We start from the raw sequence: 576716 nt of genomic DNA on the forward strand, positions 1-576716 counted from the left end.
TCAGGTTAAAATTAGTTGTGTGCAGTTCAATGACCATTAGCTTGCTTAAGCCTTCCTGTTTTTTACATCATAGGGTGGATGTATCTAGAGAAGTTTGCTTACTCAAGGGCTCACAGGAAACATGTTTTGGAAACACACTTTGAAGTCTTTTTCAAATTTGCTGTTTGGACTCATTGGTTGGACACAGCAAGACAAAGTCTGGAGAGAGATCCAGTTTCACGATCTTGGCTCGCGTGAATCTTTAGACATTCTATTTCTCTTCTGTAGAAGTTGTAGTCAAAAGGTAGCTTTGAGAGTAATATGATTGTTTCTGGTAGAATAATGTAAAGATCAAGTGCTTTCTAATGGTTACCACATAGCACATTGTTTCTTTATGCTACAGGCACAAGTGACCTACATTGCTTATTTCTCCTTGAACACAATAGGTATAGCCTTGTAATCATAACCCATTACAGACTTTACAAGATATTTTCTCTACAATATTTGAAGCTGTCCAAGCTTTAGTATAGCAAGTTTTAAGCAGTGATGTCAAAGGAATCTAGATCACTGACTTACTTACATTAAGGTTAAAGTTTGCAAGACAGAAATATTAAAAAAAAAAAAAAAAAAAAAAAAGCTAGATTTGAAGAATGAAAATATTTTATCTCTTTTGAGTAGGTAGCACTTATCTTCATAGGAATTTATAGAGATTATGTTACATGGTTTGTTATGCTGTAACGAATTCATGAGCAAACAGAAGAAGAAAATTTGATTATGGATAGATTAGCAAACTATGTTCTGTTATTGCATTTTTTTCCCTGTATGATATTCTGTGAACTGAAAGACCGTATTGTGAAAATATCACTGAATTAAGCATAATTTATAACTTAATTAAACTTGTCTTGTGTAACTAAAACAGAATTAGAATTCAAGATGTGTTATGTTAGATTTATAACACCAGTGATAATTAACCTCAATCAAGCATGATGAATTGTAATTTAAGTATTAGGTTAATCCTAAAGTTGTTTTGGTAAAAGCAAAGAAAACATTTACCCTGATTACCAAATAAAACAATTCATATTATGTAAATTCCACATTATTTTTTTCTTTCTGAATACAATCAGTGTATTTTCTATAATTCATTAGTATTCTTGCTGTCCCTTATTGTATTCTTGTCAACTTGCTTGTGTGAGAAAGAGAAAGCTAATACTTATAAAAAAAAAGTTCCTTTTCAAATTAAATTTCACCCTATATAATGAGACCATGTGAAAAACAAATCCAAAGACATATTGTTCTGAGATTATTTCAATAAAAAGTGGGATTTAAGTTTGCAAATACTTTAGAAAGGCAGAAATTTGTTCCTGTGTTTAGTAATCTCTGGGTTATTGTAGCTACTGAATTCAAACCATGTTTACTTGAGTATTCCTTCCTTAGCCTTGCTTCTGCAAAGATCTATTCACTGGCTTAATTGTATACAATACAAGTAATCATATGAAAGTAGATTTCAATTGAATTATTCATTCCATATAAGGTTAAGGTTCTGGCTATCTATTTGAAAGTTAGAATATAAATGTTAAATGTGTATCAATGAGCAGTAGAATAAAAGCACTCTGGACTTCAAATTACAGTATCTACAAATTTTACTATTTGAGGTTTCATTGGACTTTGTTTCCGACCCCTTAATGTGCATTTGAGTTCTCAAGCTGGTCAAATAGGCAAACCACAGCACTTTCTATACCTGGACAAGAACAAGGCATGGAAAACTTGGGGGCTGAGAAGAAGACATTAACAGGAGCATGTTTTAGGCATGGACTACAGATATCCCCTAAAACATTTGTTGTGGATAATAGGGTAAACAATGTGATATGCAACATGCACTCTAGAAATTTAATCTGGATCCATTCTATGTCAGCCTGTACCCCCTATACATTAATGCAAATTATCTATCAGTCTTAATTTTTTTAATGGCTGGTTCAGAGGTTTTTTTTCCCTATTCCTTATTGTACTGTTGTTCACTTTAACCAACATTGGGACAACTGGAAGTTGCTTTACATGTGAAAGCTGAGCTGCTTCCAATTACGCATAGAATGTCAGTTTTCTTTAGCAGGGTAATCAGTCTATAATGTTGCACTGAATTGTTGACTTCACTTGCAATAAGATGTGGTTAATTAACTTGAAGCAGTATGAAAGTTCATGCTGAATAATCATTGGAACTGAGTGAAAAAGTAAACTCAATTGAAAATCAAAAGATAAAAATTATTTTTTTATCCTATGTTTTGACTTGCTCCAAAAATCCCAATTCTCTTAGAAAATAGGTCCTGAATGTTTTATTACTTTCTTTTAATATTTTTTTCTGTCTCTCTTCAGTATCTCACTTTCTATAATTTTTGATCAGGTCAGCTGTGCTTATGACATTTTAATTGTTAATTTGAATCAATTAGAATAGATCAAATAGTAATCTGTGAGTGAATCCCTGAATGTCACAGCACCTCAGCTTCTGTCTCATGTTTCCAGTCTCTTCAATGAGCCAATATTTGCATTTTAAATCTATGTTCTGTGATACATCAGTCTCCACTTTAGTTGATCTAAATGCTAAATTGTGACATTTCCATCAGGTAGCTTCATCTCCTGAGGACAAGAAACATGCAGATTGACATCTCTAAATTTATCTTAAATTTATCTCATTGGTAGAAAACATTCAACAGGTTAAGTAAAACTGAACAAAATTTTCTTTCTAGAAATTAAAAAAAAAATATGTATCTGGCTTTGTATGATTCTGTGAAAATGGATATTCCAATATTTGACAATTATATTTTTGGAATTCTGTGAGGAATTAAAAATTCCAATACTGAATGAGTATAAAAATAATCATTGAAGAGTTTTAATTTCTTTCAGAAAAGAAATCCAAATTTTTAATCAGATTAATTCATTAGAGATGTTCCAACTTTCCCTTTTTTCAGAGTAATATCTGTCTTCTAACTATGAGATGAAAAGGCCAGTCCTAATTTATTCTAACAATACATTTCTATTAGACAAAATATTTTCCTGTCTCATCGGCTTTCACTATTCAATGAACTCAAACATATTTCAAGATTAATTTAAAGGATACAATTTTTTTGGAGAAACTTGCAGCCTGGAAATTGGTTCTGTTACTCCATCTTCCTTATTCTCAAACTGGAACTTCATTAGGAATAGTGATTTAGTCTAACAAAAGATTTCAGTTTCTCATAGTTCAATTTAAAAGTTTCACATTCTGAGGGGAAGTTCAGCCACATGGATCACCAAACTATGAATTTTGAAGTATTTTTTTTTTACAGCATTTCTCATTATTATCTCAGTAGAAAAATGGAAGTAGCATAAAGGACATATTTCTACATTCTTTACCTATAGCTGTGTTTTGGTTTAAGCTCAGAGGGCAACTGAGTACCACGCAGTCGCTCACTCACCCCTTCCCCCCAGAGCTGAGAAGGAGAAAATAAGCAAAATCTTAAGATTTGAGATAGGATAGGGAGGGAGAAATCACCCATTGTGGTCACAGGAAAAAGGCAGACTCATTAGGGGAAAAAAAAAAAAAAAAGAACATAGATATATTACAGACACTAACAATAACACTTAACAGAGTAGGACAGTGAGAAGCATGACCACATCTTGAAAACACCTTCAGCCTCACCCCTCCCTTCTTCCCCGGCTCATCTGTGCTCCCAGTATCTGTACCTCCTCCCCCAGTAGTGCAGGTGGCAGGGAATGGGGGGTGCAGTCAGTGCTGCTGCTTCTTCCACCTTCAATGGGGAGAGCTGGAACTTCTTCACCCTGCTCCAGCATGGTCCCCCTCTCACAGGAGACAGTCCTCCACAAACTTTCTCTGATGTGAGTCACTCCCAGACACCATAGCATTTCCCTAGCTGCTCCAGCATGGGTCACCAACTTTCCCTGAGTCCCTCCCACAGGCTGCAGACCTTCCTGAGCTGCTCCAGCGTGGGACACCCCCGCATGTTGCAATCCTCCCAGCGCTGAACTACAACGGCAGGGGCTGTTTCTTCCTACAGGAACCTCACCTCCATCAGGTGCAGGCACCTTAACCATATGAGGCCCCTCTCAGGCCATAAATCAGTGTCTGCTCTACCATAGACCTTCATGGGTAGCAGAGGAGGGTCACCCTCATGTCTCACCACAGGTTACAGGGGGGTCTCTGCTCCGGCACACCTCCCCCCTCCTTTCTTCCTCCATTCCTCCACTGACCTTGGTGTTCACGCAGATGTCGCAACTCCTTCTCACAACTCCAACTCCTCCTCACCAGGTCCCTTCTTAAATATGTTATCACAGAGGCACAACTGATTGACTTAGCCCTGGCAGAGCTGGGTCTGACTTGGAGCAGGGGGAGTTTTGAGAAGTTTCTCATAGGGGCCACTGCTGTACCCCCCTCCCCTTCTACAAAAAGAAAACACCATTCACTCAAAGCCAGGACAAGCTGTCATGCTGATCTTCTTGGGTGAAAGCTAACTTTGAGTCATATTTTGAAACAGGAGCAAGGTTAATGCTAGAGCATAGTACCAAAAAGTATAGGTATAGTAGAACCATAGAATCACAGAGTGGTTGATTTTGGAAGGGACCTCTGGTTGTCATTTGGTCCAAAGCCCCTGGTCAAGCATGTCACCTATTCCTGGCTACCCAAGACCATGTCCAGATGGCTTTTGAGTATCTCCAAGGTTGGAGACTCCACAACTTCCCTGGGAAACCTGTGCCAGTTTTTTGTCACCTTCACAGTGAAAAAGTGCTTCCTGATGTTCAGATGGAACCTCCTATGTTTCAGTGTATGTCCACTGCCTCTTGTCCTGTCACTGGGCACCACTGAAAAGAACCTGTCTCTGTCTTTTTTGCACTCTCCCTTCAGCTATTTATATACTTTATAAACAGTATTTTAGGTGGGGTTTCACCATGCTGATTACAAGGGAAGGATCACCTCTGCTGTCAACATTCCTCTTAATGAAGCCTAGAATACCACAAGCCTTTTATTGACACATTGCTGGCTCATGTTCAATATGGTGTCCACCAGGAGGCCCAGGTCCTTCTCTGAAAAGCTGTTTTCCAGCCAGTCAGTCCCCTGAATGTAGTGGCACCTGGGGTTGTTTCTCCTCAGGTGCAGAACTTTGCACTTCCCCTTGTTGAACTGCATGAGGTTCCTGTCAGGTCATTTCTCCAGCTTGTTGAGGTCCCTCTGGATGGTAGCACAACCCTCTAGTTTCTCAGTCACTCCTCCCAGTCTTGTGTCATCAGAACATTTGCTGAGGGTGCACTCTGCCCCATCAACCAGATCATTAATTAAGATGTTAAACAGGTTTGGACCCAGTACTGACCCCTGGGGTACACCGCTAGTCTCCAACTAGACTTCACACCACTGATCACCACTCTCAGACCAACCATTCTGCCAATCCACCTTACTGAAATGGGCTGCTCATCCAGCCCATACTCCATCAGCTTTCCTATGAGCATCTGATCGGTGACATTGTCAGAAGCCTTCATGAAGTCAAAGTAGACAATATCCGCTGCTCTACCTTTATCTACCAAGCCAGTCATAATAGACAATGAGCCATGGAACATCGCTTGTTCAAGTGGAATTTGGTAGCCACTAAATATCATGATGCAAGAACAGCAAGTTCCTCATGTTCTTAATTCATGAATAAATAATCATTTTAGTAATAATCTCACAACAGTGGCAGCAGTAGAGAGGAATAAAGATACCAGAAATGCAAAACTATATCATGATAAGTAGGCAGCTATTAACAATTAGCAATTAATCCTTTCAGAACAAATAGCCTCCAAACTAATGATAACTGTAAGACCAAAAATAGATAAAGGCAAAGCATAACATCTGCTCTTTATTTCTGTGAAACAATAATAAATTAAAACATTAGTTCATACTTTTGTTCTCTGTAGAATTTGGAGAAGCTCATAATCGTCATTATTAATCTACAGATTATTTGCTTTTGTCATAATTTTTTAATTAATGCAGTTTTTCAATTAATAAAAATAAAACAGACAAAAGATGCAATGCTAATCTCCCTAAAAATCTTATTAAATATTTAAAAGCTTTTATGTGAAGTAATACATTCTAGATGAAGATCAATATATATATAGATCATCACTGTGTGTGATCTATATATATATCTCACAGCTAGGTGTGATTTAAAGGTTTCTGAAGGCTGCTAAAGCTGGAATGCATTAACAGCTGTGTCTTTGGAGCTAAGCCTATGTGTCATATTTGTTGGTGTACATATACCAACTCAATTAACAAATATATTCAATTGCCAGGTATGATTATTATGATATACCTCAAATGAGTTAATAGTACTGTTACTATTACTGTAGACGTCAAAGACAACAAATCAATAACTATTATGTGAATTTAACATCTGAAATACCAGCACTTAAAAGTGAATCTTTACTTTAAAGCTGAGTTACTAATGATGATATTCAAAACACAATGTAAATCTCTTTATTTAAATTACATTCTCTAGTTCTTAAAATCTCGTATTAAAATTCCTCTAAAAGAGATAGCATATAAAATTCAGGAGTCACCAGGGCAATTAATTCTCTGGTGGGTGAATAGTTTCACCATCCAAACCTATTCCCTAAATACATCAATGTAAAGTAAATAAATAGAGGAAATATGAGTATCAATAAGTCTTATGCTGAAATACCAATAAATTCTCATGTTGCAGTGAGAGGAAACATCAATATTCTCCTTAAAGTCTACATCTGCTTACATTCCTGAAGAGACATTGGATACATGTTCTTTTGTGACCTGCTCTGCTGAGTGATTTATGCAGGTAATCTAAAATTAATAAGTAATTTTTAATTTAAAGGCTCTGACACATATGTCTTCCTTCTTTATAGAAGAGTAGTCTGTAAGTTTGTGCATGTTTTCATAATGTTGGAGGGAGAGTGTTCATGTGAAAAATACCATGAAGCTTCCACTTCATTTATAAAAAAGATAAGTTTTTACAAAACTAAGACTGACCAAAGACTGATAAAATCTCACTAGGAGAGAGAAACCTAAAACAGTATCTGAAGCCATCTCAGAGAAATTATGAAGAGAACTGAGGAAGAAACTAGAATGAGATTTGAAGTCTTGTCATATGTATGAGGAGTGGCTTGTGGACAGACTGCAAAACCACAGTTGGACACAAAATATCTTTTCTCACCCAGAAAAACTGCAAATCATCTGACAGATTCTGAAATTCAGTTATCTGTACACATCAGACAGAAGAACTATCAGCAATTTCACTGTCATAGATCTGGGAGTGGCAGGAAAGGAAATTATTAAACTAATAGAAAGCTTTAGCCACTGAAGAATTTTTTGCATAAAGTGAGCTGAGTAAAGAATTCAGAAAAAAACTGTGAAGGGAAGAAACCACCATGAAAACTATCTGACAATAAAAAATGCAGGCAGCCAGAGAATTTAAGACAAGAAATGTCCAAAACTTCAATTTCTCAGCTCAAATGGAGAAAATAAGACTAAATCAATAAAAAAATTTGCTTTTCATGGAAAGCAAAACTCATCAAATTCTCTTTAAACTGAATTTAACATAAAATTTCTACTGAATAATTGGAGAAATTAATAGGAATAAATATTTCTAGCAAAAGTTTTGAAGAGTGCAATAAGCAGCACTATGCCTATAAAGAAAAATCTTAAGTTAAATGGATCTAACACAAACCTGCAATATGTGGCTTGTATCCATACAACATATTTTGTTAGCTATGGCTCTTCTAAAAGAAATTAACAAATGACTAGGGAAAGAAATCTCACTTGAACGGCCAGAGTATTTGAAAAAATATATATGTCTGACTTATCCAGATACTTAGTAGACCTATGTACTGGCGTTCAGCCAGATTTTGATTCTCAGATTCTTATTCTGAAATTGCTATAATTGTTATTTATCTGTGAAGCAGACCAATAGAATGAAAACAGATGAAGAACTATATGAAATCTATCCATCATGTGTCTCACAACATATCTAATGAAAAAGGATTGGAACTTGTTCTTATTTTCAGTGACTTGGGAAGAAAAAAGAAATAGTTAACTATCTCAAAATGAGAGGGGACTGACAATAACATAAAAGCTGCAAGTATAGAGAAACGTGCCTGCAAGAGAAAAAGCCCCAACCAACCAAGCAAACAAAAGCTCTTCAAAGACAAATGAAAGTCTAAGCCAAAATAAGAGGATTATCTATTAAAGTCAAACTGGGAATAATATCACATATGTCTAAGATTGTATCTTAATCTGTTAGAAGGATGTCAAAAAAACTGCTCAGCACAGACAAAACCAAACATGTATAACTTTTTAATCTTAGGCAGCAATATTTGCTACCTGTTCATCTGGCACTAAAAGCAACATATTGCAAACTGTCTTTAGGGGGTAATTTTTCACATAATTTGGCAAGAAATTTACAAACTTCTGTATGCTTATGAGTATGCATGTGAATATGTGTGTGCATGTGTGCATGTATTCACTTACACATATGTGTTTGATAGAGAGGATGGATACAATAGCAATGTCAAATAGAGCAGCTGCTTGGTGAAGATAAGCAGCTGCTGCTGTCTCATGACATGAAACACATCTACTGCACCAGAAGGTGCTAATATTCCTTTAGTCATGTCAGACACTTTTCTCAATAGTCAATCTGTGGCTCCACACGTATCACCAAATAATTACAGTGTTGTCATAATGTTAAAGGATGTGATTACCTGGGCATTAGAGTTTTAAAGTATTTAACCACCTTAAGTGTATAATTATCCATTAATCTGAAGATACATTTGATTTCCTACTGCTGAATTCACATAGTAATTATATGTTTATTCATATTCTAAAGTAAGTCTTTTAAGATAATAGTTATCTAAATGTTTGTTTCTTTATAAGATTACAAATATATAATCTGCTACAATTTATCAGGTAGGTTTGTTTTTTGTTTTTTTTTTTTTTTTTTTTATAGAAATGCATCACTTTGAGCTGAAACTTTAGTGTTAATGTCAGTTTTAGCACACTGCAGCAGACAAGCATTCATGGAGAAGCCATATTCATTCATATTTTAATACTCCAGGGATAGTGAAAATGGTAGACTATGTAATGGATCTCTCGGGAAATCTGCTCCTTTCTTTTGTGCTTGTTCATTTTGTCAACTAACCTGTAAGTTCCAAGGCCAATGACACGTTAATGTCCTACCACAACTATGTTATGTTTAAGTAAGAGACATCATAGTCCTATGATGTAAAAATACATTTCCTGATTCTTTCTCTTTATGAAGCTGTAGCAGTTATTGAGACAGAACTTATAAAAATTTACAACTGCAGAAAATTTCAGTAGTACCAGGAAAGATCTCTCATGACTCCCATTTGGCATTTTTACCTGCTCCAATGTGAGAGAAAGGGTAGCTGGATACAAAGTAGATATGACTGTGCAATTCAAGAGTACACTACAAAATACAGATTATGCAAAATCATTGCTCCATTGTAACACGACTGTACGAAGACACAAGTAATGGCAAAAGTAGTGCTAAAAATGTCAATAATTTTATTATTAATGTTGCACTCAGAACAAAGAAGAATCATAGGAGACGAAAAAGACAATACAGAACATTGTATTAATATTTCTGAATAAATTTTCTACTTGAAACTAAAAAAGCTTTAGGGAAAAAGTTTGTTCCATCTGTTAAATAAAAATATGTGCTTTGTTAAAATAGAGAAAAATCCTTAAATAGATCTCTCCCAAAAACAACGAGAGAAATACTTATGTATATAGACTGAGTGTACAGAGAGCAATAGAATGATTTTGGGTCTTAGCCATTAGAATTCATTATTTTCATTAATGAAGTGAATTGTATTTATTAAATTTGGAATTGTCACCAAGATGAGAGGGACTGCAAGAAAAATAAAGAGACTTAATAGAAATTCCAAGTGCTATTGACTATTAGATATTATATCTACATTGTCTGAAAATAAAAGAGTCCTGAGTAGGGACAAGCATAGTGCTTTATGATGAGAACTAAGCAGCTGCATAAAGATAACATGGGGATAACTGATTAGAAATCTGCCTACAGGGATCACAGACCTCTACATATCAGTCATGTCATGTTAATGTAAAAAAAAAGTCCAAGTATCTATCTTTGTTGGAAGTATAAATAATTGTATGGCCATGGAGAAAATAAATTATTTATCTCTGAAGAAGACAGTGGAAAAAATTTACCTGCAACCCAGTGTGAGGACTCCAGTTCAAGGAAAATGACATCTGAGAGAGAGACCAGAGGAAGTCGTGGTTATGTGATGCAGACCTCTGAGCATGCACTATAAAGCAGTTTTTTGAATGAACTAGAGATGTTTAGTCTGAAAAATAATCTATATAAGAATCTTCTCATGCATAAAATATTGCTGAAAATAAGAAGGAGGTAATGTGGTCTCAGTCATGGTAGGACAAGAAGTAAGAATTTTAAATTCCATCAAAGAAGGTTCCAGCTGGGTGTGAGGGACAGGAATAATGAAGTACCATAATGGATTGCTTAGAGAAGTTATGGACCTTCCTTACAGAAAACATCAGAACTTGCTATCCTGGTTTCCTAAGGAATTTAGTCCAAGGTAATGAGTCTGTCCACATATTTCTGTATGTCTCTGATCCACCAAACAACTGATCAATCTAAACCAGATTTGGCAGAACAGTATAGGTCTCAAAGGTATTTCATTTATTTGCAGGAAAAGACATTATGGGTAAAGGTGAGAGACTTAATTGGAATTCCCAGGATGTGTTTTGAACTCAGCATTTGCTAGTGTCATGGTTTGAGCTCAGAGGGCAACTGAGAACCATACAGCCACTCACACATCCCTTCTCTCTCAGCAATGAGAAGGGACAAATGAGCCAGGCTTGGGATTCAAGATAGAACCGGGAGGGGTAGATTATGGTCATGGGCAAAATGTAGACTCATTAGGGGAAGAAAAAAAGAACATACACTTATTACAGACACTAACAACAACACTTAATTGAGTAGGACAATGAGAAGCATTGACACGTCTTGAGAACACCTTCCTCCCACCCCTCCCTTCTTCCCGGGCTCAGCTCTGCTCCCGATATCTCTACCTCCTCCCCCCAGCAGCTCAGGGGCAGGAAATAGGGGGTGCAGTCAGTGCTGCCACTTCTTCCATCTTTGATGGGGGGAGCTTCTGCAAATTCTCCCCCTGCTCTATTGTGGTCCCCCTCTCACAGGAGACAGTCCTCCACAAACTTTCTCTGAAGTGAGTCCCTCCCACAGGCTGCAGCGTTTCCTAACACTGCTCCAGCGTAGGACACCAACTTTCTCCAACTGGAGTCCTTCCCATGGCTGCAGCCCTTCCCGAGCTGCTCCGGCGTGGGACACCCCCGCATGCTGCAATCCTCCCAGCGCTGAATTACAGCAGCGGGGTCTATCTTTTCCAACAAGACCCCGGCCTTCTTCAGGCATAGACACCTTGATCATCCATGCGAAATGAAACACAGGCCATAAATCAGTGTCTGCTCCACCATAGATCTCCATGGGTGGCGGGGGGGGCTGGCCTGCCGTCTCACCACAGGATACAGGGGGGTCTCTGCTCCGGCACACCTCCCCCCTCCTTTCTTTCTCTGTTCCTCCACTGACCTTGGTGCTCACGCAGCTGCAGCAACTCCTCCTCACAAGTCCGACTGCACGTCACCACGTCCCTTCTTAAATATGTTATCACAGAGGCACAGCTTATTGTCTCAGTTTTGGAGCAGAGCTGAGTCTAACTTGGAGCAAGGGGAGCTTTGAGAATCTTCTCAAAGGGGCCACCCCTATAGCCCCCCCCCCCGCTACCAAAAAACCCCACCATTCACTCAAACCCAGGACAGCTAGATAACAAAGATGCTTTCTATGAAATCAGATGTGACATGAATGTATATGATACCTAGTTCAGTTTCTCTCTTTCTACTGTATGATGGATAGACATAATGTTTTTGAGGCATGTGGAGTTACAGCTGTATATATGCTTCAGTTTTGACTGTTTGCAGCTGTCCTAGCTGACACTGAGACCAATCTGAATCTGAAAAATGGGATTAAATTATATTTTAAAAGTCTTTTTTCATCCAAATTGACTTTCTGCATGTGCTTGTTCTCTGATGGTCTTTCCTCTAAATTCTGGTTATTCTTCTGTAGGAACAAAAAATCCGAGAAAACCATTGTCCAAATTGGTTGATTACATATAAAACCAGAGAAAATAAATGCCTGTTTCTGTCATGTCAACCATTTTCTCATCACAAGGAAGACAGTAACATCTCTGAGTTGTTCTGGGATGGGGACAGGATGATCCATTATGTGTGTTGCATCACGGAATTATGTCTCGTCTCCTAGGACCTACTGTGTACATGATGATTTATCTCAACCCTTTCTGTCATTTTCCCATTAAACAGCCATGATTAAATATAATAGGTGTATAATCCAACACACATTAGAGCAATGGGTTATATGTACGTGGTACTCCTCAGTCCCTTGATCAGTATGCCATATATATTTCAAACACAATTAAACTTTGTTAACTTTGCAAATAAGATTATTTCTTTTTCACATATGAAAAAGCTGACCCCTGTCACCATATTATAAAGCCAACTGTCTTTTACTTCACCATGAGTATGTAGCCTTTTTGATATTTTTACTAAATGGCAGGCACATTCACTCCTTCCCTTCCCTTCCCTTCCCTTCCCTTCCCTTCCCTTCCCTTCCCTTCCCTTCCCTTCCCTTCCCTTCCCTTCCCTTCCCTTCCCTTCCCTTCCCTTCCCTTCCCTTCCCTTCCCTTCCCTTCCCTTCCCTTCCCTTCCCTTCCCTTCCCTTCCCTTCCCTTCCCTTCCCTTCCCTTCCCTTCCCTTCCCTTCCCTTCCCTTCCCTTCCCTTCCCTTCCCTTCCCTTCCCTTCCATTCCCTTCCATTCCCTTCCATTCCCTTCCATTCCCTTCCCACTTTCTCGATATAGTTGTCAACTATAGCTGGTTATATATATATAGAGAGAGAATGCTTCCCATGTTAATGTGATACATTTTGGTTTATATCTATTTCAATAGCCTGAAATCAGATCAGGCTGAATTAACAGCATCTTACTTCCAAAATGTAACAGTTAACAATTGCATTACAGAAATTTTGTATCATACCAACTGGATTCATTATTTACTGTTTTTAGGGAAAAACAACATATGAAATGTTGAAGAAAAAATAGAAAATAACTAAGTTCTTATTCTTTAAGTCATTTTCACATGCATAGTATTAAAAATGTTCATTCTCACAAAAATTTTCCTTTTTATTTAGTGCAAGTAGGAATAGCCCTATGCTGTATTAATGTGAGCATGACTGGTCATGGCTGACTGGTTGAAAACTTTCTTTAAGCTGACTGGTTGAAAACTTTCTTTAAACAGAAGATATGGTGTCAACGTGTAAAATGTAACAGCCACATCTGAGCTGTAGGAACACTCCCTGTGTCAGGGAAAAAACCTGGATGTTCACTATGTGCTGTCTCCTTCTCCTCTGTTTCCCACTGGGAAAAAAGCAGGATCTGTGAGCAGGCAGGGAGCCAGTTCTTCCCCACTGGATGAATTCACCAGCCCTGCAGCCGTGGCCCAGCATTTATCTGCTGTCTTTGAAAGCATCAGGTTACCTCGGCCCCACCGACAGTGAAGTGTGCTGATGTGCTACTTGCAGGTGGGTTATCAGTCCTCAGCAGACTAGATCCACACGTGCAAAAGGGCTAACAGTATCAAAAATTTTCCCTACACTGTTTGAAATCATAATATGTGATTAAGGGCTTCAAGCATACCGCCTTAATTCTTATAAAGAGATGCAGAGGAACAGGAGTGATAGACAACCTCAATTTACTTAAATATAAATAATACCCATCATTCACAGTGTTTGGCCTCAAGATTTTATATTTTGTTTGTAGCAAAGGATTTCAGGCTGAAAAAGATGACTAACCCTGCTTAAATTACTTCAGAGAACTTTGAGAAGCAGATTTTTTCCAGTTTAATGCTCTAAAAGTCCGTATTTTTCTTCTATAAGATTAATATATACCCATATGGTTAAAAAAAAAAGTTGTCTGTGGAAAATAAAATAATTCATTTATAATTCAGTACTTATTTTAAAGCATACCTGAGCTAAATGACTAGAAGATTTCATTGTAATGAAAGAAACTTGATTATATAAAGTTCTCTTAATTTAGGAAAAAAAAAAATATATATTCAAGCATCCCGCACTATTTGTCCACAAAGCTGTAAGAAACACAGAAACAATAAGGATTTCTTAATATTAGGTTTTGACAAATCAATACTGCTGCTTGTGATGTTGTTTCTCTGAAATCCCTCTTCTTCCAATATTGTATGCTTGCCAATTGACAACTGAAATACAATATTGCCATTGGGGATACTGATAGGTGAAGCTACCAACAATACAAGAGACTGGTTATTGTTTCAACTGTGTCAAAATTTCTGCTTTCACCATTACTTCTTGGCAAAGCATAGAAATGCCTTGCTTGCCAAAGTACTCTCAAGGTCAATGACAAAGCATTTACTGTGAATTCCAGAAGCTGTTTTTATTTTAACAAAATTTCAGAGAAAAAATAGCCTAGCTGCTAAACTTAAAAAACCCACAGAGCCTCTCAGCAGGTGGAAAAGCACAGGACTAATAATTTGGAGCAAAAATAATGAAATATATTAAGAAACACTAAAGATTTATGGAAAAAGTATTTGGCATTTATGTCTTATTTACTCTCTCCACAATTGTATCTATTCCATTTAAAAGCTGTAAAATATATTTTGAAAAAGGAAATATTCTTCCCAAAATTTATATGACACCAAATAAAAGATCTATTTAAAACAGTATGTGACTTGAAGGGAAGATTTACTTAGAGCGTAATATATTTCTTGGGACCAAGTCTTGAACCTACCAATGCCCTGGAGGCATGTGTTAACAATTTTGTAAAGCATACCTTGTTTTGTCTTAGTGCTGCAGTTAGATAATAGAGTACATGTGCTCCTCCAAAAGGGATTAATAACAATTTTCTGACCTTGGAAACAGTGTTAATCAGTGCTATTGTATTTACATGCAAAAAATAAGAGTTTCTGTAGCCTGCTACTGTTGGGAGACTTGTTTCTATGAGGAAGTACTCGGACAACACTGCCACACTTGAAAGACACCTATATATTTAAACGCTTTGCAAAGAAAATAAAATGTCATTTTTAAAAGCAGAATACACCTCACAGAATACTTAGGGGACAATGTAACCAACTTCCTAACTCTGCTTTTAGTAGATTCCTGCATCAGAGAACGATGGAATTTTAAGTGGTTGACTTAATTTTGCATGGCCGTAACTAACTCTTCTCAGCCTCACCATTGAGGTTATCTGTCTTCTGCGAGGTCTTTTGACTGAAGGACATGCATGCAATTTTAAGAGTCAGCCTTTCCTTTAGTAGTGATCAGGGATCTATGTATAGCCACTTCTCACAGTTGTTTTCTGTTTTGTTTTTTTTTTTTTTTTAAATATGTTCCAAGGTTGTACTGAAGGGAACAGTAGTAGGAGGCTAGCAATAGTTTAAGTGTGAGGGCTATATGCTATTTACAGAAATATATCTTATGTTTTTGATGTGTTTATGAAGCTACCTATGAAGAACAACCCAATCTGAGTTCTGCTTATTCAGAGACTAGCAGAAAAGATAAGCTATATTGGTTTTCTGAGTGTGCTGTATGTTTGACTGAGCTTTCTACATGGAAAAAAAAGGGGCCCTGTGTGAGATCTTTAAGATGTGTTAGCAACGGGGAATGAGGTGGGTGATAGGGCTCCCTAGGCACAGAGTGCAGAGGTGGATGCAGACCAAAGAGACTGCCCAGTCTGAACACTGCAGGAGCCTAAAAAGCTGAAAGTACAATGTTCCTAAGGGACTATAAGAGTAGTTTATTATTCAGAGCTGTTGGTATGATAGTAGGTTGATTGATGTTCAAAATAAAGTCAGTCTAGACTGGTGCTACGCAGTGTTGAAAACCCTTTCATTTGTAAGAAAGATCACATATGGTCAAGAAGAAGAATTGTATTTGTATAATGGGACTAGATCTGATTTGTTCATACTATACTTTATGCCTTTGTTAGCTAAGAATGGTTGACTTCAGCTTCTAATAGAAGTTTGAGAATCTGGGTAAAAAGGCTACCTAATAATCTTGGAATGGAATAGATCTTGAGGGTGTGTATGATGTCAAAATGCAAATATTAATCAATTCATTTTCTACAAGGTGATTGTAAATAACCTTATAGAGTTGCCTTCCTCCAGTGAATGAGCTACAAATGTACTTAACGGAATCTGGTGGCATGAATTGTGCTGTACAAAGCACCCTTGAGATACATGGTATTCCTCTGCTCTCAGTTCTGGAGGAGGCAGATATTGTTTGGGGTTTGTCTGTACAAAAGGTAACACACTCTTGCTCTTTCTCTTTTGAATATCTTCAGTGTTACAGTGGTATCTCAGTGTACTGTTCTTATTTTACATCACCTTTGTGAGCTGATAAAAACTGGACATGCACTGAGTTTTAATAAATAGAGTAGGCAGGGATGTGAATGGGATGATTTAAGACTGTGCCATTGTGTCTTCTTAGCATCAAGATAATATGTTTCTGAATTTTATAAAAGAATGCTGCATAAAACTTCCTTCTGAGGAAGGAGAATGCAGTCTAATGTTTGTATTAAAAAAAAAAAAAACACAAAACAAAACAAAACAAAACAAAACAAAACAAAAACAAAACAAACAACAAAACAAACCAGGCTCAGTACCTGCAAAATGTGGTAAATTTAAGATATTTCCCTTATTACTTGTTGTGGTTTTTTTTTCTGTACTTCTTCTTAAGGCAGAATTCATTATATATTTTATTTCAGGCTGCTGTGAGGGGTCAGTATGTAGCATGTCTACCTTCCTTTCACTTCTACGTGTGTGGTCAATATGCATCAGTGCATACATGTATCCTGTTAGTCATTTCTGTCAACACAGAAACAGGCAATCTGTCTGCATCCAGAGATTTTTGAAATCTGGAACAAAGCTTAATTGTGACTCTCTCTGCAGAAGTAAACATTTTTAGGGAACATAAAGGAAAAAAAAATCTTGGCCAAGTTACTGCCACTCTTCATGTGCAGGTTAATGTTTTAGGTTCTCCACTTGGATTCACCTGTCACAGTCTGACAGGATCCTCAGCAGTCAAGAACAGCAGTTGCTTTTCTTTGACTGAGCAGAGAAATTGGGAGATTTCAGGCATTCTTAACAAGGAGGCATTAATGAATTACCTAAATATGTAGTTCAGGCTGCCCTTGTTTTTTGATTAAGATGGAAATTGGCAAGTAACTCTGGCCTTTCAAAAACAGATGCATATATGGGAGAGGTTTAGTGGTGCTACGTAAGTAGAAAAAATTATACTTCCAAGACAAAAATCAACTTTTTTTTAGAGTCCATTTCCAAAATTGCTCCTTCTCTTAACAAATAACATGATGCTTAACCTGCTCTTTTACCATACTAGCCTACTTGTGCAGAATAAGTACATGTAGATATGTAGGTCTTCCTACATGAAGAGAACAAATGCTTAATTGTGTCTTTTATCATAAGAATGTTTTAAATCCTGAGTTTATAAAACAATATAGAACAAGGTTTCTTATTTTTTTTTTTTCAGATGAAGCAGTTATATTTTGTACTGGTATCAGTGGAAAGTCTGAGGAACAAACAGGGCTTGCAGATTCCTTATTCTCATATTTACTTCATACAAAGTTATTTGGATAAAATGGTCTAAACTCTTTAGAAGGCATAGACTTCTTTACAATACCATGCAGTCAATGAACAGGTTACCTATGTGGAAAATGAAAAGCCCATCCCACCTCTAATTAAAACAGACACCATCTAGAACTGTATTGTATGAGGGATAAGTTAGTCAAACCAGCAAAATTTTGTCAGTCTAGCCATGCAACTGGGCAATTCCATTCCTTTAACTGCAATTTCTTAACTCATTTTACCTCAAAACAGATTTCTCCCTCCCCTTTTTTTTTCTTTATTATTGTATTTGGCCTCTGAACTGAAAAGTCACTTCTACTTACAGCTCTCTAAATTACCCATCTATAATTTTCTTCAAGGTTCTAGAAAGTATCTTGTGGAGACTTGCCATCTACAAGACTTAGATTTCTTCTATAATGCACTTTGAATAGACTATAGATAAAGAGACACAGCTTGCACCAAAGTCCTGCTGGTGAAAACAGAGCTTTTTTATAAAAAAAAAAAAAAAATAAAAAAAAAGATTTAATAAGGGAAAGGCGTTCTCAGCCTTTTTTTTTTTAAGCAGTCATCTTCTATGACTCTGCTGGTCAGTCTGCCAGCCACATTTGCTCTATCAAAACCTGAAACTGTTCTTTTCCCATAGGCACACAATAAATCCCTTTCTCCCAGACAGTTTGTCTGTAGACAAGTTACATGAATGACATTATAGACGATGGTCCAATGAGAAAGAGAGAATTCCTTTTCAAGGCTTATCAACCTCCCTCAGAAATTCACTTGGCTTTCAGAAAGCAGCTTTAGTCAGTACCCTCAGTAAATATCTGCCTTCTCCAACTAATTTCTTTTTCTTCTTTTGTCTTTGTCATCAACTTATGGGCAAAGGCCTATTCCTCTTCTTACAGACCTCTGGCATCACAGTTTGTGTCTGAAACAAAACCAAATCACCATACAGAGAAATGCATTACCCAAAATGTCCATCTAACTTAATAGATAATGGTATGCTTACTGCACACTTTTGCTGAAGTCTGTGCAAAACCAATATTATTAAAATTTCTGCTTAGTTCTCATTTCATGTTAGTCTGTTGAGAGTCTCTGACTACCTTGGCACTACTCTTGGATGAACAACCCCAACTCTCTCATCCTGTCCTCATAAGAGAGGTGGCTCCAGCCCTCTGATCATCATTGTGGCCCTCCTCTGGACCCAGTCAGGCAGGTCCATGACCTTCTTATGTTGGGCCCCAAAAATGGCCACAGTACTCCAGGTGAGGTCTCACCAGAACAGAGTATATTGGGACAGACACCTCACTCAACCTGCTGGCCACACTTCTCTTGATACAGCACAGTATAGGGTTGACTTTCTGGGCTGTGAGCGTACATTGCTAGCTCACAGTCATTTTTCCATCTACTAATACCCCCAAGTCCTTCTCCACAGGGCTGCTCTCAATCCACTCATCGCCCAGCCTGTATTTGTTCTTGGGATTTCCTCGACCCATGTGCAGGACCTTGCATTTGGCCTTGTTGAATTTCATGAGGTTTGCATGGATCCACCTCACAAGTCCCTCTGAATGGCATCCCTTCCCTCTAACATGTCAGCTGCACCACACAGCTTGCTGTCATCAGCAAACTTGCTGAGGATGCACAGAATCCCACTGTTCATGTCACCAGCAAAGATGTTAAACAGCGCTGGTCCCAACACTGACCCCTGAGGAACACCGCTCATCAACACTCCTCATTTGGACATCGAGCTGTTGACCACAACTCTTTGAATGTGACTATCAAGCCAATTCCTTATTCACTGAGTGTTCTATGCGTCAAATCCACAATCCCATCACAGAAGGCCACCAAATTTGTCAGGCACAATTGGCCCTTAGTGAAGCCATGTTGTCTGTCATCAATGACCTCCTGATTTTCCATGTGCCCCAGCATAGTTTCTAGGAGGATCCATTCCATGATCCTACCATGCACAGAGATCAAACTGACTGGTCTGCAGTTCCATGGGTCTTCTTTTTTCTGTTTTTAAAAATAGAGGTTATGTTTCCCCTTATTCCAGTCTGTGGGAACTTTGCTGGACTACCACAACTTCTCAAATATGTTGGACAGTCACTTAGCCACTTCTTCCACCAGTTCCCTCAGGACTTGCAGATCCATCTTATGAGGTCCCGTGGACTTGTGCACCTTCAGGTTCCTTAGATATTCTCGAACCTGATCTTCTACAGTGGACAGTTCTCCATTCTCCCAATCCCTGCCTTTGCCTTCTGCATCTTGGGTGGTTTGGCTGGAGCCTTTGTTGATGAAATCTGAGCCAAAAAATCTTTGAGAACCTCAGCCTTCTCCATGTTTTGGGTGACCAAGTCTCCCTTTTCCTTCCAGAGAGTGTCTACATTTTCCCTAGGCTTCCTTTTATCACCAACATACCATATACCAAATACTTTCTAATACTGGAAGATACGCCTCTATTGCAGCTTGCATATGTCTCCTTCCTCCATCTACTTGCTCTTAGCTTTTCTGTGCTTGCAGTTAATCAGTGTGCTCCACCACAACAGAGGCCTAGAGGCACTAGCAGGGAGCTTTACTGATCTACTTCCACTGTTTTAGATTTAAGACACTGCAAGTTGCCTCCCCCCTCCAAGTGAATGAATTAAAATCCTTCATCATTTACGCAGATTATTTTGGAATGCTAAAAGGGTGTCTGCAATCTTGAAGAGACAAAGACAGTATCATCTACATATAGTCATTTAAATAAAAAAGTGACAGTATAGCTCTTATGAGTAAGAAAATAAGCTCTCTTACTTTTGTATTATAAATACTTATTCTTGCAGTATCTGGCAGTCTGTTATGAATTTAAGCTATGCCAAACAAAAATCATAATGAATCCCTATCCAAGTTGCTGAATTAACTGAATGAATAAACTTATATACTGCTATTTTGCATACTGTTTTCTTTTTTCTCACCCCAACCACCAACAAAAATAAAATATCAGTTCTGGTTTTATCCAACATACTGCAAAGTTTGTGCTCTTGGGTCTTGAGAGCCTGAATTTAATTGTTGTTTTTCCTGATTAGGGTCCACTGAATTTAAATATCAGGCTTTCATTGCAGTCTTGCTTAGTATGAAGAGCACATCACAGTCCATCTGGGTGAAACCTGAAAAATGGAAGTGAAACAAGCATTTTGTTGCTTCAACTTGTTAATGATGGGAGATGATCAACAGAAAAAAAAAAAAAAAAAAAAAAAAAAAAAAAAAAAGCAAAATTTAAAAGTTTATTTCTTTCCAAAATTTTGTGATTTTGGCCAGGGATGATCATAACTCTTTTGTTATAACTTTTTATGTTGTGAAGTAGTTATTTTTAAGAGAGTCTTTTCCTATGAAGTGTGATTTCTATCATTAAAACAAATCATCAGAAAATATACTTACTTTTATCAAAGCTATCTCTACCAGTAAGTAAGACTGAATCTAACATGGATATTGCATCTAAATACAAACCTTAAAATCAGATACATATCATGAACAAAGAAATTTGTACTTAAAAAATTCCTGAAGTTTGTTACGAATTTTTTATGTGATACTGACTGTTCACATTGAGAAATTAAAAGTTTCAAGCCTTGAACATGGAAGTTCATGCTTATTTTTGTGATTTATTGTGTTATTATGTAGCTTACATTAGCATATACCATGGCCTTCACTGTGCAAGACGTGTATAATATTAAAGTCAAAACATGTAACATGTAAGAGATACAAAAGCAGTCATATGAAGACATACTCTGTCATTCATTGTTGTGGTTTGGGCTTGGTTGGCAGCCAACCACAATGCAGCAGCTCTCTCTCCCTTCCCCTCCGGCAATGAGAAGGAACAGAGAGCCAGGTTTGGGGTTCGAGATAGGACTGGGATGGGGAAAAATTCCCCTTTATGATCACGAGCAAAAGGCAGACTCGTTAGGGGAAGAAAAAAAAGAACATACATTTATTACAGACACTAACAACACATAACAGAGTAGGACAGTGAGAAGCATTGCCACATCTTGAGAACACCTTCCCTCCACCCCTCCCTTCTTCCCGGGCTCAGCTCTGCTCCCGATATCTCTACCTCCTCCCCCAGTGGCGCAGGGGCAGGGAATGGGGGGTGCAGTCAGTGCTGCCAGTTCCTTCATCTTCGGTGAGGGGAGTGTCCAGAACTTGTTCCCCCTGCTCCATCGTGGTCCCCCTCTCACAGGAGACAGTCCTCCACAAACTTTCTCCTACTTGAATTCCTCCCATGGGCCACAGCGTTCCCCACACTGCTCTGTCATGGGTAACTAACTTCCTCTGACTGGATTCCCTCCCATGGCTGCAGCCCTTCCCGAGCTGCTCCGGCGTGGGACTCCCCCGCATGCTGCAATCCTCCCAGTGCTGAATTACAGCAGCGGGGTCTATCTTTTCCAACAAGACCCCGGCCTTCTTCGAGTACAGAACCTTGATCATGCAAACAGAAGCCACAAGCCATAAATCAATGTCTGCTCCACCGTAGATCTTCATGGGTGGCAGGGGTGGGGTGCCCTGCCGTCTCACCACAGGATACAGGGGGGTCTCTGCTCCGGCACACCTCCCCCCTCCTTTCTTCCTCCGTTCCTCCACTGACCTTGGTGTTCATGCAGCTGCAGCAACTCCTCCTCGCAAGTCCCACTGCCCGTCACCACATCCCTTCTTAAATACATTATCCAGAGGCGCAGCTGATTGGCTCAATTTCCCAAACAGAAGTGGAGCTGGCTTGGAGCTGGGGGAGCTTTGAGAATCTTCTCAAAGGGGCCGCCACTATAGCCCCCTCCCCTGCCACCAAAAAACTCCACCACTCACTCAACCCAGAACATTCACGTTATTTCGGGCAGATTTATTCTACATTTAAACTGACCAATGACACATTTATATTAGCATTTAAGGTCACTTCTTTCATACTGGTAATTTCAGCATATGCTAAAAAGATACCAAAGTAATGTTCAGTTGAATTATGCAGTAGAGTAACTAATGTTTGTGCTTTGTTCTCCTTGAAAGAAGACAAGAGTTTAAGGTAAATGCAATCTAGAATGGATGCAGAAGAGAGTGAACAGGAGCTCTTACAGGCTCGACTTTTTCCTCAAATCCCTAGAACTAAAAAGAAATTTCTCTATTCCTCGTGCATGCTTTAATATCCTGATGACTTTTTTCACCTATAGATTTCTGGAAGAATAATTGTGGGCATTTTTTCTGTCATTGCAGAGGGGGAAAAAATGGGAACAAAAGTTACTGGAATGCTTTTTCATGGAAAATATGACAGAGAAAGTCTTAGAGAGCAATAAAACTAAAAGCAGAAGTGGGGAAAAATACAAAATTTGTAAAATAATGATTTAAAAATTATTTTCTATCAATATCCAACACAATGGTTTGAAGTTCCTTTTCACAGGCTGACTCAAAACACAAACATAAAACAATGTTTATATTCATTTGCTCTGTATCAGCCCCATCTTATGCAGGTTACACAGTAAAGTGTTTGAAAGTTAACACAAGGTACAATTCCCTGCATAGTCCTAGCTCTGTCATTGCATTCAATACAAGGACAATAAGCAATTCCCTGTCAAAAATTGTATTATGCCAAGTGACTAAAGGCTGTACTACAAAGCACTTAGGAAAAGAGGTGGTTTGAGGACTGTGCAATCATTCTGAATTCTGATGTTTCTAAAACCCACCTTTCAATAATCTTCCTTCTGCTCTTGCAGTAATGCAGTACTTCCAGGCAACTTCATGTGGCTGCTTAATACCTTGCTTAGCAGTAGCATAAACCTGGTCTGGGAATGTGCCGTGGTGATTTTGGCACACAGCCAAGATTTTTTTTCCTACGGATCAAAAGTTAAGAGAAAAGACATTTCATTTTTTTGTACCTTCAGTTAAATGTGAATGTGATTCCATGAAAAGAGGAAACTCAAGTCTTGTTATCTTCATGGATTTTTCCCTTTCAGGCTCCACAGTCTGTGGCAAGTAGCAGAAATGTGGAAGCTTTTAAAAACTTCAAATTGGAAATAATTAGACATTTTGAATATATAAGCTGTAATAAGCTAAAATTATAATATTCAGGAAAGGATATTCTGGACTCAGATCTTGGCAGAAGAAAAAATGTGCCATTCACCATTAAAAATAAAATAACAAAAAAAAAGCATTAAAAAGCTGAGAAAAAAAGTGCCTCTATTACTAATAAGCTAAAAGAAGTCCTGTTTGGTCCCTTCTTCTGAAGCCATCTTTATAAAATAGGTTTATTTCTTATGCAAATGTGCAAGGGAAAGAACTCCCATAAGCTAAAAGGAAATTTCATGAGGTAAAAATCTTCAGTAGCTTCCTACTCATAGGACACAGATGAGGGACTGCACACTTTTTGGTACATAAATTGAATTATAATTTTTTAAGTTATACATTAGACCACTCAAAAACCACATGCATGCAAACACACTGGTAAGAGCACAACAGGCCTCCAGATGCACAGCTTTAATAGAAGGAGACATGGTAGCGTATTACAGGGCTTTGTAACTGCTGTGGAACAAAGAGAGGTAATTCCACCTGCTGCTGTACAGCTGAGCTCTAGTAAGACATGATTGTTAGGAAGGTATTAAATATATATGAATACATATACGCACATATATAAATTTATATTTAAGTGCATAGGCTATTTAAAATACAAAATGAGAGCGATTGTAAAAGTATTATATAACTGCTAAACAGAATGAAAAAGTTGAAGAAACCATAATAGCAATTGTAATAAAAAGAAGAAAACCAGCTTGCACAATATGTAAATTATCTGAACTTCATAAAAATCCAGAAAAAAAAATAATAAAGTGTTGGCTCATATGTTGTACATGCTCATTCAGTCCTTCACAAATCCTGAATTGTTTTTGCCTTATACAGAAAACAGAAAAGTGTGAATAGACTCCTTCCCCTGACACCAGTCTGTGAATACATCAAACAAAGCTTCAATTTTTTTGTTGCTCAGAGGCTCACCACTTAGGTTTTCTGAATACCTGGCTAGAGTCACGTGTCAATGATCTTAAATGACCTTTGGTAGTACTCAGTCTTCGGTTGCCTTTTTTTAGAGCTTTGATCCAATGCCACAGTAGCTGTTGAATGTTTGTTAGACATTGCTGATTTAGAAGTGTCTAGAAAGAAAAATGCCGGTAATTAAAATATATGGTAATTCACTTCTCAAAGAGGAACAAATGTCTCTCCAGCAAGATTTTGAAATGGTGACTTATTTTTTTTACTTCATGTGGAACCATATAACTTTTGATTATACATAAGTAGGTTTTATATTTTTATGGTTTTCAGCTGTCACCCCGTGCCATGTGATTACGTGTGCTTTCCTTACCCCAACCTAATTTCATTGATTTTGTTTTCATAGCAGTAGGTGAATGCTGAAGAACAAACTGTGTAGTTCTCACTTCTGCAGTGACCCAGCTCCCTGTGGAGTCATGAAGTTTCCTAGGGATGTCCTGTCATCTTCATCTCTGGCTGCTTATATTGGTCTCATTTGAGATACTTTTTCCACCCCTCTTAATTAAAAAAAAAAAAAAAATTCATTTCTACTAGCAGGCAGCAAATGAAACTTTTAAACAGAGTATGAGTGAAAATGAGAATTTTTTTCCCATTTTCCTTCATTGGTTGGGACTGTGTGTCAGTATGAGGATGGTGTTAGAATGAAGAGAGTGTGTCAAACCTGCTTTTAGCAATTATCTATTATGGACCTAAGTTAGAAGCTTTCATTTTTCAGAGGAGGGAAGAATTCATTTCAGATGTCTATGACTGCTTATTAGAAGGGATTTTGCTGTAGGCATATTGATCTATAGAAACTAATCCATTACAGTGAGTACTAGGCTCCCTAGTAGTAAGTAGTAGTGAATTTGTTGGTTAAATTTAAAATAAAAATAATAATAATAAAAAAACCCAAATCAAAGCTGATCTACAGCTAATATACATTTTTTGTGTGTGTGTAGCAAGTAAAACTGATAGCCTAATGTACTAAATAATATTCTTAGAAAAAGAATAGTAAAAAAAATCAGTTATAAAAGATACATTGAAGAAGTTTGAAGGTTTTTCTTCAAAGCTTTCACCAAAATTATATTTCTGGAGTTCAAATGGCCCTACTTTTCCTGGGCTCTGTTAAAGTAGAGAAGGGAACCAAGCAATTGTTTCATTCTAATAAGAGATGTTAATTTTGCCTCGATTTCTGCTTAGGTGTCTTTCTGCTGTGTCTTTCCTTAATAATCTTAATGTGATCAGTCAGAAATGGGATCAGAAAAATATGAAGAGTTAATTGGGACTGTGATGTAATCTAACTGTTGAAGTTATGTCACCCACATTTAGGGTTGCTCTACTGCACACCAGGCTCTGAAAATATCACCTACAATCTTGTACCCATTATTAATATTTATTTATTGAGTTCTGGGGAAAGACCATGAGGGATGTAATTCAAAAGCCTTGTTTTAAGTTCCTCTTCTTTTTAATCTTGGGAGATGTGTAGCCTTTATCACTATGCTGGTTGTCATTTCAAACAGGCGTGACCTTCACAGAAGATGAAAGAAATGTTTTATTTGTAGCAAACATAAGCATTATTTTTAAAATTAACATGCTGGGGAGTATAAAAGGGTATAATTTTTTTTATTAATAAATGTTTCCTGCCTAAATATGCCTTCCAGAAAAGGTGCAATTAAAAAAAAAAAAAAAAAAATGCTGGTCTTAGAGCATGAATTGAACATTCAGAGGAGAAAGAAAAAAGTCTCAATTTTCAATAAATATGATACCTACTGGAAATGGTATAACATTTGTAATTATCTGATCTTTGAAATGAATAATAATGCTTTCTCCTAAATAAAATAGTCAGTCACATTTAAAAGGTAAAACTGGGATCATCTGCGCTGAAAAAAAAAATAGAAATACAGGCAGCAAGAGCAAATAATAACATCACCTTCTAATAAAAGATGATAGGCAAGTAACAGCATATCTGACAGTCACAAATGATCAACTCAGAAATTTCTATCAAATCATTACAGTTGTCTGAAAATACATTCAGTGCTCCAAAGTGTTAGGTTCGTGGAAAGTACTCCTTTCAAATCACTGTCTTTGGAACAAAAGAATGAATTAGGTGCCCAGATCTGTATAACTAAATTGAAGCTATAAAAAAAAGTAAGTCAGACATTGATGGATTCCTGGATGATTTTTAAACATTCATAAAATGTTTAACTCCATTTTATAGATATACACAAGCTCTTTATTGCACTGTTAGTGTATGAAAACAGATAACAGTTCTATTGTAAGTTATACTTTGGACCCTACATTTATTTGTTCATGAGCACACGCTTGCATGTATATTTAGAGGCAAATAAATGAATATTAGAGAAGATTTTCTCATTCAGCCCAAATTGTCACAAATGTTTTCATATGTAATAAGAAAGCAATTTTTCAGAGAGAAATTGTCTGATCTGAAAAGCCTTTTTTGAACTATTTGACCTATAAAAATATTCATCTATTTTTTTTTTTTTTCAGAAAAATGTCTATCCATTTTCTATTTTCTCAAGCTGAAGCTTCAACTGTTCTATACAGGAAAAAAAATATGCATTAGCTACAAAAAATAGTATTAAGTAATAAGGTTAAAAGATTAAGGATTGGCAGTTATCTATGTACCTTTACTACTTCTAAAGATTTACAGAAAGTCAGTGATGTTAAAATTGAACCATTCTGCAAAGATATTCAGGTAAGATTAAGTTGTGAAATAAAACTCATATGTATTTGGAGATAAGTAGGGGAATATTTATGTTTTACACTGTACATTCCCCGAAGGGGTGCCTACAGCCTGCTCTACCTGATACTGCAAGCAATGGAGGGGGAGGAGTGATGACTTGGTAACACACTAAAAACAGTGACACGACATGATGCTCCACTTCCAGTGGAAAGCACATGGCTGTGAGGACTGAAATAGTTTTTTTCCTCCTGCCACTCCCCAGCTGCCCACGCAAAAGACCCGGGCTGGAATCATGGGGGTCGCACAGAGTAGAAAAAGCCAGTGACAGCCCAGGAAAAATGCAACCATGATTCCTGCAAACTTTAACAGATTGGTGATGGGTTTCTCACTGGATTCAAAGGCACAGTCATATTATGTGTTATAAAAATGCAGTATAATCCCCAGCTCTCGAACACCACCGAAAAGGTCAGGAAAGTTAGACCTCCCCATGACTTCAAACTTTTATTTGGGAGTCTGTGAGTCCCAGCCTAGTCCTGTGAAAGTTACAGGTACAGCCAGGAACTGCAGAATGTCTCTGCAACTTTGACAACCATTTGCTAGCATCAGTCCAGATGCACCCACACAACAGCAGAATATGCACCAGTTTGGGGTACCGTGTTCCCAGATTTTTCTCAGATGAACAAAGGTTTATAAAACAGTGGGTTTGTACACACTCCTGGAGGAGGTGCTTCATCTAGTTCTCTAAAACTTCAGTACTTTCTGTGGTAAAGTAAATAATGTGAGGTATGATGCTGAGGCAGTGGTTTTGTGACAGTTACTTCCTCCTCCACTACCATTAGTATGTTCTGAAATATCTGATATCCACAAGGGCCACTATCTGAAATAGAGAAGGTATAAATTTCAGTTGTGAGTGCATGGAAGTTATGCAAGCAAGGGCCTTTCTCAAGTTGCAAGGGCTGCTTGCCATGTGAGGGGCTGGTGCACACTTTGTGAGCAAAACCAGTGAAGTCTAGACTACTAGGAATTTGTGATTTTTCTCCTCTATTAGATGTCCTAGCCCCAGTAGCCACAACTCAACCACTGTCTCCTGCAACACCTGGACATAAGAAGCACATGCTGTATATAGTCTAGAGTGTGATCATGGGGACTGGACAGAAGATAACAGCAATGCTGAGTATGTGATAGGGCTAGTTGCAGTCTTTGTTCTTTACCTGACATCAGTTTTCACAGAATTTCCAAGCTACAACCCACCTTTCATTTTTTTTATTCCCACCAGACTGGGTTGTCTGCTAGACTGTGTCAAGCTTCATGAGGATCCTGAGCATGTTAGAAAGGATAGTCCCTACTTAGACATGTTTCCCAGCATCTTCCTGCACATCTCGGGCTTTCCTACCTAACTCTTGTTATTGCTGTCTCTCAGATCTCCACACTGGCAACTCCCAGCTAGTCTAGACAATACAAGTGGAGGTACATGTTTCTGTTTCAATATTTTTGAGCATTATGGATAGAAGCTAGGTATTAAAACACTGGAGTGTCTGTGTCTTAAGGATAGGCTCACCACAGCTATAATAATGAGATACATTAGTTTGCATATGGCCACTAAGAGTCAGCTTTCCCAATAGACAAAATTTAAGGCTAAAATGTTGCAATTTCCTTAAAGCATAGGGTTGCAACAATACCACAAGCACAGGAAAAAAAAAAAAAAAAAGGCAACAAAATGTGTGATGAAGGCTATATTTAACAATAGTCACATTTGTTCCTCAGCACCTCAGCTAGATTCCACTTCTCTTTCTGTTAGGTCAATCTGGAGTCTCCTTTAAATTCAAGGCAGATCTCCCTTCCTCCTATTTTCTCAGGTTCTTGCTGACTCCTCCCCTCAGGGAAGTGGGTAAGAAGGGGAAAGGATGGGACAACAATAATACAGAAATATGCTAAGCTAGACTTTCCAATCTTTCACTTGTGTTTTGGATGACTTCGCTTCCTAGTTTGTCAAATTTGGCACCGGGACACCTTACAGTGTTACAGTCAGTCCCTTTTCTTTACCTTCATAAGGTTCTTCAGTTAACATTTCTGTCCTACATCTTCATTATTGCACTCTTGGTTTGAGTCTGTTTTTTTAAATTTGTGCATATTTCTGGACACATATTCATAAAAACGCATTCTTTATATAATAAGAAACATAAACCGAACAGTCCTCTTTCTCAGTATCACATGGATTAGTCTGGAAGGAAATTTCTCTTTTTTGAGACTCTATTACAAGACTAGATTTAAAGGTTACCTGAGAGGATAAAACATGTGGAAAAACAGATAGGTCAATCAAATAACATAATTTCCCTGTGGGAGGGGAGGGAATTGTAGGAATAGAATACACTTAGAATTAATTTGGTAGCTTTTGTTCTACTGTAGTGCTTTTCATTAACAGAGGATAACTGTGACAATTTATAGACTAGAAATCCATAGGAAATATAAAGAAATATATTAAGTAGGTGAAATATTTTTTTAATACAGAACTTCCCATGGTAGAAAAGTTTGAAGAATCAGAATTCAGGTTTTTCTTCAAGCTTAAGTGTACTTTGCTAAGTTTCAACCTTTAAGTCTTTAAAGATAACTATAATGGAAAATAACACTTTCTACACAAAATGTGATTTAATTCCCTAAAAGTTTTCCTGAAGCTGTTTCTGAAGATTGCTGGAGTATTGTAGGTGAAACACCAAACATATTATTTTAAATAGAATACTTATGTGGTATTCACCATGTTTCATGTTTAAAAATTGGCAGAAGCCAGTCAGAAAATTATTGGGTTTATAGCTATTTTTTTTTTTTTTTTTGCAAGGGGATTAGGCTTAATGGGTTCTCTAAGATTTATTTGCCTTAATTAAAAACATTATTTCCCCATAATCAGAAGCAAAGTATCTTATTCTTGGATATTGCACTTCATAGTCAAGAACATCAGCCTAAGCCCTTTTGATAAAGCCAGTATACATATACTTCTAATATCCCTGCTACAGGGCATTGCTCTCCAAAACCGTACTGGGGCAGACATCTGGAGAAAGTAATGCCTCAGGCTGGTGTAGTTACCTCTGAGAGAGCACATCTGTCAAGACAAAGTCAGTTTCCCAACACAGTTAGTTACTGAGGCCCCAACCGTGCCTATGGTATTTCTTGTTTTTGGGCAAAGATCAAAAAGCATAAATTATGATTTGTGTCAAAAGGCAGTCTCAGAGGAGCAGAGATTTCATTCTCACTATCTCTGTGACAGAAAAGCAGAGGTGACAATATTCCCTTTTCTGATCTCCAAAACCAAATTAATCAGCTATAATATATCACCCTATAAACCAGGAGATGTCACTTTTTTATTTTTTTCATATACCTTTCTGACACAGGTCAGAAGCAAGATACTAGCCTAGCTGTCTACCCTATATTTGGGGGATGAAAGACTATGCACTGTGGGTCTGGATAGCAAGCCAGTAATAAATATGCATGTGGTTTCATGCAAGAACTAATAGCTTTGCTTTTTACAAAGCCCATGGAAAACAATAGTTTTTTAATATTGTCTATCTAGGTGATTTATGTTTCATGCTAGTTCACAAAGGACTCTGGTTAGTATGTGATTTATGGGTTGGAGCAAAATAATCGTCTGAAGTCTAGCTGAAGGTAAGCTTCCAACGCATTAATAATACATTAGCTAATGTTTCTTTCTTGGCATTACTTATGCAAATTTCTATTATCATAATAAAAATTACTGTTTATTTTAAATTGAAAACAGCTTTAGGTGAGAACATGTTTTTTATCGGATGTCTTGATTAAATACTAACTCTCAGTTCCCTGATAAACTTTTAACCAGAGGTTTTCCTTTAGACTCAGCTGGCATTTGGTCAGGAAAGAAGAGGGAGAAACAGCTTGCCTTGCTAAAAATTGAGAGGGAGCTCTCTGTGCTCCTCTTTGGCAAGTGTGGTGAGAGTCCATACTGGCTGGAAACTTTAAACACTGATATCTGTCGCTGGAGAATCATTCATGAATGTGAATTGTTCATGAAGAGGGGACATATAAAGTCAGACTTAAAATATACACTGACAAAATTTGTTCATTTTGTCAAGCAAGCACAGGTGGAGATCATTTCATTTAAATGAATTGCTTTCTGACAGAGGCAAATGGCAATACATATTGTCTGTCCAAAATAGTATTAGATTTGATTGCACTTATGTTAGGTAGATTAGAAATTAACTTCTCTGCTTGAAATAATTTGTGACTTGATTACCTGCTGAATCATTTCCCTTTCCAAATGATGATTTCACACCAACAGGTATACCAGAAATAATCTTTTACAAAATATATAAGGCATTAGTTCATGGCAATTATTTCTTAAAAAAAAAAAAAAATCATACTATGTCTTTCCTGCCTCCTTTTGGGTCCACTGAGTTTGTATTTGTTGAGTTTCTGAGAACATTTGCCTTCCTGGGATTTCTGAAGAAAAAGAGGGTAAAGCATTTGGGGTGACTGATTTGGGGAATCTTCCTTCGTAAGTTGTGATTTTCACAGCAAATACAATGTATGAATGTGTTATGAACACAAAGCTATTTTTGCGGGGAAGTAACAGTGTTTTCCTGTGGTTCAGAGTGGCCTTGCTATGCATTTGTGCCACAAGCTGTCCATGGGACCCATATGCAGATGAATATTTGATCATTCATTCTGACTGGTGCTATCCAAAGCAGCTGAAAATAAATACCAGACCAATCATTTTATAAACTCAGGCGGGCTAGTTTACACTCCGTAGAATGTAAAATGAAAATGCTTTGTATTTTACACATATTTTGCTTATATCTTATTGCATTTTTATGATAATAAAATAAACAATACTATTCTTACGTGGATTTTAAAGAAAAATAAAAGAACAGTAATAAATAATTGGGGAAAATCTGTTGAAAATTACTAATAGAGATATGATTATCTATACCATCACAACTATTTTCCACACATGTCATATGATAAAATAATATACTCAGGAATATACGGTTGATTATCTTTGGAAATATATCACCTTCTTCAATTTCACTGGCTGGAAATTTCTCAAACAGTAGAGTTCTGACAACATGACATGCATGTTAGGGAGGTAACACAAGTTCTGTTGTATTGTTACCTTTTCCTGAAGAGAGTGAAAAACTAAAAAATGCCCAGGAATGTTGTTCTGAAACTGTTGCCCCTTTCACACAATACACAGCACAGTCCTTAAGAAAAAAAAAAAAAAAAAAAAAAAAATCATACCATTATCTCTATGTCCATTTGAGGACATATACAATTTTTCTCAGATCCCACAAATCAATTTTTGTGTAGCTGAGAGTTAGTGAAAAGGGGGCAGGGACTGCATGTGAAACCAGGTCTACAAACTTACAAATCTTTCAAGGTTAATCTATAAAGGAAATGTCTTTTTGTCAGTTAATTGAATAGGATTATGTACTTTTCTGGTTGGCAACTGAACGGAAATGTTCTTCTCCTTTTTGATCCTTCAAGAGCTTTCTGTACCTTAAACAATCACTAGTCTCATTTTGAACAAAGCTTATGTTTAATATGTTGTAAGGTGTCTTGAAAAAAACTCTCTTGTAGGCATATCACAGTTTTCTCTCTAAAATCACAGAATATTCTCATTTTGCATATGATGAAAACAGAAATTAAGGAAGAAGACATATTCTGCCCAAAATATAAGTTCAAACTTATAATATCCTTTTGACATTCTGCTAGAAATACCTGGAAAGCCACAACTGTATATAGTTTAAGTATTTTTCTCGATTCCTTTTTATGATGATATATTTTATACACAATTGCATAATTACATAGAATTTTTTTCTTGGATAAAAACAATGCTGAATCTCACTTCTAGAGGATGTTCTAGAATTCATATAATCAGGAATCAAGTTGCTAGGAAAGAAAAGGACAGGTGAACTTTCATCTGTTTCACCATTTACTAATTGACTATGGCAAAAAATTCAGAACAAATAAAATAATAAGAGTTTTTCTGGGGAAAGAGAATTTTTTTGGCCTAGCATCATAATTTTCACAATTGTTAGACTTGGATGCAAAGCCAACAGCAGTCAATAAAGATGCAAGAGTCTTTGGATCAAAATATTAAGATTCTGGTTTTGTGGTTTGGTTTGGTTTTGTTGTTTTGTTTTGTTACTTTTTTAAATGGGATTCTATACCTGGTTTATGATGGGCTAACAAAAATACTTTCAGCACAGTTAAAAATGTTTTGGAAATTAGAAACACCAAGATTTCTCTTACATCTCCTATTTCCCCTACTTAGAGTCATAGAATCATCATAGAATCATGGAGTGATTTGGTTTGGAAGAGAGCTCTAAAGGTCCAACCCCCCTGCAATGGCCAGGGGCGCCTTCAACTAGATCAGGTTGCTCAGAGCCCCATCCAACCTGACCTTGAACATTTCCAGGGATGGGGCATCTAGCACCTCCATGGGAACCTGTTCCAGCGTCTCACCATCCTCATTGTAAAAAATTTCCACCTTGTATCTAGTCTAAATCTACTCTATTTTATTTTAAAACCATTACCCCTTGTTCTATCACAACAGGCCCTGATAAAAAGTTTGTCCTCATCTTTCTTATAAGCCCCCTTTAAGTACTGGAAGGCCACTATAAGGCCTCCCTGGAGCCTTCTCTGCTCTGGACTGAACAACCCCAACTCTCTCAGCCTGCCCTCACAGGGGAGGTGCTCCAAGCCCCCTGATTTATCTTTGTGTCCTTCTTATGTTGGGGGCCCCAGAGCTGAACACAGTACTCCAGGTAGTTATATAGACTGAAGTTACAAAGTTTTCCCTTATCATTTTGTCACCCAATCACTGTACTAAATTTTCTAGATTGTATCTTTCCTATTTGCTGCAAGATTAATCTCTAGATGTACATTCAGAAGAGTTTTATGGAGAAAGTGTAATTTGCAGAAGGCTGGATATGCAAAAACAACTGAGTTATAACAAACTTCATAATCCATTGGCTAAGAATAGTGTCTATTGATTTTGAAAATCTGAAATAAATCTGACAAACTTTCAGCTGTAGAAATATGTTTCATTGCTTCAGTCTGTAGCACACTGTGTGCTGCAAATTCCTGATTCATAAAACTTCAGAGCAATGGTGCAGTAGAAAGTAGGTATCTAGGAAAAGAGCTTATGAAGCTTTTATTAAGCTTATCATAAAAATTGAACTTTTTTTCACTGAAAGTATGTATTATGTACAATTTTATAAAACAATAATAATGTGCTCTCTTGTCAATCCCATACATTTGTAGTTTTCCTTTCTCAGGCAGTTTAGGTTCATTCTTGTTTTGCGTATAACTAACGCAAACACAAGCAACTCCATTTTTTTTCCTTCCTGATCTCTTCTAAACGTTATCCGTTTTTCTCAGAAGTCATTCTTTTTGCTAGAACCTCAGTGAGCGGTAGAATGAAGACATCGTCATCGCAGCAAGAGAGCACAGAATGCTGATGTGTGACACGTTATTTTTTTCAAGTTCAGATGGACTAGTGCTTTTTTTTTTTTTTTTTTTTTTTTTTTTTAACTTTTGTAGTTTCGATGTTTGTTTCATTGAGTTAGTTGTATGGACACCGTTATTTCAACGTCTGGTCGTGGGCGCCTACCCGGCTTCCTCCGTATACACGCAGAAAGATGCCCTCCGGGGCCGCGTTTCCGAAGGGAGCTGCCACCCGAGACGGGGATGCGGCGGCCACAGCGGTCTGACAACCGGGAGAAAAGTGGGGAAAATCGCGAGGCCCGAGGAGAGCATCCGGCCTCAGCGCTAGCGCCGTGCCCGGGGGCGGGGGGGTGGCGGCCACCCCTCACCCGGCTCAGGAGACCCGCGCCGCGCCCCCGGGGACACCACCCCGGGCGACCCCCCCCCCCACACCCCCGGCGGCGGGCAGGGCCGGCGATGGAGGCGGGCTCCGCGGCCGTGGCGCCGGGGGGAGCGGTGGCCCCGCCCCGCCCCGCCCCGCCCCACGCCCCGCCCGCCTCCCCGGCCGTAGGCGCGGGCAGCCGCGGAGCTGCCGCCGGGCGGAGCGGAGCGGAGCGGGAGGCGGCGGTGCGGAGCGGCGGCGTGGGGGAGGAGAGGGGCCGGCGGAAGAGCGGAGCGACCGCGGGAGGAGCGCGGCGGGGAGCGGAGCGGAGCGCGGCGGCTGCCGCTGCCTGGATGCCAGCGGCGCCTCGGGTGTTGGCGGCCGGCGGCACCCGGGAGGCCCCGGGGGAGGAGGAGGAGGAGGAGGCGGCGGCGGCGGAGGAGGATTCCGGGCACGGAGGGGAGGAAGCAGACAGCGCTGGCCATGGCCTCCAACTTTAACGATATAGTCAAGCAGGGCTACGTGAAAATCCGCAGCAGGAAGCTGGGGGTGAGTGAGCTCTCCCTTCGCCGGCCCTGCCCGCGGTGGGGGCGAGGCGGTGGCGGCCGCCTCGCCGGCCCTGGGGGGCGGCGGTGCCCCGGGCCGGGGCGCGGCGACCTGCTGCTGCTGCTGCTGCTGCTGCCACCGCCGCTCCTCGGACTTTGCTCCCTTCTCCGTAGGGGTCGGCGAGGATGCGATGCCGTTGCACCTTGGAGAGAGCCGGCTTCTCCCCTCTCCCTCCCCGGGAAGGCGCCGCTCCTCCCTTCTTTTTCAGCGGGCGCCTTCCAGGGTCACTGTCCGCGGAAAACCTCGCCCCGTCCCTCCATCCTCCCCCGCGTCCCACGGCCCAGGCCGGGGCAGACACCCACCCACCTCGGGCGTCCGACCCCCCCGCCTGCCCCTCGCCTCGCCGCTTCCGTGGGGGGAGGAGGGCGCAGGCAGGGTCTGTGAAAACTTTGCGCACAGATTCTCCCTCCCTCTCCCGTTTTGGGAGAGGGATGTCTTCATTCAGGGCAAAGTCTGAAAATGCTGGAGACGGGTACTAGAAAAGCCCGCTAGTAACTGAGGAAAGCGGGGGTGGGGGAGAAGAGGGGTTCTGGTGCCCGAGGGCGCGGGGGGCTGAGGAAGGGGAGCCTGCAGCAGGCGGGGGGACAGGCAGGGAGGGAAGCGGGGTGGCAGCCACATGGACGGAAAGCCACATGCAGTGGCTGACGGGGATCAGAAGTAAGGGCAGCCTCTTAGCTGAAGGTGGCTGGCTTCAGTGCCCACTGGGATGCTCAGTGAGCCTGAAGATAACACCGTGTTGTCAGATTATCCATGGGCACTGTCCCTGGCGGGGTACAGCAAGCCTTGGAAGGGCAGTGAAGTTGGAGCAGACTGTGGGCAGGGACCAGGATTTTATAAACTTCAGACAGTCCCAGGACTCATCAGTGTGTGCTTTCCTCTACCCTTTATGTGTGTGATGATGAGAAGGCCTGGGGGAGCTGGAAACCCCCAAGGCCTTCGCTGGCTTGCACAGGTACAGATGTTGCCAATAATCTCAAAAGACCAGGCTCCCAGTGGTGTTGAGACTAAACCTGACTGGGGCTGGGAGGAGAGCTGGGGTTCTTTGGGCTCACCCTTCTTTTCATCTTTAGGTGTGCAGAAAAGTGTAGGGTCCCTACCTGCTCTGCCCTACAGGAAGGTGGGCTGCCTCTCCCTGCTTCCCCCGAAACCTAACACAGCAGGGACCATGTGAAATCTGCCATCCTCCAAGTCGTGCTCTGCGAGTTTATCACAGTACTAATATTTATCTCCTCCTCCTCCCCCCTCCTCCTCCCTTCGCCCCCGATGCTGTGCTTTGCTTGCAGACACAGTGTGCAGGATGGTGGGAGACTAATCATAAATTGACCTTTGGAGCACTTTGCTGCCTTGGCAGGGCTGTTAATTCCAAAAGAGCACAGCAGAGTTTGGTCCGAATCCTTAATAGAACCAACTCCAAATGTTTGAGAGATGGTGTAAATTCAAAGAGAATGGATTTTATTAATGATTCTGCAGCCCCAGATTCACTCCATGCATCAGTCAAGCATTAGTCTATCTGAAGAAGCGATTTCTTAGCCTTAGATTTGTTTCTGGCAGTCCTCTGTTTAACCTTTGCTCATCAGTTTTCCCCCAGCCCAGCAGTGTTGTTAGATGAGCCCAACACAAAGCAGAGAGATGATGGTGTCACATCATCTTGATGTTGGTATTTGGAAGCAGAGTTAATCTATTTGATTTGCAAGTTTGTATTTGAAGGTATCTCAGAGTCCTTTAAGTGTGAAATTATGTATATGTGAATACTTTTATATACCTGTGTGTATAGCCTATATACAACAAATGTAGAGTTCATATTACAGTAATCTTGGATGATACTTGATGACTTGTGAAAATGAAATTACGAAGAAGGTGATATTTCATTGCAGCATATCTTAGGTAGCTTGAATATTTTGTTTTGAAGACATTAATCTGTTTTTTTGGGGGGGGGATACGACAGCATTTTTTTGGCGGGGTATGACAGCATTTTTTTTGAGTGAATATTATTCATGGTCAGAATGTTTATCATACTTCTACAGTAAGCAGAAGTGAAGGAGTTCATTCAGTGTCTGTGGAGGATTTTCTCCCCTGAAGAGGTGTGTGGGGGTGACAATTTAGACTACGCAGCCTCAGGCAGGTGGTAGTATAAGCTTAAATATGACATATGGGGATGCACATCTGAATAAATCTATTAGGTACAATGTAAAATGGATTATAGTTTATAGAAAATAGCATCAAAATTCAAATGAGTGTGATGGTTGAAAGGTATGAATATGTGAGTATATATCCATAGCTAATTGAATTCTTGTGACTGAATTTCTAAATTAATGCAATTTTTATTCACCAAGTGAAACATTAAAGGTTTGTATTTTTTTCCCTCATGTCTATCTCCAACTCCAAACCTTAATGAATTACACTAGAGCTGTCATAATGTAGGTGAACACATCAGTTTTCAGGGATATAAATGTCTGTTAATGAATATTTTTAACCTCCAAAAAATAATGAAAGGAGAGAAGAGAGCTATGGGTTCTGGAAACTAAGGTCAAAATAATTTTGAAATACGTAGATAGAATTGTAGCTCTTCCTGGTTATGTTTCATTCTTATACGCTGGAAACTATTGAATTATTTTTCTTTTGTGGACATAATAGTCTAATTCTTTGAATATTTCAATGCCTCCTGAAAAGTCGATTGATTGGAACTTGGAGAGCCGAGGTGACTAATACCAATTTTAGTGCTAGACTTGGGCAATAAAACTACTACTAACCTTTAGGCTGGTAGCCAACTCATTACGGAAATTCTTCCAGTGCAGCTTTTATTCTGTCTTGTTTTGTGACTGAGGGAGCCCTGGCTGGGAATCAAATGGAAGATACTTCAATATAATGCAACCTGTGAAGTTTCAGATAAAACAGTGACATAATACCATAGAGCAGAATCAGATTGCATATTTAATTTTATTAAAAAACCACAACAACAGTCTTTAACATGGGGTGAACTTTCTGGTAGAATTTAGTTTTCCAAGGATTTTGTTTTCAAATACCCAAGTCGTACATCGTCTTCTGATTGCCTCCTTTTATTGAACTTGTACTTTGCAAAACAGAAATTCTTTATGAATTTTTTTTTTTTTTTTTTTTTTACAAAGTATAACATGTTTACTTCTGATTTATTATGGATATACCTTGCTTTAAGTAGTTGTTACTCTGGCTTATTACGGATATACCTTGCTTTAAGTACTTGTTATCCTGGCTGCCTGTTCCTCACATACCTGCAGACTGGATTCATAGTATGTGCAAGAGCTGTCTTCTGTCACAGAGGACAGACAGACATCCATTCTGAACTGCACGGTCTGGTCTTGGAGCTATTTCACCCTCAATAAGTGATTCTGTTCAGAAAAGTTATTTGAAGTCAAAGACAAGGCCTAAGTATTGATGGAAATACATGTCAAGAAGTACTGTGACAATTTGCCCTTTTTGTTTAATGATACCTGATCATGAAGACTTTTTGTCATCTTTTCACCATAATCATCAAGTGCTCATCTACCATTGGGTTTACATCTTAATGGACTTCTGTATATTTTCTGACAGTCCAGTATTTTCAAGTAGACCGCATTGTTCTGACGTCTTTATATTGTTAAAGTAGCTTCTTTTGATGTAGGATCGGATAGTCAGCTTGCCAAAATGAGGAGCTTTACCAGCCTCTCTGTTGTTGGAATCTGACATCTGCTTCCATTGGGAATATCATGGTTTCTGCCATGGATATATCAGGCCACGAAGAGATATCCAGCCTGTTAGACCACTTAGCCTTTCTCCTTACTTTTGTTAAGCATGAGCTTTATATAAAACATTTCTATGGTACCTTGACATTTTATATATTGAAGTCTATGTAGTAGACAATTTCACACGTATACGTGACATCTTCATTGAGGTATTGCAAGTATCTTTGAAACTTAGAAGCTGTAGTCAGTGAGGATAACTGTAATTAAAACATCTTTTTAAAATCTGTTTCCCTGCAACCTAACTATGCCTTTCTTTTCAGTGTTCTGGCATTCCTGCGCTGTTTGATATTTTGCTTTTCTCTAATACTACATAAAGGAAATACCTCATTCTTGCAGCCATTACATTTGACCTGTGTGACCCTCCTTTGAAATAAATTTGATTGTAATGTGGTGTGCTGTTCGGATCAGAATAGGTCATTTGTGTAGCGTGGAACAGGACTGTGCTGCCTTTGTTCTTTTGGAATCTTTCATACTTGTGTCACATTAAAATTCATATGACACAATTTTATACTGCTCTGGCTGTGCTCATAGGCTGAAACTTTCTTGTAGCAGATTGGAATCCCTTTGTTGCCTCCTAATAAACTAAGCTGTGAGGATTTCATGCCTTGTTGAAGTGCTGTTTCTTAGAAGAAAAACAATTTGATGTCACATTAGGAAATCTAATTAAAAACGAGCATTGTGTCACTTAGATGGTCTTGTTTTGACCCATATCAACCTTCGAAGTCATAATCTTTTCATTTGTTTGTTTTGTATTTTTTTTGTTGGCATATCTTGGCCATGGAACAAAAGAATCTTATCTAACAGAAATTTTAACTCAGCTGGTGAATAAATACTGATTTTTATGTGTTTCCACATACTGAGTAGAATTATTTCCTGAGTGGTTCAGCTTATACACTAATACTGCTATCTGAAGAGAAAATTGTACCTGCCAGTTAGTCTTGATTGAGTAATAAATAACAGGTTGCTCTTAGTCACCAAATGAAAAGTTTTACCATACAAACCCCCCTATTTTTAACCATACTTTTAGATCATTACAGGTACCTTTTCTGGAAATGAACATAGTGTTTCTCCTTCTGCTGTTAACTCTGTCTTCAATCAATCAGCACTAAACAACACTATGAATGTGACCCTCTGATTGCAGATTGGTTCCTCTTGAAATAGCGCAGTATGTGTCTTACAGAATCCTAACATTTAATTGGTGTTGTGTATATCTTTAGTGTGAAGAGAGCAAAGGGATCTGCAAAATGTCCCAACTTTGAGATGACATTGATTAATGGCAGTGGGTTTGTAAGTGGGTCGTGATGAATACAGAGGGCAGAGTAAAGGTTCTTCTATTTCTTTGAGTTGCCATAGCATATTCTAAGAAACAACCAACCAAATGAAAAAGCCCAAGCAAACGATGCAGCCTGGAATGAATATCCTTTCCATAGATTATTTTATATTATCTGTGGGAAATATGCTCAGTCTGTTTGAAAGCACCGAGACTGTCGTTTGTAACTGCATCCTGACGGATGAACTATGAATTACATCTCGTGACATAATTGAAAATAATTCAAATGGATCTATAAAAACTTGATTTATAATGATTTATTTTAATTTTTAAAAAGCTCCAGACTCACAAGATTTAGATGCCAGATTCCTTCCATGTAAAGGAGTTCCTTTTTCATGCTAGTTCAACACAATCTGAGATACGGAATTAAAAGGATTTCACTGTAATCCATTAAAGAAGCTAGTCACATTTACTACTTAATACTGGAAATATCATTTAAAATACCAATAATTACTGCTTTCAGTGTTTCTTCTTGCTACAGTTACATGAATGGATTTGAGGAATGAAATGGAGAATATATGGATTTCAGATTTGGTCATTATGGCAAGAACAATCATTTTGAGCTTTTGACTGGTTCTTATTGATTAAGCATATTGTGCAGGAAATGGAAAGAAATATATTGCAGCCATTGTAAACAAGGACAAAAAGCCCAACAATTTTTATACTAATGTTTGTGTTTGAAGAAGCTTGTGAGTCAGGCTTGTGGTAAGCATGTTGGAGATGCTGTGTTTCCCAGCTGCTTTTCTTGATATGCTTTCCACCTCTTAAGAATTAAGAGGTCTGATAGCCAAAGGTCTATTTGTAATGGATGGCACTTATTTAAAGGGATGAACAGTTTCTCTTTTGCAGATACCATATCACATCCATGTTATCAGTGGGCTATAGATACTTCTATTTTTACTCTTGTGTGCAATATCATTAGCCTCAGTGAGATTACTCTTTAGCCGTATGAAGATTACACAAATAAGTGTTTGTAGACTCGTCTCTTTCACTTGCATATTGTGAAATGGTAAAATTTTATTGAGAACTTATTTTTATCTCCTGTAAGGTGATGGTCTTCTGGTTTTTCATTTAGGAATATGTCATTTTTGTCCTACGATGGACATTAAACACCCAATTAAAAGACCCTGAAGTCAATTTAAAGGAACGCATTAACTTTTGTTACTTTGGTTCAGAGTCCAGGCAGGAACATTAGCCACATGCGTAGAACAAGAATTTCCTTGTTGTAAAATGCCCTTTAAATCCTAGTCTAAGAAACTGTCCTTTTTCAAATTGGTAATTATGGAAGTAATATTCTCTGTGAATCCTTGAAATACACAAGGAATTATTCATGCCATTCCAGTAGTGAGTTTTCTTTCTAGTTTTTTAGAAATAATCTCTCTTCGAATCATTCACTCAGAGTTTTGCAAGCAGTGCAAAATGCTTTATAGCAGTTGCCTGGCAACAGCATATGTGAATCAGTTGTTAGTTATACAGTTATATATATGACTATGTATAGCAAATACATTTTAGTTAGGTACTAATGAGAAATTTCCAAAGAAGCATGCTATGAAATGCCTTTTTTTTTTTTTTTTTTTTTAATACAGATAAAAGGGTTTGGGGTCTACCTTAACCTGGAAAGTTTGTATTTTATTTTAGGTTGTGTAAAAGATCTGCTAGTTGACTGGCTTTTCACAAATGTCGTGATGTAGTTAATATACTCCTATGCACTCCTAGCATGCAATGTAAAATACCCTCTTTGTTGAAGGTGAAAAATACTACAATATGCATGGGTGCTGAGTTATATCCCTCATTGTTCTTTAAATTAATAAGTGTTACTGAACCAAAATGTGGGTATTTTACTGTATAAGGTAGCCTTTCAGATCTGTTATATTTAAAATAATAATTGTAAATGTTGTGCTGCATTTTGTGTTTTTAATGCTTTCAGTTTGCAATGCAGCTCTACGATTCAAAAAGATGTTGGTGTATTATTGTAATTAATCATTGTTTGGTTGAAATTTTTTTCCCAATAAAATACACAGTTCATCTCTAAATACTGTGGAATTTCTTTAATAAAATCAACAAAGATAAAGAAGGAAACCACCTAATCTTGTGGAGAAAGTTTGTATACAGTAAGAATTACAAACTTGTAAGGAAGAGTTGAGGGAGAGTAGAGTTTGAAGTAACTGTATCTTGACACTCTTGTGTCACATAAATGCTTTCTTTCTAGTAGTATTTTTTTATTATTCAGAATACATACCGATGTATTATGTCTGAGAAGAAAATTTCTGTACTTGTTTATTGCAACTAGTAAACCACTATAACTGAAAACCTGGTAGAAGTCAGGAGATTACCACATTGTGAGATTTTCAGCTGGTACAAGAATTGAATCTACTGACTCCAGGAATACTCTTACTGGAATAGGTGGAGTCTTTCTGGGGAAGCTGACACTAAAAGAGTTCTGAAGATGAATGTTAATATTGAGGTCTACTTAGAAATTGAGGAAAACAAATAATCTAGTCTGTAAGGTAGTGGTGAAAAATACTTCTTTTCAGTGAACTCCACTACAAAATAAGTCTTCTAGATTTTGCAGCTTTTTAACAATTGTGATGTGTGAAACGTGCCATTGCCATCATACTGAGAGGTTACAAGACCATGCAAATGGAGCCTCAGAGGAATGCACATAAATTAGGAAGATAATGAAAGTGTGTAAATCTTTTAAAAGATTTATCTTCTTTCTTTCTGTTGTTCACTTGCCAAATGGGCCTTCATCATCTCCAGTTTATCTGGACTGAACTTTGGAAAGGCTGTATTCATTAATGTGTCAGTAAGGAATTAGAAACACATGGCATTGACTAGATCTGGGGAAAAAAAAGTTACGCACTGTCTACCTGCTGGAGGAATGGTGTTTCAGCATGTTTCCTCTAATTGTTCATTGCAAAAAGAATTGATAGCAAAGTTATACATCAGAAGTTTTTCATGACTGTAGAATCAAATTAGGACCATTTTTGAGCAGGAAGTTCATGATGCTTGTAATACTCTCAGTTCTTTGTCCCCATAATAGTTTTTTTTTTTTAGAAACTGTTGCTCCAAGGTCCCCTGCCCTCAGAGTAAGTTGCTATATTCTCTTTTCTCATGCAAACATTTTTTCTCTTTTCAGGGACCAAAAAAAGAATACATGAAGTCTTGCAAAAGATTAATACAAAAGGGTTTTCTGAAGGAGGAGTCGTAATTATTATTTTTGTACAGTATCTAGAAAGAGGAAACTGCTTGTGGTTGGCTTTTAGGCATTATTGTGATAAATATAATTTATATTTATTATCAATGCTTTTATTTTTTGTTCTTACTTAACAGACTACTTGTAGAGAATGTGGTCTTTGATAAAGTATTTTCTTGATGCAGTAATTGTGTTACCTAGTTCAAATATGATGAGAGAATGTGAAAAAATTAAACAAAAGGCTTAACTAAGAATGGAGAAAACTTCAATTTTAGCTGAATTTGTTATACTAAATTATTAATCTCTAGATTAGTATGATAATAATAAGGTACTTTCAAATGAAATTGTTTTGCCGATGAAAGTAATTTTTGTTGATGCAGTTAAAATAGTAAGACTTTCTCTGAATGACAGTTATTCTTTTTCTTGAAACTGTACTTTTAAACTATTTCTATGAATACCTCAGCAGGAAGTAGTGTTTCTGTATGAGAACCGAAGAAGAATTTTTTTTTTCCAGCATAATGAAAGCAAACTACAGCTGCTCAATGCATGGTCCTTTCAGTGCTAAATATGTTCAGTTTATTGACTTCTGTAGAAGATACTGAAGGTTCTCAACTTCTCATATGATATTATTCTTAATTAATGTCATTTTCTCCATCGATTATGCAAGGCCAAATACTACATTAGTCATATTGTCTACTCTTATATTAGCGATTCTTGCTTTTAAGTTTCACGGTATTTACCTTCTGTCCGAAAGAGATTGAGACTCATCACTTGAGGTGGTTTAAGCTTCATATCTAATAATAAATTTATTGACTTCTGAGTATCAAAGAGGTAGTGAGGATATATCGATCTGTAGCCCTCTGTGTAGTAGGGAATCTGATGCTTGGTATTATTATTATTCTCAAGATACCAGGTTTTTTGAACTCTATCCATGTGTACTGTTACTGATAATCCTAAAAAGACTGAGACTTAAAGATACACAAATACAGAAAGAAAGGATTTTTCTGTGTGTGGAGAAATACAATGCTGCTTTTTCCCTTTCAAGAGAAAAACACTGTATATACATATGTATGTATATAATAAAACAATAGCATCCTAACGACAAAGCTAGAAGGTTAATTTTCCATAGTTGTAACAAGAAGGGTGGTAAAATAGAAAATATTTTATTGATTTTATTTTTTCTGCAGTACTTGTATCTTAAACTACAGTAAGGTTTTTGGAGCTTTTTGCAGTTAATGAAATAACCTCTTTCTAGAAGACAGAAATCTTTGTGCTTACATGTTGAGCTATATATGAGAAGAGTTAAATTTTAGTCTTTTTCAGAGATGTAATTTGTAATCTTGAGCACTTTTGATTCATTCCAGCCTTGTTCTCAATTATACTAAGCCCACTGTACACTACATAAATTAAATTTAAGGCTGCATTAAGGCCCCTTATACTGCCAGCATAGTGAAGAATGCTGTTAATGTAAATGGGAAATAGGCTTTCTGAGCTTTTCTGTCTATAGAGTGAGTATAATCTCTTTTCATCCGCTACTTCTTTATTTTGTCTGCTTCAACTATAAACTCTTGATAAATTATAATTTTAGATATGTAGGTTGGCTAGCACTGATCATGGTCAAAGCTGTTATTAGGTGCTACCACTGTATAGAAAACATTAGAATAATTCAGTTTGAGTTACGGAATGGCTAAGGTTGGAAGGGACCTCTGGAGGTCATTTGGGCCAACCCCCCTGCGCAGGCAGAGTCACTGTCTATTTTAATGTTGTATGAAGACTGTTACTTTTGGTTGGAAAATACGTTTCATTGAATTTTTCTACGAAATGTCTCTTTTTACAATTAGGATATGTTGGAGTATCTGAGTTATTTTAACTTTTTGTATATAAGGTAAATATTTTGCATTTTTTTCTTCCAGATCTTGCTGACAGAAATGGTAGCTCATCGATTTTAATCATGGAAACAGGCGTCATTAATAGGAATGCAAAAAGTCTGAAGCTGATAACTTTGATAGACTTTGTCTCTTGTCTTATTTGAGACAGAATTGTAGCACAAAATCTAGTCTTGAGTTGTTTCACTTTTAAAAGTAGATACTGAAAATGTTAAAGGTACAATTATTCACATCTTAACTGGCAGAACAATTCTGAAAGATGAATACAATCCATGAGAATTTCATAACCTCTGAGGTTACTGATTATTTACATTGTGGATGTAAATTTCTAACCCCAGACATGCAGAAATTAGCCATATTTGTCAAATATATGTCACACAATGAAGCAACCTTATTTTAAGGTGGGGGGAAGAGTTATGGATGTTACTACAATATCTTTTTCCTTTCCTAGTGCAGCCTATCACTGGTCAGATATTGAGAAGACATCAGAGTTTTCTCATCTCCAAATTTTATAGAAGTCATATTCTTCCACAGAACAATTTGGAAAACTCTTACCCTCTAGGTTTATAGGAAGCTTTCTGCCATGTAATACTAATACCTAGCCTGAAGTTGTGCCTTTTACACATTAATATCTTGGAGCTCAGCACAGAAGGGATGTGGTGGCATGGTAGCATAGAGGAAGGTGAAGGTCTGTGGGGCTTTGTGCAGATTGTAGGATGAATCAGTTGAGACCACCTGCAGAGTCTAGAGATGAGAAAATGCATTGTTCCTTGAGGAAATTTATCTACACAATATGTGCAATAAAAAAAGCACTACAGAAGCATTGAATGAAAATAAATGTATGAGGTTAAAAAAAAAAGTTAATCAAACTATAGTTTGTCCAGAATAGTAATTCTAACATGAGGACTTCCAGAGGATTTGTAACAGCCAGTATTGTCAGGGTGCTGGTTTGCCTTTAATTTAAAAAAAAAAAAAAAAAAAAAAAAAATCACTGAAAGATTTTAATTCTCTTTAGCAGGTCATAGCTCAAAGCAAAATGTTTAAAGGATACTGGGTAGCCTTTGCTAATATGACACATTGGTTGAATACACTCTTAAGCTTATGGAGTATCAACAGTAGTTGACATGTTCAATGAAACCCAGTAGTAATGTGTTTAATGAAATCCAGTTCCTTCATCATGTTACTTTTTTCAAATTGTTGAATAATCATGAGGTCTAGGTTTTTTAATAATGAAAATTCCGATGTAGAACTATCCTAGAGGAGAATAGGTGAAAGGAAAATGTTAAAAATAGGCAAATATCCTTCTTTTTGCTGTAAATGCAAACATGTAGATGAACTAAATCAGCTGCTTCTGATGTATGTAATCATTCCTTTCATTAGATCTCACTATTCTGTGTAGGTACATTTTTAATTGCTTCTGACAAGTCATAAGATCAAACATATGTGCAGGAAAAGTTGAGCAACAGGCAACAAGTTTCTCAGCAGTAAATCTACATTTACATGTAAATTTTAGCTGGTATGAATTTAGTGAAAGTGAGATTTGCAACCAGCAGAGTGAAAAATTCTAAGATCTAACTTCCCCTATTGGAACAGAATCTCTGACAGCAGTTATTCCAAATAATGGCATGAGATGTATTAAATATGAAAATACTAAAAATACAGCAGAAGGAATAAGGAGCAAAAGAAAGGAAGCAAACTGCTCTATTCTAATGTCATTGCAGAAAAACAGGAATGGAATTAATTAAGAGTTCTTAGTAAAGCAGAAGACTGCAGTTTTTAAAGGTAGAGCAGATACGTTAACGCAAGGCTCTATTTCTAGAATATAAGCCATTGCATGGTGCAGGACTTGCCCGAGGCCTAGGGGCCAAACAGGGTATTGCTGGGTCACTACCATTTCAGAAGATTCAGGTTATTTTGAAGAATTATGTCTGAATGCCTGTAGAGGATCATTAGAGATGATTATTTTAAAATGCTTCCTAATCATTTGGGGTGAAGACAATGCTTACAATCATGAAAGGGAGCTGTAGCTAATGGTAACAGCTTAGCAATTAGTGGAGATCTTTGGTTAAACCATCAGAGTTAGGCATCCAGGGTGCTTTGAAAACTGAAGTTGCACAATCAGGCATCTCTGGAGAGGTTGTGGAATAGAGTTAGATGAGATTTATGGGCAAGGAGAGGAAAATTTATACTGGTGGGCCTCATACTCTGCTTATTTGAGGATAAATGTTATTCTAGAAGCTTTTATACAATAACATACCTACAGTGTTTAGATGTATTGCTTTGGGAATATTTGAACTGAAGGCAAAAATAGGAAAGTAAATGTTATTTGTAAATATTTTTGACATGATTTTGACACATTATTTTGACACGATCATACCATAATGCAGTTTATGTCCTAAGAGAACCTAGAGGTTAAATACACCTCAAAATGCTTTTGGAGGTGTATTTTCTAGAACTCTTGATGTCAGAAAATAATTTTTGCCTCTTTGTCTTCTTTTTTTTTCTCCTCTGAACAAACAAATCAGTTTCTGCTGTGTTCCTGTATACTGTTACTCTGTGGCTTATAGTAATTTCTCCTAAAAATAAATATTCATGGTGAATCTCTCCTTTAATGTGAACAAAACTGAGTTTAAAACTGCGATGAGGTGATGCCTCTTGTTTGACTATTCAGAATCCTTTTTTTATTCCTCCCAACTCTGTTTTACCTGAAAAGTTTCCTAGGCCAGCCTGTAGATAAATAATTTATTTTCTGATAGAAAAATTAACTCTTCCTTTCTGTAATCTGGAAATTACTAGAAAGAGTAAATACCTGTTCTCATTTAAACAAAGATACACTCCCTAATATATTTAAGTGATTTGCTTGTACTAATTAAAAAGGGCTGAGCTAATGGGCCAAATATCCACTTGTCAGTAGAAAAGCATATGAAGAAACAGTGCCTCCTTCAGTATATGTCAGGGTTTTCAGTCTAGGGAAATGTGAAAAGTTGTAAATTATATTGATTTTTGTTGACCTGAGGTAACCCACACTAGTGCCATAGCTGTGCTCTTGCTGATGCTCATGGCAGAGCCGAATGTACAATAGATGAACTGAGTTAACCAGGGGATTTGAAATGGGGAATGCTCCTTGCTACCCTTTGAAATCAACTTTAGAGCTAAAAAGCAAAGCATAGCTGCCTGCATAGCTGTTAGGATGATCATGACTGAAGTAGTGAAAATGGAAGAAGCTCAACTAGCAATAAATAATTACCAGGAGATTCTTAATTTTTAATTGTCATTAGTGTTTGGTACATTAGGCTTGCAGTGACTTTATGTACAAATACAGAGGTAAGACCTCTGCTAATGAGGGCCAAATCAGCCCTCGATTTTGGAAATATCTCTGAAACTGTATGTGTTTGCAGGTGCTACATGCCAGCCATGGGGCTCACCATAGCAGTGAATGTTTTCATCAAGTTTCATTTAATCCTTTGCTACAACAATTTCATAAAGTAAAGTCCCGTCAATCCCAGAAAATGCTATTAAAAACTAAGCTGAATAGAGGTGCTCATTTTCAAAATTCTTTTTCGAGGTAGGCATTTTAGGAATGCATCCTATGTAAATGGGATTTGTTCAGATTTCATGGTTCAGTTTTTCTTCAGAATCAGGAGGGTTATAAAACTTAATTTCTGAAACCAAAAATGAAATGCTTGTGTAATATTTTGTCCTCAGGACCAGATGCCTTAGGCGTAGGCGTTTAATCCCTGTGCCCTAGTTATAGCAATTAATTTTCATGAAATATAAATTTTGTTACATATGCATCTTGATTTCTTCTTTTCTCTTCTGTTTCAAAATCAGTCTAAAATATTAATGATCATATTATATGCACTCTGTTATGTGAATTGCTGTTAATATGCATTCTAGTTATCTCAGCAGATGCAGTGAATGACATTTTCTAACATTTAGACCTAAGCGTGTATTCTCTTGCTGAAGAAAATCTGACTTTCATAATATGGTTTCTTGTATCCTGCCTCTTTATCTGCATTTAAATAAAAAAGGTGCTGAAGATATGCAGCACTTTGAAAGACCACAGCTTATAATTGTTCATGATTTCTAGTGCTGCAGTGCAAATTAATCAGTGTCAAACTGTGCTGGGGAGAATAGAAATGCCTAACAACATCATGGTCCCTGCCTGAAAGAGCTTACACTATAATATCTGAGATTTTAAAGCTATCCTTCAAAGTCTCATGTTACTTTTTTTTTTTTTTTTTCCACTGGAAGATTTCTCTACATCTAAATTTATCATCTATTTCTGCCTATCATGTATATGCAAATGGATTTCTAAAGCTTGATTGTAACTGTTCCTTTCTCCCTCAAAACCGATGAAGAAACAGTCACTGATGTCAATAAAGTCCCCTTCAGAGCACTTGTATTATACAGTTTTGTTGCAATCAGGGAAAGCATTGATAGGGGACAAGGGTACAGAGGTGGAAAACCAATCTGGTTTAGATGGTTCAAAACTGAAACCAATAAAAAGTGCTGTCTGTATAGCAACAGGTACAGCATTGCGTAGATTGTACTTCACTTACAGAGAGAGTAGTCACTTTGGTCTAGATGTGAAAGCTCCCAAATGAAAAATTCACAGCCTTCTGGGGGGGTGGTTTTGTTTTTTAAGGCAGAGGCGTATGTCACTGTAAAACAACTATATCTACTTTAATGTGTCCAGAAAAGAGGCACTTAGCTGTTCCACTGCAATAAGAATGAGTTAATAAACCCGGCACACAATCTGTCTCTGCTGTAGCTCTTGGCACACAGCAGCTCTAATTGGTGGAAGCTATTGAGGCCTTAATTGCTGATTTTGCAGTACTGCCATGTTTACTGATAAGGTTTCATGCAAGCTAAAATTTGTTAACTAGAGAGAAACAGTCACACTTGTGTGAAGAGTGTGAGGACAAACAGTAGGCTTTTCTGTAGCACCAAATGATGATGAAGTATTTCAACATGTGGCATTGTTAGATGTCCCCTTTCAGGCTAATGAAATGCCTTTCTTTGAGCAGAAGAGCAGGAAAAACATCTAGGAGTTATACATTACACAGCTAGTATTGAAATAAGCCTATAGTTGAAGTGATAGCAGGATGTTCACCTCACTGATTTACATGACTTAATTTTTTGTCCCCCGGAGAAGGACAGATGCAACTATTACATTTGCACTGTATCAGGAGATCTAGGATTGAAATGAGTATATAAAAGAGGGAATGCCAGTGGTGCCTACCAGCTGAAGATTACCTACATCAGTAGATGTAATAGTAGTATCTTCCTAATATTAAAATACAGGTTTAATATCAAAATTTATTAACTAAACTGTAGTTTCATTCAGGTTTCTGAATATGACAAAAGCTTTGCTGTCTGCTGAATGAATGGAGGACCGTTGCATTTAAGTTTTAAAAAGCTTAGTTCTTGAACTGAGATCCTAACATGTTTATTTTTCATGCAGTATTATTACAGTGTAATATAGTAGCTTTTTAAGCTACTAACCTGCTGTTTCATTTCTGAACTATAAAATCATTATTTGTATTTGAGTTTATATAGTAGTAATAAAAATACCAAGTAATGTTATGATATGGATGTTTGTCCCAGAAGCTAAAAGGAAAAATAAATGAAAATGTGTTTTGTACTTAACATTCACTCTGGAAGTGCCATTTTTCTGTGTTTTAGCATGTTTTTTCATATACTAGATGCATAGATTAGAACAGAGGAAAATGTAAGATACTAGCTGAATGAAAAGCAGATACTACTGTGAAGTCCAAATGAATTTTTATCTTCATGTTTGAAAACTATGTGACCCTGTATTCAAAGAGATTTTGTGCTTGCAGATGATTAAGAACTATTCGATTTTGTTACTGAACATACTGTATCTTATATTTTGTAAGCCATATAGGTCACCTCACACAGTTCATAAAATGTATATTAATCTACATAATGTGTATATAAGAGCAGATAGTTGAACTACCTTAGAACAGTGCTTTAATCCAATATTTATTAATACTCAGATGAGTAATAGGGCATGTTCATCAAGTGTACTAAGAAAACAAATAGTAATTAGCATTATATTAAATTTCTCTGCAGTTTAAATGGAAGTTATGTCAATCATACATTAATTAAAAATAAAAGGCATTTTTATTTCAATTAATAGTCTGCTTTGATAGGAAATTTTCTCTACCTCTTAGACTAATTTTGGTTCAATAAGTATTCAATTAAGTTGTAACTCTGTATAAAGTTTACGGTAGTGTAAAATATTATAAGCTGTATTACATAGTGTTTTAGATAACAGGACAGGTTTTTAAAATATAGATAAGTGGTTGCTTTTGAGTTTCTTCAGTTTTTTGCATCCTCTGTAGTAGTCCGTAATGTTGGCTAGTTCTAGCCTTGAAAGGCTGAGAAAGAGCAAAGTGAGACTTTCATCAGCAACGTCATTCTTAAACAAAACTAATCTATATACATGAGATACGTTCCAACTCAAGAATGGCTGTATCTCTCTGCTTCTAAAATCTCAGATTTGCAAGTCCAGCTCACAAGAATGACCTTCTTGTCAAAGTATTTGGCAAACTTGTGTGGATATCCACAGAATGCATAGCATTTTTTAATTTAAGCAGTGGGATTCAGAATCTCCGACTTTGTTCTACTACCCACAGATATGGCAAAATGTACCTAAATCCTCTTTGATTGTATTAAAATTTAACAGGAAGATATTTCCAACAAGAGTTAAAGAAAATGTGAAATAATTTGCAGTGCCACAAATCCATGGTCTCTCTTTAACTGTCTATCTGCATGCTTCATTGTGGGATTAAAAAAAAAATGAAAGAAAAAAAAGTTACTTTCCTTCCTGTTGCCAAGAAACAGCAAAATATGTCTATCTGCTCTGTTAACATAGGAGGGGGTCTTCAGTCAAATAGTAATAACAGTAAAATCTTGAGCTGTTTCCTCTGCCTTTATCTTCACTGAAGTGTGAAACAAAAAATATGAAACAAAGTTTTTAAAAGACAATATGGAAAACAAACTACTATCTTCTTGACCTAGGTAACACTGTTGTAGAAATATTAACTCTTGCATTTTCTAACCATTTCATCTGGATGTGTGTGTTCACAATATTACGTTCATAGTTCTATGTTTAATATTCTGCCAGTAATTTTAAAATCACGTCTTTTTGCATTAACTTTATGAATTCAGTTACATGTATGATTACTCTGATGTATAGTGCTTTAATTTTAATGGTCATGAAGACTTTCTTCCCCTTACATTTTAAGTAGTTACAGAATTAAAATGTAGAGAATAAGGATTTAGAAGCACAAACTACTATTTGTTTTTAACTTCCCATAGTGTATATTAGCTTACAGTAATAGTCAAACAAAAAAAAAACCCCACAAACCAGTATTTTGTGTTACTAACAAACTTCTGAAATATGCAATTTGTATTTTCACATGTATTAAAAACTGTGGAATAATGCACATTATTAATTTTTCATTAGTCTGTTATTTTGTCTTTTAAAAAGAGCACTAGTGTGTCAAAATCAAAATATTAATTTTGTAAGAGACAGAAAACTCTTAAAGCTTGAAACACCAGTTTGAAAGTACTAAATGTACTAGACCAGACCGTCTCCTGTTTTATTTGGGGCCTTGTGGTAGTATAACCTTTGTGAATTTTAAGAGCTTATAAAAAAATTCTTTTTGCTGCAAGACCTACTTTGTCTTAATAAATGACTCTGAAGATTAAAAAGAACCAAGGTATTAGTCTAAAATTCAGTCTGTTATGCTTCAGCTATCCAGAACGTTTATTCAGTTTACCAGAAGTTAACAAATTTCAAACTGAAAATTAACTTTTTCGGTAATGATACGCTCATTTTTATATTTGCTTTTTGCCTGATCTGAGGTCAGTGATGAAAGAATTAACCATTATTCCTTTCTTCTCTTTAATCAGTAGATGGCTTTACCAAGCCACTAACATGTTCTGGTCATGGTGGCTGAATTTGATTGAGGGCATTTGGGTGATTTGAGTAGATAGTTAAGATGTTTCCAGGTGAAGGAGGCTCTCCATAGCTTCTTATTTTTTTATTCTTTTTCTATATAAATTAAGAAGAAAGGGCATGGTTAATGTATCCAATGTAGATATTCAGGTACTAATTGCACTTAAGTGTGCATGTATGAAATTGACTAGGTCACGTCCTGGGTTAGCTCATACTCACTTATTTTGAATATTCTCACAGCAAAATGCCTTGGTCCAAAAATAATTTCCTGCTTTAAAAAACAATAAATTAAACAGTATAATCTGGATATAAAAATAATAAAAAAATTAAAAGATTTAGAATAAAATAATTATTTTTATGCCTCTGTTCCAGTTGATTCCTCAATTACTTAAAAAAATTTTCCTTTGAGTGCTTATCCAGTGTATTGTCCATTATTTGTGGCTGATATTTGTTAAAGCCAAACAGAATCTGTGATAGCTTACATTGATTTCTATCATATACAGTTTTAGGGAAGACATCTAATGTGAATTAAGCAAATAGAACTCCTACTACCTGAAGAAAATTCCCCCAGATTTTCTGTGGATGAAGGCAGTAATCTAGGAAGCAAAAATTAAAAAAAAAAAAAGTCAGAGGGGGGAAAAAAAGGAGAGAGAGGAGAGAGGTAAAATGAAGAAACAATTTGTCTCCGTAGTTGCATTTTCCTCTTACATCTCTTTGATGCATCATAAATGCAGCGAGCATGGCTGTTAATATGATTCAGTCTCTTTCACAATACATTGTTGCTGCTCTGGAGAGAGATTTGAGACAGTGCTGGGCAAGCAGAAAAGAGACATGGTGAAACAGAAGTAAACGGGATGAGCAAATGAAGGAGACTTTAGAAGCAGTCAATTTAATATATGGCAAACATTTTCTCAATGAGGAATAAAGGAATGTGACTTCTGTAGCTAAGATTGCAGCTCGTAGTTTCTAGCATCGCTCTGCTTGTTATAATAGAAGTTTCAACCCACAGTCCTCACAGGTCTTGTGTTGCAGCGAGTATGACTGCAAGACAAAAGGTCCTATCTGATTTCTTATTGTGAGGCTGTTTAATTACTCATTAATATAATATCATGTACAAATGTGATAATAGAAGCTGCATACATATGTTGCAATACAGTGGTTAATTTTTAAATCTGTGGCTAGATCTGCCTTTTAAATTTACTTTCTTGCAGCTGCAGTGGTTAATAATGCATTATTGCTGTGACTGGAAAAAAATGAGCTGTGAAATTTCAGGCACTTGACTGGTCACATTTAAAAACATAGCTAAATGCATGATGTCAGTTCTTGTTTTTAAAGAAGATAAAGCAAGCCTGGGATCGTCCAGTTCAGTGATGCTAATCATATCTGTCTAGGATAGATATAAAAGGGAAAGAGTAGGGAAGATAGGTTCATGTTTTAGTTTCAAGTTTTGGTTGGCCCTTTACTACCTACAGCAAGGCAATTCAACAGCCATCTGCAATGAATAATAGAAAATAAGCAGCTACATTTTGTGTTTTACTCTCTCAAACTCTCTGAACATTTTTTTGGTCTTACGCATCTGTTGCCACTGCTGTTGAGTCAGCAGCTTATTTCAATTCAAGTAATCAAACTCTGAAAAATTACTTTTCTGCTTTTGTTTGTCCCACAAAAGCAGCTTCTGTCAACATAATATCCTTTTATTTTACCTCTGTTCTTCACCCTTTACTCTGGTAGAAATCTAGCCTTGTGTCTGCAAGGGTTTAATTTCTGTCCAAGGTCACAGGACTGTGGATTTACCAAGCCTTACTGGCAGCTGGGAAAATTACATTTGGCAGCAAGACCATTTTCCTTGCAGTTCAATGAATGCCAGCATACTGTTCAAGCTTTCCTTTTGGTTAGTATCTTCTCTGTTGGAGACCTGGAAAGCTGTAGCCAATTAAAATCATGCTTCTTTCGGTTTCATCTCCACAAGCAGCCATCTTACTTGTTCTTTGTCAGTGTTGTGAACTCCCTTTTCCCTAGTAGAAGACAAGTTGAGGGAGTACACAAATTGGAACCAATATTGCTTAGGACACCTTTTATTCATTAAGCTATTATTATTAAGTAAATCAAATCATTATTATTAATAACATAACAGTTCACACAACATGCTTACTTATTTGCTCACACAGTTTACTCACATGTTTGCTTACAGTTGCTTTGTAGGAGGAGTGGTGGGAGGTCAATGTGATTGTCTACACAGAAGCAGAGGGCTATGTCGGCATGCCAGGGTTTTCTAGGTAGTTGTTGAGGAAGAGCTTCAAGGGGGCCCTTTCTCTCATCGGGTCTGCAAGTGATGATGTAGTCTTTGTCTGCATGTACCAGTTTCTGTCTTCTTGGATGGGATCCGAGTTGTACCACCTGTTGTTGATGTTGTGTGTGCCCATGGCCTTGGCCTTCTGACGGGCAGTTGGTGTCCCGAGTGTATCAGCTCCTGCAGTCTCAACAGGAGGGTTGGTCTGCAGAGCTTATCAGTCCTTGGGAAACTTTCAGACACTGCTTTCTCAGCAGTGTTAGAGTTCAAAAGTGTTTCCTCTCTTTGGTCGGTTTTCTGGTAAGTAGTTTCTCCATTCAAACCTATAAGGGACTTCATGGCACCCAGGAAGTCGCACGGGTTGATTTGCTGCTATGTGACTCTGGTCTCCATTACCAATGAGAGTAATCTTTTTCAAGCTCTGTATTCTCATTTCACTCCCACTCTTCTGCCTGCCCTTTTAGTAATAATCATCAGTATTAGATTAAAACTGAATAAGGAGCTTCCAGCAGGAGGAACTGATGCTAAGCTGAGTGCAGAGTGAAAAGACAACCCATGCAGAGCAAAAGAATGCCAAGGCCTTTATTTATAAGTTCAGAAACACATAATAAAAGTAAAATTCTTATTTATGGAATTCAGAATCAGTGACTATTCATTGAATACCTCACTTTGTGTCCTCTTTTGAAGCTAATGTGGCTGCTCAGCAAAATACATTATGTATTTCTTAATTTTTTTGACTATGTGTTTATGCAATGATGCTACACTGATGAGAAAGCGTGTAGGAGGTTGATTGAACACATTAAAAGCCCAGCCTGTATAACCTTTGAGAAGGTTTGTAAGTGCAGACTTACTCAAAACATACAGTGTTTTGCACACAAGTTCAAACACTGTGTAAGGCTTTTTATCTTTGTAGTCTTCCCTCTTAAATTAATTTGCTAGACAGATTTCATGATACCTTAATTTAAGGTGAATTAGCTGAATGTTTCTCTTTACTGATAACAGTGGTTTGAAAGGTTGTTGCTTAACTGAACATGCATTTATACTTATGAATGTAAAGGCACTTTTATTCTTTTACTATAAAGTCTGGGGCTTTTCATAGCTGAATGAAATGCTGATTTATTAAATGAATACTTCTTTCAGTTGTTTGATATAATTTATTTTCTAACTAAATTTTAAATAATTGTAGGAATTAAAGGACAGAGTTTGACATTAAGGACAACGCAATGTTGTAATTGAGTTAAACAAAAATAATAATTTCTTGTTGCAAAGGTAAACAAAAGTACCTGTATGAATAATCTAGTCTTACGAGAAAGAATCATGCCTGATGTTTCAGGTAAAATATTTTTGCCTAAACTGTCAAGTTACTTACTATAATAGCTGTGCATCTAGATCATGAGTGAGACGAGAGAGGAGCAGGAATAGAGTAAAGGAGTATGTTTAATTTTACCAAAATTACATTAGACAAATTGTCAAATGCAATTTAATTGATGTGAAAAATTCTCTAAGATGTGTCTCTGCAACTCTGGTTAGGAGGCTGCACATAGGTGAAGTCCTCACTATGTGGCCTATCTAAAGCATTTCTGAATTGTCAGCCACTGCAATAACAAGATGTCATACTGATTTGAAATTATTATAATATGTACTATGACAGAAGCTTCCTCTATGAATATTTCTGCAGTTTTTCTTAAGACTGCTATAGAGAAATCACTTCTGGAATGGCAGAACATGTTGATAGCTTAGAGTCAGATCCCAATAAAATAGGAAGATCCTGATTTCAGTCTGAGGGATTTAAGCCATTTTTTTTCATATGTAAGTATCATCTAGACTGATGCAGTATTTCAGAATGACCACAGCTGGTCATTGCAGTACAACAGTCATGTTAATTTAGTGGGGGTTAAATGCCTCAAGTGCTTTAGTTGTGTAAGATTTTCCTTCCTTGTGCCATTCAGTCTTTAATCTTCCTATCAGAAATGGGAACATGTGAGGTTATCTTCTCACAGAAGACTGAACCTAAGAACTTACTAAATAACACTGTGAGACATCGAATTATGTGGGTTTAAGACTGGCTAAAGTATGTTAATTTGTGCGATACACTTGTACTCTTGGATTCAATGTTTTCTTGCTTTTACTTGAGGATTATTGAGTCCTCAAGCATCTTCTGGTTTCTAGATAAAACAGCTTCACCCTTTTATGCCTGAAAGGCCTTTGAACAATCACTTTGCAGTAGTGACATGCCACACTCTTACATTATCAATGCTTTTAGTTCTTAGAAGACTTAAAGTCCCCCTGAAATCTGTGTCTACTACATGCAATTTTTTGTGGGTATTTTCCTTGAAGCTTATGAATTATGTAGGATAATTTTATGTTGAGTTCTATTTTCATAGGTGACTTTAGTATCCTTTTGATGTCAACACATCGGTCTAACACACATTGAAATGACAGGAGAGCTGGGCTGACTTCAGCGTCTATGTACCTGAGCTACATAGGTAGCAAAGCACTGGGAGGAGAACTGTATCTTTCGTTTTACATATGATCTCATGTGAGGTTGACTCTCCATGTAGAACTATTCCAGACCACTCTTAGTGGTCCTGCAGAAACCATACAGGAAGGGATAGAGGTTGTTCTTCCTGTACAACAGATTTTATGGCCATAGGGCTGCATGAAGAAGAATTTTGCATGGGGGAAACTGGATATCTCCCTGTTTTGAGGGTGGTTTGCCATCCCTTCTTTTCAAGTCCTGATAGATGTTTAAAGGTCTTACAGTAAAGGCATTGAAAGACCGCTTGCACAAGCTGTTATGCTAGAAAATGGTTTACATAGTGTTTAGGTGTGTTATGTATAACCAGTGTGACTCAGCAGCAGCAGTAAATAACCTAGAAGTCTGTCTAGATGTTGAAAGCTTTGTCTGAGTGCTAATTGGGTCATCCAAGGAGAATGGCAGTCAGATGGGATGTGTGGTGCTAGCCTTTTGTGTGGTATTTCATCAGTCCAGAGGAGGAAGGACCAGTTCTTGGGAAGAGTTTTGTCTGTGTGTTTGTTAATACACTGTCACTGTCATAAAGCTGTTGTGTGCATCTTTTTGTATTCCTGTGTACCTCTGAGACTGCACAGGAGTGATGCCCGTTATCCTCCTGGCACCGTGCTGTGAATTAGGCAGGGTGGTGTGTGTTGAGGGTGAGACTGGATGCTGAATGCAAAGATATATTTACCTGCCAGGCATAATTTCTGAGCATGCACAATGTGTCATCTGTTCTGAATAACTAGCAATCCTCTATACTGCTTTCAGCCAGGGTGGGTGAGCCCAGGCATGCAATGCATTAAGACTTAATGTTCTTTTGAGTTAAATCTGGTGTTCTTTAGGTGTTTCAAGATGATCTAACCCAAATCTGAAAATCTATAGGCTGTGTTTGCACAAAATCTTTAATAACTATCTTTCTGTAAAATGCACAGCTGTATGAAAGAAATCTTCGAGTGTTGCAATTCGTTTCCTCCCCCCACACCCATTAAAAAAATGCCCTGCTATTTCTTTTGATCTTTTAGAGAAACCAATTTGTACAATATAAATTGGTTTCATTTTGTGATGTTTTGTTTCTATTCAATAATAAGATTAAAATAATTTAGCACCTATTTTTAGCCTGGTTTGCATTTATAGGGCTGCTTTAATCAACCTGACTTTAGAAAGGCTCCATTATGTTAAGCTTATCCCTAGTTGAAGATTAAATAATTCTGGATTAATGTCATCAAGGTGTGCTTTGAGGGTGACGGGGTAGGCCTAACATTGATAGCAACTATATTAATACCTGAACATGTCACTTTTCTTAAAAAATGGGAGTAATTTTCATTTGGTGATGCATTCACATGAGACTGACCCTTTTTTTGGCATGGGCGGGGTGCCCTGAGAAGAGTGAGGAGGCTGACACAAAAATAGGAATCAAACTAGCAGTTTACATTAGAGATTCAATTTAATAGAATACCATTTAATATGAAATTAGTTGTCTTAATATATTATTTTAACGGTAACCTTTTTATGAGAGTGGTGTAGAACATCCATGGCAAGTGTGACTTACTTTCTCAGATTTTTCTTCATTTTATCTAGACTTCTCAGTGATTCTTTAATTGATATCCCACTTTCTTCACCAGAAGTATATATTATTTCATCTCTATTTTCCTCATTAATTACTCCAGGAATTACCCTAAAGCTCATGTTGTGCATTTAATGCCTTGCTCACAATGACTAAAATCACCAGAGTTCATCTTCCTATTTTATTTTTCATCAATAAAATACAGGTGATGTTAGCTAAATAGGACAGAACATGCCTTCTCTCTTTAATAAGACTAGGACTGGTCAGTAGCAGTAGTAACAGTATGAACCCTCCTATCAAAAATAGGGAGTTTTGAGTGCTTGGCTGGCTTAAACCTTCACCAGATCTTTAAGTAGAGGCATAAATTTACATGCCTAACCTTAAGCACATAAGATTCAGTCAGTAAACATACTAATAGGGCAATCTCAATCCCTTTTTAACGAACAGATGTATATGCTAATTAGTAATATAATATGTTGGATGTTTTTTAATTGTGAAATGAAATTCTTTCATTCATGACTTCCAATTGTGACCATTCATGGTCCAGAACTCACATTTGGGAATGTATATCTTCTCCTACTAGTCTACAGAGCTTTTGTAACTACAAATTGTTTTCTGTAACTCTTCATACTGACAAAAAATGCAATTAAAATTTATCCTCCTGGGGAGAAAAATCTTCTTAGGGGATTATGCCACTTATGTTGTAGTTAGATGAAGTATTTTAGCCCTGTTTAATGGTTTATACTAGTCATGATTAAGACAATATGATTTCAGGTGCACTAAATACTCGTTATTTATACATTTTCACATTATAAATATGTTCTTCCCTTTAGAAAATATAATCCAGGTTCTTTACAAACATTAGGTCTTAAATTAGACTTTTCTATAGTATGTATAAATTCAGCTACGTATATAATGGTAAAAGTGATTTACAGCATTGAGTCTAATTAATGCATAGTTTAATATTATTGAATATTTTAGATATAAGCCCAAAGCAGAATACCAGTTTTAAACTCCCTGAGTTTAGTATTTGCTCATCATTTGCAATTTGTACTTGCTCTAGACAATAGATGTGTTATTCAAGAAAACGATCTTTCTGATATAATTTGTTTCATAGTTGGAGTGTAACTGAGGAACAGTAGTAGCGATCATATATTTGGGAAGGCAAAGAGAATACAAAAAGATGATATCTCATAGCAACAAAATATTTAATAATATTATTAATAAGACATTTCAAATGTGAGCTTAGAATAGGCCACAAAGTTCACAGTTGAAATATTATGCTTATGTTACTGATTTTTTCTCCTTAGTGTTTAGAAGCTAGAGTGAATATACAACAGTACACTGAATGAATAAAGGGGAAATGTCATTTACCTAAGGTCAGAGAATGTTGGTATTAATTTTGTTATGAAAATTTATCTGTAAAATGAGAAAAACATTTTTCTGATGTTGTGCCTGGGAATGTATAGTCTGTGCTTCAGTTACTACTGAATTCTTTACAGCCAGGTTGTAACATCACTTTTCTATTTGTCTGTTGGTGTAGTGACATAATGTGGGATATTTAACCAGAGTCCTATTCTTATTGTTCCATATGCCTTTCAGCGTAGCATAAACATGACAGCTCTGGTTTGGGGACAAAAAGGCAATACAAAAATAAAGGTTTCTAGGACATAATAAGATAAAAAGTAAATTATTTAAACAGAAATATCTAATGTTGATTTTTCTCTTTACAAATAATTGCAACAGATCAGAAAAAGTAAAAATTAAAGCTAGGAATATGTTTAATGTCTAGACACACACTTCAGACAACTCCATCATTCTGAATAACATGAAAAATATAATTACATTGTTTGCAGTCTTTTTGTTAGTGGGAGGAGCTTCAGACAGATTTTTTTGTCCTGCTTTTAACTATAAGGACCCATCTTATACTGTATGCTTATAAAAGCTATAAAATCTTGCAAGTTATTTAGTACAGATTAAAAAACAAAGCAACTAACAAACATTTCTATCAAGCCTCCTAACACTTATTCAACACTGATACCAACTCATTTCGGTGATAACAGTACTCTACCTCATATTAATGTTTCCACATAAAACACTGTTGTCAGAAAACCAGGACTCTTTCTTTGAATATGTGGTAATTAAACACAGTCCTAGCTCAGGAAGATTCTCATTGTTCTGACTTAAAATGAAAATGAGGTATTTTTTTTTTTAAAAAGTGTATGCTTAATTTTCCTATTTATCAGATAAATCTATAAAAGTAAAAACATGAATGGATTGATCTTGAGATGAAAACACATCAGAATTGGAGAATATAAACAATACAAACAAACATTTAAATAATTCTACAGGATTTGATTATGTAAATCCACCTGTATGTGCCAGGGAACCATGTTATTCAACAGATATTCTTTTTACTCAGACTACTTTTTGGATAACTACCTGAAATTCACAAAGTAAGGAAGAATGTTTATGAAATATTAAGATATCATCATGAGAGTTGAAATATACTGCTATAAGGTTCACTGCATATAAAAATTATATCAGATTCTGCTGGCTTTTGAACCTTTTATGATATTTCTTGAGGGCCTCACAACATTAATTTTAAATAAAAAAAATATTCAAAAAGTGGAATAGCGTGTCTTTGCAAATTGCAAAATGAACTGTTAAAACAGAAAAGGGATGGAGCTGTAAAAACACCCAAGTCCAGTTAAATTCTCTGGTGTAGTCAGTAGTGTTTAGCAATGTATAACGGTCAGAATTTAAGATTCTTCACTTCAAACCAAAATTTCCTTTGCTGAATAAATGATAAATGCCATACCAGCTCAGTGTTAATAATTCCCATTCTTAATGATCAGTGAAAAGTGCTTACACAGAAGACTTTCAAGATCAGATAGTATTATGTTTCCCATTTCTTTTCCCTCTGCTATTTCTATTCCTTCAAAAGTATCTCTCTTGAACAGGTCGCTGGGGAAAAGATGTGGCATCATAACAGTGGGCAAAGTGATGTTTGTGTGTGTGGTTTTGTGTGTGTGTGTGAGTGCCTATGAGGAGCACAAAACCAATGGGCTTGTGAATCAGAGGGGTGAGAGTAAAGAAACAGTTTTTTTCTGAAGCACTGGTTGCCCTTTAGTTATGATTCATAGTTACAAGAGTAATGCCTTCTTTTAGTTGTTGGAGGACTTAAATGTTATTTTCTATATGGTGAACTAGTCTTTATGTGACCTTTAGCTACCATCATGTTCTTGAGAAAGGTACCACCATCGATTCTCTTTTAGCATCACTGTCAGAGATGAATCATAGCATTCCTTAGCCTTCCTTTGCACTGGTACAAAGATCATCCATTTCTGATCTTCACTTAACTAAGGACTGTAAAACTGGGCAGCAAAAAGCAAGCTGTCACCATCAGGGAAACGACAGGTTGACAGTTAAAAACAATTCTTTCTAATTTGGAAGCAAGGTAGAACTGTTGTCCCTTAGGTGGGGTTAAAGAGATGGCTTACCCCTTGGGTGAAGTTTGCACGTTCACTTTCAAACGCAAAAAGATTGGTCCTAAGTCCCCAGGAATCAGTGATCTTATTTTTTTTTTCTTCCTTAATGGGCCTTTTCTTGTGTTATAACTTTATGTCTTGAAGACTTTGATCTCTTTTTTTAAGTACTTTCAGTAACTTTATAACCCTTCTTCTTTTAATATAATACATCAGGCAGATTTGAGACAGGGAATATATTTTACTTTAATTCATTAAAAAAAAATTATTAGTTTGCTTTATAGAAGCCTTATTCTGATATCTGTGTGGAATAGATTCTACAGCTGCTTACTTCTTAAATAATTAGTAGCTGTGAAATTGCTCATGTGAGACACCTCACAGTGGCAGAGCCTGGCCCTAAATCTTGGTGTGTGGTGCTGGTGCTGTTTGTTGAGGCTGTTACCGTCATTGTAACTGTACCACTTGTTTCATTGAGCAGCACAGCAAATAGGATGGTGGCATATGTAAACAATTTGTGCAGAAGTGATACAGTAGTTTGGGTTTGGATGCTGAATTATCATACACAGCATGTTTTTGCTACTGACATTTTGTTTGAGCCTTTGGATATGTAATTGTGAGGGACACTTAACTGAGGTTTTAGAGTACCTACTCTTGAAGTGTATTTTGATTAAGTTAGTGCCTATTTCATTATTTGTTATTTATACCAAAGATATTTTTAAAAGTGTTTATTCAGTAAATTATCTTAAATGATGGAAAGCCTTTCCTCCTCACAGTTTTGTTCAGTCTTGTTTTTTATTAAAACACTCCATGAACTGTCATGCCTACATTTTCATATATTCATGGAACATTTTATGCTAGGTATTAACTGATTAATCCTCCTGCTTGAAGATTATAAAGTCCTCAAATCTGTGTATAATTCAACAAATCCAGATTAAAAAGCTTTTAAGCATTGAGAACCATGGATCTCTTGGGGACTTGAACAGTGATTTCATTTTTTTGCCAAGGAAACCAAGCCATTAAGAATCATCATGTGTTTTAAGTTCTTTGAACCCAGAGGGCTGACTGACAGTATTGCCTGTTTCTCATTTGCTTGATCATTTATTTCTTTAAAGCTAGCTCCTTAGGAGCTGATTTTTGAAGAGCTCTTCCCACATCAAACATACTCATTCACACATGAGTAGTATACAGTCATTTGCATGGGCAGGCACTCAGATGTTTGCACAGATACCTAAATTTCATGAGCAACAGAATACTTTATCTTTCATTTGATTTCAACCCTTCCCTTCCTATATAAAAACAAAACAAAAAAAAAATTGTTTAATAATGTAGTTAATGAACTTAACCAATTATTTGTAGAATGACAACTGAAAAATGAATTGTACAAATTAAGAATATATACTAGTATCTTACAAATATTTTTGGCCTAATCCAGAGATAAGCATTTTCTGTTTTGGGATATGGATTCTGAACTATGTTAATTCTGATTTGGAAGGCCTCAAAAAGGTATGTAGTTTTAAAAATTCAACTGATACTAATTTATCTATTTTGGTATATGACTTTTGTGCAAGTCAGATTCTTGTTATCCAAATACTGACTGGTCCATATTTTTTTTTTCAATAATTCTGTGTGTATAATTCAATATAAAGTTGAAAATGTATTCTTTCTCTCTCTTCCCTCTCCATTTTAGATCTTTTCTCTTTTCTTTTCTTTTCTTTTCTTTTCTTTTCTTTTCTTTTCTTTTCTTTTCTTTTCTTTTCTTTTCTTTTCTTTTCTTTTCTTTTCTTTTCTTTTCTTTTCTTTTCTTTTCTTTTCTTTTCTTTTCTTTTCTTTTCTTTTCTTTTCTTTTCTTTTCTTTTCTTTTCTTTTCTTTTCTTTTCTTTTCTTTTCTTTTCTTTTCTTTTCTTTTCTTTTCTTTTCTTTTCTTTTCTTTTCTTTTCTTTTCTTTTCTTTTCTTTTCTTTTCTTTTCTTTTCTTTTCTTTTCTTTTCTTTTCTTTTCTTTTCTTTTCTTTTCTTTTCTTTTTTAAAGGAATATCTTCAAAATGGCTTAAAGTCAGAATTATGTTTAATACCAGTTGGCCTGCACCACAATTAAGCGATTACCTGGAATAACAAGCTGCTGTCTTTTAGGCATCCACATGCAAGCCTAAGTCTGTTGGCAATTAAAGTATCAAGCTTAGTAATTAACAACATGTGTGCTTTCAGCTCCCATTTAAATTAGAAGTGCCTCATTACTGAAGGGTTCCAAAGGAAGGAAAAGGAGAATTTGATCATTAATCAGTATTTTGTCCTAGATAGGAGATCATCCATACATATGATCACTGAAAGTATTTGGGATCATACTAACATGCTAAAGTATTTTTTTTTTTTTTTAAGGCAGTCGCTTTTCCACTGGCTGTTTGTTGCCATAATAGTCTTGTGAAATGTGAGATTATTTCTATTTATTGTCTCTGGAGACATAAAATGATGTATGATTGTCCAGAAGTAGCCTGAACAGACCTGAATATTCAATTCTCTATTCTCACTGAGCTCCCTGCATTTAGTTGCAGGAGGTGAATTACCTAAGTCAGGAACTTGAGAGAATTTGGAAATCTACAATCAAGAAGAAGACAGGTGCCTCTAATGCATGACTCATCCCAGATCCCACAGAGATGTGGGTCACAGTTTTGAGATGCTCCTCTACATGTATTGCATAGGAAGTCTCAGGCAGAAGTTAGGGATACAGAAGATAATATTGTGTGATCATGAAATCTTAGGTGAAATATTGTTAATAAGACTGTGAGACGGAAAGTAAATATAGCAACAAAAAAGAAAAAGGATGGTTCAAAGCTTTGTTTTTTTACATTTTGTGGTGCTCTAATTCAGATAAGAATATGATACTTGGATGAGTGTTTCTCTACTTCTCTTGTGCTTGTTTTTTGTGATAGTAATAATTAAAGATTGTTCATTCCCTACATCATCAAGAATTCTCATGGTTGCACCAAGGAGAAAATCTGCCAAGAACAATACCTTCTGAATCACTTAAGGATAGCTATCCTTTTTTTTTTGACTTTACATTCTCTTTTTGAGACTTTTTTTCTTCTGATGTCAGTGTTTCTTTTGTATTTAGTCTTTAGGCATCATTATATGTAGGCTTTTAGGGGGCTAAACTTTTGTCAGAAAAGGACTGAAGGACTTTTTAGGGTAAATTCAATAGTGGGTTAAGATATGTATTTGTTGTGAAATCTTGTACTTCAATCAGTAGTGCCCTTCTGTCTGCAGGATTTCAAACTAAAAATTACAATTTATTAGAACAGTAATAATAATAGAAGGATTTTGTCATTTCACCACTCAGGTAGTGATACCTGACCCTAGTGAAGCATATCACTGCTTATTAATCACCAAAATATATTTATTTCAGCAGTAGAAAGCAGCAGAAATGACATACTGAATTACTCACTTAGGAGACAGAAAACATATTAGAACTCCTTTTTCAAACCATAGTGCACATTTTTTGACACACATGCACTGACTATATTTTCCATTTTATCACATCATGAATTCTTTTATCTTGTCCCAGTTGATCTGTTCTTACTTATTTTCTAAGACTCCAGAATATTTATTAAGTGGTATTTGAAATATGCTTTTAAACCAGCAAAACCTCTCTTGAGGTTTTAGGTTCTTCCTAGCTCCATGTTTTGTGTGGTAATTGTATAAAGAATTTAGGGGCTGACTCAGTCCATTGGTGCTGCCATGCTTATACAACATATTCTCTACTAGAACACTCCTGAGGATGTCAATACAGGTGTGTGAGAGTATTTAAAGCAGTAAGACCAGTACTAACAGCGGGATGCTCCCATTACAAGTATTAACTGGTTCCAGGAAGGTGTATAGTTTATATCATACAAACAAGGCAGCAAATAATGACTCATTTTTCTTAAACAGTTAAATTGAATGCAATTAAATTGAATTTGTAATGAAGATTGTTGTCAATGGTTAAGTGAAAGACCATTCCAATTCAGAATGCAAAGTCAGGATGAGAAGAAACTTTTTCTCTGAAGATTCAGTATCTCTTCTTCCTCTAGTTTTTCTATTGGAATTGAGCTATGAAAACTTCTTAGCCTGTATCAGATACCAGCCAAACTATAGATACAATCAAGATAATGTCAAGTTTCTGATAGCGATAAAGTCTTTTGCTTTTTCTTGATTTAGTTACTACTTTGCATGTTCTCCATGCTTCTCAAGACAGTAGTATGAAAAAGTAAAAAAATTAAGCTGAACATATATACTAGCCATTCTTGGATGTTCATTCATCATTCTTTACTTGAACCACATTCCAATTTGACCCCTGGGCAGCCTGGAGAACTCTCTCTCTGGGTCCAGCAGAACATGCAGCTACTTCGCATTCGCAGGTACTCTAAGCCCTTGGGTTTGAAAGGGAACGTTTGGTGAAACTAGCTCCCACATCACACTTTCTTCTGAGTTTGACTGCTGCCTGCTTCAAAAAGGGACTGTTGTGCCTCATGCAAATTCTAGCACCATCTCCCCCATACTCTGTAACTGCACTGCATTAGTGAACAAAGGGGGAAGGAAACAACAATGGTGGTTGAGTCATTGTAATAATCTCCCCATGGAAGTGGTGGATTCCCCAAGATTGGACACTTTTAAGATTAAGATGGATGGGGTGTTGGGCCATCTTGCCTAGACCATGCTTTTGCCAAGTAAGGTCGGACCGGATGATCCTTGAGGTCCCTTCCAACCTGGTATTCTATGAATCTTGGTCACGTGTCAGTCCTGAGGATGAACTTCTTTGTTGTGGGGTGCTGAGGTGCAGGATGCCTCAGAAGACTGAAGCCTTCCTTGCTGTGTGTCTGAATAGTCTCCTTGTGATTTTGCTTTGTCTGGGGCAGTTCCCATCCTCATCTACATTCATATGTAGTCCTCCCTCAGTGGCTTAGGTAGTTTTGTGTTGCTATATGTGATTTATCTAGGCTCATGGGTTACTAGAAAACTATAGGAGTTTTGGAAAAGAATACTGATTTGACTTTCTGTTTACCGTTACTAGTCTATTAAGTCTACCAACTATAAACACTCAAATATAGAAATATTAACAAAAATTTGATCATATAAAGTTTTCTAGTTTATTAATTTTATTTCTTTAAGACATGTATGATGTCTTTAAGTACTTTAACTACATCTAGCTTTTTCTCTTAAGGGCCTGCATTCTCACAAGGGAACCATTCAGTGCTGTGATTGGATTAATACAAATTGGATGGGAAAATTGGGCTGGGGTAGGAGCAATTGAATTTGGAAAGTTTATGAGAGCTGCTAGTTTGGGGTCAATAATAAAATAAAGACAGCAGTTTTGCAATTTTGAAAACCTCTGTGCTATGTAGTAGACTATAATTTAATTCTGAGAGACTATTTTATTAGATTTTTTTCCCAAGTAAAATCACAATTTCTGTTGTTTCTTATCATATGTCTCATTACTGCTGCAAGTATTATACTCTATATAATTATAGTGATTCATACTTCACTCTCTTGGTTGTTTTGTACGCAACTGCAAGTAAATAATGGTAGCAATTTGATGCTTCTGAACATAAGAGCAATAGGTTCTTTTTTTTTTTTTCTAAACAGGGATGTATATTTTAGCAAAGGAGTGATGATAAGCTTTACGTTGCGATCAGTCAACAGTAATTGCTAAATTATCATCATTGGTTAAAGTAATAAGCTGAATATATGCCTGTGCTAAACAGTAGTTCTTAGTTTTACAATAAATCTGTGTGAAGTTCATTGTCATTTACAGTCATTATCCTTTATAGATATTTTTTGAAAATATGTGGTTATCATTTGTATATAAGAATGTACTTAACAAACAAAATAATCCCTTTTTGAGGGAAGTTGTCTCTGTGAGAGCAAGAACACTTCTCATGGTATGCTGTGTACTTCCAAATCCATTCAAAGCTAAAGATGGTTGGGAGAGTGAGGTTTCGGTTCACCCCTTTGTTGAATTGAAAGGACTTCATGAAAGTATGATTGGTTCCAGTTCCTGAAGAAGCAATAGTTTAAGAAATCTAAGAACAGGGGAGTGATGACTTACAGAAAAGAAATGTGGTGCTAGCAGTGAAAATGTATGATGAATTGAGACCTTATCCTTGCTCAGAGTTGTGTGTAGCTATCAAATTCAACAGGGTGGCACTGTCTGAGAAAGTGAAGTTATGTCAGTGTTGATTGCCTGGTTGTTTTTTACTTCAAAATTTTTTAATCATTGCTTACCTGATTAAGGGGTAAGAGATGAGGTGAAGAAAGGGGTGAAGGAGAGAACAGGGAATGTCTGACAGCATTAACATTTTATCCTTACTAGAGATTAGTTAAAGAATTCAACAAGTCCTTCCTTTTGGCTTCTGGATTTTACTTGTGGATCAGAATGCTAGTTTAAACTCTGCTTAAAACATATAGTTAAACTTTCACAAAATGGATCAGGTTATACTGGATATTACTTTTTGCCTGCATTAGGGCATCTCCAGAAAATTGGTTTAGTTATTGCATACCCATATTAATTAATATATTATGTGGTAGTGCAGGAACAATTTTTATTTATTAGCTTTTTTACCTCTTGGATTGCCAATTTTAAACTGGTTATTAAAACTCTCCAAAAAGCTGCTGACTCATATTTTTACATTTCCCTCCTCCTTCCCCCTTTGGATTCAGATAGTAATTAACATAGTAGATGTCATTCAAATTAAATGCAGAGGAAAGTAATTTGAAAGTATTGCACTGGGGAATGTACATGACTCTGTTATAAACAGTATTATTACAGTACTTAGAAATAACTGAGAAATTGAATTGTAAAATAAAAGAGAAATCCTACCTATTTTTTTTTGTGAAAATACTGATTTAAAATTTTGGGATATGCTTGCTTTTAGTGATCTCTATTTTTATCTCTAAGAAGAAAAGTAATACTAATGTCAGTAGAGCTGAAACTCCACTCGTACAGTGATAATGTTAATATATTGAAAGTTGTGTATACCAGTGTTTAGTCCAAATTATGTAGAAACATTTCCTATAGGAAGATTTCAAACTTGCAAACAATGCTTTACAAAATGGACTCTTTGGGGAGTGTGTGCACTATACACAGTTACCCAAATACTTTCAAGTTATTAATTGTTTAAATATCTCCAGAAACCAAGTCTTAAATTAATTCTGTAGAGATCAGTGTCACCTCCTCATTCATCATGACATGGTCCAAATGATTGAATTGAGTGGACAGGTTTCTGCTGATAGGTCTATTCACTAGATCCTGAAATAAACACACTAATTCATATTATTTGTGGTACTGCAGGGCTCTGTTAAAGAACCAATGCTGCTTCTTCTCACTGGATTACTAATATTTCTTCTGCTGTATTAGACATCTAGGCAACCAACAGTATGTACAAATGCAAGCATGTCCACTTGGCATACTTGTTCTGAAAAACTTTTTGGATATTTGTATATTAAAAATCTGAACAACTTTCCAAGGCAATGATAGAACAAGGTACTTAGTTATTACTTGTTATATTTTATGAAGCAGAAGATCAGGACGTTATTGTTCTTCATTACACTTGTTCTTAGCTGCAAACATACAGTGAGATAAAGGCTTACTCTTTAAAATTCAAAGTATGATCTATGGTGTAATTTAAGAACTGGAAATAAAAGGAGACAGTAACAACAGGAAGATAATGGTTATAGTGAGAGAACCAAGAGTTTAAGAATCAAAATATGTAAGTTCAAGATGCAGTTTCTTGGCGATGAAAATAATAATTGCATTAAAGTTACTTTAATCTGTCACTATTTCTATTATTTTAATTCATTGGATTAAATTAATTCAATTTAATTTCTTATGAAGAGCCTTATAGAGATGTCTCAGCTTGATATTGCATACCTGAGAAAGGAAATGTCTCAGAAAGGCCAAGTCAAACTGTGTCATACTCTGTTGAGTACACTTCAGTAGAGCACAACGTGGGGGCTATCAGATTTTCAGTTTTTTAGATTGTCACTATTTATTTTTATTACTACCATTAATATATTTACTCTTTGAAGTAAATGCATGAAATGGGAAATGCATACTGAATTTGTTTCTTAACTTTCTTGTGGTTTACTTATATTACTTTTGTGTTTAAGAGGCTGAAAGTTTATTAAACAAAAATTTGGAAAAGGTATGCCAAAATCCAAGGCAGTTTTCCTCATTTTTATAACAGTATTTTATATTAAATTTTAGGGTTTTGTATAGATTAAATATTAAAATAAATGTGAATTATTTTGATTCACATGGGAAATAAATGTCAATAATAATAGGCACAAATAATGGAAATAATATCTGTCAGAGGCTTATGGATCATCCTTTAACATTTATGCAATGTAGGGTAAATGAATGTGAAAACCATGCTTTGTTAAGAATGGAGTGGCATTTCTCCAAGTGGAAGTAATCTTTGTCCAAAAATGGTTACAGATGTTTTAAATGGGATTCATTATTTTAGCAGGTTTGATTCACGTTTCTGTTACTTTTTATTAGCATTTCCACTTCCTAACTGCTACTTTTATTCAGACCAAGATGTTGTAATTTCATGATGGCTGTGTTTATGATACTACAAGACGTTGCTATGGAAATTATTAGAAACTCCTGAATGTAAGGCCTAATGAAGTTTTGGTCTCTTTGCTTCTCCTTATTTATAAATCTGTCTAACTATGCAGCTACTACAAATATTCAGGATTATTCAGGATATGATTATGAAAGTGTGAGTGCCAAAAGTGCAAGTAACCTTCTTCACGTGTATTAGCAAGGGACTGGAATGATCAATAGGAATTTGATATCTCTTTTCTACATGAGTCCTGATGTTAGAAATATATTCAGCCCAAATGCCTTTTGATTTGTGGCAGTACTATTACTTTATCTTGTAAGTGCTTTTCATTTGATGATTTCTAAGCTTTCTTTCCCCAAAATGTTAATTAAGTTAATGTCCTGATGTAGCGTAGGTTAATATAATTTTTGTTTTACAGATGAAGAAACTGTATCTAAAAAGGTCACATCTCATGTCAGAGACAGATGGAGGTACACAGTACTCTTTTGCTTCAGCCACTGGGAAAAAATAAATCTTTCTTCAATCTGTCCATTTGTAACTCTTACCATAACAAGACATAAATGCGCAGAAATTAAGCCTTTCATTACAAGACCACATATTTCCATAAGATGAAGGAGGGGAAGAGGGAAAGAAAACTTCAATAGGTAGGCAAAACAGAGGAATGACATCATTCAAGTGGACCAGTCACTAGACATGAGACAAAAAATGTTTACATGTAGTATGTGTATATAGATGCGTGTGTGCATGTATGAATATACCTATCTAATATATTTTTAAACTAATCTTTAAAGAACTGTGGAAAATCAGGAGATCTGCAGTCTGATTTTGTGTTAGGGATATATCACAAAGGATCATCTCTTTCAGAAACAGATGTATTTCCCCAGATTTAAAATGGAAAATGCTGTTCAGTAGTCCAAACCAAAAACTAACGGGAAAAAAAATCCATAGTGGAAGGAGCAACTGGGATTTTCTGCAGAACAGAAATTGTAAAAGTGCATTTAAAGAAAAAATGTTTAATTTCAGCCTTTTAAGTAGGCTTTTGAGAGTCTGTCTTTCTCCTGGAAAATCCTAAACCTTCCTAAATCCCAGCTTCTAGAAGTTTTGTCTACAGAGCATCTTGATCAGATTGTCGACCTTGCATCTAGGCTTCCCAGGATTTCTAGATTGTTTCTGAATAGGTTCTGAGGTGTCTAACAGTACTGCTCACTTGGGCAAATTTGAAAGCTGTGGGATCTGTATCTTCTCACCACCTTAGTTCTCGACTGAAAGGGCTGGAAAACCTGTTAGCTTTGGCTCCACTACAGTTTGACTTGCAGGATGAATGTTTCTATGTAGTTGAGAACAGTTTTCTAAATGAAAATGACGTATTTTAATGAAAACTGATTTTTTTCCCTTGAAAATCATAACACATATAGAATACACATTTTCTACCAAAGTAATTGATGAAAGAGGAAATTCCAGACAAGAACCATCAGCCAGTTTGCAGTAGGATGATTAATGATTACTGAAGACACTAGAGATGTAAACAAAGAAGTCTGACTTCTGTAATTGACTATAGCAGGGTATTTTTCATATAGGGAGGAATTTGATTACCTAGAAATGCAATTAGACACATGTTTAGCCCAATTTAATTTTTAGCAAGACACTGAGATAACTGCCATTGCTTGTAACATTTCTCTCTAGCCTAAGTGAATAGCACCACAGTATAACATCCAAATAACTTCACCATCATGTACACACATACTGTTGTGTTTCTCAACAAATGATTCGAACACCTTGATTTGGTTGCACTTAACATTTCCTTGTTATTTTTCTGCATAGGTGATCCTCTGCCCCAATCCTCTTTTAATTTATGTAGTTAGGGGAACCAGTTGCAGAGCATTTAATTTCTCCTTTTATGGCAGCACACACACACACACTTTATAAGTCTCTCCTGTACCTGGTCTTAGGCTCTCAGCTTTTACAGTAGCTGACCCCTACACCCACTGTCTCCCCCACTTGCAGCACTTGGACCTATGACCCTCAGATATTCACGGTCCCACTCCAGTTGCTGGCACTCAGACCTTGTACTGTGCTTGTAGGATAGTCCAACTGAACGTTCACAGGCTTACACACACACACACACTTGGAGCTGAGAGCATACCCACACAGAAGACAGACTTTGATAAGGAGATCGGACGGGCTGCGGTGCAGTACAGTGCTTAGTCAGGCAAGTGTGCTGACCAACAACCTCTTTACGTGCAACTAGCCTCTTTTGTCCTTTTCTATTTTTCCACTTTTACCCCTCCCAGATCCATTCTGACCCCTCTTTTTCCATATCTTTGTTTCTTTCCCTGAACATCTCATAATAAGTTTTACATGGTACCAAATATTCTCTCTGCATTATCCCCAGATTCTCTTCCCTCATAATTAGTCCTATACCCCAGTGACCCTATTTAATGAGCATGGCTTCCCAGGAAGTATTTCCTTCTTTACCTTCCTCAGTGGGTGTCTTCACCAGGGGGAACCATCTCATTGTTTTCCTTTGACGGCCTTTGGAGTAGCAAGTGCAGTGTGCTCCATTTTCATTTCTTAGCTTACTGGGGTTCCTGCACCAGTCACTGTTCCTCTGTGTTTATGGTCATCAACCATTTGTCAGACTAACCTAACATTTGATATCAGACAAGATCACTGTTAATTACTGTCATGGTTTAACCTCAGCCAGCAACTAAGCACCACCCAACCACTCGCTCACTCCTCCTCCTACCCCCCAGTGGGCTGGGAAGGAAAACTGGGGGAAAAAAAAAGTAAACTTCATGAGTTAAGAACAGTATAACTAATGAAATAAAGTAATAATAATAATAGTGAAAAATAAGATAACCAAAAAAAGAGAGACATTAAACCCAAGAAAATAGAAGTGATGCACAATGCAATTGCTCGCCATTTGCTGACTGATGCCTAGCCAGCCCCGAGCAGCGATCCCCCTCCACCCAACTCCCCCCAGTTTCTGTGCTGAGCATGACATCCTTATGGTATGGAATATCCCTTTGTCTAGTTTGGGTCAGCTGTCTTGGCCAGGCTTCCTCCCAGCTTCTTGTGAACCTCCTCACTGGCAGAGCATGGAAAACTGAAAAATTCTTAATTTAGGATAAGCACTACGTAGCAACAACTAAAACATCACTGTGTTATTCTCACACTGAATCCAAAAACCAGCACTGTACCAGCTACTAGGAAGAAATTTAACTCTGTCCCAGTGAAAACCAGGACAATTACATTAGACTCAAGGCCATATAAACAAATTACCTCAGGTATTCAAAACAGAGCTTGTGAAGGACTTAGGTTCCTCATCCAAAACTGTGATTCTCACTACCCCTTTTCACAGCTGCTGTTTGTGTGACTTTTCTTCTCTGTTATGCAGTGGGACTTCAGTCCTAAGGTTTCACAAATTAAAATTGCTTCAATTTCTACCCTGAAAAAGCTTGATTTATTAGGCATACTCAGGTCACTTTTATTACATTGAAGCAGGAGTTGACCATTTATTTTTGTAGCATAGCCAGTGCACTATGTATATCCTGCCCCAAAGCAGTACTTCAGGAAATGAATTAGTGCAGCTCAGATCTAAGTGCAAATCGACCTCACCTGAAAGTTACATAACACATAAAGGGAGCGGGTTTAAAGAAAAAATGAGGTCGTCTGTGTCTTTTTTATGTAGCTATGATCAAAGTAGCGTCTTGTATAAGGACTTGGTTTAGGTTACTCCCATACAGAGTAAATGTTTATACAGATTGTAATCTTCCCCATAATTTTGTAGAGAAATAGGTCATTTAGTTAGGACTATTATTTTGTCATAGGATTAACTGTCTAAAAAATGGATAATACAACTGACAAAGCATTTAAAGAGTTGATATAATTATATTTCTTTATAAAAATAAGGGTAAAAATGTATAATCTAAGTTACGGCTTTAAATAAACTTAATGAGTGTCAATTATTGCTGTCCTTTGGGAAAGAATATGGATAATCACAGGGAAACTGATTTTTTCAACAACTACAATTTTAATGGTTTTCTTCTGGTGTATCCATTTACAGCTGGAGTTTCATTTGGTGAGTGGTGGACTGCTGGAACAGTTGCTTGTCCTTAGAAATTATTTTATTCGTAAAAGAAATGTTATAGTTTGGCAGATTTGCTTGTTGAAACTTTCATAGAATAAAAGCAGTGGTCTATAATACTCTGTTTTAAAGAGTGTTAAAAAAACGAAATTTCAAGACAAGTAGTTCAAGTTTTTTTCAGAAAACAATGCTCCCTTCCCTTCAAAGTGACCTTTGTCTTTGCTTTCTTTTTTTAATTTAAAAATACAGAGAAAAGTAAATGTAGAGGAATTCTTACTGATAGGTGAACAATTGTTATTGACATATGGATATAAGGGGACATGTCCCTTAGATATATGTCAATTATCAGAAGTTTTGATTTAGTTTAAATATTGATATTTACTGTTTTTTCTAGAGTCAGAATTATATCTTGCCTGACTGTTGTCTGTTTTTTGTTTGTTTGTTTGTTTGTTTTCTTTCAAATTATGAATGCATTTCCACTTTCTTTTGAATTTTCTTTAGCCAATTTCTATTGTTATTCTTATTAATGTGTTTATTTCTTTCTATGTCATTTTATTTTATTGTATTTTTCTTCAGGAGCATTTTGTTCTTCAGAGTAATGTGTAACTTGGTGTACTATGTTCACCCTTGCAAACCTCCCATGCCTTTCCCATTTCCAAATAACACAGACATTACAAATATATGGGGATGAAACCTGTGTGTTTTTACAATATTCAAATTTTGACTGTGTTCTCTGAATTTACATACAAGAATAACTGCAATGTCAGATGAAAGATAGGGTAGAAAAAAACCCACATAATGAACACAAAAAGCCAACTGATACTCATCTGGTTACTGTAAACTTCAATTTTGTGACACTTATTGAACAACTAATGTCATTCACTGATGTTTTAAAGATATGTATATTATCTTGTCCCTAGAATGTGTTATATCATTGAGGGGAAGGAGGGCCGATATGCTCTTGGGTGACAGAGTTCTTAAGAAATGGTTTTGCAGTCAAGTTGCTAATATTCTTTCTCAGATATGAAAAGTACAATCCTTTTGTTTACATGGAAATTTGTACTGCACAGCTGTGTTTGATTTTCAGCTCTGCTCCACAAATAGAATATGATAAGAGCAGTGTAATATAGTAGGGAGTCACCATGGACTCTCTAGAGTAGCATGAGGTTCTCTTAAAAGAGTTCTGATATTTTATACTAAAGATATAAATACTATTTAAATTTAAAGTTATATTTACATAGCCTTGTATGAGGTTGACAACAACCAGCAGCCAAGTACCCACACAGCTGCTCACTCATTCCCCCCACCCAGCAGAATAGGGGAGAGAATAAGAAAAACAAAAGTGAGAAAATTAATTGGTTGGGATAAAGACAATTTAATAGATGCAGGAAAGAGGGAAAAAAAACAAGCAAGCAGTGCAAAATAAATCACTTACCACCTCCCACAAGCAGACTGATGCCCAGCCATTCACCAAGCATCAGCCGTACTGGGAGGCAACCCCTCACCCCACCTTCTTCCTCTACACCAATTCTTGTTGCTGGACGTCATATTACATGGTATGGAATATTCCTCAGGATAATTTGGGTCAGTTGTCTTGGATGTTTTCCCTCCTAACTTCTTGCCATCTCATGCATGTGGGGTTAAAGTGAGAAAAATGAGAACGCCTTGATGCTATGCAATGACTCTTCAGCAATAGCCAAAATACTGCTGTGTTATCAACATGTTTGGCCACAAATCCAAAACACAGCATCATGCAGGCTGCAATGAAGAAAATTAACTTTGTCCCAGCCAGACAAAGTACACCTTGTTAGCATAATTAATATATGGAATATCATGCACCAATTTTAGAAGTGTATCTGACATCAAGAGAAGTTATAAGAGTAGGTAGTAATACATTTGGATAATCTTAGGTATGACAGAGATGTCCATTACATAGACATGATGGTGATTAGAGTTGTATATGTAGTTAAATATTTATAATAAAATACATATATAGGTTCTGAATCAGAACCTGAAGTCTAACTTCACAATGAAACTTAGCTTTATTTCAGTTATCAGATTTTTGTCCAGTTATATATGCATATATATCAAATTGTACTGTTGCTGTATTAGAAATGTACATTATATTGCTCTTTATGCATTCTTATCATGTAATAATCTAAGGTTCAGTATTAGAAAAACTGAAAAATGTAATTGTTTGTGTAGCACAGTAAATAAAGTGCAATTTTGTAAGTAACCAATTTTGTTCAAAACTACTATCTGTTCTTGAAAATTTCTTGAACATATGGGCTAAATAGTTGATAGCAATGAAAGCATATTTGTGTATGAGTGTGTAGGAGTTTAGGAGAAGGAAGAAGAAGTAGGTGTTAAACATGACAGTAAGGTGGGGAAAAGTGACAATGGGAGACAGAAATCTAATGCAGAAATTTATCTTTTGCAGCTAATCCTTGACACTTACGTAACTTCAGGTATAGCTATATTTACAAGCTATTTCTGAATCAATACCTCTATGCTCTTACCCTGCTGTAAACATGAGGCATCTTATTCTTATTTATTTTAAGGCAATTTATATACATAATCATATTATTTCAAAGAAAACCGTCTTGAGTAATGTCTTACATATTAACTCCAGGATGCTGGTAGCCATTGGAATAGGTTGCTTTTCATACAATACAAATAAGACTCTTCAGTTATGGCTTGGAAACACTTGGATATTTGTAATGAAAATTCCATGTTATAAAGTGTAACTACTTGAGAGAATTCATAGATAAGGTGACAGATTTTGTATCTTTAAGGAAAAGTTTATGGTGTACCTGATACTTTGTCCTTTCAGGTTACATTCCAATCAAGCATTCACACAGTAATTGAAATTAATATTTCTTTATATATTGAAATTAATATATATATATATATATAATGTATATAAAATGTGGAGTATAAAAAAATTATGTACTATGGTTAGGTTTGGGGAAAAATTTTATAACCTTTAGCTATAACCATACTATACCCAGCTAGTTAATTTAGTTGCTGAGTGATTAAAAGAGCACTGGATTGTATTAAGAAGTTAACAAGTCTCAGTAATGACCAGTTCCCTGTTGGCATGCCTGTAACTTTATTACCTCTTGTGATAATTAAATAAAAAACAGACCTGTGTAAGCTCACAAGAAATGCAACAAATGCAAAAATATGATCTATCATGTTTGTGTCATGCTGATTTTTATTGCATTTTTTACAGTTTCGTTTTCCCTCTGATTGACCACAACAGATTTTCTTCATTATGAGTGTGTTATAACATGTGGTACAGGTTTGCATATGGAAGAACTAAAGATGACAGGTTAGAAAGAGTGTCAGAAGTTCATTGTCATAAAACAAACTTGACAAGAGATTGTTAAGTTAATTTTTATGAATAACATTGGATTTTTTAAAAAATAAATTTTGTGACTTACTGGCAGTTTACCTTATTTAGTTCAATGGTTTTAGGTCATTGTATTAACAAAAAGTGTAACAAAAATAGACAAGCTCAAACTTGTATATAGATAAGAAAGGGTATTTCAGTGTCTTATGGAGAATGCAGATTGTCGTCATCTAAAAAACATGTCTCTTCTTTAAAACTTTAATTTATTTGGGCAGTCTTCAATATGTGACAGTTTTCAGGTGTGCTGGAACATTCCTTATGTTGATAATCATGTAGAAGAATAGTCCAGCTGGGGGATCCACTGTATGGCTCATAAACATGGAGCTCATAAACCTAAATGAGCTAGGAGAACCTTTCACCATGAGCACCAAAGCATGCTGTGTAGGTTCCTATGACTGTTTTTTCAGGTCATAAGGATGCTTATGCATCCTACTATAATTCATTAAATGATCTGACAACCACTTAAGGAAAATGTGTTAGACTTTTTAATATAGTTTAATATTTCTCTGTTGGTTTTAGGTTGCAGTAGAAGCTTGAGTGAAAAAATGCAGACAATGTTTGGAATAGAAATTGGTGACAAGTCCTTTCTTTCTTGTATCCCAAAGTTCATTCAAGACTTGTATCAGACTTGTTCTCGTGAACCTGTTCTTTAAGCAATTTATATACCTACATAGAGCATCCATTATAGCTGAGAAATGGAAATTTTTACCTTGGTCCTTTGTGGCACTGCTTTATATATTCCCTTGGTGTCCTAGACCTAAGTTTTTGTGATCCTGTAGATGAGAATAAAGACTTGTGTTCCATAAACAGTCAGTGTAGGGATCTGGTATATCTTCAGTTTCTTGTATTTCTAAATATGCTCCTTGCTGTCTTCTGCAAGTGTATATTCCTGAGGGTTCACGGCTTCATGGCCAGGTGTGTTACATTGCTGAAGCCAGGAGGCAGTAAAGCATATATTATATGCAGTCAGTCTGTAACCTGCTAAGATGAAATACACTGTCTGAGCCAGTTATAGATAGTACAACACATTCTTTACATAAAATACACACTCTCATATTTCAACATTGTAAATTCTGGAGCAGTACTACATTGTAATGTGTGTCAACCAGCTCACAGGTTTTTAAACAAAGGAGATTACGTTGTAGATAAAACTCCTCAACATGTTTTCCTTTGCCAAGTTCAAGCATATGAACCTTATCCCAAGTTGGTATCAGCCAAGTGTTATCCATCCAGCCAAGATTTTTAGTAGTGGAGGTTGTTATGGATCAATTTGTTTGGGCTTCTTTAGTAAGGTGCAAAGAGGTTCTGCAAACAGGATATACTTGAAAGTGTAAAGCAATATTTTTTTCCCTGATATACTACAGGTAGGTAGGACCTAATGAACTCTTAGGCTAAGCATTAACATGCTCATCACTTCTGTGAGGCAGCTGAGTGTTTACTGGCCAGGCAGGCAGCAGTTAGGAAAGGAACAGCTGTTACCTGCAGCTCCCTGGAAAGGGTATCAGGGCTGCTACATGTCTGTCTTCCACCACCAGTGTTGATGTAAATGACACTGATGACCCAGCAGTTCCCACCCAGATGGACCAGCCTCTCTCTTCCTTTTTTTCTTTAGGTTTTATATCAGTTCTATGTTGGCATTTACTTTCTTGAATCTTTAAGCTGCTAATGATCAATAATCCTACTTCTGTCTGTAATTGGAGCCAAAGTTAGGCAGCTGTGTCATATCACAGCAGGGCCTTGCATCCTTGGTACACTAGGGGCTTGGGGTTAAGGGGTTGGCTGGTGTTAGGGTAGACTGTAGCTGGGGTTGGAAAGAGAAAGGGTGACAACTTACAGATGTAATTAGTTATACTTTATGTTGGTGTGTGTTACTGACACAGCATTAGGTGTGATTTTCCAGATGTTACAGCTCACTTCACACATGCCTCCGAATGTGAAATAGAATGAGGTTAAGAATGATTCTTTAGGACTCTGAAGATGAAGACTTTTTTTAGCCTAGGTGATGATCCCCAACATCATGGTTTGGGCTTTTTGTTCAGAAAGCATTCAGATACATGCAGTAAATTGTCCTGTCAATGTCACCAACTGGAATATGAGTGTCACAGAGCAGTATAGGACAATTAAAATTAATGGATTCCCACCAACCAATGACAGCAAAAGACCACTAAAAGTCATTCACTTCTGTAGACTGCCCTGAATCCACACTATACCCCATTTAAGTTCATTGGCTTTTGTAAACAGGTCTGAAATTGGCTTTTATCTAGGTTTTGAAACTCTTTCAGAAAAGGAAAGCTTATCTCTAGTCACTAGTTAGCCAGAGGTGGCTCCTCCAAAATGCAGGTTTTTTCATGTCTGCTGGATATTTTGAAGACCTTAAAGAAGTAAAGAAAATTTAGTTCCTGAATATATCAATAGAAGTTTTCTTCAGAACAGCAATCTTCTCTTACAAACCAGGAAGGAAGACTCAGATGGTGTTTTTCATTTAAGTCAAATTACCAACATAGTATCCTCTGCTTTCTTCTATAAGAACATAATAAGGCCTAAGTCATGGAGCAAGAGTGGGGTATATTCTGATGAGAGAAAGAGGAATTGGTGCAGCATGTTGTGTTTATTTTAAGGTCATGTGTCTGTGTGTATATTAATTCGTCAAAGGACCTAGCAAAGAGAGTTAATCTGTGGTTCCTAGGACTCAACTGGCCAAAGTGTATCAAAGACAAATAATTAGTGTTGACAAAATGGCTTAATATTTTGGGTGAAGTTAATCTATTTTTGTTTTATAGAATCTGACCCTGAATCTTGTAAAGAATTTGAAAGTCTATGAAGAATTTGCAGTGTATCCCCAACAGTAAATATGAAATACTAGTATCTCAATAGTAAATTTGAAGATACATATTTTTATCTATCTAAGAAAAATATAGCGGAATTTTAGAGGCAATGAAAAGATAGCATAAAATAGCATAGTGGCCTTTGGAGATACAGTTTCCTTTGTTATAAGTGTATTAAAATAAGCTGGTATATGCTATTCATCCTTTTTGACTTCAACAGAAAAGGTAAAACTATCATGTTTCTACAATTCTAGTGCCTTCTGATAGTTTTAAACTTTAGTTTCTCAATGATTATTTATTATTTAAATTTTCTAGTTTATTAGTCATGCAAAAATCAACTTTCAGTAACAGCCTGGGCTTTTCTACTTTAAAGTCATTATATTGTAGCATTGGTTAATTCACATAACCAATAGGAATATGTGGCATTAGAGCAAACTAGGCTAGTGTTCAATTAGAAAGGTATAATTTTAGCTAAGTCAGTATCCCAAAGTCAAGTGAAAAGATAAAAGTAGTCTCATGTGGATGAACAGGATATTTTGCTACCCAGAAGAAACATATCTATTAATCAGGAACTACTTGGAGTAATCATTGAGAAATGTATTAGAAAAATGTTTTACCTCAGATATTGCTACAGAAGCACAAATAACAATATGTGTTATTCAGTTTCAGTTTAAATCAAATCTCTGCTTCTTCCTAAAAGGAAAATATAGTATCAATTTATGGAATTCCTACAGTTTATGCTCTATGGAAGGTCAAATGAAATGAGGTCCTTTTTGAATTCTAAACATTCAAACAAGTGAGTCTCGAGGACAGCACCTAAGACATTGAACAGTTTCTGCTTTTGCATGATTATACAGGAAGATAATATTTTTTACTTCAAAAGAATCAGTACCTTTCAAACCTGACTTTTTCCTTTTTTTTTTTTTTTTTTTTTGTTACAGTTTCAGTACCTAAAAATAGAAGCTCGATATTTTACTTCGTTCTCTACCCTTGCTCTTTATATAGAACTCTCATTGATTTCAACTGTGTATATTGAATTAGACTAGGATAGATGGCTTTTCATTTATAAAAAGTTGGTGACAATATTAACCTCTATGCAGATATAAAGGCTGTTAAATCCACTTTCATTATAAAATGCTTTAAATAACATCTCAGGATTAAATTTTATAGTTTCTAGACCATCACAAATTGAGATGCTGTGAATGTATGAAGGCAAGTAAAATGAGTTCTGAACATCTTTTTTTTTAAATTCACTGTTCCAAAAGGTGTGCAAAATACTGATTGTTTCTGCAATGAACCTTTGGAATCACGGTGACATCCAGTGTCTAACTAAGAGTATTTACAATTACAAAAATGTAACAATCACATTCTCTAGACTCACGAGTTGATATTTTCATTGATTTACCTTTGAAGTTTTCCCATATTATTATATTGAGAGAACAAATTTGTCCATGCACTTTTGACTGTCACATAAAGGGTCGGTGAATTTGGTCTATCCAAATTCTCTGCCACTGATCTCTGGTTTAGATTGATTTTGAGGAGAGTTAAACTACAAAGACTTTCTGGGCACTGGTGTTCTCTGAAATCCGTCTTAAGAGGAATATGACAGTGAAGAAAAAAAGGCATGAAAATACTTAATTTTGTGAAGTGTAACACTGGATTTTTATTTTTTTTTTTCCCCTTCTCTTTAACCAGCCTTTTCATAGTCTCTGTAAAACCATCTATGATATTCTTGCATTGTTGAAAAACATGATCCTTGAGTATCTGAAAGTTCAAGACTATGAAAATTTTGACTTAGGAAATGACGGATGAGAGAGGACTGGGAAAAATACATGAAATTCCAGTAAAGGCAGTTAATTGTGGAGAAATAATGGGGATTCATTCTTTATCACTCATCATTTCTGCTTATGCTAAATCTCAGAAGGTATTAAGGCAATATGTATTATTCCCAAGCTATTTGATAAATCAAAGTTGAAAATATAATCATTTGATTCCTCTCACATGACTAAGCTATGTCCTTATGATGCCTTAGTGGACAAATACCATGTTTATAAATACATAGCCACTACAGACAATATTTTTTCATACATATGGAATTTCTCATAACAAAGGTAATAAATTGCTCTTCTGTTCATTGAATGAATACTGGATGTGCCACACAGACACTACAAGCAGTAAAGAGAATATATGAGTCAAAATAACTTATACATAGATTTAGACTATAGAAATCATCATTTCTTTTGAGTCTTCAAGTTGTACAAAAGGCAAAGGGACTTGAATACAACCCTTTTTTAGTGTGGAAAAAAATTACTCAGTTTTAATACAAAACATAACATCCTTTTTACTATTTTGCTGTTGGTTTTCCTATTTTATACTTTGCAAGTGGCAAGATATAGCTAACATCTCCAAAAGCATTGTCTTGATAGGAATGCATGTGGTTCTGAATGAAACAATACTTTTCTTCTTTTTTAAAAAAGGGGCATTGAATATATCTGCTGGATAACGCTCGCTATTCCTTCTAAATAGTGATTTAATGTCCCAAGCCTCATTTTAAAAGCCTTGAGTAGCTACAAAATACTGAAGACCTCTTCTGCCTTTGAAACCCTGTTCTTTAGGAACAGCTCAGTTTTTAGAAAATCTGTTCTTTAGCAACAAACTGAACTGTGTTTTCCCTAAGAGTAGAGTAATCCCACAGTTTGAAGGGAGTAAGTCCAGAATATTGTAAACCAGCTATACAGAAAATGAGGGCATATGTAATATGTCTCTATATTTACTTTTGAAAGTTGATTAAAAAAAAAAAAAAAAAAACTAGAAAGCTTCTAAAGGTTTTTAGTTTTTCTGTATTAGTTCTTTGTTTGAATTATTTTTTTTTTAACATTGGCTTGAGTGCTTAGCATCTTCTGAAATTACTTTCTATGGATACTTCCTTAAAACAAACAGATTTATTCCTTGTCACAAGAAAAACAAAGTAATGGAATTGAGGATCAAAATCAAGTGTTAATTTGGATTAGTATTGTAAGAAGGAAAGGTAACAAGTATATTGGTGAGTAGAAAGATGTCTTTATAAATTGCATATGATGGTTGTTGTTTCTTGATGTATTTTTGAAAAGGAGTTAGACAATTCAAAACTGTGATGGTAAAAGGTCTTGTAAAAGGGAAGCCTTCTGTGGATGGATTTTTCTTGTTAACTCCAGTGGAAGTAAATTATAAAAAAACAAACCAAACCAAAACAACAACAACAACAAAAACCCAAGGAAATTAATTCCATCAAAAAAAGAATAAAATTCCTTGTTAAAATAATTTAATTTTAAACTCAAAGTGATTTAAAAATTCGTGGCAGATAATTAGTCTCTAATTCCCTGTGTTTACAGTTTAAGAGATTAAGAGCTTTGGTTACTTCTTTATTTCATCAGCATTATGGTTAAACTGATGTGGATTCAGAAAAAAATTGGGGGTTTGTGTTAGTGGAAAAAGAAGGATGTGTTGTATGTGTTCCAGACAGGGAGGCAGGATGTCAAGATATAATTTAATTTAGAAAACTAAGAAATATTGATCTGTAATAGATAACATTTGAATTCATAAACTTTTATTGTTCATTATTTTTTCCAAGCTTTTGCTCTAGGCTTAAGCTAGATTTGCTCCATTTTCTCAAGAGAATATAGACTGACACCTGACCACCTACTATCTGCTGCATGAATATGTTTTCAGCAAACACTTGAGCCTGTCTTCAGCATGAGGCCATAAGAAACACTGGCCAAGCAAAGCAAAACAATCCATCATTTCAGGGTCCATCTGTTAAAAATATATCACAAAGCTGTTTTATCCACTGCTGAAGGAAAGTAATTTAGTCCAATGTGTAGTTTATGTATTTATACTTAGTTCAGTTTATTATAATTTCTTGAATGCTTGCTTTTGCCTTGGGATATAAACATAAATTGTTTAGTTTAAGCGAAGCCTTATCAAGAAATTCAGAAGAGTTTGCATGTGATCGGAATTAAATCAGTATTGTTAAAGGGCAGCTATAAATATTAATTCCATTTTATTTTTAAGTGAGCTGGGCCTACAGTAAGAATTTTTTTAAAGAGAAATAAGCCTTTTAAAACCCTACAAATACAAGTATGCAACCAAGCAATAATTATGGAATTATGAACTGGAAAGCTGCTGTTTCATTGGCTCTAACTGATCGAAGCAACATCATTTACCCAGGTATTAAAAGAAACATCAACCTAAAAACATATGGAAGACCTAATATTGCAGTACTGTGATTTGGCATACATCAGTCTGTCAGATAATGTGATCTTTGTAAGTGGCAATCCTGTGGATATGGCATTTTATGAGATAAGAAAGAAATTCTAGAACAGTTTAGAAATATATGACAGGCTTTCAGGAAAATCATGGCAAAAAAAGGTATATGACTTGGATATTTTTAGAAGATTATCAAGATTTTCTACATGTCGTTATTTTCTAAGGTTTAAATGGTTACAACAATATACATGAATTCTAGTCTCCATAAAATTTGATATACCAGTATACTCTATCAATCTTAACTGCCATTTGGGAAAAAAAAATAATAAAACTTATTCCTTCCACCATGCAATCTGTAATGGTGAGGGTCCTTTGGCATAACTTGAGCTGTGTATCCTTTCATTGCTGTGTGAATATTCTTTCAAATATTGTATATTAAATATGATAACTCTGTATTATTTGGAGTGTTTCAGTGCCCCAGCTCTCTTGGATGAACACAATTCTATTTTTGTAACAACCCTTGTTATAATCAACTTTGAAATTTGAATCACATTTGAATGATACCTAACAGCCCAGAACTACTTCTGAATAATAGTTGAAAAATATGTGTAATCATGAATTGTCATCTGAACGTATTTTTTTCTTCTTAATTGTAATATGCTATTCTTTGATTATGAATGGCTGAGGTTGAGACAAACATTGTTTTATTGGCTCTGCTTTTATCTTTTTGAAGCAAATTAGTCTTGCTTTTAGGTTAATTTGGTGTACTGTTCTCACTAGTTACTCTGTCAGGAATAATAAAGTATGAGTAAAATAAAATGTGTTTCAGAATTAAATTGGAATTGCAAAAAATGCAAGAAGAGAACTGCTGATAAGGAAGAAATGCTCAATTCATTGTATTATATAAATAAGTTATACTTTTGAGGTAAATTTAGCAACATTTGCTTCTGTAGTTGCATGATACTGCAAATCATTAGCATATTTTGAGAAACAGCATTCTCTCCCTTCACTATTCTAAATATTTATGAATTATTTTATTATTTGTTTTAGAGTAGATTTTTATAAAATCTATTTGGGAATATCTAAATGTATTGCATCCAAGTGTCAACCAAGGCTGAGGTACTCAACAAGCAGATATATACAGGTATAGATAATGATAGTAGGTAAAACTTACCTATACCTATATATCAGTACAGGATGTTAGAGTGACCATTCCTCTATGACTGATTCTGAAGTAAGGTGCCTTTCCAACTAACTCTTTGGGTTTTTTTGCAGTTATATACAATCTATAGACATTTCTGTCTAGGTTGTCAATCATGAGCAGCTGCAGTAGGTTGCTACACAGTTCTATACATGCTTGAGTTATGTCTTAAATAACCTTTTATTGCACTTCTCAGTAACTAATCTTTTATAATTTGCATTGATACCATTAGCCATTTTCTTTATTCTTCTGAGGTTTCTCCTATCTTGTGTTACTACTTTTGTATCCTCTGATATAGTTCGTGGTTTTTTCTTCAGAAGCCTATGAGATGTGACTTCCTGATAACATGATGTTTATTAGCACAATGCCATTACATATACTTCCTTATTGTTATAGCGTTAATCTAGGGTGATTAAGTCTACAAATACAATAGGTCCAGTTAAGAGATTTCTGATAGATGGATAGACAGTCACTGCTTCCATAGCTACTTGTTACTAGTGTCTATTAGTTATCACATTATCTCTAGTCTTTTATACAAATGTTATAGTGATAGAGCGATACACCTCTTATGCTGGTGGGCACTGCTATTATACAAGAAGTAGCTGATATCTTGTCTAGACATCCATAATAGTTTTGCTACCATTTCAGAAGTCAGGAAAACTTATAGAATCATAGAATTGCTTAGGTTGGAAAAGACCTTTAAGATCATCAAGTCCAACCACAAACCTAACACTGCCAAGTCCGCCAGTAAACTACGTCCGTAAGCACCACATCTGCATGTCTTTTAAATACCTTCAGAGATGGTGAATCAACCACTGCCCTGGGAAGCCTGTTCCAAAGCTTGACAACCCTTTTGCTGAAGAAGTTTTTCCTAATATTCAATCTAAACCTCCCCTGGTGCAACTTGGGCTGTTTCCTCTTGTCCTATTGCTTGTTACTTGGGAGAAGAGACTGACACTCACTTCACTATGACCTCCTTTCAGGTAGTTGTAGAGAGTGGTAAGGTCTCCCCTTAGCCTCCTTCAGGCTAAACAGCCCCAGTTCCCTCAGCTGCTCCTCATAAATGTTGTTCTCTAGATGCTTCACCAGCTTCATTGGTCTTCTTTGGACACGCTCCAGCACCTTGATATCTTTCTTGTAGTGAGTGGCCCAAAACTGAACCGTATTTGAGGTGTGAATGGATACAAAATCAGCTGAATATAGTGAATGGTTCAGGGAACTATTGATACACTATTAAAACAGTATTCAGGGAACAATAGGTCATTATTAAAAAGAAAGGATATATGAAATGAAATTTCCTTGGGATTGTTGTGGATCCACACTCCCAAACAACTTCACTGCTGACCTAAATGAACAAGTAGAAAACATGCATATTAGACTTGAAATGTGGTGTGAGGTACTGCAAATACTGTGAAATACATTATTAGAATTTGATATGATTTTGGTAGACTGAAGAAATAGCTTAAACAAATACAAAGAACCGTAACAGGGACATGTATACAAAAAAAATCAGGTGTGCAAACTTGCTTTGAAAGAGTTGAAAAAAGCAAATACAAGTTGCTTGTCCTTAACAAAGGTTTTTAAAGTAGTTTTATTAAACTAGTGTGAAGGGTCCAATATAAATAGCATAAATGTACATTCTAGCATGAACCTGAATGGGAATGTGTTCACTGACCTGGCTTAGTCAACCACAGTGAAGACTGAAAAACTTAGCATCAGTAAATTTTGCTGTCAAAATTTTAGCAATAAATAGTTTCTTGACATATTTTATTGTATAAAAATTTAAAAATTGATAAGAATTTGAAATTACTGTAAGATAGAGCTGAGACCAGCTGTTTGGAGTAGGACAGCACGGAAAATCTTTGGGTCATTTGTAAAGTATGTACTGAGGAACTATGCTTCTTTACTATGTTTAATTGAACCTTATTTAAATAGAATGTGTGAAAGCTAAATAGCTACCTAGAATTAGAATAGTTTGTGATATTGTGATATTGCCCATGTGCAGGGAGACAGCATAGGTCTTCAAACAGATATTTTTTTCTGAAGAGGGTGTTGAGACTTCATTTAATTGATCCTTCAGTTGTTTGCCTCCAAGTCTAGGAATGTGTATGCTCAGAAAAATGTCCATACCTTATATGGCAATATAGAAGATCTGGAAAAGCATCTAAAAATAAAGACAGCAAGGGATTTGTTAGTAAGTGGATCCCATCATCCTCTGTCTACATTTCAATGATGTAATTGATACCTCAGAGGACATTGCAACCAGTGGGCTGAAATAGGGTGGCTCTGGGGTTGAGTTGCTCTAGACAACTTGGAAGTGTCCCAGAACACTTTTAGTCTAGCCTACTGTTCTGGCTTCAGGAGTATTTTATGTGCATAGATTTGATGCATAGTACCAAAACAACAACATCCCAACTTTTCTGTATCATAGAAAACTGTACAGAAATTACTTTTCAGTACAGAGTCCAAATTCAGACAGTATTTTTATAATTTCTAAACAATATAATACTTACTTTTTATCATAAAAATTACTGAATTGAGGAAAAGAATTTAAGACAGACAGACTGGATATAGTGCATACTGCCAGCACATCTGGAAGACAGTTATTCTCTAATTACCCAAGAGACAGAAGAGAAAACTGGCAGCTTTGCTGCTATTATAAATCCCATCACTTATAAAGGAGTTAATGGATGCCCAGCTAATCAGTCTTTGTTATCTTGTAACATTCAGAGACAAAATAAAGACCATAAAAATAAAAAGCAAAGGAAACTCATTGGTCTGGTACATTAAAATATGTGAGTTTGTCTTCCCAGCATGCTCCCAACAGACCAGCCATACAGTGTTTAATTTGGTTTTTAAAATGTGCAGTGGTTTAGTTGTTTGGATGAAAAATTGGTTCTGTAGATGGAATGGTTGTTGTGATTGCTAACTTACCTTCTTTCATCTCATCTTTTGAGATGTGCAGCTGACGTACACTTCAAAAGATTGTATCAATTTTACCACCAGCTGCAGAGCAGTCTTACTTGTAACAAGCTTTGTTTTCTTTATTCTGAGTTTGACTGTTAAAGAAAATTGAAAATCACATGTGAAAACTCAGAGTATTTCTCTTCTTTGAAGACAAGAACCACAAATTATTTACCTCTATGTAGACCTAAACAAAAAAAAGGAATCAAATTATATTAGTGTACAGTACTGTCTCACCAGAGCAGATAAACTGAAAAATAAATCTGCTGAATTACATAAATAACAGCCTAGTTTGCAAAGGGTCCTGATTATCATCAGAGATATTTTAACATTGCCAAAATGTTGCCAAAATATAGTAACCTGTTCAAGAGGGAACTTCATATCTGACAAGAAGGTTCCACTTAAATCAGATTCTCAGTCATACAGTGTTTAGGAAATAAAAAATATATGGTACTAACTGCACATTTGTCACTGAGGGATGGAGTGAAAAATAATGTTATATTGACCTGGAGATGAGTGGGGGGATTCCCCTCTGAAGTTAATAAAACTGGATTACAGCTCACTAGGTCTAACACCCATTAAAGTATCCATCACTTTATAAAAAAGCCACTAGTTCTTTTCTTAAGTGCCCACTGAATAGCTTTCTTCAGTGGTCCCCATGTCTAGATCAGCAGTGGGTCATGGTATAGTTCTGAATATCTCCCTGATTTTTTTTTTTTTTTATGAAAGGAAAATATCTTTTATAAGTAGACTTAGTCACATATACAGAGTTTAAAAAGAATAAGCTGGTTATCTGTTGGTAAATTTCAGTACCATACGGTAAGCTGCAAGCTCATCTTCCTTGGAGTTTAGGATTTTGAACACCTAGCTTCAAACACCTGCATTTCAACTTGTTAGGCGATACTACGTTTCCATCTTTCATTATGTATTGCATCTCCAGCTCTGAATTTCACGTTCCCAGAGAGTTCACTTATGAATGCAGGCCTCTGCTGAAGCACTCTTAGTCACTTGCTGTAGTTCTTATGTTGGCGTTTTGTGTTTTTTTCCATGCATACTTTAGCTGGCATATAGGAGTAGTTCTATTGTCACCTGATTTATGATGACAGCTGTACCTAGTTCAAACTAAGAATCCACATCCTAGAGCGAGATATTCCTCAGTAATAGCTTGACTCCGCTCAGGTGTAGAAATGAATGCTTTCTTCTGAATGGCCTTGCTGGTTTGTTCTGGTGTCTTCATGGAAAAGTGGGACTGTCAGAGTATAGTGGAACAAAGCAGTGTAGTTGGGACCTTTACAGATACGCAAGTGCATCTGGGGTTTATCTCAGCTGCTAGCTCCTCGCAGGAGTGGGATGTGAGTAATAGCCTGAGTCATAGCAGGAATCTTTGTCAGAACAGAAAACTGCCAGGGAGTGGTTTTTACTGTGTACCCTGTCATCCCACCTTGTTAGTGTTTTATGGGAAAGCTGGTTTGTGAATAGGTAGGTGCTTTTTGCTTCTAGCCTAAGTGTTTGGAAAGAGCTTTAGAAGAATCTTTAAAAATAGCTGACTGGCTTTTAGTTGATCGTACATGTAGCTTCAGTTGATACTACCCATCTCCACTCAAAAATAGCAAGACAAAATAGTTCAATTGCATTTCTATGTGCTTTGCTGTCATGGGATACTTTTTTGTAGAATTGTTTCAGGGAACCACATGGGGAGAGTTGTCAAACTGCCATTTAGTGAGTGTGGCCAGACTGGCTTTGAATGTTCTGCTTTCCATTTTGCACCATTTTTGAAGTCTCCAAATCAGATTTTTTAACAAGTATTTTTTATGGCCAACACACGACAAAAGAAGGCTTATGTTAATTGAGATAGTAGTTGAAAGGAACTTTAGGAGAAAACAAAGGATCTAACATATTTTTCTTTTTTTTTTTTTTCTTTCTCTTTTTTTTTTTTTTTTCCTGATGCTTTTATCAGTGACTAGCTAGGTAATTACTTGAAGTCTTAATTCATACAAAACACTGGATGTCAAAAAGAATTAGAGATCTGTCTTTGGGCTGCATTAGTTGACTTAGTTCAAGAATGATTTTCCCAGATCTGGCCATCTTAAAAATGCAGAATAAACCATAAATCTGCTAACCTGCATGTGCGTGGAGACTTCCTTGTTCTCAGTGCAGAAATCTCAAGAGGAAAACTGTGATTTATTGTTTTACAGAGAGGGGTTTAGTTTTTCTCTCTATTTTCCTGCAAGGAGAATGTAAAATATGAGAAGCCCCTTCACACCAACACCGTGGCATCATGGCATCTTTGTCAGCAGCAGTATGGATTTTGAGGAGTTCTGATCTGGATATTATAGCCTTTGAGTTCATAATAGTTCACTTTAAAGGCCTTGAGGGAAGAAGAAATGAAGAGTGCTGCAATTATTTTTTTATTTTCCTCATCCCACACGGTGTCCTTGTGAGGTTTTCACATGCAGACAGTACATGGGAAAAAATAGTGCAAAAGAATAGATAGATATTGCATCTAATATGGAATATCTCAGAGAAAATCAGTTTCTGTCTGTCCTATTTCAACAGCTATGTTTATTAAAATCATGTCATAACACTATCCCTGTTTTCTTCAGTTATAGATGGTGGTCACAAAATCAGAGGCCAGACTGATCACAGTGGAAGAGCAGAGATTTGAGCAGATATCTATGAACTTTACAAAGTTCCTGTTTGTACATCTGAATCATGTACTAGCTGCGTTTTCTACAGATTTCTAGGAGAGCCTTTTCTTTGTAGTGTCTTGCTTTTGAGCTTTTTATTTTCTGGCTTAATGTTATGTAAATACACTGTGAACTATTTTCACAAATTTCTTCAGAAAAAATGTTATAGATCCTTATAGCAGTAGGTACTGTTTGTTTCAGGTGGTTATCACCATACAACTTTTTGAAATCTTATAAAACATAACAGATGTATTTGTTAATGATAGACCTTTGTAATCTCTGCCACTATAAAATAGCCTACACTACTATGTGAAAGGAAGGGAGATGACTTGGAGGGAACTGATAAGGTTTATAATTAAATGGCTGTGCAGAATTCTGTAGTTGTACATTGATGATAGAAATTGGTCAGTTGGTTCCTGACTTTGATCAGAAAGTCTTCCTGATTTTCTCCTTTCCCTATGTTTTCCTTTCCAGTAAGCAGCAGAGAGACACTTAGTTGTGCCACCTGAGATACAGATGAGGGAACTGATCCTGCTTTAGAAATACATAAATGATAAAATAAGTACAGGGACCCTCCGTATCCCCCCATCAGCCAAAATATTTTATTATAAGGATTTAAAGCTGGTTCCACAAACAAATATTCTTGCATTCTGGCACCAGCAAAGGTGGCACTGAGGGAAGGGGGCACAAATAAGTGGTTGGGGACAGGAACACCTAAAACTAGTTTTGTTGCCAAGGGCATTTTAACATGAAAACACAGCCTTAGAATAATGTAAGGAACAGAAATATTTATTCTCTCTGCAGGGAGCTGGATCTGTTTTCTCTTGTGTTTGGTTAATGCAAATTTAAAAATAGAAAAATGTATGAAATCCTCAGCGTTTGTCTCCATTTGTCACTAATGAGAGAGAAAACACAATTTCATCACAATTCTTGCAGATTGGAGGCTTGAATGCTGAAGTTATTTTTTCTCAGTCTTAACGTTTGTCAGGGCTTTTCTTTTGAATATTTAAAATTTTAAAGACTCGTATAACTTTTTTGTTTTGTTAAGACTTTTCTGCTCTGGACCCATTCCAGGGATGGCCACTGGTCATATAAGAACTGTGAAACAAGAGCAAGTGAACATAACTGCTTGGAAGTAAAATTTATTTCTATAAAAATGTTGGAGTATCCAATTTTTGTGAGATTAAGTATTGCATATTTTTGGCACCTACTGTGAGAGTAGAGTAAGACCTTTTATTATTATAGTCTATCAGTAGTCACAATATTACTGAATCTGACAGGATTCTCTCTAAAAAAAAAAACCAAAACATACTCCTTTGTTTTTTGCAGATAGTTTGCTTATGGAGGATTTATTGCTTGCCAGTGTAGATGTTTTAAGGATTCAATAAATTTTCCTCAGAGATACCATTTTAATCCACAGACATTTATACCCAGGCTACATAAAATGAGCATTATTGACCAGTTAAAACAATCAAATGATGTCTTCTTTCTTCATATATTCCATGAGGAAAGGAATGAGCTTCAAATGAAATGCTAGGTCATGCTTTGTAGAAATGCTGCTCAATCTTGCTAGTTTTTCACCTTGTGAAGGCTTCTTAAAGGGATAGGGGATGAATTACACTCCATATTTCAAATGAAACTGAATTTTCTCATCCACGTTTCTGAGACTGAGTTCTAATTCAGAACTCATCCTTTCTGGTCATATTCCTAGATTCATGCACTTTTATTATTATCTCTGGTTTCTAGCACAGCTCTAGTGAGGCCAGCCATGACCTCTTTTATTCGTAGGAGCCAACAGTGACTCACGCAAAAATATTTCTGTCATTTCAGTGTAGACATTAGAGCACAAGATTAATAGAAGAAACTTCTACAATTTCTTTTTACTTAGATTTTCTGCTCAAAATTTCATATGAGAGCACAGTTAGATTCTAGACTCACAATCCATAGGGAGTGAATGAAGACATTTAAAATTAATAGACTATAATGCATTATTATTTTAGAAATGGTGAAATAAAGACCAGAAACAACAAAGTAAATGGATACTGTTTTTTTCTGAAATGTGCTTTATGTAATGTCCATACTGTCTGTCCAATTCTGTGTTCAGTTAAATTAGTAGAATACAGATACATAAGTTTCAGTAAAACATCAGGGCAAATTCAGAGTGATACTTGTTTCCTCAGGTTCTGGTATTCAGTGTTTTCTGACCTAAGGAATTCACCAATAGTGTCATGAGTGCTACTCCCTGATGAGTGTTTCCCTCTGAATTTGTCTACAGTGGCATCTGATACAGCTAGAGCAGTAAGTTCTGCAAGATTATTTTAATGGATATGAAGAGTACTTCCTTTATTATTTTATTTACTGAAAAAATAATTTTGTTTGACACCCCTAATTTTTTGCATTACAAAACAGTTAGCACTTGTTACTTATCCATCTTGACCTTGCTAGTCATACTATTCTGTGCTTACACAGTCTCTCTCCTCAGGCATACCTTTTCAGACTGAGGCATTTCCATCGTTTTAGTCTATCCCATTATAGAAGCCGTTATATGTTTTTAGTAACTACTATTTTCCTTCTCCATACAGTCCTAGCTGTACCATGTCTGTTCTGAGAAGCAGTAACCCTGGTTCCAAAAGCTACATTGGCATTTCACAATTTTGTAATACTTATCCCTTTACTATTCACTCTGTTCTCTCTTTTGTTTTCGACTAGTTTGAGTGGTGTGGAAGCCAGGATTACTGCTCTGTATTTCCACAGTTCATACCCAATCTCTTGGAATAATTTTTTTTGGTCATATTTCCTACTTATTGCACCAGTAATGAAGCCAGGTTAAAGGCTAATTAATTCACTGAATATTTTGCAATTTTTGCAGTTGAGTTGTTCAGCTCTTTGTATAACTGCTGTTGGGTTTTAATAATATTTTATTAATTGTACTGATTATTTTCCAAAGCTTTTTTTCCCTAATGCTTTCACTGAGACAGCTACTTATTTTATTCCAGTAAAAACCCAACCAAAACCAAAACAGTGGTTTGTGTGTCACTCAAGCTTCTTGGTAGATTGATGCAAAGAGTTAATTTGCTTATTTTATTTTTTCTCTTACAGCATTAAGTTTTTTGAACATTTCTTTTACACGCTGATAATCTTTTGGCCCTGCAGGCTCCCTGGCATTGCATATTCTTTTTTTTTAAGGTTTTTATACAAGATATTCTTTGGCCTGACTTAAAATTTTGCATTTAAACTTGTTAAATCTTATGCTCATCTCTGTTTTCTCGATCTGGACACAGCTTTCACTTTTTAAAGAATGCATTTTTTAAATTATTTCTGCCAGTTTCTGACTGTTAAAAAGCCAGATTTCTTTTAGTTCTTTTCAGATGTGTCATATATACTCAATTTGATGTTCTACCTTAGTGTGGTAACTTAAATTCTGCTTAAAAATACTTCAACCTTTTAACTGCTCCATTTCATTTCAGTTTACTAACTTAAATACTTCTATGTAGTTCATCTCTTTGAAGTAAATATTAATGAGTGGATGTTTCAATTTATTAATTATCTTGTTTCTTCTTTAAAGCACCATAGTATCACATCCTATGTCTCACTTATATTTCAATATCAGAATGTATTCAACTAATTATGTTTTTAAACACAATTTACAAGTTGACTAACATGTCAGTGTCCTCATTTGTAATTAACAATTTAATTTTCATTACTTTTGAACACCTGGCTGCTGTCTATAGTATAACTCTTTTCTTAATACCTATCACTTCAGATCTGTCCTGTTGAAATATGTATGCTTCCTTAAACAAAAAAAAATCACAAAGAAGAGAGATTTTTCCCTCTGATAGGTAATCATACATCTTTTTCCCTTTACACTAAGACATTGAAAATTCATCAAAAATCATTGCTCAGATGTCTTTTTGGATAATTTGTGATACTCTGCTCACAGAAGGAGTTAAAGTTCCGTAAAATCCAAACAGATTCACTGTCCTTTTCCATCTGTTTGTGCTTTATACTGGAGGCCTAGATCCCACAGCTGTGTTTCTAATTTTACTTCTATTACCATTAATGTGTACTTAAAAGAAATACAAATTCCTGCTCAAAGGAAAGGCAAATTGAATACATGTAAATATCCTGACCTGTTCACATCAAGAGCTAAGGGAAAAGCCTAGTTTCTGGTTTTATTTTTTATTTTTTTTATATATCATCTAATCAGTTACTTCAATAGCATTAAGCTAAACTACAGTGAACAGGAGTTTTGAGGAAGATATGAGACTAATGTGGAGTAAGGTATAACCTCACAGACATGATTCCTTTCTTCAGATGTGGACACAGATAGGGCAAGGGATCTTTGAAAGATAAATTTGTATAAACATTAATAAAATAGTCTAGTAATAAATAAGCCTGCAAATACATGCTTAGTTTCTGAATTGTTTCACAGAATAACAAAGGAATCTCTGACACATTCTGGCTTTTAGTCTTCCTCTTTAATATCCTGTGAAAATTAGTAAGATTAATTATCCAAGTCTAGCCAAGTAGTCTTCCTCATTGTTGCTGTACTTTCTTTCGGTATCTCATAAACAGCCAAAACTTTCAACATTTGGCTAACACAGAAAAAACCTGTTATTTAGACAGTAAGAGGCTACCAGTCTAGGCTTGTTTGCTGAAAACAGTCTTGACTGCAGTGAATTGAGTTATATAAATACATATTTATTGATCTTTCTTGTGACTTTCAGTGAACTCATCCAAAGGTAACATTTTGTTTCATTAGTTGAGAGCAACTATAAATAGCATTTCTTATATTTTGGAACAGTTTTGGAATTTTTCCTTTTTTTTCCAAGGAAGAGGTTTGTCAGTTCTATTCACTTTGTTATTGAAAATCTTTAAGAATTTTCTTTGTAATGGAGTGGGGTTTTTTGCTTATATGGTCACTGTTTCGTTTATGAACTCAGTGGTAACATTCTCAATCCAGAAGAAATAAATAATACAATATCAGCTTCCTTGCATGACTATTCTCTCATAATGTATATGTTGCATATAAAAAAGAACTTTCTCAATAGTTTGAAATTTTAAATTTGTATGAATCAACACAATGTTTTGCTTTCCAGATGACTAAAACCACATTATAAAAGCTTGGAAGTGTGATTTTTGTTGTTGTTTTTTTTTTTTTTTCTTTTTTTCAGTGCAGATATTTTTGAAGACTTATTTGTTGGCAATTTATATTTTAAAGGAGAAGCTGTACAAATTCTTTTCATTATTTTCCCCAGAACTTTAATTTAAGGTAGTCACATTTCTAGTCAGCACTAACATTGTTTAAATAATCTACACCAGTTGTAATATAAAATACATATATTTCTGCACTTTGAAAGTGATGTTAGAAGATATCTATGAAAATTAGTAAGGTGATGTCTTTTGTTTGAAAAAAAGTTTTTTATTTTTTTAATCGTTTTGATTTTTTTGTTTTTTTGATCTGTTTTTGATCACCTTCATTAATTTGTTTTTATTATAAACAGATCTCTAAATATGCATCTGCCTTAGCATTTCATTTGGAGTAAAAGGGCTTTTTTTTGTCCCTAGTCAGGCTTTGGTTTGCATTACAAAGCTATTTTGGAGGACTGACTAGATTTCTTTCAAGTGGAGGTATTCACAAAGCTGATCTAGGGGTGTACCTAATGCACTCCAGTCTATAAGGATACTTCATCAATGGAACAAGACACAAATCCCAAGTGAACTGCATATCATGTGGACACTGGGTCCTCAGCACCATCTGGCCCTATGTTATCTCTTCGCTCACTAACGTAGGCATAGCCTAAAGGTTTAGGACAGGATCTAGATTTCCCCTTCTGTGGGAAAATTTCTAGGAGAGGCAATGGAGAGAAACAAAGAATAGTTTCTAAAAGAAGTATCATTAAGTAATTTGTAGATAACCTGTAGGGGATTGTGTTTACAAATACCTGAATTTTCCATCAAAACACTTTTTGATGTCTCTCTACTACATTAAATTCTTTGTGACATGTCTACTTTCCTTAGAAATGTCACTTTTTCCATTGTAACTCTTTTAGTAAAAATCCTAAAATCTGTGATTGTCAAACCAGGGAATTTATTTTTCATTACCTAGAAGACATTGTTGAGCAACTGTACATTGGCTTCACTGTAGCAGATGATGTTTACATACAGGACCAGGTTCTCCTAATTCCTGTCCAAACATAAATCCTGACCACAAGCCCTCAGATTGTTTCCAATAACTCATGTGATCTGCATATTATGGGATTTTAATTATGTTAATATTTTACAAGTAAGCTGATTTCACTTTTTGAAAGAGAAATAATAAGGAACATCTGGGAATCAGGAGGAATGATATTCATTTCACTGGGGAGGTCTGAATGAAGAGCTATTCATTTGTAAGCATTGTACAATTAGCGTAAACAAGACTTATATACTATACCATGGTTCACATTTGTCATGAAGAACAACTTTCTCCCTAAGTACATTTGTTTTCATCATTGCCAGCTAAGAACTTAAAAAGCAACAGCTTGGCAGATGGATTTTAATTCCTGTTGCAAATATGTTTGCAATTGAATTTTACTCTGTAAGTTTACACTCAATGAATAAAAACCTTCTAATTAATAATTTTATAAAGACAATACTAATATTCCTTTTCTGTAGAAAAAAATAGAAATTAAAAAGATATTAATGACATTACAGATAAAAACTGAAGGTTTAGAACATGCGGTCATAAATCACTGCAAATCTTACACTGGTATAAATTGTGTAATTTTATTAAATTAGAATATATTAAAAAGATTAAACATAGAGTGAAATAGGTTTTTATTTATATATTTTAAAGCAAGCTCATAGAGCACTTCCTTATTCCTTATCTGTGCTAGAGAAGGAACATAGAAGCATAATAGGTTTTGATCCTATTAAAATTATCAGAAAGGCTATCAGTCAGGTCACTGGAAAGAGGTTTAAAGCATCTATAGAATTCTGTTTCAGGTTAAAGTATTTTGTACATATAACTACGGGATGACTATCAATTTGTTTCATTAAATACATGAACAGTAATGAAGTACTGTTTTCATAATGAGCTGCCAGTTCACATCTACTTTATTCTATGTGTTATTACTGATATTTTTCAGGTTGATATTGCTAATGGAAATTCAAGACTGATCACTCATGCTTGTACTTTAGCTATTTGTAATGAAAACTTTCTCAATCAATTCACAAATTAAAGTTCTGCTGATGCTGCTGATTTAGTTCTGTGAATTTCTGCCACTGTTAAACTTGTGAAGCCCTAAGCTAATTGACTTTTTCAATTTCACAACTGAAGTAATATTGTGCTAACTTTCTTGGAATATTATTTTATAGAAATTCTTGCACAAAATTGTCTCATATGAGTTGTTTGCCACCTGTTAATAAATAATGAGCAAACAAGCCACAAACTTGAAGTCAAAGAAATCTACAGTATCCTTCACGCAAAAGTTGGCATGCAAGAACATCGTAGAAATTACATTTAGAATCACACTTCTAATGACACTGCCTGTGACAAAGGAAGAAAAATCTGTAGTAATGGTTATAGAAAAAATATGCTAGTGTACACTCTCTGCTGCACACCTTTTCTTGTCTCCTCATCAAATCACAGGTGCTTAGTTTTTTGTTTCAGGAACATTCACAATGGTTACAGTATGTGTAACAAAGACTTACAATCAGTAATTCCAGCTGAAATAAAAATTGACGATGCAGAGATTTAATATTTCATCTGACAAAAACATGGATGCCAACTTTTGGGTTTTTTTGAATTGATGTAGCCTGCCAAAGCAAGAGTTTGCAACACAGGAAGGCTTAAGATTTTTAATGTGTCATAGTAACATCAATCCTTCAATGATGATTAACACCAAAAGTGAGAATAGGATTACTTGATTTGTTTGCCTACAAAAAAACATCCTTTTTTCCTCTGAAGTTTCTTTTATGTTTCTTTTATGTTCCCAAGAAGCACTTACCACTGTTATGATTTAAGAGATTTTCAAATGTGCCTTGCATCAGGTAATAGCAATCCAGCACCACTTATTTGTATACATTTTAATTTGTAAATTAATGTAAACCCTATAATTGTAGCATGCTTTTAAAGGCTAGGTCAGGAATTATTCTAAACAATTAAAAAGTAGCATTTCAGCTCTGATTTCTGAAGTGAAATGCCAAATTTCAGAGTTAGGTTCATTGGCTTTTGCTTGAGGGACCTAGGTGGCTCAGACTGGGTTCCAAAATATTCTGTCTGAGTAGTCATAAGGGCTCAGAATGGAAAATTGTAGTATAAGGATGTTCCTTCTCTCTCTACTGAATGATTATTCAGAAACATAGCTTAATAACCTCTAGTTGGAGAAAGCATTTAAAATTCTTCCAAAAACAAAAGAAATTGAAACGGCATTTTCTCTCTAAAAAAATGTTCGTAGCTGGCTTTGCTGTTATAATATCCTGAAGAAAACATTTGTTTGGAAATTCAGACATAAATGTCCTGTATCATAGGTGTGATATCATCTAGACAATCAAGTGTAAGGAGAGGAAAGGATACTTCCTACAGTTTACTCTTGCTATAATTATAAACAAAAAGAAGGTGTAGTTCTGTCCATGGAGTTGTATTGTGGAAACTGGAGTGGGCCTTGAGGGTTTGTTTTGCCCATGTCCAGTAACTCAGTATTACAAAAAATTCCCTGATGTTTCTCTAACTTGTTTAGAAACAGTCTTTTAGTCAATGTATTTAAGTATTTTAAGGTCAATTTGTTTCTTTTAGGTTGCACAGGATTTTTTAGGTCGCAGGTCTGGATTTATGCATTCATTACATCCAAGGGTTTTTTTGGCAACTAAGTACATATTTGGATGTGCTTTTAATGATATTTTTTTTAAAAAAAACACAGTATGTGTTTCTTAGCTTTTTTGTTGTTTTTTTTTTGTTTGTTTGGTTTTGGGTTTTTTTGTTTGTTTGTTTGTTTGTATGGTGTGATGTTACCTTTTATGTGCTATGCCTTCCAGCTTGTTTTTGAAAGATACATGAGAAGATGAAGAAGAGTCAGAAATGATATTTTAATTTTTGATGTTTGAAGAATTTATAAACAAAGTTATTTACCTACAGGAAAGTGCTATAGGGTTATCACTGACTTTCAGTTGAGAATGCACAGGATGCACCATGGTGCTCTTCAGCAGCTTTGAAAAGGCAGGCTAGTAAGTGTAGAGATACACTTCTGCATGTTTGTATTTTATCTCTTCGATGTCATTGCCTACAGTCTTGTCAAATTTTGCAAAAGGTAAGATTTAGGACAAGAAGGCATTTGAAGAAAAGATAAATGACTGCAGAAAATGAGATGTTGTTACTTTTGAATTGTCATTGACAGAAAACTCAGCAACCACTTTTTTCAGGACTTATGCTGAAATTCTTGGGTAAGCACAAAGCCTGAATTTCTCATTATGTTTTAATGTCCCTTCAAGACTTTCAGAAAGAGCAGAGATGTGACTGCTTGGGTATTAATACAATTCATAAACATAAGATACCTTATGGGTCATAAGGATGAAAAGTGTATCTAGCTTTGTTGGTTTACTCCATCAGTGCCCATAAGGTGACATGCAGTGAACATAAAAGCAAAACAAGTGTATATGACATTTTTCACAACTGGTGTCCCAACCTCCAACAGTTTCTCACTCATGAGCTTTCCTAAGTCTTTCATGGTTTCTCTGCTTGGTTATTCTTAACAGACCCCTCCTCCAGCACCTGTCCAGCCTTCGCTTGAATTCACTGCTGACTTTTTGCATCCACAATACTCTTTGCCAAAAATATTTCTATGGCTTCCCACCCACTGACAGACAAACCACCTCCCGTGACTGGTTTGAATCTGTATCTTTTTGTCATCATCTCCTACCCTCAGTTCCTCAACTGGAAGAGTTGATGAATAGTTTATGCCCAGCTCTCTCACACTATGTCATTTTTGATGTCAGATCTGTACTTTAGCCACCTGCCCTCCCAGTCACGCCATCACTTCTCCAGCCTGAAGAGGTCTCGTTGCTCCCTCTGACAGGAGGTGTTTCATACTTTTGGGATAGCTCCTGTTTCCCCTTCTGCCCCTTCCTATTCTCCCTTTTGGAGAGGAATGAAAGATAGGATGAGCTCAGATGTGGGTGAATCATGGTCTTAGTGGCATAAAAATGCTCTCCTTTTTTTCTCTGTTGCTTTCCTAATTGTTCCTAGCACTTGATTTGCCTTCCTGACAGCTATTGAGCACTGAGCTGATGTTTTTAGGCACTCTCTATACTGACTCTGAGACTTAAAGCTCCTCATTTCCTAAAATAGATGAGCCTGGTTCACTGGCTTGTGTTAACTGATGTGTTTCCATGCTGAATTTTAACATACTATTGCCATTGCAGCATTGCTAGTATTATTGCCATTTCAGTGCCAGGTTGCTCAGAAATGCCTGGTGTGCATCCTCACAGCCTGTCTTCCTCCCAGTTGTCTCCAGCACCAGCATATCCTCATGAGTTGCCTCACTGCTTGCCCTCATATGAGGCCCCCAGGGGATATGGTGAGCAGCACTGGATTCAGTGAAAGCTCTTGCAGAAATTTGCTGCTGACCCTCCTCCATTGTGAGGACTAAGCATGTGCTTCCACCCCGTTTCCCATCTTTTACTCAACTATTTATCCATTCCATAATATTCTTTCTTACGTCAGGGTTGTTTTGTTTCCTTAATAGCCAGCATCAATAATCTTTTGGCAATCCCAATATGTACTCAAAGTTTTGTTTAATATAGATGATTATACTTAAATAAATTGACTTTATATTTCAGCTTATGTGTTATTTTCTTCATATGTTACACTGTGTAGTACCAGTATGTTATCATTAGTCATGAACCTTGTTTCTTCTGAAACACAACTTCACGGGTGATGTGTTGTCTGTCAGAAAGACATTAATGACATGAGCTGTGTACTTATATCAAAGTTCAAACTTTTGATTTAAACTGAAAAAAAAAAAAAAAAAAAAAAAAAAACAAAAACCAAAAACCAGAAGACTTTACATTTTGGATAAATCTTTCTATTCTTTTTCAGGAAAATTGGCTGCTACTTTCATCCTGTAAGATCAATTAATTAAATATGGGTTCAAGATAAATTTTGTGCCTTCCTAACTGAAACATCTTTATCTGTTGCATGAAAAATGAATGAAAATTCAGTGTCTCAGGTAAAGATAGAAACAATAAATATGTGGCTTAGATAGATAAATATACTTATTTTCTCTAAATGAGGATATAAGTAATTAATTTTCAAGTGTAACAGATGTTAGTGATTGGGAGGGAGGTTATTTCTTTTGAACAGTAGCAATATTGCTAAAAATTCTGTTAGATATTTCAGTGTTGAAAGATGTATGTAGTTTTTGATGATATATCAACTTTCATTAAGCTGTTCTTCTAAAAGTCAGAGTGTTTGAATTTAGCCTCCCAGATTTTGGAGCGTCCAAATATACTAATGAAAGGCCTTCTTGATCTCCATGACAAAGTATATCTATGGGTAAATATATTTATTTCAGGAGTTCTTTGAGATAAATCCCATGAAATACATGATGCAGAACCTATTTTTTTTTTCTGTTTTATATCTACAGAATCATTTGTGAATTGTTTTTCCAGTTGACAGGGTTAACACAAAGGACACAGACACCAAGCTAAAGAAACAGGCTTATTTTACTTTAGTTTAAAGCAGCAGAAAGAATAAGCAAGGTAATGCACCTAGTCATTACTACATAAAGCTGGCTATAGTGATTAAGAAAGATACATCACCAGTTGCCCTCATACTTTACCATCACCCCGACCCGTGCATCAGCTGGGGAGCCCCGTCACAGCGAAGGGTTGGAAGAGCCTTTCCCGGCAATTGGGAAGTCCCACGCAGGGCGTCCGCTCGTAGGTGAGGTCTGCGTCTGTGCTGTGAGAGGGCCCGGCTTTTGTACAGTTTAACAAACAAGTCTATACAAAATGCACAGGAGATGTCTGGTAGATTGACATGCCTCACTCAGGCGTGTCCAGATCTGGCCAGGATCCGGGCATGTCTGAGGAGTTTCTGTTTTTCTTTACATTTGGGATTTATGGTTACTTCCTGTTGTTTACTTATAGTTCCCAGGGATTGTTCCCAGGGTTGTGTTTCATGCTGATCAGATGCTGGTTGCTTCATGCTGATAAGATGCTGGTTGCTTCATGCTGCTGATAAGGTGCTGGTTGCTGGTCGGGGGATTCACTCAGAAGTCAACTTTGGTTTGAGGCCCATTGTTTGGGCCTTTTTTGTTTCAGGTTATATTAAAAAAAAAATGGTGCCCTTAGGTTGTAAAGTTTTGGAGTTTTTTTGATAAAAAAGAGTGACTTTATACCAAACATTTACATGCTGAAACAATATAAAAATATCAAAAAAAATGTAGAATTCACCGCTGATTATAGGACTACATTCTATATCATAGAGGACTTAAGATTCAGGATGGATGACCTCACCTGATGAAAATATGAATAGATGAGTCACTTGGCTTGCCACTCTTGGAATTCAGGATGCTTTTTCATTGTCAGCTCAGAAATTAATTCAGCAAATGTTGCAATAATTTTCTTGAATCAAGTCCTCAAAAAAATGAATTTGTCTTTGTGGGAGTGTTTGCATGATCAGGGTCTGGAATAAAATAAAGAAGAGAGAAAACCGTTCTACAGATAGAGGAAACAATAATAGAATAAGACACTGGCAATGCTGGGGTAGCTGAATATATGGTTATATACTGGTCTATTGTGTGCTCTTCAAATAAAAACAATAAAATATTTCCCCCTGAACTGATATGACTTAGAGAAGGAAAATAGTATACAGGAATGTACATATTCAGCCAGCTAATTATTTTTATTTAAAATATGTATGTAATTTCATTAAACCTTCCCTGCTCACTGAATTTACTATTGCAATTGAAAATTTAAATTAAGGCATTGATGCCTACACATTAGAACACATTTTTTGTATAAATAGGATAATTGCAACAGGCAGCTCAAAAGACAGGAATTTTGTCCCTATTTGTATTTTTCAGCGAGGCATAAATAACAGCAGTAATGCTCTCAGGAAAGATAAAAAGAATAAAAGCCAGTGTACCTTTAAAATAATTGGCTTTGTGTTTGTGCATGCACAGCAGCCAAGGACTTAATGAAAACTTTAAAAACCTGCATTCGTACAGTCTCATGGAGTGTAAACAACCAGGTAGAAGACTTTGATAGACTGCCTCATTATAGTGGTGCCTGTGCCATTTAATCACAAAGCAAATGGCAAGCCAGTGGCCTCTTACAATGTAGAATGTAATTTTTCTATTTGAAACCCCTTTTGCACAAGCCAAACTCAATTGCTTTAAGAGAAAGCTGAGACACCTATTCTAACCTACTTAGGTTTACTCACACACATTTTCCTTATAACTTAGGATGGATATGCCTGACTGATATTCAGAGCTGTCAAAATATTAACATACGTCACTGAGTTTACTTACAAAAAACAAATTAGTTTTGACTGTGAAAGCTCTTCGTAATTTCTCTCTCTCACTTTCTCTTTTTGTCATAATGGGCGCTATCAAAAGCCTGCATTCCTCATGCAGCTGCTGTGAATTCATTGTCATTTTTCTAGAATTCTGTACTTTTGCAAAATACAAGCCAAAATTCAGGTAAAAATATGTTAGAATTGGATGCAAATTAAAATTCTACATTAAAAATATTTGGGTTTTAATTTCTCACAAAGTGCATTATCATCGGCATTTTAAGAATGAAGTATATTTGAAGATCTTAGTCAAATCCATTGCGTAATGCTGTCATACCATAGATGTAACATTTTTCTTTTCAATCTTCATTTAAAAATACCATGTTAATAGCACTATTTGAATATTTGTCAACTACTAAATAATTTGGTTTTTTCTTAACCATGAAAGTTCTCTATCTTAATTATAACACTGCAGTTTCATCTTAACAGTATGATTAAATGGTAAGAAAATATGCAATTAAACCTTCCCCATTGGAATTCAACTTATAATATTCAGCAAACAGAACCTTTTTAATAGAGTTATGCACAATTTTATTAGCAGAATGAATGAGTATCTTTTATACATTTTTGTTCTATTTTGCTTTTTTTTTAAAGAAAGGTGTAAATACTGGGCTACAAAGACTACAAAGCTTGTTAAGCATAAGTAATTTTGTACAACTGTGGATGGTTCTTCTTGGGATATAATTCCACTCTTGATATGAAGAACTGTAAAGAAAGTCTGTGCAAGAACTTATATCCCAAATAGCTTGTCAAAGTAGGACCGAAGAGTCTTGTTGAACAGAATGAACCAAGTGTCAGCTTTCTACTCAGAGCTGGACTGTGCCCTACGGTTATAGCAAGTTGAAGCATGAATTATTTCAGTCATGACATTTTCTTGCATTTTAAGTGAAAGTTTGAATCAGCAGATATTTATATAGGTATAGCTGCTTCTTGCAGTCAATATCACTAAAGCTAAATGGAACCTGCTTATGTCTATCAAGAAGTTACATATCCAAATGTATATATATGAGGATGAGGTTGATAGATGGACTGAGTGATGATATCAACAGGAACCTTTTCTGTAGCTTCTGAAATTCCATTGTCTGAAGTGAAGTAGGAAATACAGATACTTTTTCAGCTATTGAAATTGTTCAACATTATTAACTTGATCTTTAATGTATTCCTAACCTTGATCATATGTCAAAGGGAAGCAGAAAAATACACAGAGGAAGCCCTGTTATCAGTTACAGCAGGAGAGTGTCTATGAATATAAAGTGCTGTTGGTGAGATAACCTTTCTGCTCTAAAGGTGACATGTAAAATATGCAGAAGCCACTCCAGATCAGAGTAAATCAAATTACTAAAGTGAGCAGGTTGCCATCTCTGCTTTTAATTTTGACTAATTAGATACCTAACTAAAAAGCCACTACAATTTACAAATTTAGTTTTCCTTGGCTTTTCTTTCTGTTATCTTTGGTTTGTTGTTGCTTTATAAAAGATTCTTAGTGAATTATAAATTCTATGTACTCTTCCATAAAGCTTCTCTATTGTGAATAGATACTCAATGTTTTTGTTTCATCTGGAACTGAGCGTCATAGGACAGAATAGCTCGTTTCAGATTCAGGAGATCAACAGCTGTTTTGCTGTTTTTTACTGTCTTTATATGTACATCACTGCTTTTATTATGTGCTTTTTATTTTTGCCTTTTTTAAAAAAATATGTATGTACAAAATAAATATGAAACTCAGTGCCATTTTGTGGACTGGACTTTCACAGAACTTGTCACAGTGGCTCTTTTTCCTGTCGAAATCCACATTTTTCAAGTTTCAGTAAAGAGATTTGTGTTTTGAAATGCAACTTAAATGAGGCAGAGGCAGCGCATCACCACAGGGATTTAATTCTAAATCTGTATGCTTGGAAAGCGAGAGATTTCAGTTATTTACTTCAAAACTTTTGCTGCATAACTATAACTTTAAAAAACTTGATTTTTCATCTATTCTGAAACTAAAACAAACATTGAAATGCAGGAGGTCTCACCAGGCCAGATACCCTGAAAAGCTCTAACAGCACCTAGAATGTTGACTCTGATTACTAATAACTAGCTTAACTAGGGACTCATTGCTAGAGAGTGAAGTACGTGGCAAATACTCATTATCATTTTAATTTAATACTTAATGTGACTGTTAATTCAGGTACAGTTTCAACACAGTACTTTTATAGTGTAAGTATTCTGTCACTTTAGTTTGTTTGCTGTCAGTATGAGTTATTGCTTATTTGAAAAAACAAAGCTATATCTGAGATTATTGAGATGACCAAAGGAAGCAAGCCTGTTCACCTAAATGTTAATAATTAGGGACCTGAATAATTTAATCTGTAATTCTCTGTTATTCTCTTCCTGCCTACAGCATTTGCCTGCACAGTTCTCTGAGACTCTGAGTACAGCCACGCTAATTACAGTGACTATATTTTAACTATTAAAATCTTCCTTTAAGATGAGAAAATGGAAGCTTTCAGAGTTAAAAAATGGTATTGCTATTTTACTTCCTCGTGATTTTTAAACATAGTGAAATTAAACGTTGAAAGTTTTATGCAAGAATGTAATCATCTTTATTCAGTGATTTGGCAGGAGCATAGTAAAGAGTGGAGATAGTACCCATTCCACCAATCTGTCTCTTCTCAAAGTGCAGCTTTGGTAGACTGCTCATACCAAATTACATAACCCTCTTTGTCATATTTGAAGTCTTCTGCATCTTTGCTGATGTTGCTTACAGGTGTGCTAATTAATGTCAGTCACTGTAATACCAGACACCTGTGAGCTTGGAATTGGGCAAAGACAACCAATTCATTTTTATGTATGACACTGAATGGGCAGCAGATGGTAATAAGCTTCAGTCAACAAGCTGGGAAGGATTCACACAACCGAGCTAGATGTGGAAAACTCAAAATCCCTTGGCTAATCCCATGAGCCAGCCATACTCCCTAATTGTGTCTTTCCATAAGAAGATGTACTTTACATGTTCCAGTCTCAGCTGAATGAATAAACATGATTTCATGTACTGACTGAAGGATTTTACTAATCTATTCATTAGTTCCCCTTTCAAGGGAAGTTATAATGATGTGTTTTCACTTAAAGCAATTAGAATGTATTTTTAACAGGGGAAATGACTTAGTTTATAATTACAGAGCATTATGCTGTACTTTTAATGATTTTGTTCTTTAGAAAAATTAACAGTGAGAATCATTTTCCATAAAGTTATTATCTTGCTCTCACAATATAATACTGACTACATTCTCGGTCTGTTGGGTCACCACAGCTGTCAGACTGGGGACCTATGCCTTAGACTAAAATAAAAAAAGAAGGAGATGAATAAATATTTACAATTAAATCTGTAGTACCTGAAGTATCTCTTCTTAATTGCAGTATCTGAGTCTTCCTGTAGTTTTGAGACAAAACCAAAGCTAAGTCTGTGAAGATTTTACTGCTGCTTTTTATATTTATAGTTCCCAGTGTTGCACGTCTAAAATAGCAAATTAAATCTAGTGTTACAGCAGCAACAAATCTATGAAACAGTAATGGCAAGCATGCCTTGTCCTATGTATTCAACAGATAGAGAAGATAAAATAGAAGGTAGGGCAAATGCAATTCCACTCCTTAGAGTAAATGCAAAAAATGCCATGATAAGTTATGTGACACACCTGCTTTTCAAAGAGCTGGTTTACAGTCTCATGAGAAAAGTGGGCAATCACAAAATAGTAGATATAGAGCATGGCAAGTAGGTCTTCAACCTTGTGTACCTGCTGTTTTGCATGCATGTGTCACGGTAATGGGGGAATAGGCAGCATCTGTGGACTCTGTATCTGTACCACAGGAAAATTTCATCCCATATTTTTTTTCTCAGCTGCTATTCAGATCCTTTTCTAAGAAGGCTTTTTGTCTGAGCAGATTTTGCAATGCTTTTCTCAAAGTACATTAAGGAAGCCAGGATGCTTTCCAAACCCTTAGTTTTTCAGCTGGTGTAGAAATTACTAAAATTGTTGATAGGCAACAAAAGAGAAATCTCACTGGAGTGAGTTTGTAAAGTTTGGACCTCGAACGCATGCCTGAAGTATGGGACTGCGTGCAATGAGAATAAAGTACTGGGTTGAATAAGTTCATAGTGCTGAGCTGAAATGGGAGGGAATAGAAGAGTGAGAGGATGGGGTAAGAGGAGGTAGGGCTCAGCAGATAAGGAAATAGGAAGGGAGCTGTAAAGAGGCTAGATTCATACCACATCTCAGATATCTTCCAGACATGTTCCTGATACATTAAGAATAAAGTTTAACTTCACTTACAGTTTTTGTTGAGGTTCCTTCACTATCAGATAAAACATGGGTTACAAATCATAGCCTTTCTGCATCACAAAACATTTCCAGTCATCATACCGTTTCTCTTTTTCTCTGTGCAGCTAGCCATTTCTCTTTTAAAGCACCAGGCGCTGTGAATCAAAGCATCAAAACAGTGTTTTGTGAGATACATAATACTGGAAGATGATCCATGCTGTTCTTTACCCTTCTCCTGACTGATAGTAATATCTTAATTTGGTTATAGACCCATCCTTTAATGCAGGGCTTCCCCTTAGTCACAGAAGTGTATTAAATCCTCTAGATGTGGAATGTCTGGGTGCCACTGGAAGCATTTTGTTCTTGTAAAAGTCTATCATAACTTGACTTTTTTGTTTTGAAACCCTGAAAGGGTTACAGGATTTGAGAAAAAAAAAAAAAAATGCTGTCTCTTGGGTAGGTATGTGGGTAGGCTGGAATTGTAATGATGTAAACTGGGAAGAAAGAAAGTACGGAGGTTTGTTTCAAAGCAGTTCTGTAAAAGACAGGGGAGACTAAGGAAGACAGAGCATATGTTCACTGTGTTATTAATTTTTCCTCCTTTTTCTTTCTACTTTCTATTGCAAGGCTGCTATTGTGTAGGCAACTTGTCAATGTAGAATATATTTGAAATGCTCTGATATGACCACGGTGATTCATTGGCTTAGCTGTATTGAAGGCGTAACAATTTGTAGTGAAAATATTTTTTTTTTTTATTAGCTTTAATATTTCTTCTGAGAAATATAGTCTATGAGGCATTCTTGGAAAAACATGCAATATTTCAGTTTCATCAGAGTTCAGATCTCTTGCTAAAAAAGGTGGTACTAAGTGTTTTTTTGTTTATTTTAATTTTACTAGTATCTTCAGTAATTTTGATCTTGTTATTAATGTGGTAGCTTTCTTCCAGAGCTGTTTTGTTTGTTAACTAATAATGAAAAATATGCTGTTGTGAATATCAATTTGCTAGTAGTGTTGTTTAGTAAATAAAGAACATCAACAGTAGGCAAAGAAATTTTAAATCAACTTCATATTTAAAACTTAGTAACATTGTATTCTAGTATCATCTAAGGGCTATATTGAGTGCTACTACAGTAAAGAATGTGAAGAGGTCATCCCTTATTTAGATAATCTATGTTGTGATACAAACCATATAAGGAATGGGACTGACCAATAAAACCAAGCATCTGTTTTGAAGTAGTCATCCATTCACTGAGGCTTACTGGAACTAACTAAAGAACTTCTACATTAAGATTGATTTAAAAAAAAAAAAAAAAAAAAAAAAAAAAAAAAAACCAAAAAAAAAAAAAAAACCAACCAAACAACAACAAACTAACCCAAATACTTGTTTGCTTTTTAAAAGTATTTATGCCAGTATTCTAGTTGAAGGTGTGGATTGATCCACTTTAAGAGGATACTTGAAAGTAGCACTGTGTTTGAATGCTTGACAAACATTCCCTCAGTCTTGGTTTTCTTTCAGATTTCAGTGACAGGAGAGCTGTGACGATGTTTGGGAAATTGGTGTGTTGCTATGGAAATGGCTGTGATGCCACTAGTTCAGCATTTATGCTTCATTGCCAGATCCAATGCAAAGAGACAAATGCAGGAGAAATCTCTAATATCTATACAAGAATAAATAAAAATACACCAAACCTTGATATTAATGATGAGTTAACTGAGATGTCCTTAATACCTTGGGACATTCAGATTTTTTTTTTTTTTTTCTATAGCTGACCAGTTAAACACTTGTCTGAATTTTGAGAGGTTCAGGTTCTGTTCCTGATTCAAAGTGACTGGAGACAAATCACCCAGAACAATCAACCCAGGAATTGGAATGCCTAACAGGGATGTCAAATTACAGCAGAGCTTACATAAATACCTTGTTGTCCTACCTTTTCAGTTCCCATGAAACAGGATGATTGTTCTCCAGTAAGCTGCAAGCAAAAGTTCTTCTCACTAAATGAAGGGGTTCCGTCAGACATTTATTTTGCTTGGTTTGGAAGGATTAAGTAAAGAAATTGTTGAGAAGAGGGCAGTATTGTAAAACAATACAGGAGATAAGAGAAATGGTAATTTCTGAGACTGTTACACTCTGCTTGTTTTTTTTGCAAGGCAGGAAATATCAATCCTGTGGCTCTGATCATTCATGTGTGAGATTAATGAATTTTTGGGGTTGTACACTATAGCCACAAGAGCTACTTCTACTACAAAATGTGTGTCTGAGTCATAAGTCTCCTCTGAGTTTTCCTGAATGTTAATGATCTATTGGTCATTCCTGGGGTAACTAGATTTTTGTGGACAACCATCCTGGCCTTCTGCCATGAGGCCAGATGAGACTGCCTCTAAGTAGAGTGGGTAGCTTACCATCTCACAAGGTCACAAGTGTATTTCCTTGTATTTTCCATGTTTTAGTCATGTTAGAAATATAATGGAGGAACATTTTAAGGTCAATGAAATTTCAACTTCTAGTTTGCAAGGTGTTAACTACCTTTCTGAAATCAACAGAAAGCAGTTGGTTTGAGCCTGCGACCTCTCTAACCCAGGTTGTGGTATAACCTTCATGATGGATGTTGTCATCAAAACCACTGCTACAGTAGTGCAAGTCTGTAAACACTGTTTTGTTCAGTGACATGAGGAGAAAAGTATCATTATAAAAAACAAACAAACAAACCCCAACTTAGTTTAAAACCCCATATGTTGGCCATGTACTATTTCTTCTCTAAAATTTAACAAAATGATCATATTTAATGTGTACAAGATACAGGTTATCCTAGACTGGGAGTAAAAGATACAAGTTTGAACTTTCCCAGAGATGTCCTGATACAAGTATCTTGATGATGTGATCAAAATTTCAAAAACTTGTGAACAAAGAATACAGTGGAAAGTAAAAGCACACATTTTTTAATAGCAGATAAAACTGTGATCCCAGATATGGAGTTATTTGTTTCCCTTCATACTTTCAGAAGAATGGAAACTATCATTACAGTACATGAAATCAAATTTCTATTCAGCTTCTGTTCACAGTCTGACATCTGCATGCATGTTTTGAACTTTGCTATGTTTAGACTGAGGAGATGAGGTCAGAGAATTATGCAAGTCGGAGGCATAAAGCGTGATGGATTAAAAAAAAAGGAATTACGTATCCTTACTCTAGACAAAACAACACTAAACTTTTATTTAGAAATTACTAAACCTTATTCCACAGACACTGTAATTGTATTTTACAGCTATGTAGTGAGCCACAACCATTGTTAAAAGACCTTTAGTTCATTGACTTTTTTTGTGTTCACTAAAGTTATACCTAAGCTTTTTAGGACGTCCTTTATTTGGAAGAGAGAAAGTTGAATTTCAGATCTTTTTTCAATCTTAAAAGGGGAAAGAGCTGCCATGCTAAGTTACTGCTCCCCAAAAGTGACCAAAGCTTTGTTGCTGAGAAGAAGGTAGCAATATAAGAATGCGGGAGGGAGAATGAAAAGAGAAGACTGAGGCTGGCTTGGTAAAAGCAGACTGTGTTAATGCTTTCTACAGTTTCAGAAGTAGGCCTTGATAGAAGGCTGCTTTGATACCTTTCAACCATTTGCCTTTGCTTGAGAGCCCTGCTTCCAGGGTCTACAAGTGGCAAAACCTCTTGTAGGCTCTGGACCAATTTTTCTCCATCTTATTGAAGTCCAATTGTAAAGCTAATAAAGGGCAAAACTGAGAAGAATAAAAAGGCTATATCTTTAGAGAAAGAGCTCTCCGGGCTGGTTTTCCTCAGAAATTCTTTGCAGAGAAAAATGTAACTAAACTTGGCTCTAAAAGATAATATAAACTTTTAAGGTTGCATTTAGTCATTAAATCATGTATTCGTAGGATTATGGAGGTCAGCTAGTCCCTTGAGTGGCGCTGTTGACTACTAGTATGTGATTTTACAGTGATCTCAGCTACCATTTCAAACTTTTGCTGTTCACAGTTTTCAGGAATCCTCTGCAGAAGTAATGAAAGAGATACTAAAATAGATTTCTTAATATAAGCACTCTCTTATAAGACACACACCATTTCTGTGACAGTTCTAAGAAATTTTAATCACCAGTGGCAACATCAGAAAGAGTGCTGCCCTAAAAATGAAGAACTTCAGTCAGCAAAACTTGCAAGTGCTTATGTTGTTTTTTTTTAACATACACTTTGTTTAAATTTTCTGTGCTAGTGAATTTTCCACTTGAGGTGCTATAAATTTGTTAAATTTTGACATCTTCTTTGCCTCATTTTGAGGGTATACATTCCCCTCAGTAAAGCATCTGAGTAAAGGTATACATACACACGGTCAGGCATTTAATTGTGGGTGTATTTTTAGAACAAGCACCCACTTACATAAGTGACTTGCATCTCTGGAGAAGTGGTGTAGTGTTGTTAAAAGGAATGATGACAAGTAGAATGACATAACAGGCACGACCTTAAAGGAATTAAGTAGGTGTTCTACTGTGTTACTGAATTACCTTATGGTCAGTAAGGGATTTTTTTTTATTTTACAGTTTGCCTTGCTTTTCCTGAAAAAACATCAAAGGCATATTATTTTATTTAATAAATTAAACTGTTCTTTTCTATTTATAAAAATGGGGACAAGGGGAGAGAACTTCTAACCTATCTTTCAAAATAATCCCATTTTAGATAAAGACTAAGACTCTAAAAGTAAGCCCAGAACATGTTGTAATCCAAAGTTTATGCTAGGCAAAAAATAATGATTTTCCAAAGGAATAGAAAACATTTTAGTTAATCCTACACAGAATTCTCTGTCTGCAAGATTTTATATCGCTTCAATTTTAATTTGAGGTTGTTTGAAAACTTCTAGAACTAAAGATTAAGATAAAAATATTGTGGCCTTCTCACAATTTCTGTATGCTGAACAGCACAGAAAGACAAGCTGAATATATGTGGACTAATTCGTGCAAATTATGTCAGGGCAATTCTAATGGTTCTTGCAAGCAAGATATAGGATAAAAAATCAGATTCATACTACTATGCTTCTAGAGTTTGTCTAAAAGATCAATATAGTATTGATCCGTGTTGTTATATCTTGTAAAGGTATTCTTTTCCTTTTTTTTTATTATTATGTTTTGATTTTGAATTTTTGTTAGCAATGAGCAAAAAAGAAAATTCTGAAAAGAAACTGGGAAAATATTAATGTAGACGTGTTCAGAGTAATTTGACCACACATCTTAATGACAGTATTTTGAAGCCAAACTTGGCTCAGTTTTGTGAAATAAACTGTTGCTCTCTTCTCTTCTTGTTTCTGCCTGTGATCGGTGGGAGTATTCCTCACTCCCTTTTGAGATGCAGATAACTAAATAGCAAGCCTTTCATCTGCAAAAGATGATTGGAAAAGTTTAATATAAATAAGACATGGAAGCCATGTAGTGAACAACTGTGTTACTTTCTACAAATACCAAGTTTAGAAAAAATGAAAACCCCCATAAACCTCCTGTCTTCAATGCCTGTAAGATTAAAAAACTTGCATTTTAATGATGTTTCTGCAGCCTTCAGAAACAAGGATAGGAGCATCAAAAAGATCTGCAAAATATTTTAAAATGCTTTACTTCAAAGCAAACATTGTTGTAGAATGAAGTTTGCTAATGTTTAAGAATAGGAGACCTCAGCTTTGTATGTAGGGTGGAAATAAACAGACTCCTCTATGTCATTACAGTGTATGTCCTGAAACACATCCTGTGAGACAATTACTAATGCTAATAATATTCTTCAATTGCTGTGCTGCTAATAATAAAAGAATGGAGGCTGTTCATAGTGAAAAGGAATTCCTGTCATCTGTAGCAATAGAAATAGCAGCAATAATGGAAATAACAGTAGAGAAATGTAGAACTGTGAAAAAGTAAAAAAATGTTCACTGTAAATATGACTGATATTCCATTATGAGTCAGCTCCATTTATGTAATATTTTATAAAGTCTTAGAGCTTAAATCTATCATAAACCAAGACTGAACTCATTTAAGGTGATTATTGAAAGATTATTTAAAGTCCATCAGGGCAGACTTAAGAATACCTGAAGGAAAACAATAGGAAGCAGGGACTTAATTAACAATTTGTAAGGTAGAGGAACCAAAGGAGAAATTACACACTATGTGCTGTCTGAAAATAATAGAGTTGGATCCTTCTAAAGAGACATAGAACATAAGTCTCTGCCATCAAAAGGTAAGATGGTACAGCATTCTCAACTGCTAAGGGTCACAATGGTTGTTTTACTGTGAGTTCACTGGTGAATGCTGCATTGAACTACCAAGTCTGCACTTGAAAGTCTCTTCCTGCTAATATATTCATCATAATATATGTTAAAAATACAAAAGTCAGTACTAAAACAAGTGATTTGGAGTCAAAGGCAAAATTCAGTTCATGCAGATGTTAGCTGTAAGAATTAAAATTTCTGCTGGGACATATATTAAATTACAATAAAAATTAGCTCTCCACAGGTTTGATGGTTGTGTATTAACCACTGATCACTGATGAAAAAAGAATTATGAATGTGAAATGTCTGGTATTTTTTCTCCCTGCTACTCCTCAGGAAGGAAATTATTTCTATCCTAGTGAGCCAGTACCATGAGGACAAGAAAAACGCTCTGACTTCAAATATCTCCTTGGATATAAATAGTATGATGAGTAGAGAAGGCGATCAAAAAGTAGCAGGCACCTATTGCATGGCTTTCTGCAACTGAAGGAGGCAGGACTCAGTGACTTGCACATTTCCTCTCATTCATCTATGCCCAACACTTACCTAACTCTATTTCAGTTGATATACAAGCTGGGTCATTTTAAGTACAGGCTTTAAAATAGAAAGGGAGCATGTGTAGCGATTGCTGCTCTGCAGTGCCAGACTTAGACCTGTCTGTATACTGGCAAGAGTTTAATGGCCAAATAAAAAGAGTTGCTTGGATTAATTTCTGAGTTCCTGGAAATATAACTGTGGATTTAAAATCCTATTTATGATATAAATACATCAATACATCTGTTGTTGCATGAATGGAAAATATATTGATTAACATGCAGAGATTAAAGTTCACCTACTGCTGTCAGTATGTGTTCTCATATATATATATAGATGGTGCAAATATAAAAAACACCTCTCAAACTCTGAATAATTCAGTTAGGATGCCTGGAATTGTGAGTGTTCATTTATGTAATTCTATACTGAAAACTTTTTTCCTACCTTGTCTCTTTTCCCCACTCCAACCCAAATCAGAAACTTTAATTCTAAGGCATTGAAAATTGGGAATTTTCCCTATGACTTCATTACAAAACAAATATGTTGAGAAGACATACTTTCTGCAGACTTTTGATGTGTAAAACAGTACCTGTGTTGAGCCAGTCAACTGGCACCATATAAATAAATTATCTTGAAGAAGCTCAGAATTGGTCGTAATACTTTGCTTATTTCAATATTCTAATACAAAATCTTACAATAAAATTGTTAATCCATTCTGTGACAGTCTCTGTACTTATCAAACAGAATTTGGTAAATTTTATTTAGTTTAGGATTCATAGTATGTTCTTATTCAGAGTAGCTATTAATAAAGGTAAAGTAATCATTCTATTAAACCTACAGGGTATTTTCCATAAAATACACATATTTTATTATGTAGCTGTTATTTTCTAATAACTTTTTGCATGGAACAACTGCTTAACAAGGAAGCTGACTTGCTGTGGTTTTGTGAGTTTACTCATTGCTATCACTATATAATAAAGCTGTATCTGTAACAAGTCTCCTACTTTTTAAGTCTTACACTTAAACTCTCACTCAAGCTTCACAACTAAAATATGAGGATTAACCAGTTAATACTGCAAAGCCAAATCTTGCTTCTGGTGGAATTAATACTAATAAGCACACAACATTTCACCCCTCCAAGTCCTGTTTCTCTTTTATGTTAGACTACATATTACAACTTCAGATCTTGTAGCTGAGACCATCTCAGCAGTCACGGGAAGTGAGCAACACAATTTTCTGCTGTTGACCTAGCTGCACTTTTAATACTGCAAGTGAGAAAAGGGACTTGTATTAGCTAATATGGAACCAATATGCTAGATGTTTGTACTCTGTATCATAGGTTGCCTGTTTGATTTGTCCAGAAATGCTACATTATTTTTTTCTCTTCTTCTACCCACTCCTGCCCTCAGGTGGTCCCCAGAGCACAGCAAATCAAGATATTTTCTATTTATATGCAGCTGATGAGAATATCAAAATAAATAGCATCAGTTGGGCAGACTAATAATTTTCTTCTGCCCATGGGAAACAGTTTAAAAGGACAGGCTTATCTCCTACAAGCTGTGGAAAGCTGGTGATAATCAGTGGAAGTGATGGGGGGAAGTTGTTTTTGTTGTTTTTTTCCTCTGAGATAATATTACTAACTTGGTGGGATGACCATCTTTCCCTTAACAATGAAATTTGTGTTTGATCTATGATGCCTTGAGTGTTGACAATTTGGGTCTGAGCCAAAGTATGCTAAAGCAGTGGCGTGGCTTCTGTGCATTTACCTGGATAAACTTTAGGTGAATCTCTAAAATACTTCCAGGGCAGACTTTTTTGAGACCTATCACAGGTACAGAGCAGGGACTTCAGAGTGGTTTGTTGGACTTACGAATTTTGGTTTGGAAACCATCTGCTTTTCCTCTGCATTATTTCCCTGGGGTTGTAACAACATGATTGCAAATCCCTTGTAGTAGCACATTTCTCCACAGAGCATCCTGGCTGGGAATGTAACACACCAGCTCCATTTGAGTTCTTAAGCTCTTTCATGCTAGTTTTCTTTGAGTAAAAACTGTCTTTATCTGTTAAAAAATTTGCTGTCGCAAAAAAAGCTGAACAGAACTGGTGTTGGTAGTTACAAGATCTAAAGCTGATTAGCTTTTTCTCCCATATCCTCTTAGTTGTATGTAAAACTATTTTCTCATCTTTTTCTTGTTTTAGATTATATATTTATTCAGTGCGATATTGATGCATTGTAATAGCAGACTGGTAACGTCTTTAAGCAGAGATTTTCAGGAAATATTGTAAAATAAGTAGCACAAGAGTGACAGTAATCCAAATCAGCAATACAAATCAATGAAATATTTGAAACATGTATCTTTCTGTCTGCGTACCTGTTCCTCTTAAACTCTTCAGACCCAGAGCAAATGACTGTTGTTTTTTTGGGGTGTTTGAGTTGTTTTTTGTTTTGGCTTTTACTTTAAAAAATCCATATTGTTCTGTGTATTAATACTGTAGAAAATTTCACCATGGTACTCAATTTTAGTATCCGTTTTATGCTGCAGAAAATTCCTGCTAACTCTGAGCTTTTAGTTATTTCCACTTACCATGAGGTGTTAATTCATCTTCCTCCCCTTCAATTATGTTACAAGTCAGATATAATGAAGGTCTTTGGGGCCACATTAGCATCTGTTAAGGCTATCATTCTTTGGCAGGAGGAAATTTAACCTATAGGTTACAGTAATGCAAGTGATCAAATGTCAAAAAAACGGCACTCATATTAGACATCCTCTTGATCATTACTATTTGTAGCCTCCTACTTGAATGCTACTGCAGGCTTCATTTTGCATAGCATGTCCTTTCTATATAAGATAAATTTCTCCATAAAATCTAGCAGATGTCATAATACTTAAAGGGGATTCAAAGTAGAATATGTAACTTAATAAAAAAGGATACATTTGATTTGTAGGAAACCAACATGATTGATTCATACACCCTGATACTTCAGAGGTTTATTGAATGATATGTCATGGATAAATGTCATTTTTAGAATTTGTACTCTGTCCTGTAGTACAATGTGTCACAGTATGTTTGAAGGGCTTTTCTTCTATGTTGGCATTTATATATTGCTTTGTGTCACTGTATTTAAACACATTGCATACACTTCATGCATGTGTCTGGGGCTGTGATCAGGCATTTAATAGTCGCACCTGTGTTTTACAATTAGCTTTCACCCATATATATCAGTGTGACTGGATTTGCAAGATTTTCTAGATATTTGCTGAAATGACAAAATGTGTCCAAGACTGAAAGACTCTAACTTTCCTATTCTGCTTTGAGGACCAATTGCTGTTAGAGATTGTAAACCTACATAAATATACAGTGGCACTTATATTCAGCTCACATTTTTGTTCTTTGTGGGAAGTGCTTTAGACATAGTGCTTTGCTCAGCTATATTAAATCCCATGTAAAGCATACTGTTTCCACTTATTTTGTGAGTCAAAATAACAGCATCTTGACTGTGATACCTCTGCTGAGAGGTTTCTGTGTGATAACGTAGAGAAAGCTAAGGATAGATGTGGTAGAGTAGTAATGTAAATGTAAGGAATAATTTTGGATTCTGAAGCTGAATTTGAGCTTCTAACCCTCTAAACTGGAGCTGTAAAAATTATTTGAGGTTTTGTCCCTTGATAGTATAGAATAGAGGTTTGTGATTACTGTCCTGTTCCGAAGCTCTGCTTCATTTTAAGGTATTCTCTTGCATGGTTTTGATTTTGTAACACTTATTTTCACAAATCCCTGCATTCCTAACATAAAATATTAAGGATCTGAGGAGATAGATATCATCTTTCAATGTAAGTCTGATATTTCAGGTTGTGTGTAAAGGTCTAAATTTTGTTTTATAAAGTCGTAAATAAGAATTCTATCTCAATAATTCTAACTTGTCTGTTTCTCAGCATTAGGTTCCCTTGTAGGTATGCTAAACGCCTTTAGCTTTTTCAAGAACAAAGTGATGACTGTCTACTAAATATGTGTAAAGGATACTGCATTTCAGCTCAATAAACTCATCTATGGAAGAGTCAAAAATTAAGAAGCTTTACTGCAGTGGTATTTCCATTATTTCAATATATAGCTATGTGATTAAGAACTAATGAAAGGAGTTATAACTTTTGTTCTGTAAATATTGCTTTCCATTGCAGAATATTGAACCATCATTTGTGGTTTGTTGTATTCACGTGGACTATGTTTATTTGTAACTAATTAAATAAAACACTGTTAAAAGTGGGGGAAAAATTGGTATTTCCACCAAAAAACTTCAAATGATTTAAGTAAGCTAGTTACTCTAATTCAGTTTGAGAAGTTATTCAAATTTAATATTAAGGTATAATGAAATCATAACATTCTCTGTTGGTACTTTTTTTTTCTGGTTACATTTAGAAATGTAGCTGTGGGAGGAGATACTAACTTGGTTACAAATTCTGGCAACATAAATGTTCATAAGTAGCTGCTACACATTCAGCTTAAGCTCAGTGAAATACTTGAGATTTCTTGGGCACAATAATTTCTTTAAAAATATTGCAAGTTCTGAGATTTTCCTGATGGATGCCTGCTAAAACTGTTGTAACTAAATTTTTATCGTTGTTTGTTTTGAGGTTTTTTTTTTCCTCATCTACTCTGAGGCCAGACACAAAGCATACAGTATTAGTTTTCCTCCAAAAGAATCACTAATGGTAGTCTTGCCAAAACTGAGTCAGAAATGCAGAAAATGGCTGCTGTAACTGTTTTTTTTTTTTTTTTTTTTTAAATAACCATAAGATCAATTCAGATATAAGTGATAAATTCTGCTGATCTGCAGACTGCTACAGACTGAGCACATTATTTATGTAGGCTGTCCCTCTGTCCTTGAATTGCCCTGATGGCAGTTCAAAGCAAAGTAACAACGGTGAGCTTTTAAGCTGTGGGTGCTTAAGGATTGATAAAATTGTGTAACACTTTTCACAGGAATACAGTGTGCAATTTTTTTCAGATATTTATCCCCTGCTCTTTCTGAACACAGAAAAAAATACTTCAGATTCCATAGCTAAAGTGTTTATACACACAGTAGTTTAGTTAGTATAGGAATAGTTGGAAAATTGCTATAATATGCTTTGATTTCACAGAACTATCTAATAATAAAATAAATCTTTTTATGGATTACATGTATAGCCTGAGACTATAACACCATAAATTATAGTCTATTATAAACATCTATATGAATCTATAATGGTATGTTATGGTAGCAGAAAGATGACGTATGTATACTATAACTGGGTGAATCGTCCCTAATCATCTCTCTCTAACCATCCTAATTCATACTGACTGCAATCAAGCCCACAAGGATTGATCTAATCTGAGATAAAACAATTTGTAGCAGATGTTTCTATATTTCTCCTATTCCCAACTTTAAATGCCAGCAGATTTGCAATCTGGAAAATAGTGATAATAATAAAATACTATCAGAAATGTTAGAATTTGAACTATGACACTAAAATGATCCAAGGCCTAATTGTCTTCTGTAATGTTGCAGAAGGTCATACTACACGGTTTATAAACTAGAGGTTTAACCTTGCTTCCTAATTAGGATGATAAAATGAAACTCAAGGGTATGTGCAAGGTTTTCATACATGAGGAATGTTTCCTTGTTGGATAGCCTGCATAACACACCTTCAGACAGCAATTTTTATTAAAGGCATATAGTGAACTTCTTAGGATATATTTGTGGGGGGTTTTAATCCTGGCCTTACAGTTTAAACAGCTTTGCTTTTATTGCAGTTGCTTTGTGGTAGATACTTTGGTAATGTTTGAAGAAAATATGTTGAAATAAGCAAGAGTGGGTGGAGAGTTAGAATCAATTTTAAAAAACTTCCCAAGGCTTATTGTATCTTGTGGTAAAGTTTTGGCCCCACATCCTGGAGCTGCTGCCAGAAGCAGGTAACGTCATTCTTCTCAGCAGGGCTATGGGCTATTTTTGCCTCTCCTGTTTTAGGGGTGAAATTCAGATGACTGTGGAGGATCTCTGCTCTGATGCTGGGAGATATATGAGTTCTCAATGGTGTGGTAAAGGAGCAGGAGCTGGCCTTGATTTCCTGCTACTCTTCACCCTCTGTGCTAATTCGGGAGCTCAGTGCTGTTCAGTAGTGTTCCACCTCTCTTCTTTTTTCATACTGATCCAAATTTGCCACCCAAACTGCACCCAATTTGTGCAGTGGTAACTGTATTTCAAAAAAGTAGACAGTGAAATCAGTGCTGTTCAACACAGGGAAAACACTGTTTGTAGGGCACTTTAATTTCAAAGATGCCCAGAAGCCCAAGTGCGGGAGGGGTGGCATGTCTTGTTACAACAGTACTTGCTTTTGTGTTTTTAATGCAAAGTATTGGTAACTCAAGTAGGTGGATTGCAAGGGTGAGGTGTTTTGGTTTGTTTTCTTTTGTTTTGATTTGTTTTCTATTGACTTTACTCAGGAATAGCTTATATTGTTTAACTTACTCTTTAGCTGAGGCATGAATGGTTTTGTGTTCCCGTTTTCCTCTTGGGTCTTTTTACAGATAATAACTGCTTTGCAATTTCTCTTAAATTTTGCTTGAATGTATGACAAGTTTAGATCCTCTGAAGCGGGAAGGTGTCACCTCTTGTCTCTTCTCCCTTTGCCAAAATTTACACAGAAAATTCAAAAAGTAGTGGATGTCAAAACAATGGTTAAATGACTTTACTGTGTCAACTATTTTTATTTTTCTTACTATGAATGCTACGTTTTTTTATTTGTAAGTCAAGACTTTTTTTTGCTCATGACATACTTAATTTCTCTCACATACCCGATAAAAACCAATATCCATTTTTAATGAAGATAACTAGTAAAGTAAATTTGAACATATTTATGTTTTAGTGATTTTAATGCATACACTGCAGATGTTGTCTTGCCTAATAGGAGAGCACTGTGCATGGAAAGTCAGGGAAGAGAAATCAACTAGCCTTTCCTGCAGATAATGAGATGTAAATGCAGGATTGAATATTATTATGTAGATGTCTTCCTGGGAGAACCATTTGATGGGTTATGCTAGCAAAAAGCCCCATCAGTGATGCTTCAGTGCCCGTCCTGGTCAGTGATGGTTTCTGTTAGTAACTAGGAGCTGACTCACTGCTGCTCTCTCAAGAGACAAATGTTTCTACAGCTAGTGGCAGAAAATTAGATGGTTTTCCAGTATGCCCAAGAAAGTGATTTCCATTTGTGCACTTTTGGATAGGGGCAGGGGGATTTCAGATCACCTTAAGCAGTTTCAAAAAGAAGCTTATAATGTTGCAGCTTTCTTTTTTGGCACCATTTAAAAATTAAAAAAAAAAAAAAAAGATGGAGGAGGGTTTTTTTGTTTTTGTTTTTTTGACTGCGAGGTAGATTTTCTGGAAAAATTTTTACAGACTTGTCAATCCCTTCTCTAAATATTTGTGATGACTGGCAAAGCTTTATTAGCTACAGCTGTAGATAAAAAGAGAAAGAGATGTTATTCTCAAAAATATCTATTGTAAATGACTAGGAAAAGGCCTTAGAAATCTCTTGAAAATGGAGATTCATGCATAAGATTCCCATTGTAAACCAATTATTTTAAATAATTTTAGGAAAAGGAAAAGGTTTTTCTTCTCTCTAAAAAACTAATTTAACCAATGGATTTCATGTAATATGTCTTTTAATGGATTTATTATGAACAACCATAACAAGAATAAAACAAATCTGTATGATATGAGCATGAAAAATGATGATACATACAGAGGCCAAACTTTTGCATATATTAGTCAAGAACATTAAAAAATACAAACATGCTGGAAAGGTGAGCTGAGATATGAATTAAGTAGAAGAAAATGTAAAAATAAATAAGATTATGCAGAGATTTTTATCATGAATTGATCAAATGCAGTGTTTCAAATAAAATATTAAAAGGGGATTTCTAAATATTAATAGAAATAGAGCAGCATTGGAAGTTGAATTTCTGACTGGAAAAATTTCAGAAATCTTTTGAGGGAGATAAGGTTATATTTTTTCAGGCCTGGAATCCTTTTCTCTCATTAATGAGATGAGGCTATGCAGAGTCCGTTGTTAATAACAGAGGCTGCTCTCCTCTGCAAGCTTGGACATTGTAATGAAAATCATTCACATATGATATTGCACGGGGCAGCTGAATCAGCTCTCACCAGACCACAAGTGTGCTGAGGTACTGCCATTGCTTACTGATATATACTTGCACAGGTAGTGGGATCTAGCGGAATACGTTTTTTCTGCTCTGTCCATCTTTTAAAACTACAAGAGGAAGGGTGTTGTTTAAAGAAGCTCTGCTATGCCATGGTCTCAGTAGGCAATTTTGATAGAATCTTTCTCAAGTTTGTACTGAACAAGTTTTGGTCCTTCTAATTGGTACTTTAATAAAAGGAAACCTAAACATAGCACATGCTTATTTCTATCTTTCTGAATTTCTCCAGAAAAAAAATAATGGCACAGAATTAGGCTTTATGTTGTTTGCCCTCGATACAAATTTTTTAAATCATACTCGCTCAACAGTGAATGCTTATCCAAGAATCCTGTAAAACTGATTAAATGATCAGATATTTGGCGTTTCTTCAACTATGCATGTGCAAAAACCAGACACTTAAATCTCACAGGAAATACTAAATATGATGGAGACAACACTGTGAGCATTTCTCATTCTCTCTGTTGTTAAAGGGCTGATACTGATTTCTTTCACAATGGCTACCCCAATACCTGAGGACTTTTAGAAGTCTTTCAGAAGTTTTGATTACAGCCAATGCCATCCCAAAGTAGGCCAGGGATAAAAGAGTATCTCACAGTTCGTGAATAATTGAGTAGGCTTCTGTATAACAATGAGGTGCCTTATGAAAGGCAAATGTTTGTTTGCTGTATGCTCACATCTGCACCTATTTATTCATATTTATAGGTAAATTCATATGCTAATGATTTTTCAAAGACTGAAATACAAACTGTCTGTTGGTGTAATAAGGAAAATGCTGCTGAAATGCAGTGGAAGTGTATATGTTTATATTAGCTTTAAAAGTAGGTTAAAAAAAAAGTAAAAATCTAAATGCAAGGATGTATATGTATATAGCATAGCAAGAGTCCTCTTCGAGCCATTCCATTCTTCAGATCTCTTCTCTCCCTAAAGGTCATGAAAAAACAGATGTCAATAAATTGAAGCAGTAACAGACTAAAGCTAAAACTTACGGTTCCCTCCTCTCACTCTTCAGTGTTCTTCTTTAAAAGCAAGGCCTGTTCATTCCCGCAGTCTGTGTGCTGAAGTCTTTGAACTCATCCCAGTGCTGAAATTTGGGAAAAGGCATAATAAGGACCATCCTTACAAACTAGCATCTAGCCCTCTTTGATGGATACTTTGAAGTCCCCACTAATAAGGGGGTCAAAGCCTCCCTCTTGAATTTTGTCACTTTAGCTGCAGACTTTCAAACTCTCTTCGACACTGTCCCAGATTGATATCCAGTGAAAAAAAAGACTAAAGTTGCCATTCAGGAGACCCTGTTTGTTTGTCACTGAAGGAATTGGTTTGGAGTATGCATTAGATGATCTTTTATCTGGAAAATGTTCTCATCCTCACAGGGAGTAAACTGACTCCTTGACTTTGCTTCTCTAGTTTTCCAGTTTTGGGGATAATTCTGATGTATTGGATCTAACTGATACTTTGCAATGTAACAAAATATGACTGTGCATATATATTTAAAAAAAGAAAATAAAAAGAAAAAAAAGACTAAAAAAAAGCCCCAAACTTCAAAAAACTTTTCAGTGAATTAACAGCTGTCCAAAATTCAGGTCATCTCTAAAGTGTGGATCCTGTGGCAGTGCTAAAACACACTGCCACTGATGATGGGGCCTGTAGGTTAATCTATTTTTCTGAAGAGAAGTCTTTGAAGACTGTAAACCATTAAGGGCAGATAAGAAAATAAGGAAATCAATAAAAGATTTGAAATTAAGGCGATGGTTTTTATCTTGATAAAAAGTTTCTTAGGAAAAGACTTTCTTCAGAGGGAGAGAGATGAACTGAAAATGTACATAGACTAAAAAAATACCCAGATCCAAGAAGAGCCAGGAGTATTATTAAAAGTGACACTTTTATTAAATGAATAAATATGGCCCCTTTGGACAGTTGGTGCTGTTGCTTTTAGTAAGGCCAAAATAGCATTGATATCCTCTGCCTGTGTGTGGAGCTTTTCACTCCATAACATTGTGAAGAGTTAGTTTGGGTTAATCAAGAGATAACCATGGGAGCAGTGATGTAGCTTTGGTAAAGTAAGTTGCAACCCTGCCAAGATGTTATTTGAAGAAAGTACTAACTAATAAAGATGATTTATGATGCCTCACAGTGTAATGTCATTTTTTTTAGGAAATACTGTCTTTGCTTCCCCCCAGGTTAGGTGAAATAATTTCTGAGATAGGAAGTACAGTTGTACAGTTCCCACCTTACAACCTTAGTAGAAAAAGTGTAAAACTTGGATGCTTTGCAAGCAGTATACTTGCAGATGATTTTGTTAAATGTTGTGTTTTCTTCCAAAAGTCTTAATAATTAAACAGATTGATAATGTAGTCCAATGGTAGGGTTTTAGAAGAAAACACTTATTTTGACTGATAACATTCATCTGACATAATGCAACAAAATAGTGTCAGTATTATTACATCAGAGCATGGTTATTAAGCTAATTGTTTTAATGACACTATATTTGCTTCTTATACTTAGTTTAGACAGCATCATGCTGAGGGGAAAACTCCATATTTTAGCTTTCCCTGCTCATACATCCTTGATTTTTTTTTTTTTTTTTTTTTTTTTTGTAATCAGAGTTGTGTTTGCTCCAAATTAAATAGTGCTGTACTTCTTGTATTGTGTCATTAAATTTTGTAGAACTTCTGAAGAAATAAGGCTTTTCTCCACACATAGACAGTGGAACCATTTAGTATCATGTTTGGTTTTTTTTTTTTTTGTTTTTCAATGTATTCTTGAAGTAATAACATAAAAATCTACATGGTATTGTTTATAGATCTGTGCAAGCACTGAAGAGGAGAATGAAGCAAATTATTCCTTAGTTTATAAAACTAGATTAATATCTAATCCCTTACTTGCATAATATAGTCTAGAAGATTATCCTTGGTCAGTTTCTCTTTAAACTGCAAATGTATTCTTATTTGATAATTCAATCCTGATTTTAAACTTCTGGTTATGGCAATACCATCACAATGCTCTCTAAATAGTCTACTAAAGTACCCTTGTTGCTTAAAAATGCATTTTAAGCAAAATCTAGTGTGTTTCTCGTTAAAATGAGAGGATAATATTCTTTTGATTTGTGTTTTCTGGAAGATTTTATTTTTTACTACATATTCCCCAAATTTAATAATTTGCATAGTTTTTCCTTATCAAGTTTGTTATTGACCCAAGTGAGAGAACTAAATGTTGTTGTCCAGTAATGATCACATTGGTGCTTACTACAACCTTGTGTTTTCTTTCCTGTGGATACAAGCTTATGCTAACTGCTGATTACTGTGTTGTGTTAAAAGCTGCAATGAATGTTTCTCAATGGTATTGATACTCTCATGGAAATAGAGTATAAATGTGAAAGCTAAAAATGCATGTGGTGATTTTCAAAAGTACTTTCTCTAATGACAGCCTTATAATTCTTTTCATATTCAAAATTTATGGATTTATTTCCATTTCAGGAATTGTCAAATTTGGCATACATGAAAGAAGTTGAAGCAAAAAAGCCTACAAAGGACTGACAATCAATATGTATAAATTGATCAACTGGGATTACTTGTGTAGAAATAATTGATATTCTCAGAATTTTCCATACTTTTAAAATAAAATACTGTAATTTTAAAATTCATTCCTAGGTCAATTATGTAACTAAATGCATTTGAACTGAAAGAAAATTTCTAAATAAAAACTTTAAATAAAAGTTAATATAATCCATTGATTTTGTTTGCAGATTTTCAGGCGTTATTGGTTGGTTTTCAAGAAAGCTTCCAGTAAAGGACCTAGGAGACTAGAAAAATTTCCAGATGAGAAGGCAGCATATTTCAGGAACTTTCACAAGGTAAGTAATGCCTTTCTTGAGAACTGAAGCATTGCCTGTTTACCACTCTTCATTGGAAAGACTGTGTTCTTGATATGTCTTGGTTGCAAACAATACAGTGAGAATCGAGTTGAAAACCTAATCCTGACACTAAAAGCAAAGTAAAATGTCCAAATTTTGGTGAGATATCACACTATTTTTTCCAGATGAGCAGAAAACCTCCAATGTGTGAGAAGTGACAGACATTTTTTTTTCTTTAAACATTAGTATTTTGGAAATTTATAAAATTGGATGCTTAATCAAAGGCCATTAGTTATAACTAATTAACCATTAGTTATTAACTATTGCACAAATTCTGAAAATGTTAAATTCCTTGGTTGTAATGGCGACACTGGTTGAATATGTAACATTGTTCCCAGAGCTCTTCAAGATTTATAAGCTCTGTCAACAGAAAGGATTTTTAAGGATAAAAATTCAAGAGGCACTGAATGACATTCTCCCTGATTTCTCTGTCATTATCATTTCTGTGACGGAAAACAAGCTATTTGAGCACAGGTTTTTCTTTGTCTTGTAAGTTATTGTTATCAGCTCCCAAAGTCAGTCAGTAGACTTCAAGTTAGCTAATCGTAAAATAGGGCAGGGCTTTGTGCTTGTACCATTTTCTTCTATCCGATAACCTTCAGCTTTATGTCAATCAACATTAAATATTACATTAAAACTGGCAAGTTGAAACACAAGGATGACTTAACCAAGGCCATATGGCAAGCAGGGAAAGAGTGTGGATGTAAGTCTAGATTTCTTGGAGGCAGGTCTAATGCTTTTTAACATAAAACTACAAATGTTTTAAGTTTCAGTAATTTCTTGGTATCTGTAAATTAAAAAGTATATATGATAAATAGCATGCAATTATCCTGTGAATATTTTCTAAGAAAAAGAGCACCAGTAATTTTGTATTGCCAAAATTCCAGCTTCAGATCTTATATTGGTATCCAGGTTTAGGACGTTACTTGTACTAGACTACTGACACTCACTGAGTTGCCACAATGGCAATGTTTGCTCCCATGTGTAGGAGGTCCACATTGAAAGTGATTCTTCTTTTCAACATAAATTCCAGAAAATGTTTGCTTTCAAAATATAACTTAGTGATGGGTCTTTTAAAAGGATTAATTGGATGGTTTGGGCTGATAGCTGTGGTGGGTTGACCCTGGCTGGATGCCAGGTGCCCAGCAAGCCGCTCCATCACTCCCCTCCTCAGCAGGACAGGAGGGGGAGAAAATAAGGTGGAAACAAATGTGGGTCAAGATAAAGGTAGTTTAATAACACAAAAGCAAAGATTGTGCATGGAAGCAAAGGAAGACAGAAGATTTATTCTCTACTTCCCGTCAGCAGGTGATATCCAGCCACTTCCTGGGAAGTAGGGCTTCAGTTTGTGTAGTGGTGGCCCTGGAAGACAAACATCATAATACCGAATGCTCTCCCCTCCTCCACCTTTCTCTTAGCTTTTATTGTTGAGAAGATGTCATAAAGTATGCAGTATCCCTTTGGTCAGTGTGGGTCAGCGATCCTGGCTATGTCCCCTCCCAATATCTTGCCCACCCCCAGCCTACTGGTTGGAGGTAGAATTTTGGAGAGACAACCTGGAGGCTGTGTAAGCACTGCTCAGCAGTAGCCAAAACACTGGTGTGCTCTCAACACCTTTCTAGATACCAATATGAAGCACAGCACTATGAGGGCTGCTACAGGGAAAAATCACTCCATCTCAGCCAGAACCAATACAAAAGCTGTAGTGATGGCTTAAATCTGGAGGAGCTCCCTTGTCTATGAAGTCTGTATGTATTAGCAACAAGGCAGAAGGATGAGTGTGGGGCTTTGGGGGAAATTTTGTGGTTTTCTTTTTTTTTTAAATTGTTTTTTGAGCGTGTTCTTGCCTATAGCATACTTCATGTGCAAAAGGACTCAGAAACACTTTATATGTTGTTTGCCAACTGTCATCTTTGTAGAAAAATCATGTAAAATTTAAGAATCGTTTGAGAAGCTAAAAAAAATAACAGATACAGGTGCAACTGCATGTTGTAGTATTGAGGGAAGTATGGCCCTTTGCATGTAATGTAAGCAAATGGAAGATGGTTTTCTTTTTCATCCCTTTTTTTTCCTCTTATTCCACTCCTTGGGGGTAGGCAGGGGGAAGGAAAAAAAAAAAAAAAAAAGAAAACTATTTCCTATTTAAAAGGATACTGTGTTTCTGGTTATAGAGGAAAAAGAATTTTATTAATTCAATTGGATTATACCCATTTTTTAAATAAAGTAATGAAATCGGTTCTAAAGTTACATTATCAGCAAATAGAAACCCTGAATCTTATTCTCAGCCTTGTTTGGGGTTTCTTAGGGATATTTTATTATTTCATAATGATTATTCTCAGTTGCTTCAATTCTGGTAAATGAAATAGTGGTGAAGTAGATGTGCATGAGTTGTGAATTGTTATTGAGAGTGACTGTTGAGGCAACAGGTCAGGTCATTACGGAAACAAATATAGTTATTTTATTACTGGTAGTGGATCAAAATACCCCAATTCTCTTTCTTTCTTTTCTAGAGCTTCTTATTGCTTTTATATTTTGAAGTAGCTCAAAATGCATGTTTATTGCTACCCAGTGCAAACTGTTAGCCCTGTTTTGAAATTCTCTGTTTATTCACAAAATATATCTACTTATATCACAAAATATAAGTAGAGCATCTTGTGCGCAAATTTGAAGGGTAACTCTGAAATCTAAGAATCAATGAAAAAAACTTTTAAATATTGAAGAAATGAGACCTAATGTTTTTTAGGGAAGATTAAAATATAAGTTTCAAGCCAAATAGAGGGAGAAAGGCTCTGATTGCACACTAATATTTATGTAAGAATATGTACATTGACCCTGAGATCCTTATTCCTGTACAGTCTCTTTATAACTAGTAGACGAAAGGGGATGATGCAGAGGGGGACTCAAAATGTACTGGGACTCTCTAGGAACTCATGCCCTTCAGTCATTCAGATCAGTCTAGGTTACCTTGGGAGGAGATCTAGAAGTAGCACATAGTCTTACTAGGTTTTACTGTGCAGATTCTCAAGCTTTCTTATGCAGTTATAGCAGAAAAGTTTACCTGTCAAGTGGAAGCAACAAAAATTAATATCTTTCAAATTGGTATCCAGAATCACAAACAGTACCCTGATATAAGTAACGCATCAAGATCTCCACTTTTCCATGTTTGAGCTTGAAATATAGCTCAAAGCAAATTCCCATTTAAAGCATTTTATCTAGATGGCAATATACCTCCTATACTTCTGTAATAAACCCAGGTACTGGGCAATGTGAATTACAGAAGGAGCAAAAAAACCTAACAAGACAGGTAGCACAAAGCTAATAGAATTAAAAATATAGATTTTCTGTCTTACATATGCTAAATAAGTATTTATTAATGAGCAAATAAGCTGGCCTCTTTAGAAAATGGACTCCTCTCTCCCCACCCCACCCCCACACACACTATCCAGACAATATGTGGATTTTTTGTTATTCTGTAAATTCCCTAATGCTGTTGTGCATTGCTTTGTGTTTTTTTTTGTTTGTTTGTTTGTTTTTCTAATAATTTCCTTATGATAAATAACAGTAATGGCATTTAGTCCTTATAGACAAGTGCCTCCTGATAGTAACAGTGAATATTACATTCAGTAGTTGAAATATGACCTCATCTGTTCATTCCAGTTTCTGGTATCAAATTAAAAATTCTCATTACTGTAAGTTAGATCATTACACTCTTGCTCAGGTAAGTTGTAGCTTAGCAGTACTGTTTTCCCTTGAAAATTCATTGTAGAGGTTTTGCAGAACAGCTGCGTTTACTCCCATTGATCCTTCCAAAGAGGGCATAAAGTGACAATAACTCTGCACCAGTCCCGGGGATGGGTATGTTCTTGGTAGCTGTTCCTATACTATCAGAAAAGGCCAAACACAGACACCACAGCTTTACTGACTTAAAAGAGGTCATGAATAACAAGCTTTCTCATTTATGTTAAAAAAGATAAAAGGTATGTAAAAGGTGAAATGCTTTCAGGCTCTGGAGGTATACAGATCAGACAGTACCGGTGCCTGTCACCCATTAGGATAGGCTTGCAGGAGCATTGCAGGAAATCAACATGGCTAAGTAACAGCATGAAGGTTACTAGGAATGAGAGACCAAACTTCAAAACCTGAAATGTATCCAAACAAACTAGAAAGCATCACACAGATGGCCAATTAATTGTTAAAACAGATTTAGAAAGAGCAAAGTAGAGCCTGAAGAGGAACTAAGCAGGACCATAATGTAAATGTGCAAGAAAGAGAGTAGAAATGCATTGGGGTTTACTGTAGGGGAAACTGGCATGCTCTGGTGTGGGTATGCAAGGGAGGATTCTGCAGAGATGTCTGTGTGTCATAAACTTGATCATAGATGCTTCAACCCCAGCTACACAGAATGGTCACTAGCAAAGTATGGAGAACTTATTCACCCAAGACCCTAAAGGGAACTTAAGGGTGACATAGCTGAATTACTAATGGTAGTCTATAAACTCCAAAGTGGAAAACAACAGAGGTGGATTCTTCCATTCCTTGTAAAATCTCCAGTTCCATTAATGCGTGCTTCTTTTTCACTAATCAGGTAAATAACCTTCACACAAAGTGAAAGTGGAGTGAGTTGTGTCTGTCCCTGACAAGATATAACTGTCTCTGTTCAAGAGAAGCTTGAATCTGTCAATGCTTGCATGCTTATCCTTCAAATAAATACATGATGTCTGTCATAGAGTTGAAGACTTACTGATTTAATCTCCCCAATACGAGAGATTGTTCTGTTAAGATTGTGTCAACAGCAGCTACCTCTAAGGTTTTGAGTTTTAAATTAGCAAGATTAAAGCAGGAGATTTTTAGATATTTTTGTTAATTGTTTTTTTCTGTTATTATGTTCAATTATGATGTTCTTTATATATATCTGCAACTGCATAATAAAATAAATTGCCCAACATTTTAGCAATGACTTCTGATAGTCAAAAATATGTATGGAACAGATGGTCTTAAGCACATGTTATATAATACGTGTCTACAAAACTAAATAATAATCAAGCAAAAGAATAGCAGTAGCCTTCTAACTCTCCTAAATAAAATTCTTGGCCAGGGACAGACAAGGACAGATACATTACACTTTTTCTTTTACCACTTGATTATTCCTGAAGAAACTTGAGGAATGCTAAATATTAGTTTCAGAAAACGGTGATTTATGTAATGCAATTCCAGCGATTTATGGCAAGTTCTGATATCAGCTACAGCTGTTTCTTGAACAGTTCTTGTCAATAAGATCTCCTGTACACATGCATGCACAAGCACACACCCAGACTTTCTGTGATGTTCACAGTCCTGTTTTGTAAGAGGAGGGAGAGGACAGGTTCTTTTTGTGTTTCAAAACTCAGTATGTAGGAACATGAAGATATTTATTCTTCTACAGCACAGTTGTAGTCTCTAATTGAGGTGGCCTTAAAATGTGAGAAGGTTATTGACTTCAGAATATTTCAGGATAAGTGATTTCCTGATAACTTTGAAAAACACTTAAGTTTTCCCACTGTCATCTATGTGCTAGCCCATACTATTCTCAAATGTAATTACAACTCTAAAATTAAAAATAAAAATATTTACATATGATAACATTATCATAATCTTTATAAGAACTTGCCTGTGATTCTTTCCACTTACTCAGTGGCCTTTCGGTTGTTTGTTGTTTTCATCAGTGTTCGCTGGCCACAACCAGATTGCCAAAATAAAGATTCTTATTGTTAAAGAAATGTGAGCTCACCTACTGTTTATTCTAGTTTAGTCCAAGAGTCCTGCTTTATTGTGGAGGATTTCAGCCTCTTGCATTGCTCATGTTCACTACAAAACAGAAGTTATGCAAGTCTCTTTATGGACCTCTATAACCTGTAATGCTACTATTTTTACTCATGATATTACATTGCTTCTCAGATCCAAAGGCATTCTCAAAAGAAAGTTGGATAAACAAACATCTACCAAAATGTAATTGTTAGGCTTGAGATCTTGAGCTTTTTGTGATAAGATATAACACTTGATTTGCATCCAAATTTGAGTATTATTTTCATTCCCCTTCTTTGCTTTTTTTTTTTTTTTCTTGGTGTAATGTTTATCCTTTCTGTTTTTCAAAATCTCAAATTCAAACCTATCAGGTTTTTTTATGTTGATCATTCTGCTTCCACTGCTTGTTACTTGATCTAAATTTCCTCAGTAAGTTTTTATTTTCTCACCTAGTTAAATTAACTCAAAAATTCATATTAAATGAAAGCTAAATATGAATACCTTATGACGGTCTGGTCACATTCACAGATACTGGATTTTTACTTTGAGAACAATCCCAGATTTAGACCATTTTGGCCTTTCCCTCTTCTTTTCCTATCCTTGTTCTTTAAAAGTATGGTCATATTTTATTGCCCAGAACTTCTTTCAGAAAGTTTCAAATTAGTAATCTCAATGTAGTATTTTCTTAGGAGCCCAGTGAAGTGTGCATGCGTGACTATGTTAGTTTTGAGTAATACTTTGAAATTTTTTTTTCTGCAAATAATCAAGAATTTAACAGTCATTTTTTGTCTTTGCTTTTATTTTGCTGAGTCTTCCAAAGCAGAGATAACTAAATTTTCCTGAAAACTGTATCCTTATTTTTCCACATTTTGACATGTAATTCTCTTCAAATATTTGTTTACAGCACTTTCAAGTAATATCTTGTCGTATAGCAAAATCATCTAGTTGGTATGGAAAGGTTACAAAGGACATTGCTTTCATGGGCAGCTTTTACTTGGCTGATGAGATTTAAATGAACCCTATTTAAATGAATAACTGTTAGTAAAATTACTCAGTTCTGTACACCAAACAATAAGATTTGCAGTAGTTATCACATCCCTCTTAAAATATAGAAGTATCTGAACAATGTAATCGTTCAAAGCAAGCATTCTATGCACCAAAAAGCAAATTTCAGGAATAATTGGAGCTGTGCTGGTAATAAAGCCGTTAATAGAGTCTGAGCACATCAAAGGGCAGCATGCAAACTAATAAAACAAAATATCTTTCAACAAAGATTGTATTAAGGCAATAACATCTTCTTTCCTTAACAATGTAGTGAAGAAATCTACAGGCTGAGCATGCTGATAGGACTTTGAGCTCCTACAAGCATGGACTTAAAATGCTTAAATGACTCTATGAGTCTATTCCTATGTACGATTCTACTCATCCTTCTAAACCTTGAAGGCACAGAGTATTAATTAGATGTTTCAATTCACAGAGTAAATAAAGTGATATTAATGGATGGCTTTGAATTCCTCAGCAGTGCCATCAGTGGCTGAATCTAAGTATCAAGGAGGGAATAAATGGTGGTAAAAGTAAAGAATCTCTTAGTCTCTGCTGGTAACATAAAACAACTTCCAGACATCTTAATGGTGGTTCTTATATGAAGATCCATGTACACTTGCTAGAGTAAATTCATAGTAATACTTGAGCATGTTCACGGTTTTGCAGCAAAAAGGACACTATATTCTTAAAAATCAGCTGTTTAAACAGGAGCCTGTATTCCTGTTATATTAACTATTAAAACAAGCTTGAAGACTGAACTTTTTTACTGTAAAGAATATTATTAGATAGGGGAGGAATGTTGAAACATTTCAGCAGGAGGGAAAACCAAAACAAAACACACTTTTATGATGTAAGACTTGCAAACTGTCATTGATCATAGAACAATTCAGGTTGAAAGGGACCTATGGAGTCCATCTAGTTCAATGTCCTGCTCAGAGCAGCATCAGTCAGATCACATTGCTCATGAACATGTCCAGCTGGATTTTTAATATCTTCAGGGATGGAGGCTTCATGACCTCTGCAAAGCTAAACATGAAGTCCTACACCTAAGACCTAATAACCAAAACAACAGAAGAGGCTGGGGACTGAATGGCTGGAGGGCAACTTTGCTGAAAAGGCCCCGAGTGTCCTGCAAGGCAGTGAGCTAAACCTGAGCCAGCTGTGTTCCCTGGCAGCAGTGAAGGCAAACCAAGTCCTGGGCTGCCTCATCAGAAGTATGGGTCACAAATTGAGGACTGTCAACTAGGAAGGCTCCTCCCTGCTGAGTGCTTGTAAAGCCATACCTAGAATATTGTGTCCAGTTCTGATCCCCTCTCTGCTCTATTCTAGAGAGACACTGAAAAAACTTAGAGGGTCCAACAGTAGGCCAGTGAGGAAATTGGAGGTTGAAGAACCTGACGCATGAGGAAAGGTTGAAGGAACTGAGTTTGCACCAGTGAAGAGAAAAGGTCTGGGGAGAATCTAATTACAGCCTTCCAGTTTTGATGAGATGGCTGAGGTGAGAATCAGAGGTGCTCTCGTTTCAAGGATGCACAGGGAAAGGACAAGACACAATGGGCAGAAGTTGCTTCAGGGTAAATTAGCTGGATATAGGGAAGAAAAAAAAAAACAAAAAAAAACAAAACTATCTATGGAAACAACTTCATCAGAGCAGGCTGACCAGAGAGTTCAGTATTTCCTCACTGGAAATCTTGTAGACCTAGCTTGGCAGGGCCCTATGTAACCTAATCTAAGGCCCTACTTTCATGGTTGGACCAGATGATTTCAAGGTTCTCTTCAACCTAGACTTTTCTGTGAACTGCAAAGTATGTGTCATTAAAGTTGCTATAAGCTCTTGATATATCCCTGTTCTGCATGTATTGTGTCAAACTGGTCCTGCCCTCTTCTGAGTATATTTCATTTATTTCTACTGATGGAAAAAATATACTTAATCTTCCTAGTGTCTCGTAAAACACTCTCAAGAGAGCTTTTCTTTCAACTCCTTTAGTGTCGTTGCTTTACAGAAGAGAACACAATGATATGTGTGTCTGTTATGTATATTCTGGTTTTGCCATGAAAATCTAGCCATGTTTTGACAAAGTTTAAAGGTTTTGCAAACCTGTAGTTTGTGCGTGATTGTTAGAATCACTTCTGACTTTGACAGCTAGAATGGCTCCTGTCATCTATAAAGCTCCACATATGATGGAAATTCAGATAATTTTCTCTCTTGAGTAATGAAATATCTTCCCTCCAGTTCTTTCAGGGATAAATCCTGACATTCACTGAAATAGCTACTTGTCATTTCTGAAGACTAGTACAGGGTCAGGTGTTTGAGATGAGATCATGGACCATTCTCTGTATGTATATCCTCTGGCACCTAGGTAACATGGAAAGGAAAATTGTTGAATTAAAACTTAGAGAAGAAATAGACCAAATGTTAGCGCATGGGAAAAAAATAAAGGAATAAACGCTTTGGCAGTCTATAAAAGCACCTTATCAATTAGATATCTGGGAGAAACACCAAGAGCTTCTGGCAGATGGAAAGCTGGCTGTTCAAGAAGTTCATATGAGAAATACTAAAGGGAAGAATGGGATAGGAGGATGTTGAAGAAAGTGCATATTATTAAGGGCAAACAGAAATTGATTTTAATTGACTTTGCACAAAAATAAGGAGACTGCTACAGAAATAAAAATCTAACAATGAGAGGGAGGTGGATAAGGAAGCAAAGAGTATGGACATAGTTTGTCTCTTCGACCCAATTATACCTGGGACAAAGAGTATTAGTGCAGCAGGATGGATGCACATTAAGACAAAGCAAGAGGGATTGTTCAGATTTTTGCACGAAAGCAAACTGCTCTCTAATAGCACTACCTACCTCATGTTTCAGCAGCTGGGATGTGTACATTGCTCAGACATTGCCCAGTAGTGGCAGGTTCTGAAATAAGAAGACCCTGTGTGTGGGAGTGACGGTTTCAGTACCAGGTACCCAGATGAAGCTGGGGGATAGGCACTTCTGAGAAGAGAGACTGGAAATAAAGTCTCTGAAGGAGGTGTTCACTGGTCCTTGGGAGGAGATCAAGAAGAAACAGTTGAGCTAGGATACAAAACAGCTTGGTTCTGCTGTGGAGATTTACACTAACTAAGCTCCCCTTTTCAATGCAAGTATTGAAAAGCTGAATCCTGGATATCTCAAATTCAGAGCAGAAGTTTAAAGGACATATTTTTTACTTTCTTTTTTTTTTCATCATATAGTTTCTTTGTTCCTTCCATGTCAATATAATCCACATCTATCAGAAGTTAAGTAGGTGTGAAAGGAAATTAATGTTTGTGAAACGATCTGTGTGAAATATACTTGTGTGATGACCATTATGGAAGAACCCTGAGAGAAACCAGGGTGTAACCAGTACACCATTAAGTCAGAAAAACAGTATGAAGATATGAGAATCACATATAATTTACAAATTTTCTATTTAACAGAATTGTGTTTATAATTTATTCTGGCTTAGTTGAAAAATAGTTATGAGAAATAAAATAAAATCATATCATTAAGACAATGTGTATCATAATATGTATAGAAGGGGTGACAGCAAACATAAAGGTATTTATTTGTTTCAACACACTGCAGTCAGACCCAATGGGGCCCACAGCCATATAAACAACAGAAAAATATTGGACTAGAGATATAGAACTAGTAGTCAGAGTAATACTTAAGTCTTCCTTTCCTAGCCTGACTTCATTTGTTATTTTTTCCAGTATTGTGTGTGCCTATTCTCACTAGTCAAGTGTAGAAAGTTAGTATATTACATAAATAATAATAGTTCATGATGGAAGTTAAAGACCTAATTATATAGCCCACTGTTTATAACACTACTAAAGAAATGTTATGTGAAGATATTTTTTTTTCTTAGTGGCAAAATTTTCCCTTGAAGCTACTCTGAATTGTGTCTGTGTTGGAAGAATGTTTACTGTTTTGATGTGGTAATGGGAAGAGGCATGGTCCCTTATGCTATAGCTATAAAAGGAAGCAGACAGGTACAAACATCATGTTATGGGGTTCCAGGGAGGGCAGACAGGTTTATCACTGTAATTTACTTTCTCTTAATAAAGAGAGATGAAATATAATAAATCTTATGAGTACTAAGTTTCATTTAAGGTTTTGATTTGCTTATAATAAGGGAAGCTTTGCAACATAAATAAAGAACAATTTATTATGAAAATTGGCAGAAAGCTATCTAATTTTTACTTCTTCATAGAAGGAAATTTGAATTTCAAATAAGTGGCTGATGGAAGTTATTAAAAATGCATTAGAGTTGAAAATGTAGCTGTATGTAATTGTCATAATAGATATTCTAAATTAATTTGTCCCCAATGACAATTAAGCTAAAAGAATTTTCAAATTATCAGCTAACAAATTTCAGTTAATTTTAGAAGTAAATAAATGGAAAACATTTCAAAAAGTTTGTCAAAAAATTAAAACTATTTCTTTTTTAAAATATCCTAAAAGGAGGGTTAATCGCTGTTCAGAATGTTTCCTTTTATTCTTTTTCAAATTACTGCACTCTATTAGTTTTTGGTTTGGTTTTGTTTTTTTGTTTTTTTTTTTTTCTTCCTTCAGGTTCTCTCTATTGCTTTTTTCTCTCTATGGCATTTTTCTTTTTTTTGCATTTTTCTCCTAAAGAATTCTAAACCACTTTGAGTGGATGTGTACTCACACATGTACAGGCATGTGCTTAACTTAGGTTAATTTAACTCAAATTTTCTTTCTATTTTTGGGTTTTCATATAGTTGATGTATTTTTCTGGTGAGCATCAAGGTCCTCATAGGTAATATGGTGCTATTAATACTTCCTTCAGAATATATGAAATGCCTTTAATATATATGTTTATATTTACGAACAGCACCGAAAGGCCAGTCTTGGTATTGTTGGATTGCAGTGGGGGTTATTTTTAAGGACACTGAGGCATATTTACACCATTTTAAAATTAATGGGGATATAGTTTTCTAAATAATACTGGTTTTGTTGTGGGTTTGTATTTATTGTTTTAATCCTTTGAAAAACAAAACAAAACAAATAGCTTAGTGGATATCACTGTGGTTTTGCTTGTATATGTGAACATATGGTCTTGTACCACTTGCTGTTGCCCACAGCCAGCTATGGGGCAGAGCCCCCAGCTGAGTCCTGTGCTTGTGTGTGGCTTCCTCACCTTTTGGATCAAGTGAGAAGAGCCAGGAGTGGAAAGGGAAAAGATGATGATGTCCCTTTTCCTTTCCCGGCTAAGGTAATTTCTCTTTTTCTGAATATAGCTCTTTATAGTTCAGAAGACACCCAACATCTGAGAGGTCCTTAAAACCAGCATCATGAGGTGCCTCTCAATCATGATTTTTTTTTTTTTTCCCTGTGAGTGGTATAATGGAAGTAAGGCAGCCTTTCTCAACTAATTTTGACCCAAGGCTTCCCCATGGTTGCAAGGTCTGGCTAAAGGGAGCTACAGCCCAAGTTGAAGGCTTTCACAGTTTGAAAGGCGTAGGAATGGGAGTTAAACCTAGGGCTCAGCAACTGGCATAAAGTACAGCATAGATACAAACAAAATAATTTATGTGCATTGGAAGCCTACAGCTTCTTCTATCCTCTAACACTCCTGACCCGGTTTGTCAATGTGGTGAGAGATTTCATAGTGAGGGTTATACCTAAAAGTTTAGCAGGAAGAATAATATACTTGTCACACACTGCTTTCAGAAAAGTTGTACTTTGTAAGCATGTATTTGCTTGTAATTTTTTTTCAAATGTAGCCTGTGTTAATAAACACTTATTTTTAACTGAGCTTATTTAACAAGATAAGTTTAGGAATTATTACAGGTCAGCCAATTTAAATAAAACAAGAGGAAAATTTAAAGGAAGTTTTGGAAAAATACGTTTCTCCTTTTCTTACTGCTTGAAGACCAATAACATCTTCCTCTTAATTAACCAATACCTTTGGGCCAAAACTAGAAAAGGGCTGGACATAATCATGTACTTTGAAAGTGTTGAAAGTGAAATTTCTTAACAATAGAAACAGTTTCTATCTATCCAGTACATTTTAGTAGCCTCATAAGACTATAAAAAAAAAAATCATATAATGATCTAATTCATTTACACATTCATTGTGAAGTATAGTCTTATTACTCTACTTGTCTAATTAAACTACAGTAATTAAATGCCCCATTTTGTTTCTTAGGCATAGCACAGTGCTACTGCTTGCATACCTAGTAACTATCAGGAATGTAGATATTGAAACTATCTTTTTTTTAAATGTAGCTGAAATATGGAAAGATAACTGGGAAATTTATTTTATTTCAGCTGTGAATCATCTTCCCTCTCTGCCATCCCTCTATCATGGTGTTACTTTTCAAGTGTGAACCTGGGTTTCAATTAGAGTGTTCTTTTATTATTAAGGCATTAGTTATTGTAAATTTTGTCAACACTCACTTTTACAGAAGGTTGTTTTTTTCCTCCTTTTTTTAATGCTATACTTACACAGTAGTCTGAAAGGTCAGGCTGGAAAACGTATTTCAAAGGGTCTTTAGGACAGTGAGGAAATGGGAGTGGGGAGAACTGGTATTTTTATATTACAAATGACTCTATAAAAATAGCCTTTGAATTGTGAAAACATGTCTTTTTCAAAAATCATAATTAAATTGTTTGTTGAGGGAAGAGGTCCACATACACGTGAACTGATCAGACCTTAACTATTGCTTTAAAACACCAGGCTACCAGCCAAAACCAGAATAATCCAATAGGATTAAGCAGCAGTTCAATCCTGGCAGTATTGCAGCAGCACAGTTTGAGAGAAAGTAAAGTAACTTGGCTTGGCAAAACCCCTATTTTTTTGCCTATTGGAGGTAAATAGTATGACTTAATATGCTTATTCTGCCCTGGAAGTTTTGATTTACAGACACTGTGAAACATTATAGTGCTTAAAGTGGCAGAACAAAAGTTAATCAAGTAAATTTGGGTTCTATCCTTATTTTTTTTAGATTCTATTGGGGCAAACTGAAGTGTTTGTAACTTCTTATGTGGCAAATGAGCAGTTAGAATACAGCATGAATCTGGGTACTCAGGTGGTAACTCATATGGAAGTCAGTAATATTGTTATTTAGCAATAGTGAAGACTTAGAGAAAAGAGTTGAGGTAACGATTCAGATTTTTGCTTCATTTACATGTATTTAAATTTTGAGAAACTAAATTATAGTTATTTTATATTTAGTCTAAATTTACGTAATGTCATCTACATTCTCAAAAAACGCTGCAAAATTTAAACTTTTTTTTTTTTTAAATCTCAATTTTATCTGAAGTGCAAGAAAAAATTATATAGTATCCCTCTGCTGTCAGACTTGTGCATATTTCTTCCCATCAAACTTCACTTTCTTGCCCTGATATTACTGGTTTATAGTTAGCTTGATTTATTTTTAATATATATATTCATTCTGTCCCTTTTTGGTTTCTTTTTTTCTAACTGCTGTTTCAGTTAACAGATAAGATTCTTACTGCTGTTATAGGTGTGGTTTCCATTTAGTGCTTACAGAAATGAACATTCACTTGGAAGCAGTTTCTTAAACTCTTATTCCTCTGAAATAGCACCTGGAGACTTGCCCTGGAGGCGTAAAGTGAAGGTTGATATGCCACCCCTTGGCAAATTTCCTGGGGAGTGTTGTTACCATAACAACTCATCTTCTTCCAAGGCTAAATCCTCATACAGAGATGGGGAAAACTCTTCTGTTTTCTTTGTTAATTGGTTTTGCTTTTATGTGATCCATTCTTTCACTTTTCTGATCTTGGGATTTTTCTTCTCTCTTCTTATGTCCCTCTTGTAATCTTGTGTTTTAAGTTTTGCTATTCTTTCATGAAATAGGTTTTTCTGCCTCTTAGTACTTTTTTACCTTGTTTTGTTTTTCAGTCTCTTGCATCCACTAATCCTATTGTTGTCATGTGCTGTTCTTGTGCTGAGTATGCAGAAGTCAGGAAACTGTATTTCATTTTAAATACTCTGAATGCCTAATTCCATATGGGTTTGCCCAAACCCATAAAGGTCCAAGTATCCTTACCAATCTGTTGGCATCCCTTTCTTAAAATCACGGGTTAATTTGGACATCAAGAGGTCTCTTGTCCAACTCCTGCTCACAGTAGAGCCAGCTCTGAGGTCAGACGTGGCTGCTCAGGATTTTGTCCAGTTGGCTGTTGAAAACCTCTGGGGAGAGAGACCACAGAGCCTCTCTGGGTAGCCTGTCCCACTGCTGAGCTGTCTTCATGGTGAAAACATTGCTTCTCCTATGCAGCCTGAACAGCTCTTATCTCAGTTTATGCCCATTGTCCCTCTTCCTCACGCCAAGCACAACTGTGAAGAGCCTGTCTGTCTCATCGATAACCTCCCTGCAGGGATGTGGGGGGGGCTGCTGTTAGGTGCCACTGAAGCCCCCCCTGCTGCAGGCTAGGGCAGCCACCATCCCTCAACCTCTCCCCACAGGCCAGGTGATCCCGTTCCAGCTCTCCTGGGGGGGTCCTCTGCTGAACTGGCTCTGATTTATCAATTGCATTGCGGTCCCAAAACTGGACACAGTATTGTAGATGTGGTCTAATGAGTGCTGAGTAAAGAAGAAAAGTCACTTCCCTTGACGCTGGATGTGCTTCTGTTAATGCAGCCGTTTCCTCAGTCCCAAAGGTCTTTATGCTTTTCAGGCAGCACACTGCCTTTTTGTAAGAGCCAAAATTAAGTGCATCTTTGTCTGGAGTGGTAACAAAATTTCTACTCTGTGGCAATTGGATTTAACCATATAAAAGGAGCTGCCGCTAACTTCAGATAGGATGACTGAAAACTGAGCTAAAGGGAGATGTTTCGTCTCTTTGAGATACTCCTCCCTTTAGTCTTTTCAGCTGCAGTGGGCCAGCATCTCCTTTTGCAGACTGGCAGCAACATTCAGAGTTATGTTAGCATACTGGTGCCTCCTTTGTCCTTTTTTTGCTATGATAGTTAACATAGCTCTTGCTTCTTATCTCGCTCTCTTGTTGTTGTCATGCTGTTTCTAGTCCGAGATAGTTCTCTACATCTGGGCATCACTCACTGGATTCCCTGCTCCTCGCCACTGTGTTGGCTTTTGCTCTGTTACATCATTGTTTGTGTGGTATTACACAACAGGTGGTAGTATGTGGGCCATTATTAAGAAATAACGGGATGAACAATTACATTTTTTAGCTCTCTTCTGCTTCTATTTTTGCCTGATGGAAATTAAATGACAGGAAGGGAGTATGCAATGCAAAACAGAAATCCATTTATGTAAATTCAGACCTTTTCCTCTGCCCAAGCAATTTCCAGGACTCTGCACAGTGGAAATAACATTCAGTAGATGGAATCACAGAACCATTTCCCTCCCAATTTCATATGGGAGGCACGCATCTGGAAGAATTCAGAAGATATAACCAGAATGGATCGCTTGAGATTTTATGCATTTTTTGGGGGGTTTTCATCCTTTCTATACCTCCTTTATTATTTACTGTGGAATTGTGTTTTTTGTAGTGAAGCAGATATAATATGTGATTTGGAAGTAATATTTCTATAATTGTGGAAGAGTTATCTGATCTATTTAAACATACAATTTGGGCACCAGAGCCCTAGATGTGTTAGATACATACAGTCTTTACATGTCCATGTAACACAAAAGTAGATAGTGCAGATTCTAGATCTTCAGCTCCCTAACTAGAACAGATTTTTAGTACAATAAGCAAACAAATAAATGTCCAGTGTAGGTCAGTGATGAGATATGATGGATTCAAGAGAAAGTGTATTGAATGGTTCCTACAATCATTCCGCTTTGAGAGAACTAAATGTAGTTCCAAACAAAGTAATCAGAAAAATGTCAAATTACTTTGACCATTAAGAAGCAGTGGATCCCAGTTAATCTGAGCCTTTATTTGATTTAATTGTATTTTGTAATTTAATAGCCTCTCCTATCTAAGAATATAATTAAGATGCCAAAAATAATAAAGAATAACCCCAAAACATTTTAAAGAGTAGTTATCTTAAATTCCATTGACAGTGACTGTTTTGTCATATAAAATATTGTACTTGGTTTGAGTGAGTGATGGGGATTTTGGGTAGCAGTGGAGGGGTCTACAGTAGTGGCCTCCTGTGAGAAGGTTCTCAAAGGTCCCCTGGCTCCTTGTCAGCCCCAACTCTGCACCAAGGTCAAGCCAATCAGCTGCACATCTGTGATAATGTATTTAAGAAGGGACCTGGGAGGAGAGGTTGGACTTGTGAGGATGAGTTATGACAACTGTGTGAACACCAAAGTCAGTGGAGGAACAGAGGAAGAAAGGAGGGGGGAGGTGTGCCGGGGCAGAGACCCCATGAGAAGGCAGGGCGCCCCCAACCCCACCACCCATGAAGGTCTGCGGTGGAGCAGACACTGATTTGTGACCTGTGGGGAGCCTCACAATGACATTTAAGGTGTCTGAACCCAAAGGATGCTGGGATCCTGTAGGAAGAAGCAGCCACTGCTGTTGTAGTTCGGTGCTGGGAGGATTGTGCCATGCTGGGGTGTCCCATGCTGGAGCAGCTCAGGAAGGGCTGCAGCCCGTGGGAGGGACTCCCATTGGAGAAAGTTGGTGTCCCACGCTGGAGCAGCTAGGGAAACACTGCAGCTCATGGGAGGGACTCATGTCAGAGGAATTTTGTGGAGGATGTCTCCTGTGAGTGGGGGACCGTGCTGGAGCAGGGAGAGGAAGTTCCAGAAATTCCTCCCTCCGAAGATGAAGGAAGTGGCAGCACTGACTGCACCCCCATTCCCTGCCCCTGTGCTGTTGGGGGAGGAGGTAGAGATATTGGGAGCAGAGCTGAGCCCGGGAAGAAGGGAGGGGTGGGGGGAAGGTGTTCTCAAGATGTGGCAATGCTTCTCACTGTCCTACTCTGTTAAGTGTTGTTATTGTTAGTGTCTGTAATAAATTTATGGTTTTTTTATTTCCCCTAACGAGTCTACCTTTTGCCCATGACCATAATGAGTCATTTATCCCTTCCTGTCCTATCTTAAATCCCAAGCCTTTGCTTATTTTATCCTTCCAGCACTGGTGGGGAACGGGGAAGTGAGTGGTTGTGTGGTGCTCAGTTACCCTCAGAGCTCTAACCACAACAAATATTTTGCTAACATAACGAAAATATGATCCTGTAATTATTTCCTGTAATTTACCTAGGTAACAAATACAAAAAGAAGACTATAGGTTGCTATAACATAGATCACAGACTCCCAAACAGAAAAAATGTGGGTGTTTTTCCCATGTGAAATTAAGCTTTTAACATGGATGAGTTGTTATAGCCAGCACTGAGACTAGGAGAGTGGGAGAGATCTGAAGTGTCATGTCAAGACAGGTAAGGGCTAAAGTGTTTTTAGAGAGACCAGAAGTTTGTAGCTATCAATCTATTATCTCATCTCTTCTGGCTAATCAGAGGTAACTGTCCACTTCAAAGGCTGGGTCTACTGTTCAAAGGTTTTATTTTCCATATAACAATCCTGAATTATGTCCTTGATCATCAGCCTATGCCTGTATATCGTGCCTGTATTTAGGCTGTTGCTATCTGCCACTGCAGACTATCTTGCATTAGTAATTCTCCTGGACTTGAATTATTTACTAGGAATCTGCAGCGTGACTTCACTGAAATTAAATGATGGTTGGTTTAGCTAGGGAAAAATGGAGTTAGACTTCTGAAATCTATCAGAATACTTTTCAGATCTTTTCCAAGTCGATTGGCACAGAAATGCACTAAAACTAATATAGACCAATCCTGCAGTGTTTCTTGTATCTCAGTCCCGTGGCATCAGGAAATGCTTGGACATTCTGACAAGGAGTAGGGAATTGAAGCGATTTGGTATTAGAATCAAGTTTAGGATCTTCTAGAAAGGTGACTTCAAGTTCCTGTGAATCTCTCAGGGTACAAATGTTTATCATAAGACATCGGATAGGGAAAATCTTCAAGGAAGCAAATGTTTTTTATTTTTTTTTTTTCCTAAGTGGGGGCATAAGCTTTCTTCTTCTTCTCATCCTCTTATCTTTTTGACCACATAACAAATTTTTTTTAACTGTTGGTTCCTTCAGAGGAGTCCTTTCCGGTTTTTGCTCTTGTTCTTAAGGTTGATGATTGTTCTATATTTTATTTGGGTTTTTTTTTTTTGAAAAAAAAAAAAAAAAACTTTTATACAGTCATAATATAGAAAAGCAGACAGTTATTTATCTTCCCTTCCCTTCCCTTCCCTTCCCTTCCCTTCCCTTCCCTTCCCTTCCCTTCCCTTCCCTTCCCTTCCCTTCCCTTCCCTTCCCTTCCCTTCCCTTCCCTTCCCTTCCCTTCCCTTCCCTTCCCTTCCCTTCCCTTCCCTTCCCTTCCCTTCCCTTCCCTTCCCTTCCCTTCCCTTCCCTTCCCTTCCCTTCCCTTCCCTTCCCTTCCCCTCCCTTCCCTTCCCGATGTCTTTGATATAGCTATGTCAAAACCCCCCCAAGAAAGAAAAAAATTAGATATGAAAAAAGTGGAATAAAAAAAAAGCTTAGCAAAGAAAAGTTTATTACATATAAGTTAAGTAACTATTCTACATCTGTTCTTCAACCAGTGTTCAGTTGTCATCCTAGATACAAGTAAAATGGTTTTAGGATACAGGAAAATACCAAGAAACCTAATAGAAAAACAAACAAACAAACAAACAAACAAACAACAACAAAAAACCCCAACACAATTACATTTATGTGTGGGTTGCTGAGTGATGGACATATGAGGCAGGAATTATTGATGAGGAGTAGGAGAACTGAGAAATGGACCAGGTGCTGAGAGCCACTAACACGTACAACGCTGAGTGCCATATGGAGTACTACACTAAATGATAGCACCAATGTCTAGTAGAGAAAAGAAAGACTAAGTTAACATACTAACATTAGTGAAAAGTTGTTAGCTACACAATCATAGATTAATACAAAAGGATCTATTTAGCCTACTGGAAAGAATCATAAAGGAGAAGGGTAGGCAAGAAATGTATTTGCAAGATAACTCACTGAAGAGGTAAAATTAGGGATTTCATTTGTTGTTGAAGTTCATTTTGTTCTAGAGGGATAAAAATCTGGGGAAATAGGAAAACTGATTTTCAAAGTTTCTGTTGGTTTGGCTTGTTTTTAATATTACCAAAGTTTTAGGCAAGTATAATCCCACAATAAGAATATTTACATCTTTTTTTTTTGTGAGAAGTCTTGGTAAGACTCTTATATGTGTAATAGAACACTAGATTTTCCCTTTATTCTTTACTTCTTACAGGTGCAAGGGTACTAATGGTCTTGGTAGTTCCAGAATACTATTTTGTTGTGAAATAGCAATGTTTTCGATGAATTAGGCTGTATTTTGCCAACAAGTCTATTATGATACCACAGAGAGCAAATTTTAGTAAAACATACGCAGCTTTAAAAAGTAGATTTGCCTAATGCACTACTCATAAAATAGGGACATTTTCTGTTTGGTAAATTTTCAATTTGATTAGTCTTTTAAAACCTTAAAGTTTGCAAAGAGATGGTTTAAATTATTTCAAAGAAGTTAAAACTTTTTTAGGAATTTTTTTTGTATTTTCAGTATTTTTGATACTTCCCCCCCGCTCCCATCCCGCTTTAAAAGTGTTTAGTTAGTTAATTATTAAAAAAAAAAAAAAATTAAACCACACTTTCAAAAATCACTGAGATAAAGCAGTCTGGTTGCCAAGACAAAGTTCATTTTTCCTTCATACAAAATAACATAAACTCTCAGGTGTTTATTTTTTAATTGCAAATGTTCAGTGAGTAGAGGAATGAGTCATGCTTCATTGGCATCAAACCCAGAATTCAGAATTTGATTAACTTCAATTCTCTCTAGCAGTGGGAAGATAGACTTTCACAGTATCATTACTCTTGCCTCTACCTTTCTGCTCTGATTGTGGAGGGAAACATACAGTACAGTTTTAAAAGATGAAGATGGAATCAAAAATTCATATCTCTATTTGATATTAACGATTACATAACCAATAGAAATACTGAGGGTCTTATTTGATTATATGGCCCTTCTTGTTAACATCAACTAATGTTTCTGAGATGTTAACTGCCGGGGTTTTTTTTCTGTCAACCTGTTGACTTACCCAGCAAACAAAACTAGAACTTCTTCTTCAACTTGTATACATGCGGGGCTGTGGACGAACGACACGCCGAGACAGGTTCAATGTGGAAGATAGAGCATCAATCAACGTGTGTCTTTATTGGTCCAGGGTACATATATTTATACAGACAATGATAATTATTATGCCTACTAGTCACTAGCTGATTGGCTTAAGCTCTAAAGGTCGTATTCGCACGGTCCACCTACTTGCAGTTAGCTTACAGCCCAAGCTTCTCATAACACTAAGTTTCTCATGCTACTATTTCTGATTCCTGTTGACTTGTTTTCGATACACGACAGTACCGTAACACAATGTTTCTCAGACCACCGTTATCATAACACTGGGTTTCTCAGACCACAATTCCTAATTCCCCTTAACCTGTTTTCGACACACCACGGTACACAGGGCTGAAGCGTCCTTGACATTCCTCCTGTATCAGCAGCTGTGAGCAGCTGCAGGCAAACCCTAGTGAGGCTCAGCATCAGCAGCTAGAGCAGGCTCTGATCATACAATTGCTCGGTGGGCTCAGGACCCTTGTCTCTGAGCCATTCTCCAACAATTCCCCCTTTTTCTTTTTGTATGAGCAGAGCCTGCGCTAACGTTCGTTCAAAGATTTTCTTAATACATGACAAGGCACAACTCAGGCATGCAGGCTTACAATCTACTGGCTAAAGGCACAGGACCCTTGTCTCTGAGCCATTCTCCAACATATACAGTTTGGTATACATGAGCCAGAAATGTGCTCTTGCCACAAAGAAAGCTAACAGTATCTTGGGCTGCATTAGGAGGAGTGTTGCCAGCACATCGAGGATGGTGATCCTTCCCCTCTACTCAGCACTGGTGTGGCCACACCTGGAGCGCTGGGTCCAGTTCTGGGCTCCCAGTACAGGAGAGACTTGAACCGGCTGAATAGACTCCAGTGAAGTGTCACAATGATGAGGGGACTGGAGGATCCCTCCTATGAGGAAAGGCTGAGAGTTCTGAGACATTCTAACCTGGAGATGAGAAGGCTCATTCATTATATACTCATCAGTGAGTATAATCTCTACACCTGAAGGGTTTAGAGAAGATAGAGCCGGGCTCTTTTCAGTGGTGCCCAGTGACAGGACCAGAGGCAATGGGCACAAACTGAAACACAGAACATCCCCTCTGAAAATCAGGAAACACTATTTTACTGTGAAGGTGACTGAGCACTGGCACAGGTTGCCCAGGGTGGCTGCTGAGTCTTCCACCTACCTTGGAGATATTCAAAAGCCATCTGGGCACGGTCCCAGGCAACTGGTTCTCGGTGATCCTGTTTGAGCAGGGGGATTGGACCAAATGACCTACAGAGATCCAATCCAACCTCAATCATTCTGTGATTCTCTGAAATTTGCTGCTTCCTCAGATATGATGATGAGACTGAGTGCTAAAGCTCAGCTACTTTTTTTTTTCTCTTATTTTTTCTGTTATTTTGCCCAGTAAAATTATTTTCGTAGCTTCTGTATAAATTCCCCTTTTCCTCAGAATATTATGACTAAACCAGTATTATTTCCAAGAAAACCTTCAGTTCTTGTAAGACAAAGCATTTCAAGGCAAAAGATAGATAGATAGATAGATAGATAGATAGATAGATAGATAGATAGATAGATAGATAGATAGATAGATAGATAGATAGATAGATAGATAGATAGATAGATATTTTTTTTTTTTAACTGGCAGAAATATTTTGGCTACCCATGTTAAACCATTAAAGGATTTGACAAGGAAAGAGATATCTCCCAGTATCTCATGATATTTTGAAATAGGTCAATTTCTGTGGAAAGATGTATATGAGAGGAATAAGAATGCTGTGTGAAACTGTGAATGGCTTAAAAAAACCTTTCTTTAAAAAAAGAAAGTAAAAGATAGGGAGTTTGGAAGAGGCAATTCATGTAACTCTACCTGTTGCATTGAAGTTATAAGAAGTTCTGTACTGTCTAGGAAGGCAGTATGGTTTCAGAAACAAAAGAATGTTAAAATGTGTTCAAAACAAAGCCCTTTTTCTCCTGCATGGAGACTTTTTCTTCACTCACCTTGCATTTTGTTCAACCAAATCACTTGTCTGGGTACAGAAAAGCGGCACATCAGAATTTGGCGGTGTTTTCATTGTCTCCTTCAGACATTAAATTCCCACCAGCAAATAAAATAAAATTCTATTGTTCAATTTGTGCTGACAGTATTCCTAAGGGTCTGAATGATCTTGCATAAAAATTGTTCTGTCAATATATTAAAAAAATAGATTTAATGTACTGATCAACAAGAGAACCCATAAAGTCATCTTTATAGATGGTTAGATATGAGTCCCCAGTTGTCTATAGTTATATTTTGAACAAAAATTACTGTGAAAGTTATGTAGCTTTAGAAGGAATGGAAGTTTTTTGGATCTATTATCAAATCTAACAGCATTGCAGGATCTTTCAGTAATCATCACAGTGGTATCTGTGTTTTTCAGCCCTTCTCTTTCCCTTCAAGCAAAATATAGAGAAATAAATGGGCTGTTGCAAAGGTCTGAAATTCATGGCTAAAATTAAAATTATAAGGGATTAGGAACCCAGTGGCAAGGCAAATGTTGCACCTGTGTCCAAAAAAAAAGGCTAGAAAATCAACCTGGGTAACTACAGGTCTGGCAGGCTCACTTCAGCCCATGGGAAGAACCATGAAGTGTGTCCTCTTAAAACATATTTGTGGGCATGTATAGGAGAAGATAGTAACTGGGAAGAGGCAGTGTGGATTTACCAAGGGTAAATCATGCCTTACTAATCTGATAGCCAGCTATGATTTGAGATGAGGAGAGAGCAGTGGATGTTGTTTGGTACTCAAGTTTAGCGAGACTTTTGACGTTGTCTCCCATATGCAGGTTGGGACATTATCATCTAGGTGGGTGGATGTCTAGATGATGAAAAGCTGGTCGGCTAGTCAGACCCAGAAGGTCATGGTTAATAGGTCACAGTCTACCTGGATGTCAGTAGCAAATGTAGAACTGCTGGGGTCTGTACTGGGACCTCTCTTGGTTAGTATCGTTATCAGGAACCGGGAGGAGGTAATGGAGCATGCACTCACCAACTGTGCAGCTATCAAATTGGAAAGGATCGGTTGCTATGGTTTCTGTAGTCAGGCTACCTTCCAGACACTTGAACAAGCTGGAGAAGTGGGCTGACAGGGACATTGTGAAAATTAATAAAGACAAGTGCCAGGTGCTGGCCCTGAGACAGAGGAGCCCCTGCAATGGCACAGACATGGGAGCAGCCCTGTGGGAAGGGCCCTGGGACATGGTGCCTCAGCCAGCAAAGATGGCCAACAGCTTCCATGGGCTGCACGAACAGGACCATGGCCAGACAATACAGGGAGTGATTGTCCCCCTCTGTTCAGTACTTGTTAGACTGTATGTAGAGTACCGCATCCAGTTTGGCCCACCTATTGCAGCAAATATATTGACAAGCTGGAGTGAGTTTTGTAAAAGGTGGTCAAGGTAGACCCCATAGCAGCCTTCAGTTCTGGTCTCAGGTTTGTCATCAGCACCTACACATTCCACTTCATGGTTTGTCATTGGATTGTCAATGACTTTCAGTACTCATCTGCTCTCAATCTTTTTTGCAATGTCTTTGCCCCAGCATGTTCCAATTTTTATGGTACCATATAAAATCTCTGTCTCTTAAAAACATTCTTTCCAGCATATGAAAAGGAATGCTAGAGCTGTACAAAGGGAACATAAGAATTAGAAAACAAAACAAAAAAACCCACCCGCATTCAGTCCATTTTTTCCCTAGTCATAGATGGCCAAACTCGCATGGATGACATTTTTAAGAAATTAATTCTGCCTGAGGCAGATGTCCTGCCTGGAAAAGCTAACTATAGACAGATAAAGTTTGCCCAGATTTCCTAGAAACTGAGAAAAGATTTTACAATGTGAAGTGTTAAGCAGTTTAATATAGTCTGTGCTACAAGCTTTGGTTATAATAACATATTTTTCTTCCATTTGTGTTAATTGTAGTTATCTACTTGCATCAAAGGAAAATGAAAATAAATTGAAGTGGTTATGCTGTAAATTTGCTACAAGAGTATTTTTTTGTTGATAAGCTTTTCTAATATTTTGAAAATAAAATAAAATAAAATCATGAGTTCTTATAAGGATGACAATTACACTTTAAAGACAGATGAGGATCTATCCTTATAAATGTAGTGATACTAAATGGCATGATAATTGACTTCCCTTAACTAATAAGACACTGCTGTTCCTACATTTGGCTATGTATTCGATGTAGATTCTGAAACTAATCAAAGTTGTACAAATATAGAAATTGAAAAATATGTTATAAAATAACCACAAGACTGCTTTGGTTATTGCAATAACTATGTTTCCAAGTAGTACTTTATTAGAGAAACAGACTGTTCACTTTTTGATACATTACATTGTATATAAAGCTTTGCAAATTTAGACCCTACCTATTTATGTGGTTTTGTCGATTAAAAAACTTATAAATGTAAATATACTTTCGGGGGGAGGGGGGAAGAAATAGATTATAGTAAAAATCGAGTAGTTCTAGTTAATATTTTTGCTTGGACTATTTATACACTGGCCTAAAATACTTTTCTTCATTTTAAGGTAACTGAGCTGCACAATATCAAAAACATAACTAGATTGCCTCGAGAGACAAAGAAGCATGCAGTGGCAATTATCTTTCATGATGAGACGTCAAAGACATTTGCGTGTGAGTCAGGTAAGAAATCGGTACTGGATCTCTAGCTTGAAGAAATCAAGTTAAAAGACAAAGTCTTGCTCAGGTGAATTAACTTAAAATGCCAGATAGAAATCCTTAGATTAAAGAAATTTGTTGTAAACAAGAACTTTGGAGTTTGAGGTTTAGGTTTTTTGACTTTTGATAGGGTGTTTTTTAATATACTTTGGGAGGTGTTGTGGGTGTTACAAAGCTCTTTATTCCGTTACTTGTCTTTGGCGAAATACAAATGGTCTGAAGACTGGAGATTTTCAGCTAAATTTGTAAAACTGAGTAAAAATTACCTATGGGATGTTATTAAGTCAAGATGTGAAGCATGCTTTTTTTTTACCAAGTTTTGCTATAGGCACTTACTTCTTACAAAACTAATAATTATCATGCCATTGCAAAGAAGAGGTAAATACCAGCTAAAACCTCGGGATATTGTAAAGCTGGATGTCAAGCAGTCTGCAGTTTGAACAGCTACATGGTATAATGAATGAATTAAGCTGAGAACAGACTTGGGCATCATGGTATATAATGACAGGTAGTTACTTGTGAGACAGAACACTGCGCTATTAAAATGCTGTGTTTTATTGTTTGAAAATGCAATTGTACACGTCTATGTCCTATTCTACCTGAAAAAAAGGTTTGTAAAAGAATAAGAATTTTTTAATAATAGAATTTCTATTTGTTTAGTGATGTATTTGAAATTGTGCATTTTAAAATTATATCTTAATATTATCATATAAACACTGCATGGTGTACAATCTAAATTAAATACAGTGAAACAAAATTCAAGAAACGTGGAAGAGGTAGGTTAAAAGTGTGTAAGGTCATTAATTACACAGGTGTTTGGATCAAGTACTGCAAACATTGTTATGTGCATCACATCACAAAAGATGGGTTGACAGAGTTTTATTTGTTCATTAATTTAAATTTAAAAACACAAACATAGAAAATCTGTCTTTCTAGGATCAGTTTAACAAATTGTAAGTAGTACACACTAAAGACTTTAATTTCTAATGTGTAGAATTAATAATGACTCTATATCATTAATAATAATTGAATAAAACAACTTTAATTGTATTTCCACAGCACTTAAATCAGGTCTATGTAAACTTTTCTGTTTGCCTACACATGCATTCCCCTTGTTCTCTAATGAAAGATCTTATTCCTTCCCTAGAATTACTATGGTGCAGGTATATTTGAAAAGAGTGACAGCAAGTCATAACTTCAGGATTCTTTCACTAAAGAAGGGGAAAACCTAAGGAAGTTCAGCATGTCTGGCCCATTCATCCCTTTCTTCTGTAACAAACATGATGCAACTCCTTAACCTTGAACCCAGTTGTGTATATGAGACCAAACACCTTAAGGTGCTAACAAGATGCCAGTACAAGAGGGCTATGCTATATGCAAAGGTGTGTTTTGTGTGGATGGAGCCTTCAGTGAAGTGACAAACCAGTAGAGAGCTTGTGGGCAGAGATCAAAGGACAAACCAATACTGGTGATACTGTAGTAGTTGTCTGCTGTAGACCTCATCAACAAGAGAAGGCAGAAGCAGCATTCTTAAGGCAAGTAGAAAAAACCTCACAGTCCCAGGTGTTGGTACTCTTGGGTGACTTTAACCATAACAATATCTACTGGAAGGCCAGTATGTCTGGTCACAAGCAATCCAGATTTCTGGAACAAGTTGAAGACAATTTCTTGATATAGATGATCAATAATGACATGAGGGGAGTTGCTCGGTTCAGGAACATGCTTGACAGGATCCTGTGGCAAATTGACTTCTGATTCAGCTCAAACACAAAAAGGGAAACATACAGAAGCAGGGACAGACGATGTGGGAGGGTTAGAGAGTCATTATCCATGTATATAGGAATGGAGCCAGGAAAGCTCCACCTCAGTTGGAGCTGAAACTAGCCAGGGACATGAAGGACAAGAAAGGTTTCTTAAAGTACATCAACAGCAAAAGGAAGACTGAGCAAGTGTGGTCTCATTGCTTAGTGAGACAGTGAACCTAGTGACGGGCATGAGAAAGGTACCTAATGACTTCTTTATACCTTGGTTTTCACTCTCAAGCCTTGTCCTCCTTCCAGGTCTCTGAGCCTCTTTGCAGTCGGTGGAAGTGAGGTAGTACCCACAGCAGAGCAAGGCAGAGTCAGGCATCACTTAAATCACTCAGATATCATACACAAGTTTGTAGAACTAGATCATGAAGAATGACAAGGAGGATCCCAATAACTATAGGCCAGTCAGCCTCACCTCAGTCCCTGAAAACATTGTTGGAGGAAATCATGTGTAAACATGAAAGACAACAAGGTGAATGGGAGTAGCTAAAACATTTTCCATATGCAAATTATGCTTTCTTTGATGAGGTGTCTGGTATTGTGGGCAAGGGAAAAACAGTGGCTGTCATATACCTTGATTTTAATGGCCTTTGACAGCCTCCCATTAGCCTCCTCCACAGCCCCCAAATTGGTGGGACATGGGATTCATAATGGCCCTATAAAGTAGGTAGAAATTAGACTCGGCTTAAAGAGTTGTCATTAATGGTGCAAAGCCAAGCTCGTAGCCAGTAAGTAGTGGGTCCCTCAGGAATCAGTGCTGTGACCAATACTGTTCAATGCTTCATTTGCAACTCGGATGATGAGATGGAGAGTATTCTCAGCAAGTTTGCAGGTGGCACCTGTTTTAGCTACTCCCATTCACCTTGTTGTCTTTCATGTTTACACATGATTTCCTCCAACAATGTTTTCAGGGACTGAGGTGAGGCTGACTGGCCTATAGTTATTGGGATCCTCCTTGTCATTCTTCATGATCTAGTTCTACAAACTTGTGTATGATATCTGAGTGATTTAAGTGATGCCTGACTCTGCCTTGCTCTGCTGTGGGTACTACCTGCTGTCAGAGGGACCTGGACAGGCTGGAGAAATGGGCTGACAGAAACCTTAAGAAGTTCAGCAAGAGCAAATGAAAGGTTTTGCCCCTGGGATGGAGTAATCCCAGGCAAAAAGGCAGGCTGGGGGGCCAACTATCTGAGAAGCAGCTCTGCAAAAAGGCCCTGGTGTCCTAGTAGACAGCAAGCTGAATATATCCTGGAATGCATTAGTAAGAATTTTGGCAGCACATATAGGGAAGCAATCCTTCCCTTTTATTCAGCACCTATAAAACCACATCTGGAGTATAGTGTCCAGTTTTGTGCTCTCAGCCTAAGAACATTGACATACAGGAGTGAACCCAGCAGAGGACCACCAAGTGTCAGTGTCAGCAGCACATGGTATATGAAGAGAGACTGAGAGCTGGGCCTGTTCAGCCTGGAGAAGAAACAACTTCAGAGGATCTTATTGCTCCCTACAGCTACCTCATCTGAGAATACAGAGCAGATGGAGTTATAGAGGTGTCAGATTTCTTGCTGTTTCTGAAATACTACAAATCTTAGCTGTGGGTATAGTGCAGTTTCAATCAGTTTGCCTTTCTCCATACCTTCAATCTATGTAAACAGTAGAAACTGCATCATCTCCATCAGATGAGACAGATACACTGCTTTGTTTCATTAAAATCTGACTCTCTTGAACCTCAAATCTTCTGTGTGTTCTGAACTAGGAAGATATGGTCTAAAAACAATTTATTTCGCAGCTCGTTTTCACAACTGAGTTCTGTCTTCCCACAAGGAACTATTACCATTTTTACTGCTGCTGAAATGTGCCAAGTACTTTGCTTTCCTTTATGAAACTTATTGAAGTTAAGGAATATTTAGAGTTCTGCTTGTTATTTGAAATGTTTTCTTCTCAGATCTCTTAAAAACTGTGTAGTGGCAGTGGTTTCTATGGGACAGTGCCTAGACTTTCAACAGCCTCATGGTGTATAGTGGTCTACACACAATGGGATTTTATGTTTTTTGGCAATATTTTGGAAAATCAGGCCACTTCTTTGGTTAACACAGTAATTTCCCTTACTGCAATGGAGTCTCTAAATATACAGAAGCAGATACTTTGTTTCCTATCATCTTGACCTCCAGACGCAGATGGAAGGACAGTAACACTGAACCCATTGCAAAAGGACTGGTGAGCACAGAGTCAATAATTTCTTGGAAAGGAGGAGGAAGTAATGCTCAAATCTGAGTTGTTTTTATGTGGGGACTGAACAATATGAGGTAGGGATTTTGTCAGAGTTGTACCAGGAAATGTTTTAAAATAACTGTATTATTTTTCTTTTGACAGTATGAGCTGATATCTTTTTCTCTGTGCAGTCTAAAAGTCTATGTGATGAGAAGCAGCGCATTTTTCTGGGATTTAGATTTTTTAATTATGTAATTAAGCACAGTTAAATGGTATACTGTTTTAAAATAGGTCTCTAAACACACAGAACACTTCAGACCTTCCCAAAAAGCCTGAGACTTGTGATGCCAGCCCACTGGTTCTGCTGACTGGGAGCTTATGTTTTTTTCCTAAGCTCCTGAGGCTTCTAGGCCCTCAGCTTGCTTATTGTCTTCAAGGCAGCTACTGGCAAGTCTGTGCTATGGATGGGCTGTAGCCCTGATATTCCCGTTAGGATTTCAACAAAATAGTTATCTGAGGAGCATATAATTTCTGGTAATCTTCATTTGCTGGTGAAAACATTCTGTAGAAAAAGAAATAAAATCCTCCATATGTCTTTGTTATCATCTAGCTGTTCTCATCACCACCACCAGTGCTCCCAGTGTCTACAACAGCTGTAGAAATCTGTTTAATTCTGAAACTCTATCGGAATAGTTTGAAGAGCAAACCAGTCTCAGATATTACAGTTCCCTGGTTAAAACCATGGGCTAGTAAGTCTTTAAAGAAGAATTATCCCTCTTCAGGGAGAGAAGGAAGCTGCTTGCTGTCACTATATCACTTTCTGACATCTGTTCTAGGGGGCAGAGACTTGTGACTTGGGCGATTAGCAAGCAACATTTTTAAATTGTCTGTTACCATCAGAATTGTTTCAGTGGAAGTAAACTAATGAGAAGTCACAGCTGATTAAATAACAAGAAAACCAGTCTATAACTCAGTGAACTTAAGACAGACTCTAAAGAGTGAGAATTCTTCTTCAGACCACTGGAAATTTTTGCCACCTTAGCAAGGATCATGCTACGGTCTCAATTTTAGTCTCTCTGAAAATCATATGAAAGTTATTGCCATTAAGGGAATGTTAATAATTTTTTTTATCAACAATCATGAAATTCTGAGTTGCTTTAGAAACAGGGAAATGCAAACCTCTCAGTTTGCTAACACATTGAGACAATTAAAATTAAATGTTGCCAAATATATAAACAGATTAAGTGGAAGGACAGAATATTGTGAAGAAAAAAATGAAGCAGTCTGGAGGAATTGAGTATATTTACTCCATCATAATAAAGATTAAAAGGATATTACTGTTGTCTTTTAAATACATGAGGGAGAAAAAAAAGAAAGTTTTTAACATATAAAGTGACCTTATCACAAGAACAAATATAGAATATATGCCCAGTATCAGTCTATGTTGCTATGGCCTTTCAAGTTGCAGGAGCAACATAGACTGACAATTTAGAGGAAAATTTCTAGGAGTTAAAACAGTGAGGTTCCACACAGCCTCACAGCAATCCTTCTCTGTTCCCATGTGGGTTTTTTTCTGCACTCCACAGTGTACTATCAAGCAAATGGAGAAAATCTTTTAACTCTGGATGCTAGCTACTGGATTTGAGGTGCTGTCTTTCCCTAATACTTTTTTTTTTTTTTTTTTTTTTAAAAAAAAGTTGTTGGAATGTGTTTTGTTTGTTTTTTGTTTTGTTTTGTTGTTGTTGTTGTGATTTTTATTCAGGTAAGTGTGCTGTTAGCTTTTGTATAGATGTAGTTATGCTCAGATACATGTATCCATTGAGAAGCTCCTCTTCCTGCAAGCCTAATGTCTGTAATGTGGCAGTAACCCCAGTGTCTGCACTGAGACAGATGTTCTGAAATGCCTTGTAAACTCTCTCTAAAGTTGTAGATATGATGCAGAGAGCAATGGTGGCTATGCAGGACCAGCAAGAAAATTAAATTGTCAGATATGAATACTGATTAAAGCTAGAAGTTTATGGTGCTATTATCAAAGTTGCTAGCATGATGAGGATTGTGCCTGATTCATAGCTAGCTTTCAAGGAGTGAAGTTTCTGGGTTGTACTAGGTCAGTGACACACCATATGGATCATGGTTTTTACTTTAGCAATGCCAGGAAAATATTAAGTGATAGGAGTCCATGGCTCTTTTAGGCTCAGTGGGCCCACCAGCACAGGTTGGTATAAAATTTATTTTGATTTCTAAACAATAGAATATGAGGAAAATTGATGAACTTGTAAAGCTACTGATAAAATAAAATTGAGGGAGTTTCCAATAATATGGATTCAGAGACAAGAGTGACAAAATAAATCAGTGATTTCAGTATAGAATGAGATGTAACATGAGAAGAATAAAAGGGATAAAATGGCAGAGAAATCTTAAAACTGCAACTGTGACACAAATGCAGACATCCCCCAAAATACTGATATTTGTCTGATTTCTCTTCAGTACAATGTCCCATTCTGTATAGAAGTAAATGAATTGACAGGCTTTATTTCTTTCCAGACATGTATGAACTGCAGTTCTAGAGTCTTTGCAAACAAGAAACATCTTCATTATTTTTAAGAGGTTATACTTTGGCATTTCCTTAAAACTTGTACTGTTCAATTCCTGGAGAAAATAGAATTGGGTTATTACAAGAAGTCAATCAGCTACTCCACTTGAAACTTCTGTTCTGGGGTTTTATCCATCATTACACTATATTGATGAAGTTTAACTGATATTAATATTCTTGAGGTTGTTTTGGGTCAGACCACAATTTTATTTTCTTGAATGTCTTGATGCTGTGGTGGTTACCTTGATAAAACTCTTTTATATATCTATAAGATAAGCAGTGGTTTTCTTCTATGTCCTTGTGCTTTCAACTTTTTCTGAGTGCCGTCAAACTGTGATAAGTAAGTCTTGATATAACTGCAAAAAAAGTTTTACTTTGTTGAAAATTAAAGACAGTTGGTGTCAAGTGGCAATATGTTCAGCAATGTGGTTTTTTTAGTTCTGTACATATTTTTCCTTTTAAACCTGATTTCACCATTTGTTGGTGTTGCTTTCTTTTCTTAAAAAAAAAAAAAAAATCACTGCTATCATTTGAAAAGCCACAAATTCATTTTTATACTGAAAAAGCTTTTAGGCTATTGCCAAATTATTACTGATTATGGTCTGGGCTTTTTCTACTTGATAGTTTTCACAAGCAAAAATATTCCATGCTTGAAGAGTTTGACAGATGTCAGTAGAATATTAGATGTAATTCATATCACTATATCCTTTGACAGCTAAGAAGCCTGGAGGTTTTGGATTAAAATTACAGTGAAACATTGAGGCTTTGAAATGAAGCATTAATGATCGTACCTGCTGTTATTACTAACAGTACAAATGGATACATAAGCTTTAAAAACAACCAGATTCAGGTTCCCATTTTGACTGTTAGTTTTGTGAGTTTGAAGCTCCATGATCATGGAGGTCATGGAAATGACTGTTTTGGTACTGGAAAGAGGGATACAAAGTTCACCTTTTGTATGCATTAAAAATAATCCTATATAGTTTTAAATATTCTGAAAGATGGTATGTGTCTCTGTTAAAGTGACAGGGATTCCTGTATGAAAATTTATGACTGTCTTTTCTACTTTCTGTTTGTGATTATTTTTTTTTAAATACCGAATGGGGGTTTACTTCTCTGTAAAGCATATGGTTCATTAGAGGTCAAGTGCATGTTCTCTCTTCCACACATGCCACAATATTTTGAGATCCCAAAAAAGAATGAAAATATGGACATTACATGAAGTTAAAGATGATGCTCTGGATTCTTGCATTCTCTCTTTTTTGTCATAATATTTGAAACATTATCCACTTTAAGGGCAAAGTTCAGTCTGAGTCATGGTTATAAATGATATCGTCTAAGATTAATAATTAGAATGGATATTCTTTTGTTTTGGGCAAATATTTCCTTTTTCATTAATAATGACTTTTCTTTCCTATTTTTTATCATATCTACCTATAAATATGCATCTTTATTCTGACTTTAAAATTTATAATTCATAAATATTTAAATTTTTGCTCTCATTTCTCATAGCTGGTTGACTTTCTGTTTGTCCTAATTGTTCTATGGTTGTCTATCTGAACTACATTGTTACAATTTTCTGACACACATTGGTAATATCTACAAATAACAAATGGAAGGAATGCAGAAAATATCACCCCATCTTTGGGACAAAGCCGTTGATGGGACATGTACTACACTTTTATTTTCCATCCTTTTCAGTCACTTTTAGGTTATTAACTGAGTGCAAACTTAGTTCTAAAATTAATTAGAATTTTTAAAAGATATTTTGGGAAGACAAACTTTTTTTTTTTTTGGAGAATTGCCAGCTGCTAAATTTGAAAAACAATAGACACACAAAGTGGTCATTATTCCTTGAGCACTTCTCCAAGGCAGGTCCCTGAGCTGAGAATGCTGCTTCATACTCAGTTTGTAGGGCAAATGAGAGGCAGCAAAGAAACAAGGTTGACTTCCAGCCTGGCAGAAACATGCACAGGGGCTGTGACAAGAGGAGTAGGAAAGCTGTAAGATTTCTAAACGTGGAAATTGGAAAAAGTAAACTTGCTCTGGGACTGCAGTATAGGAAACCCTAAATTTAAGGCTTCAAAGATCAAAACATTTGGAGGCTGAAATTTTTTCTTTCTTTAAGTTTCATTACATAGTTGTGTATATTGCAGATATAAATAAGCATTCAGTTGCCCTTGCTGTTCACGTGCTGTAAACTTGTCTGGACACCCTTTACTGATGTTTGACATAGCGGATCTAGGTAAGTAGAGAAGTCCTGTATTATTCTTTCTTCCTGGACAAATATATTGAAGTGTAGATGCTGTAAGTGCTGTCCTTATAACAGTTTTATTCAAAGGGATTGAAATATATATGAAATATATATGAAATATGAACTGTTCCCATAGGAACAAAAGTCAAACAAGTTAGCTAAGGTAATAGTGAATCATCCATTTTAGAGTGTGTGTAGGACTCCTCGAGAGTAAAAGAGTAGAAAAATTCTTCCTGCCTGCAGAAGCTGAGCAACTTCAGAAGACAAACAGAAGAGAGCAAGGAGATTTTGGCTTCATCTGGTAGATGGTGCAAGATCAGTGGAATACTGCTTTTAGAGAGACTAGGAGAAATACACGAATCTCAGAACCTCTGCCCTAGAAGTTCAGCACACAGTTACCTCTCCCAGTAAGCACAGAGTGGAGACAGATTAGTGATGGTGAAGTCCAGGATGTCAGGCAGAGAGGTATGAAATTGCTTGTTGGACTTTAATAGGAAGTTTCATTATAGCTCACTTGTTGGTTTGTTGTTTTATTTTCATAAGCTGTTAAACATCTGATGAACCTTGCAGTATCTGCAACATCTATGTTTTATACCAGAACAAAGTATGCATTAGTGTGATGGCACAAGCCCATAAAAATGCAGTCTAACAACATGGTCTAACATTTGTCTAAAACAAAAAAATAAAAGTTTTTCTTAACCTCTGTCTGTTTACCTTAAACTGAAATCTGAAGTTACTAGTACATTGTGCATCTCTATATAACAAGATTTCTTCTTGATACCATTTTGAGATTTTTAGTGGATTTGGTGAATATACTGTGCCATAAATAACTGCTGGTCCTATGAAACAAAAATATGGAGATACTATTTTATCCTTTGCATAATTCAAGGCATAAATTTATTTCAATGATAGAATAATTTTTAATCATATTACAAGTGTGAAAGTCTAAATCTTCTTCTTATCATGTAAACACATTTTATTGGAAGGTAAGGCAATAAAGCACTACCTATTTTAATGTGCCTTCATGCTATGAATCACACAAGATCCGTATACATTACTTTTTAAAATATTTGCCTGTTCTACACTGCCAAAAGGCATTCCCACAGAATAATAAAAGTATTACTGAAAACCATCTGAGAATCTTGATGAGTTTTACACATAAAATTACTCATATTTTGAGTTGCTATTAGCAGTTTGCAGAAGAGGGACTGTGAATGCAACTTCATTAACTGAATGGCAAATGAATGTCACAGCCTGGAAAAGAACCTCAGACAGAGGACTTCTCTCCATATTAAACATCTTCTATAGATATATGTATGAATATAGATTCTACTTTCACTATAATATCCACATATGAGGTTCTAGTATGTATTTGAAATTTCTATCACCAGTAAGAAATGTGAAATATTCAAAAAAATATATGCAAAATAGAGGAACAAAATCCCTCTTTCTTCCTCTTCATCCACTTATTTCTGATCTAGCTAGATCCTTGTATTCTGTGGTCATACCTTGGCCTTCATCAGAGAAATTGAACCGTTGGTTTTCCATACTACATGAGAATAGATGAACTATGTTCTGAAAAATAGGTAAATCCACACCTCCATCCTCCTGAAAAAAACCTGCCCATTCAAATTCCTGCATATATTACATAATGCAGAACCTAAAACCTCTCCAGGATTGTCTTTTAATGCATTCTTAAATGCAGGAATCATGTTATGAAACAATACGTTTGACTCAAAAAGTGTGAAGTTTGCAAGCAAATTTAATGTTGTCACTTTAAAAGTATCATTTAAACATCCATGTTAATAAGAACTCTGGTGTTTGCAGAACAGATCACAATAGGTTATTCTGGTTTCAGCTGGGATAGAGATGATTTTTATTCTTAGTAGCTAGAATAGTGCTGTGTTTTGGATTCAGTATGGGATTTATTGTGAGAAGAATGCTGATAATACATTGTTGGTTTTAGCTGTTGCTAAGAAATCAAGGACTTTTCAACTCCCCATTTCCTCCCCATGCACAGGTGTACAAGAAGCTGGGAGGAAGCAGAGCCAGAGCACTGGACCCAAATTGGCCAATGGAATATTTCATACCATATAACGTTATGTTCAGTATATAGATGAGGATTGGCTGGGAAGCAGGGGGGCTCTCTCTTTCCTGGGTTTGAGATTTCAGGATTTTCTCTTCTCTGGGATCACTAGCCAGGAACAATCTGGATATCATTTGGCAGGTGGCAAGCAATCGCATTGTGCATTACTTATTTGTATTTTCCCTTATTACTATTATTACTATAATTATTATTTTAATTTAATTTTATTTCAATTATTAAATTGTTTTTATCTCAACCCATGAGTCTCCTTACCTTTACCTCTCCAATTCTCTCCCTCATTTCCTGAGGTGGGAAAGTGTGAGTGAGTGGCTGCATGGTGTTTGACTGCTGGCCAGATTTAAACCAGACATGAGTATTTGTCATTGTACACCAAGCAAAGTAATTTATTACTTGTTTTCCACAGTATAAAAGGCTCTGCGATTTTTAAAAGAAACTTTGTAATATTATCATTATACTTAAGGTTGTTTTTTCCATATGCTGTTCATATTACCTTGATTTTATTATGATTATGATTATGATAACCACTGGGTTTGAAATGATGCTCTGATTAGCATTCAGCCAATTGTAACCTATCAAATTTCATTATCAAAAAGGACAGAACAATGCAGAGTAAATCTTATCATGAAGAAAAAAAAATGTGAAGAAAATAATCAATACCTGTATTTATGATAGAAAATAATGATGGAAGTAAGCTTGGGAAGACTCTTTGTCCTAAGGCAGTTATAGGTGTATATGTATAATATTGTATATATATAATATGTTTATCATTCCTGGTAGATTATGTCTTGTCTGTTTAGGTTTTTTTGAACACAATTAAAAGAAACAAAAATATATCAGGACTACTAAGGTTGAAAAAAATGGCATAGTAGTACATAGTTGAAACTAGAGCAAATGCCTGTCTTTTCCATCTTGGTTAATGTGTCCTATGCTGCGTTATGCTTGTGGTAGTCTTTAATTGAATAATTTGTTATAGGGGCCTCTGCTGTAGTAGGTATGTTGTGGTTTAGGCCTGATTGACAGCCAACCACAATGCAGCACCTCTCTCTCCCTTCCCCTCCAGCAATGAGAAGGGACAGAGAGCCAGGCTTGGGGTTCAAGATAGGACTGGGATGGGGGAAAATCCCCCTTTTATGATCATGAGAAAAAGGCAGACTCGTTAGGGGAAGAAAAAAAAGAACATACATTTATTACAGACACTAACAACACATAACAGAGTAGGACAGTGAGAAGCATTGCCACATCTTGAGAACACCTTCCCCCCACCCCTCCCTTCTTCCCGGGCTCAGTTCTGCTCCCAATATCTCTACCTCCTCCCCCAGTGGCGCAGGGGCAGGGAATGGGGGGTGCAGTCAGTGCTGCCACTTCCTTCATCTTCGGTGAGGGGAGTGTCCAAAACTTGTTACCCCCTGCTCCATTGTGGTCCCCCTTTTACAGGAGACAATCCTCCACAAACTTTCTCTGACTTGAATTCCTCCCATGGGCCGCAGCGTTCCCCACACTGCTCCGTCATGGGTCACTAACTTTCTCCGACTGGATTCTCTCCCATGGCTGCAGCCCTTCCCGAGCTGCTCCTGCGTGGGACTCCCCCGCATGCTGCAATCCTCCCAGCGCTGAATTACAGCAGCGGGGCTACCTTTTTCCATGAGACCCTGGCCTTCTTCGGGCACAGAACCTTGATCAGCCGAGCAGGAACAACAGGCTGTAAATCAATGTCTGCTCCACCGTAGATCTTCATGGGTGGCAGGGGGGGGCCGCCCTGCCGTCTCCCCACAGGATACAGGGGGGTCTCTGCTCCGGCACACCTCCCCCCTCCTTTCTTCCTCCGTTCCTCCACTGACCTTGGTGTTCATGCAGCTGCAGCAACTCCTCCTCACAAGTCCCACTGCCCGTCACCACGTCCCTTCTTAAATACGTTATCGCAGAAGCGCAGCTAATTGGCTCAATTTCCCAAACAGAAGTGGAGCTGACTTGGAGCTGGGGGAGCTTCGAGAAGCTTCTCACAGGGGGCCGCCCTGATAGCCCCCTCCCCTGCCACCAAAAAACTCCACCACTCACTCAACCCAGGACAAGGTACTTTTGAAGAGAGGTGAATGAGATGTAGTGTTTTAAGAAGTTTTTTGTAAGCCCAGGAGAAATGGATCAATTTTTTTTCCTAGGCTTATACTTTCTAGCACTACAAAATATAATAGTATACATTTTTATGGTTTCAAATATACTACTTCCTGTGTTCTAAAGATTGCAATTTAAAAATAGATTTTAAAAATTTTCTTGTAAGAATGCAATTCAAACAAGATGTTTTCTTTGGAAATTCAGGCGGGTCTCCAGTCTGATTATTGTAGTGTCGCTATTCTTCCCCAGGCTTTTAGACTTCTGACCCCCATCAACATGATACAACTGCCCTTGATGCTGAAGTCATGGATTCTGCATCAGCCTGGCAGGCAGACAGGCAGAGAGATGGGAAGATTTTTGACAGCACATTTAGTTCTTGATGAATCTGCATTTTGTAGGAAAAGTCCCAATAAGCTCTGAAGTGAATCATCACTGTCTTGAGACTCATCCCTTAAAACTGTGCAGAAATGTTAGCACCATGTTAAGGTATGTTATCTGCAAAGGGCTGTATTTTTCGTTGCCCATGAAGGGGACAATCAATAAGGAATTACTTTTTGTTTATATCTTCATGCCTAGATTCAACCAATCTTGGCTGCAAGCCAGCTCTAGTCTGTAATGTTTTATGTTAGGAAGGCATCATGTCTCTGCAAATTTCTTATGTTTCTCATCTGATTTGTAGTAGAGTCAAGTCAAAATAGAAACATGATCACCTGCTCTTACCAGTAAACATGGTGCCAGACCTGCAAGGGGGCAAGGCATGTTCAACGACAGTATTCAGACCGCATTGTTAGATAAAAGAAAAATGCACTACCTGTTTCCAACATTCATTCCTAGGACTCGGAGAACATGTAGTTATGTTGTGGTGGGTTGACCTTGGCTGGCCAGCAGGTGATCACCAAGCTAATCTCTCACTTCCCCTCCTCAGCACAACAGGGGAGAGAAAATATAATGGAAAGCTCATGGATCAAGATAAGGACAGGACAATCGATCATGAATTACTGAAAAGGGCAAAACAGACTTGAGTAGGGATAACTAGTAACAGAGTAGGATAGTGAAAAATAGAAACAAAATGGAAAATACCTTACCCATTCTTTATTCCTGGGCTCAGCTTCACTCCCAGGTCATCCCCGAGCAGTGCAGGGGATTGGGAATGGTTGTTGTGGTCAGTTCATAACATTTTGTCTCTGCTGCTCCTTCCTTATCATGTTCTTCCCCTGCTCCAGCATAGGGTCTCTTCTGCTGTATACAGTCCTTCATGAACTTCTCCAGCATGGGTCCTTCCCATGGCCTGCAGTTCTTCAAGAACTGCTCCAGCTTTGGTCCTTTCCATGGGGTACAATCTTTCAGGAACAGACTACTCCAATATGACTTCCACATGGGATCACAGGTCCTGCCAGAAAACCTGTTCCTGTATGGTCTCCTCTCCATGGGCTGCAGCTCCTGCCAGGAGCCTGTTCCTACACGGACTCTCCACAGACTTCAGCTTCCTTCAGGACATATCTAGCTGCTCCAGTGTGGGGTCTTCCATCGGCTGCAGGTGGATATCTGCTCTGCCGTTCCCCTCCATGGACTGCAGGAGGACAACCTGTGTCACCATGGTCTTCTCCAAGGCTTAAAGGGCAGTCTGCTCCAACACCTGGAGCACCTCCTCCCCCTTCTTTTTCAATTAATTTGGTGTCTGCAGAGCTGTTTCTCTCACATTTTTTCCTCAGTCCTCCCTGTCACACATGGCTGTGCAGCATTTGTATTGTATCTTAAATGTATTTTCACAGAAGCACGGCCAACACTGCTGATGGGCTCCACTTTGGCCAGCAGTAGGTCCATCTTGGAGCTTCCTGGAACTGGCCCTGTTCAACACTGGGTTTCTCACAGAAACCACCTCTGAAACACCCCTAACTACCAAAACCTTGCCATGTAAGCCCAATACATACATAAAGAAATATTAATGCATCAAGGAACTGTTTATCTTCTTTAATTTTTTTGAGGATTATTTCCTTTTTTACATCTTTTTTTCCCATTTAAAAAATTCCTGTTAAAATAATAGAAGATACAATTACTTAACTCATACCTATTGTGTTTGGGCACATTTCTTCTTCCTTTCATTTTAGGATTGGTGTAATACCCCATCTGCTCTCCACAAGTTTGCTAACACTGGAGTGGAATCCAGGTATCAGCTGATATAGAAAGGCTTCTACTCATCTACATGGAATGTAGGTCAGATCTCTTGGGATTTGTGAACATGTATAACCCTGTAAAATTACATGATTTCTGCAGTTCCTGACCTCTCCTGAGACTAGCATACATTTAGTGACAGCACAAAAATCATGACATTAATTTATAGATTGAATTTGGAGTATTGACAGATGATGTATGGCTGGCTGAGCCTAGGGAGAGTTCAATGAATAACATGATAATTTACTGCTCCAAACCTGAAACACCCAATCTATTTTTCATTCTCTGTCACTATTCAGCTTGCATTACATTTGGCTACTTATAGCGTGTAAGGTATATGGGACAGTTAACAGGTTAACTGTTTCAAGACTTTTGAAATACTTTTGACACTGAAGACAAGCTGAGAAGAATAGCTTGTGTAAATGAGCACAGAAAGTTTTGTGAGCTACTAATGTGCAATTAACCATTTAACCAACATGAGATATTCTACTTCATGTGCAGTCTAGGCATGAAAATTTTGGACAAACGTGTGCATATTAGAAAAACGAAAAACAAAACTGTGTGGTTTTAAAAACTGTTTCAGAGCACACCACTCTTCTTCAAATCAATATGACATTAATTGCAGTTCAGTTTATTCTATATGGAAACAGGAGAATGTGAACATATTTTCTGTAACTGCAGCACAGGTACATTTATACAATGTTTTCATAAACCTATACAGAGAAATTAACCTCTGAGCTCTAAAAAAGCTTTGTTTTTTTCCAATTTCTCTCGTAAAACATGGCTGCTTTTAAAGTTTTGTTTTAAGCAATTCCAACTGCTTCCAACTGCTATTAAATCTGCTTTGCAAGTTAATCAGGTTAAAACTGAAGACAATCCATGGAAAAAACAATAGAGGGAAGCTGTTGACTGCAAGTTACATTTTAGTTTTTAGTCATATTTTTAAATCTGGGTTTCAATTTTAATTGGTTTTAAAACTTATAAAATAGTGTATTAATGTGCAGATGAGGCAAGTAAGGTGTTAATTGTGACAAAAAATATTAATTTTCTCCCTTCTGTCGAAACAGCTACCATTGGTATGAAAATTTTATATAAAAATGTAGAAAATTTATATTCTTATTTGGGAACTTACTTGCATTTTTGCTTTAGATTCAGTTTTTATCAATTTGTGAATGTTCAAGAAAGCAGAATAAACATCATATTAGGTTTAAGTTTTGCAGGTGTTTGGTGAATCAAACTTCCAGTGATGTTTGATAGGTTTTGATGACAATCTAGTTTGACAGTTCACTACATATTTTCAAATAAGATTTAGATTGCTTCATATTAGATGGATTTTTTTTTTTCTTAATTCAGATTGACCAATCACCCATTTTAATTCTTCTACATGTCATGGTGAAGACAGAATCAACAATTTTGTTCCCAAAAGTAATGTAAATACTTCCAAAACTTATTAATGCTTTTCTTCTAACAATGCATTCATATAATGTTCTGGCATGTGTTGGGGGTTTAAGTTTCATATTTAGTAAAATCTGTATGGCATTTGCTTGTCTTATGATGTCTTATGAAGATTTCAGCCTTACTTTGAAGTGAAAGCTTCATAATAATTAGAATTATGAGGAATATTGGTCTGTTTCTAAATGATAGAAATCTAGATTAATTTACTTTCTGGTAAACTCTACATTTTGAAAATGTGGGATATTTCTTAGTTTTTCCATGTTTGTATCTGTCTGGACTTAATTTTGCAATGATTTTTTTGAAAACTGCAGCAGCATAAAGTTACTAGCAGCTCTTGTGAGACTATTACTTTATTGGGTAACATTAAGGAGTGATTAGCCTGTATGTTTATGGTCATGTAAGGTAAAGTTAAAAAACTAATCTCAAATTCCTTGTTTGTTTTTAAAACCAAACCTTTCCTTAAAAATATGTATAGTTCTAAACTTAAAATACAGACATAATATTTTTATTTTTCTATTAATGAAATCATAAAAACTGGTCAATTATGAAACATCTAGTTTTTCTAAACTAGACATAATTAAAATAATCCCGAATTAAGGAGAAAAAAATAAGCCTATTGGCTAAAAGAAAAAATTAAGCAAATTTAGAATTAGTGAAGTGGAAAAGGGAACCAAGTCTGTCAGCAAGGTGATCATTTAATCATCATCTGAATAAGAACTATGGCTCACTAATATATATTATCTCTGTTTCAACAGCCAGGACGTGCTTTGTAAAGTGTCCCCCAAAGATAGCTCTTTGGACTGCAGTTGGAAAACAGTCAACTCCATTTCAAAATGGTACTTGCTCAATGACAGTATGAATTTGCCTGTTTCTTAAGGAAGTTATTCATTGGCCAAACCTCTCAGTAGCTTAGCTTTTCATTTCAATTTAAAGGGAAAAAATAAATCAATCCTGTAACTGAAGATTATATCCCATAAATAAAACATGAAGTCAATATTACAGCTGTTTTTTCTGCCTAGATTGTGTTACAGATAATTTTGACTGTACCTAGAAATTGAAATGATCAAATTAGAGAATTTGCTGTGGGCATATAAAATAAATATGACTAATAAATGTAAAATGAAATAATATTTCAATGTGCTAATGGACAAGCCTCTGGATAATTAAGCTAACTTATCAAGGAAAGACAGATTTGTGTTAGGTATGTTCCTATAAACATATAATCCAGTAAGAATGACAAAAAAGTCTTACTGTATAGCTTCTGCTTTATACTCTAAACATCAACTATCTTACCATTGTAAGTTTACTTGAATGCGCAAGGAAAGCCTACGTTTTGATGTAGCTTTCAATCACCTTGCTGAAAAAATTAGAAGTGAATTAAACAGGGTGTCCGACATTTGTCTCCTCCATTCTCTTTAGTGATGGGAAATGAATTAACACAAGAAACTCAAGAAGCCAATGTAATTTCAAAATGTTTTTGCTCAGTGACAGCGTGAATCTTTTCCAAGTTTAGTACAACATCCATGACACCTATGTGATTCAGGAAGCAGTTCTCACAGCATATGTCACCCGATATAGCAGCACTCCCCTGTTAATAAATGCTGTCCTTGCTGATGTTACTCATCAACAATAAAGTACAAATCAGCATTATTCAGATATGTAGCTTTTCTATATTAATTTCTCTACCAATAATTCCAGTGTGTGCTGGGTATAACTAGTTTCCTTTCCATATGGCATTTCATATTGACAGCTATACGCTTTGCTGAGATTTATTATTTATCTATCGAAATATGACTTAGATGAAAATGTAGTTTACTGTGGTTAAGGACCAACTGAAAAGGAATTTCACAAATCCTATGCGTCATTAACTCATCCTTCAAATGCAATGTCCTGCTATGCATTTCTTGATAACTGGAGATTTCCTTGGATTCATATTCTACCAAAAATTGCCATTTTAGTTAAAATGTAGACATGAATATAATAAAAATTAATACTGTATTACAACAATCTAAGTGAAAGGTTTCATATCTTAATTTCTAGGGACTTATTTTTAAAATCTATGATCATATGCTACAGAAAATGTGAGTAGGAAGAAGCTGGAAGAAAAGTTGTATGTTTCTGCATGTGGTTATGTCAGACTTCTTTATAAGCAGTTTGTATCTGCATGCGTGCTAAATTAAGAAAATAGTGGTAGCTCATGAATTATGAAGTTTTAAATAATTTCAATTTTGTAAGGCTGTCACATCTACACTTTTAGTCTCCTTTGTGAATCAAATAGATAACAGCATGTAAAAAAAAAGTATTTATGCTGATGAAGGTTATTCTGAATTCTGAAGAAATAAGCATTGTCTTGAATGGATGTCTTGAAGAAAAACTACAAATTTATAATTCTATTGCATATGTAAAAAACCTTCATTCAAATTTTATTTTTTGTACTTATAAGCATTATATATGTATTTGTCAATAAAAACCTTGAGCTTCATGAGGGAGTAAAAGAAGATGCCAATTTTTCTGATATAAACAGAAAAGTTTTCTCTCTTTCTAGCTCAGTATTCCTTTTTTTTTTTATAAGTCAGTAAATCCCTGGTTACCCTCACATCTCACAAATCCAAGAGGTTATTTTTTTGCATTCTTTAAGGCAGCAGAGCTTAGGAGTATGCCACAGTTTCCAAACAGAAGTTAGAGTAACATTCAAGTCAACCACATCCTCATTAATAACATTAATGCAGAAAATAAGGAAAAACATATGGCAGCATATATATTATACTTTTGCCCATCTGCTGAGTGCGCTGATGGTGCTAGATAACTCCTTTTAAAATGACGGTGATCAATTTTCTCATCCCTAATGTACATAACTCAATTCTGTTTATAATTGTTTTTTCCAGCTTCTATTCTCCATTAAAACGTATCGGCCAGGGAGAGCCCGGATTTGAATTTAGCTTAGGTAATGAGAGATCCTGAAGAGGACTTTTGCCTAGAGTCCAAGTAAGGAACACAGGAGGAGACCAGGACCGATTTTTGCTAGTGTATGACTCCAGCTCTTCCATAAAGGAAAGGATGTCTATCCCCAGCCCTCTGTAGAGTACTGTGTGTGTTTATATATCAGTTTACAAGCTGTAAGTGGGCAATTGATCACCAGTGTGCATAAATTACAGCTAGATATTCAGATAATGTTTTATTCTTTAATTAGCACCCCTGATTTACAAACCTAAATCCTAACATTTCTGTGCAGTTCTTGCCTTATATGGTTCAAAATATTAAATTTAAACATTCTTTATTATTTCATGATGAGTTGTTTACCTTTAAATAAGGATGAAAAATTTGAAGTTAAACAATCTTTCATTAGTGAGTCTCCATTTAACGTGACCTTAAGCCATCATTCAGCAGAGTTCCAGAAGTTTCAAATTATTTAATCTTGGTATGTTCTGTAAGATTGCATTCATCAAGACTTGTTCTGATTTTCTTGGAGGAAAATGACACATAATTGAAGTTGGATCTATTTGCTTTTTTCCTGGTTCAGCAAAGGATGTAGTTTTGCTGTGCTGAATCTTAGAAGTGTTCAAATTAAATTAAAAAAAAAAAAAAAAAAAAAAAAAAAAGGAAAAAAATCCTATTAACTTAATCAAAGTTGTGATTCTGAGTTTCAGCTTTACGCAGATTGCCTCTTCTCAGGCAGCCACATGTATCTCTTACTTAAGATCATGTTCAGAAAGATATCGGTGGTGTATATCAAAAACATATCCTAAAATCTAAATCTAAAATGGCATAACTTAGACACAATTTTAGTTTAGCAGAATTATATTTACAGGAGGTTTTGCCTGGTTGGAAAATGTATATTTTCATAGTCATTCAATGAATGTCTATTTTCATAAAGCATTTTCTAATTGAAATAATATTTACATTTATCAAATGTAGGGATCCATTTCACACTAAGCATAAGAGCTACAAGTGTAAAATAAGAGTAGGAAATGTGAAGAATTCATAATAAAAAAGAATCCCCTTTGGGTTTAAATTCTGTAGATAAAATATGAGAATGACATTTCTCATTATATTTTCTTAGGTACTAACCCTAGACTATGCAACTTTCAAGATTTATTTTTTTGCAGTCATACTACATTAAAATCCACCAAGAATAAAGATGACAGACAGTCATTTCTAGCTAACACTTTGTTATGCCTGAGAGTAAAGTTTTATGCAACTGAAAATCAAGTAGAACACATACCGCATTGTTATGATCTTACAGATTATTTCACATAGAAGTTGTCTGTAATTGATTTCAATGTTTCTTTGCACTTCCAGTGTCATAAAATCCTGTTTGTTAACTAACAGTAGCAAGGACTCACATCTTTACAACACTAGTTTTAGCAATTGGAGAAAAATGATATATTTCTTGGGCAATGGAAACACAGAAGGAAAAAAATATTCTTTCGGGAGGTTTTTCACTTTGAAAGTGGCATATAGCACCATGCAGGAAAGATTTGCTGGAGTCCAACATCATAAGGGGGCAACGCTAACACTACCCTCCATGCTCAGCCAAAATGGAACAGTTTAATAAACCTAAGTATTCACAGCTGGAAGTCTTGCTTTAGTCAGATGTATTTAGCCAAAGAAATGAGGAAAAGGAGATTACAAAGACTTTCTAGTCTGCTAGTCATTGTCTGCTCCTACGGATTTAATGCAGAAGCTATTCAAATGGCTGGAGTGAAAGTCATGGGATCAAAAGCATACTAGCAATGAAGCATACAGTGGCAATGGTACATATTTTTTATTCTATGTATAGAAAAAATATGTGTAGAAACTAGTCCTTATCACCTTGATTTTGTATAGAAAAATAAAGCTTTTAGGCTTAGATAAGACTAAATATTTAACATATTTTTTAAGAAAATTGAAATGAACCTTGGAATTTGTACTAGCTTATTTGTGTATGGATCCTCTTACTAGACTGTAACTTAAACATTTGACAGTGGGAGAGAGACATATTTCAGATTTACACAGAAGATATTAAATTTCTCATGCATTTAAGAAAAGGACCTATAACTTTTCCAAGAGGAAAAAAGTATTGTGGGAATAGACTAAATTCGAAATACTATGAAGTTGTAAGCCAGAAAAATGCTATCGCTGCTGCCAGTCATGGGGTAGCTGCCTAAATTGATGTGATGGCATCCTCTGTGTGTTATGTTACTGCTGACAGACCCTTTTTGGACACTTGAGTGATGGTGTTTGTCATTCCCACTGCAGATTAGCTGCCTGAGGTTATTTTCCTTCCATGCCATTGTCACTTAACATTAGTAATTGTTGAAACAGGTATGGATTAACAATCCTGGGGAAATGTCTAATTCCCATGCCAGATTCCTGTAACTGGCCTGTTAAGTTTTACACAAAATGTAAATGTTTATTCTATGTCCAGGCAGGATTTCACAATTATTACTTCGCACTTGAAAGAAAGTTTGAATTGAGAGTGAAAGTTTGCTAGGGATATTTTCAAGTAATGATGCTCTATCAGCTCATTTTTGATCTGTTTGACATACTAATGCTTGATAAACGTTTACAGGATAATGGGATTCACTAGTCCCCAGCGTGAAGTAGGTTACATGATCTGTAAGGATACCTATAAATCTACCCTCAAGTACTAATTTATCCACTAGATAACATTTTCTTCCCGGATTGTCACAGTTCATTTCTGTTGGACTAATCACTGAATAAAGTGATAGTCACCTTTTTTAATAGCAGCAATTGCCATTTACTTAACGAAAAAAACCAAACAAACAAACAACCTAAAACCAAATGTCCTATAGTTACATTAGCACTAGTACTGAGCAAAGGAAGTCACTCCTAAATATTTTTTTCATCTTCCCATACATTCTCCATTTTCTCAACAAGTCAAGTAAATTCCGTTTCTGTATGAAAACAACATTCTCAAGCAGCATTTCAGATGGGAAACTGTTTCCTACTCCTTTAACTTTGTTGAGGGATTGCTAGAGAGTGTTGTGGGGCATTTCTTTTAGGGTTTGAGTGAAGGGTGTTCTTTCACTGCAATTTTATGTTGGAAAGGAGGAGCAGTGTAGTTAAGACTAGATATTATGTGCAACTAAAGTCTATTTTAAGGAAATAGTTTAATGGACAATAACAGCAATATGATAAAACTTTTAAAATACTGTTATTTCCTTCAAAAAAATTCACTTAACACTGTACATGGTTTTGTTATAGATGGGATAGTAGATGATCTAGTATCTGAGTGTTGATTCTTCAAGCTGACACTTTTGATCAGACCTGTAGAAACAAAGAGGGCATTGTCAGGAAAATGTCAGTTTTCATATACGTCTATAACTACAGGGTTACACAGCTGACTATTTGCAAACACAGGTACGTGCACAAATTAAAATTATCAGAACCCTCTTTGTGATGTATTTTGCAGTATCTCCAGATAAGTGTGAATGATTTTTGACAGAAATATCAGTTTTAATTTTATTATAGCTATTAAATGTCTATTGGTAATTATTATAATTAACAGTGCTATCCTTACGCCAACACAGGTTTAAAACACCAAATTATGGAAAAATAAAGGGATTTTTTGTGTAATATCTAGGCTATATCTTCCTTCAGTTAAAAAAGTGCGTTAACAAAATATACCAACAGTTAAAGTTACAGAATAATGTCTTCATATTCTGTAATTATGAATTTAGCTTGATTGCTGTATTATTCAATATTTCTTAAGCAAAAAAAAAATATATAATGTTCAAATTGTACAGAGAAAGTTGGGTATGTCATTAAACGGATGGTATATTCAAAAATATGCATACATTTTAATAGCTGGAAATAGTTAAAAATAAAGGGTCTTATGGTATTACAAGAAAAAAGAGGCAATGGCAAGAAATTTTTGAGGAACTTGACTCACTGACTTTTTTTTTTTTCAAAGATTAATGTCAGATTTCCTTTAAAATATTTTGTCACAACCTGAATATAGATAATTTTCAGTAAATTAATAAAATTTAACAGTGTATGTGGTTTTCTTTCATGACTTTTCCTTTGCCTTTTTGGTTCATTGATTTACTCTTATGTAATAACAGGACACTCTACTCCAGAGGAAAAGTTCAAAAACCACAGTTCAAAAGAAATACAAAAAAGGTTCCTTATCAGTATTATGAGTTGAAAGCAAGCAAAAATTCTGTATATGAATCTTATATCTCTTCAAATATATTTGGTCAATAAAAAAATAATTTTAATAACCAAATTGCTTTCAGAGTTGCAGCCCATTATCTGTAACTATCTAATTGAAAACATGTTTTAGTCTACATACAGACTCATCTTCTGTTCTTTTACACTAAACAGAACTTCCTATCATTTATAAGATATCATCTAATTCATTCATACCCAGTGTTAATCAGTAATACATGTTATTACACAAAATAAGGACTATCCATATGTTCCTCTGAGCAAAGAAACAGCCACATTACTTTACATTTGTATCTGAGTGTGTGTGATGTGCTGTAGTGAAAGTGCCCTAAGTAATGGAGACAGTGTTAGAGAACATATTTTAAATATTTATAAGATAAAATTATGTTTGAATCATCAAAGGATGATATATATCCTGATAAAGGATAGAGGGATTTAAGGTATTACTGATTTTTATGAGAAATTATGTGCCTGTAGGCAATAGTGTTGTTTGCTAGTGAAAAAAATCAAATTAATTTGCTGCTTATACTCTATGTGGCGCAGTATAATAGCACATCAGTTCTGTGGGAATTCTATCATATTTTTTCCTATTAACTTCTGATTAAGTCTGGGTGATTTTTAGAAGGGATAAATTGGCACATGTGGCTTTTTTGCACCATTTTTCTTTCTTGGTTGCGAACGTCAAGTCTTAAGTCCTACTAATCCAAACAGGAAAGATTCTCTAGTTTCATTCAGAGCAAGAATACTCGGTTTGATTTAGACTTCTTATGGAACTAGTTTAGAGGGAAGAAGAATTTGTGCAGAAAATACATTAAAATGTTTCAGAAATTAATAAACTATCATTTTAGGTTTATACAGTTTAACATTAGAGAAAGCTCAAAATGTAAGTGAGGTTTTTTGATTTATACAAGGACAATGTTTTTTATCTCCCTCTAATATTGCATACATGTTATTTCCAATGTAAATCATTGGTCACATCACTTTATGTGGGCTACATGAGAAGGGGAAGAGACAAACTTTGTCATCTTTTTTTTTAAACTTTATGAGTTGCATATAAATTGAGCCATTTTTTTACAAATGCAATAATTTGCTGCTGCTAGTGATGAAAGGGAATGGAGGGCATTGCCTTGCAGAGCAGGAGATGGCGTTACTCAAGGAGACAAAAGCGGAACTGAGGAGGAGTGGTCACCTCTTTGGGGCTTTATCCCAGGCTAGCAGTATTCGACTATGCTGGCAACTTGTTACAGTGGGTGATGACAGACTCCTGTAGGAGGTAAATGTGAAAGAATGTGAGGTTACCAGGATTCAGAAGATATTTGGCTTACGCCGCACACAAAATGCTTCCTAAGTTAGGAGTCTGAAAACAATATGGCCTCTAGATCCTAGAGGATATTTAAGAACAGTGAAGTGAAAACCCCACCAGCTCCTCCCTGTAGAATATGTTGTGTAGCATGAACTGTTTCAAACCGTAAGTAGAAGAAAAGCTCTTTCACAAATTTATATTTCTAACACCATGTAGTTGGTAGACCCTGGGTAGATGCCAGGTGCCCACCAAAGCCGTTCCATCACTCCCCCTCCTCAGATGGACAGGGATAGAAAATATAATGGAAGACTCATGGGTCAAGATAAGGTAAGGGAGATCACTCACCAATTATCATCACAGGCAAAACAGACTCGACTTGGGGAAAAATTAATTTAATTCATTACCAGTCAAATTAAAGTAGGATAATGAGAAACAAAGCCAAATCTTAAAAAAAACCTTCCTCCCACCCCTCCCTTCTTCCCGGGCTTAACTTTTCTCCTGGTTACCTCCTCCATGGGCTGCAGCGGGACAGCCTGTCTCACAGTGGTGTTCACCATGGGCTGCAGGAGCATCTCTGCTCTGGCATCTGCTGCACCTCTTTCCCCTCCTTCTTCACTGACCTTGGTGTTTGCAGTTATTCCTCTCACATATTCTTACTCCTCTCTCCAGCTCCAATTGCTGTTGTGCAGCAACTTTTCCCCCTTCTTCAGTATGTTATCCCAGAGGCACTACGACTGTTGCTGATGGGCCTTGGCCAGCAGTGGGTCTGCCTTGGAGCCAGCTGGCATTGGCTCCATCGAACATAGGGGAAGCTTCTAGCAATTTCTCACAGAAGCCACCCCTGTAGCCCCCTCACTACCAAAACCTTGCAGCACAAACCCAAGACACATCATTTGCCAGTATTATTTTATCATCATTATTATATCAACAAATCCAATTACCATTCTGTGGTATTACCTACTTGCAATATACAACTTCTGTGGTTGGAGTAGATACAGTACAAGTTTAATCACCTGGGAACTGAAGTAGAAATGACATATAACCTCAGGCATGACCTAGATGCTCAGTTAAACTACAGGAAAATATTGCCAATAACAAGGTGTGTGTCTTCAGGTAAAAAGCTTACAAATTTGTTCCCAGTAATATTTCATGTGAAATAGTGTCTAGTTAAGGTCTCCCATCTCTTTGCATTTTATCTCACCTTATATACACTTATATAGCAGCATTTTATAATTAAATAACAGTAGAGATGAAAATGCAAGTATTTGGATTTTATTTACAGCTATGAAAGCATGCTTTACAATTTGTCATTCAGTCCAAGAATTCAGTTATCTTAAAAGGAAACTAAATTTTTCAATGACAAGTACCAGTTACGACTAAAAACTCAGCATTTGACATGAATAAATCTAATCTCCATGCATTAAAGAGAAGAATTTTGCTGACATTTTTTTATGACTTGGTTCCACTGTAATATTTCATCTGTTTGAATATATGCATGTAGTCAAAATAAAGAAGTAACAGTGGTATCTCTATTTTGTGATGTGGTAGCTGTCATTCTTAAAGATTGTCACTGTGACTGAATATATTATGTACTATAAATTATAATAAACTTTAAAATTCATAAATAACATTTAATCTGTTATCCAGAAAAACAAAACATTGTATAGACCTTTTACAAAACAATGGTGAACTGCTTTATAGATGCACCTGATAAATGGATAAATACGACTTTGGCTTTGAAAGGTAGTTCACTTGCTTCTAAAGAAGATTTCATATGTCTGTCAAAGAAAAGGTTGAAGGCAATGCCTTGCAAGTAAGCAATATCTATCAGGATGCATTAGGTAAAGCTAACTCGCACAGTACCCTTGTACCCTTGACCTTCTGAACACATTTGTAGATAATGTTGATGCTTCTGACAACAGACACAAATCCTCACAGTTCTGTGTGAAGATATTTCAATTCAGCATTGAAACTGTATTTTCTGTAGTATTAAGCCAATCATTTTTGTAAGATACAAATTTTGAGTTACACAGCAATACAATGCATGTTATAGCCTACACTTTGCAAATATCTTATAATGCTCACAGTAAGATAAGTTTCTTCTGTGTGGTAGTTGGATAATGGTCAAATCTGGGTCTAATATTCAATATCTGGGTCTAATATTCAAAATTAAACTGCCAGTGTCAAACACTCTGAAAGGCAGTTTCTGGATCTAGACTTTCAAGATCTACATGTTCCTGTAATAGAGAGAGGCAAATGGATTGAGGAGATGAGAACAAAGATGCTCACAAGAAACAGCTTCCTAAAACAATGCTTTTGTTTGCTTGTTTCCAAAAAAATCTACTGAAAATATGATGTGAGAATACATATAAATAGAACTTGCTGTTACATAAGTCGCGTTTTGAATCTATATTGATGTCAAGCTGGATTTATGGAAATGCCAATATGTTTTTCTTTCTCCATAGCTGTTTGTAAAATTAGAAAGATTAGTTAGTGTTCATTTACCATCATCCCGTTCTACATTTTCAGAATGTACCCTTTCAGTCTGGGTGCAGGGACAATGAAAGAAAGTAATAAAATGCAGATTTTGTAAAATACGTAAAATGTTATATCCTGATCACCCTCCAGGAAAAATTACAGGCTTTATATAGAGCTATGCGTTCTGTCAGCATATATATTGTTCTGTGGTACAGTTTAGGCAGAAAAGAAATTGTGAGAGGGAAGGGAAGGAAACATGGGAGCACTGGACTAGATTTGCACTGTCACCTTTGTGCTACCAGTGTTTCTCCACAGACTCCCCTGAGTTTATCTATAGCTGGAAGCAGATGTTGGGTGGCCCAATGGAAACCTTTCCTGGGTTGTCTTGACTTCCCCATGTGCTGATGTGCACACACACCCCCTGCTTGCTGCCAGAATATGGCAGCATGTTTTGTCGTCCACTTTTATCATCTCCCTGGAATGAAGCCCTCTCCATGGGAAGGTATGATTTATAAGGCATGGCTCTATTTCAAGAGACCTCACTAATATTCAAGGAAATGGCAAAAGCTGAAGGAGAGGAAGAGAAAACAGTAGGGAAATTCCTTCATGCCTGAGCAGAAGATGAGTTTTGGAGGTAAGCTTTCAAACAAATCAATCTTATTCCTTCAAAAAGCTCTAAGTTTTTAGTGCTGTCCAGAGATACATCTCTTCTCTCCTTACTTCCGTCAAGGAGGCTATATCTGTAGAAGTGTTAATAAAAAGTATGGTTACCTCAATATTTTCTTTTGACATACAAAGTTAAATATCGTCTGGAGGTTATTGACAGAATGTTCTGTCTCTTAACACCAGAAGCTGAAGATGTTATGAGAAGACCAACTTTGGAGACCTGTGTCCTGAGACAAAGACTACAAAAAATCAGGAGGGGTTAGGGGAAACCCCTTTGCTTCCAGCTCTCTGAAGAAGCCCCCCAAATTTTTTGTGTACCTGTGACAACTACCTTTGTCTCTCAAAAATCCCAAAACAGGCTCTCTCATTTGAGCTGTCTGTCTGAAAACTCAGTCAGGAACAATCTGTACCTGGATTATTCAGGGCCCTGAACAAAGGAGGATATCCAAATATTCTTGGAGACCTGGAATTGCATGCCTAGCTCCCTTTCTTGTCCAGCAAATGTTTCTGTCACTTGAGGTCTATGCTTACTCAGGGAAGGATTTGAGGACTGTACCAATTAGGCACGGAAAGGTTTTTCTTGGATATAAATTTTCAATAATTGCAATGAGTCATCATCACTAGATGCTTCAGGGCTTCTATGCAGTATTTTTCCATCTCTCTGAACTTCAGCACTACATTGGAGAGATTGTCACCAAAGTGTTTTCCAGATGTCCCCAAAAATAGGAATGAAAAAACTGCAGCAGTTTAATAGAGACATTTCTAGATGACTGGAGTCACCCACTCCTGAAGGTGATCAGATACAGATTGCTGTGACAATGTATGGTCAGCATATGCCTGGTGCCAAGCCTGTTCTCCAGAAAGTTTCCCTTAGGTGAAGCCTATCCTATAATAAAAGGCAGTCATCCTAGTTGCATGAATTTTATTAGTTGTGGTTTCACACTGCATGAATTCCAACTTGAGATGTTGTTTGTTTGACCAATGCCAGAGATTTTGTGATGTTAATATTGAGAAGTGGATAGGATGAGTCTGGGTGTGGAGGGGGACTCTTGTTCTATCTTGGGGGGCTTATACCTTGGGGTTTATGTCTTGATAGACAGGGAGCTCTCAGATGTACATCAATGAGATGCAGTGGACGACTCAGAAAGGACTAAGCGGTTTTGAATTTTCATACAAATGTTCCAACTAATGCCCAAATTGCTCTGAGACCTAACAAAGGTGAACAGAATTGAAGAAACTATTTATTCAGACTAACTTGACAGACATAGCCATTCAGTACAGCAGAGAAAGAAGTTTTGCATTTGATGATCTTTTTATTACTTTTGTTTCTTTTGCTCCTAGAAAATTGCTCTAGAACCTTTAGAAACAGAAACTGCTTTAATAATTCAGATTCACCTAAACAGCAGTAAAGAATGTTTCAGATATTGTATTAATGTTTTTCTAAACTGCATTTTTTTTCTTTCAGGAAGGCCTACTAAAAATATACTGTCTTGAAAACTCACTACTCCTTTCTCTTTTTTGTTAACTCTACCTCCTATGCCCAAATTTGAAAATGAGAGATGCAGTTCTAGTAGTTGAAACCCTTTTAGAGGTTCATAAATCAAGGCAAAGAAACTCATGTGGAACTTTATGCTAATAACTCATGTTTCAACACAAGCATATTGTTATAAAGCTGGTCAGTAGGAAGGTGTTGATTTAACTTCACACTTTTTTGAGTAAAATGTTAACACAAATATTTTTTTCTGTTTTTCCAGAACTAGAGGCAGAGGAATGGTGCAAACATCTTTGTATGGAATGTCTAGGAACCAGGCTCAATGATATAAGCCTTGGGGAACCAGATTTGCTTGCTGCTGGAGTCCAGAGAGAACAAAATGGTAAGTAACTTTGTAATTGCTCTTAGATCAGTTCTTAAGTGATGCCCCATGTTATCTTTGCTTATGTTTGTTGTTGTGAGGATTTTTACTACTAGCTAGAAACACATCATTAAGAACTAAATATTTGGATGTGGTTTTGAGGTTTAATCCTATTTTCCCTACAAATAAAGAGGATTGAATTCCATGCCAAATAGCACATGTAGATTGAATTCATGTCTTCATTGTGTTCGCATTTTCTTGTCATGAGAAATGATGACTATGACCCTTCTGGTTCTGGAAACAATGGCCTCTGTGCAGAGGAATAAAGCAGCAGCTGTTGTTCCACAGACTTTAAAAGACAATGATGAACATATCAACACCACTTTGGACTGCAAAACACATATTTGCTTTAAACTCTTGCCTGTCTTGAATAATGAAGTCAAGATCATCTGAATGTTGTCAAATACAGGTGAAAAGAGCAATGAGAGATGCTAGTCAGCACTAAGCCTGAGTTTGTAAGTCTTCATTTAAGGCTATTTAGAACAGAACTTCAGATTAAACATGTGGACAGGAAGGATGCTAGTGGATGGAATATGCAATAATGAAAAAAATCTGTGATTATTCTGTCATTTAATTCCTATTAATGATCATGAGGGCAACACAAAATGTGCTCATTTATTCCTCCCTAAATTACAGCTCTCAATGATTATTACTGTCCTGGTGCTTTTATTAGATCCAATAGCTTTTAACAACATAATAAAACAAACTGCCTCAGTGGTCATAAAATATCAAGCCAACTATCATTATAAACAAAATTACGTAATTAAATTATAGAATGAATAGCAGAGTATTGATTATATTATATTAATTTTGTAGAAGAGTCCAGATAACTCTGAATCTAATAACATAAAATATACAGAAATATTTTAGGAAATTTTGTTCAAAAATCAGATGTATTCAAGTACAATGTAAAATCAGTTCAAATATTTGTGAAGTTGTTTGCCTGCTATTAGACACAAAGTTTAATTTGTAGTCTTAAACTACTTAACAAAGAAAGACCTCCTAATGTTATAGTAAAGTGATAATGATCAGACACCACTCAAAGCATCCTATCTGCTATATGCTCATAGGATATAGGTATAAAACTCACGTGCATGCTGTTGAAGAGAGAGCTATGCGAGTAGGTGGAGCTCCTTCACAAACATGAAAAGGAATAAACTTTGTCAGAAGCCTGTGATGTGAGCAGAAAATAGCTTGAAATTCCTCAAGTTTTTTTTTGCAGTGATTTCATGTACTGTCCATCAACTTTTGGACACAGACAGCAAATAATGTATTTCATTTTGTTCTTGAAAGAGATTCAGTTACACTTACATGACCTCCAGAAAAAATCTTAGTTCTGCTATGTGAACTAGTTGTGATTCAATTGGCTTAGTCTAGAAATTAATTGCCGTTTTACTAAACAGCATATATGAACATAATTAGCATCTTTATTGTTCCAAGTAAATAAATGAAAGGAACCAAAGAGGCAAAGCATGTATTTGTTGTACAAATCACATGAATAAGAATGCAGGGAGGGTATCATTAGCCATATTATTTTGAACCATGTGGCTGAATACATATAATCCAATATTTGACAAGCATGCTCTGCTAAATCATTAGTTACAGTATCTCAGACAAGTAATTCTGATACCTATCCACTTCCTTCCCTCATCCCCTTGATGCACAGCACTGCATTTTAATAAGCATGTTTGAAATCAAATTTGTCTTGTTCAGAAGCAAAGAAAATCGTTTTGGGGGTCTTTTAACCAACTTGGAAGGAGAGAATAGTACAGAGATTCTTACTATTGTATGAAATCTAGCATTTTGTTCATTTAGCTGTGCTGTAAGACCCTGCAGTTGCACTCAATTTTTTTTAGCAGTTTCTATCAGTAAAATCAGTTAAGTGGAACACTGACTTCATTTTATGCTAGTTATGTTATTCTGTAAATTTGGCAGTGTTATTCCCCACATGACAGTTTTATGGAGAAGGTGACCAATTGGAGGGTGGAATCATTTGGTAAGCTCTGATAAAAATTTGAAATTTAAAAATTTGTTTTCTTTCACATTTTCTCCATATTGTAGCTTCTAAAGGCATGCTATCAAAAACTGTAGTTCAAAAGATACCTAAAAACCTTTCAAAAGCTTTTTTCAAGAGCTTTTGCTGACCTGAAACTGAAAGGTTGAAGTTAATTCTCCAGTTTGAAATTCATGAAAAGTGACTATATGTATTAAATGTCTAAAATCATGCTCATTGTGAAAATGGCAGCTGTGTCACTCTCAGGGTCATTTTAAGTTTTTGTGTTAAATAAAAAGTGTACACTGGTATAGTACCTCTGAATGTCATTATTTCAAAACATACTGCAAGTATGTCAGCTTCATATAATTCCTCTTGAGTTAGTTGATGTATTAATATTTACTTGGAACAGAGATGTGAGAACAGAATTTGTAAAACCTGTAATAGAATTGTAAAGCCTCAGCATCCAGTTTCATTCAGGCTCTGTTGCCGAAACCATACAAGGGCTTTCTTTCGGGTCACTGAACAAAAGATGTCTCTTAATATCTGAGCAATACCATAGGTTGCATTGTCATAAAGACTAAAATGCCAGTGGTTTTCCAGTTTTAGATAATATTTTTTAAAAAACTTTTAAGGGCTAAAAGCAACTGAATAACTGTTACACTGTTATCTATATGATATGACAGTTTGTTAATACCATTAATCCCAAAAGAACAGGTATATTAACCATTAATCCTATCTCATTCCACTGTCTTTTTTCAAATGGTTACCTTGCCCTAAAGATTTTCTGAAATGTTTAAAATTTTATAAGATTCTTCCTTGATCATAAAAAAACTAACCTAATAAGGCGTTTTTTTTTTTTTTTTCATTAGCTGCTTTACATTTTCCTAGAAATAATTTTAATACACTATGTTCTTAATCAGTCCAACTACTTGCCCATTCCTGTCCTTAAAAGACATTTGCATGATGTATATCATGTACTTGTAATTGTATTCACTGAAGGAATCATGTAAATTGGCTATCTCTTTAAAAAAACACTAGGTTTTCTATTGTGTAGGTTTGTGGTTTAGTGCCTGTATATGACCACCATAGCCAGTACCTTGAGTTTGCAAAATTTATAATTTTAATTGTAATTGTATATGCCCTGGAACTATAAAAATTGCTACATGGTACTTATTTTTTATACCCAAGGACTCACATTTCAGAAAATACTTGGCAAGGAAAATACATGTGTTTTCTATGATTTATTCAGTATCTCTTTTTGTTACATCTGAATCTGTTTATCCTCCCATTCTCACTCTTGTGGTTCTCTGAGATGAGCTTTTGATTTCAGAAGGAAAGACATCTGATTCTCTGTGACACGAATGAAACAATATGGTTTGCAAAACAGTTTGTTCTAAAGGCTGGCAAAATTGCTGTTTGGTGTGCAAATGTCATGGCTAAAAGGCCATATATTCATAAAGCATTTCTGTCATATGAGAATAAAAATTTGCCGTAGTGCAGAGATCTGAAAGAGACATTCTTTTATAGTTCTGAGTTGTTCAGTAAGTGCTAGTAAGATCTATTTTATTGCAGCTGCACTGTTGCTTGACCCTCCAGCATCAAGCAATTCTGCAGTGGTGATAGCTAAAAGAGCCAAACTATAGATCTGCACTGCTTATAGCAGAGACCTCTAGCTATTGTGTCTTGTACGAAGACTAGAGAAGACATATAAGCAATTCTTGTGCAAAGCACATCAGTAACAGGAAGCTTCTCACTGGATTTCATCTCTGTTATTACTCTCAAGAAATATTACCGAAGTCTTACTGTGTAAACACCACTGTGGAAAATGACCCTTAGGTGGTTTTCTTTTTACACTTAAGACACACAACTAACAGCTGCTTAGTTTGCAATGATATGCAGATTCCAATAAAAGTGAGATTTCAAATGAAGCTTCTGTTACTCTCCAACCATTTTACCTTCCTCTCCTGCAAATCTAAGTTATGTGCTCGTGCTCCTCAGCCCTATAGCAGCAACCCCGTTTCTGTTCAAATTCCTTTTGACACCGATCACAATCTCTTACTGTTTATGAAAGTCCATTTAGATTATTTGATAAAGAATGAAAATATAGTATTAAATCAAAAGCAGCAAAGGCTACGTGATACTATTCAGATAACAAATTTAGTATAATGGCAGTGCAGCTGTATATACAACGATAAGACAAATAATAATATACAGTTATAACTCCAGGAAAGAAAATCCGGACTCAGTTGGATCTGATAACACTGTTGACAAGCAGTCTTCTAAGCAATATCCTGTGATACTTACACACACATTTCATATTCCTTAGGTTTCTCAAGCTGCTGCTAGGGAAAGAAACGATGAATGTAGAGTGCTGAGTTCATCTGGAAGAATTGGAAACTTCCTTTCCAGCTCTCAATGCATTTGGAAGCATTTGTAATACACCCCAAAACATAACAACAAAAACAAATCTATTTTTTAAGATATTTTTGACTGACTGGATGTCATCATATCTAGAATTTGTCCATGCTCGTGATTTTTTTTCAAAATATCACTGTTTCCAGTGTGTGACTGTATTTTCATTCTTTATAAAAGGAAATAATTAAGAAGAAGTCATCCAAATGGACAGTATACAATGACAAACTTCTTACTGTGAAAAAGAAAACAGAATATTCAAGTCAATATTAAAAACCCATTATGTGTAGACTGTGCTACTAAATTCACTCTTAAAGAGCAGGTGCTTCCCTTTGGTGAGGAATCTATTCCTTATCTATTTTGAATACTAAATAATAACACTAAAATAGCTGAATACTTGTACTAAATCATAGTCTATTAAACTTCACTTGTAAACCTGATATAAACAGTGAAGAAAATAGGCAAATATAAAAATTAAAATTTTTAAATTAAGAAAAGGCCTGATCCATCTTCTGCTGCTATAGCTCATTTATTGTTTTATGTCAAGCCTGTGATGTCAATATGATGCTTTGCTATTATGTGTTACCGGTGCTTTGGCTTTTTTTTTTCTTTTCAATGCATTGTGAAGCTAATTTTTATTTTAGAAGTCTGGAAAAGTTTGAAAGATAATTGATTTTTTACTTTTATGCCCTACCTAAAATTTAAATTAATAGCTCATAAAATTACTTCCTTTGTAAATGTTTTCCTCTTTTTCATAACCTTTTTTACCATCCTTTTTTATTTAAAAACATTCCACAGTACAGCAGTCTTGCTTACTGTGTTTTAATTGCAAGAAAATCATTAATTTATGTTAGTAAAATTGTAGTTTATCATAGTGAACAATGTCCTTGAATCCTCAGAAGAGGATTATTTCTTTATGCTACATATTGAAATTACAAATTACAGCCAAAGCATAGAGACTTTGTAATTAAGTTCACAGAACTGACATCTTTTAGGGCATTTGCTAGGATCTGTAGAATCTCTGTTTGTGATTTACTACATAAGAGCATTTTGAATGTTTTTTATTCATCTTCTGTTATCCTTAATCCATTTTTATACTTTGCTTTGGTTTGGTTTGTTGTTTTTGTTTTGGTTTTTTTGGTTTTTTTTTTTTTTAATAAACCAAACATAGCCAGCTTTATTTAGAAAAGAAAAGTGTTTGCAGTTTTAATGGCTGGTTAATACAGTGAGATTTCAGATTCTTCTCTACCTTAACTACTTACCAGTAAAACAATTTAAAATAATTTATTTACGGTAGTCGTTATATTTTCCTTTTTCATTAATAAACATTTCCATGTATTTTTAATGGAAGCAAAGCAGAATAATTAGAAACAAAGGAATAAAATTAATTCTAGAGTCCTGTTTCCTCACTGTGCAAAGCAGGAGAGAATTGTTCTAATAGACCTGAAATATGTACGAACACAAAATGCTATGACTTCAAGACAAAACTCTCTTTCCACCTGAAAATTGGCCACAGATGGTCATCAGCAGACGTCTCATAGATGGAAAAGGAGTTTCATAGAGACAGAAACTGAATGTTTGCTTTTAAAGCCTCTTATATAGACCCCAACAACTTGACTGCATCCTTCCAGAAGTAGTTTTTCCCTCTCATTAAAGCTGAAATGAAACAAAGCATCTGGATTGCAAGATTGCAATGTCATCTGGTTAGTTTTGCAACTGATCACTTAAGCAAAGGAATCCAGTGATAAAATGGCAGAACCAGTATCATTTGGCCTCACAGTCATTTTGCTTCCCCAGTACAGCTGGACTTTGAGCCGAAAGGCTGAGAGCATTTCAGAGTTGCTGCCAAGTCTCTGTCTCAGCCAATATGCTCACTTTAACAAAGACTTTTATGCTTCTGTGCTCTGGAAAACATTATTAGAAGTCATAGTCCTGCCAAAGCCCAAATGCTAAACACCTTTACATGCACAAAGTGTATGATGAAGCATTTCTCTGCTTATTCAAGGAGATCAGAAAGAGCAGTTACATTGAAAAGAGTGAAATAATAAATGTAGCAATATATCACCATTTTTTCTCATCCTGGCTCCCCCACCCCCAGAACTTTGCTCTCACCAATTTTAGAGGAGAGAGGATAGTGAAGCTGAATGCTGAGGAATTGCACCTGCTCAGCCTTAGCCTTGTCTTGTCCAACAGGATAGCATCTTTTTGGTTTCTTCCATCTCCCCATTTTCTGGGTCCTTCATTAACTTCTCTTTACTTAATCTTAGTACCCAGTGAACTCTTATTATCTCATCCGATGTATAGGCAGATGGTATCTGACCCACAGAGAAGCTAAATAACCTATTCAATGTGATTCAGAAGATCTGGTAACAGAATTCAGCTGGGATTCCCAAATATAGTTTATGAATGTTCTTACCTGGATAAGTTTGAAGGCAAAACTTGCTATTAAAATTGAAATATTACATTACCATTACCTAAATACCTGTTCAAATATTTTCTGAAATTAAAAAATTGGACCCTACATTTTAATTCATAAAATCATTTAATAGTATCTACACCTTTCCATGTCCTTAATTTCCCACTACTCAAAAACATTAGGTTTTGTTTCAAAAGCAAATATATCCATCCTCAGTCTTCTCCAGCACATATGTTTGTACACTTGCTTTTCTTGCCAATTTGAGTAAGCTCCAAAGGTGCTACATTTTACCCTGCAGCTGATGTTCAGTTTAATCAGACATACTTTCTTTAATCCATGACACCTCACCTTAGACGCTGACCTCCCATGCAAAGTCAGCAAATATCTCCTGACAGTTTGAGGATACTGTATGTCCTGAATACCCTTCATGAATTAATATCCTCAAACACTTCAGAGAAGTTGAACATTTCATGAGTATCCTGGTAATGTCTAAACTAAGTTGAAATAGTCTGTGCCTTCAACACAACCATTTAATATTTACCTCAGAAAATAATTATACCTTTCCATTTTCTCTGCTATCTCATGCTCATATAGTAGCCCTATTCCCCCGCAGACACATTGTGTGATTTCATGTAATGTAAAATAGAACCGGCTGATATGTCAGTCATCTGCATCTTTCCTTCAAATAGAGGAGGTAAGTAACAATAAGTAACAGTATGACAAAGCAAAACTGGAGTCTAATTTATGATAAAAGCACATGTGTGTAGCTCCTAGACATTTTTGCATGACCATCACAATGACATATGGATACTGAAAATGAGCATATATGTATATATATAATTCCATTGCAAAGTTTATCTTGTTCTCTTCCATTCCCTTCCCAACACAGTCATTAACACATACCCCCATGTGTGAGTCCTTCCATTAACTTTAGTAGGTGTTAGGTTAAACCTGTGCCTAATGCACTCCTCTGAGAAACAGGGGAAATTCTTTGCAGTGATCTCAGAAGCAGCTGCTAATCTATTTGTGCTGTGTGTCAGAAGAGTTTTACAAAACATTAGTAATCCCACAGTTGGTAATTTAGTCATAAAATGAAACTTTTAGGGCTATCACCCATTAGTGTGATTAATAAGAACTAGGGCCTGGGACAATGGGTTGAGTGGCTATGAGACTGAATGAATCAATTGGGGAGTCATTAATAGGACAAAATTAAATTGACTGAAACAGAATAACATTGGGGATGACAATTTTACTTATAGATATGCAAGAAGGCAATTCTTACTGCGCACCCAGTAGTTCCATGCTTCCATTACATTCTCAGCCAAACTTCTGCTACTTTATTCACACACACACACACACACTTCTAACATAGTTCATATCAACTCACTTATTTGCAATATTTTCACTTATTTGTCAGAAACATGTATATATATATCAAATGTTTAAAAAACGGAGACATCATATTTGTGATATTCAATGTCAAACACAATGGGAAGCTGCATCTAATTTTAACTGTTAGGATAAATCTCTCTCGCTTTATTCCTTTTCTGATTACTTTAAATTCCTTACTAATTTTTATGAGGACACTATAAGAAAACTCAGTGCAAATGATGGATTGAAAATATTCCACACCAAACTGTCATTCATTTATCAAGTAATTGGAGACAATTTTTCTATCAGGTTTTCCTTTAAAGTACATTTTCCCAGTACTGTTCATTGAATGAACATCGCTTATGCTCATACTTTAAATCATTCTTTTTTGTCAACACCCTTCAGTGGAGTAGCATTGACATTTTGCATTTCTATCCTACTTCAAAAATGACAGAAATTGTGAGAGGAAGTTGTGAATCAGCTACACTCTCCTATATTATGCTATTAATCTCTAATATTTTAAAGCTTGTAGAATTAAAATATAGACTAGCACTTCCAATAGTACAACCTGAAATTTAACTGAGTTTTTCATTCTTTGTAGAAGCAACTTTTAAAAACATTAATTATTCTTCAAATAAAATTGCATTTTTATTTAAAATTATCTTACTATTACTCTGTTGTACTTACTTCCATATGACTTAATGGTGTTTTATATCATCTTCGGTTTTTCGGTTTTTCTTTCCTTTTAATTTTAAGGATAGTTTTTACATTGCTTATTAAATCACATGTGATTCAGGCACTTCAGAAAATTGTTAAGTCCCTGGACCTGTTACTGCAATGAGTGCACTTTGCAGTGGAAGTGCAGCTGATAGCAATTGATGTCATGACCACAATAATATATAGTGTTGAGTCAGATTTTTCAAGAAAGCAACAGATGATTAAAAATGTTATTAATTTGAGAAATTGTAATGACTTTGGCAAATAAATAGAAACTGAACACACAGAACATAATTATTAACAAGCTTCAGTCAGTAAACCTGGGTTTGCAATTTCAAGGACAGTTTTTCTACGGGGCAATGGCTGTACATACATGTTTTGCCAAGATACCTATAGTTCTGTTCCTCAAGAAAGGAGTCTGTCAGAGTTCAAATCATTGTGAATTTGGATTTGCAAATAGTCATGGGCCTTAATGTGAGGATAAAGGACTTCATTTAAGTTGCTGGGGACATACGTCAAAGATGACTATGCAGATCAACTGTGAAAGATATTTCAGTCTGCTGTGTTATTTATAATGAAAATGAAATACAGAAGATTCTCCTCATACTCCTCTCATGCACACTAGCAAGGCTGCTTCAACATCAGCAGACCCTTACTTCTGTTCAAGGCCAGAAATTTGTCCTTGATTTCTGAACCATCAGTAACCAAAGACTTTATTTTATTTTTTTCCCCAGTATAAAATTTTGCTTTACTTGGTGATGCATTATTCTGTGTTTGTTTTTGTTTGTTTTTTTTTTTTTTTTTTCCAGAACGATTCAATGTCTATCTTATGCCTACACCAAATTTAGATATCTATGGGGAATGTACAATGCAGATCACACATGAAAACATCTATCTCTGGGATATCCACAATGCCAAGGTCAAGCTGGTCATGTGGCCTCTCAGCTCTTTGAGGAGATATGGGCGTGACTCCACATGGTTCACATTTGAGTCTGGAAGGTAAGAGCTAAAGAGAAGCAGCAGGAAGAAATAAGCAATGAAATCTGAGAAGCAATCTGATAAGTTAGATTAGCTTTTCATTATAAAGACGAAATACATGGCCTCTTCATAGACTTCTGTTTGTTGAATATTACTTTTCAATATATTCAAACAGTGTTCGGAATAAACATTAATATATCTTACATTTAAAATGAGCTTAAGCTTCATCTGACTTTTATTTAACTGTGGTTTAGTTGTCATTCTTAAGATTTATGAGTCTCACTGTGCTTAGACACTAGTGTGGTATAATTTGAGCACTTCTGATGTATAAGAAATTAATTCAGGATCATAGAGAACACTCATCACAGAATATGAATGGAATAACTTCTGTTACAGTAGATATTACTCTTTTTGGATGTTCCTGATGACTGATTGCCACCCTAGAGTACAATTGCAAGCAGGAGTACAGAGAACATTGTGAATCCATAAAAAGGCTAGCTCCTTTTTCTGCCTGCAGTTTTAATCCTCGTTGCCATTTCCATCCTTATATCAGTTTTAAATGACTGTGGAGCTCTGTTTGGCCTCCCTTTCTTGTCTTTTTAAATCATTTCATATCTTGCCATTAGGTCCACTGCCTTTTCTGCATATCTGCACAGAAATAATTATGCATTTATCCCTGTCTTTGCTGATGTTTCATCTTGTATTTTATAGTTCTAGACTTTTCTGGTTTTCATACTCCCTTCTGCAGAGCCTCAATTTTGTGAAGCAATCTGTGAAATTACAGGTGTTTCTACACTTGGGTTGGCCACACTGCCTTGTTAAATATCTTCATAGACATTTAGATGTGTACTTATTCAATATAATTACCAAATATTCACAAAAGTAGAGTTGGTGATCAGAAACAAAAACATAGATCATATGGACCCTACAGCCTAAGAAGATAATGACCAAAATCGTTCTTCAGTCCCTTATAGATGGGAGTTACCACTTAACTCATAACTGTATATCCAGAATGATGCTAGCAGACCATTTTAGTGCTCTGCTACTTTTCTGTGATGACTTCACCATTAAAAATCATTAAGACATAATTACTTTTTTTTTTTTTTATTTATTTAATGTTGTTTTACTAAAAATTAGCAGTGGCTGACCCATGTTTCAATTTAATTTCAAGGATTAGTCTGTGGAGCTCATTCACAAATACAGTTTTAGCAAGATCCATTTGCTAAATCATTCCTTCCCCCAGGCCTCAAGCTACCTCATATGAAACTAAAAAGCAACATACATATGCAATACCAGAAAGCAATAAAATGCCAAAAACAATACTTGAAACCCACCATATTATTCTGGGGAAAACCAAGCTTGCAAGCAAACAAAGAAAGAAACAAAAACCCTAGGATTTAGATTTATCCCATTCTTTGTGTATATCCCCCCTCATCAGACTCTTTGGCTGAATCTGTATTTGCAAGTATGCATTTTATTAAAGGGGAAGAGGTTATTTTTGCATAAGAAAGTAATGATTGAAGACTTACTAATGTTTGCTTATTTGGAGTAGTATATGCGTCTGTGAGTAGACCCACTTCTTTTAATTGATTCTGAAGGAAACTGTCTTTGGAAATGGGAACTGTCGTTTACTAAAATTAAGCTGCTAAAACTAATTCAGATTAATCACTTGAAGTTGATTTGTTATACATGTCTTAAAATATAGGTGTGTCATTCTCTACAGTGTTTTAATTACAAAAAAGGTCATTATGCATCTTAGTGATATTCTTTTTTTTTACAAGATAGTTGCTTTCTGTACTGTTCTATTTTTATCTATGGCACATCAGTACTAAAAAATTGTGTATAGCAATTGTATATATTTAAGTAAAATGTAAGTTTTATCTCTCTGCTTTTTCAAGCCTCCTACAGTATTTTAATTCCATACTAGTATCTGAATATCATCTTCCCTCATTCCATGGACCATGCAACCTGATGAAAAGCAGATTGTTTTCTTGTGTTTTATTATTATGAGCTAGCTCTGCCTTTATCTGTCATGCTTTATTGTCTTTGATCTGATTCCTCCCTTTTGCTTGTTTGGGAGTGTTTTATCCATCTGATTTGGAAATGCATAAGGACTGAATTTAGACTGGCAGAAAAAGAGGTAAAAAATAGGACATGAGAAAATGCAGTATCTTCAATAACATCTGAAGACTATACAGGGCAACACTAATGCTCATAGTAAAATCTGTTGATTTATTTGATTTTTATTTTTATTTTTTAATCAACATCTTTCTCAGCTCTTTGAACGTGATTTTCATTGTCCCTTGATCTGCTAGTACCTTACTAGAGTACATTCCTGATGCATGCTGTCTTAGCAGAAGTGAAGCACTCATCCATGTTTTATGAGAATGTTACGCGGTAAAAGTGTTGTTGCTTTAATTTTCCCCTAAGGCTTAAATATTAAATGTAGACAATTGCTTTAAAGGAAATATTTTTAAATAGGTTCTTATTTTTTACTGAGTTTTAGCAGCTATGTGGTATACGTGTAAGATGTTTACATAACATTAAGAGCTCAGTTTTATGTATTTATTATCCATCCTCAGTTCTGGTATTACTTTGAGAAAATAAATCCCTCCCATTAAAATAAATGGACATATTCACAGAGATACTATGATAAATAAATAAATCAAAATTAAGCTTTCAGACAATTACATTTATCTTTTAATAAATAGATTCATTTGCATTTAAATGGAATATGGACTCAAATATATAAAACTAAACTGTTCACTTGGCTAATGAAATTAATAACTATATGGTGTGGAGGATGTCTAAAATATGGGAGGAATGAACACAGATTATTTTAAACTGTAAGATTTTTCTGTTTAGTTTTGCACTGAATTGGAGTTTGTAAATATGTATCTTTGCACTACCTATGAAGTTAGACCTATCCTTATTTTTCATTATTTAGTGAACCAATGAAAGTGGATGTTTCTTGCACAGTGATTTACTTAAATGTGTTCTTCCCTATCGAAACTCCACTGAAATTTGGGGGAAGCACGGTTTTGTGTGGCTGTGTTCCATGATGGAAGGAGATACTCTCATTATTTGAAGTACCTGATTAGGTTTAATCCCATGCAATCTATCCATTGATCAGAAAATAGTAATTCACAACTCCATTGGGCACTACAGTAGCTTTGTACTGATTAATACTGTACATCTAACACAGTGAATGGATCCCACAGTAGTTCAGAGCACCTTCTACCTTGGGAGGTGAATGCCTAACATTCACTTTTCCAAGAACTAGCCTTTCCACCTGACCAGATTTGGACTGGATTGGGAAATTTTGATGTTGAATCATCAGTGAGTCAACAGGACTTCCTTAATTTATGGACATGTATAATGTGTTCACACACCTCATTCTCATTATTTTGGGTATTGGATATGTTGGAGACACTGCCTAAGAACGCAGTTGATCTACATGTGTGCACCTATTTCCCTTCAAACTTTTGAAACTCCTACTCCACATACATGGGCGTTAGTCCCAGACTATCTCTGAGTTTAAGCCCCTGAACTGGTAAATGTGCTTCTACGGGACTGCCTGACTAACTGTCCAGATGAAGGTGCTGTAAAGTTGCACTGGATTGCATTAATTACATGAAATCCAAGAAACATGATGGAAAAGTAGTAAAGCAGGTATGGATGAAATATCTCATAGCCCAAATCAGGTGTGAAGACACTGTTTTCAGACTCCTGCCAAAGTTACAAAATTTGTTGTAAACCAAACAATCCATAACAAAGACCTTAAGCAATGTTTAAAATTCACTCTGTGGAAACTGCAAAAGGCAGTTGTCCAAGCTTTCCTTTTAGCAAAATAAGCTGGCTGAGGCACATGTTTAGGAACGTAGGAGGGGACTCCTAAGAATTCAGAATTGAGGCACTGAGAAAAATAAACACATACGCACTCTGTTCCTTTTGAAATGCTCTTTCTTTTGCTTTACTGCAATTTTGCCGTTTACATTAAACAATATTTTTAATATATGGAAGCTCTCTGGTCAAGACTATTAAGTACTGGCCAGAAGTATCCAAAAAAAAAAAAAAAAAAAAAAGCTAAAGTCAAGCTGAAGTAAAATTAAACATGGTAAGAAAATACAATAAGGGCATGGGCTATGGAAGTCCCAGCCAAACTTTGTCAAATACTGTAAGTTTCCAGCTGAGTAGAGAGGTGGAGGCAGTAGGTTTGATCTTGGAATTTTCAGTTCAGAAGGAGCCACAAATCCATGACACACTCCTTTTTCTGTCATATATTTTCTTCTGTTTTGTAGACAAGACATTGAAATCTAAATTTCAAGTATTTCCAAATTTATTCATGATGCACATTCAGAGACACTCATTGAACAACACTAAACTATATCTTCTTTATTGGCCTTTGATTTTATTTTTTTCTTCATCAGAAAAAGTCTAATGAAATGTGGTTTTCTCTGTCACTTCTAAGATCTGGAATCTGTTTCTTTGGTTAAGAAAATTAATAAATTCAAGCATCACAGAGCTGTGACATGAGAATTTCTCTTTTTTTTTTTTTCTTCTTCCTTTTATGTGAACCAAGACTGACATACTCATTTTCTCAGTGGTAGATACACAGATGCCAGGGTTATCTGAATCAGAAAGTTCAGTGTTTGCTTCAGGCACTACATCTGACTGAAATCTTTCATTTGTCTGTCAGTCCTCTGTGGTGATTTTTGTTGTTAATGTGAAATGTATTAGTCAATTAACCCTTAAAGTTAAGTTATCCTCATTTTCCCTTATGTGGGGAGAAGCCTCTTATGCGTGTGCCTCATGAGACAGTTGTTCCGGGACTTCATACACCAATATATGTACCAACTCAGGTCTATACCTCCCTGAAGAGAAGCCTTCAATTCCTAATTGCTGGTAGATTTTCTAAATTGTGGATTAAGTATATCACAGATTTATTGTAGAATTAGAAATCATATATTCTAAAGCATTCTAAATATCATTAAAAAACATAAGCTTGTTATAGAATTGGTAAGCCACTTTGGGTTAGGCAGCAGTATGAGCACTCGTGCAGCTGCAATTAATAGATTTATTATTTCATACAAACATTAGCTCAGAGCTCTCAGTATCTCACACTTAATGGTTAAATTTGTTAGAACCTTGTTCTTCTTTTACACCTTTGTAATATTTTCAAAAAGTCCAATTACCCACGATGTGAATTTTCAGTGTTTTTGTTTTATCTGTTTTCTCACTACCTCTTCACTTCTCTCTCACATTCTTTCCCCAAGCAGTATGTATTGCTAAAATCTGAAAATTACTTTAAAAACAAAAAAAAACAGGAATCTCTTCTATGCATCCTCCACGTGTTTTTTTTTTTTTTTTCAGTAATCACACAGTTCTAATTTTAGGAAAAGTGGCATTTTTACCACTGAAAATGTTTAATTAGTTCCTGGTATTCAGCACTGCCAAGGTTATACTGTAATATATTAGTAATATGTAGTTCCATTCTTACTTTTTTTCCATTCCAACTTCAATTCAACTCTCAGTTTGCTTCCTGCCAAATTCTTGATCTGGAATAAGTTCTGTGTTAGTCATCTGATTCACTTAAACCCTACTTAAAAAGGACTTATGTGTTTAACTCATCTGCAGGACTCTTACTCTGGTTTTGATCATGGTACCTAATCAAAGAACTCTTTTACTAGCGGAAACTAATATAGCTCATTGTAAGTGATTTATAAGGTGCTCATTCCATGCTCTCTCTGCCAAGGCTCCTCTCAGACTGTTGTAGCATTGGTAAGTCAGAGAGAGTTCCACCAAAACTCACATAACAATTAAACTCTCCACAGTATAAATTATTATGGCAGAGAAGGGATTATATACAAACTTATTTATCCTAAATTTCTACTGTACCTTCTAAAGTGTTCTGCTTTTTTTTCAGTCATTCTTCTCAAAATTCAGCCATGACATACATACCTAGAAAAGATTTTCTCCAAATGACAGAAAATGTCTGAGCCATTCCACTTTGCTGTGAAAGCTCTAATTTTGATGAGAAAATCAATGCTATCTCAAAAAACCCAATATATTAAAATAATAAATTTACTTTTATTAAGCTGTAATTTTATCACAAATAGACTGAGAAGTCAGTGACTCCTAGGACAGACCAGCAGGTTGTACAGATGAAGGTGTATAATATAGTAATGAACAAATTTATAAATACTACATTGATAAGAATGAGCACATCACTAATTCATTAATTCATCATTGCCTAACCAGTAAATTTCCTATGAATTTGTACTAAATGAAATATATACAGTTAGAAAACAGTCACCTAAAGTTTGTCCAGTTAGGACAAAAAACGTACAGTTCAGAAGGAAAGCCATAACCTCTGTGGTATCTGTAGAAATGGCTTGTATTTGCTTATTTTATTACCCAGAGGGCACAGCGTGAGTTTTCAGCTGATCACTAGATATCCAGAATTATTGATATAATTCAAATGTTACAAAACTTCTTAATGAAATTGCTAAGAATTGTATTGTGTTTGTATAATGTATTATCAGACAGCATGTTATGTTCCTTCTGATAATCCTGAGTTAACAAGAACTGTGCCTTTCAGTTGAAGTGCACAGTTTGCCTTCTCCCTTTGTAACATGGTTGCATGTCATAATCAAAATAGGGCTTGTTTTAAATTATTTTGAGACCAGCCACCATTTTAGTTTGAGACGGCTTTACATCCACACTTGTGCCCAGAAGATCTGTTATTTACTTAGCATATTCTAATTGTCCTTTTTTCATACATATACTCTGCTGTAAGCATGCATTCCTGGATTAATATTCCTGATGCTGAATATGACTAACGATGTTATTGATGTGTAATGTACAAGCAGAGAAGAAGTAGACAAAATAATTCATACATTCTTAATCACATTAGGACTCACTTATTGTTTCAACTCTACATTTTAACCTTTGAATTCCACAGTGAGAAAGAGCAATAATTAATCACATATGGCTGTTCTGAATAACTTGAGACACCCCAGCAGCAGGTCCTTCTCTCCCCAGGAGTCATAACAACATTTAACCTTATACCTCAAAATACAGGAGGACTAAACTATCTCAGATTTGAAAAGTAAAACAATTAAAAAAAAAATCAGCAGCAAAACTCAGAAACTCATATATACAAAATGCTAATAAATTTCACAATATTCTTCATTTTTTATATAGATAACATTTACAATATGATCCAGAGTGCCTATTTTAGCATTTAAATACTGTTGCATCTCTCTCCCAGCAAACCTATTTGCATGAGCTAATTAAAAATGCTGAAACTGGGCACCTAATTATCTACACAGACAGTAGAAGAGTGTTAAACACTTCACAAAGGGCAATCCAGAAGGCCACATTTTGCACAGAGAACCATCTAGCCAGCAAGAATGTTAAGCACAAATAAATCCTCCTTTTCTCCAAAGCTTATGAATGTAGTACCATCGATTGAGGAGGTGGTTTGAAATATCCTTTATGCTTCGGCTGTGTACTGTACAAACATAGAAGGAAGTAATCAAAATGCAAAGGCTGGAATTTGCACAACAAAAGAGCCTTGTTGATGAATATGTAGGAACCTGTGCAAACCCACGCTTGCACATGAACACACAGAGCACTGCAGAAGCATAAAGGGTCGTGGTTTTAAACATTTGTGAGCTTTGTTTGTTGTCAGGAACTGTGGTTTCTTCATTTCAGCTGGCACATCAGTTTATTCTAAAGGTCATTTTAGCATCTGAACAGTTGTCTCTTGTATGTCCCATGAAAAATCACAATGAAAGTTTTATTTTTCTCTCAGTCTTGGGACTTGTTTATCTTGGAATCATGTTATGTATAGCATGACTGATGGTCACTACTTGTATGCTGAGAAAGCTGCTTTAGCAGGCTGGTCTTGGAAAGTTTGCCTAGTATCTGCCTAATTCCCCCTGTTCTTTCAGGTAGTGTTTATTCATTGTTCTCACAAATAATAAACTCACTTATAAAATACCTACTGGCATCTTTTTGTTTAACTTTACTAAGACATAATTTTTCTGGAGGATGAGGGTACACAATAATTTATTTGCTTCAAAAAGAGGTTAAGTGGTTTTGGCTTTTACTGTCATTCACAGATGTATAGCAGTTCCAGAAATACTTCTGTATTCTGGATATAGTAATAGTGTGAGAGCAGAAACTCAAGTGTGGAAATTTCCATGGTGATTCTTCTTTTCACTAGCTGTATTCTGGCTTTTCATTAGTAAGCTCAATGCCATTATCAACAGAAGTTTATATATACGTATATTATATGTACACATTTCCAAACATATTTACATATGTCATCTCAGTGCACCCATGACTATGTCGGAATATGTGAATAACTCTGGAGGTTACTGACTTTTAAAATTCTTTTTCTATTGCTGTAGTTTTTTACAACTTTTTTTTTCAAATACCAATCAATAATCATGTTGCTAATGAATATTTTAATCCATTACCTTAATTATTTAATTATTAATTTTATTAATGATGACATTAATTAGAAAAAATAAACTGCTCTTCTGTAAAAAGCTATAGGTAAGCAAATAATATTGAAAGTAAATGAATGGGGATTTTGCATTCATTTGCCTTTTTTTTTTTTTTTTAGTGTTATGTCCATCCAAACCAGAGAATACCTAGGATATTTTGATTCAAACAATTAAAACATGCTAGAAAACTTTGATATAGATTCTTCATCATTTCTCAACAGCTGCACCCTTAATAAAATCCAAGTTACTTTTTCTGAACATTTGCTACTAAGACAAATACAGACACAAGCACACAAATATGTTTAAAGACACTTATAAAATAACATAAAATGTGTTCTTCCCAAAATGGGTATATAACTAAATAGGATGACCTGAAAGAACTATCAAATTGACCATTTGCAATTCATTTAATTTTTTAGATAGTGATAATAAATACCAACTGAATACAAATCCATGTACTAAATTTCACGTTTTGTTTTCACAAAGCACTTTGCTAAGGAGAAAACAATCCTAATAATTGAAAACCATGTCACAGCCCTCCTAGCATTATCATACATTATGCCCCCCTCAAGTCTTTTATTGCATCTAAGCATCCTCTCACTCTAATTTAAATTAACTAAAGAACTATCAAAATATTGTCACATAGGAGAGATGGAGAGCACTTTACAGGCGATGACTGCTCAGTAGCATTCTGGAAGTGTCAGGCTATTTTTGAGGTGTGCTTGACTGGTCTCACAGGCTCCTTTAATCTTCTGCTTATTTATAAGGTACCGAAGGAAGGTTTGTCCCTTAGCCCCTGTTAGAGGAAATGCTATTAGTTACTGTGTCCATCCTAATAGTACTTCTTTGCTATCACAGTAAGTTATTACTATTATTGCACTATTAATAATGCTGTACTCTGTGGTCTGTGATTTATTTCTGCTGTGAGTAGTCATTTGTCACATATTTTCTAAAAAGCTTCCATCTTATTAGAAAGAGGGGAAGGAGAGCATCTAATGGAATCCCTCAGTCTCAGCAGCTCTAAACATCATTTGATCTTTCTGACTTTTTGGAAGGAAACTCAGTACAGTGCTATAATTCACCAAGATGCTTCATCTACTTGATTATCCTGTCAGTGGCCCAAAAGTCAAATATAACATTGTACTCACATGGCTTGATTGAACCAGTGCAACAAAGCAGATTTTCACTTTTTTTTACTTTTTTTTTTTTTTTTTTTAATTCTCTGTCCAGCTTGAAAAATATCACTCCTTTAAAATGATACTTTAAATGATCCCTGATTCATTTTTTGAAAACAATATTTTGGTATGAATGACAGGAGAAATTTTATTTTCCTGAAATGTGTGCTATTATGGCTGAAATTTCATCAAGTTGGCTAATAAAAATTATCATCACTTACTGCAAAACTACATTTATTAGTATGCAGTATTTAAAAAAAAAAAAAAAAAAAAAAAAAAAAAAAAAAAAAAAGAAACTGTCTGACCATAAGTATAATTTACTCTCAGGCATGGGATTGAAGGGCAGAAAATTTTATAGGTTAGGTGATGATTCAGTAGAAAACCTTGAAGTTCTTTCAGATGATGACTGAGGGTGCCAAACCTTTATTTAATGAAAGAAGGGGTTGGATCATCTATATTTCTGGTGTCTTACTCCGCCACCAGAGAATAAACAGTGACAGCAGTGATGCAAACCAACATTGGTCTGGAGAGGACCGGGCATGAGTGTTACAAAGCTGTTTTGCACACATGTTAGACAGCAAGTGAACCAGCTTGCTGGGACTAAAAGAAATTCAAGGGATTGATGAAAATAGGAGGGAAGATTTTGGGGGGGAGGTGAGGGGGTGGGGTGGAGCGCAGAACACAGAATGAGCTAAGCACATGGAACAGGAGGAGATAGGCATGTGGTCATGAAATACATGGACTGGTAAGACAGAAATAGTTAGGGAGTGACTTCTGAGTAAAGGCAAAAGGTAGCTGTTTTTTTGATGGAACAATGTAGCAGCTTTTGGAATATGTGTAGCATTTTAGGAACAACATCTAACCAGAAAGTGTTGAAGATCTGAGCCAAAAGTACCAAGAAGTTGGCCAGGACAAGAGCTTGTCATTGACAGATGTAGACAACAGCATCTCAAGTATATCATTTCACAGGTACTTTGCCTTTTTATGGCAGGCTTCTTTAAGCCCCATTGGACCAATCTCTCAGAGAGAAAAAAAAAAAAAAAAAAAAAAAAAAAAATCAATATGATTAGCTCTCAGCCTTAGAAGCTCAGATGAAATGGAAGGCAGCCAAGAAAAAAGTGTTCCGTGCATGTGGAAGTAGTGTCAAATAGCTGATAAAAAGGACCATCAGAGAAATTGGAGCAGAAATAGTAATACACAGAAATAGAAATGTATATTAGTCTTGAGACTAATATTCTGTCTGTGATATGAAGGATATGTATAATACAAATGTGCCCGCGTGATAAAATGGAGAAATACTTCAAAAGACTTTTTAAATGTTACCTAGGATACTTAAAATTACTTTAATGGCATATATGAAATAGCTACAAACATGCCCAAGCTATTATGTGTAAATGTTCAGGGAAGCTATGGTCACCTTTTGCTGCATAAGAACTATGAATATCCATTATATATCATTCTGCATGTAAGGGATTTGCACCCTTTCTCTTCTGCCACCTATAGTGCTTCCTTTTTGGATAGCTATATATAAATGTTTGATGTAGGTGTTGCATCTATAGTTTGTGGAGTTTTTTAAACCTGGCATACAGAATCATGAACAGAAGGGTCTAACACATTCCAGTGTTCAGAACAGTTTCATGGCTGTTATCAATTTCTTATAAAAATATTTCTAAAGCAGTGTAGAATAGTAGAAGCCTAAACTCTGAAATATTGAACTAGATGAGTACGCTCCAGTATAAAGGTATGTTCTTAGTGTTTTTTTTCACAGCAAAGGATTGCTTTTCTCATTTTCTTTTTCACAATGCCCCAAGTTCCCTGGGAAGGGAGCAGTGCTTAAAAATTTTATGCATTTGAGAAGATGCATTTAATACTTTTAAATTCTACTATCCCAAATTTGGTTTTTGGTTTTTGTTTTTCCCCTCTTCTGGTGGACTTGTCAAGGTACATTTCTTGTCAATTGGTAGCATCTCATGATATGCAGAAAACTGGACTAAGGGAGTATTTGCCCAAAATAGATGGTGGCACATGCACACAGTGGTCACAGTCCTTGTCATTCTTACTTAATCTTTTTTGTTTTAAGAAAATTACTCACTAAAGCTAGCATAAAATGTATCTTTGTCCAGTATAACATCAGTCATTTCACACAGGACTCACAGTAGATATTCAACTTAGAGAACCTAATGAGCATAAGTGATTGCTGTTAATCAGAGGTAGCAATACAATTTTATCAGAACATCAGAAAATGGCTAGCTGTTGCATCCCATGAGGTTTTGAAAAGAAGATATGATATGAGATATAGGATATTACAAGAAAATATGCAGGGAGCACAAGTATTTGACTATAAACTGTAAATACTACTTTCTACTTATTTTTTATCCTTCTGTATGCTTTTCCTGTCCTTTTTCTGCATTATTTGATATGTGATTCTTTGTGATTATTTTCTTTTGCAGGACTCTCTTTTTTTGTTTCTTTGTTTTTACACTTCTTTTATCCACTGATACCTCTTCCTACCCACGTACTTGTGTAACTGAAAGGGGAATCTTTTTTTACGTAACAAAATTTTACAAAAAATATTTTGAAGTTTCTCAAGAACTCATCAAGCTGCTACTTATCTGGACATACACTACAGTTGATTTTAACTATCAGGCTAATGAGAAATCCTTACAGAGAATTTTCCCACTACTGGAAGCATTAACACAAGGATATCATATACACAAAGTTGGAGTCAGAGATGCCAGGTGAATGCAGTGCGAGTTGTTTGATCCATAACAGAATTACTGCTGTTAGCAATTGAGAGAACAGGGAAAATCTGTCTGCTTCACTTCTGCCTGGCTTATGTCAAAGAGGAAAGGTTAAAGCAAGTGGGAGAAAATGTTGAAAATTGGTGGAAGTTCAATGAATGCTTTAAACTTGTGGTGGGGGCTGCATATTTTCTGTAATTATTTTTTGATGTTGTGTTATTATTGCACATCTAGTTTACCACTAAAGACAGGCCTTCAGCTAAGATCTTCAGCTGTTATTGTCAGCAGATGAGAAATGTATCTTTTTTAAAAAAAAAACCTGCCGTGTCTCATCCCTGGTGCTTTTGCCTCTCCCAGGGGTTGCTGCTGTGGCAGGCTACTACCAAACTGGAGCTGACAACTGGCCAGTTTTGAGATTAATGTTGATGAGTCCTTGGATATCAATAACATATGTTAATTACTCATTAGTATATATACATAGCATGGTGAGTGTCTCTGGGAAACCCTCTGTGCCCATAACGTTTGCACATAACTTTCTGAAAATTCCTCTGTGGCTACAATGGTCAAAGCAGTAGCTCTCATACCTTGAAGATGGAGAGAGTGACATTGAAAGAAGACAGCAGTGATTAAATCCCCATGATGATAAAATCATAGTGTACTGAAATTTTCAGAGTGGCTGACCATGAATGCTTTAAGTGGCCAGAACCATTATTCATGATGCAGTTAACAGGGGAGGGGATATGGGGACACTTGAGATTCCTTATTTTAAAGTGGTCAGAAACTCAACATAGAGTGCTTAGGGTGTTCCCTTCATCATTTCTTTCCACTTTGTGTGTCCCACTTTTGAAATGAAAGAATGCAGCTCTTATTTTCCATAATCTAGGAAAACTGATGTTTTGAATACACTTTATAATTAAATGACTAATTTGCTTTTGCTTTTTTTTTTTTTTTTCCCCCTGGTTCTATGGCTCTAAACTTGGCTCTATTTTTTTAGTTCCTTAATAATTTTTACTTCTATTGTTTTGGTATTATTCATCCATCAAAAATGTTAATTGTATTAATTCATTCCTGTTCAGCCCTCCAGAAAATTTCCATCCTCTCTTTAAGTGGATATACTTTGATCAAAATGCAAGAAATATCTTTTTCCTATGCTTGCTGTCGAAACAAAAATGAGATCAATGACAGAAACACAGTATCTGCCTGAATCATGACAGGTACAATGTGTTTCCAATAGCATTCAATGCATAGATGAGAGGTTAATGAGGTTAATAGGACAAATACTCTTGTAGATCATATCCAATGTTAAATTCTTAATATCATATTTGTTGGTATGTGCAGATGCAAAAGTCTTTTTTATTATGTCTTTTTAATTTAACTTTTAGGTTAAGCATAATCAATTACTCCGAGCATTGTTGGCACCTATTGGTGTCCAGTGTCATTCCTTCTAAGCACCCCAAGCTCCTCAATGATGAAGCAAAATGAATAAATATACCTATGCAAATTCATTCCTTGACTGTTACTATGCTAACATCTTAACTGGCAGATACTTCCTTACAAAACTCGTTACTTCTTGAAAGAGGATTAAGTGAGTTCAGAATTGTATCACATTGTGTTCGGAATTAATTTAGACTCTAGTGAGTGTCATCTGAGAGGATTTCCACCTGCAATATGCGGGGCAAGGAGTAGTCCCAAGCATAACAGTTACTTTATGGCTCCAAAAGGAAAAAAAGATAAGAAAATAAAGATCCTGGGCCACTAAGTTTTATTGCTTCTGTTGTAGCAAGTAGTGATTTGCTGCCAAGGGGCTCCTGCATTATTACACTATCATTCATTTTAACCTGTGATGGCCTTATCTGAGTTTTATATCAAACATTTTTTGAAGTTGTCGAAGTCAGCCATATTCATGTAGATTAATGCTGCTTCACCTGTGTTCTGCTACTAAAGACACTGAGAGGAACTGAGTAATATTGTTATGGGATATTTGTCTTCATAGGGGAATGATAGCTATTAACAGAGTGGCAGAAGTCCTGTAGCAAATAGCTGTATTTCAGTATGATCCCAGCTTCCAGGACACGGAATTTATATCCCTCTCATTCAAAAGTGAGATGAAAAATAACAGCCAAACCATGCTGAGTGAAATGGTTTGACCAAAAAAAATGTATCTGTTTGTAGTCTTTGCAATGTCTTTATTTTTCTCAGGCCAATGTTTTTCATTGCTCTGTTTGTTGTACGGCCAACTGTATGCTGCTTCTGTGCTAAAAGGATAATAACAATATATAAGTTCTTGGTTTATCTTTCATGGAGCTGGTAGGAATGGATACCCATCCAAGACACTGTTAAATAGTATTTCATCATTATCAACAAGACCTGAGCTTTACAAACTAGCAGAAATAATTATCTAACATTATTTTCATATTTGTTCTATTACTTAAACTGTCAAAAATGCAAATTTCTTGTGTGTTTAAGAACATGTCAACAATTGGATTCATTAGTGTCTCTTTGCTTTTAATAATGTGATTTTTTTTTTTTTAAGAAAATGTTAAGGAGTCAAAAGTTTCCATAAAGTGGGGGTTCTGCATATACATATGCACTAATTACCCACACTTATTTCTTAAATAATATGAACTGAATACTGACATGAGGGTAATTTGCATATGCAACCTAGAATCCTTCTTACTTAGAAGCGATAAAGCACAAACAGCACAGTTCAGTCTTCCCCATCAAAATGTCTAGGTCATGTTTTATGAAACTAGTCTATAAGCAGGAAGAGACAAAAAATGTAGTTATAATCATAGTGAATTACTTGGGATTCAACTTCATAGACTCCAGAATATTGCTTTTCTTATTGAATATGGCTTAGTGTCTAGGGTCTAGGAAATAGAAAAGAGAACCTCTGCACAGCATGTTTACCTTTATGTATGGTTATATTTCACAATTACATGTCAATCTCCACATTCTGTCTTTTATGTATGATTCCAGTAATGTCAGCTTTTCTGCTTTTTATACTGTAACTAGCATTGAGAATGATTTATTATCTTTAACTCCCCAGCACTAGTTCTGTTTATTCTGATATATCAAAATAATTAATATAAATAAGAACTTTTTACTGAGAATAGATGGGAAAACTTGGTAGCAACCAAATAAAAGTGGTCTGAAACAAGTACCAGACAGAGTCTTCCTTCTTATCAAAACTGAACCTTGGGGAAAAAACTAAAATACATCTTTTTTCACTGTGTCTTATTTTGGACAGGGATAAACCCCATGGAAATGAATTAGATAATTACAGTGCTAGTGGACAATCGGTGATACAGTCCAGAGAAAGACAGAGCCTGCCTTCTGCACTTCCATTAAGTAAAAAGTGGAAAGCATCTGACATGCAGGAATGGGTTAGTGTCTCCGATATGCACCACTAGTCTAAATGTGCTATCACAGAGGGCAGCACAGAGACAGCAATTGTAGAGGCAGCACAGGCAACGAGAAGAAAAAATATCCCAAGAGGCATAATTACAACTAGTGCTGTACAGAAATCTATACCATCTGACAGAACAAATGAAAACATGTTTTCATGAGAATTTATATTATATTATATTATATTATATTATATTATATTATATTATATTATATTATATTATATTATATTATATTATATTATATTATATTATATTATATTATATTATATTATATTATATTATATTATATTATATTATATTATATTATATTAATTGTATTAATTTATATATTATATATTGTATATATTATATCATATTATATTATACTATATCATATCATATTATATTATAATTATGCTTCTTAAATGGTCATTTGGTTTAGGCAGAAAAATAAATAATCTTATCATGAAAAAACACTATTCATACAAAAAGTCTCCCTTTTAGAGGGAAAATTTGTAGGGTAATGCATCTCTGTTTGGAAAGACTAGCAGTGTATTCATTAGATTAGCACATAAGATTTTTGTTACCATGACTGCATATACTATCTTAAAAAGATGTGCAGCTTGGAAAGTATTAAGATCCTCTTGGAAATACTGGAGAAGGACTGCTGGATTCCTCTGAGTGATGGAATCCCAGCTGCCTGAGAGCAAATCATCATCACTCATTTCCACTCCATCTCTAAACATTTTCCTTCTCAGAACTGTAAAATATTGCCATAAATGGTCATAGTAGGAAAGCCTCTTTGGTGACATGAGGTATCCTTTAGTTCTTTTAGTTGAAAACGCTGAGGATGACTCAAGAAATACAAGATCTGACCTTGAACAAATCTTCAGCGCTAAGCTCCATGATGAAGTTACTGAGCCATATCAGAGGTCTGGTAATACTCCATGCTCTCTGTATTAACTCAGGCCAAATTCAAGGAGATTCCACATGAAAGAAAGCTAATTTAAGATTAAACACTGCTATCTGTATCTCATGATCAAGTGCAAGAACTGTGGAAAGTTACCCACCTTAGCTGAAGTGCATTAACATGACAATAAATGTTACGGAGGAAAGTCTATAGCCAGAAATTAGTAGATATCATGCATAATTACTTTTTCATGATTTATATTCTTGCCAGTAAATAACTATCATTAAAGGGGTCAGCCAGGTGCCTCATATATCAGATAATTTTCATTATTTTCTTCTCAGATCATAAAATTACCAGGATACCCATTTGACACTCCAGATAAAACTCTGAAATACTGATGGCAAAGCATGGCAATCTAATCATTATTCACATAGGAAATGAATAACAGGCCTCACTCAGAGTCTGTGTCTGCTTGTTCAGATGTTGCCCTTTATATTGCTGCTGTGCTTTGTGTTGGTGATCTTCATTTCACTTTCACAGATTTTTCACAGGATAACTTCCCTGCTTCCACTGACCTTGTCCAAACTTTAGGTCTTTCTGATCGTGTCTGTTGTTAAAGTTCTATACCTTAATTAATTATATTTTGTGCACATCTGCCATTAATTGTCTTCTATCTGCTTCACCCACAGACCTTTCCTAAGTCTCATACATATCCTATTTATGTAGTTACATTCTTTCTTATTGATTCCCTCAACAAATTTATCCCTTCTTTGCCTGCATTATTGTAAGTTAGGATTCTTATCAACATTTTTTTTATTTCTTCCTCTGTTTTTTCTATCTTTCAACATAGAATTTGACTTACAATTTTATAAAAGCATACATAGTTTATTTTTCAGTTGTTTTGATAAGTATTCCTAGGTATAAAGGGAGCTTTTTATCTAAATATGCCCCTGCCACAAAGTGTTTATTTGCTTTCCTTACTTTTTTCATTTTCTTAGAAAAGAACAACTTTGGGAGGAAGCAAGCTAACATGTGTTGAAGGCTGGAATGAGCAAAGAATTTGGACCCTCAGGGGAGCTTTGCATTCATTTTATAGTGAGGTCTGCTGGTTAGCTAGCCTGCCTTTAGTGTATGCTGTGTGTAACATCCTTGCACATAAAGAACAAACAGGATTTCTGTCAAAATGACTTAGCTCAAGTTGAGATAACAACAAACAAGGAAGGAACAAAAGTTTGATATCCACAAGAGAGATAGTGTTTGTGTGTCTCCACTGATAATCTAATAAAATTGGAAGCAAAGTTGCTAGTTTCCACTGCTTTCTAGAAAATCAAAGCTGTAGCAACACAAGAAATAAATGTCTCAGTTCAGAGTTAAATATTGCATACCAATTAGTTTTTTCCTGACTGACAACCACAACTTCAGGGCTTTAAAGAAAGACTATCTTTTATTTACTACTCATCTTGTGACAATAACAGGTCTGGTCTCGTATGTGACATCTGACCACCTTCTTCAGCCTACAGGAAATAAGCACTAGCTAGCTTCATTTCTGGGCCTTGAAATGTCTGAGTAAACAGCTTCACTGTTCAAAGGAAATAATTTTCACACATGAGGTACAGACTATGCAACAGCAATTACGTCCAGTTTGGTACTGGTAACTTTTATCACTCTGATTACCGGAAAATGCCTATTCATGACCTGTTCTCATTTAAAAATTCAAAATCTATTTTTATTTAAAGAGATAGAAATGCTAAACTAGGGTAGTAGTTATTTATTATGTATTAGTTATTAATATCTATAGTTATTAATAATTACTTATTAATAGTAAACATTTTAGTGATATTTTTCCAGTGCCTATTTGATGACGTCTACCTTTTTTTTAAGTTATTTTTATGTAGCTTTATATAGATTTTGAGTATATAAATCAGTCATAATTTCTTTAATGCTAAATTGTTTGTGGGTAAAAACAAATCATTCAAGTCCATTAAGAAATTAGATTTAGATACATGAAGGACTGAAATTTTCTAGTTACAATTGTCATTTATCCTTTATTTTAAAACAAGGACTTACAGCAAATAATGTTTCTGAGCATCTCAGTTTCCAGACAAACCTTCATTATTGTGAAGACTCATTTTACCCTTAACAGAAATAGTAAAAAGGAGCTGCGGTGTCAAATTCTTGTCGTCTTATGCAGCTGCTGAATATTGCACTGTTAAACTTTTAAAATATTTCAACCATGACATGACACCATGAACCTCTATTTGGGAAAATGTACTATTTGTAAATGTTGGTCAAGTCAAGTCAACGAAGATTCCTTTTTGATAGGAATTCTGCAGAGTTATTATATAGTATGGATTCTGCTCTAAAAGAGTGAAATTACTGTAGTGAGCAGAAGCAGTGGGAAACCATTGTGTGAACTTGGGAGATGTTGAAAAAAATCTGACAATATCAGTGGAAAAACCTCCTTGGCTTGAACAGAAGCGTTACCTTAGAGTAAACGTAACTTTCACTGTTGATCTGAATCCAGTTTGTCCTGGGCCACAAGCTTAGCTGTCACCTTCTTCCTATTCCTTCCCCTGGCTCTTGAGCCAGATCTACTAACAGTCATGGTTATAAAAAAATGTGACAGTATTTTAAGAAGTAAAAAACATACCATGATTTACCATACTGTTTACTGGTTTCATTATCTGCCCAGTTATATAATTCTGTAATAATACAGAAAAGAAATGCACTTTCCTGTATCAGTCAAAGCACTTCATACATTTTAATGCATTGAATCCTTAAATATCCTAAAGCATAGGTTAATGGAATCCCTGTTTTAAATCTGGAAAACAGAAATAGACAAGCTAACATCATCATTTTTTAAGCATCTGCAGACTGTTAAATCTCTCATCAAAAAATTAAGTATACAAAATCAGTGAAATTTTTTGACAGTGAAGGTCATACTGAGTTGTTAGAGCTGCAGTGCATAACTGTGGCAGTATCAGGAAAAGAAGTCCCACACCTTTGTCCTGTCTTTTCTCTAAAGTGATTCTATGACATATAAAAGTTATGAAGATGTTATTAAATTGGCAACTGAACAAACGTGTGCTTTGAACTTAGAGAAACATGAATTTGCCGACAGTTATTTCATTTTCATTTGTAATAAAACAACATATTAACAAGGCTAAACCTGAAGATGTAACTTTAAATAGACAGTTATCTGACATCTAGAAGAGGCTGTAGAGAATACTTTCTTTGTTCTGCTGGCTATGTTTTGACTACAAATAGAACAAGTCAAGAAACGTCTTTCAACTCATGGGCTTCTCCATTCCTATTGTCCAGATAAGTAAACACACTTTGGGTTTTTTTGGCAAAACTCTTAAGCTTAGGAAAGTACACTTTCCCCTTTCCCTGTCTGCATCTCCATCATGCTTATAAGTGCTTCTATTTTAGTTTGTGTTTCCTTGTTCCAGAAAGACTGAAACTAACCCTAAAACATGCTGCCGATCTTGGTGTCATAACTAGAATAGAATAGAATAAAACAGAAAATGCAAAAGACTAGACTAGACTAGACTGGAACAGAAAGAATAGAATAGAATAGAATAGAATAGAATAGAATAGAATAGAATAGAATAGAATAGAATAGAATAGAATAGAATAGAATAGAATAGAATAGAATAGAATAGAATAGAATAGAATAATAGAATAATCTAAACTGTTTTTTAACTAAGTAAAACAATAACAACCTGTGGAGCTGAACAGGGAAACTTTGCTATGGCAAAGGGAATAATCTCATTGGGAGGCAGATTGCTAATAACAAATTTAGATGGAAGAAATAAATTTCTATTCTAACAAGTATTGCTTTTACAGAGCTCAGGCATGCCAGGTGCCAATTGCTTCATTCTTGGGACCTTGAAGTCTTGTTAAGCTTCAAAATGAGTTATGTGATGCCTATAGTTCTCCTCCACCTCCAATTTCGAGCAGCTGTGCGCATATCATTCATTGATGGCCAGGGAAGCCCAGGGAGGCTGCCATCAATGTCTTTCCGACATTGATGTGACACATCCACCACAGGCACCCACTGCGGTTGGGAAGCAGAGCCCCGCGGCGCTGTCCTATGTGGTGGGTGAGGTGCTGGGGCAGTGCCACTGCCCGCACCCTTGTCTCCACCCAGGGTTCACACTGCCAGTACAGACCCTAGTCCGATCGGCAGTGGTGGTGGTTTTGCTCGATCAAAACAAACACCTTAACTCCTGAATCTTAATCACGCTCCATTGCCTCCTTCCTTGTTTTTATCCCTGTAGGATTTTTCATCCCCTGAATCCAACAAAAAGATCATATTTTGCTTCAGTTTCTGAAACCTCGTCATTTTTTCCAGACTTTCCATTTCACGGTGCTTGAATTTTATTAAGATTTCTTTACACAAAAGCAGAATACCAGCTATACGATGCCCTGAGGGATCTGAAAGGCTGTTGCCATAATGTCACAAAACTCTGGAGACATTTTATTTCTACCAGAAGCTCTTTGGAGGACTGTGGCTAAGGGTATAAAATATCTTAAATGTTTACAGCAGGGATGTTGATCTCTGTTGGAATTTAATACAAAAGCTTTTTCTTTAATCTATCAATTGGTACATCACATTAATATTGATCAAATAATACCTGTCTATAAAATGGATTATATTTTCTTTACATATTGGGATGGAGAACTCTATGTTTATTTCAGAATTATGGATAGTATCATGAATCATCTTTTCTTAAGACTGTGACTTCCAACACCTTAGCTGATCTTTACTAAGTATTTTCACGAGGTATTTTCTGGAAGCACCTCTGTTTTATTTGGTTTTGCCTCCAATACTTTATGTTCTTCCCAAACACAGCCATGCATAAGTTCTTTATAGGAGGCTCACAGAAGCATGTCTCCTCCAGTGAACAAAGATTTTGTAAGTGTTAATAAGGTTTTATTTTCAGTGGCCAGTCTTGAAATCAAAAGCAATTGATGAACTCTCAGTAGTCTCTCATCTAGCACAATAGTCCCATTCAGATGAATTTTTAAATAAAATTATGCAGCAAACTTTATTCTAACTTGACAAAAAGATGTCTCATGAAAAATATTATTCCATTTTCAAAAAGCTGTAATATAATAGTGTCTTTGTGTGTATGAATGCAATAAAGCAGGAGACATATTTAAATGATTATTTAATTAAAATAATATAGATCAATATGTTCATTTGATGGGAAAATATTTTGTAAAATTTAGTGTATGAATAATCATATGGAACATGGTATGCAAACTCCAAAGATATTATTTATAAACCTGTTAGAATGTGAGACTATTTGGGACACCTTTTTCTAAAATGCTTTGTACTTCTGTATACCTCAAGCTTTTTGGGGCCATGCTGAAGGAGCTGGGAAATTAAAAAACAATTAGATGTCCTTAAAAATAAACAACCAGAACAGTAAAGAAATGTGGTACTTTAAGACAAATAAAAATCTTTCTACTGTTGAAGGATGCTAAGCACCAGTGACTCAAGTCAATAATTTTATATCACAGATAACTGAAAATCTTTACAGGAAGTATCAAACCAAATAAAAAGGATTTTTTAATTCCATTTTTAAAATTGGAAGAAGTCTATAAAAATATGGAAATCAGACACTGATAATATAATGTAAATACTGATACAAATATGTCAAATTGGACCACTAATTAACATCATATATCCTCAAAGTAACAGTCACTCAGTAATCTAACATTGTTGTCTACTCCCATTTTCTATATTTCCCAGCGCTCTCTCTGTCATTGCATTTACCATGCACCACTCTTCTTCAGCATAATGCACAGCAATATCACAGATAAGGATAACAGCAGTTGCTCTCTCAAAAGAAAATAAATTTTATTTCTAGTGGGTTTTTTTTCACTATTTAATCTTCTTACACTACAGAAATACTGTTCCTATTGTCAAATAGACTGAATAGCTTTTGCAGTTATGAAGATAGCTTTAGACTGCCTCACATAAATGTAGTATCAGTGATGGTTATAATTTAACCCTCTTAATGCTGTCTTTCAGTACAGCTTCTTTGTAGTGATTAACCATAACACTTTTAATTGTTCACTGTTCTCTTAAAATGTCAACTTTTCAAAGCTATGATATGCTATGTACTTCTGGCACCAACTGGTTAAGAGAATTAAATCTATCTCCCACTTACCAGTGCAGACATTTGAAACAATGCCGGAAATAGCTGATTCTACTACCTCAAGTTTTTATTCTGTGATAAAATTTCTTTTTCACTATCCAGAGGATGATTAAAACTGAATTTAAAGGTTATGTTCGCAAAGTTCTGCATATCTCTTGGAATATGTCTCTCTTCAATGGTAGAAAAAACTGCAAATGTTCGAAATTCCAGAGTTTAAACTACAAAAGTTGTCACTTTCTACTGCAAGGTGTGCAATTTTTATAATAGTTAGGTAAAAATTACACAGTACTCATTTTTTTTCCTTCTGTTCTGCTTAAATCTCACTGCAGGATGTGTGACACAGGAGAAGGACTGTTCACCTTTCAGACACGAGAAGGAGAAATGATATATCAGAAAGTCCATTCTGCAACACTGGCAATAGCAGAACAACATGAAAGATTAATGATGGAGATGGAGCAGAAGGCAAGGGTAAGGTCATTTCACTAAAATCTTTAAACATATAAAAATTGATAATGAACAAGTGAAGTATGGAGTAATGGCAGTCCATGGATTCAGAAGCAATGACGTTATTAGCTGTGTGGCTAAGACAAAACAGACTTTGGGGATTATGTATTTTCATGGTCAGGGATTTTCAGTGTGTGTTATACAATGTTCTATTGTTGGTGTCATTTTGAAATGGTGGATACCATTAAACTGTGGCTAGCTTCTTGAAAATTGTGGCTCTGTTACTCAAAGATAAAGAAGCCACCTGTGAGTTGACTGTAGATGAATGAGTGTTAATTGCTCTTCATGGACTCACAGGTTGAAAAAAGAAGTCCAGTATAAACACTCTTAGGTGACAGAAAACATATTCTGTTTTTCTTGACCACTGAAAGAAATTACTTTTCCTACGCTATAATAAATAGCAATGCATTGTGAATTCAAAAAGAGTTATTTTTTAAATTTAATTTCAGAATTTTCAACTTGAACAAGTTTTCTTTAAGTGACTACTGAAAAGTTTGAAGCTTTTTAAGACAGAAAGAAAAAAAAAAAAGTGTTCCCTGTATGCTTAGAAGTAGAGATGGTGTTAAATGATCATTCTGGAAAGATAACTTTCAACTGCGGTTTGAAGCTACCTTTATATCCACCAGAAAGGAAAGATATGGGGACACCAGGGAACCTGGTCTGTGTTTTATTCTTCTCAGATGGACATGATCCTCCATGTATCTTTTTCCCTGGAAAGATATGAGGGTAATTCCAGCATTTCCAATGACTCTCTCTTCCTTTGTTCCCTTGCCCACCATGTATGTGCCCACAGTCATACAAACGTGACTTACAAGATCCTCTCCCCCTACACTCCATCACTGTCAAAATATATTGCTCACACTCCTGAGAGAAAGGATCTTACAAAGGCCAACTTAAGACCTCAGTGTTCAACTCCTTCTCCTAATTACTTTTCAGATAAGTTTATCTTCTTCTATTTACTGAAAAAGACTTAATTTTCCATGTCAAAAGTCTGTTATGTTGAATGCTCCACTCAGACTCTGCATGTCTGTAAGATCTAAGATGGGAAGCCGTGTAAAAAGACTTTTTTGGTGATTTATGAAGAAAGGTGGATGAGATTTAAAAAAAAAAAAAAAAAAAAAAAAACAAAAACCTAGACAAAATAGGAGCAATTGAATAATAGTTGAGATCCATGAACTTTGGACAGAAAAAGCAGGAAAAGGAGAGTTCATAGTCAAGATTAAAATAAGGTTAGGGACACAGGAGCAATTGCTGGAAACTCCAAGACAACATGAGAGGGTAAATGGAAGGGCATCTGAAGTAGTAGAAGTGCTGACAAAAAACATCTGCATTCTGCAGGGCAGAAAGTGATTGAATAATACTCCAAAGCCAGGAAAAAGTAATCACTATAAATATGTCTGCTTTTTAAGTGTCTACACCCATAAGAGAAAATAGAGCATTTTCATGATGCCGTAATAAGTACTTAGACCAGGATCATACAGGGTTTTCCTTTCACGGAACCACCACTTTCAGGACTTCCACCTATTGATTAGCAGCTTTGCTGCTTAGCAAAGCGGCTTCTGTTCTGCCATCAGATGACTTCCTTGAAACCTCATTTATGAAGGCTGTGGCCATATGGTATGCAATATCAAACTCAAAATGAGAGCAGTATGAGAAATAGAAATGACTCATCATCCACGCAGTGTATGAAGTACTTGGCTCCTGGAAGAGGCTGTGCTGTGATCTGCAGAGGAGGATCAGTAGCGGCCTGCTGTAGGCTGCTGTAGGCTGTATAGAAGCTGTGGGCTGTGTAAAAGAGACTGAAAAATATGTTGATTTTATACTTCAACTAGTAATCTAATGTTGTTTTGATTTTGGAAACTCGGCTGCTCCTGACTGATAGGGTGTTGAACATTTAAAGGGTCATCTGTGTCTTCTGCAGCATTTGAGTTGTATTCATATTAGAAACAAAATCTGAAGCTATTAAATAGACTAAGTATGTGTTGTTTTACTTTTATCAATTATAATTACTTCTCTGATAACTGATCCAACAGTTTCACCCAATTGGCTATGTATATTTTTTTCCATAAGATACGAAATTGAAATACAAACAAGAGTATATTTTTCAATCAGGGATCTAGAAGTCATACATGTCTTTGAGGTCTTCCCAAAGCTTAACCTTTGATCCTTTGTATCTATATTTCAATACTTGGGGTTTTTTTGTTCTTTCCTGACACTTTCTGCTCATGCTTAATATTATAGAATTAATTCATTTTTTTTATTATTTTTTTGTAAAGGCAAAAATGAAATAAATTTTTTAAAGTAAAGGAAGCTTAATAGTATATCCAGTATTATACAAATCAGAAAAAAAAAGAAGAAACATAAGGGTAATTCCATCTGTACTTCTTCCTTCTAATCATTAGAAGTTATACAGTAGAAAGGATGCTTGAATACTTGTATATTCTGTCCTACATGTTAACATATTTTAAATAATTAATACAATGAAGTTTTATTTCACTTTCTCCAGGAAAAAATAGTCTCTAGAAAACTAATTTTTGCCACTGCCTTTGAAAGACGTGGACTGGAAGGAAAACTGTTCTGTGGCAGCTAATATAGTACCAAGTCTGCCTCATTGTCATCATAAGCAGGAGAAGCCCAGTCAGTTTAAGTAGGCTGTCATGTGCACACTTCTGTCTTCTGCACATTTCCCTTTCAAATTATAACACTGGAAGAAGGACCTGAAATACAGGATTCATAGTCCCTGGCATAGGTGTGATCTCAAGTTGGTTATTGGTTTTACTGTGACCAAAGCAGACTGGATTTTGTTCAAATACTATGGCAAAGTAGACGATGATCTAATTTAGCTCAGGTCGTCTTCTTGATCAAGTTTGAAAAGTTAAATTGGCAAAGTGTTAGTGTTTTGTTCTCACTTTGTTTGGGACAGTAACAAATTTGGGCCAATACAAGTAATTACATTGAAATTATTTTCAGGGAAATTGCTATCTGTGTATTCACTTTATTCAATGTTCACTTTTTAAATGGATCAGTGTAATACAGATGATAATCATTGTGGGTGGTTTTTTTTTTGAGAGGAAGGGGTGATAGGTGAGTGTTTTGTTAGTGGTTTTACAGTATCAATGTAACAAATTCATTAAAATGAACAATGTCTTTCTATTTACAAGATTTTATTTAGTACCGTTGTATTATCTGTCTGAGAGTGTCATCAACTGTGGTTTTATCATCTCAATAGTCTGCATTCTCACATACCTCTTCTCTTGCACACACATACACACCACACCCCCTTTCATTTTTAAATGTAACATTTAGAAATCTCATTATACTGGCAGTCCTGGAATTAAAAAAAAATAAATAAAATAAAATAAAATAAAATAAAATAAAATAAAATAAAATAAAATAAAATAAAATAAAATAAAATAAAATAAAATAAAATAAAATAAAATAAAATAAAATAAAATAAAATAAAATAAATTTGAATTAAGTTAAATTAAATTTTTAAAAAGATAGCCTCAAGAATAACATGTATTCCCCAACTGTAGTCTAATGTTGAGCACGGAAGATTCACATCTGAGTGTCTAACAGCCAGCTCTTCCATTCCTCCCCTGTTCCCAGGCTGGGCTGCAGGGTCCTTCCACTTCCATTCTGTTAGTTGAGGTGCTTCTCTGACTCAGGGAGTCAATTCAGTTTGCTACTTTGGAAAAAAAAAAAATAAATAAATAAAATAAAACTCTAAAAAGAAGAGGATTCTGCACAGTTACTGATCTGAATTGGTTTACAGAGGCACCAGTGAACAATGAGATCTTCTCAGTTATCCCATCGAAAGAACTAAAAAGAACAATTCGCCCTGAGTAAATGTTGAGTATCCTCCTTCTTACAATCAGTAGATGATGTTGTTTTGGGGGTTCATTTTTTAAAGAATCTCAGTGAAGATAGTTTTCACGCACCAGCATATGAACACAGTTGTTCTCAGCAGCACTTGTATACTTAACCTCTACGCCAGGATGACAATATGCTTACTGTCACATGTCATTGGAATTTAAAACCCAGTTTTCCTCCAAAATGACAGCTTTGATCTTCTACCACTAAGCCTCCACTGAAAACACTTCTGATGTAACTACTGAACCCACTATTGTTTGAGTGTATAAAATGGGGTATTAAGAACTGTAGATTTCTCATATTATGACTACACATGAGTAAGGAATGCTAAGGAAATAGTCATACCTTTGTAACCTTATAAATCACTTCTTTCAAGACCTGATAGTAAAAACCTATTATATAATCGCAGAAGAATACAAAATTACAATGTGTAAAACAATAATTCTAAATAAGATAGCACTAAAGTTGATGTTAACCAGACAAAGTTAATCAAACATCAGTAAGACTGAAGTATAAATGAAGAAATTATAATGGTGCAAGTTTCATAACATTATCATAGGAAATAGTCTGTGACACTTGTTTTGCTTTAGACAGTAGAGCTGTAAAAATAATGTCATTTTAGATTGTGATTCTTTTAACATTTACCGAAAGATAAACACCTTTATGAAACACTGCATCTGTATATTTCTCTTCTATTCTAATTTTTTACAAGTCTTGTCTCTAATATTCAACTTAATATAAGTGAATGAGTCATCATGATAGATTTCTGTAATTTAAAAATGATAATATCAGTGAGTTTTGGTTTGGGTTGTTTTTTTTTTTTTTAAAAAAAAGTTATTAGGAAGGAAATAATGAATGTGCCAAAGAAGACAAATATCAGGCAGTGGAACTGGGTTTAAGGAGAGGTTGAAGAGGAAGGTGGCTAAGAAATATGCCTGCAAGTCATTTAATCTTTTTCTTATCTGGAACAGAATGAGAAAGGTAACAATATTTCATAGGACTGGTCTGAGGATAAATATAAATGACAGAGTTGTCAGGCATGGTATTAATAAGAATGTAAATAGAATAAAGAATATCAGTGTTAATTATCTTAGAATCAGAAAAGAATACCAAAGGAGGAAATATCAGCATTAGTTTCACAGTGAACTTTTAATTTAGCTTTGCTCTGTCAACAATTTTGTACTATGTATATCTTCATGTATTTTTAACGTGGTCACAATCTAAACACACACTCATTGAAAAATTAAAGGATTGAACATCATCATCAAACACATCAAACATTCTGAATTTTCATTTTAAAATTATGGTTTCAATTTGAAGTATCCTGCTTTTGCCAATGCATCTTCAGGACTTTTTCTGGCTTATGGTTGTTATTTATGTCTTTGTTCAATGGTATAACTATTATTTTCAACTTGTAAAGTATGGGAAATTCAGAGAGACACTAGTAGAGGCTGCTGACCCAATTATTATATGAAAGATTTAATTAAAATATGTCTTTTGGGCTCCATTTCAGCACAGCAATTTACTTAATATTACAAAGCTTTTTTATGTTGTAATTCTGCCTAACTTCATTTGGGTTGAGTCAATACCTGGAGGAGAAAATGGAGAAGAAAATTACAGAGTTCATCCATAGATGATCCCATGTATGGAGAAGAAAATTACAGAGTTCATCCATAGATGATCCCATGTAAAGACACATTGGTCTCTTAATACGTTTTCCTCTGTTTCCAAGTTATACTCAAGTGCTGAGGCTCTGAGTACATATGATCACTCATGAACTCATGCACTTTATATAAGCTAAGGTATAGCCTCAGGTCAGTTATTCATGCAAGAACTTACCTCAGTATCATTCTGTATTTTGCATTTGAAACTACTGTATGATGTTGCTGTATAATGTTTGTTTAGAAACTTTATAACCCTATATAGAGCTGTCTACTTTATTGCAATACATATCTGCTGAATTGTTTACTTGGTTTGCACAGGTGTTGTGAAGCTCATTTCAGTTACTGGTTCTAGAGGTCTTTGAAAGTTACACGTTAAACCTTAATTAACCGTGCAGTGCTTTTGGCAGGAGAGGACTTCTAGAGAAGTAAAGCTCACCCATCTTTGCAGTGAAAACCGATATAGAAAATTGGGAGTGTTCCACTACAGGATCCATCTATCCACTCTCAAGCCCTTACCGGTTGTAAATATTGCCAAGATTAACCACAAAACAAGAATGCTGACTTCTTTGTTTTTCCCCCCCTACAGTCAGAATGTGTGTACTTTTAGGTTTCAGTTTTGTAAACATAGTTGCCATAAATATAGATAATTTCCCATAGGGTTCTTTGTTCATTAAGCACATAGTGACATTTTTCCTGAACCTGATTTTCCTGTAAGAAATTTTTTAAGAATTTTGCCAGGCTCTTTGTCAGTCCTGGGGATCAGAAATCCACGTGTACTTAGATGAAGTAAATCCTAGATTTGGGTCACAAGTCTATTCCTGACATTCACCACTTCAGAAGAGATTAGGGGGTTTGCGAAAATTCGGACTCGGTTTCAGTGGCAGAAGCTGAAAGCTTCCAACTGAAGCTGTTTTATTTCTTAATCTTGTTTGAAAGAAAATATTTTCTTGAATGTAGATTTCTTTCATTGTCATTTTTTCAGGGACTAATACTTATATCTAATAATAGATATTCAGATACTGCAGCAGCATTCAAATACTATGCAGCAGGTGCCATAGACTTCCTAAAAGAAAATACTTCATCCTACCATGGAATCTGAACTTCCACAGCCACTGCCTATTCCTTTCTTACCAAGTCAACACCTTTCTTACCTGACTCTTCCTCTGACATCTGCAGAACTCTACTATCTCCTGTATGGTACCTTGCAGGCAGTGCAAGGATTGGTGTAAAGCCCAACTTCTCCAGGGGACACTGCAGCTTGTGGTTGTTGCTGGATATTTGCTGTGTGTTTGAATGAAATCACAGTACAGGGGAAGTCTTTACTATGACAAGGAAAGGTTAGTGCAGCTGCTCAGATGCAGTGGGGTAACAGAGCTATTAGTCATATCAGAAACACTGCAGACAACATGAAGGTTTGTGGAGTGTGTAGGTAAGTGCCGTGGGTAGGTGCGAGAGCAGAGCTGGCAAGTCCTTGCATAAGAGTGTATCAGATATTTTGGTAGTTGGTGATGTAACTTAAATGTCATTTTGACATTTGAGAATTATTCACTAGAGCTTGCACTGGAGTTTTGAATGGTTTTGAAGTAGTAGTAGTCATAAGGGCTCTCATTCAGAGCATGGTGGGAAGAATTTGATTCCTCCCTTGCCTGACAGTTTTGAAATTTCTCTTATCCCTAGCCATTGGGCTGAACGACCTCAAACACAAATGTCCCTCTCCTAGGGACTAAAATCCATATACCTCACCACATGGATGCATATCCCAATATAGAAATTACTCTCATTCTTTCCTTCTCAAAAAATGTCTGGAATATTTTGATAATATTATAATATTCTTCTATCTTTCTGTCTACTGTGCTACCTAAAACTCAGATTGAAATCTGCCTTCTTCCTAATAAAAAATAGGAGCTTAACCAAAACTTGTAATAAAAGCTTCACAGACATGTCTCATAATGGAGACAGTATGGTTTCTTGTCCACCAGGAGCCTGCTCCATCCTATGAGTCCATCCAAAAGCTGCATGTATGAATCCTATCAACACTGTTTTCCATGTTCTGTTGACCTCATTTATCTGTTTGCATGCAGGTATGCTGTATTGTGAACATTTTGATTTTAGTAGGTAGAGTTTGGTTATTTTATTTAAATGCAGCAGGGCAAAGATGTTTGCATAGTAAGGTATCTGAAGATGCAAACCCTCCTGAGAATTTAGCATGTAAGCACTTTAGAAATCCATGTAGCAACCTATCTACATTTCTAGGAACTTTTTAAAGAGCTAGGTACAAATTTCTTAGAAATCAAGTATCATTTATTTCAACTTTACAAAGTTGCATTTGTATATAAGATGATTTGAACGCTGGTGACATAAACACATATGTAATTTGGGGTTTTTTTTGCTTTCCTTGTACTTTGCAAAATATTGCATGTTTACAGAGCTATCAAAGTACTTGGAGAGGCACTGTCGATTTAAAATTCATAATTGTTTCAAGAAAATTCAGAAAGTGAAGGGCCAAAAAACCTTCCCTGAACAAAACTGATAATTTGATTAACAGATGTATTTGCTAAAAGCTGTGGGTGATGAGTGATAAATTAAAAATGGTTGCTGTAATTATACAGTAGTTGTTGCATGCCTGACCGAACCCTATTTGGCTATTGTCAGCCCTCCCCTTAACTAAACTCTGAGAATCATTTAACATGGAAGGGAAGTTTTCTTTGGCTTTGTGTACATTTAAAACTATTTGCTTGTATAACTCTGCTGGTAGGTTTATGTCATCAAACTCTCTTAACAGAGGAGCAGGCTATGTTGACTTAAGTATTACTAGAAAAATAATTCTCAAGCCAGATCTCCAATGAGATGAATTTATTATTAGTCTCATATCTGCTATTTTGAGAAACTGTCTTGTAAAATAAACTAAAGCAGCCTATAGAGCTTCTATTACTTTTAGACAAAACAGTAGCTGGTGAAACTACCCAATGCTCTCAGGGGACAGGTATTATTGTAATAATTATACTAATGAGTAAAACGAGGAACAGGAAGATTAAAGCCAAATTCAGCTGTATATGAATTGCCTAAGGTCATAGAGTAATCATCTGTATTCTGGAATAGCACAGCAACAAAGCAACAACAAAACAAATCCTGAATCATAGTCAATTAATTATACACAGAAGAGTTAATTTCTGGAAATGATATTTTTCACATGGTCTTCATCAGTCTTTTGAACTATAGTATCATTCTATGTCTTCTGTCAAGCAAGGCCTTGCTCTATTTCAGCAACTCAGTTCAGGAGTTCTTCATATCACCTGAGGGAATACTTAAAGCTTTATCTCTTATTAATAAGAAACTTTTTTATCAGTGATTTACAGAGGGGCACAGTGCTATTCAGAGAACAGGAGATTTATAAAAAATAGTAATCTGAGAGGGGATCAAAAATTCTCATAATAGTCCTGAAGTTGCTCTGAGTCCCTCCCATGCTTTTTTGTGCTTTGGCTTATCAGGCACCTGTTGGTACAACAAAATTAGGTGGAGTTCAACTTTTGTCTTCATTTTGCTTTTTTTTCTCTGCTTCTCTTCCTTTTTATAAAGATGACAGTTTTTTTAACAAGAAAATTATTTATAATCTCTCTGAGTATGTTTAGACTGAAGACAACAGATATTTAGTATCTAAAAAACCCCACTATCTGAAACATAGGCACTTTTCCAAGTACAAGCTGTCTTTTGAGATGTATTAATCAAAGCTTGTCCAGATAGGGCTTGTTTATGTTCCTTTTTTGCTCAGCCTTGGGTTATTGTTCCTATATTACTGATGACCCCTATATAATTCCAGGCATGCTAACAATTTTTATTTATCAGCTGCTCTATACTGTGCAGGAACCAGAAATGTAAGACAGTGGTACAGAAAATACAGTCCCTGAACTGTTAATTTTACATTATTTCACTTACTACGATAGCTACATTATATAAAGATGTGCAGCTACTACTACAATAAGCAAAATAATGCCAAGTTAATTCACTAGCACAGCATATCTCATTAGCTCTCAGATTTTTAAATACATTGAATATAGGATCAGAAAAGTTGGCATTGGAAGGGACTGCTGATGACAGATCACCTAATCTTCTGTTCAAAGCAAAGATAGCATCAAACCTAGACCAAGTTGCCCAGGGTCTTATCTAGTCAAGTTTTGAACACCCCCAAGGTCCAGTGCTTGGCTACTCTCATTGTGAAGAATTTTTTCTTTAGACTGTCCTGAATTTCCCTGGCCACAGTCTGTGACTGTTGCCTTTTGTCCTTTCACTGTGCATCTCTGGTAACAATCTTCTCTATAACACACCTTTAAGAAGAGACAGAAACTGGAGTTAGATTTTTCTTAGCCTTTTCTTTCTCATGCTGAATAAACATTAGACACTTAATCCAGTGTCACAGATCATATTGTGCTTCTTAGTTTCTCTGCTGGACTCTCTCCAGTTTGACATTTCTCTTATGCCAGGGCCCAAACCTGAAGGCTTTGTGAATACTGCTGTGAACCTTCAGGTGCAGTTTCACACGTGCCAAATATTAGGGATATGTGACTTCCCCCAACCTGCTGGCCATGCTTTTGTTAATGAGGTCCAGTACGTGGTTAACCTCCATCACTGCATGTGTACACTGGTTATCATATTAACACCAGGACCACTAGGTCATTTTGGCAGAGTTTTTGCCTAGCAAGTCAGTCCCCATGCTGTACTTATGCACTGGGTTGCCCTGGCCCAGTTGCAGCATTAACTTCTGCCATTGCTGAACTTGATGGGACTTCTGTCAGCCCTTTCCTCTGCTTTGCTGGGATCCCTCTGAGTGGAAGACCTCCCTTTGGGGTATTTAACTGCTCCCCCTAGTTTGATGTCATCCCTAAATTTTGTAAGGGTGGATTGTGTCCCACTGCCCATGTCGATGATGAATATGTTAAAAAGTGTTGGAATACTGACCTATCTAAACTGCAGGACTAGATTTTTCAAAAATGTTTCCATTCTGCAGTGTTCAGCAGCAAGGACTTAATGAAGATTTTCCATGCTATGGTAGAAGCATACATCACTCTTGCTTTTGAGTGTCTCAGGGTAAAAGCTGCCAGTCTCATCATATATTCAGTCTGTCATAAAACATTTCCATAAAGGTAGCTGCCAGGCAAGATTCATATGACTGGATATTAAATGCATCTCTCTATAGTGTCTGTGATTCAAAATCAATTGATGAATCAGTATATGTTCTTGTTTATAAAATGAAAGAGCTTGGGGTCTCTTCTTAATTGTTTCCTTGTAGAACAGTGGTAAAAGTTTTGATGGCTACTAACTGAGAGATTTTGTAAAATCATATGTAAAATGATGGCATTTCTGTAATATTTCCCACATATTGTTCAGTGATCACCTTTACATACATTTTGTATTACATGAAGAAAAATAGTGATGGAGTTGCAGATTTCCATGGCAACATATATAATTCTATTTCTTTTGTTTCATGAAGCTGGAATTTACCAGCATGGAGGCAAAGGATTGTTCTGATAAATGTCAACCATGGACTTCAAAAGGCTTGACTTATAGGGAATGTGGTCATGCAACTATAACCTTTACTACACCAAGCACCTTTTGCCAGGGGAAAAATACCACCTTAGTTATTATCAGAAAATGAATTAAACGGAGAAAGATTGCCAGTTGTAGGATTTATTAGGCTGACGCAAGTATGTTGAAAGATACAGCAATTTACAAACACTTCTCTGTTTTCCCCTTTCCAAATTGGGTTCCTGATTTGCAACTATTTTTGCTACATTGGTAAATGAGCATCAGTAAGGAAGCAAAAATTTTACTAGCTTCTTTCATATGCAAAAATTTGAACTGTGATTTGGAGAGTCTTGTCTCTCATTTTAAGCTGTTTCTGTACCTCCAAAAAATATTTCCAAAGATACATTATGTATATTTATTCAGAAGTGTGTGCACTGCTTTTGAATAATTACTTATTGCAATTTTAAAACTGAGCAATGTCAAGAATTCTCTGGCTGTATCTATCTATATACATGATCATGATGTGATCTCCATGTGTGTGGGCACACACAGTGGAAAAGAATGGCCCCTTATTTTTATGTACCAGCTTCTCAAGTGATTTTAAATTTGTAAAAGCCCACTAAAGGCAATGGAACCACTTAAGAAAATATTAAGCAAATAAATTACTTTAAATTAAACTAACATGTTTATTTGTGTGTTCATATACACAGGCAAATTTTTTAGCCCCCCCTACATAATATAGCATATTTCAAAGCTAAAACTCAATAATTTACATTCATTTACCTTCATGTGCATTGCATATATATAACTAGCCCCAGTATGGATAATTCAAGATGCATTTGTAATGTTTAAAAGTAACTAGTTAAAAGGAAGGAAACGTGTTCTTTTGGAAGGTATTGAAGAGTCATCTAAGAGGGCTTTACTACACGATAGTAATTTTTAAGTCTTCTGGGTTTGCTACTTTTTAATTGAAATGTCTTTGTATGACATATAAAACTAACTTGTGAAAATGTCAGAAAGTAGAGGTCAGCAAGACTATGTGTGTTACTGAATATTGGAGTCGTACACTGATAAGCTTAATAAGGAATAATCATGAAAGGTTATTGATGGTTACTGATTCACCAAGTGTTCAGAAAATTGTCTTCCTGTTGTTTTATTAAAGTTCATTGATACCTGCAATTTCTATGTACTGAAATGAAGTAGCTAAAATAAATGTGATTTCCACAAATATGTGTAATTGGAAACTACTGGTATGTTTTAGACAACAGAATAAATACCTCATAAGAAAGTTTGTGAAGTCAAAGGCATTTGCTTTATCGAAAAGAATGAAACACAAATAACTGTGCAATGAACACTCTTAATGCAGATTCTAGCCTTTTTTTTTTTTTTTTTTTTCCAAAAATACATATGTAAGCCTTAGAATTCCAGTTTTTCATCTCTAATCTTAGGTAAGTAGCCCCCTACTGGGACATTCTGAGTTCATACTTATTTCACCTTTCTTGTCATGTGCTAGAGGGAGTTTTTGAAGTCTGTTCTCCACTGAGGGACACTTTTTCATGACATGACTTTTACCATACCACCTCTAAAACTAGCCAAAGCAAACTAAGGCTGACCTAGCACTCTCAAGTAAGGTACTGTGGACTTCAAGTGTCCCAAATACCTCTTTATGTCATATCTTTTGGCAAGCAATACCAAGAAAAAACTCACATACTTCGAAATCTTCTCCAAAGCATATTAGATTGAGGTCTGACATAAACATCTTTGTCAGAGAGAGGAATACCTACCAGATCAAGGAGAGTGAAAGGCAGACAGAGGAAGGAGGACAAGATTTTGTAAGTCAGCACTAATGGCAAGCCATATTTTTAGTTTTGGCTTGACATACCTCATGAAAGAGAACCTTCTGGTAGACCATAAATCTCAGGTTGAATTCCCCAGAAAACACTTCTGGTGAAGCATACCAGGCTTTGTGTACAGCCTCTTTCTTTGACCTCTCCAACTGATACATTTCAGTTCATTCTTTCCCACCCCAACTTATTATCCCTACATTGTTCAGTAGATAGATCTGACACTCTCCCTTTTCAGAAAAATATTCTCTATAATTTTGGAGATGTTCATCACAGAATCACAGACTGGTTGAGGATGGAAGGGACCTCTGGAAGACATCTCCTTCAGCCCCCCCTGGCTCAAGCAGGGCCACACAGAGCTGGTTGCCCAAGACCATGCCCAGATAGCTTTTGAATATCTCCAAGGCAGGAGACCTCACAATCTCCCTGGACAACCTGTTCCTGTGATTAGTGTACCTCACAGTAAAAGTGTTTCCTGATGTTCAGAGGGAACTTCCTGTGTTTCAGTCTGTGGCCATTGCCTCTGGTCCTGTCTCTGGGCACCACTGGAATAAGCCTATCTCTCTTCGTTGCACTCTTCCTTCAGGTATTTACAAACATTAGTAAGATCCCCCTGGAGTCTTCTCTTCTCTAGCCTAAATAGTCCCAGCTCTTTTAGCCTTTCCTCATATAAGAAATGCTTCAGTCCCTTTGTAATCTTAATGGTGCTTTTCTTGGCCTCTTTCCAGCATGGCCATGTCTCTTTTGCACTGAGGAACCCAGAACTGAACCCAGCACTCCAGGTGTGGCCTCACCAGTTCTGAGTAGAGAAGGATCACCTCTCTTGACATGCTGGCAACAGACCTCCTAATGCAGCCCTGGATACTGGCAGCCACCTTTGCCACCAGAGCATCTTGCTGGCTCATGTTCAATTTGGTGTCCACGAGGACCTCCAGGTCCTTTTCTGAAAAGCTGCTTTACAGGTTGGTGGTCCCCAACATGTACTGGTGCCTAGGATTTCTCCTCTCCAGGAAGAATACTTTGCACTTCCACTTGTTGATCTACATAATGTCTCTGTCAGCCCATCTCTCCAGCTTGTTGAGGTCACTCTGGATGGCTGCACAACCCTCTGGCATATCAGCCACTCCTCACAGTTTTGTAACATAAACAAATTTGCTGAGAGTACACTCTGACCCATCATTCTAATCACTAATGAAGATGTTGAACAGGACTGGACCCAGTATTGACCCCTGGGGCACACTGCTGGTTACTGGCTAGATTTCATGCCCCTGATCACAATTCAGCCAGTTTTCAGTCCATCTCATTGAAATGGGCTGCTCATCCAGCCCATACTTTATCAGCTTCTCCATGAGGCTCTTACAGGAAACAGTGTCAAAAGCCTTCCTGAAGTTGAAGTAGACAGTATTCATAGCTCCCCACTCAACAAACAAGCCAGCCTTTTCATCACATAAGAGTATTGGATTGATCAAGCATATCTTCCTTTTGACAAATCCATGCTGACTAATCCTGTTGACCTTCTTATCCTTCATGTGCCTGGAAATGATTTCCAGGATTAGCTACTCCATCATCTTCCTAGGGACCAAGGTGAGACTGACCAGCTTGTAGTACCATGGGTTCTCATTCTTGCCCTTCTTGAAGATAACAGTGCCATTGCCTTTCCTCCTGTCCTCAGGCACTTCCCCCAGTTGCAGTGTTGATTTGTCAAACCAAATAACATCTCCTGTACTTTGCAGGCTACTATTAACTCTTTAATTCAGTGGAGTCTAAAACCCCCCCTAGCCCTCCTATCACTGACTTGTATTTTATATCACCCACTAACAGATACTCATAATGATTGACATAATTCACTGATTGTATTTTAAATGAGACAAAGCTGTAACTGAACATTTCAGTGAACTGAATGACCCCTAGAACATATCTTTGAAGGTTAAGCTAATACCCTAGAGTTTACATTGATCTGTATCGGTGTGTTCTATGCCACCTGCCTTCAGTTTAAGCATTCATGAGTCAATATGATGAACTGTTCTAGACCTGTGATTCATTTCCGGTTTTGACTTGAATAAAACATGTAGGGATGCGGTGTTAGTTTGGATTTTGCTTTTCAGTTTTAGGTGTTTTTTTGCTCAGATCATCCCCATTTGCCATCTGGAAATATCAATACCTTTAAACAAGTGGATCAGTATTGAGCACCTTCAAAAATCCTAGATTTTTACTTTTAAAACATGAAGACTTTTCACTGAGTAGTGCTGCTTAGAGAAATTAATTTATAATTCCACACAGTCTTATTCCCAAATGCTGTATACTTTCAGGTCAGCAATTGTCTATCCACAAAATCTTTTCCTTCGTGTCATCCAGCACCTCTCCTTCATAAAAACTCCCATTTCATTGTAACAGAGAGGCCAGTCAATATCTGAAAATAATATCTGTACAATACTGTTTCTTCTATCATATTTATATCATAGAATCATATAATCATTGGATGGTTTGGGCTGGAAGCGGCTTTAAAGATCAACTAGTTCCAAACCCCTCTGCCATGGGCAGGGACACCTTCCACTATACCAGATTGCTTAAAGCCCCATCCAACCTGGCCTTGAACACTTCCAGGAAGGGGGCAGCCACAGCTTCTCTGGGCAACCTGTTTGAGCCTGGTCAGCAGCCAAACACTGCTCAGCTGCTCACCCACCCTCCCCCCCATCTGGGAATAGGGGAGGGAATTGGAGGAGTAAAGGGAGACTCACAGGCTGAGATAGAAACAGTTTAATAATGGTAGTAAAATGAAAACAATGACAGCAATAGAAAACATAAATGGGCAATGCACAGTGCAATTGCTCACCACCCGCTGACCAATACCCAGCCTGTTCCCAACTAGTGATCCTGAAATGCCAAGATCCTGCAATCGCAATGCTGGAAGCAAGAGAGAGCCCCTTTCTGACCACCCCTCCTCTATATAGTGAGCATGATGTTAGATGATACAGAATATTTCATTGGCCAGTTTGGGTCTGGTGCTCTGGTCGTGCTCCCTCCCTGCTTCTTGTGCCCTTGCACACAGGCAGGACATGGGGAGTTGGAGAGTCCTTGAAATCTCAGCAGCAGCCAAAAACATCAGTGTGCTATCAGCATTCTTCTCATATCAAACTCAATGCTGAATCTAAAACACAGCACTATTCTAGTTACCAAAAATAAAAATTAACTCTATTCCAGACCAAACCAGGACACCTGTTCCAGTGTCTCACCACCCTCACAGTAAAGAATTTCCTCCTTATATATAATCTAAATCTGCCCTTTGTCAATTTAAAAACATTACCCCTTGTCCTATCACTACAGTCCCTGATAAAGTGTCCATCCCCATCTTTCCTGTAGGACCCTGTCATGGTTTGAGCCTGGTCAGCAGCTAAACACCACACAGCCGCTCACCCACCCTCCCCCCACTCGGGAACGGGGAGGGAATCAGAGGGGCAAAGGGAGACTCGCGGGTTGAGATAAAAACAGTTTAATAACAGTAACAGAACAATACCCTGACAGCAGTATCAACAGGTAATGTACAATACTGCTGCCCACCTCCCGCCTGGTGATCCCCAACACAAAGGCACCACAGCCACACTCCCAAAAGTAAGAGCCCCTCCTGGCCCACTCCTGCCTTTATATAGTGAGCACAATGTCACGTGACATGGACTATCGGCCAATCCGGGCCCAGCCCTCCAGCTGTGCTCCCCCCGCCCCCACACACAGGTGAGGGCACTAGGACCTGGGGAGCCCCTGGGGTCTCAGTGTGCTGCAGCACTCCTCCCGCTGCCGAACCAACGGGAACTCTAGTCCAGACCCAACCAGGACAGACCCCTTTAAATACTAGAAGACCTCTTCAATGCCTCCCTGGAGCCTTCTCTTCTCTGGACTGAACAATTCAAACTCTTTCAGCCTGTCCTCATATGGGAGGTACTCCAGCCTCCAATTATCTTTGTGGCCTCCTCTGGACTCACTCCAACAGGTCTATGTCCCTCTTATGCTGGGGGCCATAGAGCTGAACACAGTACTCCAGGTAGGGTCTCATGAGAATAGAGTAGAAGGAGAGGATCATCTCCCTCAACCTGCTAGCCACGCTTATTTTGATGCATCCCAGGATATGACTGGCTTTCTGGGCTACAAACACGCAATGCTGGCTCACAGTCAGTTTTCCATCCACCAACACTGTCAAGTCCTTTTCCACAGGGCTACTCTCAATCCACTCATTGCCCAGCCTGTATTTGTACTTGAGATTGCCCTGGCCCATGTGCAGGACCTTGCACTTGGCCTTGTTGAACTTCATGATGTTGGCATAGGCCCACCTCTCAAGCCTGTCAAGGTCTCTTTGAATGGCATTCCTTCCCTCCAGCGTATCGGCTGCACCACACAGTTTGGAAAACTTGCTGAGAGTGCACTCAATCCCACTGTCCATGTCACTGACAAAGATGTCAAACAGCACCAGTCCCAACACTGACCCCTGAGGAATGCTACTGCTCACCCCCCTCCACTTGGGCATAGAGCACTTGGAGTGTGACCATCCAGTCAATTCCTTATGATGGAGTGTTCCATCCATCAAATCCATATCTCTGTAATTTAGAGACAAGGATGTCATGAGGGACATTTTCAAAAGCTTTGCACAAGTCCGGGTAGATGACATCAGTTACACGAGCACTGAAACCCCACCATGGAAGGCTACCAAATATGTCACACACAATTTGCCCTTAGTGTATATATATATACATATATATGTATTTATTGAAGAAATTAGTTCAACCTGCTAGCAATTTCTCCTATGTGTTAGAGACTCCTACCATTTAGTTGTTTTTGTTTCCGTTAAGACCTACTGTATAGTCAGGCTTGAAGTAGTCTCAGGTCTGTTCATGTCAGCACCGTCTCCCATGTTATTAATGAATGGGTTTATGCAATGAAAAATGGATAAAATATTTCATATATTACCTATGTATAATACAAAGGCTCAAACCTTGTAAACATGTAAGAACCTAACCTTCTACCCTCACAGTAATTAGAACAGTTTCCATAGACAAGAAACTTCTTTCATGAAAGAAACAAAAGCACAATTTTGTGACAGAATATGAGTGAAGACACACACCTTACTGCCATGTAACAAATATAATCCCAATGCACTGTAAAATCCAGCTACTTTTCTCCAAGATTAATCCATTCTGTCAGACAACAAAGTGATCTATTATGAGATTCTTTTAGATGAACAAAAAAAAAAAAAATCAAACCAACACACTTCTGCCAGAAAAGGAGCAAAATGTCCCAATTCTCTCTTTATAGTGTGGCCAAGGAGATTAGAAAAAAAAAAAAATATCGGTCCCATTGAATCTCCTTTCAGAATATTTTTCATTCACCATTCCTTTATTATTCATACATAATGTTATTCCACCGCCAGCGAATAATCATCATCCATCTTGGCACTGCAAAGCAGTGTTATTATTTTGAGATTTTTCCTCCATAATTGATTAAGAAACTCTCTAAAAGGTCATAACAAGGTTAGTATAACTACTGAAAACCTAGATGTTAGAAAGATATTATAAATGCTAAAATCACTGAAATTACTTTCACAGCTAGCTTTTCTATGTCTTTTCAGAAGACTTATGAGGTCACATATTGGTGGGGGTTTTGCCAATGTTGTGTATTCTGTCAGGAAGAGCAAGTTGGATAAAAATGTAAAAATAAACATAATCATTACATAGCAAATAAATAGTATACTAATACTAATAAGTGTTTATATTAATAGTAGGCACTTTTAAGTAATGAACACTGTCTAAACACATGACTATTTTCTAAGCAATCTAAGTGATCATGAACAAAGGGTTATGGGAAAATTATAACCAGAGAGTAATATCAAAGGGAAGAATATCCTCACTGGACTTTCACAGGAGTATATCCTGCATCCAGTTTTATTAAGTATTTTCATAGAACTTCTGGATCAAGACACAATCTAATTAGACTTACATATCTTACAGTTATATGACAGTAAGGAAGTGGATACATTAAGAGACAGAATTCAAAAGGACAAGTTGGAAAAATTGTTTGGAACAGCAGAATAAAAGCAACAGAAACATGGGTGAAACTGTGCTTAAGAAGGAATAATCTGATTCACAGTGCTGGATGGGAACTGCTTTCTGTAGAATGGGTCTTTTGTTCAAGTTGAATATGGGACAGCAGTATCTGCTTTTGCAAAAAAGGCAAACATAACACCTTTTTCTTGGTCTTTTTTTTAATTAATTAAAAAAAAACAAAACAAAACAAAACAAACAACATTTTTTGGCCCCACGTGGGGCGCCGAAAAGGCACTTATTCTCTATCTCAGCTGATTGCTGAGCTGGTACCTCAGCTAATGCTATCTTCTAGATCATGTGATTCCTAAACTCTAGTAATTTTTCACTGTGGATACCAGTGAAATGAATCTCTGCTATTCCGCTGTCAGCTAATGGACACTTTAAAAGTGAAATACATTTCTTCATCCCTCTTCCTCTTCAAGGCATAACACACAAAGCAAACTTCTTTAGAGTTATAAAGAAAAAAAATCTAAATTGTGATTTTTAACACATATTTCCAGACTACAACTCTTGTTAGTCTTCTGTGACCTAGTTCTCTTGTTATTTGTATAAAGACTCTAATGAGAATGTGAAATGAGCTGGGTTTTCTTATCCATAGTAAAGTAACCTATTTCCAGAACATATCTGTAAAAAAGTCTTTATTGCATTCAAAAAAATCAAGTGAACTGTATTTTATTCAGTTCTTCTACCCAAGACAAATGTATTTTCTGTCACCTTCACTGTTTTGACTTTTTTAATGCAAAAAGAAAATGAGAGAATAATATGTTAAACAAATCAAAGCTCAGAACTCTAATACATCTAACAGGCTCCATTCGTGGAATTATATTCATTACTGATATCAGAGTAACAAATCTATTTAAGTCGGCAGAGATGGCCTATGAAAATTAAAAGAAAATTTAGCCCTTAACTCTTATCTCATGAAAGAACAATGATGAAAAATGTGGTGAACTACTTACAGTGACACATTAATAGATATTTTGTATTATTATTTCTATTTTAATCAAATAGTCTTTTAAGAATTATAAAGTTGTCACTGGCAATACAAAGGCTTCATATGACTTAATATTTTGGATATTTTGGATTTAGATAACGAATTTGGATATAGGAAAGAAATGTAATGTTCACTGTGTGAAAGGTATCTTATCAAAGAAAGATTCTGGAGGAAACTGGGAAATCTACCTACTAGGTATTTCATGTCAGATAACAAGCTTCAGTGCTGATTTTTTTTTTTTAATATTCCCACCAAAAAATCTCTGAGTTGATGTGGTCTTGATGTATGCATTCCAGCTTTTATTTTCGCCCAAGTTCTAATTACATCATCATTTTCTCCCTCTTAAATTGGGAAAAAAAACCTGGATTATGTTTTTCATTTCCTGAAGTCTCATCAGATTTGAGAAATATTTGTAGCAAAATCATTCTAGATGCAAGTTTCATTTAATGCTACATTAATATATTATATATGTTTAATTTGGTTTACTGCTTTTAGTTTCTTCTGTATTTCTATACTTAGATACCAAAGATTAAGGACAGTTCACATATGCAAGACTGAAAAAAGCTCTTGTTGAAATCATAGAATGGTTTGGATTGGAAGAGACCTTTAAAGGTCATGTAGTCCAACTCCCCTGCAATGAGCAGGGACATCTTCAACTAAATCAGGTTGCTCAGAGCCCTGTCCAACCTGACATTGAATGTTTCCAAGGATGGGGCATCTACAATATCTTTGGGCAACCTGTTCCAGTGTTTCACCACCCTCATTGTAAAAAATCTCACCCTTGTATCTAGAATCTACCCTCTTTCAGTTTAAAACCATTACCCCTTGTCCTATTGCAACAGGCCTTGATTAAAAGTCTGTCCCCGTCTTTCTCATAGGTTCCCTTTATGTATTGAAAGGCCACAATAAGGTCTCCCTGGAGCCTTGCCTTCGCCAAGCTGAACAACTTGAATTCTCCCAACCTTTCCTCATAGCAGAGATCTTCCATCCCTCTGCTCAGTTTTGTGGCCCACCTCTGGAACCGCTCCAACAGGGCCATGTCTTTCTTGTATTGAGGACTCCAGAGTTGGATGCACTACTCCAGGTGGGGTCTTGACAAAGCAGACTAGAGAAGAATAATTACCTCAAATTAATTCCCAAATCAACGTGTTTAGTTCTTCTATGTGTCTGTGTTACCTCTGCCATTATGGGCTCTTTCTGCACCATTGATGTTCACACATCTGAGCCTGTTTTGCAAGCTCCTGAGGAAAATGTGCCAGTATTGGAAGCAACAGCTGAACATTGACCTCTTACATAGGAAGGAATCCATACTCAGAGGTATTGATTTAATTTTGTAAATGTTAAATAGGCTTAAGGAGATAGGTGAAATAATTTTTAAAGATATTTTTTGAATTGTATTTATGTTAAATTAAAGACAGAAAAAAATCTGTGCTGGAAACTGATGGTCTGCATGTTTCAAGAAAAAAAGAAAATTAAAAGGCTATTTACATGTTTTTCCATAGTGAAATCTTCTCTGAGGTAGCTGATTCAGAAAATCATAGAGGAGAAGTCAAGGGGGTTTTTTCTGAGTCATAGTAAAAAGACAAAATGTAAGAGTATCTAGGATAAAGTCTTTGAACTTATCCAGAGTGATGTCTTCCACTGATCTGGAACACCAGAAGTCTCAAGCCTGAGTGGCTAATTATTTAACAAGGAAACAGTTCCAGTTCATCTCCCCTGAGTTACAAATTGCTTAGGGTTTTTTTAATTTTATTTTTTCCATTTTTTTTTTTAACATCATTCATTTACAGTTGGGGAAAACGGATTATGAAACAGTAGATCTCTGTACATTAAATTCTAGTATAACCTTTAATAATTATATAGCAAAAAGATATTTAATAGCTTTCCATAGATTTTCATAGATCATATTAATGTTTATATGTCTGTTTTCTTCACCTTGGTTTCAAATTTTATATCTGAAACACCCACAGTCTAGCATATAATATGGTCTCTAGAGAAAGTAGGTTTCTGTCAGTAGATTATGCAATTTTCTTTGAACACATAAATATTTTTATAAATAGCAGTCTGTAGGAGTAAGCATTCTGACATAGTCAATTATATTTGACCAATAATGAGGTTTTTATACTGATGAAAAAGATAAAAAGCAAAATTGTAGCTAATATTGATCTAACAATTAGTAAAAATAACTTCATGGACAAAATAATGTGCTATTATATTATCATCCTTATATGATATACAAGGTGATAAGTTCTTCAAATCTCTATGTTTATGTTTATACTTTAAAGTCTCAAATTAAAAGCAATGTTCACGATGTATTTTAAAGTATTTTTTTCCTGAGGATGATATTTTAATAAAATAGAAATTGCATTTTCTCTCTATAGAGTCCCCAAAGAAGTGTAGTTCATTTGATCCTATTGCAGTTAGCATATGGTGATAATTCTTGCCCAAAAGGTGATATCAGAAGTTGTTCTTTAATTAGAGAATCTGAGGAAACAAAGTACTGTGAATTCTTACAATGAGATCTGCAGTAGAGCAGTTCTTAACTTCATCGATAATGAGAATGGATTTGTTTTGATTCTTTCAAAGCTTTTCTGTGTGCATATAAACTTCTGCATCAGTGTTGGTCAGATCAAGCAGGAACTAATAACTTCAGATCAGGAATAATGATATAACTTTAATCACTTCAATCCATGAATTTAGGTTACAGGTAATGAACCATAGTCAAAGTAGTTCTTTTTTACTGGAATTATTTTTTTCAGAATGCATACTAATAAAAAATTTTGCCTATTGTCTCAAGACTATAATTTACCTTTTGAGTGAATAAATTATGAATAAATCATCTGTGTATTGAAGTTATATGATTTTATTTATTTTTCTTCCTCAACAAAGCTACCCTTTTTAGCCTTGCTATACTAACATGATAAAATAACTTAGAATGTTTGTTATTGCTGTGATCTCCACAATAAAGGAAATTCTCTGCATCAATAAACCTTAAATTCTCAAGTTGGCCTAAAAATAGAACTCCTGTGATAAGGATTTTGAACTTCTTTTAATAGAGGGAATATTTCTGCAAGGTCTTTATTTCATATTGAATAGCTTCCATTGATGACCTGCCCCACTGAAAAATTAAATGTAATATTTGGCTATAAATGAGCAAAAGACATTAGCTGTAGACAGAGAGTAATTCTGATGACAATCCTCAAGAAAACAACAATGGAAGTAATTAAAATAGATTAATCTGAAGCAAAATATCTGCCACACATCAGTGTGTGTTAATATTCAAAAATGAAATAATTGCAGATAATTTAATATAGATTATAAATAGTGGATACTGTCTCGAAAAGGGGTTTTCTTTTTGTTACAGAATAGTGTGCATTTGTACTGGTAAAAACAGCTTTTAAAATTTGACATTATGATTCTGAATGAGGAATTCATAGGAGTTAATCATTAGCCTGCAGTAAATGATCCAGACCTTGAATACCTTCTACTCTGTAACTGGAGTTACAGAGACTCTGAAAACACGGGTTTCTAGGCACACCCTTTCAGAGTACCACCCTCACCATCCTGGTGCTGTTCCTGAAATTAAGAGGTTTTCCCCTCTAAATCTTCAGACATAATTGATCCTTCAGACCACCACTGAGGATATTTCATGCCCCAACAGCATTGTTGCGATTTGTTAGATCTCTCAAATTACTGACCTATCCTGGTTGGGGCTGGGATAGCGTTCCCATTGGTTCGGCAGCGGGAGGAGTGCTGCAGCACACTGAGACCCCAGGGGCTCCCCAGGTCCTAGTGCCCTCACCTGTGCGCGGGGGTGGGGGGAGCACAGCTGGAGGGCTGGGCCCCGATTGGCCGATATGCCGTGTCACGTGACATCACGCTCACTCTAGAAAGGCCGGAGCGGGCTGGGAGGGGCTCTTACTTCTGGGAGCGTTGCCGCGGCGCCTTTGTGTTGGGGATCACCAGGCGGGAGCAGGCGGGTGTCGGTCTGTGGGAGGTGAGCAGCTGTATTGTACATTACCCGCTGATCCTGCTGTCAGGGTGTTCTATTACTGTTATTAAACTGTTTTTATCTCAACCTGCGAGTCTCCCTTTGCCCCTCTGATTCCCTCCCCGTTCTCAAGTGAGGGGAGGGTGGGTGAACAGCTGTGTGGTGTTTAGCTGCTGAGCAGACTCAAACCATGACATGACCACATTTTATAGTCTGTAAAGCCACAGATACAAAAATTTTGCATTCTCTTTTCTTCTAGACAGAGGAAGTGTAAGCTATACAGGTATATCCAAAGAGGTTGTCAGGATGCACAATCCTCCATCATTCTTCTCTTTTCTATAACCTACTCTTGTCTTTCACTCACATCTGTAGTGCGTTGGCGACAGAGCTCTCTTTAATTTTAATAAAGTTTACATTCCTCCTCTCAGGTTTCTGTGCTGTAGCTCCTGTACACATGGACAATTATCATGTGATTCACAGTTTTGGTTACATGAGGTCCCCAAACGGGGAAAATTTGCTCTTGAGGCTGTAGCCTGCTACTAGGCATAATATTCTTCCACTTGAATGGAGGATTAGGGGATTCATGACTCTTTCTTTCTATTTCTTTGCTGGTTGTCTCAGATTCTCTTTTAGCATCTTTCTGGGTATTCAATCCAATATGCAGGTTAAATGACCAAAAAGAAGTGTTTAAGATTTCAGGTATATTCTAATCCATCATTATCATAAAGTTAAAGAAGAAAATAACAAAATCCTGGCAGCAACAAGAATAGCTGTAGATAAATAGGGCTATATTCCTATGTCCTAATATTAGCCTGTGCTAGTGAACCTATATACCCAAATATGCCTTTGCAGCTTTTTCTTGAGCATTCATAGTCCTGATGCTTATAACACAGTTTAAATGATGGTGTAAAACTTGTGGTAATTCAGGAAATAGCATCTTCATAACAACATTTGTTCAGTTTACAGTTCTGAGATTATCTATCAAATATGGTTATGTGTGATCTTCCATTTATGTTTACTTTGGTTTTTAGCTCCAGACCAGTCTGTCTGAACCAATGACATTGTCCAAGTCGATCTCACTTCCTCGTAGTGCATACTGGCATCATATCACCCGGCAGAACAGCGTTGGAGAAATCTACAGTTTACAAGGCAAGTTCCTAATAAGTAAATGCCATGTCCATTGGCTTTTTTCCATTTGACCAGAATTCATGTAAATTGTTTTTTATTTGCAATGGTGGTTTTCTCTCCATTTCATTTTATCAGTTGTCAGGAACCTCAGCAGGATTCCCAAATTTACATTAAACAGGTTTCTTTCAGTGATTTTGTAAACTAATGGTGAAAGTTATTCCCAGAATCACCACATAAAGCTGGATAGACAATTTGGCTCAATGTAGCTTCTCAGTAGCTAATGAATGTCAGGTTCCTTTAGTATTTTCTTCAGATAAGATTGTGTATGTATTTGGGCAACCTCAGGGTTCCCAAATAAATCTACATAAAGTGGCTATATGAGTTGCAAGATTAAAATAAAATAGTTCTAGGAGAAAGAGCTAATCTTGGTGAATTTGCTTGGTGAATCATATATACGAACTGTTGATTTGACTAATTTACAGGTCTTCTGTATATACATATGGTCTTTTTCTGTCTCCAGTTCTCTTTCATATGTTTAGATTCTAAGCTATTTGATTAAGACTTTAAATGCTATAATTAACATAACTTGATGACGATGATGATTCACTGCTCTTAAACTGAAATGGATTTGCATCTTTTAGGAAACAAATTATTGTTACATTTAAAATGTAGCCTTAATTAATAGTATTGTTTTCACTTTTAAAAAAATAACAACTTATCATAAACAGATTCCTTTGTATTATCTGGAAAGTGCTTAAGGATTTTATTTCAATTCTCTCAATAATCTCTTTGCATAAACAATTTACTTTTAGATAGGAGGTTAGAAAGTGCTCACAAACAGGAGTAACAAATACAAGAAAACATAGTACATGTTTTCTTGAAAATAAGTGAAACGCAGTATATAGATGAGACAAAGTATTTTGTTTTGTAAATTACCACATAAATTAAAATCAGCAGGTGAGCTGTGAATTCAGTGTGTGACTCATTAAAGAATACAGCATTTGTTTCCCATAATTCCCCCATACAACAAAGACAAATTTCTAATCATAGTTATAGTCTTGCAGTTAAATAACAGTAATGGAAAAAATAAAATAACCTTCTAGAAGTTGTTTGTGAAAAAAGTTGTGCTTGTAGATCACCTTAAAAATATTCATCATAATGCTGATATTTTTTCATAAATGAAATAAGAATTTTTTTTAAAAAAGGGCAAAAGATAGCAGAAGTGTTATGATATACATGAAATGAGATAAATGTATAGAACATTGTTCATTCTCTGCAATCTTTTGTTTCTTATAAATGACCTTTTCAATAAAAGAAAGATGAACTTGATCTATCAAGTAATAGTTTAGTATCTATATCAGTAAGATTTGCAGGTGGCAACATATTGGAAGTGTATTATTAAAAACTCAAGAATTTTACTTTTTGGAGTATGCAGATTTTACTCACACTTTCGTTGAAACATAGGACTAATAAATATTTCAGAATTTGATTTTCATTTCTCTTCCATGTACTGTGATGACTGAAATTTGAGAAAGCTTAGTTAATTTCAAGAGACACTAGTTCAGTTTTACCAGCGGGCTAAGAAATTTATCTGGAGGACAATTTTGTCTCCCTTTGGTTGAAAAACTTTTACATGCAAGAATATTATTCATTATCTGTAATGATGATCCTTGAACCTTCTGCTGAAAAGAGTAATTAAATGCAATGTATTCGTACAGAAGCTTAAGGGAGTGCAAAGTATGCCCTTTCATCCTAATACCTGTTCATACTGGTAGTCTTTGCATAGCAGAAACCTACCGGTTGTCACAGCATTAACCCACAGGTGCTTCATAGATGTAGGTGGAAGGTAGTGAGGAAGTAGACTATGAGCATCACTTCAACCCTCATCTTAGCACAGCAGCCAGATGAGAGGAGCTGTTGCAGAGGGAAAAATCACTTTCTGCCACTGTGATCTTCTCTAGTCTTGAAAAAGTATATTACACCTTCAGAGAGGAGATAGTCTCTTCAGAGAATAATCCGTCAAACTCAGTTCTGCACTTCATGTGTATTTATGACAAAGATTTTTACATTCAATAAGTGAATAGTGAATTTGAAAATTCCACACATTCCTCTGAATATCTCACAAACTCTAAAATGATGTAACTAGAGTGGTGTCTACCTATATTCAGATCACTATCAATATCAGTAAAGTAACAGCCAAACTCACTGTTAGGTACAGTGTAAAAGTGTTTCCATAGTGGCAATTATTTAAAACTTGAAGTCTGAAGTAACGAGAATTTAATTAATAACAGCTGGTGATGTATAAGGAGAAATTAATACATGATCATACTACCTTAGATAAATTGGCTCTTCGGGATTTATTTAGCAGTCAAATTTGACTTAATTAGTAGTGTGAGTTGATCTGATAATGAATATGTTGTAGAGTAAGAAGATGGGGTATTTTGCGAGTATTTTTTTTTTTAAAGGCTACATTTCAGATGAGAAAAGGCAATGCAATAGATGGATATTCGGTTCACCATCCTCCATCTACCCATGACAACACTTACATGTAAAGGCCTGAAAAGATTAAAATACAGAATAATAGTGCTAAAGGAACAGGAGTTACACAAAATATCCTAAAATGAAGTGGTCTGGTCTTTATACAGCTTTTCTTCCTTTTGTATCTTCCTTGCAGTCTTTCAATTCCTGATTGAACCAGTAGTATAAAAGTAGTAATTTAGTTGTCTAATTAAACTTGTCAGTAGGAACAGCGTGGTGGTTGGCTTTTACCCATGGCAGCACATCACCACCAGTATTCACTTCAAATTTTACAGTGTAGTGCTGCAGGTCTGACAGAGTTTGCATCCATGATTGCCAGCCTCTGTAGAGGTTGTGGCATGGGGCCTCATCAGGTGACACAGGGGTGCCCTTTTGGCACTGCGCATTGCCTCTCCTCTCTGTCTGATGTGACACTGGGCATATGGCAAGCACCACTGCTGCATAATAAAAAGAAAAGGAGAATTGCTGCCACAACGGAAAAGAGCACAAAATTTTTACAGCCATCAGGTTAAATTCTGATCTAAACTTCTGTGTTGAAGTGATTTCACTTAAAATCCCAACTGATACCCATGGCTTTACAAATCACAGTGACTCTTGCTGAAGTGTACATATTAAGAATCCAGATCTTGCCTTTTTTTACAATTCAGAACTGAAATGGTGTTCTTAAAGCTTTTTATCATAAAATAGTTTAGGTAACAGAAAAAAAGAAAAATGAAATTACTTATACATGATTTTTGTGCGTACATGAGTAAGGCTTAAATGAATTGTACATTTTCATGAATAAAAGACAGATCTATGAAGAATTATAGCCCAAAACAAGATAAATTTTTATTGATATATTATGTCCTCATATACATCAAAGTTTACAAAAACACAAAAATTACAAGCCATGAGCACTGCTGTGAACTGAAATCATGGCTAAGAAGGAAAAAAAATACAAGAACAAAAGCCATGTAAACATGGAAAATCTCAGTGTATATTCTCACAAATCATTGTTGCTACTATCTGGCATATGATTTAGCATTTTCACAAGATATTAAAAATAGAGAAACAAAACAGGTCTTTTTAAACAGCAAAAGATAATAGATAGCATTAATGAATGATATTTTAAAAAATTTTGCATTTGGGGGTTTAAATTTGCCTAGGATGAAAAAAGGATTGCAAATTGAACTTTCAGCTGGATGAAACTTAGTGTTATAGTTCTTGCTCAAGAGAATTTGGATAGTGTAAATTTTAAACACAGTCAGTTTGGATATTATTAAACAAATAAAGCCAATTAAAATTTTGATGAGGAAACCTGCATTAGTTTTTGTATTGCAGCTGTTGAAATCCCTGAGGAAATGATGTTCACAGAATCTAATTACAGTCTGGTCTTTCTTCAATAAATTCAAAATTAAGAATCACTTTCAATCACCCCTCTTGTATTTGAGTCTGGTTCGTATTCCTTATTTGGACTTTGGTTTTGCCATCCTTACTCAAAGTGGTACATAAGCAATCCTATTCATTTCTATGAGAATAATCATGTGAAGGAACATATATTTGTATAAAATTACACCAGGAACATCTCACATGTTGTCTTCTTAAAGAGAACAATAATTTTTTCCACAGTAAATCACTGTCCTGGGTTGAGTGAGTGGTGGGGTTTTTTTGGTGGCAGGGGAGGGGGGCTATAGGGGTGGCCCCCTGTGAGAAGCTTCTTGAAGCTCCTGCAGCTCCAAGTCGGCTCCACCTCTTCTCAAAAACTGAGCCAATCAGCTGCGCCTCTGCAATAACGTATTTAAGAAGGGACATGGTGATGAGCAGTCGGACTTGAAGGGAGGAGTTGCTGCAGCTTCGTGAACACCAAGGTCAGTGGAGGAACAGAGGAAGAAAGGAGGGGGTAGGTGTGCCGGAGCAGAGACGCCCCCAGTATCCTGTGGTGAGACAGCAGGGTGGCCCCCCCCGCCACCCATGAAGATCTACGGTGAAGCAGACACTGATTTATGGCCTGTGTTTCGTTTCGCATGGATGATCAAGGTGCTGTGCCCGAAGAAGGCCAGGGTCTTGTGGGAAAAGGCAGCCCCGCTGCTGTAATTCAACGCTGGGAGGATTGGAGCATGTGGGGGTGTCCCACGCTGGAGCAGCTCGGGAAGGGCTGCAGCCGTGGGAGGGAATCCAGTTGGAGAAAGTTAACAACCCATGACAGAGCAGTGTCGGGAATGCTGCGGGCCCGTGGGAGGAACTCACGTTGGAGAAAGTTTGTTGAATCCTGTCTCCTGTGAGAGGGGGACCATGATGGAGCGGGGATAACAGGTTCCAGAAGCTCCCCCCACTCAAGATGGAGAAAGTGGCAGTACTGACTGCACCCCCCCATTCTCTGCCCCTGTGCCACTTGGGGAGGAGCTAGAGATATAGGGAGCAGAGCTGAGCCTGGGAAGAAGGAAGGGGTGGGGGGAAGGTGTTTCCAAGATATGGCAATGTTTCTCACTGTCCTACTCTGTTAAATGTTATTAGTGTCTGTAATAAATGTATGTTCTTTTTTTCTTCCCCTAACGAGTCTGCCTTTTGCTCGTGCCCATAAAGGGTAATATTTTCCCCATCCTAGTCCTATCTTGAACCCCAAGCCTGGCTCTCTGTCCCTTCTCCTTGCCGGAAGAGAAGGGAGAGAGAGTGGCTGTGTGGTGGTTGGCTGCTGACCAGGCTCAAACCACGACAATCACTTATCACAATTTATCACAAATGCTTACCACATTTCATTGTAAACCTATAACAAAATAATTAAATTAAACTGAAAAATACTAAGATGCCTGCAAAGAGATAGAAGCTCACATTTTTAAACTTAGTGAGAAACTTTGAGAAATAGAACTATAGTCCTCAGTGAGATAGCAGTTAAGCTGGAAGCATCACTTAAACTTGTAAGTACATGTCAAAATAAAAAACACACAAAAGTAAAAACTGGACTCAAAGAAGTCTGTAGGAATTTTGCTGTTGATGCAATTGTCTTTTGTATTTTACATTAAAATGCAAGACAAAGAATTCTACTTTTTCAAGTTAGAGGGAAACTCTGGCTCCTCTTTGGCCTCGGTAAGCAATCCTGCACTGCCCCTTGTCTTTTGGCCTTGTTAGGTGAGAGCTCACCCTTGTTTTGTTTTTGAATATATTTTAAGTAAAATAACATGTAGTGTTAACCCATTCAGCTAAAGGGTTTTATATGTAAAAGGGAGAAAAAGTCATACACAAATGATTTCTCCCAGCTACACAAGTTTCCAGCTTTTTCAAAGTACAAGATCTGATATGTCATTAAGTATAATCAGAGAATATTCGAGTTGCTAACTATTTAGAAGGGTTTGAATCATCCTGCTCAATCGTCCTTAGGCTAATCCTGCAGGAATTTCTGATCTGGGCTTCTGCAGTTTTCTGCAAATTAAAGTATGTAAAATGAATTGGAGGGCATTCGTCATTTTGGCATTTCCATTGTTTGTTCATATGCCCAGCAATAGAGTACAGAATCCATTTCCTCATCTAATCTTGATGCCAGACTAATGTGAATGATATAAAATGTTAGAATATATCTTTTATATAAACCTGATCACTCAGTAATGTTTCACTAAGTGTCTACTAGCAGCTAAATTTGAAATGCTTTATAGCTTGCCACCTTCCCATTTCCTTTGCTGAATCTCATCAGGACTTTCAAATTAGTGAATGAAGGCTATAAAATTTGAAGAATGAATAAAGGACACCTGAAACAAGATACTTACTGAGTAGAAACTATGTAAAAGCTACGTTATTTAAAATGACAACATTTTGTGTCTTCTCACATCTTATGCAGATTTTATCCTTTTCTTTTGAGCTTTGAAATTCTGTGCAAAATAGTGCATCACTAGACTGATTTTAAAATGGCAGATTGGAAATGGGAAGTGTTTTAGAAACTAGTAAAGAAGAACCTCATTTTTTTCAGCAGTGATTGCTATAGCTAATTGAGAGCATTACTGACAAGCTCTAAAGAATATCTTGACATATTCCCTTTCATTCTGATAAATGGTTGCTGAGGTAAGAGTTTCTTACAGTTATGAGCCATGAAAAATAGGGTGGAAAAGCCAAAAAATATTAATAAAACATATTATGTTGTCAAATTCAGTTCTGATTTCTTTTAAGCCCTATATTGTAATGCCCTTTCTCTCAGGAGATGGTTCTCCAGTGAGATCACTTGTCAATGAGGTTATTCTGTGCTAGACCAGAAAGCACAGAAATCACTATAGTCTCAAGTTTACAACTGAAAGCCCAAACTGTGTAAGAAGAGCAGTTAAATATTGGCTGATTGCCTCCTCTTTCCTCCAAAAACCAACCAACATAAATTCTTCAGTGCAAACTACACAGATTCTTAGTTATAAATCTCTTTTTATGCCTTAGCTTAATGACTTCATGAATATGTGATGACAATAGCTTCTCACTCACTGTTAGTCTGAGAAGCAAATCAAGCTTTGCCCCTAGCTAAACTTAACCGAAACCAGGAATCTTTACCCTGAGTTAGCTTAAGACTAACTACAGATAGGCTGCAGTCATTGGATCTCTCTGCTGTATAGTAAAATTCAAGGACCTTCATTGTACCATAAGATCTGTAGTTCAGTGAAAGAATATGTGTAGTGGGAGAATAAGCATAACCAGCTCCATGGATGGTAACTGTCAGCTTGCATTGGATTGTCCAAGCAATAAAAGTTTGCTGTATTATATCAAAAAGAAAATTGAAATACTTGTCAAAGATAAATTTTGTGAGAACTCCTGTTTTCTATTAAACCATTTCACCAATAAATCATGACTGCTCTAGCTATGACTATCTTATTTTGTGTTAAGTATGTTACCACAATTAGAATCAAGACGATTGTCAGTTCATTTTTGTAATTTCAAATAAATTGAAATATTTCCATGCTGACAAAACAGACTTTCTAGTTAAATTATTACTCAAAATCATGGATGCATTAAACCCACTTTAAAACGAATTGAGGTGGGGGGAATCCTGCATATTTGTAAAAAATATACCAGGGTAAAAATATGTAGTTTCTTTAATATTTATTTGCAGGAACTGTTAATACTTCTTTTTCTTTCAGTAATTATTTTTAAATAAATTAAAAATTATTGAAATTGTCACATCTATAGAATATGTTCATAAAATTTTATATAATCTAGAAACAATGTAAGGTTTGAAAGTAGGCTGTGTGATGGTAAGAGTGAGAGGATATTAAAAATACCAGCTTTGCCAGCTGTAATGAGGAAAGAAGCCAAGCCCAGAGTTTCAAATGCAACTGATTGTGTTATACGTTAAGTGTAAAAAAGATCCAACCCCCCTTCACATTCTAATGTTTATTACATAAAATGGTGTCATATAAATATATATTTAACTGCTTTTCTGAAGTGATATAACATTGACCTTACAGCTTGTTATCTGGTTATCATGAAGTTTAAAATTTATTTGTTTAGAAAGAGTTTTGTAAGATCTCAAATACATTAAGCTTAAATTTCTCTAAGATCGTCTTTTGTGTGTATCACACTTTACTAATATGCATCAACATAACAGTGACAATATTTGTAGCACACAACAGAGTCTGTTGTTAGTACAGACCTATTATCACAGTTTAATCAAGCCATAAGAACAAATTCTTTATAACTCCATAGTGAATTTCAGCTGAGCAGAACTGATTAAAAAAATCCTAGTGTTATTCAACAGAGGGGAAAAAAATGTTCAAAAAATCTTAGAATATCTTTCATTCTCTATTTGTTCAAAAAAGCCTTCTCATCTTGCTGAATTCTTATATCCTGCCAAATTTTTACTTGACCAGAATAATACATTGTAAGAAACTAAGATAAATTTCACAGAAGGAAAAACTGTGAATAACAATAAGAATTTCCTCCCAGTGCAGAGTTAGCAAGATTACACCATAGTAAAAGTTTTTAATTTTTTCCAAAACTGAAAACTGCCAACTCTTTGCAGTTCCATGTTTGAATACTATAAATGAGTGTGCTGTTCAGCTGTTGGATACTTGTTTATCCTTCCAAATTATATGAAGATGCATTTTGGGAAAGGATTTTAATCAAAGGGCTCATTGCCCTGAGTTTAAGAAAAAATTAGATATTCTTTTATAAAGCTATATGAAAGACAGGAAAAGGCAATACCAGACTGGGAGAAAGATGAGAGAGAAAGGACTTGGTAGAAACCAAAGGAACAGTGGAGTTAGCAGCTCAGTGGTGTGTAACTGCAGGCTCTGGAATTTACATTTTAAATATCAAAGGCTCTGTCTTTCCCTAATTCTAACAAAAAATGTCCACGTGAGGATTCAGTGCAGAGTAGCAGAGCAGTATACCATAAAGCCATACCTATCCTGACTGCAAATGGTAGAGATGAGGTCCTAAGTGGAATGAGGCTTTTCACTATGCAGCAGTAAACACCTTAACTGGAGAGTGAGGATGAAATTAAAAGATCCTTACTACTCTCTTTAATGATTTCAATATCTATGTCATTGCTGCTAGGCCAAGTTTACATGCAGCAGGCCTGTGCCATAGATATTTTCTCTGATCTGGTAGTGCATGTGACATGATGTGGCATTGGTGGTTGTGTTCCCAGAAGCGTCCTGTCTCGTCCTGTGTGTAGTAATACCATCCTACCACCCCTCATCCCAGCCCAAGGAAGCGGAGGAAGTCCGGCAGCTTCAAGGGGGGGGGTACAGCTTGTCCCTCTGTGCCTCTAAGGCTGTTCTGCCGAGGGTCTCTCAACTGAGAAACTAAGGATACATCTTTTCTCCACTTCTTGTCCACCTTGGACTTTCCTCCTCACTCAGGTTAGAAAGCAGCCCGCTTCTGTCCCTGGGAATAACCCTTGGTGGGGTCTGCCACAGCCAGTAAAGAGCGTACATTTTTCTCTCCAAACTCTGTTACGCCCTATATAGCCATCACAGACTGTTGCCAAACCTGTTTGATATGAGCCGAACTAGGTGCAACTTATAGTCACTATTATCATGCACTCAAAGTAAATCATCTACTTTATTAATTGAATACTTAGATGAGAATTAGCTATTTCTGCATAGGTGTGTTTTCAACATACAGAAGACAAATAGCTAGTTAGTTACATCTATACTACTGTTTTTATCTTTTCTGAGTGAAATATAATTAAAAGGATTTTGATCAGTCATTTGGTTTCAGGTTCCAAGAAAAACACTCTGTCACCTACCTTACCACATTGCTCATTGTTCTTGCATTTGACTAATTAACCATTTAAATGCTATCAGGTTTATTCTTTTCCACACTGTACTTCTGTAAAATTGACATTATTGGGTATGGTGCTTTTTCATGGAAGTTAGTGAAAACTGCATGAAGCAAGTTTTCATTTTTACCTCATTTTGCTACTTTTCCAGACATCTGTATAAACAGATAACTGTAACAGAGTGTTTTCTTCCTAAATACCTACTGCATACATGACAGAGTGTCACTTCTGTGTCCATACACTTGCCTACTTTACTTTTTTTGCTAAAATAGGAACAAGTCTTGCTTTTTCATAAGGTTTCTGTATGCTGTGTTAGTGTGTCTAGTGGAAAGTTGTCAGATTTCCTAGTTTCTTGGTCATGGACTGATGACATCAAACCAGGAATCCAGGTACCCAGAGGTGCCTTCTAGCTCCTCTCTTTATTTGTGGAAATCCTAAAATTTGGGAATATTCACAAACAATGTTGCTGAAAGTATGGTTCAGAGCCTGTTTACCAAAGTGTTGAAGCTTAAATTTTAATTTGAAAATAACTATTCTTGTTGTAATTGTTATAAATGCAGCCTCAATTTAAATGACTGATTGTTGACAGATTTTAGACACTTGTTTTTATCCATTATTGCTGTTACACTATTCCAGGATGTCTCAGCAGGCTTTCAGGGCTTCTATTTGTGAGATGACAATCCTATCATCACCAAACATTTGATGCCACAAGCATTTTATAATGGAAAAGATAACCTGCTCTGGGTTAGGAAATGGAAATACATTTCATTCAGTCTTGTCAACTGTCTCATTATTCCCCATTCATCAGAGCAGGTATTTAATTCTGAGAAATAGCTCAGCAGTTTTTCATCCCTTCCATGCCTCTTATAGAAACACTTTCCTCTGATCAAGTATGTGCATTTTGGTTTAAGTGTCAATCTGTTTGAGAAGAGTCTTGTTTTTCTCCTAACTGTCACCACATATTAACTAAGACAACCCATTTTTAACAAATAAATGGGGAATAGGATGGGGGCAGGGAACAACAGAACCAGGGGCAGCAAATACTGAACATAATCTGTGCCAGTGAGTGATTTTTCAGTCCTTATATATACAGGTGTGTATGCACTAGTAATGCCTTTTGACTCTCTAGGATACATATGAGAAGGTGTCTTCTCAATACCTGTGACTGCAAAATTCTTGTAACTTCTAGACCATAGTTCTTCTGTTCGTCCAGTGTAAGAATGAGGAAGCAGGATTTTTCATGAGCTTCTTTATCATGTTTTACTATTTCCCGATTTGCTGGCCAGCATTTCAAAGCAAAGAACTACTCCAGCTAATGCTCAGGGATTTGATCAGCACCAGGGTGTCTTAGGACTGAGGAAATATAAAGAAAAGCTCAAGATGCCTCTTCATACAGTCTTATTACCTTAGTTGTACTTCAAACCTTGTATAGGAAGGTTTGAACCTATAGGAACAAGCCATAAATTTTGCAGTGGTGTTTACTGTGTAATAAAATACCAAAGAGGGGAACAATTTAAGTTGTTATCTTCAAGATGTGACTGGTTTTTTGCTTGTGCTGCAGTAAATCAGGAATGTTGCCAGGGACATGAAAGACATTATGCTAGTACATAACTACTATGAAAAGGGAAAATGTACGGAAAATTTGAATAGTATCATTTCTATGAATATAAAATAGTTGCCCATTTTGCTTATATAAATATTCAAAACTATGCAAGACACAAAAGAAAACCTTCATAACTAGACAAGAAGTTAATTTGTTGTTAAGGCATTGGTCCTCAGCTGTTGCAAGTCAACCTTGCTCATGAAAAAAAAAAACAAATTCTGCTGACCTAGACAAGATTAAAACCTTTCCATATAACTCATGTCCACAGATCAGTGTAGCATAAACAGGACACCCACTCTTAAGCATTTCTTCAGTGGCCCGTATAATTATGTAGAGCCTTTTTGACTGAAGTTAATCTTTATTCTGATAGTCATGGATCTCTTGGATTTTAACGTGGTAATGTAGATACATTTTATATGATAAAATATATGCACATTTGATTTGGACTTAAAAGTCATCTATATGAAAGAGATTTCTTTTTCTTATTTTTTTTTACATTGATGTGATTAGACAAAAATAAATAAATAAATAAATAAACTGAGAATATCATTGCAACTGTGGAAATGGTTTAATAAAGCCTTCTCAGTACCATCACATAGCATGAAATTGTCCCAACACATATACTGTTGCTATATAGGTTAATACCTAGATAATGGATCCATACCATTACACTGTCACTAAAGCAATATTCAGCTTCAACAGTAGGGGAAAGATGATGCCCTTATCTCCCTGAAAACAGCCCTTAGTCAGTAGGAGTTCTAAAGCCAAACTGTGAGTTGCTGCTTGGAAGTATTTTTTTACCCAGAAGTGATAGACAGAATTAGCTTTGAACCCTGTTTTTGCTGACCTCAGTGTAAATTACCTTACTCTTAGAGGAAGTCTGACTGTTTGCACAACAATTGCAGTTTTCACCTGCCCAGGGAAGAATTATTGAAATCTAACAATTATTCTGGCATCTCTCATCTGACAGTCAAACACTGTTTCTCGGCCATAATTGCTAGAGTGTATGTACAATTTTAGTACATACTGTTTGAAATTGATTGTTTCTTGAAGTGGCCACTGAAGCAATTAACCCATGAAGAGAATTTTTCGTAGGAGAAAATTATTCAGGATTAGTTCATGACATTTTATTTGAAATGGAAATACTCATATGTGTTTTGCTTTCACAAATGTACTCACAAGAATTAAGTTTTTCCAAATAGTTATAGGTGGGGCTTTTTGTCTTGAGTTTTACTAACAGAAACTGAATACAAAACTCATGGATATGAGTGTATCAGTCATTCCCCAAATACCTCATACAAAAATGTTTAACAGGATTTTTAAACCTACACTGTGAATAAGCAAACTAAAAAGTATTATGCAGATCAAAATGAAATATATGATTATAGATAAAATGCATAAGTTAAGACAAACCATGTTATAAAATGATCATTTCAGCATGAAGAGTTTCATATATTATCATACAGTAGTTTTGGATGTATTGTTGTAACATAGATGTTATTTCAATGTGAAATCTATTCTAAACTGTACAGCTAAAATCTATCAAGACATGCCAGATCCTGAATATGTGCATTATATGCCTTGTAAATTATATATTCAGTTCTAAATAGCTGCAAACTTGAGTCCAACTCACATCCAGAAGTTTTTTCCTCACAGAAGTGAGGATCAAAAATATTGTTTAGTGAAAACTGGAGTCAAAAAGAAAGCCATGTTATTTATAATATTTTTTATATATATTTATCAGATTTCACAGACATAAAATACATGGCCAGGTAGAACATATTGTAAATTTCCTCCACCTTCTGTGTCCAACATTTGTCTTCAATGAATTGACGAATGTGCATTATGTTTCTGTTAAAATATTTTCTCACTTCTTTTCTGTGTAACATTGTTTTCAGTTCTCATAGATCATAAGTGGATATATTCCCTATTATTAAAATGTCTATGATATGCAAATTGTTGGTGACAATTAGGTTCAGTATTCCTGATTATGTGACAGAACAAGTGCCAGATCCCAATCTGTTATAGGTCAGCGCAGCTCTGCTAAAGAGACCTACAAGTGTGTTTGATAAAGAGTTTCATATTTCTAATCTTACCCTACATAATTTATCAGAAATATTTATTTCACCACAGTTAGATGTCCTTTTTATGTTATTATTTTGTACTTGTACTACCTGCTATCATAAATGCAATGTTTAATAGTTACCATTTGAATGTGTTAAAATATTTTTTATTTTAAATTCATTCAAAAGTTTCTTTTGCTTAGAAGATGGATTTATGTTTTGTTTTATATGCCAAACTATGACTTATATTTTTTATGTTGGCAAAACGATATCACTGGTAAATATTTGGTGTGCACTCATAGACACTGTCATCTGGACATCTGGAGGCCTCTTTCCTAAGGATAGGAACTTCAGACAAAAGACAAAAAGAAGCATGTTCAGATATGGATGGTCACAATGAAAGAATTATTTTTATTGCAATATTGCACCATTAGACTAAAATGCAGATGCCTTTGACAAAAGTTTTCTATAAGGTTATAAGCAATTCAGGTCTTTCATATTCATTATGACCATCAGTACACTCTAAAAAAAAGTGAACGAGTAAGAAGAAAGTCTACCTAGCAGTCCACATTTAGTAATAATGAGCATCAATAAGTTGAAAGACTTCATACCTTCAAGTGCTAATTTAATGAAAGATGTTTATTGGGTTTTTTTGCTTGTTCATTTTTAATAGAAGAATCCCTGCATGGATTTTGATGCACAATTTAGAGATATAAATTATCATAAGGGATAGCAGTGTCTTGATTAAAATGTTGCCTTGTTTCTTTATGATCCTCTTGATGCATGGAATAGGACTGTGATTTGACAAAAAAATAAATCCAGTTTGAAAGTGCTTACTGCTTGAGAAGAAATGCCATGGCTATGTGACTCAGATTTCTGAACTGACACAAATTCATTAAAACAGTTCAAATTTGTTCAAAATATTTTAATAGGTAGCTTTGTGAAGGTAAAATTTATGCCAAATTAGATACCACTTGAACTTTATATCAAAACAGGTATTGTCTGTTCTCCGGTTGCTGGTATAATGCCAATTTGAAGGCATATGGCTAGCATAAACACTCTGCTGTACATTCTCACTTATTCAGCATAAACAAGCTCATGTTCTGAGGCCTGATTTAGATTCAGTCTGTGTGATCGAATGATGCGTCTGTGTCTCAGTGATATTAACCACCATTACCTAAATCTCCATTTTAAATTTTTCTCCTCACTGCTGCAGTTGTGCGGCTCAGGTCAGTGTGCAAAGACTAGATCTCCAGCAGGCATGCGAGAGGTGACACACACATTTTAGGACAAAATGTAATTCGGCTGCTGGCTCTGAACCAGTCTAACATTTAAATTGCCCTATATTGGTCAGTCTGCCTTTCAGATGTAGATTACTACTTCCTCAGTATTTCAGGGAGTATAAGTTTCCTTAGGCCTCTGGAAGGTATAAGTCCTAAACCAGAAGTCAGCACTGATATTGATATGATTATAGCAGTTCATGCAAGCTGAAGGTGTGACTTCTGGGAAAGCAGATAAGTGCCCTGAATTCTCACCAGCTATGAGTATAGTGTTGGTACAGGAAATACTTTAAATATTGCAAAAAAGCTCTCAGCCCTTCTCAAGACCATGTGTCACAGCAAAGTCTTCATATAACAATGTGAGTAGTTCTGGATACCTATGTCTATAGTTTTTTAACAGTCCATGAATATCTGAACATTTTGAAATATTTTTTTTTATAAAGAATTTTTATAATAACTTTTTCTTTCCTCGATTAATAAATCATTTTCTCAGTTCTCATAGTTTATGATATGAAGCAGGATCATTGAACTGGCACAGATAATGTAACAGTTTCTTCCTTCTGGAAGAGATTGGGAGATATGTCCCATGGAAATTATTGGGAATAGCTTGTTTATCTCTGAAATTAGGGTTTTTTCCACTGAGAAACAGGATGATCTGGAGAAATATTATACATAACCACCATTGTAGTTTTATGTACATGATTGAGATAAAGGGTGTTAGTCATTAAACATTACTAATATCTGATATTGAAATCAAACAAATAAATTTTTTCCGTGATTCTTCAAGAAACATTTAGTTTTAAGTGTTTTACTGTTACTTTTTTACTACTAACACTTGTTTCACTAATGTGAAATTTCAGTTTAATCATTTTACTCCAAAATATGATTCAATTCAAGAAGTCAGAAGTAGACAGAAAATAGTTGAGTAGGTAGAAGTGGGAGGATGTTTTCTGAGAATTTTTTTCTGTAAAGAGAACTTTTCAACAAAAGAATAATCAATATTAAATTGGGTCCCTTCCACCAAAGAGGCTGTGTGCCAGGATTTAAGCTTATTTATAATAACTGCTGTATTTTCACAGCTGGAGAGTATCAGTTTGGATTTGATCTTGAGCATCTTAGGAGAAAGAGGAAACACGTTAAACTCTTCTTTTAATCACTTAGAAACAGTACATTGTATCTACAGCTTATGTTATAGCTATTAACAATCAGCACCTTTACGTTTCGATCAAACTGCAGCAGGGTTGTATAGTCTACCATTTATTTGACCTAGAGGAAGGAGTGTTTTTAATCTCATCAACTTCTGTAATCCTATTGAAAGCAGAGAAGGAAGAAGAAGGTGTGTTTATATTTAGTGACTCAAAAAAATGAAATATTTTGTTCTCTGTCCTGGAATGTTAATAAAAACATTGTATTGACAATATTTAGCCTTTTCCAGGATGGAAGGAACAGAAACGTATGTTCTGCCTTCTGCTGTGAACAATGGTGAGGTGCTGTCAAATATATCCGTATATGTAATGCTTTTAAAAACATAGTATCTGTGTGCTGAAATATGTGAAACTGAAATTAGCAGTTCTACAAACCAAAGTCATGATGACAATAGACCACATGTTCTGAATTATATGTGTATTTTCTAGGGAAAGGAAGAACACCAGAGATGTTAATTTTATATCCATTATCTAAATATTAAGTAGTTTTTTATGTGTGTATATCATATAGGTGAATATTCAAAGAAGTTAGCTTTTAAAGACACTATTAAACAGCTCAATTTTGACAGAAGGTTTTGCATATTAAAAACTATTACTGAATTTCTTCCAGTAAAATAAAAGTTTAAATACAAATCTTCCAAATTGTTTGGGATACCTTACTTTTTTGACTTCATTTTATGAGAGAGTGGCCACAAATAATACCACATTTTCAAGTATATTGAGAAGTACAATCAGTATAATCCAATAATTTAACACACTATTAACAGTTAGAAATTAAAATCCATTTCAAAATTTCTATTTTAGAGAAACAAAAAAGAGGCAAAGAGTGTTTTTTGTCAATATCATAACCTTATTTTCTCATAACCTTATTTTCTTAGAGTACATGCATAGATTAACTCAATTCTACATCTGTATTTGGCTAGACTTATATTTGTATCATTTAATTTTCTTATTTGTTGAAATAACACAGATCACTTAGGAATGGCCTTTTACTTTCACTTTTATTTTCACTTTTATTATGTCCTCATTCTTTATCTTGCATTTCTTCTCGCAGCAGCAATCAAAACCAATTTTTGACCTCTATACAAAGGGATATATTTAGTCTTTTCTTAGTATTTTTTGTGGTGATAAGCACTTTGTTATTTTCAGGACTGTGTTTAATATGCCAAGGATATTAAGCACTATTATCAGACAAGAGGAACTAACTGTGTCTGTGAACAAATTACCTTACCAGTAATCATTCTTAAATTATTAACTCACATGCATAAGTTTCAGTGAACATCTGGATCATTAATCAGCTTTGTCTTACATATTTTAATTATTTTAATTTCCAGTTGAAATTTCCTATCAAAAAGGAGAAAAAGTCATACTGACTTCCAGCATCATTTGAGACATGATCCACTGATGTATTCTGTAATTTCCTGGTAATATAACTATAATAGATGATACGATTATAATTTTTTTTACTGTGTTAGCAATAAAATCCAGTGAAAGACAACAGCAAAAAAAAAAAAAAAGACAAACAAACTGTCTCAGCACATTCAGCTCTTTGTAAGAGAAAGTACTGTAATTGAAGACTCAGATGAAAGGGTGAATGAATGTGGGAATAGTGATATTCATTTGTTTGCAAATTTATCTTAATATTTATCCTTTTCTTCATATTAAGTATACTTTTTTACTGCTCACATTGAATATCCATACAAGAAACAGATATTTATTTTACTTTATTTTAATTTATGTTATTCTAAATATAATAAACTTACAGGGAGATGATATAACATATCCATAAATGTCATAAACTCATAACAGATCATCAACATCTATGTGGGTTTGGACAAAAATATAGAGTAAATATGATGACAACAGTGGGTTTTATGACACGGTCTTATTATATTGCTGAAATGGCTGAAACATCTGGAACAGAGGCACCAAGATTTTACCCAAAGGAGAGGCACATTCTCCACTCACCATGACACGAAGAGACATGAGTTATTTCTATAAAAAGGAGCAAATTAGCTGAACGCCTTCCCATAGGCGAAGAGGCATGCTAGATTCCACTGTCACATGCAGAGTATGTAGCTATGGACTACAATTAGAGGGCTCTAGGAGCTATATTTATTGTCATTATTGACATTGAATGCCAGAAAAAGTGCATGTCACTGCAAGAAAATGTTTCTTGCCCTAAGGAGACTTCAATTTTTCTGGAAAAAGACCAATATTAGGTCAGACCTGAAATATGCTTACTTTGGATGGAAATTGCATATTTTTTTGGTGGGAATAAGGATCGACCTCTACAAGAGGTTACTGTATACAAGTGGACTTTTCTACAAATTTTAGTTGTTAGAATAAATCAATGAATGACAGAAATGAAGTGAGAGGAGCATTTAAAAATGCAGGATCGGGATAACTTCTTAGTCTGTAATTTATTGTGTTACTTTTGCTAGCTATGGGGTACATTATTTATTCTCATATTTAAAAGAGTGATATTTTTCTTAGAGTGCATATTTTCTTTCTCACTTAGCTAATGTCAGTCCACTACTACAGCTTTTCATTAAAGATGACTTTATGAAATAAATGTTAGCTCTTTCCTTTGTTCCCAGTCCATTAACTGCTAATGAGTAAGGGAGGGTCCTAAATCTAAATAATGTCTAACATCTAAGTCATCAAAACAATGTCAGTTTCTAAAGACTACAAATACGGACCCTGTGGTAATTTGCAAACTTGTCAAAACTAATTGACTTATAGACCAAATGCTGTTTTGTGATCAGAAGGGACAGCAGTTACAAGACTTCTTAAGAGCATCCATATCACAGTTAAAGTGACATAAATACTCCTCCAGACAGAGCTTCATAGCACAAGACATTAGGTCTTTAAAACGAAAATGAGATAGGTTAAACCAGGGCTTTTTTTCAGTTTTTTCGTCTGTAACTGTACACAAATACAACTATTTACAAACTACCAACTAAATCTACTACAGACCGGTAGAAATACTATAGAATAGCAACTTGTGCAACTTCTACTTTGATTCAGTATTAACTTATTAATCAAACTCATTCATAAACTTGATTGGATTGATCTATCTAGGATGCTGAAAAAAAAAATATGCTGATGACTGCATACAAACTTTTCTGTCTGTCCAAGTACTGAACCCCTTTCCAATCAAAAGTGACAACTTCAAAGAAATTTTTTAGCACAAAGGTAACATGTTTGATAAGAGAAGTTGAGTCGTACTCACTGAGACATTGTGACAGAGGAGCAGAGTTGTTAGCCCTACTGTGCTAGCAGAATTTCATCCAGACTGTTCAGCTAACTGAAACAAGAGTATCTATTGAGATGGGATGTATTTCATGTCTGTATGTATTTTTACTATGTGGAAGAGCTTTCCAAAGTGTATCTTTATACTTTCATCTTCTCTTTGACATTATGATGATCTCAAGTGCAACACAAATTCCCTTTTCCTGGAGATATTACTTACTATGTATTTTTACATGAAAGTAGGCATTTCTTAGAGCGGGCTTATCATAGTTCTGCATGTAGTCCTGACAGTGGGAGAACTGCTATTTCCTTAGCAGTATTAAACCTACAGTGTTGGGTTCCTTTTCCACAACTTTATCATAACAGCAGGATGGAGACATTAATTTTCTGGTGAAACTTCTAGAAATTTAAAATATTCCTTCTTCTACAGTTTGTGAATCTAAATCCAAATGCTAGTGCATGTTTTGGTTTAAATTCAGAAAAACATAGCATAAGAATGATAATTTTCATTACTTAGCATGATATTCCTTCTTCTCATTTTTGTGAAGTTGCCGTAGGAGTTGTTAAACAGGTGCTTAGTTTCATTCCCATACTGCTAAGTTTTAGCTTTTTGTTTGCACGTGTGGCCATACAGTGCTCCTGGTTCAGTGTTATTCTCAGGAAAAGTATGTAGTGGGGAAAACATCTATGCTACTATTCATTACTTCCCATTACACAGGTCATTCTAATTGTTCTTCTTGCTTATTTAATAATGCAGTAAAAATTAGATATTATGTTCTTGTCCGCCTGTACCTTTATGCAATATTTTATATCATACAGCCAAATTAACACCCATTATTAATATTAGGAAATGGTGGCTTTAAATGTCCTCCTTATTAAATACTTGCTCAGACTTTTTAACTTATTTCTGGAAGTATTCATGATGAATGAATCTGCACATCTGAGTGAGAGAATGCAACCTAGAAACATAAACAAATTTCAAATTGGACTACTGTGCCATGTGACAAAAAGAAAGAACATTTTCTAGGGCCATTTCTTTTTTTAAGGGCCTAACTAAACATAGTGTGGCTTCAGAGCCAGAGAATTAAACTCTGATATTCAGTACAATACACAGTTGGAGGACCTGAAAGTGCTTTTGACATAAGCAGGATTTGGGTCATAGAATCTCCTGTCTTTAAAAATAATCCTACTACAAGAAACCAATGCAATTTTAGTTTGTGTGAGTTAGGTTTGGTAAATTTAATGCCACCAAAACTGGTGATTTGGGAAAGGGGAAACACAAAGCTTGGAACACCCAAGCCCTTTACCTTTCATAGTGTTATGCTATGTCGAGGCACTGACCAGCATCTTGGAAATTACTAAGTGAGTATTAACAAATATACTTTTTGTATGATGACAAGTCTTTGACTGTCTTCACTATTTACCTTGTTAGGAAAATAAAAACTTTGATTGTAGCACTCTGAATACAGTACACTGTCTCTTCCCTGAACTAGCAGAGATCCCAGGGAAAGAGTAAGAGATTCCCTGTTTTGTTACTTTTCTGTATCAAGGGAATCTCCTTTAAATTGGATCCCTGGGTAGCCACCAGCTGTGACAATGTACAGCAACAGCATAGATTTAGCACAGACATTAATAACTTTTTGCAGACTGTACTTTTTTCCCCCACATCATTCCCAGAACTATCACTAGCTCATTCTTCAAGGGAGGGTAATGTTGAGTCCAGCTGATGATGATGTTATAAAAAGCAACCATCGGCACCTACATTAGTAATCAGAGTGTGTAGTATCTCAGTGAATAAAAAGTGTTCCCTTCCATTCAGTGGGTCACGTGAAATACAGGTAGTTTTTCTCCTCAGTTTTTAAAGTGAAGATTCCCACAAAAGACATCAGTCTGATATATAACTGCAATAGTTGTATGTGCTGGAATTCTGAGTAAATAAATTAAAAGTTTGAAAAGAGTTTGTTCAGGGACTGAAAGATTATTTTTAAAAGTCTTCCTACATTTAAAGAGAGATGCTCTTTAATAGTAGTTTTATTTGGTATTCTTTATTAACATTTCTTCGAGCTTTTCCCAGCTTATAGAGAGAAAACTGGGGAAAAAATAAAGAATACATATATGAGTACACAACTTTTGATACTATCTATACTTCTCTTCAGAATGTATTATTTAATTCCTTGCATACATATGACCTGTGTGAAAGCAGTACAAAGTTCTGACCCTAGATCTTATCTCATCTCTGGCTACAATATCAGTAGCATGTTACTCTATAACATATATATACCTGCAGTTGTACGTGTAATATAACTGCAATTACGGTTCTGTTTACTGCATGTGAGATTAGTTCAGTCTGATCTGCACCTCCTGCATGGAATAATTATGACAAGGCTACCAAGACCTGCCTATGTGGCTGATCAGTCAAAGCAAATCACCTTGTCAACAGCTTGGCTATGAAACCCCATATAGGCTGTCTGTATGCTTATATGGTATTAAAATAGAAACAGACTGCCTTTTTTTTTTTTTTAACAATAGCTATAAATATCTTTGCTGAGTCTCAGAACAATGTTGACAATTTTCTTGCAAACTAAGCTTTTAAAGAAGTACATTTTCAAGTATTTCCAAAGTGAAAACATTCTTCAGTTCAGAATTTGGTCAAGTACATTTAACAATGATCAGAAACATATGTACATCTTTCCCTTTTCAAGCTGTGATTCATCAAGCTTCAGAGTCATACCAGGCAGAAATCTTTTGCAAGACTGAGGAAATTGACCAGAATAAATCAACCAGGGATAAAAGAAAAAGTTCTTTAAATTTCTAGCTGTTCCACATGGAAGGATGGCAATGACTCTTTACTCTTTAATAAGTAAGGGATATTTTTTTATTGCATTTAAGCTTCCTGGCTTGCTTTGTTTTCCCCAATAGTTTGCTTTGACTCTGGAGCTCACAGCATTGAGTACATAGGATAAACAGAGGTGAACTCCCATGTTAGCCTAAATGTGTCATCAAATTCAAACTGTTCTCAAGTGGATTCATTAGTGTGTGGAAATTTAAATTGTTTTATTTCATACATTGCATATTTCCAAAACTGTAGTTTGGCTGTGATCACAGGATTCACAGCAATGAACGTTGAGCAGGAGAGAGAAGAGCCTTGTTGGCAGCTTGCATTGAGACTCAAATGACAGGTCACTTCCCTGTCTCCTTGCTTCTTTCTGTCAGTAGTATGGTTATTTTCATCCAGAACAAGTCTTGTAGCTACAACATGTAGGTGTCTGTGCTTCTTCCCTTAGAAAATGTGTATTCAGCTCCTGGGTGGATTAATGCCAAGAGAAGTCTTTGATTAATACTCTGTCACCTTCCACTCTTTTCCAGAAGGACTCTAACAGAACTAATAGGTCTCAAAATACATCATTCAAAAACTACACCTAAAAGGAGAACATGTAGCATGTCTTTAAAATGCACTTATGGCTCTTCTGTATACATATAAGAACTGTGCATACTGTGCATGTACTCAGCCACATATATATTTGCAGAAGGGAATAAGTAACTTTTATGGATCATGCATTAGATCTGCAGTTGGAAATGGGACTTCATGACTAGATTTCATTAACCCATTTCTTCTCATTACTCATACAGACTGTGAGATTTGTTCCTTGGTCTTTGTCAATGACAATCAAATAACAGGCTACCTCCTGGATCTACAGGAACCACTTACTCTTTCTTCTCCCTTACTCTTTCTTCTGGATGGAATATCAGGTATAGCTATTCTTACTGAAACAAGGTAGAGTGCTTCAAACTGCAGGAGTTTTATTCCTACAAAATTCTAGCTACTTCTTCAATGTTGCAAAAGATTTTGACCTAATACAGTTCTGCCACTGAATGAATCACAGCTCAAAACCAGGTGGCATATGTCTTGTGACTATACACTCTCACAAATACAGTACAGCAGAAACCTAAATGGAAACACATCTTTTTGAAACCATCTGTTCTTACAGATATCTGCAACAATAAAGAAAATAAAGGCTTTAAATGCTGCTATTTTGTTTTAAACCTTAATGGCATTTCCTATTGGTGTCTCCTTTCCTTCTGAGAAGCTCAGTTTGTTTCACTTGGAAATAACTTAGCTGCCATATTTGTTGCTGTACTTTTTATGAGATTTGGAGAATCTGACTATATCTGGCTTATCTATATATGAATATTTATAAAACAGAACCTTTTTCATGCTGGGAAGTGTTGGGTTGCCCTCTGGTGAATGTAGCTTGTCTCTGATTATACATTTTATAACAGTTTACAGGGTGAAACTACTCCCTTAGTGGCTTGTTTCTGTATTTGAGGGAAGTTGTGTATGATTTATTCAAAGACAATACTGCAGTGGCTCAGCCATAAAACTGATAATCTTTAGCTGTGGCATATTTGATTGTATCACATTGTTCTTATATCTTGCCCATAAAAATACTCTGTTGGAACAATATTCTTAAACTTGTGTATTTAGATCATACTACTTAATTGGTGCAGTTTATATAATGTTAACACTGTCAAAAAAAAAAAAAAAAGTTACTTACTGGGGTTGAATCTGTTGTTCTGTCAGAATTGTAGTCTTTTGTCTGTTGCAGTCAGTGAGTGCTGCAAAGAGTACTACTACGATTTCATATCCAACAAATCTTCTCATGACCAAAATGTAATTTATAACATTACAATATCTTTTCTTAATGTTGTGGTCAATTTAACTCTGTCTACATAATTTCTGTAGTCCCTTGCAGTGATATTTGAAGACAGAGATTTTTTCTAAAGTGAAATAGAGATGACAACTCTCAGAAATTCAAGATATAGACCAATACATGAAACTGAACTGCAGAGGCATAAGCTGTCCCATTCCTGAAGGACTTACAAAGAGCACAAGTGACATAAGGAGAAACAGCAAATAGATCTATAATTTTTAACCGAGAAGGACAATGTTAATCCGTGGACATCTCTCATTTATCTGAAATAGTTAAACCTATGTGCCACATACTTGTCAAGTAATTCTGCTTAGTTATCATATTTTTTTTAGGGTGGGGGAAGGGGGTGAAATGACACAGGCATCATACCTAATTATGTGTCTGGCGGGTTTTATCTGCAACTACTTGACAGCATAAATTTGCAGGAAGAGTGTTCGCTCTCTCTTTCCGTCATGTCTCATTTTCTGAAGAGTGAGAAAGCAGGGGAAGGTTACTCTTGACCACCCTGGAAAAGGTGTCAGCCCCTGAACCACGAAGCATAATTGCCCTTTTACTTGGGGCCGCAGTCATGTGCTGGAAGAGAGATCTTTCTGCCCAAGTGTCTTCTCCCAGTGAAGGGAGAAATTAAATGTCACACCAATTATCTGAGCAGTGGACAGTGTAAGGAAAACTGGCTGCTTTGTGAAGCTGCAGCCAGGGACCCAATTACTGAATTAGGCCGAGGGGTTATTTTACACCATTGGCCCTGCACTTGGCTGTCACGCTGCACGCGACAGACCCCAGTGCTCCTTGGGGTAATCAGGTGTAACTGCAGTAAGATGAGGTTGTGAGCCTTCTGGGGGTACGGATGGAGGCACGTTGGGGCCTAAATCGGTCTTTGCTTTCAAAACTCAGAAGCCATTTCTATGGCATTTGGGAGCAATCCTCCTGAAGGAGCTGGAATTACACAGCTGCAGCTGATATCTGGATCAGTGATGGAGATTGGAGCGATGCCTGGGTGCACAAAAAGCTGCTCTCTGCTTTAATGTTGCAATGTTGGTAAAGAAAAATAATCCAGCTCATCAAGAACGTTTAAACCAGAACAGGGATTTTGGCTAGCTATTTCTCAGCAAAACTCAGTCAGACAAAAAGTACAACAGAATGTGAAATATAATATGCTATTGTTTTATTAGGAAATTAAATCTTTTGGGCGAAAAAGGCTTATACTTTTCAGGTGGGGCCAGGTTGTTCTCATCCAGATGCTTTATATCCAAATGATACACTTCTGGTGCATGAAAAGAATATGCATTGTTATACAGTTAATTAATATTCACAGTTTTCAGCAGGTGTGCTAACTTCTTATATGACAGTGGGACATTATGCTAAATGCTGTGACATGACAGCAGCTGTGATGAATGGAGCTAAGATATTAAAATCTTTTAAGCAGCAATGGTATTCCAGCTGATAAAGCATCAGTTTAAAAAAATGGATTTATTTAGAGTTTCTAAGACAGGTAAACAGCCAAAGGAGTCCAGAGAGACACATTACAGGTGATAAAATGGTTAACAGTGAGTCACAACTTACTATATCTCCATATATTTCTCCTCATTTAGCTCAATAATATTTAGTATATGCTCTATAAAGCATCCTTCTTTATCAAGTCTCCTTTGAAATGTATGGGCACTTGAGGAACACATAAGAGAAAGAGAGTTTTCTACCTGAGACATGATCTGGATATATGAAATAAATTCAACATCGAAATAAATCCTATGACAAAGAGTAGTGAAATAGTAAAAATTAAAAATATTCAGAATCTACTGCAATATTTTTAAGATTCTTGGTATTAGATTACACATTTTCTGCAGATCACTCTGTAAGGCTTAATAGAAAATGTTTATGTGTGATATTGCTGATGAAGTTAAAAAACAAGATATGGAAATACAGAAGTAGGGGTTGCATGAATTCTTAGGAAAAATCAGTTATATCTGATCATCTCATCAGAAATATTTTTTCATCACCTATTGCTTGACCATATTTAAATGATTTAGGAATATTTGGGAGGGGGGGAAATGAAAAATTATATTTTTAGTTTAATATTAAATTTATTATTTCTCCAAATTTTAGAAGTCAAATATGTCTCTTTTTTTGTCATTTGTCACTGACCAATTTTTCAATTCTTACTCAATTAAGGTAAACAGAAGACAAACGGCAAAATATCAGTTGGGTCTCCTTTATCAGAGCAAAAGTATATGTTTGAATTCTGTTGAAGCCTAAGAATTTAAAAGATTTCTCAAAAATAAGCAAAGAAATATGTATGCATGTTACTCCATTCCATGCAACTGCTGAACATATAAATATTTTGTCATCTATAATGAACAGTAATGCAAATTCAAATTATTTGAAAAAGGACTACCATCTGGAATTATTTTGGGGGGGGGTTTTGGTTGCTTTGTTTTTTAAACAAAGCCCACCTTCTTAATAAATAATATTAAATGTTTCATATAGTGGGAGAAATAAGTTAAACATCAGACTTGAGAGAGTCACAGGGAGCAAACTTCAAATAATTATATTAACCAGTAGTATCTGAGAAAATCATCACCAAGTCCTCCTATCTTTTACATACTCACATTTACTCTCATTTAATTTAGAGACAAATCCTACTGCAATAGCTCTGTTTTATAGTCATTTCTAGTGAAGCAGGAGCTAGATCCAGCACAAGATGATACTAATGGGAGGAAAATGAGAAAAGGCTCCATTTGAAGAGGTGCTCTCCGTCTCACTAGAAAGGACTGTACTCCATCCCTGTGCCTTACCTTTGAGCATCAAAAAGTAGAGCGGGTAGCAGAGTGATTGCTGTTATTACAAAATAATGAAAAGAGTGTTTTAGGTTCTATATGACATTCAAGGCAGAAAGATTAGAAAGCTGAAAACCTCCCAGTCCTATTCCTACTATATCATGGGTGGGACAGATCCTCTCAGTGGTTTGGTGTTACTCAAAATTTGAAATTATACTCACTGGTTCCATAGCTTCTAGTTGGTAGGTTAAATATATATATGTTAGGTACTTGTTAGCCAAAAATAAGGTATTAAAAGAACCAAAAGAACTGATTCTGTGCAAAATCACAGAAGCGACTACAATAGATGTCAAGTCTCTGATCAAATGGTGATACTCAGCAAAGCAAAAATCACATCATACTTGAGGAAGGGAGAAAATGCTTTCTGACAGATGGTGCCTCTGTTCTAACAATTAGAGAAGAATGCTAATTGCCTCCTTTATTTGGGTCAAAGTTAAAATACTAAAATAATACTTCCTTTTCCTCCACCCTAGTTCTTAAAAAGGTGCTGTCATCCAAGCACAATAGATACTACATCACTCTTTTTGCTTTTGCATGGCTCAAGTTAAAAAAAAAAAAAAAAAAAAAAAAAAAAAAAAAAAAAAGAAAGAAATCATGTGCTATAGAGGTTTTTCTTTTCTTTCTCTTCTTTTCAAATTAGATTGCTTTGAGGGGGGACAGGAAATACAAGATATTGTGAGACATCTCTGCTGCTTTTTCAAGGCAATTAATTTTTAAAATTAAGAAGAATAGCTGGCTGGTAGAAACAGTAACACGATATTTTTCAGTGTGCTCCTTGATGCTAATGCTTCCTTATTTTTGCTCTTGAAGTAATAATTTAGTATTGATAGGACAGTTTTGTAATGCATCATGGTGGTCCAGTTGTCTGAATCATTGCTACTTAACTATTCTACCAAAGATTAAAAAATTGGATCTCCCCTTGCTCATTGCCTCTAGCAAAATTCAGGTTTCTGAAAAATACATTTATAGGAGCAAAGCATATGGTCTCAAAACCTTCAGCAGCAGGTCTGAATGTCTTCTAAAATTCAGATAGCTCCTCAGTTGTCTTTTAAATTGAGTTCCTCATTATCCTCTAAAATAAATGGACAGACAGATTCCACATCCCTGAAAAGTTCCTTTTTTAGCATATGATTGTTCTCATGAAGATTTTTAAAAGGCAGAAATGTTTAATTTTGTTTTGCCTTTCAAAGCAAATTTATGAAGCCAGAGATTGTTGTACTGAGGTCTGACTGGCTGACATTTTGAGCTAGTACATCAATTTCTGAGCTATTTTAGGGGCTTCTATACCCATTCCTGTATTTCATTAAATATCCATTGTAAAGAAACAAAAGTAGAATTAACTAACTCTCACCTGGATTGCATTCTGCCACTTATGAAGAAAAATATAAAATCCTAAAAGAATAAAAGATCTCATTTTGTGAGCGACAAAGCTCTCCAAGAAAGATATAATACTCCCTCCTCTGTGCCTTAATAGTGCTCATGTCTGCAGCTGCAAGACTATATAAAGAAAAATATTTTAACTGCAAGTTCTAGCTATGTGATGTAAATACAGAGATTTTATGATGCAGAATCAGTGTCCTGAGCAATCAGGATGGTGCAGTCATCACTGGTGTGAGCTATAACATACAAAATTCTAGTTCTTGTTCTTCTTGTGACATAATTTATATTTTGTTATTAATAGAATACCTGTTCTATGAGAGCTATCTCACACCTCAGCTGGAGGACTCAGCTAAGTCCTCAGTACTGCTTTATTCTGTTTAACAGGCGATGACTAGAAGTCCTCACAATTACTGATTTTTAATTATTATTTCTCCAGGGAAGAGGAGGCTATAAAGTGATAAATTGGAAATAAAAGGGAAAAGCCATTTGCTTTCTTCTTTATTTTATGAAATTGCTTTGTTAGGTATTTTTTGTTCTTTTTTCCCCTTAAAATTGTCCTCAGTGTGCTCTTAAAATAGAGGATATATATGTTTAATTTTAGTTTGGCTTTACTCTTGCAACCTGGAGCCAGTACCTTATACAGCACAGTTTTGCAAACTGCCATTTTGACTTAATGTAAAAGTATGTCATCATGTATCATCAGATATGGTACCTTCAGAGTCATTTCTGCTAAAGCTATACTTCCTTTTAACTTCCTTTAAAATAATCACTTCCTTTTAAATCCTTAACTTCCTTATAACTTCCTTTTCGATCACAGCTGATTTCCAGCTCTCTAAATTCACATTTTTGTCCTACTAGACTGCTACTTGTATTCTAACATTTATTTGCCTCCTTTTAGAGCTGTATTAATAAACCTAAAAATTTACGTGTGATTTAATAATTTTTGCAGTATTCATGAAATAGTAGTACCATAACTCAAGAATACCTTCTCATATTGTATGCTTCTACATTATACACTGCTCTGGTATAACATGCACTGAGAGTACAAATAGGACATAAAGCAGCAAGCCATAGTGACGGAAGGCAAAGCTGGTTTTAGTCTCTTTTGTGTCCTAGTGTAGCCTGAGCAGCAATACACAAAAGGCTGCTCTGAATTTCACCTGCCACTATGTGGCAATATTTCAACCAATAGCTGAAAATGACTGGAGCAATGAATAGTCTAGCCATAGACAAGAAATTCCCCAGATTTCATTCAGAAATTATGAAGTGGGTCCTTTACATTTCTTTCCCTTCTACTGCTGATGGCTCCATGCCATCTTCCCAACACCAATATCTTTAACATTCAGCCATCCCGTGAGCTTCATCTTTGTTCACCTAGTCATCTGTTATCTGCATACTATGACTACAGACACTCATAATGAATTTAACTTCAGCATTACAGCTCTTTCCAGTCAAAGCCAATAGCAAAATTGTCATTGGGAAAATGCCTTGCTTTAATGTAAGACACTCTTTTCTTCAAACATCTCTATGAAGTATAATTACTTTAGACATGTCATGTTCTGAATATGATTGCTGATTATTGCCTTGTGCTATGGGCACTTTTTTTTTTTTTTTCACTTAACTAATAAGCACTAAGACAGTGCAGGATGAATGTCACTTAAGAGATAGTTCTCTACCCCTTCCTGCTTCAAGAGATTGGTCAATTGATTTGCCAGAATGCACTGGGGTTTGTCAGGACTCTCTTCCCGGCATCTGGCATTAGGGTAAACTGTTGAAGGTACTGCTGCTGCAATGTTTTTACAGCTTCTGTGATTTCAGAGGCTACAAAAGGAAGACCAGCAAAAAAACAGTCCCAAATTGTTGAGGCAAAAAAAAAAAAAAAGGCAAAAATAAGAAAAGGCAAAGCACAGAACAGGATATTTACAGGTTTAATAACAAATTTCAAGAGAGAAGTCACATAGGTAGTAATTTTAGTATGTATTATTATTACCATTGCTTTTTTTTTTTTTTTTTTTGTCTTATTTGGATGAGGGAGAGGAAATAAGTGCTTTGGCTTAGGCTGTTTCTTCTGTCATGCAAGAGAGTAAAGAAAAAAGGACTCCTCCCACCTCTAGGCACAAGCAGATCAAGCAGGATGACACACCTTTACAAGATTTACTTCCACTCATTTCCTCTAGCTTTACACAAGTCTGATGAAAATGACACAGCTTGTTCACCCTCAATCACGGTGAACTCCCTTTCAGGGAAAAATATGCAAAAGAACATCACTTGCATCCCTCAGTGAATTATAGCCATTGTTTTTTATTTCCTGGTGTGTAATTGAAGGTTTTTGCAGCTAGAAGAAATTATTTATAGAGTCCTGAAAAATGGATTACGTTTCCCTGAGTGCTTCATTGATGTTTTAAGCATCTACTTTATTCCAATTAAATTTATATAATCTAAAATCAGTGAACTTCTTTATTTTAGATAATAAATTATAGAGGAAAATAATTTGTTTAGTCTCTGTGAACTGCCCTATTTCCACATATTTTATATGTGTTATCTCTGCAAGGAACAAAAGAACTCATAGCTGTATTATGCTCAATACAGGCAGAAACCTTTCCTCTGTTCCCAGCACCTTCAGTGCCTGCACAGAAACCAAGATTTGGGAAGGAATTTAGGAACTTTCCTGATGGATTAGAGCTATATCCATCTAATAAGTTGTTCAACCACTTGTAATGGCTGCTACCAAATGCCTCAGAAGAAGGCATGGATACGTGCAGGCGATCTTATGTATCTGTCCCCAAAATTAGGTTTATGCAGTTTGCTATTAGTTACAGAATCTTTCAAATTCAAAATATACCTCAAATGTCTGTCATAAAATCAACTTCTGTATTTTTTGTGTGCAGTGTGTATGTTTCTTATCTGAAAATTGTAGAATTTGATTTCCAATTCACATCAGTGCATGTTGATTTATCTCAAGAGAATACTTGGCTAACTAAAGATAAGTGGGGTGTTTAATGCTCATAATTAAACTAACTTTAAAAAATACAATACAATCTTTATTCACGGAAAAGCAAATTCTCAGTTTGGACACTGAATAGAGCATGGAGATGGGAAGATCTTCAGTTAGATACCACTGACTGGAAATGGTTACTCTTACCATGTCAGCAGTTAGCATCAGGTCTGCTGAGCTAGTACAGGATGGGATCCACTAAGATACCCATTCCAAGCTTGCTCAAGTTACATTGGGTTTACCACATGGATCTCAAATTCTCCTATTAATGATGAATTTTTATACTCTGTAATTTGTCCTTGCATTTGAGCTTTGAGATATTTTAAATAGGCAAGGGTTATTATTTCTGTTTTCATCAGTCATGACAGGGTTATCCTGAGATAAATGTGAGAAATCTGAACTAAAAGCTGTAAAAATAAAAGAAGAATTAAATTGTTATTCTTCAGGAAATATTCAAGAGGTCTGCTTGAGGCAGATGTCATAATGATTGAGAAATATCCAAAACTTAAATAAACATTTTAGAAATATAATAAATATTCGTTTCTTCTACTCAGTCTTTCCAATCTCAGCTTAAGTTTCCTTACACTCAAAATCCTATATTACAATAACATATTGGTAGCCTGCAAAATTCCTCACATAAAATAATACTTATTACTTTTTCTGGTAGAGCTTTACAACTTCATTTTACGAACAGACATTGAATACATAGTGATACTATAATTTAAACTGAAAGAGTCTCCCTTGTATGTATAAGCTGATTTGGTTTACTTCTCCTTTTCAGAACTCTCTGCTGGTTTTCTACTTCCAGAAGTGTATAATTTTCACTGCAAAGGTGATGCAGGAAGAGGAAGAGATTTTAACATAATTTTTCATAATTCTACCATGAGAGGAAAGTGTATCTCTGTGATACTCTTCTAACTTTACAATTATCTATCATCGTGCTTTCATTGGGTTAGCATCAGTTATGCATTTAGTCTAAGAAACATCTTTTAAGTTACAAACATATTTAATGACCGCATGTCATTCAGCAGATTGTCTTTGTTATTTTAGTGGGAAAGTATCAAAGCACTCCTAGATTTGTAATTACAGTTTTTCAGTAATTTGGTCTATGCTTTTAAGTTGTTCTAAACAGGTACAGTGAAAGGTGAAGTACTACTTTAAAGAAAGCCAAGCAACTTTACATTTTAGATAAAATTCCTGCAGTCTCAAGTCTTATTAATTAAGTTTAAGACAAGCCTATAATTTCAATTTTATCTTAAAAAAAAAAAAAAAAACACACACAAAAAAATAACCAAACAAACAAACAAAACAAAACAAAGCAAAACACACTGTCCTTTCTTCTTTAGAACTGCTGGAGAGGTGTGTCTTCCTGTCTTTATGTGTCTGAAGGAAGTTTCTTAATCATTGCCAGAGAGCTAATTATTCGCTAATACAATGTTTTCATTTTTATATGGCATCTACTATTACATTCTGGTTGTAGGTTGAAATAATGTTAAGGCCCTTTAAGGAATATTTCTAAGGACAGTTTCATAGAAAACTATTTCATAGAAAGCTTAAATCTGAGTAACATATGATTTAATAAATGCTTTCAATGCATGGGAAAAAAATAGAACAGCTTTTGAAAGGTAGAAGTTCTAAAAGCTGTGTTTCATCCCTGCAAATATTAATGTGAGATCCATTATCTTTTCTGAACTTTGTTCATTGGTGACAGAAAGAAAATACATGGAAAATCTTTCGTTGGTTTAAATAACTCATTTTATTAAACTGGGAACTATATTTGTACCTCCCACAAACCACCCTCCTTCTCCACTTCCCAGCAGAATGCACATAAGCAAGACTAAATACCCATGTTACATTATAAATACAAAGTTCCTTGAATGAAAGACTTTTTACCAGAGTCCAAGACTTCTCCCTGTCTTTGGAGAGCATTTCCTACAGTTTGAACAGCATTTTGTCCTTAAATACCTATAGGGAAATGCAGTAATGGGATGACTCAGAGTTCTGTAACAGAGGTAGAAGAATATATGGAAAGTGATGATGAATTTTGCTGCTTTTGTACAGTGATGAGTGGTAGGAGAGCTCAAACAGAACTGAGACTGCAGTGCAAGAATTTGCTGGGGTAATCTAAGGCATAGTTGGTGCTAAAATGAGAGGTCCAATTACACCTCATAACCATTTTCAACAGCCAGACATTCCTGCCTTTTCTTTGAACAGCTCAGAAATGGAGCATGCTTGACTCCATGGTGAAAGCCAAACAGGCATAAAACATATTTCAGATTTTTGTTTGCTCCTTTGCTTGGCTGGTTGGTTTTGATAAGGGTTAGTTACATTACCATTTTTCACCCTATTTCCCTGGCTCTTCAGGTGCTTAAAAAAAACACCTGGGAGTGCCAAAGGAAGGGATCAGCAGTATCACCACACTCAAACTGAATGTCTTAGACTTTGTATTTTGTATGTATTTAGTCCTCACATTATACTCACATGATAAAATTGTCTTTTAAAATTAGTATTTGTAGAATAGGTATCTCTTTGGGGTGGCATAAATCCTTTGTCCCCATTGTATCCTATATCAAGCAATGTAAATGATACTGCCTGCCAATTTTTTTCTTTTTATTTTTTTTTCTAATCAAAGCTGTATTTTGCTTACATCAAAATGTGGTGAAAAACATATTACCTCCATCCTGTCAGACCAAATTAGCTGTCTGGCTTCAGAACTCATGTGCTGAGTTTCACTTAATGGCAATTTTTTTATAGGCAAGTTATAAATCTTTGTGAATGGAGTGTTTATAATGAAAATACTACCAGGCGAGGAAATATTTGCCACACTGAAGATCAGCAGAATTATAACAGCCACAATATTGAACCGTACTGATCAATCAACCTCCAGTAGCCTCCCATTTTCAAAGGCAGTATACTAATTTTACATTATACCCTTTTTGTCAATGTAAGTATTTTTTCCTTCATTTCACTTTTGATACTCTAATATGAAATTAGAAATTCACCATTTCACTTCATCTCTGTAGTATCAGCAGAATTTCATAAGGCCTGACGAGTGTTTTGTGGAATAGTGTATCCAAGGGAAAATGTCAACGTGATTTGAAATGCAATAAATATTTAACAGTAAGATATTCCATATCATCAAAGTGAAATGTAATGTATGAATTTGCATTTTTGCATTGCATTTTTTAGTCAGATGCTTCGTGCTAAATCAGTAACAGATTCAGGAGTTGATTTTTTTAAACAAGGTGTGTGATAAGATTTGTGTTTTGACTGGGCAAAACATTTTGAGGAAGGGAAAAGTGAACAGTGAGGTAACAAATTGGAAAACCAAGATGATAACACTGCGTATATAGATGCCTACTTTAAATTACTCTTGTAGATGTAATTTTCAAGGATGTAAAAGAAAATTATACTCAAAATCTATTTATGTCCAGAGATCAACAATCAGTTGACTCTCATAATGACTTGCTGCTCTATACAGGAATCAAAAGCAAAAGAAGACAGCAAAGTGTATAGCCCTACCTACTTAAATACACCAGAAGATCATTACTTGAGACAAAATAACTGAATCCACACAGTTTTATCTATCTTTCACATTTGTTTCTTTTTTCACTAGCTTTATGTTCTTCCTACTTTTCAGTTATTCCAGGGGCAAGGTCATTTTTCTGAGTGTTTCTTTTTGTTGGTATGTTATATCCCCATGACACAAAGTACTTTAAAAACTGAAATAATTTACTTATTGGAGTATCCTTAGCTGTTTTCTCTTCCCCCCACTTCAGCCTTTCCCATATGCACTTAGGATCAGAGCATTCTTTTCCTATTTCTTGCATTTTGTCATCATCTTATTGTCAGTGTTCTTATACAATTCAAATGTTCCTTGAAGTGAAAGAAATTGTTGCTTGAAGGAATTTCTCCTGCGCCATTTTTTTTTTTCTTCCTTAGCATTAGCAACATGGAATGTCTCAGTTTCATGAGGTCTCTATTTAAAAAGCTCATTAAGTTTTGAGCTTGAATAGGAAAATTAAACTACCTGCATTTTGTATAAAAATGCTGTCTCTGTTTATGTCTGTGGTAAATGAAATAATTTTAATTTACTTTGGACAGGCATAAAGTTCAGGAACAGAGTTGCTATTCTCATAATAAGCCTCAATTTTGCAATTTATGTGGAAATATTTTATATTAGATTCTGGTTGACTGAGTCTGTGGTTAAAAGGATAAATTAGACAGAGGGTGCTGGCCACCTTGTACAAAGTACTTAGCATTTTTATGTGGCTTTTTTAGGACACACATTCAAGATTTTATTTAGACTTAAGCAACTTGTTGATATGTTGACATATTTCAGTATTATACTGCACACATTTCCTCTCAAAAACTTTTCTTCAAAGTCATGATGCCTGTATCTTTCATTATAGAACAAAATCCTTGACCATAGTCACGTCTCTAAGACACACAATTGTACATCTATTTAATGATTCCAAGAAAACTACAACTCTCCTAATACAGTGTGCCAGTCAAGAAGAACAGCTGAATGTTTTCTTTAACTGAATTGTCTCACAAAGCAAAATGGCTGAAAATAAAGTATTGCATCATATCACAGAATAGTTTGGGTTGGACGATGGGTCTGGAACTGATTCATCCCAACTGCTTGCTCAGTGTAGGGCTAGAGAAGATCAGAGTTCCCTGATAAATACTTTAAAATTGATAAACTAAAAATTGGAAGTAACACTGAAAAAAATTTCACTTCTGTACAATCTGTGAAACCAAACTCAGAAACCCTTCTTTCTGAGAGTTTTCATCTGGAAAATTCTATTTGTTTTGAAGCAAAGTTGAACCTTAGCTTAATTTTGCATTGAGAACATGATTACACCTCCTTCAACTGCATTCACATAGTTAAGGAGCTGGACTCAGAACAGAGGGAGAGAGGAGGCTGGTTTCATAATGCAACATTAGCACAAGTGTAAAAAGCAGTAAAGATGAAATCTATTAATCTCTGTAAGGACCACTGCAGTCTGTATATGGAAGTCAACATAAGAAAACTAAGTAAAAGTTTACTGTCATTATCCGCATGTTGGCTCAGAGTAGAGAACTAAAAAAATTGCTTCTCCAGTCAGATACTTGCTCTTATTTAATCTCCCTGTATTCCAGGCATGCAGGCATACAATTATGTATGACAAATAGAAGAGCACAAGTCAAAGAGATGTAATGTGTAAAATAGATTACTTTTCCCAAATATGTGTTGCATTTTGTCTGCAGGAATGCAGGTAGAAAGGGAAAAGATTATTGGCTAATACGAGACATGTGAAATTCACTTTCTTTTCCATCTCCTAGGTGGAGATGTTAGGTGTTGGTAGCAGGTGTTTATATATGTCTCCTCCCTTCATAAACACACAGACATAGAAAGCTGGTACTATGAATAAAAAGATGCATTACTATAAAAAATCCCCAATGGAAAAAGATAATCAATTAAAAGTAGAGGGCAAGGTAAACCTATTCATCTTTGAAAAGGATGTGGTTGATGGTTCCTGATACCACAGGAACTATATCAGCTTGTGATACCCTTACTACGTAATATATGGTTTAAATGCAATAGGAGAGCAAGTATTTCAGAACAGTACCTGGAAACACACAACCACAATTAAACCAACCTGATCTTCAGTCAATACATTAGTTTTAGTTATGTGATTCAATATACTGCTTTTAAATACTTGCTAGTTAAGGTAGGAGTACAAATGAAATAATGCTTATTTTTTCTGTACATAATGTTTACAAGCAATTCACATTATTCGTAGGTATTGAAACAATTCTCACTATTGCAAAGCCCTAAGGACATGCATCTTCTTTATTTCGAAATATTGACATGTAAATATACTCTTCATAAAACTCCAGCATTCTTGTGACAAAGTTCAAATGTTGAAAACTTTTTCATTAAGACTCAAAAATTTGACATATTGTAAACTTATCAGGTTCAAATTGCTAATCCTGCAATCTTTTCTGCATGTACATGTAAAATTTCTTCTTTTCTAGAGAAGGGCTTGATGACATTGCCAAAATCTTTTACATTAAATAATATTCTTCCAATTCTGGAAAGCGATAGGGTCCTGTAACAAGTATATTCTACTCAGATACTTACTAATCCTGATGCTGGCCAAAAAAAAAAAAAAAAAAAAAAAAAAAAAATATTGATTTCATTTCAAATTATAAAGAAAAGGTAAATGCTTTTTAATTGAGAATTAAAAGGAAATATTTTTAAATGTTAGGAGGGGTTTTTTTTCATTCACTCTCTTAATACATTTCCTATATATTTAATCATCAATTTAAATTATTTTTATTCACAATTATTTCTAATAAATAGACTAAACCATTTTCTTAAAATTTTTTCTCAAAAATTATGTTTCCTAATATTCAATTTCCCTTCAGAAAGATAAATATTTAATGAAATGAAATTCAAAATTATTTTAGAAAATATAAAAGTTGAAGCCCAGCTGTGCTCCCTGGAGTTTTAATTCCAACTGTAGTTAAATTCAAGGAAAAAATTGTATCTCTTTATTTGGAACTGAAACAGACCCACAGTTTCACTTTCAATAAGCATATGGAAATCAATATGCTGTAATGTAGTTTATGCTATTTTTCAGTTTCCATCTGCTCCCTTCCATTGCATCTTTTTGTGAGTGACAGCATAATAATTGCTGTACCAATTAATTGCCCTTCCAATCCAACTGCATCGTTACTGCAAAATAAATGTTTTGCTTTGTAGCAGTTTGTCCTGCTATGAAACTTTGCTTTAGTTATTCCAATCATCTAACAGCAAAAAAAAAGAAAAGCTGCTTTGTCATCGACAGCTCAATAGAAGACACTGTATATTCAATACGGAGAGTTGGCAGAATTTTAACCAGTATCAATTTATAAATAGGATAACAGCAATCATTTATTTTCTGCCTTAAATGAAAGTATCCTTTTTGATGCAATAATAGCCACTTAACTGATTTGAGATTGTAGTAGGGTTTTTTGAGGAACATTTTCTCTTTCCAGAATAAAATGTGGAGTCTCTTTCTTTGCAACAAAAGCTCTTAGAGTATAAAAGCTTCCATCTGAAATAAGTAGTCATAATAATTTAGCTTCTTGCAGTAAGTGTTTCATTTTCCCTAGTGGGCTTTCAGTGCATAGCTACAGTGACTTTCCTGTTTTGTCCTGTGTCTTAACAAAAATTCTGCAAATATTAGAGGTTGAAACACCTCAAGACACACTTCCCCATCAAAACCATATCCTTAGTGCAATCCGTGGGCCTCCTCTGGCATAAACAGGAGCTTTCACTGCTGTTGGGAAAGTCCTTAGAGAACATAAATCTAGATTAAAGGCTAGTACTAGTTTTGTGAACTTTTCTGGCTGAAGGGCTGCATTTATTGTCCGGTGAGAATTGTGTGAGGGAACAACATACAACTAACTCATTCTTACTAACGTTTCATTCCTGAAACATCTGTTGGCTAATTGGGGTTTTTTCCACCTCCTTGCACCATCCTTTGTGGATAAAACTTCATTGTCTCTGTTTCACTGGTTTCCAGGCTGTTCTGTTTATTGTGAACAACAGAATTTTCCAATTAATATTCAAAAAGAATAGATTGCTTTACATTGGAACAAATGATTCACTTTAATTGGTCTTTGCTTGCACTGACTGGTTCATAGAAATTTCTTTTGAACCACCACGTCTTTCTGTAACATTTACAGAAACATCTATAGCAATCACAGAGCTCTTGTCTTCATGAAGTCTCAGAGCACTCCCAAGTACAAAACATAATACTAATAAAGATATCCAATTGACTTTAATTTAATGGCTTCAATTTTGTGCTCATAATCTTTGGAATGGAAATGCCAAATTTTATTTTAAAAAATAAAGTTTATTATTATTACCTAGAAAAAAATAAAACTGCATTAGAAGAACATAATTCTGTTTGTAAAGTCATCTGTTCAGAGGTTAAGAAATCCCAGATGAAATCTTGCTGTGCAGTGGCAGAAGTCTGTTTCTTTATTTTACCTAATGACTATCTAATATGAGGTACTTAAAAGGCCTGCAACAGAAGCTGAAACACAGGAATCTCTGATTCTATTAATTTTTAATCATTATACGGCAAAAATATACACTTATATTAGGTCTTGTATTAGAAAAGCTCAGTCACAGGGTCTCAAAAGTGATCCTGCATCAGAGAAGTGAGCAGTCTGGTGGCTGTAGCATTTGCCTGTATTTGGTTGCATATTACTCACAGGTCAATACATTACCCAGACAAACTATCTGGCACTAAAGCCAGGCAGAGAAAAATCCTGCCATTTCTTACCTTAGGCTGCTTGTTCCTGCTCCTCGTCTATGCCAGTACAACAATTTGTAGGGCTCTTGCAAACCAGATGACCAAAGAGCTTCAGCCTACAAAGCAGCCTTTCAGTCGCAATGGCACAACTGAGGGGCAGTGAACAGCAGTGTCATCAGAGAAGAGAAAGGGAACATTTACAGATCATTTTTAAATTACAGAATGTGTAATGTTGAAACTTACCACAGGCAGAGGGGTATTTTAACTTATCTTGTACATCACAGGTGAGTGCTCTAACCGAAGAACATCAGATGAGAGAGTCCCTTGAATTCTTATGTTGGAAAAGAAAAGCATGACCTTTTTTTGTTTAGAAAAGAAAAATGTTTGGCATTTGCCTTCTGCTTAAGAATTTTAATTCTGAATCCAAAACAGAGAGAAACATCTCTCAAAATACATCAGTAAGGGGAGCTTTTAAACCTTATCTCTGGACCTCTTCTACTTTTTTTTTTTCCTTTTCTTTTAATGGAGCTGAGTACTGCAAGTTTTCTCTTAGAAGTTCTGATCGATCTACTTTCATGTACATCAATCACTGCAGTTACTAGGAAACAATCGGGTTTTTCCTCTAAAGAATTGTTATAAATAAGCACCATGCCATGAAATAGGATCCGTGTGTATATTGCCTCTGCTTCCAACATAATTAAGATCAGGAAAAATCTAATTTTGGTGTAATTTGCCAGTTTACATTAAATTATCTTGATGAATCATTCATACCTAATTGCTTTGGACTACAGCTTCATTGCATTCTATGATCCTGAGAGTAAATTTAAATAAAAGATGAAGTAGGCTGAATAATACTTATCTTTCCAAGGTCCTGTCCTAGAACAGAAAAAAATAATACATTTCATTTGTAAACTACAGGAAAAAAACCTCCCCCACTTCTACTGGTGTCTTCAGGTCATGAAGTATGTCTTAATCAAATTCGTCTTATGCTGACTTCAGAAGAACTGTAGAGAAGAGTTAGTTTTGTATTTTTGAAAACAGCTGTGGTACCAAACAGCTGTAAAATCCACAAACAGCATTCTTCTTCTCTCTTAACCTTTTAAGGCCAAAATATGACACAGAAAATACTATTGAAGCAGCAATCTGTGGAACTTAATTTATTTGCTGCAAAATCTGTTCCTATATCTTTAGATTCAGAATCCTTACTTGTGACATAAAGCATAACTTTGGAGATGCTGCAGTACCTAAGAATCCATAAGGCTAATCAGCTGTATGAATATTACAATAATATTTTATAGGAATGCAAATAAAAGAATCTACTATCATTTAGAATTTCCTGTACAGGATACACTAATTTTTTTTAAAAGCTGAACAAAAGCCTAAATTTTGGAATTTTACTATTTAGAAGTCTTAAACCAACTTGGAACCATTGGACTATTCCATTATTTTACCAACATTATTTTCTTATTCATTTTATTTAATAAATTAATATAGTTCATTGTTTTTAAAAAAATGTAAGTTGAAAGTAAACATATCATAAAAAGCCATTCTTTCCTAAACTCACAAATTCTCTATTACCCTTAGCTTTCTCATTTCATCTGAACCGATGTCTTCTATTCTTTTTGTTACTATTTCCATAGATCGATGTCATACAATTCAGCCTGAACCTCGACCAGGTGTCTTAGATCTTTTGGCTCTGTTGAGTGTGTCTTCTAATCTTTTGGATCTGACTGTATATCTCTCTCTTTGACTGCATGTCCTAGCAGTCAGGGAAGAAGTCACTTATCCTCATTAACCCCTTTCATTACAGAATGGCTAAAATCAGCCTGTTGTGAGATTTAGCAGCTACAGATTTTCTTTTAAAGAACAGTAAGGGATGTGCCGGCAGCTGAGGCATACATCCAGGAAATGGAAGACCTGAACTTAATTACCTTTTTAACTTAATAGGTTAAAATTTGTCTTCTATATTCTGAGAGATTGCCTTAATACCTTATCTAAAAATTAGTTTAGGAGGGACACTCTTCATTACTATATGAAAGTTCCACAATTCTACAGAAGTGAAATCAAAATTAATTATACAGAACATGATACAAATAGGCCTGGGTTTAGGGAACTCCCTTGGTTGACAAATGTCTTTACTCCTGCTCATTGTCACAGGGACTGTTTGTGTGTATTACATTTTTTGGATAAAATACATATAGATAATATACATAAAGAGAATGGAGGAAAATGGTGCCTTGACATGTTTTATTTATTTTTATTGATATGACAGAGAAAAATTTTACATACTTAATCACATAGCTGGACTAGCAGTTCCCTATGGCAGCACCTTATGCTGCCATATATATAATGACATATATACGATTCTAGCTTCTGGGTAAAAAGAAAACAAGGCCTCACATCCTTAGAATGAAAAATTCCAGATTTGGAACACAAAATTAAAACCTATAATCATGCAACTTTCTGGGTTTAGGTTTGCATTAAATTAAAAAAAAAAATACTAACGGTAATGCTTCTCAGTGTCATACTCTGTCTGTTAAGTGTTGTTAGTGTCTGTAATAAATTTATGTTCTTTTTTTTCCTTCCCTAACAAGTCTGTCTTTTTCTCATGACTGTAATGTGTGATTCATCCCTCCCTGTCCTTATCTCAAATCCCAAGCCTTGGCTTATTTTCTCCTTCTCAGTGCTGAGGGGGAAGGGGAAGTAAGCAACTGCATGGTGCTTAGAGGCCCTCTGAGCTCAAAGCATGACAGGCAGTATGAAGTCAGCCTATCAGAGTCCATGTCCGTGGTGAAAGGCTTCCAATAAATTAAAATTAAATTAAAGCCCAGTTACATCTTTTGTGTCCATGTGCCTCCCCCACAGGTCACAGCCTCGGCTCAGCGAAGGTGTCCCGGGCTCAGACGTTTCCCAGCTACCCCTCGGAGCAGGGCGAGGAGCACCAGCAGTCCCTCTCACTGGCCAGCAGCTACTCCTTCAGCTACGGCTCAGGCCTGGTTCAATGACGGCCGCGGGCAGCCAGCCGAGAGAGACAGTTGAGCCTGGAGCCTGGCACCAGGGCCGGGGAACCACTGCCCCCCCCCCGCACCCACCATTTGCCGTGAAAACTGATGCCTACAAGCTCCAGCCAGGTCGCCGCCAGTGCGGAAACCTGGAGAGGCGACTTCCCCGAAGCAGAGGCTAAGTCTTTATTTATTTATTTTGCCGTTCCTTTTGTCGATACATTAGGAAAGGAAGGGGGGTGGGGGGGAGGGGGCACGTTCGTGTTGTGAGAAAGTGATGGAAACAAATGAAACTGTGTTGGTGTGAAGGTTTCTACATGACCGGAGAAGGCCTGTTCTGGGGCTCCATCGCAATGGCACATTGGACATCGGGGCCTTTCTAACCCCCTCCACCAGCAGGCTGGCCCGTCTTCACCCGTAACATTTTTAGATCCCTGCCACAGCCCACTGATTCCCACCAGAGTCGCTGAAATGTCGCCCACTCAAGACACAGCATCAGTGGTGCAGGGGTCACCTTCGGATCCAAGCAAGTTTGCTCATTACCCAAGAGGGTGGCTGGGTGTTTTCTGAGCCAGACACCAATGGATACTGGAGTAGCAGGCTAATGCAGTTTGTTGGGAATAGAGTTTGATGCATTAAGGTAAGGTTATTGCCTAGTACAGCTCTAATCTTAAATTCCCAGGGCACAAATTCATCCCTTACTAATACACACGTAATTCTCATGACATCCCTGAGAGCTGTGAACGTCCATAGCAGCAGCACAGTCTCATCCTCGGAAATGCTGCAAAGTCTTCTTATTTGCAAATTATTTGGGTAACCATGCCTGCAAACCTTACTTTATAATGTGGGAAAATTGTACTTCAGACAAATAAAAACGGGCCATGTCCCTGACTGGTGACCGCCTGTGCCACGGCTGGGCCAGATACAGTAGAGCTGATCTCTGGTCTTGTCTTTCTGGTCAGCATTACTTTGATTTTCTCCATTTCCTTCTCAGATTTCTGGTTTAGATGCACATTGTATCTTGTACATGTGTCAAGCATCAATTTACTTTGAAAAGGAGGATGAGTACCTCTCAATGGAAATTTTTTGTCTTTAGAAGACGTCTTTGAAAAATGAACTGTAGTAGGTGTGTTTGTAATCAGTAATGAGGGAATAAGTTGGAAGGCATACCTGTAGTTGGGGAACAAGTTTTATCTATCCTGAACGTTTAGATTTTTATAAGTGGTATCAAATATTTATGTACTCCTCACAATGCCCTGAAATTTTTGAAATTGTTGGGAGAAAACTTTGCCCTCTTGATATGATCTGAGTAGTCTTGTGTTCTGTTCCCAGTGTGAAACGATTGCCATGATTATCAGAGGGATTCGACTCATTAGTTGTTTCTCAGGACAGGTTGAGGAAGCATATCAAGGAGGACACTTTACCAATGAAACAATCAGTTTTATGTACCATAATTTAACTGGAAAAGTTCTGTTGGGTTGTTTTAAATATGCACATATATATATATATGTATTAAAAAGTACGGAAGAAACGTCTGCTTTTGATTAAACATTTACTGATACAGTATGTCCAGCTTTCCTCCAACCATTTGCCAGGCTAAGAGACCTTGCAAACTTACAGCTTTCTACACCTCAGTGAACAGCTGCTGAATAAAAAACCTTCATGATCTGCTTGAATGAAATTCTTCTACCCCACCACAATAAGCTTTATTTATTTTCCCTCTTTTTCCCTGTCTCATTCACTACCTCTTTTCCTTCTCACAGTGCTGCCATACTCAGGAATAGAACGGCTCCCTACAGAGAGTATTTTGATGAGCTAAAATGAAAAATTGCTCTCCCACACTGTCAGGGAGCTGTACCTATGGTGCTCTCTGAGCTGTACCCATCAAGGAAGCTTCATCCACACTTCCATTTAAGAAAAAATTTCTTTGGCATTTTGCTTTGGGAAAATTTCCAGTTTGTAAATTTTACATGCAAAATGTGATACAAATGGATGGATACTTTTCTGGTGTAATTCCATTATTCAATGCAATTTTGCCAAGTATACACCTTTTGAGGAACGGGCCAGTTATTTTTATTCCTATGCAACTGCGATTCTTTCACGTGCCCTAAAATTATGTATTTGCTTTAAAATTCCTTAGATTAAGTTTCCAGTATGTTCTGCAGATTTCTATGCTGTGTCCATGTAACTGTTTTCCTCTATGACTTGAATATTAGTCATTTAATACTCACATATTGTACACAGTCCAAAAATGGGAAAAAGGTATAACGGGAGAGTATCAAAACTGCTTTATAGTTCCATCACCCATATACTTTAAGAACCTATCCCTAAAGCTAGTGCTTTAGCTGTGTTTAGATAAAAAGCTTAAGTTCCTATTAGTGTGCTCTTTCCATTCCCTGGGGGATGGTTCCTGTCACAGATAGTTTTGTCCTCTTATGCAGTGCATGAATATTGTCTAGTCAATGAAAATGTAAATGCTATTTCCAAACAAAGCACACAAAAAGAAAAAAAAAAAAAAAAAAAAAGGAGGGGGGCATGACACATGTATAGAAGTTTGGCCATGTATAGAAGTTTCACTGAATATGTTGGTTTCATTACATAATGCAAATATTCTCTCAACTCATACAGTTATAAACATTTGTGAAGTTCCCATCTTGTACCAATAGGCAGAAAACTCAACTCCAGGAAAAAGCTGGAGAACGCAACCAACGAAAAGCAAACCTGATCTATTGTCATACCTACCAAAGTATGACACATGCTCACTGTGCTGACCTACTGGTAACCTGTTCCTTGTAGAGAGTAAACACAACCACGCTGGAAGTTGAAAATAATGTTGCAACTTTACAGTGTGTACACTGTAACATAATCTAAGAAAACTGGGCCCCCAAAGCACAAAGGTATTCACCAACCAGTCGATGTTGCCATTATTAGTGCTGCTCCAGAACAAGAGGTGATATCACTTAACATTTGTGAATTCGCATAGCTGCCAGAAATGTTCCTCAGAAAATCTCCATGAGAACCAGGCAGGCACCACACCCACAGTTTGCCAGAAAATTCTGTTTTCACGGAATTGCTTTAGTGCCTGGCATACGCCTGTCGATACCCTAAGTGATTGCCCGCTGGGACTACTTTGTACAGCTCCTAGTGCTTCTGCCAGAAGGAAAAACTGTCTTTTGGCACACGTGGTAGAGCTGCCTGCCTAGAGACTACAAGAGCCTTTAAATAGGCTCAGGGACCCCATGGGTCCCTGTTCAAGTCTTGGCTTTCTTCGTGTGCCAGGCACACAGATAATACATCTACTGCTGACCCAAGAGGAGCTCTCTGTTTTCAGCTAAAGAGCTGTGAATAGATGGAGGGCAACAAAATGTCTTCAGTGGTAACCAAGTGCAAATGGTACAAATGGAACTTAGCATTAGTACATTGTAAAATAGAAGAAATAATATAAGGCTATCACTTTAATTTTAGTTCTGAGGATGTGTTATGAATATTTAACTGTAAACATGATTTAATTTTTTTAAAAATAACCCTTGATAACAATATATTCACCCCTATGAACAAATAACACGCAGCATTACAAAATATAGTTCCTAATATATCTTAACTGTGAATTTTATAGATTAATGCATGCTGGCACTTTTGATTTTGAAGTCATTTGGTGCAGAAAAGGAGAAATAGGAGGAGATGGTAATAAATCATCAAATGGTGCCAAGGTATTTGAGTAGCCCCATTTTTTAAACAGCTGCATGTTATTACTGATAGTTTAAATCATCTGTGAGTATACTCCTTTGAAACAATTTTACATGTCTATGTAAAGGAAAAAGGAAGAAGTTATATTGTGACATGGTTTGCTGTTTTACTGAGTAAATGTTTAGGCTTTACTTTCTGTGGTAGGCTCTGATTCCAGCTCCTCACATGTATCAAGCCCATGCAAAATTCTGGTTTTGTGTTTTTTTCATTGTTTTGTGTTTTTTTTTTTTTCCCCGCCCCTAAAGCTAGCAACTAAATCTCTGAAATGTACTGACAAACCAAAGGGCTTTATTAGACAGCAACAGTAGCTGCTCTCATTTGTTTTGACAAAAGTCTGCCATGACATTTTGGGAAAATACTTCATTTCACAACACGTGAATAGAAATCCTGTTGGGAAATAGCAAACACATTTCTAATCAAGTCTTCTTCTTTTAAACTAATAAGACTTTGCTGAAATTGAATATCTGGGGTGAAAAGTCTCCAAGTGTTCTCTATAGCAATAAATTAAGGTCAACGTACAGTCTTCAAGCACCCATTTATTTAGGAGTTGTGAAGTGCAGGCAGTCTGTGAAGACCCATACCTGTTCATGGCAAAGAGAAAAAAAGAGCATTAGTCAGATCTCTGTATTGCATTTATCAGAAAAGGAATGAACTTCATGTTGTTCATCTCTCCAGTCTAATAGGCAATATTAAGGGAAGTAGGGATTTCTGAGATATTTGATCTCTAATAGCTGACAAAGACCATCAGCCTGTAGCATATAAACCTCTAATCAGATTTAGCTCACCAGCCACATTTACTAGTTTTCATCTGGTAACCTAGAAACTGCAGGGTGGTTTTCCATGAGAAAATAAAAGTCTCTTGAACGGCTGTGTTTCTTAGCATGAAATACAGAATTATTTACAATTGTTTCTTCCTAAAAAGGAAGGAGGAAGGTGTTCCAATTAATCTCTCTTATATTGTTTAGTATCTGTGTATGTTAGCTCCTTTTTATACCTGCTGCAAAGGAATAAATGTGGCTTTTAACCATATACAGGATAGAGTAGGCTGTGGGGAAGTGTGAAAAGCTGCTGTTTGATTACAAGAACAGGTCCAATGGGAAAGTTTCATTTGTCTGTACATCATCCAGATACTTGTGGCTCTTTCCAAACCAACTTGTTACACAACGTATATATATTAGAATCTTGTATTTTTCACCACAAACAACTGGTTGGGGTGCCTGCCTATACTTGTAAGTAGAAGATAATGACTGTGCAACTCCATTGTAGTAGCATAACTTTAAAATCAAAGAGTATAAGGTTGGGTATAATAATTCTGCAGATATAAAGTCTTGCACTTCATAAAGGGTGCTATGTTTGTTCTGAATATTATAAATAAATGCTCTTTGGATTTTAGATAAAAAGGTGTGTTATATTGGAAACAAGTACAAGCATATGGTGGAATGAAAGAAAAGTTGATTAACCTGTTGTAACCAGCAGTTTGTCGCTCTGTCCAGGCCCTTACAAGACAGTAAAAGGTGATAGGTGAAAGTGCTGTGTATTCAGCAATTATTTATATGGAATTATGCTTAGAAACCTAAATATTAGAATCCACAGATGAACAGGTTTTATTGAAGAAAATGGAAGTTTCACTTTGCAAAGATGCTTTTTGCACCTTTGCATGCACATGAAACTTGACAGATTTTTATGGACATGGATAAAACAGATATGAAAGCAACTCTGCTTTAAGTATGATTAAATATAATTAAAGCATTTTAAAATGTCCACGTTGTTATGAATATTGCAAGTTGTAATGTAGAAAATATTTCCTTTTTAACTAAATGCAAGCTCAGAACCTAATATGCTCTCTAAGATTAAGTTAATCTTTTTAAATCTCACACTGAAAGTCTCAAATAATTTATTTCATTGCTGTTTTTTTTTTTTTCTTTCAGTACAGAAATCCTCATGAGGTTAATTAGATTTACCACTTTCTCTTACAATCCTGGGATTGTCATGTGAATGGATAGATTTTACAGTAGATTTTTTCCTGTGACAATATTTGACATGAATGAAGTTTACCCTTGTTTTTAATATAGGCTACACATTGTTTTCAATCTTTTTTTTTAATTTGTATGATAACAAGCCTGCAATGGGCATAGAAAATAGCACAAAATTAATCATCTGTCTTGGCAATTCTATACCAGTAAAAAAAATAAAAGCTATAGTTAAAGTTTGTGCTCATTGCTGTTCCTATAGCTAAAACAGAATAAATGATGTAAAATAAAGCAATCCTTGTTGATGTAAATTATTGCATTTCCTGAGTTTCCATAGATGACAGGCTGTGACAGGAGATATACAGAACTGCTTTTTGTAAGTTGTACTGATTTAAGATGGTTACTAGGAAAAACAGACAATGCAGAAAAAAAGTATTATGACTACCTACCAAAGTATGACACATGCACACCTTTTATTTCTTTTTCCTTCTTTCAAAAAGATCATTATAGAGAGATAAGTTTTTGAAACCTAATAAAAATCAAATGAAAAATAAGGTGAGAAATAATAATAATAAAAGAAAATCTGTAAACTTTAAAAATATTACGAGAATTTAGCAGACATTTAGACCCATAGTAATGGGTCATGTTCAGTGCAAAACAGTTTCCCAGAGCATTCAACTTCTGACTTTATCAGGAGCTGGGAACTATATTTTGTGTTCAACCCAACTCACAGCTCTAAGTTGCTCTGTAACAATGGACTCGAGAGTACTGGGCTCATTTTCTTTAACTTGGCTGGAAGGACCAAGTACCAGTCCAGCTACCATGCATTACGCAATATAGATGCTTAAGAAAATAGCATTCTGCACAATGCATCACAATTGTTATGACACAACTTTGTGCAACTTAGTGAAGCCAGATATTGCTAAAAATATGATTTAGAATATTTCAGAGCTGATCAAATTCTGGGTAATGAAATCAATGTCTGCATTTATGATGCATAAAAATACATACATATGTGCTCAGCTTTTATGTGTCTAATTACATAATGATCTGACAGAATTCTATGGGAAAGTTATTTCCATACTACTGATGTTGGGTAAATTATGGAAAGTTAAAATAATAAATTACTGCTTCAGACAGTTTTTTTTGGAGAAAAAAAAATAGTATTAACAGACAATAATTTTAACACATACACATATTCCTTACTTATATTTCTCTTTTCAAATACACATATAGACATTAGCACAAATAGAGAAAGGTACTAGAAGAAAAAAAAAGGGAAAAAAAGGAAAGATACTGTGTATTCATTTGTCCATATCTTAGTATGATAAACTATTGATCACCTGAATCATGTTATAAAACTTACTGGTTAATACTACAAATGAATTATTTAGTGTAACAATCTAATTAAATAAACTTTTAAGAAAGGCATTAAATATCCTTTAGAATCAGAGACACTTTTTTTCTGAAACTATAGAATTCTCTTTTTAAGTAAGCATAAGGTTAGAAGAAATATGTCAGCCTCTGCTAGTAATTCATATTAATTATTTTACCTAATTATACTAACCAACAATGCCAATAGTGTGGAAGTAATAAACATATTATTCTTTTAAAACTTGCCTTAGATTACTTTGTACATTTCCTTTGGTATTTCTAGCTTGAACATTCTGTTAAAAGTTATATGTAAGGATATATAACTGCAAGAATATAACACAAATAGTAAGTTAAATCTACAGCTTTATAAATCAAGCCTAATCGTGTTCAAGAAACTAGTCAGAGCATTGACATGGTGGCAGCCTTCTCCAGCAGTCTCTGAGCTCCCACAGGTGGGGCTATCTCGATAATCCTGAGGCTCTCTTATTTTAAAGGAAGTGTTGGCAAACTCATCATGTGTTTGTCCCATGGTTATCCAGATTCTCATCCTCTTTTCATAACTCCTAATGCATTTTACTCTTAGAAAGGACAACAAAAAAACATGTTATGGGCAAAAGCAGAAACAAGGACACTTGCTGGAAGAGTGCCCTACAGGCCCTTCTTAGTCCTTAAAACATGAATTGTTTCTGTACAGGACCCCAGCTTCAGGGGAAAGGCTGGAAAGACAGGGGAGAGGGGGTGCGTGTCTGATGCAGGACAGGGGAGAACTGGGCCCAGTTCTTCCATTTCCTGGCTGATTCAGCAGGTAAGATGCTGGATGAACTGGCTATTGTAGCAGAAACATCCAGCATTTCATGTGACGGTGAAAAGCCTAGTCCAGGCTAGAGTTTTGAAGACCACTGTGGGTTTCTAGCTTCAGGGTGAAATCTTTCTCACTGGATGTCAAAAGGACAGTGGCAACCCTGAGCCCACACATACCCTGACACCACATCCCCGCGAGGCATGTCAATGGAGGCACATCTGGTGCTCTAGCCCAGAACAGTTTCTCAGGAATGTGTGAGTGTTGGAAATGTCTTTTGAGTCACCTTACTTGCACCTTAAATAATACAGTCTGAGAACTTGACGTATAGTTTCTACTTCTGGGATCCACAGCCTAAAAGAGCATTTTAGCACCTATCTTGTAGACAGACAGTGCTGGTTTTGGAACTAGACCTTAGTGTCAGATTTATAAAGCCATTTAAGGGATGAGCTCTTATTGAGCATCTAGGCTTTAAAGGAAGTAAGTCTCTCACTTGCACTGGGAAGCACTCACTGAGGCAGAGTTTCAGCTACTCTGATAAATGCCATTGATTTTAATTTTTGCATAGTTTAATAGCATAGAAGGTTTAGAAGAGAAAGGTGCAGATAGGGTTTAAAAATAAATTTTAAAAAGTCAGAGCCCTGACTTCCAGATGCCTTTATGATTAAAAAAAATCACCATCACTCCTTCAAAAAAAAACCAAAAAGCCAAACCAAACTAAAAATTAACCAGATAGTGAGATCAGACCTCTGAAGTAAGGCTTCTTATTTGGATCTCTCAGGAGTAAGCTAGTGTCCATCTGTCATCAAACAAATGCTGGTAGCACCTATGCTTTAACTACATCGGCTGCTTTGTTGCCTTGATCCTCTCCTGTTCCCTAGTCCTGGGATAAGACCTGGATAAGAGGTAGGTGAAGTTGCACTGCACAATTAGAACAAGCTATTTCTGATTGTTCTTGAAAAAATTTAGGTGCCTGGCAGAAAAGATGCTTGGGAATTCAGGGCAGCTGGAGGTCAGAAAGAGGGTTAAGTGTTAGACTACCCTGCTTAATATGGGTGTTTGGAAGAGTCAAGCTTCTTGTGCTCCTTGGTAGGTGTTATGGAGGCACACACAACTGAATTTAGACAGGTGTTAAATTTAACAAAACTTATTTTTTATCAAAATAATTTAGAACTCCAATAACATTAGCAAACCACAGGTTCATGATGTAAGAGGGGTTATTTACTGCACAATTACCTTAAGAATTCTTAAGCTTTAGAAAGGATGACTCAAGATGATCAAATCACTCACCTAAAAGATGTGGTCTCTCAACCTCGAGGAGTTGTGATCCAAGAGGAGAAACCACGACTACAAACCCCACTGCTCTAAGGAGGACCGGCTCAATTTTTCCTTCAATAGGACTCCATTTATACCCTAGTCGAATCTGATCTGTGATCATATATGGTCAGCAGTCTAGAACTTCTCCCAACCAAGGTGTTTCATTGGCTGAGGGCCTTGCCTGTCAACTGAAGATTACTGCCTTTCAACCAAGGTGTGTATGTGATGGTCTCACCCACAGTCTCACCAACCAAAATCTTTGGGTGACCACAGTCGCCACATGGACTGGGCAGCTCACCCCCAAAACACAGCTTCTAGTTTTAACTCTTTCTTTTCATCCGTCAAGAAGTTCCAGCCTTCATCGGCGTGGGTGCATCTACCACACAATCTATCCTGTGACCAGTCATAATTCAACTGGTCTCCTTGGAGTGGTGGTACAGTCACTTCTTGCCTCCAAAGTTAAAAGGGTGTGCAGTTACAGAAAGTTTTAATGCTCACTGTGGATCATCATTCTTTAATTATTTTCAGGCTATTACAAATTATTAACAATAATCAATAATGAAATATCAACAAACAATATGACAGCAACCAACAGTAGAAACAATCAGTCACATAGCAACAATCAATATAACAATAATCATCAGCAGCAGCAAACAAATAGGTAAATACTATCCTAAGGTTGCATTTGGATATCTAATACATGAAGGGATTTTAGGGGAGTATGCTCTATAGTTGACATAGATTCTGTTATGGTGCTTAATACAGCTTATGATAATACAAATCACAATTATCACCATTATTAAAAATTGGAGGAAGGTAACTAGCCATCTCAACAAGGAAAACTCAAACATATCAAAACCTTTCCCCAACCAATTCCTAGTGCAGCAACAATTGCCTCTGAGTACTTCACTATTCTCTTCATTTTGTTGATCTGATCCTGAACATTGACATGTTCAGAATGTAGACACAACACTCATCTGATGATAGATTCAGGACTCCGACTCCACATGCAACTTTCTCCTTCAATAGTACCAGATCAAATACAGCTCAGTTTTGGATAGTCATTTTACTGGCACGTTGTAATTGTTTGTTCATGAGTCTTAGGCTGTCAGCCACGGCATTAGCCAAGGCTGATACCTGCAGACCAAATTCCAGAATAGCTTGTCGGTTTTGTACCAGAGCCGTTCCCAACCCAAATACCATTTCCATCCACCATCCAATTCATGCTGAGGTCTTCTGCCATCCCTTCCATAAGTCCCTTGGTCTATGATCCCACCACTGGTGTGGTATGAGTCCTTCCCAACAAGTAGGACAGAGAGAAAGCACAGCCAATATACAGACTAGTCCTGGAATAGCTGGATGTAATCAGGAATATAGGTGGCTATCAGAACATACCCACACTAAATTAGGGGGTTCAGGGAGAGTGGATGTTTGACATAGACCTGCAAGGGTAGTAAGGGGATAGCAGTAGTCTTTTTTACTACACTCTAGGGCAGAGGGCTGTAAGCAACTGGTATTACTACATAGGCCATCCTGTATTAAAGCTTCCTGAGCAGGAGGATATAGCCATAGCAGTGGCATTTTATCTATGTCCTTGCACCTGATCTCCACCTGGCAGTTCCAGAGTGGAGATTTCCCTACTGGGAATACCTCATCCTTTTTTCTGTCCCAGCTAGATTCATAGATATATCTAGCCTAGATGCAATTAAGAGGACAGTCAAATGAATTTTGGCTACGTACACTAGGACATTAATTGTTGTTATCCTTTTCAGAGTGTTTAATACACCATAAGACACTTAATGTTTTTTTATATTGTAGGGAATGATCATTAATGCTCCATAGAGGATTACATTCAGTAGTTCCCGACTGAATTTTGGGACATGTTATAGTTCCATTCCAGCTCCACCCTGTGGCTTCATGAGTCGGTTGGTGAATATAATCACATCTGGCACCCCATCCCAAACTAGCATTTACCGTGCCTAGTGACCAACTGTAGACAATATAAATATAGTCTCTTCCCTCAATATCCCCAAATCTCCAGGTATAATTATGATATTGTTTCTATGTGAACTTGAGTGCTAACAACATATTAATGTCCTGCACAAAAATTGGTAAAGGGTCTTCTGCTGGCTTGGGAGTAGGTACGTAAACTGTTACGAAGGTTAGATTCATCATTTGAACAAATCCCACCACCATTTTTGTCACCACATTGTCGTCCAAGTCTGCATTGTCCATGTTGGCTGCTATCACCCTTGCCAGTAGGAGCAACAGGGTGGTCTTTTTCTCCATTGTCCTGCAAGAAAACACAAAGGTGGGCCTTGGTCCTTTGAGGCTGAGTCTTGGTGTTAAAAATTGGTAATTATCTACCAAACACTAATACGGTGGGTTTTTCCACTCCCATCTAGGGCTTCCCAGGCATATAGACCTCTGGGTTTTGCCAGGATCATGGGTACAATGACAATGGAGGACAGTTTCACCATTAAAGGTTGGCCCACATACATTTTCAATGGGAACTGGCCCTTTTGGTTATCTGATATAGGGTTGTCACCTATTAAAGGTCCCATAAGACCAAATGCAGTAGGTACCATCATCTGCCTGCCAGTATATTGAATCTTAATGTATTTGCCTCATAAGAGCTCAGAGCCACCTCCACAGCCATCACACTCTTTTTCCCAGGTAACTAAAACTGAGTTCAAGATATGGGACACTTTTCTTCTGCACCCATCACACCTATTCTGTTTATAGTTTTCCTCAATGGTTTAATTCCTAATTCATCAGCTTGTTGTTTGTTTAATACTCTAATTTGGGCTCTTGTATAAATTAAGAATTCTAAAATTATTAGTTTCAGCCCCATAGGGATATGTATATAGTGTTCCTTGTCAGCAGACCATTGGCAGGAATTTACCATCTGGAGTGGGTGACCCAAACCCCAAATGACAACTTCTAGTTTTTTAACTTTCAGTGCCCTTCACAGTGTTGCAAAAGAGTTAAACTTTTCTTCCTGAGGGAGTGCAGCTGTTGGCCTTTCTCTTTGGTCCTGAGTTTTACCCTCTAACTTTTCCACCAGCTTCTGAATGCAATCAGCTTGTTGCCCATGTAGCATTGCTCAGGGTGCCCCTAGTACTAACACTTTTCATCAAATGATGTCCCTTCTCAGATTGTGAGTTCGACCTAGCCTGCCTCGGGGGTTTCAGACTCCTGGCAAGGATGCTGTTCAGTTTTTTTCAGTTGGCTTGCTTTTCTGTTACCATCTGTGCTGCTGCCTGGATCAGTCCACCGCATCTCGCACCTGTAAGCAACTACATGATGTGACACTTCCACCCAGGTTAACACATGTGGGCAGATTCTGAGGGTCTTACTGATTATGTTTGATGGCCTTCTGAACCCTTTCTCTGAGGGACTGGACATGTATCTTTACAGCATCTTGTATTCCTCTAAAGGGCTGTAAGGTAGCCTGGGTCCACCAGTGCAGCTATTGGCATCCCTTGCTGCCCCCCTTCATACACCACCTGAACACATGTAGCTTTTTGCACTCCCTCCATTAGCTCTGACAACACCTTTACCCAAATAGTAATGGTGTCTCCTCTTTCCTTGGGGTCCACACCCCCAGCCCAATAAGCTATAGGAGATGTTATCGACTGATTGCCTGCCAGCTCCTCACTCAGAAACACAACAGGTTCCCAGAAACCCCTCACTTTGTCATTGCTTAATAGTTTCTGATCCCAACTCTATCACAGAAACTTTCCACAAATATTCAGTTTCAGTTCCACTTGGCTTGTGCAAAAAGTTAGCTTGTAATTCACCAAGCTCGGGTCTCATCCAAGGAGTCATACGGATGATGGTTTGCAGGTGCCTGCTTGCGGACCCATGTTCCCTTCTGTTTTAATAAAGCGCCGCATGTTCTTTTCTCCTCCACTTGTTCCAAACCACTTTCATCAGGGTCTCCCCAGATGTCCCCATCCTAGTCCTCAGGGTCTGTGTATGCACTTGCCACCGTAGGTCCAACCATTAAAGAAGGCTGTTTCCTCACAGAAACATTGTTTTACCCCAAGATGAACAGGTGAGGGAGAGTGAACAAGCAGAATGAACAATATCATGAACATATTATGTAATCAGAGAAACTCTTTAAGGTAACGGAACATATTTGAGATAAATAAAGAAAATAACGAGATAATGTATGTTGCTGTTTTAACTTTCACCTTATTTCATAGACTGTGAGTTTCATATTCACTTTGTTGATCCAAACTCTTGTGACTGCCTCTCCTACACTCAGAATTCCCAGCAAAGACTGATTACAAATATTTTTTTTTTCTGATTTATTTTTTAAGAGAGATGTGAATTTATAACATTTAAAGACTTAGTAGTACTATTAATCATGGAATTTTCCTTTGTATATGGGACTTAAACATCTACATTTTTCACTGAGCACAAAAGATTAATTTTATTATTATAGAAAAGAAATCTGGTTTTACTTTTCTTAAAATGCCATGGACTAATTTTTCCACCTAAAGTACACAGCAATTCAAGACTCAGTTCTTTAATTATAACATGCTTTATCACATTTATTTTCTTTCAGTAAAGTTTCTAAGGCCTTAAAACAACAACAAAAGAAAGACAGAATTATCTTATAGTCTAGACAGTATGCTGAGCTGGTTGCTATCCATAGTTGTATCATGTTACTTCCTCGATTGTTTTTTTTTCCTCCTTCTTAACTGTTTGGGCAAGTGGTACAGCATGAAATAGCACAGTAGTTGTCCAACATAAAATTTCCAAATTACAGTTGATGAAATTTTCTCAAAAGGAACTAAAAATTTTAATGACAAAAAACAAAAAGAAAACAAATCTATGGAAAATCCTGAAAATAAACAGCAATAAACAATGATTTGTACTATTTTACACCATGAAAGTCTATTTACATGATCCAAATTCTGTCACAGCAGACAGGCTCTTACTGGTTCCCATCCTGCCAGATCCATAAAATATTTAAATAGTTTTAATAATACATTTCAAATTACACTTCTGGAAATTTCTCTAGTGTATAGCTTACTGCTTTTTAAGCCAATGAGAATATTGATAAATTTTGGACTGTTTTCTTTTTGGTTTTCACTTGTATCAGTCTCATGTTCAGCTGCTGTTCACTGATACTGGTATGGTACAAAAATGAAGCTGTTGTTTTGGGTTTCTTTTTTAAAAAAAATAGTATATTGTTCTTATTATGCTATGTAATGTGATTTTCCCTGTGGACTATCCTGGTAGAAGTAATATGTCTATGGAAGTTGAATTAAAACAGATTACATACCTGCAAAGTTGTGCATTATAGATTGTTTTTTTCTTCAAATCTCAAAAATAAACAATTACTTTGAAAAGACAAGAGAAAAGTACCAAGGGAAGCAATGAATAAAGTCGTTACCAGAAATAAACAAAATAATCTGGTATTCCAGGTACTTAACCTCAATGTCTCTCACTTTTTTACCCTCAGTAAAGTAGGGATGTATTTTAACTGTCTCTACAAGCAGTGAAAGAATACCAACTTCTCAGCTTATGGATATTTCTGTATCAGGGTTCCAGCTGAGAACTTCAGTGTTATCAAATTCATTACATTATCATTTTAGCATGTTAATATAAATGGGATCATCAAAGAAACAACCCAATGTTACAGGGTTTTATTTGTAATGCTGTGCACAACTTAGAATTATCTGCTATGGCATTTGATAACTCAGGAAATAAACTAATTTATTAATAGTACAGTTCTGTGCATCATTAACTTCACATGCAAGTGTTTATATATCTGAAAACCTTCAATAAGTGAAAGAAAAAATATATCCCTTGCAATGTGTATGTGTCCTTGTGCAAGAGTACACAAAACCAAAATGACATGTTTTCTAATGGTATATGATATTGTAAACAATTTAAGTCTTCAGTGACAAGTTGAAGGACACTTTGGTTTAGGATTTTAGATTTTTAGCTGATGTGTAGGATAACCATACAATGCTATTATTACTCAGATAGTCCAGAGAAGCCTTGTGTCTACATTATTCTCCGAAGAACCTAGACTCCTACTATCCTGTGCACGTGAAGAAAGCTTTTCACTGGAGAAGGCTACAAAATGTGCTTTTCACTGTCAGGCTGTTGTTGCGCCTTCCTAGCCAGCCAAGTGGAACCAGTAACTGATCTGTAGGCAGACTCATGATGACTCCCTCCCAACCCCATTCCAAAAAAAAAAAATAAAAATAAAACCCATATTCAGCAATTTATTAATGCTTCAAGAGAAAAGGGGAATCGAGCATAGGTGGGCCAGGCACACAGTTTGTAGTATGCAGACATATATGATTGTCAGCCATCATGGTAACACCTCCATCTACTGGGATTTTGTCCTCAGTAATACAGCAGATTTGTAAAAGGCTAAAAGATGCGTAGATCCTAATTCTCAGGTCTGCCTTCTAGTTCTGTTTATTTAAGGATTTTTTTTTTTGTCTGTTTGTTCAATTTCTGTGTGGTTTCTTCTGTAGGTTTCATCAGAATATATACATATGCACACATACAAATAGATACATATGTGTATTGTTTTGTAAATGCTCTCAATCATGCTTTTTTCTGCTTTGCATCATTTATTCATGTATCTTTCATGTTCTCATTTATTTTTTGTGCAACTAAACCTTATAATAAATTATTATTAAATATAACCTAACAGTAACGGCGTCTTCATGTTTTATTTTCTCCTGGGCATGGGGAGAGGGTTGGGGGAAAAATACACTTCTATTCCATCCCCAAATAGAAAGAACTGAAATAGCTGTGGTGAGTGGCAAGAAGCCTGTAAAACCACACAGCTGTCAGATAGCAAGCTTCTGTTCATACTTTTAAATCTAGGTTCAAGGATCTCTGATATATCTACTTTTGTCAGCTGAATAATACTGTTTGCCCAGCAGCAAAATAACACCTCCTATGTGAAAAATCATGGATATTTATTATTCTATAGAGTTCTCAATTTGAAATGCAGAAATCGTGGACACAGACAACATTGAGCACATTTTCTTTCTCACCTTGTCACATAGACTTTCCAAACACATAGATTTCTCAGACCAAATTAACTTTATGTAAACATATGCAGCTCCATTCCATGCATCAGAGCTATTCTAAAATTCTTACTTAGGAGTACGCCTACTGGGCAAAAATGTTTAAATTACAGAAGTACAAATAATCTTTAATCCTACATATGAATCAAAGGATACATTAATGCTGCAGGCTGCAATACAACACAGACACACCTGGTGTAACCTGGTCCAGGCTGGCTGTCAAGCCAAAGCAGCCAGTTTGACCTTCCACATCTCACTGGTGCAAAGAAAATAAAGTCTAAGCTGCAAGTATAAGGTGCAAATCTGCACTTTGGTTAATTCATTCTTAAGAAAATTTCCAATTATCTTCTCTAAGGCTTGTGTGAGATATTTTTGTAGTTGATGTAAATCTCTTCTGCCTGCCCAAGTGATGATTCTTCTCCTCTTCTTTCTGTGTTCTGTGTGACATGAAGATTGGATCTTACATAACCATTAGCAGGCTAGAAACACATTTAAAAAAAAAAAAAAAAAAAAAAAGGAATTACTTTTCTCAAAGCAGCTGCAACTTTGAAAAAGGAGAAAAACGGCAAATTTTCCTCATATGCTGATTTATTATTGGGAAATATTCAACCATCAGTCAAAATAATTTTTGTTTTCTTGTTTTCTACTAATACATTTCAAGTTCAATTCAAATGAAAAAAGAAGTTGCACTTTTAATATGTTTCCCAGCTGTCTCATATCAGCTGCCTGGTAAACACCAGTGGAATGCCCCCTTCTTCTCACATACACACGTCAGGTACTGAACTAGTCTCTCCTACATCAGTCTTAAAACATTAATCACTACAGTTACTTACCATACTAAGAATTAGTCATGTCATTAAGACAACTTAATGTGACAGTGCCTTGGTGAACTGGCATGGGAGGAAAGGTAGTTGCTGAAGCTAATGGCTCATCCCTAGCCTATGGTCACCCTAAAAAGAGCTTCATTCTGGTACAAACCATGACCCAGCAGTCAGAATGAGATAAATTGAAATAGCAGGAGGTCAAAGGACTTTAAAAGGACATATCAACAGTGGAGCTCACTGTTGGATCATACAGAAGTGCCATTTGGGAGGAGATAGATGGAAAGCCAGAGTCTCATGTGAAAATGGGGTCATTTCCCTAAGCACAGCATAACTTTATATCCCGACTTAGGGCATGAAGAGACAAGGCAGAAGCAGTAAAGTTGGCTCCTATCTTTCCACTTCTAAACTTCAGGCCTTGAATAGGATTACTAAGGGTGGGGAGGAAAAACTCAGAGCTCCAAAACACTGATTATTACAATACAAAAAGAAAGAAGCACTGAAACAGCTGTCCCAATGAATTATAGTGAAGCTGAACTAAAAGAAATAGATAAAAACAAAGGACATCACGGGATACAATTTTTTGCCTTAGTTTTACAATGCACAAATAATACAAAAGGTATAAAACCAAAAAAGATAATTTGTTAATTACATGAAACACAGTTAAATCTCTAAATGTAGCTGTAAAACATTAAAGGATATTAATAAAAAAATTAGTAAATAGCTATAATCATACTTTAAAATATCTAATTTTTCCTGTCTATATAGTTTAATATTAAACTATAAGATTCAAGGGATATAAAGAGCAGATAGAAAAGAGAAAGATGTTAAGAAATATACAATACAAAATGTGAGTAAACTCCAGCTCTTCAGTTGACCTTACCTGGATCTGAGTAGAGTAAAAATCTGTTGATAAGGCCTCTGTGATCCTCTTCCTCTTCTTTCTGACGAAGCACATTGTCAAAATCACAGCAAAGAGAATTGCATCATATATGATAGTATAGTTCAAAATATCTAATTCCAGTATACAAGGAATAAAGCTACTATTGCTTACTTTCCTATTGAAACCAATCAATACAATAAAAATCCAAATAGTTTTTCCTCTGACTTGCAAACTGTAATATACTTGAGATTAGCAGTCTTTCATAAAAGCCTGGATAAAAATGCCTTTTACTTCAGGGGCAAATACAGTAAAATATTGCCAAGTTCCAGCAGCCTTACATATTGTAGTAGGGGAAGAAATAGTTTTTCTGCTCACTATTTTTCATTGGAAGTGGAAATTCTGGATCAGACCACTAGCATATATTTGGCAAGGAATACAGCAAACTTAGATATCGGTTTAAACTATTAGTTTGTATCCAGCTATGAGCAAATTCGGAACATAAAATCAGAAGACAGAAAATTCTAGAAGATGTAGATAAACCTCAAGATGTCACCTGTCCTCTATGTACAAAATAGGAACAGCCTATGCCTAGTTTTATGTTATTCCTTACAAATCACCCTTGGCATGAAGTTTCAGCCAGTACTGCTGTAATCATTTAGCAGAATAAGGAACTTGAGTAAGCCATTTGTTTTCCTAATGTGAAAAAAAAAAAAGAAAAGAAAAAAAAATTATTTTTTTCATAGGCTGTAGAAATGATTAGTCTTTTCAAGTTCAAAGTTTTTGAAAGAAAATTAAATTTTCACATCTATATTTTTTTAATTGGTTCTGAAGAGGATAGTAGGATACCTTCATACCTACCTGCTTCGGCATAGCAAGTAAATTGGTTTGTTACTCACTTTTTGCAATAAGCAGTGATGATGCAGAAAATCAGTTGGTAAACTAACAGTAAGACAGCAGCAGAAATTCCTATAGCTATGTAGATAATAAACTATCCACGATTCCAAGTTCCTAAAATACAATTTTAATAAATATAATTAGTATTTTTTACAAACCATCATGAACTTTTTATGACAAAGTTGAAAATCAACAACTATGTAGAGATAATTTTCCATGACAGCTCATACTCAGCGTTCAAACCTCACAACCATTTCCTTATTTCTAAATCACCTTTGTTACGCTGAATTAGCTCTTATGAAAGTTGTGACTGAGATGACCAAAGTTGAGTGAACACAGCTGTCATGGTTTAACCCCAGCCGGCAACTAAGCACAACACAGCTGCTTGCACATTCCTCCCACCTAGTGGGATGGGGGAAGAGAATTGTGAAGAAAAAAAGGGGGAAAAAAAAAAAAAAAAAAAAAAAAATAGAATATCAAAACAAGTGATGAACAACGTAATTGCTCACCAGCCACCAACTGATGCCCAGCCACTTCCCGACAGCAGCCTCTGGCCAGCTTTCCCCCTAGTTTATATACTGATCATGATGTCAGATGGTATGGAATATCAGCTGTCCTGCCCTGTCTGTCTCCTCCCAGCTTTTTGTGCCCCCCAGCCTAGTCATTGGTGGCGTGGGGAGAGAAGCTGAAAAGTCTTTGACTTAGTGTAAACACTATTTAGCAACAACTAAAACATCAGTGTGTTTCCAACATTATTTTCACCCTAAATCCAAAACACAGCACTATACCAGCTACTAGGAAGAAAATTAACTCTATCCCAGCTGAAACCAGGACAATATCCACCCTTTATTCTATACCATTTATATTATGCCCAGGTCCCACATTTTCCAATACATCCTTTCCTGTCTTTTGATATGCATACACAGCTATAATTCCCTCAGTCTATGGGCCATCCCTCTAAAATAGCCATTGGGGTCATTTAGTCTATGACTTTGGGCTCCATCTGTCATAGTAGTCCTTCAGGACAGGAGACTTGGTGTGTGGTATTGGATTCCTACATGCTGAACCCAGTTCTTGTTCCACCACAGCTGTGCTTGTCCAGTTCTATCATTGCTGCACTTTTCCCAGTTTCATCAAAATTAATTATTTGTTAATCTTGGTAATTTTTACTGTAATACCATTGATATGGCTTATAAAAACCATAGTAGTTATAACATACAGTGTTATATAGCTATTAACATCATACAATTCATATCATTGGCTATTATCACCCAGAATCAGATCCCCTTGAGGTACATATCACACTTTCCCATCCTTCCACATTACCCACCAAGTGCACCCAACTGCTTGCACAAAAGCAATCCCATGGATGAGTTTGCCTTTGCCTAAAGCAGGAATATCCCAGACTGTCTTCCCCAGCATATTTTTTTTTTTATGTGCACTACAGGGATTTTGTCCCCTTCTTTAGTACGTTAAATTTTGGATTGGACAGGACCAGCTTGATTGGCAAACAGGCTCACTTTGGCGTCCAATACAGTTAGCTGTTGGGATCTCCCTGTCACTCCAGAAATACATAAGGGTTCTGCTCCTTTATAGCTTGGTGGTACTAGGGTACACCGTGCGTCAGTGTCTAGTAGAGCCTTATACTCTGATGGGTCTGATGTGCCAGGCCACTGAATCCACACAGCCCAGTAAAGCCAGCTGTCCCTTTCTTCTACCTGGCTGGAGGCAAGACCCCTCTAGTCCTGGTCATAGTATTCACTACTCATTTCTTGCAAAGACAAATCAGAAGTCACTTCATCAAGATCAAAAATAAGATCAGCCCTTCTACTCTGTCTGGGGAACTACCCACTGGAGACTGGAGAAGCAATTTTCCTGAAAGAACCCTCTTCTGTGATTTTTTTTGTCATGTTTTGAGCCCAGAGGGCAATTGAACACCACATGGCCACTCCCTCAGTACTTCCCCCCCACTGAGATGGGGAGAAGAAAATATAACAAAAGACTCAGTGATTGAGACAAGGACAGGGAGTGATGAGTCACTAATTATGGTCACAGGCAAAAGACTGACTCAATTTGGGAAAAAAAGAACATCAATTTAATTTGAACACCACCGACACTAATTTAACAATCACATCAGAGTATGATATTGAGAAAGTACAACCACATCTTAAAAACACCTTCCCGCCACCTCTCCCTTCTTCCCAGGCTCAGCTTTGGTCCTGATTTCTCCACCACCTGTACTCAAGTGGTGCAGGAGGGAAATGTATGCGGGTTGTGGTCAGTTCATCACTCGTTGTTTCTGCCGCCTTTTCCTCCTTAGGGGGAAGACTCCTCACACTCTTCCCCTGCTCCAGCATGGGATCCCTCTCACAGAAGACAGTCCTCCATGAACTTTCTCTGACATGAGTCTTTCCCACAGGGCTGCAACACCTCATGAACTGCTCCAGCATGGGTCCCTGCCACAGGCTGCATTCCTTGCAGCAACAGATTGATCCAGCACAAGCTTCCCTCAGAGTCATGGCCTTATTCAGGCACAGACACCTGCTCTAGCATGGAGTCTTCCACAGGCTGCATGTGGGCAACTGCTCCACCGTTGGCCTCCATGGGCTGCAGAGGAACAGTCTGCTGCCTCACCACAAGCTGAAAGGAAGTCTGCTCTGGCACACCTCCTACTCCTCCTTTCTACAACTGACCTCATTTTTTGCATAGGTGTTTCCCTCACAACTCCTCCTCTCAGGTTCCCCTTCTTAAATACGTTATCACAGAGGCACAGCCACCATTGCTGGCTGGCTTGGCCTTAGCCAGAGGTGGGTCTGAGTTGGAGCTGGGGGACCTTTGAGAAGCTTCTCACAGAGGCCACTGCTGTAGCCTCTTCCCTGTTACCAAAACCCTGCCACACACAAACCCAATACAGTTTTTCCTTGCAACGCATGTACCCATGCCTCTAGGGTCAAGATACATTTTCCATCCCAATTCCTCATGTCCTCTTCATGGTCACACAGATAAAACCACAGGGTGGCCTGTGGTGTGTGCCCACTATATCCTCTCTTGAGCAGAGGAATGTTTACTCCTAATAGCTGAGATACTGGTCCATACAGGTGGGGAATAGGATCTAACCTCTTTAAATTCCTGGACCAGTTTCTTCACAGATGAGAGGAGAGAGGAAGAGAGACTTTCTTTGTATTTTCAGAGTTGGCCAGACACTTTATTCACTGTTTGTCCTTCTCTGTCTTTCCCAGTCATTACTGACAATGAGTTGACATATTATGATGGTGCACTCTGTACAATATTCTGCCACGTGGGTCACATGCACCTCACTTCATTTGGACCTTTGAATAACTGCTTGTTGTCCAGGTCATCATAAATCACCTCCAGCATGGCTAATTCCCTCAGGTACTGGATACCTCTTTCCATGGTTGTCCACTTGCCTGGGTGACATATAATATCTTCCTTAAAGGGATACCTTTCCTTCATGCCTGACAGGAGTCTCCTTCAGAAGCTGAGGACCTGTGACCCTCTTCCAGTCTCTTTATCAATTCTCACTTCCCTAGAAAGGGATCCCAACTGTTTGGCTTCCCTATACTCTAATTCCAGGCTTCTGGCCCTGTTATCCCAACATTGGAGCAGCCATGTGACAATATGCTTGCCTGGATGACAGCTGAAATCTTTTTTGCATATCTTGCAGCTCACTTAAGGAGAGGGATTGTGTGGTTACTGCCTTGTTTATGAGTTCTTCCTCTTCCTCCTCCCGTTCTCATAGTGGCCCTGATCCAGAGTAGTCTACCTGATCCACTTCTTCCTGCTGTTTCCTCTTAGGAGAAGCTTCTTAATCCCTTGCTAAGTAAGCTGGCTTCAATTTCCAATATTTCTTCTTGTGTATAGAGGTTACTGATACTGGCACATGTTGGTTCTCTGATTCAGCTGCTGTGCTTGTCACCAGGGTTTGCATGGCCACAGCGCCTGTTGCCAGGGTTGATGTAGCTGCAGTGCCTGTCGTTTTGTCATCAAATCCAGAGACTTTTTCTTCTACTTGAGGGTACTGAATAGTGTTGAACAGGGCTCAGGAGGCATGGGCCAGGCCTCAGCATGTTGCAGTGATTTGTGTCTCTCTGGAATTGCCAGGGTGACAGCATACATTTTTCCAAATATTTTACTAGTTTTTCAGGTTTCCGCACTTGTTCAGGGTTGAAGTTCCAAAACAGTGGGGGTGACCACTGTCCTAAGCACTTGCCCATACTATCCCACACACTCTGCCACTCAGAACAATCTAGCCTCAGGGCAGATCTCTGAGTGGTATTCTTAAATAGTTGTTTAACCCTAACCAAGACCTGAAACACATCCAGGAGACATAGCAATAAGAATGTGCTGGTTTGCACATCCCAGGGATATTAAAAATTCTCAAGAGCTACTGTAATTACCCTGGAGGAGAAGAGTAAGATGGGGGAAGGCATCTCCCCCATAGACTGGCTCTCCAAGGACAAAAGGTAAATGGTGTAATTATTAATAGTTTCCAATAGATGGCTCCTGAAGTACAGAGATGATGGCAACGTTGAGTACAAATACCAGATTAATCTCACGACCAGCAATTTTATCATATAATAAGCCAGTGTCACACAGTACAGCAAAATGATAACCTTAATCCTGCCCCCAGATGTGATAAGCAGCACTACAGGGAACATTGGCAGCAAGTAAGGTGTTACTCTGAGAACAAGTACAACAACTCTGACAACAAATATATCAATATCATGACCAGTGACTATGAAACTAATATAATTAGTGCTTATATAAAAATTTGTTTTAACACACTCTGGTCAGGTCTGTCATTATCTCAACCTCTCATGCCCCATGTTAAGCACCAAAAACAGCTGTTATGGTTTAACCCTAGCTGTCACCTAATCACTACACAGCCACTTGCTCATTCTCCCCACCCATTGGGATGGGAGACAATTGGGAAAAGAAACTAGAATTTGTGGGTTGAGATGAAGACAGCTTAATAGGACAGCAAAAGGAAAGGAAAATAATAATAATTAATAATTAAATAAGTAATAATAATAATTATAATAATTTGTGATAATAATAATAATAAATTGCCCGTTATGATTGCTTATTTTTCATAATCTAGTACTATACTTGCTTTGAAGTTGATGCCAGAAAATTTGCCCTATTTGCTTTAGCCTAAGCATTACATTTGAGAATTACAACCAAAGCAGGAAAAGTTACATTAATAGTAACTTTGATTAAAATACATTGACTTCTTCAGTATGGAGTCACACCTTCAAATGAAGTTAAGGAGCAACATGTAGTAACTAAAGGGTAGACACATGCAAGACAACAGCTTCAAGGCATGAATCAGTGTAGTCTTACGGTGATCAAGTTTGTGGAGAGGTAATGTGATATTATTCTCATTTTCGAGGTGAAGAAAGCTGGAGGAAAGAACAGAGGTAATATACTCAAAGTTACACAGGAAGCCCACAACACAAATCCTCAGTACAGTTAACAAGCATTTATAATACTTATGATTTTTTCTCTTGCCACAATTCTGAACTTGGTTAGTGGTATCATTAAAAAAAAAAAAAAAAAAAAAAAGTGGGTTAACCCACAGACCTTCAAGTAATCTTTCTGCAGCCCTACACAGTGCCCTCCTTCCTGCTTCTCTGTTGCATCTCTGCACTAACACTCTGCAGATTTGAGACTAATCAGCACAAAAAACAAGCAAACACAAATAGTATGTAGTAAACATTTCTGTACATAGTGTATTTGTGGCTAGCAGTATCAGCTACTACAGGAAACAGATAATATTATCAATTTCTAGCAGTCTCAAATGACCCTATATGTCAACAATGTCTTGATGAGGTAAGCATTGGGTATGACTCTGTCCAGTTACCTACCAAAAAAATATTTCCTGTATGTTCTTTAGTTTCTCAACATGTAGGGCTAAAACAAAACAAGAAGAACAAAAATGTGAGGATGCCCTGGGATGGAAAAGGAGTAATGCTTCTGGTAATACTTACTGCAAGAGATGGTGGTCATATCTTATGGCCACAAAATTTTTTCTTGTGTTTCAGATAAACACTAGCAATTAAGTGGTGAACAGGGAATAAAAGACTCTCTTTAACTTAGTCCCTCTTTAATGTTATGCTCACTGTATGGAGGAAGATAGCATCTGAAGATGAAGCCACAGCTGCCCTGAAGAGCTTTCACTTTGGGTAGACAAGAAAGTAATATGCTCAGTTCCTAGGCAAAGGAAAACAATCAGTGTTGCTAACAGTAATCCCAGCTAACCAACTGCTGAGCCATCACCAGATGGCCTTTCTCTCCTGGATCAAACAGGTTCACAGCTTCTTACCTGGCTAGCCTGAATACAAGTTAAGACTTGCTCAAGTATATTTATTCAGTATTAATATGCTCATTGATATGAATAACAAAAAATACTGATTATAGAAGGGTCATATCATTGAATTCCAATGTTATTTTACTGGAAAGAAAAAAGAAAATTCCCTCAAGTTTATACTGCTGAACGTATGTGACACAACAGAGAAGTCTGCCTGATAACAAAAACTGATACCTTTTGTATTATAACAGTATATAAAATCACTCTACTTCCAACATGTTTTCAACAGCTGTGTACTTAAAATGACAGGATGGTGCATATAGCTATGTTCAAAATCAGGAAAAATTATGTGGTTTTTTTCCAAATATTTACCTATCCACCACAGAAAATCATTATCTGTGGCAGTAAGTACTTACAGAAATAAGGAGAAAACATCCTGTAAGCAACAAATAAGCATTTTAGAAATCTTGTATTTAGTTATCATTAAGGGTAGGTGAAGCTGAATAGAATTCCAGACTCCAGCAACATCCTCACTCTCAGTCTAAGCACTCCAGACCTCATTTTTCTTTTCCTGAAGTTTCACCTTCAGTTTTATCAGGTCAAGATAATAATCTCTTGAGTTAATGAGTTTGAAAGCTGAGATTATCGACTGACAGTTAAATTTGGATGAGAAAAATCATTAGATTTTTTTTTTTTAGAACCAACAACAACTCAAAGACCTTTTGCCTTCTCTGATTTGAAGTGAGCAAAGCCTTCCTGAGGCATTTGTTTTCTTCAACTATACAAAACCTTTTGTAATTACTGACTTTAACATAATGTTCAAGATTTTGCAGAAATATGTCAGAGGCTTGTCATATGTCTCTTTAGCTCTTGTGTTCTCATCAAAGCTGATATGCTGACGGGAGGCTATTAAGTGTATTTTCAGCATCAGTACGATTTCTGTTAAGTATTAGACAACATGTCCCTCTCTCCCATATCTTCGTATCCTTGGCATTTTCTCTGCAAGATTGTGAAATCTTTTTGCAGGAAGGTTTTCGACCTTCAATGCACTGACTTTGGTTTTTAAGAGGAAGCACTGATGAGCCAGACAGTTATTTGTTTTAACAAGAGATTTGAACTACACTGTAAAGATCTTCATGTAGCTTGTCACATACTTTGCTGGACTTGCACATATGATATGCTAACTAGACATCACTGAAATAGTTTTGCCCACAACTGAAAGGCAGAAATGTAGCACAAATACATTCATGCCCAGAGTAAGGTGCTTTGTTGAGTAGAGGCCCACAGACATGGTCTCATATACTCTGTACATACTGGATGAATTTATGAAGAAATAAGGAAACCAATTTCACTTCTACCCCAATTCTCCTCACCCCCTTCTGCAGCCTTATCTTCTGTCTGTATTCTATGGCACAGAAGTACTTCTGTCTCCTCCCAGCTCAGAAGGACTGTATGATAACCTTCAATGAGTGGACAAGTAGTCCCCTGCTTTTCATCTGGATGCTATGAAGATCATACTGGGTGCTACTGAAAGACATTTAACGGCACAGTCAACAAGGGTTCACAAAGGGAAAGTCCTGTCTAACTAATTCGATATCCTTCTATGATAATGTCACCAGCTTAGTGAATGAAGGGAACAAATGCCAGATTTTGCACCTGGGACATAGTAATGCCAGGAAGAGGTCTAAATTTGGAGAGATAATATTCTTTAGAATCAGCAGTTTTAGAACTATTGCCAGTTCTGCAAATAATCCTGTGATCTTATTTCTACTGCCTTTCACTCAAGATTGCTTCTCTTCAAAAAATTGTGGCATCTTCTCAACAACAGCTTCTCAAAACAAAAATAAAAAAAGGTTCCTATCTTTCCTTTTTCTCTCAACTTAAAAAGAATTTTCCCTGTTACTGTTTACAGTGCAGTGATCCTCCCTCCCAGCTCCTAGACTCAGTATGTCAAAACTTCTCTGGAACTGGGCTAGGTGAGAAGATTTGCAGCACCCATGCAGAATCACACCAACAGGCTAAAAATGTTGGAAGAGTTTGGTAGCAAATCCAAGCTAGAGCATGACTTAGCCGTAATGCTAAGCCAAAGAAAATGGTGTGACTGAACTGATAGAACATACACAAAAACATAGCATACCAAGTTTCTGTCCCTGCTTGGTTTATTCAAGCCACAGCTGTTGCATCAAGCAGAGTAAGTCACTCATGAGCTTGCGAGAGACTTCACTGGTTATGCCACAGGTTGCAGTGGGAGCTGACACCTGGCCTGTTGGTCCTTTCTTCTTAGTGTTATTCCACATTTCACTGAAATTATTAACAGTGCTATGAAACAAATCCAATCTTTAGAGAAATAATTGAAAATAATTGACATTTCACTTGCTTTGGAATAAACGAAAATTCAACAAAATGCACTTCATAATACTGAAGGCTTAAAAGGGAGACAATGGGGTGTTTTCAGAATCATACTGTACTTCAGCTTCTTCGATGGTTTCATACTTTTTTTTCTCCAATAAACAGGCATAACTATGCTGACATTGTTAGAACTAAAAATGATAAACAGGATTTGTTTCAAGAGCAAAAGAAGCATGGAAGCTAAACATTTTAGAGAAGAAATAGTTAGTGTAGGTAGGACTGATAATTCTTAAAGTTATTGTATTTTTTACAACTTATTTGCTTTCATTTTGGCATGAGAAGAACTGCACTTGGAGTAAATAGCAAATATTTCTATTGCTCTACAATTTGGACATGCTTGATTATATGAATATAATTAACATTTTGAAATTTGAATGTTGAAATTGTCAGAGGTGAGATTAATTTTTGTCCTGGTACCTCTTTTCTTATCACATTCTGCTCAATTTCATAAACACTTGTGGTCAAGTATCCAGAGTAAAGCAGATCAGCATTTTTTTCCCTGAGCATATCCACAATTTCTCAAATAACTATACTACAGATTAAGCATATTCTGAAGTTTTATACCCCATGCTACAGCATTTAGTACTGCCAAGGATATGTATACTAACATTCATGTATTACCAGGAACAAAGGCAGTGCAACGACTGCATGCTTCATCAGAAGGACCGGGGTGGTACAAGAACTATATCATCAAAGAGCATTTGATAGAGAAGAACCAAAACTGAGTAGGTTTGTTTGTTTTTTGGGGGGTTTTTTCAGTCATAAGAGAAAATAAAGGTGGGATTCAGCTCACAGTTTGAGAAATTTTATTCTAACTATCTACATGTGGGGACCGAAGCTCCCATTATAATCAAACTGTGACAATAGTGACAGAAAAACCTAGAGAACTTCTCGGCTCCTCTTAAAGAAACTCCTTACATGACCAAGGCAGAGGCCAGCTTACTTTTTTTTACATTTTCAGCTGAGAGTGTGCTCCTTGCCTTTGTTGGAGGCTAGGTGTTGTCCCCAGGACCCTGCAGTGCACTGTGCTAGTGAAAAATTCCCCTTGTGCCTTCTCTGGGAGAATGCCCGTGTCTTCCTGCAGACTCGGGCAGTCTCTCCTCTTCCTAAATGTCTCCTTCCTAACATCAAACCAGTTTCTCACAAACAGGCCTAAAGTCCTATAATGAGATCAGACAAGCTTAAAACCAACTTATTTCTGTGTAAAGGAGATTAATTGTTAACCTTACTGTCTTTTTCACTGCTGCTATTTGGAATGTGTTATTTAAATAAACCCTCACTTGTTACTGAAGAGTTATTTCATATGGGTAGGAGTGCAAGAGTGCCTCAGAACATCCTAATGTGAGAACATTCACCACTTCCTCCTTTACTTACCAGCCACAGTAAAACTCCTTACACAGGTTGTGTTTATTCCAGTAGCTAGGCAGCGGTATGTTGCAAAGTCAGAATCTGTAATGTTTTGAATGACAATCATGGAGTTTTCCTGATCAGAGCAATCCACCAGTGTACGCTCTTTGAAATTTGAACCAAAGCTTTGTTTTCCTGACAAGCTGCACAGAACAATATCTACCCAATCTGCTTTAATCCTTTCCCACTTCACTTGCTGCACTGAATCTCCAATTTTATAAGGGCAAGTAAAAGCATTTCCTCCTGGCTTGGTAAACATGGGATTATTTTGTTTCTCAGATACTTCAAAAGCATCTGTTGAAAGACACAAAAAACAACAAAAACAGTGATTATAATTCACTCAAGGCAAGTTTAGTATCAACAATTCCTGTATGGAAAATATTAATAAAATTGACTTGCAGAAGAAAGATATTAAAATAATTTGAAATATTGAAAAATATAATTTATAACTACCCATGACTATATTTTTGTGCACACTTAGACAAAACAGTCTTTATGGAACTGGGAAGCTGCAATGGCAGTGCAGGAAGGCAATACACATTTTGAGTACACTATATATTTTGATGTACTCTATACATTTTGAGTACATGAGCATTTAATTAACAGTTTCAGCAAATATTCAACAGCCTAAATTATGGGGCAATTCTAATTAAATTTGTGATAGTATTGTTCTGCTTTCACACTGATTATAATAAGAAAATGGTTTGATGTGACCCTCAGGACATGCATTAGTAAATTCTGTTAAAAGATGTTCCAGACTATGAACTACAATTATCCCATTCACAAACCTCACCACTTAAACAAAAATACTCTTATCCATCCATATATTCCACTTGGGAAAAACGTGTATGATAGTCAGACTGTGGTATGAAAGGAGACTTGCAGACAAATTCAAGACTTCCACCACATATAAACCACAGGTACATTATATCTTAAATAATTTTGACTGAAATCCCCCTGCTCTGAGTTATTGTTTTTAGTAATAGAAGTAACTGCTTACAAATTAAGAAAAAACATTTAAAAATCTTCAGTAGACGGATTGTCAATGTTCCTGATATTCAGAGCATTCAATAGCCACTTGGTATAATGCCTATATCTTATAAGTTAAGACTAACACTGTCATCTTTTTGAAGACTTTAATGTTGAAAAAGTTTAATGATCAGACTGATTTTTCCACACTGTAAGAGGAGCCATCTTTCAAGCTCTTCAATGAGTTCCTTTTATTTTATTAAATGTCTTTAAGTCAAAAAATGTCACTACTATGTATTTTTAATGTGTTTGCCTCTATCTATGGCAAAAACTGGAAGCAGAGACAGAAAATTAAAATTGCACAGAAAAAAATACAATCCTTAAATGCATTAAAATCTGTTTATATAAAAAAAAAAAAAGTTTAAAAATTAAGCTGTAGCTACATTCATGGGACTGAATTGTTGCAGTATAACTCTGGGTGGAACTGAACATGCTGAAGGAGTGAGCTAGATTTAGATCCTCCTTGATATGATGTTTATCAAAAACTTAGGACAAAAAATGCTGGTAGACTCTATTTCTTTGAATGCTAGTAGTGTCAGGATAGTCAAAATCATAGGTACTGGAGAAATCAATATAGGGTGGCTTAGCTCACCTCCTAAGCTAGGTGCAAAGAGTAGTAGGATTTCATGTGGGCAAGTACAGTACCCTGAATCTAGGAATAAATAATTCCATTCATGTTGACAGGATGGAGATTTCACTGTGGAAATCTGTGACCTCTGAGACTTGTGCAGTCTCTGTGAAATGGTGAATGAAAAAGTCTAGCCTACAATTTTTTATCAATGGAACACAACACAGAAAAAGTACATTCCCTCTAACTTTGGAGACCAGAAGTATGATTAAAATATTAAAATGCTGCAAGACAAAAGGAGCTGTGTCTAATGAGTTTGCCTAAAAAAAGAATAATGAAGAACTTGAAGATTCATGTAGACTGCAATCAAGGATACAGAAAGTTAATGACAGACAAGGACAGAAGAGAGATAAATTCACTAAACTAAGCAGAAGGTACAATACAGTGAAGCTAATTAACTCCTTGGACAGCTTGCCAAAGACAGCTAAATTTCCATTACTAAAGACAACTGTCAAGGCTGGATAATCATTTAAGATATCAGGCTTGTTCCAGCAAGAATTTACTCATGGAAGTCTAAGTATTATTCAAATTAGACTAAATGACAACTATGATGGGACTCTACACTTGCAAAACATGTTCCTGGAAGTGCAGCCCCTCAAAAGTCACTACATTAAACCGGGCAATGTTTTTATACCCTGCAAATTCAGATCTGCAGATTCAGATTCAGATCTGCTAGAGAAGAGGGGTAAATGAAAAGGTGATTGAAATCGATTCTCTTTCTTGCACATCATATTCTCAGAGGTCAGATCCTTTCCTCCTGTCCCACTTTTCAGATCACTAACTTCCAGCAATTGCCTGCTTTACAATAAACCACATATTCTTCCCTGAGAAGTCTTGTCTTCTTCTTTGTTCAGTCTTCTGCTATGAACAAGCCCTACAGTTACCTGCATTCTCCTTAGGAACCTTGAAGTCTCCTCATCTGCTCCTGGGTCCATCCTTGTTTTCCTATTCATTTCATGCCAATTTGACCCTGAACTCTGGGTGTGTCTCCTATCTAAACATGCTTTTTACAGAAATTATGTATATGAAGATGCTACCTCCCACTTTCCATAGGATTCCCACCTGACCCAAAAGGCAGCCAACAACCAGCCTTCTTCCCCATTGCTCTGCTGTACAGTTGCTAGAAAAAGTGTACATTACACATATGGTGAACTGTGAATATAAGATAAAACACTTTCCACCAAAATAATGAAAACCCATTCTGTCTTACAATTTCTTAGTTAACTTCATGTGTTGTATTTGCCAAACAATCTATCCCAGGTTTCTGATATTATATAACACTACAACATAGTGTAGTATACTCTAATAGGTACATTACAAAGCTAAGGTTGCTTTGCAACTTCAGTGAAGAATTTCCAGGTACAAGTCTTGATATATTTGTATAATTTGCTAGTATATAAATAATAAATAATATGTTAATAGTGAGAACTGCATATGAACAGACAAATTAAAATAGAAATAATATTGAGATTCTTGGCCACCATAAATTCTATAACCACCATTTTCAAACACAGACATCATGACACATTTTTTTTCTTTGCCTGTGTATTTTACTTGACAGTATGCAACACCATTCAGGTATTTTCACTCTTGATGAAAGATGTAAATCTCTCCCCTTCTTACAACATGACACCTTGCACAATTTAAATGATTATGTAAGGCACAAACACTGGAGACTTAGGCTTACACAGTTAATTAAATCTTCCAAGTACACTAAAGTATTGCAGGCTTTTGTTTTAAGCAATTGTCCCGTTTTATTTTGACACCAGCATCAGCATAGTTCTTTCATCTTCCCTCTCCTCTGTTCAACCATTCTCTTTATTTAGCACCTTTCTGAACACAGTTTCTTTGCTTTCAGTCTGGTACACGTGGGATGAGAACCTCCCACTCTGAGAAATACTTCTATGGGAAAAAAGCACACCCACACACCTTCACCCCCTCACACGCACAAGCAAGGTGACACACCATGTGTGAACATTTCAGAAATGCTAAAAAGAATTTATCAGTGCATCTGACAGAAATAGACTTTCCCTACTGGCTGCTCACTCCAGTGACTGCCACTGCTGCCTGCTCTGCCCCTGCCATGGCCACGTCAGCTTGCCTCCTGGACAGAAAGTAGGAGGAGGTGACTGCACTCGTGGTAGGTCCATTGTCTCTGCTTAATAAAGAAGTGCTCTGTGTTTGATATCCTCCCTGCATCTCTTTCAGCAGTATGTTATCGCATCATATTTTGCAGTTATACACATTTATATCTGCGTTAGGTCTGTTAGCCATTTAAAGGAGAAAAAAATGTAAGCTTTCATAGTTTTAAAAAACATAATCTTACATATACTTTTCTTGGAAAACAAATCTCAGAAATAAAGAGGTATAAAAGAGTGTAAAACAAATTCCCAGGATTTAAAGGATTGAGAAACTGAACTCAAATGCTGCAGCAGGGAAATTGTTGAAATTAAGAAATGCTTTTTGGAAGGAAAATAAAATAATGGTGTAATCTTTTCTTATTCTTTCCCCCTCCTGCTCTTGCTACATGCAATTAAAAGTCAAAATAAATGATATGTAAAAGTTTGATCCTATTCTTTTGGGTAGACTTTTTTAGACTTTCTACATTTTGGTTCCTGTCCTATTCACTTCAAATATTTTATTTTTTGTTCTTTTGGTCTCTGATAGTTTTCTTTCCTGAGATGAAAGTTGCTTAGATACCTGTACTTGTTTTCAGCCCATTTATTAATTTTTAAAATCGATATCTATGACATTTCATTTACTGTTCTCTGCAAGTTTTGCCAGTACCAGATTTATAATTTTACACAAGGTTCCAGAGTTTCGGTCTGGACTACGCATAAATCTTATGCATTCCTCCCGGTTTAAAACCATATACAAAGAAAACAAGAAGCATACTTCAATATCAGCTCTGCAACTTCAGAAAGGCAAAATTCAGCACAGTGAAATAAAATGTATTGAAACACTCTTCTAGCTTACCATGTTTCTGCATCTCTGTTGAGGCTTAAAGCTTAGCAGAGGTTAAGTACTACCAGAGCTAGCTTTATACAAAGGGACTTACATCAGGTGCTGCAGGAAAGTGCACACGCTGCCGAGCCACAAACATGAGGAGTCACACTCTATCCTCAGCCACCCCCACACACAGACATTTTCCATGTGCTTCCAGGTACCACAAGGTAAGGACAGGCTCATACTGTTCAGTCTGATAGTAACAGAGTTACCTTCAAAGTAGCTACCCTTAGGAAGTAATGCTCCCCATCAGAAATACCTAATGGCTTTAGCAGATTTTTCAAAACTGTAAAGCTAGCTTAGCTCTACAGCAGAGACAGGTTCCCAGGTCCCACATGGTTTGCTGAAGCTCCACATACAAACACAGTCTTCTTCCTCTGCTTATAATAAGAAGTGACAAAACAAATTGCAGATGAAAAAGAGGTTTAAAATTTTATGAAGATGAACTTTGTCTGGGGCTCTTCTTTTCACCAAGAAAATCAGCTTGTAGATAAAAAAAATACTTCAAGAGTGACCCCTTCACCCTTCCTGAATAGGTTAAATATGGAATTATACTTAGCTTCTAAACCAGTGTCTTCCAACTGTGTTAGAACATGCCACACAATTTTGTTGAGTTTCTGAAAAAATGGTTTTGTCCTTTTTTTTTGGATGAGACAGGGGAACATGGATGAATATCTGTTAAATTAGTTGGACCAGTAAAGATCTTAATTTCTCATGCACTATTGACACCAGTTCTACAATCAGACTCAGAAATCAGTAGTGTTTGTAAAGAATGCATTTTTCTAATAGCAACTATTTGGATCATAAAAGTTAAAATGGAAGTATTTATACTCCTATATACTTAAACCATCCTTTTAAATAGATATTAAATTATATTGTGACAATTTGGTGAATCTTTCTGTACCAATTATTAATTTTACATAACATTATAAACACAGCCTACAGTTGTAATTCACCTGCCAATTCCAGTTTGTTTACATATATTCCACTAATCTTTGTTGTTATTTTACTCTTTTAATTTGAACATTAGTTACCTAGAATGCAAGAAAAGGAAGAAGCCAAAGAGAGGGAGAGAGAAAAAGTACAGTACTAATAATAGTGAGAAAATCATCCTCTCTTCAGGTATAAAATTTCATGAACTTCCAGCAAGGAGAATCTGGTTGTTGGGGAAGAAGTCATCTGATAAAAGTATATAATGCACTATGACAGGGTTCACTTGCAGGAGAGTCTTGAAGGTATAAGAGGCCAGAATTTCAAATTTTCATCCTCTCCAGGAATTTCATCTGTTCTGGATGAAGGGAATTTCCCACCCATAGGAGTTCAATGAGCAGACAGAAGGGGTGGCCCAGGATGCTGTGCTCAGCCTTCACTTATTGTAAATGACCTGCACTGTCTCACAGTGGATGAAGAGAAATGCTATACTGAGAAACTGCATGTCACAGCATGAGTGCATGTGTGTGTGTGTGTGCCTTTGTGCCTACCTGTTCATATCTTCCACAAAGTTCCTGAGGGTCAGACTTGAAATAGAGCAGAGGATATCATGTTTTAAGCCACACAGAAGAAAAAAGGCAGGGAAGAGGGGAAGGGAAAGGGAGTGAAAAATCAAAATGGCTCCTAAAGACAATTATTTGAACCAGTGTTTCTCAGGAGGGAAAGCCAAGGCTGTTAAGGCAATGGACAGGGTACACACCCAAGCTGCACAGCAGGAGTACAGCATGAGGATGCACTGTGAGGAATTGCTGCCCTTCATCTCAGATCCTAGTTATTACTTTTAATGGGTTGTTTTATGGACTGAAAATATATTGGTGAAGAAGGAAAGATACAGTTTATTTCATAATAAGTTTGTTATACAGATTAGTGTCAGGTAAGAAAATAGGATAAATCAATATATCATCAGTATGTTTTACCAAACGTTTCTCTTCCATTTCTTTTTTTCCTTATGAAGTTATAAATTAGAATCCTGTATGACAGGCCAGCTGAAAGAAACATTCATCATTAGAAATATAAGCAGCAGAAAGAGGTTCTGCAGGTAGAAATATTTCAGAATGTAAAATATTAATCACCTCTTAGTGATTGCCTTTAGAGTATTTGGAAGTTTAACTACCTGAATCCATAATTCCTTTTAACCTCTGCTTTTCACCTACCTCTGTCCATTTCATGACCTAACTTGTATTTCCCCAAATAAAATATTATTCAGCCTGTCCTACATAAATTAATACTATCTCCTTATTTTTGAATATTTTTAAAGCTGTCATTGTACACTTTCCATTTTTCCCTGAAATTGCATCCTGTAATGATTTCAAATTCCGTTATCTCAAAATTTCATCCATCACATTTACACTTTCAGAAACAAAAAACTGTTATAAAACTCTTGCATCTGGATTTAACAACTGGGTGTCACCACAATTATGGTTGAAACTAGAGATAATACCATACTTTAGTTGAGTTTCCCAGTAGTGGCTGCAATGGCACTGAATTAGGGAATAATAGCTGAGAACATTAAATATTTTTGGCTTATAGAGGTAAGGCAATACTTGCCCCCCCCCCCAAAAAAAAAAAAAAAAATTAACCCACTAAATTCAAATCCAGGTCAGATTTAGCTTTCCTACCTGCACCAATTCATGCTTGGACAATGTTTCAAAGTTCCTTCCAGGTCAACTGCCCCTCCTTCCATCACATCTGTGTTTCTTTTTTATGTCTGAGTTTAGTCAGGAACTTCTTGTTCATCCATGCAGGCCTTCTTGCATTTTTGTTTGATTTCCTCCTTGTCTGGATGGAACACTGGAGGAGGTTTGCCTTGAAAACCCTTTCTCCACCATCCTTGGGATTCTTCCAAGAAGATGTCTGAACGAGCCAAAGTCTGCTCTACTGAAACCCAGAGTTTTGAAACAGCTTTTTTGTTTTTATTTCCTTCTTTTGGGATCATGATCTCTACTATGCAGCCAAGATTGTTCCTGATCTTCACAACCCCAGCAAATTCTTCCTTCTCTGCAAGTCTTAGGTTGAGCAGAGTGCTTCCTCTCTTCAGCTACTTAATCACCTGAGCGAGGATGTTATCAATGCAGTCCAGAAACCTACCAGATTGATTGTGCCCTGCCTTGTTGCTCCTCTACAGATACCAGGTAGTTGAACTCTCCCATGAGGACCACAGAATGTGAAGCGTCTTCCAGTTGTCTGATGGAGGCCTCATGTATATCAGACCTGATCACCTTGATCAGGCAGGCAGTAGCAGCCACCCACAACAACATCATCCATGTTAATCTGCCTGCTAATCCTGACCCATGAGCTCTCAGATGGATCATCATCCATGCCTAGGCAAAACTTCTTACATTCCCACTGCTCTCTCATATAAAAGGCAACTCTTCTGCCCTACCATCCCAGCCTGCCCTTTCTAAAGAGCCTGTATCCAATCATTTCAGCACTCCAGTCAGGTGAGCCATCCCACCATGTCTTGGTGATCTCAATGAGATTGTAGCCTGTTGTGGTTTGAGCCTGGTCGGCAGCCAACCACCCCACAGCCACTCACCCAGCCTCCCCCCTTACCTGGGAATGGGGATGGGAATTGGAGGTGTAAAGGAAGACTCGCAGGTTGAGATAGAAACAGTTAAATAATGGTAATAAAATGAAAACAACAACAGCAATAGAAAATATAAATGGGCAATGCACAGTGCAATTGCTCACCATCCGCTGACCAATACCCAGCCCATTCCCAGCTGGTGATCCCGAAATACCAAGATCCTGCAATCGCAATCCTGGAAGCGAGAGAGAGCCCCTTCCCGACCACCCCTCCTCTATATAGTGAGCATGATGTTAGATGATACGGAAAATTTCATTGGCCAATCTGGGTCTGGTGCTCTGGCCATGCTACTTCCCTGCTTCTTGTGCCCTTGCGTACGGGCAGGACATGGGGAGTCAGAGAGTCCTTGAAATCTCAGCAACAGCTGAAAACATCAGTGTGCTATCAGCATTCTTCTCATGCCAAACCCAATGCTGAATCCAAAACACAGCACTATTCTAGTTACCAAAAATAAGCATTAACTCTATTCCAGCCCAAACCAGGACATATACCTATAACTGCACACAGAGTTCTAATTCCTTGTTTGTTGCCCATGCTGTGTTCACCGGTGTACAGACACTTCATATGGTCACCCAGTTGTGCTGATTTCCCAGAAACGGTAAGAGAATTTCCCCACAATGTGTGCCCTCAGCATTTCCTTATTTGCGTGGACATACTTGGAATAGTCACCCTTGTGTCCTGATTTGTTGATTTCAAGTTGTTTTCTGTCCATATAATTCCACACCATTTGTTTGTCAGTCCAATCCACTTTCTTGCTCATTTGTGGGTTGTCATCTCACTTTCCTGTTAAAGCTCTCCTCTTTTCTCCCACATGCTCAGGTGGATCCTGTCTCTTCCTAGCAGTCCCCGATCATCAAAAAGGGTCCATGGTGTTAAAAGGTAACACGTTGTTATTGACACCAGCTACGCAACTGGGTCTTGACCCACAGAATACATGTCCTCTTCCCAGGGCTTTTCCCTTCTTCAGAAGTATCAAGGAGACACAATTTAAGCCTCCTTGATCACCACCAGCAGCATCACATAGTTATTGCTGATGTGCTTCATGTCTCTCCTGGACTCATCTTTGATGTATGTGTGGAAAAGCACAGGAGTCAGGAGCCTGAGGACTGGGCAAGTCTTGGCAGCCTCTCTGCATCATCCTAGAGTCTACACCAGCAAGCAGCAAATCTCCCCAGACAGCAGGTTGGGTCAGTAGATGAACAGATGAGAAGAGAGTCATCCCCAAATTATCACACAACAACAAGTCAATTAATAGCTGTAGTGTCCAGCTGACATGCAATGCACGTTCATCAAAACAATGCTCATAGGGAACATATAAAACAACCCTTCTAATTTTATCTTACTTTGGTAAAAACACAGCAGTCCTCATGATACTGAATGTTACAACTTTTTTCCTTAACATAGCATATTCTAATGCAAACAAAGTAACCAAGAGTACATAGCAGTATTATTATTCTTAGTAACTAACCAAACATTCAAAATGGTAAGGAATAAAAAAAAAGAAAATAGGAAGAAAAAAAAGTCAAAAAATCCCCAGTGCTGAATAAAAGGATTTGGATGCTCTGATTGCTAGCCAAATAGATTCAAAAATATTACCACATTACTTCCAAAAGACAAATTTTTTGGGGTATGTCAACTGAGAGTCATATACAAGACAAAGGAGGTATTATTCTGCTTCATTTAGCAGTGGTAAAATGTCACATCCCAATTTCTTGGGACAGCGACTCACATTCATTGATTCCTGGGTCAAGATTAAGGTGAAATGACACCAGGGATTCTTCAACTTGGAATCTTAACTTTTATTTGTTCACAACAGATACTGGCATGAAACTTCATCAGTAAGCCTTGCAACCTCTGTAACAAGCAGTAAACCCCACAGCTTAGACCAATGAACCGCAAATCTTACAACATACCCCAACAAGCTGTAAACATGCCCCAACAAGCTTGGCTGTGTATGCAGGGATACAGGGATAGAGAATGGGAGAGAAAAAGAGAGAGAAGAAAGCAAAGAGGGCAAGAGAGGAAGGGAGAGAGACAAAAAGGAAAGATTTTACCACTCCTTGTTCCTGCATTGGTCCAGCCAGCCTAGAGGTCCAGTTCCGGAGAGGTACCACTGCTCGGGGCTTCAATCTGTGTCATTTTATAATCCCTTGCCCCTCCTCCAGGCAGGTGCTTGGAATCATTAGGCTAATTAAGTATCATGCACAGTCTATGCTTCTAGTGTTCTCTTGGCCCTGGTGCATGTGTAGTTTGTACCTTCAGAGTCTTATGGAAATGGGTCAGTGGCTTGGAGGTCATTAGGGAGATACTTCCCCCTCCCTCCAGGTATGATCAATGTCTGCCCTGTCTTCCTGGAACATGAGTTTTTGAAATGGTTTCTCTATTGTTTCTTTATGGAGTTGACCAAGGTAGGGAAGTCCAGCCTCAGAAAAGTGTGGTCCCGCCTCAGAAAAGTGTGGTCCCACCTCTGTGGGACCGTCTCTTCTTACAACAGCCCTTCAAAGTGCCAGCATTTCCATGGAGACCATTTTGTTTACCAAAGTTCTTTGTTGGATGTTTGAGACATTATGTGATTGGACCATCATGTAAGATGGAACATAGTCTTTCCTTTTACGTATCTTATTTTAATAAGGTTATATATAAACTGGAGAAAATTCTGATGAAAACAAGAATGATTAAATTTAAAGTCATGAACTAAGGAGAAAATTTAGAAGAACTGTGTTGTTTCATACAGAGGTATGACTGAAGGCTGTCAACATGAGAGCCTTCCTCTTTTTTCAAAGAAAGTTCTACAGTGAATAAAGTCAGTATTAAGCAAGAGATATCTAGGTTAGTCATAATGGAAAAATATCTCCTTGTAAGGCTGGTTAAGTGCTAAAATGACTACACAAGAGTATTATGCATGCATTTCCAACATGGGACTCAGTCAGGGAAGATACAAATATGCTTATCCTGCCTCAGAACACAGAGATGGATGAGATGAATTTGGAATGTCTCTTCTAGTCTGAGTTTTTCACAACCCTATAATTCTGTTTGATCTAAGATTTTCTTTCAGAAAGGAAGAGGAGATATCTGCTCTACTCCCAACAGGGCTGGTTTGTTTTATTTCCCTTAGTCTTTTATACTGAAGGGGTATCCAACCCTTAGTTCATACCCGAAGATAAAAAGCAGGAAAAGCAGCATTTAACAGGTCAATAATCACAGCAGAAGTGTGAAAAAGGCAGCTTCACTTTCCTCCATCTTCTTGATTTCTAATTAGGTGCTGACAATGTGGTTGACACTGTAAGATACAGAGATAGTTCTTGCTCTGGGGAGCTCATAGTCTAAGAGCTGAAGAATAAAGATCCCTCAGAATTAGTTCTTGTTTCCATGTGCTTTAAAGGGCTGATAATTTTTCACTGTAGACCTATGAATCACATTCTAAATTAAGACAGAGATAAATAGAAAGCAAGCTATTTCAGGTGAAAAGGGACTTGAAAAAAATCTATGCAACGTGCTGCTTTTGGCAGGCAGAAGAACATTAATATAGAAGTAAGTGCTGAGTGGCATGGATATCATCACACTAGCTAAGAATAGAAAATCTCGGTCTCTGCTATCACAGAAGAGGTTGATCACTCTATTTAAAATATGGGAGCACTTCATGATACATCTGGCATTTAAATACTCTATTAACGAACTTCCATTCTTATTCAGAGTCACTAGCAAAACATATCCCCTGAGCAAATGGTCCATTGTCACTGATTGACAGAAACACAAATGTACTCATGATTAAAAAAAAAAAAAAAAAAAAAAGTTAAAAAATAACAATTTCCAATCATATACCACCAAGACTGAAACAAAAACCAAAAACAAACAACAAATTATGCAACTTGCATAATTCACATTATGGGTGTAAAAGTCACTACAAACATCAGAAGAATATTTTCCATTCTATTCACAACATAACATGGGAATTTTTAAGTCAAACTAGTACCAACTGACATAAAACTCCTGAGAAAATAAACAGAAGTTTCAAAATATACAGAAATTCTGTATATAAGAAACTACAGATCATCCTTAAACTGTTCATTAAGGTGAAATAAAACTACTGACTATTCCTACATAATCTTTGCATCTTAAAAAAATTGTACAAGGAGCTTTCTCTGATAGTATGAATTTTGTCTGCTTAGTGCAGGATTATTTGTAATTCATAAAATGTGGGAACATTAAGGGAAAAAAATCTCTTGAATTCAGTTCTGAAAACTGTTATATGTTCACACTACAGGAAAAAAAGAAGCAACAGATTCACCCACATGGCAAATATTTTCCTGAGGGATAACTAGACTATTTTTTGTCAATATATTCATGTGTAACAGTGGCAGAACATATTCTCAAGTTCTTCGCAATTATGGCACAGAATTTCAACACTGTATCCACTTCTAAGGATATACTGTACCTACATAAAATGTGAAGTTTCCAATATAATATCCCAAGTATTACTGCTTTTCTGTCAGTATGTTTCAGCAACTGCCAATAAAGAAAACACGGATAACGTTGTGCAGTCTGCAAGTGTTCTTTCTCACCTATTTCATAGGTGTCATAAGAAATCTTTAGCCAAAATTTAATGTAAAAAGAACAAAATATGTCCTAACTTTTTTATTATGTATTCTGATAAAGCCCCAAGACTAAGCTGAGACCACATCTAGTAAAAAAAAAAATCAATTACTACAATAATTACATCAAAAAAATTATATAAGTGATAATTTGTTATCACTTCTAGGGTATTCTATTTGCCAGTGCTGCAATGAGGATAATAGACTGAGAAAAGACATCTGTAATGAGTGCTATAACCTACTCTGTCTCCTGGTATCTCAGGTATTTAGGACAGCTCAGCCATTGCTCATTTTAAATTTTTTTTTTCCTTTTTTTTTTTTTTAACTTTTGTCCCTGATTGAAAAAGAATTATGTTCACCCCACCCAGACCACAGTAGGGTGAACTCTGCTATTCTGCAACCAAAGATAAGCCAGGAACGGGGTCCTAAATAGAGTTTCTTCAGTATTATTTTGCCATCTCATACACTGCGAATCTGTTGTGATCTTTTATTTACTCTATGACATCTTTAATCACATGAAAAAGTGTAACCACAGTGGACTTTTAATTTATAAAGACACCTTTACTCTAAAGGGAAAGAAATAAGTAAAATGTCAGAATACTAAGAAAAATAAAAGTGTTTAACACTTTTCAAGTACTTGACTTCTTTCTTCTGTTTCTGTATTTTTGTTTAAAAAAGAAAGTGATGATCCTCAAACTTTTTTAACTGGTTGATCTTGTAGTGACAGGGTCTTGTTAACACTTGAGTTGCTGGATTTAGTGACACTACTGTAACCATTAGACACTATTTGAAATACATACTCATCAGCACTTGAGGATTCAAACTATGCAAATATAGAATGTTGACCAATCAGAATCATATCAATTTTACTCACTTTGTATTTGTAGCTTTAAAAAAAATATACAACAAACATAGGAAAACAGAATCAGACTCATGACCCCTGTTGATTACCAGGAATGAAACACTAGAGCAACTTTGAACTGTTTGAGTGCAGAAACGTTCATTGTTTTGCAAGCCAGTTAAAGTTAATCCAAGATACTTTATCCAAATTTATGTAACTGCCAGCAGATATGATCGTCATGTGAAGAACAGTTCCCCTTATAGGTTAAGCTAGTTAAGAATCTCCATTGCCATATGGCATTATTTCAATTTATTTCTGCCATTTCCTTTCAATGGAAATTCTGAAAGCCAATCACATATGCTATATCTATATTCGGTTGACATCTTTCATTGAGGTATGTGCTGCAGATTCCTCAAGGGCATACTTACCTACTTAAGCTGTTGCAGGAATATCTCTGAGTCCCACAGAAACAGGTCAGTATAGATAAATCCTGACAATTTTCAATTCCCTGGTAGCACAAAATAAATAAACCTTAATAATATCAACTTAACTTCATCTGTGCCGATTTACCAGAGTAAGTTTAAGTTTCATGTTGAATATTATATGTCCACAAAGTTGCATCCATTTAATGGCAGACACAACTTTAGTTTAGCCAGCTAAAGTTTAAAACTAAAATCACAAACAGCAAAGCACTAGATATCATGCAATTCCAACCCCTCCCCCCACCCCCCCAAAAAATATAGTCTATTAAATGTTTGTTGATTAACTGTTGAAAACAGAAAAAAATAATTTTGCAGTGAGTTGTTTATCTGGGGTACTGAAGGTAAATTAATGTTTTTAGAAAGCGTAATGTCTATTGAGAACCAATAAATCCTAACAAAAGAAAACAGTGTAATAGGAAAGAAGTTTTAATTATCTAGTAATTGATCTTTCTAGTATGTTGGACAGATTTCTATATTCCAATGAAAATGAGATTCCTTAAAAAAACCTTTATATTCCAAGACCTCAACTATTTGTGTATATTAATCCTATAGAAGATCCATGTACAGTGAAATTATGAGACTATCTCTCAGCTTTCTCAATGATATTTTCCTGCTACAGAATAAAAAAACTTTAAAGATTAACATCAGTGTCCTAATTTTATAGGTTGGAAGACAAAGAAGAAAAGTAATACATCTAGTGTCAGCAGCAAGCTAAAATACCAGATGCATGGAAGTAAATTTGAAGTTTACTGTTTCTTTAATCAAGTATGATGTCATCCAGGTAGTTTAAAACATTTAGTACTGATGAAGGTACTAGTAAAGTGAGATAAAGCCTGACTGAGAATAATTCTATTATAAGTATTACATAAATAAATACTTTTTCAAAACTCTGGTTTTAATAACATATCTAATTTGCAGTGTAGATTGATGTTGTAATATTTTATCTTCACTGGTGATACACTTCATTCTCTTCAGATCAGTGTTTATAAATATCATATTTATACATAGCTATCAAGAACTGAATAGGAATGTTCTCAGAAACTTTGATTCTTTAAATGATTGTTTAAATGGACAAGGATTAATTTCTATTCAACATTATTACCTCACTCCATAGCAGGATTAGATTAGTATGCTTGAAAAATATGGGGTCTGCTCTTGGTTTAGGTTTCAGTTTTAGTGTGCTCAAACCAAGAGAAAAATCCTATATACTGAGAATATTATCACAGTATCATTTAAAAAACCAAACTTCTGATAACTGATCCACTTTTTGTCTGGTTTACAGTGTGCTGAAATCGGTAAGCAGATTGTCTAGTAAAGTCATTGAATTGAAGGGTAACATCCCACAGGAAAGTGAATGTCTTGTTTCTTGCATCATTTTAGATTAACTCTAGTCAATACATTCGGGAACAAAGAGCTGAGACTGGTACTGCCTTGACCAGGAAAAGGACTAAATGAACTCACAGATTTCTAACGCATCTAATTTAGGATTTTATAGAAAATGAACCAACTAAGAATAAAGGTCTAGCACTGTCAGAACTCAGGTTGGACTGAAACGTAAGAGACCTGGTTTGCCTGTTCCTTTTTGTAAACTGCAACCTCAATTTCTAGATCTTGGATTATCTGAATGTAACCAAAAAGTACGTTTCTAATGACTACACTTGAAATAATATTGTTCATTAAATGGACTGACAGAGAAAAATAAACTAGGGAGACACTACATCAGTATCATTATTTCTTACATAATTAAAAAGACACTGGAGTGAAGCAAGCATTCAGAGATGCCACTAAAGGGATCATAGTTGAGGAACTCTGACCTGGACTGAAAGCCTACCTTGAGGGACCCTGCTCAGGTCTTTTATTAGCAGGACGTTCCCTCTACCTGTGAATGACTGTGAATTGTATGTCTGTGATGATGTGCCACACAGGGGAAAATAATTTAAATTCCAAACTGTCTTACCTAACTAAACAATCCATGGGAGACAGAATTAATTTTTTTCAAAGTCAGGGCAATAATTTGTGTGTGGTTTAATTTCTGATTCAATGAGCAGCGATGTTTACTAATAAAAAGCTAGCAGAGACAAGAAGACACATTGCGATTCTTATTTCATCAGTGCCATCAACAAATATGCTGGCTAAAATCAAGTTTCAAAAACTTTCAGTGGTGCAGGCAAGAACATTCTACTTTGAATTTTTGAAGTTTAGATAACCTACAAGAGTCAAGTCCATTGTTTCATTGTAACTATGAAATTACAGAAGTGCAGATAAAATAAGGTTGAAATGAAGATTCAGAAGGATCAGGCTAGGAAAAGAACTGTTATTTTTATCTTCTGGTCTTTCAAATGCTAGGAACTAAATTTTTCTTTCAACCCATTCTTTCCTAGCTGGGAAATACAATAAAAGATTGAATGGAGTCTATTTTCACTCTGGAGAATGGGAGAGAGGAACAGATTCTTTCTACATTCACAATATCAAATCAACAAACCAATAAGCAGCTAGTGATCTTTTGAAGGCTAGTCTATCATGCATACATAATGATCTTTTAAGGACTTCTTTCCTATTGGAGAAGCATGGTAATTTGCACCAGAGTTGTCAGTTGACCAATGCTGAATAAGCATGCATGAAAAAGTACTAAAAAAGGGTTCTTTCTCCTCTTACTCATAGAGCTGGAAAAGAAACCAAATCGGATGAGTGGTCAGGTAATTACAGAGCCTTTGGGAAGTATGTGGACAGCTACAGAGAAAGTATATGGGCATAGCTGGATCTTTTTCTCTCCTTCTTCCCTGTTCCATCTTTTAAAAAGTTTCCTTTTAAAGAAAAGGTCTTTTTTTAAAAAATTTAAACTTCCATATTTCCCTCCCTTTTGTTGTGACACCATTCCTAAATGATTATTTTGTTCCTGAAAAAGCAAGCACAGAAGAGCTTCTAGGAAAAAAAAAAAAAAAAAAAAAAAAAAAAAAAAAAAAAAATTACCAGGGACCGTATAACTTAATGGCAAAAATATGCTACCCTCCATGGGTAATTACAAGGTTCATCCATATAATTTCATGGGTAGTTGCAATTTCATCCTCTGAAGAGAATATATCCTTGTTGAAATGCTCTGAAAACCTTGGCCCAATGGAAATATCACAGTCACAATGACCACTAGTACCTGAAGTCTTCCATGTGATACATTGCTGTTGCAAGTTCTGACTATCTCCTCCATTTCTCCTCTTTATTTCGCACTTCTCTTAAAATTACTTTTGCCAGAGTAATATAATTATTTTCTCTCATTCCAGTTCTTTCCCCCAAATTATTCCATTTCTGCATGCTATGTAACTGAAAAGAAAAATTACAGTGCCAGACACCCCCTAAATTAACATGGATTTCTATTTTTCATATATCAGAAATTTAAAAAACAGTGAGAGATTTACTTACCTGGCTCAATAACTTCTATTATCTTTTCCCAAATTCCATCTGGGTAAGTTACAGTGGAGCAGAAGTAAAGACCAACATCCTCCAAACTGCTCTAGATGAAGGATAAGGATTTGTCTTCCCTGGAATAATTTTAAAAATAAATTCTGCCATTGTATTTGTCTTCAATGTGTATGCTATAGATTGGATGCAAGACAGCTATATTTTCTTTATGAGTTACATTAAGTTTCATCCAGGATGTATGGATTATTACGGCTTTTTGGGGATATCTGCATTCCAGTTTCACCTTCTCAGTAAGTTTTACTGTTGAATCCACAAACTTTCCTTCTACATTGTCTAAGACACAGAAATTCAGTTTCAGAAATTAACATAATTGAAAATTGAAATTATAGAAAAATTCAGAAACAACTTTGGCAACACAACAAGCAAAACTTAATAAAAAGTTCACTAAAAAAGTATTCTAAATCCTAGAATTTATTGTTCCTTTTCACTTACGAAAATCATTAGTTAAAATTTGTCTGAACCACACAATAACACACTTGTGAATTGTTATCATATCTGATGTGATATCATATCCTGATTGATAAGAAAAGAAAAGATGTTAGTTAGGAGTAAGAAAACCACCTTACTTCCATAAAGCTGGAGAACTACAATAAGGAGCGCTGCGTGGTTCATCTCAAAGAACACTGGAGTAAGTGACTACAGTAATACATGGTTTTATTCAGTCTCTGCACCATGTGCCCTTCTCAGAAGATGCTTTTACTTTTGAAATATGAAAAACACCATGTGCTTTTTACTTTCATATTCTAAGAAACACCAGGTTTGAAGTCTCGGTGCAGTTGCATCAGAGAATCTAAATTCCTATCAAAATCTGCCTCAGAGTAAAGTTTTCATTACTGATGAATCTCTAACATTATGCATGAATACTATGATAAATGATGAAGCAGGGATTTTTAGGTTTCAGTAGCAGAAACAAACAGAATTATTACATGCCATGTATGCAAAATAACTTTCCTGACACTGTAGTTCAACGTTTATCTATTATTCAAGGAGTATAAAATCTAAAGAGTAGATAAGACAGTTCCTATATACCAGAGATCATATTTCTGTGACTAGTTATAAAAAATAATGTCTTAAGGTCTGAGAATTTATTTGTGATAACATGTCATGAGATAGTATTTTGGGATCAAAATTATGCAGCTGGAAAATTCTTGTTCAAAGATGTAAGAATCCTGAGTATTTGTGACTCATGTTGAAATTTCTCAAAACAAGCCACACTCTTAGATTTTTTATGGATTTTTCTCAGGACAACTGCAAGCATTTTCACATCTCATCAAACTGAGGTTTTATGGAGCTGCTCAAAATTGGAATATGATTGATCTGAAGTCAAAACTAAGTTTGAATCAACTGGTTAAAATTCTCAAATGAATAACAAATGTAATTTGAACTACAGTTGACAACAGAAATTAATATATCAGGTGAATAATAGCCCATACAAGCTGGAGCAGGATTTACAATTAGATCTGTTTAATACACCTTCCACAATGCAACAACCTGTCTGAAAACCAAAATCTGTATATATTTATCAGTATTAAGCTAGGTATGTTTTAGGATAATACATTTTTAAGGTTTGCAATGACCACATTTTACCACTTCCTAGTTTGATCTGTAATTCTCCATTGTTGCAGCTGCACCTATTTTACCTTGTCAATAAACACAGAATCTACCAGATGGTGAAGTAATAAAAAAATTGTACGCTATACCACATTTTAAGTCAAGAGGATGTACTACCTGAATGAGAGACTGTATTTACTCTTAAGAAACAATAAAAGGTAATATACTTATATAAATATATTAATAATAATGTGTCTTTGTTAAAATTTAGAAAAAATACAATTATAAAGGTTACTTTCCACAACCTTTTCAGCTGACATGATTCTCGTGTTCTTGTTATCTAGAAAAATTTTCACTGAAAATTCAAGTATTTTATTAATTTTCTTCTTCTGGAGGGTCTCTCCTTCAAAAGGAAGAGATCTGAGATTCAGTGTGAAGAGGCAATAAAGGCTTGGGTTTTTATCTTTTCTTGTGATTTTTCAATTTAACAAGTGACTCCTTATTTTGTTCTTTCTGAGAAAGCATGTTCACATCTGTAGGTAAGTGCATTTATTGCAGGTAATGTATTCCTCCTCAACAGGGTTTTTTTTCATTTGTTTTATCAGGAAGTTCTATTCTTTGAATTCTCCAGATACATTATTCACAGATAAAAAGTTCCTTAGAAATAGAGAAATATTATATGCAAAATCTTTTCCTAGAAACCTGAGCTTAGCCTTCCAAATGGTATTTAACAAAAATTATTCTTCATAAACATTTCTAATTACCTTGTCTCTTCATTTGTGTATTGTTTTTATTTCAATTACATCAGTATTCTGAGAATTTCCTCAAATACTATAACTTCACAGCAGCACAAGCTTTGAGGGCAAATAAGGTCTTAGAACACAACCAGTTTCTTTTAAGATACCTCACATTTTCTAAGAGTAGTATTTACATTTTACATCAGCAATTGAAATTGTCCTAGGGCCAAACCAAATTTGGATTTACTAGTCAGTAGTACATCTGATGCTGTGTGTTAAAATTTAAATAGAAGAGAATTGAGTTGGGGACTGAGTCTTGTTCTATTTTCATTACAAAGTTAACTTTTCAAACAGATAAAAAGATTATCTGACATTTATCTTGTCTCAGGGAACAGGATTACTGATAAGAAAAGCAGGAAATGGGAAGCTTCAGAAACTAAACTGAAGATTTTGTATTGGAAAAGAAAGGATCCTGTGAGTCTAAGGGGTCTAGTTCCTCAATGCTCTGTGTCATCACAGCCTTTAAACTCGCTACACAGGATCTGTATTGTTCCCACATTTAAGTCTTTAACCTCAGTGGCTAACTGTTCTCAAATTGCAGTTGCAAAAGAGGCAAAAAGACAAAGTATCTCTCCAGCTTGAAATATTCTCTATGTCATACTGTATATGTATATAGTAGTTTACAGATGAGTGGTGCTCCTCAAAATCTAAATTGGAATGAGAAAGATAAACATGTTAATTTTTTCTATTATTATTACAGATTAAACATTTTGCACATCTGTTTAATTAAAGTTAAGATAAACTAGTCAGGAAGTTCCAAAATGAAGACAAATTCACTTAAATCAAAATTATTCTTCACTCATCAGTTTATATATATAAATTACAATTTTACGGCCTTGAATTTCATTCTCATTTCTCTCCATCTGGCATTGAAAGAAAAACAGAAGTTAAGAAATTAATGTCCAACCCCGCATGATGATTAAGTATTGATGATACATGTTATTGTCTAAAGACATTTCTTTGCTTTACAACAGACAGTTACTACAAATATCAGAGATTCTTGGTCAACTAGTCCCCAAAACAAGGTCCCTTGCCACACCTGCTAAAAAAATCAGCCTACAACCAGAGCATTACTGGGTCCCCTAACAAAGGCTGTAATGCAAGTCCCCTCCACACACTTGGGCAACGCTCCTGCAAGTCACAAATCAGAAAGCTGTGGGCACTGTGGAAGTTGACTCTACTGGTATAGTCTGAGATCAGGCACACATTTAAAGCATCATATTTTTAGAGAAGATGTAACCTATAAAAAGAGGAATACACACCATCTCCACCCTATCCTCCTGGGCAGAGGAGGTATCAGAGCAGGTACTATAAGGGAAGGTCCATTGTGCAGTCCCCTCCCTTCCAGCCTCTCCTTGTACCTCCCTTACCTCTAACTTCTTTTTCTCCCTACCCCCCAGTACTGAAAGGTTGGAAAATCCACATCATCTGTGGATAAGAGACAACAGCAGCAGCAGCAGCACATCTCACAGTCTCTCCATCACTTGAGCAGTTCCTTGGGCTCTTCCTTTCTGGTTCTCTGCCCACCATTCCCCACAGCTTGATTCTTCTTTACCAGGAATCTCAGTTTCTCTCCATCCTTTGAACCCCAAAACAAACAAAGGAAAGGCTCAGAAAGACAAACCAGCTGTATTTAACTAATTGTTGGCCAAATGCCAATTACAGTTTGACAACAAAAGCAGCACAGTGGAATTTTCCAGCTGAATGTATAAATGTAGGATGTGATTTAAAATAAAAGAAAAAAGGAAAGAAAGAGAAAGAGTAAAAAAGATTGTGCAGCAAACACAATGAATATCTACAGCTTGGATTTTAATCATGACTTGAACATACATCTTTGGTAACCCTGGGTGAGTCATTTCATTTCCTGGTGCATTAATTTCCCAAACTCCAATACATAGATAATTTGTAATGAGTGCTGCTGCTTCAAAGCATGTTGCAATAATTTCTGTAATGAGATTTTTAAATGGAAATTTCTATAAAGCTGTGAAGAATTAGACATATATATAAGGCAAGCACAATATGTTAATACCCTTTTTAATGATTTATTCGTATTTAAGTTTCAACAGATAAGTCTGTAGCAATAGTGCAGAAAGAGTTGCAGATATACTTGCAGACTGCTGCTACCACCAGAAAAAAAGGCCTTGACTGTGGCTGTGCAGTGAAGCAGGAGATAGCTAAACAGGAGACCACTGCAGGTACCACTTCTTCACCTACAAACATGACTAACTGGAAGATGATCAGAGCAAGTTTCAGTGAATTTTCAGTGATGATAATGAATCAAAATGGTCTGGGAGGAGGGAGGTTTTAGCTATTTTGCACTTGGTGTGAGCATCCCCGTAGATTAGCTCTAATGCTGTAGAAACCAGGTTAAATAACCCAGAACAACTGTTCAGTAGCAAGTGATATAACTCCCTATTTCTCTGTGGATGAGGGTCCCCTTGTTTCCAGTGCACTACCACCAAGGAAAATACCTCTTTTTCCATTCACCATTCTGTGTTTCTTTAAGCAGGATGGCTGAGTGGTACAGCTGAATAAAGGCACAGTAATTCAATCTGCTTTTTCCTACTCTGCATCTAATCTAATTGAACCAATAAAGACCCCAAACTGAATTAATCTATAGGCATGCCTGATTTAGTAACATCATGGATAAGATTCTTCAGTATGTATTCATTAACCTCAGCAAAGTTAAGTTAATGCCAGATATTCCTTCAAAGAAAAAGAAAAAAGTTGTGAATTAAATAAAATCACATTTGGGGGGTATATTGGTAAAGATGATTCAGAAAGGAAAAAAAAAAATAGTAAAGAAAATATAATCTACATATTCAAGTTCTCAATCATTTTTTATTAACATACCGGCCTCCAAGAGGCTACATTATATAAATTACACTTCTAAGATGAAGAGCTTTGACCCCCAAAAAAACAATCTTTGCAAGAGGATATGTATTCAGGAATCTTTAGATAAAGGACTACATTTCTACATTTCTACATTTCTGGAACTGGAAAATTATTTATATTTTTGGAACTGCACCACTAACTGAATATTCATCCTAACGTAACACTGAACACCTAAATGGGTCAGGAAGTTAAAGACTGTTGGTGATAAAAACTGCAGCTGTAATATGAAGGCTAAATAACCCTAAATGTTAAGATTCAGGAAGGATATTTTCACAGCTTTTTTCAGGGAGATTATTCATGACTAATGGATGCCATTTGAACATAGAAAAGCTATATTTACTGACAGAGTAAGGTAATGGTGAGACATACGAATGGTATAAAGGTCTGATTTAGGCAGTGGAACTGCTGAACAAATTTTGAACACCATAAAGCACTACTGCTGCTAACTCACAAGCGAAGGATGTGTTGGTGGGAGATAAGAATGTCTGTGGTATTTTTTAAGTTCACTGAGTAAGTAACTTTCCCTTGGTGTATTCATAGCAGGAGAGTCCATCTGTGATGACTTGCTGAACTTTAGTGAACAATTTGTGCGTCTGCATATGAGGGGAAAATCCTTAAAGCAGCCATTTGAAATATTACTCTGTCCATTTGAATGAAACAAAAGTAGAAAATATGACAAAAAAAGTGAAGATAATTCAGGTTGATCTACTTTAAAAAAAAGAGGGAAAACCTTAACAAATAATCCCAAGAACATTTCCAGTTTATTTTGTTTATACTTTTATTGACATGATTGCTTCATGATAAAATATATCACCATGCCTTTTTCTTCTATCTAAACATCTTCTGTTCAGTGACCTTGACTGTAAATGTCTGCCACTGATTAGGTCAATAATGTAGCAAAAATGTCCTTGAAAATATTTTACAAATTCTTCTACTTTTATAATAGGAAGACAGTACTGGATTTCTATTCACATTTTGCTGATAATTAGTCTATGAATTTTCATCCAGTAATAACATGGAAGACAGTGTTTGAAAGACATGAAAGAAAATAATTCACAAAGGAAAGTAATAAATTACATTTAAGACTCTAAGAATTTGATGTACTAATACTGTGTAGTTGACTATTCTTATTTCTTTCAGTTTAGTTCTTGTCTTCCTATTGAAGTCTCTGATTTTATTAGTTTCCAAAAAGTTATATTATTTGAAGAAACCTGAAGGTTTCATTTTAATAAAAGAAAAATTAAAGCAGAAATGTTTCAAAGTTCTCACACAAATCCATTGTTGGGGTGGGAAATGGACCTATCTATTTCAGAGCACAGTCGTTCTCATACACCTCTTATTGTTCCTGAATTATCCTTTTCCTGGTTTGACTCTATTTTTTATGTCCATCATGTTGCTAAAGAAACCTCTGTTAAAAGTCAGTTTAAGGAAATGAATGTTGCTGCATTTTTATTTGGCTGGCAGAGGCGTATTGTTTCCTAAACAATACCCTCAAACACATCCTGGATGTGAAAACTTCTTGCAGAATCAGTTCACTTAAGGTGGAGGCTATCCTTAATTATAGGACGATGTCAGCTCAGATGTGTATCCAAGAAAGATCTTTAACTTCTATATGGCAAAGAAGCCTATGACTTTTTAAATGGCCTTCAAAATCCAGGGAGAAAGCTAAAGAGAACAAACAAAGCAACTTTCGTATATGGCATCTTCAACCTTTTTTATTGATGCATCTAGGACTTGACACAGACTACCTTTCTAGTGAAGAAAGTTATCTCATGCATCTTCTTATTCTCAAGCCCTTTTTGTGTCCCTTTATTGGGAAAAAGCTTGGTAAACAGCAAAGTGACAGTTAATCATTTTCTGATAATGCACGTCTCTTTCCTGCACCCAAGCAGCCAATGTTATCTAAAATTTCTCTCCTACACACAAAAAAAAAAAAAAAAAAACCAGAGAAAACCAGATCCAAAGGAAATCACCCTAAACACCAAACTCCAAACCCAAATATCCTGGAGTTAGTAGTGATGATACATTAAAGCAGAAAATCAGGTAACTGTTTTGTTAGCTATTTCTAGTTTGATGAGTTCTGCTTATTGCTGTCCTGGGTTGAGTGAGTGATGGAGTTTTTTGGTGGCAGGGGAGGGGGCTATCGGGGTGGCCCCCTGTGAGAAGCTTCTTGAAGCTCCCCCAGCTCCACGTCAGCTCCACTTCTGTTTGGAAAATCGAGCCAATCAGCTGCACCTCTGCGATAATGTATTTAAGAAGGGACATGGTGATGGGCAGTCGGACTTGTGAGGAGGAGTTGCTGCAGCTGCATGAACACCAAGGTCAGTGGAGGAACGGAGGAAGAAAGGAGGGGGGAGGTGTGCCGGAGCAGAGACCCCCCTGTATCCTGTGGTGAGACGGCAGGGCGGCCCCCACTGCCACCCATGAAGATCTACGGTGGAGCAGACACTGATTTATGGCCTGTGGCTTCTGTTTGCCTGATCAAGGTTCTGTGCTCGAAGAAGGCCGGGGTCTCATGGGAAAAGGTAGCCCCGCTGCTGTAATTCAGCGCTGGGAGTATTGCAGCATGCGGGGGAATCCCACGCCGGAGCAGCTCTGGAAGGGCTGCAGCCCATGGGAGGGAATCCAGTCGGAGAAAGTTAGTGACCCATGACGGAGCAGTGTGGGGAATGCTGCGGCCCATGGGAGGAACTCATGTTGGAGAAACTCATGTTTGTGGAGGACTGTCTCCTGTGAGAGGGGGACCACGATGGAGCAGGAGGAACAAGCTCCAGACACTCCCCTCACCGAAGATGAAGGAAGTGGCAGCGCTGACTGCACCCCCCATTCCCTGCCCCTGCGCCACTGGGGGAGGAGGTAGAGATATCGGGAGCAGAACTGAGCCCGGGAAGAAGGGAGGGGTGGGGGGAAGGTGTTCTCAAGATGTGGCAATGCTTCTCAGTGTCCTACTCTGTTATGTGTTGTTAGTGTCTGTGATAAATGTATGTTCTTTTTTTCTTCCCCTAATGAGTCTGCCTTTTGCTCGTGATCATAAAGGGGGATTTTTCCCCATCCCAGTCCTATCTCGAACCCCAAGCCTGGCTCTCTGTCCCTTCTCATTGCCAGAGGGGAAGGGAGAGAGAGCTGCTGCATTGTGGTTGGCTGCCGATCAGGCCCAAACCACGACAATTGCTTTTTCTGTTTAAAAAAGTATGTGTGTGTGGGGATGCCATTGGGCAACAGAGATGAAAGCTGCTGGTGGCCTTGGGCTGGCTGCTTCAGTGGAGGCCAACTTCTCCCCTGCCCCACTGCTGGGACAAGCTGGGTGCACCCAGGCATTGTGATGGAGGTGGGGGAGGAAGCCACGTGCTCTCCATGCAGGCGCTGGCTGGAGGAGTTGGGAGCAGATGAGATGGGATCCCAAAGCAGACAAGACCCGTGGGCTCAGTGTCAGGCTGCCTTACGGGCTCTGCGGTGGCGGCGGGGGGCTGCTCACCCAGGCGGAGTGGAGGGGCTGTGCAGCAGAACCAGGGGAGAAACCTGCTCCTGTAAGGACTCAGGGTTACTGGGGAAATTTATTTTCAATCTCTTTTACTCAGTCTGCCACGCCTATCAGGTTCAAGGTCTGACTTTTTTAAAGAGTTGGCTTGTTCTGGGTCATTATTAATGTTCTGAAGGAACGCAGCCAAGTAGACCTAAGTCATACCTTGGTACAGTGGGTTCAGGGAAAGCAACAGTAGCTCCTACTCCAAGGTCTTTCTGACTTAGTGGTCCTTTACACAGAAGGGCTTGTATTCAGATTTCCAGATAACTACCTTGGCACAAATGCATGGCCACTTCTTTTCTTTTCCTCTTTTCGCTCTTTGACGGGTTTAAAATGTTGTGAGAGGTATCAGCCTAATCACTCAAACTGCCCCTCAAAAGAAGCATACTTCAGAACAAACAAGCAATACCTTCCCCTACAAGTACATTGCTTAAAGATATTCAAAATAAGAAAAACAAAATAAAACAAAACAAAAAAACAGACACATTTGCTAACAAGCTTTTGAACAAATAATGCACTAAACTCTCCCCACTCTAGGGGGAAAAATGACCTTGTAGACGGGATTAAGAAGGACACAGAAACTGTGTAATAACAACTACATTCTACCAAACCTTTAATATGTAATTCATTACATATGTAATGAAGTAGAAGAATCAACAAAATCTAAAGAAAAATTTAATATTCTGTTCTATTGTAATGAACTAATATAATCTTCTGGGTTTGAAGTTAGTTTCTTTATTTTTTTTATTTTACCTTTACACCCCCATATGCTGATACATAGCAATTCCTCAAGTAAAAATCCTTTTCCTACTAAAATCCAGAACAGATGTTTCTTGTGCATGCTGTTGTTTTGCAGAAGTTTATTTGCCTAGGCAAATCTCAATAAAACAGTAGAGCTTTTCTAAGAAAAGTACCACAGTCAACTGCAAATTAATGGAACCAAGGTATATCTGCTGCAATCATTTGTTTTAGTAGAAATAGCATAATTGTACCATAAACTTCTGCTTGATACACAACATATTACATCTGTTTTATGCTAATGTAGTTCCAAAGAAATCAATGACATTTATATTGACATAAAGCAGTGGTGAGTCATATTCTCAATTAGTCTCTTCAGTTTGAGAAGGAATATCAGATTTTTCTTTATTTTCCAAAATTTAGTCTGTAAGAGTGTTCATTGATTTCTAAGAACCTTTAAGTTTAATTACATCTATAAGGCTTTAGAGCATTTACAGAATCATCACAAGTTATTTTATGAAGATTTATTTTTAAAATTGAATTATTGTGACTGTATAGATCTTTTGTTTCATTAAGGTGTTCATAGCAAGAAGCACTGATCTCTTACAGATTTTTTTAAAAATTATGTGTGTGATCTATAGGAATCATAAAATGGCTGTAAAGCAGTATATCTGCTCCAAAAACGCTTATCAACTATCCTAAGATATCTATCCTAGTGTATTGATGCTGTTATCAATTAAAAATATTATACTTTTATTTTTATTGTTGGATTCAATTCCCATTAGTTGAAATCATGTGTGAAGCCCTTGCCAGTCTGAAATATAACCCATTTTGAACCACCCAAGTTAAAATTTGAAGATGTTTCTTTCCTTACAATTATGTCTTTATATTTTTAATGGAATTTTTGTTCTTTTTGTTAGTGTGAAAGAGACTTCTTTTAAAAAATAGTGATCTGAGTGTATGATGTGCAAGTGTTCAAAGTCTTACCAGAATAATGTGATGCATTAGGCAGGAATTTAAATGTGTATTCTGAGGTAAATCTTGCTAGGGTAATTTTAAAGAGTTGCTTGACTGAAGTTAAGTTGATCAGAAATAACCAGAGACATTGGTTTTGCAGGCAGTTCATTCTTAAAGATCTAATGGGAGAAGGATCTTCATGCACACACTGGACTGTCACACATACAACTTCAGGTTTTGTGTTATTCAAGCTAATAGCCTGAATCAAGAGCTCCAAGGTCAAAATTGCATTTATCAAATTCCTTGCAGTATCTTTTGTATCCATTGCAAACTATATTTATTTTGCAGTGGGAAACTTGGATATATAGCATTAGTATTTTTTGTTTGAATATGTTTCAAAGCATAAAATGAAATATACACTGTACTGTTATAGATGTGTTTTGTCCCTGGTTCCTGGGATTGAGATCTTTGTGTGCTGTTTTTTGTTGTTTCTGTTGTAGATGATGGTAAATGACATTTCCTGTATATTATGTCTCAGTCTCAATGGGCTTTCTTTTTTTTTTTTTTTTTTTTTTTTCCCAACCAAATCAACTATTTTCTACTGAGCCTGAGATGAATACATATGTGCCCCCCTTTCATTTAAGTAGAAATTCTGTTGCTTCAAAAAACATATATATAATAATATATGGAATGTGGCAGCTGACAATTCATCAAATGGTGAATAAATTCTACTGAGAACAAAGATACAGATTTCCTGTCATTCTGATAGTAGTCATTCTTTGTATAGCATGGGTAGCATCAAAAGCATCTTAAATAGTTCTCAGTTCTCTTTTCTGAAAAGATTTTGACAGTGTTAATTACTTCTGCTAACAGAAATTTATGACACTTATATGACCTTTTGCTTCATATGAAAAAGGCTGTTACGTTTGGTGTACTGATATATCTAATGAAAAACCTGGGAAATTAAATGAAACCAAATAAAGCTTATCATTAGCATTGTTAGCTAACAAGTATTTTCCAGTGACTTCACCAAAACATAGATTTTACTTCTTCTTTGGGGGACTTCTGTACAAAAAAAAAAAAAAAAAAAAAAAAAAACAAAAAAAACTTATTTTGAATGTAGCAGTAACATGCACGGATTGCAAGAAAGAACAGAAACACAAAACTGTACTCACTGCCCTGTGAGGCGGCCAGCCTTGCTTCATGAATGGGCGAGCTGGTTATGGTTTGTCCAGAACAGAAGCTGGTGGTGGGTTTGCACACAATTTCACTCTCTGCTGGTCAGCATCTGCTTATCTGTAATTCTAAAATAGACTGTGCTAGTCCATGTGAAATCAAAAGAAAAGATAGAAGAATTGTAACTAAAACCAAGAAGAACTACTATCGGGGCATAGGAGAATGGCAGAATGGGCATGTATTAAGCAGAAGAAATAATATACTGGCAAAGTAGATAATTGTATATTCTATTTTCTGTGGAAAAGATCAAGGGCTTTGCTGTGCATGCAACTTGTAGCTTTACACTGACGTGTTTAGAGTAACACCTTCATCCTTGGACAGGTGCATTTGTACCATCATAAATTTCTGTTTATTCATCACTTTTTCATTCACATTTGAGAAGGTGAATATACACATGAAAGTCAACTTTATGTAGTGTGTTTGTAAGAGTCACTAATAATATTGTTACACTAGTATAAAAAAGAGCCACCTTAGAGTGCTGTAACTATGTTGGCATAAAAAGATCCAACACTAAGGTAGTTGGTACATCTGTTGACTGATTGCAAAGTGCTTCAACTGCAATTTCTAAGGTATGGTTCAACAAAAGTTTCTAGAACTGCAGCAGTGGAAAAAAACTTAAATAGATTATTACTAAGCAGAAAGAAAAAAAAAAAAAAAAAAAGAAAATAGAGAAAGATCAAACAAATCAAATTTAAACAAACTATGATGCCACAGATAGCTCCTGTTTTAACAAGTCTTTATAGCTGTGGTCTTTTGAATTTATTTACTACAATATCAAGCCATTTTACCTGTTATGCTATTTATTTTTCTCTCCTCTTTTTTAAAAAAAAAAAAAAAACAAAAAAACAAAAAAAAAAGTTCAGTTTTAGTTAGATTTCAAAATCTTGGTTTAGCACTTGCCATCTACCACTTTTTCCAGTTGGCCATTTTATCTCTAACTGAAAAGCAAATTATTTCAGCACATTGGGGAGAAAGCACAGAATGTTTTAAAGAGTCATATGAAAAAGTGTGTAGGCTGCTAAGGATTTTTCCTCTGATACATTATTGCAAATACACTCCCAGCACAGGATAAGGAGTTTTATTGCCATTAAGAGATGCCTCAGTTGAGAGGGAGAATAAAATAATCTACCCTGAAGAGCTACGTTCTGGGTGATTACATTTTGACCTCAGTTCCTGATCTATTCCCTAGTGAATTTGTCCATACTATAATGTTTCCCCTGCTGTGACCTAGTCCAACATCACCTAAAGTTAGATTTTTCTATTGACTTTTATGGTCTTTGGCTTCTTAAAATCAGTTGTTGTTACATCCATAACAATTTTCTGTCATGAAATGTTTTTAAAAGCATACTGGATAAAACCCACAACGTTAAACTTCATGTCTAACCACACAGAGACTGAATAATACTAATGAAGAATACAAATCTTTACAATCCATTGCTGTGCTATAATTTTTGTCTTTTTTATTCTTACAGGATGCAAAGTTCCTGTCACTAAGAAAGTCTATTTTAGAAAGCATATTCAAAGGCATTTTTGTGACTCCAGCCTCAGTCATATTGCCACTTAAAACTGTATAAAAATAGTTGCTTTATTCAAATCAGGGGGGATTTGCCCTGTTGATGTATGATAAACGTAATAAATAGAAACAATGCAACAGTAAATTACTGTCAACAAGCACCCAAAGTGAAGGGGTCTTTTTCCTATAAACATTAAATTCAAAAGATAGTAAGGAAGGATTTTCAGAAACCCTCATTAGTTTTACATTAAACAACACCACTCACTTTTGGGTAATTCTTGTTATATTGGCCTCTGTTTGGTTGCTGACTTTGCCCTCCCCAGCACAGGGCACAGGCTGGGAGGGAGGGTGAGCCACAAGCTACAGAGGAAGCCACAGGCTTCTCAGTGCCCCAAAACCCCAGAGCCCTCCCCGCTGACTGCTCCAGCTCCTGGCAACCTCCTGCCAAATAGCTCCACTCCTTCTCATGTATTAATGCACATTTTTGTAGGGATCTTTTGTAAACCTTTAACTACTGCAGAGTAATTTTGGACAACGAAAGATTTTTCACTCAAGCGTAGCACTTTTATTAGGTCAGAATCAGCATGCAGGTGAATTTAAAACTCATTTTTTAAACTTATTTTTAAAGCTGGAAACTGTACATCTTGCAGGTGTGAAGCAACCATACCAAAGTGTCTAATGAACAGTTTTCTTAACTATGGATTAATGAGAAACTGATGCCTTAATTTACACAAACAGATTTAAAAACACACCAAAAGTTTCAGAAAAAAATGTAACTTCCAGTGACACTGCTTCTACCTGCAGGAGAGTCTTGTGTTAGCCCTTGAAACTTCAGGGCCATTAGCCACTTATGAAAAACTTACAAACTGCAGAGAATCTAATCCCAGAGGCACTAAAGTTTGTGCATAGTCTCAGGATTCACCCAATTCCAGGTTCAGGAAGGCTCTGAAAATCAGATAAAGTAGCTTTAATTGGAAGAAACTCAAAGTTTTTATTCAGGTGATGCTATTCAATTCTGGAAGACACCTTTCTGGAAAAATCTGATGGGTAAGAAAAACTCTGGCTGAGGAGGAGTGAGTCACACTCCAGCTGCCACAGCAATGAGAAAATGGCCCTCTGCAAACCCTCAATTATAGAGAGTCCTAGGGTGAAAACCGAGAAGAAAGACAATTTTCCCCTTACTGATTTGGTGAAATCCTCTTTTGCAGTGGAAGCGCTTTGAGATTTTCTACAATACCCTAAATTTGGATTTGTGTGATGAGTACAGCTATTCTGATGCCACCACGTTGGTTGCGGTTGCCTCAGTTGAGTGTACATCTTTCTCAGCTCACCTAGATGTTGACAAATATATTCTCTCAAAAGAGCTGTTGAAGAGGATTTTTTGTTGGTTTTCTTTTTTTCTCAATATTGTTCAGGTTTTGGTTTATTGTTTGATTTAATGATTGCCACTAAGCCACATGAACTGTTCTCTGAAGTCAGTAGCAGCCTGGGATGCAGACCTGACACAGGAAATTAAACTGAGGCAGTGCTGTCTTCTCGTTAAACTCAGTTAGCAGACCTCATCTAAATGGGCTAGCAAGTTTTTAATAACACACATTTACTACTTCTGGATCCAAAACAAGGACATGGATGATCCTTTAACTCTCAGTTTGTGCAAGATACGGGGCCATGGGCAGTGAGGTCATCCCCTCTCTCTCCTGTTCTGCTCTGCCTCCATGAAGCTCTGCACTGCTACTGAGGGTTATTGAAGGAGTGAGAATAAAAAATATTTGGTTTTAAAAGGCATTCCCTGCTGCTGCTGATCTGTGTATTTCAACTCCAGGTTAGACTTCTGAAAATATTCTCAATTAGAAAGCATTTCTAAAACTGATTTTTTTGAAGACGGGCAACACCAGCGAAAAATTGCAAGTCATATATATTACTTATTCTAGCAAACAAAATCTTGTGTTACCTGCATGAAGCATTGGGAATTACCAGCCTGTATTCTGATGGCTTCAGGTGCTTTAAACATTCAACTCATTAGCACTGTTTCTTGTGTCATGCTACCCTACATTTCATGTTGTTTTTAGAAACACTTTTCCTATGGAAAAAGAAGGAAAATAAAATGTAAATTTTACCTTTGAGTAAGAAGCAAAGGCTTTTACAGAAAGTACATATGGCTAAGTATGGTGTTCAGATCTGTTCTTAATTGACCATACAAACCTGCTACAACTTAATCAATCTTGCCTGGATGGTGAGAAATGTATTTCACACACACATAAAAAACATTAACTTCCCCTGCAAGTTTCCTATGAGTTTTTTCACTTTTAGAAATTATTTTTTTTTTTTTGTCCTTACTTCTCTTTCTGCTCTTCTTGGCAAACATTACGTCAAAGGCAATGCTAGGTTTCTATTTTTAAACAGCAAGTTAGCTAGAAATTATTTTACAGAAAGCAGTCATATAATATATATGATTTGGGGTTGTTAACCTCAGGCTTCTCAAGACAGAACATCAGCTTTGATACTAACAGTCAGGAATCCCCTTATAGAGTGATTCTTTTGAAAGCAGGCATGACTTGGCCAGCATTAGTTGTGAAAGGAAGTATAGCAGATTTTCTTCACCCTCTTTCTTATTTTCCAAAAATTCTGTCCAGCTGAACCTGTGTTGCACCAAAATGGTTTACAAGAGAAAAACAATCAGCTCCTACTTAGCCTTACCAGCAATAGACCAAGAATATTTAAGGCACACCTAAAATAGCTTTTCCCTCATTTTCAGAGAGAAGCAACAAACTGGAACTTGGTTGCAGTTTTTCCTTCTTAACAGTAAAGTTAGAAACTGCATTCAACTAGAGCTTTCCTGCTCTAAATAAAGTGAATCAGTAGTCTTTGACGAGTGTGTCCTTTTAAGAGATGTGAGTGAACGCAGTCTGCCCTGTCACTCTGAAGTTAGGTTCAACTCTACATCCTCCTGGCTTGTGATCTCAGCTGTGCAAGGCTTGGGCCGATTCTGTCCTAGCATAACTTTACCATGAAATAGCTACTGCATCTTGAGGATATTGCTTATTTCAGTTGTGAAAGTGGTTTGTTTGGGTTTTTTTTCTACCATATCCTGCAAAGTCTCACAATATCTAAGTAAACAAAATACCATACGTAATAGGAGACTATTTTTAATCAGCTACATCTGATTCCGCATCTGGAAATGTTTTGTGTGCTACAAAATGTTTAGTAAACAAGTGTTCCAATACTAACAAAGAAATCTTGCTTGCAGGTTTAAAGCACTGCATGAAGTGATATGCTTAGGTGAAGTACTTAGAACATCGCATCATTGTTAATATGCATAATTTAACATTAATAAAATATTTTTGCTTGTGTTAAATAACTGTCATGACTTTATTTTGATAATTTCTTGCACTGGGTTTGCAAGGGAAGTAAACAAGGTTAGCAAAGTTTTCAGCTTTTTGCAGAGAAAAACATGTTCTCTAAGTTGCAGGGCATATTTCTGACAGGTTAGAAATACCAAAAAGGACTTCTATGCATCGCCCACCCATTCTTTGTAAAACCACAGACCAACAGACACCTGCTAGCTTCTTGAAAATCATCAGTTGCATTTGGTAGCAGGAACTACTGTTAAACTTTGAGATTTCAATAAATCACATGAATGCTCATCTTAAGTTGGGGAAAGTGGAAGAAACAACAGATGATCATTAGAAAAAATAAAAGGCAATAAAAAACTGTAATAACGCATATACTTTTCAATATGAGGAATATTTTCAACAACAAGAAATATTGAAATGTGTTTGGTTCTGGTTTAATTTAAAAAAAAAATCACTGTTCTATTTCAGACTAGTTTGATAACAACGAATGATAATTTAAATGGCATAATTATTCATACAGAGAAGAATTAGAAATACCAAATCAAATTCAAAATTCATGTATTTGATAGAATCACTAGACATAAGAATTTATATTTTTAGGCTCTAAAGAATGCATTATTGGCTCTAAAAGATAATGCTGTGTTAGTAATCCACAACAATGGAAAAGAGACAGAGTAAAACCAGAAAAACACTAGCATTGAAGCTACTCAAAATTTATTAAAATTCTCTGAAAAAATATAAACATCTTAATGATATATATACAATAAAACCATAAAAATATAATATTAATAAAAAATCTATTTATGAGTCTTCTGAGATTTCTTTATGAAGTAGATTATTTGTATTTTCAGTTGAAGTGGAAAAGAAATGTAAAAAATTTTTGGAACAAAAAATGAACTTAGTTCCAAACAGCTCCATCACATATTTATTAAAAACCCAACTAACTCCAACTGTCTTCCAACATTTCCACTTTGAAAAAAATTATTGAATCATATGCAAAAATCATATCCAGGATTGATTTCTATTGAAATTACATTTCTGAGCAGCAAAGACTTGCAAACATATACTAAGCACTAAGGACCAGGATCTAAAAATATAAAACTTCATAGTCCTGTTGGTAAGTGAACAAGAAGATGGAATGATGACATAACATCCAGATTGCTTGTTCAGAATTGGTCCATATGTTCACCAAGTATGGGTACATTTGTGAACTCAAGCATGTTTGTTTGTTGTAAATCCACTACAGACAGACAATCTCCATTTTGGATGCAGGAAAGCAGGTGCTGAGCATCTCCTCCTCCAATGAAAATAGGTCCAGCTTTCACACCATACTTTTTTTTTTTTTTTTTTGCAAAGGCTGTGGTGGCTGAGATACGGTTGGCAGCAGGAACGTGCAGCTAAATACCAGACTGAATTGTAAAATCCCTACTGTTAACTTTTAGCACCTATAACATCAGTTATAAAAACAAGATGTGCCCAAGAGTAGCTGGCCCCAAGGCCAGAGAGCACAGACTGACCCTCATCCATGGGGCCAAACCCTCTGGTCTATACAACAGAGAGACTAACAGCTATTGAAAATGCCCAGAGGCAACACAGAATTGCTGAATAAGGTCAGATGATCACCAAAAAATACTGAGGTGGTGGTGATAAATGACGAACACGTCTTCTACATTGTGGCCTAGGAGCCAAAGGATGAACTAAAAAGGATTGGCATGTGAAATTATATTTACCACAACTCACTCTCCTCTAAAGTAATGGTAGTATGACTGCTATCACAGCTGTGGAGATGTAAATAATTACTCTAGGACATCTGGAGAAAGGATCTGAAGGGGTCACATATATTTTATGACCAGAAGCCTCAAGTGAACTGTAGCGTGTCCCTAGACAGCAGCAATCTTCAGGTGTCTACTAGTCATTTTTTTTTCCCTAGAAGACAATAAATCACTTCTCTGAAGGTATTAAACAGATTTGAGAAAGTACAGAGTAGCTTGTATTTTACTGTAAAGAAATATCCTTATATAAAAGAATAGAAAATTCCCCTCCCAATCTGGCCAGTACTGCTCCATCATTCCACTGAAGCCAGGACCCTGTAATTGCTGTACTTTGCAAGTTTGATATGGATAGGAACAAATGAAAAACACCACCAGAGATTATGTAGTTGCTATGCTGAATAAGGAGAATCCATAGTTCCAAATTCCTGGAAAAGTAAAAAATAGTGCTTTTCTCATAAATGAAATCTTTTTCTGAGAATTTTCAAGGCGGCTTGAAAATTTGTTACTCAAAGGTTTGAAAACTTCATCAGCAAGTTATGACTTAATGTATCTATTTGCATGAATACACACGTAATCAAAACTAAATTATTGAAGTTTAATCCACATTTTTTTTCCATTCAAGCCGTTGCAGTTTGAGCTCAAAGGGCAACTGAGCACCATGCAGCTGCTCCCCACCCCCCAGCACTGGGAGGGTGAAAATAAAGCAAAACTCTCAGGAATCAAGATAAGGACAGAGAGGAATGGCATGACACCCCTTACCATCATGGGCAAAAAGCAGACTCGTCAGGGGAAGAAAAAGAACATGAATTTAATACATACAGTAACAACAACACTTAAAAGAGTAGAACAGTGAGAAGCATTACCACATCTTGAAAACACCTCCCCTCACTCTTCCCTTCTTCCCAGCTCAGCTTTGCTCCCGGTATCTCTACCTCCTCACAGTGGTGCAGGGGATGAGGGGGTGTGGTCAGTCCTGCTTCTTCTTCCTCCTAGGGAGGGGAATTCACACTCTTCCCCTGCTCCAGCATGGTTCCCCTCTCACAGGAAATAGTCCTTCACAAACTTTCTCCAATATAAGTCCCTCCCACAGGCTCCTTCCAGAGCTGCTCCACTATGGGACACCCCCACACGTTGCAATTCTCCCAGCGCCAAACTACAACAGTGTGGGCTCCTTCTTCCCAGAGGATCCTGACCTCCTTCAGGATTAGTTGTCCTGCTTGGGCTGGACTAGAGTTCCTGTTGGTTTGGCAGCGGGAGGAGTGCTGCAGCACACTGAGACCCCAGAGGCTCCCCAGGTCCCAGTGCCCTCACCTGTGTGCAGGGGCGGGGGGAAGCACAGCTGGAGGGCTGGGCCCCGATTGGCCGATATGCCACGTCACGTGACATTACACTCACTCTAGAAAGGCCGGAGCGGGCTGGGAGGGGCTCTCGCTTCTGGGAGTGTTGCCATGGCGCCTTTTTGTTGGGGGTCGCCAGGTGGGAGCAGGTGGGTGTTGGTCAGAGGGTGGTGAGCAGCTGTATTGTACATTACCCGCTGATCCTGCTGTCAGCGTGTTGTTCTGTTACTGTTATTAAACTGTTTTTATCTCAACCCGCGAGTCTCCCTTTGCCCCTCCGATTCCCTCCCCGTTCCCAAGTGGGGGGAGGGTGGGTGAGCGGCTGCATGGTGTTTAACTGCTGACCAGGATCAAACCACGACACACAGTCACCTGCACCAGTGTGGGCTCTGCTCCACCAGTCTCTGGTCAGCCTATGCTCCGCTACAGCCCTCCATGGGTGGGGCATGGAGTGCACCGGTGCACCTTCCATCTCCCTCCTTTCTTCCACTGACCTCAGTGTTCACAAAGATGTCCTTGCAACTCCAACTCCTCCTCTCAGGTTCCTCCTCTTAAATACATTATCGCAGAGGCGCAGCTGATTGGCTCGGCTTTGGTGCAGAGCTGGGTCTGACTTGGAGTCGGGGGAGCTTTCACCCTCTCTTGTTACAAAAAAAACCCACACCAGACAAGCAAAAATTATTTTTTTTAAAGTTTTGAACATGCAATAGCCACATCAGTCTTGAAAAATCTGAAAACCTCATTTGTAGTGGATTTTATATACATACCTCTTCTGAATTTAAAATCTTTCTTGATTACAAACTTATCATGAAAGATAAAGCAACCGAGTAAGAGCATAATATATCTGCAGTTAGTGCATATGGTAACTGTGTTCTCCTGAATAAGGATTTTCAAGAGACTCCTAGCTTGCATGGCCATGCCTTTTATTAGAGAAACTAGATGCATGATGAATATTAACTTTTTAAACCACGTAGTCTATTCAGAAAATCCATCTGCATTTTAATTGCACTTTCCTCTGTAGGATTTAAATTTTAAAAGCTGTAAAATAATTTTTCTTTGAAAACCCAAACAACCTTAAAAATAGATGCATGTCCAAAATTCTAAAGTTAACTGTGAATGAGGTCTCAATATTTTAATTTTCTTTCATGAAAGACTAAAGGTTATTGTGATATTAATTTTGCTAGTCCAAGTGCCAGTGAAAAGAAATTATAGGGTCATTTATGTTTTATAGCTCACCTCTTTATTAACATTCAGGGAAATAAGATGCAGCCACTGTACAACCCCAATTTTTGAGGGAAAATGTAATGAAGAGTGCTGTCCTTTAAAAAAAAACCTCACCTTTCCTTAACCTTGAAGGAGAAAATTTTAAGTATTCTGTGAAGAGTTTGCACACAAAGTGAACATAAAGATTTGATATGCATGCCCATGGAGGCTAAAAAATTTTGATTTCCTTGAGGAGCAACACCAAACAGAAGTATTTACTCATGCCATTGCTACAGTTGCTACCCACAAATGTAAAATGTTGTAAAATACCGAGAAAATAGCAGTTAGGTCTATGTTTGTTTTGGGATAAACACAGCACTTGCACTAAGGCTTTCTGTAACAACAAATGTATTAGCAATTTACCCAGAGATTTTTCAATATGAATAATTTCTTCAAGAATTTGTAGGTCTCAGTAGAATAGAGGTGTTTAATAGAAAACAAGCAAGTAGTTCTTCTATGTTCTTATGAAATTGTACTTGCATTTAAGGAAACCATTCAACTATGCAGCCCTATTTCACCTCACTCAATCCATGTGTACTTCTACACACTCAAAATGCTCTCACCATCCTCGCTGAGTGGTTATTTTCATTGGAATTAATTTGGTATTGAGGGCTTTCATTTTTTCTGTCTCTGAAAAAGAAAGCAAACTGGCAAACAATCTGCATTTTGACTTACAACCTGATTTATGAGAGAGATCATTGGGGTTGAGTATGCTGAAACAAGTCTCTGAAGAGAATCGTCACTTGCTAGTCTAAGGGAAAGAGACCCTCCTACCATGCCCAGACAGCAACCGTGGACTTGTAGAGCTCTCTGCTGTCAAGTGTTCTCCTGCCCTCCAGCTGACAGTTCTGCAATACTGTGGGAGGGGCATGAGAACATTTAACCACCACTTTGCAAGTTACAATAGTTATGCAGTATGCCAAGTGAAAAATAATCGGGCTGTGGTCATCTATCATTGCTTTCTCTTTGGTAGAGGAGAGGGAGGTTAGGTTATATTTCTAGTAATTATATAATCCAGCCACTCTAAGCATCACATTTATGTCTGCTGAATAATAACAAGGTACACATTATTTATAAGCATTGCAAAACAAACAAAATAATCCCCTTTGTCAGTGGAAAATACTTACATTACCTGCTTATGAAGAAAATACTAGTTAAAGGTAGATGTGGCCTTGCTACAACAAGCGTTTATAAATTGGAAACCAACAAATTGTCTCAAATATTTTCCACGATGTTGTAACGTAACTAAAACTGATGCACATACCTCATCCTGAATAAACTGCTATGTTAACATAACTGTCAGCTGTAATATCAGTGATTGAGAGCTCTTTTACAATTGTTAGCATCTTAAAAAAATGCAGCAGTTTGAACTGAAAACTCTTTCAAAACTAGCGCACACACACCTTGCTGTTCTATACCTGATAGGTATAACACACCATGAGTGCCAAGATTTCAGTTCTTGAATCTAAGTATGCAGTGTGCACATCTGCAACGTTACAATCCACCAATAACAAATGATCTCAATTAAAAATCACTTTATTAAGACCAGTCCAAAATAGCAATTCTAATGCTTTATTGCAACAATTTCAATGCATAATTTAAGAAAATTACTGATTTTTCACATCCTTTTCCTCTGTACATACTTTACATAGTAGTATCATTATAATTTCCCATTGGGATTACAGTACAAATAGTTTGAACTACATTTAGTGCAATTTCTTTCATTCAAAATGATGAACTCCTTCAAAGACTTCATAAATTTCTTCTGTAGTCCATACACTGCTGCCACAGATCCATGCATTAGAAGTCCTTTCTTTAAATTTCAGGCTCCCATTGAATAAACTGTCCAATTTCAACATGAGAAGTCATCTGATGATCATTAACAATCAAGAAGCTGCACTATATTCTCTAAGCATTTTAAATAGTAGGCATGTAGCTCATTTTCTTCTGGCTGTGGAGCAGCTAAAAGGAAGAAGAAACAAGATTTTAATTTCTAGTTGATTCTTAGTACAAAATTACTTTTTCAAAGATTGCATCAAATGGCTTGTTAGAATTCATGCTATTTTATGATCTTAACCTCTATATTATGAGTAGCAAATCAAGTACAAATACTTTATGTTGCTAAGTCTGTTCTTTTGTTTTGTGTTTTTAAAAGGCTAGAATTTTGCAGTTTTCAAGCACCCACTTAGTTGTGACAAAAAAAAAGTGAAAACTGACTTGATTATGCTGTGTTACAATGAGGTCATGCCTTGTTCTTCCCAAACTTCTCCTTGGGTAGGACAAGGTAGAAAAAGTAAAATAACAAGAGCCATGTTGAAAAAATCCCCCACTTCCACTCAGAAGAACAATCTACCATTTTAACCCAATTATCACTGTAAAGCAATCAGAGCTTTACCAGGGTAGGCTAGTTGAGAACCTGAATGCAGGAAAATATAGATGACAACTTCACATGACTGTAAACTGTAACAATTACAGTTGTATAAAATCTTTCATACAATGTATTTCATACAATATTTTGATATGTAAATGTTTATTGAATTAAATCTATATTTCAGTCTAGGACTTTATGTTCTAAAGCAGTACACAAATAAATGGGGATTAATGTTATGAGGTGCGTCTGTAAAAGCTACAATATTTCCACCTTGACTCAACATCATATTTTGAAAAGTCTCTGATCAGTGGTAGTTACGCTATAAAGAACAATAAAAACATATCTCTCTATTAACATACTATCAGTATATGAAATGTTCCATTATGTGATGTTTAATGATTGACTTTAGTAAAGGATGAAATAACAGCACATTGACAAAATCAGTGGATTTGAGTGACAGTACAGGAAGAATTACCATGAGATATTCTAGCAAAAATACAGCTCCTCTGTATGAGGATACTGACAAATGATGTTCAATGTAGGGAGAAATTTTGTGGCAATTCTGTTGTGCAAAACACTATGGGAACCTGGCACTGTAAGCCCCCCATTTGATAAACCTAACTGAGTACATCGATAGAACAATTAAAATCAGCAGCAAATCTCACTGGCTTAAAATAAGACATTTGCATGTTTCTGAAAGATCAGAACTTTGATGTGACTAACAACCAATGAACCCATTATTCGCTACTGAAGCTCCAGCTACAGACCAGTGTTTGAACATCTTTCAGAAAGAATGCTCTTGAGCTGAAAATAGCAACATATCGTATAGAAGCTATTCAAAATGACAGTTACGTTCAGCTACTTGAACAAAAAACTCAAGCTTTTGGAAAGTCAGCTCACTCACGGTACAGTATTTTAAGACTGGCACAATGATCTGTTCTGATCCCTTCTCTTTGTGGCTGAACACAGTGAGATTGAGCACTGTTAAGCAAAGCCAGTGCTAAATGAACAATCTTTCTTATCACTAAATTTAAGAATTAACACAGAAACGTACTGTGCAAAAAAAGTGTGTTGCTGCAAGCACAGTCAGACCTATTCTTACAAACTAATCTTAGCAATTACCTGGGGTCTTAGTTATAATTTGTTAAGAGACTTTTTTATGTATCTGTATTTATAAGTTGCCTAACCATCAACCATATTATTACTTATTATTCTAGAGTCAGAAGTATCCTTTCAAAAACTTGAAGCACAACAAAAACTTATCATGATGATATAAATTAAAATGTATGAATGAATGATCTACTTGATGGAAAAATACAGAATTGGCATTATTTGGAAGTGAGACTTACTTTTCTTCACTAAAGAATAAGCCTCATCTATTTTTCTCCTTATTGATGGATTCTTCAAAGTCACTTTTGCCTGCAATACACACAAGCACACAACATACAATTACTTGACTTTCTTCCCCACATGTTCACAATTTAACAGCAAAATTTAGAAAACTACAATAATTCAGTAGAACATGAGATGCAGGAATATTAGAATTACCATATGACTGTATCATCATACAGATTGCACTAATATAAGCAGTCACAAAACACAGAGGACAAGCTGCTTCCTTAACATGTTGTTTAACCTCCTAGCCTGAGCAGCTATGAGATGAATATAACAAAGTGCAACTGCTACTGTAAACTTTATTTTTATTTACTTAAAAGTTACTGTATTGTTTACAACATAATAGAAGTAACATTACATTTTTTCCAAGTATTTCTCAAATACTAACCTTCTGATAGTTGTGAAGCAAAGCCCAAAGTGAAGCTGCTCCTATTCTCTGAACAGCATGACTGTCACTTTCCAAACAGGCAGACAGTACTGCAATCGCTTTATCTAATGAGAAAAAGCATTTTAAAAGAATGCATCTAAAAAATATCATCAAAAGCACACAAATATATTTACAAATATCAGTATTTTGATGCTTGGAGTACACTTATTTCTAGGACAAGTATTGCTATGGCAGAGGAATTATTATCAGATTAAATTGAAATATGCTCAGTAGACTACACTGAACGAAGTGTTAAAAAGAATATAGCAAAACAAAAACAAGCCAAAACCAAGCAATGCTAAAAAAATTAAGCCATCAGTAATAAAACATTAAGGTTATGTACAGCCATCAGATATGCACAGGGACTGAGTAAGACATGAAACTGTTTTATAACTCCCAGTAGTCACACTTAGAGACACATCAGGATGGAAATTAAGATGTTTCTACATTCCTTAGCACTTATGTACATGATTTGTAAATAATGAGAAATATTTGCCACCCTACTGTAGGTGCCTTAATTTCCTAGCCTTGCTCTGAAGCCAGAATCAAGTTTGCTTGCTCACTTCATAATAAAAATTCACAGATTATTTGACTGAATAATGTATGCTTAATTAAGGCAGCAAATCAGCATCTTAGGAAAAAATTAAAAGCATGCACACTATGGAAACCTGCTGAGAACTTAGAAAAGAGCATTCTCCCTGCAATTAAACGGGGGAAACAAACATGCCTGCTACAAACAACCGACAAAAACATTCTGTGCACGTGATTACATTAAATATATAGGCCAAGATCATAATTTTATCATTGTCATAAACATTTTCTGCACATGACAGAACAAAATACTTTGTCCCAACTTCTATGACTTGCAGGAGCTATTAAGGTTTTGTCCAACTGAAAGATAGGAAGTTCAGTTATTTCAAACTGACACAAAGAACCGTTCAAACCACTCCCCCTCCCCACCCCCCCAAAAAAAAACCCCTAGATGTTTAAGAAAACTACAAAAATCCTTTCATTCACAATGTGTTACTATATTGAAAAGTCTCACAATAAATCTTTTTTTTTTATATATATATTTATTTCCTTTTGCCACATATTATTCTCATTGCTTTTCTGCCAAAATATATGTTCTATAATTACTTCTACACAAATCATTTTTATAAAAATGCTTTTCTAAACAACAATATTGAGTTCTTGGTCAGTGACCCAAATTGGAATAGAATCATGGTATTATGGAAGACGGAATATTCTCAGAGTAACATAGTTTGTATACCCTTTAGATACTTACCATTGGCTAATATCTTTGGTTTATTAGTTGGACTAAAACATATGTTATGTAGAATAAGAAGTGCTAGGTGTTGGCTGCTCTTGTGCTTGTATCTACACATTTCCACGATCTGGTCTAAAAAGCCGTTTATCTTCATGATCATCATCTGTCCATCTTCTCCAAAAGATATGTTCAGTAGCAGCTTTAGCCAAAGAGTAGACACATTACCAGGATTTTTATGACTTCCTTTTGGTAACGAAAGAGACAAGAAGTTCTGCAGAAAGTTACTCTGTCAGAAGGAAGAAAAAAGATGTTAAAATTTATAGTATTCCATGGTTTGGTCACTGATGTTTCACCTTCCAACCTGCATACTTGATCAAAACCTAGTAATAACGCTTCATTTACATATTTTAGTGAACCCATTATTAGTCAAGGATTTTTGAAAGAATTACATACAAAAAAAATCCACATCTTGGTTAAAAGGTTAATACGGTGAAATGCATTTTCTTCTGTAATAATTTATGCGGTGTTGGTACATTAAAGTTGACCCAACACAATATATTTCTTTAAAGGCTAATTCCCACCACTACATAAGTTTTTTGCTTTTCATTTAGTGTTTCTGCCCAAAAATAAGCTAGAAACAAGTTAAGTGAATCAATGCACTACTCACCTAACATATTCTTGATTCGTTCCTTATTACTGCTTGCATTACTAGCAAATGTTAAAGGTATCAATCATAGAATATCTCAAGTTGGAAGGGGCTCATAAGTATCTATAGTACTACCCCCTGCTTCACTGAGAGCCAGAGTACTATCCTCTATTTCTGTAAGCTTTGAAGAAAAAGATCTGTGTTGACATGGCATACACTACTGCTCCCCAGTCTCAGGGTTTGCCACCACCTTAAGGAGATTCTGAGCAGGTGAAAATCCACTCCCCTGTTGCAAAAGGCAGATGTTCTAACAAAACATTCCTATGATGAAAAAAGTCCTTTAACTAAATGTTCCCAGCCTCACTGACCCTCGACAACACATACAGGTACTTGGTCAAAAGCAAACAATCCAGTGTACAATCTTATTCTTGTTTTCGTCATGTGAATATAATATTGGTAATTTAATTTTCACAGATGTAATTAATAGTTCAGCATTGCTTACTTATAAAAGCAGAGCTCGGGACAAAGAATGAAGGCTAAATGCTATCACACTAGCGTGAAACCCTGAAGACAGTGAAAACCGAAACAATTCACAAAATGGAACAGCTACCATAGAAAAGATCTCAAACTCTCTGTTTCTATCAAAAAATTTGAGTATCAGCAATTTCATAACTGCATGACCAGATTTTACACAATTAGCACTACAAAAAGATCATATTTTTCCTTGCCTTTTCTAACAGGTAATTAGGTCCAAGCACACAACACTTAATATAGATTTAAATGAATTCTTGTAATTATTAAACTAAAACTAAACTAAAAACTAAAAACTCATCTATTAAACTAAAAATAAGCACACTTTTTACCATTTCTGTTGTGTTAGCTAGTTTTATCATGTCATCACTATAGTTGATTTTCTACATGGTTTGACTTCTTGTCTAAAGGTGTTGTATTTATTTAAATGATCAAAGTTAAATTTAAAAGAAACAGATTTTTCAAAGAACATTTGATAAAAAAGACTAAGGATCATTCAATAAACAAATTGAAAAGGGATAAGATAGTACCTACATTTATATAATAAGAATAGATTTCTACCCAACAGTCAATTACTGACACGTAGAACATCATCTCTAAAATTAAAATTGTTATAAAGATTGTGTTTCACGGAGTGTACTTACTAATTTATATAGTGTTCTATTTCTTGTTTACTCACATGCGATTTTTTCTACTATTGTTCACTTTCATGGTCCTCTAGTCATTGTTATCAATATATAAAGATATTGAAAATTTTACACCCCACTGAAACTGAGATGTTATAAAAAGCTCTAGCAAAAATTTTTTAGTTCCATATGCTGTTTCTGTCCAGACTATGAATATGACTGAATTACACACTGCACTCAGGGAACAGTAACACAACTAGCTGAGAACACACAATGGTTTTGATTCCCACAGAAGCATGTCTATATGTTGATAGGACACTCCATATTGAAATACGAGGGCTTATTAAAAAGGAAAATGCATCCACCACATTCCTAAAATCAATATTATTATTTACTTACCTTCTGAATAATGCCTTTACAGTCATGAGACAGAGCAAGGTTAGAAAGAAGACAAAAGACCACCTGCTGGACTGCGCTGTTATCATTCGACACTTGGGAAGCCAATTTCAGGATGTTATGCATTAATGAGTTGCCAGCTGCACTTCGTGCGGATGGAAGTGATGACTGTCCACTGGCCCAACAGAGTGAAGCACAACCTTAAAGAAATTAAACATTTATCGTAGAGAAATGCACATATACATTTAAAAATCTATAGAAAGAATAGTCTAACAGCTTGGAGATAGAAATGACACTTTTGAAAGGATTGTTGTTTGGGTTTTTTTTGTTTTTTTTCTTTGAACCACAGTGAAGTCGATGTGACATACTTTGAATAGAAACGTGCCTGAATGTGGCAGTTCATTGGAATAGGCATCTACTGTTCTATTGTTCCAAAATCTAAGAGGCAATTCTGCTGTTGAAGAGAAGTCATTGATCCATCTCAGAAAGTCTCCTTAAAAACTGGAACACTTGAACTACGGCATTGTACAATTATTTGTGTCAAAATCTGAACGGACTCTGAAACTGGTCCAGAAAAAGAGGTCTCTATGCATCTGAAAGGTTTAATAACTTAAAAATATTTTTCTGAGAAATAAAAGTGCTGTCTGCATCCGTCGTTGCCTTGTACCACAGTAGCATACAAAATCGTATGCTATCGAGCTGTAAGCTCAAATTAATACAGTGGCAGGGAACAACTTAGTTACCAACATGATTTTTGTGCACAAATATGCATATATACCTTCTTATTTAGTGGCATTTGCTATCTGCAACAACGGTTAACTGCTTACATGGCAAAAGTAAATAAAAATTAGACAGTTTTTAACTGTTACAAACATCTGCATGCGTTTCTTTGTCTGACTACACTAAGAGGAAGTGGTTAACCAGTTCAGGGTAGGTAAGTTTGGGTTATCTCATAAGCCAACTATTCTGAACAGAAAGAAAAAACATGATTAATCTAAAACCACTTGCCCTTACTGGCAAGGAAAATAAAAATGCATTCTAGAGTCACTCAGAGGTTAAGAAAAAATCAAGACCATCAGAACTTCAGCCTGGTTTCCCAATATATCACAGGACATAACATTTTAATTTTATATCCTGTGGTTGACTAGCACATATATGACCTTTCTTCAGTCCACACTAAAAAAATGTCTTTATGAAAAAAAAAAAGTATCCTAAGCTCATTTAAGGTCTGGATAGATTAACTTAGAGGGTTAAAAGAACTCAGACTGTTCACTTAATATATTTTAACCATGCTAACTCTTTTACAGTATCTTGACAGGGAGAAATCAACAGATAATTACGTGCCTCCAAGCCACTAGCAAATCATTATCTGAGTCAATAACCAGGATATGGAATGAAGCAAATTCAAACTAGAAAAAAGAACAAGTTTCTAGTAGCAGGGATAATTACTCATCAATGGAAATAAAAGGTTTCCTCAAATGAAGAAGAGAATTCTTATAAAAAAAATATACAAATACAAGCTACTGAGCCCAATGCAGAAATAAATAGAAGAAATTTAATACAGAATTAAATTAAATTATTGAATATTTCAATTTAGATTACTGAATATTTCAAACAGAGCATGTTCTCAATAAGTGCAAATTGTATAAAGTACTGATACACTGTTCTCAGTGAGAAAATTCCTAGAGTAGTATTTCTACAGCACACTATTCAGTTTGGCAGAACTTTCAGCGTAACCTTCAAACATAGTGGTTTGAATTAAATGCTATTTAATGCTTTAATACAATTGTATTCTTGTGAAATCCAACAGAGTGAAACAGGTTCTGAACAAAAGTCTTGAATGTATTACAATCAAAACTCCTGATAGACTTTGATGGATCAGTGCTTCTATACTCTCTTGTTATGGTAGCAATAAACATTCTTTTCCCCTTATTATGCTTTCCTGTCTTAATTATCCTGGTTAAATATTTTGTTGCATTACATTGTAGAGTGACTCTCATACCTGCAGGATAGTTTGCAGTGTAGACACAAAGTAAATGCAGAGCTATTTGCAGTGAGAAGTCGTCTATTAAAAACCACGGCCACAGTGAATGCAGAACAGGAACAAGATGAGCTTTGAGTGCTGCCATCTATGAGGACAGAAGGAAGAATGTCAACTACTATACTATTAAATAGTTTGAAAATGAAGTATCAATAAAGTGAGAAAAGAATATTTTTATCTTATTGTGTTCCATTAGTTTGCTTTAAAAGATTGAATGGAGAAAACTGACACCCTCATTTCAACACTAATGAAATTAACCCTAGCCCAGTCAAAACCAGCATGTTTTCATTACTGAAAGACATGCAAACGAAAGTCAAGATTTATTAATTCCAACTCTGACTGTTCAAGAGCTCCTTATTCTGAAGTTCTATTCTACTCCAACTAAAGTAATCATTGTAACTCAAAAAGCATGGAAATAGAAGAGCACAGTTCTAAAGAACAAATCATAGAAACCTTCAGTTATCAATAGCAACCTCCTCTCCAAGCAATTGTCTGCGGACCTCTGGTCAAAACAAGAAAGATATACCACAATAATCTTACCTGAGATTATGGCACAACCACGTTATGGAGACCTTAGGGATAACCAGATTGCTTATTCAGGCCCATAATTTACATTATGGTGTTCTGCATACAAAAAGGATGCTAACACATGTCTTCAATAGGGGTATTTCTGGAAGGTCTGGAAATCTTGTGGTTCCACCACTGCATTTGCTGTGCTGGGCTTGTGTGGTGGGAGGTTTTTTGGTAGCAGGGGAGAGAGGTACAGCTGTGGCCCTGGTGAGAAACTTCTCGAAAGCTCCCTTGGCTCCAAGACAGACCTGCCTCTGGCCAGGACTGAGCCAATTAACGATGGTGGCTGTGCCTCTGTGATAATGTTTTTAAGGAGAACCTGGGAGGGAGTTGGGACATGTGAGGAAGAGTTACAAGGAAAACACCTATGTGAACACTGAGGTCAGTGGAAGGGAGGAGGAAATGGGGGAAGTGCACTGGAACAAAGCGTCCCTGTATCCCATGGCGAGATGGCAGGGCTGCCCCTCCTGCCACCTATGGAAGGCCATCATGGAACAGAGGCTAATCTGAAGTCTGTGGAGGTGCCTACACTAGGACAAGTCTCTGCACCTAAAGGAAGCTGGGACTTCGAGGGGAAAAGCAACTCCCGCTATTGTAATCTGGTGCTGGGAGGACTGCAACACGCAGGAGTGACCCACACCAGAGCAGCATGGGAACAGTTGCATCCCATGGGGAGGATTCACGCCAGAGAAGGTTCACGGAGGACTGTCTCCAGTGAGAGGGGAGCCATGTGGAGCAAGGGAGGAATGTGCGGCATTCACCCACCTCCCAAGAAGGAAGGAGCGACGAGCTGACTGTAACCCCCATCCCCTGCCCCCTGCACTGCTGGGGGAGGAGGTAGAGAGACTAGGAGCAGAGCTGAGCCTGGGAAGAAGGGAGGATGGGGGAAGGTAGTTTTTTGGATGTGATAGTGCTTCTCACTGTCCCACCCTGTCTGTCAAGTGTTGTTTTTGCTAGTGTTTGAATTAAAGTGATATCCTTTTTTTCTTCACCTAAGGAGTCTGTCTGTTGCCCATGATGGTAATGGATGAGTCATCCCTCCCTGTCTTTATCTCGATTCCTGAGCCATTTGCTTAATTTTCTCCTTCCAAGCACTGGGGGGAAGGGAGGGAATGAGCAGCTGCCTGGTGTTCAGTTGCCCTATGGGTTCAAACCACTACAGTAGCACAAGTTGTATCATAATGCTAAGACAAATTAAACTGTGCAAGAGAAAATGGAAATAAATGTGTGAAAGGTATCAGCAATAAGAAAGACGAAGACTAGTGTTCAGAAAGAAAGAATACAGCAAAGAGTGAAAAACAGTAAAGTAGTACTTTCTACATAGAAAAACAGGCGGGCAGAAGAACTGAATTAGAAAGAAATTGAAAAGCATAGAGAAAAAGACAAAGAATGCAAAATGAAATTCAAAACAAGATTCTGAATAAGAAAAATGATAAAAAAAATCAAGGTGAAAACAATATTATGTCTTGCAGTATTAGAGCAATTTAACTCAGACAAAGAAAAGTAAATGGCAAATTATTATTTAGGGCTGAGATTTTTCGGTTTTGTGTTGTTTGGGTTTTTGTGTTTTTTGGGGGGGGTGTGTGGTTTTTTTGGTTTTTTTTTTTTTTTTTTTTTTTTTTTTTTTTTTTGTCTATCAGAAAGGGAAAGGATGAAAGGGGAGTGGAATAGAGTGGAAATTACTTTCCAAGATGTGAAGTGTATCTCTTCCGCACCTTTCTCCACACCCATTTTTCACATTATAAGCTTTGAAAATTAGAATTATTGATTTAAGCAAAGCAGAAGTGGGTATAAAAGATGATAACCATCTGAAACCTTTGGGAGATGATGCTTCAATATGAACATTGAGTTCCTAATGCATGTACGAAATATTCTTAGAAAGTGGGAATAATAATGAAAATTGAAGTATTTCTTGCTATTAATATCAAGCTTAAATTTAGCCAGTTTGAAAATAATTTAAAAGTAGAAAAAAAATCATTAATTAATGTGATTATATTATTTCAGTATAAGAATACTTACCTTGCATTCTTCATTCTGAAAGAGGCAGTTTCTGAGGAGCTGCATAGAATACCTTAACTGCTTGATAAGGTTATCCTCCTATCCAGAGAAAAATATTTCAAGGTCATCAACATCAGACCAGAATGAATTTTGTACAAGGACGAAAGAGATTTCAAAGGAGAGGTGCAAACTTAAGGCATCAACCTTTGGGTCACACCCCTTCAGTACCGTTTCCTTCTGATCTCAGGTAGGATTCATCTCAGCTCACTTTAAACACCTATAGTAAAGACCTTTATATCAAGTTACTTGGAGTCATTCTCACCTCTCTTCATAACCCACATATACTATTTCTAGGGGCACTGATCTGGCCAAATGCAAAGATCTGTAATGTAGAGCTCCATTTCTCTTACAACTAATGAAGAATGGGTGGGAACGTTTTCAGGGTATTTGTTCCATCCTAAAGCAGACATCTGAAACAAGTCAAATGAATCACTCCCTAGAAGGACCTATTTTTCTTCCTTGGATAAAAACAAGGATAAACTAGCTCTGTCTTGAAGATCACTACATTTGCTCAGACCAATCCATCCTTATATTCCCAGGGTCTTAGTTCTCTATCCTTAATGACGGAAATAGTTTCCAACCTGATAAGACTACTACAAAGATAAATACAGACCTTTGGGCAGTGAGGTACTATACTGAGATTCAAGTAAACAAGTAAACAGAAGAATCTATCTTCATGATAGTGCTGTGACACTAAAAGGCTAATGATGGCTGACCTAACTTCTATAAGGTTGACATACTAAACCACTTCTGAAAGATGATCAAATTCCAATAAGCTTGTTTACCAGAGGACATTATTTCAGTTTTATCAAGCATAAAGGAACAAAAATGTAAAATAGCATTCATGCTTAAATCTCAGACAAGTTGAAGCAACAATGCTTATAAATCATATTATGTACAGTTGATGACATTTAGAGATGAAGCAAAGGCCTATCTCAAAAAAGTTAATGAAAGTTGGGTGTAGTAGATGAAATAGAAACATGAAAGTCATGATTACCAATGAATTTTATGACTGGTTTGTCTCATTTTTAGCTAAATAAAATACTAACTCTAAGATGTTCCTTCAAGAACTTCCACTGGCATTAATCTATTTAATAACATAAATAGCACTAAATCCTATAAAATGCCACAAGCTGCAACTTAATGTATAAACCTCTAGGAGGTTGAAAAAGTTAATAGATTGGGTGGATGGCACTGTTTTTATTTATTTATTTTAGGATATCTTGATTTTTACTAAGATCCTATTTTGAGGGGGTTTTTTTGAAAGCTTGACTATTTGTAGACAGTTTTCATGCCCTTGGTTAACATCACAGTAATTACCGTGAAAGAAAAGGAATATCAAGTAAAATACTTCATTTACCCTGATAATGAAGCTATGTCAAAGAAATTTTTCACAACAGTTAAAAGAAAAGAAAAAGAGAAAACAAGCTCTGATAGTTTCCCTGAGAGCTGTGCCTCGAAGTGGGCCAAGGGGAAGTTTTGTGAACAATCAGCTAAATCTGAGTATGAAAGCAATTATCTCAGTTTCATTTACATGAAACTAGATTGCTTGCTGTTATGCACCACATATGATGAATAGCAGGCTCACATATGATGTAGCAACCTGCAGTCCCAGCTCAGCAGGGAAATCTGCTATGAAGTCTTTTGCAAATCTCTTTCAAAGGATTTTTAATTACACATAAACAGTCCTTCTGAACTTTCTCAGACTCCCTTAATTTCTTTCAAGTTCTAAATTCCTTCTTCATTTAGCAAGGGAGTAACGTCCCCAGCTTCCCCCTTCTCAACCCAAGAAATATAAAGAACCAGCTGATTTCAACCATACTGGACACATCCAGGGCAGGACACCTTTCAGTCTCCACCCCTTGACGAAATGATAATGTATGTGTTTAGGAGATCTCAAGGAACAATACTGTAGCCTTCAAATGTCAGGGTAAAACTCAAATTCTTTCAAGAGCTCACTGTTATTAAACACAGTTCCACACTCTCACAAACCAAAGCTAATGTCTGCTTGTCCCAATGCCTCAGAAAAGAATACTATTGAGCTCAAACAATGCAGAAATATCCTGCAGGAAGATGTTTTCTACAATGTCTGCTTTATGTGGGAGTAGACAAGATATCAAACTTGACAGCAGAGGTTATTGTCTGTATTTTAGTAATTCTCTTAGATGAAAGTGGTAGAAAACAAGTAGATTGCAACAAAAATCTTATGAAACTGTTGTATGATGCTAAGAATAATCTATGTCCAGATGTGGTAAGTAAGAGCTGGGTGATGTGAGAGTCTGAAACTGGAAGAGAGGTTAAAAAAAAGGTTGAACAAGTAAATGATGAATGGAGGGAAGAAACTGGGAGTACAGGTAGTGGAAAGATCACAAGTATGATGTAAAAAAAGACTTCTGACAAGAAGTTAAAGCCCGGGACAATTAAGTCTGATCACAACAGACCACGATGCCGAGACCATGTATGCAGGAGGACAGAAAAAGAAATAGTTGGAAGCCAGATAATGAGAAGCTAGAGAATAAAAACCTGACTTACATGTGCAAGCAGACTGGAAGTGGTTTTGGGGTGGGAGAAAGATTGACTCCTACAGGAAAAGACAAAATCAAAATGGCTAACACTGGTTGAAAGACACTGAGAAAGAAAACCTGAGAAACAGAAAATTCTTGTGAAAACAAGATGGGAAAAAATAGCTGGATTGGATAGGACCACAAAGTCAAGGCTGGAAGTCCAATTAAGTTTGAAAATAATACAGTACTCTTAGATATTGTTGTAGGCTAAATAAATATCACAAATTGCCAGCACTGACAGGTGACGAATGAACTTGTATGTGTGTGAATGTCTGAAACTGAACTTTTGAACTCTCAATCAGAAGCCTGCTAGTTGCTGGCTCCAACCAGAATGGGCTAGAGTTGCTAATTCTGATAACTTGGACTAGAAGTGGGAAGTCCTGAATCCTCCAATTAATAAAAAGACATGAGACAAAACCACTAATTCAGAGGCTTATCATGTGTTGTACTTCACACGTAGATTACTTAGATTAGGTAAACAGGTGCTTAAGAGTTCTGGGAAAAAAAAAGCTGGTGGTGAAAAGAAGAATTCCTAAAAAGAAACTGTCTCTGAAAGAAATGGGCCCAAAAAGAATGTGAAGATCCTGGCTGAAGAAACAATCCCATAACTGGGAGAAAATCCTGGAGACCAGAAAGATACGTGGAGACAAACAGCAGTACATGCCCAGGGGCTTTGGTCAATAACATCCAAGACTGGTAACTGAGCAGCTGAAAAGCACAAACTGATGTGATTTTTCTGCCTGACTTCCCTGAATCAGCAGTCATCTCCATGTTGGAAAAGGAAGTTGAGACCTAGTGAACATAACCCTGGGTGGAAGAGCAAGTGTGTGAGATATTCAAGTCGGTAAAAGCTCTAAAGCCATTGTATCTTAAAGAAGCCCCAGTATCCAAGTTGTCATTTACTCTGTCTCACCCGTGACAGGTATCAACTGTATCTGCCTCAAGAAAAAAAAAAAAAAAAAAAGATTAAAAAGAGCTGGGAAGTGCCTAATCATATTAATCTTTTGGGTTTTATAGTTACCTTTTTTTTCTGTGCTTTCCCAGGCTTCAGGGAATCCAAATTCAGCTGTGCATGAATATGCTTCATGTTTTCTATATGGCTCTCTATCAGGTCAACTGGAAGACAAAAAAAAATATTAACATTTAGAAGTTCATTCACAAGCAAAAATATTTTATGAAATATCTTTCTTGCAATGATCTTGATTACTGTTACCCTCCTGAACTGAGATTTGAGGATTCAAATATCCAAATTCTGTGACTTCATAATATATTGTTATCTTCTTGATACTAGGAAGTAACTAACAGTCTCTGAGATGGAAGGTACCTCATTGAATAATCACAAGAAGGAAGAATACATTTGAGTCTTCTTTCAACAGAGTTCTGTGACATGAATGCCCAATGGAAAGTGATAAAATGAAGAGGGGAAGATGATTTGGGAGGAAGAGGACAGCAACACATAACTCTTTAGTGTATCTTCAGTGATGCTGCCTAGAAGACTGAAGCTTCAAGAGGTTAGAGGCATGCATTTATCTTGCCCAACTCTTCCCTAACAGCAGCAGATTTGCTGCATCTGAGGCAAGACAAAGGCAGGCAAAGGTTCAGGTAATTCAAAGTGCAAAATGTTGAATTAGGCTCTTTTCTTGTGATCTAAAGTCTTTCATTTATTACAAGATCATGGAGTGATTACAACAGTGGACAAGGGAAGAGCTACAGATGTTGTCTATCTGGACTTCTATAAGGCCTTCAACATGGTTCCTCACAATATCCTTCTCACTAAATTGGAGAGATATGGACTTGATAGGTAGACTGGTCAGTGGATGAGGAATTGGTTGGATGGTAGCATCCAGAGGGTAGTGGTCAATGGCTCAATGTCTAGGTGGAGATCACTGACAAGTGGTGTCCCTCAGGGGTCTGTACTGGGACCAGTACTTTTTAATATCTTCATCAATGACATAGACAGTGAGATTGAGTGCAACCTCAGCAAGTTTGCCAATAACACCAAGCTGTGTGGTACAGTTCAGTGCTGGAGGGACAGGATGCCATCCAGGTGGACACAGACAATCTTAAGTGGGCCCATGTGAACCTCATGAGGTTCAACAAGATCAAGCACAAGGTCCTGCACCTGGGTCAGGGAAACCCCCAGTATCAATAGAGGCTGGGGTTTAAAGGGATTGGGAGCAGCCCTGGGGAGAAGGACTTGGGGGTACTGGTGGATGAAAAGCTGGACATGAGTTGACAATGTGAACTCACAGCCCAGAAGGGCAACTGTATCCTGAGCTGCAGCAGCAGAAGTGTGGCCAGCAGGGTAAGAGAAGCAATTCTCCCCCTCTAGTCTGCTCTGGTGAGACCCCACCTCAAGTTTTGTGTTCAGCTCTGGAGCCCTTAGCATGGGAAAGACATAGGCCTGTTGAAGTGGGTCCAGAGGGACACAAAAATAATCAGGGGTGTGGAACACCTCTCCTACGAGGACAGGCTGAGAGAGTTGGGGTTGTTCAGCCTAAAGAAGGCAAGGCTCCAGAGAAACCCTATTGCAGCTTTTCAATACCTAAAGAGGGGCTTATAAGAAAGATGAGGACAAACTTTTAGCAGGGCCTGCTGTGATAGAACAAGAAGTAAGGCTTTTAAATATACCCTCTTTTAGTTAACACTAGCTATAAGAAGGAGCTATTTCCTGTGAAGGTGGTGAGGCACTGGAACAAGTTGCCCAGAGGTAGTAGATGTCCTGTCTCTAGAAACATTCAAGGTCAGGTTGGATGAGGCTCTGAACAACCTGATCAAGTTATATATGTCCCTACTTATTGCAGGGGGGTTGAACTAGATGACCTTTAAATGTCCCCTCCAACCCAAACTATTTTACAATTCTATGACTCATGGCTCATGAGATAATTCAAGCTGGAAGAGATGGCCTCCAGAGGTCATACAGTTCTGCTCAAAGTAGAGTCATCTATAAGATCAGGCAAAGTTTACCTGCAACTTTATCTACCTGGGTCTTGAAAACGTCCAAAGATAGAGATTGTCCACAGAAAATGTCCAAAGGCTAGACAGTATGTCTAGCCACTGCTTGACTGCCTTCAGAGAGGAAATGTTTCTTTATAGCCAGTCTGACACTCATGTTTCAATTTATGCCCAATCTCTCTTATCCTCCTACACCATGTATTTCTGTGAAAAACCTCACTCTGTCTTCTTCAAAATCTCATAGGTATGAGAAGGCTGGTGTTAGGTCCTTACAAAACCTTTTCTCCAGGTTGAACATGGTCAGCTCCCTCAGTCTCTCCTCCAAGGACATGTAGACACAACCACCATTGGCAGCCCTCTGCTGAACTTGCTCCAGTTTATTCATGTCTTGCTTTTATTGGGACAAAACTGCATGCATTATTCTAGAATTGGTCTAAGAAGTGCTAAGTAGAGGAAAGATAATATTTTCTTCTCAATCTACTGGCTGTGTTCCTGTTAGTACAGCCCAGGATGCTACTAGTCTTCTCACATTCAGCTTGCTGCATAACCAAGACCTCAAGGTCCTTTTCAGCTCCCCAGTCAGCCTGTACTGCTGTAAGAGGTTGCTTCTTTTCAGGTGCAGGACTTTGCATTTGTAACTTAAAAAGTAGCCCTTAAGAGTTGAACATGTGATGTTAGAGCTACAGAAATCTTCAGGACATTGATTTGAACTCCAGAACTCTTCTTCCTCTTCTATAAAATTTTTGTTGCATTACAACAAGGATTACTTGAATGCTGCTCTAGCACAGAACGTAATGCACTTTGTGAGCTGGTAGTGCCTTCACAGCAAGTCAGGTCCTAGATGACCTATGGGGTCATCAACAGAAGAACAACCCTGATTGAAGAAAGGGCTGAGTAGACCACCAATACACTGGGAAAGAGGAGAAAGTAGGTATATAGCACAGAATTTGAAGTTAGGAGTTTTCTGCCACTATTTGGATTAGACATTGAGCATGTATGTCTAGGCTATTTCAGTGCAGTGTAGTTTTAAAGGTCCAAACAAGACAACAGAGAGATGCAAGTAATGAGAAAGCACCCAAGAAAAAGTGCACTCAGGCTGACCAGTTGTTCTTAAATGCATAATACATGAGAAATGTAAATTCACCAGTCTCCTCTGTGTTCTAGTGGGCACAAAAAGCCTTCGATTAGAAGTTTTTTTACACTTGATTTACTATTGTAAAGTAAAAACCTTAAGCATAAAAGATGTTGCATTACAAGGGGAGAAAGTCCTCCTTATACTGTATCATGGTAAGAAAGAAACAATGAAGTAGAGAAGAACAAATCTGAGAAAAAGAAGTCTCTTTTTGACCAGGTACAGCCAGAGGTGAGAACACTGGGCATACTTTCACCTACAAACCTGTATAAGCGTAGCATGAAACATGATACGGAAGATACCGCCAGTGGAAAATCTCCAGTTTCAAATGGATGAGTGTGCTACTAGCAGTAAAAGCTCACAGGTCTCTTCTCACTCTAACACAGGGATGTGATTTCACCACAAATTTTTAGACTGGCTGCAACATAATATTTTATCTGTAGCTGAAAACTTTAATTATTAATAAATTTTCTCTGTAAAAATCTGCAAAAATGACACTGAAAACTAGGTCTTTTGTTTTGACAAAAACATTATGATTTAAAAAAAATACATAAAACACCTGCAATCATTTGATTCATAAATCATTTAACATACATTTGGAAATGCTCACCTTCCAAAGCACACTTCTGGGCATTCTTACTGACAGCTAACAGAGACAGCAGTGCATTTGTAGCAACTTCTTTCAGCACATCCTTTGAAGATTTTCTTTCACAGACCTACAAATAATGTAATTTCATTACTGAAATTAAAAAATTACCATATTAAAAGTAGTATTCATATCTATATGTTGTCATAGTCTAGATTTTCATTTTGATGATTCATCACTATATCCTTATCAGAGCTGTCCCTCTCTATATTCATGTTTATACTTTGTTTGAATTAAAGTGTTTCATTATTTTTTCCAATTAAAATGTTAAAAAAATAAAAGTAATTTTTTTGCTCCTAAGCCCACTCCTCCTACTCTTTTCTTAACATTCTACTTTCACAAAGCCTAAATTCCCAGCCCTGACATTCCACACCTTTCCTAATATTCAGGCTTGCTATTGCAGACAATTCACTGACATGCCTTTAGTGCAATCTCACTTGCCTTCAACACAAGATGAAGAAACATCAAACATCAGTGAAATTCTTCAGAATAAAAATATCGTTGACACAGAGGTTTTTTTTTTTTTAGATACTCTTCCAACCAGAGAAAAATGGCAGTTTGCCTTATTTTTGCGAGGCTTTTGTAAGCATCACCGTATTTCTAGTAACAAATACAATCTCTGTGCTTTCAAAGGAATATTTATTTGCAGTCATATAGCAAGATAGTTGAAAGACAAGGAGCTGTGTGTGTTTTATATATTATCCACTAGAGAATTTTGTCCATCTAGCAATTATCTCTAGAATACCATTCCAATACCGACATCCAATATGATGGAAAATGTCATTCCAATACTGACATCCAATACGATGGAAAACGGTATGCATTTTAATCAGAAGAATATAGTAAAATAAGAAGTGTTGCTGGATCATAGTTAAGGAAAACCATATTTTGAAGTCAGCCAAAAATACAGCGTCTTAGAAAAAAAAAAAAAAACCTTAATATTTCAGACAGAAATCTCATGAGTACTTAGACATAGGACCTCATAAATCCTATACTTCTACATACATCACATACGTTACCTTTTATTTCCTTCAGTCCTCTAGCTAGTCCTTAGCTAAGCAAATTTAGTCCTTAGCCAAACAAATTTTTCAAATTTTAATATACAATAAAATGTCAGTGTACACTCTAGTGTTATCATTTATTGAAGTGTTCAGTGTAACCAGGACTGAAAAGGTCAAGGGATGAAGACTAGTAAATGAATAACTTTAAAAAAACCCACCTGATTGATAAGGACAACTGGTATCAAATTAAAGCACCAACAGATGGACTGGGCTCTGCATTTATAGCTAACGAAAAAACTTTCTCATTTAGACTAAAACTGATTTTATTAGATCCCAAGTGGAATGTCAAAGCTATCAGCAACACAAGTGTTCTACATAAATTAACTATTTTTCTGTATGGAGAGGTGGTGGTTTCTTTTCAAATTAAAGGATTTAGATGTTTAGGTAAAAATATAAAAAGCTTAAAGTTTAAACTTGATGCTAATTTACACCAACGAGGAAAAAACAAAATGTTGAGTTCCTTCAATCTTTCATAACCTAAAATATATTTTGTGGTTTATCCACTGAAAGGTTTTTGCCCTTTTAAGTTGCTAGCTGTTTTTATTTTTTTAGTACTTAGGAATATTTTAGTAATAAACCCCATATTTCCCTTTAAATATTGTGTGGATGATTAGAACTGATTAAATAATTAAGGTAACCTGTCCTACACATGTATCTTCTTTAAAAGTTTTAGTTTCATCTATTTTCTAAATTTTATCTTAAAAAACAGCAAAAATCTATTCTTTCTTGAAGCATGCTCCTTTATGCTTTTTTTCCTTAATCTGCAGTCATGAATTCCAGTTTATAATAAAGAAAATTTATGTCAATCATAGGGAACACTTAATTAATTAATAATTAATTGTTGATTAACAACTAGTTGAATGGAAAAAAACTATGTAAATTTATAATGCCTTCTGCCAGCAGATTCCATAGTTTTAAACTACTAGTATTAAAGTATTAAATTGAGAATGAACACTTTTAATTCATTTTGAAATTATGATGTATAATAAATTTAAGATGTCCCATAAAGCCACAGCTGATCTATCTATGTTAGTCTGTGATCTCCCCTTCAACTAATTTACAGTAGGTGCAGACTTTCTAAAACATTGTAAATTTTATATCTAGGAAAAAAAAAAGGTAGAGCTTAAATTTGAGACTTTATGTACAGATTATGGTTTCCTTATTACTTTTACTTCTGATCATGAAAACACATATACAAGCATTGAAGTTTATGTACACAAAAGCACCAAAACCTTTCAAAGTCAGAATGTGCATTTACTAAATTGGTTATATACAATAATACATACTAATTTAGGACCTGGTCTGCTAACATTCACACCTGCAGACTGGATCTTAAACTAGCATTTGCCATTGCATATGACCTGTTCTGTAGGTTTCATGTAATAGGATGCTCAATGGAGATGACTGACTGAAAATTCTCTCTCACAGTCTTTTCGATGTTAGTCAATTATTTGCTTGAGAGCTTCTCTTGAAGAAAGATCATATTTAAATCTTTTGGGTTGTTTCTGTTTTGTTTCATTTTTTAATAGCTTACTTTACATCCTATGGGCTCCTCTTTCAACTGCTTCTCAATGACCACCGGGGGGTGGGAGGTAGCGGGGGGGCACAGAGAAGGGGAAGTAAATAAATATATGTATTTTGCTCTAAAAAAATCGGATCTCTTTCCTAATTCTGTTATCCTTTTTTGGGTATCACAGCAACTATATCTCTTTCATGTATTATAAAGCCCCAAACAGCATAGGTTATCTTTTGAGTTCTTTTATGAACAAAATGCAATGGCTATCTACAGCTCTGAACAGTTAAAGACCAAATTAAAAGCTGGTATATCTCTTATGATACTCAAACTATGCCATGGTGTCTGATGCACTTTCATAGGCCTGGCTGAAGTTAATTCGTCACTGCATAAACTTTTTCTGCTGTCACCATAAGAATCATCACGTTTTGGGGGCAAAGATTGGAAATCAGCTATGTATGCTTGTATAAAAACAGAGCAATGTGACTTACAACACATCTTTGACTTTCATGGAATTGCATTTTTTTCTGCCAAAACCAAGAATTTCAGCTTTAGGCCCATACATAAGCATTAAATAGAAAAACCTAACAGGATATTTAGGAAATTATGGGATTTCAGTGAAGTGCCCCTGTTTTGCTGTCAGAGTCTCTGAAAATCATGTCCACCCAGGAAATCTCTAGGCACAGAAATTGTCTGAAATTAGTTGACAAAGATAGGGAATTCTATGTTTAGTGGCCTATATAGTGAAGCCAAGAAAGATCCTCTTAGGAAGTTTCTCCTTCCTAAAAGACACCAGGTTCTCAGTGGACAGAATACTATGCCCCAATAAATGCTATAGAGCCACAGTGGTGTGACGCAGCAGCAAAGGATCACAGACATTAGCTAGATCAGGACAAGTCTTGGTAGGGGTGAGGTTATTCTGCAAGAATTCAGCAACTGTAGTAAGGAAAGGGATAATGTGATACTAAGACAGCATTATTTTTTGGTCACACCATCCAATATGCACCAATACATGTTGAAAAAATAATGGTTTACATAGCAAAATAGTAATAAATATGATTCTTATAAAGAAAGAATTACAAGATACTGACTCCAGAATGTCAGAAATCATAGGCTACATTATATGAAGTGTGCATCTTGCAAACACTATGCTTCTAATCATGGATCACTATTATTGTTAGTGACAAACCACACATAATTTAAAGGACAATGAGTATGTAGATAAAAAACAGTTTGTGGGGGAAAATAAATTAGACAAAAATTTCACATGTAACTTTTCTTATTAGTAAGTAATAGAAGATATTTTAACAGTCTGTAAATAAGCGAAGGATGTAAATCTAAAGAAAGTAAAAGAATCATTTAGGACAGTATATTAAAGTATAATTATGAATAATGCAATTACATTAAGGAAGCCAGAACATTCAGAATAAGTATCTAGAAAAAAAAAATCTTGTCGCCAATATATATTATGTTGGGCAAGTTCCTAAAAGAATTAGGGAAAATACACTACCTGACCAATTTAAAACTAGCTTGGAAAATACATTAACATATGCTCCTTAAATGCAACAACACTGATCTTACACTATCGGGGAATGAACTAGAAGGCTTAATGATTCACTTTGGTTCACAATTTTTACGCAGGCAGTTGTTAAGAACAACAACATTGTCATTTACAATGCGAAAACTATGTCTTGGACCTTAAAGATCTCACTATAAGTTTGGAAAAGCAAAAAAAAAAAAAAAGCGTTATCGGTACTTGGCCAAACATATTCTATCCACGTATCATCTCTATATTAGATTACATACCATGCTGTTGCAGCTAAATTGCCTTGCAAGGCACTTCCTAGAAGTTGCTACTTTGCAACTGTTCAAGCTTATTACATGAATTTCAAAAATTAGTCTAATAGATGTCTTAAAGATGTCTCAGTTCATAACTGGAAACAATTGATTTTTTTATTACGTAACTACATTACTTTTAAACAAAATACAAAAATGCAAAAATATAACCTGCAATCACATTAAATTTTAAATACCTGAATAATTAATGCAGTAAGTTGAGTTACTGATGCCTGGCATCCTTCAACATGATCCAGAAGAAAGCTAATAGTTGGATTCTGACATATATTCTGTTTATCTTGGAGCTGTCGTCTTCCTTCCTCATTCAAAAGGACGGAGAGGAATTGTAAACTAGCTATATATAAAGCAGGAAGTGTGGTTGACAGGTGAATACAATCACAAATGGTATCTGAAAGGTTAAACCGAAAAATAAATTTTTTATATTTCGTTCAGAATAAAGCTTAAGTGCTTTGGAACTCAGAAAGACTTCTCAAAAAAAGTGTGTGAGCCAAGAAACACATCTGTGCACTGCACAAGGAATTCTACAAATTCTATGCATTTGATAAGTCTTTAAAAATCTGAGAAGGATAAGTTTGAATTTTATAGGTTTGAATGAAATTGCTCTGTATTAATTTGACTATAAAACAACAAAAAAAAAAGCAATTTCCATTCACTAATTTGTCATTAGTTCAACAATTTTCTGAACTCTCCTCACTTTATTCAACAGCTTACGTTATAATACCAACAGTAGCCATCAGCTGCTGTATATGCAATTGGATTTGGATTCACTAGATCACTTAACGTGCACCTGGCTTAAATCACAAGCTTGAATGGACTATGCTCATAATTCAGTATTGAAACATATCAGAGAACTTTGGTGACCTAGACCCCTAACTAGGCAAATAACTAATGAAAGAATAATTTAAAAACAAACAAACAAAACCTTGTATAATAATATTGAATTCCTAGATCCCTTATCTCTCCTCAAAACTTTGCTTTCCTTTTTACATAAGATATTAAAAAAAACATATAAGGAAAAAAAATAAGTGCTAATGGATCATTTCCATCTCTACCCACAGGTGTCATTTGTTTAAGGTTTACCACTAAAATCACTAACGCACATAGGCAAACAAAACTTGTGAATTTATCTGGCAGTTCAAAAGTTAATCTGATGATAGAAGAAATAGCTATAAAAGTCCAGTTAAGGGAAAAAGTCAGTCAAGCTCTGGACACATTTGGCTTTCATTCTGGATACGCTATTGGTATCTTAACAGCATCTAAACAGGAATGCCCCTCATATTTAGTTGTTTATTCTATTAGTTGCTAGGTTAAAACCCATCCAGGAATAGTTATTACCAATTATCGCTGTACAATGATTTGCAAGGGCTGCTGTCACAGATGGAAATGCTATTTGGCTGCTCTTCCACAATAATGTAGCTAGAAGGTTGAAAAAGTCTACCCATGTTTCATGAAGTACAGATGTTAACTCGGTATCTGCAAAAATAATATAGAAAAAAAAAAATCAAACCATTTACACATGTGCACAAACCTGGATAGCTAAGCCTGACAACAACTGTCTGCTCAAATGAAGGTGGTACATAAATGAAGACAGCCTCTGTCTGGCTATACGGGAAACAAAGTACTTCCTTACCTAACCCATCTTTGGAGCGAATGGCGAGAATCATGAAGGTATTTCCCAAGAGAGGTTTCAACAGTTCATCCTGGATTACAAGCTGAGGGTCTACCAATAAACATGATTTCAGAAGTCGGGACACAGATGACAAGTACTGAAGTAGTAGTATTACCTGTTAAATATTTTTTAAAAGATATGAAATAAAGGCATATATTTGTGCCTTCCACATACTTTTTTTTTTTGAGATACTCACATTACCTCAACTGATTTGTAACATTTTGAATATACACCACTTAAAAGTAGTAATAGGATATAAATGAAAAATTGTTCTAATTTTTACTGTAGAAAATGAAACAGAATTTCTAGTCCGGAAACACACGTGTGAAATCAATTTTCTAGTGACAAAGAATGAAGTTCCTTGTAAGAAAGTCATAACTCTTAACATGTGTACAGCATCATATTCTCTGGAAGCTCACCAAGAAAAAAATAAAAATGGTCTTTAATACTGAACATCATAATATTCATGTGTACTTCCTGAAAAAGGAAGCTCAATTTGAAGCTTTAGAGAAAAAAAAAATATTTCCTGACATATCTATTTATTTATTCTCACAAGATCTCTGCAGAAACATTATTATTTATTTAATAACCTGGTTATCTTTCTTCAAAATAAATCTGAATGCAGAGCAGCAGAAGCTTTAAAATGGTGATGGGCCATTAATATATTACGTGGTATGTGTTATAGAGAGATAAATTTCATACAAAAAGTAGTTCCATTGGCAGTAACCCTATATGATTTGCATACACCAAAATTAGTTGAGAAACATGTAAGTGTCTGTGGGATTGGAGACAAAGCAGCCAGGTTTGTTGTGGAAAATAAATAAATATGAAATGTGTACCTGGCTCATGCTTCTATACCATACAAAAAAATACTATTACATGATTTCTGTGACTTCTAAACTCAATTTGTGAATTTAATACACAACTGGTTTTCAGTCTGATGATTCTAGATATACATCTAACAGAAATTACTTGTTCTGTGTTGAATATAACATGGTTTATTTTCTCTTAAACCCTGTCAAAAGCACGTAAATTCACATGTATGTAGGCTATAGCGATGTGTTTGGACTATGTTAATGAATATAGATTATGCAAACATAATTTCGTAATTTAAAAAGAAAATGCAAAGTAACAAATGCTTCTCTAACCTGAGCTTTTACATGTTCTATATGACATGGATGACCGAATGGAGCTTTCAATTCCAAGATACATCTCTCAACAAGATTAGCACTTACAAGACTAAAATAAAATAAAGTTGGTTAGAAAAACACTTAAATAATTAAACATTCCACTAACTTAACATTTCATAGAAGAGAACATTTTAAATAAACAGACTTCCTTATCATAGTGGGGTTTAGCAGTAAGTTTAGTGCAATGGCAACTACAGCAGCAGTTAAGTTGTGTCAAAAGTTAGGCTAACATAAATTCCAATGGTTGTTACTGCATGGCTAAAAACTGTTTGTTTATATTTGATTGCTTATTTTCTTTCCTGTAAAAGAATAAACAGATCTGTAATAATATAAACAGTATGCAAACAAGGGTGGTTTTTTTCATTAATTGCAGTATGAAAAGCAACTACAAAAGCTCTTGAAAAACTTAATAAAAAAAATGAACTAATTTTCATGCTTCACTTCAGGACCTCCAAACACTTTCTACAGATGAAAGAATTTGTTATGATGCAAATGGAAACATGGAATGCAATATGAAGACTATTTTGAAGTGGTTCCTTCTTTAAAAAATGAAACAAAACACTAGGGTCTATCATCCAATACTTTCCCAAATCTGGCAAGCATTATTTGTTCTTCTAGTGTGACAGCCCTTGGCTCATCCTCAAAATATTGCACACAATTCAAAGACAAAAATAAGAAAATTAACTGAAATGATCTGCATTTCTGAATACCTGACAATATCATATACTGCTCTACTAATAAAAAAAAATATGGAAGGATGACCCTTCCAAAAAGGATGACTAAATGGCCATCTATCAAAAACCTAAAGCATGACCAGATGAACACAGCTGTCCTGTAGAAGATAGATACCACAAACTGAATCACCAGTGACTACCTCTTTTGTGAAAAAAGAAATAATCCAAATTCTTTTTTTTTTTGTTGATTTTTTTAAAAAGGCATTTCTGAACACTTCAGAAGCAAGAAGCGATCAATATATTTAACAGTTTTGGTAAGAAACTGGTAGATCTCATTTCAAACTTTTCACCTTTATTGCTACACCTTGTTTATAGTTCAGCCATTATTTATCTCATACCTGTTGAGAGCTGTTAGCAAATGTGCTTGTTGAAGAGCAATTCCAGTATCTGTTGGTGTGACAACCAGCAGATTGTGCAGAAGGCTGCAAACAGCTGACAAAAGGGCAGGTGTGACTACAGCATGCTGTTTAAAGAGAGAGGCATAAGTGGGAGAATCATGCTGACTTGGAGATTCTGTTGTGGTTGTATCACTTTGACCTAGAATGTGTTCAATAAAAAAAAAAAAAAAAAAAAAGAAAAACACAACCACGAAAGATTAATTAAAGCAGTTACATAAAACAAATTGATTTTTATTTTTCATAAAATTTTCAAGTTCCCTCTACATTTAAGACTGTATATTCTGGAACAAGAAAAAAAAAAAACTCACCAAAAAACAAGAAATCAGATACAGGAAAAGCATTATTTAAAATAGTTCTGAAATAAAATGTTCCTTTTGCAAGACATTAATAATTATTAAAGATAAAAGGTAAATCTGGAAAGATATACATTTTGACTCCTTTCCTTAACAGAAAAATATATTATATTTGTACATAGCACTCTACATCTATTTTTTTTTTTTTACATTATATAAATTTTTATCTTTCTACATATAAAGAGAATTACATATACATCTCTGTGTATTTGTGCATTCATGTATGCATATGACAGCTTTACCAAAATTCATTGTTCTGAAAGGGTGACTGGATGCCAGGAACAGAAACTAATTCTTGAGTTATATTTCAAGCAGTATCAAGCATTCTTACTGATTTCTATCAAATGTATTTCACCATTTATTTTTTTTTTTTTTTAAAGGAAACGTTTCACATTTGTCGTCTAAAACAACCACTAGGAGCATCAATGATGACAGTTCCAGCAACAAGCAAGCTTTATATGTATGTACAAATACTGGAACATGGGCAGGCCAATACGTTGTATTCATCATTACGTACACAAACTCAAAGTTTGGCTTACCTTGTGCCATAAGTCGATCAACTACAGTTTCAGGAGTAAAACCAGTTGAATTTGTTGGGACTGTTGTCTGAAGCTCAGTAACAGTCCCCGGTGATGGTGACGCAGACAAAACCTAGAAAGACATTAAAAGGAAACTAACTGATTCCAGCTTTTATAGAGCAGACTTCTATTTATATTTTGCTTGGGGGAACAGGGGGAAAACAACCCACCAAAACCAAAAAATTTGATTAAATTTTGTTCACTGTATGTGTGTATATATACCTATAATTTTAAACGTTCAATAATTTAAACTACTGAAAGATGTGCAATGTGAACAGTCCAAAACATTTCGCTTAAAAACTGATCAATGCCCATGTTACTGGAAATTCCTCCTCTTCAACCCTCTCTTTCATCCATATAATGGATTCAGTCTATGTTTGGACAAAGATAAAGGCATTAGTGAAGCATTTAAACTCAAATTTTTCATGGACTATCTGCTCTACTGAGAACATCAACACTCTTTGATTTGTACCAGGACATGTTCAGATAAAAATATCACAAGTGCATTAGTCATCAGCCAAAGTTGACATTCCAGAGCCTTTCCAATTCTGGGTACTTCACTTAACCTTAGTCCTGTGATCCTTGTATGTATTCATTTCATAGTTAAGATATGAGATTTTTACATGTCAGTAGATAATCTTACTGTCATACCATAATGCTCCTCCTACCAATTCTTCATTATCTATCATATTATTAATTTTGCACACTTTCAAAAGTTCTTAATGCTCTAGCCTCTCTGTTTGAAACCACATGCTTGAGATCAGAAGACCTAGAGTCTCCAGGTTAATAATATGCTTTTGTGACACAACAAGACCTGTGATCTGTTTCAGAGTATGGGATAAGTATCTCCCATGTCAGGTCACTTTCACTCCTTTTTTTTGTTTTCTAGCAGGACATTTCACATCAGATACACAGTATAGTAACAGTGACACTCCTGAAGAAAATGTAATGAATAGAGAATGTTGGGGAATCCAATGAAATCCCAACAGTCTCAGTTTGAAGAAGGATGTTATTGGACTTTTCTTCACAGTGAGCTTCCTAAGGAAGAGTGAAATATTAAAAAGAAAACCTTTGAAAAGTTTTATTAGAACATAAAAAAAATATTTTTTTTTTACCTAAGGAGAAGTCAAACATTACTTATTAAACAAAAATGGTGGATCAAAGGAAAACCTAGATTATTCCCTTCTTAGCTATTGTATCCTTGCCCTTAGGTCACTGCTTTCCAGGTTTGGCTTTGATTTACGTAGTAGCATTTTGAGCTACAGGAACTCTCTACTTAGTATTTTCTCATCTCTTAAAAGGTTTAACCCCACCTCCCACCACTTCCAAATATTGTTAGGCTTCTATCAGCACATCTTTACACGACACCACAGTCCCTGCATGAACTAAAGGTTGCCACCTCCATGCTGTAACTCCCTTCTCCCCCTATTTTCCTCTGGTCTCCCACTACTGTCCATCCTACAGTCCTGAATCTTTCTCAAGAATGCTAAGTTGTTCCTCCAAAAAGCCAGAAAGTTACTGTAACACAGAAAATAAGCTACAGTAAGATTTGGGGTACGTGTCTGAAACCCAGGATTCACATGTAGATTCGGTCACATAAACACTAGGATGTGTTTGGCTAAATAATTTTGTTAGCAATTCAAATGGTGTTTAGATTATACAAGGAAAAACCATATTTGCCAATTGAAATAAATTATTTAGTTTCATGCTTGCTGATTGAAATAGTAAAATTTATTATTTATATTAAATCAATCCATCTTGACACATGGTAAATTCTGTATTTATTCAGCACTATACTTCAATTCCATGCATTCTAATAAGTGATAAAAAAACGTAACTCTTTCTTAAAAAGTACAAACCCAAAATGCAACTTCTAACACTCCATATGGTTCTTCCGCACCAAGTAAAGCCCTAAAAGGAATTATCACTATGCTGTCATCTTAAAGATATTGTTATGAATTATATAAGTTTTCACATATTAGTAACTAGTATTACCTACATTGCATAACAATTCTTTCTCTATCTTCTACAACTGTCTAAACACTTTGGGCAAAGAAAGAAAAACAAGTTCTTAGATATGTTAAATAAATAAATAAAAGCTTTATCTGGTTAGAAGAGTATCAGCTTCCTGCACTGATGGAACATTTATTGGTAATTGCTTCACAGTAGGATATGGGTTAAAACCAGAAATTTTCTGCTATGTTAAGAGAAAACATACAGTAAACACAATGAAGTTGTTTCCACAATGTTCTGTCTTCCAGGAAAGAGAAGATATTACCACTTTTATAAATCACCTTTGGTAAGGATGAACTGGGAGTCAGGGACACTGTATCTAGTAAAGGATATTTACTATTGCCACCATATTCTTTCTGGGAGCAATGATGCATTCTGTTGCTTAACAGTGAAACAACAGACTTTGAAAGGGGGTTTAATTGGGGAAAAGAAAGGATTCTGGTGGCAGGGGGGAGATGACAACTGCAGATTAGGACTAATACAAAAGAATACAAAAATTGTCTTGAGTGGAACCACAGGAGAAATTTGAGGGTTTTGCCGTTTATCTACTAGATATGAATAAAAGGTCTTTTCTTAACCTCTAGTATAAAAATCCCTCTGGCATTGCTTTAATAGGCTTGCAGTGATTAATTCTATTCAGTTCTCTTTTCAAAGGTTTAAATCACTTAACTGTATAGCACTCTGGTAACCATGGTTCCAGAAAATAAAGCACACATTTTTATAAAATAGCAAGAAGATTTCACAGGAAAGAATGTCCATGACTTAAAGCTATCTGGGAAATGCCTGTAAATCTTTAACCTGTACCATTTTTAGCTCAAGTTTTTAAGTAACTGCTGATTTTGTTAAGCAGTCCTGGGCACAGAACAGCCCTAGTGTATTTCTACAGTGTGAAGCAAGTTGGTATCTCAATGTTGATTGGTGTTCTCAATCATACATACTACATACAAAACAAGCATGGTGATTAAAATAAGAATAAGGATTTGTCCTCTGTAACGATAACCTGAACTAATGTTTAAACTATAAATTCTATAGAAGACAGATTTTTAATCTTCTCAGAACTGGACTTTTCACAGTTTCCACGTTCCAGTTTACAGAAAAATAAAGGTAAATTTGACAAAAATCTGTAATCCACTGAGATCCTAAAGACAGTAAATACACTGCATAGGAGCTAACAGAGTACAGACAATCCAGCTCTGCTGCTGTCTTTTACATGACCTTGGTCACTGATCTCATCCCCACGTTGTTGTTATTTACTTCAGAAAATGGGCAAAATTGTACTTACGGTCTCTGCAAGACCTCTGACAGACTATTTTATAGACTAAAGTAAAGCCAGAAAGATTTCTGTTACTAATGTACTTCCTTCTTCATTTTCTCAATTTAACTTTCTGCAAATTTGGGGAAAAATTTGAGATGGGGGGGAAAAAGATGAAGCCAAAAAATAATTTAGATACTGTTATCACTTAAGGCCATATGAACCCTTTGTGAAATCAGCCTTCAATAGCAGATAGCTCAGGTAAAGCAGTGATTACATGAAATCTGAAAACAGAGAAAATTAATTTCTCTTTTTGTCATAACAGTTTTCAAATATTAAAAAAAAGAAAACACACACAAAACAGCAGAACTTTTTTCTTCACAGAAAATAAATTCACAGAATTCAGTAAAAGGACATCACATTTGCTTCTGAAAAGATATTCAGGACATGGCTTACTGAAGAAAAAAGCAGTTTCAGCTTCCTAGACTGACATTCATTAAATGAATGGATACGGACATATTTAAAACACCTTTTTAAAAAAAAAATAAAAAAGATTATTAAAGTATCAGAGAATAGCTTCTGACAGAAACAATTCTACTCGGTTTGATAGCTAGTAACCCAATTATTTGTGGCTGTTATCAAACCTGTACCATACACACAAAAAAATCTTCCCTTTAATGAGACTTGCAGACTCCCTTTCATCTGTGATGGGGAAAGCATGCCATCTAGTGGGCTTGGAATAACTACATATTCCTGGTAACAGAGACAGATTATACAAACTTTTAGTAATGTCTTCATAAATGTATTTCTTTTACTCATACATCAAAATGGAAAGCTTTGGGACAAATTGCATAAACTTTGAAGTTATATAGGAATAAATCGCAAATGTGTGATTTAAGGACAAGTTTGAGTTTTCAAAAGCATTTCTAAACTTCACTAGATAAACACTTGTCATCAACTGCTCTCTGAAATGCACTTTATATTTAGCCTCAGTTCCCTTCCTCTATCTTTTTTCTTCTAATTACTACTGGCATTGGAACACCAAACCTCTTCATCTTGACTTCCAGCTTGGACACTTACCATCTGACATGTCAGCACCCCTATTTTTTTTAAAGGTAACAAATTTAGTTAATAAAAACAAGAGTTTACAACTGCTAAAAAGGTCCATGAAGAACAAATGTAAATTAAATTAGCTTCTATAAATTACAAAGTTTTTGTGTGAATTCTTCATATGTATCAGGGGAAGAAGAAAAACAAAACAAAAAGAAGTGAATAAAACTCTCACATTAGCTGTAACACCATAATCTTAGCAAATACGAAGTTTACAACATCTGGAAGACTGATACAAATGAGTATCTTGGTATTACACTGTGCTTTCTACTTTAGTTGTCTGTTTCGTAAATGGAACTGTAGAGTTATGCCTTTGTGTTAAATTATGATGCTACTTCATACATATAAATAAAAATACATTAATGTGATCAAGTAGATTCCAAATTATTTTTTTCCTTTTTTCTTTTCTTTAAGCTCCTGAAGCGGAAGCAATTTCATGTAACCAACTCTTAAATTCTTTGTGAGAACTCAAGAACAATTAAGTGATCCAGTTCTGTAGCTGTGTAGTGTAAATATAGGTTCACTTTGAAAGGACAGTTTGGATAAAAGCAGAAGTGACAACTACAGATGGAGACACATTTTGTCAATAAAGCTAATTACAGAGTAATATCTAAAAAATAAGTCTAGTTGTGAGAAGCTACAGAATTCAGCACTGCCTTATGCATTTAGCTAGTCAACATAAGCAATTTATTTTTGCTTGGGTAAATAACCATAAAGGTTTTCTTCAGCATATTAAAACTGCTTGACAATAAATTTCAATTTAGTTTCAGCTTTTTATTTCTCAGTTTAATTTCAGTTTTGTTTTTTGTTTTGTTGCGATTTTTTTAGCATTTGTAAGAGTGCTAATTTTCTTCAAAACATTTCATGAACAACTTTATGTTTAAAATAGATTACACTGCAAGTTACCATAGTTTCAGATGTTGACTGAGAATGTGAAGATGGGCTTTGACTGGATGGAGCCTTCCAAAGATTCAGAGAATCATCAAAATCTGTAGGAAAAAAGGCAACAATCAAAATCAAACAAAAGGAAGTTTTCTTTTTTATTACTACAAGACCAGCAGAGAGCATAACAAGCTTTTCAAAGGATTGTTTCAGTGAAACAGAAGAGTAGCCAACCAGTTACCCTTCTGAAGGTCTCAGAATATGTTTTCACACATTGTATGTATAAATTCTTACCCAGAAAATCCTGCAAATAAACATAAATTAAATAAAATGTAATTTTCAGCTCAATATAAAATAGTCTGGAAAAAGCTACACTTAGCTCCAACTGCAGTTGCACAGCCTTTAGTCATTTGAAAATAGGTCAGACTTAGTTTTATTTGAAATGTAATAGTACAAAAGTATTGAAGATACTGGGATCTCAGCACAAACATAACGAACAGATGTCCTCATCTTAAAAACTTCTAATTCGCATTTTCAGGGAAGCAGTTTCAAGACAACCCATATTCATAATTATAATGAAAGCAGAATTACTTTGTAAGTCTGTTTCAGAATCAAAAGTGGTAAAATTTTTATAGTGCAAACCTGTCAATTACAGGTTTTGAAGCTTTCATATATTTAGAAAAGAAAACATCAAAGAATAAAACACTAGGTTACACAGATTCTGAGCGCAAACCCCATAAAAGTAGAAGTCCTTAAACCAAAGCAAGATCTTCTATTAAGAGATGACAAGAGACCTAGCAAAAAGCAGAAACAGGTCATTATAGATAAACAACACAATTCTGAACATATGAATGAAGGACTTAAAAGTCTGGACGAGCTCTATAATTTTAGAGATAGAAGAAATATTGTCTTGTCCTCCCTTTTTTAAATAAACAAAAATTCTTCTTCTTGTTCTTGAAATAGCATAGATGATTCTTCCCCCTTATTTCAAAGCTCTTGGAAAACCATTTTTTTGGCTTTGCTTTTCAATGACCCAACACAACATATGTGAACTACTTACTAACAAGTTCTACAATCCTGGAGTCTGAGTTGTTCTTAGCTATAATATTGCATCAGCTAACAGAACTATCAAGAGACACAAAGAAGAGGACCATGAGAAGAGTGAAATGTGTTGGATTGAAAAAAAAAAAATAGTTATAGATACATAAAGCAGCCATAGACAAAATTGAGGACTTTTATGGCTGAGATTTTGTATCCTGCTGAGGTACTTCTCTGATAACCCAATGAGTTAACCAAGAATTTTTCTTTTCCTTGGGTCTGTCAAAGTTGTAAGTTGGTAGGGGAAATAACACTCCTCTTCTGTTCACATTTCTGTAACACAAGTTTAACAGAACCAGGCCTACAAGAACTGTTTAGATCTGTAGCCTTAGAAGATGGAAATACAGAAATTTAGGCACAAGAAAAAAAAAAACCAAAGAGAAATAACTTAGTTTTCCCTCCCTTGAACAGTTTTTACTAATTGAACTCTCTGAAGAATTTAATAGCTTTTTAAACTTAAGATCACAATGCATATTTGGACAAGAACATGAGTTCCCACATGGCATCACAGTAAGACTTAGAAATATTGTTCAGAAAACAATTAGCCAATATAAAAGCTAGATCTAAGATGCTCCAAGTGTATAAAGGTTAAAAAAAAAAAAATCAATCTAGTCTGAGTATTAAGTTTGATAAGTCTATGAATTAAATTATATCTGAATGTCTTAGAATGCAGCTAACCTCACCATATTAGAGTTGACCCCTACTCTTGTACCTTAAGTCGAACATATCAAGAAACAGAAGTAGGAGTCTTAGAAACAGCCCATAAATTTCTTTTTCCTAAACTTTCATTGTACTGGTCTGTCATAAACTGACAACTGTAAAAAGTATTTTAGCCCAATATTATGGAAGAAAATGTACTGCAGAACCAATTGCATCTTTTCATTTGTAAATTTTTAAGATCTAAATAACAGCTCAGAGCTTCTTCTGAGATGTTAAACTAGTGACTTATCTACTTCTTAAATCCTCAGCACAATATTTTGACTTAATAACAAAGTTACTTAAGCAGGTTTAAAATACTACAAGATTACAATAACACCACTTACCAGTTATACCACCTTTTTCTATGATGAGATTGTCTTCCTTGGAAGAATTCAAATCAAACATATAACATCCTAGGTAACAGTGTTTCACCATCTGATTCACATGCTCATAGAACTGGCAGTGATACAAAAGGGCCTTAAGTGCAGGTTTTCCTGTCTGAGAGAGGCCAGATTCTTCATCATGTACACAGGGACCCTGAAAACATGAAATTCACGAACATAATTTCTTTAATGTTTTACATAAAATGAACTGATAAAAAAACCTGAATTAAGTCTAATGCCTTGTATATGTGTATACATAGCTGGTTTACAGGCTGTCGCTAATAGATTCCAAAATTCAACTGTAGATTTTATTAAGGCTGAGCTAAATCATAGTATTTTACAAATACTGTAATGATTTAGCAAAATAGAAGTAGCTACTTACCTCCTGAGAAATTTGTCAACAGCTAAGTAGAAAGACACGGAAAGCTATAAATGGGTGGTTTTAAGACAGTATGTATATCAGGAGACTACAATTTTAATTTCTCATTGAATTCTACTTACAGATATCAACTAACGCAAAAGTTTTCTTTAGAAAAAGAGCACACTCATTCTAAGATAAGAGGAAATATCCTGACACCGTCACCCTGTTCTGAAGTATACTACCATTATACTATATCTAGCCATGTCTATCTACTATGATAAAACATTTATTTAGAAACAAGACATAAAAAAATAAATTATCTTAGAAGAATGGTTTTCAGTCATTTATTTTAAAATATTGACTTCAGGGAAAACTTTCTAGAGCAGTAAATTTACACCTGAAAGACTTCTTAGTCTTATTTCAAATAGTCAGTTTGATTTCACTGCCTTTGTTAGAGTATATCTCTAGGGTTTTTTAATAGTAGGAGAAGAAAACAATAAGTTTTATTAAGTTACAGCATAACCTGGTTTACACTAACCATAAAAATTAGACGTGTTAATTAGCAAAAGAACCCACAGTGAGAAAAATTCAAACCAAGTACATTCTGCAAGGCAGTTTTTGGAGGTATCTTGCAGTACTTCAAAAAAACTAATTAAAATCATGGAAAGAAAACTCATCGGTGCTAATCAGAAGCTTTCTTTGGCAGTCAGGAGAGAGAAGAGGTAAATCAGCTGCAAATAAGTAATTTGAAAAACACTGGTTTTCCCCAGGAGGCTCTAGATCTCCCCCAACCCCTCAATTTAAACTGAATACAAGCTTACTTTCCAAGAAAAACAAAAAACAGATCAAGTAGAAGCAGTAAAACTATGTTGTGTTACAGAATAGTTATAACCAGAGTTTTAGATGGCTACTGCTCATTGTGTTTTGGTTTCTGCAATACAGACTATTTTCACTCTTTGCCTTTTATGCCAATTAATGGAGAACTGAATATGACAGTTGAAGAAGAATGTAGTTTTTCATGTAAACTGTGTATGATTAATTATAAAACTGTACTCATATGCTGTCAGCAATATACTTAGACTGTATCAACTATGACAAATGCATACTTTGGAAATTTTGTTAAATTTAGTCAAAATTTTACTATCCAGAACTGCCTTTGACAGTTTAAAAAGCTATACCAGATACTTTATTGTACAACAGGAGCCCTGAAAGAGTTACTCATCAATTACATTTATGAAGTGCTCTGACTCCAGCAATCTTCATACAACAGTATGTTACAGTCTTAGAATACATTACACAAGTTGACTTCACTCATGATAAAAAATTTCCTATGCCACTTTAAAAAGTAACATAGAAAAATGAATTATTATAAACCAGATCAGCTAGATAACATGAACACCACAGATACTGTCATGAAGATACTGGCCTAAAAGACTCTATTTAGGGCTGGACAAGGAAAGGCTGTATTTGCCTAAGGGATAAAACAATGTCCTACTTTGGCTACAGTATACTATTCCTACTATTCACCCAGATGCACTTAATAGTTCTGCTTCGAACTTGCTTGCGTTAAAGTCAACAGACAAACCATTTTACCCAGTGCAAGGGGAAAAAAAGTAACTCTGAAATACAGAATTTGATCCTGGTGTTATCTTACAATTTCAATTGTTTGTATTTTCAACAGTTTTAATTTACCAGTTACCATAAAGTGTTGCTTGATAATATCTTCCAGCATGAACACTTATAAAGTGGTAAGAAATTTTAATTAAATTGCACTTCTTACTAATAATCACATTGACTCAAAGCTTCTATTAACTGCACTGGAATTCATCCAGAATTCTGCAACTGCATTCAATTTTTGTCACCTCACCATTGTTGTTGAAATGTTAAAAAAAGACTGAAAAGCAACTTTTAATAGATTTTATATCAACAGGTTAGAATGACTGCCCCTTGTAAATCCCCTGCTATTACAAATTAAAAGATATTGATAAAATATAAGTAATAAGAAATAAGACTGAAACAAGGGCCAGATTCCTAAGTTTCCTTGAACATCTTTCTTTATGATCAGATGTAAAGGAATGATAAGACATACTGTAAAAATGTACCTCTGCAAGAAATAGCATAATTTCTTTTGGGTGCAGCTGAATCATAGATAACTTATCCTAGTAAAATAGGAGTAATATCTTTCAGCATTAACTTGATCTTTTGCAGAAAGGAAAAGAAAACAGGATATGGTTGCATCTGCAAACTTCCTCAAGAAATAACATACACTGTTCTCATATAGGTACGATCTCACACACTGGAAGGAGCAAGACAGACAGAAAGAATGGGTATCAAGGCCACAAAAATTTGAAAAATAAGGAACTAAAATCCAAAGATCTTTATGTACAGTGAACCAGACTTGCTGAAAGTAACACAAGATGACTGACTCATGATGAAAACAAGAAAAGTCTCCAGGAGATCTTTCAGTTTGTATAAACACCCAACAAGAGAAAGTAAAGGGAGACAGACTCTTCACATTGGTATTCAGTGACAGTACTAAGGGCAAAAATTGAAATACAGGAAATTCTATTTAAACTTAAGAAAAACCTTTTTCCCTGTGAGGGTTGTTAAACTTTAGAACAAGTTGCCCAGAGATGTTGTGGCGTCTCAGTCCTTGGAGATACTCAAAACCCAGATGGACACAGCCCCAAGCAAACTGCTTTAGGCAAGAGGTTATGTTTTTAAGCAGCATTTAAACTGACTTAAGCAACAAGATGCTTCATCTTTCTTTCTCATCACTTACATAGTTCTTTCAAAACATTTTATAAATGTCACATTCTGAGAATTTATTATTCCTCATACCCCTCAAATCATGTAGCAATCCAAGTGTGGATAAAATAAATGATCAATTTCTATCCTAAAATGTTAATGATACTGTGTAAGTCAGCAAGCATCCTAGGATGCCTGAGATACTATATTCATGAAATGTAACATATATACAAACTAACTTGGTTCTTTTCTTGAACTCGCTGTAAGTTTGAAAAGATTTTGTCTATTAATATATTTCTCTTTCCAAAATGTCACCTTACACATGTAACTTTTTAAGTTTATATTTTATAGGTATATGGACATAAGTTTTTATATCAAATAATATCCCTCTGTGACACTATCACCTTTCTCATCAAATGTAATAGTCACTCACTTGCCAAATACAATCTTTTACATCTTCTGTTGGAACTGGAATCACAAGGAGATTTTGCAGAATAAAGGCAGCCTGAAAGAAATTAAAGCATCAATATTGCCATCTAGCCATCACAGTTCAAAAAAAGCACATCAGATCAAACAGCGCAGTCCACATATTATTCCATTGCTTTAGATGTATGTTGAAACAAACAAACAAAAAAATAATTAGAAGGATACAACCAAAACCCCCTCAATATTCACTTACAGCTTATGTCATTAGGTCATGGCACAACAGAAGTATGGTAAAGAAAAAAGACAAGGAAGACATGGAATAGAAATCACTAGGAAACAAATTTAATTTTTTATAAAATACTTCCATCACTGTTCCAGTACAGTCAAATCTTGCTGAATAAGCATTACATAACAGGAAGTACTGGGAAAAAAAATCCCTGAGCAGGAAAACCTAGATAACTGTTCATGACTCTTCAGTCTACTGTCCTCATGTAACTTATTTTTTTAATTATCATAAAAAAATTCGGACAATGTGGGGGACATATTGGGAAACACAGACACGTTACAGTTATTTTCCTTTCTAAATACATGGCATTTGCATTTTTCTAATTTATGTAACATGCATTTCACATGTATATATGGGTGGACTGAAACTGCTTCTTTTATGTTTTGTTAATCTTTTGTCAATAATTTGACTCAAGAGACAACTAAAATGATTTAGAAGTTAAATAAAACAATGAAGTACACATTCTCAACAGCATTTTGCACAAATAAGTTTAAAATGTTACTGCAGAAAATGGAATTAGTTGAGCAATAGAGCTGGGAATAATCTAACCCACTATTTGTCACAGTTGCTCTTAGTCACTGGAAAATAAGACAACCCTTACAACTAGAGCTGATAGACAGTTGCAAAAAATGTACTCAATTTAAATATAGTATTATATAGTTCTATGTGCTGTTCTACTAGAGTACAAAGTTCCAGTTCCCACAAATAAACCTTAGTGCCTAGACAAAATAGATTACTTCATGTCTGCAATGAAGAGATATTTACTACAGATCAGGTGATGAGTTCGTACCAAAGAGTACATAAATAGAACAAAACAGCCATTAATATCTGGGCTAATTTCTTCTGCTTTAGCAACTTAATTGTCTGCCTGAGTAAGCCTTAGGAGTTTTTATGTGTTCATTTGTATTGTTTAGATCATTTCTGCTTTCACACTAGGCATCTGTATTTGTTGATTCTTGAGTAATTCTAAATAAGAAGCTAAACATTTTAATTAGGTAGTATTTAACTTAAAGCCGTAGGTGCTTTGTAGCATCAGAGAACAGATAAATAGAATGAAAACGAGAAAAATCTTTTCTCCCTAATGAAAAAAACTTGATTATCTAAGACAGCAAAAGGACACAAGACTCATACCTCCCTGCGTACCATGCTACATTCAGACTGGTCCAGAAGGATGTTTATCACCGTTCCCCACAGCCCTCCTGAAATGTTCTGGCAACTTTCTGCTAAAGCAATACATCCTACTTCAAGAGATGTGAGAGCTGATCCTATTCCAAGTGCTGTAAATCTGACCTAGTACATATAAGCACAACACAAAGTGATATTTCTTACAGTAATTAGCAACATATTTTTTTTTTAAAATTATTAAGTTGTACCAATTGAATCTGGAGCTTAAGGGAATAATAATTTAAAAAGTGACAACTTATTTTCCTATATTTCTCTGGCCCTGTACTCATAATCACAACTATGAGAATGTAAAAATGACAATAAAACAGATTTCTGAATACTTAGAAATATTAAGATAGTCTTCAATATTCTTCAAATTTTATCACTTAAATAGTTCCATTTAGCAAGCTCATATAATTTAACAGATTTTCATTAAATACACTTTGTACTGCATGTAAATGTTTCTAAGTAACAGCAATGCCAATGAAAACTGCCAATGAATCCTGAAAACAAGTGACTAATGAAAGCATAGAAGACAGAAGATGTAGGGAAGGATTTTTCAGATGTTTATATGGAAATATTCTCCCTACTTTATTATTACTGATATTTAGGATATAGTCAGTAACATTTTAAATAATGCAAACCAGTAATTTCAATAAATTAATTTAAAAAATTTTGCAAATACTTAAGGGTCAAAATAAGATATCAGCTTAACAGTGATAACAGCTTAACTAACCTCAGGGTCTCTATCTACCCATAGAGGAACCAGCCATGCCAGACCAAGCTGAGAAATAACTTGTTCTTCACTGGTATCATAAGGCAAAGACCAAAGAGATATCCAGTCCTGATTAGAAAACAGAAAATTAATTGAGAAATTATTACCTAAATCTTTCAATGTCATGCCAGCCTACCAACAGCCTGAACTGTCAATTACCTATTAACAATTTAAATGCACACAACACTGATATTCCAAGACAAAGACTTTGATTCTGCCTCTATAAGCATGTATTTAGCATGCTGAATTCACCTACTGATTAAATTTGTGTCATCCAATTCATAGAATTAGGACAGCAGTGTTAAAGAGAGATTAAATATTTTACTTGAAATACTGGGATAATTATTTCCATTCAAAATGTACTCTTTCCTTTTTTTTTATTTTTGCTTATTATTAACATCTTTCTCTCTTATATTACACATGTGAAGAAAACTAACAAATAAGAACATGTAATTATTTCTTTGATCATAATTCATTCTTCTTCTTCATGCACCTACCACATGATTAAATAAAGTCTCGCAGACTATCACATATTACTTGATGCCATTCCCTGAAACCATACTTAACTTTGCAAATTAATTTCTTTAGCTCAGGTTAAAAAACAAAAAAAAAAAACACCAACAAAAAACATACCTGCAAAATGCTCTGTTTAACCATAGTACTGCACAAACAATGTATTAAGTCCATAATGAATCTTGACACCAAAAATTTTATATATGCGTCTTCTATCCCTCTCAGTCCTGCATACTTTTACATGGTAGATGACTGATGTTTCATTTGGAACAGCGTATTTTGCATGGGTTTTCTCAATACACACAATATTAATTACAAAAAGCACAGCATTTTACAATCTTTGAATTTGGGGAGGAAGAGCATTAAAATACAAAATTAAATACAAAATATAGGTCATAAAATCATAGAATGGTTTGGATTGAAAGGAATCTTAAATATCATCTAGTTCCAACTCCTCTGACACGGGCAGGGACACCTTCCACCAGACCAGGTTGCTCCCAGCCCCGTCCAACCTGGCCTTGAACCCTTCCAGGGAGGGGGCAGCCACAGCTGCTCTGGGCAATCTGTGCCTGTGCCTCAGCACCCTCACAATGAAGAACTTCCTTACATCTAATCTAAATCTGCCCTCTTTCAGTTTAAAACTGTTACCCCTCAACCTATCACTACAATCCCTGGTGTAGAGTTGCTCCCCACCTTTCCTGTAGCCCCCTTTAAATACCAGAAGGCCGCTCTCAGGTCTCCCCAGAGCCTTCTCTTCTCCAGGCTGCACAACCCCAACTCTCTCCGCCTGTCCTCACAGGGGAGGTGCTCCAGCCCCCTGATCATCTTCACAGTCCTCCTCCAGACCCGCTCAAGCAGGTCCGTATCCTTCTTATGTTGGGGGCCTCACAGCTGGACACAGCACTCCAGGTGGGGTCTCACAAGAGTGGAGTAGAGGGGAAGAATCCTCTCCCTCGACCTGCTGGTCACACTTCTCTTGATGCAGCCCTGGACACAGTTGGCTTTGAGCTGTGAGCACACATTGCTGGCTCATAGTTTTCCACCCACTAACACCCCTAAGTCCTTTTCTGCAGGGCTGCTCTCAATCCCTTCATCCCCCAGCCTATATTTGTGCATGTGTGTAAAGCATGACCAGTGAAATGTTACCACAGCAAACAAACAAAATATTGCAGCAATTCTATTACACCTTAAGTATATGCTCTATTTCTCATATATTCCTACAAATCTGTATAACTTCTGTCCATCAAAATGAGCTAAAGGACCTTATGACTGACTTAACAAGGTGGTTCTTTTCGTAACAAAGAACCATAATTGTTCGTAATACTGCTAATAGGCCAAAAAAAAAAATTAACTAATTTTAATTTCAGATCATGACACTGTGCATTTTACATTAGTATTAACTTTTTTTAAAATCACAGTTATCCAGTATACTTTGTTATACCACTGCTTCCACAGAGGAAAAGGCTGATTTTGTATTTACCTTTTCAGAAGATTTGCCACTAAATCACATGATTGCAAACAACGGCCAGGATTTTAAATTTTTTTGAGAATATAAGTTATGAGTACAGTCTAGACAGTAACACTGCTATATACACAGATTATGATTTGCAGACACAAAAAGATTCCCCTGTCATTATGCTACTATACATATTAATCTACGAGACTGCTATAAAGAAAAATATCAACAAGTCCACTCCTTCATCCATGCATTTATGATCTAATTCTCTGGAGACTGCAGTCTTCCTGCAGTGTACTTAATAGTCTGTTCCTCCCTCAGTACTTAACATGTTGAAGGAGTAGTACAGAACTGCAGAAACAGATATCTGAAACTTGGTGAAGCACATATACTGCTATTTCTAGTTACAGGTGTACTTGATCATAGTGAAAGGTCTTCACTGTGGCTACCACAAATGTTAATAAGAATGAATTTTAATTCTTCAAAATTATTGCACTAAAAATTGCTGAATTTGCTTTAACTGCTTCAGGATGAAGGCTGTTTTTTCTAAACTCTCAAAAACTTAGCTCTCAAATTATGCACATGGACACAAAGCACAGATATGAACTTTGCTAATAAGTAATGATAGCCCCTTTTACAAAATAAACATTCTTTCATGTATCTATCTATTCTTTCATGTATACATATATACACACAACACGAAATAATGTATTTGTAAACATATGTTAGAAAGCCTCCTACCTGTACAAGGATGAGGAAAAAAATGTTATGGATCACTTAAATTTATTCATCCTACATAAAATCCTGATTTCTCGTTTTTTATAAAAAGAAAATTATACCTTATTCTGAAAGAAGGCTTTTCTAAATCCACAGTATTTTTTACAGAATAATTTCAGTATAATCATTTCTTTTATACAATACTCTATCCTGTTTATTTATTTAACATTATATACCAAATGAGATGACCAGATACTTTTTTTTATTTTTGTTGTCTGTTGCCATATAAGACATCTTCCCACACTATATATGAAAATTTATCATTTAACTTCAGCAGTTAAAATGTATCTGTGCTTAGCTCTCTCAAATGGCAAGAGATGGACAACTGTAATACACTCACCATATCCTTGGCTTGAGTCAACATTTCATGAGATAAGTGAAGCAAGCAAAGAACTGTGCTTTTCGTAACACCTTTTCCCATGAAGGACATAGCGTTTCCTCCCCATTCAACATAAAACGATGAGATGACCTAGAAGTGGGGGTAAAAGTTCACTGTAGCTTTACTGTAAGCAGTATTCAGGTAGGGTACAAACTGTCTTTGTGCACTACTAAATTATAGTTTAGATTCATGAAAAGATGGCAAATTTTTAGTTGAATTTTAAGAAATTATTTATTTATGAGTCATTTGGTCATGAGATGGTTTCCTATACGGTTAAACTTCTAAAGATCACTGGGTTTTATTCACTGCTTCAAATGAAGAATGCACTCAAGCTCAATAAGCATAATATTGAATAGAAATTTTAAAGTTTGTTTTTAATGGAAAGAGCCCATTTATTGTAACCAGTTTTTTATATTATGTTTGGAATTAAAAATAATTATTTTCCAAATTCTGTGTTCAAGAAAAGGGGTCATTTATATCTTTTATTTTGATTTGAATTGGAATAAATATATCAGCTGTCTTTATCAAATTCTAATGAACAGAAATAAAGGCCACTGGATCATAAGGTAAAATAAGCTCTCCGACCAAGTATCTCACCATCCATCTTAAAAAGCATGCTGCTTTCAAAAAAAACATGCCCCAAAATATTTTTTTAAAACTTATGGTCTTAAGACTTACACTTCTAGATGTATTTTTCTCCCTAAAACATGGTGATTTAAACTGTCCGTGTTTGCTGTTGTTTTTCCTTTCAGTGTGCCACTCTACAGGAATGCTTTCAAATCCACTTTCTCTTCTCCCCCAAAAAAGAAGCCTAAGTTTACATTCATATTTAGGCCCAGTGCATAATTCTTCTGCATTACTATTTGATTTCACTCCCTAATATTTATTATTATTTTGTCCAGTAATAATCTTTCTTTTGCATTAAACACATATAACCTTGATGCCATTTTTTTAATCTAGATGTCAAATTGCAGAACTCATCTAATCAAGTAGCTCTAAAATATTTATTTCTACTCAAGAAATCTTGGAAAGTTAAGACTTCCCCCTAAAACATTCTAACTTTTTTTCCATCACAAACATGATCATCACCTGTATACAAACTTTCTAGACACCTGTCTGGTTGCTATTCATATCACTCAATCATAAATTAATTAAAACTACTTTAAAACTTTTTCAAGCTTCTACCAATGCAACAAATACATTTTAGTATTTGAAACTAAGAAGGAAACTTCTAAATGTACCTACCTTATTGAATACCTGTAAAACAATCAAAAAGCCCCATCTACGCTTTTCCTACAGTTTTAAGAAAACTGGACTTTTCAAAATATGTCATTTTAGGAGCATAAACTAGTTAGTTGTTTATCACACCCACGGACTATGAAAACAAATATGAATACTGAAAACAAGAATGAAGTTTTGGCTTCCCAACAACTGCAGCATGTTGAACTACCTCTTTCCCTTAGACCACCTTTCACACATGGTTTTTGCCTGAGAGAGAATTTCTTGGATTTTTCCTCTTAGCATTTCAGTTAAAAAAAAAAAAAAAAAGAAGAATGCATCCATTTTTCATCTTGTTTAAACTACAGTTCACTTTATGTTACTTCTTAAGCAGGGGATGAAGGCATGCATACATAATACAACCAGTATTCATAAGTACAGATACACATCACTCAATATAGTCTCTCCATATTTTTGCCATTTACTTATCAGAAAAAAGCATCTTTCCCACACCTATTCTCGGTGATGATATTCATTAAAAGTACATTGTAAAAATTAGTGTTATTAGTTATACTATAACTAATTATAAGTTATATTAATTAGTTATATAAAAGATTATATATAATACTTTACAAGGATTCAAACCAAAAGCTAAGTTATAACATAAGCTACTTACCTCAAGAAGACCTGTTAAATATTTCTTACAAATTGTGACGGGTTCAACTGCAGCAGAATAGGTACTCCAGTCTGGAAGTGCAGTAACATGAACCATTCCTCGTAGCGTTCTCTCCAGTGAAGGAAGTCCATAAAAATGCGGTGCATCTGTTAGCCTTAAGCATTGTAGCAGCTTCAGAGCCAGCTCGGTTCTGAAAGAGCCAGCAAGTTCCAAGCCCTCTCTGGTTTAATTGTAAAAAAAAAAAAAAAAAACAAAACAGGAGATCAATTATCAACAGAAACCTATTACAAGGAAACATTTTCCAAGAAGCCAAAGCCTCATTCTTCTTAGTGTTAGTCTGTGAGTCTCAGCAGTTCAATTAAGTACTATTGCCTTATGCACAGAATAACATGGAATTAAATTTGACATTTCTAGCTTCACCCAGGTTCTGAAAACATAATATGGCATCTGTGTGTAACAGGGCTGCTCAATTAAGAAAAAGGACAAGTGAGATATAACTCTAATTATTAAGAAGCATGTCAAACAGAGCAAGAGATCGAGGACTACGGATAACAATGAGAAGAGTTGCAAAGCTTAGTGGTTACGCTTACATTTGTTCTGGTTCAAGAGGCAAGCTTAAAAATATTTCCTGCAAAATACCATCAATCTAGAATTCAGGTAGATAGAAAATACGAGTGTGAGATATAACTAGCAGCGATTTCTATAATCCTCCCTTTTTCAGCTGTCAAACCTTTCAGAAAATGAATAACCGAGTGGGAAGAATGAAGAAGGTAACAGTTTGAAAGTATCTTTACAGTTGCGTTGTAGCAGTTAAACGAATAAATATTATCTTAAGCTGCAATTCTGGTATCTCTTGGAAAACACTTCGACAAATTTAGTGTGGGAAGATGTTATATTAGAAACTTGGAGAAAAAAAATAATTGAAATTCATTTCTGTATTTACTTGATTGACAGAAAAAGGTTGGAATTCATGCTGGAAGTAGCTGTCCTAAATAATCACTAATGTGCACTGATATACTGCTTTAGGCCAAAAAGGAGTTCAATTAAAATAAACATTTGCTGATATTTCAAATATTTCAATATTTTATTTTACTATAAATAAATGCTACAAAATCAATGAAGCTATCATTTGCTTGTGCAAATTCCCAGAAATGAAAAAGAAATAGTCCATCTTTTCCCTGCAATCTGTTTAATTACCCATTTTCTGAAAAAGTGACCACTAGTACATACTCTAAGTTTCCTAGCTAATTTCTTAATTTTACTGTGAAAAGGCCTATCTAATGTTGATCAAAGAGTATATCCCATTTTTACAGTTTAAAACAATGGAGTCATGATGTAATTATATTCCAATTCTGACTGAGATACAGCAGCAGCAGGTATTGTGATCCCCAGTCAGAATTACACAGGTTGGTCCATTTACACTTTACCTGTCAGTCACTGACATGGAACAAAATAACAATGCACTAAAAAGACGAATGAGCTCTTTATCCAGTTGCTGCCTGACAGCAGTCTGTATTTCATCTATTTCATCCCGCATTTGGGATTCTGGTCGCACCAGCAGGTCCAAAAGGGATTTTGGCTTCTGAAAGAGAAGAATAAAAATATAGTCACATAACACATTGTTTAAATGCTATTTTAACACCCATACTAAAGCCATTTTTCTATTGAGATCTTGTAAATCACAAACATTATAAATCACAAATTCCATGATCATTTTACTAAGAAGTATTTGTGTACAGTAAAAAATTCCTATGATTACCAATTACTTGAATTTTGATTCTACTAAATGCCATAAAAGAATCTAGTGTCAAGGCTTTTAAAATTTACTGGGTTTAAGTCATGACACAGTGTATTTTGAAGCATGAAAGAAAAGTCAAAGTTATATACAGTAATAACCTGCAATAAAAAGAAACAGTTCACAAATGCCAGAAAACACATCATAGAAATATTAGTTCAAGTTATATCTTGTATGTCTCACTTGCTGGAAAGACTTAAAATCATTTTATATGAAGATTTTATATTAATATATTGGATGGGCCATTCTTACAGAATGTTATGGTTCCCAGTTAGCCATATAAAAACAGAAGTATCTGAATTCCATAAGTAACTAAAATGAAGTCAACTATTTTTTTTTTTCCTCAATGTTTAGATTGCATTTTCTCATTTTAAAATACAAGTGCATGAGGACTGTGCTAAACATATGATAACCTTTGTAAGACCATGAATGATCTCGCATGTGGGCAGTTCACCCTTGCTTTGTGAAGAACAGCACTTTGCGAACATCTAAAGCTGCAGCTATCACTTTTATCCTTGGCATCTATCTACTGCTTTTATACAGCAAGACTGAATTATTATATTTTGATGAATATAATGAAAGTTGTTTTACCCTGTGTCATGGTTTGAGCCTGGTCAGCAACCAACCACCACAGCTGGTCACCCACCCTTCCCCCTCCCCACTTGGGAATGGGGGAGGGAATTAGAGGGGTGAAGGGAGACTCGCAGGCTGAGATAGGAACAGTTTAATAATGGTAACAAAATGAGAACAATGATAATAATAGGAAAAAAAATATAAACAGGCAATGCACAATGCAATTGCTCACCATCCGCTGACCAATACCCAGCCCGTTCCCAGCTGGTGATCCTGAAATACCAAGATCCCACAATCGCAATCCCAGAAGCAAGAGAGAGCCCCTTCCCAACCACCCCTCCTTTATATAGTAAGCATGACGTTCCATGATATGGAATATTTCACTGGCCAGTTAGGGTCAGGTACACTGGCCGTGCTCCCTCCCTGCTCCCTGTGCCCTTGTGCACGGGCAGGACATGAGGAGTCGGAGAGTCCTTGAAATCTCAGTAGCAGCTGAAAACATCAGTGTGCTATCAGCATTCTTCTCATACCAAACCCAAAGCTAAATCCAAAACACAGCACTCATCTAGTCCCCGAAAGGGATATTAACTCTATTTCAGCCCAAGCCAGGACACACTGCTTTATGATGTTCATTTCCTACTTGTTTTTAAACTTTCCAATTTTACACATCTTAAATGAACAGTATTGGATTGAACAGATCTGTCAACTAGAAAGCACATGAGTCTAAAAAACGGAAAAGAAAAAATTACATTCTTTCAATATTACACATGCATTTTAATAACAGCAACTGAACTGTACGCTCATATACTACCTTCCTCATGCTTACAAAAATATTTTACTTAGACATGTTATAAGCATTTAAAATCAAAACTTGACAGACACACTGAAAGCTCAAACTTCTGTCCTTTCAATTCGTGTTCTTCATGCAAGACAATGTTCATTTGTATCTGTCACATAGACGGTTCCAACAAAACTCTGCAGAACCTCATCCTAAGTTACATGGATAATACATATGTAGTTACGTAGCTAAGCATACTTTATATATCTGCATATGTATGCACTCATGTATGTATGTATAGTTGCATAGTTACCCATATCACGTAATTGCATATAGTTATACGTTCATATAGAGCTCTGCATAGTGCTATGCATAACTAAGTACAGTTATATGGCTCTATACAAGCATATTATCATAGTTAACTACACCAGAGCAAGAAACACACAGGAAGATATTGCTTCTTTCTGGCAAATAAAATATTTGAGTTTAGAGAAGCAATTTATATACCAAGGACTGGAGAGAAGGAAATTTACTCTTGTTCAAAGTTAACTTCCCCAAACACTACATCTGTAGGACTGGCCACAAAGTAGCAGACATTAGTACCACAAGATCTGCTATTTCTTGCTCTTGTTAATAGAAGACCTTATCCTTGAGGAAAGCACCAGAAACAAACCAGGCAACCAGTTCAGTTATATAATTTCTTACAATCTACAGCTAACTTCTTAGGTATATTCTTACATTTTTAAGCAATAATTTCAAGATCCACTTTAGATGGTCTGACTCCAAACTTGACCTCTGTTCTTTAAGCAATTTGTTTAAAAATCTTAAGACATCCACAAGAAGTTTCTCGTCCTCTGCAGAAGCTGGAAGCACTTGCAGAAACCTGCAACACAAACAAAATTACTTACTTTCATACTTGTAGCACATTAAAAAAGAGAGTTTGAGATCTCAGTCTAATAGGACTGAAGTCACCTGCAAATGTGGAATTATATAAATATGTATATTAGATACATTTACATATAGCAAATATGTTATATTAATTATGATACATATATTACATTTAAAATATAAGTACTTTTACAAAAATATTAACTATATTAAAATATTGTGCTTATATACCATTAAACATTTATTGTGTATTAATACAAAATACACATATTAATATAAAATTGTTATGTATTTACATACACTAAACATGGAACTGCATACAGTAAAGTGTAGAAAAATCTGAACAGGGTCACAGATAGAAAAGAGAAAAGGTAATTAGCTATTAAATGCTAGCAAATAATAATAGCAAAGCTTACTTATGCATTTTAATTAATAATTATTTTAAATACCTTTATAATTCTTAATTTTTGCTGTTTTTATGTATGTAAATTACAGAATCTCATAATCATTGAGGTTGGAAGGGACCTCTGGAGGTCAACTGGTCCAACCACCCTGCTCACGCAGGTACACCAGCTGGTTGCTCAGGACTATGTCCATGAGGCTTTTGAGTATCTCCAAGGACGGAGATACAATCTCTCAGGGAAATCTGTGCCAGTGCTGAGTCAACTTCATAGTAAAAAAAAAAACATTTCCTGATGTTCAGAGGGAACCTCTGTTTCAGTGTATGCCCATAGCCTCTGGTCCTGTCACTGGGAACCACTGGAAAGAGCCTGGCTCCATCTTCTTTACACCCTCCCTCCAGGTAATTGTATAGATACATAAAATCCTCCTTCTGAGTCTTCTTTTCTCCAGACTAACTAGTCCCAGCTCTCTCAAGCTCTTCTTAGGACAGATGCTCCAGTCTTCTATTACCTTTGTGGTGCTTCACTGGACTCTCTCCAGTATAGGATGGATTAGGTTGGAAGGGACGTTAAAGATCATCTAGTTCCAACACCCCTGCCATGGGCAGGGCCCCCTTCCCCCAGCCCAGGTTGCTCAAAGCCCCGTCCAACCTGGCCTTGAACCCTTCCAGGGAGGGGGCATTCACCTGCCTTAACCTGCTGGCTACAGTCCTCCTAATGCAGTCCAGGATACCATTAGCCTCCTCTGCTGCAAAAGCACACTGCTGGCTCATACTCAATTTGGTGTCCACTAGGACTCCCAGTTCTTTTCTGAAAAGCTGCTTTCCACCTGAGTGGCCCCCAACATATATTGGTGCCTGGGGTTGTTCCTACCCAGGTGCAGGACTTCTCACATCTTGTTGAACTTCATGAGCTTTCTGTCAGCCCACTACTTCAGCCTGTTGAGGTCCCTCTGGATGGCAGTATGGCCCTGGCATCTCTGCCAGTCCTCCCAGTTTTGTAACATTAGCAAAATTGCTGAGGGTGCATTCCGCCCCATCATCCCAATCATTAACGAAGATGTTGAACAGAACTGGACACAATACTGACCCTTGGGCACACTGCTAGTTACTGACTTTCAACTCAATTTCATCCCACTGATCTGAGTCTGACCATTCAGCCAGTTTACCATCCATCTCACTGTCTACTCATTCAGCCCATACCTCATCAGCTTCCCTACAAGGATCTTATGAGAGACAGTGACAAAAAGCCTTCCTGAAATCAAAGTACATAATATCCACTACTCTTCCCTTATCTGCCAAGCCAGTCACTTCATTGTAGAAGGGTACAGACAGGCTGGTCAAGCATCACTTCCCCTTGGTGAATCAATACAGACTACTCCTGATGACCTTTTGTCATTCATGTGCATGGAAATGCACATGGATTGGCTGCTCCATCATTTTCCCAGGGATTGAGGTGAGGCTGAGTGGTCTGTAGCTCTCTGGGTTCTCCTTCCTGCTCTTCTTGAAGACAGGATCGACATTTGCTTTCCTCCCATTCTCAGGCACTTCTGATTGATCAAAGTGGACATGAAATTACATTAGTCAGGAGACACTCATGCGTGTATACCATAAGGGTCCATGGATTTACGTATGTCCAGTTTGCTTACATATTGCCTAAATTGATCCTCTTCCACCAATGATACGTCTGTCTTGCTCCAGACTTTCCCTCTGGTCTCTGGGATTCCTGAAGACTGGTTTTGCTAGTAAAGACTGAGATGAAGAAGGCATTCAGGAACTCAGCCTTTTCCGTGTCCTGTGTCACTGGGACCCCTGCCTCATTCATCAGCAAGCCCACATTTTCCCTAGCATTCCACCTATGTATTTATAGAACGCCTTCTTATTGCCTTTGATGTCCCTTCACCAGATGCAATTCCAGGTGTGTTTTCAGTTTTTCTAATTGAACTTCTGCACAGTCAGGCAATGTCTCTATATTCATCCCAAGTCACTTGTTCCTATTTCTACCCTCTGTAGGCTTCCTTATTGTGCCAGAGTTTTGCCCAGAGCATCTTGTTCATCCATGCAGGCCCCTGGCATTTTTTCTGACTTCCTACTCAATGGCATGGACCACTCTCGAGCTTAGTGGTGGTGATCATGAAATATTAACCAGCTTTCTTGGGCCTGTCTTCCCTCCAGGTCTTGATCCCATAAGACACTAACAGTGAGATCTTTATAGAGGCCAAAGCCTGCTCTCCTGAAATCCAGGACTGTGATCTTAATTTTCACCCTCCTTGCTCCTCTCAGGATCCTCAACTCTACCACCTCATGGTCACTACAGCCAAAGCTGCTTTAGACCTTCACATCCCTAATAAGCCCTTGCTTGTTTGTGAGCATGAGGTCCAGCAGAGCACCTCTCCTTGTTGGGTCCTATGTCACTTGGATCAGGAAGTTGTCACTGATATTCTCCAGGAACCTGCTGGATTAGTTATGCCCTACTGTGTTGTCCCTCCAGCAAATACATGGAACAACATACATACATACACATTATATATATATATATATATATATATCAGAATCTGGGGTGCATGGACAATCAATTCCATAAATTTAAAACACAAAAACTAGGAAATTACAATTTAAGCATCATAATCTTTAATGGATTTCTGTAGTCAATATGCTTACCTGTTTATTGCTTTCTGCCAAACAAAGCTCTTCAAAGTGGTTCCACAAGACCCAGAACTGCATTTTAATGCAAGTCTGTCATTCAGAACGTAAAAACTAAGCCTAGTGAGAGCAGTCCTTACATCCCTGTGGGATACTGCTTGAATGATTGAATTAAGACAGTACTGCAGTCCATAGTTTGCATGAGTTATTTTGAGTATAAAAATGTCTTCTGAAGATAGTTTTAGCGAGTCTAAAAATCTGAAAAGGCATAAGAGAAAAATTAACTCAGCATCTTTAAAAACAATTTCAGTGAGTGTTGACTCCACTTCTCAGTTCAGATGAGAAGACAAAACATAAATTGACTTAAAAATTTATTTTTGTTAACCAACACTTTCTCTTCCTTCCCTCCCCACTCCAAAAAAACAAAAAAACCCAAAATCAACAGTAATAGCAAACCCCACCACCACATTTAAACCTTGAGCTGTTTGAATTCTTTGGAAAAATGGCACTTCTCAAAGTTACTTGAAAGGTGCTATTCACATCGTTTGTAATGAACTTCTCCATGCTATCATAAATGTTGGTCACTTGGACTATACTATTTCTCTATTTTTTTTTTTAAGAGATTGCTTTGTTTTTGCCTGAGGGAACTTAAAATGAAAATGATTTATCAAATCAATAACTGCAATTTCCAATGACTCAGAACCACACTATTTACTAATAAAACTTGTAGGACTGTTTAAAGAACACAAGCGATAATGAAAAAATTGTCAAGAGGGACAGAGATATGGATACAAGCATTTCAGTCCTAATAAATCAAGAATCTTCTAAGACATTGAGTTCTTCATACAAAATAGTCTCAAAGAGAGAAAGAATGCTAAATCAAGAGCCAACCAAAGGATGTAAAGGGAATTTTCTTCATTATCTACTATAATTCTTAGTATTACCATTAAAAAGAATAATTATTTGAAATTTAAATCCCCAAGGAAAGAGAGAAGTAGTAAGTCATGCAACTGTAAAGTGGGGAAAAAGTCAGCTCCCTAAAACCCACAATGACTACAAAGAAACACAGACATAAAGCTCATTTAAAATTATTTGAAATGAGTCTGACCATCAATAAAAGTTGGATTAAGCTCTAGACTTCATGTATAAATGCAATTTAGATAAAAGATTAGCTGTGACAACATATCTAGCCTCTTGGGATGTGATTTTATATTTAAAAGAACAGCATTTTCAAACCAGTAGCAACTTGAACTGCTGTTTGAAGTTGAAAAGCTATTTAAGCGTGATGGAACACTAATTTAATTGAAATATATTGGGATTTATAATCAAGATAAAGTGGCTTACATTTCTGCTTCCTTCTCGTAGTTTATCAGCTGCAATAGGTTTCCAATCCCATGGTACCATGACAGATTCCAAGCCACCTTAAGCATATCTGACACAGGTTTCATAGTCAAGCACTCAGAAGACAATGGCACCACAACAGTATTAGGGCTAACTACATGATGACCACTGATCCTGACTGGAAGATGATACCTGAAAAAAAAATAAAACAATAACTTTAAAAAGTGATTGGTGGTTTTGTGCTTTTGCCTTTTTTTTGGTTGGTTGGTTTGTTTGTATTTGTTGTTTGGTTTGTTTGGTTTTTTTTTTTTTTTGTTTGTTTTTTTAATTAAATGTTCTATTATAGTAAGCTTTTAACTTTTCAAATAGTTTTTTTGAAACTCTTTTTCAGGGAACAAAGACATGGAGGAAGAAACTCCATGTTTAAAAATGCAAACAACTTTGGATTAAACATAAAAGGTTTCCCTTCATTCTCCCACCTCCATATTTCAGGTAGAACAGCAAATGGAAAACAGCAAAGTTAACTGTAAAAACAAACAAAAACAAGGCATCCACACATACCTTCTAACAACAGCAACAGGTAAACTGAAGGCAGGTGGGTCAGTATCATTACTGTTTATGCCATCAGCCCTGCAAAAAAATTAAGTTATAGTTGTTACTCTGTATTTTAAGGTTCAATTTTCTACTAATGCTGCTCTTACTATTTCTTCATTATTCAGATATAGCTGTATTTTTTCCTCCAGCTAGTTCTTCAGTAACCCATTCATAATTTGTATCAATAAACTGTTTCTTCATGATTATGCAATATTAAGACAGTTCTTATATCCTACACATACAGAACACTTGTTGCAAATGTACTGCGCATAAAAAAAATTGAAGATAGCACTCCAAAGCACATGCTTTGTTAATTTTTTCTATTACAGAAAAACTATGCATAATTCTTTTCGGTATTTTTCACGTGCATGAGTTCTGAAAGCACATTTTTCTGAAGTATGTGCAAATTTCAAATAATAAAATATCATAAGCTGTGGTCTGTTGGTTTAAGGACAACTGCTACACTTAAAAGTAAAAGTAAATAGGAGAATTCTAATTAATTAAACCACCACACCTACAGCTAGCTGTTTAATTTGTGTAGTTTTCATTTATGGAAAAGATGGATTACAGACCAATCAGGGTTTTTTTAAATTAAACTTAAAATTAACACTGAGGTACAAAGTATTTATACCACAAAAATATGCCATTTAGACCTATACAGCATATAACTCAAGTACTGAAGCTATGTGAAGCCTACAAATACGTAAGATATATAAAAGTTTGGGGCATAGTTTGTTTGGATATATATAAAGACTTAAATTTTTGACTAGAGAATACTCCATTAAATAACTTTTTTTCATACCACATTTCTGTTCTTGCCACTTCATCGAACAACAGAAGACAAAGCAATACCGTCGTTTCAGTTAAAACAACATGATCATTTTGGAATATCAGGGAAACTGAATAAAATCAAGATATTTGAAAAAGTGTTAGAAAAACAGTGACATTGACATTTGATAGTACATAATACGCTGGTTAAAAGAACAGTCATTTTGCCAACTTTTTCAATCAGTGCCACAACATGGGTAATACTAGCACAAAATAATTTATCTTTTAGATATTAGAGACTCTGAAGTGATGCAAGCTTCTTAAGGAGACTTTTGGTTAAACATCTAACCATATTTCACACCTTTTCTTTCCACACATGTATTACAGTCAAAATAGAATCTTTACCTCTAAATAGCAAAAGCAGTAAAGATGATTGCTGTGCTAGGGACAGACGAACAGCTGGATCAGCATACACAAGTTTGCGTAAGAGTGTTAGACATGGTAACACTATGGACTCCATAAGCTGCAGGAACAGAGAAAAAGATTAAATATAGAAAACAATTAGGTTAATCTATTGTGAGATGCTTAATACAAACTGTCAAGCTATGAAGGAATGAATTCCATTATTTATAGCAGAGAAACCTAAACCTTTCTTAGACAAGTACATTTCATCCAGACAACTGCATATTCATTAGAAAATATTTATTCGGTTTTGGATTTATTTTATTAGTAAATGATGGTCATCTTATTGGTCTCTGACATCATAACACAATTATAATGTTTGCTTTCAAAACATGTATTTGTAAGAAACATATGAGCTGAAGGATTTTCCAAAAAACCCAAATATTTACAACTGAGTTTATTTTTTTTTTTTTAATTCAAGTACTTTATTCTACTACATTAATTTTCTGGTTCCCAACCTTTCTGATCAGAAAACTGAAGAAGGGAAAGTAGTTTGCTAAAAGTTAAGGTATCAGTGAATGGCCAAAATTATGACCCAAGTCGCTGCTCCTAAGACTAAGACGACAGTATGTCTTTCACAGTACTGTTATTTTGCTTGTCTGAGGTTCTGCCTGCCAATTTTGTTTTGCAAACTGCATCACCAAATATAGTTTAGTTTAATATAGAATAAATAAAAGCGGTTCTTATTTAGTATGGAGTGAGTCTTTTGCACAGCTATATGTAAAGCCTTATTTAAATGGTGCTTTTCCCCATCTATTACTTTATTTATCCTTTTCTTGGTAGCCACTTTTCTAAGAATATTTGAGGGGAGAACCAGAATCTGGGCTAGATTCCTTCAGGATAGCATCCCAATAACCTACATGATGTTTCTTTGACCTAATGAAACCAGCACTACTTTGCGTTTAGATTAAGTTATATCAAACAAATATCATTCGTTTTCTGTACTGGTAGATAGCTCATATTCTTAGGAAGTAGTTTGAACTGCCACAGCTTGAGGAAGCTAAGGATGGGACCTCCACTGATTGTACTCAAGAGATAGGAGTAAGACTGTTTAGTTCTTTTGCAGAGGAAACATTTTAGTTATTTTACAGTGCTGAGCATTTTAGATCCAAAACATCTGTCAACACAGACCTGACAAATTTCAGAATACTAGCACTTGAAGAAGTGGAAATCCATATACAGATGTTGGCTTACACTCTCCTGATGACTTTATCTAAACCATTCATTGTTCAACATGTGCAATTTTTAATTTTTCCTCTAAAATACTTTGCAACTTTCGCTATGTAAAGTTTGAACACCCTGTTCAGTATAAGGATCCTATGTTCCACAAGCCATATATGCAAAAGGAAGGTATCGCAGCCCCTCAAGAGTTGTCACCTGTGCCCTTCCTGGATTAAATTAAACTTTATAAAAGGCTAAACCCTTTATTTTAAAGTTTATCCTGGACTCTTACCTGGCTATGAAGGATCTGCCTAAGGCAGTATACTTCCCATGATCATATTACTGTATTATTAAGTAGTTATGCTAATAGCTACCTACTATCAACAACAAAACAATAGTTGCATTACTCTATCTCTAGAAAAGGTAAGATAATAAAAAAACTGACATTAAAAAACACACAGTGAAAAACACTGAATAATCCAATATTTCAATTTTTCCAACTAGCTTTCAGTAGTTTACAAAAGTACTCATATTCAAGCTATCATAAACTGGATTAGAGATTCCTTAATGCTACAGGGATAAAAATCATCTTAGATACTGATAATCTGGGAAAAAAAAATACTATTACTGAAGAAGAATGTCCTTTTCATTAGTTTGAGAAATAAAAGGCATTCTACTACGTATCAAGCAGTTCCTTCTTCTTGTACATTTTTGGGAAAGAAGTCTTTACTACATAAAAATTCTCACATTTTCTTAAAATAACTCAAGGTTTGGACTGTTGGACTTTTATTACAATACTATGCAAGCAAACTAAGAAATATGGCAGAAAGTTTATCCAGTGAAGTGATGCTGAGCAACATATAGCCTAAATAAGCTTACATAAAATGACTTCAAATAATGAATTTCAGAAAAGCCTCGAGCATCAGATTAGACATATTACAAAAATGGAAAGCTTGGTCATCTACAACAAATATACACTCAACTATAAATATGCTCTTATCTCCTGAGACCCTCCTTGATGAGATGACATTCTACGGGTCAGAAAATTGCTTATACCTAAACTCAGTCTGACACATAGATTCTAATTTTTAATTATAATTTGCTTCAGGACTTAAGTTTAGAGACTAGGATATACAACATAACACTTTTTTTTTTTTTTAAGGTCATTAAAAATTATTTTTTTGTCTTTACTGAGAAAGCTTCAGGGAAGTTCTAGTATATTTCAGAATGACACCACACAGTTAATTCTCTGGCTAACTATTCTCACAGATAAGCAAAGCAATCTTTCATTAAGAGAATCAGCATTTTCAAAAAAATAATGAACAAAATACATACTTCAGTTACAACTTGTACTAAACATTTGTATTCTGTGCAGTATTAATGCACAAAGATTAGTGTTACAAGTTCAGAAAAAGGCAAATTCTACTACGGTCATGCCGTGCAATGCTTGCAGAAGAACTTGTAACAATAGCTTTACCTTGCCATCCACACGTATACAATCATTAAGGTAAGACAGAATCTTTTCTATCAAATCCAACTTTTTCACAATGTTATGCATTTTGGCATCTGTAAGAAAAACAAAAGATGGTGAAGAACCAGTGACTCTCACTAATTTCATATTAACTTCTTCCTGCAGGGTCACAAACTCTAGATGTTGCAAACAAGTTTCCAAAATTGCCAAACTGAACATGTACAGCTCTAGTTCTACCAAAACAAGCCTCCTCAAAGTCTTGTTATCTGACTATAGTAGCCTCCTGAACGCTCGACTTAATATCTTACATAACTTCCCATAAGAACTTACATACCACAATTACAGTGATCCCCAGTGCAACTCAATTTCAATGAAACTAGAATTTCATTCGTAATATTTAAGAAGGCTTCAACAGTTTAATATGGAACTAAAAATAACATTTACTCAGTCAACATGAAAGTATTTTCCACTGATTTTATCCTTCAGAACACCTGGTTTAAGAATATTCAATAACAACAATAAAGCTGTGTCATTTGGGTTGGTTGGGCTTGTTTTTAGGGTTTTTCCGTTTGGTTGGGGTTTTTTTTTATTTGTTTTGTTTTGGTTTTTTTAATACTTACAAAGTAATCCTTCATATGAAATTTATCCTGATAAAGCTGCACTCTTTCTTTTACAGTTTCACCTTATGCTATGTTTCATACCATCTTTTGACATGTGACAACTTTGGCAGACATAACAATGCATTTTACAAGACAAAGTAGAAATTTCGTCATTTTTGTGATTATTTTCTGACAAGAAAAATTTTAATTTTAATATTATCTAAGACTTCACCTTTCCATGGTGAAAAACCTGTGTTCTATTATTAGGATTTGAGTTCCTTGAAGAAAACATACTTGAATCGGAGTTTGACTAGGAAGATTATAAACACCCAGGTTTGAAACTCTAGTTATGACTCTGCACCTAGTCAAACAATGCAAGATTGCTTAACTTGTATCTTAATTCAGCCAGATCTTTACCAGAATTCATATTTTCTCCCCATGTGAGTAACACAACTCTATAAAAACACACTTGTGATTTAAATTTATGATGAGTCACTTAGAGTAAAAGAAGGAACACTTTCTTTGCAAACGTATTAGATGAAATGCCACAGGGAGTCTGCTTCCTGATATTGAAAGAAGGCAAAATCATGGAAGCTTAGCTTGAGTTTGCTGAATCCTCATTCAAACAAATTACATTTCAATCCATTTTTAGTTGTGTTACTACTTAGGCTAACTCAAAATGGAGGAAGAACTTCAGAATGATAGAAGGAATTTTTCACTAAGTATGAAATTCCTCTAGCTAGCCTGTCTAATCTATAAATTAACTTTCCTAATTAAAAACACCACCACCAGAAATACATATATATTTTAAATTGACCACTGCCTCTCACTCAAGACTGAGTATCTGAGTTAGCAATAGCAAAAATTCTGAAGCACCATTAGTTCCGAGACATATCAGCAAACTGATAAACATTGAAAAGGAAAAGCATAAAGAAATCTCCCGCAGAACTTGCAGAATTCAGCTTACTCCTCTGTTACCCAAGGGAGCTGTTTTTTTTAAATAGTAAAACCTCTGTATTTCTTATTCTCAAGGGCAATAACAAACAACTAATTTACTTTTTTTATTTGAATTGATAGAACATAGCAGTGTTGAAATTCTGGTCCAACAATACCCATAGAAATTACAAGAGTACCCTTAGCACAAACATACAGAAAACCTCACAAAACTGCAAGCTCATAGAATGGTCAGCACATGAATACAATTTTTTTGGAATTTTACCTTCTAAAATGATAGATAGCTGCTCGGCTGCAGACTTACGTAAAACTAGGTCAACAGCATCAGAAGTAAGTATGTCATACAGCTTTTCAACCGTTTCTGCCTAAAAGTAAAACTATATTAGATTTACATCCAGTAGGCTATTATGAAACAAGGTAACCAGTCTAGCTTCCTAACAGAAAGTAGAAAATAAAAAGCTCTAAATTCCTCATTAGAATTTATTTCATTAGATTCCATATGCATGTAAAAAGAAAAAAAAAAATACATTATGTTTTTGCAAAAGATCTTTAATTATACCTGTGGAATAAAACAAGACAATAGTTTCTAGTGCACAACAGATGCAGATTTCTAACAAATAATGTTTAATTTATGTCGGATTACAGAAAGTTCAACACTACATGGAAATGCTAGAATATGCTTCTAAATCTTTGAAGGGGACTGACTTTTTAATGATAAGAGGGTTAAAGAAATTTAAATAATTCTACATATCCATATAAATTTCAGGTCCTAACTTTCTGAAGTATGTACGGGAAGAGTATAAATCAAATGCAGAATGAGCATTCAGATTAATTTTTTTTCAGAGAGCAAGCATCTTAGCATTTGTTTAACATACTGTTGTTAATATGAAAATGTTGAGGGTAAAGAAGGAAGGAGAGTGATGGGGGGATGGTAAAAAGGAAAAGAAAAATGAGATATATGTTTTCCCATAGGTCAAATACTTGTGATTCGTTTTTTACTTTGCCAGAGCAACAGTATTAAGAAGAGCGACATAAATTTGTAATCTGTTTCAGACTATTTCGTATTAAAAATGATTCTTGCCTGTTTCAAGAAAAACTGATTTTGTGGGGAAAAAAGCTTTATGTGAGAAAAAAAAAAAATCAGACTACCCATGCACAACAAAATTTTTGTAAACAAAGCAAGTCTGTGCTCTCTGCACTGAAGTCTTAACTTATGTGCAGAGAGAAAAAAGGAGGAATTACTTTCTTATTACTGCATATGTTAGCATAAAAACTACTGTTTAAATTCACATAGAAAGAATATATCAAAGGATTTCTTTTTATGAAGCAAGCCAATTTGTATGAAATATTGCAACCTTCAGAAAGTGATAACTTCAGTAACTGGACAGGTAGAAAAGCTGTTCAATGACAATATTCAGACAGAGTTTACTCACCTTAAATATTGACTCCATTTTATCATCCAATTTTAACTCAATAGCTCTTTCTATAATAAATAAGTTTGAAATGCTGGAAAGCACACTACCATGCAGATGCGGGCGTTTCAAGTTTGCCCCTTCTTCATTCAAAAGATGGAATGTTAAATGTTTAAGTGCTATAGAACGAACCCTAAAGGAGTAAACAATTAAAATAAGTATATAATGTCTTATACTGGAAAACTTTAACTGTATCGTTAAAAATTAATTAGTTTAAAAAATTAATACTGGGAAGGGAAGTACTCACTCAACTCAATATTGATTAATCTACCTTTCAAATCAACCCACAGCATAAGAATCAATGGTTTTTTCGAGAAGACATTTTTGTCTTCAAAATTAGAAAACATGCTGAAATGCTACAGGGCATTACTTACAAGTGCTTTTTTGAGAAGAGAAGACGCAGAGCAGCCCGTAGTCTAGTAGTTCTAGGGAGAATACCCTCTCCTTTGTCAGAGGTTGTTTCACTCAAAGTGAGGATACAGTTCCCTAGAGTATCTTTTGTGTCAGCATAACCCTAAAACAAACAAGATAAACAACAAAAATTTCAAAAATTAAAAAAATTCCACTAACCTAGCCCCTAAAAGGGGAATTACCCTTGTTTAATTTGATAAGGGAGGGTGGGGAAGGAGCAACACCCCCTCAAAAAAAAAGTAGCAACTTTTAAGAAAACATTCGATTTCTACAGATCAATATTCTGCCATAGAAACATATTAATTACCCTGTATGCAAATCAAAATAAAGATTTTTGAACTGAAGCTTTACCCTTCAATCTGTTAACATGATGCTGCCCTGTAAGGTCAGTTTCCATTTCAATAACTAAAATTCAATCTCTACAAGAAAATTACTTCGAAACATTAAAACTTCTCTATTTTCAGATATGTTATCAAAGCACTTTCACACACAAAGAAGACAAACCAGAATCAGTTATGTCAAGTAAGGACAGAGCAAACATTTACACAGTAGAATAAAATACAATGCATTTTATACACGTAAGGTTAATATAGGCCTCTGGTATGCTCTGCTGAAGTATCTATTGTAGGCAGCCACTACAGCCGCTCTAGAACAGAGGAATAAGATCTCTCACATGTTTAGCCTACAGCTTATATCAAACACCCACCTATTTAATCCTGAATATAAATGGAAGATATGTATGCGGTTAACACAGAAATACTGACATTACTGGGCTAGAAAGCTCTGAAATAACCTTTCTCCCACTGCTTTAAAGTTCTCAGTGTATTTCCTCTGCATATGTTTCTGTACAAGCCTTCTATTTCATGGACCATTTTATTTGCAATTTCTCCCCATTTTTGCCTTGATTTCTGTGCAGTTTATGTAAGAGCTTAAGTTATAGATGCAGTTATTTCAAAGGTGTAGGCAATGAATTAATATACAGCAGTGATGCAAATAAGTAGGTATAATTATCAAGAGTGATATTTTTGAAGAAAATGAAGACAAAAAGTATATTTGGACGTATTAACTAGCATAAAAGACTGAAATGAGGCAAACAGACACTAGATAGGTGCAGCAAAATACCTAATCTGGAAGACTAAAGGCAGATCACAGAAGGGAATTTTCTAGCACTAGAGAAAAAACAGTAATGAATTTGGATGGAGCAATTAGGCTGAAAATCAGACTGAGAAAGGCAAAATTTCCCACTGGATCAAGCCAAGAGTAAAGATAACAAAAAGAAAATTTACACATTGTTACAGATATGAAGACTAAGGCCCGAAAACAGTACTAACTCTTGATACTTCTATAGTATTGGAAACAAAGAAATCAAAAAACAAGTATCAAAATAAAGAAAATATAGCTTACATTTATTGCTATATAGTAAGCACATACTTGATCAGAAAACTATATAATCATCACAGAGGATTTACAATTTTCTAATTTAAGATACGGGGGACATTCTAATAATTATTAACTAATTTTAAAAAAGCACACAATGTTTTAATCTATACTTGGATTATCCATTCATATCTTCAAACCGTTTAAATCCCACTCAGTACATGCTGATTTCTACTATGACATTTCAAACTTTCATATTCTAGTATATTACTGTTTATCTATTTTCCATCTGCTACTTAGGTGAATATTCTCTTTGTTGTTTAACATGATAGTGTTGCTGTTTACATGATTTCATAAAATTCAGATAAAAGCACTTAGAAGTACCTGTAAAACAGGAATGACAGGGTAGAGGGCCTCAATAAACTTGTTCCAAGTCAATACTGCCATTACTAATTGTCCCTGCAATAGATGTATCAGAATGGCCTTGGCTGTAGAGTTCACCTGCTCAATGACAACAACAAACAAAAAAAAAGCAACTGATGTAACCATCAATGTGTCTAGGTCAGTTTGCCAATGCTGTAATTGGAAACGTTATACAGAAACATCTCATAAAATACTGTCACTACAGAATTTAAGTTATCAGTCACACTGAACATTAAGTTACTAGAAAGGCCTCTCAGAAAAAACACACAAATAGTTCTGCCTAAATAGCATCCAAGCATTCTCCCCTTACAAATCTTCTTTGCCTTTTCTGAAATATAATAAATAATTACTTCAACTTATACACCTATTGGTCCCTCTATCCTGCAGGTAAAACAAATTCTGTTTCTTTTCTTTCCTGATCCTACATTTCCAGGGCATTTCATGCCCAGTCTTTATGATATGCTTCTAAAGACACAGGAAGAGAGCCTTAAAGCCTGTTACATGGCCATTTCATTTTATTTTGACAGAGTCAAACTAAGAAGGTTACCACATATTTCAAGTTGTACACCAATTCATCTAAGGCTCTTTATAGTGTATTAATGTATCCTGTATACAGTATGTAATGTATACTATGTGCAATATTAAAGTACTTACAAGCTAATTTTATTACTATAATGGGAAGAGGGGAAAAAAAATAGCTTCTCAGAATTCACTCTTCCTTACATAGTGTAAAAATACCTACCTTTAGCAGTTAAAAACCTACATTTTATGCCAGAGCTAAAAATCCTCTCACCCCAGGCAACAAGAACAGCCTTTAACAATATCGCTCTAGCCTATGTTTAATGGACTGGATTTGTAAAATCACATGGCAAATCTTCAGCCCAACCTTGGAATACAAGGTTCTTAATTTCTTCTTGTCATTGTCACATGCCTGAAAGATTAATCTGATCTTTTATGAAAATTTAAACACAGATGTGTTTGTCACAATGAAATACATTTTTATAGTGAAGACACTGCAGATTAAAAATATGTTTTTGCTCCTCAAACATACACTTTTCAGAAGTCATCCCACCCTTACAAAGACTTGAGACTTCATGCTTTCCATAAATGTAAAGCATCATACATACTATTTCATCATATGCACATTTTATTAGGGCTGAATATATTACAGAAAAAGAGTGAAAAACAGCTTATCTCATTTTTCATTGGTCTTCATTATATTTAATATCATCCTATGCTTAGAACATTACTTTGTCTCTGAATTCTTCATTAAAAATCTGTCCATTTACTACAACTTCTCTTTCTCTGTTTGCACAGCTTTCTTATATACAATAAGCCTTAAATAGTCAAAACTTCAGATAAGCCTCCAACCTCCATGAAGAATATCAACACCTACTACTCTGCACGCACATCAACTTATAAATATAGCTACTAAACACAGTACCTCATTCTTCTCTTCCTGAAGGCCAAACGCACATATCTCATATAAAACTTTTGGATGAAGAAGAAAATGTACTCCGTAGCAGATTGAAGACACAGGCTTAGCAATATTATGAATACCTAAACAGTCCTTCAGTAAAAATAAAGTTGGTTAGTTTTAAGATTCAAGACAGCCCCCACTACTACATCTTGTTTCACAGATTGCCTGACGTTCTCATTCAGTGAAAGGCTTCCTTAGTGCAGTTTGGAAGACTATAGTTCTGAAAGCTAAACATTACAGCCCTGGAAGAAATACCATCTTTATAGATCACTGACTGAAAATTCCTGTTGCTACACAGGACTAGAATACAAAATAATTTTGGTTTTATTTTAAATAATAGTGAAAATAAATTACACAAGCCTTATATGTTGTTTGATATTACATTAAAATAAGCAAAACCTAAAACTGGCAGGTAAAAATCTCAAAAAGGTGTCATTCAGTGGAAATAGGTAGGGGCTTTTTTTTGCAAAAGATTAGCTCCAGCATCTTTGTACATCAGTGAATTGTTCTATAAGCACAATAAGTTTAGCTGATGTCTATTACAGAAAATAAGAATTACAACAAAGTATTTAATCAAAACAGAAAAGTGGTTCTTATTTTGTGAGCCAATATTACTGAATACCTAAAATGACCTGATGAATAAGACACTGCCATTTTTTATAGAGAGTACAGCTCTACTTTTAGGAAGCTCACACTCTTTACATCTCAGGGTATCTTTATAAAAAATGCAGGCAATGAAAAAATATCCATATAAAACAAAACCAAAAACAAAACAAGACCCTAAAACAGCAACAACAAATTAAGGTTTTAAAACAATGAATACATAAAAGGACTTACATGTTTTTAAACACAACCCAAGATTCTATACATAGGAGAAAAGTAGTATTTTTCTTTCATATTTTTTACAGTCTAAGCAATTACATTATAATCTAGGTAAAAATATTTATTCTGAAAGTGTCCATATGTTATTAATATGTTATTTTTCCATTTTTCCTTCAATAAACATCCTTGAAAAAAGCAGAAGAGCAGCCAATTCAAAATTATTTTTGCTCAGGTACAAAAACTAGAACAAAACAAAACTAAAAAACACCAACCAACCCACGAACCAACCAACCTGTACAAAAACAAACAGAAGTGAACAACTGCTATGACAGGAATAGAATCTGTCCTTGAGAAGTGGGCCCATGTAAACCTCATGAGGTCCAACAAGGCCAAGTGCAAGGGCAAGGTCAGGGCAACCCCTGGTATCAACACAGGCTGGGGGATAAGTGGATCGAGAGCAGTGCTGCGGAGCAGAACTTGGCGGTATTGGTGGATAAAAACCTGAATATGAGCCCGCAATGTGTGCTCACAGCCCAGAAAGCCATGTCCTGGGCTGCAACAAGAGAAGTGTGGCCATCAGGTCAAGGGAGGTGATTCTGACCGTTTCCTCCACTTTCATGAGACCCCACCTGTGTCCAGCTCTGGGGCCCCCAACATAAGAAGGACATGGACCTGTTGGACCAGGTCCAAAGGTGGGATACAAAAATGACCAGGGGGATGGAACACCTCTCCTATGAGGACAGGTTGAGAGAGTTGAAGCTGTTCAGCCTGGAGAAGAGAAGGATCCAGGGAGACATTATTGCGGTCTTTCAATACTTGAAGGATACTTAAAAGAAAGATAGGGAACAAAATTTTAGCAAGGCCTGTTGCAACAGGACAAGGAGTACTGGTTTTAAACTAAAAGACCGCAGATTTAGACTAGGTATAAGGAAGGAATTATTTACGATGAGTGTGGTGAAACACTGGAACAGGTTGCCCAGAGAAGTTGTAGATGCCCCATCCTTGGAAACTTTTAAGGTCAGGTTGGATGGATCTCTGAGCAGCCTGACTTACTGAAAGGGTAGGTTGGACTAGGTAATAGTTAAAGGTCCCGTCCCAAATGAATCTGTGATTCTATGAACCTCATTTTAGCAGACAAGCAAAACTGAACACTTAATTTCTTTTCAAATGCAAAATGAAATATAAACATTTCTGTGTAACAGCAGCAGAAAACCAAAGTGACCAGCATTAAGAAAGCCTTTAAAAGACAAAATTGTCAGTTATTATTTTTCCCCCTCTAAAGATCCTGTCTTTCTGAAGCGCAATAGCTAAAGTATAACCTAACCAAGTAGATTTAATACCAAAAATAAAACAGCAAACTGCAAGCCCAGGCCTATACAGATTTCATAACATATAACATGGTAAACAAAATCTGCATTAGAAACGCTGTTAATGAGGAAATCATATAATGTGCATTTATTTAGCATAACACCGAGAGCAATAAGTAAGCATTAGTTCTAACCTTAACCACTTCCAAACAGCAGTGGTAGGCTTCAGCTTTAATATTCAGCAAAGGATAAGACAATAGATGGAGAAGCACATTCTGACCCTCAGCCTGGAGCAATGACTTAGCCTCAGCAGACTTGCAACTAAAAATGAAAAATAATTAATTTAACTATTATTTATTTTGCAGTACCCAAAGATGTCTACAAAAATATGCCTATAAAATTTCACTATAATCTCTGAAAAATATTTTCTGAAAAAGTATACATCCTGAAAAATTACTTGACAGACAGAAGTTCAGAGATCACAATCTATTTGCCAAAATCATGGTATCAATCTTCACATTTGTACATTTACAAATATTTTTTTTTTTTTTAATACAAGTAGGTAATAAAAGACCATAGTTTTTTTAAAATTCTCTCAGTAAAATTTGGACAAACATTTATATTCATCTGAAAACGTAAAATTCTATTGAGCTTAATAAGATCCTTAGATTATGGTATATGATCAAAAAAAATTCTGTGCTTTCAGAACTTTTTCCTTGCAGAAGTAAAAGTCCATCTCACTATCACAAAGTGAACCGATGTGAGATAAAAAACTAAAGTGAATTTCCTGCTACCTGGAACAGTAATCAAACAGTAATTAATTCTAAAAGCATTAAAACACTGAGAAGTGGTTTGACATTTCATAATTTAGAAACGCTTACTAGAGAGCTCTTAAGTGTAGCTTCCTTTAAAAAAAAATCCCTAAAGTCAAATTCTGAATCAGTATAAAATGAAGATTTTGTATTTCTAATTAAGTGTTCAATACACCAGGCACCACAGGGAAACTTAAATTCACTAACTAGAGACATGGAAAATCTAAAAAGCAATAAAAACATGCTTTTTTAATAAATGAGATGCTATATTGTAATATACAATAAATTAAGTACTTTAAGATTTCTGAAAGTAAAATAAGTTACACAAATATATTTGGAACAAAGGAATTAGAGTTTGAAAGACAGGTCGAAGTGTTTTAAAAACTGTTTCTTTATAAATCACATAGTAACTTTATATACAAAATCATATAAGCTTATAGATAGAAAAGAATAAAGCATTAGTTTTTTAGCACATGAAATTCAATTTTCAATAAATCCACTGCAGAATGACAAGTTATGTAGAAGAATTCTTTCAATGGCTAAAAGAAAACAACTGTTCAAATACAGGGAATAAACAAGTTGTGCTTCTAATTGAGAAACTTTGTCCATAAAAAAGGTCTATATTTTCTCAAGTAAGAGTATTAAATACTAATGTACTCACATATTTGAGCATATGTGAATGCATTCCTGAAGCAAGGGAAAGTGTTGATGGTAGGGTAGACTGCTCAAGGCCTGATCTGCCAGTTCTACTAATTCAGAAAGATTCTTGTCCCCCTGAGAAGTAAAATGAAGAAAAAGAAACTATCAGAATTAGTAATATTGAAAGTATACAATGTTATTGCATAATCTTTCAGAATTTATCATCATTTAATACATCTACTAAGTAGGGTTTGGTTCAGTCTTTCACAGAGAAGTTTATAATTAACCTGATTAAGTAATTCAACTGATTTCAAGCAAAAATTTTAGAACCTACTCCTGCAAGCTGAAAACCCTTCAACTGCTGAATCCAAATAAACTTTTATTAAACTCAATGGGAATAATTTATGTCCAATATTTCACAGCATGAACACTATAACTCAATTCAAAACACTTCCTAAAATGCCCAATAATAGACTCATCCTTGAATACTTTATGCTTTTAATAATTTAATTTTTTTTAAATCAATATGCATTTTATGGGAGAAGAGTATAATGAGAGATAATAAGATTTAACTATTCAATTTTTAACAATTCACTATTCATATTAAAGAGCAGGTTTGGGTTTCTTTAAGTACATGTCTTCATATTTTTGGTTATTAAATACAGTAAACATGAGCCACTTAAATTTGATGGAGTTAACTTCATTGTAAACAGTATTTTATGATGAAAGTATTGCTTTTATTAAGTTCAGAACCTGCCTATATAAAGGATAGATTAACTCAGATTTAGAGATGAAACTACATTTATATTGCTATATTTTATTCGTTTATTTTAGTATCAATGGAGCTAGTATTTTGCACAATTATTTTTCCATTTGGATAATGAAGAATAATATTTTGGTGCTGTGCTAGAATCCCTTAGCTAATAAAGCAAGTTATATTAGTTGTCTTCACGACCAAGTGAAACACACCAATCACACAGAATCAGTAAGTAGTCATTTATTACAGCTACAATTGCCAAATAGTCAGGAAATAAAATTTTCTGAACTATTTAAATACTGGGCAACATACACACACTTTTGTATTTTCTTCTTCCCTACTACTTTACCCCTTAAAGGTCTTGTGTCCACTTCTAATCTTCACATGTCTGTATTTTTGCTTTTACTTAGGATAAGATTTTTACAAATATCATGAGTAGTATTAGTGAAAACAAATATAAATTAACTACATCTTGCATACTATGGAATACTCACACTTACTAATTTACTTCGGCTATGCTAGACTAGTTTTTTACCATAGAGAATGGGAAGTGGAGGCAAGAAATTTGCCTACAGGAAATATTTTATTATATAAATCCACACCTTCTTATGAACTTCAACCATAAAGTTACAAGTGCATTCAATCGAATACACAGCTTCTGAAGCTTGTTTATAAATACGGTAGTTCTCAGTACTCATCTGCTCCAGATAGGCTGCAATGGATTCATGAATGCTTGGGTATTCCAAGGAGAAGGACATGTCCAGAGAGAGAATAAATAAAGCGTTCAGCAAACTCTTTTGTAAAACTTTACTCGCCTTTGAAAAAGAAAGTAACTGTCAGAATAACAACCTGAAAATACAGTAAAACCAACAACAGCATCTGCAGTCATTCAACTAGTACAACCACTATTGATGCTACTTAAAGAAACACATATCACATCAGTTCTATATGAAGAATTATTATTTTTATCATTAAAAAGTGAAATTTCATTAGATGTCAGTCCTAACGTCAGACCTGTAATCAGTCAGTCACAAAAGTTGTGTGTGGTCCAGTCACAGCACTAACAAGCCCACACATCACTGTCCAGGGTCAATTTACCGTCTAACCACTAGATGGCAGAGAATACACAGATCACGATATTTCTGTATTTAACAAAAAGCTGTCTACAATTCCCCGTATTAATATCACATAGTAAGAACTGGGATTTCTGTTGTTTTGGTTCTTTTACTGCAAGTGTTCTGTATTCTTTAACTAAAAGGTCTACCTCATATACAGCCACTTTTTTCCAACTCCTGACATACATAGAACTTAATTTTTTTTGTTATGTACATAAGATGATAGAGACAAAAATTACAAAAAGTCATTAGATTCATATGTCTATACTTATTTGCAGGTACAAGATACTGCTTATATTAATAACTGAATATATGTAATATAATTATATGTAATAAGAATATATGAATATACGTAACTGAAAATCAATCTGCTACTCAGACTGAAGAATGTCTAAAAGATACACTGCAATAAAAACTGATCAAAAAAACCCCCACATATATAAACCTATACAGATGTAAACATCTTCCAACACTTTCTATCCCACAAAACACTTCAAACATCAGACACACACCCTCCTATCTGAAATAAACAGGGAAAAAGCCACAAAAAAACCGCCACCAATTTAAGAACTAAAACAGAGCTTCTTTAAAAGAGCACTGGAAGCAACGAACAACTAAAATCATTATAATGTATGAAATACAATTGCTTAATATGTTGCACCATATTTAGAGTGATGATTTTAAACATTATGTAGTTCTAGTCTTACTTGCACACGTACTGTAAATGAGCAGGGGGCAGCATAGCTTTGCAAATCATGCATCACACAAAAAAAAAAACTAAACAGCCCACTAGAGAAAAAAGAACATTGAATTTCAAAACCTCATTGAAAACTGTATTAAACATGTTTTTTAAAGACTTGAAATCTGCAGATGGTTCTGCAAACAGAAGGCACTGATAACTGAAGAATAGACAAAGTTGCCTTCTGTGAATATACATCAGCCAATGTAAATCAGATGAATTTCTATGTCCAGTGGCTATTTTCCCAGTATTAATCACCAAGGAAGGTATCACTTTTTGCCTTCTTAAAATGCAAAACCAAAAGAGAATCACTTAAAATTAGTGATGGCATACCTTTTCTACAGGGAGAATTATTTGCAGCAATCTAACAGTGAAAAGTGAAATGCTAATAAATGCCATTCTGTGATGCACCAACATCACCTCAGGCTGCTCTGCACTTATATTGGTTTTGTGATATAATATAGTTTCTCCAAGCAAACCTAAGACCAGAAGCAATTTGTCTTTCTGAAAACAAAATCAGAAATACAAGCATTAGAAATAATTGAAAACTTAGTGTATTTTTACAGAGTTTATACAGCACCCATAGCATCATTAACACAATTACATCAAATAACTTAAAAATGCAGAAATGGTACAAAATATACAGCATTTTGCTTGTTATCTGAACAGAACCATGCATTAGTTCTAGACCTCACTCTACCTTCACTTCTGGTTCTGAATACTTTGGTCAGTACTCATTACAGGTTACTCTACCCTCTCCCCCTTTTTTTTTTTCCCACCCTTAATTCCAACTCACTGCACTTCTGAACTTCTGGTATTTTAACTATTTTGAAGTTCACTTTTAAGATCAAAATATTAGGGGTTGGTTTGAACCTGCTAATAAAGCTTTACTTTAAAATTTTAAATAAAGAAATAAATATTTACTTTTTTAAAAAAAAAGAAACAACCCACAATCCAAACTTTGAGAACATCAAATGGTTTTTATGCCTATTCATTCTCAAAGGAAACAGCAGCACATTTCTCAGATTATGTAAAATTCTACTTGAGAATCACTATCATTTGGATAAACACAGCTCATTGACACTAGAGAAAAAAATTAGTTTGCAGTCTTTTGGTCACTGGAAAAAGCCAGGTACTTAAGGACACTACAAAGTTAGAATTAATTTCAGTTGCTAGTTTTGGAATGCCAAATAACGATTACAGCAATGGCACATGCGAGATCTAGCTTATTAATTCCGGAAATTGATAATCACTGTTAAGCAATTAAGCAGTATTTTTTTCTTACTCAATATAGTTGAAGAAAATGACAAGAATCAGTTTGCTACAATCAGTCAAATCAACAATAGATTCAACAAGTTTATTCCTCCCTGAGACAGGGATGACTGTCAAAGCTAGTGATCCAAAAAAGCTGAAGGGCTATGGCAATCTACAGGATCTGACTTTTTGGTATGGCAGAATCAAACTGCACTTAAGCACAGGAAACTGGAAAACAGTAAAAAACTTCACTTGGGCATAAAAGCATGGGTGAAATACATACAATTACAAACTTAAGTATTTTTGAATGTGATTCACAAAATACCTATTCTTCAAAAAGATATTCCAGTGCAGAGTTTTAAAATTGGACAAATGAAGAAACATAAAGCAATAAAGTTACGCAAGAACGGCTTCAAGTTTCCTAGAAAGGAGACACATGACCTCCTTCCTTTGGAGCTAATACAAAACACAGAGAGGAAGCATGTTTTCTAAGCACTGAAGCCTAACAGCTCTAAAAGTACAGTCTACTTCTGATAAGAGACATTTTATTTGATACAGTACTAAATAATATAATACTAAGTTTAACAGCTGTTTCCTAAAATCACCCATTCACAGTTATTTTATTTACTCAAACACTAAGAAAGATGAAGAGCTTTTTTTAATCTCCTACCTTGCAATTGCTTTATCAAAATTAACTTTATTGAATTGCACTGCACAGTCCAGCTCTGCATCACAAATTGATGCCGATTCATAACTTTCAACAGGAGGTAAATTTTATATCTGAAAATTATTTTACTATCAAATCTCAGGAGTTTTACCAATGGAATAAAGTTATATTAGGAAAGTTTGGGGTCTTTTTTTTCGTTTTTTTCCTTCTTTAAAAATCAGTGCAATTGCATATGACTAACCAGATTATTTGCAGAGTTTTTCCTTGTTAGTAGCCTGGAAACAAACACTATCCTACTAAAAACAATCAGTATGACATACATGTGACAATGCTCACAGTTTCTACTGTGGTTTGACAGATTTATATGCAATGGAATATACTGATTCAGGTCATACAACAAATAAACAAAAGATTATATTAAGATTAAACATTCTGCACGGAATCTTCAGTACTGACTAGATGTTCATTTATAATAGATTTTGACAGATCAGTAGACTGAATTGAAAGAAAAAAGTTCTCATCCACTGCTAGGTCCTATAAATACTGTAAATATTATAATTTGTAAAACAAAGACTAGGAAAGCCTACAGCAATATGTTAATAATTATTGCAATGCCACCGTTTCATATTTAGTGGTGTCTTCATGAATTCTAAGTCATGCATTTAAGACTACACTTAATTCAAGATGTTAGACAAGTTTCAGTCTGCAACTTTGGTATGTTTGTTACATGCTTATACCACGCTAGCTCATGTTTCAGCTTTCAGTTTTCCTCAAAAAAGTGAGTTGGCCATTGTTATTTCATCTGTTATTCAATAATTTTTCATATATGTAACAACTCTCAGCTGCTCAGATATGTATTTCCAGCAATTTAAATTATTTGGTCAACAGCATCTTAAAGCTTTGAATCTCTCCTGGGCCAACAAGCATTCTCCTTTCTTTCCCAGCTAAGCAACAGAGTTAAGGATAGCTGAAATCTGTTCAGGGATCTATAGGTCCCATGTAGAAAATGGATACCATGTATCTTACAATTCCAGTCTTGGATCTAAACAGTTATCTCCCTAATTTTTAAGACATAGTTTATAAGGAGTAAAGAAAGCAAAAGTTGTCATTTACATCAAATTGGACGCCAAGATTTATAGTCAGTACTTTTCCCTTAGATCCCTTTCCCTACACGTGTTTCCCTCAATGGCTGCTTAACAGCCTTTCACTGCAAGACAAAATTCATTACTCATTTTCTTGAGGTGAAACCTCAAGTATCATCTAGTAAAAGAACTACATTTTTTTTTTAAATAATGTGCCAGTGATAGAACTAGAAAGAAATTAAGATTTTTCAAAAAGGTAGCTCAGCAGATTATATATATTTATGAATCACTGCAAAAAATGTCAGAGGCTTATAAAAGCAGACTGTTAAATATGGCTGATCAAATCCTAAGGAAACTTACCAATTCCAAAGCAAAAAGGCTATCATCTTCCCAAACATTTTCAGAAATAGAATCACCAATAAGGAACATGTCTTCGACAAGCAATTCAAGAACTTCCATCGTCACTCTCCTACTGCCTATGAATACAAGTGAGAGGATAAACTCAAATATAGACAATATATTATATTATGATATTCAGAAAACACCATTTTGAACAAGGGATTATTCCAAATATGAAATTTTTATTCTTTAGTTTTCCTATACACTTCTACTAAACTAATGCCAACTGCCCTCAACTACCAATAGCTCTGAATCACGAAAGACAACTAGCCAAAATCACAACAGAAGATATTAAAGAAATCATACACTTGAAAAAAGGCTACATTTCCTTAAATCCTATAGTACTACATACACTTTATTACAGCTGTAAATCTGATCACTGGACTTCTTTGAAGTTCAGAATAAAGTCACTTATTTCCCCCACCTAGTCAGTTAGGTTACAGGTCTTCCATACACATTACCTATTCTTGTTAATCCACATTTTTGATTTATCAGGAGTAGCTCTCCTCCTAGAATATTTTGCTCGAGATATTTTTTTGAAAGGCGAGGAGCTGAACACCTACTTTATCCACTTGTATTCGTCTCCATAACAATTTTCCCCCCTTGTTTTTAGGCTGATATTTATTTTCATTACTCCTTCTGACTCAGTCAGTATCTCTTAATAGCAAGGCTAATCTGGTCTGTCTATTAATCACTTTTATACTTTGTACAGTTTTACGGTTGAACACAGGGCCGCAAAGAAACCTGGTCTGAGCTTAAACATTTGCAGCCTACATTTACTACCTATATAAACCTCCCCCTAATGTCTGCAGATAATGAGACAGTGGAGGAGAAGCAGTGAAAAGCTAGAAGGTTTCATTAAGAACAAGGCAGAATATCTGGAGCCAGACCAAATATTTTCAACCTCATACAATAGAGGATGTTAAAACTGTCTGGCATCCTAGAGAACCCTAGTCAGTTTCCCGCAAATACTTCATTTAGTGCAACTGTTGGCTTAGTTACTTGTTAACGGTATGTTTCTATTTAAAACCATGGATGGATTTCCCACAGCACCATTGAATTTCCTATTTATTTTGTAACTACCATAAAAATTTTGCATCCTTCAAAGTCTGTTTAAAAAAAAGAAAAAAAACAAACCAAGGTCTACTGCTGTTATGATTGAACATCCATTTCTTTGTCACTTTGTCTTTTGTAGATTTTACACACTGTAGAAGCCTTGTTTATATACTTGAAGAAAAAGATATACATAAGTGTCTGTGTGACTACGTATGTAGTGACAATAACTACAGCTCATGCAATTTGCAGCTTAAGTGATCAGCTCTGAGTGAGCGTATGACAGAACAGCACAGGGCCTTTCTGAAAGCTTGCTTTTATCTATCTCAAAGTGCTGTTTTCCATTTGTTTTAGGTAAAACATCGCCAATTTGAAGAGTGTATGCCTGAAAACTCCACAAGCACTTTTTCTCTCTTCACAACTATTTTTCAAATTCTTAATCAAATTTTTGTGCTTCAAATCTTTGAGAGACGACTTAATAAATTTCTCCATTATAATGCAAGTATTAAATAATGGTTGTTTTGAGTTACAGTTTCAGAAATATTTAAGTTAATAACTAAAGATAACATCTGCAACACTTTGCTGTACCTGTCACAATCTACAGACATGCAAGTTCATTCCACCATACTCTTAAATGAATAAAACAGCAAAATACTCATTTCCCAACACCTGTGGCAATTACTAAATGCTAAGAGTTCATTATTACTAAGTGCACAGTAAGACAGTTAAAAATCAATGACTGTAAAACAAATCTTTTGCTGTTCAGATTTAAATAATGGTATTTAAGACATGTAGTATCAACACTGAACTTCAGGCAAGTATGGTAGCTTAAAACATCACAAAAAAAAAAAAACAAAAAAAAAAAAGCAAAAAAAAAAAACAAGCAAAAAAAAAAAAAAAACAAGCAAACACACACAACAAAACCAAAAAACCCAGAAACCACACCACTATTATTTCTAAAATTACTTCACTCACAACACAGGTCATCACAAAGGAAGAAAAATTCCAATGAACATCTCCACAAGGAACAGAATTTGAGCTTAACTAAAATATATGTTATATTGTAAAATATAACCAAACAAATTTTACAGTAAGGTTACTGTTTTCCCTTTACACAGTAATCTAAACATTTAGAAGAAAATCTCCACTATACCATATATATCACATAAGGTGATAATGTTAGTAATAGTGCCTGTTGATTCCTCTGAAGAAAACGATTCAGGAAATATAACCACATGAGAAAGTGTGCTACTGTGTCACTGTCTCACAGTATCACAGTATCACAGTGTGCCTTCAAATCACAGGATTTCAGATCAATGGGAACATGATAAAAATATTAGTTTGCTTGCAATCTATGTCTCATTACAGCACAGTGGAAGAAAGAAGAAATCATCTAGTAGAGTTTATAAAGTGTAAAAAATACTGAGGGCAAGAGAAACAAAGACAGATCAACTTCATCTGAAAATGAAACTATTTTAATTTATGGTAAGATGCAAAGTAATAATCCTGAAAGATGGAAAAACTCTGCAGATTTGAAGTGACATGAGCCAGAAATTGAAAAGATAGAAAATAAATTTTCTTTTATTTATAATACAAAAGTGCAGGATATGCCTGAAGTCATGAATGTGCTTGGGAAGAATTAATATTTCAATATTACTACTCTGAAAGGGGAAACAAAACTTTCATTCATTTTAGTTTGGTTTATTACCAAAAAGAATGAGGATTAAATAATTTTCCTGTGGACCCAGATTAATGCTGATGTTACTGTGAAATAGAACAAGTAGATTTGTATTTTGTGACAGAAAGTCATAAAAAGTTATAAACAATCATAAAAACAACAGTAAATGGTAGTTTCATACATATTGCATACAATTTTTATAAGTTAAAGTTTCTACTCAGCTCAGGAAACGTTGACAGGTATATTAAAAAAACAACTTCTAGTATTGTAGTCATAGATAGATATACATTTCCAGCTCCTATATTTGAAAACCTTACTACATGTACCAATACTTGTTTTGAATGACATTGTTTTACAACTAAATACTATTTTAGACAAATTAAGAGCAAAGAGATTGTCCTTCAAAAGGGCTTTGCAATTTAGAATTGTCGCAAGTTAAAATAAAAATCATTAATTGACACTTGAATATCATTACTTATGTTCCTTAAAACATAATTTGTTACTGCATTTGTAACAATAAAACCAAACATTTTCCCAGAATTTTTGTTTATTATTTCTTGAACAGGTAGAAAACTCTATGCTTAAAGAGATCAGAAAACATTCTGTTATTTGTGGTTATTAACCTTCTTGATGACATTTCATCCAGCCACACCATTTTCCCACCGCACACCTACTTCTTCCTACCACTAGTTCCCCACAATCAGCGATAAGCACTTGTAATTTCCACAGCAATTCTGGAAATCAACCAGAAGATTCAAGCTTTATGACCTGAACAAAGTCACTAGGAAAGAACGGCTATAACGAGCTACAATATGTTGGCACTCATATGTACCTTCTTACTTAAGGTACTCACCTCATAATACCAACTTTGGAAGAGGTTTGTACTAAAGACGGGAAGGATACACAAGTGAAATAATTTAAATTTTTTTCACCTGTTCTTAGAAGAGGTATTGCATTTTCCAAGATGGAAACACAGAACTGAGGAAGGCTAAGCTGCTTCATCTGTAATTCCAAAGTGTCCTCATCTTCAGTATCTGGTAGGTCAATATGTCCCACATCAAGTGGGGAACGCAGAGAGATTCTGGAGTTTGCATTTGCTTGAGTACTGTTTCCACTTAAAGCAACAAACAAACAAATTAAGGTAAACAAAAAAGGGAGACATAGGTAACTCTTTGCAAGAGAAAACCTATATATGTATAGGTGTTAAAAACGGCATCAAGTATTCTAATGTCCTCCTTAATGCATATGCTTCCTTCCATCCCAATCTTTGCTATCCACAACTGTAGCAGGAAGATGGGAATTTTGTTTGGCTGTTTTTTTAAATGTCAGAACTGGTAGCATCACAGGTGAGTGACTATTGCTTTGGCAGTCATCTTCAAATGACCTTAGAGATGTGTACTGGAAGACAGACACATGTAATGAGTAAAACATCGCAAGAGAAAAATCAGTTGCACTTACTAAATCAAATTTCAACCTGAACTATAACTACTACATTAAAACCATTCTGTGAAGCTAGCCACAGGAATCCTTAGAAGGAAAATTAAGTGTGCTCTATGTTTAAGCTTGTAGGACTTGTCCACTGTAAACGAAAAAATGTTCCCTTGCTTAAGAAAGCCTTAAGTGCAACCAAGTATATACTAGATAATATACAGTTATTATATTATATATTTCAACTACTTTCAAAAATAATAAAATTCTGTTGGCAGCATTATAATTAATACAACTCAGAACAAATGCTTTTTAAATATTTTTTCTTATCCTAAATAACATTTAGCAATCTTGAATTGCTTTAAAAATCTGTATGACTTTTACAGTGGTTTTTTGTTTGGTTGCTTTTTTTATTATTAAGCAAGCTGAAGAAACTGAATTGTGGCATGGCTGTGTTACATTATATTGTCTAACTAAACATAAAAGATGTCTAAAGAATAGCAATTACTAACTTAAAATCCATCTGATTTTAACAGGTCAATAGAAGACTATTAGCAAAATAGAAAAGTTCACCAGCATGTAGTGGTTCTGATTGCACTTACCAGAAGGTAAGGAAGGAGAGGTATCAGTCATAAAAACAATTCAGAAGAGGAAAGTTTAAGTTTCCAGGCAGAATTTGAAACAGACAAACAGAGAGATTGAAGAGTCTCAAGATTTAAGAATAAGGAAAAAGAAAAGTTACTTATAGAATGGCAATAAACAAATAATTTATATTACAATTATGTTGAAAAAGACAAAATTCACTAAGAGCAGCTCTTCCGTATCAAAATGAGCAATGTCAGAGCAACACTATAGTCATTTCCATCTATCATATTTTCTATTCAACACCATGTTTTTCTTTATGCTGTCTCTGGGCTAAATTATGTCTTTGTAAGAAATGGGATTCATGGGAAGCGAGCAGCTCTATTGCAGCACAAAGAGTGAAAGGAGATGAAAGCATACCATCATGAACAACTCATAACGTGGCCTTAATACTTTTAATAGATTACCACTTCCCAGTTTGTAGATGTCTCATCACCACCTTAACTGGTGCTTACTCTTACCTAGATATCCTTACTACACTGATAGCCAGGCCATCCCTACCTCTTGCACAATATACACCTGCTACTACTAAACTTTTAACTGTTCAGTGTGGGAAAACAGTCAGGTCCCAGATTGCATAAAACCTGGAGTTCATTTACAGTAACATAGTAGTTACATAATAAAAAAATGAACATACTAGATTTAAAATGAGTAAAAATAACCTTTTAATATAATGACTCTCTAGATGCATTTACAATTAACTGTGTGAACTGTTCTCTTCTGTAATATCGCATTTGAATACATATGAGTTACTCAATCACTAAGTCAGTATACCATAGAGACTCAAAAGAACTACCAACAAGCACACAGTAAGAATTCACAAGAAATTTCAGATTCCCACATACTAAAAGACATTGGTTCTTGAACAGCAACTTTAAGTCTGTTGTGTCAAGATGAGTAACAAAACCACACACAAAAACCTCAGTGTTTTGAGAGTATGTAGACAATTCATAATTTCATATTAGAGTCAAAGTTTTAGATGTTATATAGTTGAAATTAGTTGTGAGATTTAAAAACAAAGTTTAAAGACTTTAATGGAAATCTTTATACAATATAGCATTTTTGACAATACTGTACACTGTTACCTATGGAATGGCCATTCAACTTAAGAGAACTTACAGGGTCATCTGCTGAAGAAAAAGAAAAATCCCTGACATTATAGCAAGAGTCGGAATAAATGCTTTCCTTTGTCTTACAAACACATGCACAAGCAATAATAATTGATAGTAAGAGATTTCGTTAAAAATACTGGTTGGGTACAGAATGTATCAGGTAAAACTGATCCTATGTATTCTGAACACCACCTAAAGAACTGTTAAATCCTATATTAATACTTTTTTAATTGAAGTTATTTCCTATTTTATTCACCTGGAAGATGCTGCATCCCAATCTTGACCATCTCCTCTAGGACGCTGAACTGTCCGTCCAATCACAGATGGCCGAGGGCTACTACTTCCAGGTGAGGGATTTTGAGAATGAGGAGGACCTCTTGCTTCTTGACAGTAAGATATAGATGAATTCTGGGAAGCTGCGCCTTTAAGTAACACAAATCATATACTTCCCATTAGTGGAATATTATTCTGAAGGATACTACATAGTGAAGTAATGGTAAAAGTAACTAAGGCAGGCTATGGAGAAAAGGAAATACTGGCAAGCTAGGACAACCTATCACCGGCTAGTAGCAGAGCTTGGAAACTCAATTCCAAGGCAAAAACACTGAAAATTACAGTTGAATCATAAATCCTGTGTTTTAAAAATACAAGCAGTAGTGTCTGACTAAGGCTATTCTATTTGTTGACATTATAAACGAATTAGTATAAAGAGCCAGTATCATTTATTAAGACACCAAATATAGTGGCAATCTTATGAAGAGAACCAGACTACCAATTTACAGAAATGAAGTGGATTAAATTCAGCTGACAAAATGGAAACAGGAATCATTATAACTAATATCATCGTAACTAATCTACACTATTAAATCTACAAAATTTAAGCATTAAGAACATTGTGAAATAGCCCTATTGATTTAACTATTTTCAGCCATCATAATAATAAAAAAAGAAAAAAATAACGTAGCTCACGAAATTAGTAACTAAATTGTTAAGCACTAATAGATTGAAAACTTCTCTGAAACTCTGCCCACTTTTATTTTATAGTTTTCATTTAGTTTTAGTTAAAAATCCCTCTCCTGCTGGCAAACAGTTGGATACTGGGAAAAGCTGATGAATGAAGAATCACAGGAAATTGTAAAAATGCATTATTTTAAAATACATATTCAAGTACTCCAAAAATATTTATTAACGTGAATAGTACTGAACACCATCATTTAGCAAAGTAGTTTCAAAAGACTACATTCGCTATTAAGTTGTGGATTGGCTTTTTTATTTTTTTTAATCATTTTAGACAATCTTACCTGCAGTAGAAAACACAACAGTATTTCAAATATTTAAAAATACCTACCTTGCTCTGTGGAAGAAAAACTTGGATCTCTATGAAAGTTAAGTCTGCTTCTCAAGAAGATGCACAGCTGTTGCAGGCACAACACAGCCTGCAAAGCTAACTGATGCCTTCCATCCCCTCCAAAAGCCAGGTTTAGCAGCGACAAAAGGCTCTGCAAATACAAAACCATCCACACTGGTAGATGAACATGAATGTACCTTCACAAACAACCACATCAGCAAGAGTCTTGCACTAAATATACTTCACAAATGTTTGCAAAGAATAATAGGCTTAACTACCTTTTGGTTACTGAATGCAAGACTATCAATCCCAAGTAAAAAGCTGAGTTCCACATTATATTTTCAATAAAGTCACTATTTTCATTATGGAGGCCCATTAGAGGCTGTGCATGACAGTGATACAATTTTATCTTATACAGGAGAAACAAAGTATTACTTCACAACATCACTGGTTAGCAATATATGTTACTACAGCCAAGTAACTTTCTAAACACAATATATAGCTGATGTCCCATTTTCTAGACATCTAGAGTTTACATAAAGGAACTTTTGTTTAGAAACAAATTGCATCATTTACATCAACTCTTACTTGGCAGAACTTAGACCATAGCACAATAAAAACCTTAAACTTTATGTGAATTCTTGCCTGTACAATCTTTGGCCTCTGAAGGAAGATCTCAGCAGGGAAATCTTGCATAATCACATCCTGAAGCAGCTCACATGTACTCCAAATTAAACTGTGGTTGTTACTTCTCAAAGAGCTAAAAATGCAATTTATATTTAAATATGTATTGACACCAAAAAAAAAAAAAAAACCAAAAAAAAACACACAACTGGTAATCATTAGCTTCAACAAGTCTTTACAAGAAAGTTATAATCACAACACTGAAGAATCTAAAGAAAAATTGCTGTAATTCTATTGTCATACAAATTTTACACTTGAATTATTCCTAGGTATGGAATACACTGAATTATTCTTAGGTATGATGATTCTGTACACAATAAAGAACAAACTCAATTCTGGGTGTTATCAAACTACAAGTAAAGTTAAGTTCCCAGAAGAGAAATAAGTTTATTGATTCTGAATTTGAAATTAAGATATGAAAGACTGAAAATTCCCTGTGAAGTTAGTGATTATCTCAGTGGTATACAGCAAGTAATCTTTTACTAGTAAGAAAGTTTCTTTCATTCCTATTGTTTATGTATAGCTTAAAAGCAATCGAATTACATATGTGGGAAGTTACAGAAAGAAAGAAATGAATTAGCTATTCTCTAATGTGTATATTAGTAAATAATTAGAGTATTTCGGGTATTCTACTTCACTTATTTCTAGTTTTATTGTTTCAGAACCACTGTTTTTGGAACTACTGTAAAAAAAAAAATCAAACATGTCCAGCTTTAAGGATCTGTGTTCTTTTTCTAGACTTGGACATATAGGAAATTAAATATTAAAGAGATTTTCCAGCTTCAGAGATCTTTTGAAAGGAAAGGAAAAAAAAACAACCCACAAACCATGAAAACCTATTACAAGAAAGCTTACAGTTAGAATAGACTTGCTAAATAGTCCAGTCCATAATACTGCATTGCTATCTATACTAGAAATGTAGCCCATCTCTGTGCCAACTCATAAGGAATCCCAACTGCAGAACTTTTCCTTAGGCCCCATCAAACACTGGTTTTCTAAATTAAAGTTAAAAACAAAGATGATCTGCATGACTCAACACCCAGGTAAGGCATTGTACTTAAACTTATCGACCTAAACCTAGTTAAGGTACTACTGAAAGTATTGATTTCTCTGCCAAGAGGCTGTGGGCGTAAAGTAAATAATGATTTTATTCCAGCTTGTTCTAAAGTTAACTGAATGAATTCTTTGATCCACTTGAGAAACTTAGAAGATAGACTGAAGTGTCATTAACAAAAAAAAATATACTCTGAATTAAACAAAGAATAGAGAGTGACATTAACAGAAAACCTGTCCTAATACAACTCATCATTTATCTGTTTTGCTCAAATTCAGCACAGCTTGTACGATCATTTATCAAAAATTAACTCATTAGATTATATACAGGATCGGTCTAATGATGCAGAAGGAGAGAAATTTAGTACCACTCTTACCCAAGGACAATAAAAACTACAAGCAAACTGTAATGTTTCTATTACTGTACCTTTCATTTGATGAAAGAACATGTCTATCTGTTGAAGTCAAAGTTAGCCAAGGAAACGTGGAAAATTTCAAGCATTTCACTGCAAAAATAAGAGCAGATATTTTGGAGTATAGTTTATAGAAGTATTACACTGTTTATTTCCATGAGAAAGCCAAAAGCTTATGAACTATATACTATCAGAAACAGAAATACCTTTTACTAAATATATACTTGCACAAACTCAAGTGCTTCTAATGAGCATTTTCAGCAATATCAAAAAAATACTAAGGTCATCTCAGATCAAAATGAAATATGTTTATTGAAGAAAGTTTTAGCAAATAGAAAACACACCATTAGTGGAAGAGTAGTGCATCCCCCATTTGTGCTTTCAATCAAATTAGAATTTCGTTCAGCTACTAAAGAATATTTATTATCATGATCTGTAAAAATGGAAAACTGAACTCAAGATTTTACTCTTAAAGGAGTAGAAATTATAGTTGTTACTAAATTATGACACATAACTTTTCAACTAACATAAGTTAAAAATATTTTTAAAGTTAAAGTTTGTAATAATTATTGTGAAATTCTAAAGATAGCTGATACACTGCTAAAAAAAAAAAGTCTAACGATTTACACACAGTAACTCCAAAGTCATATTTTGAAGTTTATTTCTCAGTACTGTATTGTATGCTAAATATGACACTCCTGTGAACTGCTACCAGTATACCGGTACAATCAAAGTAATATTGGTCTGTGTTTGTCAATGAAACATTTCATATCATTTTTCTGACAAAAAATAAAAGTATACACTGCTTTTAATTTATGTAGAAGGTAAAGATTTCTAAAGCACCTAATCTATTTTTCTGAAAAGTAGAAAGGTACTTCGGACTAAGTTTTGTTGAAATAAAAAGGTACTTGAAACAGCCACTTTTGATTATGAAACACAGATCTTCTGAAAAGCACTAGCAATTCAAACAATTTTTTAAATTACAGCATATTTTTAATATACTTTACATACTCCAAAGGGTTACACTAACTATTTACTAGAAAAGAGCTATTAAGATGAATGTAATTTTTATAAGCATTATAATTGTAGTTTCTGATACTATATTTCACAGAACAACAGGAAAAAGAATAGCCAATAATAATACTTGTAATTGAATTTAACCTAAATTACAACTATAAACACTTTCCATAATTAAAGTATTTTTATAACTACACATACCAACTGTTCTTTTGCGAGGTACTTCTAAGTGCAACAGATGACTTCTACCTTGACAAAAATATCCACTGATTAATTCCTCTCGAGGCTGAACTAAAACAAATAAAGGGTAGGTTTAAAAAAAATGTACACTAAAAAAACACCAAAAGCAAAACTCAATTTATCTTCATGCTTTTTCTGAACTGCCTCCCTTTTGCCCTTGAGTTTTAACTTAAGGAAACCAATTTAAAAGTCTCAGATGATCAGGAAAGTAGAGTGAAAAGAGTGTGTCAATGTTTACAGTTGCAGAATATGCTTGTAAAAAAATTAAAGTTTTTTTTTCCATTTTCTTACACTACCTCGCATAGCATACAAGCAATAACAAAAGCAACTGCACAAGATGTATTGCCTTATGGAGAACTGGCAGCCAAAAAAATCTTTTCCTCTAATCTACCTACGTAGTAATAAAATTAACCTTTAAAATTTAAATACTTAAAACTTTTTTCTATCAAAACTGCTGTCTTTACAGGTCATCTGAAAAGTTGTCCCCCCTGTATATAATACGTATATTATTAAATACATGTAATTAGTACACAAACTGTATAACAAAATATACACAAGGTATGTAACATTAAAAGCAACCCCTCCAGAACATAACATCTGGGTCAAAGGACCAAACTAGCTAATGCCCAGATTATTGGTTTACATTTTTTCCCAGCAACTGAAGTTGAAATAGAAAAATACAACACTCTTGTTACTAAGCATTAAGATTATTTAATCCACACATGTATACAATCTATAGCATAAGTAAAAAATTACGTACAATACTTCAATTGGGTAGTTTCAAAAAGATCTAGCTTAAGAATGTATATGTAAAAGATTATTCTATTATTCCCCCATACTATAGCAATCTTGGATCAAAGTCTGCCCCATTTGGGCACATGGAAAAAAAAAGCAATGAGCAATGACCAAACACCACATCACAATTCTAGCAATCTAAAACTCCAAGCAGTAGACAAGCTGCAGAAACCACAGGAAAACTGCACAATACGAGTGACAGAGGTGTGACAATTACCACACCATACAGTATAACAGCAGTGTCTTCCCACAAGAACCAGGAGGATGAAGTAAGGACCTCCACCATGGTATGTAATTTTCTCCTCTATCGTTTGTGCTAAAATTTTTAAGGCAGAAGAGAGCCACATAGGTTTACTTCTTGACTATATCTAAGAGGGACTATAAATCATTGTAACATAGATAATAAGGTAGGTAACAGAAGCAAGTAATAGCACTTCACACATAATACGGAATTTTAAACAAAGCTCAAATATTTTTCTATGATAAATATTTATCCAAAATTAAGCAGATAGTGCATACAATTAACGTAGTTTCAAAAATCATTCCACTAGGATCACTTATGGGTTTTGTTGGTTTGGGTTTGTTTTTGTTTTTTTGGGGGGTTTTGTTTTGTTTTGTTTTTTTAAGATTTTAACTGCTCTCAAAGGTAAAGTCTACTGTGCAAAGAAAACCAACAAAGCATATTGGTTTAATTACAGATTCATTTAAAGATGCTACACTTGCTGCCATAAAGCTGTCCTTAAAAGTTACTCCTGTGTCAAGCCCTTTTTACATTATAGTAAACAGATATTACACACAGAAGAAATGGACAGAGAAGGTCTGATTACAAACAGGATTTTCTTGTGCAGATAATTCCATTACAGGAATGACACTATCTGATTTACCAAAGATCATACTTTCTCTGGCAGAATCCACTTAAAATACATTTCACTGATATCTCAAGTAGTAATTCACCTACTATTCCTGAAAACATCAGCTTTTCATAGCTGAGAAACTTTTCATTTACTTTATTTTCATCTTAAATAAATCACACTTCCAAGCATGTAATTTACCTGGTTGATCTACTGAAGGCTGAGACAGAGTTTGATAACATACTGATACAGAGCCAGAAGGAGGTCCAGAAGGAAGGAAGAACAGTCTGTCCACAATTCCATCAATTATGGCCTGCAAATTTGGATCCAAGTTGGGGCGAAGCTGAGAGAAGAATTCCACTGCACCAATTCTAATCATTTCCTGGGCAGCAGGTGGATGCTACATTAGAACAAATAACTGACAAAGTTAGTCCGAAGAGCATCAAGGTCTCTTTGGGGGGGTGGTAGGCAGGGGGAAGAAAGAATTGTAATCAAAATTTAAGTCATATTTTGTCTTTATTTGTTTAGGCCATCCATCAGTATCAAGGATGGGATTTTTTTTTTCCTCTGCATAGCTGCTGTTTAATGACTAAAACACAAGAAAGAAAGAATCTGAGATCTCTAAAATTTCTGCTATGTTTCCACGACTTCTTTAAAAGAACTTGCACCACTATTCAACTCTTTACTTTCCAGGAACAGTGCAAATGCTTAGCTGCAAATAATGCCCCAAAGAAATTAAACATTCAATGAGAAACTGAAGAAGCAGAGAAACTAAAGTAGAAACCCAGAAAATAATAATTTTTTTCAGCTATCCATCTGATCTCTTTCAAGTCACTCAAACTGCTTTAATTTCTATCTACAAATATTGGCTTTATTACTCCTGTATTTGTAAAACACTCTAAAATCTCATTACATGGAGCTACAAAACCAAATAACGTCCAGTTTTACTTAGTTAGCTTCAGCATTCTAAATATATATAGTTCAAATACAAACAAATGTTAGTATGTCATACCTTGACCAAACTGTTCACAAAAGTGAGTACTTCTTCTTTTATTGGTACAACCGGAAAATTGAACCACTCCAGAAGATTAAGGAAAAGCACTTTTTCATAGACCAGATCAGCATACGAAATCAAGTTATGATCCAATTTAAACAGAATAGTCTTCAGAGATCGTTCTCTTATCTCTGCCAGTTCATGACCTGCCCCAAAAAAAGGGATTAAAAAAAAACATAAAATTATGACATAACTTATTTCTTATTTCAACAAAGAGAATATTGTCAAAAACCTATTAAAAAAAAGTTGGCTTTTATGCTGTCAGTATTATCCTTAACAGGAAGACAAATATGATGGTATTCATCAGCAGTAAGCAATCAGGTAAATTTGCATGGTGTAAAGCAGTGAATTATGAAATATACTGGTACAATCTGGTGCTAAATGCAAAACAAGAGGATTGATATTGTTCTTGATGCACACAACTAAATTCTGAAAACCTCCACGAGAATGTATCGTGGATACCGAAAGCTGCCTCACTCAAAAATCGGACGCAAGCCTACCCCAGCCCCTTGAACCGACAGGCACCGTATCCCAAGGGGAAAGCCTTCGGCACTTCCTAAGGAAGCACCACCGTCCCTTCCACGTCTGCAGCGGGGAGCCGAGCGGGAAAGCAGAAAACTGGCGAGGAGCCCGGGTGGGGCGGCCGAGGGGAAGCGGAGGCTGGGCAGGGGCAGCCGCGCTCCGCGGGCACCAAGGAAGGAGCCCCCCGCTCCCTCCCTCCCTCCCCGGCCAGCAGCCGGGCTCCCAGGGCCCGTTCCGCAGCCGAAGCCTCCCCTCAGCTCTGTACACGGGCGGGGGGCAGGCCCCGCGCAGCCCCGCGGAGGGGTGGGGGCAGCCGGGCCCGGCGCCGCGGGAGGGAACGAGGGGCCGTTACCCAACTTCCTGACGAGCGACGACAACTCCATCGCTCCCCGCCAGCATTCAACCGCCGCGCCGGTTCCGCCGCCAAGAGGCCCCGCCTGTCCAACGGCGGCCGCGGTGCACCTCGGGAAACGTAGTCCGCCTCCCTTCCCGCTTCTGCCGGCCGCTCGCGAAGCACGCTGGGAACTCCCCTCCCCCGGCGGGGCGCGGGGGGCGCGCCGGCGAGCACGCGAGGAACTACAACTCCCATGCAGCCCCGCGCCAAGTGCACACGCACCCGCCCGGGGCGGGGGCGGGGGGCGGAGAGGCCCGAGCTGGGCGCGACTCCAGGCCCGGGGCGGCAGCAGCGAGCCCGTCGCGCCGATCGGAAATCTGCGTGTTCCCAGCCTGGGGTCTGAGCGCGGCGTGCGCGGGGAGTGCAGCGGTGGTCCCCAACGGGCAGGGGCTGCGGCCGCCCCCCCGGTGTCCCTTCCCCCCCCCGGTGTCCCGTCCCTGCCCCGGTGCCGCCTGGGCCGAAGCGCTGCGCCCACCTGCGGGACGGCGGCTTTTCCTGTCTGCAGTTGTGCCGCCACTCTTCGCTGCGTGTTTGCAACACCGGCTTCTGCGAAGATAGGATTTTTTTTTTTTTTTTTTTTTTTCTGTCTGAGCCCAGGCACGAAATTTAAAAGGAAAGGGGTTTCTTCCTCCATCCTTTAGTACCCACACGGGACCCGATTTGGAAGCCAGTGAATGATTTATGTTTGTAGTAATCGCTGAGTATTTGCTGTTTCTTTGACACGTCTGGCAGCACTCTGGAAATAGCTCCCCCTGACTCGTGTGAAGCAAAGGGATGAGGGGGTGAAGTAGGAGGTGAATCATCAGGGGGCTTCAGTTTTCTTCTTTATGTAACCTAGGCTCCAGAATTACATTGCTTTGTTTATAATGTAAAACAATTTCACAAAGCAGAGTTTCTTAGACGTGCAGTAAAGACGCATTGTACCTCATAGGTCCTCTGACCAGAGGGCTGATTTATTTATGAAAGATTGTGCTTGACATTATAATTGGAAAAAATAAGTTGGTGACAGGTGGATAAGTAAGTGACATTGTTGTGTGTCTATGTTCATGAAGTTTTTGCATGTAACTGCAGGTGCACAAAAGAAGCTGGCCTTGTAATCCTCACGGTTTCTTTTTTTTATATCATGTATTGCATGGTAAAGTACATTTTTATTAGCACCCAACAAAAATGTGAAAAGTGCAGTACATTATATGCAAATTATTTCCAAAAGGATGTGTGTCACTGCCCTCTCAGTTTATGTCTAATTGTTTTTTCACCCTGGTCTCCATCACTGTGCTCTTCTTTCACAGTAAACTTCCATTAATGTCTTCCATCTGCTGTATCAAGGTTGTACTAAATTCTTAATTGTAACTCAGAACTATCCATCATTTTGCAAGACAGTATTTCTACCTGGGGAGCAGTATAACAAAGGGACTTTATTAAGCTAATTATAAATGTACTGTGATTGCTGTAGTGAGGGTTTTTTTCCACAAGAGGCTGAACTCACATGGATCTATCGGTGCTTTTCAAGAGATATTACAAAAGAAGCAACACTGACTGAGTAAAAATTCCTTTTAGCTGTGCACGATATGTCATGTAATGAAATATGAAGAGCTCTAATTGGAAGCTCACCAGGCTGCTCACATTTCCCCAAATAGGACTGGTGGGAACTTTATGAGACCCCATATGAGACTCACAACAATAATAGAATGGATTTGTATGTCATTTGTCCATCAAGGAGAAGGAATTGCTGTAGCAGTCATTTCTCAAACTAAGCTAAATAAAAAACATTTCTTCAGGAGGAAGAGATGCATCACACATCTATAGGACTGTTCGACCCAGGTTCTCATGTCTTTGAATACGGTCAATCTATATTGCATCAGAAAAACAAAGGTTTTCTTACACTGTCTTCAGTGTCTGAAATGTCAGCTACACAAACAGTTCACAGAGTTGTTGCTAATGCATGCGATGCGTGGCACGTGCACTCTCCATTGCTAGTATACTCCTGCACTGTAAGCACGGGCATTTCATTCAGATTTTCTTAACTGAAGGCCTAATTAAGTCCAATTTAAAAAATATTCCTAACCTTAAAGAGCAGCTTCAATTTTTCTGCTCTTGTTTTAGACCAGAAAAGGGGTGGTTGTATACCCAAAACTGTGATGCAGGAGCAGGCTGTATCAGCTGGTGCAATATATTTTATGCTATCGTGGCTCAAGACTGGTATTCAAGATGATCACCAGTAATCAGATTTTCATTGTTATAAATTGAGGCATGATATGTTAAGGAGAAAGTTTATATCTCAATAAAAAATAATTTTTAAAAATCCCACAACTTTTACTCGATATTAAAAATGAAAAAAAAAGGTGGTGGGTGGGTTCAATAACTACTGTTGGCACTGTGAGACAACCTAAATAGGAGAATACTAGTCTCTCATTACTGGGAATGCTGATTCCCTCTGTGTCTGCATCTCCTGTTTTGGACTCCCACTAGTGCCTCTGCTTTCCCCCTTACCTGCTTGTTCCCATTAGCTTGCACATTCCCATAACTGCTTCTGGAGCCAGCGTGACATGCTCCATTGGCATTATTTAACATGGATGTCTCTTCTATCATGTATATTTTTACTGATCTGCAGTCAAAATGTGTAGGAGTTTCACCACTGGGGAAATTAGTCACTGAATCTCATTTACATCATCCCTTGTTGCTTCCTTACTGCACTCTACATAAGATGAACTTTAAAGAGCTGCCTACTCCTGTCTCCTCACAAGCTTGTTTTTTGTAATTCCAAGAACTTTTTTAATCTCTTCTGTATCAGTTGTCTTCTGTCCCAATAAACTGATGATAAGTGAACAAATAGTGGACATTGTTGTGTGTCTATGCTCATGAAGTTTTTGCATGTAACAACAGGTGCACAAATGAAGATGGCCTTGTAATCTTCATGGTTCTGTGAAGATTTTTTGACATAAGCTGTCTTTTATCACTTTCAATATGGGATGCTCGGTGACTTTCAAATTTCCCTTTGGTCAAATGTCATAGAGAGAGAACTCGGGAAAAGTCTTTTTTTTTAAAGAGTTTTCAGTATCCTTTTATTTATCATTTCTGTGATTCATTCATTGCAGGATGAAGACTTAATGTCTCTGCGTTCTTTTTTCAAAGATATCTATTCACAATATTTTTTTTTTTTCATTTCCTTATTGCTTTTAAGGTCTGTCCTTTTACATTCCTACAGTTTCCTGAAGGTCAACATATCAAAGACTATCTGACAGGGTATTGATACCATTTTCGATAGTATCCTTACTGTACTTCTGAGCTTAATTGTTGCAACTTCTAATTCTCCATGAATTTCCTGTCTCTAGCTCTTCACATATGTGAAAGAGCAGCAACCTTACGAAGAAACATCGGGGCATGTCAGATGTGAAAAACATGAATTCCAGGTGCGCCTCTGAAGGGAACACCAAATAGGGACTGTGATGCACTGATACCAGTGACTACTATGGTTAAAATGAACCTTACTACTTTCCAGCTGAAAGAGGATTGAAAAAAGTAAGGAAGTAAAGCAAAGAGAGTGAGAATATTGGGAATGGAAGGAGGCAGAAATGGACAAGAAAGTTTAGATGAGGAATTCCCCAGCTGAGAAAATTATCTCTATACATTTACCATCCTCTCAATCTGCCTCTCGATTCATTTCACAGTCCAAAGTATCAATTCCTTCCCTGAAGTCCTTCCTTGCTTGCCGTCACCCCCAACTTTCCCATCCTTCTCTGTTCACTAGTTCCTATTGGTAAAAAAGTTCACTGGTGTCTAAAATTAAAAAACGCTGTTGGTTACCTATATATGCAGTCCATACTGGACCTATTGCACATGCACAGTAAAGACAACCTGGGCATATGAAGTAGTTGTATGTTTATTGCTTTAACTGACTACCAGATTCCTGAAATTAGTATTCAGAATCAGTAGGGTGATAGCAGACTTGTAAAGGTTTTCTGTAAAAATCAGTGGAATTGCATGAATAAAAATACTTTCCTTTGTGCTTTCTACAGCCAGGAACAACATTTTATTACTGCATTATCTTAAAACTTGTGACAAGATCCCAACAGGTGCTTTAATGTAAATTCCTGAATTTTACTGCTTCGAAATCAGGTACATAATATCCAGTCTAAGTACATGTTAGTAATGTTTATGTTTGCAGCAGTGCAAATGCAAATTTGGAAGCTCATTTATAATATTATTAATTTATTGTTTACATTTTCTTCTCCAGTGAGACTTCCTAATTTCTCTGTTTTCCTTTTTTATTTTCCATTTAACTGGATCTATCTTCTATGTTAAATTGCATACACAGATATGTAATTGACTTAGAGTGGTGCAGAAAAAATACTTGCATCTAAATAATTGCTAGATAATTTAATTTCATACAGATTATTATATTTGGTGAGTCAGTCAATATCGATATAAATGTCTACCTTATACTGCAAAAGAAAAGGACTTTAAAAAACCTGAGAAAAATCTTTCTTCCATGGTGTTTGTTTAAAACATATAAAAGCACATTTTTACACCAAAGGTAATTAGCTCATGGAATTTGTTGGCACAAGAGGTTGCCAATGCAGGTAGTGTCAGTAAACCCAAAATAAAGGTTAGGTGAATTAATGGAGGATAGGCCCGTAGACAGTAGAGATGCAGGCAGGGATGTGCCCAGTGACCCTCCAAAGCCCAGCAGTTGTGGTCTCTGGGCAGGATGGGGCAGACGGGCTGGGGAAAGCAGCTCTCCCCGAGCAGTGTCGTGGTCATCACCTGGGGAGAGCTGGACCTGTCTCCCCTGGTAAGACATTTCTTACTCTCTTCTGATGTGTGAATTTAGACCCCAGCAAAGGAAATACACCAGGACCAGAAAAGGAATACGACTTCGGGAATGCAGACAGATAGGGTTATTAGACTTTACAACTCTGAAAAGAGCCTCCTGCTTTCAGCGTTTGTCATATTCCAAACCTTTCAAAAGAGAGGTATAGCCCACAGATTTTTAATGACTTTTCCACAGGTAGTAAGCACCTTCTTCCCTCAGAAACATAAAGCCAAACTAAGCTGAATGATGGCATGGTTTGGGTTTGGGTTTTTTTTTTCCAAAATGTCTGGATTAAACTGCCATGAATTGTATCTGCATCTACTTCACAGAAAGAGAGGCAATGCTTAACGTATGTAACTAGTTTACTTTATTTGGAGGCACAGTTCATTACACACAGTTTCTGGCAGAGGGTGCATAATTACCACATATATATTCCATTTTATAAACAAATTACAGTTATATCATTTAAAATTAATAAACCACTGATAAGCCCCTTGATGTTATTAAAGCATCTAGCATTTTAGTTTGTAGCAAGACACTTTACTGCTTTTAGCTAATTTAGTGCATTATTTAATGCACTTACTTCATAAAGACAGCTTATTCTAAAAGAAGCTTCTTCTGTAGTTTATTGCTTGGATAATATTAAACATCTTAAGATAGTCTACAATGCTAGAAAACAACATATTATTGATAACTGTTAAATTGTCATAGGGGTTACTCTTTGCTGTTAATACTAATACCGTACATCACTGCAAAGGATAAAAACATTTGAGTAATCGTTTATTTGATTTGGAAGATATTTCCTTTTTAACCAACATTATGACATTTTTGTTTTTATTCTGATGTAACTGTAATTAAATTACCAAGTCTAGGTCAAAACAGGAAATAATTCTTCTTAATATACTGATGGAGTAATTTTGTATCATATTAATATATGGACTTGTAAAAACTTTGGGTGACATTAATAGAGCTCAATATAACTTTGAATGTTATTACTGTTAATTAGTAATAATAGTGACTGCAAACTATGTAATAGTCTTTATTTGCCTCAGAAAGTGAGTTTTCCAAACTAATGTCATTACCCCTACTCATCTCAGCCACATAGTCATATTCACAAGTCTGGCCATTAATCTGGTAATTAACCATTGCACTTACTTCAGAGTCTCTGAGTTACAGAAGAAAGAGAAGCCAGTGCTGAATGCTTCCCATTTAATACTTTTCTTCAGTGTTACCCTTCCCTTAGAAATAATAAATAACCCAAAATTGTGCCAAAGAAACAGGAAATGAGATTCTGTTTCCATTCTGTCTTTTCAAGAATCTCCCACATTCCTCAGAATTATGGGCTGGAGCACCTCACCGATGAGGACAGGCTGAGAGAGTTGGGGTTGTTCAGCCTGGAGAAGAGAAGGCTCCAAGGGAGACCTTATAGTGGCCTGCCAGTAGTTAAAGGGGGCTACAGGAAAGCTGAATAAGGACTCTACATCAGGGAGTGTAGTGATAGGATGAGGGAGTAATGGTTTTAAACAGAAAGAGGGCAGATTTAGCTTAGATGTAAGGAAGAAGTTCTTCCCTGTGCAGGGGGTGAGGCACTGGCAGAGGTTGCCCAGAGCAGCTGTGGCTGCCCCCTCCCTGGAAGGGTTCAAGGCCAGGTTGGACGGGGCTGGGAGCCCCCTGGGCTGGGGGAAGGGGGCCCTGTCCGTGGCAGGGGGTTTTGAAATTAGATGATCTTTAAGGTCCCTTCCAACCCAAACCGTTCTATGGTTTTGTGGCTCTGTGGTTCTCACCACACAAACAAAAGGTGGCTTGCAGCTCACACACAGGGCTTGCATCCTCCAAACACTGTAGATTCACATCAGGTGGAAAGGACAAGAAAGAGAAAATTACTGAGGCAAATATTGTAGTGTAAACTGCATCCTGGCTTAAATAGGGCACAATTTATGAAAAGAAAGATAGAGATAATCCTACAGTGATTATTTGACTTGAGATGCAATAGAAATCGTATATTCTATGTTTCTTAAGTTTTTTAGCTGCTGGAGAAATGTTGAAAATACAATAGTCATATGCTGAAATGTTTGACATTGAAATTAGATGTTCTTTATCTCATTCAAGTGGAAGAAATATATTGGGAAAATTTTCTGTTGTCCAAAGCCTCAAAATTATACAAATATTTATATTCCTATCTTGAGCACAATTTCAAAGTGGTATATGCGTGAATTTCAGATTTAGACTTAATTTTTTATATAGATGATCCCTAACACAGATCTAATTTCTTGATTTCTCACATGACTTTCCTAGACTTTTAAACTGAATCTTGGACTCCAGGTATCTTGCAATACCATTCCTTGTCCTCTGAATATTACTACTGCTGTTTCATTTGTTACTACATGCTTTTGTATAGGCACAGTAACTTCTAGGGACTCTAATACTGCATATTTCTCAGTTGCTGTTTGTGAAGGCAGCAGAAAGTCACATGGCGTGTCATTGCCCACAAAACTGACATCATGACATCTGCAAGAGCTGTAATTGCCTGAATGTTCTTGGACAGTAACATGAACAATGTGAGACTCTCAATTTTTGGCAAGCTTTCAGAGCTTGTTAAGACAACCAAACACTCTTGGAATAATATGTATATTTCTATGACTGCAGATCTGAAACATAAGGTATTTGTTTCTGACAATTTGATCTGTAAATTGTTCTAAACTATTTTATATAAATATCATTCAGTTGTATTACTTACTGTGTTTTCCTACTCACACTCATATCTCCCTCTGAATTGCTAAAAATTGAAGAGTGTCAGCTGTCATGTTTTGAATGGCAACTCTTTTTTTTTTGATCCCATAACCACTTTTTCAAATGCATCATACTCAAATTCACCTGTAGCACTTTTAAGAGACACAGTGTATGCAAAAAACCTATTTTCTGTACAAAACTTCAGTTCTGTCTTTAAAAACAGGCATTTTTCCAAATATCCTGAGAACATTTTTCAGAAGTCAGTTTGAATATGTAACCATATGTATGCCTTCGCCTAGTCATATTTTCTTAGTGAACTAACAAAAATAAGTTTTAGTTAATGTCACCCTGTTAAGCCAGAGTAGCTGACAAGCAGCGAGCTGGGTGGACCATATTCTGCCCCCAAAATTACCACAGGGCTGACAATTAGGAAGACTGAGTCTCTCCAGTCTTCAGTGGTGGTAGGCAATGAATGACAGACGGAGGAGAGGGGACATGGTTCATTTGCAGGTGGCTGAATTCACTCTGTTCATGTACTGGCATGTGTAGCCTGAGAGAATAAATGAGACATAGACAGAGACACCCAGTAGAGCTGCCAACTCCTAATTTTTACCACTTTTTCTGATCATAATTTCATTTGGTTAGCATGCTAAAAATAAAACACAGAAGCTTCAGTCGCACTCGGTGAAGGTCACATGATAAAACATAGCACTTGTATGTCAGCACTACTTAAAAAGACAAAACAGACCTAACACCTATGTTTCACCAACACTATGAGTTTATATATATATATATTTATATATATGTATGCACATATGTGTAAGTAACACAAGGAGAAGATTTCTACTAAGCCTTTCTTCACCTGTCTGATTTCCACCTTCTTTTATCTCTGATCTTGCCAGGGCTGCCTAAAGGAGTGAATTATCTGATGGCACGCATTATCTGAGGATTTATTTTCAGATACAGGCACTTTTAAGAGATGTTAATGATCTGAAGCATTCATAAGCATGAAAATATGGAAAGCTTTCTGCTATTATCCAATGAGTCAGTTTTAATTGGTTCTTGGATTGTAAATGACAAAAATTGATGTTTTTACAATCCCTGGCAATGCCTTTTTCTGGTTTCATATAGGAAAACTTTATTAATAGCATCCTAAAGATATGAGATATATGACACATGCTGGGCTAAAAATATTTTTATTCAGTGCTGAATTCTTTACCATCTTGGTTTGCACATTTGTCTTAATCCAACTAGTAGCAAATTTCATACAAAATATGCATATTTAGGATGTAAGTGTGATAAAATTATAATATGTTTTAATTTTCATTTTTTCATAGAAAAGTCATTCTGTTTACAGGCAGTATCTAAATGTTCCATTCCAAAACCCTATATGTAGTGAAGAAAAATACACTGTTCTTTTAATTAATTATATAATGGTGGCCATTAGGAGCGCTACTACTGTTTTGTTGGACAATGTTTCTATTCAGTTTACAGGACAGAAATCTGTGTTTCGCAAAATAATGACATTATGAAGGTTTGGGGTGGTTTTCTTTGTTTGTTTTGGTTTTTAGGTTTTTTTTTTGTTGTTTTTTTTTTTTTTTAGGAGTTTAAATTCTATATGTCGAATGCAGGCCATAGAAAAATGAGCCACCAAACCATATATACCATCCAATAGCTAATGTCAGGGGCAGAGGAAAGAGTAATCCAGCATCTTTTGATTGCTTTGTTCACTGCCTGGAGGAAGCAGAAGTATACTTATCTCTAAGAAAGCATTTGTTATAAAAACATTCCTTGAAATTATCTCTTGGTTTGCACTAAGCAAATATTCTCCACAGATACTGAAAGAAAGGTGGATTAGACAGCTATAGCAGAGGTCCAGCCAGCCTAAAGTAGTTCAACAGCTCTTTTAATAAAAAGACTGTAGCTGAAGAATGTGGATACTGTTTCCAGGTCTCTCTTTACAATTTAATTAGCTCTACAATTAGAAAATAACTAATTTCATTAAGAATCTGTTTGAGTTGTGCGACCCTTACAGAAAAGCGGCATGTAGATTCTGTTACTAGTGCTAGATAAATGTTTGTCCAATATCAGCCACAAATCACTTTGTTAGATCTCAATCTTGTCATTCTCTCAAGTCAGGGGTCTATTACTGGCTCACACTTCAGTAGAAAGATGACTGTGGGTTCATATTACCTCGCCGTGTATGGATTAAACAGCATTTAGCTGGTGACGCTTCAAAATGAGAGGTTTGGTCCCGGATTGTGCCTCCCCAGATTTCTCTTTTAGATCCAAGCCACCCATTTAACCGTCTGAAAGCTGTTTCGCTGTGTAGACATCTCTCAGTGAAATGACAAGCTGTTGGCTAGCATTTATCCATAAGTGTATGCACAGGAATGAAGATAAAGAATAGCATATTCTTCTATTTCCTTATTTTGCTCTATTCAGAACTTCATACGTTTCATCAGGACCTGTCAAAGGTGATAACAGAAACCTGGTTAGTGGTAGGCGGTAGCCTTGACACTGACAAAGCGACAATGCTGCTTGTACGGGGACGTCAGCCGAGCCGGGCTGGTGCGGGAGAGGGTGTGCACAGCTCTCCCCAAGGGCAGCAGCAGCTGCTGCGTGTGCACTCCCAGCACCACAGGGAGCATCGCTGGGAACTGTTATTAGTGTACAGCTCATCTTCCTCACTGCTAGCGTGAGGTCAAAAATGCAATCTAGCCCCAAATTACTGCCCAATAGGTTGAGCACTCTAAAATGACATGATCCTGCTCTGCTTCAGCAGCAGCATATTTCTGTCTGAAGACCAGCTGCAGCCTCACTGCTGTGTGTTTATAGACACCCACTACTTGACATGCTGTTTGCAGTGCGTGTCAACTAATGGAAAAGAGCTTAATTAGATATTTTTAATTTTTTTCTCAGTTCTGTTTTTAAAGGAAATGTTCTAAAAGTGGAGAGATGTAGGGCACCCCTCTGGGCAGCCTGAGCCACTATACAAGGGACTGGTGATGCAAATGAGACTGGTGTTCTCTGCCCTGAGGACAGAAGTGCAAGGGAAGCAAAACGAGGGAAAATGGGAAACTCTGAGATACACTATAGATAGAAACATGATTTAGCTGTGACAACAGAGATACTTTGCTAAGCAGAGAAATCTTCATCAACTTCTGTTTAGCCACTAGGTATTTTATCACAACTGACTGTCTTCAGTGGGGAGTAAAAAAAAAAATAAAATAAAAAGGAAAAGCTGGTTATTATCCCTTAAAGATGTTTTTCAGATCTCATATATTAAGCCAACAATTATCATTAATCCATCCTGCAATCTTGCAAAACAGCATTTCAAAATGCCTGATGAATACTCTGGAGCTTGCTGGATTCCTGTTTTTCTTTCTACACCAAGCCATCACTGATGCAAGTAGAAAAGCCTGGGACACCTGGTAAAAAGCAATGTAGACTTTACTCATGGTCCATAGGCAGTCAGAAGGAAAACTGGTTTCCTGTACGTCCCCTTGAGGAATATTAAGGGAAAAATTAATGAAGTAAATGACTTCACCTGTATAGAAACTTCCTTAAGACAATGTATTAAAGAAAGCAATGCATAACTTCTAACACTAACAAAAGAGGGGATAGAACCATCCTTTAGCTCCTCAAAAACTAGATTTTTTACAAAATATCTTTTTCACAATGAAATGGTGGATTAGGGCTCAGAGTTTTCATAAGCAGCTAAGAGAGCTAGATAGCCCACTCCTAATAACATTAAGGAAACTGGGCAGTCTGTTGCTAGGTAGTTTTGCAACATCCACATCTGGAAAGTACAAATGAAAGAAAGGCTAGAAATTCTTCTAGCTCATTTTTTGCATTGAAGGGATGAACATCTTGTCTAGTATTTATGAAGGCTTTATTTAGCTTACTCTGACTGTTTCTAATGATTTCTTACTTTTGATTTCTGTAATTATTCTGAATTCTTTTTTATTTTATATATTTCTGACTAAAGATTAATCTTGTTTTTCTGCATTCCATTTTGCATGCTTATGTTTTCATTCCTGACAGACAATGGACTATTTATACGCCTCTAACACCCTTTATATATTTATCAATGGGTAGCATGTTGTTTGCCTCAAACCTTCTTTCCCCATGCAATTTGTATACATATTAATTTTTATTAATTTTCTTAATACATAAGTTTCCTTCTCTAATATTCCTTCTTAATACAAGCTTTTCCTTCTCTAAAGTAATTCAAGATTAATCAATGTGATTTACAAACTGTAGTACATAAAAATGCAAGCCCACTGACACCATTACAAATTGCACACAAAAATTGAAACCTTGGTCCAGTTAAGTTGTGGGTGATTTTCACTGACTTAGAATGTAGTCAGGTCAAAGGTTTATTTTAAATTATTGATGAATGACCAGCCTAAGGTGTATATATATTGTTTTTTTTTTCAAAAAGAACCTAGTTCTTCACTCTTAAGAACTTAGGCTTCCTCTTCAATAGTTCGCTAGCCATTCAGAAAAAAAAAAAAAAAAAAAAACAAAAAACAAAACAAAACACTATCAAATCCTAATATCAAAATTCTAAGACTCAGAACAGAGGGAGAAAAATGTCCCTTAGCAAGCCTCAACACTACTCAGTACGAAAATATTTCTGCTTTATATTTTATTCAGATCAAATCTGAGATTATTTAAGCAATATTTTACAACTAATTTTTAAAATCTTTTCCAGATCTGAGGCCTTACATGAGAAATGTTCATGCTGAAATTGTTTGACAATTACCAGCTTCAAAAAGCAGATCTTAATAGAGTGACACTGAGATAACCCCAGCTATTATGCTGCTTCTAAGATAAAATTATATATTGCAATTAAATATATAGTTGTGTTTACAATTCTTTTTGAGAAAGTGAGCAGTAATTCACTACCAAAGAAATTCCACTGACTTCATAAGCTGTGAAGGACTGAGAACTCTGTAAAAGAATGCTGCTAGAAATCCAAGAAGATCCTGTTACTTAAATATTTCATCACATTCGTTATTGATGTGACAGTTTTCATAGTTAGCACAGCAAGCTATCTCATCCAGCAACACTAAAATGTCCTTTTCTAGAAGAGACCATGTCCTCATGTGTGAAGGATATTTCAATGAAACATGCAGGCGTGAGGGTGCACACACACTTACAGTTACAGGCACTTTTTAGCAGCAACCCTCTGCTTATCCTCCAGTCTTAAGTCTGTCTTTTCATTAAACTGCCTGTCTCTAGTTTTCACTTTTTTAAGGAATTCTTTCCATAGCTCCCATTGCTTTAAGTTGGCGGAGAGGAGTCAAATACAGCTGTCGACTGAGACACGTACTTGACGGGGAGGAGGTACGGGAGGGGATGCTGGGGAGCTGGTCACCACACGCTGGCTATGGTCGCAGGCAGAGTCCCGTGCGTTAAGGAAGCCTAAGGGCTCAGCTTCATATTTGGACAATTTAGGATGTAGTTGCATCTCCTAAGCTCTCAACAGCATTACACAATTATCTCGGTATTTGAGGGAGTAGTGAGACTTCCTCTTTAGATGAAGCATCCCACACTGGGCAAAGCTTTAAATAGATTACCAGGCTTAGATAGGATGTTAACTCAGATGTTGATCAGGTATGATAAATCCTGTCTTTGTATCTGTCCATGACACAAATAAATCTAGTGTTTTTCTCTCTGTGTTACTCTTCATTTAATCTGAGATGTTAACATTGCAAATTTTTGACTTTGAAAGATTCTAAACAGTTTTGAAGTTCCAGGCTGCAGTTGTAAAATAGAGTTTTCTAAAGACGACACTCATTCTTTTGATAACAGATGAGTCAGAGAAGAACGTAGAATTATATTAATAGAACTTCCTTGTTTGAGAAAATTGTTCATAACTTCAAAAAGAGATACTGGCCCAGTTGAAGTAAACACTCTTAAGTGCCCGGATATGACTAGTTTTGGAAAGAAAAGGTATTGATATTAGAGATAATTCAGCTCAGCGGTGTATCAGAACAACTGAAATGAACAGTAGAGAATTTCAGGATACTGAAGTGCACTTTAGAATTTATTCCTGGCAAATGGCATGGAAACAATTCCTGCAAAATGTGGAAAGATACCATAAGGTATTCTGGATTGCCAGATATATGATCTTTATGGACTATAACTTTTAGTTTGGCCAGAACATTATGACAATGACAGCAAAAATAAAATACCCTCTTAAGGAATTATGAGCTATCTAATCATAACGAAAACAGATAGAGAATGTCTACGCTTAAATTGCTACTTTATTTGCCTACAGAGAAGTAGGTCAAATTTTTAAAGAAGGTCTGACTCTTGGCTGGGGTAGAGACCTTAAATGAAGGCAAAAAATACAACATTTCTATAGATTTATATTTTACCAAAGCACTAAGGTAGGTTTGTAATTGTGTGAGGGGCTTATCCCCATGCATCTCTGAAATCAGTGGGACTATGACTTGAAATGCTGTCAGGGCTGACCGGGCCTGGCCATTTATCCTAAGAAACAGGAAAATGGGGTAAACAGATGGTCTATCATACTCAGAATTATACACTTCCTTATATTATTGGTTGTATATTGTAAAAAAAAAAAAAAAAAAAATATCTAACTTCCCAGTATTTGTGCTTTCTTTTTAATTTTTTTTAAATAGAAATTAATACTCTATGTCATTCCATGTGATCTCATGACTTGTAAAATCTCTGTTGGAAATCCTAAACATATAGGACGGTCCTAAATATAAAATCTTAATGACTATATTTAACTACATTTATATAACTGACACGGGAAAACGTTCCTGGTGATTTTCAAATTAAACTTTTCAAACCAAACAAAAGGGGACATAGAAACAGTGGTAGTAAGGAAACTGATTATATACCTTTCAGTGGAGACTTACTACATGTCCTCAACTATGTATTACATGCAATAATTCCCGTTTACATGTAGTAAAAAGACAATAAAACATGGGAACAGAAGAACCAGGAATACAAAGAAAGTTATCTTCATTTGTTACCTTGCAGATTATATAACTCATTTGTTATGCCAAAGGGTTGAATGTCCCACATATGTATGTATATCATTGTAACATAAAATTTTGAAACTTTTTCCTTTATGATTAACAACATAAAATAGATTAATTTTTCTTTTACATGGAAATGTCCATAATTGAAAGTCAAATTCCAGTGGTCAAATGTTGCAAAGACACTTGCCTTGGAGCTCATTAGGTTTCATATAATGCAAACCTATTATAAACAACTGCTGAGTCACAAAAATTATGTAAATTATATACAGAACAAATTTATAAGATCAAATAGCCCATCTCTTGGATGTTACAGGATTGTTCTTTACACTATTCAGTACAGTCCACTTCGTTATCATCAAAAAGAGCAGTTAATGTAGTCTGAATTCCCCCTACTACAGATTTTGCATTTAAGTGGATCTAACTCTCAGGCCTAAATATTTCGTTATTTTAGGTCAACTCCACAGTGACTAGTGTCCTCATCCCCCAGTTTAATATAGCTGAAAGGGACATCTTCAGGGGATAACACATACCCTTTCTGAGGATCCTGACATTTGACAGCAACTATCTGCATAAAAAATACTCTACAGTATATGCTACACTGAAATCAATCAATGCTGTTAATTTAGTCATATATAACGCCCTTTAAATATGCCTTGTGAGAAAATAAAACATCAATAAACATCTAAGAACATTTACAGATTTAAATAAACCTGCTTCTCAATGTAAACTTTCTTTTTTCCCCCCACCTCCCTTCCCCCCCGCCAGGGTTTTAACAGCTCTGAACTCTCTGATAAACTGGATTCACACCTTTTTTTCTTTTTTCTCTGCAGGCTTCTCTCAATAGTTTCTTGGGTGCAAGACCCTCATTCCTCCACCGAGGACTGGCTCATTTATTTTTAGATATCTCTACTATTAATGCCAACAGATGTGGACAACTGGAGAAAATCGAGGCTAACTTCTTTCTTCCTTTGTATCTCAGTCTATCGGTTATTTGCATACATTGTCATGTAGCTGGGTTACAACAATGACTGTCCTAAATGACACATTGCAGCAGATTTGCATGAATAACAATGACAAGCAGTGAAGGCTCACAAATGGCTTTGTTTGCTAATTTGAAACGTGGAGGTCAGATATAATGGAATCTGACCTTTGAGGGTAAGAGGAATTGCCCATATGCTGTTCCCAGATCCAGAAACAAAAACTCTACACATAAAGTGAAACTATTGTTAAACCGCTGTTACATGGAGAACACTTGATTCTTTATTTCTTTGTTTATTCTGTAAGCGTTTTCTCAAAACTTGGTTACATTGGTGCAAACTGCAACCAAGATCTGCTCTAACTTGGAAGCTCTGTCTCAGCTGAGATTAAAAAAAAAAAAAAAAGACCAAATTGTTATAAGAAATTCCAATTATTTTTTTCAGAAGCTAAAATTAGTCAAGAATGTGAAATGTCATTTATCCAAGATAAAATTAAAATTAAAGCATTACAAAAGGTATTAATGTTTTGTTTGATTTCCTCACAGAATATTAAGTACTGTTTCACTGGATGAGTATACTTTTATTGGTATAACTTTATAATTGGAGGAAAAGCAAGATTGCCCCTAGAAAGAAGTAATAAACGCATTAACAGTACAGCTGAACAGGGTTGTCCAGTTTCTACAGATAGGCTTTGTGAAAATACTTTAGTTTGAATTGATACTAGCTGGAACCCTGAAGCTGAAATCATAGCCAGCTAGTTGCAGTTTAGAGAATTGTGGATTTGGACATCAGAGGGCATTATGATCAGTGAAATAACTATAATTACCAAACTTTTAAAATGTTTACAAAGCTAACTTTAAGCTAGTTAATAGCAAAGTTGACTGAGAGTGACTTAAAATTCAGGACAAATCTAATAAAGATTTAGATTTCCAAATATTTTTGAACTTGTTGACAAAGTACACTCAAGTTACAGTTCTTGAGTTTGTGACATATGTAAGAAGTTGCTTCACTGTTACATTGCCTTTAATGTATCTTGAAATAGGTGATTTTTTTTTTTTTTTTTTTTTTTAATTAGTACAATTGCAGACTCCTAAACATCAGACAGGCTGTTATTCTGATTGTTAGGTAGGAATCACTGGTGATAAAAAAAGAGTTTGAATATCAAGGCTTGTAAAATTGTATATTTAATTTTTAACATCATTGGTTTAGTCCTTATTTTTAATGTGTAAGTGAAATAGAGTACCATCTAGGTTATCATCTGTATTATTATATAGATTAAATTTTGAATTGAATATAATGAATTCAGATATCTCTGTTTCATAGTGTTAGTGCTGGACCTTATTTTGTACATTACTAGTACGGAGATTTTCTCATGGTCCTTGACTTAGCTTTTTGTATTATGTATGTTGGGGTACATGGAGGCTCCTTTCCTTTTCTACAGGGAATATAGATTGGACAATCAGAAAGAGAGAGAAAATTTGTCAAGTCTGTCCAGCACTTGGATCCCTTAACATGAAAGCTGCTTTTTCAGGAAGATTTTAAATTTACTTTGAATTTATGGAGGATAACAATAGAGGAAGTCCTACCTCAGTGTAATGTGCTAAAAATGACTGGGAAAATTTTGACTATTAGCAGACTATTTGATACTGGCATTAAATAAATCAGTGTTCAATAATGGAAATAAAACCTGGACCACAGGCACTGATTCTCTTGGTGAAGGTTCCCAACAGATGCTCAAGGACTTGCATAATCGTGAGGGGCATGATACATGGGATGAATTTGCTGCCATTTCTAATTAAGTTGCACAGCAGTGCTTAAAGGCAGGTGAGGGCTATGTATTATTTTATTTATGCAGAATGGAAAACAAACTGGTTAAAGGAAAAGGCCAGCTCAGGCTCTGGCTCAGGCTGAATGGTGCTCTGGGCTGCTTCTCTGCCACAGGAAGTGGGCATGCAGGCACCATGGCAGGTGGAGATGTTATGACTAGAGCCTCTTTTTTGTTGCTCTTTTGTACCTCATCCAAGGCAACATTTTTATGATTAACTACAAATGAGAGGCACACATCCTTGCTTTCCCTGAGTCTGAATTTTAGGAGTTGAACACCTGCATGTCCTTCCCTTTGTCTTCACCTGAGGTTGGAAATGATCAGAGTTGTCTCAAGATCTATTTGCAAGTACTTAAACCCAAAGATGGTCATGCCCAAAATGAGGAGTCATTTATCAAGTACTGTGGTTTTCTTGTTTGAGATCGGAAGAGCTGATACCAGCAATGGCTGTGGTGCTCAGATTTTCAGTTGTACCATTGAACTCTTCACCTGTGCACCTTTCAGCACACGCCACCGATTCCTTTGTGCATCGGGCTCCAGCTTACCCTTGGTTTCAACCAATGGACCTGTGAGACAGTGTGTTGGGTTTAGGTGCCAAGGTTTTGGCAGTGGAGGATCTGCAGGGGTGGCCTCTATGAGAACAGACCAGGGGCTGCCCCGTGCCAGACACAGCCGGTTCCAGCTGGCTCCAACAGACCCACTGCAGGACATAACCGAGCCCTGCAGCCAAGATGGTGACACCTCTAGGAAAGCATATTTAAGAAAAGGATAAAAATGCTACATGGCAGCTGTGAGAGAGAGGAGAGAGAAAATGGGAGAAAAACAGCCTTGCAGATACCCGGGCCAGAGAAGAAGGAGGAGGAGGATGTGCTCCAGGTGCTGGAGCACAGATTCCCAGCAGTCCAAGAAGACCGTGGTGATGCAGGCTGTCCTCCTGCAGTCAGTGGAGGACCCAGCATTGCAGAAGGTGGACACAGCCTGAAGGAAGCTGCAGCCCATGGAGAGCCAACACGGGAGCAGGGTCCTGGCAGGAACTGCAGCCCATGGGCAGGTGCACACTGAAGCAATCTGTTCCTGAAGGATTGCACTCCATGGAGAGGACCCATGTTGGAGCAGTTCATGAAGGACTGTATCCCATGAGCCGGACCCCATGATGGAGCAGGGAAAGACTGTGAAGAAGAAAGAGTAGCAGAGGAGCTGTTAAGGACTGACCTCCCCTCTGGCAACAGGGGAGGACATGGAGAGTTCAGGAGTGAAAGATTGAAGTTGAGCCTGAGAAGAAGGGAGAAGGGATAGGGGAATATGGTTTTAGTTTTATCTTTGTTTCTCACTAACCCACTCTATTCTTAACAGGTAAAATATTAAATTAATCACACCCAAGTTGAGTCTGTTTGCCCATGACAATAATTGGTGAGCAATCCCCCTGTCTTTATCTCAGCCCATGAGCTTTTCCATCTTACTTTCTCCTCCTGTCCTGTTCAGGAGAGGAAGTGAGAAAGCAGCTGGGTGGACACCTAGCAGCCAGCCAAGGTCAAACCACCACAGGCAGTCAAAGAAGGCTGTGTCCACAGTAACTTATTTGAGTAGCTTCCATTTAAGAACTATTTCTTGCAGGAGTGCTGGGTATTACTTTGCCACTGTAGGCTTCTTTTGGGAGTGCCACAGTGCTAGAGCTCTCCTGCAGATCTTGTACAGTCAGCTCCCATAGATCCAGGAATGCCTTAGGATTTCTTGAGATAAGGTAACTTATGTACTAATATACATGTCTTCCAAGGAAATTTGCAATTTTTAGATGCACATATTTCTGGTTTTGTTTTTGGTTTGTTTTTTTTTTTTTTTTTTTTTTTTCAAAATTACATGAAAATGGTGTATGTTTCCACATTATGAGCATTATTTCAGTGACTTGCATGTTTCATAATGTTTAGAGCTTCTTAATCCAGTCCAAAAATGTCAGCTAAAATAGCATCCAGAGCTTAAATGGGATTTTAGATATCAAAAAATGCAGAAAACCTTTAAATAATTTCCAAACATCAACATCATTATCAAAAGCATATTTGGATCTAACTGGGATTTCCAAACAGGGGGAACTGCAAATTCTGTTAAAGACCCATCTATTTATATGTGGTCCTAAGAAACAAGGAAGAGAATTGTTATATTTGTTTCTGTGTTTATACTCATCCAATTTATATAAAGAAAAGCGCAGCTGAAAGGCAGTGAAAGTATCGGTGTGTGACAGTAATTTTCAATTAAGTGGGTGATAATGCAAATAGAAGCGTTAAACATTTAGATAGTATCTTTGGTAAAGGACAAACATGGATAAATAAGGTCATAACTTAGAACAACTTTCAGAAGAAAAAAGCGTGGTATTGTGTTTCCTATACAGAAAGAAACTGTTCAGAGGTACAGGATTTCTCCTCCCCAGCTCACGACTGCTGTCCTGGGATTCTTCCAAAGCTCTATCCTCAGTTTATATCTTAGGCATTTCATCAATGCGACAAACAACAAATTAAGAAAAGTTTTGAAAGCTAATATCCTGATACTGACAAATACATTTTTGAGTATTTTGTAATGACAGAGGAGAAGATTAGACACCTAAAAGTGTCTGAAGCTTCTGCTTTCTGGTAGCACTCAGCCTGACCTGGTGGCCAAATATCAGACTATAACAGATAATTGTTAAATACCCTCCCAAACACTATGCTTTTATAAGTGTAGTAGAAGATTTGATAGCTGGTAACTCATAACAGGAATTTATCTGAGTCATGACATGTAGTACATTTTGCAAGCTCAGCATCGCTTATCCTATATTATATTAGGTGATATGGCAACTAGAAAAATTCTACAATTCATGCTTTTTTTTTTGAAAACATGGGAGAACAATAAACTTTTCTGCCATTTCTTAAACCTAGCAAACGTTTTTAGATATCCAAAGAAATGTAGTAAGTTTTTTAATACTGGGTGGCCAGACAATATTTCTCTTCAGTAGAACAATTTTCTCTGGCAATTTGAAGAAGCCATGAGAAATTCTGTTAAGAAAAAAAAAAGCTATGAAACAGCCGTCTGATGACAAAGAATGCAGATGGTCTCTGGATAACTGGAGACTAGCAACTCAGCCAAGACTTCTTTCCCATTCTGTGATAGCACTGATTTCATACTCATCCCTAATGCTATTGCTAATGTTCCTCCTGACTCTCCTTTTTACACAGATGTGCTTACTCCTGATGCCATTCCTCACAGTGCTTAATGTAAAATGGTCGTCTCTGAAATGAACAACTCTGCTCTGTGGTGATCATTGCCATGCAAAGAGAAAATACTATGACAAACTCCCCAGAGACTGAACAAAGCAACCCACTCAATAACACAGAGTGACCCCTTCCAGAAAGCAGGCTGAGGGTGTTGGTTTCTGTTCTTTTTATTAATATCCTGACAGCACACGGAAGAGGTGATATTTATGAATGGAACTACAAATATAATCTTGATGCTCATCATATAACAACACATTTAATTTGTAATATTAACACTTTAGCAATGAAATCACCATCCTTTTCAAATGGGTAGCAGAAATGAACAATTTTGCAAAAAGTTTCCTGGTTACAAAATTTTGCAATAATATACTTCACAATTTTGCTGAATCAGCTTTCTTTTGCTATACATTTATTCAAGATGGATTATATAAATTAATTTGGAACATAAAGTAGACTTCCTGTAAGCTTTAAGAACTGCTCCCCACCAAAAGCCCACAACCACTTAGTTTATTTGCCTGCATAAGACCTAACTGCAACTCTTGAAAGAATCTGTCATGGTGAAAGCAGATTTAGCGAGTTAGAAACAAAAGAGCTGAGTAGCTTGTATCTATATTTTATTCTGTGCTTCTAGACAGTTACAAAAAATCCAAACCTGATACTTATACTGTTAAACTTTTCCCACAGTTTTACAAGAACTGACAAGGTCACAGCCTGAGGTAGTATGGTTGCCAGATGTCACACCATTAGTTACAATCTTACACAGAATAGGTGTAAGTAGGAAGCAGCAAGGCTTAAAATAACTCTTCATGTAAAGTTTTTCCTTCCAGTGCTCTTCTAACAACATAAGCACAATTTCTTATTTCATAGTGTTAGGTGGATCTCAGTATTTTTATTTAACAAAAATTTATGGTTAAGTGGAAAAAAACTGTAGCTATTTATCCTGCACAAACTGTGTTTTTAATTATCAGGCTTCTCATAGGAAAAAAAGCCCTTGACTACATCAGATCCTACCAGTGACCTATGATTTCTTTGAACTGAACTTTTGCGCAATCACTTTCAGATATATTCATTATCCATTTCACTTTAATATATCGTGTTCAATAGAAAGCACAGGGTTTTGTGTTTGTTTTTTTTTTTTTTTTTTTTTTTTAAGCAGAGGCAATATTTTTTCAGAAAACCTCTCTTAACTTTGAAAGTCACTTTCTCTACTGGGATGCACATAAATAAATCATTGCCTCACTTCATTGGCTTTTGATGCAAGTTTTCTACAGGTCATTCTTCACTGAATGAAAGCTATATATCTTTAGTAGCAAGCTTGGTAATGTCAAGCTGATGGTGGTTAGTTGTTCTGAAACTTCTAGAGAGAAACTGGAAAATTTTAAGTAATTTTCTATACTTTTATTTTTGTTCAGCCTGTCTCTCCTGGATTGTGTATTCTTATTTTTCAAATAAGGTTTAGCACAAGGAACTATTCTACATGCTAAAAGTTTTCTAGAAGTTACTCTTCATTATAAAACAAAGTTACACTTACTAAAACAAGTAGAACAATTTTTCTCCTATTAAAAAATAATAATCTGTACAGAGAAATGAATATATGTGGAAATATATATATCTGTACCTGCATTCTGTTTGCAAAAAAATGCTGTTCTCTATAGTGCTGTATTCAACTAATGGTACACACCTGCATAGATATGTAAAGGGATAAAAAAGCATTTAACAGTATCCTACCATACAGCTACTACTTCCCTTCATTTTTCAGCCGAATGGTGGAGGCTAAGGTCTCACCCATTTCACAATGTGGCTAGTGATGTTATGCCAGTGGACTCAGGAAAATATTTATTACCTGGTATGGAACTGATGCAGCAGAAATTGCTAGACTGGAAAGCAAGTCTGTAAATCATTATACCTGATCACCAAAATCACATCCAACCATAGATGTTTAATACAGGAAAGTCTATAAAAACATCCATTCCTCTTCCAATATGCTTTCCAAATCATCCTTAACCACGCAAATAAGAAACTTCTAGCAATGAGAACAATAAAGATTGTGGTATTGTTGAACAGTAAATCTGAATTTTGGAATAAGGAAATGATCAAGACTGACTTTGTAACATTTAAAACTATTGAACATTAAATCTGAACTCTGAAATAAGGAAATGATCAAGACTGACTTCATAACATTTAAAACTATTAAATATTGTTGCTCTTTGATGTGTTTAAGTCTGGTAAACTATACACAACAGTATCACCCTTACACTGAGCACCACCATTAAAAAGAATTCAGGTCAAAGTAATATAGAAATTACTGCACTGCAAAGAAAAAAAAAAAAAAAAAAAAAAAAGGAAGGAACAGAAGTCTCATAAATAAACTGACCAACGTAATATGTTCAGTGTTGTGGTAAAGGAAGTAGCCCATGTATGAGACCCTAGTAGACCACTGCATGTAAGTAAATAGTTGTTCTATGTCTGTTTTCATACAGTGTTCATTAGAAAAACAAAAGAAGTGCCTCCAGCAGTTCTTCCTTAGAACCAGACAATACAGCTTTTTTCTTTTGAATCTGCATAAGAAAGTCACAGACTGGAAAAATATCTAAGTTTCTCCTGTGAATTAATGATATCTAAATATATCAAGAATGAAATATGTTTTGATTATTAGATGAATGCTAAAGTGTAAGCAATGCTCTACTAAATTTTATTCTTAGAGAAAAATGACCCTTTTCAGATGCATTGCCTATTTGCTTAGGGCAATCTTGCTGAGAAACGTTACAGTAAATTACCATATACAAATTAAACTTTGATATGAAGGGAGTCCTTAGAGAGCTAGTGAGAACTACCTGCATATAAATAGTCACAATATGGTATGGAGAAATCTAGTGATTTACAGGATAGTGTAAAGTAGTAAAGCAGCATAAATTGCTACAGAGAAATAAAGCCACCATAGTGATTATCTTATGTGCCAATAACCTGAAAGTTTTCATGGCAAGGCTTCTATTCAATTGCTATTGCACCAGTGACTGATTAGTAAATGATTGGCTAGAAACAGACTCTCTGCTAGTATCAATTAGTGTAATTTCACTGAAATGAATCAATTTTCATCAAAGATCAGCCACTTGGCACACCTTCACAAGCAGACTGGAAAATTTAAAATTACTAAGCATTCCCAGAATAGTCTTCTCCTGGCATAAAGTGAGTAGCTTAAATTATTTTGATGTTTATGACTGAGGTTCCTTCTAGAATCCTTTATAGGATTTTTCCTATAAATGCTTTAGAGCTCTTACTTGGTAGGGAAGTTAAATTCAAGAACCAGAACAAACAGCAGTCAACTGAAAAAAATATCTGAAAAGCTATCAGCTGTTGCTGAAGTGCTGTTGAACCTTGGCCAAAGCATAGTGCCTTTCACTCATCCTTTGGTTGTCTTGCCTATCCACATTGTAATATTTCTAAATCAGAGATTTCATGCACTCAAGGCCCAAGAGAGTGAGATCTTCTCAGTTAGAGCTTCTGGGCATCAACTCCATGCCAGGAATGACAGGATACAGGTATGAAGACAGAAATGATCAGAACTAAGGGAGTCACTAGCTTGAGCCACCCTACACAGGTGTGAAATGCCTGCAACTCGTTTATTCTGCCCATACCATAACAATGTAATGTTCCTGAAATTTCTAGAAGAATTTCTGGATTGGTCAAAAATATTATTCCATTTTTGTAAAATGTAGAGAAAATTAAGTTGTTTAGTTTCCATCAGTGTGCTTCATTAAAAGTATAATTTCCCACTTATGTTTGTGGACATGCCCTTTTCAGAGGAATTCTCATTTCACAGACTTACGGAACAGGTGCAGGTTCTTTCCAACTGTATAAAGTGATACATTATTAAGTGATTTATTAAATGATTTACAAAGGGATTTATTAAATGATTTACAAAGTGCTTTAAAAATGACAACATGCATTTATTCTTTTGTGACAAATGTTTACATTAAAATAATTATTTAAAAAACATCTTTACTATTGAAAACTCATTTTAAGATGTTTGACCAGCTCTAGATTTGCTAGCAAAAAAATCCCATGATGGTCTTCCTAAGAGATATGGTGCCATTTGCCGCTATTGACATGAATTTCATTGTCCCAAGCATCAGGTGCTGTTCCCTCTCCCTCTTCTACCCAGCAGCATCTATCTGTAATAGCAGCAATAGTCTTTCTATTCTCTCTTGGCTTAGCCCATCTCTGTCCTGCTCTTCCTCCCTCTGCCACTGGAATAGGGTCTTCTGGTACAGGCAGAGAAAGACAAGTCCAATAATGGACTAGAAGAAGACAGGCAGAAAAGACACATTTGCCCACAGAATTGGGATAACTTGCAGCCCACGTCAAAGATGAAGAAGGGCAAAGTAACGGGAAACTGGTCTTTCCATTGCTGCAAAGTGAGAGTGAAGGTGGTAAGAGGAAGTGGCTAGGAGGCTGGGAAGTCCTAAAACTCCAGTTCTTACTGTTGTAGTGGTGAGACTACCTATAATACACATAAGACAGTGTTTGAAGGAGCAGTTGCCTCTTCTGTCATGTGCAACCCATGCCACCTCCTGCACTGTGAGCAGTACAGCTGCGCTGAGAACCAGGCTGACAAAGTGATCTGCAGGGAACAGGACTCCTGCAAAAAAATAAAGCAATTCTTAATTTTATTTTTATGTTGTCACCTAGATTATTTCCTTGGCCTGTTCCCTGTGCAGCTGCATAAAGCATTGCCCTAGAAGAAGCATGAAGCTGTGCAGGGCTGGGAGGGAGATGCCCCAGGAGAAGGTGCAGGGCTGCTCAGCAGGGCAGCAGCAGAGTCACCAACTGAGAAGCCCCGGTCTAAGGATGCAGTTTCAGCTCACACCTCATCTGGTATGACTGCGGGCTGCTGATAAAAGGGTGATCCTGCTCTTCCCCTTCCCTTTCTCACCTGACCTTGTGTCAGATCTAGTAATCACACATCACTGTGAGCTGGATCAGCCTGTTGATCTGTCAGAAAGCTAACCCACCTCCTTCCCTGGCAGACCCTGTGCATGGTTAAGGGATTGAGTCGATTCTCTGCTGCAGCAGCACAATGTCCAGGCTCAGTTCAAGGGAAGCATCAGGGGCACTTTGCTGGGAGTGGAGAGATGTTTGCAGATTAGACCAGTTTAAATGTAATATGATACATTAAAGCACACACAGCATTGTAACGGGTTTCAAAATCACAGTCCTGTTTATGGGTTTTGGTTTTGCATTACACGGAGTACAGATTGGGCAGGAAGTTAAATTAACCACATCTCTTGAAGCGTGCCCTCCTCCCAGCCTGGCATGTGGAGACAGCATCACAGAGACCATACTGGCACAATTAGAGTAGTAACTTTGCCAAATATAAAAAAAAAATATATTTGGTTTTCCTTGAACAAGTAATCCTACAATGCTGTCTTCATCACTAACTAAAGTCCAAAAACTTTCCTCCCACCACACACACCGCGTCATCCCACATACATGTTAGGTATAATCAGCCACAAAGTTTCTCTTGGTGTTCAGTAAGACTGGAAAAAAGTCTAGAAAACTACTAGCCTGGTTTTAGATAATGAATATTTAAAAGCGTGAAATATAATTAATTGCCAAACATTGTAAGTTTATGAGAGTTGGGACTCGTCAAACTAACCAAACTTTTTGTGAGACTGAAGTTTATCTGCTAAGTGAAATAATATTAATGTAATAGGCTGTCACTTATCTATCTTACTACCAAAAAAGCCTTTGATTAAGATTTAATATACCTAAAAGAAAATGTTGTGATAACGAGTAGAGTAAATCTCACTGAAATTATATATAAGGACAGTTTTTCACTTACAATGCTGAGCATCAGTGCTCTGGACAAAGACATGTACTGTACATCAGTATTTATTGATAACAATTCAACTAGGAATGAACAACAACCAGCAATAATTTGATATAATGATTAATAATAGTAAGAAATTTCTCAAAAAATTTTAGAGCATTAGTTAAATAGAACATTTTTACAACAGCAAATGTTTCTTCTAACACAACAAAAAAATAGCCACTTCTGTTTACATTAGTTTGTTTTTGATGTTCCATTTAGCTAATTCTGATGTTTTTAATTTTAAACAGTAGTTTGATTTCCTCTGAATCTGAAACAGGAAGATTTTAAAATGAAGTCCCATTAATATTGTCTTTAGAGTATTACAGGAAGGGTTTACTATTCGGTAGTGTACGTAATACCACCACTCTGGTTAGTATTTCATCAAGACTGAGGAATCCACAGACCTCCTGAAGTGAATGGCAATTTTGCTAAGGATTTAAATGGAATGAAGACTTTGTTTCAAACTTCCCACTATGCATGATTAAACGCTGATTGATATTTAAGCATCTACTTTTACTTATTCACATATACCTATCACTAGGTATAGACTTACATATTGTAAGCTTTTTTAAGCATTTTCTTCTTTTTATCAAACATGGCTATCATTATGGAAAAAAAGTAGCATTCCATATTTCATAGAATCACAGAATGTTTTGGGTTGGTTTTGGGACCTTAAAGATCACCTAGTTCCAACCCCCCCTGCCATGGGCAGGGACCTTCCCCCAGCCCAGGGTGCTCCCAGCCCCGTCCAACCTGGCCTTGACCCCTTCCAGGGAGGGGGCACCACAGCTTCTCTGGGCAACCTGTGCCAGTGCCTCACCACCCGCACAGGAAAGAACTTCTTCCTTACATCTAATCTAAACCTTCCCTCTTTCAGTTTAAACCTGTTACCCCTTGTCCTATCACTACACTCCCTGATGTAGAGTCCCTCCCCACCTTTCCTGTAGCCCCCTTTAAGTACTGGAAGACAGCTATAAGGTCTCCCTTGGAGCCTTCTCTTCTCCAGGCTGAACGACCCCAACTCTCTCAGTCTGGCCTCACAGGGGAGGTTCTCCAGCCCCCCCGATCATATTCATGGCCTCCTCTGGACTCATTCCGACCTCCCATGGAAGGTCCGTGTCCTTCTTATGTTGGGGGCCTCAGACCTGAACACAGTCCTCCAGGTGGGGTGTCCTGAGAACAGAGTAGAGGGGGAGAATCACCTTGTTCATCCTGTTCGACATTTGTCTATGTGTTCCATAACTACTTAATAATATTGTTACATAATATGTTACTAAATAACATTGTTGCACTATCTTTTTGTTTCAGATTAGACAAATAGATATTTTATTACTTTTCATGTATGGTGAAATAGCCTTTCTGGTGTGATCATGGTGAGATTGTATAACATTTTTTGTAGCTGTTGAATACTATTTAAATCAATATTCCTCAATTCATGCTCTTCACTTTTGATAAGTATCCTTCAGCTTTCCAGTGATTAATGTTTTCCATGCTGCCTATCAACATATTTATAAAATGAAGAGAATGTTTTATTTGCAGCAAAGACATGATAGAGATGAGTCATAAAAGAAAAGAAATTCTCTACTAAGGAAATCCTAACAGAACAAGGGAGGACATTATTTCAAAGGCATGAAGATCCATGAGGCACCTAACTGATATATCTATGTGCCCTTTATGTCTTCGAAAGTCTGCCCTGAATGCATACTACTTAGTAGAATGACATTGCTTCCATCAAAGGAAGCATTTTCTTTTCTGGAACAAAATTTGATAACCAGCTAAAGACTGATTTTTACCCACAAAAAAAGGCTGTGGTTGTGTGAGAAGAGACTCACTATCTGAGCATGTTTTGCAAACATATCAACCTCCTTTTTCCAAAAGAATAGCGTTATTTATCAGTTTCAGCTGAAAGCCCTCATTCCTGGGCTTTTAGTGTTGTGTTTCCCAATGTAGATTTTAGTGGTGTATTGAAGACCACATTCAAATCCACTCCATTTGCAGTGGGAAGAAGATGCTGCAATATTATTTTACAATAGTAATAATTTCCAGCTTTGGAACAACACATTACATATTCAGTGCTGCTCTTGTCTTTGATAAAGTTCCTGCGTGAAATGAATGAGAGCTGTGATATGATCTTCAGTATGTCCAGGTAGCAGTCCTTGAGTCTTATGTTTATATTTTTTTCAAAAGATGCCTTCAGTCACTTCTATCTAGAGCAGAATAGAATGATTAAAAAGAGTTTTTCTACATTATAGTCACAGTGACAAAATTTACTGCTTCATAAATAAAAAGCAGAGAAATGTCTAAAGGATCTGCAAGGGTTATGTGGAAGAAGCAGGCTTAAATAAATATCATTAATTTACTACTACAACTCTGTCTTTGGTCATCAAGTAGCAGACAGAGAATCTGACAGAATATTTCCTGGTTGCTTTGCATACTGAAAACAACCTGCAAAACTAGTCATCAAGATTTTTCACTTTTTTTTTTTTTTCTGAATCTGTGAAACATCATCTTGTTCTGTTATATTATATTTTTTAAATGGTCAAGGTACTTTTTGCGATGAATTTGACAAACTTATTTCTGTTTGTTTAGAGTAAATTTAGAAATAAATTCACTGATTATGTTTTCTGTGCTATCCACTTTAGAAAGCAGCTCATTTAATATTAGCTATGTAACAGACATCAGTTATTGATAGTTTTAATTTGCAGGTAATGAAGACCATGTTTGAACTTGTGACCTAAATGTGAAAAGTTCCATATGTACCTCTGTGAGCCATCTAGATTTAAATACTATTTCTTCAACAATAGGAAATTTTATGCCAGAAGTCTGTGAACTGTATTGCTTGACTGATGTAGCCCAAAGTTTTGTCATTTTTTTTAAATTTGAGCTTTATAAGTATAATAAATATGGGCTAAAATTATTTACAAATGATATTAACTTAAAATTAGCAGCTGCAGATATACCCTTTAGTGATAAACTCTTGAGAAACAAAAGTATTGGGGCAAATCTTTATCTAGCCAAAAGTACATTGCATAATGATAAGCCCCTGTGAAATGAAAATAGTGGAGCAACCCTGGCTCTAGCTGAAGCCAGTGGTTGTTCAGAAGTTAAGAGAAATTGCTCATGGCATTACAGGCACAGTCGTATCATCTTGAAGTAAATGTGAATCTTTTCTGTGAAATGGAAGGAAAGGACAGTCAAGGCCAGACAAGAACTACACAGATGGCACTATGGAATCTCCTGTCTTCCTGCGACCACACATCCATTTTAGGGGGCTGGGTTGTTTTTTTTTGTTGTTGTTTTAATATACTTCTGCCCATCAACTGAGTATTTTTTATGCTTCTAAGCATGTTTTTAAAAGCATGATCTTAAGAAGAAGACTGAAAAGAACCTTCATTTAACCTTCTTTTTCATAACTAAGGAAATGGTTGCAACATTTGAAGCCTACAGTTTTTAGACACTAAAATTTAATATAACCCTTTGTAGTGAACATTCTGACCTGATAGCTACACTTTATTTTGTTCTCTTTTATGTGGCATAATGAGCTAGGTATGATTCTTGATGTCTAACCAACTTTTATTTTAAGTTTTTAAAATAAAATTCTAGCTACAGCTGTGTGCTTGGTCATCATATAACTCTAGCAGGAGCTGGCTGAAGAAAAAAAATGCAAAAGTACTATTACATTTTGAGTTTTCAAAAATATTTTTCACTGTGAAAAAGTAAAGAGTAAGTAATCTATCTCCTTTTCATGTTTTTATTCCATTCTCTATTCCCCCTTAAAAATGAGAAAATAAACTACTGCTTCAGTTCCTTTTAAGCAGTCCTGTTTAAGAACAATAAACTTCTGACAAATAGAATTGTTTATTTTTAAATGACTGGTTTTATATTTGAAAAGTTTGGGGCACAATTTTGCTGTAAAATCTACCCTGAAAAAACAGTTCAAGTACAACATTTTCTGGATCAGTTTCACCCCCAGACAGGGAAACCAGGAAACAGATGCTGAGCAACACATGGCCTTGCCACAATCTCATTCAAATCTCACAAATCTCATTTGATCCTCCAGACCTATGGCAAACCCCTAACGAAAAGTTCAGAAAGTTTAAGCATTGTAAAGTGACATCTGGAGTTTTTTGGTTTGTTTTTGACACTTGCTCTCCAAAATGATCACCTCTTGGTAAGCTCTATACTCCTCAGGCCAGTTGTGAATACTGAAGTAAGGGCTAGGAAGCCAGGCCCATGAGCTGCATTGTAAAGAATGATTAAGATCTTAAATAGAATTAATTTGGCTACAGGGGAGAATATAATATTCCAAATAAAAATAGATGTGTGTTTTTCTAAAAGGGTCTGATACTAGTACTCATAAAAATTCTTACTGGATATACATTTTTTTACCTTTTAATGGAAGAAACTTTGCAAGTTGAAGAAGGAAGTCTCTGTGAAGTTTATTCTCTTCTGTTACAGAAAAATACACGTCCCTTCTGTATATATTATTTTGATGAACTAATATGCGGAAACAGATTAAATGAGCTTATATGTACTCCAGTGCATTGGCTTTGCATGTCTGATACAGACTTCATATATATTGTCTTTGTTGCTTATGTCCTACTCCATGTTAAAATCCACCATGCCAAGAAATTCAGACTGGTTGTGTCAACAGTGCTTGTACAGGTGAGATCTGAGCTGGAATGAGTTCTCCACCTTGCCTGTCTTTCTGCATCTCCAAATCTACATGACTCACTGCAGACCCAAGCCAGTTTACCAGAGAATATGCAGGCAATATGGACAATCAATGAATATGATGCATTGGCTGACCTAACCATATAGAGCTGCTCACAGCAACTATTGTCATGATTTATTATTTGTCTTTGATGATGAGAAAAGCGATATATTATTTCCCTGACTTTAATAGAAATCCATTTGTGAGGCCCAATTTACCCTGACTTTATTAAGCTTTTGGTCCATATGCAATTAAAATGACTCCTCCTTTTCTCTGTTACTCAGATTAGAAGTTAGTCTTCTTGTGTTGTTATTAGAAATGTCATTTTGCTATGTGCTGTTGTCTACCATAATATAATTGTTAGAGAACTTTGTTCCAAGAAAATCTTGAACTGTGCTCTTGCTTAAAAGTGAGCACCCTTATTGTCAACAGAAAACTCTGTAATGAATTTTAAAATCATAATTTCAGAAGTGCTCATCAATTATTTTTAAGTACCTTTCTTCTTGAAATGAAATGAAACAGGTGAGAGTGGCACTCAAAAATAGATGGAAATCAGAAAAATTTTAAGTAAATAAGCACTGGTTTTTTTAGGCATAAGCATAACAAACAAATATACAGAATATCACAACATAACCACGGTGTGAAGTAGAAGCAATAGCACTACTCTGATTAAAATGTGACACACGGTTTATATGTATGTGTATATTGCTCTCCTTAAAAGTCTATTTTTCCAAGTCTGTTTGAACATTTACCATCTAAAAGATGAAGTTCCTGTAAAGTGTTACAATAATTTGAATATTTTAATAAAATGATGACAAATGCCCTTTCTGAACTATACAGAATTAACAGAAGTGTAAAAGAAGGCATTTGTGTTTGTAAAATACAATCACATACAGTTACATGCTTGCAAAGAGCAGTAAGACAAAGGCATTAACCTCCCACTGCAATTCAGGCCAAAGAGCCAGGAGGAGAGTAGCTGTTACAAGATGATGGTGACCTATGCCAGGCTGGTAGGCAGCCATAAGACAAAAAGTGGATATGGTGGATATAACATCGGCTTTGTTGTCAATGAACATTCATAATCTAGATTTCTGACCTGTCTCTCTGAACTAGATATTTGTATATACACAGATTGGACTCAAAAGTTATAAAGTAATCTGTAATTGCACTTCCGAGTGTAAAAAGGAAGGGAGACATAAGCGTATCAAAATACGGAACTCATCAACATACAGGCCTCAGTCAAAATAATTAGAACTGGATCTGGAGCTCCTGACTTTAGAAGCTCATGCATATAAGGACATGGGATATGAAAGATTTGAATTTTGTATTATTAAAACCAAATTTCTAGTCCTCAACATTTTGAACAAAAGCTATCAACTGTGAGGCAAGTCTGATAGGTGATATGTGCAAAGATGTCTGAATGTATGAACTGCCCAATTTAGTTCAATATGCATTTTTAAGCCAAGAACAAATTAATCTGAGTGATCCTGGTTCCACCTTCCTTGTCTGCCATCCAAGTTGCAATGCCAGCAGCAGACTTAGGTGACTTCATCCTTGGTGAAAAACTGTTGCTCTTACTGGGATATGGTTGTTTGCTTACACATTTGGATGGGGAAATGTCTGTCCTGAACATGAAGCTATATGCTAAGCTATATGTAACATGGGCTGGAAAAAATCATCATCCAGAACCAACTTTTTTTAATAGTGTGGGAGGATATAGAATAAGGTTCCTAAGACCAATTTTTAATGTTGTCTCACATGCAGTACAGCCTATTGCAAAAGTTGCCTATGGTAAAAGCTGGCTGAAGGCAGAAAAACATTTTTAGCCTGGTTGGCTTCTTCACGTATGGCTGCTATTGTCCCACAGCTGCTGCTGAAGACACTGCTTAAATTAATACTAAGTACATACGTCAAGCAAGAATACCAGATGGATTCTGAAAATAATTACTTGTTCAAATGCTTGTATCCAAAGAAAAAGAAGCCCTGGGAAGAAGGTAAGAACACAAAACCCCCCATTGTTTGAGGAACTGACAGACTGTACAAGAATTAGACGGAAACTTTCAGAGTCAGGGCCTTCCTTGCTTACGTGTTTCTCTCTCATTCCCCTTTCGGATTAGGTTGCTAAACTCCCAATAGTTTATCTAGGAAAAGAGCAACATACTATGCTGGGAAAAAAGATTAGTCCTTTGTTATTTATTTATTTTTCTTTCTTTCTTTGAACACCACTGCCAACCTAGAAAATCACTTGTATTTTTCATACTGACAGTCTTGGTTTTACAACCAAGAGTTGCAATCCATAACGTTTCTCAAATGATCCACTTGGAGCTATTCTTAGTTTTGTTTGTTTTGCCACTGATAATATGTAATCATAATTGTAAACCAAACAGTTTTAATATCAAACAGTTAACAAAAACATACAGCATTCTAGATATATCTGAAACAGCTGAACTTTGTACTTGAAAAAAAAAAAAAAAATTCTTTTTGCAACTCTTATCAGAGTCATCATCTCCTGAAATGATCCTGGCCTGCCAGCAACTAAGGTTGATCAGACACATAAAGAAGCATACAACCCTTGGATGAGACTCAAGAAAAGCCTTTAACTCTCAATAAATGCCTGATATATAAAAATGTAAATTCAATTGGGATACATTCTGACCTCAAATAACTTTGGCAATTAAACAACCCACAAATACCTTTGATCTCCTTAGAAGAATTCAGGCAGAATGTCCATGAATATTCTCACAATCTTGTGAGTTTCACCAATTTCTTTTTAACCTTGAAATCAGTAAAGTAGTTGCATAATGAGTCATACAAATAACCTCACTGACTCTCATGCGATTACATAGGTAAGCAAATTATGCATATCTTTGCAAATCAGGTTCTTGATTTGCATCAGTTATATACCACAAGCAGGAAATGAAGGTAGTATTTTACTAGCTCCACATCAGTCAGCAAATACGACGTGGGGCAACGTTTAAGACCCATATTGTCTGCAGATTTTGATTCTTCGCCCCCTACTAGTCGCTTCCGTCAGTCTCACACATCCTAAACTAAGAACCGTTTCGTTGCTCTTGATTTAGCATTTTATTTTTAAAAAAGGGACCGGCAAACATGCAAGCAAGCAGCCTGCTTGGCTGCACTTGCTGTAGCGCAGCTGACGCGGCCGGAGTTTAGCGGCGCTTTTCTCGTGGCGGTCTGTGAAGCGAAGTTAAACACGAAAAAATGCCTTTTCTCGGGCATGGGGCTCACGACAAGGGAGGAAGAGGCGGAGGAGAGTGGAGGGGAGAGACCTCCTGCCTGCCTGCCTGCCTCCCTCCCCGGCCCGGCGGGGCGGCAGCAGGCCCGGCCCGGGGGGCGCCTCAGGGGAACCCCTGCGGCAGTGGTCCTCGCCAAAACAAATGGGGGGGGGGAAGTAGGTCCCGGTGAACTTTATTTATGAGCTTCTGCAGCCCAGGGGAGCAGTCGAAAAAAGGAGCGGAGCGGGGCGGGGAGGGAGGAAGGGGCCGGGGCTAACAAAGCCCGACCGCCTCCTGCCTCCTGGCCGTCCCCCGCGGGTCTCCCGCGGCCGACGAGCCCGGGGGAAGGCGCCCGCACCCGGAGAAGGGAAGGGGCCCGGCCAGGCGCGGCGGGGCGGGGCGGGGGCTGGTGGCCGCCAGGCAGGCGGAGGGACGAAGCGGGGGTGTCCCGGGCCCTGGTGCCCCCGCCGGGCCGTGCGCGGGCGCCGCGGCAAGGCAGCGGCCATCGCCGGCTCGCCGCCCCTGTGCGCCCCTCCGAGGGCGGAGGGGTGGGGGCAGAGGAGGCGGAGGAAGCGGCGGCGGCGCCAGGAACAGGGAGGCGGCGGCGGCACGGCGAGGGAGGGAGCCGGAGCCGCAGCCGGGCCGGGCCCCGTAAGAGCAACAGCAGCGCCAGCTCCTCCTCCTCCTCCTCCTCCTCGGTGAGTGTCGCTCCGCCGCCCCGGGAGGCTGCTCGCCGCCGAGCCCGGATGCCGGCGCAGGCCGGGCCGCGCCGCCGAGGTGCCCGGGGAGAGGCCCGCGCCGGGAGCGGGACGCCGCGGCCTCTGCTGGGTGAGCGTCCCCGGGGCAACGGGCGCGCCGCGGCCCGTCTCCCCACTCCCTGCCCCCCTCCCCGCGGTGGCCGCCGGGGGGGGCGGAGGGACAGCCGGGGGACGGGGATGGGGCTGGGGCGGCTCTCCTCGCCTCGCCCGCCGCCCTCCTCCCGAGCCGCGGCCCCGGCCTCCTCTCCCTTTGTTTGCTCGGCTCCCCGAGCCCGCGGCGGCGCCAGGCCCTGCGGAGGCAGCGGGGCCGCGGCGCGGCCTGCAAGGCGGGCGGGCCGGCGGGGAGCAGCGCCCGGGCCCGGGCCGCTGAGGCGCTGCCCAGCCCCTGCCGGGACAGGAGCGGGCCGGGGCCGGGGCCGGGGCCGGCCTCTCGCCCACGCTGGGCTCCCCACCTCCTCCCCGGGGCCGCTGCCCAAATGCTGCACCCCGCTCCTGTAGGTGCCGTTATCGGGGGCGGCTCAATTAGGCTGATTCCCTCCCCCCCACGCCGCCCTGGAACCGGGGTGCAGATTCGGGCTTGGGGTGTCCCCGTCTCCCGGTGGGCGGGTGTCCGGCGGCGGCGATTTGGGCAGCCGCTGCGGGGGCTGAGCGGGGCGGGAGCCCCGGGGCACCCTGAGGTGAGGGTACGCCAAGGGATCCCGAAGGGGCGAGCAGAGAAAGGCTGCTTTCCGTGACAGGCGGCACTTAAAAACTTGACTTTAACAAAAAAAAACAAAAAAAAACCCAAAAACAAACCTAAAAAAAGACAAAGAACCCAGAAACCAACACCTGAACTACAAACTTTACTGGCTTTCATTGTTCTTCCAGCTGCTTCTTGCATTCTCTTACCTTAATGGTGTCACTTCTCTCAGAAAACAACTGGTCCTGGCCCATGCCTACCTGTTCACATAAGAGAAAAGCCTTTGCAAAGCACTGAGGTTTTAACAAGTGCAGAGGATGGTGCTTCTGTGACGTGAGGTGCTTTGGCTGTGTCTTTCTGTCCCCTTTATTATTTCATCTCCCTATGTTTTCCAAATCATCTTAGTTTGGAACATATTTTTTTTTTTTTTTTTTCCTATGGAGTAGGTTACTCTGTTAATGAGGTTGGTTGCAGAATACATGTCAGTTAAATAGAGCTTTTCTTCCACTTACTAAATTCTTGTGCCCTTTTACTGTTAAGTCCCAACTCCTCTTTCTTACCTGCCAGGAACGTTTATGCCACGTCCAGCCTCTTAATACACCTGTAGTTAAAAAATGCCTGCTGCAGGCCTCCTGTCTTAGAGAGCTGTTGTCTGCACAAGTGCTTGAGGAATAATGCATCTGCATTTCTGCTCTGGGCAGAAAAAATAGCACTGTTTTTGTTTCATGTTAATAAACACATCCTTGGATTGTAGAAAATATGGAAGCTTCAGTATAGGTATGAAAAAAATTACTTAGCTTGGTTGGAAGACCTTAAACCGCTGGAGAATGTATAGGTATTTTTGGAGCCTTCTGCAGTAAGGCAGTAATCGTAGCTCATGGTTTTGTGTGTAACTAAGGAAAGGAAAATCTCAGCTTTTTCAAAATGCTTATTTTCATGAAGTTTTAAGCAGTACTTGAATGGAGTCTTCACTTCCTATTTTATCTTTCTTGGTTTTGTGGCATTGCACTCTGTTTAGAACTGAGTTTTTACTTAAAGCAGGTTCACCTGCTGTATGCTTAATCAGGCACATATTTCCTATATTCTGAGCTTTGAGATTTCCATAGATTTTTTAAAAAGTTTAAATTCAATGAAATTCAGCCTTAATATTTAAAAGTATGAGTGGTCACAGTGTAGTGTTACATAGAGATATCTGCATCTGCAAACTCCCTGGGAAGCTGCAAGGGTATGGAGTAGCAAGGAAGAAGCACTGTGTTGTTTCCAGAGCTTTTATGAGCGTCACTTCATTGCATTGTGTGTTTGCAGCATCAAAGCGTTTGTGTGGATTCAGGAGACGTGATGGATAATCCTAAACTTCCTGAGGGCATGACATACTGAAATGTAAAAAAGATGTGTATTAATTTATACTATGCTGTAAACTTCTTTGATCCTATATTGCTAATTCAGTCAGTCCAAAGACCTTGGGTTACTTTTAGAGAGGGACGGTTTGAAGAAATGATAACTGGTCCATTGTGCCGCAAGCAGATTACACCTTCGAACTCTCCTCAGCGCAGTGAAGTGGTGGAGAGTGAACTCTTAAGAGAAGTTTTTAGGAAGCAAGTTAATTCTGACCTTTCTCATGAAATCTTCCATAGTCATACAGTAATTTGAACAGGAACATTTGAAAGGCTTCTAGTAGCCTTGCCTTGAGTTTCAATACATATTTGATACACTGTTGCTGGCAAAATTGAGGCCACGTCCAGGGTAATCCCTAACTCAAGTACCCTATTTGCTATTGCTTTACTGCCCTCCTGGGCATACACAGCACTATTTGGGTAGTACAATGTGTTGTAGAGAGGTGAGTGATAACACAAAGTAGATAGAAAGGAGACTTCTCTACTTGTGTGTGTCTCAGCGTTTTGTTGATCGTGCTTTAATGTGTGTGAGCAACAAATCAGAGGGGGAAGCTTAAATGGTTGTGAGGATCCAAAGAGGAAAATAAGATACAAGTGGCATAACAGTAAATGCAATCTAATTTAGGAATGCAAATGCTAAAATGTATTGAGTATAAATCAGATTGGAGTGGGATTGAAAAGCAGAATAGTTTTCTTATGCAACTTAACTGTGTTTTGTAGTGTAAACTATTAAACTGAAAAGAAATACAGAACTTTGAATTTCTTCTTGTTATTTATCTTAAAAAAAAAATAAGAAAATCTGGTAATGTGCCTTATCCTTATGTTTGTGCCAAAACCTAATATCATTCCATTTTAGTGTACACTTATTTTTCTAGGAATATACATCAGTCTTCAGAAGACAATAGGTATACTTGATGGAAAGCTCCCAAGTTCTTACAGCCTCTGTCCCAGTGCCTTCCATTAAATTTGTAGTAGTAGTAGACAAGGAAGTATCCTTTAGAAAAACTGTCTTGAAAATTTTCCTTGACAATTTCAGATGGCAAGCTACATATAGCCGTATGTTTTTTTTTTTTTAGAAAACAAGAAGATTGTGCTTGTAATGGAATATTTACTGTCCATGTTTAAAAAGCATATTCATACCACTCAAATATGCTTCTGATACAGCAGAGGATAAAGATTCATGACACACAGTAGATTCCTTCTTTTGTTGTTACTGTTGCTTTTTTTTCCTCTAGAAATAATTGATTTCTGAATTAAAACTCTGTACTATATAAGTTGGATAAATTTCTGTGTTAAAAATAGTTACATTAGTTTTGAAGCAAAAACTTTAAAACTTGCAGCTTTGGGGTTTTTTTATTGCAGTAAGTTTTCTTTCCCACTGTGGCTGAATGATCTTAAGCTGTTGAAACAAAAACTTGTCACCAACTTCAGCCTCTCTTGGTGGTTAAAACTAAACCCAAAACAGGCTGGCCTTGAATTACTGCCCTGGATGAAAGCAGAAAGCTGACTGTATGTAAAGTGTTGTCTAATACATCAAATATATAAAGAAGGTTACACAAACTTTTCTAGAGTCTACTGAATTTGAAAAGGCAACAAGATGCAGAATCTGACTTTTTCTGCTTATTGCGAGAATTAAAACTTTCAGATCAAAGTGTTAGACATTTAGCTTTCTGATTTCTTAAGCTCACTTAAATAAGAGTCACTCCACACTTTTCTTCTACAAGTTTTCATGGTCTTCTGACTCCTGCTTTTTTCATGTACAGGCATGCAAATAATAAGCATCTGCAACTCCAGATAATTTCAGCAAGTTTTGAGGTGTATGGCTTTGCAAATCTGACTCTGCTATTCATTAGAGTCTGTAATGTGGATTTAAGGACCTATCTTTAGATACTTGTATTTTTAAAAAAATTACACTATTATCTGTCATGAAATTTTTTTTCTGGAAAATATTAAGATAAAATACTCTGAAATTATTGGCCCTTTTCTGTGTACTTAACCATTCACATAACACTTTGGACTCTGAGGAACTCAGTTGGCTTCGTTTATGACAAGGATATAAGCCACATGTTACCTAAAAAATTGTTCCGTGGTTGCTACATCATCCAAGAAAACTATGCAAGTTAAATATAAGTCTTTATTTGTTTAGCATGGGTGCAGATGCATTGGCTGACTTGTTCTGCCTCTGACCTTAAAACTCCATTGAAAGAATGTGAAAAAAAAATTCCTTGCTTGCAGATAACCCCAACCTAAAGATGTTGTATATATGCATTTCTGTCCAGGTGCTGCTCTCCAAACATTACTTCCTTTTGTGTATATGTAGGGCACTTGGAGCATGGGAGACTTCCTGTCGTCTGTGAAACATTCTTGTCTTTTGTAATCTGCCAAGTGCAGTAGGTTGGCAGTTTTAAAGAAATCTCAGGTTTGTAAAGTATGTGGGTTTTTTGTTATAAACACCAAATAATTTTGCTGTAAACTGCTGTAAAACAGTTTTGGATGACAGTCATTTTCTCTGGCAGTGAAGGTATAAATAGTAGATGTTAGTGTTTTTTTTCAGAGTTTAAGTGGTCTCTAGCTAAAACATTTAAACAATGAAAATGAACCGATGCGTATTGCTAGGTAAATCGTATGGATATGCAGTATATTTCTTTGTTTCCCAGTGCAGTGTATAATCAGCATCTGTATTTGTATTATTTAACTTGGACGTATATGATACTGATCTGTAAGAGGACTTGTGTAAGGTTTTGTTGGTCTTGAGTTAATATGGTGAATGCAGCTAGCAGATAAATTAATTTGGGGATTTGAGATTGCAGACTTAATACCTTTGGTATTGTTTCTCAAGGATATTCTGTGGTACTTAATACGTAGAGTGCTACTCTTGACAGAATTGTTAGAAATGAGGTTCCAGTCAGGCTTGATTTAACAGTGTGTGATCTCTGTTTTTCTTGAGTAGTTTTATTCTTAATTACTCTTGACATTCTCTGGTAAATGTGCTAAAACAGCAGTTTGTAGGAGTCTTGAGTAGGTGATTGTTTTTCCTTCTCTAAAGCAGTCTGCATTCCTCAAATAGGTTGAGAACAATTTAGGAGGCTACTCTGAATGTTTCTGAAGCATGCTTGTTTGATCCCAAGGTGTTTCTGATACAGTGGTCAAGCTTGATTTCTTATTTGTTCCTTCTGATTTAGCGAATCCTATCTCCCCTGACTTTGCCTCAGGAAGTGCTACAAGACTTGTCAGTTACAAGCTATAATGTTGACTGTTTTCGGCATCAGTAATGGCTTTTAATGCCCTTTCAATCCCTTTTGGTTGGTAATCAGGTATCAGCTTCAGAGGTTTAATGAAGCAGCGAAATAGAGATGAGTGGCATCAGGTCAAACTTTTTTGGTTACAGAAGGTGTGCCTTCTAGGATGAGATTTGTGGAAGCTGTACTCCGAAAGCAGGGTAGGCAGCTTTTCAGGTCAACTGTCTTCGTTCAGGAGCTGGTGGGAACTGGGTGAGTGAGGAATTCTCGCCGGATTCACTGAACAGAAGCTGTTTGTGCAGGCATACTGGTTTGGGTGAAACCTGTGCTGGGGAAGTTTTCCAGGCTGGCATTTTGGTCAGCCCAAGGAGACTGGCTCCAGAATAGTTGGTCTGTGCATTCAGAGGTATGAGTCGCTAGGTTATATGCAAGATCTTAAGTCTGGGTCTGTATAAGGTAGGTGCCTGGTGGCTTTTTTTTTTTTTTTATTCCCCTCTCGTTTCTCTCTTCAGTGGAAAACAGATGCAAAACCAATGTGGATCTAATGCTCTCTGAAAAAATGACTTTTCACCACTTCTTAACTTTGAAACGAAGAGAGCTTTTGTTAGTAGTATGTAATGTTGAGAAGCAATAGAGGATTAGCCATAGGCGTTTGGCATGATTTTGTGAAAAAAAAAAGCACTAGTTACTTGGGAAAATACTTGCATGTAAATGTAAATATTCTGCAGTCCCTTACTGAAGGGATAAAAGAGAGTCTGTACTGACCAATGCACTAGTTTTATTTGCAGACTAATCCAGTGGTGGTCAAAAGCAGATGGTGAAGGGAAGTTTCGGCATCAGTACTCACTCAGATGTCCTGTATATTACAAAAATAAGTGCTTTTTGGAATCTGCAGTGTTTTAGATGTTGTTTGACATGGAAAACAGGAACTGTTTTCTGTGTATTAGCATTGAAAAGTATGTATCTATTAGCTTTTTTTTTTTTTTAAGTTGGGCTAATACATTTTAAAACTTTCTTTATAGTGTGTGTAAGTTTAAATATGTTAGAGAGAATGGGAGGAAAAACTGTCTCTGTATGTACGTGACTCTGTTTTTTTTCATGCTTGGAACTTTGAAGTTTAGGTAGCTTTTGCAGCCAGGATTCTATATTCCTGGCTCTGCGGAAATTTGACCTTGATCTGGAGATAGCTGTCTTAAGGGCTTTGAGCCTGTGTAAATCTCATAGAGCATATTACTTTGTATAGACAGTGAAAATTTTATCTTTGATCCTGCATGTGAGAATTTATACACCAATGTGAAGTTGCTTAGTGTAAGGCTCCAATTCTTCATGTGCAAGCTAAACATAATGTACAATGAACAGTCCCATTGATTTAAATGTCTCCTTACAGCTAATTTATCTTTGCTGGGTTGGGACTGAATATTAGCAAAATCAGATTGTTTAGGGCTGTGTGGAAGATTATTTTCTGCCTTTATGGAATGTTATTTAAATAAACCAAACCCACCACCAAAATAAAGAAAACAACCCCAAACCCAAAAGTCTTGCAGTGCACATCAGGACAAAACAGTGTCTGTCTCAAAACTTTAACTAAAATATTTTCTGTCAGATTTGGTGTTTAGAATAGTGAGACATTTCTTTCTTCAGGTGATTAGAGTGTATGTGTAGGAAGAAAAAAAATAACTTCCTGATCTTAATCATGAATACTTAAGAGTTTCTCTAGTTTTGACCCAAAATTAGAAAAATGACATGTAGAATAAGCTTTGTCAGAACTGGTATAGTCCTGTAAAAAGGTTGTATTCTGACAAAACACGACTTCATAAAAAAATGGCTAAGTATCTTTGCCCATGCAATCGAAGTTCTGCTCCCATTCTGGTCAGTGTGTTAGTTGTGAAGTGTTAATGTATGTGCCTTCTTAAAAGCATCCCTTGGACTGAAAAGGTCTGTCAATTTTGAAGACCTATTTCATATTTCACCTTCTGTTTTAGAGGAAACAGCCTGTTAAAGTAATTCTGTAAGATTAGGTGGAGGTAATACTCTCTGTACAGGTGTGTTTACCCTGTGTATTTGTCAGTACAGCCATGTCTCCTGTTTCCCATATATGGATAGACTCTAAACCATAAAGAAGATTAATTTAAATTTACGCTTTGTTTTTCATGGGCCTCCTGCCAGTGAAAATGAGAAGGGTAGTATTTTAAATAAGCTGTGTTTTACATTCTCACTTTCCCAAATGCAGAGCTGGGATTATTCTCTGCAGTGGGTTCCAAGACCTTGGAGGAGCAGCCAGGCTGAACACATGGAGCACCAGTGGCCACAGGCCGGGTGCGACTTCTGCTCGGCTGATCCCAGTCCTGCTGCTGGAGTCTGTCCAGGGGCGGCCGCTTCATTACAAGAGGTACTCTATGAGGGAGATCTCCTCTTCGTCACTCACTTGACTGAAGATCCCCCAATCTTTAAACAGAAAGAAGGAAGTCCACTTTTTTTTTTTTTTCTTATTTGTTCTTTTTTTTCTTCTTTTAATTTCCACCACCCACCCACCCCCAGCCCCCCATTCTGGTTTGTTGTGTTGTGCTGGCTTGTCTGTAAAAATAAACCTTGCTTTCGGTTTCACTGATAGGATCTGTTTTACTGACCATGACTGTTTTATCTCCAGTAGCTGATACTGTTTGACATTCCACATATAGAATTGATTGGATTTGAGGTTGACAGTGATCCTAACCTAATCTTCCTGTATGTGGCTTGATACAGGTACCAACTTGCTTGAAGTGAGGAATATTCTCTTAAAAGAATAACAACAGTTTAGAAGGATCATTTTCAAAAGTCTCACTCTTAAGGATTTATCCCCTTAGAAAGCTTTTAAAACTGTCTTAACTTTGTTTAGCAGTTGATGGGCTAGTTTATGAATCACGTAGAGTTCAAGGCAGGAAATAAAATGCTGAAAATAGAATATTTTGAAATAAGGAATGCAATAAAAATAATTTGGAATCATAATAGTGGAAAAGAGAACAGAATTATGAACCACCTTCAGTCTTGTTTTTGTGTGCTTTGCTACTAAGAAACCTGATAGTACATGACCCTTCTGTAGCCATCTTGTATGAAACACATTTTCTGATTTTAAAGATTCTGAAATTGGTTTCTGAATCAGTAGTGAAGCTTTAAATATTGTATTAATATTTTATGTTGCTATCAGTTCATCTAGGTGAACATGTGAGTAGACCTCCAAATTTGATTGTATTTAGAGGGGCTTAAAATAATGATTGGATTACTTACAAATGAAGATTCAGGCAATAGGGAACTTGTCTACTTATCAAATATTATCAAAGCTGGTAGTTTCATGATAAGCACTTAAGTACAAGTAGTGGGGGATTTGCCTTTTCAAACAAAAAGAATACTTGGGTTTATATTCAGATTAGTTGTTGAAAGGCAGTTTAATTTCTGTCATGTATTCCTTAGAAATTAGTTTGGGTTTTTTTTGTTTGTTTGTTTGTTTGTTTTTTCTCCAAAATATATCAAGTAAATCCAGCCTAGTGAATCACTTTCCACATACTATTAATTTTTCAGAAAAATGGATCAAAATGATTTTTTTAACTTTGTGGATTAAGTTGCTGCTGTGTTGTACTAACTTTTGACTGCCACTGTTTCAAAGATTCTTTCAGTGTTTATTACTTAGTCTCTTTAAAAATGAAAATATTTATGAAGTAGTAATGGGAAATGTTGTGCTTTCTCCATCAGTATGAGGTACCAAGTCACTTGAAGTTTTAATTTTTATTTCAAATGAAAAAAAAAATTTACTTTGGCTTAAAAAAAAAAAAAAACACCACCAAAACCATTATTCAAACCTCCTTTTAGAATACTTACTGCTGCTGTTGTCATTTGCATATATCCAACAAGATTGTGTAAGCAGTGTGAAACACTTGTTTTCTGGGTGGTTCTTTGAGGCTTAAACTGTAGATGCTTAAAGGCACAATGAAGATAGAGTTACAAATCTATTTATCCATTATGTATGGATAAAGCCTTTCTACTAACAGTGACAAAGGGAGAGAAGTATGTTCACTTGGAAAGAAATTATTAATAACACTTTTCTAGTAACATTATTTATGCAAACTTTTTGCCTTAAATTAAGTTTTCCCATCTATTAAATAGCATCAGAGCTCAGAACAAACCAATATTAATCTCAGTTGAATTGTATCCTGTTAAATAGCATATGTGTTCCAGAATAGAAATGAGATATAAATGTGTATGAGTGGGTTCCTTACACTTGATGTATTAAATGCTCTTTTGCCTTTAAAAAGGATTCTCAAGTTTGTGTGAGTGAAGCATATTGTTGTTAGTGTTACTTATTGGTGACCATGTAACAGGTGGACATTGGGCCTAGAATCCACATGATGGACAAAATTTATCTGCTATTAAATGTGCAATTAGAGATAAAAGTATATAGCTAAAAATTCCCTTGTCATTTGCATGTACAGGTTTCACAGACTGCAAGCAGTACAGGCTGCATTTCCCAGTGATGTAAGATACAGGATGCAACAGCTTGATAGCTAGACCCCTCATTCAGAGTGTAAGATAGCCAAGTTAATTCTCCACTTACGTTCTTTCTGTATGAGGACTACTCTGAACACCAACTTTTTGGCTGCTCTGTAGTGAAAAAGGTTTTCTATTCCTTCTTTTGAAGCTCTTCTGTAGAAGATTGACAGACCTGAAAAAGAAAGGGCTAGAGATGGTATGGTTTATCATCCCAGTGGAGTAATCAACTGCCTTGAAGAGGGGAAACCTGGGATTGACTTTCTGGCCCAATTCATCCTGCATCTGAAACTGTTTCTGCACAGTAGGGCATCTTAATCAAGAACAAGTAAGAATCTGTTTTTCACAATGGCTAGGACTACTATCCAAGTTGCTAGAATTTCTAGATTGATTTCCTTTAGTGCAAGCTCCTTATGTGATCCAGAGGAATACTATGGTCATTCTTCCACTTACCATGATGTCCACAAAAAGAAGTGGTTGCCACCATGTTTTATGCAGTGTGATCATGGACAGTTTTAGAACATGCCTAGGGAGGTAGGTGAAGGTGTAGCCATGAGGTAGACATTGATACTGTTCTGCTAGCACTAAGTACTTCTGCTTTTATATACAAAAAATAAGGCTAAGAGCTATTGAGGTGTTTTTAATTTAAAAAAAAACCCAAACCCTCTGAAACTTTCGTACTTTTTAGATTAAGCAGCTTGGTGTATGTGAAGAGGAGGAGGGTTTTGATGAACAGTATTTTGATTATAAGGCCCTCATGTCTGTGGAGTCTTAAGGAACTTGACTCTTCTAGTATACCCAAGTACTTGCAATTCCTGTTGATTTTTAGAGGAGTTGCTTATGCTTAGGTACCGGGGGAAAAAAAAAAAAATCTTAACCTGGACTAAAATCAGATGTTTCATCTCTGTTTTAGGTAAGACTGGTTGTAGTTCTGACCTTTGCAGTTTGCCAAAATGTACTTTGCTTTGAATTGTATTTTTGGAAAGCAGGCCATCAGCCTCAGCTCTGTTGTGTCACAAGCACAATGTGGTAATGGTTATGAGAATACTCCATGCCACGGTGGAGTGGAGACACCAGTTTAGTAGAGGGTCATGTAAAGTTTGTGTCATATAAAGCTTAAGCTCCAGGCAGAAATATTGCTGACCTATTTGGTAGTCTGAATTTACTTTCTTTGGACGTTGCACTTTTGTTAATTAGAACTAACCTTGATGGGTGTTTATTTTGGGTTATTTTTTTTTTTTGTTGTTGTTGTTTGTTTGTGTTTTGTGCGTTTGGTTTTTGTGTTTTTTTTCTGGTTTGGTTTGTTTTTGTTTGTTTGTTTGTTTTCTTGGGGGGGAAGTAGTTTGTTTTGTTTGTTTTTTGTTTTTGTTTTTTTTTTTTTTTTAAACTCATTTGGCTTTATACCAATGATGGATCTTCTGCTTGTCATTGGGCTTCCTGATACTTCTTTTTACTCTAATGGGTGATTCATTTGCCTACTGCTTTAATAAATAAAACAGTTGGGCTGAAAAGACTTTGTAAAATATCTGTTAAATTGTAAAGTTTTAAAGAAATCCAGGAAGTTGAATCATGACTAAATAGAGGACAGTGGTAGAAGGTATCCTGAAAGGTTGGGTATGTCTCCACAGGATGATGAAACCTAAGATCTTGTGTTTGGCTTATTTCTCTATTGTCAGCAAACCCCTGAAAGGGAGAACAAGCTTTAATTGATCTTCTTTGGCAGATCAAAATTTAATGTTGCAGTTAGCTACTGGAGTCACGCTCATTTGGTTCTGTTGACAGCTTACACTTACTTGCATGGAGAGAAGGAGGAGATTTCAGAAATAAGTAGGTGGGCATTTTCTCAAAACCCTAACAGGTCATACCCCTGCCCATCATCACCCCACATGATGAAAATTCAGAATTCAGGTTTCACAGTTAAATTACCTTAATTTGGCTCAATGGTGCATATTATTTAGCTTATGAATCCATCTAAAAATGTGGGAATTGAGCTCTCAGTGTTCTGGCTCATGAAGTATTGAATAGAATATTGAAGGCCTGTACATTGACGTTTAAGTGTCAGATTTAGAGACAGCAAAAATTCCCTTAATGAAGTCATTAATTCTGTCTGTGAGCTCTGGAATTTGGAGTTTAATTAGTATACTGTACGGAAATGATAGGACCATACATTTTAAAGGGTGGTGAAGAGTAGAATTAATGCAAACATTTTTTTTTTGTCCTGTATATGAGGCAAGAAAGGGAAGAGAACTGCTCAGGCAACTCTTCTGGCTTTTCCCAACTTCTGACTCTTGAACTTTGAACCTTAATGAAATTGTCTACTATGTAGCCTATATAAATATTTCAGCTAACGGGCAGTTATTTTTCTCAGTATGCTGCTGTTCAAGAGGGAAATCACAAAGGATTTTACTAACTGATAGAAGTTGTCTATAATTATTTTAGTGATTATATTTTAATTTTTCAAGAAAGTAAAATTGCTAATGGAAATAACTGATCACTTCAGAAATGAAAACTCAGATTTTGAATTTATATGATACATACAAAATATTTTTAATTTTAAGTATTTTTGCTAGTGATTTCTTACCACAGTGATATAAAAAGTATCACCTTAGCCTTTCTCTTTTTAACTGCTAATCAGAAATTAAAAATCACAGTAACCAACCACTTTTGCTTCCAATGAACCTAGTTGATATCTTGAAGGTTGGAAGTAAAGTTTTTTTTCTGTTACAATTAAACAGTTTTGTGAAATATGTATTTCTGTGAGGAATGGAGTTGTTTCAGGCCACTTTCCTCCTTGGGTTTGGAGATACTTTTGAGCTCCAGAAAAAACTTTTCTTGTATTTAGACATGTCCATGCCTTGGATTTTTATATATATATAAGAATATATGAATTTTTGCTATGGCTGCTCCCTCAGTTGAGACACTGCCTATCTGCTTATTTGATAAAACTTTGTTGGGCAGCCCTGAAGGGGCTGCAGGGCATATAGACATATGGAACCTTGCTTGTTTGAGATTTGTTTCTGTAGGAAGTAATGATAGAACAAACTACAGTCTTTGAATGTGAGTTTAACTCTGAACTTTTGAGAAGTGACCAGGGAACTTGGTTTATTGAGAAGTAGTCTGTGCTTTATATGAGATACTATATTGTAGTATTTTATCTAGTTGTTATCTCAAGGATGGAAATGTCCTTGATTGACTGAAAGTAGTTATTATTTAAATATAGACAATGCCTTTTCATCCCACGTACTTCATATTTCAATGAATGTCTATTTCTCTTTCAATGTGTTATACTGAATGGGTGCATATACTTTTGTATTGTGCATATGTTATATTTGTGTTAAAGATGTGCATTTATAGTAAAACAGTTGCTTATTACTTTGGAAACATCACTGTCTAATAGAAAGAATGAATGAAATCTGTGAATTTCACAAAAGTGGGATTTCTTTCTCATTGCATACCTGGGGAATAAGGTTAGTATCAGTTATTGGTGTTTGTATTCTATCAGAATTTTTCACTATTAGAAATTAAAGGTACCAACTGACTGAATATGCATAAAAAAGCAAAGCCATGGAAGTACGGGAGAATGTAGGATTGAAATTTATTAAATCTTTAACCAAATGCCTTCATATGAGTCAAGTATTATGTAGTATTGACTGGAAAAGAGTGGTGGGGTCTTTGTGGCATCTGTGTAGCAAACATATTGTATTTCTCTCACTGATAATTCAGTGAAGAAAGTCCCAAACCAGAGGTCAGTCCCTTCCTCTCCATGATTCTGAGGAATGTCCTTATTAACTGCTTCTTCCTACTTGGCATGCTTGAAGATTTCTCTCCATGTGCAAACGCTGTACAGACGCTGTGGGAAAGATCTTTCCACTTTTATTTCTCTTTAATCAAGGCACTGTGTTCTCTTTTCCCTCAGATCTTAAATGGTTTCACATAATCCTTCCATTTATGTAGAGGGTTAACTGCATTATAAAGGATTGCTGCATCTTAAATTGAGAGGACAGAGAGTTATCTTCTAATGAAAGAAAGCTTTTATTGTTATTGAAAATGTCATGGTAGAAGTGTGTGGGGGGCGATAGCTGCAAAGAACTCCAAGATCCTACCTGGTTATATGAATTTAAAGGGTAATTCAACCCAGTCAGATTTTAACCCATCTGAGGGTTAATTGAAAGTCACAAGTGCAGCCATCATCAGTCGTGAGATCCAAGGCAGAAGGGTAGGTACAAGAGCAGTGTAAGACTGAAATATATTGTAATTCGTTCAGGCCTTCTAGAGAAGCTGAAAAATAGGAGAATGAATCTTACTACAAGCACAGGTTCTCCAATTATAGAATATGGCTGCTTGATATGGTGGAAAAAGCAGAATCCTCTTTTTCTGTAGAGTCAATTTTCAAACCAGCCTCTATTTTAAAAACTTGTTTGAGCTGCTTTTGTTTCAGCTTGTGTTAGGCAAGTCTGTGTTGAATAAAATTCTCTTTTGGAGGTGAACAATATTTCTTCTGTTATTAGAATTTGGATTATTACTTGAAGAAAAACATGTTCTTAATTAATTTATAAAAATGTTTTTTGTTTTTTGTTTTTTTTTTTTTTTTTTTTTCTGGATATTTTGAAAGTAATTGTACTACCTTGAAATAATTTGTGCAGAATTTTATTTTTCTGGTTTTGCCTATCTTTAATGGTGGGTGAATATTATTTGTAGGAACAAAGGCCAATTACATATGTTTCTGGTTGTTGGTCAGATAAGCATAAATGGAAGTGGAAAGGTGAGCAGTTTACAACTTACTGGTCAAGATACCTAAGTTAGGTTTAACTTTGATTTTTTTTTTTTTTTTTTTTTTTTTTTCCTGAGAATATGACTATAGCTCTATTGATGTGTTGCTTAGACTTTTCATTTCTGCTTCTCAAGACGACAGTATCCCATCTTGAACCTTAAGGAAAGCATAATTATTATCAGTCATATTTGCCTGGTGCTACAGTATGTAAATGCTATTTCCTCTCTTTTCATTTTCACATCAGATGAATTGGACCGGCAGAAGCAAACATGATGATTGTAACAAATTAACAGCTCATAATTTAGGGAGAATGGCAACGTCAAAAAAAAAAATGTTTATCATTTATATCAGCAAGTAGTATAGTGAAGTATGTGGTGGTCCTATGTAAACCGTTATAATTTTCAGCAGAAATATGGTACAAAGCTTCTCTTTCTGTTACTTTTCCTGTATTTTCCCCCTTCCTCTCGGGGTCTTCCTTTCTTTTCTTATGTTATTTTCCTGGATGCAGACAAACATGTACACATTAACTGAGTGGTGTATTTCTGTATTGCCTGTTCAGTACATTCCCCATGTACTGTGGGGTTGATCGGTGGCAGAGGTTTGACCTGAGAAGCTGGATGTCTGTTCTGATGGCACTGTGGGAAAGGTCATTCATGGTACCTGTTTTTGTCTCCTCATCAAAATACCTGTCAGCAGCAGGCCTTTTTCAGATGGCTTCATTTGTATTTTGGAAATTGCACACAGTAACAGTGTTTCTCTGCTTGCTGTAGAAATACTAGCCTGAAGTAGCCCAACATAAACTTTGAAAGCAAACCCAACATCAGTACAAGTCAATATGAAGCAGTAACAGTCAGTTATTACATGTCTGCTAAGTGTCTTCTTTCCTTTTTTGGGAAGGGCTGGGGGACGGTTTATCACAATTATGTTATTTAGTCACTAATATTAAAAGAATGGTCAGATTATTGCTGACCACAGAAACTGTGTTTAGAGAATGATCTGATTTATTATTTCTGACCTTCTGGTGTATGCTTTGAATGGATGGATGGCATATCTAAAAATATATTTTGAAATGCATTGGGATTCAGAAACAAGCTGCATTTAGAATGGGGTTTTAGTGCCTGCATCCACACAATTAGATATGTTATGTCTTTTCAACACATGTTCCAGGATTTGGTTATTTGTGCATACCTCTTAATGAAAAGAAGCACAGAAATGCAAATTTTTTGTTTTTACTGAATGTCCTTCCCGTTCTTCCTTTCACTTTCACTATATTAATTTCAAACACTTTTGTTGTCCTCAAATAAGTAGGCACAGAATCTGTTCCTTGCCAAAGGCAGTTTATTATTGTAAATTGTGTACTGGTTTCTACAGGTCACTTTAGAAAAATCTTAGAGCAAGATTATTTTTAAAAATTATTCCTTTTTACAGAACATGATGTTGGTCCTTATTGCTAAATGAGAAGCTGGTTTGTAGAGCATTATAGTTCTACAACTTTTCAGACTCCTAACATGACTGTATTAAGGTTTAAGAGGATTGCATAAATATCTTAAATAAGCATGAAGTCCTTGTCATGCTGAGGGTACCACCATACCTTACAACTGAGGAGAAATCTTTTGGTGTATCCAATTCTATCGGGATGGAGAAGTGGGATGGACCCTTACTTGGAAAGGAATTCTCACACATCATCTCCCAGGAAATCTAACCTTTGTTTATGAAGCTAAACGTAATTTTTGCTGACAGACATTCTGCTGCAAGGCTCGAGGCTGCAGTCTTGTAAAATAGCAAGAAACGAAAACTGAGCCTGGCTGAGCATTAGTCTTCATCTGCTTCTGCACAGCTGTGTGTGTGAAAAACAGGTTTATTTGCACTTGGTGTATGTGATGTCCTGCAGTGAGACACAGGCACATGGACTACACACATCAGGTTTGTTTAGTGACTTTTCTCATTTGCTTCAGAAAAAATGTTTCACTTTTTTAATGACTTGGCATATACTGATGTGCTGGGTTACTTTTGTTTGCTCATTTTCCCCTCACTGTTAGTTTATCAAGGTCTTACAGCCAAGTTGTGGCTTTCTTTTTACTTGTAGTTTTTCAGCATGCTTGAAAAATCTTGTTAGTAGTATACTTTATCAGATGTCTGCTTAAAAGGAAGTGGCAAAAGGTGGTACTTGTGCCAGTCTTTTAGTAAATGTATGAAAAGTACAGTCTGCTTTGTTCCCTGTTCGAGTGTTGATTCCCAGTTGGTGAATGATGTAGCAGGAGTGGCTGAAGTGGTTATTGTTCTGGCTGTCATCCACCCAGCTCCCCCAGAGCTTCCTACTCCAACAGCAGCACTGGTGTTATGTATGATGCTGTGTGGGTTTTTTTTATGCTGATACCAGCTGATATCAACTGGTGCTGATTTCAGTTTAGTATACTGGCTTAGTGTGTCTGGTAGCTTGGGAGCAGACATGCATCCCAATAAGCCATCCTTGCATAAGGGAGATGTAACCTTGGGTGAGGACTGTTAGTAACTGGTTTTGGCTATTGTAGTGATGAGATTATTGTAGTTACAAGGCTGTATATACACAGATGAAATGTAATACAGAGATGCCATTTAACACCCTTCAGTTATTCCCCAGAGAAAAACTACCAATCAGATAGAAATATTTTGCCCTGCAGCCAAATATGGGAAAGAAGAACACGACTTACTGCAAGCATCCATGGATTAAGTAGTGTTTAAAGAAAAAAAAAAAAAAAAAAAAAAAAAAAAAAGAGTTAGGGAAATCCAGATGCTAAGGGACATCCTTTTTCAATAGCAGGCCAGAGGCAAGCAGTCAAGGTGTTCAGACTTCTTCAATAGTTCTGTTCCTGCTTTTGCATACAGTTAATTCCACTAATGGTGGTGAAGAAAAATCCCCTTGTGTCAAGTTTTCATGATTATTTTATCCCACTTTTCTACTTATTACCAAAGGTGTACCTTGCTTATTATCTGCTAAAGGTTGCTAATAATGAGTAGGGTTACTCTGTATATTGTTAGAACATTTGTGCCTATGGATTGTTTTCCCCTTAAGATTTGTAAAAGGAGGGGAAAAAACCATGGTAGACGTGACATGATTTACCATTGAGGTTTTTTTGTTTGTTTGTTCATTTGAAATTGTAATCTGTATAATATCTATTAAATTATATTGGCCTCTAGAGAAGGTGACAGTACTTTTCTCAGCTGCTCAAATCTTAGAGGGTGGAAGTTTAAATTCTTGGTAAATAATGTCTACTCAGTGTTCAGGGCTTTGATTACTTAACTTAAAAATTGGAGGCTCTAAGTACTCTTGAATTGTTATGAGTTGTGCTGGGTTTGTGTATGTGGCGGGTTTTTGGTAGTAGGGGCCTGTGAGAAACTTCTCAAAGCTCCCCTGGCTCCAAGGCAGACACCACCTCTGGCCAGAGCTGAGGCAATTAGCAATGGTAGCTGCACCTCTGTGAGAACGTATTTAAGAAGGAGAACCTGAGAGGAGTGGGAGTTGTGAGGAGAACATCTATGTGAGCATGGAGGTCAGTGGAAGAAAGGAGGAGGAGGAAAGCGGGGTGTTGTGCTGGTGCACATCCCCCCTGCCCTGCAGCCTGTGGTGAGATGTCAGGACCGGCCTCCCTGCTGCCCATGGAGGTACATGGTGGAGCAGATGTCAACCTGCAGCCTGTGGAGAAGCCCACAACAGAGCAGGTGACTTTGTCCGAAGAAGGCTGGGATTCTGTGGGAAGAAGCCTCCACTGTTGTAGTTCACTAATGGGACGGACTGCAACACATGAAAGCAACCCACTCGGGAGCAGCTCAGGAAATGCTGCGTCCCATGGGAAGGACTCACAATGAGAAAAGTTTTTGGAGAACTGTCTGCCATGAGGGGGGAACTACGCTGGAACAGGGGAAGAACGTGAGTTCTCCCCTGCCCCTGAGGAGGAAGAAGTGGCAAGACTGACCACACCTCCTATCCCCTGCCCCATTGTAGGGGAGGAGGTAGAGAAATCGGGAGCAAAGCTGAGGCTGGGAAGAAGGGAGGGGTGCGGGGAGGTGTTTTTAATATGTGGTAATGCTTCTCACTGTCCTACTATGTTTGTTAAGTGGTGGTGGTGTTAGTGTCTGTATTAATTAAATTTATGTTCTTTATCTTCCCCTAATGAGTCTCCATATCCCTATTCCTGAGCCTTTTGCTTCATTTTCTCTTTCCCAGTGCTGAGAGGGAAGGGGTGAGTGAGAGACTGTGTGGTGCTCTGTTGCCCTCTGAGCTCAAACCACGACATGAGTATGAAGGACTGTCAGATGAGCTTCTCATTTGTTTTTTACCTTGTTCCAATTTTATATGAAGGTGTGCATCAGAATTTTTCTATGCTCACTAGAAAAGCAGGTGTGCAGGAGAGGATGGGGTTTTATAAAGTTTGCAATCTTATGTTAAGACAATGCTCATCCATTAGTAAACAAGCCACTGCTAAAACTATCTATGTTTTTTTGTTGTTTTCAAGGTATAAGATCATGCAGTGGAATTTAGATGATTTCATTTAAAAACTCTTCATACTAAAGAGTAATACAATGTAGGAATTTACTTGAAGCTCAGGGAAGGGAAAAACCTCACCATCTTCAATATGCTAGTGGCATGTATAGTGAGAAAGCTGAAAGCTGCTGTGTAGTATATATCTGAAACAGAGCTTTGAAATAGATATTTAACACCTCTTTACTTAATGAGTATTTTATGTGTAGTTTCTGTACTCATATAGACTGAAATGACAAGTACATGGCAGGAAATACCTTGAGTCAGTATGTTCTGTACCTGGTTTGAAGAGATGAATTCCAGTGTTCAGGCTTCATTATTGAAGTAAAATCAGTGGGAACAGGTATGGAGAATAACTTCTTAGTAATTTACATAAATAAATTTAGGAACTGTGGAAAAAATTTAGACACACAGGAATTTCCAAAATATAGCACTTGAAATATGTGTTACCTTAAGATTCTGGTTTTGAAACACACTTACAAATAATACATGAATATATCTCAGCGAGAGTTTGGGGACAGCAGGGGAATGACACCTTATACTTCTGGAGATAATTAGACTAGGCTTCATTATCTGACTGTAATGAAAACCTGGTGCTTGTCATGCCCCAAGAATGCAGAAACTTTTTTCACTTTCAAGGTATTTTTAGTTATTTTCTTAATATAAATAATTATGTTTAAAATACAATAAATAGAAGTTGTAAATGATTTGTCTTACTATGATTCAGTATAAGAATAAAGATTATGTATTTCTAGTGGATAGCCAGACTTTTCAGGAATAATTCAGCTGTGAGTTCAAAAAAAAAAAAAAAAAAAAATCAAATTCTGTGCTTCACTATTTTACTTTATGAGAATAAATGAGCAGATTAGCATTTATTTTAGGAAAGTCTGTTACCTGAAGCAGCATTCATTAATAGTTCTAAGCTATTTTTGTGATGGTGTTTTTATTAAAATTTTGTAATCAATTCTTTGTTTAATAATGAGTTGTATTTTGCTGTACATTTCCAGTATGATGTTTTCTGTCCCGACTCCTAAAAGTTAATGCTGTTTTATTTCTATAGTTGTATATTCTGTCAACATTGTTTATAGTATTTGTCTTGGGAAAAGAGTGCATCTAACGTAAAAGTGTGAAAAAGAGCAGAAATTAATAAAGGCCAATTAAATAGTAAAACTTTTTGTTTGTGTACTTTTTGTGGAAACTGCACTGAGATAGCTATGTGATTGCAGTCCACTGAAACCATTTTGTAGCATCAAAATGAAACTGCTCTGAAGTGTTGGATTTTCAAACTAGATTTGTACAAACTGATTTTTTTTTTTTAAACTTCCGTGATTTTTCATAAATCAGTGCTGACCACCATAATAACAATTAATACATGATTGTGTGGCATGTTCCTCACATTTCTGAGAGAAGCAGTCTGTAAAGTTAAGTTTTAGATTTAATTCTCTTCATAATTTCACATTTATATGTGATTAATACACTTTGTTCTTCTTCAAAATGATGCATGCGAATTTATTTTTGATTATTTTTATAAGCACAAATGGGACCATGGCGTTTTCTGGGTACTAATCTGGTAGTCAGGTAATCTGATAGTTTTTTGTCCCGAGACCTGTGTTTTGTGAACCTGCATAATTTTAAAGATTCTAAGGTGCAGAATTTGTAATGAAAGTTCATAAACCAGAATTTCATTCTGCCTCATTATTCTATGTGTTCACATCTCGTTTTCTTTCTGGGTCTGATTAATCTATTTTCAATCTGTGTGTTCCAGGTATTTCTGTGTACATAGCCACTAGGCTTTGCGAGTACGTTGGCACAGTTTAGAGTCTGTTTGTAGTCGGAAATACCTGCCAGAAAAATTTCTAAAGGTGTGTCCAGTCTAAATTCACTGTACAGCAGATGTCACTGGAAGAGCACATGAGTGGGAGACTTCAGTGATGCCATAATTTGTACAAAATACCAGTGAAACTGTTGCACTGCTGAGGGTTGTGAAGAAATTGTGTAACTCATTTTAATGTATTCCTGGGGAGCGGGGGGGGGGGGGGGGGGGGTTGTGCATGCTGGACTCTTCTGCTTCTATTCCTCTATATGTAGACAGTGGACAATTCTACATTTGCATGTGGATGAGTGTGTCATATATTGAGGGCTGTTTATATATCACTTTTAAACATATTAATATATAATGCAGAATTACTGATATTCTTTAAATACATTAAAAGGAAGATGAGTATCTGGATCAATTAAGGTATTCGACTTCAGGGTATATTTGCTTTCTCCTGTCTTTGGTAAAATATGTATAAGAAATGTCATAAAGTAGAGTGGTTCTCATATGGAAGACTTGTTTAGAGGTTTGCTCTTGTCTGTTCGTGGTTCAGTTTACTTTGGAGATCTTTGGCCCAGACTGTCATTCACTAGATTTTTATCATCTTTTCCTGGATAAATGAACTGGACTTCAGGATATATACATGTTGTTTATGTGGTTTATATGTGAACTTCAAACCTTTATTTTTTCTTTATATGAAATGTTACAATGATACAAGTAATGAGCACACATTTGGACAGTCATGCATTTTGCTTGATAAAGATATTGGTTACTGTGGTAGACTGACAGAACCACTTTTTTGCTCACGCAGGCTCAGTAGTCACTTTCAAAGTAAAAAATTTTGACTTCTCTGTATGGTGCTATAGAGATGGATCTCTTGAGATTATTTTTAGATACTGGATTTTCATTTATAAAAAGCCATATTTTGATACAGAAAAACTAGATGTGATAAAAACCTGTTCTTTCAAGTGACTTATTTAGTCGTTCAGTTATGGAAAAGCTGAAGAGTTGTTCCTTCAGCCAAATTTTAGGTAACTACTTCTGAAACACACTGATGATAATTGGTGAATCAGACAGTTTGTGGCTCTATACATTTTCTCTCCCCAGTCAGCAATGTGATAAAGTTCTTCTATTTTCTCCCTAGCCTGGAAGGCAGATTTTACTTTGTTTCATGACTGCTTTTTTAGGATTAGGAATTGCAAACAGTATGGTGTACTTCCCACAAGGATGAAGGAACGTATCTGGTAATGTAGAAACAGTATCAGCTTGTGAATGTCAGTCAGAAGCAGTTGCAGAACATTGAGTATTTCACAAGTGGGACTAATGTGGGGGTTCCCAGGCACTGTATGCACAGAGGCACAGTGAAAACTTATCAAATGAACAAACACTCTGGTTTTGTCAGTTTAGGAACAGCATAGAATCCTGAAATGATATTTTTCACTCATTTTGTAGGTTTGTTTCGTTACATATGATGAAAAGAGTACTGTAGGTTGGTAAGATGTCAAAATCCAAATGGCTTAGGAATAGAAAGTCAACAAGGCATTTAGAGTCTACTTTTAATTGACATGTAACTCTCCCTTTATCTGTATCTGTAACTTTTTCTTAATTACTGTATTTTGTCAATTATTCTGATATATCAAATTTCAGGTATGTAAAATCCCCTAACTGTATTCTACTCATGTTTGGTTTTTAGTACTTCCATAATTCCCAATTATTCCAAACATTTGAAGCTCATATTAAACATCAGTATTTTAAAACGTGAAATTTTGCAGTTCTTCATGTATCTATCATAAGAAAAGGATAACAAAAGTAGTGTCCTAACCTTTGAAAATACATATGCATATCTCAATATCATCTTCAAATAGTGTAAGTGGAATATGTTTTTTTTTAAGGTGTTAGGACTCCACTGAAGTCATGTTAAAAGTGGAAAATAAGCAGTGAACTTCTAATAAAATACTGATCCTGTTTTTTAAGGTTTTAATATTAGTTTATAGCAGGAGTTAGTTCTTAGTCTTGCTTTGTTTAGGAAACAATTATTTTGGGCATGTTTGTTCTTTGCTGATGGCAAGTAAATCAGTTTACAGGCAGAAGAGAAACCTTTTAGTTTTTCCTCATTGAGAGAGAGGAAAGGAAAGCACTGTTTAGTTTGGTGATTAAGAAGAGAAAATGGGAAGAGCTGGAGACACTCTAAAGATGGACTTGGAAACTGTCAGAGTTTATGGCAAAGACAGAACAGGTCTTCAAGGTAGGGTGGCGCAGATAGTATAGGGAATTTTAGGATAGGTTTAATGTACAAATCCAAGTAAATCAAGCTTTAGTGCTTCTGCAGTTCATGAGAACAGAGTTCAAACCCCCAGCAGCAGGACTTTACTTAAAATTTTTCAAGGTACTTTGGCATTCAGAATCCTTAGATGCCTTGCACTGTCTTTTGTTTTGCTTTGGATATGATTCTTTAGTCGTTGTGTACTTGAGGACCACAAAAGTTGGGCTGGACAAGAGTAACGGTCAATGGACTGCTGTTTGATTATAGTAATCATTCTCATTACATGCTTTTATGCAATTTTTGAATGGTTATTTTAAAAAATCATATTGTTTAGTTGATAAAACTTATTTCAGTTCATTGAACTATTTTTCTCAGTTTCTTGTATTATGATTCCATGGGAGAAATGTGGGAAGTGTGCATAAGGACTGGGTTACTTTGCCCTCAGTACCCCAAGCTTGGAAGATTTCTTGAAAGGTTCTTGGACTCCTCCAGCTCTCCATGATTAGCCTGGAGGCAGGCTTGCTGCTGCAGTTTGTGCTGCTAGCATCACACGTATTTGGAGGCACATGGAATAATGGTTACTACTAATGGTAGTACCTCCTTCTGTGACAGCAGCAACTGCCCTCTCTTCAGTTTCCCTTCTTTTTCTTCACCTCTCTGCAGAGCTGCTTGCTTTGGAAGGTCTGTCTACCATTAAAAACAAAACAACAACAAAAAAAAACCAAGCTGAAAAGTTAAATTTATGGAGAGGGCTGGAAATTAACTTTTCTTTCATAGAAGTTCAGGAGGGGACTTCTATGGCTTGTTCTAAACAGACGTTACTTTGCTGTTAATGTCTCTATTTTTTCTTTAGAGTTAGTTTTCCCATAATTATGTAACTACTTCAATATTGTTCAACTCTCCTGTGTAATGAAAGTATGAACTTGTAAAGCCATGTTTTTAGGACTAATCACAATTTAACCTGTATGTAGGAATCCTGTTGGATAGAATATTTTCTATAATTTTATCTTCTATAATTATTTTTGTGGGGATTTTTTTAGGAGCCTTCTCAAAGAAAGGTGTGTTTCCATGCTTGAAAATTTTATATACATGCATTAAATATATGTGCCTATGAGTGTGATGTAATATGTATGCATATTTAACAAATGGCATGCTGAAAGAAGAAAGAAGTTGTGGAAATCTCCTAGGCACATGTAGCAGATTCATTTTTTGAGCCTGATTGGTTTTCAAGTCAGCTCTCTCCTTTTATTTGATGGCCGCTACTTAAGTACTTCAATTTCTGTTTTGTTTGGAGACAGGGAAACCCTTATGGATAATTTTAAAAATATTTCTTTTGTGAAGTTAATTGTTTTTTATTTGTTTCCAGGAAATGGCTCTTGAAGTTAAATGAGGCTGGATAAAACACATAAATGAAGCAGAAGCTGCTCTGCATGTGTTAGGGCTATATCACCACAAGCACTGCTGATCAGCCAGACTTGGTAACTTGTCATAATGAAGAAAATTAGTCTCAAAACAATTCGCAAGTCCTTTAACTTAAATAAAAGTAAAGATGAAAGCGACTTTGTAGTGGTTCAGCAGCCATCGTTAAGTGAATTTGGAAAAGATGACTCCTTGTTTGGCAGCTGCTATGGTAAAGATTTGGCTAGCTGTGAAGTCAATAGTGAAGATGAAAAAGGAGGCAAAAATAGATCAAAAAGTGAAAGCTTAATGGGTACGTTAAAAAGGAGGCTTTCAGCAAAACAAAAACAGAAAGGCAAAGGCAGCACACCATCTGTAAGCACTGCAGATGATGACACCTTTTCTTCCTCATCTGCTCCGATAACCTTCAAAGATGTACGAGCTCAAAGACCTCTGAGATCCACTTCCCTCCGTAATCACCATTACAGTCCAACTCCGTGGCCCCTCCGACCTACAAACTCAGAAGAGACTTGCATCAAAATGGAAGTGAAAGTCAAGGCCTTGGTCCATTCCTCTAATCCAAGCCCAGCACTGAATGGCGTTCGAAAGGACTTCCATGACTTGCAGTCAGACAACGTGTTCCAGGAACAAAACAATGCATTAAAAAATACGGAATCTCAGAATGGGGACTTGCATCTTCATATTGATGAACATGTGCCTGTAGTTATTGGATTAATGCCTCAGGACTACATTCAGTATACTGTGCCTTTAGATGAGGGAATGTATCCTTTGGAAGGGTCACGTAGTTACTGTCTAGATAGTTCCTCACCCATGGAAGTTTCAACTGTTTCTTCTCAAGTGGGGGGAAATGCTTTCCATGAAGAAGAGAGCCAAGTAGATCAGGATGTAGTCGTTGCACCAGATATCTTTGTGGACCAGACAGTGAATGGTTTGTTGATTGGTACCACAGGAGTCATGTTGCAAAGCCCAAGAGTTAATCACAGTGATGTCCCTCCACTCTCACCTTTGCTACCTCCAATGCAGAATAATCAAATCCAAAGGAACTTCAATGGATTGAATGGCACAGACGTCCATGTGGCTGAAAGTATGCGCTGCCATTTGAATTTTGATCCTAACACTGCCCCTGGAGTTGGAAGAGTTTATGATTCTGTACAGAACAGTGGCCCTATGGTTGTGACAAGTCTCACAGAAGAACTGAAAAAACTTGCAAAACAAGGATGGTACTGGGGCCCCATTACACGTTGGGAGGCAGAGGGAAAATTAGCTAATGTGCCTGATGGCTCGTTTCTTGTTCGAGATAGTTCTGATGATCGTTATCTTTTAAGTTTGAGTTTTCGTTCCCATGGAAAAACTCTTCACACTAGAATTGAACACTCAAATGGTAGATTTAGCTTTTATGAACAACCAGACGTGGAGGGACATACATCTATAGTTGACTTAATTGAACATTCAATCAGGGACTCTGAAAATGGAGCTTTCTGCTATTCAAGATCCCGACTGCCTGGATCTGCAACTTACCCAGTGAGACTGACAAATCCAGTGTCTCGGTTTATGCAGGTGCGCTCTTTACAATACCTGTGTCGTTTTGTAATACGTCAGTACACCAGAATAGACCTGATTCAAAAACTGCCTTTGCCAAACAAAATGAAGGATTATTTACAGGAAAAGCACTACTGAAAGCTTATGGGAATCTTGCATCTTGCACTTTGGGAACGACAACAACAAAAAGAGATTGAACTACAGTTTACAGACTTTCATTCTTGTCAAAATCTTTTGCTGCCATAAAAATATTTCATTTTTGTGTGTAAAAGAAAAGTAATACATTTGGATTTCTGTTTGTTTTGTTTTGGGGTTTTTTGTGTATTTTGGGGGGCTTTTTTTTTTTTTTTTTTTTTTTTTTGGGGAAGAATGATCTCAAGTTTATTTTTAGAAGTGTGAAATAGCTGTCTTTCATCAATGTGCAGATTAATCACAATGTGAATGATCAAATTCTCCTTAATTTCCCCCAAGTCCTTTGCTGCTATCCACTGTGATTTTTATGCATTGAAAGCACATTTCATGTGTATTCAACCATAAGTAAAAGTCAAATGAAACTTGTTGAATGGAATTTTTTTTTTTCCTTTAAAATAGCCTGTTTGAAAAAAAACGATCGTGGATAAAAACCATTGGTAGTCTAAATTACAGAATTTACATCTATGTTAAAAACTATTTCCTAGTATCTTAATTATAAATTTCTATAGAGATATGCCATAATGTAGAATTTAGAGCTGTGTGGTAAGAACATGATTGTGCAGCATATCTTTGGAAAAAACCCACACCTTTCTCCTAAGCCTTGTATTGTCTGTACATTCTTTTATGTTTGAGAAGATTGGTTCAGCTTTCTTGTCTCAGTATATTGTCCTTCTAAAAATGGCCTTTAAAAAAAAAAGTTTATGAAAGTCAGTGTGTAGTATCTATAAGGAAATTGTGGTATTGGGGTCTTGTCAAATGCTACCTTTTAAAATTGTGCCATCAGTTAAATAAATTGACACCTACCAGGTCCCCTATTTCTGTCCTTTTCCCTCCTCCCTCCTCTGGGGGGCGGGGGTGGGGAATTCCCTGCATTTGTTGGGAGATTAGGAATTGTTATTATGGGAACATAAATTGATAAGCCATTTTAGGGATGGGATAAAGCTTCTAATAGGGTGATTTCTACAATATATGTTCAAGCTACTTGAAATCCTATCATTTTCCTTGTTCTGCATTTGTTTCACTTCATAAATGCAGTAATACACTAATGTCCTTTGGATCGTTTTTTCCTTTTTTTTGGATATTCTTTTGGGGAGGAAGGAACAGGACTGATAACATTTTGGATTGAAGATGTTAAAATGCATCTCTTGAGCTCTATTCTCACAGCCTTTCAAATTATTGGGAAAAGAGGTTTGGATATACACTGACCACAGAAAATGTTTCAGTTTCCTGTCATGAAATATGTTTTGACATCTGAAATATTGAATCAATTAAGTAAATGTTTATGATATCTGTCAAAGATTCTGATATTTGAAAAGCTTACAGTTATTCTAACCTTCTGTAGGGAAAAAAAAGACTTTCAGTGGGGAGTACAGGTTCTACACTGTAATATTTTCGTCATGCAAGGTTTATCCATGATATTTTCCTGTTTTGTTTCATGTTTCCCTTCACACCCCCCACCCCACTGATTCTATCACTTTTATGAGTTATTTGTTAAAGGGGTCATAGCTAGCTTGGGAGGGAGGCTTACTTTGCCTGCCTCTGTCCCTATTTTGTATTTTAGAATGTCATCTTCCTCATCTCTGGAAGGAGTTGCTAGTCAGTACACATCAGCTTAAAAAAGGCTGTTCATCTTTGATATAGCTTTCTTGTTTAGATAATTTTCTTCTTGTTTAATCTAGCCTTTTGTCCCCTGAAATGAGTCTTTAGTAATGAATACAGTATTGCTGCAAGGTGGTGCAGTAGCACTACATCTTGGGTTGCCTGAATTGATAGACAAAATTTATATTTTTTTAATTTATTTTTTGACCATAATGTTTAACTAAAAAAGAAAAAAAAAGAAAATCAAAGGTAGATAAAGGTTACCTTTGCTTTTAAAGGAGGGAGAATAAGGATTTCTTCTTTAGTCTGAAGTTTTAAACTTAAAAAAAAAAAAAAACTAGAGCAGTCTATATGTGTAGCTTGTTGGCTCTGCCATTGAGATACATGTATGAAAGTGTAAATTCTGTTTTCTTTTTTTTCCTCTACTGACTTCCCTCCTCCAATTCCCCCTGAATCAGGATCACTAACTTTATTCCAAAAGGCACAATAACCTATTGTATGGTACAGTGTTCTGATTCTGTCTGTGGGGAGAAAAAAGAAAATCATTTTTATGGATTTCAGACATACACTTTTGGAAGAAAACTTCTGGCATTTTCTTCACTTTAAAAATTCTTTCCCTGTACAAGCTAGAGGGTCTATGCATTCTACAGAATCTTTGAAAGATTATATTAAATGCTTTCTTTGCCATTCAATACCACTATTGAATGCATTAAACATATGTTTATACTATGTCACATGCATTAATTTAGCAGTCATTGCATTGAAACTTAAATATTTGGGCTATATTATCCTGGTCTTATTGCTGAATTGAAAAACATGCAAGAACACACGTGCTAAACTTCTTGCCGATGCCTTTATAAATTTCAGTTTATTCACTCATACATGTTGATGTTTTTTTAAAAAGAAAAAAAGAAAAGAAACACAACACTTTGGTTCAGCTATCTAGTTTTTGAATTGCCTTCCTTGCCATGTTCTTCAGCTGTGAACTTGATCAGGTCAAGTTAACTATAATTTCTCTCTCTCTCTCCCCTCCGTCCCCCCCAAACTTACACAAAAGGAACACTGTAAAGTGGTTGAGGCCTAGGATGTGAGAACCATATAGCACTTTGTTTCTAAATAAAAAATGGTGGTGATATTTCTGCTAAGCTCAAAATACTTTAAATCAGTAGCAAGTAAACACAAATTCTTATTTTTACAAGTTTCATTAATCAGAACCTTGCAGTATTTTTTCATACTGAGGTAACTGGCCAGCCAGGAGAAGGAACCCAGAAAAATTACTTTGAAAACATTGAAGATACTTATAATTTCTTATAATAAAGATTAATATAAAAGACACACAGTAACATTCAGTTATGAGACAATTTACAAGTACTCAGAGTAAGCATGAAAATTGTCTTGACTTCTGCTTCATGAAAATTAGAGGAACAAAGTGTCCTTGACAGCTAAAAGGAAAACAAATGAGGATATTTTGGGAGCCTTTGGAAGTAGATATACTAGGAATAAAATCTAAATTACTATGATCCTTATAGAGTAGAAATATGGCTATTTATTCAGCACAACAGTTTAAGGGTTCAAAAGGTATGCTTTGTATGCAATTGAACTGTGGAAAAATGTTTTTGAAAATGAAACTTTGAAATAAGACTCCTTTTTTGAGCATCTGAAATGATTGATATTATTGATAACGTTGTCTGTTTTGCCAATTAGAAGAGTAAAACAACGCCTTATATTTGGAAACAGAAAAATAAATTTGCACAATTTCCTCTGTGTGTTTTTTTTTTTTTTTGTAAGCCAGTGTTATAAACAACTGAAAGTGATTTGTATTCTTTGATCTATTTGAAGGATATAGCACTTATCCTACTGTTGACATAGTGAATGCCATCTTTTTATCAAAATGTTTTTCTGTCAGAAGGATCAGAAATGCAATTATTAATTAAACTCTTTGTTCTCAGATGAACTGACTTTGCATTTTGTTAAAGCCAATTTCTGTGAATATTGATTGCTGGGCTAAGTGAAATCTGTGCAGTTTTTGTTTTGATGCATTTCATTTATGTGAATACTGGAATTATAAAATTAAAACCACATACCAGCAATATATGGGCTATGATTTTAATGAGAAGTATTTCTCTGTTACTGAACTTTCAAATTCTGAGCTAAGCTACGGATAAACTAATAATGCCAATTTAATTTCTTAAATTTTTTTATGACTGCAAAGAATAAAAATTACAGGCATTCTTTATAAATAAAAAATGGGCTAGATGGTAGTCCATAATATGGGAAATATGTCATTGTATCTGGAAAGTGTTCTAAATTCTACACAGATAATGAAAAATTCTTAAAGAATTTTGTATAAATACCTGTTGGGCTAAAGAATTTTTATAGTGATGATGGAGTGCCATGAAATTAATACTTTCAATCCAGATTGCTGTAGTTTACACTTTTCTCTGTTTCAGACCTGGTGTGCACTATTTGTACTAAGCACGCCACAGAGTGAATTATCCAAAGTCCATTGATTTTAATGTGTTTTGGTTTGTAAACAAAATTATAGTAATTTCTTGCACATTTTTGAAAAATAATTGTATAAGGATTTATGTATCTGCTTCTGGATACAGTGTGTAAATAAAAATTTCATTCACAAAAAGATTTGTGGAGTGTTCTATACCTTAATGATGTTCTAAAACAAATAAAAAACCCCTGTAAAATTTGGGCATCTGATGTAAACATTTAAATTTTAATGGTTACTATTTACACTGTTCTATATTTTTTTAACCCTTGCTAGTTGACTTTTCAGACCATTTCTGTACAGCAATTGTATTAATTCATATTTTTCAAAACAAGAAAAAAATTTCCAGATCATAATTAGAATATGATTTTTAAAAGGTCTGCTTATATACTGGAAGCTAACTTTTTGATAATTTTTGTTGTTTCCTTTTTTTTTTTCCTTGAAAAAATTACAGAACTCATAACAAAAGTCTCCATTTCATCAAAGGTAATATACCATCTGCTGGCTCCCAAACAAGCAAATAGTCCTTATTTAGTTCCAAAACAAAATAAAATAATTATGTGGTGTTGGTCTTCATATATTCACTTGATGTTGTCCTAGATTCACCTTAAAAATGGAGTGGCATTTTAAATCCTGGGAAATCACACAAATAAACCAGCAGATCAAGGATAAACAGTTTATATGTTACAATAGATAAGAACAATAGTTCCCATGTTTTCACGTAGTTCTGACTTACAGACTCGCTACTCAAATTCAAGAAACCACCACCAGATCATTAGGTCTTAGTTATAACTGGTGTTGTTTGTTTTTTTTTTTTTTTTTTTTTGTTTTTTTTTTTTAAAAACAAACAAACCAAAAACTAAACCCTGGTAGCAAATAGTTATTGCTCATGTTGCCCACAACTGATATGTACTTTTCTATGTTTTCTGTAACTTAAGTCCTAAAACAGTAACCAGAAATAATTCATGGTTTTTGCTGTTTAAGAGAAAACTGCCGCCTTCTTACTGCTGGGGCTAGCGTTGCGTGCCTAGCATGGTGTGTGGCTGTTCCCCCAGTATACAGAGGATCTTGCTGGGATTTTGTTACTAAATCTGCATGATACTCTCCTTTACATTTGTTCTATTCACTCCAGAAAATTTGGCAAAAAATAAACTTACCCTCAAGTGTTTCCTTGGTAAGTGGGGAAAGGTGAATAAGAGTTAAATTTACAGCTGCCTGTAAAATTAACATGATCCAGGCAGGGTTGAAATAAATGTTTATAGTCAAGGTGCCTGAAATCCTAATTATTTCTACCTCATAATTGATCAGTTTCATAGCATTTCTCTCCCACTCTCACAGCAAAGATGCTGCCAGATGCAGAAAGCTCGCTGTATGTCTGATAATGTAACCCTCATAGCAAGGTGGGGCTTGGGGATGGTGGGGGTGAGTTAAGTCATCCTCTGCAGTTAAGACGTCAAAGACTACAAAACTGTAAGATCTAGAAGAAATCTTTATTATTTGGGAAACAATGTTTGATCACTTCCTTCCAGCACATACAATTTGCTTGCATGCTGCTCTGGTTTTTTTCCCTTTTCAAAGGCTAAGGTTCAGCTGAGTGTTTTAGCATCCCTGGTGACATTGGTATGCACATCTTCTGACTTTTCTGGTAAGGTCTTCGGCATCCTGAGACAGGAACCTGTGATTCTCTCAGTCCAACTTGCTGCATGTGGTTGGTAAACGACCCAATCTCTTTAAGTGCCAACTTTGAAGATGGTACTGCTGAGGGTTGCAGTAGGCAGAGCACCAGTACTCACAAAACAGGCCTAAAAAAGAATGAAATGTTTCCTTACATAGAATGGGGAAGGAAATATAAGCGACGCGTTTCACTTTTGTTGGGTGAGAATAAGTTTGGATGCACACGGAGGAAGGATGCGTGGTGGAGTCTGAACTGCTCCTGACACTGACAGCTCAAGTGCCATATGGGCAATTACGTGTTAAGGGAAGAGTCGACGTACAGTAAAAGGAAGAGGAGTTGTAGCAAAGGTAACAGAAGTTTTGTAGAACTTAGGAGCGACTGTGAAGGATGTTAAATGTGTGTTTTGCCTTCACCTGTTCCTCAAAAGTTTTGTCAAATTTTCTTTAATTCTCAAAACTCCAGCTGCAGTTCTGGTGTTCATGGCTCTGTGGTGGAGCATTGCATTCTGCTCAGCTGAGCCTATGCATTAAGGAGGGCAGTTTTTTAAAAGCAACCCCTGTGGATTCCAGCTATTTAAATAGGAAATATTGCTTAAATAGATGGAGGAAGTAATTCAAATGTATTGTCCAGAATTCTTTGTTAAATAGTGAGGTCATCTGTCATGTGATCAACACCATATCTGTTTATTAATGGTGCATGTCTTTTCAGTTATACACCTTTCAACTAATCTGCTTGAATTTCTCAGCCTGTCACTAGATGCTTCTGTGTTTAACTGCATCACAACAACCAAGGGGATATCTGGGCAGAAGAGATTTTTGTCAGTGTTGCTTTCCCACAGAACACCCCCCACATTTTTCCTCTGCTGTAGCCCTCTTCTTCCATCAGGATACAGCAGCTGTCTTGTTCAGTTTCTGGTTGGAGTTTCCTTGGATTGTCAAATGGTTTTCTGTGTGTACTGCTACAAAGTCAGATTTCCACTGAAGAGCATACTTTATATTTTCTTTCAGAGCAACTTCCTTCCCTGGTTGTCTGCCCTGTATCACTCTGAGAAGAAAATAAACAAGCTCATGAATATTCTAACCTTCCTCAAACCTGATCTTTTCTGAAGCAAAACTATTTCTGGTTTAAACAGTCCCATATAAAACTAATGGAAAAGTTACGTGAACTGTTTTGTGGGAGTAGTGTTTTCAGTCAATCTTATTATGCTGAAACCTCTAAGAGTCTCAGCTTCGAGACTTTATCGTACAAAATCTTCTAAGATACTCTGTAGTTCTCATGAGTGTAGAGTAAAATTTGGAAAAATATTTAGATGGGAAAACAAAAGTCTGTGAAATTCATCCCTTTATATTTTTATATTTTTAAAAAACCTTCTGGATGGGAGCACCAAAGTATGGGAATACCACCAAAATGAAAACCATTCCTTTTGAGGCATCGTACCTTGTCACAACGAAAACTTCTGCTTGGCTCTGTCGAATGGAGAAGGTGTTAGGGAAATTCCCAGATCCCAGACAGAAGGATGCAACTCCTGTTGCTCCCGAAAATGAAAGAAGGGTTGGTGTATGGGGTAGGTGGCACGGCAAGTGCCACTCTGTGTGTGTTTTCTGCCTGCATTGAGAAAGTCCATGAGCGATACGACCTCTCATATGCAGGTTCCTTTTTAGCTTTTGACATCTTTTTCAGCTCTTGCCACTAATTCTCAAATCCTTCCTTTTATACACGATCACCATGAACAACTGTGAATGTAGAAGGTTTGTAAAAGAACTACAATGAAATAATCAGCACTTAAGATTTTTTCAAGTATACCTAACCTATTTCTATGGTATATATTAAGTCCAAATAAATCAATGCCCAATGTAAAAAAATTGTTCTAGAGTGTAGTTGTTTAATATACAAACAAACGATACTGTCATATGAAACTGATATATTATGGAAATATAAAAATAATTTTTAATGAATTTGAGAAATTCATGCAACGTACATAAAAATTTGTTTCAAATAACTTTTCAGTGAACTAGTTATCCTTCCAAGAACCAGTTATAATTTTATTCAACAGAGACTGATTTATAGATAAGCTATGGCTCCTAGTTAATACCCAAATTATTTGTTTACTTTATAGAAATTTAATTATATCAGAAATAAGCTTGTGGAGGGGTCTAAGAGGTTTATTTTCATAGAGATGGGGGTTGAGCTTTTTCCAGTGTTGTTAGCTCTGCTGCTCCAGAAATGTGAAAGTTACATTTTGCACAGGCTGAATTAGGAAATTGGTGTTTTGTATCATAGAGATTTTGTTTTTTAAAATTTTAGGTAGTGTGTTCAGTCATTGGAATGGTATTCTGCTTGTAAAACTGTCAATCTTTTGTCATATAGAATATGTGATGTACAATGCTATGCAAGGGAAGAAAATAGTTAGAAAATAATAGTTCTTACCCCCTAGAAGAAAACCTTGAAGAAACAGTTTTATAATTTGTGTTTAAAAAAAAAGATTGTATTGCTATGTATTTTTGTTTTCTGTCATAAAATACAGTTTTTAAATTTAAGGAAATCTACTTGAAGAGTAACAATGTTTTAAAGAATCATGATTTTCTTTTAAAAACCCAATAATTATGCCTTACAATGCTGACACTTCTTCACATACATACCTGCCTCAGGACATATGAGAATGCAGAGGCAGCAGTTCCCTTCAGCTCTGGAACTGTTAGTTCTGACGCTTTTGCCCCCACACACTTTACCTAGCCTGATCATTTACAGCTCCATCTCTCCTGAAGCTTTAATCATTCATTTTGGTGTCATTTTACCCAGCTGCCCTTACAGTATTGCTGACATGCTTGCTGTATGGGATATTCATATTAAAACCTGCAATGTGGCTTAAAGATAAACTCTATCTCTTCATACTGGAGAGAGGGAGGAAATGGCAACACAAGCATCCCTCAGCTGGCTGGTGGTGTATGTGCCGTTAGCTGCATCAGGGTACATACACCCTTGTGAAGGGGCTCCATGCAAGGCCTCTGGGTTAAAACTTCATCTGGGTCCACCAACATGGTAACGGTTGCTGCTTGACAACTTGAAGGAAGTTATTCTGAAGTTAGAGAGAGCAGATAAAGCAGTTGTTTCTAGAAGTCTCTGTAGAAATCTTCCACGTATGTATTAGTGCTTGAGGCTTTTCATAATTTAAGACAGGCATTCTCAAGAGTTGTCATAATAATATATAGCAGAGAAATGGGCTTCTATTTATAGCCAGTGCTGCTATGCCCCGCGTATGACCTGCAACTGCTCAGGGTCACCACAGCCAGCCCACTGCTGAAGTTGATTGGCCAGGGCCAATTGACGTTTTAAGTTGCTTCAACAACCCACTGCAGGTTGTTGGCCAGGGCCAATGAAAATATTTCAGGTAGCCAATGTACTGAGTGTGAACTGGGATCAATGACTTATTGTCTTCAACAAAACAAGATCTAGGGGGAAAAAGTTAAAGTAGGATGGTCAGGTTCAAAAGAAAGAAGAGGAGGGGGTGCTTCATACAGCCAACCTTGAGGTGTGAAGCTCCTTTACCACAGTACTTTTTAGGTGCTAAGAACATGATAAGTTCATGTGTTACAAATACCTGTAGCTCTGTTAAATGCAAAGATGGTGCAGGATAGTGAGGAGGGCATCTGAAGGGCAAATTGTTTATGCTTTTTCTATTCTCATATTCTTTTCCAGAATTGGGTTCTAATTGGACAAACACGATATTGAGCTGTGAGGGTCTTTGCTCTGATCCTATATCTGTGCTTACATTTTTACATAGGGTGAGAAATTGTAAATCTTGAAATCTTGTCTATTCTTGTTTCTATATTTTGGGGTCAGCAGAAATTTTAAGGATGAGTACATTCTCCATCATTATGGAAAGTGTTGCTTCATTTTATTTTATTTTATTTTTTTTTTTTTTAAGGAAACATTAAAGAGAGCAGTAAATAATTTGGCATTTGCACAGCAAAAGATTGCTCCCAGCTGGAGCATCTAGCAGATTTTTCATGAAGCTCTTCTGTACTTTTTTTAGTGCAAAGCCAGTGTTAAAATTAATTCAAGATCTGCTTCAGATTCATTCTAGCACTGAAAGCTTTGAAAAACATCCTATATGAGAGAGATTTGTATTTGAACCAACATAAAATCTTTGTAGTATAAATATTTCAGCACATAAGAAGAACAAGAGCAAATCTGTAACTATGTTCTTTCTTCTGCATCTGCCAAAGCAGTACTTCCATGAGCATATTTAGCTGCTCAGAAAATGATAGAAATCTCTATGTATCAGTTTGTATCAGATGAAAATCTGACCTGCTCATCCTTGTAATTGATTGGAAACACGCTGACATATTCTATTTCATGTCATATTGTAACTGTTATGTTGTAGGTTGTTTTGTTTGTTTTAAGTTGCAGAGGTGATGAAATAGCTAGGGGGAAATGAGAGAAAAAAATCATTCAACCTTCTGTTTTTATAGACAAGTGAAAAAGAGAAGAAATACCACTATTGGGGTTGGAGGCATCTTGGGTAAAGGTGACTATCAACAGTACATTACAGGAGTTTTGCCATTTTTAACTTTTTTTTTTTTTTCCTGTGTGTGTGTGTCTGAGTTTGTTTGATTGTACTGCCCATGTAAATAATGTCTAAGCTTCGTAATTTGATGCCTGCATATCTGTTTCTTCTTTGAGGAATTTTGTAACTTGCTTCTGGAGACTTTTTAGAGATTATGTTTTCAAGGACCTATTGGAAAACACCTTTTTTTTTTTTTTTTTTTTTTTTTTTTTTTATTCTTACTTTTAAAGATTTCATTGCTGTAGGAGAAAAATAGCAGAGTCTAATTTTTCTGTCTTGGATAGTCTTGGAAAAGATCAAATACTCAGCTAATGAATGGATTAATGCTTTTTATCATTGCTTTATGAGTCTCAGATATTTCCCAATGGAAATATATAAATAGATTTTGATAATGAACAAAAGGAAGATGTATTTTATTCCAAAAGTACTAATGCTGAAGGGCATGTCAAATAGATTTTTTTTCTCTAGGAGAGAAACTGAAAACCACTAAGGATTTTGACCTAAGATTTTTTTTTAAATGGTGGGGAGTAATTAAAAGAAGTATATGCATAATGATTGATTTCCTAACTCTAAAAGGCTATTAGAAGGATCTACAACACTGGGAGGTATAAGAAAATTTGGGGCCTCATGCATGTAGAACCATAAATTCTTGTGCATCATCTGTTCCTTTTCAAGGTTGAAATTGAAAGTGTTCCATATTTGGAACTGAGCCTGTCAATAATAATGCAGGAAGAAAAATCACATATCTTTTATTATAGTAAAAGAAAGACTTTTTTTAAATCTTTTTTTTTTTTTTTTTAAATCTCAAATTCAAATTTGAGAGGGTAGATATTGTGAAAATGTGGCAATCACCTAAAATTCTTGCCTTTCTCCAGGGATCTGTTGGGAACAGATACTCTTTTGATAGGAGGTGATAGTCAGTGTTTCATTTTAAACATAAATTATTTTGGGTGGCTGAGGAAATACAGAAAAAAAAAAAAAGGATGAACACAATTTTTTTTCTCCTCTAAAGACCTTTTGCAAGTTTCAAATCTTAGATTTAAAAACATGCATGCTTTAAATAATCATGACGCAGTTGGCACACAGCTTGGGAGGATGACAAGAACTAAAACCCTTTATATAATATATAGAGGTATTATATTATTAAAATCTCATCTATCCTTAGTAATGAGGTAGTATATTATTATATCCTAATATATTCTTAATAGTAATGCATGCTTTATTTTAGAACTATATCTTAACAGCTTTTGAGCCAACCTGAAGCTTTTCTGTGCCTCACACACTGATCTTACTTACATTTTTAAAAATCTATTCTTTTCTTTGGCACACAGTAATATTAATACAGACAATATTTCGTTAGCTTTTAAAATATTTTGTCTTGTTATTATATGTCACACAATTCTCTTATACAGTTATTTGCAGACATAAAGCATGAAAGTTTAAAAATCAGGACAGAAAAAGGAGATAATTTTCTTCACTTTAAAGGACTAATGTTCTATTTTTCTTTCAACTTCCAAGAAAGATAACGACAAATAGCGGGCCTCTGTTGTCTAGCAGAGGGTTTAATGTAGCCACCATCAGCTACTTATGTCTTTCCCTTTTTTAAAATCAGACACAGCATTGCCCATTTCTACACCCTGTCTCTCAAAGGTGGTACAAGAGGAGAAAAACTGTGATGGACCTTGCTCTTTCCGTGGAAAAAGATATTTATACATCACCGCCAAGGATCTACTAGGAGGATGGAGAGAAGGGGACCTCTTCTTAATAGGACCACAATTTACCTAAACTTATCTGTAGCAAAAAAACCCCAACAACCCTCAGTGATGAGGTTTCACATTTTTCTCCCTATTTTATATGAACTTTTATATCTGTTTTAATTCTTGATGTTAATTTTGGCTGAGCTGAGACATATGTGACTTTGCACCAGTTGTTTAATTTCTCTGAGCCTCATTAAGCTTGGCAGAACACCTGGACAAGAAGATCACTGGATAAAGCAGATGAGAAAGGAAAATAAATCTTACATAAAGTACTATGCTTTGAGGTGAGTAATTTGAGGGGAGTGGTGAAGCAAGCAATAGGCTGGATGCAGACACCAAAGAGATCACCTAACCTAGTCAGGTAGTTAACGTACTGGAAGGAATAATCCTACAGAGTTTTTATCTGAACATATAATCTGTCTGTCCATTTCTGTGTATATATGACTGTGCACATACATATGACTGAGAGACAACACTGAAGAAGTTCAGACAGCTCAAAGGAGCATTTAAGGCCTTGTGAACACACTTGTGAATTACTCTTATGCCATCAGAAACAACATGGTGATGTGCAGACAAAAATTTACTTTGCATGGAAACTTCTGTAATCACATATGTATATGAATAAATAGCTTGAAAGCACAATATGGAACAGTAAAATAGAGAGGATTTCTGCATTGCGTGTATTAATGGAGAGTTACTTGGAATTAAATTAAAGGACTTGTTTAATTTTTGTTTTGTTCTAAACTGCAGAGGACCTCTCTTGTGGTAAGTAGACTCAGGGCAAGAAACTGCATTCGGAAATGGAAACTGAGTAGCTTCCTACCAAATTTAAAGTTTTTGCTTAATGATACGAAATGCATATTGATTAAAAGATGATTCCCAGAACTCTGTAATGAGTGGAATATTTTCTGTTTTTCCTTGCAAACTAACTTAGCCAATATTATCTTCTGGATCTGTGTTTCATATTTTAATTTTAAGAAAAAATATATATTAATGAATTCATGGTCTGTGACCAAAGCATACTCTTATTCTTTTGCATTGTATAAGTACCATTAAAATGAATTTGAACCAGAAATATAGACAGGTAGTTCCACTTGACCTTTCTGGCTAGATAATCAGGAGTAATTCTAATCTGTATTGACAAATGTTCTTACTAAAAACTGCAACACTGTTTTAGCAAGCCAATGTAAGCTGCTAAACACTGATGAGGCACTGCAGAGTTTAGAGGCTGTTGTTAGTCAAGATTTTGGGGGCAATTATGCTTCTGAGGATGCAGCTTATCTGTATATTTTACTCAAGGGAGAAATTTGTTCAGCCATGAACATCAAACTGTAATGGAGATATTTCTAAGAAATTAATTAAGTCAAATGGTTTTGCCAACCAAACAGAAGTATTAATTTGTCAGACGGTATAAGAAACTACTTGTGTCTGTGTTGTGAGGTTTTGTTTGTTTGTTTTTGGTTTGGTTTGTTTTGTTGTTTTTTCTTTTTTTTTTTTTTTTTTTTCAAATAACATTCCTAGGCTGGTAGGTATTGATTTGTTTTAAGGAACTTGGATTTGCTAAGAACTTTAAATACCAAATTACCATTTTCTTCATATTTCTAGGCTTACTTGTCTCTTAGGTTCTGTCAGCTCTGATTTCTCTAAGTAGCTTGATAATTATTTTAGTAGTGATCTGGAGGTGAAAAAAAAAGCAATAAACAACTCACTTGTGTAGTTGAGATTGTGAAAATTACGTTTAGCATTTTATCTTTACCTGGCTGTTAAACAGAAAAAATAAGTATCCAACCCCCCAAAAATGTCTGAGAGAGTCTTGTCCCTTAGTAGAGGTTTCAAATTTTGTCATGGTACAGACAGTAAATGAGACTATGGTTTGTAAATTGTCTGATAAATACATGATTTTGTAATTGAATTTATTACTTGACTGTGTTGTAAATTTTGTGTGTTCTCAGAAAGCAATATGGAGAGAATTCACCTTGTGATTTCACTGAAATCAAACACGTTGCTTTCAGAGTCATTAGAATCTCACCAAGTATTTTTTGAAATGTCACAATACAGCATATTTATTTTAGCTCTGGTGGCAAAGAAGGCAGCATCGTATGGACAGGTACTTCAACAGATTATCAGATAGCTATTGATCAGTAGATACATGGAATCACCCTTCCAATTTGGAATTGAACTACTAATACAAAGCTGCTGCCCCGACAAGGCACATTTCTGTGGCTGTGGAGTGCTCTGTTCAGCCTTTGTAAGGTGTCGAGAGAAATCTGTATTCAACAACAGGGCATGTATTTATTTATTTATTAAACTAGATGTCCGCTCTGTCTTCTATTTCTTTGAGGCAAGTGGTGCCAGGATCATGATTCTTTCAATCTTAGAAGTTAGAAGTGTAAAACTGTCATGTTCATCTAGCACTGATGTACATGATAGTGGGACTGCTTTGTGAAGCTGGTTGGCAGTCAGCCAACTGCTGATTCCACACCTTAGGACATTAAAGATAATATTTAAAATAAATTTTAAAAGCATGCTAACCATTAAGAATTGCTAGTTGAGAAGTCTGGTTTCCTCTACAGATGCTTGGTTTTGGTGTAGCTAGTATCCCAGGGGTATTCCTGAAACCCCAACAAGAGGTTCAGAACAGGATTCTTCAATGAGGCAAAGGTGCTATTGTGGGGTATCCATTTCCTGCTTTCACCTCTGAAACCATATTTTGGCTAGTCACCATACAAGGTTATTGTCAGGTGATTGAATATTTGTATCATCATCATTTTACGATAGTAAAGGAATTTATAGGATAACCACTTAAATTTTAGTGATACTGCTATGATTTTAACATTTAACAGATCTTGATTTAATGATCTTTTGCCAATACTGTAGAGCCTGACAGCAGTGTACGATTACTGGTTAGTAGAACGAGCAAAACCAGAGTATCCATTTAAATATATTAAGGAAGATCATAGAATGGTTTGGGGTCCATAGAAGGGACCTTTAAAGGCCATCTAATCCAGCCCCCCTGCAATGAGCAGGGACATCTTCATCCAGATCAGGATGCTCAGAGCCCCGTCCAACCTGACCTTGGATGTTTCCAGGGATGGGGCATCTACCACTGCTCTGGGCAACTTGTTCCAATATTTCACCACTCTCATTGTAAAAAATGTCCTCCTTATATCTAGTCTAAAACTACCCTCTTTTAGTTTAAAACCATTACCCCTTGTCCTACCGCAACAGGCCCCGCTAAAAAGTTTGCCCCCATCTTATTTTTAAGTATCCTTTAAGTACTGAAAGTCCACAATAAAGTCTCCCTGAAGACTTCTCTGCTCTAGACTCAACAACCCCAGCTCTCTCAGCCTGTCTTTGTAGGAGAGGTGTTCGGTCCCTCTGATCATTTCTGTGGTCCTCTTCTGGACCTGCTTCAGCAGGTCTATGTCTTTCTTGTGCTGAGGGCTCCAGGATAGATATATTTATTAGCATTATCGGATTTTGCTGATACACACTCAGTAGATCGTCATTTGTTATGTTTCCTTGTGAGAATGTGACAGCGATACCTTCCCCGTTTGACTTATTCACTTTGTGGCTTTCAAATGAGCAATGTCAGGCATACTTGCTTCTTCACATTAGCTGAGTCTTGAGTTTTCAGAAGTATTAATATATACTCTTTCAGCTTTCATGCCTTTGTGCTGTCCCAAGACTCATAAAGCAAGAGGGATTGATAGGTTCAGCATTTTGCTCATGTAACATGGAGAAATCATTTAGAAGAGTGATTTATGGTGTTGCAGTGAAACAGTTCATAAAGGATAATGTCTTTCTACTTAGAATTCACATGCTATTACATAGGCTTTGGCATTTGAAGGAAAAGTCAGCTGTGGTATCATCAATTTATAGCAGGCTATTTGAATGTAAGATAGAGGGAAACAAGCCATCAAACATTTTATTTCTGGGAATGTTGGCTTCCCTGATAGTCAAACTTAATTACTCACAGAGGATGCCATTTGACAATTAACCACAGATTTGTGATTGTAGTGAAGAGCGGTTGGAAGAGAAAATGAGAGAGACAGTAACCTATACAGCATTTCTGTATGTGTAGAAGAGGTAATTTATTCAAGGACAAGACTTTATTTCTTCTGTCTTTGACATGTTAGTATGACACAAAATGGGAAGGTTGAGACAGGCTTACCTAGTTTATTCCCACTTCCGTGTTCAACAACAATAATAAGATTAGAATAGATTTTCTTGTTATCAGCTGATCTGATGCTTTTCAATACACACTAGAATGAAAGCTATGATAGCAGTCCCCAGATACTTGAGTCTATTCCCATCCCTCTTTGATCTTCCACATTTTTTATTACTAATTCTGATTTAAATCTCAACTCAGTTCTTTGATCTCAGTTTAAAACCAGATGAACCAGATCCTAACCTTCAGCTTGACTGTTCATTGATTTGGGAGCTACTCTGCCTGTGGCTACTGCTCCTGGCCTGGTGATCATGGGAAGCAAGCAAGTACCTGCTGACAGACCATTAACACAGTCAGTGCTGTCTGGGGAAATATAAACTTTTTTTTTTTTGAGGTTCACAAACTTATCTTAAAGAAACATTAGAGGTACTGCACTGGCATGGGCTGTGGGAGGAAAAGGAGTATCATCTGACAGGAAGTCAGCTGAAGTGACAGTTAAGAGTGATTTGTTAATATTTTAATGAAATATGTACATTCTTCATACACAGTACACAGTAGAGTAACAGGCTTAGGGGACACACCTAAAGCTTTGTGAAGGGTAATTGGGACCTGGCATTAAGTGGCTGAACAAAACAATACCTAACTTGCTAAGTTAAATACAATGAAAAATCAGAGTAAAACTTGCTTTATATCAAAGAGAAGATGCCTCTTTTATCCTTCTTCTCTTAATAATTAACTTCTCTGGATGCTGGCAGAACAAAGCATGGGATTAATATTCTGACTATTGGCATCATATGGAAAAGATTTGGCAAAGATGCTGTGTAAAATTCCGTTTATTCCTTAATTGCCCCTATAAATTTTAGGGGAAAATGTGACATGTATTTCTAACATGACTGTATGCAAATACAAAAACTCTGGGAGAAACAAAAGGTAAGAAGGTAAGTTGACCCTATTCTCTATAAGAAAAGAATATTATTATGGCTTAATGAAGTATACAAAACCAAGAAATTTCAATAGCTATAAGATTAATGTCATTAAAATGAAGATGATTACAAAGTGGATTATAATTTAGACAAGTATAAAGACTGCCTTTAGTAGACTGGTCTAGAGCCACAACAGAAGCAACATTGCAGTACCTACTAGCCAGGGGCTGGGGCATTTACTGGTGACTAGTGGTAAAACTCAAGTGAATTGTATATACTTATTTACCTGTGTGGGCAAATAAGAACTAGTTTTCCCTTATTTTAGACAAATTCCTGAATTTTAATTTTCCAGTCATGTCTCATGTGATGCAGCCATAAAAATTACCAGCTTTGTGTTACATCTCAGTTAAAGAATCAACAGGTGAAAATGTAGTTTTGTGACTATTTTGGGGAGTTCTCAAGTGTTCACTCCCTTGTCAAACACATTTAAAATCTACTAAATACCTTTAAGATGACATGCAAGTGTTTTTTCTCTCCTGATATCTAGGATATTGATTTGATCTGTCACTATCTTGTAGAGATTTTTCTTTTTTATCATTTTTAATCACAAGGATGTGGATACATGTGTCTCATGTATTAGTCCACTATACAATGACTAAACCCTAAAGAAATTGGTATCTTTGTTATCTAAATTATTACTGACATTAAAATAATATATTTAGAAGGCTTAAATTTGTTTTACCGTGAGGCATCTCTAGATTTATCAATTTAGTTTTGCTGAAACAATATAATTTGTCAGCATTTATATTTCAGGAAAGACTGGTTTTGCTGAGATTCTTAATGTTTGTTGCATACTGACAGCATTTCCAAGAGTGAGTATGTCCCATGCAAAGAAAAAAAAAATAATGGAAGTTAGGTATTTACCTTACAAAATAGTGACAGCTGGTTTGAGAACTGCAGGAGTTGCACAGGCAGACTTTGGGACAGTCTTAAGGAGGGATATGAAGGTAGGACAATAGCTATTTGACTTGATAAAGTTCAAATCAGGAAAAGAAGCACAGAAGGTTTTGGTAACTCTTATATTTGCTCAGAAGAATTGATTTTAACTCCTTCTTTGTCAGAAATGTAATTTTTATTGTTTGGATCACTTTTCCCAGAATGTTTCATAAGTGGGCCTTCAGCTATTCCTAATTGTGTATGGCTTGTTTTTTCTCTCTCAAGTCCTGAATGAAAACTTCAGATGAAGTAGGACCTTAATAATGACTTTGTTGGTATTCTGCTGTGATTGTTTGAATAAAACCTTCAAATCTGCACTACTTCTTAATTATTCATTATAATTCATAGCTGCATTCATCAAAGACTGTGATTAGTATTACTTGGGGGTTTTATATAGCTTTTATTCAGAAGGAATATGGAAGAGTAAGAGAACTTCAAAACTAGAAGGAAAGTAGTTGGCTGTGAGTTATTTTAGTTTTGCTTGCTGCTACTATTTTTTTTTCTAAGCAAAGATAAATTCTGAGAAAGAATACTGCTCTAGTTCTAGCTCATTCAAGCATTGTTTCCATAGCTACATTTTTTTGGCAGACATGTCTCCTCATTCTTCCTTTTCCCTCTGCTTAACTGTCCCCTCAACCGGAGTGGTAAGTACTATCTTACACACGTCTCCTGTTATCAGTGAATGAGAAGAACAGCAAATGTTTTTATGTGGCAGAAATCCTGCAGTTACAGCAAATCACATGCTTTATCTTTGTATTAGCATCTCCTGTGGTATTCAGTACTCTGCAGAGTGACTTACTGCTTTCAGTTGCTTTCAGATTTGCCTTCATACCTGTGGTAGCTGGATCTTGGGATCACTCAGGCCTTGTCTGTGCTAGGGACATGTGGTACCACAGCTGTGAATTTCCTTAAACATAATAAGAGACATGAAATGATCTAAATGTGCAAGAATTTACAGCATTGTGATAAAATTTATAAATTGCTTTGGGATGAAAAAGTTGATCCTCTATTAGGATCTCTGGGATGTGGGGTCAGAGGAGAGAGATGAAGGCTCTTGGTGGGAAAGGCAGTTCTCTGCCACGGGTGTGCCTGTGAGCTGGAAAACCAAATCTCCTTTGAGAACCAATTGTAATTAACTCTCAGTTTTCTGAGTAATGGAGGATTTTAGTGCCCAAGAGAAAAGCACGGATAATACAAAATTATGTAAATGAAGTTTAGAAAATACAGGGTCTGTGCAACGCCCATGCAGCCCACTGCCACATACATAAAATTTTACAGCTTTCAGTCCTGAGCTGATCTGTGTTGATTGTAACCTGAATCACTGAGATTGTCTACTTCCAATCTGCTTACATGGGCAGATTTTCACTGTAGCAGGGTAGAGATAAGAGACATTCTATGATTTTTCAAACATGTGACATGATTGCATTACTGGATGACAAAAAATAATTCTGGAAGAGTGTTCAGATTCCTCAAATTCCATATGAACAGAAGAAGAGGACACATCTGAAGGAAGCCAAGTAGGTAGTAGTAGCTTGGTATCTTCTGAATGAAAGAGAAAATCAATAAAGTTTTGTTGTATCCATGCCCACATAATTGAAAGCAGGATCTTGTCTGGGAGCTTAAGAAAATTGATCTACTTGAAAACTCCAGTACCATGCTTTAGGACACTTTTAGAATCTTAAAGTTATAAGAATAATTTCTGTGCATGAAAAGTAACAACTAAGTGCCCAGAAAAATTCAAACGAAACCTCTTAAGCTTTCTTCAACAAAAACTGATGTTGAACAGTGTGATCATTTCAGGTGTCTTCTAAGCAAAGAACTCATTTTCCAGTGCCTGCTTTTAGATCCTATTGTGTTATGGATTACTGAGCTTAAATCTTGCATTACAAAATTAATCATTTATTACTTCTGTGAAGCATAATATACACAGTTCCTGCTGAAATTGTGTAGCCTTAAGACAAGAGATACTCATGCATCTGGTGATAAACCCTAGAGATTATAGTTTTCAGGCAATAACACATTTCCTGAAATCATGAGCAATTGGTAGGAAAGCCTGGAATTTATTTTTGTAATTTAAAATATATCTAAGGTACAAACATAACTAACTTTTTGGTGTGAACTTAGTTAAAGGTCATTTTATGAAAAATGTAATTCTACCACTCTGTTATTTTGTTCCCCTGCAATTATTCTTTATAAACTTTACTTGCATGAGGGAATAGTTTGTAATGTGATATGATTAGCTCCGAGTCAGTGGAATTTCATAATAGTGGACCTGATGGCTATTGCTACACTAGCACTTTTATCTTTATATGGAGAGCTCAAATCCAACCTGTCTCCTTTAACTTAAATTTTACACTTCTTATTAAATCTTTTAAGGATTAGTGTCTCTGAAAAATTAGCTTTTAAATTTTTCAGCATTTTTCTTAACACCATTTTTGCTGACATAAATTTACATAGAGGATGATACCTCAGCAGAGGGGCAAAAACCACATGGCACAAGAGTTCTGGCTATATTTTCAGGAATTCTGAATTTTGCATGTAGTTTTATCTGAAAAACACTATGGCAGAGGGGAAGAAAATCAGAATATAATAATATTTGATGTCATTCCTCTCCAAATGAAATTTTTCACCATCTCATTTTGAAACTTATTTTGATACTATTTTGAAAATAAATTGAATAGCACATTCAATTAAATTTTTAGGGAAGTATTAATTTTTCAGTCATCCTGGAATAATGAAGATGAATAGGCACTTTGGATTGATGTGAAATTAAATGTAGTCATTAATAATATTCATTATTGACCGTTACTCTTGTTGTACAAGTAATTGATAACATCTTAGCCAAAATCTTTCTGTAATTACCAAGAAGACAATTTGGAAATGGTGGTAACTTCCTTTACCACCTGTTCTTCCATTTTCTTTGGGTGACTGCTCTGGATTTATTCTTGTTGGTTTTGTTTTGAAGGCTACTAACATAGAGGAATTATAACTGATGTAGCTATGTTTCTCATATTTACTGTATGCTATGATGGATCTTTTATAAGTACTTCATTGCTGTATGCCATTTACAGAGACTACCTTGGATATAATGATCTTCATCTTATTTGCTGTCTCTACTAATTTAGTGTTGTAGAGCTTACAAAGCTGTTGTCATAGATAACCTATCTCTTTTTTAATATACATATATATAGAATAGTTTTTTCATAGTTCTTCCACACATTATTTTAAATACTTGATATTTAGAGCAGCGTCATTTCAGCTATTAGTCCTCACTTTTCAGGTGCAAAAGAGTTTTGGAATCTCCTAGAATTCATGGGCTCATTTATGTACACAGCTCACTACTGCACCCTTTCTCAGTTGTACTTTAATTTATCATGCAATGAAGTCAGTCATTGTCACTAAAAATGTGGTGGTAGAGTAGAAATGTATCACTAGTTCTGCAGCTTTCATGCCATTAAACTATGTTTAACTAAACAGTGAAGAGAGTTAGGGGTGGAGTAGAATCTGGCACATATTCAGGAAAATGCATTTCCTTTTTCAAAGTGAAACATTGGGTGGCTTCACTCGTACTATTGGTGAGAGGATCCGCCTAGTTGATGGGAGCACTGTAAGCCCTGCACCATCAGGGGAAGAGCTGGGGTGTGGAGGAAGTTGGTTTGGAGATTTGTCAATGCATGGGTCTAAATACCCTATGAAAGAAGTGACAGAGTACTTGACTAAGAAACAATGGTAACACTTTGCATTTTCCGCAGAATATCTGAAACCTCTTGCAAATACCATTAGACTTGTAAGTGTTCATTAGTAAGAAAAATAGTATTTAATAAAGTGTGGAACATTCAGTGAAAGAAGTAATCTTATTTTCTATTATTAATTCACTTTCTAAAATTCTCAGTAAAGTCATAATAGAATTTTTAGATAGGTTTTAACAGAGTATGTGGATCAAAAGAAGCTTAGTTAATGTTACATAGGAAGTCTGCTGTAAAATTGGGAACAGAACCCAGATTTCCTGTTCTGTGGATCTGTTGTAACAAAGCAATCCTCTCTCCTTCATACAATGAATGATTTGGTCCTACAGCCCATCCAGTGTTTCATTATTTTTGAGACAGAGTGTGTTACAATGCACAAGCATGTCTCTGAAATAAAGTGCAAGGCTTTATCATAAATAAGGAACTGTTACACCTAGGCATCTTCTAGCTCCTCCTTAGGCGGCCTCTGTCCAGAGTCTTGTAAGCTCATTTTATATAAAACACTGTTGTTTTCACTCTATATACCCCTAGGATGTGGGTATTCATGGCACTGTATCTCAGTTACCGATGTATCCCTTTTCCTGTGGTCAGTGTTGCCGTGCCAGGGCTCACCCAGAATCCTGCTGAAATGATGGGACTTCTAGCATGCACTTCTGGTCTGAGGTGACCATCCTTTCTACTACCAGGGCTGCATTTTACAATATATCTCAGAAGTGGGTCTCCGCTGGGAGATGATAATGACTTGCAGAAAGTTTCACTGCTTCAACCGTGGCTAGTTTTGTTGAATTAATAGTGTGGTATCATATGACTGACTAGTATGGGTCTCGTCATTCTTGGCTGATTCGTTCCTTCCCACAGCTGGGGACTTGGACTGTCCAGCAGCCCTTGACCTGGGACAGCCCGCTGCTGTCAGTGTTATAAACCATCAATGCGATCATATGGTCTTTCAAGTCAGGCAGTGAAAGAGCCATAACTGTTAATTTTTTCATTTAGGCATGTCTTTCTGGTCTCAGAGGGATTGATGGGACAAAGTCCATCTGGCAGCGGCTTACTAGTCATGTCCTTTGGGGGTCAGTTCTAAGGCTGATTCTGTGTAATATGGTCTTAATGAACTGAATGATGAGACAGAGGTAGGACATTTGCTGTGATCTCAGCAGATGACGGTGGGCAGGGCTGCTGTTCAGAAGGATCTTAGTAGACTGGAGAAATGGACTTGCAGGTACTGCATGAAGTCACAGACAGTCAGGTGCAGAGTCCTGCATGTGGGATGGAATAACCCTGCATGCAAGTACAGTTTGGAGCTGACTAGCTGGAATATAGCTTTGGAGGAAAGGCCCTGGGAGTCATTGTGAACAACAAATTGACCATCAGCCAGCAGTGTGTCTTCACACTGAAGAAGGCCAGCTGCATTCTAAGCTGTATCAGCATGACTGTAGCCAGCAAATCAAATGATGCGGGTCTTTCCCCCTGTTGGGCACCTGTGAAATCAGTGCTGTAGTACTGCATCCCATTTAGGGCTCACCAGTGAGATGTTCAAGGGGCTGGAGCACAAGATGTATGAGGAAAAGCTGAGAGGACTAGGCTTGAACAAATCCAGCTTTGAGCTGAAAGCTTTGAGAAGAAAATGCTGAGAGGGAGCGCCCATTGCTATCAAGAGCTACCTAGTGGGAGTCGGTAGAGAATATGGAGTGAGACTCCTCTTGGAGATGCATGGTTATAAGATGAGAGGCACAAGCTGGTACATGAGAAATTTCTTCTGGATAGAAGGAAGCTATTTATCTCTTTTTAGTTATGAGGGTGGTCAAACACTGGACCAAGTTGCCCAAAACATCCATGAATTTCAGTTTATTTGGCTAGACAAGAATATGAGCAACCTACTATAAGTGGAACTATTTTGAGCAGGGAGTTGAATTAGATGACTTTCAGAGGTCCCCTCGAACCTGAATGATTCTGTTAATTCTCCCAGGTTTGTGTAGTCTGATCTCATGAACACTGCTGTATTCTTACAAGTTTCTCAACAGGATGTTAGAAGCTGCTCATGCTGAAAGTTATTGGTTTGGATCTTAAAAATGATTTTTATATGGTAACTGAGTAACTATGACCATAGAGTAGAGCTATATTATCTCTAAGGATGTCATCCCCTCCATGGTTGTTTTAAATTGCAGTCCATATCAAAAACAAAACCTGAAAAAAAAAATAATTATTGATTCTCTTGTACAGCTGACTGATAGCAGATGACACCAATCCCTTTTGCTTTCTTCCCTCCCTAATGTAATTTGAACTACATCAGCCTTCATTACAGGAGCTCCTATTTTTACAGTTACGACAGCTTTCCTGCAAGGTTTCTCACGCTGGTTTGATTCTGTCCCGTTGAACTGATAAAATGACCTCAGTGCCCCAAAGCACATAATTCTTCTGTTCACATCAGTGGATTTTTTTCCTGTCTCCACCCATTCATGTTTTTTGCTGCTGTCTTCTATAAATGACTGGCTCAGTGGTACTTACTCCAGAATGCTGCAGCTTCTCAGTTTCATTTGTCATTTGTGTTCAACATACATAAAGCAGAATGCACTTAAAATCTTACAGTTTAACACTTGTACCTGTCACTTCCTAATGTTCTGATTATGAACTACACATATTAAAAATAAATCATTACACATTTAGGTTTCTTCATTGTTTCAAAAATGTTTGATCTGTGTTACCACAGCAGACACAGCTCTGTCTTTATGAGACAGGAAGCGTGAAACATTAAACAAATGAGAGGGACAAAAGTAGCAGATGCACTGAGGCAGCATTGGACTTTGTAAGAGAAATTACAACAAGATGGACTAACAGGCTCAGTGTATTCATCAAATAGCTGATGGTTTGTGTCCCAAAGAGCACCATTTTTAATCCGTAGCCCAACTCCCCAGGGCATAGGAGATGTGTCTGTAATAACTGGTGCAGGATATTCGCAGGTATCTGAATCCAAATAGAAAACCCAGTGTTGAAGACATGTTCCAGCTGTGCTTACTCAAGAGAGAATGAGAGACTGAAAGCAACCAGTAGGAAAGTAAAGTCTTTTGAATATTTCATGGTTTATTTCTGATTGCCCCATACTTGGCAAAATTAAAATCTCTTACTGAATTGTATTTAATACTTTCACAGTAAAATAAAACCAGGCTGAGGTTTAGGTAGGTATTCTTGAACTACTGTTGTGGGCTTGTCTAGGCTGGGAGAAATATGTTTTACGCTGTTCGTTAGTACAAGTTAACAAATACCATGCAGTGGAAAATTGTGCATCGATGTGTAAAAACATTCTAGCTTGAGGGTACATAGCCCTAGGATTGGCTAGAAGAATATAGCACTAAAGCAAGACTTAATGTGGTGACACACTTTTTAAGTACAACCTATATTTACACCCAATAAGGGTAGAAAATTAAAGTAGAAAACTGGAGATCTGTTCAGTGTGGAAATGCAGCACTGCCCCAAAACAGTGTATAGGATTAGAAGAAGGGTGTGTCCTTTTTTTGTTCTGTTATGCAAACCAGACAATACATTCAGTAATTCAATCTAATCAGACTTTCACAATCAGGTGCTGGCATAGAACTATAGCAAATGTTTCCTGAATCCTTAGCCAGCCACATTTATAGCAGTTGGAAAAAAAGTATGATGTAGTAACCCATTCATTGCCTACATTCCTCACATAAGAAGCAGCAGTCCTATGGACTCTCTTCAGACACTTTGGTCTGATAAGGCATTGTGACTTCCCATGAGAAAAGAAAAATTGCTGCTTATATTTTTATTTCCCTGTCAAGACTACTCCACAGCCTATCAGGAGCAGCCTGGTGAGGTCCACCCTAGGTCACTATCAGTGCCCTTTGAATGTTCCTTCTCAAGGTTTGTTGATAAAGGATCTTCCTCCGGGAGCTGTAAGTATATTTATTAGGCATTTGCAGGTACCCGTCTTATTGCCATCTGAAAATCAGTCCTCTAAATTACAAATAAATTAAGGATTTTAACAAGTGTATTTAAAAATTATCTGAAGATTCATGTGAATTTTCTACAACTGCTAGAAATATCAGGCAACAATGAAACATCACAGCTTTACAAAACAGTCTTTTAAAATGTCATGGTATGGGCAGAGTCAAGCTAATTAATTAATGAACACAAACACTCACATTGTAGAAAGTTCTAATAAACAATGTTAAAAAAATCTCAACATGAATATTCAAACTGCAAAGTGGAACAGCCAGCATTGATTGATTCATTTTTTAAGTGATTAAAGATATTCAGGAACACAAAGAAAATTAATGTTATAGTGAATGACAGACTTTACAGTATCTGTGCAAGAAACGATCAGAATAGTGAAACAGTCTCTGTGCCAGAGCCTTTAAAAGTAGGAGTCAAAATTTTTTATGACTATGACATGAAAAAATCCATTTAAAAAATCAAATTCTGGATGCAGCTAAGTATGCATACAAATTTAAAGTGGATTCAGATTCCTAGGAAGGTCTTTATTACCCACAAAACACTCAGAAATGTAAATTTACTACAATTCCCTAGCACTGCTTTTCTTTTCCTGAGAGATTCCCAGTCCCAGCTGCTTCCCTCAACACTTCTTTGATGATGGGAGCCCGTTAAAGGGGAGAAACAATATTCATGACCCTCTGCAATTAAAAAGATCTCAGGTTTCAGACATTAGACCTAAAATTCTTCTAGCAAAGTGTGTGTGGGTGTGCAGCCTAGAGATTAAATGAAATAATTCTTGCCAGCTTCTGTTGAGTAAATTAAAGTAATAAATACATTTAATTAAATGGATATGTTCAAGGATATTAACTGCTTACAGAAACTGTATTAACAAAAGGAAGTTAAATTCATTATTGGAAATAATTTTATATTTTCTTGACACTCTGTAAAGAGCTAGCAAGAATAAGGACCAAGAAAAGATTTGGGATTAGCTTTCTACTCCTTGTCTGCTGGGAAAAAAATCTCCATTAACCTCAAAAGCATTTAATCAGAAAGCAAGTTATGCCTTTTTTATTGTCAGTTGCATTTTTTCTTCATTTCAGTTTCAAAAAGTTTCTGTGTGGATGAGCATCTAGTCTGTTTTTACCAGTTTAGCCATGATACTAAAACTCTAGGAGATTTCTTCTTAGATGCAGCCTGAACTGGTGGCTGAGGTCAGTATTTCACACTTGAGAACCCTCTTTATAGAACTGTGCCTTGCTGCCTCTGGCAAGTTAGAGCCATAAGGAATAAAACTATTCACTTATTGCCAGTGGTTTTTATTCACTTAAATATTCAGATTTGATGGTTTAATAAGATACCTGAATTTGGGGTAAAGTTAACAAGCTGGAGAAGGATGAAAGTTGCACTGGAATAGGTATAATTTAGCTGTAGCATCCTGAAGTTCTCAGACAGACAAGGTAAGAGTTCTTTGATTCAAAAATCAAAGAGCTCTTCTTACAAGACTATCATGTATGAACAGCAGTTCAAGCGAAAGAGGCTACCTTCTAGGTAAGATTTAGTGATTTTGTTGCAAAATTCCATGTGTTTGCAAGGTCTGGCACTTATTACTGGTACATTTTCCCACTGTTTCATTTTCCCTTCATTTCTGTTAGAATCTTTAGGTTTCACACATGTGACCTTCCCAGCTTTTTCACGTTTTATTTTGGAACTCTGTCCCTAAAATATTCCTTAGTTGTTTAATTAGAGTCACATTAATAATTTCGAGTTTATACTTCTCACCATATATCTTAAATTTATTGTTCTGGCAGACAGTCAAAGACTGTGTTCCCCACTCATTAGGACTAGCTATCAAACCAGGTCACTATCAGAGGGACCTAAAAGTCCTTCTAAGACTGGGGCTACACAGACATCTTGAATCCTTGTTTTCACGTGAAGGAATTCAGTTTCAGAATCTGGAGGAGTTTGTGGTGTGCAGTCATGACTCGGGAAACAGCCTATGTGTGTGCATCTAAATGTGGCCACCAATATGACATTGCTTACAACTGAGGTCCCAGTCAAGATTCTCTTGGGCTGCTTTTGGATTGTTTGAGGCTTTTACTTTGTTTGTTTGGTTGGTTTTTTTTTTTTTTTATTGACTTGTTTTTCTCAAGATGTCTTTCTGAAACCTCCTTCTAAGGCAGTTATGGGTAATTCAGGTGAGATGAAACAGGATGATGCTGTGGTTTGGAAGTATTTTCAGTGATCTGATTGCACCTGTGATAAAGTTTGTTGGTAGAGAACAAGCTGCTTATTTCCAGACATATTTTAGTTTACAAAGAAGGGAATTAATAAGTCTTTCTCTTGAAAGCATTCACTCTGCTTTGGAGATGGAAAATTCTAACAAATAACAAACAGGCTGAAGTCAATATGTTGGTGGTTTGTTTTTTTTTTTTTTTTTTTTTTTTTCTTAGCATGGCCCGAACTGTATGTGTTACACAGCAGGTAAGGAGAATTATTGTTATTCTGTCCCTCCCATATCATTATTATGGATGTATCCAGCCCTGAGAGACAGAATCATATACATTCATATAGATATGCATCCTGGAAATTAAATAGTGTTACTTACTATTTAATTTAATACAACTGTACAATAAATTGTTATGTATCTAGAATAAAAGGATTCTGTTTTATTTTACTTTTGATTGAATTGCAGAAATAATATCGCTTATGCTTCTATTTCACCCTACAAATTAAAAGAACATCAAAGAACTAACAGAATATTGAATTAATTGAGACTTGCCTGTCTGAAATTGAACTGAGTTGTAAGTGGGAAAAACTGATAGGCTAAGGGAAGCAGCCTAAAGAGATGGTGAATTATATCCTTCCTTAGGAGGCTTATGTACGTAATGACAAACAGAATTATGCTAAAGGGATCTGTTTGGAATCTCCTTGGATTATGTGATGAAGAAAAAACAATGATACCTATAATCAGGCCTACTACAGATGGAGAATATGTTTTCTTTTCTCATTTTGCAGTTGTACCTTATACCTTCTCAAGAGTGGTACAGAAGTGCACAGAGCATAAATTTTATATGTGGAAATGTACTGGAATGAGAAAAGAAGGTGATCTGAATTTCTGGATTTCCTTATGTGTAGATATAGAACTACATTATTCTATTGATGTTTAGTACGTAGTTTCACTGTTCCCAATGCATATTCTACAGAAGAGATGACAGCATTATTATCAGTACTACTCCACACAGAATTGCAAAACCCTATATGCTTTTGTTTCTGTCCAGAATCCCCTTCTTCCCTCTTCCTCACCCCCAATTGCTGCTGGACCAGAAGTGTGGAGGAGGGAGTTGTGGGGCTATATTCCCTTTTGTCTCTCCAATGCACTCCTATGCCTTCCCAAGAAAACCGTGGATGGAGGTGAAGCAGAACTATATCACGTGGGGCTGTTGAGAGCCAGTATGGCACTGGGAAATGGGAGGGACTGAGCCAGGGTAATAGGTCTCAGAACCTAGAGATGGTTTTTAGCCCTTGTAGATAGTGGCAGAATGGAAAGGGCATGTTGGAAGGGGAGAGGAAGGAAAGACCTTTGTTTAAACACACGTCAACTGTGAAAAGGTAAATAAAGTATCATTGTACTGTTCTGTTATCAGTATTATGAGAAATTCTCGTGTTGTTGCCCATCAATACAACATCTTAGTTACAGGCTATATGTTTAGTTTCGATGCACACATATAAATAATAGTGTATGTATATATGTATATTCTGTATCCTTCTGCATATAAGAACATCAGATTCATTACTATTTCCCATTCTGGTAGCCAACATCAAAACTTTGTAGCTCTGTTTTGAGCAGCCTGAAATGACGACTACATTGTGAATATCAACTTCTTAACCACTACTGATCTTTCTGGACTGTTAATTCAATCAGTTTAATTGATTTTATTCAAGAGAACATGTCTGATGGAAACTTATATGAATATGACACTTATATAAGAGCATGTTACAAACACCAGTATGGAATAGCAGCTTTGGAAATGTACAATATTTTTTGATACAGCTCTAGAGCCTTAAATTCTCTTTCCATAGGAAGTTACAAACATATAAGAGAGAAAGACTAGTCCAATCTAACTTGCATGCCTTTCATCCTTTAACGGAACTGTCAGAGAACTCAACAGGGACTTTAACTTCACAAGACTTATGGAACTGAACTCTTTCTACATACAGTAAAGTGGTCAGATATGAGCTACTTGCAAGTGTGTGACTGTACCCCTCAGGATCTGACCTACAGACTATGAATGTCACATTCAAACTGTATTTCAGCAGGGAAGAGAAATGACTTTAATATTTCAAAAATACTTCCTACTGATTTCCCTCCACTGCTATCAAATCATAATAAAAATGGACAGAGCAGTCTAATTAGTCTGTTTCCACACACCCAAATAACTCAGATCATATATATTCATATAACTCTCATGCCAGTTATTAATAAATCCTACCTGCCTCCCTCTTCTTTCCCAAAGAAAGTATTACTCTCATTTCAGCAGGTGATGTACCAAGTGAAACAAGGTAGATGACATGCCCAGTCTGGTACAAAGATGTAAATCCTAAACTACTACACTGCTGTCTTTACCTGTCTCTGGAAGGGCTTGTACATAATTTGAACTTTGGCTAGCTGCTGTGTCTTGCATAACTTTGAAGGCCTTTTGTCTTGTTAGTAATCTTATTTTTGGCTGTTTATCATCACACTGTTACTTCCTTCCGCACACTGGCACTAGGCAGGAGATCTAATCCGCAGGTTAGCTGTGAGCTCTGCTTTCACTGTACCATACAATGCTCATTCAATTTTGATGGACAGTTTGCATGTTTGCTTGATGAAATCATTAATTTACAGTTAGCAGTTTAAAGTTATTTTCTCTCTTCTTTTTCAGATACCATGGAAACATGTAAATTGGCCAAATTGTGAGGACTTGCTAGTTCCAGTATGAACTCAGCACTTTTCAGGACCTGGCTTCAAAGACTATAAACTCCAAGTGAAAACAGCATTGTAGCAGCAAAGATAAATGACTCTAATACTTTGAGATAAATGGAATATAGGTGATTTTTTTCTCTGAATAACAAAAAATATATCTTAATGGTAAAACCAGAAAAAACCTCTCAGTCTCTTTCACCAAGGAATGGCCTTTTGAAATATTTGTCCTTTCCTGAACTCAACACAAATTTACAAGCTATAAAACCACATTGGTGATTAAACAGAAATTATTTAGATTTTTGATACTCATTTTACATCTTGATTCTTGTGGATGACTTTTTGTGCTAACAGTAAAACAGTATCTTAATTTTATCTCTTTCAGTTTCATTGATTATTTAGGTTTTGACCTAATTTTAGTATTAAGGAGCTTTCAAAACTAAAATTGCCGGGAGAAATAAAGCTCAATTTAAAATTTTCCCCCCAAACCATTTCTGCATTTTTCTTCCTCCTTTGCACATCCCACTTGCCAAGGTCCTAGAACTAATAGAAGACTTTTTTTTTTTCTTTTTTCTTTTTTTTTTTTTTCCAGATAACTACCTAAATGTAAATCTAAATTTATGAAAAATGCTGCTAAACACATTATATTATACCAGCACTTAAGAAACTTCTGGGCTGTTACTTACTCACCTTCTTTGTTCTCCTAAATGTAAATGTATAGAATAATTTAATAATTTTTCTTCAGGACTTCACTGACAAAATGCCTCTGGCCTGTTGTCTTTTAGGATAAAGCTATAATCTGAAACTGAGGTTTTTACACAGAAAATAGTAAGGTGAAGATGCTGGTATCAGGTAAGAGTTCTGTTGGTTTTCTATCAGCATCCCCTAGCGGTGATACTTATTATTTTCTTATCAGATTTATACAGAAGTAATTTAATAGGTTTGCTTACATGGATTAGAAAATCAAGAAACTGGTGATGCCTTAAAAAAGTTATGGCCTGTGTGGGGGGGAAAATATTTACAGGTTTTGCCTGTTAAATTTTCAAAATTATTTTTGAGGTAAAAAACATGAGGAAACAGACAAAACCCCCATTTCTTGAATGCTATAGATGGTTTATAAACTTAATGAATGTTGGTAGTGAAAATAAAATATAAGGATGGGGTTTTTAAAACACTCTCGTTTTCAGTTGTCAGATATGAGCCCCTTACTATTATTATTTGTTTTCATGACATTGCAGGGGAAAATTAAATACAAAAATGAGTTATACTGAAAATCTGTCAGACATGAACTTTTTCCAAGGTATGTTGAGACTGTGCTGCATTTACATATTACTTAATTTAAATTTTAGCATAATTAAACATTTTAGACAGTGATGTCCTAGACAATTGATAATTTAATCTTTATTAAATTAGTTAACAGATAAAAACACTTAAAAAAACACTTGGGTGACTTAGGAGGCTGAATTCCACCATATTTCACTGATATTCAGGCTTATTTACTGAACCTAGTTGATTTTTAATCAAAATGGATTAATGTGTTGAAAACAGACAGTGCATGCTTAAACCTGCAACATAATTTAGACAGTCCAAAATCAAAACTAGTTAGGATGAATCTCTGTTTCTTTCATCTGACCAAAGGAATATGTCAAAAAAAAAAAGTTCTATTAATTGGGGGAGATGAAAATGAAGTCACAGTAGTTGGTCTCTACTGTTACTGTGTGTGTAATATTACAGTTTGGAAGGGTCTAAACAACCAGCCATCTCTCTTCTCTCCACCAGAGCACCTGTGGTGATGTGTACCAGCTCTTATGGCTACCAGCGTAGCTGTGGGCCTCGTGTGTTCCCTGACACATCCGATTTTCATGTATGTGACTGTTGTGTAGACTTCCCACAGAGAACTAGAGGCCTGGATGGGAAGTACTACCCATTCACGTGTCCTGTGAAGTCTCTGTGTCTACCATATTTTAAAGTTCAAAACAGCAGTCCAATGTCAGCAAGGGTGTACCCTGGCATCTCATTATAGTCTCAAAGTTCTGCATTTCTCATCTCATTCCATATGCTTTCCTTCTCTGCTCTAAGTAAACTATTTTAAACATTACTAAGGTGATGCACAGTTGAAATGCAACTGGTGTACGTAAGAGTTTCTAGACTGATGTAGAAGAGACTGAATTTGGAAATCTATGTTTCTGACTCTGTGTTTGGGACTCTGAATAGCTCCCTTATCTTTCCCTTTTGCTGACGTCTCCTCTGGGCATGAAATCTTCAGATTTTGTCAGATTCAGTATAGGATGGTGCACTTAAACACTTCCTGACAATTTGAAGTTGAGCAAATGCCAACTCATTGTACTGACATCTATTTTGCTCTTCTGAGTTAAGATGGATTGACAACCTTATTGTGTGCTGTTGTCAGTTATTTGAATATCTTTTAAAAAATTTTTTATTTCCCATTTTATTAATAGTAGCTCAAAACCTACCAACCCTAAAGGACTCGAGAAGGCATTTCAGGGTACATATAAACACTGTCAAAATGGAGACAGATGCCACTAGACAGTTGATGAAGAAAAAGAATGGGATGTGTAGGAGGAATTTAATAGAATCATAGAATGGTTTGGGTTGGAAGGGACTTTAAAGATCACCTAGTTCCAAAACCCCTGCCATGGACACGGGCACCTTCCAGTAGACCAGGTTGCTCAAAGGCCCATCAAACTTGGCCTTGAACCTTTCCAGGGAGGGAACATTCACAGCCTCACCACCATTTTCCGCTTAGTCTGTATTTGTGCATGGGATTGCCCTAACCCAGGTGCAAGACCTTGAACTTGGACTTGTTGAACTTCATGTGGTGTGCATGGGCCCACTTCCCCAGCCTGTCCAGGTCCCTATGAATGGCATCCCTTCTCTCCAGTGTGTTGACTGTACCACACAACTTGGTGTGTGAAAACATGCAGTGGGTGCACTCAATCCCACTGTCCATGTTGCTGACAAAGATGTTAAACAGCACTGGTCCCCTGAGGAATGCCACTTATCTCAGCTCTCCACTTGGCTGTCAAGCCTTTGACCACAGGTCTTTGAGTGCGACCATCCAGACAATTCCTTATCTGCCAAGTGATCCATCCATGAAATCCATGTCTCTCAAATTCAGATTACAATTTGTATTATGAATTTTGATGCATGTATTATCTGTTGGTTGATTAATACCATGAGATCTACCTTTTAAAGCCTAAAAGGTTGGCTATATTTCATAATTATTTTACTTTGCACAGCACAAGGGAGACTCAGTTTGTTTGCCACTTTTAACATTCACTCCCCTTTTGCTGTCCCAGCACCCGCAATCATTATATTAGGAATGTTAGAAAGCACATCCTTTAAATTTCTTTTTGGTATGGTCTTGAGGTCAATGGATCTGTACACATGTTTTTGTGTGTGTGATAATACTGTCTTCTTCCCCTATCTCCTGTCTTCCATAAGTTTAATAACCACTGGGTGAAGAAGTATTTTGTTTGTTTTCAGACAATTTCCTACTAGTGTTTCAACAAGCACTACCTAGTTCTCTAATTGCAGGATTTGGTGAACAACAAGTCTGTGCTCAGCTTTTCCATGGCCTTCATGGTCCTGTAAGGACTCTTCAGCCCCATTCTGAAGGGTCCCAGCCTTTCTCATTTCTCCTTATACAGCTTCTCCCTAGCCCCTGATCATCTAGTTGTCCTTCTCTGCACCTTCTTTAGCTCTATCTCCTTCCTCAGATGCAGAGGTCAGAACTGGTCATAGCCGTCTCAATGTAGGCATGCCAAAGTTTTTTAAAATGGCAGTGATAGCTTCTGTCCTGCTCTCAAAACCTTTCTGCTGATGTCCAACATTTCATTGGCTTTTTTGGGCTACTGCTGTACAACAATCTCAGAGAATTGCAAGTGATAACTCTAAAATCCTTAATTATAACTATATTTGTATGAGTTCAGCACTGTGTATCTAAGCTTTAAGGTAGTTTTTCCTAACCATAGCCTTCTCTGATAGCTTATCAGCCACATTTTTATCCAGAGTTTGTTGTTTACAGAGTTTGTTGAGACTTTTTATCATTCCTGGCCAATGACTTGGCTTTTGACCACCCAGAAGAGTGGTTTCATTTGCATATTTCATAGTACAGTAGTTTCTTCAGTTCATTGATAAGGAAGCTGAATGAAGATGTAACCAGCACCAGTCCCTGGGGTACATGACTACTGAATCCTCTTGATCATGAAAAATGTTCATTAAGCCTTGTATTTGATTCCTATTGTTTAAGCTGTGATTTCTTTCCCCCCCCCCTTCCAGTCCCGTGGCAACTATTTTCTTTAGTAATAAAAGGCTTATTAAAAATCCATACAAAATATATCTGCTGGATTTCTTTTATCCACATGACTATCAATACATTCAAAGAACTCCATAAGGACAACAAGTCAGGGTTTCCCTGCACAAAATCCATTCTGGTTTTCCCCCCAAACTGTTTATTTCCATGCATGTTGCTGTTTAAGAACAAATGACAATATGGAGGTTAAATGGATTTGGATACCAAAATGCCTTAATCACAGATAAATGCAATTTTATGACTTACATGACTTTTCTGAGTTTTGGGAGAGATGATGCAGTGCAGAAGAGTCAGGCAAGTCAGTGTAGCAGTCCTAGTGCGTGATGCACAGTCCAGGAGGAGGCTCTGGGTATATCTATGATTCCCTCTCAGGATCCTCACCACATACTCAAATAGACTTTCCCCTCATATAACACTGGGATCTCTCCCCAGATAACCCTCATGCACCATGAGTGACCCTGACTGCATCAGTTACTAGGTCTGCAGGCAATACCAATACCCAACTGAGATTGCTTGTTCAAATTCCCTCTGCCTCCTGAACCTGCCTATGGTCATGGCCATGGCTGCTTGGGGCATGGGGGTGGCTGATTTCATGAGGTTCTTTGCAGTTCTGGTAATGGGGCTGCTCCCCCGTACAACAGGGCTAACAGGGATTTGCACCCTAGCACTGCTGCCAGTTAGGCACAGCCATGACAGCTGCCACACAACCCATCCCTTCATCCATACACAGAAGACACTGCTGGCCATTTAGTGATTTCCCATAGGTTTTTATACATGTATTATTATACTTCCACCACAAGTCAAGTTCTTCCAAGTCATCTTCCAGCAATTTGCAGGCAGTCAGCATGTATCAACACTACACATAATACACAGATGAACTAAACCAAGTTCTCTGTTATGATCCCAGTCTAAGTCTGTAGTCACAGCCAGGACTACACTGTTCCCCTTGGCACACCAACTGGTCCTGTGATCTATTGTTCTCCTGCAGCTCTGTTGTTTGGGATGGGTGCTTTCACATGAACTTGCGTGACTTGAAGATCCATTGTATCTGATGAGCTACTCGTTGCCATACCTCATCTACCCCGATGTGTTTATCCTAATGCTAGTTTCCTTTGTTACCCATTCGCACACAACCTTGTCGTTACTATTCCAGACATGCCCTGTGGGTCACTTTTCCCCTTCATCACCTTCTAACACTATCTTCATAGCTCTGGCTTCTGCAAACTGAACGGGCACTTCTTTTCCATTTAATTTGGGTATGCAGTGACTGAGAGGACTCTGCAATGCTGCTTCCCACAGCCTCTGTCTCTTTTGGAGTCTGCAGGAAGAGTCAGTGAAGACTGTGTTCTTTTGGCCATTGTATGAGAGTCCATCATAGGTTGGTGCTTCAGTGGCTGTATTTTGGCCAGGGGTTTGAGTCATAGTTCTTCTTTCTTGAAACAATTAATAGTTTATTCTATCAGTGCTGAGCATACTTTAGTTCCCATAAGAATTCACTAGGGAATCAGTGTAGTCCACTTGCTCCATGTAGGGATGGTAGTGCAACGACTGGGTGGCACCCTTCTCTGAAAACCCAGGGTGCTATTGGCAATCAGAGCACCACTGTAAGTGGTTGAACCACCCCTAGTATTTCCGGTGCTGCTTGGACCCCTCCATAAGTGGTAAGGATCTCTTTCTCTTGGGAGATGGGATCAGATATACTGGTCCGATACACACAAACTGTGAGATAAATATAGGAGCTGTTATTGCAGAGATTCAAATTACCACAGCTAGCTTACCTTTTAATGGTGCAGAACTTGGGGTTTTAAGTACTTGTCTTCTTTTAATATAGCTGTAGTAGTCCATCATATATGTCCTTTTCACCTTCCTGAAAATGAAAGGAAAATATCAAGTTGCTCAGGAATAGAGAGCTCTTGACAATGTGGCTTTGACAAGTGTTGCTAGGAAAGAGTGGGCCAAGTTGGGAAAAGCAGAACAGAAAAACACTGAGACAGGAGTGCATCCCAAAATGTGTCAGTTATCACTATTGATTACTTTTGACTGATGGTGACTAAAAAAAAAGCTCATAGCTGTGAGCAAGAAAACTATCTCTTCTAGACTGATGTCTGCTATGTTTAAGAAGCAGGCTATTGTAATTTTCTGAGGTTCAGGGGATTGCTGTTGCATTCAATATCTAACGTCAACTTCTTTTTTGAATTGAAATTATCTACAAGTCTCTAAATTTTGTCTAGCAGTGTAGATTAAAAAAAAATAAGAACTAAATTGAAAATAGCTGTTTCCCAATGAATCTTGTTTATATCAGAATTAAGCGTCAGATACTCAGACAGAACAATAAAAAGCCATCAAAGGTAGGGCAGAAGAGATAAAATGTGAGCCAAAAGTGGAGAAAAAATAGTTGTTTCTGGATTCTTTTTCCAAAACATCTGAATTTAGGGAAACAGAAGTTGTTAGAAATTCAGCTAGTAGTATGGTTTAGGAATACATCTCACTTCTAGTCATTATCTGGTGTTTCAGTCTGCCATAGCCAAGCAGCAGCTAGACTTTAGCTCATCATTCACAAGCAGTTGTGTAAAAGAAAAAAAGATCTATGTTGCTCCTTATCATAAATACCTTCATTTATCCATCCTGTGCTGCTTAGCTGGACTACTTCATACACTGGTGTGAAAAAGAATTATGGGCATGCTAGAACAGAACTGGAATTTTAATGTGGATTTGGTTTCGATGTGAGTACAGAGTGTTACTGTTACCATATTGGCTTGTGCAAATAACACATTTCTCTATCTGGTTGCCAAACAGGAAATAAAGCAAAATAAAGCCCAAACATATCTTTATCTTAGATTGTTTTGAGTTGGATTTACAATTACTTTATCTTGCTGAAATGATCCTTTTATTTATTTCCTGCAAAATATTCTGTACAAATTAAATTTAAATTTGCTGCCTTCATGTTCTAGGTATCAGTTTACTTCAGCATAATCTCGTACACAGGACAGAGCTATAAGAATACAGAGCATTAAACCCCTTTCTTACATGGCTGACAAATGTCAGAGAAAGGGTTAAAGCTTGTCCCTGGAAAAAAGTTCCAAAGAAGCACCAGTACCTACCCTTGTCTCCTTACTTACATATTAATATCCCCATAATTTCTCAAATTAATTCTAAAATGTTTACTATATTAGCTTATTAAGTTTGTTTACTTTATAAATTATTTAAAATTATGCCAGTTCTACATTAACAGTAATTGGTTACCCTTTTATTGTAACTGAACCAGGTGGCTTATTAAAAATTTTTGATTTTAAACCGGTTCTAGGTCTATACATTGATGACAAACACATTATTATATTACTGTCCTGTTTCTCAATTAACTAAAGCTTTCTCCTTTCAAAGAAATGATAGCATAATTCAATCACTTTTATGCGTTCTAATTAAGTGGACCTCTCAAGGGTCTAACTTCCTGCAAAGTTAAAAATCCCATTCAAGTGAATACAGTGAAAGAAGGTCAACAGCAGGAACTGAAAATGTTTTAATTCAGAGTGCTTCAGTCATGGATGGAGTGACACAATTCACTCATAAGGGAGAAGTAGCAATATGTTTATTGATATAAACCAGTGATTTAACAAAGTTTGATAGTAAATGCGACAATGGTTTAACAAGATTTAATGGCGAGGTACTCTCGATTATTTACTGCATAGAGGACAGGGTCAGACAAAACTTTCAGGGACACCCTGCCATTGAGTCATGATGTTCAGAAAGGATCCTCTTGTGTTCTAAACTCCTTCTCAGAGGGAGTTTAGGTGTGGCTGGATCCAAACTTAGTCCTAGACTTAGTCAACAGTTTATGTCTAAAGGATTATATGTGCACAATCAATCCTTTACATCACTTAGCTAAGATTTCAGTGTTTTACTGTGCTTATTCCCAATTCACTTACAGAGTATCTGACATGATAAAGATTCACTCAGTCTAGAGGAGCAACCTTGAGAGGCATCCTTACTCAGTGCAGGAGAGCTCAGTGGGCCCTGGGCTGTCCACTATTCATGGAGTAAGATGATTGATTTATAGTTGTATTTGCATACCAGCTGTATTTTAGTCGGCGCATTGGGTTGCTGTCTGTCTCCCTCAAATCCACTTTGAGCCAGATTCAGCCATCATGACCACATGTATTCATTACGACCACCACTGGTGGTTATCACTTGGGCAGCATTACAGGAAACAAAGGTCAGGTTGGGGGGGGGCAGGGGGAGCAAACCATCACAGCTTCATAACATGGACATCTCTGCATTTCCCTCTAAGGTAATGTCTCTCTAGTAGAGATGAGATTTCAGCTGCAGTTCCCCTGTGTAAAGAACGATTCAGAACCAGTATCTTTCAGCCAGAAAGATGATTTCATCAACCTTAAATGGAACCCTAAAAAATTTATTCAACTGAAACCATTTGTTGAATTGCCAAATAATGTGGAAATGACCACAGCTTGTTCTGTCAACAATTTAGTTTCTTTCCTTGAACCCAAATAAAACACATGTTGAAGTCGTGGCTCCAGGAATGAAGAACTTTTAAAACAACCCTCACCTGAGTGGCACCAGTACAAACTGTGTCTCTGCACAAGAGCTAACTGGTTTCCTCCAGAAATGTCACGCTAGTTTATTTCGTGACAAAATCTGTAGGACTTGCAATGAGTAGTTGTAACTTGCTACTACAGGAAACTTTAAAAGCTCAACTCTCTTCCTGTAATCTGTTGTAGTTTTACTCTGTCAGAAGGCACCAGGGAGGTTGTGGCTTGTGGTAAATAGGATCTGTGGAGCAGCCACATAGTTCACTGATATTACAACTATACAGTCACATTTTAGTCTAAGCAAACCCAGTTTCTTCAAGTTCTCAACTCCATAAAATATTCTAAAACCATTTTTAGCATAAATTAAAAAAGTTATCAAGAGAAATGTTTGTATCAGCAGCAGTATTTCTTTCAAAAAAAGAGCTCCTCTAGCAATGGGATAGATGGAGTCATGTACAAAATGCCTTTTAGCAAGTAATAATTGCAGTTTGTTGAAATACTTGTTGAATATTTTAAAATAATGCTGTTACTGCAGGAAAATACAAATTGAGAACTATCTACCAGGAAACATAGGAAATCAAGCTGATAAACCGATGGGGTTTAGTTCTGTAATGAAAGAGCTCCAGCCTCAGATTTTGAATTTAAATCAATGTAACCTTAACCTTCAGAAATAGAAAACTGTAAAGAACAAGCATTGTACCAACTTTGAAAGTAGGACAGGAACTAAATGTAGAATTCAGCATGATATGATGTTTCTTAAAGGTAAAATTGTGGTCATGCTGAGATGTATGATTGACAGTGGAAAATATCTTTGGACTACTCAAAGATCAATTTTAATTGGAAGTTAGGTCAGATGTAGGAAAGTAACTTTTCATAACCAAAAATTTATGCCTGAAACTAACTCAAAATAACAAAAAAAATCACAAGATTCTAAAGTGACCTTAAAAAGTCTTCTAATCCATCTAACTACTCTTATGCAGGATCAGCTACAGCTAACCCATTTCTGATATGTCTAAACTGTCCTTGGAACTTCAGTGACAGAAAACCCAGTTTGCCATTGCTAACTACTTTCCAAATATTATTATTCTTAACTTTTAAAAGCTATAATGTTCTTTTTTTTTTTTTTTTTTTTTTTTTTATTTCCTGACTTGTAGTGGAAATATACTTGTTCTTGTAATGTCTTCCTTAGATATGGAGAGTAGTTCATACCTTTTCTTTGCAGTTATTTCATTAAGAATTTAAGAATTGAAGATTGTTAAAATCTTGCTTTGTGTTTACTTCTACAGACTTGAACAATTTTAATTTTTTTTTTCCTAAAAGAAGTAATTCCTAGATATTGCTGTTAGACTCCTTTAATTTGGTTTATCTTTTTCCTGTAGTATTGCACCTGAACATAGTAGAAATTTTAATTCTGATGTCTTATAAAGGTTTATCTTTGTTTGTGGGTGTTTTTTGGTTTGGTTTTTTTTTTTTTTTTTTTTTTTTTTTTTTTTTTTTTTTTTTTTTTCCTAAGAGCATGTTACTGTTTATATTTGGATTTATTGCCTGAGAAAATCACTTGTTACTCTGGGGTCTTATCACCTTTTTTTTGTAGATGTGATCTCTGCTGTAGCTTGCTACCTCTCTCATCTGGTTTGTATATGTAGCTTTTACACTACATTTGAGCCAGGCAACATACAGCATCTGGGAATGTTGAAAGAGTCCCTCAGCTGCAGTGATGTAGGTTCTGCAATAAATTCCTTGTTCTTATAGGAATCTCAGCCAGGTAGTTTAATTTTCAGAAAAACACACTGACCATAGATTCTTCTGATTTCATTGTCTCAGCACTCTAAAAATCAAGACACAAGATGAGTCAAACATGGATCATTAAACACACGTCTCCTAGAGTGGTCCTTTCAAAAGCTACAGCATTACTGAGCGTAGCTCAGTACTGAAACAATAGAAAACTCCTCTAAAATATCAAAGCTATCACTACCAGTCATTGACAGATCAAAATTAAGAATTGTTTTAATTCTTCTTTCCAGTTAGTGCTGGCTTGATTTTCATGAAACTGAGGCATTCACATGTGACTTATAAAAAGACAAACCATCTCAAAATTTCTGAATTTGTGACCACCCCATCAACACTTACCTACTCCCCTCCTGAATCAATCTTGACTACAGACCAGCTGACAGAGGAAGGCCCTTTTTGTGATAGTTTGGGCAAATATTGATTAAAATAAGAAAGACTTATCAAAGTGGTAATTTTCATAAGGTGTTTCAGACAGTAGAGAAAATGTAAGAGGCTCTGAGTATCCTTTTATGTAAAGAATTCAGATTATGGAGTAAACACTACATCAGTACTGGTACTGAATTTTTTTTATTTTTTTTTTTTAATAATTGGAAATGTTGTTGAGTGAGAAAGAGATTATATTCTTCAAAGATTTATGGAGTACTTCAGAGAAAAACCTTGTTGGGATGCCTGCAAGAGGGACACTTTGGAAACTTGTGCAAACCATTGTCATTTCTCAAATCTCTTATAACAAGTTTAAGATGCACTGATGTCTACAAAAAATTTGACAAAAGGTCAAGCCCCTGGTGTGCAATGATCCTTGCCTGTCATGCTGGTCAATATTGTTTTACTGTTATTTTCTAATCTGTCCATATTGATCTGCTGTGTCTTGTCTTATATGCAGATGTAGCTCTGTGGGACAGGAATTCAGTTTTTATACTAAACTTGTGCTTGAGATGTCCCATGAAAAAGATCAATGGGTGCTACAGCAGTAAAAATTATAGAAACCTTCCTTCCTGTTTTCTGTAGTTCTGCTGTGTAGCCAATGTACTGCCAAATCAATCTCAATTAAAAATGTTTTCAGCATGAAAGATTCATTCAGTTACATTGTATGGGAGCATATGATTGTTCACAAGAATCTTGTCTGTACCTACTGCAATTTGTTGCAATTAAGCAAGGCAGATTATTAACAAGAACTTGATCATTTTAGTTTAACTCTGAATTTGGCCCTGTTTCAGCTGAGAGAGGGACCAGGAAACCTCAGGAGGAGCCTTCCATCCCAAATTATGTAAGAAACTACGATTGGCTCTTTTTCTTTTAAAATTATTTTTCATTTTTGTTCAGAGAAATTTTACTCAGCGGGTTGATATGTTTTTCTTTTCTAGGTAAAGAAGTTGTGCTGGTGGTTAGAAGGGTTGTTTCACTATTTTGTCTCTTTTCTGCTCAAAGGTGTGTCATAGTGGTCTAATCTTATGGTTTCAAAGACATGAGGTTCCCTAATGCCAGATCCTCAGATTCTTTCATGGATGACTCAGCCCTTCACTCTTTTGAGAAAAGTACATTGCAGTTTTAGTTTTCTATATGTATTTTTCAGCTGTCAACTTAAAAACCCAATGCATTAGCCATTTGGACACTACACTTCTTTGCTAACATATTATTGGAAGTTTTAGAAGAAAGGTAAGAAGCAACAGTGACTGACCTTAAAAGAATCCATTTTTTTTCAACAACCATTTATCATCAAAATGTGAGAAAAGATTAAAATAAAGAACTTACTTTGATTCTTCTGTGCAGGATTTTTTAGACTCTTAAAGTCCAAGATTATTCTGACTGTCGGGAGTACAACTAATGAAGGGCTTTCTGAGGACTTTTGCTGTGATCCTTGGGATTATAAAAGAAGAGTGAAAAATGAATATTCTGTTTGCTCTAATAGTGATTTTCAGACATTCCTAAAATGCCTTGGCTCAAGCTGCTTTGCAGCCATTTCAATTGCACAAATTTGACTTGACGAGATTATTAATAATTTGACCATTTCAAGTTTACTTTGTGCTCGCAAGAGCAGTGGTTAGTGATGAGGAATATTATTTTGTTCATAGTGGCAATTAGTTTGCTTAGTAGCCATAGTGTTACTTGCAAGGGGGAAATCCTGTCTATCAGTAAACTTCTCTCAGAACATTTACAGCATTTATGGACTGTAAGTCTTGCTCCCTCTGTGATTCTCCCTTTGTTCTCATCAAGTGCTTTAAGTGCTCCAAACTATCACTGCATCAAAAATCTCAGTAGTTTGTAGCCGTAAATGCAAATCTAACATCCTCATACTGAAAACTAAGGTAAAAATTTGCACAGAATAAGACTGTCTATTCTACAGGATATAAAACAGTCACATAGTCACCTCATGGCAGCAAAATTATCCTTTAGCAGGATGTGCACATTCTGATGAATTCAGTAGGACTAGCTGCTGTGAAAGAAGAAGAAATGAAAACTGAAAGAAACCAGACTAAACAGACTGGTGTTTTAAAATGGCCTGGCAATTTTTAGTTCTCAAAATAGTAGAAACACCTCTCAAAGTGAGAAAATGTTACCCTATATCTTCTGCACACTAGCAGAAAAGGCACAGGAAGAGACAGAGTCTCAGCTGATTTACTATCAAAGATTGTGTGGCTGCCATTTTTCATTCTGTTAGAATTTAATTTAATTTAAAAAAAATCTTTCTACTGTCTGTTACATACAACTGACCAGCTCGCTCAGGTAGCAGCAGCACTAATGTAATTGGTTGCTGTGAGTAGCACTTATGTGTGTTGGGCTCTTGTCATAACTGAATCCCCTCTCTCAAGCTGTGTTTTATCAGTGTGTGGCATTCCTAAAGGAAGGTGTTCTGCAGCTTCAGTTTCTGCAAGGTGCAGAATATACCGGTGAAATACCTAATTCTTCTATTTGTTTTATGTGTATGCACACACATATCTATATTTATAGCTGTATTCATATCTATATTGATATCACTATACGTGCATATATAAAAATATGTATCTATCTACATTTTATATATATATGTATTCATATATGTACACTGAAGTCATGCATATACAGATATATAAAGGCTTTAGAGGTTAGTATTTTTGTGTCTATTTTTTATTATACTGTAGAGATATAGCTTGTTTTGGAAAATTCCTCCATAATATTGTTCTGCTTCAAAAATAACAGTGTTACTGCATTGCAAAGCTTAGAGAAAATGACCTCTGAAATACAGAGTCAGGAGAGGCGGAAAGAATTTTAATCTGCTCAGTGAGAACATAAGGTTGTTTTAGATGAGAATAATTTGATTTTCCTGTGTCAATGTCTGCCTTTCAAACAAGAGGTTTTTAATGATTTTTTTTTTTTTGTTTTTTTCTTTATATAAACTTAGTTCTTGGTTAAAATTTACAATTCCTCTACTATATCTAACATATACCTCAGTCCTTTGCTGGATCTGGTACACTGTGTGGTGGTACTCAGGACAACTTTCTTTGATCTCCAATCTTCTACCCTAGAGCTTCCCACTCAGCCTTTCTGGAAGCTGGTTTCAAATTACTTCCTTATACTGAAGGTGTTTGTGATTATTCTTTAATTTTGAACCTCTGTCTCCTGTCTTCAAATTAACCCTTTTAATTTGCTATCCCTTTTATAGATGATTAGTGTTTACTTTTCCATTTTGTCTGAGTGACACAGTGAAAGAAGACATAACTACTGCATTTTATATAACTAAACCCAATATCATATGGGTATTGGAGAATGTCTAATGCAGATAGTACAGTATATAACTGCAGATGAGCTGTGTAACTATTTTGTTAGTGTAGAAGTAAAAGCTTAATTCAGTTAGATTTAATTTCCTTATATTTAGCTCATATTTTTCAAGGAGAGGTCATGAATCTGAGAACAAATGTGATACATGAGGAAAAATGACTGTTTCATGTTTTCACAACTTTCAGATTATCTAACTTCTACTTTATAAGACACTGTGTATCTGTCCATGTTATGATGGCTTCCAATAAGTCTCTGCCACGCAGTGGATGAGTTAATTTTGGGTTCATTTACAGTATGGTCCTGCCCTGGGTATGGCCTCCACATGAGCTTGCTGCAGTTGATGCTGTACTTGCTGGGATTATGGTCCAAGAAACTAAATTGTCCATCTCCTTAGAGATGGACAAGTGATGGCTCCTGGTTTATGTCGGATTCCTTTCCCATTTGCTTGCTCCTTCACTGTGGTCTGTCACTGCCTTTGACTTCCCTGAGCCTGGTTCCCAGCCCCAGCCATGCCACCCCTGTGGGTGGTACTTCTCCTCTATGGAGAGTCACATCTCTCAGTGACTCTTCCTGAGACACCAAGGCTTCCTTCCATCAGGCGTACTGTTTTGCAGTGAACAATTTATTTCACCATCCAGTGGAAATCCATGGTGAGAGAGAAACTGTGGAAAAGCTCTGAGGAGTGTCGTACAGATGTTATGACAAGGGAGCATGTGGTGGGAGCCAAGTTGTGGCTGGAACCTGAAATGTGCCAAATATTCTTGGCAGTGTTATCTTGGGACATTTTTATCTTCATCTTAACAAAAATTTATCTACAATATTGATACATGATTTCTAGTGATCTGATAACCATTTTGTATGTTTGAGAGAGAAAAGTGTGCCCACCCCCCAAAAAAATAAAAGAAAAATGTATCTTGAAACTAAAACACGAATCCCAAACCCCAAATCCTCAAACATAAAAATAAAAGGCCACAGATGTGAGCAACCCATATATAAAGAGGGGAAAGAAGACCACTCCACATTCTGTGGCATACTTTTCTGAAAAGTATGTTTTGCATGTTGTCTGCTATTTATAAACATTTCGGTGGTATCATTTCACTGTGAATTGCAAAGCCAGATGAAATGCAGGGGAAGTACTGTACTTTCTGAGGAGTTTTTCTAGATCAGTTCTCTCCTTAAATAAACTTGTATGCACCACACATCATGGTGTAGGCCCAGAGTGAGGCATTCTAGACCTTGAAAGGTCTCCCTTTCCACCTCTCATGCTTCCAAATACCAACAACCCCCTCAGCTCTCCCTTAACACTTGCACCTTTTCCTGCCTGTCAACAGCTTTCAGGCATATATTTTCCCCTGAAAGAGTGCAAAAGGGTGGCTGTGACCTGTGAACTTTCTGGAATTTTTGTAGTAATGTTGAGCACTTCAAAAACATACATATAATCTGTACCAAACCAGTGTATCAGACAATGGGTTCATTGCTACTGAGGAAAACAACCTAAGGTAGTAGCTGAAATTTATCATATCTATAGCTATGCTATGTCTTGGTAGCCAAAGTCGTGACATATGTGCCCGTCCCTAGTAACTGAACATATCTACAGTGTTCATTTCAAGTACAGAACATCAGCAAAAAAATGGTCATGAATGATCTGCATACCAAGATTTTGCAATGGAATAATACAACCTGTGAAGAAATGAAAAATAAAGTACAACTTTTGAAGTGAAACTGCTGAAAAATTCCTGAAGCCCAAAAAAGATTTATTTCTTTTTTTCCTTCTCACTGCTAAACAAATTATAGTCATACATGTTTTGTTATCATTGAAATGAAAGTTTGGGTTTTTTAAACAACTGGGGGATTATAGCAACTTGATCTGAACTTGTCTCTTTTTAATGATTCAGTGAATAGCAGGATATGAGCTCTGTAAAGTTATCGTAATGAATGTCTATTTTTCTATGGAGTGTCAGGAATTTACTTAAATGATTCAGGAAATCTCAGCTTGCTGCTATTAAATAAAATTTATTTTAATGAATAGGGAGCTATCTGTCTGTCTGCAGTGAGTAAACAATCTTTCTGTATTAACATAATGGTTTCTCCTCTTAAAACCAGTACATTTTTGGAAATGGAAAATGTCAAGAAAATAAGACTTCTTTCTCATAAACACAAGTGTCTAGATCTGTTAGGATGTAATTAGACGATACAGATCACTTGATCCCTGGTATTTTTCACAGTGACAGTTTTTCTTGGACTCAGAGGGTGAAAGAGCTAATTTTAATGAGTTTGTATTTGTAAAAGTCTGCATATACACAAAAAAACTCCAACTGTCACAGCAGCCAGTAATTGGCAGAGAGATGCTTTGATAAAGGCGGAAAGAGATCCCTGCTGGTTGAAGACAGGTGGACATCAACTTGAAACCAATTTACATCTTAAAATGCACAATAGAGAAGATTTGCATTACATTGCCTAGATGAAAGGGAGCTCCTAGTCTGAGCTCCTCATTTACTTCCCTCTCTTCCCTTTTTTTCTTGCTCAAGCACTCAAACTATCTGTAGCTACGTTTTAATGAAAATACCTTGTTCAGCTGCTGTTTGAGGCAGCTATTTACTAGACTAAGACTGAAATCTGAACTCATGCTGGGATAAAAAAAAACCCTAAAACTTATAATTGGACAGACCTGAAATTGTATAGCCTGCTTTACCCGCAGCTTGAATAAAGTGAGTGTATCTTCAATGTCAGGTTGTTTCTATTTGTTTGCCTGGTTGAAGTCCCTTGCAACACTTACTGGGGTTTAACAAGAGACCTGCAGTGGAACATGATGTGCCTGCTCTGAAAGATACAAGAAAGAGCTCCTGATGGACTTCTTTGGCCTATCTTAGTGATCCTAGTTACATGTTTAAATGATTGATCCATATTTAAACTGTTAATTCAGACTCAAATTTTTACTGCATCCTAAAATGTTCTGATTAAGAGTTCAACACTGTGTTGCATTTAAGTGAGGGAAAAGTAGGCTTATTCTTGTTCCAGAACAGATGCTGAAGAAAGGCAGGTGGGGAGTAGGTGGGTAGTCTGAATTTTTGTTCTCCTGTAGTTCCTTTCCCTGTGTTTGAGTCAGGACTGATGGAAACTGAGAGCTTGATTACAGAAGCCTAGGACATTTTTGTATGTATGTTTTCAGGTACAAATTCCAATCTTGCAATCAGCAGTGTGAAGTCTGTGAAGCCTGTTCCAAATTTATACATGTACCTGAAGTTAGATACACACTGACATTCCACTGTTTGTTAAATATTTGATTTTGAGTTATCATTCCTTTTTAAAATAAACCTTCATTTACAGATAAGGCTCTCAATCCTTTTAAAACACAGAGAGGTAGATCAACAATGTAAATAAACTCCATAGTTTTATATGTAACTTCATACATGATGCATGCAATTTCCTATTTTGTAAAGTTCCTTAAAGTGTGGCAATGTATGATACCAGAAAAAATAATCTAATAATGTACATTACTGCATAGTTTATTTCTTTCAAATCCTAGGGAATTTCTATCTAACTTCAGCATATATGTGAAATTAAGAGTTGAAATGAATGGAGCTTGAGTACTTTAGGTGAGACATTAGGCCACTTAGGTGTTTAAGTACAGGATATTTTTGAAAATCTTTCAGAATCCTTTGTTTCTCATGTGAAAATGTTTTCAATAACAAATATTGGCAAGTATATTTTGCTCTACATGCTTTTGTGTTGGTACAACATAAGATTTATTCTAGTTTCTTATCTTTAAACATTGAAATGTACTTTCAAATATTTCCATCAGGCAACTGAGTCACGATATCTAGAAAGATTGACAGGAGTGCCTGACTCCATCCAGCTTACCCATATGTATTTCCCTTCAGTGGAAACTAGAGTTTGAAGGTATAGGTGGATAGGGCATCTTTAAAGTTGTCTTAATGAAGACACAGCAGGAAACACACCTGAAGATGAGATTGTGGTAATAATTCAAGTATTTGAGTTTGGCCTCTGACAAACAAGTGAAGAATGATGTAGCCACTGAAACTGGAGATAGGATACCTAGTGTACAGAGTACCTGGTGTAACCCATGGCCAGCCTCTTCTTCAAGTGCTGACGGAAGGGACCTGTTTCACATGGGTCTGGAATAAGCAGCCTCTTTTCTAAGATCATGGCTTTTATTATTTTATTTCCTGTAGTGGACATGTTTTGAGACACAGCTCAAAATTACTGCAGTCATATCAAATATTTTACTTCTGAAAACTGGCTTGTGAATTCTTATCCAGAGAAGAATGATCAAGATCCAGGATAATGGAGCTGTGTTCCAGTGCCCAATCTGAACCTTATCAATGATGCTGAAGGAGGTCAGAGTAGTAAGGATACATTACCTTCACTCTTCCTCAGGGCACCTTCATATTTTCTGTATGTGAAAATCACATATGGCCCTGTATGATTGTTGTGGGTTGACTCTGGCAGGATGCCAGGTGCCCACAAAGCCACTCTGTCACTACCCTCCTCAGCTGGACAGGGGAGAGAAACAAAAACAAAAGGCTCATGGGTTGAGATAAGGACAGGGAGTGATCATTCACCATTACCATCATGGGCAAACCAGATTAGTCTCAGAGAAGTTAATTTAATTTATTATCTATCAATCAAAATCAGAGTAAGGTAATGGGAAATAAATCCAAATCTTAAAACACCTATACCCCACCCCTCCCTTCTTCCCAGTTGCAGCTTCACTCCTGTTTTTTGTCTAACTCCTCCCCATGAGTGGCTCAGGGGAATGGGGACTGGGGGTTATGGTCAGTTCATCACATTTTGTCTCTGCTGCTCCTTCCTCCTCAAGGGGAGGACTCCTCACACTCCTTCTCTGCTATAGCATGGGGTCCCTCCCATGGGAGACAGTCCTCCATGGACTTCTCCAACGTGTGTCCTTCCCACAGGCTGCAGTTCTTCATGAACTGCTCCAGTGTGGGTTCCTCCCATGGGGTGCAAGCCTTCAGAAACAGACTGCTCCAGTGTGGGTCTCCCATGGGGTGATAAGTCCTTCCAGCAAACCTGCTCTACAGTGAGCTTCTCTCTCTCCATGGGTCCACAGATCCTGTCAGAAGCCTGCTCCAGTGCAGGGTCTCCATGGGATCACAGTCTCCTTTGGCCATCCACCTGTTCTGGTGTGGGGTCCTCCATGGGCTTCAGGGGGACAGCCTACCTCACCATTGTCTTCACCATGAGCTGCAGGGAAATCTCTGCTCTGGCACCTGGTACACCTCCTCCTTCTTCTTCACTGACCTTGGTGTCTGCAGAGTTGTTTCTCTCACATATTCTTACTCCTCTCTCCTGACTGCAATTGTTGTTGTGCAGGGTTGTTTGTTTTTTTTTTTTTTTTTTTTTTTTTTTTTTTCCATTCTTAAATATGTTATCACAGAGGCACTGCCACTGTCACTGATGGGCTCAACCTTGGCCAGCAGTGGGTCTGTCTTGGAGCCGGCTGGCATTGGCTCCATCAGACGTAAGGGAAGCTTCTAGAAAATTCTCACAGAAGCCACCCCTGTACCCACCCCTGCTATTAAAACCTTGCCACACAAACCCAGTACAATGAATTTGTAGTTGAAGGATTCGGTTACATTTCCCATGTGTTCTTTCACTTTGTTTCCATAATTTTTCAGGTGAACTTGAGTAGTGAAACATTAAAGATTAGGAAAGGCATGATTATATGCCAAAATTATGTTGTGTTGTTAATGCCTTAGATTTCATTTAGTCCTTAGAATTTACCTATGAGTTTTAGACTAACAGGCTGTGCCTTTCTATATTTGATAGAGACGTACAACACTAAGAAAAGAAACAAATTGAAGGTGTTTTCTGACACCTTTGCTGTATCTCTGCATGGTAATATGTTAGTGGGAGCAGCACTCCCTGCTCTGGAATATAATCTTTGGTTTGTTTAGGAGTCTGAAGAGAAAGAAAAAAAAAAAGCTTATTGCTGTCATTTATGATGTTTTAAGGTTACAGGCTACAACCTTGGGAGATTTTACACTGCATTTGATTTTTATTGTTTCACAAATGGGACCTGTTTTCTGACAGTCAATAAAACTGCAGGTGTTGCTCCTCTTATAATAGATGTGAATGGACTATTTATTGCTTGCTATAACTGTTTAACTGGAGGGCAAGCTTATAAGGGTTTTTGTTGGAAAAAAAACAGTCTTTTTTTAGCTGCAGGAATATTACTATATTTTCATCAAGTTCCCTGGTTATATTGATATATACTCATCTGACCAGGTCTGTAATAAACAGAAAGCTCCTTGCTTCTGAAATTCAAAACAAACTGAAAATTCAAAATCAGTATTGGTGAGTTAAAATTAAAGTAGTTGTGACACAGAATAGGCAATCCCAAGATTTCAAGTAATTTATCAAAGCAAATATTATAGGAGTATTTTGTAAGTAACAACAATGTAGAAGTCACCTCCATCTCTTGTTGCTTTGTCTTAAGTCACATGAAAATTTTCTAGTTCTGAAAATAAATATGTGGTATTTATACTTTGAAACACAGAATCACTGAGGTTAGAAGGGATTTTTGGATATGGTCTAGTCCAATGTCCTTTCTCAAAGCAGAGTTAACTAGAGATAGTTGCTAAGGGTTATGTCTGGTTGGTTTTTGAATATCTTCAAGGACGGAGACTCCACAACCTCTCTGACCAACCTGTGTCAGCGTTCCAAAATCCTCACAGTGAAAAAGCTTTTTCTTACATTTAAATGGAATTTTATGTATTTCAATTTGTGTCCACTGACATTTGTGCTGTCACTGTGCACCACCCAGAAGAGTCTGATTTCCTCTTCTTCATTCCATCTCATCAGATATGCATATATATATATATGTCTATACACTTGGATAAGAACAATAGAACCTTCTCTTAATCATCTTTGTGGCTCTTCACTGGAGTTTCTTCAGTATGTCCATGGCTCTCTTGGACTGAGGAGCCTAGAACTGGACAGGACTCCTGATGTGGTCTCATCAGTGCTGGGTAGAGAGGAAAGATTACCTCCCTTGACCTGCTGGCAATGCTTTTCCTAATAGAGCTAAGGATATTTCTGGACTTCTTTGCTGAAAGGGTGTATTGTTGGGTCATGGTTAGCTCATGGTCAGGAAGGACCCACTGCTCCTCTGCAAAGCTGCTTGGCACCTGGCCATTTCCCAACTTGTCCTGGTGCATGAGGTTATCTTACCCAGGTGAAGGACCTGGTGTTTCCCTTTGTTGAACTTCATGAGTTTCCTGTAATCCCATTTCACCACCCTGTTGAGGTCCCTCTGAATGGCAACATGACTTTCTGGTATATCATACACTCCTTCCAGTTTTGTATCATCTGTGCAATTGCTGAGGGTACACTCTGTCCCATCACCCAGGTCATTAGTGAAGCAGTTAAACAGGATTAGCCCAGTATCCATCCCTGTGATACTTCACTAGTAACTGTTCCCCGGGTGGATTTTGTGATTCTGATCTGAATCCTTTGAGTTCACTATCTCAGCCAGTGAGATGTCCACTATCTAATCTATACTTCTTATAAAGCTTACTAGTCCTAATGCAAAGTGTGTTTTTTGATAAGGGTACACTCTGTCCCATCTTTTAGATCATTGATTTGACCTTGTATTGACCCATGAGGCACATTGCTAGTTACTGCCCTCCAACTAGACTTTGTGCCACGGATCACCAACCACCCTCTCTCTGGGCCTGGACATTCAGCTGATTTTCCACCCATCTCACTGTCTGCCCATCCAGAGCATGCCTTATCAACATCTCTATGAGAATTTTATGGGAGACAGTGTCAAAAGTCTTTCTGAAGTTAAAGTACACAACATCCACTGCTTTCTCCTAATCTACCAAACCAGTAATTTAATCATAGAAGGTGATCAGTAGGTTAGTGAAGTGTGACTTCCCACTGATGGAGCCATACAGCCATTCATACTCCTGATGAACTTCTTGTTGTTCATGTGCCTGGAAAAGGTTTCCAGTATTACTTTCTCCATCATCTTCCAAAGGATCAAGGTGAGGCTCAAGCTTCTCTTGGTCTACCTTCTTGTCTTTGTTGAAGATAGAAGTGCCATTTGCTTTCTTCCAGTCCTCAGGAACCTTTCTCAATCACCATGATTGTTCAAAGATCATCAAGTGGCCTTGCAATGACATTGACCAGGATGCACTTGGGGGAGCATCCCACCAGGGCCCATAGACTTACGTATGTCCAGTTTGTTTATATATTCCCGAAACTGATCCTCTTCCACCAATAATATGTCTGTCTTGTTCCACACTGGTCTCTGGGACCTGGGGTTCCTGAAGTCTAGTCTTGCTAGTAAAGTCTGAGGTGAAGAAGGCATTCAGAACTTCAGCCTTTTCCATGTCCTGTGTCCCTGGGTGTCCCTGCCCCATTCATCATCAAGCCCACATTTTCCATTACCTTTCTTTTGTCACCTATGTACTTATGGAAGCCCTTCTTGTTGCCTTTTTCGTCCCTCATCTGATTCAGTTCCAGGTGGGATTTTAGCTTTCTTAACTGCACCTCTACAGTCTTGGGCAATGTCTCTATATTCCTCCCAAATTACTTGTTCTAGTTTCTACCCTCTGTAGTCTTCCTTTTTGTTTTAAGTTTTGGCAGAAGCTCCTTATTCATTCAAGCAGGCCTCCTGGCATTTTTGCCTGACTTCCTGCTTAATGGCATGGACCGCTCTTGATCTTGGAGGCAGTGATCATAGAATACTAATCATCTTTCTCAGGCCTCTCTTCCCTCCAGGGCCTGATCCCATCATACTCTACCAAGTAGGTCTTTTAAGAGGTCAAAGTCTGCTCTCCTGAAATCCAGCACTGTGATCTTGATTTATGCCCTCCTCCCAGCAAGGCCACAACTGTGCAACTGCATGCAAATCTTTAACCCATAATCTTTACTCCCCATGTTGTGTGCATTTGTGTACAGGCATGTCACAGAGACACTCCACCATGCTGATTTCTGAGAAAGGAGTCGTGTTTTCTTTCCCCTATAGTGATGCCTTGTAGACCCTTTCTTGTTTACATGGCAGTGCTGGAGGTGCCTTGCTTAAACATGTTTTGATAATTTTATTAATCACAATCTCCCTTCATTGCTGAAGGGAGAGTTTATATCAGGAATTTTTTTCTGATGATGTCTAGACCCAAGTTTCTTTGGACAAATTGATTCCTCTTTACTCATTACATTTACAAATCACAGTACTACTGTCTTTGACATCCTTTCTATCTTTACATGATCTGTGTGGTCACTCCCAACCACTCTTCACACTTTTATCTGACTGCAGTGCTTATAGTAGTTGTGAAGGATAGGCAAAAAAGTTTAGTAAAAATACAGACCACATACATAAACATGTTTTTTTAGCCTTTTCCATCTTTCAATTACTGTTTTCAAACCTAAATTGTGAATGTTTCTAGAAAATGTCATATATTTGTATTATACCAAAGTATATCTTCTGTTATTTTATAGCGTGTTAAAGTACCGTGACTTCAATGGTGAACCTGTCAGGATTGTATGACCTTCAAGCAATATGAAACTAGATGTGAAGTCTATCCTCTGAAGTCTTGGAAAATTTTCTGATATCTAATTCTGTAGAATAGTAAAAGTTTAATACTTAACATACCAGTGACAAAATAATTGACTCCACTCAAACTAAAAGAGTTAAAATACAGACGTAGCAAGGAGAGTCACCATCTTTATGAAGCTCTGTATCAACACAAACCCTTTGCCTAGTTTGAAAAAAATGCAAGAGTGAATAAAATAGCCATAAATGTTCATCTAATAATGTATCTATTCCAATATTTAAATTTTTTTCTTAGTAATTCTAGTTAATATCTTCCTATTTCTAGTTATATTTTCTGTAAAGTTCTTCTGATCATTAGTTGTTTCCCTGTATGTGTCTTTTTTTTTTTTCCTATTTTTTTATTTTTTAATTCCTTATCTGCATTTATTTTTAAAATAAAGGTTTATAAAATGGATCGGTTACTAGATAGAATAATAATGATTAGAGAGGAGAAATGGAGAGAAGAAAAAACTAAGAAGAGATGAAAGATATAAAGTGTGTGAAAGAATCCGATTTTGGAGTCTGAGATCAGAAAGCTTAGTAGAACATGTAAATGCCAGTAAATGTCAGCTGTCATTGACTTATATTTATGAATCTCGTATGATGAGCTCTTCATCACAAATGTTTAACATCTCTCTGGTGGCCTGGTCTTCACCTGCACCTTTCTTATGTTTTACTTCCTTTATCCTTCTTTTCATTTTTTGTAGACTTTTTGTTCATCATGTGGGATATTATATCTTACTCTGGGTGTAATGTGAGGATCTGAGCTTTAAACTGCAACCACGGAACTCCTCTGCCTGCAAGCTACCCTGGTTTGTATCCCCCTGTAGCACATTTTGTCCTCTCTGATAATTATGAAGGACAGGGAACTATGTAATCCCTTCACCTTGATGTCTCATTTCTTTATCAAACTCAGTAACATCTTGTGGTGTTGATCTGGCAATCACCTCTTGAAAATTCTCTTTATTCTTTTTCTGCTGCTAAGTACTTGCCATGCTTTAGTAGAACAGGCCCTCTGGCTGGGGAAAAGATTCCAGTTAAAACTTGTGAGACTGATCCAGTCTTTTATTATTATTTCTTTCAACAACTCTTCAGTGTCTTTGATGTTACCCATGCATTTGCATTAAAAGCTGTCAGTGTTTTATTTTAATAAAATCCAATTATCTTTTTTAGTTCCTTGTGAAAAATTAATGGACTTTTCCAGTTTATTTGTGAATATAAGCTCATGGAAGGGAATGCACCAGTCACTAATGGAATTATGACATTAATAGTGTCAGCAGCAGCAATAAGAGTTAACAAATATCTAATGTTGTGCAGACTTAACTTCTGTAACTTGTACAGAACTATTTGGTGTCCAAGGAGAAATGCAGATGTTTTCAAGGAGCTATGCTAGGGTAAAGCTAAAATACCACGTTTTTCACACAGTTCAGTATCTCTGACACAGGAAAATAAATTACACTTTTAGGAAGTGGTCTCTTTGGCTTTCTAGGGTGTTTTTGTTGAACCTGATCTCTTACAGCTTCATTTTTTTCTGTAGTTTCACAAAACTGTAATAAATGGGAACTTAAATCATCACAGTCTCAGCTGTGTATTCTTAAAGCAAGCTTCCTCTCCTCCAGCAAATCCTTGATTTCCCCATAGTGCTAACAGCAGGAGGCTATGCTTCTACTACTATCATCTTTTCTTTATCTGACAAATAGGATTGGTTTCTTCGTACTACTGAAATTTTCCTATTAGTGCAATCAGAAAGTAAAGGAGTGAATATCTCCCTGTTGACTTAAATTTGGGCTGGTGTGGACCTGAATAACATTATAAAGTTATTTGCATCAGCCAACCACCTTTCCAGGTTGGTTGTGTTATCTAAAAATTAATCTGGTTGTCTTAATGCTGAAAAAGTCTGGTTATAAGCTTCAGTGAGATGACACTATTTTTATTCGAGACACTTTAATAACTGAGAGTTGAGACTGTTTAGTGATTGTCACATACCCCAGCTGAGACCCACTTGTGTTCCCATTTGAACACAGCAGGGGTAAGCTGAGAAGTCCATCAGGCCTGAAGTACCAAATATATGTGTAACGTCAATCTGTTATATCTCAGTGGTACAGATAACACCCCCCCACACACACATTCACAGCCCCCTGTTGTTCAGTTTTTGCAAAAAATCTTGCAGTGGACCTCAGCATTTTTGCATTAGCTCCTCTCCCCTGAAACTAACACACAACCTGATAACTAATTTGTACAAAAAGTCTCTATTCTTATTTCAAGATATCAATTAAGTCTCAAAATGGAAAAGAATACTTAGTGATTATCACTTAGGAAGTACACTAATGATGGGCCCAGGAATGGCCTTCAGTATCACAGGAAAAAAGAGGTGTGGAAAAAGAGACCTTAATTAAACATTTACAAGGAACCTGACCCACAAGATCTATTTTAATAATTTTAATTGACCAATCTGTGATCTGTTAAAATTATAAATTCAAAAAGAAAAAGCCCCAAATATAACACAGTAGAAAGCATGAAAGAAGAGAAAATTTTTACTTTCATTTCATATTTGGGTAAGATAATACCCTCTTTCTTTATCATATCTGTGGTGGGGTTGGTCCACATTATTGTCTATCCATCGTACAATTTTATATAGAGTCATAAAATCATAGCATGGTTTGAATTGGAAGGGACATTAAAGATCATGTAGTTCCAAACCCCCTGCCAGGACATTCTTGACTTCTGCAGCCTTGCCTGATATAGGCAAAATACATCAGTAGAGGTTTAAAATTAACTGTTATTAGAAAATAAAAAAGTTATTTATTAGTAGGTGTGCTTAAGCAGAACTTCTCACAGTATACATCAGGTTACAGTATTGCTCTAAAGACTGGTTCTAGTCCAGCTTTATATTTATTGTAATACTTGCTTAATCTTGCAAGTGTCTACTTTTTATGGTGCCAACATACAATATTTCCTATAAGGACTTTAAATAGTCATGTAGAAATCATAGATTTGAGAAGTTGATGGGATTATTTATGGAAAAGCAATTAAACAACAGTCAGCATATAGTAGTGCCAGAATAAGTAGATTAAAGGAGACACTGTAATTGAAAAAAATAGAAGTAACTATGCATTGTGTAGCAAAAAAAAGTAGATATGTCTCAGACATCAAGAACATAACAATTACAAATTTTAGAATAGGCATTGCTAACTTTATCGCACAGATTTCTTCAAAATATTATCTAGTCATTACAGTAAAAGTTGGGAGTGGAAAACCCCTTGCTCATTGGATTGTTAACTTTCAATTAAATAGTTTCGTGATGTAGACATTTCACATATTCTTCAGTGATCCAAATATTCTAGGCTATAAAGAAATTAAATTTTGTCTATATTAATGCATGTGGTCAAAGCAATATGGAAATTGGCTTTTGATCTTCAATATTCTGCTTATATAGCAAAAGAGAAGACATTCAGTTAAAACACTCTGAAAACGAAGCAGAAATCTTTCTAAAAGATTTAGAAAATAATTACTGTTCTTAAGAAGGAAAAAGTGGTTATAAGATAGAGAATTATATATTTTTCCTCCATCTGTAAATGATATGAATATTCAAACTTACTTTAATACATCCAGAAAGATATAACTTTGTAATGAACCTACTGTGCAGTTTAGAGTTATATTTTGGTTATGCTTAAGTAGTGATGCCAACCTCGGACCACATATAAGATGGACCCCATAGAAGGGAAAAATCAATGTCCTGTCCACCTGTTCTGCATGACAGATAGAGTGTTGCTGGGTTTCGGGTGTTCTCTCTTTTCTCCTGGTGTCATCTCTCTTTTACAGCAGGAGTCTGAGCTCTCAGAAAATTCTTTTGCATTATAGGTCCTTTATGTTGTCTAATGGTGACCTATTTTTCAGCACTTCAGACTGACTTTTCTTCTTCTCTCACTTCATTGTAAATGCTTCTCACTGTAGACTGATAATGATTTAAATCCTATGTGAGAAGTTTAAAACTTCAGACTCAGTGCTAAGTGTAAGTATTTTTATTTGCCTCATCACAGTTTTTCCTCACAGAAGTAGGTGCTACAATGCCTGAGAAGACAAGAAATTCATAAAAGGTCTCTGGTATTCTTTCAGTGAAGTAAAATAACACAATATAAAATGAATAATCAAAATTAGCAGGAGATAAAATAGATGAGTCATGAAATAAAGCTGTTGTTGAAAAAAACCATAATGAATTAGCATTTGTAAGATTAAGATTATTAATATAAACGCTGTTTCAAATACCAAAGCCAAATAAGCACCAAGTACCTCAGTGAATACTTGACTTACATACATTATCAGGCGGTTGAAAATAAGCAACACACACTTCAGAATTAGTAGCATAATGAGTGTTGAAGGAATGGCTAAAAATAACTAGTGGGATTATGTTCAATGTACACTAAAACTTGCTCCCTACGATCAAGTGGTTGGAACTGGCTCACCAGTGGTGTTGTAGTCATTACTTTAGTTGCAGACAAAGGGCTTCAGTGGTTAAAATGCAGTCAACACAGCAGCATCATGTTCTGAAATTTATGATGAAATGTATTATGACAAATCCCATTAGCTGTAGTGCTTAAAATGACTTTAAGCACCATTGCCTCTGTGCCATTATATGCTGCTATGAGTGTGACAGGCAATGACCCACCTTTGCATGCTTCTCTGATTGATGTATTTGTAGACCTGTTCTGTACGACTGTGCTCACCTGTGATTTTCTACCTCCTGAAGGATGTTCAGATCAATGTCTGAATCATCTGTGTGAATATCTGAATCAACAGCAAATGAGATATAATTTAAATAGCAATGGTGGTATGGAACACTACACATTGAAAGAAGTCACAGTCATAAGCAACGCTTGAGCATCACATTTAAAATACATAAGCAAGCTGTGAAGGAAAAGATGTGTTGTATTATTTTCTCCCCAGGTTGCTTCTGAAGATGCTGAAAGGAGCTGCTTTTCTAACAGGAAGGAATACCATTTCTTTCCTGGGAAAAGAGTGAAAGCATTTAATCACTGCATTGACTTGAAATTGATTTGGAGATAAAATGACATTTGAATGAATCTATCTAGTACCTGATTTGGTGTCTAAACCAAGATACTTCCCTTAACTAGAATGATGGAAACATTTTCTCCCCAATATCCTGAGAAAAGGCTTATCAAAACAGTTGTCAGAACTAAGAGGTTTTTCTTCATATGAATGTGTACATGGACTGTGATCCGGTTGGTAGAGAAATATGATGTGATGTGCCAAAAGTACAGGTGATTCTCTATCAGCAATAACATTTCTGCAATTTCTGACAGACACATCTTTGAAATCTAACAGCAGTTAGTCTCATAAATCTTTGCTACATAGAACTAATCTTGTGTCAAATGATCTAGTCTACTTAATTTTATCTTTTCTTCCATACATTTTTAGTAATTTCTGAAGATATAGCACAACACTCATTTGGCTTTCCTATGTGGAAACATACTGCACTGAATTATGCTTGTCAGTACCTTAGCAATCATGTTGACTTCAGAATTTGACCAGTAATGTCCCAAGAAATTGTAATTTTCACAGCTGAGGAAGAAGGAAGCAGAAAGCAAATGGTGTTATTTACTGTATTTCTGTTTGGAAAGTCACAGATCTGGGAATTTATCCAGTACATCTATATTGACACCAAGTACTAAACAGAATAGACCAAAATTATAATTCTTTTACAGATTTAGCTTGGTCAAAAATTTTTTTATGGTAGGAAAAAGAGAATTTTAAAATAAAATAACTAGCTGCCTTAAGATGAGTGATTTTGAATTGACTATAATTCTTGTTCTCTCTCATACCATAATTCTCTTTTATCTGTTGTTATCTTTTTTTTTTTTTTTCTTAGCAGAAAAAAATCCCTCTAAACAAAGCTTTCTAAAGTGACATTCCAAGTATGAAGAGATGGAGAAGAAAGCACTTGAACCCTTGCTGTATAGTAATGGTTTTGCCAAACTGCATGCAGGAGTGCAATCCTGCTGGGATCATCACTGGGATTCAGGTATAACTGTAACTAGCAAGGCATAATCTGCTAAATTTATTTTACATTATCTCTTCTGTTTGCATAGGCTAAAGATGTCTGAAGATGCTGTACTCTTGACATGCCCATGTCAAAGAAACCGCCCAAGCCTGGATATGTATGTATCATGCCCCTTCCCCTCCACACATTGTGCTGCCTCAGTCTGCACTTGTTTTGTTACTTCTAAGCTCTTTTAAGTTTAGACAACTCATATTTTAGCTAGATTTCTTTTAGCTTTTGGAAACAATGAAAAAAAACAGAAGCAGCAGATGACACATTTTGCTTCTGACTGCTTAGTGGCATAGCAGGGGTTTCCGTGAAAAATTAGCTTACTGTGCTCAATACTATTAGAATGATCATTCTGTCTTATTTCTAGAGTACCCTTGGCCAGTATGTTCACACTTCTGTGTTTAGAGTCTTTGTTTTACTAATGATAGAAATATCTAGTTTTATTAACAATCTCACACAGAGCATACAGTTGTATACTCCAGCCCAGAGAAATGAGTCACCTTAGTTAACATATTTATTCTGTGCAGTCTTCTATTACACAGATGTGAAAAAAAAAAAAAACCTCAGTTTTTATGTACCTTAACTCTTCTTGATGAGTGAAGTATAAAATATGGTCTTTCCACCTCATGCACTAGACCTCTGGAATCCACTGTATGCTTGTACAGCTCTGCTGATACAGAAAATAATCAGATCTGATTTGGAATTTTTGATGATATTTTCTCTTCAGATATGCTAAACGTTTTCAGTATTTTGTTTTCCCTTTGAAATATTTCTGGGTTCTTAAACATTTCTTCCAGAAATCATTTTAGATCTGAGATTGAATTTCTGTTCAGACATGTGAGGTAGCCTGTGCGAAGTAGCCAGTTATGCAGCAGTTAAGCCAACAGTGGGAATAAAAAATAGTTTAGTCAGAGCAAGATTTTTAACCACACATCATATTGCAAATTAATGTCCTTAAAGATGTATAATAAAGCATGATACATTTCTGTTTCTTTGTTGACTTTTTTCCCCTAAAAATAATTGTTTGTCAGATTTTGAACGTGTTTGGCATCAGATTGAAAGGATTTCCAAAGTGTTCTACTTTGTTATAAAGCAGAAATAAGCAAAAATCACCATCCTATCACTGATAAGTTTAAGCACAAATTGGGCCAATGTCAGAGCATGCAAGAGGTCACTTGCTTCAGCTGACTCCACAGCAGAGGATGTGAGTTCTTGTGAGGGAGCTGTGGCAAGAAGCAGGGACTGCAACGCCTTAAATTGTCTTATCAAGAATCTTTTGAGATCTTCCACACAGTGTTAGAGCTTATTCACGTACATATATTTTCAGTGCAGATTGAAAGCTGCAATTAAAATTAACATATCCTTTTCTGGCAGTCCACTGACTAACAAAGAGAAGCAGACAATTTTGTGAGGAAATATGACCAAGCGTCTAACTTTCTTCAGATAGGTTATAAGTTCAACCTCTAAGGTCCGTGATTGATCATCTTCATTAACATGACCTGTTGGGGGTGAAGAAATGTCCTTTTCCATGGTTCTTTCTTTGCTAGAGCATACACCACTGGGGTGATTACCAGTTTTGAAAAGGTCAATGAAAAGAAATGTGATTCTTTATGTTCATTGTGAACATATATGTACAATACATGTTGCACGGACATTTCTAGTTGTTAGGGGTATACAGAGATGCCTTTGACAGTTTTTCCCATTTTCAACCAACTTCGTGTGACCTATGGGTTTTGCTTCTGATCTCTTGATGACTTCCCAGGTTGCTGTCAATCCTTTTGGGAGAATGCTTGGTTCTTAAGCAAACCAATATACATAGTTAACAAATCTGTGTAGATGATGAAATGCATCTCAGGAGATAATGAGTATTTGCTGTTACAGCTGACATCTTTAAGACTATACAAGGGAAGTGGACATCCATACCTCATTAACAGTTGTGACAATCAACACTGACACTTCTAAACTAAAGCTTTATAGCTTTAGTTATAAGCTGAATAGTCTTTTAAATGTTTAGTATCTTCATCATGCTGTGCAATGGATTACTTTTTTTTGTCACTCTGTCCTGGGTTTCAGTGAGTGGTGGGGTTTTTGGTAGCAGGGGAGGGGGCTATAGGGGTGGCCCCTGTGAGAAGCTTCTCGAAGCTCCCCCAGCTCCAAGTCAGCTCCACCTCTGCATCAAAACTGAGCCAATCAGCTGTGCCTATGCGATAACGTATTTAAGAAGGGACTTGGTGAGGGGGAGTAGGACTTGTGAGAAGGAGTTGCAGCAGCTGTGTGAACACCCAGGTCAGTGGAGGAATGGAGGAAGAAAAGAGGGGGGAGGTGTGCCAGAGCAGAGACCCCGCTGTATCCTGTGGTGAGACGTCAGGGCAGCCCCCCCCTGCCACCCATGAAGAAATACGGTGCAGCAGTCATTGATTTATGGCCTGTGTTTTTTGCCTGGATGATCATGGTCCTGTGCCCAAAGAAGGCCGGGGTCTTGTGGGAAAAGGTAGCCCCGCTGTTGTAGTTCAGCACTGGGAGGATTGTAGTATGTGGGGGTGTCCCACGCCAGAGCAGCTCGGGAAGGGCTGCAGCCCATGGGAGGGACTCCAGTTGGAGAGAGTTGGTGTCCCATGAGGGAGCAGTGTGAGGAAATGCTGCTGCCCATGGGAGGGACTCATGTCGAAGAAAGTTTGTGAAGGACTGTCTCCTGTGAGAGGGGGACCACAGTGGAGCAGGGGGAACAAGCTCCAGAAGCTCCCCAAACCGATGATGGAAGAAACAGCAGCACTGACTGCACCTCCCATTCCCTGCCCCTGCGCCACTGGGGGAGGAGGTAGAGATATTGGGAGCAGAGCTGAGCCCAGGAAAAAGGGAGGGGTGGGGGGAAGGTGTTCTCAAGATGTGGCAATGCTTCTCACTGTCCTATTCTGTTAAGTGTTGTTAGTGTCTGTAATAAATGTATGTTCTTTTTTCTTCCCCTAACGAGTCTGCCTTTTGCCCATGACCATAATGGGTGATTTGCCCCTCCTGGTCCTATCTCAAATGCCAAGTTTGGCTTATTTGTCCCTTCTCATTGCCGAGAGAAAAGGGATGTGTGAGTGGCTGTATGGTACTCAGTTGCCCTCTGAGCTCAAACCATGACACACTCAGTGAATAAACTCACCATACCCAGCTGCAGAAATCTCCAGAGGAAACTGCAGGAGTGACATCCTCTTTAAGTGTCTTCCTAGAAGAACAGTAGTATAAGGAAAAGTCACACAACAGAGATTATAAACAATTACTCATAATAAATGTAACAGGACTGGATTTGCATTTACACTCAGATTAAGTATGAAAATTTTAAGATGACTGAAAAGATGCAGGAAGACCAAGAACGGTGCAATGAGTACCAAAATTTTAAGTCATATTTGAAGAGCTAGACATTTCATCTTTAAACTGAAATAAACGTAAAATATATTCTAGAAAGCAAAGTATATAGAGTGATTTCAGAATGTTTCTTCAGTTTTTGGAATTAAGATACACCGGACTTCACGTTTGTTAATTCACATAATGTATTACTTCTATCTTTATGTCATACCAAAGAAAAATATTGTAAAATACTAGTACAATCTGGTATGTATATTTTAAAAGGATAAACATATTATCCAGATGGATTGCTTGGATGCATTTGCTATTACAGTTAAGCAAGCATACCTGTGACGTTTCCTATTTACTCTGTAACAGACGTGTAAATACTAAGTTTCATAAACTTATCCTTATAAGCTTTCTTATGCACTCTTACTCTAAATTATTCAAGGGTTGATATAACATGACACTATATAGAATTTGTGGGTTTTGAGGATACTGCGCTGGTTTATATGTGCAATAAATGTGACGACAAAGCAAGGAATGATGGAGAAATTTACTTTTTCAAACAGGCATTTTATCTGTTCTATAAAACCTCACTATTGAAAACGACTATGAATTGTGTCTGACTTTGGTGCTACTGGTATTTCATTCCACTGAGACTCTAGGAAGACTGTGGCTAGCCTACCTTATACCCTGCACAAAGCAGCAGTCTGCAGATCAATGCAATCTGAGAAGTGCTGGTGACCTCTGTAGGTGTAGCAATGCGCAAAACTCACTGGTTTCTTCTCACTTACATACCAAAACTGCTTGTCTTAATGGAGACGACCAGGTGCCTCAATTCTGCTAGCACTAGTGCATCTCACTATTTCACGGGTGACAAATGCTGCCTGTGGTAGCTGACAGCAAGGCTTTTCAAAAGAGGCTTCGAATAGCTCTGAGATGTCCTATATAGCTCTATTTCCTTTCTCTCTCCTAAAACGAGTGCCTAATTTACATTTCTTTCCTTCTTTGAGCTAGTAATTAAGGGCAAACCGTGTGTAGTAAAAGCAGAGATAACAGGGGAAACGGGCAGTATGGACCAGAAAAAACATGCAGAAAAAGGTCTCAATGGAGCTTCTCAGGCAGGCTGTTCAGTTTGTTGTTGTTGTTATTGTTGTTTTGTTTTTTAATTCTGTGCACCCAGTGGAAGATGAATCAGTTTTTCTGGGTGATTTTTGTTGTTGTTTTTTGTTGTTGTTGTTGTTGTTGTTTTGTTTTGTTTGTTTTGGTTTAGTTTTTTTTTTTGTTTTTTTTTTTTTTTTTTTTTCTGTGGCAGAGAGATTCGACTCGCCTTGAAAACCTGAGTATATTTTCCTTTTGTTTGCTGTTTTTCTCACATCAGCATCAAGGCAGACAGACAGTGTGGTTATCGGAACTGAATCCCTTCAGAGTTCATCACTGGTGGCACCGAACAAAGTAGATCTAAATACAGCTGGACCGGAAATAAGCTCCTCTCACCAGAGTAAAAGGAAGAGCATGGTTAGTGTGATACTCTTGAAAACTGGAGTGGTCTTGGTTTTTTTGCTTGATCTTGTTTAAAGAAGTCCCTAATTGTGACTGATTTCAAGAGGTGCTTCCACAGCTGAGGATGTGATGTGTCCTGAATACACCCTCTCCTTCCCAGTCAGTGAGTCTGCAGCTGTTCTGTAAGTAATCTTACCAGGATTTGATTTAAATTGATATATTAGTTTGAAATAAATGGCCTTTTTGTGTATTTATGCATTTTTATGTTGTAGGGCTGTCTCATTAATTCAGGTAATGATCCAGAGCTGTGACTGGATCTGTTTTCTGTGGTGCACAACAGAGTAAGGCCAAAGAAGAGCTTGAGAGGAACCACATAACCCAAGCAATGCTCTGACCAGCTGCCTGACTGCAGCCACCAGGCACTCTGCCCTTGCCTCTCCTAACCCTCCCCGAAAGTAGCCTAGTCCTGATGATTCAGATGAGTGCATGAAGCTTTTTCCTACTGACTTTCTCCTGTAATAACGTCCCATCTATTATTTCTTAGTAAAAATCCTGTTCTTGTTACAATCAACATGAGAATTGAGTGTTTCTGTCACCTATTGTGGTTTTTAATCAGATTTATCAAGAAGAATGATTAATAGGACATAACAAAACAAGATTTTGGCAGGTTTTGGATACCTATAGACAATATATATTTTGTACTAATATATAGTTAAATATACAAAACTGGTACTAATAAACATTATGGTTTTTGTTTTTAGTGTTTCCTTCTTGTATTAATGCTTCTTTAAGGATGGGAAAAATGGAATTTTGACATTATAGACTAGTGACCGATGTTACCAGAGATTTTATGCCATTACTGGTTTTTGGCACACAGTCTGAGCTCTCTAATTTGTCTGTGTTTGTCAGCTTAATTTTGCAAATGCTTGGGAAAAAAAAAAACAACATTTCAGCAGCTCTGCATGGAATGATGTGGTGGCTAAACTTAGAATTGCAGACTCCTGTAAATCATCATTGCCCACCACCATTTTCTCTCTCTCTCTTTTTTTTTTTTTTTTTTTTTTTTTTTCTTCTAAATATCAAGAAACGAGTATGAAAAAGAATTGTATTTTTTCCACAATTTCACTCAATTGATCACTAGAGGGCACTGCATACTGACAGTAACTTTGCTTTCCAGTTTCCAAAGTTTCATGAGCGCACAGCTCATTTGAAAATCTGCTCTGATTTCAGACTGGAGACTATTATCTCTATTTACCCTATCTATAGCAAGATATATTGGATTAGAATAGGAGGAAGAATTTAAAAAAGCCAACCACTGAACAGTAAGAAAAATACACTCTATTATTGTAGTGACAACAGATACTAACAAAATTAAAAATGATTTAGCAGAATGCTCTATTGTAAATATAACTTTAGGGCATATAATTTTTATTCATAGGATAGCCTAATACCCACCATAACCTTGCAACCATATACTTTTGTAATGCTGACACACGTCTAAAATGTATTATTTGCTGCTTGCTCGCTCCACTGTTTTCTCCACACCCCAACTCCAAACCTCCTAATTGATTTTAAAATTGAAATCTCTTGGAAACTTCTGTGGACCTGCTAAAGTGTTTTGTAGTCTTACCTGACAGAAGTGGGAATATGTGTCTTTGACAGATTTGCTTGCCTTCTGTCAAGAAAAATGTGAATTCAAAGGGTTTAGCAGCAGACAGATTGCCCAGGGAGTGTAAAAGCTCCACATTTACCAGTAGAGGACTACAGACAGTACAGATCAGGAATGGAATATTACCGGGTAAAATAATTCACTGTTTATCAACTTTGGCCCATGAGACAACCTCTGAAACCATCCTTACATGTTTAGTTTGCCATAACCTGTAGAATAAGTTCTCCAAATGGGTACTGAGGAGGAGGAGATGTTGTTCAATGTAACTGGATGGTGTGTTTGGTGTCATCTTGCAGCTACAAGCTTTCAGTTAGACAGGGTCATCTTTACGGGGACTTATATAGTTTAATTTAAGTAAGTAAATTAAATAATTTTAAATAAATACATTATCTCACTTACCATTAGCATTCCTGAAACGTAGCACTTCATAGGAATTGTTTACAAAGGGATTTGGATCAATGGAGGACATAGCCCCTATCATTAATATCATGCTATAATAATGAATTAGCATCCTGGTAATTAAGAAAAAAAAGAAAGATGTTATTCAGATGCATTAAATTTTTACATACATTTTCAAGGAGGATGTCTAGAACATTTCTAGAGCTTGAATCACTGAACAGTAAGCAATATATGTGCTTGCAATTTTTTTCTATTGCTATTCATTCTTCTGCAAGTGAAACTTTATTTTGTCCTTGAAAGTCATAAAAAGTCATTCCTAGTATCAGTTGATGTCTGTCTATTAATAATAGCCAGGAGAAAAATATCTCAATGTTGAAAAATTTTTAAATAATATTAATAAAAAGTTATTATTCTAACTACTGGAGTTGCTGATTGTCTTATGATATTTTTCCACTGTGACTTGAGAGAACATGAGTTTATTTTTTTCCTCTTCTCTTTCTTGCACATACACAAATAAGGGCATTTATGTCTACAGGTAAAGATTCTATAAAACACCTCAGGTTTGTTGTGTTGGTTTGGATGTCTCATGAGAAACGAGAAACAGCCCATCTTGACAGATTTCACAGAATCATAGAATCACATAATGACTGAGGCTGGAAGGGACCTCTGGAGGTCACCTGGTCCAACCCTCCTGCTCAAGCAGGGCTGCCTAGAGCTGGTTGCCCAGAACCATGACCAGATGACTTTTGAATATCTCCAAGGATGGAGACTCCACGATCTCCCTGGTCAACCTGTGCCAGTTCTCAGTCACCTTCACAGTGGAAAAGTGCTTCCTGATGTTCAGAGTGAACCTCCTGTGTTTCAGTCTTATCACTGGACATCACTGAGAAGAGCCTGGCTTAATCTTCTTTATAGCCTCCCTTCAAGTACTTGTATACATAGATGAGATCCCTTCTGAGCCTTCTGTTATCCAGGATGAACAGTCTCATCCCTTCATTATAGGAGGGATGATTTAGTACAGATAATTCCAGAAATAATGCATCGTCAATGTCTTGGCAGCTACTGCTTCTTGGTCCAGGCAATGATGGCAAAAACTACAAACAGAACTTACAAACAATAGGCAAAATCTACATTTTTCTAAAATTATTTTTGGGAAAAAAAAAAAAAAAAAAAAGAGCTTGACTGAGTCTGGCTGAACTGGGACAAAATCCACGTATTATTTCATTATTTATCCCCTACTAGACCAAGGTAAATGTCATAAAAGGTACTGAAATATCAATTTATATTAGACTATAAACTAGTTCAGAGAAAAAATAGAAGATAACACATTGAACAGTGTCAGAATGCAATGTCCAACTGAATCCTTTGTGTAACTAATTTGAAAATGTCTGCCAGCCTGCGCATTTTTATTATACAGTGAATAAAGTCTAAAGAACAGCTCATATGCAACAATAAACTAAGAACTGTCTGTTTTCTAGACTTTACATGCAAA

The 576716-nt window shown here is 36.3% G+C and overlaps 4 protein-coding genes across 6 annotated transcripts; 2 read left to right on the forward strand and 2 right to left on the reverse strand.

The window, feature by feature from the left end:
- The first annotated feature begins 35613 nt into the window (after positions 1-35613).
- On the forward strand, positions 35614-303074 carry DOK6 (docking protein 6). The gene is made up of 8 exons (XM_042797926.1): positions 35614-35897; positions 130638-130745; positions 156413-156527; positions 186650-186769; positions 196530-196719; positions 219935-220073; positions 245113-245230; positions 287468-303074. The coding sequence occupies exons 1-8, from the start codon at positions 35832-35834 to the stop codon at positions 287605-287607; spliced, it is 996 nt and encodes a 331-aa protein (XP_042653860.1). The 5' UTR covers positions 35614-35831; the 3' UTR covers positions 287608-303074.
- CD226 (CD226 molecule) lies at positions 298901-334541 on the reverse strand (the record flags this gene model as incomplete). The annotated part of the gene is given in 6 exon segments (XM_042797862.1): positions 298901-299104; positions 305589-305649; positions 306485-306596; positions 316597-316923; positions 325770-325772; positions 334199-334541. Coding segments are annotated over 6 exon segments (1050 nt in total), but the record flags the coding sequence as incomplete, so codon positions are not given.
- Positions 334542-356751: 22210 nt separating this feature from the next.
- RTTN (rotatin) lies at positions 356752-445891 on the reverse strand. Its single transcript, XM_033010691.2, has 49 exons — positions 445813-445891; positions 444897-445084; positions 444086-444284; positions 442200-442289; positions 440996-441074; positions 439477-439591; positions 438832-438982; positions 437740-437905; positions 435234-435415; positions 431532-431647; positions 428502-428672; positions 426917-427129; positions 425580-425692; positions 424301-424427; positions 421942-422067; positions 420459-420575; positions 418661-418800; positions 418248-418419; positions 417080-417179; positions 415268-415356; positions 412573-412690; positions 412202-412298; positions 411367-411435; positions 410809-410997; positions 409483-409722; positions 406272-406416; positions 403815-403969; positions 402388-402607; positions 400455-400583; positions 397330-397437; positions 396561-396719; positions 395151-395222; positions 391570-391762; positions 389453-389535; positions 384133-384244; positions 383181-383379; positions 382067-382157; positions 380880-381033; positions 380585-380722; positions 379426-379637; positions 374783-374888; positions 371107-371201; positions 367483-367560; positions 364855-364981; positions 362856-363052; positions 360672-360939; positions 359348-359451; positions 358914-358983; positions 356752-357155 (listed from the first exon to the last, which is right to left on the reverse strand). The coding sequence occupies exons 1-49, from the start codon at positions 445841-445843 to the stop codon at positions 357073-357075; spliced, it is 6696 nt and encodes a 2231-aa protein (XP_032866582.2). The 5' UTR covers positions 445844-445891; the 3' UTR covers positions 356752-357072.
- Positions 445892-480685: 34794 nt separating this feature from the next.
- On the forward strand, positions 480686-511618 carry SOCS6 (suppressor of cytokine signaling 6). 3 transcript variants are annotated; one of them, XM_042798156.1, is made up of 2 exons: positions 480686-480989; positions 505615-511618. In XM_042798156.1, the coding sequence occupies exon 2, from the start codon at positions 505740-505742 to the stop codon at positions 507342-507344; it is 1605 nt and encodes a 534-aa protein (XP_042654090.1). In that variant the 5' UTR covers positions 480686-480989; positions 505615-505739; the 3' UTR covers positions 507345-511618. The 3 variants fall into 3 exon arrangements, with proteins under 3 accessions (XP_042654090.1, XP_042654091.1, XP_032866534.1); XM_042798157.1 differs by having other exon boundaries at positions 480975-481119; XM_033010643.2 differs by lacking the exon at positions 480686-480989 and adding an exon at positions 491066-491207.
- The last annotated feature ends 65098 nt before the right edge of the window (positions 511619-576716 follow it).

This window comes from Tyto alba, unplaced genomic scaffold (genome assembly GCF_018691265.1).
Source record: "Tyto alba isolate M040663 unplaced genomic scaffold, T.alba_DEE_v4.0 Super-Scaffold_27, whole genome shotgun sequence".
Taxonomy (NCBI): Eukaryota; Metazoa; Chordata; class Aves; order Strigiformes; family Tytonidae; genus Tyto; species Tyto alba.

Bases quoted from the DNA above. Each gene is read 5' to 3' on its own strand.
- DOK6 (XM_042797926.1), top strand. From the start codon at position 35,832: ATGGCCTCCAACTTTAACGATATAGTCAAGCAGGGCTACGTGAAAATC. The intron at 130,746-156,412 runs GTAAGTAATGCC...CTTCATTTTAAG, and splicing joins ATTTCAGGAACTTTCACAAG to GTAACTGAGCTGCACAATAT. The intron at 245,231-287,467 runs GCAAGTTCCTAA...CCTCCCCCACAG, and splicing joins AGAAATCTACAGTTTACAAG to GTCACAGCCTCGGCTCAGCG.
- RTTN (XM_033010691.2), bottom strand. From the start codon at position 445,843: ATGGAGTTGTCGTCGCTCGTCAGGAAGTTGG. The intron at 410,998-411,366 runs GTATGTGTGGAT...TTTTTTTTTCAG, and splicing joins CCTGTTGCTGTTGTTAGAAG to GTATCATCTTCCAGTCAGGA. The intron at 364,982-367,482 runs GTAAGTATTCTT...CTGTCCTCATAG, and splicing joins TTCAGAATGAAGAATGCAAG to ATGGCAGCACTCAAAGCTCA.
- SOCS6 (XM_042798156.1), top strand. From the start codon at position 505,740: ATGAAGAAAATTAGTCTCAAAACAATTCGCAAGTCCTTTAACTTAAAT.